Source organism: Schistocerca piceifrons, chromosome 10 (assembly GCF_021461385.2).
Source record: "Schistocerca piceifrons isolate TAMUIC-IGC-003096 chromosome 10, iqSchPice1.1, whole genome shotgun sequence".
Lineage (NCBI taxonomy): Eukaryota > Metazoa > Arthropoda > Insecta > Orthoptera > Acrididae > Schistocerca > Schistocerca piceifrons.
Genome location: NC_060147.1, coordinates 110431986 through 111008701, shown reverse-complemented (window position 1 = coordinate 111008701; position 576716 = coordinate 110431986). Strand labels below are relative to the sequence as shown.

At 43.7% G+C, this 576716-nt stretch overlaps 4 protein-coding genes, 2 non-coding genes and 1 pseudogene across 9 annotated transcripts; 2 read left to right on the top strand and 5 right to left on the bottom strand.

The window, feature by feature from the left end:
- Positions 1-124028: 124028 nt before the first annotated feature.
- On the bottom strand, positions 124029-155586 carry LOC124718811 (chromobox protein homolog 1-like). 2 transcript variants are annotated; one of them, XM_047244429.1, is made up of 6 exons: positions 155462-155586; positions 155184-155216; positions 144140-144296; positions 135728-135932; positions 127772-127869; positions 124029-125272 (listed from the first exon to the last, which is right to left on the bottom strand). In XM_047244429.1, the coding sequence occupies exons 2-6, from the start codon at positions 155191-155193 to the stop codon at positions 125122-125124; spliced, it is 621 nt and encodes a 206-aa protein (XP_047100385.1). In that variant the 5' UTR covers positions 155194-155216; positions 155462-155586; the 3' UTR covers positions 124029-125121. The 2 variants fall into 2 exon arrangements, with proteins under 2 accessions (XP_047100385.1, XP_047100386.1); XM_047244430.1 differs by having other exon boundaries at positions 135728-135929.
- A 553-nt stretch (positions 155587-156139) lies between these two features.
- LOC124719125 (heterogeneous nuclear ribonucleoprotein A1, A2/B1 homolog) lies at positions 156140-173894 on the top strand. 3 transcript variants are annotated; one of them, XM_047244822.1, is made up of 8 exons: positions 156140-156322; positions 157153-157298; positions 157388-157508; positions 166946-167156; positions 167230-167415; positions 171579-171773; positions 172769-172828; positions 173521-173894. In XM_047244822.1, the coding sequence occupies exons 1-7, from the start codon at positions 156302-156304 to the stop codon at positions 172810-172812; spliced, it is 924 nt and encodes a 307-aa protein (XP_047100778.1). In that variant the 5' UTR covers positions 156140-156301; the 3' UTR covers positions 172813-172828; positions 173521-173894. The 3 variants fall into 3 exon arrangements, with proteins under 3 accessions (XP_047100778.1, XP_047100779.1, XP_047100777.1); XM_047244823.1 differs by having other exon boundaries at positions 156141-156322; positions 157150-157298; positions 167230-167406; XM_047244821.1 differs by having other exon boundaries at positions 156141-156322; positions 157150-157298.
- Positions 173895-198916: 25022 nt separating this feature from the next.
- LOC124718870 (heterogeneous nuclear ribonucleoprotein A1, A2/B1 homolog) lies at positions 198917-204564 on the top strand. The gene is made up of 7 exons (XM_047244503.1): positions 198917-200201; positions 200601-200746; positions 200919-201250; positions 201354-201581; positions 202024-202272; positions 202461-202563; positions 203569-204564. The coding sequence occupies exons 1-6, from the start codon at positions 200187-200189 to the stop codon at positions 202517-202519; spliced, it is 1029 nt and encodes a 342-aa protein (XP_047100459.1). The 5' UTR covers positions 198917-200186; the 3' UTR covers positions 202520-202563; positions 203569-204564.
- Positions 204565-240813: 36249 nt separating this feature from the next.
- Positions 240814-457276, bottom strand: LOC124718893 (carbonic anhydrase 2-like). Its single transcript, XM_047244541.1, has 7 exons — positions 457114-457276; positions 287922-287969; positions 280744-280908; positions 262158-262296; positions 259211-259316; positions 247904-248131; positions 240814-242454 (listed from the first exon to the last, which is right to left on the bottom strand). Exons 1-7 carry the CDS (start codon positions 457172-457174, stop codon positions 242260-242262), a joined length of 942 nt encoding a protein of 313 aa, XP_047100497.1. The 5' UTR covers positions 457175-457276; the 3' UTR covers positions 240814-242259.
- Positions 340764-340837, bottom strand: Trnat-ugu. The gene has a single exon. It is a non-coding gene; the product is annotated as a tRNA-Thr (tRNA).
- Positions 457277-462446: 5170 nt separating the features above from the next.
- On the bottom strand, positions 462447-462521 carry Trnat-agu. The gene has a single exon. It is a non-coding gene; the product is annotated as a tRNA-Thr (tRNA).
- A 20994-nt stretch (positions 462522-483515) lies between these two features.
- On the bottom strand, positions 483516-483633 carry LOC124719239 (annotated as a pseudogene).
- Positions 483634-576716: the final 93083 nt, after the last annotated feature.

Here is a 576716-nt window from a genome sequence, read left to right as displayed (position 1 = left end):
TTTCGTCGAGCGAGTGGTAGTATATGACTGGATCTATTGCATCAGCATACTCTGAAAGGAACCTAATTGGCATACAGTCTGGACCGGAAGACTTGCTTTTATTAACTGATTTAAGTTGTTTCTCTATTCCGAGGATATCTACTTCTAAGTTACTCATGTTGGGAGCTGCTCTTGAAGCGAATTCTGGAATATTTACTTCGTCTTATTTGGTGACGTAATTCCGGAAGGCTGTGTTTAGTAACTCTGCCACTGTAAGATTAACTAGCGAAACGATTTTATGCTTTCAGTCCACTAATTACTTCAAGGAAAATCCTTATTCATTTCGAATGATTTGTAAGGCTCAGAAAAGAATTCCTGTTGTTGAGCAACAATATTTCAAGTTACGGAAGATTAGTTCGCCTCGAGAGCTCGAGGCCAGCAGCTGTTTCGTCGTCTCGTAGTTTTGTTTTGTGACAACGTTGCGTTGCTATGTCTCACTAATCAGTAGTAAGCAGATCATGTCAGATGGCAAGAGAATTTTTATGTGGTCTGATGCCATAGGGAAACAGTCGTGCTCAGCGACGGTATTCCCTTCGAGTGGTAAAGGCTACAGCAATCAGTCGACAACGGTATTCATCGTATACCTACTGTAAGTTTCGGTCACTGCGTGGCTGTCTTCAGTACAGTAAACGTAAGTTACACTACTGGCCATTAAATTGCTACACCACGAAGATGACGAGCTACAGACGCGGAAATTAACCGACAGGAAGAAGATGCTGTGATATGCAAATGATTAGCTTCTCACAGCATTCACACAGGGTTTGCGCCGGTGGCGACACCTACAACGTGCTGACATGAGGAAAGTTTCCAACCTATTTCTCATACACAAACAGCAGTTGACCGGCGTTGCCTGGTGAAGCGTTGTTGTGGTGCCTCGTGTAAGGAGGAGAATTGCGTACCATCACGTTTCCGACTTTGATAAAGGTCGGATTGTAGCCTGTCGCGTTTGCGGTTTATCGTATCGCGACATTGCTGCTCGCATTGGTCGAGATCCAATGACTGTTAGCAGAATATGGAATCGGTGGGTTCAGGAGGGTAATACGGAACGCCGTGCTGGATCCCAACGGCCTCATATCACTAGCAGCCGAGATGACAGGCATCTTATCCGCATGGCTGTAACGGATCGTGCAGCCACGTATCGATCCCTCAGTCAACAGATGGGGACGTTTGCAAGTCGGCAACCATCTGCACGGACAGTTAGACGACGTTTGCAGCAGCATGGGCTATCAGCTCGGAGACCGTGGCTGCGGTTACCCTTGACACTGCATCACAGACAGGGGCGCCTGCGATGGTGTACTCAACGACGAACCTGGGTGCACGAATGACAAAACGTCATTTTTTCGGATGAATCCAGATTCTGTTTACAGCATCATGATGGTCGCATCCGTGTTTGGCGACATCGCGGTGAACGCACATTGGAAGCGTGTATTCGTCATCGCCATACTGGCGTATCACCACGCGTCACGGTATTTGGTGCCATTGGTTACACGTATCGGTCACCTCTTGTTCGCATTGACGGCACTTTGAACAGTAGACGTTACATTTTAGATGTGTTATAACCCGTGGCTCTACCCATCATTCGATCCCTGCGAAACCCTACATTTCAGCAGGATAATGCACGACCGCATGTTGCAGGTCCTGTACGGGGCTTTCTGGATACAGAAAATGTTCTACTGCTGCCCTGTCCAGCACATTCTCCAGATCTCTCACCAACTGAAAACGTCTGGTCAATGGTGGCCGAGTAACTGGCTCGTCACAATACACCAGTCACTACTCTTGGTGAACTGTGGTATCGTGTTGAAGCTGCATGGGCAGCTGTACCTGTACACGCCATCCAAGCTCTGTTTGACTCAATGCCCAGGCGTATCAAGGCCGTTATTACGGCCAGAGATGGTTGTTCTGGGTACTGATTTCTCAGGATCTACGCACCCAAATTGCGTGAAACTGTAATCACATATCAGTTCTAGTATAATATATTTGTCCAATGAATACCCGTTATCATATGCATTTCTTCTGGTGTAGCAATTTTAATATCCATTAGTGTAAAACATCAAAAACATTTGTATATGCACACAGTCCCAACTGAACTATTCACGTCAGAGATTGTGTTCATACATCTCGTGAAATGGGTTTGGAACACTTCCGCAGAGGCCCGCTTCTGTGGAGGGACGTTTCTGCTGAACTTGCGGCTCGTTCTGGGAGAAGCGACTTTTCACAGGTAACAGACACCCATACCAAGAAGTCTTGTGAGTTGGTGAATGTGTAACCGAAAAATTGCCTAAGTGTCTTGGGCTCCGCAGAAATAACAATAGATTCAATGTCCCCATAACTATCGCAAACTAACGCAAAGATCAGAGGAAATAGTGCAGATACAAAACTTTACCGACAGTCATTCTTCCCGCGCACAGTTGAGGATGGGAAAAACGGACCGGCTAAATCTGATATCGGTAATTTAGTTGTGTGCTCTAAGCTATAACAGGTATCGTTTTATTTTGTACTAGTAACCGGATTAAAACAACGAAATATGAATTAGCCACAGCAGCAATCCTAACATTTTTGGTTTTTAATCTAAACAACAATTTTTATTCATAAAGTTTCGATTGTTTTGAAATATTGCTTTATTATAGAAAAATCGGAAAAGCAACCAGAGCAATTTAGTAACGATGCAGATAGATCAACAAACACATGGCATAAGAATTGGTACAGCGTTGCTGAGACAATAATGTACCTGTTTCTACGCGGCGTGGCCTATTAGATGGTACACGTGTGTATGCAGTGTGCAAGACTTGTTCCACGCGGTCTATAAAGTAATTTCTGGTCATTGTCATTGGATATCTGTTGTATTACATAATTGGCCATTCCTACTCTGGAAGTATTTTACAAAGTGCGGTATCAATGAAGCACAATGCTTTATTTGCTTTAAAAGATTAAAAACTGGAGGCGTCGCCACGAACTTGCGTCATCACGTAAGGAGAATACTTAAAACTTTACAATTCATTACAGTTTACGACAGAAATAGACAGTGCTGACCTGCTGCCTGTATGTATACAATATGCCTTTATCTGTTTGTATCCTTGAAAAGGATCAGATTAACACGAAAAACGAAGCTCTTCGACCTCAGTTTTCACCGTTTAGCACTGCGGAAATAGCGTTATGATCCTCGATTACAACACGATTCTTGAGCATAGTTTCAAAATATTAGAATCAATAGAAGAACACCGGTGATGTTTTGTAGTATTTTTTTCGACCACGTCTCGCTTATTGAGAAGAGCAGTGAACGGTAAACTGACTACGCTTTCTTTTATTTCCATGCTTCATTTAATATTTTGATTCTATGTATCTTGAAACTGAGGGAGCCAAAATTTCTTCAATCTTAGTTCAATTTCTATATTTATTACAGACAATAATGGGAATAAAAACCTGTTGTTGTTATTGTGGTCTTCAGTCCTGAGACTGGTTTGATGCAGTTCTCCATGCTACACTATCCTGTGCAAGCTTCTTCATCTCCCAGTACCTACAGCAACCTACATCCTTCTGAATCAGCTTGGTGTATTCATCTCTTGGTCTCCCTCTACAATTTTTACCCTCCGCGCTGCCCTCCAATACTAAATTGGTGATCCCTTGATGCCTCAGAACATGTCCTACCAACCGATCCCTTCTTCTAGTTTAGTTGTGAACCAACTTCTCTTCTCCCCAACCCTATTCAGTACCTCCTCATTAGTTGTATAACCTACCCATCTAATCTTCAGCATTCCTCTGTAGCACCACATTTCGAAAGCTTCTATTCTCTTCTTGTCCAGACTAGTTATCGTCCATGTTTCACTTCCATACATGGCTATACTCCATGCTAATACTTTCAGAAACGACTTCCTGACACTTAAATCTATACTCGACGTTAACAAATTTCTCTTCTTCAGAAACGCTTTCCTTGCCATTGGCAGTCTACATTTTATATCCTCTCTACTTCGACCATCAGCAGTTATTTTGCTCCCCAAATAGCAAAACTTCTTTACTACTTTAAGTGTCTCATTTCCTAATCTAATTCCCTCAGCATCACCCGACTTAATTCGACTACATTCCATTATTCTCGTTTGCTTTTGTTGATGTTCATCTTATATCCTCCCTTCAAGACACTATCCATTCCGTTCAACTGCTCTTCCAAGTCCTTTGCTGTCTCTGACAGAATTACAATGTCACCGGCGAACCTCAATGTTTTTATTTCTTCTCCATGGATTTTAATACCTACTCCGAATTTTTCTTTTGTTTCCTTCACTGCTTGCTCAGTATACAGATTGAATAACATCGGGGATAGGCTACAACCCTGTCCCACTCCCTTCCCAACCACTGCTTCCCTTTCATGCCCCTCGACTCTTATAACTGCCATCTGGTTTCTGTACAAATTGTAAATAGCCTTTCGCTCCCTGTATTTTACCCCTGCCACCTTTAGAATTTGAAAGAGAGTATTCCAGTCAACATTATCAAAAGCTTTCTCAAAGCCTACAAATGCTAGAAACGTAGGTTTGCCTTTCCTTAATCTTTCTTCTAAGATAAGTCGTAAGGTCAGTATTGCCTCACGTGTTCCAACATTTCTACGGAATCCAAACTGATCTTCCGCGAGGTCGGCTAATACCAGTTTTTCCATTCGTCTGTAAATAATTCGGGTTAGTATTTTGCAGATGTGGCTTATTAAACTGATAGTTCGGTAATATTCACATCTGTCAACGCCTGCTTTCTTTGGGATTGTAATTATTATATTCTTCTTGAAGTCTGAGGGTATTTCGCCTGTCTCATACATTTTGCTCACCAGATGGTAGAGTTTTGTCAGTTCTGGCTCTCCCAAGGCTGTCAGTAGTTCTAATGGAATGTTGTCTACTCCAGGGGCCTTGTTTCGACTCAGGTATTTCAGTGCTTTGTCAAACTCTTCACGCAATATCATATCTCCCATTTCATCTTCATCGACATCCTCTTCCACTTCCATAATATTGTACTTAAGTACATCGCCCTTGTATAAACCCTCTATATATTCCTTCCACCTTTCTGCTTTCCCTTCTTTGCTTAGAACTGAGTTTTCATCTGAGCTCTTGGTATTCATACAAGTCGTTCTCTTTTCTCCAAAGGTCTCTTTAATTTTCCTGTAGGCAGTATCTGTCTTACCCCCAGTGATATGCGCTTCTACATCCTTACATTTGTCCTCTAGCCATCCCTGCTTACCCATTTTGCACTTCCTGTCGATCTCATTTTTGTGACGTTTGTATTCCTTTTTGCCTGCTTCAATTACTTCATTTTTGTATTTTCTGCTTTCATCAATTAAATTCAATATTTCTTCTGTTGCTCAAGGATTTCTACTAACCCTCGTCTTTTTACATACTTGATCCTCTGCTGCCTTCACTACTTCATAAAAACATAAAAACCTAAAACGACTTATTTCAGTAACCTGCTATTTTGAGCAGTTTCAACAGTCAGGTTAAACTGGCGTTGAAAAAAAATCGATATAACCGAAAACCGGTTGTTTCAGCGGTAATCGCCATCCCTATGTGCCATCCGTGAATGGAATCCCGTAGGGGGAACACGCGTAATGGGGGTACCAGAAATACCCTCCGCCACACACCGTAATGTGGCTTGCGACGTGGAAACAGATGTGGAACACAAACGTATGAGCGTGGAGGAAGTTGTACATGGAAGCGTTCTGCGTCAGTCAGCTGTGGACGTTGAGGAATGAGGCCCGTGGTGTGGGAGAAAGCGTACCGCCATTATTACTCGTCTCCTCCCGCTGCTTCTGCTGTGACGTAACACCGGGTCCCTTGATTAGTTAGCGCTGCGACTGGAAATCGCGTAACAGAGACGCTACCGTGTTTACTTGGAGGAATTGTCCTGGGGCGGAAGCGAGCAGCTAGAAGCGTTCGGAGCTTGCGGCAACACTAGCTTACAGTTTCGATGCAATTAATCCACGGTTCCGCGCTGTTTGCTGAGGAGTAATTCGGAAACGTGGAATACTTGTTTAACGAAACGTCGGCGGCGATATCATTAGAGACGCAACACTGGCTGAAGTTGTACCTACTGAAGATGTGGTACAAAACTGTTAAGGGTAAAATATCCATGTGTTGTCCACAAAGGGAGCAGAATGTTACGTATTGCCGGGTAATATGTACTAGGTCTGTTGATAAAATATCCATATATGGACACATTTTTCAAAAAAATACCGATACATATCGGTGATATTATTCGCACCGACATATAGATATCAAAATGGCAATATCGGGTGCCAATATTTATATTTTACGTTTCATTTTCTTCGCAATTTTCCGTAAATATTTGAAATAGTTTTTTTCTAATTGTAGTACAACATAATTTTACTTCCAGTGTGTGATGGAGTCTTAATACTTTTTGAGCTTTCATCCCGTCCAGTCTTCCTCTCTGTGTGAAGCAAGTATAGGTGGCACAAAAGAAGTCCGATTGAACTGGGAGAGGGGGTGGAGAGGCGGTGTGAATGAAATAACAAGATTTCCGGTGTTAAGAAATAGCACAGCAATTGCGATAAAAAATAATTTTTAACGAAACTAGTGCGTTATTTTTTCATATCGGCAGCAGCCTTTTCAGCAGTAGCAGGGACAACAGTCTGGATGATTGACTGATCTGGCCTTGTAACATTAACCAAAACGGCCTTGCTATGCTGGTACTGCAAACGGCTGAAGGCAAGGGGAAACTATAGCCGTAATTTTTCCCAAAGGCATGCAGCTTTACTGTGTGGTTAAATGATGATGGCGTCCACTTGGGTAAAATATTCCGGAGGTAAAATAGTCCCCCATTCGGATCTCTGGGCGGAGACTACTGAGGAGGACGTTGTTATCAGGAGAAACAAAACTGGCATTCTACGGATCGGAGCGTGGAATGTCAAATCCCTCAATCGGACAAGTAGGGTACAAAATTTAAAAAGAGAAATGAATAGCTAGATATAGTGGGAATTAGTGAAGTTCGGTCACGGGAGGAACAAGACTTCTGGTCACGTGAATACAGGGCTATAAATACAAAATCAAATAGGGGTAATGCAGGATTAGGTTTAATAATGACTAAAAAAAATAAGAGCGCGGGTAAGCTACTACAAACAGCATAGTGAACGCATTATTGTAGTCAAGATACACACAAAGCCCACGTCTACCACAGTAGTACAAGTTGATATGCTAGCTAGCTCCGCAGATGACGAAGAGATTGAAGAAATATATGATGAGATAAAAGACATTATTCAGATAGTGAAGGGAAATGAAAATTTTATAGTCATGGGGGACTGGAATTCGATAGTAGCAAAGGGAAGAGAAGGAAAATTAGTAGGTGAGTATGGAATGGGGGTAAGGAATGAAAAAGGAAGCCGCCTAGTAGAATTTTGCATAGAGCATAACAATCATAGCTAACACTTGGGTTAAGAATTATGAAAGAAGATTGTATACGTGGGAGAGGCTTGGAGACACTGGAATGTTTCAGATAGATTATGTAATGGTAAGACAGAGATTTAGGAAACAGGTTTTCAATTGTAAGACATTTTCAGGAGCAGATGAGGGCTCTGACCACAATCTATTGGTTATGAACTGTAGATTAACACTGAGAAACTGCGAAAAGGTGGGAATTTAAGGAGATGGGACCTGGATAAAATGAAAGAACCAGAGGTTGTAGAGAGCTTCAGGGAGAGCATTAGGGAACGATTGACAAGAATGAGGGAAAGAAATACAGTAGAAGAAGAATGGGTAGCTTTGAGAGATGAAATAGTGAAGACAGCAGGGGATCAAGTAGACAAAAAGACGAAGTCCAATAGAAATCCTTGGGTAACAGAAGAGATATTGAATTTAATTGATGAAAAGACAAAATATAAAAATACAGTAAATGAAGCATGCAAAAAGGAATACAAACGTCTCAAAAATGAGATCGACAGGAAGTGCAGAATGGCTAAGCAGGGATGGCTAGAGGACAAATGTAAGGATGTAGAGGCTTATCTCACTAGGGGTAAGATAGATACTGCTTACAGGAAAGTTAAAGAGACCTTTAGAGAAAAGAGAACCACTTGTACGAATATTAAGAGCTCAGATGGAAACCCAGTTCTAAGCAAATACTGGAAGGCAGAAAGGTGGAAGGAGTGTATATAAGAGTCTATACAAGGGCGATGACCTTGAGGGCAATATTATTGAAATGGAAGAGGACGTAGATGAAGATGAGATGGGAGATACGATAAGGCGTGAAGACTTTGACAGAGCACCGGAAGACCTAAGCCGAAATAAGGCCGCGGGAGTAGACAACACACCATTAGAACTACTGACAGCCGTGGGAGAGCCAGTCCTGACAAAACTGTACCATCTGGCGAGCAAGAAGTATGAGACATGCGAAATACCCTCAGACTTCAAGAAGAATATATTACTTCCAATCCTAAAGAAAGCAGGTGTTGACAGGTGTGAAAATTACCGAACTATCAGTTTAATAAATCACAGCTGCAAAATACTAACACGAATTCTTTATAGACGAATGGAAAAACTAGTAGAAGCCATCTCGGGGAAGATCAGTTTGGATTCCGTAGAAACACTGGAACACGTGAGGCAATACTGACCTTACGACTTTGCATTGTTGGAATATTTGCTATTGTAGTGTTGGGCAGTTGGATGGGAACAGCGCGTACCGTTGCAAAGTTGGTGGCGAGCCGCCAGCAGTGGTGGATGTGGGGAGAGAGATGGCAGAATTTTAAGAGCAGACGATCTGGACGTGTGTCCATCAGAAAGTGTAAATTTGTAATATTGGATATCATGAAGTGATATATATGTATATATACATTGTTTGTTCTCTATCAAAATCTTTCATTTGCTAACTATGCCTATCAGTAGTTAGTGCCTTCAGCAGTTAGAATCTTTTATTCAGCTGGCAGTATTGGTGCACGCTGTATTGCAGTAGTTCGAGTAACGAAGATTTTTGTGAGGTAAGTGATTCATGAAAGGTGTAGGTTATTGTTAGTCAGGGCCATTCTTTTGTAGGGATTGTTGAAAGTCAGATTGCGTTGCGCTAAAAATATTGTGTGTCAGTTTAGTGTTGATCAGAATAAGTAAAGAGAGAAATGTCTGAGTACGTTCAGTTTTGCTCAGCTGTTTGAAAATCAAATAACGTAAGAGGTTTTCCAGCACTGTCATTTATAAAATTTTTCTAAGGGGATGTTTCAACTTTGAACACACAAAATAACCTTCCCCCGTGCAATAATTGTAACGTTATGTCATTTTGTTCCATTAATATTGACTACAGTATCAAAAAGCGTCTACACTTTTCTGGACCCCTCTGTATTGCCTATAGGAATGTAGGGCCAACGAGACAAACATGAATTCCAAGATATGATACCAGCGTGTACGGTCGGAGCCATGGAAAACGGAAAGTAATAGGAGAGAGTCGTGCAATATAGGGCACCTTACAGTACCGACCAGTACTGTGATTTCCCTTTCTCCCTCCAACTGGCGGAAGCGTACAGTACGCAGAAGCAAGCTTGTGTTCCACGTGCACCAGAGTCGCATATATTCTTCCTCTCATCAGTGATTTCTCTTGTCTGAGAGCCTGATGCTGTTGCTGTAGCTCTTAGCGCACGAAAGATACATTACGGGCCATTAAAATTGCTACACAACGAAGATGACGTGCTACAGACGCGAAATTTAACCGACAGGAAGAAGATGCTATAATATGAAAATGATTAGCTTTTCAGAGCATTCACACAAGGCTGGCGCCGGTGGCGACACCTACAACGTGCTGACATGAGGAAAGGTTCCAACCGACTTCTCATACACAACAGCAGTTGACCGGCGTTGCCTGGTGAAACGTTGTTCTGATGCCTCGTGTAAGGTGGAGGAATGCGTACCACCACGTATCCGACTTTGATAAAGGTCGGATTGTAGCCTCCCGCGATTGCGGTTTATCGTATCGCGACATTGCTGCTCGCGTTGGTCGAGATCCAATGACTGTTAGCAGAGTATGGAATCGGTGGGTTCAGGGGGTAATACGGAACGCCGTGCTGGATCCCAACGGCCTCGTATGACTAGCAGTCGAGATGAGAGGCATCATATTCGCATGGCTGCAACGGATCGTGCAGCCACGTCAACAGATGGGGACGTTTGCAAGACAACAACCATCTGCACGAACAGTTCGACGACGTTTGCAGCAGCATTGACTATCAGCTCGGAGACCGTGGCTGCGGTTACCCTTGAGGCTGCATGACAGACAGGAGCGCCTGCGATGGTGTACTCAACGACGAACCTGGGTGCACGAATGGCAAAACATCTTTTTAGGGATGATTCCAGGTTCTGTTTACAGCATCATGATGGTCGCATCCGTGTTTGGCGATATCGCGGTAAACGCACATTGGAAGCGAGTATTCGTCATCGCCATATTGGCGCATCACCCGGCGTGATTGTATGGGGTGCCATTGTTTACACGTCTCGGTCACCTCTTGTTCGCATTGACGGCACTTTGAACAGTGGACGTTACATTTCAGATGTGTTACGACCTGTGGCTCTACCCTTCATTCGATCCCTGAGAAACCCTACATTTCAGCAGGATAATGCACGACCGCATGTTGCAGGTCCTGTACGGGCCCATCTGGATACAGAAAATGTTCGACTGCTGCCCTGGTCAGCACATTCTCCAAGATCTCTCACCAATTGACAACGTCTGGTCAATGGTGGCCGAGCAACTGGCTCGTCACAATACGCCAGTCACTACTCTTGATGAACTGTGGTATCGTGTTGAAGATGCATGGGCAGCTGTATCTGTCCACGCCATCCAAGCTCTGTTTCTCTCAATGCCCAGGCGTATCAAGGCCGTTATTAAGGCCAGAGATGGTTGTTCTGGGTGCTGATTTCTCAGGATCTATGCACCCAAGTTGCGTGAAAATGTAATCACATGTCAGTTCTAGTATAATATATTTGTCCAATGAATACCCGTTTATTATCTGCATTTCTTCTTGGTGTATCGTGTTGAAGATGCATGGGCAGCTGTATCTGTCCACGCCATCCAAGCTCTGTTTGACTCAATGCCCAGGCGTATCAAGGCCGTTATTAAGGCCAGAGATGGTTGTTCTGGGTGCTGATTTCTCAGGATCTATGCACCCAAGTTGCGTGAAAATGTAATCACATGTCAGTTCTAGTATAATATATTTGTCCAATGAATACCCGTTTATTATCTGCATTTCTTCTTGGTGTAGCGATTTTAATGGCTAGTAGTGTACTTTGATGCCTGTAGTATTCGTTTTTAAGATAAGTGCTTAATGACATCTAACAAGTGTTTCATGATAATTTCTGTAAAAGAATGACTAGATACTACTAACTCTGTGTCGTGCAGTACCGGCCACCCGATTGTCTTTCAGTATCGGCCAGATGAAATTTTAAGTTTTTCTTCTTCTTACTACTTTTCAGATTGGAATGGCGGAAAATGAGAAAAAAGTAGGAGGCAAATGGAAGGGAGAATGCATGAAAATAGCTGGGAGCTATGTTATGTCTAACAAAATGACTGTGAGTGAGGCTGCTGAAGCGGTTTCAACAATTAAAACGGAGGAAGATAGCCACAGAAGATAAGAGATCAAAAGTAGAGAAAATTAAGTCTGAAAGAGAATTGAAGAAAACTGAAATAAAAATAAATACGCAAATAAAATAAACACGCAAAGGGTGGCCATGGAAAGCCAACTACAAAGCGGCGAAGAAAACTGGAATTTACTGGAAATAATGGGTCAACAGTAGAGATTGAAAAGTGTACTGTGTGTCGTTTGAAGAAGACTGAGATCCGTGTACCAAGTGTAGAGGGTGGGCACATGTTTGATGTGTGGATGAGGGGAATATTTGTATTTTTTTTTCGATCTCGGTAAATTAGTTAGTTAAAGACAGGAGAACTGAGCTGAAATAGTAACAATAAGTCCCTACACTTATGTGTTTAATTATTATTTAACAACTTTCAGTGTAGCGTACCATCAACAACCAATGTTATTACAGAAAAGACATTGCCTGATACTGCAACACACTTTCTTCAAACCTTGTAATTGTAATTCTTTTACTTTCAATGTAATTAAGTATTATAAATAAAAAATAAAATTCATTACACTGCACTATTCATAGAATATGTCTTGTGGTAAGAGAAAAGTATATTAATATTCCAGGTAACCACCAAAGTTACACAGCAAAGGTAATAAAAAATACAATGCCATCAAGGATAAGGTCATTTTGTTGACAAGCAATGTGGCAGATAGCTCATCACTGTACGAGCATGCGAGGTGTGTGAGAGAAGCGAGGACACTGACAATACTGTGCGCGATCTGGCAACACTGTGTTGTTCTGCTTGTGTAGACCGGAGTGTTCATCCCTTCCAAGATGGTCAGTCCGAGTTCAGCTCCGTAAAGCGATCACGAAATTTTTGAGGGCACCATCAAGGATGTCGTCTTTTTGTCATGTGTTACGAAAACGGACCAGCAGAATTCAGAGCAACGACATCCAATCAAGTTTTGTGTTAAACTTGGGAACTCCGCGAGTGTGACATTTGAAAAGTTGGAACAGGCCTATGGGGAACATTTCTTATCCAGGACACAAGTTTTTGGCTGGTACACATCATTTGTGGGAGGCCAAGAACATGCTGAAGATGAACCTCGCTCACTGAGACGTCTGTGTGCTCTTGTGAGATCAGACCGACGTTGAACATTTAGGATGATGGGTGACCTGTCAAACTTAAACACTTTCACAGTACGTAAAATTTTGACTGAAGCTTTGTGCATACGAAAGGTTTGGCCAAAATGGTGCTGAAAAACTTAACAATTGAGCAGAAGGACAATCGAAGAAATGTGTGCATTGATCTTCTTGAGAGGTTTGCCAATGACCACGAACGGTTCGGTCGTGTGAACAGAGGTCATGAATCCTGGCTGCTTGAGTACAATCCTGAGACAGAGCGTCAAAGCGAGGAGAGGCACACTGAGACATCTCTTTGACCGAAAAAAACTCAAATGAGCAAGTCAAAGATGGAACAATGTTGACCTCCTTCTAGATATTAGGGATATTGTGCATAAAAATTCACCAGGACAAACTGTCAACCAAGTTTTTATTACAAAGATACCCCTTGAAAGTCTTAGAAGAAGGGTGAACTGAGTGAGACAACTGGATGCTGCATCATGGCAACGCCCCAAGTCAAACGGCCATTTCCATCCTCAAAAGGTAATCCTGTTGTTGCACAACCCCGCTGTTCACCTGGGCTGTGTCCTTGTGACTTTTTTCTTTTTCAGAAACTGAAGACTATGTTGAAAGGAGGTCGTTTTGGGACTCTGGAGAACATTCAAAAGAGTGTGTGACCAGTTGAAGCCTTTCTCCGCTCCTACCAAGAATGGGAACAACGACTTCACACGGTACAGCAGTCGAATGAAGCTGCTTTGAAGGGGACAATATTGTTATTTGCTGGATAAAAATCAGTCTGATTACTTTTTTGACACACTTTGTATGATAACAAATTCAGACTAAATGAAGCACACACGTCACAGTAACGGATGTCCAAGCAGTCCCATGAATACATAGTGCAGCCCCTCAGGCGGTAACGCAGGCGTATATTCTCGCATGTAAACGACTGTAAAGATGCCGAATGGCATCCTGAGATCGACTGTCCCAAACGCCTTGTCATCTTGGGCCTTTTGCAGCAGTTCAGCGATGTTTTTTGCTGGCCCTAGAAAACGAGACCCACATCACGTCACATACGTGTTCAGCTGGCGGGTGATCCGATGAAGTTGCTGACCAGAACAGCTGTTGTACAGAGCGAAAAGCACATTGTCTCGCATCAGCCGTATGTGTACGTGCACTATCCTGCTGAAAAGCGCGTCACCTTCTCTTTTAAGCCGGCCGTTGTGCCCGAGCGGTTCTAGGCGTTTCAGTCTGGAACCGTGCGACCGCTACGGTCGCAGGTTCGAATCCTGCCTCGGACATGCAGAATCTACGAGGAAAGGAATGCATGGAAACCAAGACAAGAAGAAGGGACAGGATGATAGGACATTTGTTAAAGACATCAGGGAATGACTTCCGTGGTACTAGAGGGATCTGTAGAGGGCAAAAACTGTAAAGGAAGAGAGAGAGATTGGAATACATCCAGCATATAATTAAGGGTGTAAGTTGCAGGTGCTGCTCAGAGATGAAGAGGTTGGCACAGGGCACAGAAGAGGTATACGTTGTGGGTGTGTGTGTGTGGGGGGGGGGGGGGGGGCGGGGAGGGAGGGGTCGGATCAAACCAGGCAGAAGACTGACGGCTCAGATTAAGTAAGAGAGGATGACACGGTGGCCGGTCAGCATCTGTCTCCTCCCTGCCTATTTACGAAATTACGTTTTTTACGCAATAAATTGGCAAGATTCCGGAATTAATGGCTGACGATGCTATGAAACCATTGCAGGTTTGAAGTAAGTAGAAATATTAACTCCAGGGGGGGAGTAGGGGGGGGGGGGAAGAGATAAGGGTGTTTCAGTAGATACGATTAAAGTTTGAGGTAATTTGCTCTGTTATAGAGGGCCCACCCGAATTGTATCGCCAAAATTTCGGAGTAATTTCTTGTAATATTTTATATGGGTCCACAGCTCCCATAATTTTTTACGTGGCGTCATATTGCCTTTAACTGTTTTGGTTTTTATTTTACTATCGCAACTTCGGCATTTGCACCATTCTTACGAATAAGATATGATGTTACATTTTGCTATGGTGAAATAAAAACAGTTACAGCTGAAAGTGAATGTCATTTTTTAAAAAAAATCGGAGGATGCTGAGGGACTGTTTCTGAGTGTTCCGCCATAAGAGATCCGTATTCTCCAGAGCTTTGGAGAAATGTAATTGCATTTAGTTTGATTTACTACCTCCATTTATCTTCGTATACGAGGTCTGTTCAAAACATTCCGAAACTTCGTCAACAAATTATTTCTACGTTTACCTTTTACTCCTTCGAAGTACCCTCCTCCACAATTGATACACCCCTTCCACGCCGTTTCCATTCCGGAAGCAATCTTGGTATACAACTTGCTGTATCGAGCGAAGCGCTGTCTGCCAGATTTCTTTTATCTCGTCCATTGTTAAAAATCTTCTGCTTTCAACGGGGCTTTCAACTTCGGAAATAAAAAAAACTCTGCAGGTGCCAGGTCTGGAGAGTACGGAGGATGAATCAGCACAATGATTTCATTTTTTGTGCAATAGTCATGGACAACAGGCATGAATGTGCGGGTGCGTTTCCTTCTCACATTCTCTCGCAGGCGTCGCAACACATCCCGATAGTATCATCGACTAACTGTTTGTCCCTGTGACACGAATACATAATAGGTTCACCAGTTATGATTCTCTTAAGAAATATCTGGTTGAGCGAAGGTCTTCCTGGTCTTGACTCATGAGCCATGGGACGAACGTGGCGGCAACACAATGCATTCCAAGACGCCATGTCAGGATTTCATGACATGATCCAACTGAAATGTTACATTCTTCTGCAGTCTCTCGGACAGTCAGTCTTCGATTGGCACGCTCATTTTCGTTGACCTTCCTGGCACGGGGGTCGCCGGTAGACGTCGAAGGGCGTCCTGAACGAAGGTCATCTTTAACTTCCGTCCGACTATTTTTAAACTGTGTGAACCATTCGTAGTACCGATTACGGCTTAAGCACTCTTCACTGTACGCTTCCTGTATCATCTGGTGTGTGTCTGTAAAGATTTCCTTGAGTTTCAAGCAAAATTTAATGCCATCTCGATATTCGCAAACTGCGACATAACGTTCTACTCAATACAGCGCTGAACAATAACTAACAGACAAACAACAACGAAACTTTCGGCATTTACACATTAAACACAGGCATGTGCAGGGCTGACAACCGCTCTTCGCTCCTACACACCATTGGCGCGAAATTACGAATGTTCCGGAATTTTTTGAAGAGACCTCGTATGTAGTCTACTGAAATTATAGGCACAACAATGCAAGTGTCGACGGAACGCTCTGTGTGTCTCGTTTGGAAACAAACTTGCAGCATTCACTCACGCTCCTTGCTGTTGTCAGACAATAATACACACTTCACTCTTCAAGCTTGCATTCGGTACTGGTCGGGTCTGTCCTCTGGTTTCTCTTTGTTGTCCGTCAGCAGTGGTCCAGTGCAGTACAGGTACCTGTACTGATGGAGGGTTTGCCGCGGTGCACCTCGCGTGTCGGTTCACTGACTGCCACGGGAAACCGCCGCTACAACACTACAGTGACATCTTCAATTTTTGGGTCCTGTCCTCCTCAGTTGCGCGTAATACTACGGTATGTTGATGATTTTCACTTATGGACCGTCTGACAGCAACTGAATAAAACACAATTTTAGTGCACTAAAATTGTGTTTTATTCAGTTGCTGTCAGACGGTCCATAAGTGAAAATCATCAACATACCGTAGTAACACTACAGTGAGCTGTTCCCACAGCGATGGCAGCCACGTCACACTACTTCTACATTCATGCTCATACATTAAGGATAATGCTGATACAAGGTGAAACAAAGCTCTGGTGGGCGGTTTGCAGCTTTAAACCACCTCGGGGTATGACCATGCGGTGTATGTGACCCGCGGTCGTCGCACGGTGGCGCTGGCAGCAGTCCACATACACAGAGGTGTGTTGGTGCATATCAGAGTACGGTGCAGCGAGTAAGTGTGCAGACGTTTCCAGACGTGCTAATGGTGACTGTGTGTTGAAAATGGCTCAAAGAACACATATTGATGACGTTATGAGGGGTAGAATACTAGGGCGACTGGACGCTGGTCAAACATAGCAAGTCGTAGCACGGGCCCTCTGTGTGCCACAAAGTGTGATCTCAAGATTATGGCAACGATTCCAGCAGACAGGAAACGTGTCCAGGCGCTACAGTACGGGACGTCCACAGTGTACAACATCACAAGAAGGCCGATATCTCACCATCAGTGGCCGCAGACGGGCACAGAGTACTGCAGGTAGCTTTGCTCGGGACCTTACTGCAGCCACTGGAACAGTTGTCTCCAGACACACAGTCTACAGACGACTGAACAGACATGGTTTATTCACCCAGAGACCTGCAAGGTGCCCTCCACTGGCCCCTGGTCACAGGAGAGAACGTAAAGCCTGGTGTCAAGAACACAGTACATGGTCATTGGAACATTGGTCCCAGGTTATGTTCACGGACGAGTCTGAACAATGATTCTCGCCGGGTTTTTATCTGGCATTAACCAGGTACCAGATACCAACCCCTTAATGTCCTTCAAAAGGACCTGTTGGAGGTCGTGGTTTCATGGTGTGGGGTGGGATTATGATTGGTGCACATACACCTCTGCATGTCTTTGACAGAGGAACTGTAACAGGTCAGGTGTATCTGGACGTCATTTTGCACCAGTATGTCCGCCTTTTCAGGGGTGCAGTGGGTGCCACCTTCCTCCTGATGAGTGATAACGTACGACCCCGCCGAGCTGCCATCCTGGAGGAGTACCTTGAAACTGAGGATATCAGCCGAATGGAGTGGCCTGCCTGTTCTCCAGAACTAAACCCCATCGAGTACGTCTGGGATGCTCTCGGTCGACGTATCGCCACACGTCTTCAGACCCCTAGGACACTTCAGGAACTCCTATAGACTCTGGTGCAAGAATGGGAGGCTATACCCCAGCAGTTGCTCGACCACCTGATCCAGAGTATGCCAACCCGTTGTGCGGCCTGTGAATGTGTGCATGGTTATCATATCCCATACTGATGTCGGGGTACATGCGCAGGAAACAGTGGCGTTTTGTAGCACATGTGTTTCGGGACGGTTTTTTCAACTTGTCATCAATACCGTGGACTTAGAGATCTGTGTCGTGTGTCTTCCCTATGTGCCTATGCTATTAACGCCAGTTTTGTGTAGTGCCACGTTGTGTGGTACCACATTCTGCAATTATCCTTAATTTATGGCCATGAGTGTAGATCGTGTGTGTTGCATTACTCTGTGTTGTGTGTTCGTACGTTCTGGTGATTTCATATTACAACGTTTTTCACTTTGGAGAAGGCATTTTCACAGAAAGAAAGGTAATTGGGATAATCAACCAAATTATTCATAATAACGAGAGGCGTTCAATAAGTAATGCAACGCTTTTTTCCGAAAGCAGGTAAGTTTTAATGATTCCCATACGCCATACTATTCCCCACTCTTGCGGCTACAAAACCCCATTTTTCGACATAATCTCCGTTCAATGCGAGGGCCTTACGCCATCCTTCCGGGAGGGCTGATATGCCCGTATGGTACCACTACACTGGTCCACGTTGGAGCCAACGTCTTGCTGCATCAATGACTTCTTAATCATCCATGTACTGCTTCCCGCGGAGTGTATCCTTCATTGGGACAAACAGATGGAAGGTTCGAGATCCAGGCTCTGGGGTGGATAAGGATGATCGGTCCAATAAGTTTTGTGAGGGTGCACAGACTTGCGTAAGGCTAAGCGTTGTCATGGAGAAGGAGAAATTCGTTTACATTTTTGCTTTGTGACAACGAACACTCTGGAGTAGTTTTTTTTTTCTTTCTTTTCAATTTCCTGAAAGTGGTACCGGGTGGTTATAATGAAACTTTCCCCTTTTTAAGACATTATAACACGGAAACTAATTACCGTACGAGGACAAAACTTGGTAGCATTAATGTCAAGGACCTGGGGAAGAGAAATAATGCAGAGTCAATTCAATTGAAACACTTTCAATGTGCTGCTACGGTACATCATACCGTTACGTATCGGAACCATTATTGCTACAAAAGGGGCTCAATATGGCGCCGATCAGTGTCCAGAAGAGTCTGAAAGTGCAGGATTGCATTCTGCACAGAGGAACGAAACATGTCCGTAGGTATGCTGTCTACCACTCTTGATATGCTGCGCTTCAGATCAGCACATGTGTAAGTGTTCCCCTGCTGAAACCTGTCCTTCAGGTGGCTCCAGGACCAGAAGTCATAGGGAGTGAGATCAGGTGATCGTGCCGGCCAAGCATTTGGAAACGACCGGCTGATAATTCGATCGTTTGCAAATGTGTTTCGGAGAAGCAGGTGAACTTCAGGAGCGATGTGCGGTCGGGCCTCACCTTGCATGAAAACTCAATGCGTGTCTCTGCTTTCGGGCGGGTATGACATGACGCCGAAGCATATCGCAGAAAAGCTGGCCAGCCACACGTCTTTGGTCCTTGAGAACCAGCCTCTTCAGAAAAGGAGGGGCCAATGGTGAACATAGCCATGAAGCCACACTATACGGTGACACGTTTACCATGAAGAGAAACTTCATGAACAGTGACTGGAGGTGAAGATCCCCACACTCGGCTATTCTGTGTGTTCACCTCACCCACCAGAGAAAAATGAGCTTCGTCTGTCCATAGCATGGTCCATGGCTAGGCCCTATCAACTTCAATCCTTGCGAGAAAGTGGAGAGCGAAGTCAACACGTCGTTGTGCGTCTTGTGGTGCAAGCTGCTGTACGATATGGATCTTGTTCGGATGCCACTTGAGAATGGTTCGAATTACCTTCCGAACAGTGGACCACGGGTTGTTCAACAGCACGCGCACTGCCGACGATGGGGAATTGCGCGTAGCGTTGTCTGCCGTGGCAACAGCGATTTCATCAACCACCTGTGCTGCAACCGGTCGTCAGCTTCTTGTCGGAGCAACGTCCAGTTCTCGCGTCGATTCCAACTTCTTCATCATACTCCGCACAGCAGGTGGAGAAAGAGGATCTTTTTGCAATCCTTCCAGCCGGCGATATTCTCGAAGTGCAGCTGCAGCATTACTGTTGTTTTGACAATAGAGCTTCACCAATAATGCCCTGCTCCCTTTCTCCAAGTTCACGTTGACACGTCAACAAGTGCACTGCGTCTGGTCAGGTGTGATAGACTATGAATGACGATGGCTGATCACGGCACCTGGTGGCCATAGTTGGAACTGGACAGTCGGGCTGTGACGCACGGAAATCATGCACCCCATACTTTGGACATTAATGATACCAAGTTTGGTACTCGTCCAGTAATTAGTTTCTGTGTTATAACGTGTTAAATAGGGAAAGTTTAATTATAGCCATCCGGTATAATACACTTCAGACGTGATTGGTAGCACACCAAACAGAATAACTCTTCAGAGTCCCAGAAACCGTCGCCATGACTTTACCCTCTGACGGTGCGGCGCTGAACGTTTTCTTCGGAGGTGGTGTGGTGCCACTCCACGGATTGCAGATTTGTTTCCGGTTCGAAGTGATGAACCTCTGTTTCATGGCCTTTTCCGATGTTTGAAACAAATATGACACGCTCAACCTCGTAACAATCAAGCGATACCGCACAGATGGTCCTTCGTTGCTCCTTATGGTTTTCTGTTGGGCAGCGAAGAAACCTTTGAGTACTCCAACTGGTGGACGACTGTGTCAGCACTACCAACAGAGACGCTCAGTTGAGCAGCGAGGTGTTTGATTGTGATCAGTCGATCACCTCGAATGAGACTGTCCGCACGTTTCAACGTTGCAGAAGACACAACTGCGTTCGGGCTGCCTGCACGAGGCAGACCGGACAGGTTTGCGCGACCTTGTTGCGATGATGACCGACACCTCGCCCAACGACTCACCGTGGTTTTGTTCACGGCCAGGTCTCTCTCTCTCTCTCTCTAGACATTGCGCAGCAGCCTATCAATATCTGTGACGTTTCGTTTACCGCCAAAAGAGACTCAATGACAGCTTGGAATGCCAGTTTGAAGGCTATGTATAGCGCCACCACCTATGAGAACTTCATGAAACTACAAATTTCGCATTTTTTCAACTGAAACTGGCCGAGAAAAAAATGTGTTGCATTAGTTATCGGACGCCGCTCGTAGATTGTAACTCTGTACAAGTCATTGGAGACTACAGATCTCCAATACCAAAATACAGTGTGGTTATACAACGTGCGACAATAAAGTAATGAGACTGATTTTCTTTGCAAGATGTGGCAACGCTGCAGGCTTGTGTAGCCACAATATCTTTGACCTTGGTCTAGAAGCTGCTTCTTGTCCAAGTGGCACATCAATGCAACTGCTCAGTCGTGAGTCGTGCTGCAATAAGTTAACACGTGTTTGTGTCTCTCGTCACAGAAATGGAACCACATAATATTGTGGAAGGGAATACCATTTGTTTTTGCGTTAAATTGGGTGAAAACGCGACGACGACTTATGGTAAGCTCCAGAAGGCTTTTTGAGAGGAGGTTATGTCAAGAGCTCAAGTTTTTCGTTGGCATAAAATGTTTAGTGATGGCAGAAGGAGTGTTGAACTCAAAAGTGAAATGCATGCTTGTGTGCTTCTTTGATTCCAAGGGAATTGTTCATAAAGAGTGGGTGCCTCCTGGACAAAGAAATTTTAGAAAGACTTCGTAAAAGTGTTCTTCGTGTCCGTGCCAACGTTGCTGATAATTGGATTCTGCATCACTATATTGCGCCATCCTATACTGCTCTGTCAGTACAGAAATTTTTAACCTCAAAACAAATTTCAGTACTACTACAGCCACCTTATTCACCAGATATCGCTCCGTGCGATAAAACGGCGGTCAAGGTACACCATTTTCAAACAACACAAGATGTCCAAAAACCTGTGACAAGGATCTTGGAAGATATTATAGAAGATGAGTTCCAGAAATGTTACCCTCAATGGCAGAAGCGCTAGATAAAGTGTATGCGATCAGAAAGGAACTACTTTGAAGGAGACAACACTAAACTTGACTAAAACGGTAAGCAACATTTTCTTTCACATGAGTCTCATTACTTAATTGTCGCAACTCGTAATTAAACTTTCGCTACTTGATGCAGTGTAGATGGAAAACTATTCACCGCATGGGTACACAACTTTATAGGAATATTGTTCAGACTTTCCGCTACAGGATTTGCGTTGGTAGTAGTGTTACTTTCATGAATTACCGGTAGGCACCGCTACCGGTTCGGCGATGTTGGGTTTAAACACGAACAACAGGATGCGTTACGGTTGCAGACGGTCAACGTGGGTCTGGACAAGGTGAGCAGGGCTTTACCCGTAAAACTGTTTTATCGAAACAACGGCAACAAATGGTTCAAATGGCTCTGAGCACAATGGGACTCAACGTCTGAGGTCATTAGTCCCCTAAAACTTAGAACTACTTAAACTTAAACATCACACACATCCATGCCCGAGGCAGGATTCGAACCTGCGACCGTAGCGGTCTCGCGGTTCCAGACTGCAGCGCCTAGAACTGCTCGGCCACTTCCGCCGGCAACGGCAACAGTACTGCTGCTATTCGCTGGTATCGAGGCATTAAAGAAATATGAAAGATGTCCTGTTTCTGCACCGGATTTAAAGAATATGATTCGAAAGTTCGAATCAACTGGCGATTTGAGAATTACTCCTGGGAGAGGGCGACAGCCAGTTGCACCACAGATTGAAGAAGTCACTGTTACCATGGCTGAGAATGCTGGATGCAATGTGCCATCTTCATGCAGTCCACGAGCTGTGTCAACACAGCTGAACATTCCACGATCCACCGTTCGAAATGTGATCCCAACAATTGCGAAAAGGTGTCTTTGGTGCGGTTCCAGGTTACATTTTCAGGAAGTACACCAAGTCCTTTCATCCATACATGAATTTTTTCATCATTACTAACTTTTGTACAGGAGCGTGTATACAATGTAAGTGGCATGTTACTATAAACATAGCTAGGTCTACTTTGGGACTTCGGATCAATACCACAATGCCACGTCTTGTAGGCGATGACATCTCGATTGGCGAAAGATTCAAGTCCAGGAAGGGAGGCGTTTTCACAACGAACGATGGCTAGGGTAAACCAACCACTACCAGAATTACCAGTAGCTACGTCAAGAGTAAAATTAACCCTGCAGCCACGGAAAAATATAGGTCCATTTAAAATGACTGTTTGGGCTGTCCCATTTCCTCCAAGTTTATTCTCGAGGCTAATAACATGTTTGTAGACAGGCATGCGGCATTGACGATAAAGACGACGACGAGGCATAGTGCTTCAATGCTGTTGCAGATAGAGCTCACAGCGGAATGGTTCCGCTGGCTTTTTTTTTCTTTTTTTTTTTTTTTTTCTTTATTGAATTTCGATTCCCCCCGAAGAGGGCAGGCTGGCAGCAGCGTAGTATGCCGCTCTTCAGCCCACAGAAATTGTTAAAAAGATGAAGAGAATAAATAATAAAAACAGGCGATAAAATCGGAGACTGAAATAAGAACATGGCGAAAAAAAGCGTGGAACTTAAAACATGGAACAAAGGGATGATGCTGCAAACAAAATCCATACGAAGCAGACAGGTAAAATAATAGACAGACAATTAAAAAACACAGCGACAGTCTGGTTTCTGTTCGCAAAAGACATGAAATTCACGCCCATCGACAGCATGGTTTCTGTTTCCAACACTAGAAAGACGAACGACACTGAACATTCACTGGAACACTGCACTAAAAAGTTGGTAAATGTGACATACCACAGCGGAGAGAAGGTGGGGGGTGGGGGTGGGGGGTGGGGGAACTGGACAGCTGATGGGAAAATAAAAAATGGTGGGAAGCTAAAGAAAAGCGAAGGGAAGGAGGGGGGAAAGGAGCCGATGGAGGATGAGGACCCATAAGAGGGGTGGGGGGGGAGCTGGGCAGGCACAACAGGGAGTGGGGAAGGCAGAGGAGGGGAATACAAAAGGACTCGGGAGGGGGAGAAGGGAGGTAGGGAGAGGTTAGGCAGGGAGAAAACAGGAAGGAAGGAGGGGGAGAGGGAGCCCAGGGAAAGGACGGAGGAAAGGAGGGGGGGTGAGTATCAGAGTTGACAGGAGGGATAAATGGAGGGAGAGAGGGCATCATCCGGGAAAGGAGATGAAGGGTGTAGAGATGGAGGGTATGGGGGACACAACAGTGAAGATGTGGCAGGGGGCGGGGATGGGAGAGGAGAGGAGCAACCAGGGGGTGAGGGGGATCAAGGTGGTGGGAGGTGTAGAGGATGCAGATATGTTCGAGGAACAGGAGCAGATGGGGGAAAGGAATGAGATCATAGAGGATCCGCGTGGGGGCATGGGGCGTCGCTCAAGGATATGGAGAGACTTATAGAATTTGGGGGGTGGTTCCGCTGGCGTGCACTGCCCGCTTATATAGGCGAAGCGCGATCTTGGTTACATAAGAAGCTGATAATGGACTTAGCCTCTGCATGTTAAGCACCGTTTGTGACCTGCAGCGTAAACATGGTACGCAGTTATAACAAATGTGACCCCATCATGTGGAAATTAAAGTGTATTTGTTTGAATGGATTATTTGTTATTTCTCTTCCACATGTCTTTACAAAATGTTTCGGAGTTTCATTGTACTGCGATCCGCTTTAAAAGGGGGCATTCACAAGCGGCGAAAGTTCAGCTACAAGCTCACTATATTCGTAAAAATGGTCTTATCCAATCGTCGATTATTTAAAAAACTGATGTGCATGCATAATGCAGCTTTAAATGTCCGATTACTTTACGAATGAACTAATGTTTTAAATGACTGACGTTAAGCATGTAAAACATTTATCTCTGAAGATGCAAAATCCTAATTGTGTTGGTTTTCGATTATTCAGCCATAGATTAATGGAAGAGTCAAAATCAAAAGTGATAAACTGAAACAGTGGTAACCGCTTTATATGTTCATGTAAGAAGGTTTCGATGAATATTGCATAGTGTCAAACCAATTATTTTAAACTTGATTAGAGCAAAAGTAAGTTATAAAAGCAAATTCATGAAACTGTGATTTAACAATATAATGCATCAATAATATTCCTAGTTTTTCACGCAATTCAACGTTTATGATGTCATATCTCCCGAATTATGTGTCATACGATGATATAATTTTGCAGGTACATTCAGGGGTAGAAAATGTGTTGAGAATTAAGTTAGTAGTAAAGAAGTAATTACTTAAAACATAATGCCTTTTCCTTGAGTTCGACTACATTAACAGCGAAAATATACTAAGCGATAAACATTTTTCGTTTAATTTGTGTGGGTGTCAGTCAGAGAAAGATTCGAAAAGTTTCAAATTACGTGTGCAGTTTGCTGAAAGTCCCTAAATGCTCTAAATCTCAAATACTGGATTGATATGGTGTGGGAATTTTCTGTGCGCCATGAGTTATGGTACCTCAGGATGTATACACAGTTTTCTTTAATATTCGACTTATTGTGTTAAGTCTTAAACGTAAGATTACAACTGTTAAAAGTGTGGATTATGAATGCATCTTAAATATTTCAATTCGGTCAATAATTATATGAAATACTTCTTTTTCGTATTCCTTGGTGCCTTTGTGCTGCAACTACACGTGCTCGACATTGTTATCGTGGGATGTGGCTTGGTCAATTTACTGGGTGGCTGTTACCACCCTAGGAGGGAATATGTGTAAGCATGTGGTGTTATCACATGGTAAGCATGTGAACGTTTTCTAAATGTTTGCGAAATGTATAACAGAGGCGGGACTTGGGAAACAGCTCGATATTCACCTAATGGGACGTAGGAAACCGCCTAAAAACCACATCCAGGCTGACCGGCACACCGACCCTCGTTATTCCGCCGGGCTTGTTCGATCTGGGGCGGGCGTACCTCCTCTGCCCAGGGGCGGCGCGTTAACACGCTCGGCTATCTGGGCATTCTTGTTGCAGCTAAAAGCTTTCAGGTAGCCAACCTGCTACTTTTTTATACGTTTGGTAATACAGATAACCTCTGAAACATTTTCGGTCGTATTCAGGTCATTATGTACACATACAACCTTCTTTGATGATCAAATAAGGTTGTATACATGGAAGAACCCTGGAGATACTAAAGAGTATCAGATTATATAATGGTAAGACAGAGATTTAGGAACCAGGTTTTAAATTCTAAGACATTTCCAGGGTCAGATGTGGACTCTGACCACAATCTATTGGTTATGAACTGTAAATTAAAACTGAAGAAACTGCAAAAAGGTGGGAATTTAAGGAGATGGGACCTGGATAAACTGACTAAACCAGAGGTTGTAGAGAGTTTCAGGGAGAGCATATGGGAACAATTGACAAGAATGGGGAAAAGAAATACAGTAGAAGAAGAGTGGGTAGCTTTGAGGGATGAAGTAGTGAAGGCAGCAGAGGATCAAGTAGGTAAAAAGACGAGGGCTAATAGAAATCCTTGGGTGACAGAACAAATATTGAATTTAACTGACGAAAGGAGGAAATATAAAAATGCAGTAAATGAAGCAGGCAAAAAGGAATACAAACGTCTCAAAAATGAGATCGACAGGAAGTGCAAAATGGCTAAGCAGGCATGGCTAGAGGACAAATGTAAGGATATAGAGGCTTATCTCACTAGAGGTAAGATAGATACTGCCTACAGGAAAATTAAAGAGACCTTTGGAGAAAAGAGAACGACTTGTATGAATATCAAAAGCTCAGATGGAAACCCAGTTCTAAGCAAAGAAGGGAAAGCAGAAAGGTGGAAAGAGTATATAGAGGGTCTATACAAGGGCGATGTACTTGAGTACAATATTATGGAAGTGGAAGAGGATGTAGATGAAGATGAAATGGGAGATATGATAATGCGTGAAAAGTTTGACAGAGCACTAAAAGACCTGAGTCGAAACAAGGCCCCTGGAATAGACAACATTCCATTAGAACTACTGACAGCCTTGGGAGAGCCAGTCCTGACAAAACTGGTGAGCAAAATGTATGAGACAGGCGAAATACCCTCAGACTTCAAGAAGAATATAATAATTCCAATCCAGAAGAAAGCAGGCGTTGACAGATGTGAAAATTACCGAACTATCAGTTTAATAAGTCACGGCTGCAAAATACTAACGCGAATTCTTTACAGACGAATGGAAAAACTGGTAGAAGCCGGCCTTGTGGAAGATCAGTTTGGATTCAGTAGAAATATGGTTACAAGTGAGGCAATATTGACCTTACGACTTATCTTAGAAGCTAGATTAAGAAAAGGCAAACCTACGTTTCTAGCATTTGTAGACTTAGAGAAAGCTTTTGACAATGTTGACTGGAATACTCTCTTTCAAATTCTGAAGGTGGCAGGAGTAAAATACAGGGATCGAAAGGCTATTTACAATTTGTACAGAAACCAGATGGCAGTTGTAAGAGTCGAGGTACATGAAAGGGAACCAGTGGTTGGGAAGGGAGTGAGACAGGGTTGTAGCCTCTCCCCAATGTTATTCAATCTGTATATTGAGCAAGCAGTAAAGGAAACAAAAGAAAAATTCGGAGTAGGTATTAAAATCCATGGAGAAGAAATAAAAACTTTGAGGTTCACCGATGACATTGTAATTCTGTCAGATACAGTAAAGGACTTGGAAGAGCAGTTGAACGGAATGGATATTGTCTTGAAAGGAGGATATAAGATGAACATCAACAAAAGCAAAACGAGAGTAATGGAATGTAGTCGAATTAAGTCGGGTGATGCTGAGGGAATTAGATTAGGAAATGAGACACTTAAAGTAGTCAAAGGGTTTCGCTATTTGGGGAACAAAATAACTGATGATGGTCGAAGTAGAGAGGATATAAAATGTAGACTGGCAATGGGAAGGAAAGCGTTCTGAAGAAGAGAAATTTGTTAGCATTGGGTATAGATTTAAGTGTCAGGAAGTCGTTTTTGAATGTATATGTATGGAGTGTAGCCATGTATGGAAGTGAAACATGGACGATAAATAGTTTGGACAAGAAGAGAATAGAAGCTTTCGAAATGTGGTGCTACAGAAGAATGCTGAAGATTAGATGGGTAAATCACATAACGAATGAGGAGGTACTGAATAGAATTGGGGAGAAGAGGAGTTTGTGCCACAACTTGACTAGAAGAAGGGATCGGTTGGTAGGACATGTTCTGTGGCATCAAGGGATCACAAATTTAGTATTGGAGGGCAGCGTGGAGGGTAAAAATCGTAGAGGGAGACCAAGAGATGAATACACCAAGCTGATTCGGAAGGATGTAGGTTGCAGTAGGTACTGGGAGATGAAGAAGCGTGCACAGAATAGAGTAGCGTGGAGAGCTGCATCAAACCAGTCTCAATACTGAAGACCAACAACATGTACACATAGTATATGGTCCAGCCATATTAATATGACTACCACATATGTTTGAGATCACCGTGCAATAACCACTCGCAGACAGCAAGTCGCAGCAATAGTAGTGGAGGGCATATAAACAGCGTTGGGGGACGCGGAAAACAGTGCAGTCGTTCTAATGCGCAAACGTAGCGATTTATCTTGGCTCCAAATGACACAACCATTGGTCTTCGTGGCAAGGGTGGAGGTATTTTGGAAACGGCTAGGTTTTCAGACCCTTCCCATGCAGCCATCATTGATGTATGGCGTGCGAGGCAAGGTGGCGCTTGCAAAACCTGCACCGAGGCACTGTGCTGCACCACGGGCCTAGGATGACAGGTGTGAATGACGTTGCGGACATGTGTACGGGCGAATAAATGTGAGACTGTTGAGCAACTCTCCACCCAGATTAACCGAAGTGTTACGAAAGTGTTCTCAATGACAGTTCAGCGATCATTCCTGCATACGAGCTTCCGCAGCAGATTCCTTGTTCATGCACCCATGCTGACTGCTTTCACCGGCGACGAAGGCTGGAATTTGCACGCCAGTGCCACTAATGGAGGTTCACTGGTGGCGACAGGTGGCCTTTGCAGACGAATCAAGTTTTATGCTCCATTGGACAGATGCCCGCTGACGCGTGCGACGTGAAGTGTCAGATGCCGGCCGGTGTGGCCGAGCGGTTCTAGGCGCTTCAGTCTGGAACCGCTACAGTCGCAGGTTCGAATCCTGCCTCGGGCATGGATGTGTGTGATGTCCTTAGGTTTAAGTAGTTCTAAGTTCTAGGGGACTGATGACCTCAGATGTTAAGTCCCATAGTGCTCAGAGCCATTTTTTGTCAGAAAGCAGACATCCTGCAACAATCGTCGGAAGGGTCAGGTCGGTGGAGCTAACAACTTGGTCTGTGGAATGTTTTCGTGGCATTGCCTGGGCGGTCTCGTTTTTCTGGAAGGCACAGTGGATTAACGCAAGCATCCTTCTATTCTTGAGGACAATGTCCACCCCTACACGGAGTTTGCTTCTAGTGGGCACGCTGGCATCTGCCAGCAGCAATGCAGTGTCTCACACAGCTCGCAGTGTACTTGCGTGGTTCCAAGAGCACTAAGATGAGTTCACCATATCGCCCTAGCCACCAAACTCCCTATAGAGAATCGTGGAACCCCCACGATCAGGATGTTCGAGCTGTGGATGCTCAACCGCGAAACCTAGCGCAGCTGTGCACGCCACTGGAGTCGGAATGCCTCCACATCCATGTTGGTATCTTCCAGAACCTCACTGCATGTCTCGAGAAGTGGTTATTCAAGCTTTTCATAGGTCACATTAACGTAACTGGAGAGAGTATCTGCGAATGGAAACAATGCCCGAAAATCAGAACAATGCTGTAATTATTCCCGTGAGAATTTCGCTGCCCTTGTTGTTGAAAGGTCTCTTACACTGATACCGCATCGTTCTTGGGAAATATTTTGATCAGACGTTGGGAAAATATCGATAGGCCCTCTGCAGTGAACAGCAAAATGTCGCAGATTTAAAGAGAGTACTTCCCGCGTTTGTCGTCGTAGATGTTGACGACTGTCTGTCGAATGACGTTGCCGTGGTTGGAGGACGCATTCACCAGAGTACTCTAGCGGCTGTAGGCAGAGCGACGCACTCCGCTGCTCGAGTCGCTGCGGCTCACTTCGCTACCGTCGCTCGCGCACGCCAACGCCACTAGCCCGACGCCATGTCTGGACGCAGGAACGGAGGAAGAGGCAAGATTGCTGCTGCTGTTGAGCTCCTGCTAAACGCAGTCGGGAGCAACGGTTGCGGCAACAAGAAGAAGAAGAAGAAGCGGAAGCATGTGGCACAATTACAGTGCTGTAACTGCCAAAAGCTGGGACAGGTAGCCAGGGAATGCGACGGCGTGGTTGCGTGTGTTAAGTGCGGGAAACCGCACGACACACGGTACTGCACCAAACCGAGAGGTACTGCAGCAACGTGCGTGAATTGCGGTGGCTTGCACGCCGCAAACGCGCTCAGCTGCAGCTGTCTGAAGACGTGGAAGCAGCGGAAGTTGGCCACCACACACGAAGAGGTGGCCCAACAAGAAGAAAAGGTGGACACTCCGCCCTCCTGCCTTAGTAGGGGAAGCGGACTGCGCCACCAACACGACGTGGACGCCTTCCGCCAAGCACTGCGGGAAGCCAACGAGGACGCAATCACCGCGCTCAAATCCGCCATGGCGGAGGAGAGCACTACACGGTTATTACAAATGATTGAAGCGATTTCACAGCTCTACAATAACTTTATTATTTGACATATTTTCACAATGCTTTGCACACACATACAAAAACTCAAAAAGTTTTTTTAGGCATCCACAAATGTTCGATATGTGCCCCTTTAGTGATTCGGCAGACATCAAGCCGATAATCAAGTTCCTCCCACACTCGGCGCAGCATGTCCCCGTCAATGAGTTTGAAAGCATCGTTGATGCGAGCTCGCAGTTCTGGCACGTTTATTGGTAGAGGAGGTTTAAACACTGAATCTTTCACTTAATACCACAGAAAGAAATCGCATGGGGTTAAGTCGGGAGAGCGTGGAGGCCATGACATGAATTGCTGATCGTGATCTCCACCACGACCGATCCATCGGTTTTCCAATCTCCTGTTTAAGAAATGCCGAACATCATGATGGAAGTGCAGTGGAGCACCATCCTGTTGAAAGATGAAGTCGGCGCTGTCGGTCTCCAGTTGTGGCATGAGCCAATTTTCCAGCATGTCCAGATACACGTGTCCTGTAACGTTTTTTTCACAGAAGAAAGAGGGGCCGTAAACTTTAAACCGTGAGATTGCACAAAACACGTCAACTTTTGGTGAATTGCGAATTTGCTGCACGAATGCGTGAGGATTCTCTACCGCCCAGATTCGCACATTGTGTCTGTTCACTTCACCATTAAGAAAAAATGTTGCTTCATCACTGAAAACAAGTTTCGCACACAACGCATCCTCTTCCATGAGCTGTTGCATCCGCGCCGGAAATTCAAAGCGTTTGAATTTGTCATCGGGTGTCAGGGCTTGTAGCAATTGTAAACGGTAAGGCTTCTGCTTTAGCCTTTTCCGTAAGATTTTCCAAACCGTCGGCTGTGGTACGTTTAGCTCCCTGCTTGCTTTATTCGTCGACTTCCACGGGCTACGCGTGAAACTTGCCCGCACGCGTTCAACCGTTTCTTCGCTCACTGCAGGCCGACCCGTTGATTTCCCCTTACAGAGGCATCCAGAAGCTTTAAACTGCGCATACCATCGCCGAATGGAGTTAGCAGTTGGTGGATCTTTGTTGAACTTCGTCCTGAAGTGTCGTTGCACTGTTATGACTGACTGATGTGAGTGCATTTCAAGCACGACATACGCTTTCTCGGCTCCTGCCGCCATTTTGTCTCACTGCGCTCTCGAGCGCTCTGGCGGCAGAAACCTGAAGTGCGGCTTCAGCCGAACAAAACTTTATGAGTTTTTCTACGTATCTGTAGTGCGTCGTGACCATATGTCAATGAATGGAGCTACAGTGAATTTATGAAATCGCTTCAATCATTTGTAATAGCCCTGTAGAAGAGGCGCGTCGGGAGGTGACTCAACCGAGGGTCGTCCTGTACCCCGCGTCTCGGACGACGCCGGACGTGGCACCGACCCCCACCAGTACGGGGGTAGACGCGGCAGCACAAACGACCGCCTGCCTGGCCGACGCGGCAACGCAGGTTGCTAGGGAGGTGGTCATGCAGTCGGGGAAAACGGCCGTCAACAAGGTGACGGCCCCCTCGGAAGCAGTCGTCACTCCTGTCTCTGCGGAAACGCAGACGACGCAAAAAATGCCGATGGGAACCGAGGGAGAAGAAAAAGACGAGCCGTTCGAGTGCCTCCCCCTCCCCAACAAGAACTGTGTGAGGGAGGCGCTCACCAAGATGGCAGATTCCCTGCGAGACGATAGCTAACCCCATCATGGTCATCCTTACCCTTTCACAGTAGACAGCATCCCTCCCCTACCTCATAAACCTTATCCTTTCCACTGGGGGTGTGAACCCTTGAACCAGAAGCTTCACGGGAGGGAACTCGTCAGGCGTGCAGATCTGGAGCTGATTAACAAGCATCCGATCTTCACCGACGAGGACTGGCAGTACATGACTGACCAAGCAGTCCTGCACATTCAACAACAGACGGCCCCAGTGGACTTCCCCCGCCTGAAGAAGATAAAATTCCGGCAGCCAGGAAGCAGCAAGAAGAAGAAGAAAAAGAAGCCGCACGAATCACCCGGCAAATAAATTCCTACATCCACAGAAACCAGAGGCCAATCCAAAACGCGAAGAAAAACTTTCCCAACAGAGAGGATTTCAGGAGGGACAGCTCAACCAGCTTAAACTCCTACTCCTCGGGCCAAGGCAGGCCCGTCATTATAATGAGTGAGTGAGGCAGAGCCTTGTCTTTGTTTTGGTTGTAAATGCCGGTGGTGCCCTCGTGGCAGTGAGGGCAGGCGGCATAGAGCGGTCCTTGTGATTAAAACTGTTCGGTCGTTTAGCAGTCTGGGATACCTCGCTAGCTTTTCGTTTGCACTGACACGGTGCTTACGCTAAGGCGCAAGCAAGGTCTCTATCGTGACTGCGCGGCCGACTCGCTGGAGCGCTTGCGGTGAAAATGTCGTTCGTGCTCCTAGAGAGGTTGTTTCATTGCAGACGGGTCTCCACTATGTCTACAGGATGCGGTATGAGGTTACAATGGCTAGACAGCCACAGAAGATGAATAATCTAACATATGGTAAATTTCAATTAATTATTATTAAAATTTTAAGTTGTTCAAAACTTTTGATTTCCAATAAAGTAGCGATTTCAGACCATAGATTCCGAGCAAATCACTGTTATTTAGTGAATTCCGACATTGTCAGGAAGGAGACAGCGTTCTTAAAATAATTTAGCGGTTAAAAAATTTTAATATAAAAATTTCTACTTGCTAGACCGCAATTTACATTATACAATTACAATATGACGACTAGTTCCAGTCGCTTTGAGCAACCATTTTCATATCGTTCTAATCGTAGTGAAACGTCCCCTTAGAAAAATTTATGAATCACTGTGCTGGTAAACCCCTTACGTTATTTGATTTTCAAACAACTGAGCAAAACTGAACGTACTCAGACATTTCTCGCTTTACTTATTCTGATCATCACTAAACTGACAGACAGTATTTTTAGCGCAACGCAATCTGACTTTCAATAACCCCTACAAAAGAACGGCCCTGACTAATAATAACCTATACCTTTCATACCTATACCTCACAAAAATCTTCGTTACTCGAACTACTGCAATACAGCGAGCGCCAATACTGCCAGCTAAATAAAAGATTCTAACTACTAAAGAACAATTTATTTACCTTAATAGCGTTCAACAGTCATATATATATATATATATATATATATATATATATATATATATATATATATATCATTTCATGACATCCAGTCTAAAAATTTACTCTCTCTGATGGACACACCTCCAGACCATCCGCTCTCAAAACTCCGCCATCTCACTCCCCACATCCACCACTGCTGGCGGCTCACCTCCAACTGCGCAAGGCTATGTGGTGTTCTCATACAACTGCCCAACACTACAATGGCGAATATTCCAACAATGCCAACCAGCCACAGACTACACACAGCACAGCCAGTGATTTTCATACAAAGCGCTAGGTGACGTTACCAACATAAAAACCTAAAGAGCCTACTTACAGTAGAAACGAGTGGAATATGTATTGAGAAACACCATCATTAGCAGCAGTCATGCAATGACATACATTCGTGTTATGGGCCTACAAGACAAGGAGAGTATGAAGTTAAAATCATCTCGCAAGATGCAGGTAACGAAGAAGTAAAATGCCCAGTTGCATGAGTAAAAACTGCGTCAAATGCCAATTATAAGCAACTGTAAAGAAGATATTATAATGAGAAAAATAAAAGAAACGCCAACAAGAATTTTCAGCTGTTCCATAGCCTGACTTGCAAAGTAATGATCCATCACGGTGTGTAAAATAGTGATTCTTACAAAATGCCCACAAGCTGAAGGTTTAAAAGTAAGATGCCACTAGCCCAACCAGCCTGATGATGATTGTTTAAAGCGACCGAAACTAGTCATCACGTCATAACTGTATAACCACTAAATTGTGGTCTATTTAGTAAAACTTCCACTTACATAAAAAACATTCTTCAATAAACCCTCTTATTTATACTGTTCACCCTCAGGATGCCACGAAATCCTTCTTTCTCCTGTTAAACTGAACAATCTCTCAGAATCCACGTGTCTCGTGTGGTAACAACTGCCAATTCGACCGAAGAAAATATTTTTGTATTTCACTGTCTATCGTGCAAAGTCTGTTCGTTCGGGCTATGAGATCGGCTGCAGTGAAACCGCGCCAGTAACGGCGAACTGATTTGAAAAGACAGCCGTCGTCGGCCGATGTCGATAATCGACAGAATTCTTCGATGTTGGTGCCACAGTGACAACACCCTAATGCCCCCATACATGATCAAACAATTTGTCAAACTTCAATGGTTTTTCAAATGTGCGGCATTTGTTTGACTTCCTTGTCAAACATATTTCGTGTTCAACGTGTCTGAGAGAAATTTTGATTTATGGAGGATTTGACAAAGAAGTTTGACGGTTTACGCATGCGTTTTTAAAACGACTGTTATCTACAACTCAGCAACTGGCGCACGCTTAAAAGATTTAAAGCTTGTGACCCTTCATTGCACCTCTTAGATTATCCACCAGTCTCAAATGCAATAGAATTCAAGAAAAAACAAAAATCAAGACTTTTTTGTACAACAAATGTATCATATCATCTGCATTTCCCATACGTTTGTAAATGACTTTGCAACTACAACCACGTTTTATTTATCTATAGTCATCATTATATAGGCGCTGAACACATTGTATTCACCCCACTTCTCTTGTCCTATCTTACGAGAAGACAGCCATGTTGGGGAAAGTAGCCTATATCGCACCGGCTCTCAAATCGCACCACCACATTTGTGGATTTACCGTTCATACTTAGGCACCACCTAGCGGGAGTAGTTTGAACTAGGGAACACTCCCATGATACTACAATAGTTTGGTTCAAATGGCTCTGAGCACTATGGGACTTAACATCTGAGGCCATCAGTCCCCTAGAACTTAGAACTACTTAAACCTAAATAAACTAAGGATATCACACACATCCATGACCGAGGGAGGATTCGAACCTGTGACCGTAGCGGTCGCGCGGTTCCAGACTGAAGCGCCTAGAACCGCTCGGCCACAACGGCTGGCCTACAGTAGTTTGGATTCAGTGGCTGCGGCAGTTTGTTTTGTATTTGGTTCACAAGAAAAGTGACGATTTTCGTGTAAGACTTGTGTACTTTTCGTAAGGAGCGTACTACTAAGGTACGAAATATAATTTCATTCATATCTATTACATATAATTAAGATATATTTAAGTACTCTTTGACATTGTTATAGTTGTCATTCAATCAATTGTTTAGCTTACAGCATGACAAACTCACAAAATGGCGTGGTTGCCGAAATCGCACCACTGCTGAGTTGCCTAAATAGGAACAGTGCGATTTAGGAATCTTTACTGGTGCAATTTAAGAACCATAGTAATGATAGTCATTCAGGCTAAATCTTTAATACATTTATGGAGTCTTATATTCCTAGGCTAAGAAAAATAATTTCGCGGTGATCGTGAAAGTTGACGTTTCATCCCCATCTTGACAATCCATCCAATAAAGAGAAAAAGATGGCTGGTAAGAAATGGCACAGAGATTTTGCGGAACGTCATCCCACACTAACTTTACGACAGACTGAAAATGTCTCTATTGCTAGGGCTAGAGATTTTAATAAAGAAAATGTTAACAAATTTTTTGGTATTCTGGAAAAAATTGTAGACGAGCATAAGCTAAATACACTAACCATTTTCAATGTTTGACGAATCGGGTTTCTCAACTGTACAAAAGAAATCTCCTAATATATTGGTACAGAAGGGTAAACTTCAAGTTGGTAGTGTTTCTAGTGCCGAAAGAGGAACGAATTCCGCAATTGTCTGCTGTACGAGTGCTAGTGGTAATTATGTGCCGCCCACGATAATATTTAACAGGCTTAGGATGCATCCTTCCCTGAAAAGTGGTGCTCCACCAGGAGCTCTTGTGGGAATTTCAGACGCTGGCTATATTAATAGTGAGGTCTTCATTGAATGGCTGGAGCATTTTATTGCTTATGTCAAACCATCTGCAGAGAGAAAGGTTCTTCTTGTGTTGGATGGACACTCGACACACTCCAAGAATCCAGAGGCTATTAAGCTTGGAAGGTCGCATGGTGTTTTACTCTTACAGCCCCGGAGCACACTACACATTGTTTGCAGACCCCAGGTGTGGCAATATTCAAGCCGTTGCAAACCTATTATGATGAAGCACTGTGCAAATGGCTGCGAGCTAATGAGCCTCCCGTGACTCAGTTCGAGGTTTGTTCTCTGCTTTCCGAAGCGTACAGCCGAGCAGCGACGTTGAGCAATGCAATGAATGGTTTCAGAGCCACTGGAATCTGGCCCGTAGACAGAAATGTCTTTTCCGATGCTGACTTTGCTCCAGCCATTATCCATTCACAGAAAAACAACACAAATCAACCGGAAGAGACGCCAATGTGCCTAACTCTTCCCAATGACAGGGCGTTAAGAAGCTGAAGGAGGTCTCTCCAACGCAACAAATACAAAGGTATCGCAACCACTTCAAATTAGCCCTTCCAGAAGTCTTGCTGTGACCAGCCGCCGGCCGTTGTGGCCAAGCGGGCTTCAGTCCGGAACCGCGCGACTGCTACGATCGCAGGTTCGAATCCTGCCTCGGGCATGGATGTGTGGTACGTCCTTAGGTTAGTTAGGTGTAAGTAGTTCTAAGTTCTAGGGGACTGATGACCTCAGACGTTAAGTCCCATAGTGCTCAGAGCCATTTGAACCATTTGTGACAGTCCATGAAATAAGTCCTTTGCCAAAACCACTTACCAAACAAGGAAAAAAACTAAAGAAGGGTGCTGAGAAAGCTGAACTGTTGACTTCAAGCCCGTATAAGAATACATTGCACGATATTAGGGACAAAAAATCATTTCATGTTGCAAAGGAAGTGTTGAAATCAACTGATGGGCTTGGACCCTCAAAAGGAAGAAGCAGAGAAGCAACGAAAATACCACTGGTTCGTCGTCATCACCTCTCGAAAATGTTCAGGTTGAAATTGATGTAGATGACTGGTTTTGCTTCATTTGTGAGGAAGGTGTGGTGGAGGATATGGTGCAATGCTCAGTGTGCAGAAAATGGGCTCATAAAACCTGTGCTGGTGTTTTAAAACATGAAATGACCTTTCAGTGTGAGTTTTATACATAAGTTCAGATTTTTAATTTATTTTCTTTTTTTCAATAACACCAAAGAATTTTTACGAATATTTTAAAAGCTATTTGTGTGATATATTCAGTGAAATAACTAATTAATTATTTGGAGAATACCCTTAAATTTAAAAACAAATTTTCAACCAAAAACCGCATAATAGTAGGAACACGTGCAATTCAGGAAACCAGTAGCCTAAAGGGCACCATTTGCAGACTTATGCAATATGGTCAAAAGTAAATAGTATATATTATGGCAAAAATATCTTTTAAATGCTTTTTGTACCCAAAACACAAATGTTCATTTCTATTTATTTATATAACTGAAATAGAACATTTTTAAGTCTTCTACAGCAGTTTTTATGAAAATTGGTGCGATTGACGCTACTTTACCCTAAGTTCTTTTGCTCAGATCAGCGCCATTTTTTATGTGTAGCAAATAAATTCGCTACACTGATAACGTTTCAATTAATTGATTATAAAACTGTAAATATTTCGTACAGATAACTAATCCCATTATAGATGAAGTGTTTTTATTCTTCAGCTACCCACTGGAGATTCTTTTATCAACTGTGGCGTGTATTCTCTGACGGTCAAAGGTATTGAGCGTTATTCCAGTTCTATCACTAAGTGAACGAATCGGACCTGCAGTTCTTTGGTAATGTTGGCCGTGTAATCGCTCAATAACAATAAATTCCAAAATGTTATTTAACTAAATGATTTCAGTGAATATATTTACGCAATATCGAGATTGCTTTTGATACATGAAGAAAGCCGTTAGTAAATATTTTCTACGTGGCTTGAAAGTTAATTTCGTTTTAGAAGTACCCAATGTCCCCTGTTTGTGGCTAATTCTGAAAGAATTGACAGACAAAGGACTTTGTTTGTGTGATTAACAGAAAATAAATTCAAAGACAAAGTAATAATTAACAGTCAGGGATACTCCACAAAATACTCCGCGACACGATTCACACAGCGTGATCTGCTTGAAGAATGATGTCAAGTTTGACAAACTTGGTTGGCACTTTTACGCGCTTGTTTGACAAAGGTATTGATAGCAAACAGCGAACTTGACAAACAACTCTGATCGTTTAAGAGGGCGCTGAGGTGGCCCTATTGGCCCAGCTAAGAGGTACAGAACAGAAGCGGAGCGGCCATTGCACCCAGCCAGTTACGTCACGCTATTATTGCCTGCGCTAACCCCAAACGATTCGATCAGCGCGTAATGACGGCTCATTGTCGCCGCAATCAAAGGCGGCCGTATTTCTCTGCTACTTAAGCGCGGAATCTCCTCATTTCGCGCGCAAACGCCGCCGGCATTCTGCAAGAGCTCTGCCTTCCCTCACCCCGGAGCCCGCTTTCTCCTCCCGGAGGTAGGAGAGGTCTTAAATAGGGGGTACCCGACGCGCGCCCGAAACCTCAGGTCACCGACGACGCGCGCACACTCACCAGGCAGACATGCAACAGGTAAGTCCCAATGATCACTACCGAACTGTCACCCTATACTTCGTTCACCGTAGGAATAAACCTGACGTAAACAAACACAAACGCGGCGATTGGCCTGCAGCCGTTGCACACGCAAACTGGTGTTGTTCCGCGGCACGGCAGCTAAGCGTGTTCGATCAGAGGGCTGGCTGAAGTGAGGTATTCAACCACGAACATGAAAGGGTGTCACGTGACTTCCGCCCACATCAAATGACGAGAGCAATGACGAAAGAAAGAGCAGGTGGCGTTGGACACTGCCATTCTGTGAGTCGCTGGTTCGAATCTCACTGGGGTCGAATTTTTCAATGTTTTTTCGTTCACTTCGAATTGATGCATCATTTAGATACAAAATTCATCGAATACATACTAATTAACACACATCTGATTATCATTATATGGTTCCTAGATAACAGAACGCAGCATGTCATTCTCAATGGAGAGAAGTCTTCCGAAGTAAGAGTGATTTCCGGTGTGCCGCAGGGGAGTGTCGTAGGACCGTTGTTCACGATGTACATAAATGACCTTGTGGATAACATGGGAAGTTCACTGAGGCTTTTTGCGGATGATGCTGTAGTATATCGAGAGGTTGTAACATTGGAAAATTGCCGGCCGAAGTGGCCGTGCGGTTCTAAGCGCTTCAGTCTGGAACCGCGAGACCGCTGCGGTCGCAGGTTCGAATCCTGCCTCGGGCATGGATGTGTGTGATGTCCTTAGGTTAGTTAGGTTTAACTAGTTCTAAGTTCTAGGGGACTAATGACCTCAGAAGTTGAGTCCCATAGTGCTCAGAGCCATTTGAACCATTGGAAAATTGTACTGAAATGCAGGAGGATCTGCAACGAATTGACACATGGTGCGGGGAATGGCAATTGAATCTCAATGTAGACAAGTGTAATGTGCTGCGAATACATAGAAAGGAAGATCCTTTATCATTTAGCTACAATATAGCAGGTCAGCAACTGGAAGCAGTTAATTCCATAAATTATCTGGGACTAGGCATTAGGAGTGATTTAAAATGGAATGATCATATAAAGTTGCACGTCGGTAAAGCAGATGTCAGTCTGAGATTCACTGGAAGAATCCTAAGGAAATGCAGTCCGAAAGGCCGGCCGCGGTGGCCGTGCGATTCTAGGCGCTGCAGTCCGGAACCGCGGGACTGCTACGGTCGCAGGTTCGAATGCTGCCTCGGGCATGGATGTGTGTGATGTCCTTAGGTTAGTTAGGTTTAAGTAGTTCTAAGTTCTAGGGGACTGAAGACCACAGAAGTTAAGTCCGATAGTGCTCAGAGCCATTTGAACCATTTGTAAGCTGGTGGTAGCTCCATAATAGTGTGGTCTGTGTTTTACATGGAATGGACTGAGTCCTCTGGTCCAACTGAACCGATCATTGACTATAAATGGTTCAAAATTGTTCATACGGCTCTAGACACTATGGGGCTTAACATTTGAGGTCATCAGTCCCCTAGATTTAGCACTACTTAAACCTAACTAACGTAAGGACATCACACACATCCATGCCCAAGGCAGGATTCGAACCGGCGACTGTAGCAGCAGCGCGGTTCAGGACTGAAGCGCCTAGAACCGCTCGGCCACAGCGGCCGGCTATAAATAGTAATCTTCAGTTACTTGAAGAGTGTTTGCAACCGTTCATGGACTTCATGTTGCGAAACATGTCACCGAGCCACAACTGTTTGTGATTGGTTTGAAGAACATTCTGGACAATTCGAGCGAATGATTTGGCTACCATCATCACCCTGACATGAATCCCGTCGGACATTTATGGGACCTAATCGAGAGGTCAATTCGTGCACAAAATCCTGCGTCGCCAACACTTTCGCAATTATGGACGGCTGTAAAAGCGGATGGGTCAGTATTTATGTAGGACGCTTACAACGACTTAGTCTGGGCGACGTCCATTTGTTCCACTACGCCGTGCATCAGGAGGTCCTACACGATGTTAGGAGGTATCCCTTAACTTTTGGCACCTCAGTGTATGATAGTGCAAAGTACGTTGATGCAGACAAGAGGCATGCTAACTTTATGAAGGAAAAAGGAGAGCAGCAACGAAAGTTAGAACACCTAAATGGATTGCAGATCCTCGCATATTATGTAGTCATGATTGCACACTGCCCATAGAAAGACAGTGCAAGGTGAGAAACATCTTCTTTCTCATTTGATGAGGATACACTTAAACAGAAAATCGCGTTGTAGAAGGGATATATAAAGTCCAGTTCCCTAAGCTGACAAGTGTTAAAGAAAAGCTGAGATCTGAAAAATTCTTTGTGGTCTTGAAAGGATTACAAAGATGGTTCTCTAAACGTCTGGCATCTGTTTTCGAGCTGTTTTAGACCCCGTTTTCCGTTTCAGTTGAAAGCGCCCCTGTGCTTGTGTAGGTTGGTTAACTTGCAAAGCAATTCCCATTTTAATGACATATCGTTCTACGTTAAAACTGTCCGGAACATCTACATTACTTCCCTCAAGTAGAGTTCCCGCGTACTAAGAATTATGTTGCAAAAGTGTTGCAATACTTCGATCGACATATTTTTGTGAAAGACCTTTTTTCGATTATGAAAGTGATTAAGTCACGGTTACGTAGCAACTTGAGTGTGAAAATCTGTGAAATTGTATCCATACGTAGGTTGACAGTTTGCTGCCGAATGCTTTCAAAACCATGTTTTAGACAGGTCAGACACGTACCAACGTCGGAGCGTAAAAGTGCTGTAGGATCGGTTCGAATGCATGCGACAGTCTGTAAGTTTCAGAGGCAGATACTTTGGGAAACAGACTATCTGTACGGAAAAAGGTTTTCCTTCCATTATTCGTAGAATGTGATTGGGACGAAATGAATATTTTTGGGTGAGTAGGGTGTCTATGGGATGATTAATTACGGTTAATTTAGGTTTGTTGGGAAAGATTTGCCGTCCATTTATAAGCTCACTGTACAAAAAATTACTCGCCCATCGATAAATTATTGCAAGCATCATTTAATACCCTGGGATCCCGACCCTGGACTTGATAAACGCCTGGATTCAGTTACGAAGTAGGTCCACAAAGTTGTGCGCGTACTTCGGATCCAGGTTAAGCCACTCACTGAGGATCCGACCGCGCAATTCCACCAAATTGTAGGGATGCTGGTTTTGGCGTTTTACCCGCTGCTCCAACCTCCAACATGTCCCACAGATTTTCTATGGGGATCAAGCCAGGTGATTCTGCAGATCGGTCGAGATGTAATAGGGTGTTGCGTGTTCAGAAAACCAGTCAAGTATTCTTCCAGCCCGAAGAACCTTCCTATTAACGTCTTCATGTGCTTGTGTGAGCAATGGCCTATTGCGAGGTGACCGACATCAGAAGTTGCTTGCATGCAGTTCCTCTCACAGTTTTGCTCATAATCGCGATGCGAGTGGCGAACGTAATCCTACTTTCACTGTTGTCACGAGGGTCTAAAGTGATAATAGGTTTTCCTGCCACAAACACTGACACGTGGAGGGTCACGCTTGCATCCTGGGAAGTGCAATAGCGGCGCGTTTCGTTTATTTCAAGCGTCAACTTCACTTTGCAATTTCTCGGGAAGTAACTGCGATGAAACTAACGCCTTTATTTTTGTGATTTTTCACGTTTTTCGTTGCGTATGAAATAATACGGGGTGTTCGTTTAAAAGAACGTAAGATTGTGTTGAAATTTACACTGAAGAACGAAAGAAATTGCCTAATATCGTGTAGGGCCCCGCGAGCACGCAGAAGTCCCGCAACGCGATGTGGCGTGGACTCGGCTAATGTCTGAAGTAGTGCTAGAGGGAAATGACGCCATGAATCCTGCAGGGCTGTCCACAAATCCGTGAGAGTACGAGGGGGTGGAGGTATCTTCTACTCAGCACGTTGCAAGGCATCTCAGATATGCTCAATAATGTTCATGTCTGGGGAGTTTGGTGGCCAGCGGAAGTATTTTAACTCAGAAGTGTGTTCCTGGAACCACTCTGCATCTGTGCTGGACTTGCGGGTGTCACATTGTCCTGCTGGAATTGCCCAGGTCCTTCGGAATGCGCAATGGTCGTGAATGGATGCAGGTGATAAGATGCTTACGCACGTGTCGCATGTCACAGTCGTATCTACACGTATGAGGTCCCATATCAGACCAACCACACACGTCCCACACCATTACATAGACTCCACCAGCTTGAACAGTCCCCTGCTGACATGCAGGGTTCATGGAATCATTAGGTTGTCTCAATACCCGTACGCGTCCATCCACTCGATACAATTTCAAACGAGACTCGTCCGACCAGGCAACATGTTTTCAGTCATCAACAGTCCAATGTCGGTGTTGACGGACCCAGGCGAGGCGTAAAGCTTTGTGTCCTGCAGTCATCAAGGGTACACGAATAGGCCTTCGGCTCCGAAAGCCCATATCTATGATGTTTCGTTTGAAACGTCCCCTTAGAAAAATTAATGAATTACTGTGCTGATAAACCTCTTACGTTATTTGATTTTCAAACAGCTGAGCAGAACTGAACGTACTCAGACATTTCCCTCTTTACCTATTCTGATCAACGCTAAACTGACACACAATGTTTTTAGCGCAACGCAATCTGACTTTCAGTAATCCCTACAAAAGAATGGCCTTGACTAACAATAACCTATACCTTTCATGAATTCTTACCTCACAAAAATCTTCGTTACTCGAACTAGTGCAATACAGCGAGCGCCAATACTGCCAGCTAAATAAAAGATTCTAACAACTGAAGGCACTAACTACTGATAGGCAGCCGGCCGAAGTGGCCGTGCGGTTAAAGGCGCTGCAATCTGGAACCGCAAGACCGCTACGGTCGCAGGTTCGAATCCTGCCTCGGGCATGGATGTTTGTAATGTCCTTAGGTTAGTTAGGTTTAACTAGTTCTAAGTTCTAGGGGACTAATGACCTCAGCAGTTGAGTCCCATAGTGCTCAGAGCCATTTGAACCATTTTTGAACTGATAGGCACAGTTAGCAAATGAAAGATTTTGGTAGAAAACAAACAATGTATTTACCTTAATAGTGTTTAACAGTCATAATATATATCAGTTCATGACATCCAGTCTTACAAATTTACTGTCTCTGTCCAGATCATCCCCTCTCAAAACTCCGCCATCTTACTCCCCACGTACAACACTGGCGGCTCACCTCCAACTGCGCAACGCTACGCGCTATTAACAGCCAACAGCCCAACACTACAATAGCAAACAATAATGCAAAACAGCCACAGACTGCACAGAGGACAGCCAGTGATTTTTATACAGAGCGCTACGTGGCGTTACCAATATAAAAACCTAAACAGCCTACTTACACGTTTAATGATTCATATGCTGACGCTTGTTGATGGCCCAGCATTGAAATCTGCAGCAATCTGCGTAAAGGACGAACTTGTGTCATGTTGAACTAGTCAAATGGTTCAAATGGCTCTGAGCACTATGGGACTTAACTGCTGAGGTCATCAGTCCCCTAGAACTTAGAACTACTTAAACCTAACTAACCTAAGGACATCACACACATCCATGTCCGAGGTAGGATTCGAACCTGCGACCGTAGCGGTCCCGCGGTTCTAGACTGTAGCGCCTAGAACCGCTCGGCCACTCCGACCGGCTTGAAATATTCTCTTCAGTGTATACTTGTATGGATACGGTGTCTGTTCTTTCGGACATGTGCGAAAGAACAGACACCATTGATGATCTGCAGCCGTCTAGAACGAAATTAGAATTATATATTAATATCTTCAGCTGCTAACGGGCGTGATATATCTCAAAGGGGACAGGTGAAAATATGTGCCCAAACCGGGGGAATCACGGGAAACCAAACGAGGGGTTTGAACTACCGAATGCGAGTCCAGTAACCACTGTGCCACCCCGCGCGGTAACAGGAAAAAGGGGGAAACAGAGGAGGAGGAGGAGGAGATTAGTGTTTAACGTCCCGTCGACAACGAGATCATTAGAGACGGAGCGCAAGCTCGGGCGAGGAAAGGATGGGGAAGGAAATCGGCCGTGCTCTTTCACAGGAACCATCCCGGCACTTGCCTGAAGCGATTTAGGGAAATCACGGAAAACCTAAATCAGGATGGCCGGAGACGGGATTGAACCGTCGTCCTCCCGAATGCGAGTCCAGTGTGCTAACCACTGCGCCACCTCACTCGGTAAAGGGGGGGGGGGGGGGGAGGAACAATAGCAGTGCCACACAAAGAACCCTCCGCCACACACCAGACAAGAAAGCCAGTTAATACTGCATTGTCATCTATTACTGAGCTAAGTTGAAAGTTTGAAGTCTCTAGCTCATTAAGAAGTTAGTTCAAAATCAATTGCTAAATTTGTATCGAACAAACAGACAAGAAAGCGACCTATTGTATACGTGTTAATCTCTATACACAGTATCTACACTGATCAGCCAGAACTATGACCACCAAGCTACTACCGAAATAAACCCGTCCAGGCGACAACAGCGTCACCTGGCGAGGAATGGTTGAACGGTGCGTCTAGTATGTGAGCGTGCTGTCCGTGTGTGGAACGGGGAAGGAATGACTGAACGGTGCGTCTAGTATGTGAGCGTGCTGTCCGTGTGTAGAATGGGGAAGGAATGACTGAACGGTGCGTCTAGTATGTGAGCGTACTGTCCGTGTGTAGAATGGGGAAGGAATGACTGAACGGTGCGTCTAGTATGTGAGCGTGCTGTCCGTGTGTAGAATGGGGAAGGAATGACTGAACAGTGCGTCTAGTATGTGAGCGTGCTGTCCGTGTGTAGAATGGGGAAGGAATGACTGAACGGTGCGTCTAGTATGTGAGCGTGCTGTCCGTGTGTAGAATGGGGAAGGAATGACTGAACGGTGCGTCTAGTATGTGAGCGCGCTGTCCGTGTATAGAATGGGGAAGGAATGACTGAACGGTGCGTCTAGTATGTGAGCGTGCTGTCCGTGTGTAGAATGGGGAAGGAATGACTGAACGGTGCGTCTAGTATGTGAGCGTGCTGTCCGTGTGTAGAATGGGGAAGGAATGACTGAACAGTGCGTCTAGTATGTGAGCGTGCTGTCCGTGTATAGAATGGGGAAGGAATGACTGAACGGTGCATCTAGTATGTGAGCGTGCTGTCCGTGTGTAGAATGGGGAAGGAATGACTGAACAGTGCGTCTAGTATGTGAGCGTGCTGTCCGTGTATAGAATGGGGAAGGAATGACTGAACGGTGCATCTATTATGTGAGCGTGCTGTCCGTGTGTAGAATGGGGAAGGAATGACTGAAAGGTGCGTCTAGTATGTGAGCGTGCTGTCCGTGTATAGAATGGGGAAGGAATGACTGAACGGTGCATCTAGTATGTGAGCGTGCTGTCCGTGTGTAGAATGGGGAAGGAATGACTGAACGGTGCGTCTAGTATGTGAGCGTGCTGTCCGTGTGTAGAATGGGGAAGGAATGACTGAACGGTGCGTCTAGTATGTGAGCGTGCTGTCCGTGTATAGAATGGGGAAGGAATGACTGAACGGTGCGTCTAGTATGTGAGCGTGCTGTCTGTGTGTAGAATGGGGAAGGAATGACTGAACGGTGCGTCTAGTATGTGAGCGTGCTGTCCGTGTATAGAATGGGGAAGGAATGACTGAACGGTGCGTCTAGTATGTGAGCGTGCTGTCCGTGTGTAGAATGGGGAAGGAATGACTGAACGGTGCGTCTAGTATGTGAGCGTGCTGTCCGTGTATAGAATGGGGAAGGAATGACTGAACGGTGCATCTATTATGTGAGCGTGCTGTCCGTGTGTAGAATGGGGAAGGAATGACTGAACAGTGCGTCTAGTATGTGAGCGTGCTGTCCGTGTATAGAATGGGGAAGGAATGACTGAACGGTGCATCTATTATGTGAGCGTGCTGTCCGTGTGTAGAATGGGGAAGGAATGACTGAACGGTGCGTCTAGTATGTGAGCGTGCTGTCCGTGTGTAGAATGGGGAAGGAATGACTGAACGGTGCGTCTAGTATGTGAGCGTGCTGTCCGTGTGTAGAATGGGGAAGGAATGACTGAACGGTGCGTCTAGTATGTGAGCGTGCTGTCCGTGTATAGAATGGGGAAGGAATGACTGAACGGTGCGTCTAGTATGTGAGCATGCTGTCTGTGTGTAGAATGGGGAAGGAATGACTGAACGGTGCGTCTAGTATGTGAGCGTGCTGTCCGTGTATAGAATGGGGAAGGAATGACTGAACGGTGCATCTAGTATGTGAGCGTGCTGTCCGTGTGTAGAATGGGGAAGGAATGACTGAACGGTGCGTCTAGTATGTGAGCGTGCTGTCCGTGTGTAGAATGGGGAAGGAATGACTGAACGGTGCGTCTAGTATGTGAGCGTGCTGTCCGTGTATAGAATGGGGAAGGAATGACTGAACGGTGCGTCTAGTATGTGAGCGTGCTGTCCGTGTATAGAATGGGGAAGGAATGACTGAACGGTGCGTCTAGTATGTGAGCGTGCTGTCCGTGTGTAGAATGGGGAAGGAATGACTGAACGGTGCGTCTAGTATGTGAGCGTGCTGTCCGTGTATAGAATGGGGAAGGAATGACTGAACGGTGCATCTATTATGTGAGCGTGCTGTCCGTGTATAGAATGGGGAAGGAATGACTGAACGGTGCGTCTAGTATGTGAGCATGCTGTCCGTGTATAGAATGGGGAAGGAATGACTGAACGGTGCGTCTAGTATGTGAGCGTGCTGTCCGTGTGTAGAATGGGGAAGGAATGACTGAACGGTGCGTCTAGTATGTGAGCGTGCTGTCCGTGTATAGAATGGGGAAGGAATGACTGAACGGTGCGTCTAGTATGTGAGCGTGCTGTCCGTGTATAGAATGGGGAAGGAATGACTGAACGGTGCGTCTAGTATGTGAGCGTGCTGTCCGTGTGTAGAATGGGGAAGGAATGACTGAACGGTGCGTCTAGTATGTGAGCGTGCTGTCTGTGTGTAGAATGGGGAAGGAATGACTGAACGGTGCGTCTAGTATGTGAGCGTGCTGTCCGTGTATAGAATGGGGAAGGAATGACTGAACGGTGCGTCTAGTATGTGAGCGTGCTGTCCGTGTATAGAATGGGGAAGGAATGACTGAACGGTGCGTCTAGTATGTGAGCGTGCTGTCCGTGTGTAGAATGGGGAAGGAATGACTGAACGGTGCGTCTAGTATGTGAGCGTGCTGTCCGTGTATAGAATGGGGAAGGAATGACTGAACGGTGCATCTATTATGTGAGCGTGCTGTCCGTGTGTAGAATGGGGAAGGAATGACTGAACAGTGCGTCTAGTATGTGAGCGTGCTGTCCGTGTATAGAATGGGGAAGGAATGACTGAACGGTGCATCTATTATGTGAGCGTGCTGTCCGTGTGTAGAATGGGGAAGGAATGACTGAACAGCGCGTCTAGTATGTGAGCGTGCTGTCCGTGTATAGAATGGGGAAGGAATGACTGAACGGTGCATCTATTATGTGAGCGTGCTGTCCGTGTGTAGAATGGGGAAGGAATGACTGAACAGTGCGTCTAGTATGTGAGCGTGCTGTCCGTGTATAGAATGGGGAAGGAATGACTGAACGGTGCATCTATTATGTGAGCGTGCTGTCCGTGTGTAGAATGGGGAAGGAATGACTGAAAGGTGCGTCTAGTATGTGAGCGTGCTGTCCGTGTATAGAATGGGGAAGGAATGACTGAACGGTGCATCTAGTATGTGAGCGTGCTGTCCGTGTGTAGAATGGGGAAGGAATGACTGAACGGTGCGTCTAGTATGTGAGCGTGCTGTCCGTGTGTAGAATGGGGAAGGAATGACTGAACGGTGCGTCTAGTATGTGAGCGTGCTGTCCGTGTATAGAATGGGGAAGGAATGACTGAACGGTGCGTCTAGTATGTGAGCGTGCTGTCCGTGTATAGAATGGGGAAGGAATGACTGAACGGTGCGTCTAGTATGTGAGCGTGCTGTCCGTGTATAGAATGGGGAAGGAATGACTGAACGGTGCGTCTAGTATGTGAGCGTGCTGTCCGTGTATAGAATGGGGAAGGAATGACTGAACGGTGCATCTATTATGTGAGCGTGCTGTCCGTGTATAGAATGGGGAAGGAATGACTGAACGGTGCGTCTAGTATGTGAGCGTGCTGTCCGTGTGTAGAATGGGGAAGGAGTGACTGAACAGTGCGTCTAGTATGTGAGCGTGCTGTCCGTGTATAGAATGGGGAAGGAATGACTGAACGGTGCATCTATTATGTGAGCGTGCTGTCCGTGTGTAGAATGGGGAAGGAATGACTGAAAGGTGCGTCTAGTATGTGAGCGTGCTGTCCGTGTATAGAATGGGGAAGGAATGACTGAACGGTGCGTCTAGTATGTGAGCGTGCTGTCCGTGTATAGAATGGGGAAGGAATGACTGAAAGGTGCGTCTAGTATGTGAGCGTGCTGTCCGTGTATAGAATGGGGAAGGAATGACTGAACAGTGCGTCTAGTATGTGAGCGTGCTGTCCGTGTATAGAATGGGGAAGGAATGACTGAACGGTGCATCTATTATGTGAGCGTGCTGTCCGTGTGTAGAATGGGGAAGGAATGACTGAACAGTGCGTCTAGTATGTGAGCGTGCTGTCCGTGTATAGAATGGGGAAGGAATGACTGAACGGTGCATCTATTATGTGAGCGTGCTGTCCGTGTGTAGAATGGGGAAGGAATGACTGAAAGGTGCGTCTAGTATGTGAGCGTGCTGTCCGTGTATAGAATGGGGAAGGAATGACTGAACGGTGCGTCTAGTATGTGAGCGTGCTGTCCGTGTGTAGAATGGGGAAGGAATGACTGAACGGTGCGTCTAGTATGTGAGCGTGCTGTCCGTGTATAGAATGGGGAAGGAATGACTGAACGGTGCGTCTAGTATGTGAGCGTGCTGTCCGTGTATAGAATGGGGAAGGAATGACTGAACGGTGCGTCTAGTATGTGAGCGTGCTGTCCGTGTGTAGAATGGGGAAGGAATGACTGAACGGTGCGTCTAGTATGTGAGCGTGCTGTCCGTGTGTAGAATGGGGAAGGAATGACTGAACGGTGCGTCTAGTATGTGAGCGTGCTGTCCGTGTATAGAATGGGGAAGGAATGACTGAACGGTGCGTCTAGTATGTGAGCGTGCTGTCCGTGTATAGAATGGGGAAGGAATGACTGAACGGTGCATCTATTATGTGAGCGTGCTGTCCGTGTATAGAATGGGGAAGGAATGACTGAACGGTGTGTCTAGTATGTGAGCGTGCTGTCCATGTATAGAATGGGGAAGGAATGACTGAACGGTGCGTCTAGTATGTGAGCGTGCTGTCCGTGTATAGAATGGGGAAGGAATGACTGAACGGTGCGTCTAGTATGTGAGCGTGCTGTCCGTGTATAGAATGGGGAAGGAATGACTGAACGGTGCGTCTAGTATGTGAGCGTGCTGTCCGTGTATAGAATGGGGAAGGAATGACTGAACGGTGCGTCTAGTATGTGAGCGTGCTGTCCGTGTGTAGAATGGGGAAGGAATGACTGAACGGTGCGTCTAGTATGTGAGCGTGCTGTCTGTGTGTAGATTGGGGAAGGAATGACTGAACGGTGCGTCTAGTATGTGAGCGTGCTGTCCGTGTATAGAATGGGGAAGGAATGACTGAACGGTGCGTCTAGTATGTGAGCGTGCTGTCCGTGTATAGAATGGGGAAGGAATGACTGAACGGTGCGTCTAGTATGTGAGCGTGCTGTCCGTGTGTAGAATGGGGAAGGAATGACTGAACGGTGCGTCTAGTATGTGAGCGTGCTGTCCGTGTATAGAATGGGGAAGGAATGACTGAACGGTGCATCTATTATGTGAGCGTGCTGTCCGTGTGTAGAATGGGGAAGGAATGACTGAACAGTGCGTCTAGTATGTGAGCGTGCTGTCCGTGTATAGAATGGGGAAGGAATGACTGAACGGTGCATCTATTATGTGAGCGTGCTGTCCGTGTGTAGAATGGGGAAGGAATGACTGAACAGTGCGTCTAGTATGTGAGCGTGCTGTCCGTGTATAGAATGGGGAAGGAATGACTGAACGGTGCATCTATTATGTGAGCGTGCTGTAGGTGTGTAGAATGGGGAAGGAATGACTGAACAGTGCGTCTAGTATGTGAGCGTGCTGTCCGTGTATAGAATGGGGAAGGAATGACTGAACGGTGCATCTATTATGTGAGCGTGCTGTCCGTGTGTAGAATGGGGAAGGAATGACTGAAAGATGCGTCTAGTATGTGAGCGTGCTGTCCGTGTATAGAATGGGGAAGGAATGACTGAACGGTGCATCTAGTATGTGAGCGTGCTGTCCGTGTGTAGAATGGGGAAGGAATGACTGAACGGTGCGTCTAGTATGTGAGCGTGCTGTCCGTGTGTAGAATGGGGAAGGAATGACTGAACGGTGCATCTAGTATGTGAGCGTGCTGTCCGTGTATAGAATGGGGAAGGAATGACTGAACGGTGCGTCTAGTATGTGAGCGTGCTGTCTGTGTGTAGAATGGGGAAGGAATGACTGAACGGTGCGTCTAGTATGTGAGCGTGCTGTCCGTGTATAGAATGGGGAAGGAATGACTGAACGGTGCGTCTAGTATGTGAGCGTGCTGTCCGTGTATAGAATGGGGAAGGAATGACTGAACGGTGCGTCTAGTATGTGAGCGTGCTGTCCGTGTATAGAATGGGGAAGGAATGACTGAACGGTGCGTCTAGTATGTGAGCGTGCTGTCTGTGTGTAGAATGGGGAAGGAATGACTGAACGGTGCGTCTAGTATGTGAGCGTGCTGTCCGTGTATAGAATGGGGAAGGAATGACTGAACGGTGCGTCTAGTATGTGAGCGTGCTGTCCGTGTATAGAATGGGGAAGGAATGACTGAACGGTGCGTCTAGTATGTGAGCGTGCTGTCCGTGTATAGAATGGGGAAGGAATGACTGAACGGTGCGTCTAGTATGTGAGCGTGCTGTCCGTGTGTAGAATGGGGAAGGAATGACTGAACGGTGCGTCTAGTATGTGAGCGTGCTGTCCGTGTGTAGAATGGGGAAGGAATGACTGAACGGTGCGTCTAGTATGTGAGCGTGCTGTCCGTGTGTAGAATGGGGAAGGAATGACTGAACGGTGCGTCTAGTATGTGAGCGTGCTGTCCGTGTATAGAATGGGGAAGGAATGACTGAACGGTGCGTCTAGTATGTGAGCGTGCTGTCCGTGTATAGAATGGGGAAGGAATGACTGAACGGTGCGTCTAGTATGTGAGCGTGCTGTCTGTGTGTAGAATGGGGAAGGAATGACTGAACGGTGCGTCTAGTATGTGAGCGTGCTGTCCGTGTATAGAATGGGGAAGGAATGACTGAACGGTGCGTCTAGTATGTGAGCGTGCTGTCCGTGTATAGAATGGGGAAGGAATGACTGAACGGTGCATCTATTATGTGAGCGTGCTGTCCGTGTGTAGAATGGGGAAGGAATGACTGAACAGTGCGTCTAGTATGTGAGCGTGCTGTCCGTGTATAGAATGGGGAAGGAATGACTGAACGGTGCATCTATTATGTGAGCGTGCTGTCCGTGTGTAGAATGGGGAAGGAATGACTGAAAGGTGCGTCTAGTATGTGAGCGTGCTGTCCGTGTATAGAATGGGGAAGGAATGACTGAACGGTGCATCTAGTATGTGAGCGTGCTGTCCGTGTGTAGAATGGGGAAGGAATGACTGAACGGTGCGTCTAGTATGTGAGCGTGCTGTCCGTGTGTAGAATGGGGAAGGAATGACTGAACGGTGCGTCTAGTATGTGAGCGTGCTGTCCGTGTATAGAATGGGGAAGGAATGACTGAACGGTGCGTCTAGTATGTGAGCGTGCTGTCCGTGTATAGAATGGGGAAGGAATGACTGAACGGTGCGTCTAGTATGTGAGCGTGCTGTCCGTGTATAGAATGGGGAAGGAATGACTGAACGGTGCGTCTAGTATGTGAGCGTGCTGTCCGTGTATAGAATGGGGAAGGAATGACTGAACGGTGCATCTATTATGTGAGCGTGCTGTCCGTGTATAGAATGGGGAAGGAATGACTGAACGGTGCGTCTAGTATGTGAGCGTGCTGTCCGTGTGTAGAATGGGGAAGGAATGACTGAACAGTGCGTCTAGTATGTGAGCGTGCTGTCCGTGTATAGAATGGGGAAGGAATGACTGAACGGTGCATCTATTATGTGAGCGTGCTGTCCGTGTGTAGAATGGGGAAGGAATGACTGAAAGGTGCGTCTAGTATGTGAGCGTGCTGTCCGTGTATAGAATGGGGAAGGAATGACTGAACGGTGCGTCTAGTATGTGAGCGTGCTGTCCGTGTATAGAATGGGGAAGGAATGACTGAAAGGTGCGTCTAGTATGTGAGCGTGCTGTCCGTGTATAGAATGGGGAAGGAATGACTGAACAGTGCGTCTAGTATGTGAGCGTGCTGTCCGTGTATAGAATGGGGAAGGAATGACTGAACGGTGCATCTATTATGTGAGCGTGCTGTCCGTGTGTAGAATGGGGAAGGAATGACTGAACAGTGCGTCTAGTATGTGAGCGTGCTGTCCGTGTATAGAATGGGGAAGGAATGACTGAACGGTGCATCTATTATGTGAGCGTGCTGTCCGTGTGTAGAATGGGGAAGGAATGACTGAAAGGTGCGTCTAGTATGTGAGCGTGCTGTCCGTGTATAGAATGGGGAAGGAATGACTGAACGGTGCGTCTAGTATGTGAGCGTGCTGTCCGTGTGTAGAATGGGGAAGGAATGACTGAACGGTGCGTCTAGTATGTGAGCGTGCTGTCCGTGTATAGAATGGGGAAGGAATGACTGAACGGTGCGTCTAGTATGTGAGCGTGCTGTCCGTGTATAGAATGGGGAAGGAATGACTGAACGGTGCGTCTAGTATGTGAGCGTGCTGTCCGTGTGTAGAATGGGGAAGGAATGACTGAACGGTGCGTCTAGTATGTGAGCGTGCTGTCCGTGTGTAGAATGGGGAAGGAATGACTGAACGGTGCGTCTAGTATGTGAGCGTGCTGTCCGTGTATAGAATGGGGAAGGAATGACTGAACGGTGCGTCTAGTATGTGAGCGTGCTGTCCGTGTATAGAATGGGGAAGGAATGACTGAACGGTGCATCTATTATGTGAGCGTGCTGTCCGTGTATAGAATGGGGAAGGAATGACTGAACGGTGTGTCTAGTATGTGAGCGTGCTGTCCATGTATAGAATGGGGAAGGAATGACTGAACGGTGCGTCTAGTATGTGAGCGTGCTGTCCGTGTATAGAATGGGGAAGGAATGACTGAACGGTGCGTCTAGTATGTGAGCGTGCTGTCCGTGTATAGAATGGGGAAGGAATGACTGAACGGTGCGTCTAGTATGTGAGCGTGCTGTCCGTGTATAGAATGGGGAAGGAATGACTGAACGGTGCGTCTAGTATGTGAGCGTGCTGTCCGTGTGTAGAATGGGGAAGGAATGACTGAACGGTGCGTCTAGTATGTGAGCGTGCTGTCTGTGTGTAGATTGGGGAAGGAATGACTGAACGGTGCGTCTAGTATGTGAGCGTGCTGTCCGTGTATAGAATGGGGAAGGAATGACTGAACGGTGCGTCTAGTATGTGAGCGTGCTGTCCGTGTATAGAATGGGGAAGGAATGACTGAACGGTGCGTCTAGTATGTGAGCGTGCTGTCCGTGTGTAGAATGGGGAAGGAATGACTGAACGGTGCGTCTAGTATGTGAGCGTGCTGTCCGTGTATAGAATGGGGAAGGAATGACTGAACGGTGCATCTATTATGTGAGCGTGCTGTCCGTGTGTAGAATGGGGAAGGAATGACTGAACAGTGCGTCTAGTATGTGAGCGTGCTGTCCGTGTATAGAATGGGGAAGGAATGACTGAACGGTGCATCTATTATGTGAGCGTGCTGTCCGTGTGTAGAATGGGGAAGGAATGACTGAACAGTGCGTCTAGTATGTGAGCGTGCTGTCCGTGTATAGAATGGGGAAGGAATGACTGAACGGTGCATCTATTATGTGAGCGTGCTGTAGGTGTGTAGAATGGGGAAGGAATGACTGAACAGTGCGTCTAGTATGTGAGCGTGCTGTCCGTGTATAGAATGGGGAAGGAATGACTGAACGGTGCATCTATTATGTGAGCGTGCTGTCCGTGTGTAGAATGGGGAAGGAATGACTGAAAGATGCGTCTAGTATGTGAGCGTGCTGTCCGTGTATAGAATGGGGAAGGAATGACTGAACGGTGCATCTAGTATGTGAGCGTGCTGTCCGTGTGTAGAATGGGGAAGGAATGACTGAACGGTGCGTCTAGTATGTGAGCGTGCTGTCCGTGTGTAGAATGGGGAAGGAATGACTGAACGGTGCGTCTAGTATGTGAGCGTGCTGTCCGTGTATAGAATGGGGAAGGAATGACTGAACGGTGCGTCTAGTATGTGAGCGTGCTGTCTGTGTGTAGAATGGGGAAGGAATGACTGAACGGTGCGTCTAGTATGTGAGCGTGCTGTCCGTGTATAGAATGGGGAAGGAATGACTGAACGGTGCGTCTAGTATGTGAGCGTGCTGTCCGTGTATAGAATGGGGAAGGAATGACTGAACGGTGCGTCTAGTATGTGAGCGTGCTGTCCGTGTATAGAATGGGGAAGGAATGACTGAACGGTGCGTCTAGTATGTGAGCGTGCTGTCTGTGTGTAGAATGGGGAAGGAATGACTGAACGGTGCGTCTAGTATGTGAGCGTGCTGTCCGTGTATAGAATGGGGAAGGAATGACTGAACGGTGCGTCTAGTATGTGAGCGTGCTGTCCGTGTATAGAATGGGGAAGGAATGACTGAACGGTGCGTCTAGTATGTGAGCGTGCTGTCCGTGTATAGAATGGGGAAGGAATGACTGAACGGTGCGTCTAGTATGTGAGCGTGCTGTCCGTGTGTAGAATGGGGAAGGAATGACTGAACGGTGCGTCTAGTATGTGAGCGTGCTGTCCGTGTGTAGAATGGGGAAGGAATGACTGAACGGTGCGTCTAGTATGTGAGCGTGCTGTCCGTGTGTAGAATGGGGAAGGAATGACTGAACGGTGCGTCTAGTATGTGAGCGTGCTGTCCGTGTATAGAATGGGGAAGGAATGACTGAACGGTGCGTCTAGTATGTGAGCGTGCTGTCCGTGTATAGAATGGGGAAGGAATGACTGAACGGTGCGTCTAGTATGTGAGCGTGCTGTCTGTGTGTAGAATGGGGAAGGAATGACTGAACGGTGCGTCTAGTATGTGAGCGTGCTGTCCGTGTATAGAATGGGGAAGGAATGACTGATCGGTGCGTCTAGTATGTGAGCGTGCTGTCCGTGTATAGAATGGGGAAGGAATGACTGAACGGTGCGTCTAGTATGTGAGCGTGCTGTCCGTGTGTAGAATGGGGAAGGCGCGCGATCTGTCTGAGTTTGACCGAGGGCAGATTGTGATGGCCTGGAGGCTCTGCACGTGCATTTCGCAAACTGCACGTCTTGTGGGGTGTTCGAGGAGTGCTGTGGTGAGTGTTTTCAATGCGACGCGAAATCAAGGTGAAACCACGTCCAGGCGTCGAGGGGCTGGGTGGTCACCCCTCATTCCAAATACCGGACATCGTAGGCTGGGCAGACTGTTAAAACTGGACAGGCGGCGAACTGTGGTGGAACTAACATGAGACTTTAACGCTGGGCAGAGAACAAGTGTGTCTGAACTCACAGTGCACCGAACACTCCTAACGGTGGGCCTCGCTAGCCCTTTACAGTCTGGAACCGCGCGACCGCTACGGTCGCAGGTTCGAATCCTGCCTCGGGCATGGATGTGTGTCATGTCCTTAGGTTAGTTAGGCTTAAGTAGTTCTAAGTTCTAGGGGACTGATGAGCTCAGAAGTTAAGTACCATAGTGCTCAGAGCCATTTGAACCATTTTGAACCTCCCTTGCCGACGACCCGTACGTGTGCCAATGTTAACATGACAAGGGGGTGAAATGTTTTACGAAAATATTTCATTGTGAATGTATTTTTAAAGGTAAATCTTTGAAAACTGCTATTTGGCTTCTCGGTTAGAAATGGAAAAAATAGTGTAAATTTCCTTTAATTTACGTCTATGGTCACAATATATTTTGTTAACAGATTACCAGTTTCAGTCTATAATGACCATCATCAGATCATTTCTATAAAAACGAAGTCCTAATGTACTGCAGCCATAGTGGCATCGTCAAATGTTAATGCAGCACCAGCACCAGCATCGTCAAATATATATAAATAATATCATGTGCACGAGTCATGTAGTCAGTAGCACTACTGTTCAAAACCACCACTACTGCTACTAATACTACTGACAACATGACTCGTGCATATGATGTTATTTATATATATTTGACGGTGCTGGTGCTGCATTTAACATTTGACGATGCCGTTATGGCTGCAGTACATTAGGACTTTGTTTTTATAAAACAGATCTGATGATGGTCATTATAGACCGAAACCTGTAATCTGTTAACAAAATAATTTGTGACCATAGACGTAAATTAAAGGAAACTTTTTGTATATATGGGTCACTGTTTTATTCGCGACAATGTCGTAGCTTGTGAAAAAATAGTGTTTCACTGAATTTTGAAATTGAACCCGTAATGGGGTGAAATAGGGTCACAGTGATTCACTGACTCATCATGACGCAGCCCAAACCGCTAAGGACAAAAATCTGGAAGTTGGTGTTGATGTTATACTGCAGGCATCCTTTGGGAAGAGGCTCTTCGAAATTCCACTCCTAAGGAGATGAAATACGGGGATGAAAGACTTTCTGGAAATATGTCGATATTAAGACCATTTTGAAGCTAGAACTACGAAGACTGGTATTTGGTTTTTCGGTCAGGGATAAAAAAAAAATTGCGTTCGAAGATTTTTGGAAATTCAACGATTAACGGGGTAAAATAGAGGGCGAGTATTTCTTCGAAGACAAATCATTGATAAAGAACTCTTAAATCATTTGTAAAGGTACATCTATACATCTACGAAAATTTGTATTTCGTTTCTTTGTAGAAATAAAAAAATACATATTCGACTGTTTTTGAAAATTCAACCCCTTGGGGGGTGAAATAGGGTGTTAAAATTATTAAGAAAATATTTCGTTATATTAAAAACTTGTTAAATCTAAATCTATGTAAATCGGTATTTCACTTCTGGATTAGATATAAAGAAATATGTGCTACAGTATGAGTTTCTATGGAAATGTCTCCACAAGAACATAAAAGACATGCGGATTGCGCGGCTCCTCCCGCCGGAGTTCCGAGTTCTCATTCGGGTATGGGTGTGAGTGTTGTTCTTAGCATAATTTAGTTTAAGTAGTGTGTAAGTCCAGGGACCGATGACCTCAGCGGTTTGGTTCCTTAGGAATTCACACAGATCTGAACATTTTTCAACAAAAGGCGTGATTAACAGAATCCTCGGACATCAGCTCCAGGAAACGCTTTTTGGTCAGAACTACTTTCGGAAAAGGTCTTGCTTCTGTGGCCTTAATTAGCGTGAAAGCTTTGGAGGATGTTGATATTTGTGAACAACATAAAAATTTGAGTAAAGAAAAATAAATAAGAAAAAAGAAATCCGTGCAACCTGCACAGTCTAGGCGAGCGAAGCAGCGGTCCCTAAGCTAGTAAAAAGTAAGTAGTAGACAATCTGGTACAATTTCGAACGTCTTTCGGGTGTCTAAGAAGACGGGATCTACTTATTGAGCTGCCGAACCGTTTGCACCCTACTGAGTGTGAATAAAAGCAGCGTTATTAGCTTACAATACGTGTTGATTTCCCCGCGTAGGCAAGTCACGCGAGGATGTCAGGAGCTGCAAAAGTATGTTGTTGTTATCGTTGTGGTCTTCAGTAATCACACTGGTTTGATGCAGCTCTCCATGCTACTCTATCCTGTGCAAGCTTCTTCATCTCCCAGTACCTACTGCAACGGACATCCCTCTGAATCCGCTTAGTGTATTCATATCTTGGTCTCCCCTTACGATTTTTACACTCTATGCTGCCCTCCAGTACCAAATTAGTGATCCCTTGATGCCTCAGAACATGTCCTACCAACCGATCCTTTCTTCTGGTCAAGTTGTGCCACAAACTCCTCTTCTCCCCAATTCTATTCAATACATCCTCATTTGTTATGTGATCTACCCATCTAATCTTCACCATTCTTCTGTAGCACCACATTTCTAAACCTTCTATTCTCTTCTTGTCCAAACTATTTATCGTCCATGTTTCACTTCCAAACATGGATACACTCCATACAAATACTATCAAAAACGACTTCCTGACACTTAAATCTTTATTCAATGTTAACAAATTTTTCTTCTTCAGAAACGTCTTCCTTGCCATTGCCAGTCTACATTTTATATCCTCTCTACTTCGACCATCATCAGTTATTTTGCTCCCCAAATAGCAAAACTCCTTTACTACTTTAACTGTCTCATTTCCTAATCTAATTCCCTCAGCATCACCCGACTTAATTCGACTACATTCCATTATCCTCCTTTTGCTTTTGTTGATGTTCATCTTATATCCTCCTTTCAAGACACTATCCATTCCGTTCAACTGCTCTTCCAAGTGCTTTGCTGTCTCTGACAGAATTACAATGTCATCGGCGAACCTCAAAGTTTTTATTTCTTCTCCATAGATTTTAATACCTACTCCGAATTTTTCTTTTGTTTCCTTTACTGCGCGCTCAATATACAGATTGAATAACATCGGGGATAGGCTACAACCCTGTCTCGCTCCTTTCCCAACCACTGCTTCCCTTTCAAGTCCATCGACTCTTATAACTGCCATCTGGTTCCTGTACGAATTGTAAATAGCCTTTCGCTCCCTGTATTTTACTCTTGCCACCCTCAAAATTTGAAAGAGAGTATTCCAGTCAACATTGTCAAAAGCTTTCTCTAAGTCTACAAACGCTAGAAACGTAGGTTTGCCTTTTCTTGATCTAGCTTCTAAGATAAGTCGTAAGGTCAGTATTGCCTCACTTGTAACCATATTTCTACGGAATCCAAACTGATCTTCCACAAGGCCGGCTTCTACCAGTTTTTCCATTCGTCTGTAAAGAATTCGCGTTAGTATTTTGCAGCCGTGACTTATTAAACTGATAGTTCGGTAATTTTCACATCTGTCAACGCCTGCTTTCTTTTGGATTGGAATTATTATATTCTTCTTGAAGTCTGAGGGTATTTCGCCTGTCTCATACATTTTGCTCACCAGTTTTGTCAGGACTGGCTCTCCGAAGGCTGTCAGTAGTTTTAATGGAATGTTGTCTATTCCAGGGGCCTTGTTTCGACTCAGGTCTTTCAGTGCTCTGTCAAACTCTTCACGCAGTATCATATCTCCCATTTCATCTTCATCTACATCCTCTTCCACAATATTATACTCAAGTACATCGCCCTTGTATAGACCCTCTATATACTCTTTCCACCTTTCTGCTTTCCCTTTTTTGCTTAGATCTGGGTTTCCATCTGAGCTCTTGATATTCATATAAGTCGTTCTCTTTTCTCCAAAGGTCTCTTTAATTTTCCTGTAGACAGTATCTATCTTACCCGTAGTGAGATAAGCCTCTACATCCTTACATCAGTCCTCTAGCCATCCCTGCTTAGCCGTAACAAGGCGAAATGCGAGTCGGGACCAGACGGCTATGAAGGAGTGGATCACCGCGCTGGCAGGACTTACTGTCTGTCAGCTGACCACTACTCTGTCGTCTCCGAGATCCGACGTTCTCGGCCTGTTAGCCACATCCAGGGCAGGAGCGGCGTTGTTGGCTCACCGCTGCGGTGGCGGCCATTACTGCTGCAGCCGCGGGTGTCTGCTGCTCATCGTGGTACACGCGGCCGCGCCGTGACTAACTGCACCTACCGAATGCACGGCCTGATTCCACTCTGGCAGCCAGCCGCGTTGTGTTTGCGAAACCAGCTGATTACCTGACGCGGCAGGTTACCTGCCTGTCCCAGTCTTATGTGAAGACTAGTCACAATGCTTGAATTAAAACCTTGAAAAAAATCGTGTTACTACTGTGAAACCTGGCGATGACCTAACTCGTTTTCTGCATAACCAATAATCGCCCGATCTACGACCTTTAAAGAATCGAACTCCCATGAACGAGGCCGTGCTGAGTGGTAGTGGCTCCGAATTTTTTGTGTGTAAGCTCTCCGAGTTTTTTAAATAAAACAAAAGTTGTTACATCTACGTACATACTCCGCAAGCCACTGTAGGTGCGTGGCGAAGGGTACCCTCTACCGCTACTAGTCATTTGTTTTCCTGTTCTACTGTAAGTAGGCTGTTTAACTTTTTATGTTGGTAACGCCACGTAGTGCTGTGTATGAAAATCGCTGACTGCGCTGTGTGCAGTCTGTCGCTGGTTGGACTCATTGTTGGAATATTCGCTTGTGTAGTGTTGGGCAATTGGAGGTGAGCCGCCAGCGCTGGTGGATGTGGGGGGAGAGAGATGCCAGAGTTTTGAGAGGTTACTATGAGAAAAAGGAAATCTGTAAAACTGGATGCCCTTGCGCGTGCTCTAGTCGCTTTAGGAGCACGCGTACCCGCTGGCGAACCTGCCCAAGTGGGTTGCATCATGCAGCCTCGCAGGCGCTCAGCGGCCGACGCGGCACTATGTTTTCGATTTGTTTTCAAATTGTTGCATGCTTGAGCCCCTGTTCACCAGATGTACGTCTAGCGATTGGCGGCTGATGCCACAGATCAAACTTTATTAATAATTATAGTACAGAGTTACATCACCAGTTACAGTTACATTATCAGCAAGTACACCAAGTCCTTTCATCATCGCCTACAAGACCTGGCATTGTGGAATTAGAGCGGCCAACGCAGAGCAGCGGAATGATTACGCTGTGAGCTATATCTGCAACAGCATTGAAGCACTATACCTCGTCGACGTGTGTATCGTCAAAGTCGCCATCGCATGTCAGTCTACAAACACATAATGAGCCTGGAGAATATATATATATATATATATATATATATATATATATATATATATATATATATATTCGAGAAACAACATAAAAATTCGATTAAAGAAAAACAAAACAAAAATCCGGCCTGACTACACAGTCTAGGCGAGTGAAGCAGCGGTCACTAAGCTAGTAAAAAGTAAGTAGTAGACAATCTGGTACAATTGCGAACGTCTTTCGGGTATCTAAGAAGACGGTATCCCCTTATATATATGACTTTTGAACACTGTTAAGGTAATTACATTGTTTGTTCTCTATCAAAATCTTTCATTTGCTAACTATGCCTATCAGTAGTTAGTGCCTTCAGTAGTTAGAATCTTTTATTTAGCTGGCAGTATTGGTGCTCGCTGTATTTTAGTTCGAGTAACGAAGATTTTTCTGAGCTAAGTGATTCATGAAAGGTATAGATTATTGTTAGTCAGGGCCATTCTTTTGTTGGGATAACTGAAAGTCAGATTGCATTGGGCTAAAAATATTGTGTGTCAGTTTAGTGATGATCAGAATAAGTAAAGAGAGAACTGTATGAGCACGTTCAGTTTTGCTCAGCTCTTTGAAAATCAAATAACGTAAGAGTTTTTCCAGCACTGTCGTTCTTTACATACAAAGGGGAAGTTTCACTACTCGCAAATAGAGCGAGGGAAAAATGACTGTCTATATACTTCTGACCGAGCGTTGATTTCTGTTATCCTATCTTGGTGGTCCTTACGCTTTGTTGGAGACAATAGAATCGTTCTGCAGTCGGCTTCAAATGCCTATTCTCTAAATTTTCTCAACAGTGTTCCGCGAATAGAACGTCGCTTTCCGTCCGGGGATTCCCATTTGAGCATCTCTGTAATACTCGTGTGTTGACCGAACGTAAAAAAACACTAACACCGTCCGAACAGGCTTTTAAGGTCCAACAGTACCGACCGGCCGCCGTGTCATCCTCAGCAGATACGCGTCACTTGAGCAGCATGTCGTCAGCACACTGCTCTCCAACCGTTGCCAGTTTTCGTGACCAGAGCCACTACTTCCCAGTCAAGTAGCTCCTAAATTGGTCTCACAAGGGCTGAGTGCACACCACTTGCCAACAGCACTTGGCAGACCCGGATGGTGACCCATCTGAGTGCTAGCCAAGTCCGACAGCGCTTGATCGAACGTACCAGTAACAAACCTAGCAGCAAGCCTCTGAATCACTTCAATGCCTTCCTTTAATCCAGCTTGGTAGGAATCCCACACACTCTAGCAGTACTCGAGAATGGGTCGCACTAGTGTTCTATACTGGGTCTCCTTTACAGATGAACTATACTTTTCTAAAATTAACCCGATAAACCAAAATTGACCATTGGTCTTCCCTACTACAATCCTTACATGCGCGTTCCATGTCAAATGGTTCAAATCGCTCTGAGCACTATGGGACTTATCATCTGAGGTCATCAGCTCCCTAGAACTTAGAACTACTTAAACCTAACTAACCTAAGGACATCACACACATCCATGCCCGAGGCAGGATTCGAACCTGCGACCGTAGCAGTCGCGCGGTTCCGGACTGAAGCGCCTAGAACCGCTCGGCCACCCCGGCCGGCGCGTTCCATTTCATACAGTTTTGCAACGTTCCGCCTAGATTGACATTCTGCATCTTTATTCATCATGTGTACATATTTATTTCTCGTCATAGTCAACCTGGCGACAAATGCATGTTTCCCAACGAGAGACCAGTTTCTCGATTCGGTCACTGTAGAAAGTTTGAGTTTGTTGACGGTGCCACAACCTCACCTCTGCTTGTACTGCTTCGTCGCTATCAAAGTGAAGTCATCGGAGGCGTTCTTCAAGTCTTGGAAACAGACGAAAACCAGATGGAAAGAAGTCGGGACTGTATAGTGGATGATCGATGACAGTGAACCCGGATTGTTGCAGATGTCGCAGCGTTGGTGTTTGGTTTCACATTGTCATGCTGAAGGAAACTGTGCTTCATGTGCGGACGATCTCTTTGAATTCAAGCTTTCAGTTTTCTGAGAGTCTTGTGGTACATTGTAGGAGGGGCGTTTCAAAATTGCGTGCGAGTCCGATAGGTGGCAACACCGGCACGTATCGAGGTCATGATAGTTAGTAGCATCTTTGGAAAGAACGCATACCAAGTTTCAGCCATTTGTTTGTGTTTGGCATTCGTGTGAATCAAGGAAGTCGAGTGATTGTCAAAAAATGGACGAAAAAGAATTTCGTGTGATGATTAAACATTACTTTATGAAAGGCAAAACGCCTCAGGAGACTAAAGAGAAGCATGATAAATGTGGTGTCACCGCCAGACAGCACACTTGCTAGGTGGTAGCCTTTAAATCGGCCGCGGTCCGGTAGTATACGTCGGACCCGCGTGTCGCCACTGTCAGTGATTGCAGACCGAGCGCCGCCACACGGCAGGTCTAGAGAGACTTCCTAGCACTCGCCCCAGTTGTACAGCCGACTTTGCTAGCGATGGTTCACTGACAAATTAAGCTCTCAATTGCCGAGCGATAGTTAGCATAGCCTTCAGCTACGTCATTTGCTACGACCTAGCAAGGCGCCATTATCATTTGCTATTTATCGTTTGATGCATTTACCGTCAAACCGATGTTCACCAATTGTGTATTAAAGTTAAGTATTCCAGCAGCTACGTACGTTATTGGCTATATTAATTACCTTGTCCTGTTCCAGACCTCACGCCAGCCTGCGTGAGCTTAAACGCGTGCCTTTCGGCTACCCGTCACAGTGGATTGACTGTCTTGCCAGTCCACAACAATAAACATTACGGTGACTCTGCACTCTTCGACCAGAGCAGTTTATAAGTGGTTTCAAAATTTTCGGAGTGGCCACATGGGCACATGTGATGCTGAACGTTCTGGAAGCCCTGTGGAGGTTACGACTCCAGAAATCATTGATAAAATCCGTGATATGGTGATGGATGACAGAAGAGTTAAGGTGTGTGAGATTGCTAGTGCTGTGGGCATCTCGAATGAAGGGGTACAAAATATATTGCATAAACATTTGGATATGAGAAAGCTATCCGCAAGATGGGTTCCGCGATTACTTATGCCTGACCAAAAACGGAATCGTGTGAAGTGTTGCAAGGATGGTTTGCAGCTGTTCAAGAAGAATCCGCAGGACTTTAAGCGTCGTTTCGTCACCATGGATGAAACATGGATACATTACTATACTCCTGAGACCAAAGAACAATCTAAACAATGCGTTACCAAGGTAGAATCTGCACCATAAAAGACGAAGACCATTCCTTCGGCCGGAAGGGTTATGACGACTGTCTTTTGGGATTCGCGAGGGATAATCCTCATCTACTATCTGGAAAAGAGTAAAACTATTACAGGTGCATATTATTCATCGTTATTGGACCGTTTGAAAACCCAGCTGCAAGAAAAACGCCGGCGATTGGACCGCAAAATAGTCCATTTCCATCACGACAATGCACCAGCACACACCTCAGCAGTTGTGGTCGCAAAATTAATGAAGATAGGATTCCAACTCGTTTCACATCCCCCCTATTCTCCAGACTTGGCTCCCTCAGACTACTTGTTGTTCCCCAATTTGAAAAAAATGGTTCAAATGGCTCTGAGCACTATGGGACTTAAATTCTGTGGTCATCAGTCCCCTAGAACTTAGAACTACTTAAACCTAACTAACCTAAGGACATCGCACACATCCATGCCCGAGGCAGGATTCGAACCTGCGACCGTAGCGGTCGCGCGGTTCCAGACTGTAGCGCCTAGAACCGCTCGGCCACTCTGGCCGGCCCCAATTTGAAGAAATGGCTGACGGGACAAAGATTTTATACAAATGAGGAGGTGATTGCAGCAACTAATAGCTATTTTGCAGACTTGGGCAATTCCTATTATTCGGAAGAGATGAACAAATTAGAACAGCATTGTACGAAGTGTATAAGTCTACAAAATGTCGAAAAATAAAAAAGGTTTACACCAAACACATAAGTAGTTTCTGTTATTGCACGGACTTTTCAAACGCCTCTCGTAGAGTGTGTGGTGGTGGCTTTAGGTACCAATTCCAAATGCACCACACCTTGAACGTCCCAGTACACTTTGAGCATGACTTTGCCTGCCGATGGCATGGTCTCGAACTTTTCTGACGTCGGTTATCCTCTGTGGCGGAACTCCATTCTTGCTCTCTTGTCAAAATGGTGAATCTAGCTTTCGTTAGCTGCTACGATATTGTTAAGGAACCCATAACCTTCACGCTCAAAACGGAGCAGAAATTGTTGACAGATGTCCAGTCTCCTCTATTTCATTTCAGGAGTGAACATTCGAGGCGCTCACCAGGCACAGTTTACTGTACTGTAGTTCTGCAGTGATAGGCCAGTACACACTCTCGCGATACGCCACACTTACCTGAGAGCTGTGTCTGTGTTATCCGACGATTTTATCTGATGAGTTCAACTGTCCGATTCCCGTGTCTCTTCGGTTTCTGTACGCTATCGTCCACGTCGAGCCATGTCACACACGTTGATGTTAGCACGCCACTTTCCTTGTTACGAGTATATTACTGATGTGGATACAATCATCACAGTGCACAGTTTTCATTCCGCTATGGATTTCAATCGGAGGCGCGTCTTTTGCGGTTAGAAACTCCATTACAGTACGCCGTTTCTCAGGCACACAGTTACGTTACACTCCGCCATGTTACATGCTACAAATAGGAGCCGATCCCTCTAGCGGCAGAGGGTTGCCACCTCTTCAATTTCAAAAAATAGTTCAAATGGCTCTGAGCGCTATGGGACTTAACATCTGAGGTCATCAGTCCCCTAGAACTTAGAAACAACTTAAACCTAACTAACCTAAGGACATCATACACATCCATTCCCGAGGCAGGATTCGAACCTGCTACTGTCGGTCGCGCGGTTTCAGACTGAAGCGCCTAGAACCGCTCGGCCACAGCGGCCGGCTCTGATAACTGGAGTCCAAAGTTTTTGTTCATCATGCCTTTTGCGTTCTTGTGGAGATATTTCCACAGCAACTTACACCTCCCCTAACAAATATTTGCTTATATCTAAGTAAGAAGTGAAATAGCAATTTCATAAATTTAGCTTTAAAATTTTTTAATGTTACGAAATGTTTCCTTAAAAATTTCATCTTCTATTGCACTTCGTTAGGGGGTGAATTTTCAGAAACACTGAAACACATACCTTTTTATTTCTAACCCATAAGTCAAATGCCACTTGCCATCGATGTAGCGTTAAAAATCCTTTAGTACTTCTTCAGTAAATATTTATTTTCAAAACGCTTTCACCCACCATTTTACTTCCTCAGTGGTTGAATATTCAAAAATTGTGAAACACGTATATTTTATTTGCGTAGTTTTCATAGTTCTATCTTCAAAATTGCCTTGATAGCGACATACTCTGAAAAAGTCTTTCATACCTTGTTCACCCCCTTAAGAGTTGAATTTCGGACGATGCCTACAGTATAAGAGCCACAGCGGTTTGGACTGAGCTCTTATGAGTCAGTCAGTCAGGACGCTGCCTGTTCTACACTGAAGAGTCAAAGAAACTGGTACACCTGCCTAATATCGTGTAGGGCCCCGCGCGCATATAGAAGTGCCGCAACACGACGTGGCATACACTAGACTGATGTCTGAAGTAGTGCTCGAGGTAACTGACATCATGAATCCTGCAGGGCTGCACATAAATCCATAAGAGTACGGGGTGCAGATCTCTTCTGAACAACACGTTGCAAGGCATCCCAGATGTTCGCGTCTCGAGACTTTGGTGGTCAGTGGAAGTGTTTAAACTCGGAAGAGTGTTCCTAGAGCCACTCTGTAGCAATTCTAGACGTAAAAAGTGTCGTATTGTCCTGCTGGAATTGCTGAAGTCTGTCGGAATGCACAATTGACATGCTGGTGATCAGACTGGATGCTTACGTACGTGTCATCTGTCACGATCCTATTTAGACGTAACAGGCGTCTCGTATCACTCCAACTGCAGACGTCCCACACCATTACAGAGCCTCCACCAACTTGGACAGTCCCCAGCTGACATGCAGGGTTCATGGATTCATGAGGTTGTCTTCATACCCGTACGCATCCCTCCACTCGATACAAATTGAAACGAGATTAGTCGGAGCATGCAACATGTTTCACGTCATCAACAGTCCAATGTCGGTGTTGACGAGCCCAGGTGAGATGTAATGCCATGCGTCGTGCAGTCATCAAGGGTACATGAGTGGACCTTCGGCTCTGAAAGCTCATATCGATGATATGTTGAATGGTTGGCACGCTGACACTTGTTGATGGCCCAGCAGTGAAATCTCCAATTTCCGAAAGGGTTGCGCTTCTATCACATTGAACTTAAGAGTCGTGGTCGGTCCCGTTCTTGCAGAATCTTTTTCCGGCCGCAGTGATGTCGGAGATTTGATGTTTTACCGGATTCCTGATGTTTACAATACACTCGTGAAATGCTCGTACGGGAAAATTCCCGCTTCGTCGCTAGCTCGGGGGTGCTGTGTCCCATCGTTCGTGCAGCAACTATAACACCACGTTCAAACTCACTTAAATCTTGATATCCTGCCATTGTAGCAGCAGTAACGTAACAACTGCGCCAGACAGTTGTCTTATATAGGCGTTGCCGACAGCAGCGCCGTAGTCTGCCTGTTTACATATTTCTGTATTTGAATACGCATGCTCAAAATGGTTCAAATGGCTCTGAGCACTATGGGACTTAACATCTGAGGTCATCAGTCCCCTAGACTTAGAACTGCTTAAACCTAGCTAACCTAAGACATCCATGCCCGAGGCAGGATTCGAACCTGCGACCGTAGCAGCAGCGCGGTTCCTGACTGAAGCGCCTATAACCGCTCGGCCACAGCGGCCAATACGCATGCCTATACCAGTTTCTTTGGCGCTTCAGTTTATATAGAGATTAATAAACACCATATGATGAGTGTTGTTTCTGTGTATTTACAGTATTAGTTATGTAGAAATTGAAAAGAATAAATAAAAAAAAGTTTCCAGTATAGGGGCTGGGCGCCACAATCCTTGGATTGCTCTTCCACACTCTTCCCTCTGTGCCAATTGGAGCTTGCCAGATAACGTAAATGGTTCATACCTCGCCCGACACGGACCAAAAATGCTATTGTTTGTAAACTCTTGGGAATCTGAAGCTCCCACTTTCATTTCTGGCCAAGGCCTGTGCTACACCGATCTTCGCAAAAGCGCTCGGCAACCCTTCAGGGAGCTCGGGCACGCGTGCAGCCTACACGGCCCCTGCACGCCTCAGCGGCGCGCACTCTCCCTGTCGCGTTGACGGACGGACAACAGGCGGCTGTGTCAGAGCTAACACAGGCCGCCACTTCCATGGGCCCTATTCGCGTCCGCCACACACGTGACCACAATATACTGCCGCGAGTATTGCGCCGCCGGACGCCATAAAGGCCGGCTCCAGACACATCTGCACACTATATATTGTCCGCCGCCTTGATCCCCCTCACCCCCTGGTGTCTCCCTTCCTCTCCACCCCTAGCCCGTTGCCCCGCCTTTACCGCTGTGCCCCACCCTGTCTCCGTCTCCACAACCTCCGCCTCCTTTCCCAACGCAACTTCCACCATCTACCCCTCTCGGATGTGGAGCTTCGTCCTGACATCTATTCATCCTACCAACTCTAACCCCATCTTCCTGCCTCCTCCTCAGGACTCCCTTTCCTCCCCCTCCCTTCTCCTGAGCGGCTATCCCCTCCTACTCCCCCCCTCTCATATGCTCCCGTTCAGTGTCTCTGCACTCCCTCCTGCCCTGTCTTCCCTCTTCGTCTCCTGCCTCTTCGTGTACCCACTGATGCCCCTCCTCTCTTCATCCCGCCGCCTCCCCTGCTGCCCCTTGCTCTCCCCTCCTTTTCCATCCTCTCCGACCTCTCCCTCGGCAGGTCCCACCTGGCAGTTTTATACTTCACTGTGTGTGCTCCAAGTGGGCTTTAAGTGTGTTGTTCTGGAGTGTTTTTAATACTGTGGCCGACTTTTAACCTGTGCATATGCATTCAGTGTCTTCTTTATGTTTTAAGAATCGCCAACTGTGTTTTTTAACTTTATGGTGGCTTTTTTAATCGTCCCCCTCATGAACGTCTCCCTGTCAGTGTATTTTTACCTCCATTATCTCCCCTTACTCTGTTTTGTGTTCGCCTTTTTTATCGCCTTATATATGTAGCATTTTATTCTCGTTTTAGTTGTCATGTCACTCGGCTGAAGAGCGGCGGATTGTGCCGCTGACAGCCCTCCCCTGCCCATATGGGGCAGGGGAATGAAATCACAATAAAGAAAAAAAATCTGCACAGATCAGTTCTTGCGGCTTCGAGAGCCCCTTGTAGCCTCTGGGCGGGTGCTACTCACCACATCATCTTAGGACGCTCTCGAAGGTCATCATAGCGACCCTCGCTGTGGTATTCAGCATTCTTCGTCGTTTCCCTTGGAGCAATCAGACTGTATCCAAAACAGACATTTCTGTTCCTATGCTTGTGTTTTCCATGACAGCTTCATTGGACTTCGAATATTTTCCATACAAATGTACTTGCCTACAAAGATTTTAATTGTGTTACTTTGTCAGACTCTGGAATCACCATACTGTCAAGTCTTCACACCTGTGAGACACTATAAATATGATTTTCTTAGCATCGTCGAAGAAGACGTTTCTTTCCTTGGTATATAACATTATATAAACGTTAACTACTGTTTTCCCTGTAAAGGTCTGAGCGACACATCTGCCTGCACATGTCGTAAATTTGAACGAAATCGTAGATGCCAAGTAGGCGCAGTGCCCTGGTTAGTGTTTTCTTTTTCAGTTGAGTGGACATTTGGACTAACGATCATGTACGGTAACCAACTTTTCAGCAAAATACCATGCGAGCTGGCAGAGGGGGTCCCAGATGGGAATATTTGGGAGGGGATTTCCAGATATGGCACTTACCTTAAAAGCAGCTGGATTACTGGTTACTCTTCGTGTTTCGCTGTCTCCACTAGTACATATCGCTAAACCGAATGACGAAATGGACTAATTTGTAACCGCCCTCTCGAAAGGGATATCAAAATTTCGCTTTAAGAATTTTTTGTTTGTAACTGGAAACAAACGGATGCTTTCCGTTGTCAGTGGGCATCGCATCAAACATTTGATTAGCAGTATTTGTCTGAACCGAGTCCGCGTTGGAAAAACGAAGTTGTAAATATCTGCAGAAACATCGGAGATGGTGCATCTGATGTCTCTTAGCACAGACATCATTTATATATATATATATGTATTTCTCTTTGCCTGGCCCTAATGGTACAAGAAGCAAAAATTAGAAGAGGCACGAGACAAGGATGTGCTCTCTATCCTCTTATATTCAGTGCTTACATCCAGGAAACTACAGACCAAGTTTGCGAAACAAGTGACATAGGGATCAAAAGTAATGGGCAAAAGATAGACGTGCTGCAGTAGGCAGATGATATCGCTCTGGTCCCGTAGGCGAAAGAAGGTCAAGAGAGGTTCCTCAGCACAAAAGAAAGTGTTTCCTGTAACCAGCATGGAATGAGAATAAACAACCGAAAGAAAGTGGTAGTATGCAGTACAGAAGAAGAATATGATCCTTCGAGAATAAGAAGCTAGAAGTGGCAGAGAAATTTACCTATTTGGGAAGCAGGATCACAAGGGATGGCAGAAGCGGGAAAGAAACTTTGGACGGAATGCGGCAGGCCAAAACCACATTTAATTTGAGAAAGAATTTACTCACTAGCAGGAGCACTAGTCTGGAAATAAGGAAACGAATCATGAAAGCATTTGTTTCGAGTGTGGTCTTATATGGCTGTGAAACTTGAACAGTAGGAAAACAAGAGAGGAGACGGATAAAAGCCCTGATAATTCAGTGCTACAGAAGGATGATGATGATCAGCTGGAGAGACGGAGTTATCAATGACGAGCTGCTGAGAAGAGGACAGTAAGCCAGATCTCTGTGGAGGCACAACCAAACGAGAAGAGACAGAATAGTCGGCCACATTTCAAAAGACATCATCACCAAGACAATATCAAAAGGAGCTATTGAAGGAAGGGAACGCCGGGGACGACCAAGATTCTCATACGCACAGTAGATTATGAGTGAGATGGGATCCACAACATATGCGGAAATGAAGGAGGAAGGAAACCGGAGAGGGGAACGGCGCACTGCTGCAAACTAACCTCAGGCTAGAACACTAAAGAAGAAGAAGAAGACCTGTAAATGAAACGTGGGTTGTTTGAGTAATGGCCTACATCTACAGCTACTTAACTCCCCTGGAGTTCACTCTTAAGTGCCTAGGAAGGGTTGTCTGAACCACCTTCAGACTACTTCTCTACCGTTCGACTCTCTAACAGCACGGTAAAAATGAAATCTTGCCCTACGAGCTCCTAGTTCCGTTTCTTTTATTTTATTACGATGATCATTTCTTCCCGTGTAGGTCGGCGACAGTAAAATATTTTCTCATTTAGAGGAGAAAGTTGGTGACTAAAACACAACGAAACCCATTAATTTTAATGATTACCACCCCAACTCGCGTATTACATCCGTGAGACAGTCTTCCCTATTTCGCGATAATATTAAGCAAGCTGCTCTTCTTTGGACTTCTTCGACGTCCTTCGTCAATCCTGTCTGGTAAGAATCCCATTCCACTCACAAATACTCTAATAGAGTACGGACAAGCCTAGTGTAGGTATTATCTTTAACACCTATTGCATTTTTAAGTGTTCTGCCGATAAAACGTAGTCTCTGGTTTGCCGTCCCTATAACATTATCTATATTATCGATCCAATTTAATTTATTCTTAATTCTATTCCCTAAGCAGTTAGTTGAATTCGGAATCTTTACATTTGTTGTCATGTAACCGAAATGTAGTGGATTTCCTTTAGTACTCATGTGGATGACTTCACAGTTTTTGTTACGTACAGTCAAGAGCCACTTTTCGCAACATACAGAAATCTTGTCTAAAGGATTTAGCAATTGCTTTTGATCTTTCGATAACTTTACTAGACAGTAACTGACAGCATCATTTGCAGACAATCTCAGAAGATTGCCGAGATTGTCTCCTAATTCGTTTATATAGATTAGGTGCAGCAAGGCCTGTGACACTTCCCTTTGGAACGCCAGATATTACTTCTTTTTTACTCGACGACTTTCCGTCAATTATTACGAGGTGTAACTTTCTCACAGGAAATCACGAATCCAGTCGCACAACAGCAGCATATTCCGTATGCACGCAATTTGATTAGAAGTCTGTTGTGAGAAATGGTGTCAAAAGCCTTCTGGAAATCTAGAAATACGGAATCAATCTGAGATTCTCTGTCGATAGCACTCATTACTTCCTGCGACCAAAGAGCTAGTTGTGTTTGACAAGAATGATATTTTCTGAATCCGTTCAAAAATGGTTCAAATGGTTCAAATGGCTCTAAGCACTATGGGACTTAACATCTGAGGTCATCAGTCCCCTAGACTTAGAACTACGTAAACCTAACTAACCTAAGGACATCACACACATCCATGTCCGAGGCAGGATCCCAACCTGCGACAGTAGCAGCCTCGTGGTTCCGGACTGAAGCGCCTAGAACCGCTCGGCCACAGCGGCCAGGTCTGAATCCGTGTTGACTGTCTGTCAACAAACCGTTACCTTTGAGGCAATTCATTATATTCGAACAAAGTATATGTAGCGAAAAGCCTAATGCAAATCATCCTCAATAATATGGGTCTGTCATTCAGCAGATTAATCTACATCTACATCTACATTTGTACTCCGCAAGCCACCCAATGGTGTGTGGCGGAGGGCACTTTACGTGCCACTGTCATTACCTCCCTTTCCTGTTCCACTCGCGTATGGTTCGCGGGAAGAACGACTGCCGGAAAGCCTCCGTGCGCGCTCGAACCTCTCTAATTTTACATTCGTGATCTCCTCGGGAGGTATAAGTAGGGGGAAGCAATATTTCGATACCTCATCCAGAAACGCACCCTCTCGAAACCTGGACAGCAAGCTACACCGCGATGCAGAGCGCCTCTCTTGCAGAGTCTGCCACTTGAGTTTGCTAAACATCTCCGTAACGCTATCACGCTTACCAAATAACCCTGTGACGAAACGCGCCGCTCTTCTTTGGATCTTCTCTATCTCCCCTGTCAACCAGACCTGGTACGGATCCCACACTGATGAGCAATACTCAAGTATAGGCCGAACGAGTGTTTTGTAGGCCACCTCCTTTGTTTATGGACTAAATTTTCTAAGGACTCTCCCAATGCATCTCAACCTGGCACCCGCCTTACCAACAATTAATTTTATATGATCGTTTCACTTCAAATCGTTCCGTACGCATACTCCCAGATATTTTACAGAAGTAACTGCTACCAGTGTTTGTTCCGCTATCATATAATCATACAATAAAGGATCCTTCTTTCTGTGTATTCGCAATACATTACGTTTGTCTATGTTAAGGGCCAGTTGCCACTCCCAGCACCAAGTGCCTATCCGCTGCAGATCTTCCTGCATTTCGCTGCAATTTTCTAATGCTGCAACTTCTCTGTATACTACAGCATCATCCGCGAAAAGTCGCACGGAACTTCCGTCACTATCTACTAGACTACCTTTTTGAGTTTTTTGTGGCCTTTGGAACTTTTTGTCTTTTGGTACGGATTATTCGTCAAGCGAGCGATTGTATACGATTGCTAAATTATGTGGCTTCTGAAAAGTCTGGCACTTTTCAGTAGGTTGCAAGTGGGGCAAAGGACACCCCAACAGGGCTATTTGGAAGGAGACTTCCAGGTTCAACATTTGCCTTACAACCAAGGAAAATTTCCCATAAACTTTGTTCAGAACTCGAGGGATGTGGGCTATTGCTAATTTAATTCTGGTACAATATGCCACAGACAAAAAAATATGTGAGCCCAGTATACGTAAAGGCGTATTTTTTCGTGAATATAAGCGGTGAAGTCGACGGCTTCCTCTCCTTGACGTCTAATGCGAACCAGCCTTAATGTACTCCGTGTGGCACAATGTGTCGTCTGAATAAAAAAGAGTACATTCTACGGAGAAGATTCTCAGAACAAGAGTATTCTCTTTCGTATGAATACGAAATAGGAAGCATATTTTTTGACGAGGGACTTCTTTCTCAATCACTATTTCCTCTCCATCTTGAGAAGGTTCTCGGTGTGTGTTATGTGCACAGTAAACACCCGCTTAAACTTACATTTCAGTCAAATGGTTCAAATGGCTCTAAGCACTATGGCCTTAACATCTGAGGTCATCAGTCCCCTAGACTTAGAACTACTGAAACCTAACTAACCTAGTAATGCGTGGTTGCCCGTGCGGTTTCGTTACGAGAAACATCGCTAGGTTTTTTAATAAACCTGTTATCATTTTTTTCTGTTCCGTCTATTTATTTCTAACATAACATAAAATACTGTTTATCCTGTGAGAATACATGAAGAAAAACATCTGAAAATGTCGGTGACACAGTTGCCTGGTGTATACCTATGTCTTCTCCTACAACAGTCCGAAAACCTGGGGCTTCCCTCTTCTTCCATGATTTTTCTGGAAGGAAGTTCGCCAGCCAAATAGTGTTCTTATTGCAAAGCCTGTATAAACTTCTGTAGTTTCTCTCTTCAGTATTTCTTTGGGCTACGTATACCTTTTTTGCCTTCTGAGAAACAAATCTGTGATTTTACAAGGGAAAAAAACTCGATAAAACTTAATCTCAAAGGAACTTACTCAGCTCGAAGTATGCTACAGGGCTCGATTCAAAAAAATTGAGAATATACTTCACTTGAGAGAGACTGCTTTCGTTTCATACGAAAACGGGGTATGTTCTTCGTGTTGAGGAACTCCCCCACCCTTCTACTCAAGCTGAGAACATTCTCAGGTGAAGTGTATTATCCTGAGAACGTTTTCCGAAATTCCGAGAATAAAGTACATTCTCCGTTTTATTCACACGACCAAGTGTCCCGTGAGTTGCAGAAGCCACTATTCTTTGTTCATCATCAGAATAAAAATGATATAAACAGAAACAAACGCGATGATTGGTCAGCAGCCGTAGCACACGTGCACACCCCTCGGAAGTAGGCGCGCCGGCCGCTGTGGCCGTGCGGTTCTAGGCGCTGCAGTCTGGAACCGCGTGACCGCTACGGTTGCAGGTTCGAATCCTGCCTCGGGCATCGATGTGTGTGATGCCCTTAGGTTAATGAGGTTTAAGTAGTTCTAAGTTCTAGGCGACTGATGACCTCAGAAGTTAAGTCGCATAGTGCTCAGAGCCATTTGAACCATTTTTTGAAGTAGACGCTACTTGTTGTTGTTGTTGTTGTGGTCTTCAGTGCAGACACTGGTTTGATGCAGCTCTCCATGCTACTCTATCCTGTGCAAGCTTGATCTCCTAGTACCTACTGCAACCTACATCCTTCTGAATCTGTTTAGTGTATTCATCTCTTGGTCTCCCTCTACGATTTTTACCCTCCGCGCTGCCCTCCAATACTAAATTGGTGACCCCTTGATGCCTCAGAATATGCCCTACCAACCTATCCCTTCTTCTAGTTAAGTTGTGCCACAAATTTCTCCCCAATTCTGCTCAATACCTCCTCATTAGTTATGTGATCCACCCATCTAATCTTCAGCATTCTTCTGTAGCACCACATTTCGAAAGCTTCTATTCTCTTCTTGTCCAAACTATTTATCGTCCACGTTTCAGTTCCATACATGGCTACACTCCATACAAATACTTTCAGAAAAGACTTCCTGACACTTAAATCTTTATTCGATGTTAAATTTCTCTTCTTCAGGAACCCTTTCCTTGCCATTGCCAGTCTACGTTTTATATCCTCTCTGCTTCGACCATCGTGAGTTATTTTGCTCCCCAAATAGCAGAACTCATTTACTACTTTAAGCCTCTCATTTCCTAATCTAATTCCCGCAGCATCACCCTATTTAATTCGACTACATTCCATTATCCTTGTTTTGCTTTTGTTGATGTTCATCTTATATCCTCCTTTCAAGACACTGTCCATTCCGTTCAGCTGCTCTTCCAGGTCCTTTGCTATCTCTGACAGAATTACAATGTCATCGGCGAGCCTCAGAGTTTTTTATTTCTTCTCCGTGGATTTTAATTCCTACTCCGAATTTTTATTTTGTTTCCCTGTACTGATTTATGCATCAGATATCTTGTTTCTATATTACGGTAAATGAAACTTTAAGATATTCTAATGTATTAACAGCCATCAACGTTTCTCTTAACCATAATCTAGCTATATAGTTTTTATTCAAACTTTATGTACAGTCGCAGTCTCTGTACTGTTGTGCTCGATTGTCACGCTGTTAATACGAAGTATGAAAATGGCTGACGCTGCTTTCTGCTCCGTAGGGAAACATGTGCATGGAACATTATTAAAATGTGTTGTGAAAAAGATTGTTCTGAAAATTGTTCACAGGGTTACAGAAGAAAAATCGGTTTTGAAGTTTACTGAGGATTTTATTTATTAAAGTTAAGGTGATATTGTAAACTGAGTGCATAACTCAATTGTTAGCGTAGCGCAATTTGGATTTAGTTCATAGGCCACTGATTCAAATTTCACTTTAGTCTTGTTATTGTTTTTCGTTCAGTTTGGAATACCTGCATCTTTTAAATATAAAATTCGCCAAATGTATGTTATTAACACACAATAAACTATCGTTTTTCTTATGAAATATGCACCTATTCTTGTTCCTGATTACTAAAGAGGGGATTATATGCATCATAAAGTCCTTAAAATATGCATGCTAATAATAATGAAAAATGCTTAACAAGTACATGAAAAGTGTCGAAATATGCAAGATCAAATAATAAAATAACATGGTAGTTACTGCGTGCATTTTATGTCAAAGTCAAACCTGTGCATATCAATTACGAGGAAGAACGCCGGCCACGCGAAAAAGCGGTACATTTAGATGGCTGATATTTTCTAAATACTTTCTGCTAGATGTTAGGAAGGGGGCCTTTCGCGGAGTATTTTCCAAAAATTTGCAAAATGGAAACGCATACTGTATGTCAAGAATTGTTCATTCTTTGCTGTTCTTATCAGTAACAAGCGGATGCGATGCGAGAGAGTCGCAGCGAAACAATAGATATGTACAGGACGAATTTCGACATATATCGCACGCAAAGGGGTACACTCAGAAACTCAGTAATATTTTATTTAACAAACAACATGTAATCATGAATTTTTTGAACAGCATTAAACAATACTATTAGATCGAAGCATCATTTACAATTTGCTATTGTAAACATGGTTCAAATGGCTCTGAGCACTATGGGACTTAACATCTATTGTCATCAGTCCCCTAGAACTTAGAACTACTTAAACCTAACTAACCTAAGGACAACACACAACACCCAGTCATCACGAGGCAGAGAAAATCCCTGACCCCGCCGGGAATCGAACCCGGGAACCCGGGTGGCAAACATGAACGACCAAGTACTGTTCCAAATGTTCGGTAGTAAGATTGTGTCTTCGATCACTCAAAACATTTTTATAAGCAGGAAAGGACCGTCCTACAACAACTGAGGTAACTGGGCAGTATTTGAATTTGGGTGCTATGTTAGCATTTATTGTTTCTGGTAAAAGTTCACCCATCCCATTAATAAAATTATCAATTTGGCACTAGGGTTGAAAGCCTGGGTTATTGTTTAAAATGTTTTCAAACTTTACTTTAAGTTTTCTTGGGAATACCTCCGACAATGAGGAGTTCACTGGAATAATTTTATTCATTAGCTGAATAGATTCATTCAACGCCAGACCTTGAGTTTCGTGCTTTTTAATACTTGCAGGCATATGGGAGAAACGAGTGCTAATCACAGCACTATCTTTCTTAATACCGGGATCGTTAAAAGCTTCCTTGCACTGGCAAACTGCCAAAGCCTCTGCACTATAGAAGCCGTTTAGTACCCCTCTAATGGCATCGAAATGTTCATTGTAAAACAACACAGCTTCGATCCACGTACCCCAGCGAGTTCCCACTGGTTTGGGAGGTAAAGGCACATTTGGTAGGGTTTTTTTTTTTTTTTTTTTTTTTTTTTTTTTTTTTTTTTTTTTTTTTTTTTTTAGGTCTTGATGCGAACAGGAGCCTTTAGAGGCACTTCCTTTGTGGGTGAAATCAGTTTATTTACATTCACAGACGTGAACATACTTCTTCAGTAAGGGGATGTACTCGATGGGCAAAGCACGTCCCGTGAATCAAATTTGGATAAAATACTCGGAGGGCTTTTCCTGCTTTGATCACATAGGGAGCAGCATCTGAAGTAAACAAAAACACCTTCATCTGCAGAATATTCTGGGAATATTTTTCTAATACCTCATTCGAAATCTGGCGACCGTGTGTCTGTAGCTTAGTCAACTGAAATCCAGATAACGCTGTCCTTGAGTTCGTTGAGTATTTCTTCCAGAACATTTACGTAATCTGTTGGTATGTAACTTTTACGCAATTTTGATTCATCCGCTATATTTTGATTTAAGCAATATTTGCTCAGGATCCCTTGAGGATAGGATTTGTGTTTGTGAAGAGGAATATTGCTTACAATGAGTGTTTCACATAGGTCCATGTTAAACCGTCTTTTTTGGTTACCTTCGGATAAATCCTTACTACTTCAACTTGCTGTTGTCAGAAGTTGTTGTCGTGGTCCTTTCTTCTGCATTCCTGCCTTATGAAGACTTGTCTATTTGAAACTTTTTTTTGCACGAAACTTTTTTCTCGCAAACTCGACAATATAAAATAATTCCGTCACATGTAAATGTTCCAAGATGGTCAGCTGCTCACGGAACAACGTTTCTTTTTTTCGGGCGGTATGGCGCACAACACGTTACACACTACACGTCGTAAACACGCTCAACTGTGTACAAGTAAATCGTAGAAAGGTAAACTGAAACAATGGACGTGCGGCTGAAAGCTCGCGTAGTTTGATTTATTACCGACGCGTACGGTATGACAGCGGAGGGGATTAACCGGGGGCGCATATTGCAGCAGTTGTAATACACGCGAAGTAAGCGAGACTGTTTTGCCACAAATGGTAATTTTGGCTATCTCATTTACATAAAAACACGGTTGAATATAATTGACGAAATACGAATATCAAACGCTTATTAGCCCTACTACAATCAAAAAGTTTTGTGTTTGGAAATAGTTTCACATTTCATTCATACACTCCTCTTCCTCAACCAAGAGATCGATAAGTAGTAGTACGAAATGTTCATATAAAATTTGCAATCTTCATATTCTTCCATAAAATTTTTGTGATGTCCCCACTTCTTCCATTCCTCATTCTAACAAACAATCTTGTTGCCACCAATTCTGTAACTATTCCTGCCATTGTCAAAACTTATTCTCCAGTTAACTTAACTAACCCTGCCAGAATCACCAGTTTTATCCCACGTTTATTCTCCGGTTAGGCGTTATTAAGTGTTGGTACAATGCGTTTTCCGTGCTGTTATGAGAACAGAACTTAAGCGTCTCCTAACCCTCTCCAGGACCGGGAGTGGCCGTGAAGCCACATTAGTTGCGTGTGTGGACCCGGTGTTACGGTGAACCTGGTGTTAACGAGCGAGCCCTAGGTAGTATAGCGATCTGGCAAAACTTTTCTGTCATAATTTCGTTTTCTTAGATACAACGAGAAGATTAATATGTAATCTTTCTTACCTGTTATTCCTATTAGTCGTTTATTTCCACTCTGCCGGCCGGAGTGGCCGTGCGGTTCTGGGCGCTACAGTCTGGAACCGAGCGACCGCTACGGTCGCAGGTTCGAATCCTGCCTCGGGGATGGATGTGTGTGGTGTCCTTAGGCTAGTTAGGTTTAATTAGTTCTAAGTTCTAGGCGACTGATGACCTCAGAAGTTAAGTCGCATAGTGCTCAGAGCCATTTGAACCATTTTTTATTTCCACTCTGGTAGTATGAATCTATGGATTTCGCTAATAATTATAACAACACTGACCATTCGCACACCCAGTCGACCACATAAACAAACAGCGATTGGCATTCACCCGTTCGGGTTTATTTGGCTCATCTCCTATAGCCCCGTCCTCTTTTGTCTGCAGAAAACTTTATTTCCAGATGCGACAGGGATTCCCCTGACATAGACATCACATACACTACGCACGCATTCAAAATCAACTTATGATTCGTTCAGAAATCAACTTAGAATGTGTTCAAAAATGTTCAAGAACCAACAGGGATGTGTTTAAAAATCATATGAATAATCGATACACCAACGTGCACCGGATGCTAGGCGCTTTGTCAAACAATGTTATTTTCTTCAAGAATATGAATTTGGCGCCCCCTAAAATTACCGCCCATGGCAGGTACCCCAGTTCCCCCCCCCCCCCCTCCCCCCACCCTCGGAACACGGCGTGGCGTGGCGCCACATTCGTTGCATTAGTTGCGTATGTGCACCGGCTATGAACGAGCTGCCCCTAGTGTTAAGAGCGACCCCAACTCAGTGAGACGGCCCGTGTGTTTCAGCTCTCTGCCGCTGCCGTCGCCGCGGCGCTGCTGCTGTTCGTCGTGGCCACCCACACCTCTGCTGACGTCACTAGCAGCAGGCGAAGCCTCCGCGCAGCCGCTGGTGAGTTGAGCGCTATGGGCTCCACAATACTTCCGTTATGTGCAGTAATATTGGACATGTTAGGGTTGTTGTTGTTGTTGTGGTCTTCAGTCCTGAGACTGGTTTGATGCAGCTCTCCATGCTAATCTATCCTGTGCAAGCTCCTTCATCTCCCAGTACCTACTGCAACCTACATCCTTCTGAATCTGCTTAGTGTATTCATCTCTTGGTCTCCCTCTACGTTTTTTACCCTCCACGCTGTTCTCCACTGCTAAATTTGTGATCCCTTGATGCCTCAGGACATGTCCTACCAACCGAACCCTTCTTCTAGTCAAGTTGTGCCACAAACTTCTCTTCTACCCAATCCTATTCAATACCTCCTCATTAGTTACGTGATCTACCCACCTAATCTTCAACATTCTTCTGTAGCACCACATTTCGAAAGCTTCTATTCTCTTCTTGTCCAAACTATTTATTGTCCATGTTTCACTTCCATACATGGCTACACTCCATACAAATACTTTCAGAAACGACTTCCTGACACTTAAATCTATACTCGATGTTAACAAATTTCTCTTCTTCAGAAACGCTTTCCTTGCCATTGCCAGTCTACATTTTATATCCTCTCTACTTCGACCATCATCAGTTATTTTGCTCCCCAAATAGCAAAACTCCTTTACTACTTTAAGTGTCTCATTTCCTAATCTAATTCCCTCAGCATCACCCGACTTAATTCGACTACATTCCATTATCCTCGTTTTACTTTTGTTGATGTTCATCTTATATTCTCCTTTCAAGACACTGTCCATTCCGTTCAACTGCTCTTCCAAGTCCTTTGCTATCTCTGACAGTATTACAATGTCATCGGCGAACCTCAAAGTTTTTATTTCTTCTTCCTGGATTGTAATACCTACTCCAAATTATTCTTTTGTTTCCTTTACTGCTTGCTCAATATACAGATTGAATAACATCGGGGAGAGGCTACAACCCTGTCTCACTCCCTTCCCAACCATTGCTTCCCTTTCATGCCCCTCGACTCTTATAACTGCCATCTTTAGAATTTGAAAGAGAGTATTCCAGTCAACATTGTCAAAAGCTTTCTCAAAGTCTACAAATGCTAGAAACGTAGGTTTGCCTTTCCTTAATCTTTCTTCTAAGATAAGTCGTAAGGTCAGTATTGCCTCACGTGTTCCAACATTTCTACGGAATCCAAACTGATACCAGTTTTTCCATTCGTGTGTAAATAATTCGCGTTAGTATTTTGCAGCTGTGGCTTATTAAACTGATAGTTTGGTAATTTTCACATCTGTCAAGACCTGCTTTCTTTGGGATTGGAATTATTATATACTTCTTGAGGTCTGAGGGTATTTCGCCTGTCTCGTACATCTTACTCACCAGATGGTAGAGTTTTGTCAGGACTGGCTCTCCCAAGGCCATCAGTAGTTCTAATGGAATGTTGTCTACTCCCGGGGCCTTGTTTCGCTCAGGTCTTTCAGTGCTCTGTCAAACTCTTCACGCAGTATCGTATCTCCCAGTTCATCTTCATCTACATCCTCTTCCATTTCCATAATATTGTCCTCAAGTACATCGCCCTTGTATAGTCTCTCTATATACTCCTTCCACCTTTCTGATTTCCCCTCTTTGCTTAGAACTGGGTTTCCACCTGAGCTCTTGATACTCATACAAGTGGCTCTCTTTTCTCCAAAGGTCTCTTTAATTTTCCTGTAGGCTGTATCTATCTTACCCCTAGTGAGATAAGCCTCTACATCCTTACATTTGTCCTCTAGCCATGCCTGCTTAGCCATTTTGCACTTCCTGTCGATCTCATTTTTGAGACGTTTGTATTCCTTTTTGCCTGCTTCATTTACTGCATTTTTATATTTTCTCCTTTCATCAATTAAATTCAATATCTCTTCTGTTACCCAAGGATTTCTATTAGCCCTCGTCTTTTTACCTACTTGATCCTCTGCTGCCTTCACTACTTCATCCCTCAAAGCTACCCATTCTTCTTCTACTGTATTTCTGTCCCCCTTTCCTGCCATTTGTTCTCTTACGCTCTCCATGAAAACTGTGTACAACCTCTGGTTTAGTCAGTTTATCCAGGTCCCATCTCCTTAAATTCCCACCTTTTTGCAATTTCTACAGTTTTAATCTGCAGTTCATAACCAATAGATTGTGATCAGAGTCCACATCTGCCCCTGGAAATGTCCTACAATTTAAAACCTGGTTCCTAAATCTCTGTCTTACCATAATATAATCTATCTGATACCTTTTAGTGTCTCCAGGATTCTTCCATGTATACAACCTTCTTTTATGATTCTTGTTAGGGTTATATTGAGATTTTGTAAGGGTTGTGCCATAAAGAACGGATTTTTCGAGTGAATAATAACATACAAATTTATTGATGAAATTAAGGAATTTATACAAGCTCGCCGAACAAAGAATGAGTCGCACCTAGAGGTAGCATTAGAAGCATAATTTAATACCGTGTAATTTCCCCCCTGGACTTGATAGCTTTCAGTCGCACGTCCATTGTTTCAGTTTACCTCTCTACGATTTACTTGTACACAGTTGAGCGTGTTTACGACGTGTGGGGTGTAACGTGATGTGCACCATGCCGCCCGAAAAAAGAAACGTCGTTCCGGGAGTAGCTGACCAGCCTGGAACATTTACATGTGACGGAATTATTTTATATTGCCGAGATTGCGAGAAAAAAGTTTCGTGTAAAAAATGTTTCAGATAGACAAGTCTTCATATCGTCGGAATGCAGAAGAAACGACCGTGAGAACAACTTCTGACAACAGCAAGTTGAAGTAGCAAGGAAGGTAACCAAAGAAGTCGGTTTAGGGTAGGAAGTGTATCCACAAGGTCGTGCGGGTAAATCGCATCCAGTTTATGCCACTTGCTGAGGATTTGATCGTGCAGTGGCACCAAATTGCGGGGATGCTAATGTCAGCATTTTACCTGCTGTTCCAACATGTCCCACAGATTTTCCATGGGTTCAATTCAGATGATTTTGCATGCCAGTCGAAATGTATTAGGGAGGGGCAGTGTTTGGAAAACCAGTCACATATTCTTCCAGTCCGATGAACTTTGCCGTCGTCATCTTCATGTGTCTGCGTGAGCAGTGGCCTCTAGCGAGGTGACATCTTGTTTCATGGCCACATGTCTTACATCACTGCTTGTAGACATGTTGAGCAGCCGTCACGAAACACCAACAAATACACCAACTTCACACACTGTACGGCCAAACACGAGTGTCTCTTTTTGTCACTCTGTGACATCCTTACAGTTTCCCATGTTTACTCACAACGTCCACTTGAAACACAAACATTGCCACTGCATTATGCTCACATAGAGGCAGTGCGTGCTTAGTTGAGCAAGTAGCGCGATCAATTGCTGCACCATCTGTAAAAGCTTCATCTTAATGTGCACACTAGGGTGACTAACTTTCTGTCTCATGAGGTTAATAGGGTCAGCTCAAATGCCCTCAACGGCTCCCCCCCCCCCCCCCCCCCCACACACACACACTCATTGTTTCGATGAAATCCATACTAATTTTATGAATGCGAAAGTAACTCTATTACATTTTCTTGACTAAACTGTTGAATCCCATTTTTTCATATAAATGTATGCATCACCATAGGCGGCATCTGTTCTGTCGGACATGTCACACAAAACAGACACCACTCAGAAATATATACTTATTATACTTTTCGCCCAAGTAGCTCCACAATTAGCATTATGAGAGAGAGGGGCCTGTTGAATCCTCTCGCTAACGAAAAGTCCCTGGCAATATCCGGAATTGAGCACAGCTCTTTTGCTTGACAGTCACGTGTTGTCCAGTTTGCTACGATGGCGGACCATAATTTTATAAATTCGAGTGTTAATTTTTTTAAATGTGTTACATTTTATTGGAGCGCCTCAGACCGCTCGGAAATATTAGGAAGCAGATTCAAACGAAGTGTGAGGTAAAGGAGCTTCCTTGCCTATTTCTGCATAATGGGAAGGAACTGGCTACAACGAGTTGAATATTCAAAAGACAAACTTATTCTAACGTATTTCTTTACAACTGCTAGATTTTAGTGATTATTGCGTGTCCCAGACTTGTATTGACTAACTGTCACTTGCCTTGTATCCTCCATTATCGCTACTATACGAACGCTTGTTGCATGTATTAATATCTTTACTGGCGTAAAACCGCGTATCTGACAAAGGCTAATAAAAGCCTAGATTCTTTTGCATTCAGAGCAAGGCAGAGGACTGCCTTCTCGTTCCGAAATCCCATGAATGTTTCCTGTACATAATTTCCAAGTCTGAGTCCTGTGCGAATATAAGTTGTTTAGTTATACACACAACTACGAAAATAAAGATAAGTCATAGTTCAGTGCTGTTATTAAATCTCGAAATGTTCTTGATTTATTTACTTAAAATTTTTGCGCTATACTCGAATAAACGTTCGGACGGACAAGGCTACATTTTTTTAAAAATATATGTGGTATATACGCATATACAGGGCGTCCCACCTTAACTTTTCATTGTTAAACTCTCTGGAACCATAGTAGATATTCACAAGAGGCTTTCACCAGTATGAATAAATGGCAGGGGTTCACAAAAGTAAATACTCTGTGACATTCTAAACCGTGTGTAAATATTGGTTTCAACGCAGACTTAAGCTTTATCGAATAGACACACCATATTATTCCATACGCAATCAATAACATGAGAAATCACAATAATAATGGCGTTGGTTGCATCGTAGTACGTCAACTACATCCCAAGAAATTGGAAAGAGAGGCTAACGTGTGAAATCACGACTGATTGGGGTACTACGATGCGGAAAACGCTGTACCTACATACTGATGTGTACACGGCTAGTACGTGGCCTGGGAAACATGCAGATGCCCAGTCGCCCACAATGAAAACAAAGACACGGTTTACTAGTATGTGCTCGTTTGAACTTTTCGACAGTACTACAGTGGACATATCGGTGACGTAATATGGATAACCACTGGCCAGAGTAAACAAAATTAATGGCTATCAAAGGGTCACACAGAGGGATACATGCTATTTGTACAAAGTTGTGGCCGATCGGTTCTAGGCGCTTCAGTCCGGAACCGCGCGACTGCTACGGTCGCAGGTTCGAATCCTGCCTCGGGCATGGATGTGTGTGATTTTCTTAGGTTAGTTAGGTATAAGTAGTTCTAAGTTCTAGGGGACCGATGACCTCAGATGTTAAGTCCCATAGTGCTCAGAGCCATTTGAACAATTTTTTTTTTTTTTGTACAAAGTTGCATATCAATTACACAGTGCTACATGCCATATACAGGCATTCTACTGAACACCTTTAATGACTGTGACACAATTAAACTGTTGCAGATGGTGCAATGTGTATATAAACATACAGTGGTACCAACAAAACTAACATGTTTTATCCGTAATTCACAAAATGTACACCAGTGTGCAGTCATATGTCTCACAGCCAAAAAGCTACAACATATGTTCGAAGGTATCGCCATTTGCTTCGCAACACCGCTGTGCGCACTCCATCCTGGATCCACTCACAGCTATCACTGTTCATGCATGCAGCAGTAATACATGTCGGCCATTCTTGCTGAGTTCTGCTGATGCGCCATATCCTTCACAAGTCCCCAGAAAAAAGAGTCCACGGGGGTGAGGCCCAGCGACTATGCTGGAAATCCCTGAATGGGACTGCACTGTCCAATCCATCGATGTGGGAACTGGTGGTTTAGCGCCTGTCGTGCCACCATAGCATTATGCGCAGGGCATCCATCCATCGTGTTGAGACCACATTATTTGACGCAAATGAAGGGGGTAGGTATTCCATCAGTCCAGATAAGGTACATTTCCTGAAGCGCTCGTACTGTCGCCCATTAACAGTCCCATCAATGAAATATGGGCTAATCATGTGGTGTCTTACAACACCACACCATACATTGACACTCCACTGACATTGATGTTCAACTCACCGAATCAAATGTTGGCTTGCTGTTGACCAGTGATGCATACCATTGATGCATATAGTGTAAATTGGCGTTCCCATGGTTTGTAAATGTGGCCTCATTGGTAAACAGTACCCTACGCATTAAGTCATGGCCTTGCTGCAGAACCCACTGACAGTATTTCAGGCGATTGTGAATGTCGTTGCCACGGAGGCCTCAATGTAGCGCCACGTGATATGCATGGTATCTACACTATGTGTTCAAAAGTACCCGGACACCTGGCTGAAAAAGACTTAAAAGTGCGAGGTGCCCTCCATCGGTAATGCTGGAATTCAGTATGGTGTTGCCCCACCACTCTCGCAGGCATGCGTTCAATAATGTGCTGGAAGGTTTCGTGGGGAATGACAGCCCATTCTCAAGGAATGCTGGACTGAGGAGAGGTATCGATGTCGGTCGGTGGGGCCTGGCACGAAGTCGGCGTTCTAAAATATCCCAAAGGTGTTCTATAGCACTCAGGTCACGACTCTGTGCAGGCCAGTCCATTACGGGGATGTTATTGTCGTGTAACCACTCCGCCACAGGCCGTGCATTATGAACAGGTGTTCGATTGTGTTAAAAGATGCTATCCCCACCCCCGAATTGCTCTTCAACAGTGGGAAGCAAGAAAGAGCTTAAAACATCAGTGTAGGCCTGTCCTGTGATAGTGCCACGCAAAACAACAAGGGGTGCAAGCCCCATCCATGAAAAACACGGCCACACCATAACACCACCAACTCCGAATTTTACTGTTGGCATTACACGTGTTGGCAGATGACGTTCACTGGGCATTCACAATAACCACACCCTGCCATCAGATTGCCACATTGTGTATCGTGATTCGTCACTTCACACAACGTTTTCCCACTGTCCAATCGTCCAATGTTTACGCTCCTTAACACCAAGCGAGGCGTCGTTTGGCATTTACCGGCGTGATGTGTGGCTTATGAGCAGCCGCTCGACCATCAAATCCACGTTTTCTCACCCCCAGCCTAACTGTCATAGTACATGCAATGGATCCTGATGCAAATTGGAACTCCTGTATGATGGTCTGGACAGATGCCTGCCTATTACACATTACGATCCTCTTCAACTGTCGGCGGTCTCTGTCAGTTAAGAGACGAGGTCGGCCTGTACGCTTTCGTGCTGTACATGTCCCTTCAAGTTTCCACATCACTATCACAACGGAAACAGTGGACACAGGGATGTTTAGGAGTGTGGAACTCTCGCGTACAGACGTATTACACAACTGACACCCAATCAGCTGGCCATGTTCAAAGCCCGTGGGTTCTGCGGAGCGCCCCATTCTGCTCCCTCACGATGTCTAATGACTACTGAGGTCGCTGATGTGGAGTACCTGGCAGGAGGTGGCAGCACAATGCACCTAATATGGAAAACGTATGTTTTTGGGGATGTCTGAATGCTTTTCATCACATAGCGTATGTCTGGGCAGGATATGGATCACAATTGTTCGAGGGATTCCCATCTGTCTCTCCTTCTCACGAATACTTGCATGACGGTTTATTGCAGAGCCTGCCAGAAGGACTACCTCTTCTGCTTCGTGTGTTACGCCTTTACTTCGGTTCCACGTTTATGGAGAAAATCGCCCTGTCACGTGAAGCTTCTAACAATATTAATGAACGTAGGGCGGCAGGTCGGACGATGACTGTTAAGGTAGTGCTGGGCGTACACCTGTGCTGCACGTGTGCCATTTTGGTGACATTCTCTTTATAGCAATAAAATGTCAACCATTTCCTCATTTGTGAATACCATGTCGAGTGCATAGAATGGATGTGCAAGTACACTATTGGCCATTAAAACTGCTACACCAAGAAGAAATGCAGACGATAAACGGGTAATCATTGGACAAATATACTAGAACTGACATGTGATTACATTTTCACGCAATATGGGTGCATAGCTGCTGAGAAATCAGTACCCAGAACAACCACGTATGGCAGTACTAACAGCCTTGATAACCCTGGGCATTGAGTCAGACAGAGCTTGGATGGCGTGTACAGGTACAACTGCCCATGTAGCTTCAACACGATACCACAGTTCATCAAGAGTAGTGAATGGCGTATTGTGACGAGTCAGTTGCTCGGCCACCATCGACCAGGCGTTTTCAATTGGTGAGAGATCTGGAGAATGTGGTGGCCAGGGCAGCAGCCGAACATTTTCTGTATCCAGAAAGGCCTGTACGGGACCTGTAACATGCGGTCGTACATTATCCTGCTGAAATGTAGGGTTTCGCAGGGATCGAATGAAGGGTAGAGCCACGGGTCGTAACACATCTGAACTGTAACGTCCACTGTTCAAAGTGCCGTCAATGAGAACAAGAGGTGACCGAGACGTGTAACCAATGGCACCCCATACCATCACGCCGGGTGATACGCCAGTATGGCGATGACGAATACACGCTTCCAATGTGCGTTCACCGCGATGTCGCCAAACACGGATGCGACCATCATGATGCTGTAAACAGAACCTGGATTCATCCGAAAAAATGACGTTTTGCCATTCGTGTACCCAGGTTCGTCGTCGAGTACACCATCGCAGGCGCTCCTGTCTGTGATGCAGCGTCAAGGGTAACCGCAGCCATGGTGTCCGAGCTGACAGTCCGTGCTGCTGCAAACGTCGTCGAACTGTTCGTGCAGATTGTTGTTGTCTTGCAAACGTCCCCATCTGTTGAGTCAGGGATCGAGACGTGGCTGCACGATCCTTTACAGCCATGCGGATAAGATGCCTGTCATCTCGACTGCTAGTGATACGAGGCCGTTGGGATCCACCACGGCGTTCCGTATTACCCTCCTGAACCCACCGATTCCATATTCTGCTAACAGTCATTGGATCTCGACCGACGCGAGCAGCAATGTCGCGATACGATAAACCGCATTCGCGACAGGCTACATTCCGACCTTTATCAAAGTCAGAAACGTGATAGTACGCATTTCTCCTTCTTACACGAGGCGTCACAATAACGTTTCACCAGGCACCGCCGGTCAACTGCTGTTTGTGTTTGAGAAATCGGTTGGAAACTTTCCTCATGTCAGCACGTTGTAGGTGTCGCCACCGGTGCCAACCTTGCGTGAATGCTCTGAAAAGCTGATCATTTGCATATCACAGCATCTTCTTCCTGTCGGTTAAATTTTGCGTCTGTAGCACGTCATCTTCGTGGTGTAGCAATTTTAATGGCCACTAGTGTATCTAGGAGTTAGGTGATGCAAAACAGTAGGAAATAATAACAAAATTGTGCCAGACGCTGCTGATTTTCTATTAGATGGACTGTAAGGTCTATAAATCCACTATCTTGATGGCTTTATCGCTTGCTGCATTTAGATCTTGTGGTTTGCAAGGATCAGGCAAGTTTCTGCAGACCAGGTGGCGTTGTGGATCCTGCAGGAGACCACATGCACAGGACTCGTCTTCAGTCACGAAGCACCATTTCTCCAGTTCGCCTTTCATCGTGACACTCCTGTCCTCAATCGATTGAGTGTCCCCCATGTCACACACGGTGGGTGAAAGCCCACACCAGGTATTTCTCTGATGTTATACCCAGCCCTTTTGGTTTGTGAATTTCGCCATGGCGCCACTCGACGAGTTGCAGATGCTGACGATGTGAACATGAAGCTCATCATTTATCTCCTCCAAACATGGGATGTCTGGTATCCATTTCGTGCTTGTTTTTCTCCACTTCTGCGAAGCTCAGAAAGCACAATACCCATAATTTGATCAGTTTCGGTGACAGGAACTGGTCATAGACAGCCAGTCACAATGTATCCCGTCTCATGCAATGCTGTATCCACCTGTTTGGCAAGTGTGGAGTTTTGCAAGCTGGTACATCGTATTCTGCCAGGATAAATATATGGAATACATTTGGCTGCTGGTGCTGGTAAGTTTACGATGATGTTAGTCCAGGGAGATAGTTTAGTTTGTTTCTTGGTAAGAGCACTGAATATCACACCACAGTCCAGCTTTATACTCATGTATTTTGGATTAGTGTAGTGGCATAGTCACCCTTCCATAAAATATTTCCTCAAGGCTTCCTGGTTTCTTGGATGAAAGGTACAGACCTGCATCTTTTCAAGGTTTGGCTTTCGGCGGTTATCATCATAATACTTTCACTATAATGCTTTACAAGATATTCAAGGACTTCTCTCAGCCTCATTTCCACTTGCTCAAAGTTTTTGCCTTGAGCAGGAATTGCTGTGTCATCTTGTTCCAGGATTGATCGACTGATCGCTTGTGTAGGTCTTGCACAGCAGGGGTGCCAACTACTACCCTGAGGGAGACCTACTTCAAGGTTCTCCATCGACTCCTCTTGTTATGCAGAGCGATAAAAGATCTGCTGTTTTGCAGAAAATTCCGGCTAAACTGTGTTAAACAGTAGTCTTTCGTGATTGAATATATATTTTAATCAACTTCTTGTGGTTGATGATGTCATGTACTGCTGGCAGATCTATCTATGTCTCTTGTATCTTGTCCTCTGTCTTACCCATCTTCTACGTACTGACTCAGATCAAGGATTTGACCGCAGCGTGGCTTTCCAGGGCGGAAAACTGGCTGCTCGTGGATAAGGTTTTTGTCATTCTTTCCAAGACTTTGTACAGATGGCAAAGAAAAGAAACTGGTTGGGAGTGTTTAGGATTCATCCAGTTCCTCTTTTTTGCCAATTACATAAAGATGAAGATCGTAACTGAAATAAATTTCCATGTATAACAGTGTGAGAACCAAAATACTTTACACAGGTGACTGATTTCTTTCACAGAGCCAGCAAACAAGTACCTACCTCCAGGAGCTGGAACCTCTGGCGCCGGTGCGAGGGAGTACCTGCCTCCAGAGTCCCCACCCAAAGAAGCTGCGGGCACCGGCACCAAGGCTGAGGCCGAGGAAGGTGAGACCACTACAGCCACCAATGGAGAGGCTTCCACCTCTGCCGCCTCCGAAGCCGCAGGTAATGGAGCCGGAGAAGCTGACAAGAGTAGTACCACTCCAGCGCCAAAGTACTTGCCACCTGGGCCCAAGTATCTTCCTCCAGCTAATGAAACAGAAAAGAGTGAGACTGCTGAAGGAGGTGCCCCAGCAGAAGGTGGGGCCGAGGACACTTCCGAAGCGGCTACAGAGAAGCCCACTGGTACCAAAGAGAAGACTGAAGGTGAGAAACCCACTGGTACTGAAGAGAAGACTGAAACTGAAAAGACTTCGGAAGCTGCAGAAGGAGCGGGAGAAGAGCCCGGTAAGACGACTACACCTGCACCCAAGTATCTCCCACCAGGGCCCAAGTACCTGCCACCGGGAAACAAGTATCTCCCTCCAGAAAATGCGACAGAGGCTGCTAAAGAAGGAGCCAGTTCCACTGAAGGGCCAGAAATGGGCGAAGAAGCTTCAGAAGGGACGACTGAAGCCAAAGTAGAGAGTGCATCTGAAGAGACAGCAACAGAGAAGGCTTCTGGTGGGGAGGGTGAGAAAAATGCCACACAGAGTCCAGGTCCTAAGTACCTACCTCCATCTGGCACTTACCTGCCACCTGATGGCAAGAAGCCTGCAGGAGAGGCAGCTGGAAATGGGAACAACTTGGGAGGTGAGGGTAACAATGGGAAGGCACCAGATGCAGGTGATGCTGTAGGTGGTGGAGGTTCAGGACCAGCTAAGCGTCCTGCTGTTACCTATCTGCCACCGTACAAGGGACCTCCAGGGACATACTTGCCACCATCCAATGAGACAGCGTCCAAAAATACAACTGAAGAGGGGGGTGAGACTGCATCTACAACAGAGGCCGTTAGTGAAGAAGCCACGACATTGGCAGAGAAGGAGGAAGGCTCTACAGAGGCCTCCAATGGTGGAACTACTTCTGGTGGCCAGGGAGGAGGCTACCAACTGCAGCCACCAGCGTCATACCTGCCACCTGCCACAGGTGCAGCGGCTTCCAGAAAGTACCTACCACCAAGTGGGACAGGGGCCGGCTCGAGATATCGAGGTAACAAGTATCTTCCTCCAGGAGGCCCAGCTAGCGCCTCCAGGAAGTACCTTCCTCCAGGAGGGTCTCGAGGTGGGGATCGAATGGCTGCTGCTGAGTCCAGAAACATGCTCATTGCAGTTGACCCTAGTGACAGGGCCACAAGGGCCAGGGAACGGCTACTGAAGAGGGTTCGAGTTGCTTCACATACCAAGACCACTACGACAGAGAGCAGTGATGTGGACAGCGCAGAAGATGATGCACCAGAAAATGAGGAACAAACCCCACCTTCTCAGATCACAACCACGGTGCAGCCTCCCCACAGTAAAAGTACTCCAGCAGACAGCAGTCGTGAAGCCACGAGGACACAGTTAAGCGATCAGTCGACGACGAAACACCCTCCCCATAGGTACAGGGCCAATATAGGTGTTGGCAAGCCTGTGAGGGAGCCAGGAAAGCCAGTTACCGGTCACGGGACAGCCAGAGTCCACATAACATTCTCGAGGAAAACGGCGAAGCCCAAACCTCCACAGAAGCCTCCAGTACTGGAGGTCATCTCCTTATCAGAGTCTGCTGATGACATTGAAGATGAGGTCAAGGACTCCCGGGAGATCTTGCGGCCAGACCCGTCACGAGAGGCTGCAGTGTTCGCTGTGGGAAGTCTACCTGCCCCCATCAGTGATATCGACGATGCTGCTCCACGTAGACGATCCGAGACGTCGAGGCGCAGGATTTCTCCACAGCGCACACCCGAAGTTATTGACGATTATGACGAGGACTACGTGTGGGAACAATTGGAAGTCGCCGAGGAAGAAAGGGAGGCGCAGCTCCCATCTGCAGACAACTACTTCGAGTCCCGGAGGAGCTCCCCGAAGCAGAAAGGGTCTGCGAGGCCCCGTCCAGAACTGACACAGGTACTGTCAGTGTTCCTTTAGCTATTACTTGTCAGCAACGTGAAAAGTAGAATGATTCTTTTATGCTACAACAGACTGTGTGCTGTTTTGAAACTTCCTCTTAGGTTAAAACTGTGTGCCACAACGGGACTCAATGCTCGGACCTTACTGCTTGTGGACAATGCCATGACTGAATTATGCTACAACAGACTGTGTGCTGTTTTGAAACTTCCTCTTAGGTTAAAACTGTGTGCCACAACGGGACTCAATGCTCGGACCTTACTGCTTGTGGACAATGCCATGACTGAATTAGCGATCTAAACACGATTAACGACCTGTCCTCTCAGCTTCAATTCTGCCAATAATTCTCTCCTAGTTCGAGTATCAACCAAGATGTTTCCCAACGAGTCATACGACAACACAGAGGGCAAGATTCATTCTGCAAACAACCCCCTAGCCTTGGCTAAACCATTTCTTCCAGCAGTGCTAGTCAAGCAAGTGTTGCAGTGAGATCTTCTCCGAAATTCAGGAAGTTAGAGACAATTGCTGGCAGAGCTGAAGCTGTGAGGTTGGGCCATGACCCATGCCTAGATCTCTCATTTGGTAGTAACATTGTGTGCAAAAGATGAGGTTCCAGTTGCAAGTCCTGACCCGGCACTCAGTTCTATTTTCCTCCAGTTGAATTCAGTGCATCCTCATTAGTTATTTCATACCGACCGAATCTTCAACAGTCTTCCATAGTACTAAATTTCCAAAGCTTGTATTATCTTCTTCTCTGACTTGTTTATCGTCTACGTTTCACTACTGTACGCCGCCTCTCAGAAAAGGCTTCTGAACTCCTAAATTTGTATTCCATGCTATCAAATTTCACTTTTTCAGAAAGAAATGTCTTTCTTGCTATAGCCAGGTTGCATTTTGTGTCCTCTCTAGTTTGGTCAACATCAGTTATTTTCCATCCCAAATACCAAAACTCACCTACCACTTTTTGTATTTCGTTTCCTGACCTGATTCTCTCAACACCGCCTTACTTAACACGAATATATTCCATTAGCCTTATTTTATTTTGGTTGGAGTACATATTATAACCTCTTTCCAAGATTTCACAAGCTGCGACATGGTCGTGAATGGAACAGTGGCCCGAAAATGTAGAATAAATTTCTTTTATTTCACGCCTATGATCACAAAATTGTAGGTCCTCAGGGTACAGGTTTCGGTCAGCAATGACCATCTACAGATCTGTTTTATAAAAAACGTGTCCTAATATACTTGAGCCACGTGGCATCGTCAAATGCTAAACACATACATAGATTACAGGATATACTTTTTTAAACAGTAGCGCTGCTGATAAGATGGCTGTTGTATATTCTATAATTTATGTATATTGTGTGACGATGCTGGCGCTGACATCCTCTTTAGCATTTCACAATGCCACTTTGGCTCCTGTATATTGGGACATGGCTTCCATAAAATATATCTGAAGATGGTCCATTGCTGAAGGAAACCGGTAGTCTGAGGACCTACAAGTTTGTGACCATAGACATCAAATAAAAGAAATTTTCTCTTTCCAAGACACTGCCCATTCCGTTCTGTTGTTCTTCCGATTCCTTTGCATCTCCGAGAAAGTTACAATGTCATCAGCAAATCTGAAATTTTTGTTTCTCGTCACTCCGCCTTAATTTCCTCTCCAAATTCCTCCTTGGTTTCATGTATTGCTTGGTCGATATGCAGACTGAGTAATATCGAGGCCAGGTTACAACAATGTGTCACTCTCTTCTCACCTATTGCTTCCCTTTCCTGCCCTTCGACTCTTGTAGCTGCTGTCTTTTTTTTTTTTTTTAACTAGTTGTAAATAACATTTCGCTTTCTGTATTTTGTCCCTGCTAGCTTCAGAATTTCGAACAGTGTATTCCAGTCAACAATGTCAAAAGCTTCCACTAAATCTACAAATCCTGTAAAATTATCTTTCATCAATCTATATTTTAATATAAGTTTTAGGCTCAACACTGCCTTGCGTGTTCTTACAGGAATCCAAATTGATTTTCCTTAAGGTCAACTTCTACACCTTCTGTAAACTATTCTTGTCAGTATTTTGCAACTACGACTTAACTAAGCTGATAGGTCAGCACCTGCCTTCCCAGGAATTATTACATACTTCTGGACGTCTGAGGATATTTCGACAGTCTCGTATACTATGCACCAGGCGGCATAGTTTGGTCATGGCTGAAACCCCAAAGGATCTCGATAACTCCGAAGGAATACCGTCTACTCCGAGAGGTCTTTCAGTGCTCTATTAAACTCTTCTTGCAATATCATGTCTCCCATCTCATATTCATCTACTTCCTCTTTTTTGTTATAATATTGTCTACAAATTAATTTAAGTTGTATAGCCCTTCATAAATTCGTTCCAGTTTCACCTTTCCATTCTTGTCTTGGTACTAGGTTCGATCTTGTTATGTAAAGAGTTGCTTCTCTTTTATCGAAAGGTCCCTTCAGTTTTCCGTTAAGAGTGATCTAATTTTTCCCTAGTCATTCACTCTTTTATATCCTTGGATTTGTCTATTAGCTACTCCTGCTGAGCCAATCAGGTAAACTGCTATGAACACTGGTTGGACTGCACAAATCACCTACTATCACAACATGCTGAGAGAATCTTACTACAAACTGGATTGTACTCCTCATGCCTCTCCAGTGTTGGCGCAAAATAAATGCTAAATACAATTGAGTATCTTATTAGAATATAAAATGGCTTAAATTACATATATTTTGATATTCACAGTGTTCTTTAGTAGAAATACTTTAAAATTTATTTCACACCTTCCCTATTTACTTCTATTTAATGTTGATTTTACTGTGCGCACACATCCGTGTTTCATCTCCTCTAACCAGACCATTAAAATAAATGTGTCGTTGTTGGCTTCGAGTTCTTCAAGCTGATGAGACTAGGCTTCTAGTCTTCCTGCTTTATTCACGCTGTCGACTGTCGAGCTATGCACTGGACCCACTCGCTCTAATATTGCGTTAAAGCCAGGTAGGGACCACGTGCCAACTTGTGTTCTTTCCAGCCTTCCATCATGTATTGTTTCTGTCACAGGTCTATCGGAAGGAGTTAGCATCGCCACCCAAAGCACCAGAAGAGGCCAGTCCAGTGTTTGGTGTTGCTGGTGCAATCGTCGACACCGCTGGATTCGTCAGCAGAACAGCACATCCTTCCTCTGCTGACCGCACCGACCGGCCACCGACCGAGCACCAACCAAAGTCACCAGAGGCTCGACTTGCGTTCGGCATTGCTAATGCACCACTTGAAACTGCCGAATTTGTCAGCATAACACCACGCCCACCTGCTGCTGTTCACCATACAAGCAGACACCAGTCATATACAGAAGAGGCTCATTCTGCACATAGCATTTCTAGTACTAACCGGGACACCACACGATTTGCCAGTAGCACGCCACGTCCTCCTGCTCCCCCTCACAGTGCCAACAGGCCACCAACCAAGTATCAGCCGAAGACGGATGAGGCTCGCCCTAGATACAGTGTGAATGATGCAGGCTTGGACCCTCCCGTGTTTGTTAGCAATGCACCACAGGATTCCATTACTCCTCATCACGCCAGTAGGCCACTGAGCAAGTATCAAATGAGGCCACAACAGACTCGTTTCGCATACAGCGTTAGTGACACACGTTTCAAAAGTTCTGAAACAATCAACAGTACACCTCCTCCTCCTACTGCAATTCGCAGTACAAGCGGACCACCAACCAAATATCAACCAAAGACAGCAGAGGTTCGTCCCACAAACAGACGCTTTGATGCACTCTTGGAACCTTCTGGATTCGTCAGTAGTGGACCACACCATCCCAGTGGTGCTCAGGGTACCAAGAACCCACAAATAAAGTATCAACCAAAAGCAGAAGAGATTAAGCGCACATACAGCGGAACAGATGCACGTCTCAGTCCTCCTGCATTCACCGGTAATGGACAACACCATCACATTGTTGTTCAGGATATCAACAGACCAGCAGCCAAGTATCAACTAAATGCAGAAGAAGCTCATTTCACAAAGAGTGAAGTTGCTGAATACCTGGAACCTCCTGGACTCATCAGAAATGAACCACACCAGCTCACTGGTACTCAGGATGCAAACAGATCACCTGCCCAGTATCAACCAAAGGCAGAAGATTCTCTCCCCACTTACAATGCGGCTGACACACGCCTTGACTCTGCCAGAATTATCAGCACTAGCCGGCACCCTCCCATTGTTACTCACCAAACGAGTAAACCACTGAGCAAGTATCAACCAAAGACAGTCCCAAAGACACAGCCGAGGTTTCACTACCACACTCGGCAGTACAGGGCCCAGAGATCTGCCATTGCAAATCCTTCTCCTCGTGGGTCAGCAGAGAGCCACGTAACAGTTTCGAGAGTTCGCCGTTCTGAGCGCGACCACGGGCACGATATCCAGCTGAGGGAAACAGTGACGACTGGAAACAGCCTCAGCCTCGTCCAGCTTCTCCACAGCTTCTTCACAGCCAACCTCCGACGGACCACAGAGGCGCCCACTCACAGGGAGCCAGATTCTCTAGCGTCAGCTACTAGTCGATCGACAGGGGACGCAGTTGAAATACAGTCGTCCACTGTTCGATACCAGGGTTCACCTAGCACTTACCAGCTCACCCCTAGCAGTCAACAGCCGTCAAGCAGCCCTTATCAGGTATCACTGAATGCTCAACATCTGTCAACCAGTTCTCACGAGTTTTATCACGGCAGCTCAGTAACACCGAATTTGCTACAGGACACTGCAACAGTACCGGTACCCCTCGACGGGTTGCACTCGACTGTACAATCGTCTTCACCATTGGGCCGTGACACTAAGGCAGCTTCCAGGTTGACGCCCTATACACAGCAGGCAGTTCACGAAGACAGTTATTCGACTGACTCCCTTCAAATGGAAGAGCAGCTGGGCGAAAACGAAAACAGTCCCATTCCACATAGCCCTGACGGGTCGAAGGCTACACTACTTCCTCAAAGTGTAAGAAACAAATCAGGTTCTCATCCACTCTCCGGTCTAATAAAATCGTCTCGGCGCGGGAATGGCTGTGATGCTTCTTTAATCGCTTCCACGTCAAATGGTTCCGTAATAGAACAAAAGAAAGTACCTCGCGACTGCCGGTTTGCTCCACGTTTCCCCCAACGCTCACTAGCTTCAAGGCTCAGGACAAGAATCATTGATAATGTGAAGAGGAATGAGACGCTTGTGAAAACTGATGGAGCCAGCTCTGCAGCAGGAGGAAAGGAAGCCAATTTAGAAGCAGCTAAGAACAGAAGTAGTTTGGCCCAGAATCATTTCAGTACTAAACAGTCTGGCAGCCCCTACCCCATACAAGATACCAATGATAAGGAAACCGACTCCACGACCGAAAGTGCAGCTTCCAAAGCACGTCCCAAGTTGAACACACGACTCAGTGCATTGTTAGTGCAGCGTTCTGCAAGTCAGCGCATTGGAGAAAGTACAAGTGCGGAACCCAGAAGCATGCCCCGAGTGGAGCGAAACAGAAAGTTTGCTACAAACAGTACGAGTGAGGAAAGTAGGAGTCCACAGCTACAAGCCTCTGCAAGCCAGCAGCACACTACAAATTCCAGTGTTACTAGAGATGGCACTAGGAAGAAATTACCGGGCAACCACCGGAGGACGCCAGCTCTCCAGAGGAGGCACGGAACATCTGATCGACAAGCTTTCGGAGTAGAAGCTAAAGCAGAAGTCACATCCCAGTCCAAATTCAACAGGGCATCAGGTGTGGACTCTGAGGATGGCTTACTAACTGGAGAATCACAGTCGCCTGTGACGTCTGGGGACAGACCCCACTGGCTATTTGCAGCATCGAGCAGGAAACGAGCAAACACTCGCAAAGATATTAAAAAGTCCAACACGGCTGTCGATCATTCTACAAAGGAGGTGAGAGTGAAGAGTACTAGCGTACCTGAAAATGCTCCAACTACTGAAGCTGTTTCAGTCGATGGCGACACTGTTCATGATGTGGATGCTGATAAAACAAAGGCAAAAGTGGAGCATGTGGAACTGTCTGGCCGACGTAAATATAGCTCCACCGCCTCAAAGCTACAAGCCAGGCGTCAAGGCGGCAATAGTGATCCCAGTTCACGCTATTTAGTCGAGGAGGGGCGGTCAGACGTTCGTTCGAAGAATTCGAAGTCTTCTGAAAAGGTGGAACACACAAGACGTAATGAAGAAAGGGTAAGCTCTGACTCTTACTATCTGACGCAGCAGGAAGTTGGTGTGCCAGGAGATGAGAAACCGGTATTAAACACTAACCTCTACAACAAGAAAACTGGTCAGAGCTCTCACGTCAGGATCAGTTTCCGCAACAATGCTGCTATCACACCAAGAGCTCCTCAGAGAGGAAGTGTAATTTCACGTCCAAAGCTAGAGAGTACACCACGTGACATAGGTGACTATTCATCAGAAGAGTCGGCTGTCACTGACACTCCTTACCGTACTGGCATTCTTGGGGAAGGACTTCCCACATTAAGTAGCAATACTGGGTTTACGGATAACAATGAAGACCGTGAGGTCAGGGATTTCCTGGACAAGTATCTCCCACGGATACTGGCTCAAGAGGGGCCAGAAGAAAAAGAAGAACACGTCAGCACAAGGGGCCCAGAAAAAGGAAGAGAAGACTCACGGGTATCTAAGTTGGGTCTTAGCAGATCAAACAGGAAGCACCCAACTCGTGGTCATGTCTGGTCTGACACTATACCTGAGGCTACATACGAGATAGTATCGTCAACCGTTGTTCCTGCCGTAACAGTATTTTCACCAGGTAGAGAAGGAGATCGCAGACCTAGGGGATTTGAGAGGAACGATTTCGTAACACAGCTACCAGCTACAAGGGATGGTAAGGAGCCATTCGTACTGAACATTACAGAGGAACCAGAGACAGATTTAGAGGTGGAAAATGACTGTGAGGGCCGCAGTAGGTTCGGGAGAAGAGGCAACTGCCATATCAGTGGGGAGGCAGAATGGGGGAATGATGGTAAAGGTGGTTTCACCAGCCATTCCTCACATGTCAGTAGGCGCTTCCTCCACAAGAAGATTGCAGCACACACGAAATCTGCTGTCCAGTCCAGCAAGAATGGCACTGCCGGGAGGAATCCACTGGAGGAACTGCTGACGAGGTTCCGGACAGGCCCGAGGCAACAGTCGCCTTCCGGAGTGAGTGGTGGTGGTGCCCAAGAGACCAGCTCCCCTGTAGGATACAGCCAGAAAGTGACTGGCCCTTCTGCAGAGACAGTGACAGAGGCGCCGTTAGACGTCTCTACAAGCAAGGCATCGATACCAGAATACTACCTGCCAGTGGAATCTACAGCCAGCCCCTCAGAGAACATTGCCCAGCTCATCCCACTGTTCTCGCAGTCACTCTCTGCACCTGCAGTCAGCTCTGGGCTCAACCTCTCTCCTGAAGAAGCTGTCCAGTTTCGTGATTTCCTACAACTGCTTCCACAGTCATTGCAAACTGCACTGCTGTCCTCTGACTCTACAGACAATTCTGCAAGTAGCTATTACCCCTCAGGGAATACTCCCGATTCACAGGGTTCATACTCACTATCTGGCCAGAGTAGCTACCAAGCAGAACATACCTCTAAAGTCAAATCGAATCCCCCAACAAATGCTTTCCAGCTTTTTCAGTTCCAGAGTCCAGAACCGTCTTTTCCTGAAGAATCAAATTTACCGCAGATCACTTCTGCATCTGCAGTGAATCGAGCAGCAAATTTCCGTGCGTCAGAAATATTAGTGCCTCCTCCTCAGGACCCAGTGGAGCCCTCTTTGCTGCCAATCACATTCGTTCCAGAAGCAACGACACACAGATCAGAAGAAACGAGGGGACAGTTTTCTCAGATACAGCAAACATTTCATAAGAGTCGAACTGGTCAGGCAAACGGTAATGCCCCCAGAACAGACTTCAGTACAAAATTTGGCACAGAGTACTCTGCCAACATCGAGGGTGGCAGGATAAGGTTTGGGTTATTCTTCCCGTCGACTGTAGCTGGACCAGCGATATAATCCTCGTGAAACAACAGACAGATGTTGGTTCACTACGTATTACAAGCTGTAAATACACAGCAGTTCAGAATATGTGTGAATTACAGGAATTGTCAAATTACTTGTGGGGACATTCAAGACATTAACATCTTTTGAATTCATCCACTTGTACATTGATGGATATAATTGAACTTCTCCTTTTTTCTTCTTCTTCTTCTTTTGCATTTGTCCTGCCTGGTGGCAGTGTCCACCGAGTGGATCCGCTGTCTTCATTTTGTTCGATCATTGGCCATGTCTGGTTAAAGATTTATAGCCTTCAAGTTATTGTACAAAGTGTTGGCCTCTCACTGTCTTGGTCATCCCTTGGGTCTCTTTCCCATGACTTCCACTGTGTTCACTGCCTTTGCAGTGGTATCATCCTCTGCGTTCAGCACGTGTCCAAACAACTGCAGATGGCTTTCTTGCACTTTCTTCTGTATCGTTGCAACCCCAAAACGTTTCCTAATAGTGTCATACAAAGCACGACCCATTTGAGTGATGCCACCTGACCGTCGAAGCATCTCAGTCTCCACGACACCCAATCATTGATCAGCCTCTTTTGTAGCTGGCCAACACTCGGTGCCGTAGAGAGCGACAGGGCAGATAACAGTCAAGTAGATCTTTGATTTTAGATTATTCTTAATCCAAAAATTGCAGGTAATGCCTGTTGTCATTCTCCACTTCATCAAGGCTGCCTATGTCCTTCTGTTAACCTTGTCTGTGGGTTGGCCATCGCTGTAGATTGTAGAACCGAGATACTTAAATTTTTCTACTCTTCATAGATCTTCTCCATCAATGTCGATGGTTCCAACTCCTCGTGGACTTGATGTCATGTACTCAGTTTTCTTTATGTTGAGCCAAAGGCCGTGTCACACAAGTTGGTCATTCCGCCCTTGAGTTCGATGCTGAAGTTCAGACTTGTTCTTCGCAGCCAGCATGAGATCATCAGCATAGAGAAGTGTCCATGGTAGTGGCTTGTCCAGGTCTGATATGTAAAAATATATGAGAAATTTTGAGACTGATGACCACTACAAATCAACTGTCAATTTTGAAGTGCACAGGATTTTGTACTCGTGCTGAAAATTCTTGGTATTCTTGCAGTGTCAGATTAGAATAAAAATTCAAATTGTCCAGCAACAACAACTGATTGTTGTCCTCCTGCCACTGACCGCATCAATGTCTGCAGTGCTAGTGGCACCTGTCAGAATATAAACAACTTCCCAAATTTCTCTACAGTCTCCCAAGGTCAAAAGATTGCTTCCACAAAACACTGTTATTAAAGTAATAAAGCTTCTTAATGGCACTTGGAAGCGAGTTCTTAACATTGAGAGAATACAGAGAAATTTGCCAAGTCCCTTTACATTCCGGTATGAGCAGTGACGTGACGAGCCGAGATTGACAGAACCTCTGGCAGCATGGCATTTCCTGAAGAAATGGAATTTGTCTTTGAAAGCTTGAATTTTATTCTGATTTGACACAGTAAGAATGTGAAGATTATTTCATATAAGGAAGAAGACACAAGAAACTTAGTTTCCAAAGGTTTGATATTATTCATTTCAGTTAAGATAGGATGATGATTATTTGTAGCCAGTAGTGGGAACTGGAGATGTAATACAAGCAGTTCTAATAGTAGTGACAAAGCAGTAGTAATTGTAGTAACAGACGTTTTTAACAACCATGCAATAAACTATCTCTGCATCACATCTCCTCTAGTTTGAAATAGAGGATTTAATGATAAATTACTGACCTTCATCTGAATAAGATATACAACATTCTTTGCTGTGACATCGACTGGACAATATTCTAGAGGCAGAAAGTATCGAAGTCCAACTGCTCCTGCTGCTACATCTTGTGCAGGTGGGTAGTATTAAGTTATATGAAGCTGTGGCCAACTAGACTGAACAAATGAAAGTTTTTATGTCTAATATTTAGGACATTATTTGGCTGCACCAGTGATTTTCAGTTGAATTCCTGATCCTTTGCAGCCAATCTAAAAGTTAGATACCTGGCAGCTGCCTCTTGTGTCGGAGCAGTCTCACCTTTAACTGGGCAGATGTGAGAACTGCCATCATGGCAGACAAAGTTGGTAATTTTTGGAGTCGTTAATATGATGAGGAGTAAACAGTGAAACCTGTTTGTAAAAGTGTTTGATTCTGGCTACCTGTTAACTTCAGCCGGAGGGCCTGTTTCACAGCAGTTCAAACATTTATCACATCACAGATCTTCTCCCAACATGGTACCTACCACATAGCCTTCCCAGAAGGCTCTCTGAAGTCTACTGTGAACAAGATATTGTGCACAGGTCCAGTTCCAAGCTGGGATGTGCAAAAATTATATACAAGATATATCAAAACTAACACAGGTGAAAATACACAAGAATAGAAGCAAAAACATTCCAGTAAACATGAGTCTACAAACGAACTTTTTGTGATATTATTGCAGCCACAAACTAAGGGGAGAATACACTTTTTATTTCCACTATGTTAAATTGACCATTTTCAATGTACCTATTCTGAGAAAGTATTAACAGTAGCACACTGATTTTTATTCACTTATATTTACACTGTTTCCTAAAAACCTGACATTTTTCAAAACTAATGTATTAAAACTGTAGTTCTGAAAAATGTTTTAATGGTGGTCCATTTTGCAGGCACATATTTAAAATAAAAAAGATAATAAGATCCTTTATAATATTGCTAGAAACCAAATAAAATGTCACTTTGTTCATATGCACAAACAAAATTGACTGTCAGAATTTCATTGCTCTGGGATAAATGGTTTCAGAGAAAAGATGCATACAACTAAAAAAAAAAAAAAAAAAGAAAAAAAAAGTTACTGGAAATTGAGGTCATTTCTGCCACACATTCACCATTTAAATTCACAGCTCCTTTCACTGCAGCTGTCACAGATTACTCTGCCAAGAGCTTGCGAAGTTCATGATGGCAGATAAGATTTTCCCTACTGTTGACCTTTTTCCTAAAGTACGTGTGCCTTACACAAACCTAATATTGTTTTCATTATATTCACTGCTTTCATTTTTCCAGGTCCTACAGACCTTTCTTGACAATTTTGGAGGTCGATCTTGGCATTCCTTTGCCCAGAAACAAAAAACATAAAAATGTCCCTAGGCTTATGAATTCAAAGAGCAGAAATCACAGGGCAACAAGTAGGTGTGACCACTCTGCAAGCTGCAATTTAAACTCACATTTTGGACATTCAGATAAAGATATGTTCCAAAATACTTTTATATCCACACAAAACATATTTTGAACCAGCAATAAAAATAAATTTCATATTTTCATCATTTTCAAAATTCTTTCTGCACTTCATGTTAAATATTGTCCTAGCCAGCATTAATTTATTTGAAAACTGAACAATTTAATTGCTATCCAATTGGCTTCAAATTCCTCCCAAGGCCTAGCTTACAGTGTGGACATTGGAGAACGAGGTACAAGAATGATGGGGCACAGCCTCATTTTACAGCTGTCATAGGATGACATCTCAAGGGCCAGTGTGGTCCAAGATGTAAACATCAATATGAAATTAGATGATATTTTTTGTATTTCTGTCCCTCTTTTTCTGATGGAAAGTGGAATAATTTGTAAATTACAGATTTAAAAAATTTCATTACTGAACTAAGAAAACAACACAAGTTTTATATTTTCATTCTCTGTATTAGGTTCAATTGATGGCACATTTTATTGAAGCTATAAAAATGCATTAGGTATATTTCTTGTTGGGAATTACCTTAAATCTAAATGAATCATTTCTTCTTTTAATATTTAGCACTGGAATAAGTGTTAGGAATTTCTTTCTGTTACAGAGGAACATGCATGCAGTACTTATTTTAAAAGAAGAAACAACCCATTTTCACAGTCACTAGATTTAGATAGTACTTTTAAAGGTCTTACAGAGGCCCACGAAAAGGGAACTATAGTTTGAGAGAGGACCACCAAATGTTATGTCACTTGAAAGAAACGTTCTTGAATGGGCCCTGATTGTGCACGCCTTGAAATGTGATTCCTCTTACTGGAGAACATCTTTGCAGCCATCTGCACCCCATCTGTAATACAACAAATCTGTGGGCAGCAGTGGCTGAAGGCCTTTTATGTGTGACTCTGCTTAATATGCTTGTGTGATGCAGTTGACTGTGTAGTGTAGGTGCATTTGGAAAATGTCCCAAGCAACTAGTGTCATTTCTTTGGGGCAACTACTGCCTCATAACTTAGTGACTTCCAGACATGAGTTGAGACAGATACTCAGTATCACTGGCTCCTCATAACTGTCATTTGAAATGATCATTTCCAGTATGAATCCCTTGTAATCTGGTACATTCTGTCAGAGCTAATAGAATGCAGAACAGTATTCACCGATACTGCTCTCACATGATATCCTGATGGCAGTCATCCCCTTCTGCCCCCACATCACAGTCACATCTCACAGTGCTGCACTGCACCAAATTTGTGTAAATTCTTACTGTTGAACACTGGTCAATATTCCCACAACAGACCAATGACCAATAGCATCCACAAGTGACTTAGCACTGACATGTTAGATGTCTAATTTCTTGTTGGGTGGGATTAGCTGCTTCAGGGCACATATGCCATTGCCTACATTTAGCACAAGCGTAATAGTTCCTGTACAAATTATTCTCCGATTACTTACTGGTGTGTCCTCGGAGTCTTTCGCGACGGCATACGTGAATAAAACGTTCTCGGTTTTCCAGCCGCGTCAATTCAAATAAAATGCTCGAGCTTTCGATGCCCATCTCTGCCATCGTCATCAGGAGTTCACTGACTGCCGGGGCTGTTACGGTCTCTCGCTTATATAGGCACGATGACATCATCAGCAGCCAATCAAAACGATCCGATGTGGCGCACGTGTGTAAGTCGACCCGGGCAGCTCGAGATGGTTTATCTGAGACCTTCTCTCCATATACATGTGAAAATCGTCCAACAAAAGGTGTTTCTTTCAAGAAATACTGCCGTACTGTCAATAAACATCTGGGAATAAAACATGAGTTCCCCTGTTCCATTCGTGAGTCTCCTTTCTGACTTGCAGCTTCTTTTTTACCATAGCACTATGAGAATATGTTGCCTGTTGCTTTGTTCTTTCATGAGAATTTTGTTAGTTGCTTAAGACCCATTGGTCCTGAAACTGGTGATAAAATATACGAGACTTTGTTTGCACAATGGTGAGTGGTTCTAGTCTTCCATTATCATGTTTGTGGCTCTAGGGAGAATAATTAAAAATGTCAGCAGGACTGTGTAAAGGAAACAATAAAAATTCTGAGACGTTTGATAACTGGTGAATATTTTATATATAAAAAACAGATCAAATCAAAGCAATTGTCCTAATTACTGATCCCAGAAACAGACAGCAGTTGAAATCATTCTTAAGAATGTGCAGCCTTCATAGAAAGTTTGTGAAACAAAAGTCTCAGTCCTTGGGCAACTTGCTTAAGAAAAAAAGTGCCCAGCTATGATATTCAGAGTACAAAGCTGCTTTGGACCAAATAAAGATAGACCAGTGAAAAAGTGAGTTACTCCACAGGAGAGATCTATAACTGAAATTTTGTTTGGCTCCATACATCAGTAGCTGTGTGCTGGCTGCAGAACTTTTGCAAAAGAAAGAAGTAAACTGAGAGCTTTCATCAGTGAATTATTGGCAAAATATTGAAGGGTGCTAACAAAAATAGAACTGTTGTTAAAACATTGAGCATTTTTCAGGCTGAAATTTTTCAGACTACACACACCTGGTGAGATTAGGGCTAGTTGACACATTGCAGCAATTCCTTTGTGACTGTTTTCAGGCCAGTACTCCTAATGAAGGCTACTTTTCCTCAATGAATTATGCAAAATTCGCCTGATATACATTTAATTATTTCTTACATGTAGTGTTTACTTTCATTATAGAGAGATATACCGTAGAATAAGTAATTTTCTCTACTACAATTTTTAAATGGTTTCCTCCATTGTTTAAACTTTGATATGAAGCAATTCATTAATTAACTAATTCAATGACAGTTGAAATTTGACTTTTAAAACTGCCTTTAAAGCACCTGTTTCCAAATGTGAAATAAAATTTAATTGTGTTACCTTATGGAAGACATAACTTCTTAAACCAACTTGCAATTATTAATAAAAGAATAAACAGCATTCTATGAGAATCACGTATTTGTTCTTCACACCAAACATTGGCATGTAAACCTCCTGTGCAGTAATTTAATGTTTATTTATTGCAAGTGGCAGTGAATACAAAATATATGGATGAACTGTGACAGACTGCTGAAGTAGTTGGACAAGTGTTTGGTATGTGCGTGACATACAACGTGTCATACACTGCTATCTATTGTGCAGCACATAATAAAGCAAGTACTAGAGATTCAAAGCAAGTTCATGGGCAATGAAAAATGTATTATGTGAAATATAAACTCATGTGGTGAGATAAGAAACATTTGATGCGTGTGCAAAAGTGTATATAAATGTTATTATACTATAGTTTCATGTTTGAATGCATTATACTTCTCATTGTTAAATTGATTACAACTCATTTATGAATGTACAAATATTTGTGACAAAATAAAATATAGATACAAGTTTCCAATTTTCAATTTGCTTGAGATAGGAAGATACACTTCCTTCCTGTTCTTTGATAGATGCAGTATGGGAAAAACAGCTTATAAGCTTCAATATGTCATTTTATCAGTCTTCTTTCCTTGATGAGAGCGATATGTAGGGTGACGAATATTATTCAGTTTTACTAAGTAAGATTTAACAATTCTTCCGGTATCTGGCAACTGAGATTTTTCAGAAATTCTATCTAAATCTATTGATGAAGTGTATGGCAGAGGGTATATCCCATTGTACTGATTATTAGCACTTTTTCCCATCCTGTTCAGGTATGAAGCAGGGTAAGAATGAATGTTTAAATATGTCTGTGCATGCTGTAATTAACCTAATCTTATCCTCATGATCCTTACGGGAGCACTATGAAGGAGTTTTAATGTATTCCTGTAATTACATTTTAAGCCCGTTCTTGAAGCTTTGTTAGTAGACTTTCTCAGGATAGTTTACTTCTATCTTCAAGAGAGTGACAGTTTAGTTCTTGACTATCTCTGTGACACTCTCCTGCAAGTCACCAAACCTGTAACAATTTGTGCTGCCCTTCTTTTGCACAGGCTAAGTGCTCTGTGTTAATCCAATATGATACAATTCCCTCAGATGTGAGCAATATTCCACAAAGGGTCACACAAGTGTCCCGTATGCAATCTCTTTTGTAGACTAACTGCATATCCCTAGTATTCTACCAATAAGCTGAAGTCTACCACCTCTATCACCAACAACTGAGCCTATGTGATCATTCCATTTCATGTCCCTAGTCACACAACATTTACATGTATTTTACCAAGTATTTTTTACAGATTCCAACTGCAACTGATTAATATTATATTTATAGGAAACTATGCTTTTTTTGTGAAGTCCACAATTTTAGATTTCTGCACATTTATAGCAATAATATCATTATTTACTATTACTCCATGCTGTTACACCTGGCACCGCCACTTTAACACCCCCTTATTAGATTGACGTAGAGATTCAGCCTTGCAGCTCTTATGATTTATCTTGAGACCCAGCTTTGCTGCGCCCTCTTCTTCCTCAGCATCGAACTTCTTTCTTCCGTGCAGATTTCTACACGTGAAGTGGCTACAGAATGAAACACTGCTTCTCTGCTTAAATAAAGTGTAGATTGATGCCAGTTAACTCCTTATAATGTCACAAACTTTCATAAACAACATTACGTGGGAGTTACTACTCCCAGAACCAACTAATATCACTGTTTCAAAGAATTCTCATTACAATTCTGTAAATAGTATATAACAACAATTGCTTATATACATCACATTCATCTTCCTTGGTAACAGAAATTCTCCGTGGTACCAGAGCTCCTTCATTCCTTCTTGCTCTACAGATGTTACAAATGTTCTCAGCAGGTAGACTCTGCACCTGTTGAGTAATACTTTCCCACAGTATGTTCACCAACTAATAGTGGTCATGCACGTCTGAGCTCTATATCTGATGTACACGATACACGCCGTTCCATGAATGGCACAGATCACTACATGGCCAAGATAGCATGCTGTGTACTCCCTACCAAGAAATGCTCAGTCCAGTCACATTTTTCATCTGATACCCCATATGAATTTACCCCATTGAATTTAACTGATGAAAGGAGAAATATAAAAATGCTGTAAATAAAGTAACCAAAAAGGAATACAAATGTCTCAAAAATGAGATCGACAGGAAGTGCAAAATGCCTAAGCAGGGATGGCTAGAGGACAGATGTAAGAATGTAGAGGCATATATCACTAGGGGTATGATAGATGCTGCACAAAAGGGAAGCAGTGGTTGAGAAGAGAGTGAGACAAGGTTGTAGCCTATCCTCAAAGTTATTCAATCTGTATATTGAGAAAGCAATAAAGGAAGCAAAAACAAAATTGGAGTAGGAATTAAAATCCATGGAGAAGAAATAAAAACTTGAGGTTTGCCGATGACACTCTAATTCTGTCAGAGACAGCAAAGAACCTGGAAGAGCAGTTGAACAGAATGGGCAATGTCTTGAAAGGAAGATACTAGATGAACATCAACAAAAGAAAAATGAGAATAATGGAATGTAGTCAAATTAAATCAGGTGATAGTGAGCAAATTACCATAGGAAATGAGACACTTAAAGTAGTAGATAAGTTTTGCTATTTGGGGAGCAAAATAACTGATAATGGTCGAAGTAGAGAGGACATAAAATGTAGGCCAGCAATGGCAAGGAACGTGTTTCAGAAGAAGAGAAATTTGTTAACATCGAGTATAGATTTAAGTGTCAGGAAGTCATTTCTGAAAGTATTTATATGGAGTGTAGCCCTGTATGGAAGTGAAACATGGACAGTAAATAGTTTAGACAAGAAGAGAATAGAAGCTCTCGAAATGTGGTGCTACAGAAGAATGCTGAAGATTAGATGGGTGGATCACATAACTAATGAGGAGGTATTGAATAGAATTGCGGAGAAGAGGAGTTTGTGGCGCAACTTGACTAGAAGAAGGGGTCGGTTGGTAGGACAAGTTCTGAGGCATCAGGGGATCGCAAGTTTGACATTGGAGGGCAGTGTGGAGGGTAAAAATCGGAGAGGGAGACCAAGAAATGAATACACTAAGCAGATTCAGAAGGATGTAGGTTGCAGTAAATACTGGGAGATGAAGAAGCTTGCACAGGATAGAGTAGCATGGAGAGCTGCATCAAACCAGTCGCAGGACTGAAGACCACAACAACAACAACAATCTGGCTGCCCTGATCCATGTTTGAGCTCAAAATATCTTCAAAGATTCTACAACAAAATCTAATAACTCTCTTGCTAGTCAAACATGTCTGTGACCACAGGTACTGCCTCATACAAAGTTGCTCATCTTTGATGGCCTAAAAAACAAAGAAACTGGAATGTAGTTGAAGCATATTGCTAGTGTTTCCAACTCTGTTGCTGAATATGCACATTCACATTGTGACAATGTTCAACTTGCAAAGCTAATAACACAGATATTCTGATCTCCATCTCCTTCATTTATTTGAAATAGACAGAATGTCACTCCCCAACTATATTCAGTACCACCTTGTTGATTACATGATCTACCCACCTAATCTTTGGCATTCTTCCTGAAGCACCACATTTCAAAAGCTTCTATTCTCTTCTTCTCTGAACTGCTTATCATCCATGTTTCACTTCTATACAAGGTTACACTCTAGGCAAATATCTTCAGAAAAGACTTTCTTTTTCTAATATTTGATGTTAAAAAGAATTTATCTTCCTCAGAAGTGCTTTTCTTGCCATTGCCAGCCTACATTTTACATCCTCTCTATTTTGATCATCATCACTTATTTTACTGCATAAACAGCAAATCTCATCTACTTTTGATGTCTTGTTTCCAAACCTAATCAGCTCAGCATTCCAATTCAATTCGACTACATTCCATTACTGTTGTATTGCTTTTGTTGATGTTCATCTAATAACCTCCTTTCAAGGCACTATTCATTCTTTTCAACTGCAGTTCCAAGTCCTTTGCCTCTCTGACACAATTGCAATGTCATTCGCAAACCTCAAAGTTTGTACTTCTTCTCTCTGAATGTTCATCCTCCTCCAAATTTTTCTTTGGTTTCCTTTAATGCTTGCTCAGTGTACAGATTGAATAACATCAGGGAGAGACTAGAGCCCTGTATCACTCCTGTCTCAACTACTGTTTCCCTTTCATGCCACTCATCTCTCACAACTGTATCTGGTTTCAGTACAAGTTCTATAAACCTTTTGCTCCCAGTATTTTACCCTTGCTGCCTTTAGAATTTGAAAGAATGTGTTCCATTCAACATTGCCAAAAAAAATCTTCTCCAAATCTAGGAAAGCCATAAATGTCGGTTTGCCTTTCCTTAACCTGTCTTCTAAGAGATGTTATACGGTCAATATTGCCTTGTATGTTCCTACATTTCCCCCGAATCCAAACTTATTTTCCACAAATTTGGCTTCTACCAGTTTTCCCATTCTTCTGTAAATCACTCATGTTATTATGTTGCAACCATGGCTTACTCAACTTATAGTTCAGTTATACTAGCATGTCAGCACGTGCTTCCTTCCAAATTAGAATTATGAGGTTTATCCAGCAAGAAAGGTGCAATTTCTTATATAACATAAAAACAGATTTTTGTTTCAAATAAGTATTTATATTTGGTACCTTGGCTATTCCTTTATTTTTCTACATAGTTTCTATAATTGCTTAAACATATGTCATAGCAGTCCACCAGCTTTTGAATCTCAAAGTTACAGACGTTGCTGCCTGTGAGGATGACCACTCTTTAACTGTTTCTTTCATCTCATCCCATTTTGCAAAGCACTTCCCCTCCAAGAAACTCCTTTAGGTAGCAGACAAGTGAAAATCACTTGGCGCCAAGTCTGGATTGTACAGTGTGTAGACACGCTATCCCCATCCAAAAGATCTGATCAAATTTTGAGTGTGAATGCCAGAATGGGGACTGGCATTGTCATGGTGCAGCAAAACTTCAGATGCCACATTGATTATCACACATCAAAGTTTATTCTGGGTAGTGCAGTAAGTGGCTACATTTATTGTCGTCCCTTGCAGCATAAACTCGACTAACAAGACTCCCTCTCTATGCCAACACTCTGTTGCTATAACCTTGTGCATTGGCGTTGTTTGCTTGGCCTTAACTTTGACTGGTGATGATGTGTCAAAAATGAATCACTGGCTGTATTTCACAGTTGGTGGGGCGATCAACTGTTTTCAACATTTTGAACTGACAATAAAGAGCACACTAAGACAACATCAATGCAAATGGTCTCATTTTACTAGCGAGGTATGCTGGGAATCTGTGCATATGCGTATTTCAATATTCACATGACATTCTATTAGTTACGGCGATTTGGACCGTACTTTCCGAGTGACCTCTGTAATACATTCTTGTTGGAGCCTGAGGGTATTTCAGCTGCCTCATACACCTTACATACCAAGTGGAATAGCTTTGTCATGGCTGGCCCTACCAAGTAAATCACTAATTCTTATGGAATGCCATGTAATTCAATGGCCATGTTTTGATTTAGGCCTTTCGTGCTCTGTCAGATTCTTGCAGTATCATATTTCTCATCTCATCTATGTCCTCTTTCCTTTTATGTCATCTTCAAGTACATTTGCCTTGTACAGCCCTTCTATATACTCCTCCCTCTTCTTTCTTCGGTTAGTATTGATTTTCAGTCCTTACGTATATGTAGCTCATGATCTTATTGATGCTGTCTCTCTTCTTGTTCCTCTGTTGAATGCTTGAGTTTATTTGTGAAAGTATCACAGTGAACACAGAAGTGTCCTCAAATGGAGTGTACAAATGCAAGAAAAACTCAGTTTTCTGAAACTAGCTCTTTTCCTTGACTTTGAACATGAACTGTGCACAGATTACAGAGCAGTTGAATAAACAAGTTTTCTGGTGAATTTTCAGTGTTGGTTGTGGAATCTTGTGGTGTGATTGATACGAAGGGGATGACGCTGTGCGATCAAGTACTATTACCATTTTTCTTCTGCGATTTTGTTATCAGAAACCAGAAACTTTATTGCCACATTACATTCACATAGATGCCCTGAAAGTTTTATCTTTTTGATGGCTTGGATCGTTCTATCATCAGAGATTTCGAATGGCATACTGTATCAATGGTCACATTAATGTTAGTTGGAGTTTTTTATTTTTACTGCCTTTTGTTGGTCGATGAGATAGTGGTGTTTTCTGTTTTATCAGACCATGAAACTGTGTAAAATTTATTTACATTTGTTGCAGCCCTTACCATCCCATACGACTGGTTCCCTGGTGCTGTTTCTCCCACTATCACTCTGGTGAATCACACTGCACACAATTCAAAGTAAAATGCTATTATTGTAACAGTCAGCAGATCTAACATCCACGCCAAACTAAGAAAGCTCAAAACAGTAGCAGCAAAGTGGTCTAGCTCCCAACTGCACTACAGCTGTCAGATGTGTGTACTTAACAGAAGCTACTTGACCTGCTATCAATGACAGTTATTATGGAAGTTACACCATTTGTGCTATTAACATAATGCCACATGCTGAACACGGTCCTGACCTTATTAAAAATATGTAGAAAGTGGAATTTTACCTTTTGGGCTTTAATGGGCTCTTATGTATACGAACTATTAGGGAACATGAAGAAAGACCAAGAGAGATGCGCTCCTACTAAACATGGAGAAAGGTAAGGAAGCAGCCTTTCTCTGCTACTGTTCAATCTTTATCTGAATAATCAAATAAAAGAAATAACGACCCAGAAGTGGGATTAAAATTCAGGGTTGAGTATATCAGTGATAGGATCTCAGATGACACTGCTATCCACAGTGAAGGTGGAAAGGAAATTTAAGCATCTGAAATGTGCTACATTTGAAAATTATGTAGACTGATAAGAGATGAGGTGGTTCTTCAAACGACCAGCAAGTAAAGGAATAGGTGGGTAATAGTAACTTGGAGGGGGAAACTTGATAGGACATGAGATATCAGGAAATGACTTCCGTGGTACCGGAGGGCACTATAGGGTGGCAAAATTGTAAGCGATAACAATCAAAATATATACAAATAAAAGAGGAAACAATGCTGTGCTGAAAGGAAAGACTGGCAGTGAGAACCCAGACTATAAAAATAAAAACATACTGTGAGTCATAAAAAAAAGCCAGATACTGATTTGGGAGTTGCTGGAGGAGAATGAGTGGGTTAAATATACTGCAAAATATTCCAACTGCAACGACATTTTCTTGGCACTCACTAACAACATACTTGAAGTATTGTTTTGAATTAAGGAGTACTAGTGCTCCCAACTTGCTGCAAGCTCTTGTTTGATATTTCAGCAGTTTTCTCAATTCTTCATCAAGGGAGTCACGTGTGGAAATAGTTAAGACTAATACACAATTTGAAACCACCAATATGGTGGAAATTGATCACTTCATGTGTAAACAAAACAGAAGTTTTAAAAAAAATTGATCTTTATAGCTTGTGAACAACCATTTTATTGAATGCAGTGGTATAACATGGCGATTCTGCGGAATAACATGTTTCACTTGTAACAACTTAGGCCAACTAAAAACATTGTGGAAACCAGGAACATAATTTAGGTAGTAGTTAAGTGTAGGACATGCCACTGTGTGCGCTGAGGTCTGCCATATGTGTAGATGGATATAAAAGACGGCAGCTTAGGAAATCGACAAGGCACGACGGCGAGTGCGCGTTTCCACATGCTGTGGAGGCCCGCTTATGCTTTGGTGTCCTGGAGCCTTGGTAGCCACAAAGGGAGCGAGCAATAATGTCAACACCAAAACAACTGAAGATCAAAAAAGAAAACTGTCATTCTTCTCTGAAAAGTCAAATTGGTAGATTACACATGTTGTGATCTGTTTGGAGCTACTAGTTAAGAGAGACCTGTTCATTCACAACTGCAGCAGAAGCTGTACACAGAATGACAGCATGTGAAATACAGAAGATTTACTGCAGAATTGTTTATGTCATTTAATAGCCTGAATAGATCCGACATCTTTTTCAATATCCACCCACAGCAGAAGGTGGAGATGCCACGTGTCACGATCCAATGGCACTGCATAGCAGGTCCACTACAGCAAGAGATTCAAGAATGGTATGCACAAGACAATTATAAGGTGAAAGTTGGCATGCATATATAAATGAGGTGACAAATTGCCCATGAAGTGGAACACATCACAACTGCAACTCAACACGTAACACTTCCATGCAAATTTAACATTTGTGTAGTTACATTAACAATGATATAAATATGCCAATTTTATACCATTTGCTTAATGTTTACGTAGATTTCTGTAATATTTACAAGTCAGTTTATGTAAGACTGAACATTTTGATGATTATCTGGGTAAATAATTGAAATCTTAGGATTATATGTATATTGTCTCTGTCTTTGCTCACACTTAGGTGGCAAGACCTGTAAGAAGCAGTCCTGTTTGAGACTGTAAGATGCAGCTACTTTTTATAAAAGGACCACCACATGTGTTAATCGTGGATTTTGATGACTCTTACACCCCAACCTCCAGATGTCAGACACTCAGAGCTGTACCAAACGTATGTTGGTAGTATATGAACCAAAACACTGATTTAGTTTGTGCTGTCATCCAGGAGAACTTGTGTAAAAGGTAATTAAAAGTACAACCAGAGCTACAGAGCACACAAAAAGTGTATCTGTGAGTAATTGGACTGCCGATCTCAAGTGGATGAGAAGGTAGAGCATTCAGTCGTTATGCCAAAGGTCCTGTGTTCAAACCATGTTGATGTCAATTTTTTTTTGTGACAATGTACCTTTGGTAGTCTGCCTTCACTTTGGTAGTTGAATGTTATGTACTTATTATTACTACTACTACTACTACTACTATTACTTCTGCATGTGTGATGTAAATGTTTCTTTATTTTTCTGTTTTGATTCTATATTCTGTGAAACTACAAAAGTGCTCTATAGGTTTACTACTTTGAAAGAAACGAAGCAAAAGCAGACTGCCACCTTTTACATGTCATAAACACATTTTCCCATATAACACTATTGTGCATAATACAGTAAAAACAATTTTTAGTCATTTGGGTTTGAATCCGGGACCCTTGGTAGGAGGTTCTAAGGCTCTACCAACTTTCCAACAGATACAGTGTGTGATGGTTTCTTACAGTTATGCTTTTGATGTGCTCCATAGTTCTGGTATTACTTTTAACGTTTACACCCGTTCTGCTGGATGACAGCATGTAGTATGAACTAAATTGGAGTTTTGTTTGATATTCCATCAATGTTTGGTACCGATCTGAGTGTCTTACATGTGGACGTTTGTGTGATAGGTATATTGTAGAGGGATCTGTCCTCAGTAGCTGCCTCACGGCTTTCCATACGATTACCCTTAGTTTCTGAGAAAATCAATACTGAAGCTTTAGGTGTACCTTCTGTACCAGTGCTGTTAAACATATTTTGAGCAAGCAAGCATAGCACAGCAGCTAAGGTTCGTACTTACCATGCTGACAGTAGGGATTCAAATCCTGTCCATGCCCTTTTGACCTCAACTGTGTAACTAATACTAATTAAACTGTTGCCAGACCAATCGACAAACAATGGGACAAGCACAGAAAACTGACCTGAGCAGAAAAAAAAGATTTGAACAGCATTAGTCACTCCGTCAGAGCACGGTATATTTCAAAAACTGAATCAGGAGAGATGTTTTCTCGTATGCAAGAACAGTTTGGGAAATTTGGTCAGATTGTTCAAAAAAAGGCTTGTGAGCTGTGCAAAATCGAGAAAGTTCCCGAAAGTTCTGTATGGCATGTTCTTTAAATCTGTCATTCTCCCATATGTGGGACAAGAAAAATTTCTTTACATTATTGATTCACGGGAAGGCAGGCTGATCACTCACTTCATGGGGTATCTGCAGCATAAAAATTATGCCACCAAAATGGATTCCACTTTGCCGACCCTGTTATGTTTTTTTTTAGTTTTAGTTACATTAAAATTTTCACAAAAAAATTCAAAATGTCCCCGACTCTCTGAAGACGGAGAGAGAAATCCATAAAAATACACTATTTAATTCTGTGTCGATTTAGTGCGCTTGGCTTCACACAAATAATCGAGTACACAAGGCTCACACGAAGAAAGAATAGTCTTTTTGAATGCAAATGGAGTTTTCAGGCATCACATCTGAAATCTGTGTGCCTGCAAGGCAGCAGCTCTGATTAAATGTGCATGGTGCTCTAAAATATTCTGTTTCAGTTGCTTCTATGACAAATACTATCTGGAACTCAGTCCTGGCACAGAGAGCAATAGCTAGTAAGAAAGTTCTGTAACACAAAGAATACAGAAGTTTATTGCTGCAATGACTGATTTTTAATGACACTACTATGTAAAAATAAGTGATTTTGAATGGCATATATTTTGGGAACAGGAAAAATCTTTATTTTATGGCCAAATAATTTTTGTCAATTTTCATGTCATTTTGCGAATTTGGGTGCTACTTGTCATATACAGCACAATTTTGATGCCAAATTAGTTATTTGTCTAATTCTGTTTGACAACTTTTTGTTATATTTTTTTTCTTATCTTTGTATTATTTTACCAATTTTGGTATTCTATTTTCCACTTTTTGGTGTTATTTTTTGCCAAATTCGGTTTTATTCTTTTGCTAATTTCAGTGGTATTTTTGGCATCATATCATAATTAGTTAAGCACAAAATTAACTGTCATTTTAAGATTATACATCAACTCGAAGGGCAAACTACAATGTCAACATTCAATAAATTTAAAATATTGGTGAACTGTCATCCTCAGAATGAGATTTTCACTCTGCAGCGGAGTGTGCGCTGATATGAAACTTCCTGACAGATTAAAACTGTGTGCCCGACCGAGACTCGAACTCGGGACCTTTGCCTTTCGCGGGCAAGTGCTCTACCATCTGAGCTACCGAAGCACGACTCACGCCCGGTACTCACAGCTTTACGTCTGCCAGTATCTCGTCTCCTACCTTCCAAACTTTGCAGAAGCTCTCCTGCGAACCTTGCAGAACTAGCACTCCTGAAAGAAAGGATATAGCAGAGACATGGCTTAGCCACAGCCTGGGGGGATGTTTCCAGAATGAAGGTAGGAGACGAGATACTGTCAGACGTAAAGCTGTGAGTACCGGGCGTGAGTCGTGCTTCGGTAGCTCAGATGGTAGAGCACTTGCCCGCGAAAGGCAAAGGTCCCGAGTTCGAGTCTCGGTCGGGCACACAGTTTTAATCTGTCAGGAAGTTTCATATCAGCGCACACTCCGCTACAGAGTGAAAATCTCATTCTGGAAACATCCCCCCAGGCTGTGGCTAAGCCATGTCTCCGCTATATCCTTTCTTTCAGGAGTGCTAGTTCTGCAAGGTTCGCAGGAGAGCTTCTGTGAAGTTTGGAAGGTAGGAGACGAGATACTGGCAGACGTAAAGCTGTGAGTACCGGGCGTGAGTCGTGCTTCGGTAGCTCAGATGGTAGAGCACTTGCCCGCGAAAGGCAAAGGTCCTGAGTTCGAGTCTCGGTCGGGCACACAGTTTTAATCTGTCAGGAAGTTTCTTGTCGTCCTCAGATTTGTAACGTTTTTTATGCAAGGAAGTGACTAATTTCAAGATATTTTGTTAAAATGTCAATTCCACATTATTTCACAAAAAATACCATGTCTGCATTATCATTTTTGTGAAATTTCCCTGTCCCTACATTTACTATTTAACAATGTATGATGAAATTTGGGGAAAAAGTTCACATGCAGGAATTTAATCCATACCACGATGGTAGCTGTAAACTTTATCCGATGCAGTACATTCACTTTGCTGAAACACAACTAACGACATGAGTGAAGACTGTTCTCATTAAAATTCAATATCAATTTCCCCAGAAACCAGGGGGCCATTACAGGAAAAACTGCTTTATAGCTACTCAGGACAGATACCACTCCAGAATACCAATGACTCAACAAAATCTGTGCTAAATGGTCTGATGGTCCACTTGCTACACACATAAAGCTGTTACGTACCAGTTGCTGCAGGAAACACTTGGATTTTTAGTCACTGGAATTTGAAGCTCAAGAAGGTGAATAGATGCTAAATTTTGTCAATCAGATTTCTGAAGAGTTCAAAATACACGAAAGTGTGATCATTTCTTCAGTTAGTAGCTGGTGTACCACTCAACTTCACAATCCTGGAAACAGTATCCCTTTTTTGTACAAGCAAAACCTGCGGACAATGCCATATCCCCGAGAAGAGAGAATGAAGTCAACATCAGGAGAATCAGTACATACAATTTTAATAGGTGTGCATGTGTCTTCTCTGTTTCAATCAGGAATGACCATCATGTGTGTGGTGGATAGGTCACTGTATAGGGTGTCCAAAAAGAATGACCAGATTTTAAATAGAATTATTTATCAGGAAGAAGGGGTTAACACTGACAAATTGCATACTAAATTACTCAGAAAATACAGGATTTTATAAAAATCCATCATAAATGTTCAATATATCCTCCATTGGCTGCACGGATGACATCTAGCCGATAGCCGAATTCATCCCAAAGTGAGTGTAAGGTGTCTTCTGTCGCTGAAGCTACAGCAGCTGATATTCTGGTTTTTAGTTCGTCAATGTCACGAGGTAAGGGAGGAATGTTAAGAAATTGTTTAACATGTGCCCACAGGAAGAAACTACATGGTGTTAAGTCAGAGGACCTAGGAGGCCAAGAGTGTGAAGCTTGGTCTCGCGGTCCTGTACACCCTGTCCAACGTTGAGGCACGTTGACATTGAGGAAACTGTGCACATCATTGTGCCAGTGCGGTGGTGCTCCATCTTGCTGATGTATGAAATTGTCAGAGTCAAGTTGTGGGAGTAACCAGTTCTGTAGCATTGCAAGATACGATTGTCCTGTTACAGTTTCTTCCTCAAAAAAAGTTGGGTCCATAAACCTTGCTTTGCGAAACAGCACAAAAAACATTCACTTTTGGTGAATCATGTTCGTGTTCAATTGTTTCATGAGAATTTTCGAGCTGCCATATACGCACATTATGACGCTGAACCTTACACCTAATAAGGAAAGTTGTCTCATCGCTGAACATCAACAGTGACATAAAAGTATCACCTTCCATGTCGTATAGAATAGCATTGCTAGTCCACTCGCTTCACTTTGTCAGTACCTTGAAGAGCTTGTACCAGTTGTAATAGGTATAGTCTGAGGGCTAAACAACTACGTACCACACTGTCATGCGCGGTAATGCGAGTTCTCGGCTAGCAAGGCACGTCGACTTGTGGCGGCTCCGGTCAAATGCTCACTGGATTTGTTCAGGAACACTTGGGACGGAAAGGACTTTTGCCTTCACAGACATCCCGTTTCTTCAAACTGTTTATATCACCGTCAAATGTTCTTTGGTAATGGTGGTTTAGCATGAAATTGAATATGAAACGCCAGCTGAACTGCGAACACTGAGTATGACTAAATTCAGTAACACAATATGTCTTCTGTTGCGCGAACGCCTTATTGCAGGAGATTGGCTGCATGCTCCAGGTCAATGCTCGTAGCGACACCTACCGGATTTTTTCTGAAACTCTAGACCTTGCCAATTACCTCTAGCACTGTTTCAGTTACCTAGTGATATTTGTCTCAATATTATTACAAGTTAAAATCGAGTCATTCTTTTTGGTACACCCTGTATTAACATTATTGTAAAAAGTGTTACATTCCTCATTTGGCTACAAGTCATCTGCTCATATTAAAATTTACTTAAAAAACTGTAAGCAGTAAATTTAATTACAGCCTACTAAGAAAATGTCATAAGGTATTTCCTACAGATATCAGCTGGAAGGTTGTTTTCACACACAAAATTTGAGTTGCAGAATCTCAGATTGCGACTCAATTTTAACGTATTTTTTGGCAGAGTAGGTATCAAAAGTATGTACAGTATCCCATTTAACTGCTGTTAAATTCAAGAATTTACCTTAACATGTACTGTTCTTTCTCACTAGTTCCTGACAAAGAAAGAGGATGTTCATGTTACTGAGGTCACATCAGTATTTGTGTTCTATGAGTATGCGTATTTGTGTTCTATGGATACGAAGATGGTATGAAAAGTTCTTGGAATGGAATAAAAAGATACAATTTACCTTAGCAACACTTATGTTTCAGTGTATTCTCCCTGTGAACTAATGAACTTGGTCCAGTGATGTTCCAAGGATTCATTCCAATCTCCAAAATTAGATTTCTCCAGGCCTGCAAAAAACATGTCAACTTCAGCTACTAGTTCTTTGGTTCAAAAAAATCTTCTTCCGCCAAGGAAAATTTTGAGCTTGGGGAAGAGATGGAAGTCTAGTGGAGCTAAATCAGGCAAATAAGGCAGATGTGGCAAGAATTCTTATTTTAGTTTGTGTATTTCTTCCGTGGCAATGACAGTGTCCCCACACATGAAAGACAACTTTTTCCTTGCCAAACCATGCCTTTCTTTGTGTATCTTTGGCTATAGTTTGTCCAGAGGGTTAGGATAGTGGTAATGTCTTGTAACTGACCAGTGGGAGGATAATCCATCAGCAGGACCCTTTCACATCCCAGAAAACTGGTGCCATGACCTTTCCAGCTGACCGTACTGCCTTTGCTTCCTTTGGTAGTGGTGAATCAATGTTTCACACACAGTAGTCTGGTCTCTGGCATAGAGTAGTGGGCTCAAGTTTGATCTGTGGCCACAAAAAAAGATTGTTGGTTGCTCTGAAAATGTGTCCAACACTGTTCAGACAATTCCATTACAATGTGTTTCTGGTCCTGCAGTTAAGTTGCGGTTCCCATTTAACAGGTAATTTTCTCATATTCAATTCCATTATTAAAATGCAATTGCCCGTTCCGATGACATCCCTACACAGCTTCACACATTTCTCACACTTCCAGTTGGCAATCCTTGCATTTGTTTCTGGAATAGTGGTGCATCTTGGCCAACCACTACACCGGAACTATCGTGATGAAATTTAAACCTGTTTGTCCACTTGGCAACAGTTGAATGTCAAGGAGCTGAGTCCCCCAGTGTGTTCGGAAAATCTGACATGAATTTCCTTTTCGTTCATAAATTTATTTATGAAGTTAAAATCACTGCTGGAACCTCAAAATTTTTTATCTTCACAAATCACTACATGGAAACAACAAAGAAATGTCTGCACCAGAGACCTCTATCCAGAGCTCTGATGCATTACACGTTTATTCACAGGATGACCTGTTATGACAAAGGAACCTCATTGCGCTAGTTATGACGTCTGATGATTCCACATACTTTTCACATCACCGTTGTACATGTTAAGAAAAGTATAAACACCTCAGATAAACTTTAGCACACCTCTAGAATGTAAAAAAGAAGAAAAAAGCGATATTAACAGTAACAAACCAGTGACAATTCTGTAGTAATTTGAGGATCAGGAATGGGGGAGGGGAGCATGACAAGCCAATATTGAAACGAGAGATAAACCAATAGTAAAAATTTACTGGCTCCATACTTTACATGTACAAATCACATAAACAAAACTACTTTACAGAAAAATAATCCTTATTACTAGTATAACACGAATCTTAGCAATTAAACAAGCCAAGCTTACAGCTGGAGAAATATTACAAATTATATACTGAAACTCTGTAATAAGCATTCCCTTGATGAACATTTTATGTTTACACACTGAATAATGTAATCTATGGAGATGTTACACACTCAACTATACCACATACTCAGAGCATTCATTTCACAACGTACAATGACAAACTCTAAAACAAAACTAAAGATCACATGGGCACTTCATTATAGCAGTAGAAATTAAGTTGCACAAACTGGAACCTGTACATTACTAAATTATCATACAAGATTATCACTAATATAAAACATTCTGATTGTAAACCTAACCACATGAATGAAGGATTGTGAATAAGAGCAGACAATTATACATGCAAAAAGTGAAACTGTGTGATGGAGACTACTGAATATACACAGAGACTTAACATGTCCTTTGTACAAATGTGGGAGACAGTACTGCAGTTAATAACACGATTTACTATCAACAAGCAGTGTCAACACTGCTACTTCAAACATTTAAAACTGCAAATATGACAAATCTAAGGAAAACAAAAGAGAAATGCAAAAATAAATGAATTTCCAGAAGACATGTTGATCAACTGGAGGCTCTCCCACTACCACCACCTCCTCTTAAAGTCATTTTCAGTCACTTCAAATTCATGAACGTGAAGTTACTATTCTGTGTGTTTTATTATGCACTCTACTGAAAACACAGCCACAAAAGAGGCAACACTGAGAAATTTAGTGTGGTGTCAATTTCACACTACCAAGTGCTCTGCGCAATTAAAACCGTGTGTGTGTGTGTGTGTGTGTGTGTGTGTGTGTGTGTGTGTGTGTGTGTGTGTGTGTGTGTGTGAGCGCGCGCGCGCGCATTATGGATTAAAAGTGAAAACTGATCTAAAATATCTAAAGGGAATTTGTCTTAGAACTAGTTATGGAGCCAGAAGAAGTAACTCTGCTGGAATGCACCCCCAAGTGCTGCCTGCGTCCACAGTTAGGCTGCACCCTCAGCCTTGCCTCCTTCCTCCTCATCGTGGCTGGACGTGTGCCATGTCAGTCGCTCCTCGTAGAACTTTATCACAATCTGAGGACACTTCACATTGGCCTGGCTTGAAGGTACAAGGTCTGCTTCATCAGTGCCCTTCCTGCAAGACAAGTGTCACACACTATTAGCTACCACAGAGTATGCAGCAGATAAAAGTAATTAACACACAAGTACTGCTGTGACACGAAAATTTCACTTTTACATGAGTACAATGTCTCCCCATGGCTTCCACAATTTGGCAATGGCAGCTACTGGTAGAATCCCTTTCACACCTATTGAAAAGCTGAAACACTATACAGCAGCCTGAAAGCCCATGAAGCTATCTCACTGCTGTGAGGATTGCACCACAAACGTAAGGTGAAAATTTGAAGTCTAAATGATATTATTCATGAACTCAAGCGTAAATTTTTGGAAGACTGATGATGTTCTTGAAAACCCTCTGGGTAAATTTAGAGGACTAATTATTCAAGTAGACTGTTCAACAACCACAAATCTTGAGCAGGCACCACAAAACTTAGAGCACACATGCAAAGGCATGTTTTCCTCGTGTACAGTAAATGAATTCTGTAAGGAGTCATTAATACTGGTTCTGAAACAACCTTCAACATGCACTCTAAGTGGCTGTATACGAGTTGTGTGGAGAAAGTGATGATGCTGATTTTTTATCTACCAAGTTTTTAAATAACATTGTCCACTTCAAAGTAATTCCCTTCAGCAGCTATACACTGGCGGAGTCATTTCCAATCTTAGTAACAGCACTGAAAGGCTTCAACTTGTAGGGCCTTTAACACGTTGACCATTCTTTTGAATGTTCTCCGGAGTCATAAAATGACGCCCTTTTAATACATTTTTAATTTTGGGAAAAGAAAAGAGTCGCAAGCACTTCGATCAGGTCAACAGAGAAGGGGGTGGGGTGGGGGGGACGGCTGTGGAACAACAGGAATGCCTTTCGAGATCAAAAATTTCGTGATGGATGTGGCCGTGGGACATGGGGCTTTGTCCTGATACAGCATCCACTTGCCTGTAATGTCTGGTCTTGCTCAATTCATGTTTTTCTTGAGCATTTAAAGGACATCTATGTTAAACAACTGGTTGACAGTCTGTCCTGGAGAAACTGACTGTTTATCCACGACACCTCTGCTGTCAAAAAAGAAAGTAATCACTCTTTTGATATTTGTTTGTTCGGGCTCAATGTCTCAATGTGCCTCTCCTCACTCTACCACTTCATCTCAGGATCGTACTCAAAAATCCAGGTTCATCACCTGTGATCACAAGAGTGAACCATTAGTGGTCAACGGCAATGATCAATGCACGTTTCCTCGATTGTCCTTTTTCTCTGTTGTGAGGATTTTCCTCACTATTTTGGCACAAACTTTTTGCATGTGTAAGACTTTGGTCAAAATTTGATGTACGGTGAAAGTATTTACATTTAGAAGGTCACCAATCATCCTTATTGTTAAATGTCGATCTGATTCCACAATAGCATACATACTGTTAGTGTATTCGTTGACTGCATAACTTTATTCTAAATTCCACTGTTCCATTTTCGTAACATACAATGAAAACACAGTGTCACTGATGGTGCTCTAAAAAATTACATGATTGCTATACAGAGATTAAACTCCGAGCATTGGGAAGGGTGAATGCACCAGTGTACACAAGCAGTGCAACACAGTGTTCCCAGATAACTCACAGTGTCATCACCGTGTGTGTATGTGTGTGTGTGTGTGTGTGTGTGTGTGTGTGTGTGTGTGTGTGTGTGTGTGTGTGTGTGTGTGTGTGTCCACAACTACCAAACTCAGCACTTTCACTACAAATATGAGATATAATTTGTATTGAAAACTTAGGCTACAGAACTTTCACAGGTGCTATAGTGCTTTGTATGTAAGGAGGAAGCTGCACGTTGCATTCTGCAGTGATAACTGGCAATGCTATGTTGAGGGGTACACCAGGCCAGTTTTTTTTCCTGCTTCTGACTCCCTAGCAGAATTTATATGCTCAGAAAATTATTGCCGTCCCTTATGAGCTTAATACTTATTGTGATTGCTTTATGCCACCCATAATGAACACTATAGTGACTAAGTAATGTCACCATACCTGAAGTAATGTGCAAATACATGTTCCACATACACACTAAAGGTAGATGTAGCGGAATGATACTACTGGCTGGAGTGTCATATAGTACACTGCTCATGGCACTGTACATTGCCCCACTGACTGCTGCCCTATGTGCACACAACTATAGTCCTACTGAATTGAGGAAAAGCCTCTTCGCAGTTTGAGAGTAAGAGGAAAATGCAGAGATAAAGGAAAGCTCCAATTTTGTCTGTTGAGACACGTTCAGATCTCGCAAGTGGTAGTTAGCTGACAGCGAAAGACAGTACCCAGGTTTGATCCCTAGCCGTGCACCCAAGTTTTGACTCATCACATTGAAACTTCAAACATTTTTCTTTTGCAAGAGAGGCATAAGCTTTTAGAATAACCCGACACCTATGCTGGATGTAATATAGGTTCTAGTATTTGTTGTTTTAGAATTTTGTTCACAGCAGGCTACTATTTACCCACAAAATTTAAAGGAGAAGTATTCTGTTATCCTTACCACTTCATTAGGAACATTAGCTCTCCACTCGAATCTGTGGCACCAATAATCTTCTCTGGTTCCAAACCACGTTCAAAACCCCTCGGTTTGTTGTCTTCCTGCAAATGACAGCACATTATACTGGTAAGTAACAGCTGTAGAAAATTTACACACATGTGACACTTTGGAATTAAATTAGGAACACACAAGTTGTCATAAAGCTGAAAACAAAACAAACCACCTTCTCATAAAAGAAAGGAGCTGTTATGCAATGGCCTACAATGAATTGTTGCATACTAACTTGTAGCTGCCTCAACACAAGTGCACGGTTAGACAGTTTGAAGAGAATAATACCATCTCAAAAAGTTGTGAAACATTTCAAATTTTCAGCCTCAACCCCTTTCCATCCATCTTTTCTCTCAGAGGATCATACGAGCTCTGATAGCTTGCAATAGTTCCTTTTTTCTATTTACTACTGTTTCTAATGGCAGCGCCTAAAATTATATCCTCTGAAGACAAGTCCTGGCTATCTACTGTCTCCCCTTCCAATTAAGTTATAGATATAATTGTGTTCAATATAATATTCTGTAACAGGAAACAATAAAATTGTCCAGAACAGTTGCATACAACCTACAATATGTAAACATTTGCCTACATAAAAACAGGGTACACCTATGACGATTAACCAGGGAACAGAACAGCATCACAGTTTCAATACTAATAGGATAGCATCAAGAAGATTATAAACATTGAACGCTAAGAAAAAATTACCATGCCTTTTGCAGTTAGTGTGTACACAGAATTTTGTCTGCATTGTAACATATCAAATTTAAGATTCTTGTGCTCTTCCAAGAGATTGATACGTGAAAATATGTTAATATTATTTGTCTCTTGCAAAAATTAAATATGTGCCAGACCACATTTCTAAACATGGATTTCTCATTTACCAAAAGCAACCTCTCAACCAAGATGACGCACACATACTCCATTCCAGAACTTCGCAGCTATGAGTAAGCTGCCCACATACTGTCATTTTAACCCTTTTGCTGCAACAAAGTAGTTCTTTACATTCCGGGCTGAGACCGTTTTTGTTATGGCTGTACTGCTCGCCAAATGCTGGTGCCTTTGCTGAGAGATGGCATTTTGGCCATTTTGAAATATTTGTCATCCAATTTTTCAAAAACTAGTATGTGAAAAATTTTACTTTTGGATGTATTATTGTCTGATATTTCCACTCTAAGAACTGAGCTGCTTTTCGTTATCCATCTTATTAATGCGCTGTATCAAATTATGCATGAAATTTTAATGAGGTTGCATAGGTAAAAATGCACTGCATAAACTTTATGTATGGTTGATTTTAGCTCTTACATTGGAAATGAATGAAATATAGATAAGATACTACATTTTTATTTAAAATTGAGGGCACTGTGAATTGTGTTCATAGTAATCATTAAATGTCAAACATTTCAAGGTATCGAAATGATATTTACTGTAAATGATAACTCACAACGAGGCACATGTTGTATGATAAATATTCAAAACTTTTTTCAGTCACAGACATTGAAGTAACTTATTTGCAGCAACAAGAGGCTGGCAGCTCAGCATACATTCAGACCTGCCAACATTGCAGGAAAATCCAAATGATGAGCATATACATGTCCACAACACCTGTCTGCAGCTCGTGGTCTAGTGGCTAGTGTTGCTGTCTCTGGATCATGGGGCAGTCTGACGGTTGGGTTGACGAGGAGGCAGGGAGCAGTGAGGAAATAGGGTCTGGTGCGAGAACATTTAGTGCGGCTTGTGGGAACATGCATGGACATGGTTGAGGGTAGGGTAGGGCTGCTAGATACAGTTGGGAGGTTTGGAGAGAGGGGGTGCGGTGAGGGGGGGGGGGGGGGGGGGAGGAGGAAAAGGGCTAGTGGGTGCGTTGGTGGAATGGCGAACTGTTGTGCTGGAGCAGGAGCAGGTTAAGTGGTGGACAGGATCTATCAAAGGTCGAAGTCATGGGGAGATTACAGGAACATAGGATAAATTGTAGGCAGAGTTTTCCACCAACGTCATTCAGAAAAGCTGGTGTTAGGAAGGACCTACATGGCACAGGCTGTGAAGAAATTGTTGAAGTGATGCACATTACGTTGTGAAGCATGTTCAGCACAGGGTGGTCCACCTGTCTTCGCTACAGATTGTCGGTGGCCATTCATGCAGACGAACAACTTGTCTGTCTTGTCCACACAGAAAGTACTGCAATGATTGCAGTATAGTTTGCAAATTACATGACTGCTTTCATAGATAACCCCACCTTTGTTTGTTTTGGTTTAGGGTGCAAAACAACAACGGTCATATGCATTAATCCCAATTGACGGATGAGAAGACAGCTAAAAACAGGGACGTGGAGAAAGATGTATAAAATACGCCATAGAGAAATGGAGGTCCTGAACTAAAGATTAAATGACCTTTTCTGTACTGCTATGACAGATAAAAAGCAAAATGTGGTGGACAGCTAGCGCATCGTTCGCTAAAACAGCCAAAAACTCAGATGGCAAATACGAATGAGAATGTAAATGGTTAAAAAAAAGGGTATTCTGCCAGGAAATGGTGGACCATCAAGGATTGAGGCAATGAGCACAAAGTGGTGGGAGAGCAAACTTAACAAATGGCGAAGGCTAAAAAGACAGTGCCCAATATACAACCTAGCTAAAATGGTGATCTCACGGCAAGAGAGCCGGGAAGAGGTCGCTGGGAGAGACTTAATAACCTGGAGCTTGTTCCTACGGATTGAGGACCAGTGGTGATGCCAAAGTCACACTACCTGCTGACAGGGAGTGTAAGAACTAGCAGGCTGAGGTAGGAGGACTGCAGCCTCGGCAGCAGTGTCAGTGGCTTCGTTTCCTGTCAGACTGGATGTGACCAGGAAACCCATATAAACATCACAGTGGCTCCATCAAGAGTAAGTGACAGCTCTCTTCGACACACTGCACTAAGCGATGGACAGTGTACAGCACATAGAGGCTTTGAAAGGTACAGAGAGTCAAAGCATGTGACACAATTGAAAAGCCTGTATCACAGTATGTACTCCGTGGCATGATACAGGGCGAAGAAGTCTGCTGTAAATACCGGGCAGTGTTCCCGAAGCCAATACTGGAAAACGTTGGTGTCTATGACGAAGGCACACCCGACACCCAGTCAGTCCGACACGCATCAGTATACACGAAAGTATTATCATGCAGTTCCTTGTGAAGGTCGTGAAACTGAAGGTGATAGAGCAAGGCTGGAGGAGTGTCCTTAGGAAACAAATGAAGGCCAAGGTGAACACATGCCACAGCACAAAGCCAAGGTGGTGAAGGGTGCTGCTTTCTATGTGGTCACAGTCTTTCGTTAATAGCAGTTCTGTTTAAAGTATTACCACTTGTGTCAACCCTCAATCTTTCACATGCTTCTGTTTCTTTGTTTTGGTTAGAACAGCTTTGTGTTTGTTACACTGTCAATGAGGCTGCTCCTTTTATTCCTGCCGCAGCTAAGATGAGTACACTAGTTGTTCGTGAATTATTTTAATGAGCTTCTCACACGAGTGACTTATTTTCAGTTATCTGTGTGATTACTAGTTTAGATCAATACATTGAGTGTTTGCATGCTTACTAGGCATAGTCTAGCATTCTAATAAATCTGTAGTGAAGAATTTTGCTGTCTTTGGTATGGATATGGACTGTGATTGCTATGTTCAGATGTGAGCTGAATTTCTGACCATTTGCTCACAGCTCCAAGTGGCACTGGCTTCGGTCACACAGTGTGAGGGTGCTGCCACTGGGCATCACTATGGGAGACCAAACGTAGGGATCCACAGGATGTCCTGAAAGTTACATGTGTGTCACGATTGGTCAGCTACTGAGGCCATCCTGGGTACTGCATACTCTGGCATTGCCCCTCACCCATGGCCAAGTGAGGGGTCAATTCCCAGACAGACAGTAAAGGACTTTCCGAGGGGCCAATCTGAGGGCCTCCACATCTGATGAACAGGTTTGGGTCACTACCTGCAGCTGAAAGCCCCTGAACCAGATGCAGTCTGTAGCCCTGTTCCAGAGAAAGTTCCTTGGTCTGTGAGGTCTGCACTTCAGAGGGTGGGATTACTAGTAGGTGGGAGCTCCAACAATTAGTGCATGATTGGGCCCACTAAGCAATATGGCTGCAAGGAGGGGAAAGAATTGTGGGCGGTTTGTGCATACTGGGAGGGGTCATTACATATGTATGGCAAGCCTGCTTCTTCAGGATGCCATGAAGAGCACAGGGTGCAGCTAAATGCAAGTTGTGGATAATGTCTGTATCAACAGTGTGTATCGCTTTGGATCATAAGAATTTGTCTCGTTTCGGGCAGCCAGGTGAAATGGTGAAGACTGCCAATCTTGCTTGTGAGATTTAAAGGGAGCTCATCTGCAGCATTGTTGACAGAACCGAATGTGGGCCTTTGGACAGAGATGAATGTAGGGTCTGTTATACAGAATACGAAGAACCAGAAGAGTAATAATGTAAATAATGATGTATGGATAGTGTTGTTTTTTTTTTTGCTTTGGAAGTTTGCTAAAAATGAGATATACCAACTGATAATCCTCAGATCATGCTCATAATCAAAGGCATAATAAAAGTCTTCACACAAATCAAAGTTTACGAGTTCCGGTTTTGATGTACATAGACTACTTCTACAGACATAAAAAGAGTTTTTCGAGTTAGGGAGTTCACAAACTTCTTGGAACTGAAAATCAGCAACTATGTAGTTTATAAACTAACTGAACCCTAGCAACCAGATGCATTTTGGATTCAAAAGAAATTGTGTAGACAGCTATTGAGAAATATACAGCAAACAAATTTATAAGATATGGTACTGATCACCCATGGCACACAGAACGGGACAGAACACTGATGCAGAAGCAATGAAAAAAGGATGCCAAATTTGAAAGAATCAAAAAACCCGAAGAGTGTTGCAAAAACCCCGAGAGTGTAGAAGTTTTACGGAAGCTCAAAATTTAGCATAACTTCAATGTAAAGTGCTTTTAATACTTCCCACAATGAAACTGCCTTGAAATCTGGCAGACCAGGAGATTCTCGTTGTATGTGAAGTAAACCAGTGGCAAGATGCAATCAATACCTCCACTGTACAGTAACAGCACTGGTATATGTGGTGGTAGGAGGATGTGTAGGGTAAGTCTTGCAGTGGTACAGTCACGGGTGGCGGCCATAGGTGAAATATATACTACTGAAGGAAGAACCATCTGCTGTTATGCACACACTGTCCAGCCTTTCACATTGATATGACTACCACCTAGCTATCAGTTAGGATGAATTGGGTATGCAGAGGGTGTATACTGGCAGCATACAATATCTTATTGCACAGTATGCTCTACACCATGACAGTTGTGACCTTAGTGCCTGCTTCACCAAATGTGCCATGTGGATCTTTCCTCAGACACCAGTTTCTCAGAACTCTGCAAGTCAGAATTGACGTTACAATATGTTTTTGGTTCTTGCTACCCAGGTGGACTTTATGTACATTAATGTCTTCGGTCTCGGTAAACATTCCTTGCTTCAATCCTTTTTTGTATTCTGGAGCTCTTTTTTCACTTATCTAGTTTTCCTTATCTCTACCACACACAACAATTAGCTATCAACCTTATTAACTCTTGTCAGGAACCTCTGTCTTGCTTATTAACCCCTCTTCCATCTTAAAGCTTTCAGGTTTTCACAAATCTCGTCTGGTGCCATCCCCAGCAAACAGTCTTTTCTTCTCGACCAATCTGATAACTTTCCCCTGACCCGGGGTTTAGAGTGACTTTTGCAAACACTTCCCATTTACTAAAATTCATCAGTCCTTTTCCATCACCCCTCTTCAATTCTTCTACTAGAAGAGAGCCACCTACTCTGCAAGATTGCCCATTTCCTTAAACAACTATTAGTCCGAATTTGATGCATGTTACAATGTCACGAAATGGTTGGTTTTGAAAATTCAGGAAGGAAAAGAGCTATATTAAAAAACAAATACTAATCATTTATTTGACCCCCAACTATAGCAGAATTTTGACTTTTTATGTGGAAACCATAGTGAAGACTAAATCTGCAAGAAGCAGAAAAATTCAGATCATGTTATAGTGTGTGGAAGTACTATAGTGCACTGCTCAACACCAAGCAACATGAAATGCACGAATTGCTGCAGTCAGTTATGAAATTGACTCCTATGGACAAGCAGGATAGCAGCTTGAAACACACCACCACCTAAAACGTGTAGACTGGCCTCCAGATGAAGCAGATACAAATATTAACATATGTTTAGTCAAGGAGGGAGAGAAACAAAAGGAAAGCTAGTAACATCTTTGTAATCCCACCACTGGAAAGATCAGTGGATGTTCAGCACACAAAATGTATGATTATTTGTTGGTGAGCAGACAAAGTACAAACATTAGAGAAATAATCTCAAAAATTTTGGCACTGAAGTATCTTCAAACCATGGATGGGAACCTGGGCTGAGGATAAATGTTTGACAACGTAATTTTTGGAGGATCTGACATAACCACATTTGTTTAAGCTATTTAACTGTAGTGGCATGTTAAAGGATGAAAACGGGAGATGCAATTTTAGTGTAGAGAGCCGGAAAACTATTGGAAAGTGTAGGTTTCGGCTTTAGTTTATATATGTATTTACACATATGAACACAAATGTGTTTTCATCTGAGGAGCCTCTGAGCCAGAGGCAGTACTAATCATGCTGTACTGTCATGAATTATGTCAGGTGAGGACTCACTGAGATCTAGCATTATTTAATATTGTGATCTTGGAAACAATTTTTATGCTTAAATGGATGGGTACCAATAATGGTGTACGTTGATGAAGCACAACGTGTCTACAGACAAAATTACTTTGACTTCTGGGGAGTTAAGTGCTTTTTCCTTGTTAACAGTGAGGAACCAATTTACTGGTTAGAATTTAGCTCACATAGGAGAGCCCATCAGAAATGGCAATGCTAGTTTGTCGATGCTGGGGGAAGAAAACAATCCTTTGGGAGTCTTCTGCTGTGCTGCTCATGCTCCAAATTAATGATTACTTGGGCAGGACACACTAAGTGGAGTTCGACAACGAAATCTCTCTGTCATAGCAGATGCTGCACGCAGCTACCATCATTAAACGGAGTGCAAAAGAGGACCTCAAGATTACACCTTCCCTATGTATTTCCACTGATGTGAAGAAACATGATTAATGTCTTACTTTCAGTTTAGTACAAGCTTAACTACACTTCATACACGATATTTGAACTTACTTTAATGTCCTAATATTTCAACATCCAAATATAGAAGAATTATTTTTTCACTGAATAACTGAAGAATAAGAATCACTGTTTATGTGGCTTTTAGCACACGAAATTTTGGAAAGGGAGAGTGCAATAATCTAAAAATAAACAAGAATCCCTAATTTAATAAATATTACAAAGTTCTTAGTTCAAAGAATTCAGAACAATCAAATATACCAAAGAAAGCAAATAAGAATCATTTTAATTTCAACTTTCAGTACGAAATAGATGACAAATTTATGCGACAAATATCTTCTGTGTCCGTTAAAATGTGAAGTGATATTTAAAAGTGACTGAAGCAGAAAACTATATTTCTTCTTGTGTATTATCTAATCAGTCAAAGCCCTTGACAAACAGTACATTATGAAGTATTTGGCAGTTATCAGTGACAAATTTCCAGCATTACTCATGTCAAGGCTCCTGGAAAAAAAAGAGACTAAACCTCACTGGCGGCCAACAGTTAACGAAAGCGAATGCGCAGTGCAGTTCGTAACTACACCACCTTCATCACGACACTCATTTCATTATTGGCTGGTAATGGGTTAGAAGATTTCCATACTACACCTGTTACTCAACAATGCCTGTGCCTTAGTGAATGCTCAAAAAACTGAACCTAACTTGCAGTATCAGGAACCCTTAGTTTCAATTTACCTCTGTGTGCTTCTTCTTGCTGGAACCTTTCTTCTCCTCGCTTACAGCACTCGACTTGCGTTTGCGGTCTTCTTTTTTCACACTGGTTGACCCCGTGTCACTGCCGCTTCCTCCCTTCTTGCTCTCCGCCCTCTTTGACTCATATTCACTGATGAGGTCCGGGCAGTCCAAATTCTCCTCTGGTTCCCACGTGTTATCGTCACTACAACAATGGAAATGGGACACAAAAATTCGCCTCCTGAACTGCCTCACAAGCCAGAGGAACTGCGAAGAACTGTGAAGAGCACTAGCAGATTGCAAATACAGTGTCCTGTCCATGTTGTATGCTCATGAATTGCTAGACTTCATAAAAAAGAATTTAACATGTCTAATAACACGAACTCTCCAGTTAACTTTGCTATGAGGCAGAAAGAAGTTTAACAGCACTTAAAATGAATATAGCAAGAGCGTTCACTAATTAAGAAAAGGTGAAACAAAGCCAGAAGGCAAAAATAAGCAAACAACTTGTTAAGAGGAAAAAATGGCAATTAATGATCTGTTTACATTCATGGCACATTACCTCTTTCTGAAGGAATTCCATTAAGGCTCATGTAAGAGAAAGGAGAAAAAACACCAATTACAAACTACGCCAAGTTCCTCGAACAGCTGTCACAAAGTTTAGTAGAACTCTCGATATTTCAGAACTGTGAACTGTTGCTGTGGAGATCTGTTTGCACAGCAACAATATGACACACAGTTACTGACTGGTGACTTCTTCCTGGAAATGTATTGTGAAAAAAATCAGCACAAAAAACCACTTCATAAATATGCATTGGTTTGGTCTAATTCCTGTAAACTGGGCAGTCAAACCAGTGCACCTAGAAATTTTATTGTAGCACAATACTTGTGTGGTGGATATACGTATCTCTAATAATGGCACCACGTTTGCTGCTGAAATACCACGAGAGTTCTACAGTGTAATCTGAACACTTGACAATTGTTCAGGTATGTGTTTCCCCAGGAAAACCTCAGAATCATATATACTAAGACACACACACACACACACACACACACACACACACACACACACACACACACACACACACACACACACACACAAACCAGAACTGACAGACAACACTAAATACCTGCTAATAACTAAACAAAATATCAAATTAACTCAGGCGAAACAGGTTATTAGTCAAGGGGGAAAAAATATATAATTCAAATGACACAAGACACAAGAAAGGTAAACGAAGTAACAATGGAGAGTACAATCAAAAGGCCTAGAAAAATACCCAGAATAAATTACAAATTTGAAAAAAAAGTAATCAGAGATCATGGCTAAATCAATTTGGAAAGAGAGAAGACTCACTCAGTGTAGCCCGCAATCTTTTCAACTGCACCTAAAACAATTACGTTTACACCTGCCACCCTTAGGATAAAGTTGTGTAATTTTCTTGTTTTTCTACGAATTTGTGCTTGCTATAGTGTCATAACATTGGAACTGCTGATTAACTTCAAATAACACTCTTTCTCCAGTCAGAGCCTGCAACCAGGACACCTAGCCTGCTTTGCAAGTTGCACCTGGTATGCATGCACACACAATTTCTTCATGAAATAATATGACCCCAACAATTTATTATTTCCCTGATTTTTCTGTCCTTGTGGCAAGAACCTGTGACTTACAGAAACAAAAATCAATGTTAGTATTCAAAACACTGGTGGCAGATGTCTCCGTAAAAGCTAGCACTATACTGAAACATTTACAATAGACAATTTTTGTTCCTGAAAAATTTCTGACAAACAATTAAGTTTACATCCCCAGCCAATATGTCAATGTCAAAGGCTTTGAAACTTTGTAGGTGTGTGTGTGTGTGTGTGTGTGTGTGTGTGTGTGTGTGTGTGTGTGTGTGTGTGTGTGTGTGTGTGTAAAATTACTAATATTTTGCATGTCAGAGTTCATCAAAATAGGCCCAAATTTTTAACTTTCCAAAATATATTTAGAAGGAACTGAAGTGACGAACAAGGACTAGGAAGAACATCACCGGAAAAGGTCTAGTACATGCAGACTAACATACAGTATATTGTGTGCAGAATCACATTCTGAGGTGAAACAGCTTTCAGTAATCTTTGTCCAGTCATCTAGTACACAGTGCCAAGCCTTACTAAGAAGATGCGGAAGAGTAAAATTTCTTCGTAGAGTTGAAAACAAATTTGTGGTTTGCCATCAAAAAAATGCAGCCGATCATTGTAAAAACACATAATAAACTGAAATAATACATCTTGTTTGGTCTTTGGCTTTATGCTTGAAATATATGCAATTATTGGTGTAATCTAATCAATACAACAATGAGTTAAAGGGTAACTGCCTGGTGCACATCCTTGTCCAACAAGAATCATCAAGGGACCAAAAGTGTGACAATCATGTGGGGAGGGATCAGCACTATAGTGTCTCCCACTTGAGTTCGTGAAACTTCTGCTTAACAACATTTGTGATATGGGGATCTGTGTGGGCATAAAGCAGCAGTCCCCTTGTCGCAGTTTTTCCAGACGTTTTGACTTGAGTGCACAGCATAATTTATCTACCATGCCACAGCACCATTCCCCCTGTGATTCAGATCTCATCTTTATTGAAATCAATAAGCAATGAGAACTGGGTAAGCATTACATTCACAGGATATGGCTGACTGACTTTATGAGATTGGGGGGGGGGGGGGGGGTGAGGGGGCGAGGGGGAGGCTATGGATGAGACGACTGCACCATTGATGCTTTTGACTCCAGTTTCCAGTGACTGCACTAGCTTTCATTGCCTGCAACAATGTGCTCAATACTGAAGGCAACTGCTATCTGGTTTGCTTTTTGTTCAGCATTCAACATCTGGGATATCCACTGGCTGCAGACCTTAAGGTTGCCTAACTCCTGCCTGATAGTGTGCAGCATGCTTCTCGAGATCCTTTGCTAGCAAATAAATGGTTATGTGCTGGTCTAATTGCAAAGAACTTGGTGCACCATTCCAACGGTAGTTTTCAAAAGACATGCTGCCGCTTAAAGATTCTTCGCTCTTCGGTGGATGCCTGCTGGTGTTTGTCCTTCCGCAGCCGAGGAAAGAACAACAGCACTGGTCCGGTTTGGATGCATCTGGTAATAATGTTGCCACAGTTCTCTTTCCTGCATTTACTGCATACACGTCAGAAAGGCATTTATGCCACACTGATCCCTCGCATAAATGTCAATGTTTATACACATGCATCAAAGTCACGTTACACTGCTCATACCTTCAGACGGAAACTTGCCCCTTATACATTAAATTTATTAAAAATTACTAGCCTATGATTTTGTCAGACAAATAGCTTACTCCCAGCTAGCAGCTCGGGAATATGTTTCTTTTTCACTTTCTGTCACACTTGGGAAGACCCCCCACACTTTTCTCTGTCAATTAGTTCCTCCGTTGAAAACCATGGAAATTCCCCACCTTCCTGCATTGCCAACTGGTTCGAATGCCAATTGTCTCACTTCAATTTCGTTTTGGAGATCTAAGTATCTCTGATCTTTCCATCATGCTGGCTTTGTCATGAACTGCTCCGTGATGGGCGTTTTCAGAGAGCATTTGTCACTTTTTTATGTAATAGACACTTTGAGTTATTGTGCAGTGTGCCATTGGGTAAACAACATTATCAGCTCTGCTTCGCACAGTCAGTAAGTTCAATAGTACAGTGGTACCTTCAAGGTCTCTGTGACATCTTTCAATAAAATGATGGATGCAGTGGGTGTTTGACTTGCCTGGACAATGATTCTCCAGAGCTCCCAGACATTGGAAACATCCGGTGGCAGGTTGCCGAGAGCCCGGCACCCCACTGCTCGCCAGCCAGACAATCTAATTCTTACATACAGTTTGGGCACTATGAGCAATGTGCCCTTTCTGAATTCCCTAGCCCAGTTCAACAAACCCCAGAACTTTCTAGCAAGGACCACAGATGACTGTCTTTGACAATTTGAAGTCTAACCTGCAAAAATTTACTTCCTTAAGTTAAACACCAGATAACGAGTTGTTTGCAATACTGTGAACTCATTATAAAGCATTCAGAATTGCTCAGCATTTTAATAATATTCTGAAAGATAATATCAATTTTCTCTGATTTTCTATGTTAAGAAAACCTCAGAGCGAAGTAGGAAAGATTTGTGTCCAGTAAAAATTACGTAATGAGTTGAGAACCTATATTGTTAGCTGAATGGTAAATCTTTTACTACCAATGCACAGCAGTTTACACAAGTTTTTGTCCCACAGCTTTTATATTGAAAGGTCGTATTCCAATGTTTGTTTTTAAGATTATGCCACAGCACACATGGTTTGCCAGTATGGATACATTATGTGTAATTTTTCATTTTGGGGATGTTAGTATGCTCCATTATTCTACCATCTTCCATCTTCTCCATAGAGCTACTTTAAGAAATAGTAATGTTGGGTAGATTTTTCATCAATGACTCCAAATTGTTCATTTGTGTAGGGAGGAGGTAAGAAAATGATTGAGCACACCATGCAAGCATAGACTGACGAATAGCTTTGACAAGTGACAGCAGCAATCTATAGGGCGCTTCAATCCAAAATTTTATAACTACTACCGATACCTATTCCTTCATTATTTGCTTCAGGTAAAACAGTGATACACTGTGTTGTCAAGCACCCAACTGAGCAGCAGTAATATAAAATACAAAGTAAGCTAGGTGAGAAAAAATTTACGATTTGTGCAAAAAAAAAAAGAGACCCCAGTTACGAACTATCAGCATAATCCCACATTGAAGCAATTGCCTACGAGATAATTGGTGATTGAATACGCAGCTGGTTGGGATCTGATGCAACTGCAGTGGTTAATAATATAGTGGAAATTTATTGAATTATTGTTTAATAAAACAGTAGTTTAGATCATTACATAAGCTTATTTTCTCGTTTTTTAAATAAACAAAGGTTAAACTGTGATTTTGACCATAAATGACTTACCTTTGTAACTTAAAGAAAGCTATTCTATACGTGTACAAAGTGTGCCGCACGCCCACTTGTGTTATGAAAAACTGTGCACCCGCTTGAGGGTTAATAAGTAGGCCGCAATAGGCCAGTCTTACACTGATTAGTGCTGTGGCAACTACATGACAATATCTTATGCACTCTGTAATTGGTTTTGTAAATACTTTTGCATTAAAGGACACCACTCACCAAAAAGCAACAGGGTTGGATTACCGATAGGTGCACACAAAAAAAGGAAAACTTGCTAGTTTTCGGAGTTATACTTTGTCAAGTGAGAGTAAACACAAACACTGCATGTGCACGTGCCCGTGAGTACACACACACACACACACACACACACACACACACACACACACACACACACACACACACACACACACAGGTTTTCCTCTTTTTGTGTGTGCCTATCGATAACTCTGCGTTTCTTTTTGGTGATTGGTATCCTTTAATGAAGAAGATTTTACATTCCACAAGAACTTTGCTAACACATCTATAATTGGGTTTATTTACTTTAATTATTGGTTTATCAAAAATGCTCCGAGCTACATTAAAGTTTCTGCCCATAAGAAACAAATGTCAGAGTTTTATCTCAATTCTACAATTGTTGTAACACACGTATCTGCAAATAAACATAGGGGTTTGATGGAAAGGTGATTATTTGTGAGCTGGCAAAAGTAAACGAATGTGATGACAAAAAAAACTACATTTCTTGCTACAGAATGTATTTTACAAATACTAGATTTCAGTGAGTCATTGATGTGGGTCAAAGTAGACAGGTTTTATCACTAGGTTCAATATTTCACTTTATGGAATTAACTTACAATGATAGAATTAAAGAATAATTTCTGAGAATTCCATAACATCCAAAAATCACAATGCACACTGTGACTAAGCCAGTTTCCATTTTCAATGCAGTAATTCAATGTATTTTCAAGTATGGCAAGACCTGAGCCAGCTGCTGAACAAAATCTGCTAACACCATTATACAAGATATTTACCTATAACCACATGCAGAGGACAACTGTGAGAAGGTACTTTGTATATTAAGGTTCACATTGAGATCTGATGATGGCTAAGACCACACTTAGTTTTACTATTTCGTGTAACAAAAAAAAAAAAAAAGACATTACTGGCTGCTGCCAATTTGAGCTAGAAGACCACACTATGCTTAGTACATCTGTATCTGCAGTAACAGAAGTTACACTGAATCAACAATTGCCCAAATGTGTGCAGTTGTGTTTGAAATTTCCTTACATACTTCAATATTTAACGCAGTAAACACAGTGTTGCCTGTTAGTTAATAAATCTGGCAGCTACCAGAAAGAGTAAATACCTGGCAAGAACACTGGATTCAGCTGCTCCCATCAGCCACCTCGCTGAGTGCCTTCTTCCAGAATGTTAATGGTAAGTTGGCCAACAGCCGGAGGGGATGGCAGGGAGCAGAGAAAGCAAGCCTGGACCCCCACGTGAGAGGGGGAGGGGGGTCGGGTCGTGTGTGTGTGTGTGTGTGTGTGTGTGTGTGTGTGTGTGTGTGTGGAGAGGTGGGAAGTTGGGGGTAGTAGAAGCCGTGCAGAGGTCGCACTTTTGTGAAAGCAGAGGTCACACACAGACATAAAAACCATTTAAATGTTATTTACAACTTGGAAACTGAACAAATTCTGTGTTGACTGCTATAGGCAAGTTAACTCATCATGCTCCGCAGGTGCTGAGAATACATTTCTTAATTGCAGCCCCCCCCCCAGGTTTTCCGTAACCCTTTGACTGCTAGACATGCTCAGTTCATTTCGCACTGAGTATGGCTTTGTTTTCATTGTACTGCTCATATAATGTTGCTACCTGTACTGAGAGATGGCAATCTGGCCATTACGAAATACTTTTAACAGAACTATCCAGGAAAAAAAAATAAAAATTGCACCTTTTAACAGTCTGACATCTGTGTTCAATAAAGGAATGAATTTCTATTCACTATTTGTCATAGTTACCATATTGTATCAAATTAAATAAATCATTGCACAATATTCTGAAGCGTTTGCAGTGCTAAAAACTACATTGCATAAACTATACAAATGGTTATATTTTAAAATTGTTTTATTCACCGAGATATGGAAGTAATTTATTCACAGCAGTAAGAGGTCAGTGGAATGGGCCAGAAACATGTTAACAGCGCTTAAAAACCCAGGCATTTAAGCACATCCTCAGCACCTGGGGAGCATGAGGAAAACTCATCCACAGCAGTCAAAGGATCAAGCATCTTGTTCCACTGACTTCTCACTGCTGCGGACAAGTTAGTTCCATATTTCTAGTATTTATTATTGCATGGTATTGGTTGCAGAAAACCTTGTTTCAACAATTTGAACTGTTTATGAAATATTATGACTGTTACAGCCGCACAATTCCTGGCATGCAGGTACAGAAATGGGCACATTGTACATTACCATCTGCCCAATATATATACACAGCAATGTATGTGCTAAATGCAATCATACACAAAGTTTATGTATTTGCACTTTTACCTCTGCAAACTCTAAAATTTCGTTCAATGTTTTACTTAATTTCACATAGCACAGTAAATATGATGAATAATGAAAAGAAATCCAGTCTTTTATTAAGCAGATATGTAGAAAGATGTAGAAAAACAAAACTTTTTCACCAAGTAGTTTTCTTAAAATTGGATGGTTAAGTATTTGATAGCAGCTGGAACACTGTCCCAGCACAGGTAGCAGCATTTAGCTATCAGTACAGTGACAACAAAGCCACACTCCACAGAGAATGCGGAGAGCATGTCTGTAACAGTGTAAGGGTTAATAAAGAGACTATACTCTGATTAAAATTACTTTGTGATTGACATTTCACTGATTCCAGCACCAAAATATGTCAATCAAAAATAATTTTAACATGAATATAACCACAGCAACGAGGAAAGGAAACAGTAGAAATCTGAAGCGCAACACAGCAGATAACAATGGTGACCTCACAAAGTACTTTAAGTTGAGGAACACTGGCTGCAATTAAAAACTAAGGACTCCCAGATGAAGCCTTCCAAATTCTGCAGATTCGGACTTAGGTCACCAATCAGCCAACTTACAGTTGATACACTGCATGCTTTAGCCTCCCATAACAACAGTTTAAGGAGTAATTCAAAGATCTGATTCTTAGTTGTTTTATATTTATCACAGATAGTAATGTGAATTTATGACCCTCTCACAAATGATGCTGGAGTGACAGATGAAAATAAAAGTACTTTGACACAGTTCTGATCAATAGTAACTGACCCCCCCCCCCCCCCCCAAAAAAAATAGCAAAAATATCTGTTAATTTTTGTTGCTCTATATATATTATTATTATTCCTCCTATGAAGACTGGAAACTGACTCAATCATGTTACTGTGTGACAAGTTATTCAACACTTACTTTGAATACCCCTTCCACTTCAATAAGTACTCCACTTTGCCATTGCGTATTCGCTTATCCAACACTTTCTCAACTGAGTATTCTTCCTCTGGCTCCTCCCCATCCGCATTATTTCCTGCAGCATCCTTATCTTTTGTCTTTCGACTGGGGCCTTCCACTAAAAAATTTAAGAAGTATGCTATTAAACAAAAGTTCGTCACCTCAAGTCATTCAAAAAATCAATTCATTAAAGAAATCTTTACAAAATGCAAGCACTATCAAATAATAAAAATGCATACTTACAAGAGCAGAAAATGAGAAGAGCAATGCTAGCTCTACATGGTAAATGTTTAATCACTTGAGAAATGAAAGTGAAATGGATGAATGTAAGATTAGACAAGGAAATCATTCAGGGAAACTGGCAAAACACATCATCTGTAGGAAATCTTATTAACCCTCATCTTCTGCAATGTGCTTCATTTGACTTGAAGCTCACATTATTCTGCATTTTACTCTTGATAGTTTCTTTCCAGTTATTTACCATTACATACTATGACATCTCAAATGTAAGGTTAAATTGCTATCTTCATTTTTCTCGACCACTTTCATAAATAAAAAATTGGTCAGGTGCAAGTAGGACTCGTGCACTGAGGGCTCCCTACAAAATTAATCGAGTATATAGATAGTTTACCCACTTCCACAATCTAGAATCTCTACCATTTATGCCTGTTATTGACACTGATACTAGCAAGATATCAGTCCCAGGGGTTCTTTTTCGACAGTCTTGCAATGGTTCAAACATCAGGCAAGAAATGACTTTACTTCTCGCATGACGGATTTCGGAATTTATCCATCATCAGATATCAGGAGTGATTTCCACATGTAGATATGACATTTCAAGTTGAATGTGAAACAAACATTTCATTTCAGAAGTTTCATTCTCAGACTAGTCTATAAATATTTGTTCCACATACAGCTTTTATTGCCATATATCCATCAGTAATCACTCCTGGATATCTGACGATGGATAAATTCCAAAACGTTTCATATCAGCAAGTCTTTTTTTCCTGATGTTTAACTTTTACTATTGCGACCCACTCTGCCAGAATGCTGAACTACTAATTCTTTAATTTCAAGTTTGACATCAGATAACAAATGATAAAGGAAAATTTTATTTCATGTGATATAGCTACAAATTAACAATTTCTGGAGGTTTTCGTTCATTTGTACTGTGAAACCTTACTAATTGCAAAATTTCACCATTGTTATCAATGGGAAATGTATTATAAGTTTGCACAAGCATCATCAAAATATGAAAAATGGGAATACTTCTGACTGCATCGACTTAGAAACTAATGCTTATTATAACGCAAAAGGCCTATCAACCTTAGTGAATGAGAAATTTCAACTTGATACATCAACCTGTTACTGAGAAAAAGTGTTTCACAGTCAGACGTACAGACCAACAAACAGACAGACAACAAAACGATCCTACAGTGATTCAGTTTCTAGTTGTTGAGGCACAGCACCCAAAAGTATGTCTAACACGACACACATGTGCTAAATATTATTGAGGAAGTCCACTGTTTTGCTAACAAGCTTACTATATAATTTTCTAAATATTCCTGACTTTGCCACCTTCTGCAACAGCATGGCGTGTGTACATTCGTGCCAGTTTTTTAGTTAATTCAGTATAAGTGTTAACACAGGGTGTATATGTGGACAAGGAAGAAAATTCCCGGATTTTTCGGTTAAAAATACACTTTCTCCCATATGAAAATACACTTTTTCCGAGTTAAGTAACAGTATACCTCTCCTCTGAACTGTAAAACTTAATCCTTTCAATGGTAGTGGTTTTATACACCGGCGTAGAATTTCCCGGCACTTTAGAAAACGAAACTCGGGAAAAAACACGTTTTGGAAAGATGTCTGATGTGCAGCAACATGTACACTGCATATTTTCGTATTACAAAAGTATAAATACGAATTCCACCAAACACTGCATGTTACTTTCCGAAGGGCTGAAATCTAGATTGTCATGCGCTTTTGTAAGCCAGCCGTAGCTCACTGATTTTTGAATGAGAGTCAAACGCACTGTAATTTAAAAAATTCATCGGACATTTGCGCACAGAATTTATCTTGTGTAAATGGAAATTTACCTTACTTGAAAATAATGCTTTTCAAACAACCATTCCGAAAATTTTCCTGCAACCTGTTAGAAATAGATAGTTTCAGCAGTCGCGCCAGATGACAGGCGTCGCCGCGCTTGTGCAGCTACGATGACGCAGGAAGCCCGTACGTTCATACATGAAAATATTAAAAGATCTTACATTATGTCAAAAGAAACAAGACATTTGCGGATACTTTGTTTTTGTATTTTACCAATAGAACAAAACCTGCCATGCCATTCGCTTTACCATGCTATGCTATAGCACTCATGGATCTCGAGATTAGGTTGTCGTCGTCGTCTTCAGTCCTGAGACTGGTTTGATGCAGCTCTCCATGCTACTCTATCCTGTGCAAGCTTCTTCATCTCCCAGTACTTACTGCCACCTACATCCTTCTGAATCTGCTTAGTGTATTCATCTCTTGGTCTCCCTCTATGATTTTTACCCTCCAATGCTAAATTTGTGATCCCTTGATGCCTCAGAACATGCCCTACCAACTGGTCCCTTCTTCTTGTCAAGTTGTGCCACAAATTCCTCTTCTCCCCTATTCTATTCAATACCTCCTCATTAGTTACGTGATCTACCCATCTAATCTTCAGCATTCTTCTGTAGCACCACATTTCGAAAGCTTCTATTCTCTTCTTGTCCAAACTATTTATCGTCCATGTTTCACTTCCATACATGGCTACACTCCATACGAGGTAGTGTTATTAAAAAGAAATCTATTAATTATTAAATAGGTCTAACAGAAAATTCCACAGTGAAAATATTCATCACTAATGATCAGAATACCACTTATAACTAAACCAAATGCCTCACACATATAAACACCCACACTATTTCTGTAAATAGTAATTTTACTTTTTATATCTTTACTCAGAGTCACAGATCTTTTTCATATTACCTGAAATTTCAAAATTAATCGTCCATCATCTGAAAAAATAAAATTTAATGATCCAGAAATCAATGGTAAATAATAAAAAAGGGAGTCTTGTTAATTTGTCAGCATATTCTTAATTAGAGAGCAGATGATTGTGTGTCAGGGTCTCCTTTACTTCTACTAATACAGTTTCATGTTCATGTCATTACATCTACAGCGTCACACTTCGAAATCAAACGTTCTTACTAAAACAAAGCTGATGGTCAAACATTAAGAATTTAATAAAATTGCAGAAAAAGATGACAGCCATAAAATCAAATCATAATCACCAGACACATGAGCTTGAAATTCAGTGGAAGAACAGAATATAATGTAGATAACAGTGCATCTTTGTGATGAAATGTCACAGTGCAATTACAGGATTTTTCCCATTACTGCTACTTCAGATCGATAATTGTTTCAGCAATGGATCTCATTGAGGTTTCCAGACAAATTCTGAATATCTCTGAACTTATTTTTGTTGTATATAGGTGGAAGTCCACATTTTATGAAGTGTGTATTGTATATTTCCATTGTTTTTAGTATGGATAGGAACTTTGATTGCTCTTACACATGCAAGCTGAGTGTGTGACCCTTTGCCTACAGCTTAAGGTAGTGTTGGGTTTGGTCTCACAGCTTCAGGCTGTTGCCAATAGGCATAAATGTGGAGGACCAGATATGGTAATCTGAGGGAGTGCAGCATCTCACAAAAGTGTCTTAACTGGTCAACTACTGCAGCTGCACCAGGTAGTGTCCACACTGAGGTTGCCCCCATCAGTTGTTCAGTGGAAGGTTAGTCCAACGTGTGGCAGGCAGCAAAGAATTTTCCGAGGGGACGATCGGAGGGCCTCTCTGGCTCGTTGGATGAGCAGGTTCTCAGCACTGTGAGGCTGCCAAAACCCCCAAGCCAAGTGGTGTCACTTGCCCTGTTCCAGAGGACGCCTCTCTGCCTGCAAGGTATGGGAATTCATTGAGGGAGGGATTACTGGTAGTTCGGAGCTCCAATAGTAGGCGTTTAATAGGGCATTGAGATATGGCTGCAAAAGGAGACCACGGAAGCCTGTGTGCACGTGAGCAAGAGTCATCCCAGATGTGGAATGGGTGCTCCCAGATGCCAAGAAAAGCACTGGGTACAGCCAACTGCAGGTAGTGGCTTATGTAACTACTAGCAATGTGTGTCACTTTGGATCAGAAGACATTTTGTATGGTTTTGGGCAGGTAGTTGAAATGGTGAAGACTGCCAGAATGGCTTGTGGCAGGCACAGCTCATTGTCAATCCAAAATGGTGCAGGGCAAACAGAAGATGACTGCACAACTAGCAACGATCAGTACTGCTGTAAATTGTCGTAGCTGTGTTGGGAAAGAACCACAGAGCCAATCACTAACAAAGTACTTAAGCTCAAATCTTAAGTACACACAGCTGGCCAAAGCCAAAAAAATTCAGGCGAATTTCTTTTTTTACAAAGGGCTTAACCATATTTCTGAAAGACAGATAAAATATAATTCTTGGTGAGTGTTTACTGCTGTGAAAATAGTTTACCTTGTAGAGAAATTGAAGCAGATAGTTCCTGTGAGTTAGTATGCTGAGGTTATAGTTGATAACTGAAATAAATGAGTGGTTCCTTTTACTGGCTTCTGATGAATCAGTTGCTGCACAGTTCAAAGAAAATTGAAGTTACTTCAAATAGGTACCCCACTCTTAGAGTTACAGTTGATGATGACTTCGATCTATCCTTAATATGTTAGGGGAAATACATATTTAGGTGAAAATAAGTTTAAAGTCGATGGTACACGAAAGACGTCGTCCAAAATCATACTCTGTGCTTTTTGAGAAAATTATTTGAAAAACAATTAGTTCAGGAGCCCACAAAAATATAAATGGTTGTGAAAACACACTTGACCTCATAACAGATTAACCTTAAAAAAATAAGATGTATCATAACACATTAGTGCCCCAATACTGTAACATCCAAACCCACCAAAAACAAATGCAAAATACATCAATCTAAAAAAGCAGATAAGAATTTGCTTGACATCTTCCTAAAACAGTCTCTACTCCTTTCAATCTGACTACGAAAGCATAGACCTGATGCGGTTTGAATTCAAGGAAATGGTATCAATGGCTATAGAGAAATATATTCCAAACAATAAGAGAGAATACTGACCCCCACGATACTCAAACAGGTCAGAATACTGTTGCAGAAGTAACAAAAAAAAGCATACCAAATTTAAAAGAAACTGTAAACCCCAAGATTCGTAAAGTTTTATGAAAGCTCAAATTTTAGTGTGAACTTCAATGTGAGGCATTTGTAATTGTTTCCACAATGAAACTGTGTCTTGAAATCTGACAAAACTCAAGAGAATCTGATCGTATGTAAAGTACACCAGTGGTAAGATTCAATGAAATTCATTCATTGTGCGATACTATTGGGTATGTTATTGATGAGAGTGACACTTAAGTAGGGTTATCAAACAGTTTTCCATAATTCCTTCACCAAGACAGTCAATACTCCAGAATTCAAATCAAGAACTGCCAACATGAGTAACTTAGGAGAAGGTATCATCGGTGCTGCAAAGCAACTTAAATCATTATGGAAGGCCTCCAGTCCAAACCGCATACGAGTCCGGTTCCTTTCAGAGTACGCTGCTACAACAGGCCATACTTAGCAATCATATACAACTGCATGTTCATTGAAAGATCTGTACCTAAAGACGATAAAGCTCCACAAGTCACACGAACACCTAAGAAAGAAAACAGTAGTGTTCCAATGAATTACACACATATTGCTACCATCGATTTGCAGTAGGATTTTGGAACATATTGTGTTCGAACATCATGAATTACCTCAAAGAACAGGATTTATTGACAAATGGCCAACACGCATTTAATTCAGAGAATATCTTTCTAGTGAAACAGAACTAGCTATATTCTCACAAAGTAATGAGTGCTATCAACAGGAAATGTCAATTTGATTCCAAATTCTTATATTTCCATACGGCTTTTCACATCAGTCCTCATATGCAACTCAAAATCAAATTGGCAAAAACAGAAAGAGGTGCTATCATTTCCTGTCTTGTAAAGTTATCAGATGATCAAAACTAATTGCAAAATGATTTAGACAAGATAGATGTTCGGAACGAAAAGTGTTTTTATATATCAAAATCAAATTGCATGCGTAAGGAGTAACATATCAGATGTGAGGCAGGATTTGTGATTTCCTTTCAGAATGGTTACAGTAACTGGCAGTAAAACAATACCCAGCATTCCCCAAGGAAGTGTGATGGGTCCTTTGCTGCTCTTTGACTACATAGATGATTTAGGTGACCATCTGAGCAGCTCTCTTAGATTATTTGCAGATGATGCTATCATTTCCTGTCTTGTAAAGTTATCAGATGATCAAAACTAATTGCAAAATGATTTAGACAAGATAGATGTTCGGAACGAAAAGTGTCAAAATGTCAGAGAGCATGAAGACGACAACATAGTACTAAAAGCAATCCACTAAATTTCAGTTTCATGGTAAAATACACAAATCTAAAGGCTGTAAATTTAATCAAACACTCAGGAATTACAATTACAGATAATGTGAAATGACAACAGATAAGACTTAGAAAATACAAAACGTCTAGTAAACCGACTGCTTACACTACAGCTGTCAGCTGTGTCCTGGGGAATTGCTGTGGTGTGGTATCATCAGGTAGGACTGACCGAGGACATTTGAAAAGTTCACATCAAAGCAGCGCATAGGGAGTAGAAGGGGGGAATGCCACGGTTATAAGAATGGGGGTGCAATAATTAGAGGCTTTTTCATGGTGACAAGATTTTCTCATGAAATTTCAATGATTAACTTCCTCTTCAGAGAGTGATAATATTTTGTCGGTGGCCACATACATAGGGAGAAATAAATAATAGAAATCAGAGCTCATACGGGAAGATTTAAGTGTGTGTTTTCCCCCAGCACTTGAAAGTGGAAACGTAAAGAAACAGTTTGAAGGTGGTTCGGTGCATCCTCTGCCAGGCACCTGACTAGGAGTTGTAGTATAATCATCAGATGTTGGTGTACGAATTTTTATGGCCTTAATGAAAAACTTTCTGATGACATTTGACATAAAAGTTTTCTGGGTATGGTACTGTGTCATAATGTAAAAGACTAATGCTGCTGGAGAAAAAAACCAACGTTTCAGTCACGGTTGCAGAGGCCTCCTTCTGGTGCGGTCTAGCTATGCAGCGTCCTTTATATTTTGTTGTTACTGATCACTGAGCATGCCATTATGTCATAATTTTAAAAAGGTAGTTAGTTTCATTGGTCACTTAAGGAAGAAGGAGAGGGAAGTTTATTTTAATAGGTTATTGTGGTGGAGGGAGAAAGTGACCTCTGTTGTCTATTGGCTCTTGTGTTATGTACCATGATTGGTGGTCACCGTCGAATGAGAAGTTGGCAGCTGTTTACTAACTGTTGGACGTCGGTAGTTACTCACCGGTAGTGCTCGTGCTTCGTGTTGACAGTGCGGTCTGTTGGGCTCTGATTACGGGCAGCCAAGATGGGTCAACCCTGAGTCCATCCTCCCTGTTCATGTTATTAGTGTGTTTAAGTGTTTCGATGGCCCCTCTGATTTTGTGTTTTGTCATAACTGGCTGCTTGGCCAACACACAGGCTTCGTTGAATTTTATTTCTTTTCCACAGTCTTGCTGATGTTCTGCCACTACTGATTTGTTTTGTTGCCCTAGACGAATATTGCGCTCGTGTTCCCGAATGCATGTTGCTGTTAGCCTACCAGCCTGACCAACGTATGCCTCTCCACAATCACATTCCACCTTGTAAACGCCTGTAGTGTGTAATGCATCGACCTTGTCCTTAGGGGAGCCTAGCACGTCCTGGATCCTACGACCACTATAGAAGACAGGCTGCACCCCAACACTGCGAAGGTGTTTGTCTATTCGGTCAGTAACATTTTTCACATAAGGTAAGCACACTGTTGGCTGCAGTTCGTCTATTTCTTGTTTATCTTTCTTACTTTTGTTCGTCTACAAGGCTGTGTTTATCGACTTATGGCTGTAGCCATTTGCTAGAAACGTTGTGCGTAGCCTTTTAAGCTCAGGTGTGATGTTTAGAGCATCACTACGGTGCTGTGCACAGATTGCCAAAGAACGGATGACAGTTCTGCACTGGGTGGCGGTAGGATTGGACGTGCAGATACCTGTCTGTATGTATAGGATTGCTATGTACTCTGTGCCCCAGTGTGCCCTCCATTATCCTGTATACTTCAATGTCTAGAAATTGAATTGCACCATCCTTTTCTACTTCAAGCATGAACCATATCTTCCCATGCATATTGTTCAAATGTTTGTGAAACTTGTGTAGCTCTGTTTCACCATGAGCATGTCGTCCAATTATCTGAACCAGCAACGTGGGCGTAAAGGAGCTGAACTGAGGGCCACTCCTTGAAAGGCTTCCATGAATATTTCGGCTGTCAGCGGAGATAGGGGAGAGCCCATTGCTATGCTGTCTGTCTGCACATAGTATTTTCCTCGCCTTTACACCCATGTTGCTGGTTCATTGGACGACATGCTCATATATGGCCTCATGGTGAAACAGAGCTACACAAGTTTCACAAACATTTGAACAATATGCACGGGAAAATATGGTTCATGCTTGAAGTAGAAAAGGATGGTGCAATTCAATTTCTAGACATTGAAGTATACGGGATAATGGAGGGCACACTGGGGCACAGAGTACATAGCAATCCTATACATACAGACAGGTATCTGCACGTCCAAACCTACCGCCACCCAGTGCAGAACTGTCATCCGTTCTTTGGCAATCCGTGCACAGCACCGTAGTGATGCTCTAAACATCACACCTGAGCTTAAAAGGCTACTCACAACGTTTCTAGCAAATGGCTACAGCCATAAGTCGATAAACACAGCCTTGTAGACGAACAAAAGTAAGAAAGATAAACAAGAAATAGACAAACTGCAGCCAACAGCGTGCTTACCTTATGTAAAAAATGTTACTGACCAAATACGCAAACACCTTCGCAGCATTGGGGTGCAACTGTCTTCTATAGTGGTTGTAGGATCCAGGAAGTGCTAGGCTCCGCTAAGGACAAGATGGATGCATTACACACTGCAGGAGTTTACAACGTGGAATATGATTGTGGAGAGGCATACATCAGTCAGACTGGTAGGCCAACAGCAACACGCATTTGGGAACACGAGCGCTATAATCGTCTAGGGCAACACAACAAATCGGCAGTGGCAGAACATCAGCAAGACTGTGGAAAAGAAATAAAATTCAGCGAAGCCTGTGTGTTGGCCAAGCAGCCAGTTATGACGAAACGCAAAATCAGAGGGACCATTGAAACACTTGAACACACTAATAACATGAACAGGCAGGATGGACTCAGGGTTGCCCCATCTTGGCTGCCCGCAATCAGAGCCCAACAGACCGCACTGTCAACATGAGGCAAGAGCACTATTGGCAAGTAACTACCACCACACAGCCGACGTCCAGCAGTTGGTAAACAGCTGCCAACTTCTCATTCGATGGTGACCACCAAATCATGGCACATAACAAAAGAGCCAATAGACAACAGAGGTTACATTCTCCCTCCACCGCAATAACCTATTAAAATAAAGTTCCCTTTCCTTCTTCCGTAAGTGACCAATGAAACTAACTACTTTTTTAAAATTATGACATAATGGTATGCACAGTTAACAGTAACAACAAAATATAAAGGGCACTGCATAGCTAGAACTCACCAGAAGAAGGCCTCTGTAGCCGTGACCAAAACGTTGGTTTTTTTTCTCCAGCAGCAGTAGTCTTTTACATTATGACACAGTATCATACCCAGAAAACTTTTATGTCGACTGACTCTGGCCACGGAAGCCTACACAATTATATTTACGTTGACATGTCATTAGCGACATTACGGGCAGCCAAGATGGGGCAAGCCTGAGTCCATCAGCAAGACTGTGGAAAAGAAATAAAATTCAACGAAGCCTGTGTGTTCGCCAAGCAGCCAGTTATGACAAAACACAAAATCAGAGAGGCCATCGAAACACTTAAACACACTAATAACATGAACAGGGAGGATGGACTCAGGCTTGCCCCATCTTGGCTGCCTGTAATGTCGCTAATGACATGTCAACGTAAATATAATTGTGTAGGCTTCCGTGGCCAGAGTCAGTCGACATAAAAGTTATTTACAGTTTGATCAACTCATACATTGTACTGCTCCTGGAATTTTCTTCGCAGCCATTATTGATTACTATTGTATCACTGTGGATTAATCCCAAGTGCATAAGAGATACTGACAGGAACATTCTCCAAACATTTAAGCATCATGGAATGTAACAACAGAATACCAATGATGGATCATGTTTCCAGGCACGCACTCTTCATATTATGATTTCAGCATGCCACTGCAAGGACGTCAGCAAACTACTACTTCGCATTGGAATCAATGAAAACGTGAAGCACCGATATTCAGTTCCGATTTTTTTTTTAGTGTAGTGCTATATCAATGGTTAAAAAAAAAAATCTGCCAGTCTTAACATATTAATGTTTACGTTCGCGTCATATCGAAAGTAACGTTCGTCATAAAAAATAAAACTGAATGTTAAAACGAGAAAATCTATATTAGATTATTTATGAGGCTCCAGCAGGTATTCCAACGCGTATTATTGAAACATACCGTAAACAAACTATGAAAACTGGAGAGTGGAGACTATGGTCCCCTACATAACTTTACAGTTATACATTCATGAACATAAGGCAGAATTAGCAAACTACACACTGCAAATGAATTAGTCTTTAATTAAACATAATTTAACTCATACTGCCGACGTTGCAGGGACGGACAACACTATGTTGATTCTTAACATGAATACTTAAAATGACGAATAATTTGAATCTACTACATGGAAGCAAGTCTTTTGCTTAATTAAAATACTATTAATTTATGTATTACTTACTTTTCGACATTTTGTTGAGCTGGTGCAGAAGATCTGAAACAACAGCCAATTTTTAACATATGAGTTATTAGCAATACCAATAAATTTGCATTAGAAAGAATGTCTGCTCTGCGTTGCATACAAATTAAGTTCGATATTTCCGATTTGAAAGCGTGACATAACGATAATAGCGTTAATAATTAAATGGCAATGAAAATAACAATTACGTAAAAGGAAGCTTGTAATTTATTTTTAAATAGACTATATTATAATAAACGATGTTTCATATAGCTACAAACCTTCTTATCTTCGCCTGATTTGAGCCTTCAGAAATTTTTCGGCGCCAAAGACAAGTTGGCGGGATGAAACTGCTGTAGCTTCTAAAATCTAAACAAAGGTATTCACTCTCAAAACACCAAAGTTGTTAACGCCACAACGAATTTTCTCAAAAACTAAATTGCAGTGAATATAACATATTTTTCAGTGAAAAAGAAATATCATAATTTAATTTAGTAGTTAAGTTAAGTTAGTACTTAAGTTATCGTATAGTGTGAAAAGACATGGAAATAATAAAGCGAATTCTTCAGCATTAAGAGCTACATATATCAAAATATCTTTCATTAATAAAGAAAAAAGAGTATTTTCTGTAAGTTATCATAAATTTATTTTTCATGTTTACAAAATTGTAAAATTTCGAAAACTATCAGAGATAATATTTGAGAGCTTCACGAATCATTCTTTTTTATGTCTAACGAAAGACATTCGCCATATCCATCTTTGCACTTTATCTTCAGATTATGCTTCTAACTGAAAATTAAATTTTCTAATCTACAAATGGTCTGAATAAAATAACAAAGAAGTAATGCTCTGCAATTCTATCAAAGGAGTAGTATAAACTTTTTGATTTGTAGCTTGTGTTCTGTCTTTACCGGAAGCGTGTCAACCACAGGAAGTTGAGCTAGTCGTATATCTTTGTCTGACGCCATCCCGAAGCCTCTTTGGCGGAAAGCTGCCATTGTTCGTACACCAAGCCGAAGGGTAGTTGGCGATGTATTTTGGTTGCTGAGTGTGCATTCGTGTACGAGAAATAACATTCCATCGCGCATTTGGTATTTTGACTAAGTCTGTTGTTCTAGACGATGGTGAAGATGGAGCACGAGGTAAATGATAAGAAATTTCAACTATGTCATCTGCCCGCTATGTAGCGGTAGACGGACATGTTTTCCGTGAACTCGGGAGTTGGGATACAATATAGAGTTTATTTTGGTTTGCTTTCTTTCTAGGCTGGTGGTTAAGGTTTGAGTTAAAGTATTTTACTCGTAACGAATTTAATTATTAATTATGTATATATGTTTCGGTAACTATTTTACAGGCCATTTCCAGTGGATACTGCTGAAAGCATTAGTTTTGCACCATGTTAGGCCTGTGGGTGATTTTTATTAAAAATTTTGCGATAGATTGGTAGTGGGTGGGGAAAAATTGTTCGGTGTGGAGTCCGTTGTGCAATAGCGACACCATGATGCGGTCCACGTGTTTCGCGTTCTGGTGTTATGTCGCTAGCGATACAGTTATTTGGTGAAACTATGCATAATCTTGTAAATTCCTTTATTTTCGTAAAATTTTGAATATAGGGTTTATTGAAGCCTGACTCTCATTTCCTGTAAGCAGCTGATGCTGAAAGTTACTTCCTGATGTCACGGCGTCTTTAGCAGAGAGGTAGTAATTACTGGAAATGGAAAGTAGCCAGTGTTTACATTTACTGTCGCATGACTTGGATGTGAAACATGTGAACTAGTTCTCAAAAGATTACATCTTTTAAATTTGATTTTTGTCAATTGTGAAATTTCTCATAAGGGGGGGGGGGTTTATAGTAATTTTATAACTTAGTTATTGCTAAGGTGTAAAATTTGAAATAGAAGTTGAGTATTCTGAAGCTTTCCGAAGTTAGATTATTGAGAGTATTTATTACAGTGTCATGTTATTTCAGCAGGATGGAAGACCAGAACCTGAACCAATGAGGAAGTTGTTTATAGGTGGTCTGAACTATAAGACCACAGATGAATCATTGAAGAAACACTTTGAACAATGGGGAGACATTGTTGATGTTGTTGTTATGAAAGATCCAGTTACCAAAAGGCAAGCATTTTTATTGCATACACTTTTTAACATTTAGCCCACTGTAATTTCTGCTTTGCGAGGGAGGTATTACTTTACATTTTTTGTAGGTCTCGGGGATTTGGATTCATCACCTATTCAAGGGCATCTATGGTTGACCAAGCTCAAGCAGCTAGACCTCACAAGATTGATGGGAGAACTGTGGAAACAAAGCGAGCTATCTCTCGCCAGGTTTGTAAATGCTGCTTAATAATACTTTGAGTTTCTTTGTTTTTTCATTTATAAAATTTCATATGGAGTATGGAAATTTTGTAAAAAAGTCTGTAGTGTTGATTGACAGCAGTTGATTGAAAGGCAATATCACTGACATTTGTTTGTGATACTGCAATTATTATTGAGAACATGTACCGCACCTGGGTACTTGCAACATCAATAGTGGGGTAGTAGGACTGGACTCGTAGTGGGTTTGGTGCTTGACCTCTTAGTCAAGAGTCAGGGTTTGTTATTAACATTTCTCCAAGTTTTGTACATGGAAATTGGATTTCGAACTGAAGCTGCCAATGTTTGGCGATGAAACCTCAACCTGCCCTGCAACTTTTTTCACTTAGTGCATCAACTTGGGGCCATGGTTAAGTATAGTGTTGTGGTTAATATTGTTCTAAACTTAGTTGTCCAGTTACTGCATACTGTCAGTTTCGGGATTGGTGAAAGGCAAGGGCATAATGCCTCCATGATGTACAGAAAGCTTGCAAACAAGTGGGTTAACAGTACTCCTTACTTATTTGCTCATTGATTAGGCCAATCATTTCCAATTTCTGCAGTATGTGTCATATGTTAATTATGCATTTACTTTGTTTAACCCTGCTGTTCTGTTCACTTTTACTTGACATATATACTGTTCGGGTCAATATGACCCGACATATCAAAATGCTTTAGAAACATAAATTTTGGTACAGTTTTAGCTATCGACATTGTTGTTCTATTCCAGTACCTTGTTAGTAATAATAATAATAATAATAATAATAATAATAATGGTAATAATAATAATAATAACAATGCATACAACTTTATTGAGGGATATTTTTCATTTAAATATGCACATAAATTTGAAACAACAGACAGTTTCCATTACAGGCATTCAACTTAGAAAGCACTACAGTTTTTCCATACTTCTATTCTTATTGTTGACAGTTTAGACGTAAGTATTGACATTTTCTAACAACAGACAGTTGTCATTACAGATATTCATCTTAGAGCACACTACAGTACAGAACACACTACAGTTTTTTTATTACATTCCAACATAGAAAGCACTACAACTTTAGAATCCTCTCTTCTTACTGATTGTAGTTTAGGCACAAGTATTCACATAAATTTGAAACAACAGAATTTTCAATACAATCATCTTATAAAATACTACAGTTCTTTTCTTACTGCTTGCACTGTGGACACAAGTAGGTTACATGTTTCTTGCAAATATGTTTACTACATTTTCCACACACCATGTTTGTTTTATTGTCATTACTTGATGGACAGAACTTACAGCGTGCACGTTTTGTAGATTTTCTTGTTGTTACCGATTCTGACACACCACCCACATCATTCGGGTTTTGGATGCTTGTGACCATTCTCAAAGAATCTTCTGTTCTTGGGAAATGCGTTCTTGATGCAATATGTTCTTTTATCAGTGACTTTCCAAGTTCCTCCAAGAATATTCTCCTTCTAGTCAATTTGCTTGCATTCCAATTAGGGTCAACCGAAATCCACAAAACGTATGCATTATAAGCAGAAACATCAAGAATATTGTAGAAAACTATCATTGGCCACCTATTACTTTTTCGTTTGCATGTATATGTACCTAATAACTGATCAAGCGTGTCTACAGCACCTTTGGTTGAATTATAGTCCAAAATCATTTTTGGCTTCTTATCAGCCCTGTCACTGATTTCCGCATCATGGTGGAGAGTGCTCATAAGTACAACATTCTTGTGTCTCTTAGGAATATAATTAACCACAGTAGTGTCATTTGTGAAGTAAAATGAAGAGCTGTGTACCTCCTTGTTGGTCATTTTGTGTGGAAGCTCCGGCTTATTTTTCCGTATAGTTCCCAACATAGTCAATTTCCTTTTCAGAAGCAGCTGCCCCAAATTGTACGACGTAAAAAAGTTGTCACACGTGATATTCTGACCACGTAACTCAGAAGTGAGATCAGATACCACCCTCATTCCCTGATTTCTTTCTGGTGCCGCTCCACTCACCTTTCCTGTATAAATTTGGGCTTTCAGTACGTATGAAGTTTTGCTGTCACACATGGTCCATATTTTGATCCCATATTTTGCCGGTTTACTTGGGATATACTGCTTGAATGGACAGCGACCTCTAAATGCTACTAACTGCTCGTCAACAGTAACATTTTCTCCTGGATTATACAGTTTAGGAAGGACCTCTACCCACTTCTCCCAAATACTACGAATTGCGGCAAGTTTGTCAGTACGTCGTCTTTCCTCTCTAGTAGATTTCTTGTCAAATCGCAGGACACGTGATATCTTACAGAATGTTTCATGAGACATGGTTGCTCGAAATATGTTTCGCCCAGTATCTTTATCCCACAAACTTTTTGTAGACTCCCCATGAGATCGATATACACCCGCTAGGAGTAAGAGTCCTAAGTATGCATGGAAAACAGAACCATCAATATCTGTCCACTGTTCACCATAAACTCGCTGCCCTTCAATATTTGTCATCTCTATTATTTCATTTTGAAGCGCTGTGTGAAATACTGCTTCAAATGAACATTTTACATCAGATATTCTGCTGACTGCATACCTGGTAACTCCTGGGGTACTCTTGATGATGTTCGAAGCTGGTAGGCGACCATGTTGTGCTGGTGGATGCAACTGCCATTCTATATTCCCATTTTTAGAAAGAAAAGTCTCTACACTATTTTGTATGGGCTGTGGACTGTCGTAACTGTCATCGGAACACTCGCTTTCAGATGCATTGCTGATGTGATCTTCAAACTCAGAAAGTGATCCTTCATCTGGTGAGGCATTTACTATTTCTTCCAACTCACGATCATTCAATGGTCTCATCGCCATGGTGTCACAAGTCAAACTGGGCAGAAACAAAGCATTCCAATTATTGAGAACTGCCAATTATTATTTCCTGGGGAAAGCAACAAACAAGCCCATTGTTGTGAACGCATGGAGCTTTAGGTGATTGTTGAGAGTAAGTTGGAATGATGCAGTCACTATTCCCACACAACACAACAAAAATAATTTTCGCCATTTCCAGATTTTAGAAATAAATACGAGTTACACTAAACATATTTGTGTCGGGTCATTATGACCCGAACATTACATATGCAACTATTACAGTTGAAGCCCAAACTTCTTAAACTTTTTTAAAACCTTTTAAAACACATGCTGCTCATCCATTTTCAGACAAAGTCACAAAGTTTCATAAATATATATTGGTATTTACATAATGTAAAATAACGTTCATATTCGTTTCGGGTCATATAGACCCGAACAGAACAGCAGGGTTAAAGAAAACAAATTCAGAGAAATTTATTTCATTATAAGCATAAGCATTTTGGTGCAGTTTGTTTTACTTTTAGAACATTACTGCGGTTCAGCAATTCTTGTTCTAATTTCATCAAATTTCATACTATGTAAAGGGTTGTCAGGCTCATGAAATGTATCCAATAAGTGCTCAGTGACTTTACCATGAGTTCAAAGCCAACAATCTGTATGCAAATATGTAGTGATTTTTAATTTGCTAATGCAGTAGTGTCATTATGTGATACCAAGAAAAAAGTTCAGCTGAAGCAGCATGTTGCCAAAGTATCATACAAAAGTAGAAAGAGCAAAGTAGTAGGTATCACCAGATTTCAGATGCAACTTGGTCGCCGTGCATTTTCTGATCTGGTTCTGGTAACTGTTCAGAAATAGGACATGATGTCCTTACAATTAAGATTATTACAATGGCCTTAGTACTTCAATGTGGACAGATGGGTTTATTGAACACTTCATGTTGCTGTTAACTGCTTTGTCCAGTTTTTGCAACATCTACATTGATTATGCTGACAGCAGCTTCAAATGAAAAATTTTTTATACAATGACGTGGTAAGACAAACGGAAGAATTTTACCATCACTGCTGTGGAAGTATTCGTAGTTTTGTATTTCATGATATCAGATCTGTGGTGATGCTTGTTAAGTTCATCACAGCCTTTCAGATGAAGCTACAGTGGACTAGCATATCTTCTATGTATATATTGTTTGGTTGTAAACTGCTTTCTCCAACTAGAGGAAATGGGAGCTTGCGCCCCCCCCTCCCTCCCCAGTTACAAAGAAACAGGTGATTGCCTGTCGAAGTCGCGGGTTGCTAACGATACATACCGAATGTGTAATTGTAAATCAATCGTGTGGCTCTGGTGGCAGGTGTTATGATCAATTGTTTGTGATCATCATTTTTCTGTTTCATGTCATTCCCTTGGTTGCTATAAATTACACATTTGTGCGAATTGTGAGTTGCTAGGGAAACCCCGACGATTTGTCAGTAGTGATTGAGATGTATAGTGTTCTTGGCGTTACTTCGGCGGATTCTCTCACATGGAAAAATCTAATGTGTAAACTTGTGTTGTCAAGTGTGTAAAACTTTGTAAGAAGAGTTTCAATGCTGAAATACAGTTACAATGTCATTGTGGACAGTGTGGGAAATGAGACTATCAGGAAGAATACATGGTTCGACTCTTCCAAATTATCCATCTAGACCAGCCTAATTCTGTCTATCTTGCTGGGTTCGAAACTACACCTTGCAAGCAAAAGCATCAGAAACTGACTTCTGTTAATGCTGGGTGGGACTATTTCAGGTTTTGCTGAGAAGTGTTATGTGGTAGTGACGAACAAGTGCCCTGATTGGACAAAGTAAAGTTTAAGTGGACGAATCTTACATGGCGAGAAGGAACAACCAGAGAGGATGACTTTCAAAGAGTGAAATCAATCATATTTGGGTATTTGGTGGAATAGTCCTGGAAGTGTTTCATTGTCAGAGTATCGTCCAGAGACAAGGTCGCTTTAGTGCATCTGTTAAAGCACTTCATACTGCCTGGTAGTAGTCATTAGACGAATTTGTCACACTCAAAGCAGGATAATTCAATCAAGAGTCCAACCACTCTGTAGAGTTTGTCTTCGGATGGCCTCAGTGTGCACGTGCAAAAAAAGTGGCTTTGGAAATCTGAAATCTTCCATTGAAAGAGAAGGGTGTCCTGGACAAAGAGACAAACTATACTTGTTTCAGTACCTCTATTTCCACAACATGCATTTGCAAAGAAAAGTTAACTCATGTGACACTATACCGATAATTTTGCCTGATATTGGCCGAATTTACCCAGGCTATGACGAAAAGGGTATTGTTCTTGTAGTGTATACATTACATGGATTGTCACATGACAGCACCGACAGTGAGTAGGATAAGTCGTCGTATTTTTCTAACGCTCTTTCTTTGATGTTGCTGTAGTGACCACTGTAAATACTCATAACGCCTTCGACCGAAGTCGCCTGCCCGATTTACAATCGCACGTTCGATATGTATCGCTTGCACCGCACAATTTCAATAGGCAATCATTCTTGGAAATTACCTAAATCTTTGCATTGTTGTAAGATTTTCCTATGGTGCAATATTTCATAATGAACTACTTCAGATGGGTGAAGCCACAACTGTTTCTTAGGTTCATTTGAGTAGTTACAATGTTTGGCTACTTGAAAAAGTTTTGTGCTGTGCCAAAGCTGCCAGATTCCTGCATATGCAGAGTAGTCTCAGTTGGAGTGCAGAGGGGTAATCTTGTCATGACTAGAGGCACCTGTTTTTCGCAGAGCTTGAAATCACGAAATTTTACACATTTTGCTGAAAACGCGAAACTGTTTACTTTTAAGACAAATCGCAAAATAATTGACGAAAATCTAGTCATTTGAACGTAACTGCAGAAATTTGATTGTAGTTATGGTAATAAAATCCAGATATCAATCGTACACCATTTGTGACTCGCTCTGAAGATGGCCGGACGATACGCGGCCGAAATATCAGTAGAAGAAATTTTATTTGTGTGGCTGCAGGCCCGAAATTTAATGGATTATACATACATACCACGTCTGTGTAATTATTATACTGTCTGCTAATTGCAGCAAAGGTTAGGTAATCTTGATAGCCAATAATTTTTGTTGTTCAGAATAGGCCTATATTAAAAATAATTTTTCCCTGAGCACTCTTGAAGTCTTATAATTGGGTAAGAAATTATTTATTGGGGAGTGAAAGTTATTGCAAATACTACAGAATGTGTGCAAGCAATTAAGTGTAAAATAGAAACTTGAAATTCAGTGCAGATTCAGCCTGTTATATGGGCAAGTGTGTAAATGCAGTTAGGGTTTTAGTTTCAGAAGGGTTAGCACGTGTAAAGACACACACACACACACACACACACACACACACACACACACACACACACACACTGCTGGGCTCATTAATTAAATTTGGTTGGCAGTGTATGGGCTGTGGAACTTTGTGATTTGAACCATTGTGTTTGCAGACAAAACGCATCTTCCTTAATACCCGAAAGAGAAAGCATGTGTACATTCAGTTCTTAGCTCAGAAATATGTAGGTGTACCCACAAAAGCTAAACTTTTCCCTATTCCTGTCATCACCAGCTGGAACTCGTGGTTTCCAAGTGTCGAGTACCTTGGAGAATCTGATATAGTAGAATTTGTAGAAACTGTTGAAGATGAGTGTAGCTGTCAATTATTTTAAAGCTTTGACTTCTGCTGAAACAAAATTCAATGCCTAGCTGTTTTTCTTGTTGAGCACTGCTCAAAATGTTGCAATTTGCTGCTGACATTAGCGGGCTCAAAGATACCATTAATTAATCTTCTGGAGTCTAAGCTTGGTGACCTTGCAAAGGGCTTTGTTACTAGAGGATGCATTTTTTATTTTTTTAGGCGACCTCAGAAAAACTTCTTAAACTGCCAGAGCATATGCAAGTACAGTTATCACTCTTCCAGTCTGTAAGTAGAGCAAGTCTTACAAAACTGAACCACTTGGAGTGTGATACAGGAAAAATTCATTTCTTCTGTAGGTAAATTGTTTGATCTGAGAAACATAATAAAAGGAAATTTAGACAGTGCTGAAATCTCTCAGCTGATACAGAAAATTCCCATTCTACAAGAACTTCCAGTGTCAGAATTTCTTGTACCATACATATGGTTTAGGGATTTAGTATCTAGTTCTTGTTGAGAAGGTAAAGATGATGTGATTGGTATTCTTCTTTCCCTGAAAGCAGAGTATGGACTTTTTGTGGAAGCTGCAATGAAGGTTTTGTGGATCCCAGTCAGTAATGTCGATAGTGAGATCATTTTCTAGATATTACAATGTAATGTCTGACAAGAGAACAGCTCTGACTCCCAGTAATATGGAAGTTACACTATCCTTATTTTTCTCAGACTTTGTGTTGTGTACATAGACTAGGACAGGATAAATGTGTTGTGTCGGTAGCTGGGCCGACACCGTGAAGTTGAGATGGCTGAAAAGGCAAGCTAGACTAACGCAGACGGGCGTGAAGTACTGGAACAGGATACGTAATTAATGTTAGGAAGAAAAGTACGGAGCAGGTTTAATACTTAACTTTACTCATTCCTTGTGGTACATCGATCTTGACGATACACAGAAGACTTTAAGTACAATCACTGTAGGGCTAATGGCGCCTTGCTAGTTCGTAGCCATTAACTTAGCTGATGGCTATTCTGTCTCTCGGCTAATGAGAGAGAAAGGCTTCGTACAACTGGGCGGTAGCTAGGTTCGCGTACAACTGGGGCGAGTGCTCTCTCGTATCACGAGACCTGCCTTGGTGGTGGCGCTAGGTCTGCGATTACACAGTGGCGACACGTGGGTCCGACATGTACTAAATGGAAATGGACCGCGGCCGATTTAAGCTACCACCTAGCAAGTGTGGTGTCTGGCGGTGACACCACAAAATGTTTTGAAACTTTCATGATTTGGTATTTGTGTTTTAATAAGATTTATAATTGTTATGCTTTTCAATTTATGTAAAATAAGATTTTTCACTGCAAATGTGCCATAAATGTATTTCCTTTACCTTTTACTGCTGAAAAGTGGAAATAAAATTTAGCAAAATTGTTGACAAAATGGAAAAAACTAGTGAAAATACACTGAAATAACTTTTTAAAAATGATGAAATTGGGCAAAAATTTTCACCACAAACAGGTGCCTCTAGTCATGACCCTTGTTAACATTGCGATTTCACTGTTTCTACTTTACAGCTCTCATGTCAAATGAAAACAAATTGAATTTCTGTGACTGGGAGCTATGAAGTGAACTAAAGTACATTCACCTAATTGTAGACACTAAAATGTTACAGGTTTCAGTTTTTTTATTTCGATGTTTTTGGCAGTTTAGCATTAATTGCCTTGCAGAACAGTGAAGTTATTTTTCAGTTTGCAAAAGGAATTTTTTTCTATGGAGGCAGTCATTTATTTGAAATGAAGTTTCATTCCACACCATTGGCTACTATCTACTGCTTTCTGTGTTGCAAGTGCACATTTTAATGTTCTGGCACATATGGCATTATGCCATAATAAAGAACCAAACATTTCCTTCCTTAAAACCACACTGAAGTCTAATACCAGGTTGGAGCCTACTTCATTGTGAATCTGGACATATGAATGTGCACCTTAAGCCAAATTATGCATTGTAATGAGGTTTCAGAGATCCTGATGCTCTTGAGGTATCTTCTGATGTTCTGTTTCATGTATGACATAATGTAAGAGATCTTCATGCTATATATATGTGAATGCATGGGCTTCTTAATCATAACTGCACATGCCAGTAACACCTGTTTTCTGCCACATGCTGGCAACTCTGGAAGTGAACCAATTTACTGGTTGTGGGGAAAATATTGGGAATGGTGGTTTTTAAAGTGTTAATTTCAAAGTAAATTTCCTTCTACCCAAGATGAGTTGTGTGATGAGCCATCATTTAATCATACAGTAAAGTTGCATGCCCTCGGGAAAAATTACGGCCGTAGTTTCCCCTTGTTTTCAGCCGTTCACAGTACCAGCACAGCAAGGCCGTTTTGGTTAGTGTTACAAGGCCAGATCAGTCAATCATCCAGACTGTTGCCCCTGCAACTACTGAAAAGGCTGCTGCCCCTCTTCAGGAACCACACGTTAGTCTGGCCTCTCAACAGATATCCCTCTGTTGTGGTTGCACCTTGGTACAGCTATCTGTATTGCTGAGGCACGCAAGCCTCCCCACCAATGGCAAGGTCCATGGTTCAGTGTATGTTAATTTAAACTTTAATTTTTTCTGTTTGTGTTAGTGCTGCTTAAATGTTACCCTGTGTGGCTGTCATGTGACTGCTGGCCACCACACACAAGACGAAACATTTGTGTAGGTGCATGCCTCTTTCTTGACAATAAGCATGTGATTCCATTCACATCTGTTTGTACTGTCTCCTGTTACAACTGCACAGAGACTTACTTAGCTGTAAGGTGCAAAGGTGCCCTTAGTGTTCTGTAGTACTGATTTCCAGAAGTTTCTTAACATTGACTTGTTCTCAGTTGAGGTACTCCTAATATCAGTGTTTATTAATTGCAGGATGTTGGAAGACCTGAAGCAAGTGCTACAGTTCAGAAATTATTCGTGGGTGGTTTGAAAGATGACATTGAAGAAGATGATCTCAAAGAGTACTTCAAGACATTTGGCAAGATTGTCTCTGTGGCAATTGTTGTTGACAAAGAGACCCGCAAGAAGCGAGGCTTTGCTTTTGTAGAGTTTGATGACTATGACCCAGTTGACAAAATATGCAGTGAGTAAAATTTTCTGCTTCACCTTAACTCTCTTGTTATAAATTGTGGCATGACATTTACTGCTGTTTTCAGTGCAACGTACCCATGAAGTCAAAGGGAAGAAAGTCGATGTGAAGAAGGCTCTGAAGAAAGATGCAGTAAGAGGTGGTGGAGCTGGTGGCAGGGATGTGCGAGGTGGTGGCAGCTCGGGGCCGTGGGGCAGTCGAGGAGGAACCAGCGACTGGGGTGGACGTGGCGGAGGATGGGGAGGTGACTATGGTGCGATTGATATTTATAGAGGTAGTTTTGTTGGTTCAGTGATGTCTGTTGACCAGTTTTGTTAAACATGCTCTTAATTCACTTCACTTGGCTGGTCAGAATGTGCTTATATTGCAAACTGTTTGAAATATTTTGGGATGGGAAGGTGTGCTCTGTACATATCTGCATGGTACTCTGGAAGCCACGTAATGGTGTGTGGCGGAGGGTACTTTCAGTACCACTATCAGATCCCTCCAACCCTGTTCCACTAGCAAATAGTGTGTAGGGAGAAAGATTGTTAGTGAGGCTCTATATTGGCTCTCTAATTTCTTGATTTTCTCATTGTGCTCAATATGTGAGATGATGAGATGTGGGGTGGGGGGAGTAATGTTGTCTGACTCCTGAAAAGTGCTGTCTCCAAATTTCAATAGTAAATATCTCACGTGATGCACAATGAGTCTTCAGATATGTCTGCCAGTGGAGTTTAGCATCTCTGTAATGCTCTCTTGCCAGCTAAACAATCACATGCTGCTCTTCGTTGGATCTTCTGTCCTACCTGATAGTGATCCCAGTTAGATGAACAATACTCAAGAATTGGGTGAGCAAGTGCCTTATAAGCCACTTCTTTTGTGGTTGAATTAAATTTCCTTAAGCTTCTTCTGATGAATCTGAGCCTGGTGTCTGCTGTTCCCACTATGCTTTATATGGTCATTCCACTTAAGGTTGCTCTAGATAGTTATGCCTAGATATTTTACAGCAGTCTCCAGCTCTGTCATCAGTGGTGTAGCTGCACAGTAGTGGATTTCTTTTTCTCTGTGTGCAATATGTTACTTTTATTTACATTCAGGGCCAACTGCCAGAGCCTGCACCATTCATAAATTCTCTGCATGTTCTGCAAATTCTTAAGATCTTCTGCTGTTGCTACTTCTGTATAGACAACTGCATCATCTTCAAATAGCCTTAGAGCATCCCACGTGTTTTAATAAATCATTTATATATATATTGTAAACAGAAATGGTCCTATCACACTTCCCTGTGGTACTGTTGGTTTATTTGTGTTAAGAGCAAGGTGTTGTTCTATCTCCAAGAAAGTCTTCATTCCAAACACAGGTCAGCTACAATACTCTGTAAGCTCGTATTTTTTTCATTAAACGGCAATGTGGGAAAGTGTTAAATGCCTCGCTTAAATCAAGGAACATGGCATAAACCTGAGTGCCATTGTCCACCATATTATCTCATGGAGGAACAGAATGAGCTGTTTTTGGCAGGATATTTGTTTGTGAAACCATGTTGATTTCTATAGAGACGATCATTTTCCAAAAATGCTGTAGTTCTAGAGTGTAAAACACGTTCCATTATTCTAAAACTCTGACGTCAACAATATAGGCCTATAATTGTGTGCATCTGTCTTATGGCCTTTCTTTAAAACAGTAATGACTTGGGATTTTTTCCGTTTGTTACGTACCTTTCGTTGCTTAAGTAATCTACGATAAATTATTGCTAGAAGGGGAGAAATTGGTTCGCCTAATCGTTATAGAATCTTAGTGGTATCTCATTGGGTCCTGAAGCCTTTCTGCTACTGAGCAATTGTAGCTGATTTTCAATTCTGCGATCAGTTGTCTCAATCTGCCATTTCGAAGTTTGTAAGACTATTGAAAGGAGGGACAGTGTTATGATCTTCTGTGGAGAAACTACTTTGGAAGACCAAATTCAGTGTTTCGGCCTTCTGTTATCTTCAGTTTCAGTGCTGGTGTGGTAGTTGACAGAATGAATAGATGATTGACACTTGATATTAGGCATTGCTAATTGATTTGGAGGGATAGTGCTATAAGAACAGGTGTGGAAGTTATTCAAAGAAATAAATATTGCCCTTTCTTATGTCTCTTTCTAAATTATGTGATGTAAAAAGCTAAAAAAAATGCTTAAATATGCATGAAAATTGTTGAAACATGGAAGATAAAATAAGTTGCTGAGTGTGATATATCTTAAAGTTTGACCTGTGCATATAGATTTTGAGGAAGTTCTGGCCACATGTGAAATCAGGACATTTAGAATTCCAATCTCATTATCTGCATGCTTTGTAGTAGAGGTTAAGTAGGGTTGTTTCTGAGATTAGTTTGTGCACATCATCCTTCTGAAGTTTCTTGCAATGTTTCAAATATTGTTCTTTCTTTGATAATGTTGGTAACAAGTGAATGTGATCACGTAAATCACTGCAAAACAATTGATATGTGCAGATCCAACTTTCCCACACACAAGAAATATGTAATATTTTGTTTAAGAAATGTACAATTAGGAATTTTTGATTAGTGCTAACATTAAATAAGATTAAAGTGTCATTTACAAATTTAGAATTTATTGTAAACATAAATGAAGTACTGTTCTAAATGTTCAGTAGTGTCTTTGCTCACTAAAAACATTTTTATGAGCAGAAAAGGGCTGTTGTACATAAACTGAGGTAACTGGGATTATTTGAGTTCCCTGGGTGCTATATTGGCACTGGATTAACTTGAATATTCATTCAGAGCCAGCCTTAGTTTCAAACTGTTTAATATTCATAGGCATATGGGGAAAATGGGTGACAATCATAGCAATGTTTTAATACTGAATCATTTAATGTTTTGTTGCACATGCAAATTGCCAAAGCCTCGCACTGCTGAAGTCGTTTACTACACCTCTCCTGGTCTCTAAATGTGCATTGTAAAACACAGCTTTGACCCATGTACCCCAACAAGTTACCACTGGTTTGGGATGTAAAGGCACATTTAATAGTTTCTTTTTACAGGGCTTGTTGCAAGCAGGTGCTGTAAACATTTTCTTTGTGGATCCAGTCTGTTTATGTACATTCCCAAACATGGATTATACTTCAGCAAGACAATGTACTATGTTACAAAATACTTGGAGGGCTTTTTCCTACTTAGATCATGTAGGAAGTAACATCTGAAAAAGATTAATCCAGAAGATTCTGGAAATATTTTTCTATATCCTCATTCCCAAATATGATTGTGATTTCTTTCAGAGTTGTTTGCAGGCTGGTAAATAGGAAGGACTATTGTTTCAATGCACCAACAATTAAATATGAAGTGTAACAGTCACGTGTTGGTAGTTTAGTTGACTGAAATACAAAGTATACAAATTATGCCCTTGAATTCATTCGATTAATCTTTTGTATTTTAAGCAAGTGATTTTTGTTTACCATAGGAGGTTAAATCCCAGCTATTGTTACTTGCTGCTGTCACATCCCAGCTATTGTTACTTGCTGTTGTTGGAAGTTTTGGGCCTTCATGTTGCATTTCTGACATGTAGATTTTTCTTGACATTCTGTGGTCTATTTGAAACTTCGTTGTAGACATGAGACAATACAAAACATTTGTCATTTGTAAACGTTCTATGATGATGGTAAGCTATCCACAAAACTTTTTTCTGGTGGTGTGGTGCAGGACACATTACACAACTACACATACACACTGAACTTTATTTAAATTAAAAAAAAAACTAAACTGAAACAATGGATACTTGTCTAACAACTTCTGTAATTTGTTGCCAATGCTTGCCGTATGATGGGATGGAATTAAGTGGGGGGGGGGGGGGGTGTCAGTGGCATGTGCATTGATTGCCTGTACCTGCTCAACTACCAGTTAGTAGCCTCTGTGTTAATGATCACATGCAGTTGTAGGTTGTCGCTGAGACATCGTAACAAGGTTGAGCCAGGACCCACCCATCTAGATTTTTAAAATATTGTAATGAACAAAAATACACATTAGTTTTTAGTTCAAATATTCAGTACTAATGACAAGAAATCAAATTTGCAAACACTATATGCAACATTCAAATGCATGTAATCTGGTCTCTAAATTGTAAATAATTGTCAGTGAGATGGTATTCTGAACAAGTGTTAAGCTCTTTGCTCATTAGTGCATAATTGTTAAGGATGCTGCAACATAGCCAAACCACTTACTGATATGCTGCTTGATACTCAGCACTAGTAACGCTGTACCAGTATGCTGTAAACTGGTTATAGTTCCAGTATATAATGCAACTTAACAATGTTTAATATATATGAATAAGATGTTATTGCTTACTAACAGCTGATTGGTGTTGTGCACAGACTGTTAATTTGTCATATTAAGATTGTATTAGTTGTGCTGGTGATGTAGAAAAGTTGAGAAAGGTTGTGTTTACAGGTGGCATTGATCCTTGGGAGAAAGGTGGCTGGGGTGGTGGAGCTAGTGCTGGTGGTGGCAGCTGGGCTGGAGACACAGGTTTTGGTGGCAGTTACCAACAGAGCTACGGTGGTGGCCCAGTCAGAGGTGGCAGCAACTATGGAGCTGGTGGAGGTTATGGTGGCGGCAGCCGTGCAACACCGTACTCCGGAGGAGGTGAGTTGTAGTTGGCATGTCTGAGTGCCAGCAAAAAAGTGTTCTTAAAAGAAATGGCTAATTCATAGAATCATAATGGGTGTGCCATTAGTAATGTCTGTGCAATATATTGACATTTATCACTGAAATAGATTGAACATCAAATGTAATCTTAAGAGTTGTTAAGTACTCACTTTCCAGCAGGTGTAATTTCAATACAGCTAGTACATGCATAATTAATTTGGGTTTTGGAGTTAATAGTTCCCTCTAGTGGGAAAGTTAGAGTAGGTCACTCAGATCCCAGGTTGAAATCCACTTGTTGCAAAAATAGGCAGCCCTGTTCCGCTATTTCTTTACCTTTGTGTGACCTGCCACTTTTGTGAGTTTTGCATCTTTCGGCTGCAGTGAAATTTGCTCTTGATGCCAGGCATAAGTCAGCAATTAGGTCATATCACTTTGTAGCTTCCTTGTTAATTTCAATTGTTTATGTACAGTCGGTGGAATCTTCAATTATGTGAATCCACACCTGATAAATACTGATTGTGAGGGAGATTATTTTGTTATAAAAATTGCACTTAAGTGTACTGTAAAACATGAGTATCATCCTTTCCATGAACATATTCAGCAAGCATAACTTTTCAGAAATTGCCATCTGTATGCATTGAAATTGTAGAACTAATTTCACATTTGTTGTACTTATTTCAAATGAGATTTGCAAGGATAGATAAGGCTTTAAAATTCTTAATTGAATTTCAGAATTTTGTTTTCATAACTAGACATGTAACACTTTTACATGAAGTGCAAGTAGATGGTAAGTTTTGAAAAGGGAAACTGTTGCTAGTCGTCAAATGACCGTATATTCGATTAAGAAAGGAATCAGGTCAAAGAACAGAAATTATGAACATAGATTTTGAGTGGTGTAAGGTCTTTGCATTATCCATTTAAATAAGCAATAGAACTAGACTTCAGATTTTGTTAGGTGTGCTTTATTTCTAAATGTCCATAATTGCATTTAGGTGGAGGCTATGGAGGTGGTGGCTATGGTGGTCGACGTTACTAATAAACCTGAGCCAGAGGTAAGTATTGTCTACACTGCACAAGTGGTTGGTGTGGCAAATTTGCTGTTTTTTATTATAAAGGCATAAATGAAATGCACCAAATTTAAAGGTGGTTGCTTGGCCTCAGTGCAGTATTTAAAAACTATAGTACAATTATCAAATATGATAAGTGTAACTATACATCAGTTAGATTCACTAGCTTTTCTAACCTGGGATTGCTTTGGAAATAGGCGGAGGAAACACTTTGAGAATTATGTGAGAAAGTAGCCTTCAGTTTTGAGGGGCAGGGTGACTTTCCTTGTGTAAGAGTTGGTAATATTGGGATTAGATGAAGGAACCCCAGGTTTTTAAGGCTGGTAAAGCTCAACTTCTGACTATCTTAATTAGGTTTTAGATGCATTCTGAAATTGTGTACACCATGTCATATTTCATGTTACTTAATTGGTACATTTAGGTGCCTGCTTTTTTAAAACTAATTGCCCATATGCTTTGTGAGGCAACACCACAGAATTGATCAGAAAGTCATTCGTGTGTTGAGAGGTCGTCAATCTTATTTTGCAATTAAGTTTATAAATGAAGCCTTAGCTCTTGCTTGAGGATCTGTAGTTCTTAAATTTGAAGTACTTGTATCTGTAGGAAGAAGAGTGTAATGCTTACTTTAAATTTATTGTGTTTTGATAGTTTCCTGTTATGTGTGTTGTTTTGTCCAGGCTCGAACCACCGCTCACCTTAGGATAGCTGACAGACAGGGTCATTGCCGGAGTCTAGGGTTCTGCAAGTATCATCTCTCAGAAGGTTGCCCTAGTGTTTGGCCGAACGAGAAAATGATCTGCGGTGGTTTTTTCCTTATTGTATTCATAACAGTGGGAGTAGGGAAGGACGTCCCACAGAGTTCATTTTTTTTATCTGCATTTTATATTTGTCAGCCAGTTTCACTTGCTTTGTGTGTGTATGTCACTATCAATTTGTGTTTTAGTGGAAACTGTATACAAATGTTTGTTCTTAAATATGTAGACTTCAAGAATCTTTGCCATTTGTTAGAATAAAGGGACTACAAATTTTAAATAAATATGAATCACTTTTATTGGCTTTAGTTTCTTGATCACCCAGTTTTGTCGCTAGGTGTCGAACTTTCTCACTGTGGTAGTGTTGGCAGAAGTATTTGGGATTGTGTGACAGGATACAAGTCTTGCATGGTAAGAAGTATGTACATCTTTCAGTGCAGTGGTTGTTAGTTTTGCATCTTGGCAGTGCAGTTGTTGCTATTCCATGGAGTTGTAAAAGTGTTTCAGGTGTTTATGGTATGTAGGCTTGATGTCAAGCAGTTTTGATGCTGAATAAAATTTTAGTTTTAAGTTTTCATAACTTCTGTAGCACAGGAAACTGATGGTTGTCACCAGTACTTGGTTTTCTTTAAATTTGTTCTGGACTTAACAGATGTCAGATAGAGGTATTGATAATTAAGATTCTTTAATCAGTTCTGTCATGCAAGATGAGGTGATTCTCTAAATGCTGCTGTTCACACAACTTGATAAATTTAATTTCAAATCGATAGTGAGATTAAAAAAGGTGGTTGTCAAAGTTCTACTGACAAAATGGTTGAGAATTGGTGTAGGTCACAAGAGGTATAAAGGTGCCGTGGTGTTCGTCAGAATGTTTTAAGTACATGAGACTGTGTGTGCGCGCACATGCACTTGTTCGCTCTGTGCAATTTCAATAAGCTTGTGACATTAAATTGCCTGCATCTCAAATTTTCTGTATACAGCAATGTCATTGCAATTCACATTCGTATATTATGAACAGTTTTGAACATTGTATAGTGAAAGCTCTGCAATGCTTATTGATACATTGAAATTCTAAACTGACACTATAAGGACAGAAACATTACCAAAGTCTTCAATTACTCAATTGTATTTTAGTGGGAAACATTCACTTCAGATTAATGTGGGTTACTTGTTTCGAAGAATGCAGTAACTCTCTAATCCTTCAATTTCTTAAAAATGATAGTGTTATGCTTGAACCATCAGACAAATTGACACCTTACGTAAAATAGTGTAAGATAACGTGATGTTACTAAGATTGCCTTTGCAGCAGTCTGAATAGTGCCTTAAATTTGAATTTATTTTGTAAACTTCTAGACAGAAGTATACATCTGAATGGTACTTCGTGGTTGTAAGAGCAAACCCAGTGTTTAAACAATTATTTACTTTTCAAAGCTAGAGTAGGAAGAAAAAGCTAGGCAACTTGGAAAGCTCTCATTACTTCACAACTTGGCACTTTGAAGGATTTACTGGTTATGGCCTGTTTTGACTTTTCCTTGCAGGAAGTAATCACTGTAGGTAGACTCTTACAACAAAGACAGCAACAAGCCTCTGTTAATACTGCTGTTTCTGTCTTTGTAAGAATCAGCCTACATTAATTGTACACAGCCACACTCACGTCTCACCATGTCAGTTATAGGCAAAATAGCAGAAAGTAATCACTCAGTGAAGTCTCTTAATTTTGAGAGCATAGTTCTAGAATTGTAAGGAGAGCAAGATGTCATGGCAGCAGTTTAGACTCCCAGTAAACTGTCATTGATGGAGCCTGTAGGATTCCAGGAGAGATATGAATTGCCACTGTAATGATGCAATTATCATTACTATACTGTGTTCATCATGAAGAGTAAACCTGATGCAGACATTACACTATACATGCTTTAATATTTGGAGGCTCGTTGGATTTAGTTTCAGGTGGAGAGGAAGCAAAGCTGTCTTGATTAGTAAAGTACGATAAGGTATGTTTTATTTTTGACTTGGTGATGTGAGAAGACAGCTTTACTGCTGCATTTAACTCTGAAGAGCACTGGCCAGCTAGCTGGTCCAACTAACCTGGAGTGATGCAAAGTTGCAGTTAAGACTTAGAGTAGGGAAAGAATATAGCTTTGGATGTCATAATTTTTTTAACAAACTAAATATACGGCAGTACACTTCTTATGGGAACAAACAGAAAACATAACACATACTAGTTTTCTATTCTCGTCACAGTGAATAGAAGCACAAAAGTGAATTCACAATACTAGAACAAGCATCAACCATGATTGCATTATTGGTTTTAAGCACCTGAATTATGGTTAGAGCCAGGATAGAAAGATTATGATTTTCAGAAATAATTATTTTGTGGGGTGAGTGCAGTTTCAGTGATTTAAGCAAAATGACATGGGAAAGAAAGAATTCAGGTTTCTCACATTCTACATAAATATGTAATGTGTAGAGGTAGTGTGCTTAACCATCAGTTGCACAGTGTTTTCCCTAAGGTTAGTCAAACTTTGCACATATTTGACATGTTTTGCTGGCTACTCACCAGAGTTGAGGAAATTTAAAGCAGAACACTTTATTACTGACTTTGTGAACATAACCAAATAAGAAAGGATAACACATACATTCTGCTTTCTAGCAGCTTGACATGCATTGGTTTTGTGTCTCTATGCTGCTGTATATTTCATAATTTGTGTGCTGTAAAATACAAAGCATTAAGAGGATTTTAGTAACTTATGCATAGGAAAGATGTCAAAATAGTTAGAGAAATTTGAAATAGATGTCACACAACATATTTGACAATCTGGTATAGTATGTTAACAGCATTGTTGCAGGTAAACCATTCTTATCAAAAAAAACTCTACAGATGTGATAAATCAGCCATCTATGTAAGCTAAGAGAATGAGACCTTGTACATTTAATTTTAAAAAGCATAAGAAATGTGTACATATTCCCACTTCTTACTTTCAAGCAAATAGTATGCTTCTTCATTCTGCTCATCTGACAGAGCTGATGAATTTTTCTCATGTACACAGTGGGACCTTTTTTAGTGTTTCTGCAGTTTTCTAGCAATCATATTTTGTTTTCTTGTGAATTTTTGCTGTGGATGTGTGTTCCCAGAAGCAGTTATATGTATTCTGATGAAATCTTTTTGGATGATCAGCAGAGTGCTGGTGTCTTGTCACAATGTGCCAAGGAGTTTTGTACCCATCATCTTAGGCAAAGTATTGGGGTGCTGTGTTCTGTGTACCTATATACTGCAGATTCTGCATGTTTACCACACAGTGTGTGAATGTGAGATGCAGTATGTTGGGATGCAGGGATGCATGTCACAGCCGTGTACAGAACATATTGGAAATTCTTGACTAGGGCAGGGCAGATGGACAAATCTATAGTGGTACAGTGAGCAATGCAGCTTCAGTTTGGAACAAACTTAAGAAGCTAAGCAGTGCCAATGGATTCTGGTACACTGAGGTGGTAGTGTCTTCACGACAACCTATTAACCAGATATCAACTCAGCAGTGTGGTATTCTGCAATTATGATAATCAAACAGGGTCCTTCTGTCCTGAAGGTGGTGTGTCAAAAGGGCTGTTACGTTCCTACTCCAGTGGTGTGGCACCCTCTTTTGAAAGTGATTGACCCACCTGCAGAAGAGGTCAATGAGCCAGCAGCTATAGATATGCAGAACATAGCATGAAATTCACTAAAATGTTGCAACATGGCAACACCACCACTGAGCTGATCATGGAGATTTTATCATTGGAATATGTTGAGGAAGCCTGCAATTGCATCTGTGTTCTGTCAGAAACATTAGTCTTTCCTCACCACTTCCATCACCTTTGTAAGTTGTGTTGTCAAAAGTAGAAAGATGGCAGATGAAAGCTTTCTGTGTGAAATGGAGAGAATGTGAACTTCCCTTAAGGTTTGCTAAAAGACTAACCAGTAGAACACAAGCAAATGTGAAAAGAATATGATTGAAAGTGTTTTTTCATGGAAGTCTAGTTTACATCAGAAAACTTGTTCGTTGTTGAATGTTTGCTTATGTTGCATTCTGTACTGCATCGTATTAACTGTAGTGTGATGCCTGGTCATTAAGAGCACTTACCCATCTATATGGATGAGTCTCTTGGGCCTGTAACTTAAAGTAATTTTTATATTTGTGTTTAGTAATGGATTGTAATATATTAAGTACAATATCTTACTGCCTGCATGACTGCACAGCTTGCAAATGTTAATGTAATACACCCTGAATAAATCCTGTAATTGCATGTATAGGTGTCTCACTTTTTATTATAAAAGTTCATCCTAATGTTAAGCTCCATTAATTCCCAAGGTATTTTTAAGATTAATGAAAGCTCATGCTGTATGATTATGCAATTAAGATTTGATTGAAAATTATTGAAATGGTGTACAGGGTAGAGTTCATCCTATAAAGCCAAGTAACAAAAATCAACATTAACTAATTTTCATGTGTGGTGTATGACTGAACACACCCTTGTGCTTCTGCAGTGGGAGGGAGGGCTGCAGGTAATTATGAACAAAATTTTATTGTAAATGAACATTTAGAATTGGTCAGCAGCTAATCACTTAAGACTGAGAAGGAATATTATTCCATTCCATTGTGGTGGGATGGTGCAGGAACCTTAACAGTAATATTTGTGTGCTAAATGGACATTGTGCTGTGTGCATTCATGGCACATTATTTTGTAAGTGTAACATTTTGTGCTGCTGTAATCAGCTGGTGTGCTTAAGGTAACATGCAACAGTTGTTGAAATTTTTCCACCATCTTGTACCTTTTTGATTACTGCATTTCTTTTCTTTCAACTAGGTCCACTTTACATTTTATGTTTTTATGACAGATGGGTTAATATCCTGTTACTTTTGTGTCCATTTTATATGGTTTCATGATGGGTGGATCACGTAATCTATTACTTTTAGTTCGTTTTTCCTTGTTGTACAACGTAGGACCATACTGCTTTTCCTTTGTTTGGTTCCTTGGACAATCTGACAATGCCTCGGAAGGATGACTTATGTTATTGATATTAAATAACTGTGTAATACACTGTTCTTATTCTTAAATTATATAGAAAAGTTTCTTTACACCCCATAAATTTGTTAAATGTTTTGAATGGCACGTTACACAACTGTTCTAGGCAACGTAGTTAACAAATCTGAAGTTCTACTTGGCAACAATTTTTAGTGATAATGTTCTGTGATCTGCACATACTATAAATTATTGGGTCATTTCAAACTTAATTCTTTGCAGTTTTCATTTTGTCAGCTAAGATGAATCCAAAGCTCTGTATCAATCTCTGTTGTAATAAAATATTTTTAAAATTTGTCTGAAGTCTGAAAATTGAATTGTTGCTCTCGTATAAGGGTAGATTTTAATACAAACAGTTCTAGGCTACTAATAAATATTCCCGTGCCTGAGTGAAGGGATTTAAGTCACATTTCCATGGTTTAAATTTTAAGATAATTTTAAAAATGGAAACTGTTTTGCTGTGTCTGTATTGACTCTGGGCACAAACAGAACTAGTATTCTTAATTCTCAAATTTTAAGCAGTGAAAATAACAAATATCAGTGTTAAACTGCAGATATTGGGATTTGGGCCCCTTTACCTCTCAAGTTCGGTTTACACCAAATGAAAGTGAACAGTAATTTGTAAACAGTTTGTCAGTGTTTACTATTACTAACTTGTCTCTGTGTAGCAAGCATGCGCCCCCCCCCCCCCTCCCAAGTTGCAATGGAAAACTGTGATATTGAGATAGGATTTTGTGTTGAGTTTGTTGCTGATGACAGAACCAGCAAAATTATGGATGAGAAAAAAATGTCTGAATTTTTGTGCAAGTGTGGAGGTAGTCGATTTATCACAGCTCTGCAACCCCAGCTTTCTTAACATTATTATAAATATGTGCATATCTCAGTTGATAGTTTTGGTTGGCTTTTCATTGCAATATAGGGCGATATTTCAAAGTGGCACAAGCAATGAAACTTGAAAAAATACTATAATTTATGCTTTGGGTCTTGGCAATTGAAGCCAGTTGATGTTAGTACTTGTATTACATTTAAATTGCTTTTGTATTGGATAATGTCCTCAGTCTCATAATAAAAGTGCTTAGTCTGTGGAAATGCACATAAGGAAGATGTCAAAGCAAAATTCATGCTACATGAAAATGAAAATGTTCCTTTAACCTCTTGCATAACCTGTGTGGTAGTATAAATGGGAAATTGAGACTGGAAACTCTCAAACTTCTCGACACATTATCGTAAAGTCTGCCTTATGATGTACACATCCTTCTGACATCACAATCCTGTGAGGCCTTTGAGTGTTGGAGTACAGGTTAAGACTTTAAAGTGAGTGGTGTGGCAGGACAGCAGTGGAAGACTTGTGAAATGAGCTAATAGGCATTCAACAATGGCATTCCCCATATCACCGAATGGCTTGCATGCAATTGGCAGGCCCCAAACACACCATGAAAATCTGTTCGTTTCACTTGTTTGGTGTGAATGTGAATTAGCTATACTAAATTCCAGATTTGAAGTAAGTATTGAGGCAATGAGAAAATTATATCCCTAAGTATTTCTGGGAATTTGCATTATCAGTTTGCAGCTTCAAAACCCAAAAGCAGATAAAATTTGCTATTTGAACTACTGTGGAATATTTCTGGGTAGTCTGAGTAGCTGATTTTTACAGGTTGATTGATGGCTGGAAGTTGTCATAAGTATGGTTTATATCTTACTTTTGACATACCACTTTCAGATGTTGAATAAAACATCGAAAACAAGGATAAATTGTATGTTAATTCAATGGAAGAAATAAAATTTATTCAAGGGAAAACTTTAAAATTTACCTATTTCTGAATACCGCCCAAACTGTTTTTGTGTTATCACATCCACAGCTATCACTGTGCAGCTCAACCCTGTAGGTGCACACATAGAAAATAGATCATACACGAACAGTTCACTAAATTCTATTTTGGTTAAGAGGGCTATGTTTTGCAAGATTCTATGAGAGATAGTGATAGTGTCTATTTTTCTTGAACCTTATGAAATTCTCAACCTTACTCGACAGAATCTGGTATGTTTGGAGTGGAGGTTGTCATTTTGATTATCTCAGTTTTTAAAATAATGGTGATCCAGCTATCTTCAACATGAGCCTTGAGAATGATAGGTTCTCTGAAATATTTTTAATTTCATGTTACTTGTAATAGATATATACTGACGTTAGTTTACTTCCCACCTGATTGAAGCAAGATACTAATTTTTCACGTAACAAGCTGGAACTTCCAGTGCTCCAGTACTTTCATTTCTTTTTATTTGGCATTTTGTGCTTGGCTCTCATGGATGATGTTAAAAATAAGTCGCATATTCCTACAAGAGGCAGTATTGGTCGAAAGCCTGTATAAGACCATATTTAGCTGATTATAAGACACGGTTTCTTCCCAAATTTGTCATTCAAAAAATAGGGGTTTTTCATATTCACAGACCAAACTATAGTTGCTGAGGTGAATGTTTTTGTCTCTTCATCTTACATGTACAGATGCAGCTTTGGCTATTCAGGTTTTGTATGAATTTATTTTGAAGAATTTCGAAGGGAAGCTCTTAAACAGTATATTCGTTCCAAGCACTTGCGACATTTGATTCATGGCACTAGTGCACAGGTGGATACCTGAGAAGCTAAGAACTAGTCACAACAATAGTCTAAAGCTTTGCTCAAAAAGTTGACAATTTTGTGGAACAGAGGTGGAAACAGCATTAAATTCTTTCAACTCACAAACTTGTGTTGTATTTGAATAGGTATGCAATAGTTCTCGTACATATTGCATACCATACACATAAATTTATACTGCTTTTTAAGGAAAGGTAACATTGAGACAAAAATCCATAGTCAGTATTTTATTTGGTTATGAGACATTGATTTTCAACGTGCATTGCAAACAAAAATTTGGCTGTTCTCATATTAGAATACTGGGGAAAAACATCACTAAGTTTTAATCAGCTTTAAAACAAGATGGTGATATTTAGATGAAGTGAGAAAGAAAATAATCCAGAATTAAATGACTAACAACGAAACACATCACAGTAAGCTGTCTACAATTATTGCAAGGATAAATTATAGCGGTAAGACTCGTGGAGATAGAACCAACAGACAGTAAGATCACGAGATGACCGAAAGTTCGAGGATTGGACTGAGTCGTGATTAGTCTTTATTTATGTAATGGTTGCTGCTGTGATGTGTGACCTGTGCCCTAGAAGATTAGCCAAAGTACGCAATACACAGTACCATGATTGGCACAAGATGAAAATTGCTGCACCTCACCATTCCCCTCCACACCCTGATTGTAGTTCCTAGCTAAGCTCATGTCACGCTCTTACCCCTCCAGGCTTTCCATAGTGCTGTTTGATCTACAGTGAAACATTCACTGTTGCTCAAGCACAGCACTCTGGAAGGACTGCAGGGAGAAAAGTGATGAGCTCAGTGGAGAACTACAATGAATGTGTAGAGGTGAATGGTGAGGGACAGCAAATTTCTTCTTGTGCCAGCCATGGCAATATGTACTGCCCACTTTGGCTTTTTATGCACTTGTAACGTTTGCCTGAATCCAATTTTAAAATTGGACAAATATCCAACAATAGCATGTATTTATGCAGAAGGCGCTAACAGTCTCTACTAGAGCCAGAGGTGAGGTACAACTTTGTGTTTTGTGCATTATTGTTGTCGAGACCCAGGTGAGGTATGACGCGTATGGAAGGCGGTGTATCAGCTGCTGGTTCTACACAGCCAATGAGGGAGCAGTGGGAAGTCACTGTGTTTTTGTAGCAAAGAACATTTTAACATTCTGCTCGTGTCAGTATAGAAGGTAAATCCACTGTGTGTTGAAAAACATACAGCATATTCAGAAGAAACAGCCAAATATTTGACAACTGAGTTTCACAATTGTTCTGTTAGGTTGATGACAGTGATAATCGAAAATAGTTAAACAGATGAGAAGGTAAACAAGAGGCAGTGCAGATAAAATTAATGTAAAAAATTTCTTTATTTATTTCTCCTTGTATTGCAATGATGCAGACAGCAAAGTTTCAGAATAGGTGAAATGGTAACTTTTTAGGAAGATCTGTGCAGAAAATCGTGCACTCTTCCAAGTCTCCATGTGTAATGTGTCATACAAAGATCTCACACTTCTGTAATGTTGGCACATCATTGATTGGTTGTGTACACTGATACCTTTAAATGTTCCTAAGCCAGAAATTGACTGGATTCAGGCCCAGTGAACAGAGGTCACACTACCAGATCGCTACCAATCTATCACCCATGGAACATTCTTATGAGATGTTGCAAGATCCACAGAAAATGGGGTATTGCTCAACTGTGCATAAACCAGTTGTTCTGCAAGAGTAACAGTCTCCAAATTTACAGGGGGTGGGGCAGGGGATAAGTGATATGCAGCACTTGTTTATCTATTTGGTAGTGTATATGGCCCTGTGAATCTGTCACTGACAATTCCGGACTTGAACTTTGGGGGATTTGGAATTATTGAAGGAATAAATAAGTTGCCATGAAACTTCCATGTACCGTAGTTATAGCAGTAAACTGACATATACGATTTGTGCTTACCCAGGTGCATTGCTTCTATTAATCACACACAGTGTGTTTATTAATTTGATTATACTCCACTCTGGACATTTGAGTGCACTGCTGCCACAAGTGGCAGAGCTTATTGCTGAAGCTATTTCTGCACGTGGAAACTTATTTATTCCTTCAATAATCCCAAAGTTCAGGGCAGGAATTGTCAGTAACAGATTCACAGGGCCATATACAGTACCAAATAGATAAACAGGTGCTTCTCATCACTGATACACCCTCTCCCCAGTAACTTTGGAGTGTTACTCTTGCAGAATGACTGGTTCATGCACAGTTGAGCAACACCCCATTTTCTGTAGCACATAATTGCAATGTAATGTCGTACCATGCTGTGGATTGATTATCGAATGTAACAAAGGTACATTGCATGTGAATAGAGTATTTGTTCCTACCTCATCCTAATGGATGTCATTGATGCTGCTGTTGCAACAATGAATGCTTACATCAGATGGATCAACGGATTCCTCACCATCACCAAAACATGATGTGTACAAACCATTCAGATTTATACTGGTGTGAATTTGTTGTGAGGGACTGCAGACAGCTGCAATACAGAACTTTATGTGGAGGTTTCAAAATAGCTGTGTGCTTCTGGAAACCCAGCTGGAATTGCACAACTGCATGGATTCATAATGTAATTCTTGATCAACTTTGAGCACGAATTTTTCAGACGATGTCATGGCATGCGTTAAAATTTCAGAAAAAAATGTATTTTTAAATGTGAACAAAGTTCATATTCTACTAAACATCAAAAGTAATGATGATGATGTGCAAACATTTCATTCATTACATGTTCTTGGTGCTGCATGACTATTTGCTCTGTATGTTTATGTGACAAGTACCATTCATGTCTTTCAAAGAAAGTAAAGACAGAGCCATTGTAAGGAAGCTGGGTTAAAATCTGAATTCTGTGCTAATTAAAGCTGGAGAAATTTATTTGCCTACCTTGTTATTATTCCACATGGCTTACTTAATTAAACTGTTTATTCCTACAAATTTGGATGAGGGAAGAATACAAGTAAAACAGCAATGTATCTGTGAATTGAAAACAGGCTGCTTCCCTCCAGCCGGACACTTTGGTCATTTCATGAGCATTGCTTTCATTGAACAGCATGGTTACATACATGGAAGTCGTAACTGTTTCTTCCTTCAGTTTCTAAGAAAGTACACGTTTGTTGGTCCCACATATAATGGCGAAAAATGCTCGATTGTCTATCAGTCTCGCCAATTTTGAGTCGATTATGTGTATGGGCTTGAGACATGGTTTTCTCAAAAATGAACCAGTGGAGTGGAAGGGGGATTGCACAAAGACATCTTAATCCTTCATTTTAAGTTGTCCCCAAGTGACATCCTAAATATGAGCCAAACTAGTTTGCTGTTACTGTGCTTTCCCCTTCTACATCTGTACTCTGGAAACAACTGTGAGGTGCTTGGCAAAGGGTATATTCCACTGTACCAGTTGTTAGGGTTTCTTCCTGTCCCATTCACATATGGAGTGTGGGTAGAATGGTAGTTTCAACGCCTCTGTGCATGGAGTAATTATTCCAACCCGTGTGAGCAATACATAGAGGGTTGTAGTATATTTATAAAGTAATCATTTAAAGCAGGTTCTTGAAACCTTTGTAACAGACTTCCTCAGGATAGTGCATGTCTGTCTTCAAGAGTCTGCCATTTCAGGTTCTCTGTGACACTCTCCCATTAATTAAACAAACCTGCGACCACATGTGCTGCTCTTATCTAAGTTAAATATCCCCCGTTAGTCATATCTGGTACGGATCCCACACACTTGAGCAATATTCTAGGATGGGTTGCATGAGTGATTTGCAAGCGATCTCTTTAGTAGACTGATTGCACTTCCCCAGTGTTCTACCAAAAACCGAAGTCCAACACCCGCTTTACCCACAACTGAAACTATGTGATCATACCATTTCATATCCCTACAAAGTGTTACACTCAGATATTTGTATGAGTGGGCCGATTTCAATAGTGACTCATTTAGCTATTATAGTCGTACAATCCTACAGTTTTTCGTTTTGTGAAGTGCACAATTTTACATTTCTGAACATAGACATAAAGTTGCCAATCTCTGCACCATGTTGAAATCTTGTCAAGATCTGACTGAATATTTATGCACCTTCTCTCAGATAATACTTCATTAGAGATTACTGCATCATCTGCTAAAAGCTTGATTTTACTATTGATGTTATCTGCAACGTCATTATTATATAACATAAACAGCAAGGGTCCCAACACACTTCCCTGGGGCACACCTGAAGTTAGTTCTATGACTGATGATGACTCTCTGTCCAAGACAAGTGACCTGCATAAAGTGAGCCAAACCAGTTGGTTGTGTCTGAGGCCTTCGACTTCTGAGTGCATATTTCTTATGGTAAGAAGTCGTTTTCTGTGGGAAATTTCTCAGTAAGCTGAAGGTGCTATGACAGTCATGGTAGCAAAGTTGAATTACTGTTAGAGTGAGATTCGAAGTAGTTGCTGTAAAGATCTGGTATCTTACATTTGAATATTCCATTTCACAAAGTACAGAAGAAAATTCATGGGAGACTATTCTCTTGGAATTTTTGATAACATATCTTTTCATGGAGGTGGATAATAGTGAGATGTTTACATTAGTAAAGGAAAAACTGAATAGACTTACGTAGTTTGTGAAAAGCTGAGAAAGGTTCCTTTCACACAAAGGTAGTACAGTTGAATGAAAGCAGGAGAATAACCGTGCTTGGAGGATTGTTGTCTCTGGTGAGCTATCAATACAAGTTGTGGCTTATAATATTAAAATAGTGGGATCAGTTATTTGTGTAAGAGATTAATTTTCTGTTGGAGCTCTTCAAAGATGAGCACATATGGTAGAAATCGGCTAGAAAGTTATTAGTATGGTTCGTGCTTGCATTCCAACCACGAAGCTCCATTCTTCTTCATATCATTGCAACAGTCTTGTTCACTTACTGTATTAAGAAACCACTTATGTAGGAAGTGATTTGATCAAATTATGATGTAGGGTCAAAAATGAATGTAATTCAGTAGTGTAAACACTTTAGATGGATAGAAGATATATGTTGAAAACTTAAGCCACTATATTGTTTGTAGACTGTTGCGTTTATAGTTAGCTGTGTAGTGGTGCTGAAGATTTAATCAATCTAGGTTCTCGGGAGAGAGAAATGGCCACCATACGTGAGAATTGGAGGTTTATTGACTTTTGCCTGTCACATTAAAGCAGAGTTGGTCACTTTGTGCCAAATGTCATGAGAGCACGATTTTTGGGCAGAGGTTCGGCTTGTCTTGGGTTTGCGTGAAAAGAAGTACTTGGTGCAGTGCGACATTTCATGTAGCATTGCGTTGCAGCACACTTCGGTCTGCATGACACATTTTGGCAGAATAGTGGTGTTCACACTGTTAATCGTAAACTATTTGTCCGAGGTACAAAAGTAGTTAACAGTTCCAGTGGCTGTTTGCACAGAAAGAGGCAGTGTAGCCATTTATCATCGCAAGCCTTTAAAAGTAAATGAGAATGACATAAAATTAGGATTATAATTCTCATTATCTATTATGTAATGTATAGTTGCATAATCAATGGGTACTGCAAATTTGCCATGGAACACTTGTTACAACACCGTGTGAAAGAATATAAAGATTTAGTTGATGTTGAAAGAGCAAAAGATTATAACAATTGATTGACAGGATTCATTGTTCTATACGTCAAGGAGCATTTTGTGCTAAATTTGCAGGCATGGAGCATGGGATGATATTGGGAAAATAAGTAGCAAATTTTCTGATGTCGCACACATTATTCCACTGTCAGTTCGAACAGTTGTCGGTGGAACTGAATTATGAATATGGAGACTTTTTACTGTGAAGTAAATTGGTCAGGTCAAGGGTCATGCTGCTGTTGAATTTATGAAGGAAAAGAGAGTAGGAATGAAAATTAGAATATACTGAATGGATTGAATACTTCGCATTTTAAGTGGGCTTGACTGCCCACAATAAGACATTTTATTATGAGAAACAACTTGTTTCTGATTTGATGGGAATGCATTTGTGGAAGGAACGAATTCTGACAAAAAAACACCATCAATTTTCCTAAGTTTACTGCCATGAAGAAAACATGATGTTTGAAGGATTTATTGTGGCCATGAAATAATTACATTGATAGTTTTCTAAATGTTTTGAGAACACTGGCAATGCTACATCATTTGTAGAGACCATTTGCCATTACAGTTGAAAGAACCCGCTGTTCATGTGCACATGGAACTGATTGATCTACAGTGTAATTCCCGTTTAAAAGACAAATTCATGGAAATTAGAACTCTCCAGGAGGTCTATTGTTTTCCTCAGGAAGAGTTTCCAGGCCTCCATAATAACATGGCGGCAAATTCTTCTAGAAAACCTGGAATTCTCAGAGAATTACATTCCGCCTGGAAAAATCAGAGAAATCTCAGGGAAGTTCATGAAAACTCAGGATATTCTGTGTTTTTGACCTAGCATTGAAATTGAATTTTATTGAGTTTTACAAATAACAGATTTTGAAATACTCAAAGAGTGTTAATTATATGAATATTATTCCATATAAATTATCGATGTTTAAAAACTGCTGTTTATGGCTGGCATATAACTGAACTGAGGGGAAAAGAAAAGCCACTGTTTTGGTATGCTGCCCTCCATCTCCACTCTCACCATTAATTTATCAGGATCTTCTTGACATCTTCTTCCTCACTCCTGGAATTCTCAGGGATTTTTTTTTTTTTTTTTTTTTTTAATCCAAGATTGAGTAGCCAACCTGAATAAAGTTGGAAATGTGATAAAGTATTTCAATCAACATACAGTGTGGAAATCCTTTTTCGATTACTTAGCAACCTGAGTGCAAAAATGTGTGAAATTGTGTGCGCCCTGCCATACGCAGGCAGTTTCTACCAGATAAAACTTATGTCTTCAGTGCACAAAAATAATTAAATACGGAAAAATCCAGGGTGGAATGTAACAATATTATGAGAAGGAAAGTTGCTATTTGACAAAGGTCTCGAAAGCTATAGTTGTGAGTCTTTTTGTTGTGCATATCTGCGACTCAGCATCTCCACAATATGGTAAGTAGTAACTTTCCTTCTCATAATATTGTTAAATACTAAAAATTTGTTTTAGATGTGATTTATGCCGTTTAGACATGTGTAATATAGCTTGTATGTAGTGCAAGTACATTACCATTTAAATTTGGTGCTTTCGCAGTTTCCCCCTCACACAAACGGTGTGGCGGTAGGGGAAACATTAAGGCAGAAAAGACAGCTAGTGACATGCAAGCAAGAGCACTGCTCACATTCTGAATTCTTGGCCTCCCTGTTATTAAAGTACTGAATAGTGCAGTAAATACAGAGCTTTCTGAGGTTTATTTGTAATGAATGACTGAACATTCGAACGGTAGGCATTTATTGTCTCAGAGGAACATGTTGTCCATGAACGAATGTAAAACAGGATGTACTACAGATTATAAATATCTGCTTCCCCTCCTTTTTCTGAAGACCTTGGTTCCATTTATAGAATACTGAACTTGAACATGTATTTTACTTTCCTGGGAAGTCAAATCCAAGCTGTTATCAAATCAATGCTTGATTTAAACACCACACTGCATTATTAGGCCTGGATGTATCAGAGGTGGTGCGTCGTCTTCCTCTGACCGTTGAACTTACGTATGCAGCCAGTTTTAGCTGGGACCTACAGTTTAATACAGACTCCCAAATACAGTGAAACTTGTCATTTTTCACATTAATAAATTTTACCACTGGCAAAATAAGCAAAATGCTGACTAAAATTATTGTACAATAGTTGGGAACCAAACCTGAGACATTTGGTCTGTAGTGTGGTACTTTACCATTGAGTCGTCAAGCCTTCTGCTGTTTAGATCCGATAATGAAAATAAAGGTTTAGGGATATAAAGTCAGAATGTAACACTTACAAGCTACTGTGCTGACTACTAACTGCATATACGGTGATGATCGTTTCCTCCACTGTTTACGTGTAAAACGGTTGGAAAGAGCAATTTACTCACTATATAGATTGTTCATTGTCTTCAGTTAGAATTTTGAGCCACTGGTTTTCTTCTAATAGGTGTTTCATATGTAAGTATACAGGTGCTTGTCAAAGGTAAATAATAAATAACGTCATTTAAGAATGAAAGCTTATTTTAATAGGAGACAGTTTTTGATTCCAGATTTCACATAATCAGATAATTGATGGAAGTGGCAAGTAAGGTTTGTTTTCAACATGTTTGTGAGTATTTGGTTAATACCATGGCATTATATTCTTAATTATTTTCTGTTCATCACTCGTCGTCATCTTTTGGAAATTTTATTTTGTTTTCTTTGTATTTTTCATCTATCTAGTAGTTATCAACAGTATGGAACTGTCATTACTTATATTTAGATGTACTGTTCAGTTACTTTCAGCTCTAAGCATATTATCATTAGTGCCCATGCTGTTCTTGGACATATTTTCAATTTGGAATTTGATTTCAATAGTATTTAGTTCTTATCCATGTATTATGTGTGAATTTCTGTTGAGTGATGCAGTAAATTTGTAGTGTTAACTAATATAAGGCTTTTTATTAAAATTTATTGTGAGTTGCTCATACTATGTAGTGTACTAGTGTCATTGAGTAGGTCAGCAGCATGCAGAGTGGAATTTCTGTGACACAGTCTAAAGAAATTCTTGGGCATGTCAGACATACTGTGATACTCAAGTAACTCTTTTTTGCTGTTTGTGGCTAGTACTGATCTGTGCTGTGTGACCTTAAAATACCTCACCCACTGCAAGTTTAAGAAATCTGCTCCAGATAATGTGATTGAATTAGAAGCTTTGTCGTAACTTCTACTCAGTTTCATCCCATCTTGGGGATGTTGCCACGAACACTGAAGTGTACTTCCCCCAATTATTCCAGTGATTGAGGATATCCATCTTCAACATTTTAGCTAGCTTCAAAAAGGAACCAAGTGTAGTGTTGGCAGAAGAGCCAACACTGTGTTTCTAGAGGAGGCTGAAATGCACGCGTTTAATTACACACTGACTGGCGTGAGGTCTGGAACAGGACAATATCTTGAGAATTGCAAATAAAGTAAGTAGTTGATATAATACTTAACTTTAATCCACAATTGTAGAACACCGCTCTTGATGATACATGCTTCACATAATAAATATCAATTGAATACGGCGCCTTGCTGGGTCATAGCAAATGACGTAGCTGAAGGCTATGCTAACTATCGTCTCGGCAAATGAGAGCGTAGTTGTCAGTGAACCTTTCCAACCTATCCTTGCAAAGTCGGCTGTACAACTGGGGCGAGTGCCAGGACGTCTCTCTAGACCTGCTGTGTGGTGGTGCTCGGTCTGCAATTACTGACAGTGGCGACACGCGGGTCCGGCGTATACTAATAGACCGCGGCTGATTTAAAGGCTACCACCTAGCAAGTGTAGTGTCTGGCGGTGACACCACATTCCTCCCCCGCAAATCGGCGTACGGTTGTGTGATAAGGCTTCCGCCCGCCGTGGGGAGGACCCCATGTTGACATATGCGACGAGGTGGGGAGCCTAACAACAGGTGAGGCTGTGCCACCCGCACCCTGCCATTCGGTCCGAGGGGAGCTAGGAAACGCCTGAAAACCTAGTCCAGGGTGCACGTCAACATGCGGTGTATGCGCCCGTAGAGAGACAGGAGGGGCCGAAGGGTCGACCTCCATCGCGTCGGGGTAGCCGACGGGCGAAGACGACATCTGGTCCGGAGCGGGCAAGAGGTCCATGTCGGAGGACAGCTGGTCACGAGAAGCGATCGGCAGCGTGTGACCCAGGGAGGCGCGTGGCAGTTGCAGCTAAGCGTCCACTGCGGGCGGTGCCGGCGGGAGAACAGGCGGCAGCGGCGCGTCGCCATGGGGCAAAATGGAAGGCCGCATCGGTAACACCTGGGGATGAGGCGAGCCAGTAGATGGGTCCCCAGGGCGCTGACCGGACGGCACCATCGCTGAAAGCAGACGGGGAGCGGCAGAACCCGTGCGACGACAGAGGCGCAGCTGATTGAGATGCCGACGCACCTCACCAGAGGCCCCCAAAACCAGATACATAGCGCGGCCGAGGCAGTGAAGAATGCGCCCTGCGAGCCAACGCCGTGAACCTCGATAGGTGCGATAGTATACAACGTCGCCTGGAGCAAAAGCAGGCGTCTGCTGCTGCACAGGAACCTGATGCTGCGGATGTAGCAAAGACATCAAGGTTCGATGAGGACAATCGTGGAGCAACTCAGCCGGCGAGCGACCATCTCGGGGCTGAGAGCGATACGAGGACAAGAAGAGCAATAACGCGTCCTCCCGAGAATGCGACTCTTTCAACTTCAACATCTGTGACTTGAAAGTCCGGACCAATCGTTCAGCGGCACCGTTTGACTGAGGCGAAAACGGCGCGGATGTCAGATGTTGAATACCATTGGCCTTGCAGAATGACTGAAATTCTGTGGACATGAATTGTGGGCCATTGTTGGAAACAATAGTCTGTGGAATACCTTCAATGCAGAAGATAGCGGATAACGCTTGGATGGTGGCAGATGACGTCGTGGCAGACATCCGGACAACAAAAGGAAAATTACTGAAACAATCGAACCCAACCAACCATCGAGCATTCCAAAATGGACCAGCAAAATCTATGTGCAAGCGTTGCCAAGGGGAAGTGGCTTTCGGCCATGCAAAGAATTTCCGCGGTGGGGCGGATTGTTGTTCGGCACACGCCATGCAAAAAGAGCACATATTCGTAATCGCAGCATCGATTCCGAACCAAGTACAGTGCTGACGAGCAAGTTGTTTCGATCGCACTATACCCCAATGTCCTTGGTGGAGAAGCTGTAAGACAGAGGACTGTAACGAACGTGGGACCACGACCCGAGACTGATCATTATCAGAACGCAACAGCAAAACACCACGTCGTACAAAAAGTCTCTCCTTGTGAGCAAAAAATCGGCGAACCAACGGATCCTCGATCCGTGACTTTGACAAGGGCCATTGCGTAGCAACAAAACGCAAAACGGTAGCAAGGACGGGGTCAGCAGCTGTGGCTGTAGCTACACGACGAAAATCAATTGGAAACGATTTGATCACGTCATCGGTTTCCGAATCAATGAACATGCAATCAAGTTCGGAAGAATCGAATGCTCGATCCTCAGCAACAGGCAAATGGGACAATGCATCGGCATTTCCGTGCTTAGCAGTGGACCGATACACAAACAGTTTGCAGATATTGCTGAAACAATGCAGGGACGGATGCACACCCGAATGGCAGTCTTTTGAATCGGTACAAACCAAGATGCGTGTTAACCACCAAGACGCCCTGGAATTCGTCGTCCACTGGTAGTTGCAAGTACGCATCTGCTAGGTCCAATTTCGAAAAATATTTACCCGGGCACAGTTTGTCAAAAAGATCTTCCGGGCGGGGTAAAGGAAAAGTTGCAATCACTAGTTGTGGATTCACTGTTGCCTTGAAGTCCACACAAAGTCTCAATTTTCCGGGAGGTTTTGGTAAAATTACTAAGGGTGATGCCCAGAGAAGCCTGCACACGTTCAATCACACCTTGTGATTCTAAATCGTTTACTGTTCTTGCGACCTCATCACACAATGCGTGAAGAACATTGCGCGCTCTGAAAAATTTCGGTTGCGCGTTTACTTTCAGGTCCAAATGTGCTTCATAGTTCTTAGCGCAACCAAGGCCCGGTGCAAAAATGTCTGCAAATTCTTCACATAGACTAGAAAAACTGGCTGAAGGCACAGTCTGGTTCACTGATAGGACCTAATTTACTATAGACAAGTTAAACAACTGAAATAAATCTAAACCAAACAAGTTCACTGCAGAAGAAGAACGAAGTATGTAAAATGACACAAGTTTTGTTTGTCCCTTGTATGTGGCAAGAAGGCTGCACTGTCCTAACACAGGGGTATTCTCACCGGAATGACTATTTAACTTAACATTTGCGGCATGCAACGGAGGTGTGCCCAGTTGTTCGTACATGTCTTTATTGATCAATGAAACTGCAGCTCCGGTATCGAGCTGGAAAGGGATCACGTTGCCAGTGATGTCCAAGTCTACAAAAAGTTTATTGTCCTGCTGACGACAAGAGCGACTGTCTCGTGCAATTTGAACAGATACTGGTACAGAATCACTTGCTAATTGACGTGATTTCCAGCGACGTCGACGCACACTTTTTGTGGGACGCACACAGTCACTTTTAGAGAGAGTGGCACTGGGCGGAGTGGAATTAACTACATGAATTTCCATGGGCCAAGGTTCACAAGCCTGAGGATTCTTGGTTCGATTCCGATTCCGGCGTGAAGCAAAGGGCCTAGAATGGTTGTGAGTGTCTGATCTGAGCTTTTTCTGGCAAACACTCTGAACAGGTCCTTTTTTATTACAGAAAAAGCAAATAGCTTGGCGTGACGGGCAATTCTCACGCGAATGTCTAGTAGCACACCGCGGGCATGATTTCACTGCATTTGCTTGCTGCCGTGGGACACGTGGTTGAGATCGTGGCGGCAGCTGCGCGGACAGGCGCGAGGGCTGTTTACAGTTCCGTGCAGCTCGCCCGGCAGGCCGGTTAATGTGACACACAGCTGGCGAAGTTTCAAATGATTCCTGAGCAAAGTCAAGTGTGTCTTGCCTATCCAATATGTCTATCACTTGTTGAAGGGAGGGACTGACTAGTTTCAAAATTTGCTCCCGTATACGAACATCAGAAACGTTCTGTGCAATTGCATCACGCACCATAGTATCTGAATAAGGGAGTCCACATTCACACTCAAAAGCACAATCCCTAGTAAGGCCTTGCAAAGTTGCAACCCACTCCCGATTAGTTTGACCGGCCGTACATCTTGTACGAAAGAACGTATACTGTTTTGCAACTACATTGTCTGATTCCTTGAAATATGCATCTAATGCAGACAAAATTTCTTCGTACGACAGTGTTGCTACGTCGCGTCGGGGAAACAATTTCACTATCACACGGTACGTCTGGACGCCGACACATGATAATAAGTGAGGCTGCTGCTCATTACCTTGAATTCTGTAGGCGGCGAGGTGGAATCCAAGTTGGCGTGACCACTCCGTCCAGCTTTCCAGTGCTGCATCGAAATGACGAAAAGGTGGTGCAACTGCGTGTTGTGGCTGCGGTAGCGGTGGAGCGGCGGCTGCCGCATCGTTTTGCATTGCACGTTGACCCTGGACGAGCTGTCCAAGGGCATCCAATAAGGCCTGCGTCTGCTGATTCTGCAAGCGATAAAATTCGGACAGTACATCTGGAGATTGTGGCAAAGCCATGACACAAGTAAATTAGTTATATATATAAAGGAGACCATTTGTATCCGAGTCGCCAATTTGTAGCGTTGGCAGAAGAGCCAACACTGTGTTTCTAGAGGAGGCCGAAATGCACGCGTTTAATTACACGCTGACTGGCGTGAGGTCTGGAACAGGATAATATCTTGAGAATTGCAAATAAAGTAAGTGGTTGATATAATACTTAACTTCAATCCACAATTGTAGAACATCGCTCTTGATGATACATGCTTCACATAATAGATATCAATTGAATACGGCGCCTTGCTAGGTCGTAGCAAATGACGTAGCTGAAGGCTATGCTAACTATCGTCTCGGCAAATGAGAGCGTAGTTGTCAGTGAACCTTTCCTTGCAAAGTCGGCTGTACAATTGGGCAAGTGTCAGGACGTCTCTCTAGACCTGCCGTGTGGTGGCGCTCGGTCTGCACTTACTGACAGTGGCGACACGCGGGTCCGGCGTATACTAATAGACCGCGGCCGATTTAAAGGCTACCACCTAGCAAGTGTGGTGTCTGGCGGTGACACCACACCAAGGATGGCCCACACTCACACCCTGCAGCCATCAGTACTCTGGGCACACCAAATGTACTATGAACTTCCTGCTTGACCAGTCTATTTCCCTGAGTGTCTACAACATTTGTCTAACATTCAGGCTTCCAATAACAAGCAGCCTTTCCTGTGTGTAAATTTGGATCTTGCAAGAAGATTGACACCAGTACCAAAACAAGTGATTAGTGTGTACTTAGTTACACATAACCTTTCATATTTGTTGTTAAATTGTCATATGGGATGGCTGCACAGACAGTAGTCCCACTTGCCTTCCACCAAGAGATCTTTCATCTTGTTAGTGTCTGCTGTTCATTTTCATGTGACGACAAATTGTCGAGGTAAAGGGTGTTGGAAACTGCTGTGGTGGCAGTAATCTCTTAACAATAGTGGGGGCACGAGAAGTTCCATAGAGTTCTTACAGAGTAGATCAAGGAAGCGTACCTATGAAGATAGTTCTCCAGGTTATGCCAGGTAATCTAATTATTTCAGTGCTATGATTATTCACTCTTCATCCAAAGGTGAAATACACCAGGTAATGTAAATATTGCAGTGCTTATAATTATTCACTTTTCATCCAAAGATCAAATGGGAGGAAAAATTTGTAGTATTGTGTAATGAAGATTACGTATTATGCACTTCACAATTACTTGAAAAATTACATACTGATTCTGCCAGACCCAAGCTGAAACCTGCTTTCTGACGGCTGTGACATCTACATAAAAAAAGGGAAAATAAAATAAAGAAAAAAGATATCAGGCACGCCTCATGCACCTTAAAAAAACAGTTTACACCCTTTCCTAAGATAACATACTTCTCCACACACACAAGGAGAAAAAGGTGTTTCTGAAGGACAGAAAGTCACAGGGATCGATGTACCCCTAATGACCTATTGGACCACAGCCAGAACAACTACTTCGTAAAATATTAAATTAGTGCGCTGGGACCAGTTGAACAGCCAAATTAGTGAAGGGGAGGTGGATGTGCTAAATGGTAAACTTGGATAAGAGACACTAAAAAAAGGTGGATGCATTTTTCCATCTCAAAAGTAAAACAGATCAAAAGGAGAGATGATATGTAGTAGCAAGGATTTCACAGAGCAGTGGGGTTTTCTTCTATAAAAGAAACAGCTGCTAACATCCAGTCTTACTATACATTAATAGCATGTTTTGATAACATGTTACATGTCTTCATAATATTGAAAAGGATAACACTTCCTAATGTTCTGCAAAATTATATTTATTTGGTGACGAACTGGTTTTTGGCTTCTCAGGCCATCTTTAGGGGACAACTGTCGCAAATACAGATTAAAGTATTTGTAACGAAAACTTAATTTAACAAGGGGGAAAATGGAAATTGGGTCTGACCACTTAATACTAGGCTGGCATTCTGTGTCATGTTTGTTGGTGCCCAGTAGGGTCATCTTTCTGCTTTTTTTAACAAGATATAAAACTTCACATTCTACATTATCTGCATAATCAAAGGTTGAATCAGTGTTCCTCATTTGCCAGCTTCTCTCGTGCCTCATGATCACATTTCAACATTTTTAAATCAACCTGAGTTAGTTTACTCTATGCCCTCTGTCACTTGTTAGTAGCTACACTATTTGTCTAATTTGCTACGTGCCTTATACATTTAGGTGATGTATGAGAGAAGTTATTAACAGCTTGTCTGATTTGCTATGGGTCTTATATATTCAGGTTATACGTGAGAGAAGTGGAGTTTTATTTGCCTAGAAAACGCGTTACATATTCCCTTTGAGATTTAGGACATATTTTAAGTGCTTGTCGGCCAGTGGCCTTGCCATTTTGGTAACACCGGTTTCTATCAGATCACTGAAGCTAAGTGCTGCTTCATAATTTTTTAGGTACTTTGCTAGTGGTTCTGTTTCATTCTGTGTTATTCATACAACAGGCTTTCTCTTCATTATAAACAATAACAGTCGTTACTTTAAATGGTAGCAGCTGCAGTTTTTATGTAAATTTTGTGTTTTATAAGCATGTACCAAACTAGACATATGAACATGAACTGATTTTTTGTTAATTCTTTGAGTTACTCCAAACTATAGGAAAATCCAATAACAGAACTGCTCAGCATAACAGCTGTTCTCAAAACAGAGTAGCACATTGAATCTCTTATGTGTCAAAATAATTACCTAAGTTTTGCTGGTGATGAACCATTCTTATAGGTGTAAAAAGAAATTGGTCTCAGCACAGATTCACAACACAATAAATGAAAAGTGTAGTTTCTCCTTCAAGTAAGTCATTTAATATTTGGTATGAGTGTAATTGTTTTTTGTATTGACATTGCAAACAGTCCATTAGTAAGTGGAGCGAGGATTGTAAAAGAAGAGAGAAATAATTCAGAGTTAAGGTAACTCCACTTTGCGAGAAGAGTAATATTGGATATTGCGCACAATAGCTACTAGAAGGGAATCATTAATGATTAGCAATGAACTTACTGCAGATGGTGACAGACCCAGTATCACAGCTACTAAACTGTTTCTGAACATGGCCAGAAACTTTAAAAGACAAACGTAAGCTGTATCATGTTTGTCTCCATTGTTCAAAGATCATTGACATCCAGGTCCTCATTATTCAGTCAGTTCATTGCCGCTGCCCTCCCTTCCTGTTAAAATGAATACCAATGTACAGTGCAGAGAGGTGGAATGTGCATTTTACGGGGAAAGGAATCTGAGTCACCACTTGACCAGGACTTCCATGGGTTCCTTAAATCTCGTAATGTGTTTCCCAGGATACTTTCCAATCATTTCAAGTGCATAAGTGTTGTCTTTAATGACATCAGTGGCAAACAAAAACAATCTGCAAATTATGTGTTTTTTACTGTATATATTGTCCAAATTCTTTCCTTTTTAATTTATGGATATTTCTCCATGCCTCCTCCCAGTGGTAAACAGGTAAGGCATACATCAAAACAGACTTATTTTAATATATTTCTGTTGTACTATGAACTATGGTGTGTACCACCTCCTTTGTCTGATTAACTGTTCAGACATCCAATTATTGGTTTAATGGATACAGAACATGGCATTTTTACATACAACAATATCAGAGTGATGAAAGCTCAAACAAATTCTAGGATTGAATTACAGATGTTTTGACTTCTATGGTGGCCTCCAAATCAGTTTTATCTACTTCAGTATTTATTTCGTCTCCCAACTAAGGCTTACCTATTTCAAATTGAGATTTTTTTTTACATGTAAATATTCCAAGCTTCTGACCTACGATGCATAGTTGGTCCAGATGCTTGGAGTTAATAATTGTTTTTGAACCCTGTAGGCTGAATGAATAGATGTGAACTCTGTTGTCATTTCTTACTGACTAGTGAGAAGTGCATGACTAAATCAACTGTACGGTGGTGGGATGGCTTTCCATCTTTGAGGTCAGTTAATTATTTCAATTTTCATACCTCAGTCAGTTGCAGTCCCTTACTGCTGAGTGTAAAAGTAATATTCCAGAAGTAAAGGTTTATTTTAACTCTAACTATTGAAGATCTGATACAGAAGAGCCCAGTTATATTTCAGAGGTATAGATATCTGGCACTATTCTTATGCTGTGCTTTGTGGTCATTACAGCTATATGAGGGAACATTTCCATCTAAGTTTGGTTTCTGAATGTGAAATAATTGTTAGCTAAAATTGGTTTCATAAAGATATTATTTGATGGTTTAGTATTCTGGAGGGCAACAGAGAACAAAATCTGTTTAAGATTCCTAACACACTTGCAGGACATCTTCCCCATACACCTTCTGAACTGATACAGTGTCTGCACAGCTTCAAGTTATACTGAAAGGGAGAAAGAGAAGTCAGGTTAAAATTGGAAGCAGGTTAATTATAATTTAAGTAAATCATTGTCAGTTAGTGTTCTACGGTTAAGTGTTTTCAGGATTTACAGTTATGCAGGATCCACAAAGATACCCTTCATTTGTGTCTTACAGTTGTGACGAATGAATGGAACTGATTTCCTGTATTCCGACATACATTTGCCCTTATTGCATTTTTGTGTTGTTTACACTGATCTGTTTGTGTAGAAAACATTTGGGTTACCTCATTTTTTTAATGTAATTCTTAAAAATTTATTTATTCTAGACCATCCTGGAAACTGTCTTTGTTAGCAGACCCAGCAAAGTCGTTTCAGTAACGAGTATTTAAAAGAAAGTCAGAAATTAAGTGTGATTTTCCTTTTTGTGAGCAATAAAATACTTTTTAAAAAATTAAATTTGTCATTTCATTGTTTTTCGGGCACTTTCGTCCAAACTCCAAAATATAACTGTACTAAGACTTATATGCTGGGTTGGTTCTGTGAGCAGATTGGTGATAAATTCATCTCGATAACCGAGACCGATGTTTGTGCTATTATTTATTATTGAAGCCGAAAACTTTAAGCGTTCTGTAAATACACACCCAAAAATTCCTGTACAACAGTGTAGTGAGCAATTGAATGATATTCCAGGATTTTGTGGATATATTATGTAGCCACGTTGGTTATCATCGGTTATCGCGCATTGATAACGATAACCCGGTGAGTGTTTTTCCCCGATAATCTGTTTATGCTGCAGCAAATGGCTGTTTCATTGAACAGTATGTCAATTTTCTGGTTTTGTCCGTGGTAGCATCATTCGCCACTATAAGACATTATAGCAGTTGATTTGTCACTGGACTTTCTTGGGTCTTAAGGAACGGCAAAAAATTAACAAATTGTTACTCTTAAACCAGGCATGTGATTCATAATCGTTGAATTGATGTGTGAAATTATATTACTACGTTCGTATCCGGTTCAAAGTCTTATATTTGAATGATAGATTTATTCAGTCATGTTTAAAGTATACATCGTACTTGTCAAAATATAATCGAATTAACTGCATTGCACAGTCTGTATTGAAAAATTAATTCTGAAGACTTTAGTGGAGTTAAATATTAAAACGACTAGAGACGTGTTAGTTCCGGAGTCATCGGCAGCCATTTTATGTTGAATATGTTCGTCGTTTAGTTGCGAGTTGAGGTCAGGAAGATGGTGAAGTCTGAGGTGAGTACCGCGTTTGTTGTATAATTTACAAATGGAAAACGAAATTTGCAATTTTTTGTTCGTGCGTCATTGTCGAAATGTAGTTGCAGAAAAAAGTTCACAAATTGTTCAATCCCATGTTCGCGAACATTTAACCTTCAGCTGTGTTCTTCAGACGCTTCTCGAAAGAAGGAATTGTTATCGATTAATGAAAAATCCTTGTTTAAGTAATTACTTTCACAATTGCATGTAACGAACTTAAATTTTTATTTCTGCTCATAATGCTTCGCTGAAACTTTGAAAGTTATATATAACGATTTTTTATTGCGGAAAAACAAAATAATAATCTAAAGTTTAATTTTTTACGTAATTGTAGCCCTCTTATTGGAAGTGTGCTTATGGTTTTTATTTAACTTGCAGGACAACAGAAGCGAACCTGAACATGTTCGGAAATTATTCATCGGTGGGTTGGATTATAGAACCACCGACGATTCGTTGAAAAAACATTTTGAACAATGGGGGGAAATTGTGGATGTGGTTGTCATGAAAGATCCTCAGACCAGGAGGTATGTCGCTGCACAAATTTTCTTTTGGTATCGAATTGCTTTGGGAGTCCAAATACAGTAATAAGTCCTTATAAACGATTTAACTGTTCTACGCTTCAAGTTGGTAGTAACAGATTTATTTAATGGGCGTACAGTAATTGACAAAAAACTCTATAACTTCGAAAATTTACAGGTCAAGAGGTTTTGGCTTTATTACATATTCTCGGGCGCACATGGTTGATGATGCACAGGCGGCTAGGCCACACAAGGTAGACGGACGAGTGGTTGAACCTAAACGCGCCGTGCCCCGTACGGAAATTGGCAGACCAGAGGCGGGCATGACAGTGAAGAAGCTTTTTGTGGGAGGCATAAAAGAGGAAATGGAAGAAGAAGACTTGAAAGATTATTTCTCTACGTTTGGATCTGTTACATCTGTTGCTATTGTTGTTGATAAAGATACACGTAAAAAAAGGGGGTTTGCGTTTGTGGAATTTGATGACTACGACCCAGTTGACAAAATATGTTGTAAGTAGTCTTAAGATTTTGTGTTGATTTTCCCTGTACCATCAATTACTTGCAGTATTGTGTAATGTATGAACAGTAATCTTAGACAAGTTTCACTTTTCAGTGTCACGAAATCACCAGATCCGCGGTAAACACATTGATGTGAAAAAGGCATTGAGCCGTGCAGAGATGGCTGCAATGGGAGGTCCAGGTGGAATGGGTCGTGGTGGAAAAGGTGGTTTGGGTGGCAGAAGCGGGGGTATGGGAGGTGGAATGGGTGGAGGTTGGGGAGGGAGAGATGGAGATTGGGCTGATGATGGCTTTGGTGGCGGTGGTGGAGGACGATGGGGAGGTATGTAATCTTACTAGTTTATAAATTCATTGTTTTGCAGTTCAGCAGACAATCTGCTTTTATTTGTTGTATGTGAATAATAATGTTAATGTACTAATTAATAGGTTTGTATAGAACCCTTATTTTATAATACAAGAGTGCATAAAGCAGTCGGTGAAAGTAGATGTTGAAAAAGATGTTATGGTTGCAAGTATGTAGTTGCCCTAATTTTGCACTGACTTGCTCATAATTGAAATGCCATTAAATTTAAATTTGATTGTGCTCTGCTTCGGAATCTTTATGATGTGTAGTCAGAAGTCTAGTTTAAGTTGCTCCATATTTAATAATTTTCTTCTTAAACAACCAAAGATGCATTATTGCGTAAGAAAAGTTATATTACATAATTTGTTAATCTTGGATTGATCTTTTGATGCCTGTAATAGAGCTCCGTCTTTGTCTGCAGGTGATGATATGTGGGACCAGCCCAGAGGAGGTGGTGGAAGTTGGGGAAGTGGCAGTGGGTATGGTGGAGGGGGTGGTGGTGGAAATTGGGGGGATGGTGATAGATTTGGTGGTGGCTATCAGCAAGGTTATGGAGGTGGTCCTATGAGGGGAGGTGGTGGTGGTGGTTATGGTGGGGGCGGTGGTGGTTATGGTGGGGGTGGTGGTAGTGGCAGTGGCAGACCTGGTCCATATTCCAGTGAACGTTACCGTGAGTATCAACAGATGGTTCAGTTTGACTGTGTCACTAAGATTTTAGTTTTAGTTGAATTACAAGACTATTCTGAATATAGTGGCCCAACGTTAGACATGTGCGATTTGGTTACTAGTTCGGCATAAACATTTTGTTCTTATTAATCAATTTTCATAGTAAAACTAGATGTCATCTTGGTGTTCTAGGTGGAGGGGGATATGGTTCCGGTGGTAGTGGTTATGGTGGTGGATCAAGACGCTATTAACTACCATTCTGCATTTGACACACGCACACAGGAGTACATATCAGGTATGTATGTTGGGTTTTGGAGATGCTGATACATGTTGGTTCTTTGGATGGGTGTTACTGTGAACAAAAACAGGTGTTCAGCATTGGGAGACAGGTTTCTAGACATATCACTCTGCACCCTGTTCCATGTCATCTTACCTGAAGGTACCTGCTTTGTTATTGTAGTGGTTTCTAGGTCTCGTTCCCTGTAAAATTGTTGCACAGCTTTTGTGTTTTTCAGTAAGTGTGTTTTTGATGGTTTTGTTGATTTAAGCAAGTGTGGCAGATTACACAAAATCCATACTTTGTAATTCTGTTGCAGCCAGTTTTTTAAAAACACTAGGTTCTGTTTTTGGACTTCATCTCACTTCCTCCACCGCACTCCCCTTTCACCACCAAACCATTAAATATTTGATAAATAGAGACTGCCTTCATTATCTGTGATGTGGTCTGCAGTAAACATAGGTTTCCCAAGTGATGAAACATCTGGTCCAAGTAGCAGGGTACAGACACTTTCTAAGACGTGGTCACTCATTTCCATCTTGAGCGTCTTAATAAAGTAAATTGGAAAATATGATCACTGAATGTGGCTGTAGATTGAGCAGGTGCAATGAGGTATGTTCCACTGAATTTTGAGTGTTTGCAAATTTCACTTAAATTCATTGCCTTAGTTACAGTTATTTAATTAATGGAACATATTTACGTCGAACAGCCACATTTGTTTTTTAATGGCATAATTTTGTGTGTCATTAACTGTTTCAGTGTAGTCAGGTGTTCGCTTGTGCTTGTGAAGTCAAGTGTTTGGGTGATTGCCGTAGTTGTTAATTTGTTTGGGTGCCTGAAATGAAGATTGAATGGTTAATACCACAAGATATTATTATTTGGTTTCTTATTGATTATTCGGATATCTGCTTCAATTAGTTGATATTTCTATGTGGAATATTGAGGTTGCATAGGTTAGTTTAGTGCCCAGTTTGTTAAATTCTAAGTATAAGTTTTGAACTAACACTTTTTGCATTTATTCAGGTTCTGCATAGGGCTAGCAGAGAGAGAGACAGACAGACAGACAGAGACTGGGGTGTACAGTCATTCAGGCTAGCAGTAACGGGCAGACAGGCCGTCAAAGAGCAGGGACAGTGTACTCCCAGGACTTCAGTGCAGTTCTACGTAGTTAGCTGAAAGCCAGTATTGGAGAATTCAGGTTACTTCGTGCCAGTTTTATTTATACAGCTAGTCCTATCTGTGATAGTAATTTTAAGTATCTTTTTTTCCCTTGTACAAGAAAGTTAATGCTATTCATCAAAATATATACATGTTAGACATTTCAGAAGCAATTGCTTTCCACCGTATTTCCGTTAAGTGACCAATGATTGTTGGTGTAGTTAGGTGATTGAAGTAAATGTAGTAGTTTCTTTGATAAGCCAAAGCAAGAGAGAGAGAGAGCAATAGTAACAGTTGTTTTCAGTTTACTGTTTCAGAATAAGTTAGAGATTATAGATTCCCCCTGTTAATGTAAAATAATGACCATGGTGGTTTTATTTACATATGCATTAGGAGTAAGAAGTAACAGGCTGAATTCTGTAATATGTCAAGTCAGCAGCTGGATGCAAAATATTATGGGATTTTCTGCAGAGTATTTTGCAGAAGGCTATTTTGTAGGATCCTGTAAGCGGTTGGATATGTTGGGTGGGCAACTTTGTAGAATAAGTTCAACCAGGACAACATAATTCAATTATTTTGTTGTGAATTACCTGATTTAATTGATTTGTTTTTGTTTTTTTGTGCACCTTTTCCCTTTTCCTGTTCTTGCTAATTACCTCACATTTTGATCTTTTGAAGATTGTCATGTGAGCTACAGCTACTCATCCTACCTGTTTAAATATTTAAAGTTCAATTTGTGTGACTCAGAGTTAATTGAGGTTTGCTTTAATATGAATTTGACAATTTAGTTTGTAAGTGTTAATTATGTATAGAGGAATCATTCCAAATTTTGTTGTGAAAATAAAAAAGAAATTGAAACCATGTTTTTGTTGTTAATTTTTCACTTCTTACCTTCTACTCCCTCAGTTTGTGGACAAAATGTGAATTACTTTCATTAGCAATTCATCATAGGTAAGACTTGGGTTATCTGTGTAGAATGCGTGCAGCTCTTTGTGCATTACGTTAAAAGTGTGAGGTGGCTACAAAAAGTGTTGAGATTTGCAGCAATAATTCAATTCAGTATGCCCCAGCATTGTTCTGTGCTCCTCATCCCAGTGCCTAATTAACTATTCTTAGATCGTGTAACAGATATCCCACTAACTTGGTACTTCTTCTTGTAATGGTTTATAGAATTCTGTACTCACCTGTCCTTTAGTCTACTTAATTTGGAACACCATTCAATAGTACCATATTTCAGTATCTTCTGTTTCTTCAGTTTGGGATCTGGATTTCCATGTCAGGATATACCAATAGATCGTTCTCATTGAAGAGAACACTTAACACCTGTGTCATTTTACTTCTGATTTCTTTTTCTGCAGTCAGTATTGGTTCTTAGATTTTACAATTCTGTCTCTTCAGAGTTCTTAATTTTGACATTAAGCATGTCATTATTCTCTTCTTTACAATCAGTGTAAACATCAGTATAACATTGAAAACAGCTGTTATAACTTGCAACAGTGGATGTGTTGTGATTACACGTTTCTGTCTAGCAATTCTTTGTCATGATAAATTATTACTCAAAATGGTGATAGTGTCTTAGGAACTGAAGTTCTGTGAAGTTAAAACATAAAAAAATTACAGAATTATTTAAATGCCAGTAGATTCAAACAGTAGCATGATGACAAGGTGCAGTAATAACTGCTGCATTGTTGAGTTACACAATAAGGAAGACTGCGGATGAAAGGAAGAGCTTTTGAAATGGTTATGCTCCTGAAGGTATTTGGGCTCAGTGTATCTTTTGTAAATTAAGTACACAGGACATTTGCAAATACGGATTACCTAAAACCAGAAAGTTTATTAAAATGTCATTAATTTTACTTGATTGAACAGTCACTTTTTACCAGAATTATTCAGTTTCATATTTGTAAATTGGTTATACCTTGTTTAAGTTTACGTACTTGGCTTTACAAAACAATCAGTGCTGCCAGTCTTGTTTATGAAACACTAGTTGATACTTTTACAGAATTTGCAGCCCTATATATAACTTTGTAAGTACAGTTGTCACCTTTAAATATTAGTCAAAAGTGACTAGGCCTAACTAAAATATTCTCAAATACAGTCCACTCCTTCGTGGATTGTATCATTATAGAGCATGCTTAAGTATTCTGGATATATCTACAGGGTGGTCCACTGATCGTGACTGGGCCAAATATCTCACGAAATACGTGTCAAACGAAAAAACTACAAGGAATGAAACTTGTCTAGCTCGAAGGGGGAAACCAGATGGCGCTATGCCCGGCCCGCTAGATGGCGCTGCCATAGGTCAAGCGGATATCAACTGCATTTTTTAAGAACCCCCATTTTTTATTACATATTCGTGTAGTACGTAAAGAAATATGAATGTTTTAGTTAGACACTTTTTTCGGTTTGTGATAGATGATGCTGTAATAGTCACAAACATATGGCTCACAATTTTAGACGAACAGTTGGTAACAGGTAGGTTTTTTAAATTGAAATACAGAACGTAGGTACATTTGAAAATTTTATTTCGGTTGTTCCAATGTGACATGTACCTTTGTGAACTTATCATTTCTGAGAGCTCATGCTGTTACAGGGTGATTACTTGTGAATACCACATTAATGCAATAAATGCTCAAAATGATGTCCGTCAACCGCAATGCATTTGGCAATACGTGTAACGACATTCCTCTCAACAGTGAGTAGTTGACCTTCCATAATGTTCGCACATGCATTGACAATGCACTGACGCATGTTGTCAGGCGTTGTCGGTGGATCACGATAGCAAATATCCTTCAACTTACCCCACAGAAAGAAATCCGGGGATGTCAGATCCGGTGAATGTGCGGGCCATGGTATGGTGCTTCAATGACCAATCCACCTGTCATGAAATATGATATTCAATACCACTTCAACCGCACTCGAGCTTTGTGCCGGACATCCATCATGTTGGAAGCACATCGTCATTCTGTCATGCAGTGAAACATCTTGTAGTAACATCGGTAGAACATTACATAGGAAATCAGCGTACATTGCACCATTTAGATTGCCGTTGATAAAATGGGGGCCAATTATCCTTCCTCCCATAATGTCGCACTATACATTAACCCGCCAAGGTCATTGATGTTCCACTTGTCGCAGCCATCATGGATTTTCTGTTGCCCAATAGTGCATATTATGCTGGTTTACGTTAATGCTGTTTTTGATTGACGCTAAATAGAACGCATGCAAAAAATCTGTCACCGTCCCGTAATTTCTCTTGTGCCCAGTGGCAGAACTGTACGCGACGTTCAAAGTCTTTCCCGTGCAATTCCGGGTGAATAGAAATATGGTACGGGTGTAATCGATGTTGATGTAGCAATCTCAACACTCGACGTTTTTGAGATTCCTGATTCTTGCGCAATTTGTCTGTTACTGATGTGCGGATTAGCTGTGACAGCAGCTAGAACACCTACTTGGGCATAATCATTTGTTGCGGGTCGTGGTTGACGTTTCGCATGTGGCTGAACACTTCCTGTTTCCTTAAGTAACGTGACTGTCCGGTGAACGGTCTGGACACTTGGATGATGTCGTCCAGGATACCGAGCTGCATACAGCACACACCTTGGGCATTTTGATCACAATAGTCGCACATCAACACGATATCGACCTTTTCCGCAATTAGTAAATAGTCCATTTTAACACGGGTAATGTATCACGAAGCAAATACCGTCCGCACTGGCGGAATGTTACGTGATACCATGTACTTCTACGTTTATGGCTATTATCGCGCCATCTATCACAAAACGAAAAAAAGTGGTCCAACTAAAACATCCATATTTCTTTACGCACTACACGAATATGTAATAAAAATGAGGGTTCCTGTTGTTGTTGTGGTCTTCAGTCCTGAAACTGGTTTGATGCAGCTCTCAATGCTACTCTATCCTTTGCAAGCTTCTTCATCTCCCACTACCTACTGCAACCTACATCCTTCTGAACCTGCTTAGTGTATTCATCTCTTGGTTTCCCTCTACGATTTTTACCCTCCACAGTGCCCTCCAATGCTAAATTTGTGATCCCTTGATGCCTCAAAACATGTCCTACCAACCGATCCCTTCTTCTAGTCAAGTTGTGCCACAAACTTCTCCCCAATCCTATTCAATACCTCCTCATTAGTTACGTGATCTACCCGCCTTATCTTCAGTATTCTTTTGTGGCACCACATTTCGAAAGCTTCTATTCTCTTCTTGTCCAAACTAGTTATCGTCCATGTTTCACTTCCATACATGGCTACACTCCATACAAATACTTTCAAAAACGACTTCCTGACACTTAAATCAATACTCGATGTTAACAAATTTCTCTTCTTGAGAAACGCTTTCCTTGCCATTGCCAGTCTACATTTTATATCCTCTCTACTTCGACCGTCATCAGTTATTTTGCTCCCCAAATAGCAATACTCATTTACTACTTTAAGTGTCTCATTTCCTAATCTAATTCCCTCAGCATCACCCGACTTAATTAGACTACATTCCATTATCCTCGTTTTGCTTTTGTTGATGTTCATCTAATATCCTCCTTTCAAGACACTGTCCATTCCGTTCAACTGCTCTTCCAAGTCCTTTGCTGTCTCTGACAGAATTACAATGTCATCGGCGAACCTGAAAGTTTTTACTTCTTGTCCATGAATTTTAATACCTACTCCGAATTTTTCTTTTGTTTCCTTTACTGCTTGCTCAATATACAGATTGAATAACATCGGGGAGAGGCTACAACCCTGTCTCACTCCTTTCCCAACCACTGCTTCCCTTTCATGCCCCTCGACTCTTATAACTGCCATCTGGTTTCTGTACAAATTGTAAATAGCCTATCGCTCCCTGTATTTTACCCCTGCCACATTCAGAATTTGAAAGAGAGTATTCCAGTTAACATTGTCAAAAGCTTTCTCTAAGTCTACAAATGCTAGAAACGTAGGTTTGCCTTTTCTTAATCTTTCTTCCAAGATAAGTCGTAAGGTCAGTATTGCCTCACGTGTTCCAACATTTCTACGGAATCCAAACTGATCTTCCCCGAGGTCAGCATCTACCAGTTTTTCCATTCGTCTGTAAAGTATTCGCGTTAGTATTTTGCAGCTGTGACTTATTAAACTGATAGTTCGGTGATTTTCACATCTGTCAACACCTGCTTTCTTTGGGATTGGAATTATTATATTCTTCTTGAAGTCTGAGCGTATTTCGCCTGTCTCATACATCGTGCTCACCAGATGGTAGAGTTTTGTCATGACTGGCTCTCCCGAGGCCATCAGTAGTTCTAATGGAATGTTGTCTACTACCGGGGCCTTGTTTCGACTCAGGTCTTTCAGCGCTCTGTCAAACTCTTCTCTTCAGGGTTCCTATTTTTTTTTTTAAAAAAAAAAAAAAAAAAAAACAACATAGTTGATATCCGTTTGACCTGTGGCAGTGCCATCTAGAGGGCCAACCATACGCCATCTGGTTTCCCACTTCAAGCTAGAGGAGTTTCATTCTTTGTAGTTTTTTTGTTTGATACTTATTTTGTGAGAGATTTGGCCAGATCACTTATCAATGGACCAACCTTTATATTTTGTGCCATCAGTTTTTATCGTCCTCCACATCGACTGAGCAATGATAATTTACACTGTACAGCAAGCTCATTGACAATACTAATTATATATAGGCAAATAAAAACACCCTTCCGCACGGGACCCACTTGAATTCAGTCACAATTGAGCGAGGTGGTGCAGTGGTCAGCACACTGGACTTGCATTTGGGAAGACAACGGTTCAAACCTGAGCCCGGTCATCTAAATTTAGGTTCTCTACGATTTTCCTAAATTGCATGAGGCAGATGGCAGGATGGATCCTTTGATAGGGCATGGACGATTTACTTCCCCATTCTGGACACAATCTGAGCTTGTGCTTCGTGTCTAATGACATCGATGAGATGTTAAACCCAATCTTTCTTCCTTACTTCGGGTCAATCACATAGATAGGAGGAAATAATTATTTGACTGAGAATAGGTTCAATTACTTCGGATAAAGATTACTCACATGTTGCAAAGCCTACAGAGTGTTCTCATTCTGAGTGCATTCTGTTTTCTGACTGAAAGGTAAGCCTTTGGTTTTCTGAGTGTAATGAGTTTTAGTTAACAATAGCTATGGTGTTATGAGATCATTTTTGACTGAAGTCTTTGGTATCCTTATTAAACTGGCTGGTGCTCTACCACTTTTATTCTGTTGCTCCTAGTTTTTTCTTTGGGATATGGATTTTTTGTGATTATGTTAAAAGCATCTAAAAGTTTCTCTCTCTGACACACACACACACACACACACACACACACACACACACACAGAGGGAGAGAGAGAGAGAGAGAATACAATGGTTGGAACTTTAATAGTGCCAACTATTTATTTGCTGCTCGTATAAAATAGATAAGTGTTTCAAAGTTTTACTGACCTTCAAAGTAGTCACCAGCATTGTGTGCAACCCGTTGCCAGCAATGTGGAAGCCATAGGATACTCTTAGCAGTGCCAGTTGTGTTGACAGTTCGAGCGGCGTGGTCCATTGCCCGACGAATTTGTAGCCATTCTGAAACGAATGCTGTGAAGTGTTTCCTTCCATTTAGAAATCAATTTGAACTCACGAGTGCTTAAGTCGGGGGAGTGCAGTAGGTGTATAGCAGTCAAACAAATCAGTAACAGCTTGCACTCTACATGCTTGGGCATTGTCCTGCAAAATGATGGTCAGGTCCTGCAGAAAATGTCATCACTTCTGTCTCTGTACTGTTCATTTTCGGAACACAACGTTCGACCAGCTTAGAGACAGAAGCGATGACACTTTCTGCAGGACCTTACCATCATTTTGCAGGACAGTGCTCAAACACGTACAGTGCAAGCTGTTACTGAGTTGTTTGACTGATAGGGCCGCTAAGTGCTATACCACCTACTGCACTCCCCTGACTTAAGCCTTCGTGATCAACTCGATTTCTAAACTGAAGGAAACACTTCATGGCATTCCCTTCAGAACTGCTACAAATTTGTTGGGTAATAGACCGTGTTGCTCGAACTGTCAACACAACTGGCACTGCTAAGAGTATCCTATGACTTCCACATGGCTGCAGCGGGTTATACACAATGCTGGTGACTACTTTGAAGGTCAGTAAAAGTTTGAAACACGTGTCTATTTTGTACGAGCTGTAAATAAATAGTTGCCACTATTAAAGTTCCAAACCTCGTACAGGACCTTGTCACAAACAGTAACCAAAATCGCCATCATGTGCATCTGTACTTAAGTCATTGTGCACTGCGAAAGAAATGATCATAGTTCATCACATTTGCCAGTTCTCAAGCACACTGATGTGAATCATTGCAGATTAATACGTTTAAACAATCTCCATCCAAACCTCAAAGTCTTCCTGAGTGTGGGGATTTACTAATTTCAGAATGATCCACCTTAAAATGAGAAAATCATTTTCTCACTGTGCTGTGTCCAGAAGAATTATCCCCATCATGACGCAAATGTTCCTGGCTACCTCAGTTGCTGCAAACCGCTCTGTTGAACTTAAACAGAAGAATATGTCAGAAATGTTCCGATTTATCCACTTGACACTCCATTGTCTAGTGTTCACATTCACTATTCCGAATGACAATACTATGTAAACTCAAATAGCAAAAGTGAACTACAAATAAAAAATGATAGTCGATAAATAAACCATAGCAAACATGCAAAACGAAAACACTACAAATTTATGCACCAATCTAATATTTGGGAATGTCTAGGGCTGATGGAGGAAATTATTGAGCCATTCAAGGACTGAATGATTGATGGATGCCAATGAGAACTTCTGACTTTTCTGGAAGCAAGTAGACCAGTTCCTCAAAACGTGAATAACACATTAATAGTTGTACTTCACCAGAAAGGAATGGACAAGACATAAAACTATAGACCTGTCGGCTACCTTTACAAAATGTGCAAGGTGGTCATTACAGTTACTTTTTATCAGTATAGTAGGAAATTTAGAACTGTAAGAGGAGTCTGGCAAGGAGATTCTGTTAACATTGAAACTATCATTAGCAGCCATTTCGGAAATTTTTAGATCCTTAAACTGGGAAAATTTAGAAGGAATACATGTGTATGAACACATTCAAATGACGTGTTTTCCTTAGGACATAGTTCTGACCACATAGGCATCTGTCTTCTTCACCTGCTTGCAAGGGTTTGCGTCATTGATACATGGGAAAGCTATAGTAAGTGAAAGGTCTTCGTGAATTTGAACATGAATGTATATTGAAACCAAAATAAATTGATTTTCCCCCTGTCACGCAATTAAGGCACGTTTCCACTACCATGTAAACTTCTGCAAGTAGCCTGCATAAGCTATTTTGAGTTCTTTCATGTGGGAACTCACCCAGCAAGTAGACTTCCACAAGTTTTAATAAACTTGAGAAACTAGTTACTACAAGTAATCCGGAGCAAGTTTCTTTCATTTTGCTGCAAGTACTTGGTGAACTTGCAATTTGCTAGGGAATTTTTCTCAAACTTGCAGAAGTTTTGTGTGCTCAGTACTGGTATGAAAATGTCAATGTCTTAAAGGAGAATGGCACAGACATATTGGCCAAAACAAATGTTACATTGGATCTCTGTAATATGTATGATTTGTTGACATGAAGAAAGTGCAAAATGAATATACTGATTACTTTTTTCCACCAAAAAGGAGAGGTTTGTCTGAATTTTTGTGCCCTGTTTTCAAATATTTTATTTTACAATAAAGAGAGAAGTTTGAAACTAGCATACAACTATCTCGGACAGTTTTTAATATGAGAGAAGTAGATTTTACGAGGATTGGTCAACAAAAACTTGCAGTTATTTATACTTGTAGCTTCCGTGATAAGTTTCCTATCTGTGCCATGAATATGTGAAAAGAGCAGGTTTTCGTGTGTAATGCCCAGTCAGGGCAGTACTCTTGTATCGGTAGGTTGGTAATAATGCTCTATTTCATAGACGTTCTTTGCATTTTGCTACCAGGTGGTGGAGGCTATGTGAGAGGAGCAGTACAGCAAAATAAAATTCTGTGTTTAATTTAAACTGTACAGCCACTGAAACTTAACGAAAAGCTGCAGCAAATTATGGTGAAGATGCACTACTGCATGCAATAGCATTCAGGTGCTTCAAGGACTTCAGGGGAGACCAACTTGTCTTGTGAATGGAAGCCTAGTATTTTGGCTTCTGCTGTGACTGAATAAACATCGGCACAGCTTCTGTGATTATCCGTAAGTATCTATGGGGATCATTGTGTAACCTCAGTGAAGTGTTTCGAATGTCTTTACAATTATGTGTGATCATCTCCATAAGACCCATGTGTGTGCCCTTAGGGTGCCATGTCTGTTGACTCCCGAACAAAAGACTGTGTGAAAGGAGACAAGGCATGAGGTGCTGATGGAGTGTATGCGTTTCTGAAATTGATTATCGCTGATGATGAGTCATGGCTGCATCATTATGATCCTGAAGTAGAATGAGCCAGCACAATGAGGAAATTGCCAGGTTCTCCTAAACCAAAAAAGGTGAAAGTTGCTCCGTCTGCAAGAAGAGTGATAGTTATCTCATTTTATAACTGTCATGGAATGATTTACTGGCATGCAGTTCCCTCTCACACTATTGTTACTGCAGTGTACTATAGTCAGTATTGGCTAAACTGAGGAAGAGCACTTTTTCAAGGAAATGACCAGAACTTTCTTGGACCAGGTGGCGCGTGGCCTCATGTAAATCAAGTCGTGTAGTTTCTGGCTCATTTCAACATTACCTGTGTACCATCATTCCCCTTATAGCACCGATCTTCCTCCCTTTGACTTTTTTTCCCCCCTCTCTCTGTATGCAATTCTCAAAGACATAGTAAGCAAGGAATGGTCTGCACCATGTGTTTGAGGACTGGCGGAGATGCTATAAAATCTGTATTCAACTAGAAGGCAGGTGCTTTGAAAAAGATCATGTAAACATTGGAATGGAGTAATAAATATCTCTGGAAAACAAATCGATCTTTGTTGATCAGACCTTGTGTTCCATTCGGTAGTGTTTCTTGATAACTTAAATATGCACACTTCTGTATCTGTTTCTTCACTCAAACATTTATTTATTTCTTAACTTAGGTTTTTGTAATGATTTTTCTTCGCTAATAATAATAATAATAACAACAATAATAATAATGTAACAAAGTTGGCAGCTGGTATGTCTTTAACCACGACACTAAAATCACACTTGCCTGTCTCACGATATAACTTTTAGTGGAAAAAATTTCTGCAAGTACTTGTAGTAAGTTCCTGAAATTAACTTGCGCAAGTTTTTGTTCTAATGTAAAAAATAATTTTGAACTAACTGTTGTCTCACCCTCGTCATGTGGGAATCCGAGCAACGTTCTGAGCAGTTAAGAGATGTAGACAGACAAATGGAGGTCTGGATCAGTCCGGGGACCATGCACAGATAGCCAATGTGGTTAAGACAACTGCCCATGATGAGCGGAAATCTCAAGTTCAAATCCTGGGTTGACACAAATTTTCATGTGCCACTAATAGATGGTACATCAATACTGGATACAGCTAATGCCACAGAATTCAGTTTGTGAATAAACTTCATAAGAGGTGTTGAACTCTAGTCTATTCTGCATCTGAGCCAGTGAAAGAGGAACAACCACAAGATCTAAGTAATCTTGTAAACAAAAGGCAGTTACTGAAAAATAAGTATTATACAAAGCATAGGGCTAAAGATAGAAAAATAGTAAATAAATTATATTTGGCTATCAAGAGGGCAATGCAAATACTGTCAATGGTAGCAGAATCTTATAAAATGCACATAGAACAGAAGAAAAAAAATTCTGGTCCTATGTAAGGGCTCCCATATAACACAAAGAAATTGTGGTAATATATAAAGACTGCCTAAAGGACCGAACTTAAGTGTCCAAATGCAAGGTCACACAGAAACTAGAAAGGAAAAGAAACGATGGTAAGGCATTATCAGTTGCTTGGCTGCACAGCAAAAGGGGAACCACTGCACTCCACTTCCAGATGTTGAGAAACAACTGAAATGTCACAAAGCCCTTGGACCCAATGAATATCTATTACATTCTGTATGGAATTTAAAAATTGAGTTAGCTTCCTGTTTAAACATAATATAATGTAGATCCATCAAACAAAAACCTGTCCCAAGTAGTTGGAAGAAACCACAGATGACCGATCTACGAGAAGAGTGACAGAAGTGATCCACAAAACTAATGACAAATATTGACATCCATTTTTGTAGAATCGTAGAATATATTATGAGCTGAAACATAATGACCTCCTCTATGCCAAGCAGCATGGATTCCGAAAACATTGGATATGCGAAACCCAGTTCATGCTTGAAAGACACAGATCCAGACAAACAGACAAATTTGTGACTGGAATGAAGATTCTAAATTGGGATGGTGGAGCACATTATCTTGAATGAAAAATTCATTGAGAGACGTTGACATAGCTCCAGGTGTGTTCCACGGAATTGTATTATGACCTCTTCACATCCCTGTCATATATTATCAATCTGACAGACAATATTAGTAGTAATCATAGATTCTTTTGCAGATGGTACAGTTATCTATAATTGAGTACTGTCTGAAAAAAGTTACATAAATAAGATTAGATTTCGAAGTGGCGTAAGGTTTGGAAACTTGCTATAAAAGTTCACAATTATGTAAAATTGTGCAGGTTTCAAATTCAATAATGTTGTACACTACAACTACAGTATAGGTTTAGTCAACTCATACAAATAGTAGGCTGTAAACAGTTTGTGGGATACGAAAATAAATGAGCACATATGGTCAATAACGTAAAGCAGGTAACACTGCAGTTCATTGGTAGAATACTGGGAGAATACAATCATTCTACAAAGATATTGCTTATAAGACACTTACGTCGCCATCCTAGAATATGTAATATGTTACACTTCCAAAATGCCAGGAGAGGACAATGTAATTGCCAAGACACTCAAGATCAGAAGCAAATTTAGGTAACAAGACATTCAAACAATTATTGAGGCAGTTCACTTATTCAGTCACCTACAAAGTATTCTCTTCTGTCTTCATCACCAGATTACAGCATGAGATGGAATGATAGTAAGTAATTCCAGGTGAGCTTTTGACAGTTGCAATCTTAGAGCAAATATGGACCCCTCAAGATAGTAACAGAAGTGCCAGTCAAAAGCACATTGTACATGTTTGCAAAAAAGGGCTATCTCAAAAGTTGCTGTAAGGCAAGATGAAGAGTAGTCTCCACTTCTTTTCTGTCCGGTGCTAAATTTTTTGTCATTAGTCCTCTCTTGAGTCATCCTCTTCATCTCAGGGTAGCATGTGCACCATACGTATTCCAATCTCTGTCTACCCCGCAGCTCCATAAAATATCATGAATGTTATTCCTTGATGTCTTAACATGTACCCTATAACACTGTTCCTTCTCTTTGTCAGTGTTTTCCCTATGTTCCTTTCGTTGTTGATTATGTGGAGAACCTCCTCATTCCTTATCAGTCCACCTACTTTTCAACATCCTTCTAAAGCGCCACATTTCAAATGCTTTGATTCTCTTCTTTTCCAGTGTCTTCACGGTCCATGAATTAAATCCATACAAAACTGTGTTCCAAACGAACATTCTCCAAAATTTCTTCTTCAAATTTAACCCCTTTTTGATAATAGTAGACATCTTTGCTCAGGAATGCTCTCTTTGCTTGCACTAGTGTACTTTTTATGTCCTTACTTTGTCCATGATGTTACCTTGTTCAAAGGTAGCAGAATTCCTTAACTTTATCTTTTTTGTGGTCACCAATTTTGATGTTAAGTTTACTGCTAATCTCATTTCTGCTAGTATTCATTATTTTGCCTTTCCTCAGTTTACTCTCAATGCATTACATGTGCTCATTACTCTTCACCCCATTCAACTGGTCCAGTAATTAATTATTTTATTTAAATGTCAAGTTCCATAGGACCAAATTGAGGAGCAGATCTCCAAGCCCATGGAACATGTCAGTACCTGAAATTACAAAAAAAAAAAACTAATAACAGATAAAAATAAAATGTTTATGAACCCAAAAAAAGTCAGTTCATGCAATCAACAATACAACAAGAATCTGCTTAATTTTTCAAGGAACCTCTCAAGAGAATAGAAGGAGTGTCCCATGAAGAAACTCTTCTGTTTCAATTTGAAAGTGCGTGGATTATTGCTAAGATTTTTGAATTCGAGTGGTAGTTTATTGATAATGGATGCAGCAGTATACTGCATACCTTTCTGCACAAGAGTTAAGGAAGTCTGATCCAAATGCAGGTTTGATTTCTGCCTAGTATTAACTGAGTGAAAGCCGCCTATTCTTGGGAATAAGCTAATGTTGTTAACAAGAAATGACAGTTATAAAAAATAGAGGGAAACATTCCACGTGGGAAAAATATATCTATAAACAAAGATGATGTGACTTACCAAACGAAAGTGCTGGCAGGTCGAAAGCCACACAAACATACACACAAAATTCAAGCTTTCGCAACAAACGGTTGCTTCATCAGGATGCAACCGTTTGTTGCGAAACCTTGAATTTTGTGTGTATGTTCATGTTTGTTTGTGTGTCTTTCGACCTGCCAGCACTTTCGTTTGGTAAGTCACATCATCTTTGTTTTTAGATATATTTTTCACACGTGGAATGTTTCCCTCTATTAGATTCGTATCATTAATTTGAACCCAACAATTACGTTTGTTAGTGTCACTGTTGCATTTTGAAATCTTTCCTGTCATCTTATTTTCTCTTTCTGTTTTTGCAAGTAGTTTCACTTTGTATTCACCTTCTCCTCTTTACCGAATCTACCATACAATTTTATACTCAATAATACGTAACCCACTTCCAAACCGTAACCTAAAAATTTTTTTCCGCTTTCAACACAACCGCTGCTATAAAATCCACTGTTTCCAGTTCACAAACAGTTCCTTTCAGCTATTAAACAGCCATTTCGGCTAGTTCTAATAACTTTCGCTTTTTTTCCATTTCCATTTTTCCCACATCACTGATCTTTTTTTGGCCGCTTCCCACAGGTTTTAACGTCATTATTTCTTCGTCAGACAATTGTTAGCCTCATTTTCACAATCTGCCACCACAAAACCACTCCTTTTAATACATTTACACGCAGTTTTTTCGAAATTGCTCCACCCTTTAACGTGTTTTGGCGGCAACACAACTTTTGTTACTTTTCGTCTTTCCCTCTCCTTCCCTCTTTCCTGATAAAGCAACCGTTTGTTGCGAAAGCTTGAATTTTGTGTGTATGTTTGTGTTTGTTTGTGTGTCTTTCGACCTGCCAGAACTTTCGTTTGGTAAGTCACATCATTTCACGTGGGACAAATATATCTAAAGACAAAGATGATGTGACTTATCAAACGAAAGTGCTGGCAGGTTGATAGACACACAAACATACACACAAAATTCAAGCTTTCGCAACCAACGGTTGCTTCATCAGGAAAGAGGGAAGGAGAGGGAAAGACGAATGGATGTGGGTTTTAAGGGAGAGGGAAAGGAGTCATTCCAATCCCGGGAGCGGAAAGACTTACCTTAGGGGGAAAAAAGGACAGGTATACACTCGCACACACACACACACACATATCCATCCACACACACACAGACACAAGCAGAAATTTGTAAAGGCAAAGAGTTTGGGCAAGAGATGTCAGTCGAGGCGGAAGTACAGAGGCAAAGATGTTGTTGAAAGACAGGTGAGGTATGAGCGGCGGCATCTTGAAATTAGCGGAGGTTGAGGCCTGGCGGATAACGAGAAGAGAGGATATACTGAAGGGCAAGTTTCCATCTCCAAAGTTCTGACGGGTTGGTGTTAGTGGGAAGTATCCAGATAACCCGGACAGTGTAACACTGTGCCAAGATGTGCTGGCCGTGCACCAAGGCATGCTTAGCCAAAGGGTGATCCTCATTACCAACAAACACTGTCTGCCTGAGTCCATTCATGCGAATGGACAGTTTGTTGCTGGTCATCCCCACATAGAAAACTCTTTGCCTTTACAAATGTCTGCTTGTGTATGTGCGGATGGATGTGTGTGTGTGTGTGCGCGCGCGAGTGTATACCTGTCCTTTTTTCCCCCTAAGGTAAGTCTTTCCACTCCCGGGATTGGAATGACTCCTTACCCTCTCCCTTAAAATCCACATCCTTTCGTCTTTCCCTCTCCTTCCCTCTTTCCTGATGAAGCAACCGTTGGTTGCGAAAGCTTGAATTTTGTGTGTATGCGACCAACGGTTGCTTCATCAGGAAAGAGGGAAGGAGAGGGAAAGACAAAAGGATGTGGGTTTTAAGGGAGAGGGTAAGGAGTCGAGTCATTCCAATCCCGGGAGCGGAAAGACCTTATATATATATAGAGAGAGAGAGAGAGAGAGAGAGAGAGAGAGCCTTATATATATATATATATATATATATATATATATAGAGAGAGAGAGAGAGAGAGAGAGAGAGAGAGAGAGAGACACACACACACACACACACACACACACACACACACACACACACACACACAAGCAGACATTTGTGAAGGCAAAGAGTTTGGACAGAGATGTCAGTCGAGGCAGAAGTACAGAGGCAAAGATGTTGTTGAAAGACAGGTGAGGTATATATATATAATGGAAACAATCCACGTGTTGCACCAACGTAATTTGAATCGCGCGCCAAAAACAAGACAACCAATCAAAGACTGTGCTCGACATCTATTGAGCATCCCAGAGTGCCCCAGAGAGCTAAAACACGAAGAAGAATCGCTTCTCGGCTTTTGGCAAGATCAATGTGTAGTATTTGTGGCCCTTAAAAGGGCCGTTTATTCAGAACTGCCTTCAATGATTATATAAAGTACAATCACCCACAATGTGACAATCTTCCAAAGAAGAAGGACCACTAGCCTTCACCCATAAGTGAATGCTGCAATCAGAATTTATCTTACAATGTCTACGACAAGACAAAGACAAACTCCCGTGCGGCAAAAGGTAGGAACCCTCACTAGCAATAATAATCTCAGAAACAGGTATAGTACGGTAAGCTAAGATATCCCGAGTTTCAAAGGATTCCAAACTGGCTCTTCCTGCATTGTTACAAGCAACGAAAGCTACAGTTAGCCATCCGTTACCCAAACTGAAAGAAGAAGGCTCTTTCATCAAAGAAAAATTCAACCTCGCACCACAAAATAAAGTAGGTCCATTAATAAGAACAAATTGAGTAGTTTTACCAACTCCTCTTATTTCGTTCTCGTTCAGAATTTATCTTACAACGTCTACGACAAGACAAAGACAAACTCCCGTGCGGCAAAAGGTAGGAACCCTCACTAGCAATAATAATCTCAGAAAAAGGTATAGTACGGTAAGCTAAGATTTCCCGAGTTTCAAAGGATTTCAAACCGACTCTTCCTGCATTGTTACAAGGAACGAAAGCTACAGTTAGCCATCCATTACCCAAACTGGAAGAAGAAGACACTTTCATCAAAGAAAAATTCAACCTCGCACCACAAAATAAAGTAGGTCCATTAATAAGAACAAATTGAGTAGTTTTACCAACTCCTCTTATTTCGTTCTTTTTACCCTTCGCAGAAGATGTCGAAGCACCAAGAGTGGCGTCCACATTGACAAGTGATTTGTAAACCAGCATTCGCCGGCGACGACGAAAACAACGTTTACGCATCATTGTAAGAAGCAGTACATCAGTGGCTATTCACTCAATTTGTTCTTATTAATGGACCTACTTTATTTTGTGGTGCGAGGTTGAATTTTTCTTTGATGAAAGTGTCTTCTTCTTCCAGTTTGGGTAACGGATGGCTAACTGTAGCTTTTGTTGCTTGTAACAATGCAGGAAGAGCCGGTTTGGATTCCTTTGAAACTCGGGAAATCTTAGCTTACTGTACTATACCTGTTTCTGAGATTATTATTGCTAGTGAGGGTTCCTACCTTTTACCGCACGGGAGTTTGTCTTTGTCTTGTCGTAGACGTTGTAAGATAAATTCCGACCACGAAAGGTCTCAGTAAGGAAGCGAGATGTTTAGCTATATCATATGTAGGAGCTCCAATGTTGCTCACTATTGGACGCAGAGGAAGACCCTCTTTATGAACCTTTGGAAGGCCATGCAGCTTGCCCTGAAACCAACAATTTTTTGGAGGTATTTGGATGACACTTTCATAGTGTGGCCTCATGGAGAAGATAAATTAATGGAGTTTCTACATCACCTCAGCTCCATTCATAGCAACATCTGGTTCACCATGGAAATAGAGAAAGATGGTTGTTTGCCTTTCTTGGATGTCCTGGTTCGAAGAAAGAATGATGGTTCGCTAGGGCATTTAGTTTACTGGAAACCCACTCATACTGATTTGCACCTGCAAGCATCGAGTTGCTATCACCCATCGCAAACCATGAGTTTGCTTAAAACACTTGTTCATAGAGCTCATACTGTCTCAGATATAGATAGCTTACCTCAAGAACTCACCCATCTAAAGACAGTATTCTGTGAAAATGGGTATTCCATCCAGCAGATTAACAGGGCACTAACAGTTAAAACTAAGACGCAGGAAGTGAATAAAGAGGAGAACATGCTGGAACAATCTTCAGCTTTTCTTCATTTTGTTGGCAACACTTCATTTAAAATAGCAAGAATCCTCCAAAACTTTCAGATAAAAGTGGTTTTCCACCCACCATTGAAGATTGCGGACCTTGTGGGATCAGTTAAGGACAATCTGTTACTACAAAAGGCCGGAATTTACAAGATACCGTGCCAATGTGGTATGGCTTACATAGGTCAAACCACACGCACCGTGAAAGATCGCTGAACTGAACATCAGTGTTACACCCGCCTTTTGCAATCAAGCAAGTCCGCTATTGCTGAACATTGTATTTCTGCTGGACATTCAATGGAGTATAAGAAAACAATGATTTTGTCCACAGCAACATCTTTTTGGGACTCCATTATTAAAGAATCCGTAGAAATATGATTGGTGGAAAATCTGTTAAACCGTGACAGTGGCTACCAGCTGGACAGTACATGGAATCCCATCATCTCCATGATTTGCTTTAATTGAAGACAACAGGGTGCGTCGACGGCCGTGGCAAATAGCAATGCAGAGGGTGACTGAGTTCTGCTATTCCACCAGCGAGGGCACTGCCGGCGGGCAGTGTGGTTCATCTATCAAGTTTTCGACGCATGCGCAGAATAGTTTCAGTATGCTATATATTACGGAACGGAAGATGTTTTCGCCAGTCTGCAACAGTTCACCTGAAGATGACTGGCAGGTGCCCAGTTGAAATAACATGCGAAGTATTGAACGGCGACCGGCTGCAAGCCCGAAATTTGTTTGAACAGTCAATTCGTCGGGAAAATTTTAAAATTCACAGGTGCTGGAAGGTTTCCCGGGGAATGGCAGCCAATTCTTCACAGAGTGCTGCACTGAGGAGAGGTATTGATGTCGGTCGGTGAGGCCTGTCACGAAGTCGGCATTCCAAAGCATCCCAATGGTGTTCTATAGGATTCAGGTTAGGACTCTGTGGAGGCCAGTCCATTACAGGGATGTTATTGTCATGTAACCCTCTGCCACAGGCCATGCATTATGAACAGGTGCTCGATCGTGTTGAAAGATGCAATTGCCATCCCCAAATTGCTCTTCAACAGTGGGAAGTGAGAAGGTGCTTAAAACATCAATGTAGGCCTGTGCTGTGATAGTGCCAAGCAAAACAACAAGGGGTGCAAGCCCCCTCGATGAAAAACACAACCATCCCCTAACACCACCACCTCTGAATTTTGCTGTTGGCACTACACATGCTGGCAGATGACGTTCATTGGGCATTTGCCATACCCACACCTTGCCATCAGATTGCCACATTGTGTACTGTGATTTGTCACTCCACACAACGTTTTTCCACTGTTCAATCATCCAATGTTTACTCTCCTTACACCAAGCGAGGCATCGTTTGACATTTACCGGCATGATTTGTGGCTTATGAGCAGCCGCTCGATCATGAAATCCAAGTTTTCTCACCTCCCGCCTGTCACAGTACTTGCAGTGGATCCTGATGCTGTTTGGAATTCCTGTGTGATGGCCTGGATAGATGTCTGCATATTACACATTACGACCCTCTTCAACTGTAGGCAGTCTCTCAGTCAACAGACGAGGTTGGCCTGTACGCTTTTGTGCTGTTCGTGTCCCTTCACGTTTCCGCTTCACTATCACATCAGAAACAGTCGACCTAGGGATGTTTAGGAGTGTGGAAATGTCGCGTACAGACGTATGACACAAGTCACACCCAATCACCTGATCACATTCGTAGTCTGTGAGTTCCGCAGAGCACCTCATTTTGCTCTCTCATGATGTCTAATGACTACTGAGGTCACTGATAGCGTTTATCTGCTAGTAGGTGGCAGCACAATGCACCTCCATATGAAAAACATCTGTTTTTGGGGGTGTCTGGATACTTTTGATCACATAGTGTATTGAGAGGCTAATGTCAAAATACCCAGACTTGTGAACTGGGGTTGACAAGAGGTTCATGAACTTACACCACTGATTACCTGAACTGCCCGTTTATGAGCCAAAAATATCATTTTAGAATGGGAAGAGCTACCTCAAAATATAATACCATACAACATAAGCAAAGTAAGCTAATTTTCGTGTCAAACGATATCTCACTTCAGATACCGTTTGAATAGTAAAGATGGCAGCCTTAAGTCTTTGAACAGATCCTGAACGTGGGCTTTCCACAACAGTATACTATCTATCTGAACACCTAGAAATTTGAACTGTTCAGTTTCACTAATCATATGTCCATTCCGTGAAATTAAAAGTGAGGCTTAGTTGAATTGTGTGTTAGAAACTGTAAAAACTGAATCTTACTGTGATTTAGCATTAGTTTATTTTCTACAAAACATGAACTTAGGGCATGAACTGCACTATTCCAAACTGGGCCAATCTTGCACACAACATCCTTTACTACCAAGCTAGTGTCCTCCGCAAACAGAAATATTTTAGAGTTTCCCGTAATATTAGAGGGCATATCCTCCCCCATGAACGATGGATCTTGCTGTTGGTGGGAAGGCTTGCATGCCTCAGTGATACAGGTAGCCATACCATAGGTGCAACCACAATGGAGGGGCATCTTTTTAGAGGCCAGACAAACGTGTGGTTCCTGAAGAGGGGGCAGCAGCCTTTACAGTAGTTGCAGGGGCGACAGTCTGGATGATTGACTGACCTGGTCTTTTAACATTAACCAAAACGGCCTTGGTGTGCTGGTACTGTGAACGGTTGAAAGCAAGGAGAAACTACAGCCGTAATTTTTCCTGAGAGCATACAGCTTTACTGTATGGTTAAATAAAGATGGCGTCCTCTTGGGTAAAATATTCTGGAGGTAAAATAGTCTCCTATTCAGATCTCTGGGTGGGGACTACTCAGGAGGATGTCATTATCAGGAGAAAGAAAGCTGGCGTTCTACGGATCAGAGCGTGGAATGTCATATCCCTTAATTGGGCAGGTGGGTTAGAAAATTTAAAAAGGGAAATGGATAGGTTAAAGTTAGATATAGTGGGCATTAGTGAAGTTTGGTGGCAGGAAGAAAAAGCTTCTGGTCAGGTGACTACAGGATTGTAAATACAAAATCAAATAGGGGTAATGCAGGAGTAGGTTTAATAATAAATAAAAAAATAGGAGCATGGGTCAGCTATTACAAACAGCATAGTGAACCCATTATTGTGGCGAAGATAGGCACAAAGCCCACACCTACCACAATAATACAAGTTTATATGCCAACTAGCTCTGCAGATGATGAAGAAATTGAAAAAATGTACGATGAGATAAAAGAAATTATTCAGATAGTGAAGGGTGACGAAAATTTAATAGTGATGGTGGACTGGAATTCGATAGTAGGAAAAGGAAGAGAAGGAAAAGTAGTAGGTGACTATGGAATGGGCATAAGGAATGAAAAAGTAAGCCGCATGGTAGAATTTTGCACATAGTATAACTTAATCATAGCTAACACTTGGTTTAAGAATCATGAAAGAAGATTGTATGCATGGAAGAGGCCTGCAGACACTGGGAGGTTTCATATAGATTATATAATGATAAGACAGAGATTTAAGAACCAGGTTTTAAATTGTAAGACATTTCCAGAGGCAGATGTGGACTCTGACCACAATCTGTTGGTTATGAACTGTAGAGTAAAACTGAAGAAACTGCAAAAAGGTGGGAATTTAAGGAAATGGCACCTGGATAAACTGAAAGAACCAGAGGTTGTACAGAGTTTCAGGGAGAGCATAAGGGAACGATTGACAGGAACAGGGGAAATAAATATGGTAGAAGAAGAATGGGTAGCTTTGAGAGATGATATAGTGAAGGCAGCATAGGATCACGTAGGTAAAAAGTCGGAAGCTAGTAGAAATCCTTGGGTAATGGAAGAGATATTGAATTTATTTGATGAAAGGAGAAAATATAAAAATGCAGTAAATGATTCAGGCTAAAAGGAATATTAATGTCTCAAAAATGAGATTGACAGGGAAGTGTGGAATGGCTAAGCAGGGATGGCTAGAGGACAAATGTAAGGATGTAGAGGCATATATCACTAGTGGTAAGATAGATACTGTCTACAGGAAAATTAAAGAGACCTTTGGGAAAAAGAGAACCACTTGTATGAATATCAAGAGCTCAAATGGAAACCCAGTTCCAAGCAAAGAAGGGAAATCAGAAAGGTGGAAGGAGTATATAGAGGGTCTATACAGGAGCGATGTTCTTGAGGACAATATTATGGAAATGGAAGAGGATGTAGATGAAGATGAAATGGGAGATATGATATTGCATGAAGAGTTTGACAGAGCACTGAAAGACCTGAGTCGAAACAAGGCCCTGGGAATAGACAACATTCCATTAGAACTACTGATAGCCTTGGGAGAGCCAGCTATGACTAAACTGCACCATCTGGTGAGCAAGATGTATGAAATAGGCGAAATACCCTCAGACTTCAAGAAGAATATAATAATTCCAATCCCAAAGAAAGCAGGTGTTGACAGGTGTGAAAATTGCTGAACTATCAGTTTAATAGTCACGGCTGCAAAATACTTACATGAATTCTTTACAGGTGAATGGAATAACTGGTAGAAGCCAACCTTGCAGAAGATCAGTTCAGATTCCGTAGAAATGTTGGAACATGTGAGACAATACTGACGCTACGATAAGGAAAGGCAAACCTACATTTCTAGCATTTGTAGACTTCGAGAAAGCTTATGACGAGGTTGACTGGAATACTCTCTTTCAAATTCTGATGGTGGCATGGTTCAAATACAGGGAATGAAAGACTATTTACAATTTGTACAAAAACCAGATGGCAGTTATAAGAATCAAGGGGCATGAAAGGGAAGCAGTGGTTGGGAAGGGAGTGAGACAGGGTTGTAGCCTATCCCCAACGTTATTCAATATGTATATTGAGCAAGCAGTAAAGGAAACAAAAGAAAAATTTGGAGTAGGAATTAAAATCTATGGAGAAGAAGTAAAAGCTTTGAGGTTTGCCGATGACACTGTAATTGTGTCAGAGACAGCAAAGGACCTGGAAGAGCAGTTGAACGGAATGGACAGTGTCTTGAAAGGCGGATATAAGAGAAACATCAACAAAAGCAAAATGAGGATAATGGAATGTAGTCGAATTAAATCAGCTGATGGTGAGCAAATTAGAATAGGAAATGAGACACTTAAAGTAGTAGATGAGTTTTGCCATTTGGGCAGAAAAATAACTAATGATGGCTGAAGTAGAGAGGATATAAAATGTAGACTAGCAATGCCGAGAAAAGTGTTCCTGAAGAAGAGAAATTTGTTAACATCAAGTATAGGAAGTCTTTTCTAAAAGTATTTGTATGGAGTGGAGCCATGTGTGGATGTGAAACATGGACGATAAATAGTTTAGACAAGAAGAGAATAGAAACTTTCGAAATGTGGTCCTGCAGAAGAATGCTGAAGATTAGATGGGTAGATCATGTGACATGTGAGGAGGTACTGAATAGAATCGGGGAGAAGAGGAATTTGTTGCACAACGTGACTAGAAGAAGGGATCGTTTAGTAGGACTCAGTCTGCGTCATCAAGGGATCACCAATTTAGTGATGGAGGGAAGCGTGGAGGGTAAAAATCATAGAGGGAGACCAAGAGATGAATTCACTAAGCAGATTCAGAAGGAAGTAGGTTGCAGTAGGTACTCAGAGATGAAGAAGATTGCACAGGGTAGAGTAGCATGGAGAGTAGTATCGAGTCAAACAGAGCTTGGATGGTGCATAAAGGTACAGCTGTCCATGCAGCTTCAATACGATACCACAGTTCATCAAGAGTAGTGACTGGTGTATTGTGATGAGCCAGTTGCTCGGCCACCATTGACCAGACGTTTTCAAATGGTGAGAGATCTGGAGAATGTGCTGACCAGGGCAGCAGTCGAACATTTCCTGTATCCAGAAAGAGCAGTACAGGACCTGCAACATGCGGTCGTGCAGTATCCTGCTGAAATGTAGGGTTTCGCAGGGATTGAATGAAGGGTAGAGCCACGGGTCGTAACACATCTGAAATGTAATGATGTAATGTTCACTGATCAAAGTGGCATCAATGTGAACAAGAGGTGACCGAGACGTGTAACCAATGGCACCCCATACCATCCCGCCAGCTAATATGCCAGTATGGCGATGACGAATAGACGCTTCCAATGTGCGTTCACCACGATGTCGCCAAACATGGATGCGACCATCATGATGCTGTAAACAGAACCTGGATTCATCCGAAAAAATGATGTTTTGCCATTCGTGCACCCAGGTTCGATGTTGAGTACACCATCGCAGGCGCTCTTGTCTGTGATGGTCTCCAAGCTGATAGTCCATGCTGCTGCAAACGTCGTTGAAATGTTCATGTAGATGGTTGTTGTCTTGCAAACATCCCCATCTGTTTAGTCAGGGATCGAGATGTGGCTGTACAATCCGTTACAGCCATGTGGATTAGATGCCTGTCATTTCGACTGCTAGTGATATGAAGCCATTGGGATCCAAGACGGCATTCCGTATTACCCTCCTGAACCCACCGATTCCATATTCTGCTAACAGTCATTGGATCTCAACCAACACGAGCTGCAATGTCGCGATACGATAAACTGCAATCGCGATAGGCTACAATTTGACCTTCATCGAAGTCGGAAATGTGATGGTACCCATTTCTCCTGCTTACACGAGGCATCACAACAACGTTTCACCAGGCAACGCCGGTCAACTGCTGTTTGTGTATGAGAAATCGGTTGGAAACTTTCCTCATGTCAGCACGTTGTTGGTGTTGCCACCGGTGCCAACCTTGTGTGAATGCTCTGAAAAGCTAATCGTTTGTATATCACAGTATCTTCTTCCTGTTGGTTAAATTTGGCATCTGTAGCATGTCATCATCATGGTGTAGCAATGTTAATGGCCAGAAGTGTATGTACATAATTATTTTTAGCTTTCAATGAGGATAGCAATATCATCACCGAATCTTACAATCATTGATATCCTTTCACCCTGAATTTCAATCTCACTCTTGGTACTTTCTTTCATTTTCTTCATTACTTCTCCTATGTATAGACTGAACAACTGCATTTCTGCCTTAAAATCTCTTTAATTTGAGTGCTTTGTTTTTGATCTTCCATTCCTAATGTTCCCGCTTCACTCTCGTACATATTGTATATTACTTGTCTTTACCTGTAGGTTATCCCTATTATTCTCCGAATTTCGACGATATTGCAACATTTTACATTGTGTAACCTTTTATTCTAGATCAATAAATACTATGGACATATCTTAAATTTTCTTAAGTCCTACATTGACTATCAAGGGCAACATTGAACCTGCCTCTCTGTTGACTCTACCTTTCCCAAAACTAAACTTATCATCATGTAACAGCTCCTTGATTTTTTTTTTTTTTCATTTTCCTGTATATTATTCTTGTGGGCAAATTGGGTGCATGAAATGTTAAGCTGACTGTGCAGTAATTCTCGCACTTACCTGCACTTGCTGTCTTCGGGATTGTGTAGATGATATTTTTCTGAAAGTCTGATAGTATATTTCTAGTTTCACAGACTCTACATACTAACTTGGATAGTCATTTGGTTGCTATTTCCCCCAGTGAGTTTAGAAATTCTGGAGGAATTTTATCTATCCCTTCTGCCTTCTATTTGACTGTGCGTCTTTCAAAACACTGTTGAACTCTAATAGTGGATCTCCCATGTCTTCCATGTTTCTTTCTACCACATCATCAGTGAATACCAGCACCTCATAGAGATCTTCAGTGGATTGTTCCCACCATTGTGTTTAGAAGTGGAATTACCAGTACATTCTTTATGCTGATGACCTTGCTTTCTGTTTCACAATGTGTTGTTTTGAATGCTCTGTATACTGAATCATTCTTTTTTACCACCAATTCTTGTTCAATGTTCTACATTTTTCCTGCAGCCACTTCACCTTCCTATATATTTCATCCCTAAGTGATGTATCACTGTATTTTCCTGAACATATTTCGATGTACTTTGTTTGTCAATCAACTGAAGTATTTACTCTGTTGCCCAGAATTTCTTTGCAGTCACTTTCCTTGTACTCATATTTGTCTGTGCAGTTTTAATGATTGCCCTCTCTAGAGATGGTCATTCCTCTTCAACTGAACTCCATTTTCCTCCTGAGGAAAGAACATTAAAGTTCTAAAAGTTAGGATTAGAGTTTTATACTTTCAAGTGTTTCTGGCATCTGACCCAGGAATTTAGTGTACTGGAAGTAAGTACTGGCCAAACTTTCTGTGTTCTTGCGTGTAACAATTTCCTCAGTCAGATTTTGCTACCGATACAATAAAATCCCCCCCCATGAACCATGGACCTTGCCGTTGGTGGGGAGGCTTGCGTGCCTCAGCGATACAGATAGCCGTACCGTAGGTGCAACCACAATGGAGGGGTATCTGTTGAGAGGCCAGACAAACGTGTGGTTCCTGAAGAGGGGCAGCAGCCTTTTCAGTAGTTGCAAGGGCAACAGTCTGGATGATTGACTGATCTGGCCTTGTAACAATAACCAAAACCGCCTTGCTGTGCTGGTACTGCGAACGGCTGAAAGCAAGGGGAAACTACAGCCGCAATTTTTCCCGAGGGCATGCAGCTTTACTGTATGATTAAATGATGATGGCGTCCTCTTGGGTAAAATATTCCGGGGGTAAAATAGTCCCCCATTCGGATCTCCGGGCGGGGACTACTCAAGAGGATGTCGTTATCAGGAGAAGGAAAACTGGCGTTCTACGGATCGGAGCGTGGAATGTCAGATCCCTTAATCGGGCAGGTAGGTTAGAAAATTTAAAAAGGGAAATGGATAGGTTGAAGTGAGATATAGTGGGAATTAGTGAAGTTCGGTGGCAGGAGGAACAAGACTTCTGGTCAGGTGACTACAGGGTTATAAACACAAAATCAAATAGGGGTAATGCAGGAGTAGGTTTAATAATGAATAAAAAATAGGAGTGCAGGTAAGCTACTACAAACAGCATAGTGAATGCATTATTGTGACCAAGATAGATACGAAGCCCACACCTACTACAGTAGTACAAGTTTATATGCCAACTAGCTCTGCAGATGACGAAGAAATTGAAGAAATGTATGATGAAATAAAAGAAATTATTCAGATTGTGAAGGGAGACGAAAATTTAATTGTCATGGGTGACTGGAATTCGAGTGTAGGAAAAGGGAGAGAAGGAAACATAGTAGGTGAATATGGATTGGGGCTAAGAAATGAAAGAGGAAGCCGCCTGGTAGAATTCTGCACAGAGCACAACATAATCATAGATAACACTTGGTTTAAGAATCATGAAAGAAGGTTGTATACATGGAAGAACCCTGGAGATACTAAAAGGTATCGGATAGATTATATAAGGGTAAGACAGAGATTTAGGAACCAGGTTTTAAATTGTAAGCCATTTCCAGGGGCAGATGTGGACTCTGACCACAATCTATTGGTTATGACCTGTAGATTAAAACTGAAGAAACTGCAAAAAGGTGGGAATTTAAGGAGATGGGACCTGGATAAACTGAAAGAACCAGAGGTTGTACAGAGTTTCAGGGAGAGCACAAGGGAACAGTTGACAGGAATGGGGGAAAGAAATACAGTAGAAGAAGAATGGGTAGCTTTGAGGGATGAAGTAGCGAAGGCAGCAGAGGATCAAGTAGGTAAAAAGACGAGGGCTAGTAGAAATCCTTGGGTAACAGAAGAAATATTGAATTTAATTGATGAAAGGAGAAAATATAAAAATGCAGTAAATGAAGCAGGCAAAAAGGAATACAAACGTCTCAAAAATGAGATCGACAGGAAGTGCAAAATGGCTAAGCAGGGATGGCTAGAGGACAAATGTAAGGATGTAGAGGCCTATCTCACTAGGGGTAAGATACGAGGGGTGTTCAGAAAGTAAGCTCCGATCGGTCGCGAAATGGAAACGACTATGAAAATCCGATAAAGCTTTGCACAGATGTGTTGGGTAGTGTCTCTAGTATAACCCCAGTTAGCATCACGTCGCTCTTCTCATTTCTGAGCTCGCAGTGAGTGCGTAAAGATGTCTAGAAAATAGTGTCTGCCGCCAAGTATGAGGGCCTGGTGAGAAATTTCGCCTGAAGCTATGCAGCTAACATTACATAACTGTCGTGCTGTTTCGTCTTCACGACAATTCTCAGCCGCATTCTGCAGGGGCAATGAAGATGCTCCTGCATCGTTTTCAAATGGAAATGTTAGATTACCCACAATACAGTCCGCAATTGTCTCCCCCTGAGTTTCATCTCTGGTCACATGAACCGCTGCCTTTGAAGACAACATTTTGACACAGACAACGAGGTGTAGGCCAGCGTGGAGAATTGGCGGAAAGCACTGGCGGCTGCCTTCTATGATGAGGCTATTGAAAAGTTGGTACAACGCTATGACAAAAGTCTAAGTCAGAACGGCGACTACATAGAGAAGTAGCTGAAAGGTGTAACTAATTGTTACAAGTAAAACATTTCTGATGTTCACTGTGGTTTCAATTTGGCAATCAATCGGAGCTTACTTTCTGAACAGGCCTCGTAGATACTGCCTACAGGAAAATCAAAGAGACCTTTGGAGATAAGAGAACGACTTGTATGAATATCAAGAGCTCAGATGGAAGCCCAGTTCTAAGCAAAGAAGAGAAAGCAGAAAGGTGGAAGGAGTATATAGAGGGTCTATACAAGGACGATGTACTTGAGGACAATATTATGGAAATGGAAGAGGATGTAGATGAAGATGAAATGGGAGATATGATACTGCGTGAAGAGTTTGACAGAGCACTGAAAGACCTGAGTCGAAACAAGGCCCCCGGAGTAGACAACATTCCATTGGAACTACTGACGGCCTTGGGAGAGCCAGTCCTGACAAAACTCTACCATCTGGTGAGCAAGATGTATGAAACAAGTAAAATACCCTCAGACTTCAAGAAGAATATAATAATTCCAATCCCAAAGAAAGCAGGTGTTGACAGATGTGAAAATTACCGAACTATCAGTTTAATAAGTCACAGCTGCAAAATACTAATTTGAATTCTTTACAGACGAATGGAAAAACTAGTAGAAGCCAACCTCGGGGAAGATCAGTTTGGATTCCTTAGAAACACTGGAACACGTGAGGCAATACTGACCTTACGACTTATCTTAGAAGAAAGATTAAGAAAAGGCAAACCTACGTTTCTAGCATTTGTAGACTTAGAGAAAACTTTTGACAATGTTGACTGGAATACTCTCTTTCAAATTCTAAAGGTGGCAGGAGTAAAATACAGGGAGCGAAAGGCTATTCACAATTTGTACAGAAACCAGATGGCAGTTATATGAGTCGAGGGACATGAAAGGGAAGCAGTGGTTGGGAAGGGAGTAAGACAGGGTTGTAGCCTCTCCCCGATGTTGTTCAATCTGTATATTGAGCAAGCAGTAAAGGAAACAAAAGAAAAATTCAGAGTAGGTATTAAAATTCATGGAGAAGAAATAAAAACTTTGAGGTTCGCCGATGACATTGTAATTCTGTCAGAGACAGCAAAGGACTTGGAAGAGCAGTTGAATGGAATGGACAGTGTCTTGAAAGGAAGATATAAGATGAACATCAACAAAAGCAAAACAAGGATAATGGAATGTAGTCTAATTAAGTCGGGTGATGCTGAGGGAATTGGATTAGGAAATGAGACACTTAAAGTAGTAAAGGAGTTTTGCTATTTGGGGAGCAAAATAACTGATGATGGTCGAAGTAGAGAGGATATAAAATGTAGACTGCCAATGGCAAGGAAAGCGTTTCTCAAGAAGAGAAATTTGTTAACATCGAGTATAGATTTAAGTGTCAGGAAGTCGTTTCTGAAAGTATTTGTATGGAGTATAGCCATGTATGGAAGTGAAACATGGACAATAAATAGTTTGGACAAGAAGAGAATAGAAGCTTTCGAAATGTGGTGCTACAGAAGAATGCTGAAGATTAGGTGGGTAGATCACATAACTAATGAGGAAGTATTGAATAGGATTGGGGAGAAGAGAAGTTTGTGGCACAACTTGACCAGAAGAAGGGATCGGTTGGTAGGACATGTTCTGAGGCATCAAGGGATCACCAATTTAGTATTGGAGGGCAGCATGGAGGGTAAAAATCATAGAGGGAGACCAAGAGATGAATACACTAAGCAGATTCAGAAGGATGTAGGTTGCAGTAGGTACTGGGAGATGAAAAAGCTTGCACAGGATAGAGTAGCATGGAGAGCTGCATCAAACCAGTCTCAAGACTGAAGACCACAACAACAACAACAACAACAACAATAAAATATCAAATCACACACTAAAAAATGTAGTTTCTATGACTGTACTGTGAGTTACAACTAAAGTCAGTAAACTCATACTAATATCAAGAAATAATAATGACAATTATTGTAACTTGAACTCTTGTGTTGGTTCGTGTTTGTGGAAAACATTATGGAATTGTGGGTCCAACTTGTTGCAAGCACTTCTCATTTATTTACTTCACAAATTAGTTTCAGTGGAATAGCACCATCATCAGTGGGTTTCATTATTATTTTAAATTCATTGCAATAATTTCTCTGTTGATGTTTTTGGCATACAACGTGTCATGTTAGTTGGTTGGCTTTCAGTTGCGCGAAAAACACAGAACGTGCTTAACTTTTCCTCATGGTAGTAATTCATACAAGGAGACCACACAGCAATCAGATTTATGTAATTTTTTTATATTTGTGGTATGTGAAGTTCAGAACTCAAATATCAATCAGACAAAATAGTTCTATGCAACTGTCAAAAATTCTCAAGAAAATAAGACTATGATGTTTATTGACCATCTTTAATACCCTAAAATAAGGTTGTTTTTTTGACAGGCAGTGTGGTTTGTGTGGTAGAACACTCACCTGCCACTCAGGGTTGCTGGGTTCTATTCCCAGCCGATGCAAATTTCTAAACAGAGGTGAATTTCTAATAGTGTTTCCGTGAAGTGTAAAATACATATACATAGTACAAAATCAGTAGCTATTGGGACTGGTAATCGCTAGATTGAGTTGCATTCGAGATTTTATTTTGTTTTTCTGTTCAATTTGAATACCTACGCCATCAATAATAAAATTTATCAAATATATACTAATTAACAAATATCTAATTGTCATTTTTATGAAAGAGTCTTCTTATTTCTAATTGCATATTAAACACATGAATCTAATTTTCAATGCAAATAACGTTCTTAATCACAAATCTTATAAAAGATTGTTTTTTTGTCCTCATGTATTTTATGGTTCACAGACGTACTAATGGAACATTCACCTTTGTTTAGAGTTTTACAACAACTGGGAACTGAACCTGGGACACCCATGTGGTAAGAAGCATTCTACCAGAGAGTCCTTGTTTATGGTATTAAAGACACACGGAAAACTCCAAGTCGATTTTCTCAAGAATTTATGAGAGTTGCGTCATACTGCTATAGCCAATTGGATATTGGGAAACAGCAGTCTGCCTGTGAAACAGATCGATTAGAAGACACTTACACTGAAGTGCCAAAGAAACTGGTACAGGCATGTGTATTCAAATAATGAGATATGTAAACCGACAGAATATGGCACTGCAGTCAGCAACGCCTATATAAGACAGCAAGTGACTGGCACAGTTGTTAGATTGGTTACTGCTCCTACAATGGCTGGCAGGTTATCAAGATTTAAGTGAGTATGAACACGGTTTTACTGTCCGCACACGAGCAATGGGTCACAGCATCTCCAAGGTAGTGATGATGTGGGGCTTTTCCCATATGACCATTTCACAAGTGTACAGTGAATATCAGGAATCCAATAAAACATAAAACCTCTGTCACCACTGCAGCTGGAAAAATATCCTGCAAGAATGGGACCAACGATGACTGAAGAGAATCGTTCAATGTAACAGAAGTGCACCCCTTTTGCAAACTGACAAAACATCATCTATATGGACTTTGGAGCCAAAGGCCCACTCATGTAGCATTCATGACTGCATGACACAAAGCTTTACGTCCGCCTGGCCCCTTCAACATTGGACTATTGATGACTGGAAATATGTTGCCAGATCGGACGAGTCTCGTTTCAAATTGTATCAAGTGGATGGACGTGTACGGGTATGGAGACAACCTCATGAATCCATTGACCCTGCATGTCAGCAGGGTACTGTTCAAGCTGATGGAGGATCTGTAATGGTGTGGGTAGGAGTGATATGGGAAACCTGATACTTGTAGATACAACTCTGACAGGTGACACATATGTAAGCATCCTGTATGATCACCTGTATCCATTTGTGTCCATTGTCAATTCTGTCGGACTTGGGCAATTCCAGCAGAACAATGTGAAACCCCACACATCCAGAATTGCTACGGATTACATGAACATTATTGAGCATATCTGGGATGCCTTGCAACGTGCTGTTCAGAAGAGATCTTCACCCCTCCATACCCTTACGGACTTATCGACAGCCCTACAGGATTCATGGTGTCAGTTCCCACCAGCACTACTTCAGACATTAGTTGAGTCCTGTTGCGGCACTTCTGCATGCTCATTGGGGCCCTACACAATATTAGACAGTTGTACCATTTTCTTTGGCTCCTCAGTAGAATCAGGTACAACTAATGGTGACATTGAGTGTATACTAAGAGAGATGGTGCAATAATGAAAAATGTTATGGTAGATTATCAAAGAAAGATGTCTTATATCTTGCAAAAACCTGGCTCTAAGTGAACATCTAGTCAGACTAACAACAGGTCCACAATTTTTTCCCAGTGTTACACCCAAGAATGGTACCAGAAGAAATCCCACTCCATGGTGCAATAAGAAGGGCCCTGTCACAAAGTGATTCACAAAATACAGATGTACATGTACCTTCATGTAACTATAACGTAGCCAACATACTCTCAGGACAGAAAAAAGAAGCTGTTGTGATCTGTATTATCTCTGGTTTGACATTCTGCCTGCCAAGTGGGTGATTTCAAAAATAAAACAAAGAGGGGAGATGGGCTGACCAAATGTAGGAGAATTTTTGTAATATTTTTCTTTTACAGTTATTGACTTTCAGTCCACAATACCCATGAAAAGGATTTACCTATTCGTCAGCAACTTTATACATCTGATGCTGTGTGTATGCCAATGGCCACAAATGAGCCTGAGCTGATGTTGTGGCCTGGAAGTGACACTTTCATCACCATGTCTGACTTGTGTTGATAATGCGCACAATTTGTTCACGAGCACTGGCTAAGGATTAAATGTGATAAACCAATTGAAACGAGATTTCAGAGCTCATTTTTAACAAATTTTCAATGTTGTCTTTTGCTCTGAGCATTGAATAATTGAACAGTGTTGACTGGAATACTCTCTTTCAAATTCTGAAGGTAACAGGGAGCAAAAGCTATTTACAACTTTCACAGACGCCAGATGGGTCAAGAGGTATGAAAGGGAAACAGTGATTGAGAAGGGTCAGAGACAGCAAAGAACTTGGAGGAGAAGTTGAATATAATGGACAGTGCCTTGAAAGGAGGATATAAGATGAACATCAATAAAAGCAAAGCTAGAATAACAGAATGTTGTCAAATTGAATCAGGTGATGCTAAGGGAATTAGATTAGGAAATGAGGCACTTAAAGTAGTAGATGAGTTTTGCCATTTGGGCAGCAAAATAACTAATGATGGCTGAAGCAGAGAGGATACAAAATATAGACTGACAATGGCAAGAAAAGGGTTTCTGAAGAAGAGAAATTTGTTAACATCAAATATAGACGCAATACATTAGGAAGTATTTTCTGAATGTATTTGTCTGGAGGGTAATCATGTATGGAAGCAAAGTATGGATGATAAACAGTTTAGACAAGAATAGGATAGAAACTTTCGAAATGTGATGCTACATAAGAATGCTGAATATTATATGTGTAGATAACATAATTAATGAGGAAGTACTGAATAGAATTGGGGAGACAAGAAATTTGTGGCACAACTTGACCAAAAGAGGGGATCGCTTGGTAGGATGTATTCTGAGACATAAAGGTATCACCAATTCAGTTTTGGATGGAAGTGTGGGGAGTAAAAATCAAAGAGGGAAACCAAGAGATTAATACGGTAAGCACATTCAGAGGGATGTAGGTTGCAGTAGTGATTTGGAGACGAAGATGCTTGCACAGGATAGAGTAGCATGGAAAGCTGCATCAAACCAGTCTTTGGACTAAAGACAACAACAACAACAACAACAACAACAACAGCAGCAACAGCTACATCCAAATCCACAACTCATGTAGGTATTCTTATCTTGTATTCATTTGGTGTCTAGGGCTGCAGGTCCACGTCTTCATGTGCATGTTTGGGATGATCTTGTTAACATTATAAATGACATGTAAACAATTTGAATAATTGGCTTATTATAGTTCTGCATGTAAACAACATGAGGTCAATGTACTGAATGACTCAAATAGCCATCTGCCTCAGTAGGCATCCTAGGAAAAAATAGTGCAGCACCATCTTGGAGAAATTTAAGTTACGTTGATGGTTAATAAGACAGATAGTGCAGTGCACCAAATATCACTGGGAATTCGTCACAAATTGCTGGTTCCAGTAGCATGCAAACTACATCTACATCTACATGATTACTCTGCAATTCACATTTAAGTGCTTGGCAGAGGGTTCATCGAACCACAATCATACTATCTCCCTACCATTCCACTCCCAAACAGCGTGCGGGAAAAACGAACACCTAAACCTTTCTGTTCGAGCTCTGATTTCTCTTATTTTATTTTGATGATCATTCCTACCTATGTAAGTTGGGCTCAAAAAAATATTTCGCATTCGGACGAGAAAGTTGGTGACTGAAATTTTGTATATAGATCTCGCCGTGACGAAAAACGCCTTTGCTTTAATGACTTCCATCCCAACTCGCGTATCATATCTGCCTCACTCTCTCCCCTATTACGTGATAACATAAAATGAGCTGCCCTTTGTTGCAACCTTTCGATGTTCTCCGTCAATCCCACCTGGTAAGGATCCGACACCGCACAGCAATATTCTAACAGAGGATGAACGAGTGTAGTGTAAGCTGTCTCTTTAGTGGACTTGTTGCATCTTCTAAGTGTCCTGCCAATGAAACGCAACCTTTGGCTCGCCTTCCCCACAATATTATCTATGTGGTCTTTCCAACTGAAGTTGTTCGTAATTTTTACACCCAGGTACTTAGTTTAGTTGACAGCCTTGAGAATTGTACTATTTATCGAGTAATTGAATTCCAACGGATTTGTTTTGGAACTCGTGTGGATCACCTCACACTTTTCATTATTTAGCGTCAACTGCCACCTGCCACACCATGCAGCAATCTTTTCTAAATCGCTTTGCAACTGATACTGGTCTTCGGATGACCTTAGTAGACAGTAAATTACAGCATCATCTACGAACAACCTAAGAGAACTGCTCAGATTGTCACCCAGGTCATTTATATAGATCAGGAACAGCAGAGGTCCCAGGACGCTTTCCTGGGGAACACCTGATATCACTTCAGTTTTACTCGATGATTTGCCATCTATTACTACGAACTGTGACCTTCCTGACAGGAAATCACGAATCCAGTTGCACAACTGAGACAATACCCCATAGGCCCACAGCTTGATTAGAAGTCGCTTGTGAGGAACGGTGTCAAAAGCTTTCCGGAAATCTAGAAATACAGAATCAACTTGAGATCCCCTGTTGATAGTGGCCATTACTTCGTGCAAATAAAGAGCTAGCTGCATTGCACAAGAATGATGATTTCTGAAACCATGCTGATTATGTTTGTAATGTTTTGGCTGAACCGGGTTGAAAGGGTTAAAAACATCTAATAACAGAAAAATGAAAAATAAGAAAAATCTAGTGCTGTTATGCTGTATATTATATGATTCTGTCTGATCAGAGGATTACAGAACTGTAATTGGACCTCATCTAAGCATTATATTAAGAAAGCTGTTGATGGGTCTTTATTGAAGTTTTAATCAATAAATAAGTATTAAAACATTGTCTATAGTGAAACTAGCTTCCAGAATTGAGGTATTTTGACCACTTGCTGCGATTGAAATACATCAGCTGCTTCAAAAGGGCTTTTAAAAATAGTATCAGAATTAAGATGAGCAGTTTTCTCATATCAGGTTTTGCAGGAAAAGTGGGATCAAAGCATTTCCCACACACTTGTTATGCCACTGTGGATAAAAGATGATTCTGGCTGCCAGTACTAGTTAGAAACCTGGAGATAATTTTTAAAAAAGAAATCAAATACAAAAACTTCAAATAAATATAAATAAAAAGATCAGTGTGAAAATAAACAAATAATATCACGCCATTTTGTATAATGGCTGACTCTTTAACTGTTATGTTGCATGAGAACAAATTTTTATTGTGTAGAATTTAGGTTATGATGAAAAAGCAGTTTCCATCTGAAGCAATCAATCTGCAACACATCGGCTGACCAGACCTGATATCCTTGTTTATGTAGTGTGTGGCAAGCTGAATAGAATTTTATCACAAGTGGCACCATGACACTGTGATGTACAGGGTGACACAGAAAAACAGGAACATTTCCACAATCCAATAAAACTAGAAGTGATGAAGGAAAGAAATTGCATTCATAGAAATTTCAAAAAATTACCATTTTTTGAAAATTATGTTCTTCAGATGGTGTCCTCCTGTATGAATACATTCGTGAAGTCTGCTGTTGAGATTCCTCATTGTCTGCTGCAACATCTCAGCTGAGACACTGTCAATTGCATCCTGAATTCTCCATTTTAACTCATCCAGGGTTCTAGGTTGAGTCATGTAGACTTTGCTCTTGAGGTAGCCACACAAGAAAAAATCACAAATGGATTGCCATTGTGTCAATAACTGTCAATGCCGATAATTACATGGAGATGTTACAAACTTTCGTTACACCTGCATTGAACAACTTTCCAAACATTCAAGAAGCCTGGTTTCAACAGGATGGAGCGATGTTACACACTGCACAGCAGTCAATGGCATATGTGTGAATTGTGTGGCAGCGGTGTGATGTCACAATTCGGTAACATTACCTGGCCCCCTTGATTGCCAGATTTATCCATTCATGATTTTTTTTCTTGTGGGGCTACCTAAAGAGCAAAGTCTACACAACCAAGTTAAACAGACAATTCGAGGTGCAGTTCACAGTATCCCAGCTGAGCTGTTGCATCGGTCTATGAGGAATCTCAACAACAGATTTCACGAATGTATTCATACAGGTGGACACCATCTAAAGGATGAAATTTTTAAAAAATGATAAATACCATCAAAGTTTCATAAATGGCAAAGTTATAAAGTTTCAATTACTACGAATGCAATTTCTTTCCTTCATCACTTCTAGTTTTATTGGATTTTGGAAATGTTCCTGTTTTTCTGTGTCACCCTGTACAAATAGTAGATTTCTTTTTTCCGGTGTGTATACTGTAACTGACGTACTGAAACAAACATTTACTGTGACAAGAGCACAAAGCAAGGTATTTTGAGGTACTATAGATAAGTTGAGAACTTGATTTAATATACAATAAATAATACTTTTATTTCACATTGTTTTCCCATGTCATCCAATACACATATTACTTACTCTATACGTAATCACATAAATATTAGTAAATTTATACATGAGTGTCAGTTTAAACACTCCCATTATCTTTATGAACCTGCTTAATTTTTTGTATTGTATGTAATAATGTATAATTTAATATTCCACATGTCTTCAGCATATAGGTTTAAATGGCAGATAAATATTTTCTTTGAAAGGATTTGTAGTGTCATGTATTCCATTTGCTCAATGTAAAGCTAACACATACAAGCACACAACTTGATGGAAAATTGTTTTCAAGTTTGTGAGAATTACATTTACATTCAGCATAATCTACACAACATACAGCAAATAAATACATTATTAACAAATATTTTGTCAGGGATTGTTGCTGACTAATTTATTAATTAGAAATACTCTAGTCATAGTATTTTATTTCCCCACTTCATTGCAACATGATCCTGACCTACAACTCAATTCTCAGGAACTCCATTGATTTTTTGGTATTACATATGCTTCAGTTCATCACCTTCATTTTACTGTGAAATGTGTCTTCTGCATCAAGAAAAACTTCCACATTTGCACTTCACACCTTAAATAACAAAACATTTTAATGTGTAAGTGCTAATGCAGAAGTTTTTCACCGGTGCAAAAGATGAACATGTCAAGGGCAAATGATGGTGATTGTCATTTTTTGACATTACATCTCTGCAGTTTATGTACTATGTACTCCTTGAGAATGGAGTGCATTGGGCTAAAACAGAAGAATAATATTTTGTGAATGAAAACTGCATTTTATTAACAGAATGTTTCTGTCTTAAATAAATACAAAAATAAATAAAGAAATGATACAGGAATGGCATACTGTGAGATGATTATCACAACTTTCTGATCAAACAGAAAAGTTAGGCATCTGGTTAAAGAGTTCCAGATTTTATCAAGAGAAATGATTTGTTAAATTGCTATCTTTGTACACTGGATGTTACATTAGACAATTTTTAACTGTAGATATGGTGGCTGTAACAAATTCATGCCAATGGTATATGCAGATACTGGCATTTATGTAGTTGTGTTCATAATGAACATATTATAAAAGTGTGAAATGGTGAGCTTATTAATAAGTACATTAGAAGATAATATACAAATGTTTGTATCATCATACATACTTGCATATGAGAATAGGTACTGTATAAGGAAATGCTGTTCACAACGTGTACAAGAGAGCAACTGCATTCATTTGTCGGCATACAAAAATTGTGCATTTGTACTGTATTCCTTCTCTCTTCTGTTATATTTCTGACAAGGGTCATTCCACACATTTGGCTGTCACCATCAACACCTTCCTCAAAGGACGGAAGTCATCTTTACAAGACACTCGAGAGTGATCAGAAGGGTGCAGTGGTGACCCCAGCATCATGTTTCCCTGCCTGCAGACAGTGGACACTAGTGGTGCCTCCAGAGCAGAGTGAACAGGGCAGTCAGCAGCGTCTGAAAAGATGTGGTTGGGGCCCGAGGGGCCACCGCAGGGGGAAGATTCCCCACGTTGAAGAGCACTGCCCTGTCTCCCAGAGGCTGTACCGGCCGGAAATTGTGCGTCAGCAGGCCGTCTTCGGACTTCATCTTACGGAACACATCCACCTGTGACAGACATCTCAATCAGAACCTTGCTTTACATCCAAGTAGGTTGTGGCAACTTGGCATAAAAGAATCCGAGAAAAGGAGTCATATAATTCCACAGTATTTGTCTTTTCCCATGAACTGTGACCCTGTTGCAATGGGGTGGCTTGTGTGTCTCAACAGCATAATTAACTCTGCCACATGTGCAACCAGATTGGTGAGGTATCTGTGTTTAGGTCAGACTAACTTAGGGTTCTTAAACAGGGGTAGCAACCTTTTTAGTATTTGCAGAGGCAACAGTCTGAATGACTGGCTGATTTAGCCCTCTTAACTTTAACCAAAATATTTTTACTTTTTTGGTGTTGTGGCACAACTGAAATCAAGAGCAAAAACATGGACGTGGTCCTGTTGCATATGGCATGCCCTTATCTACTTTCAAACTGGTTTACTCATCCAGCTATTGGGGGCCTACAGTTTAATGTGGAGTCCAAAATATGCAGGAATCTAGCATTTTTTACATTAATAAACAATGCTAGAGGTGAAAAAAGTAATGAATGCCAGAAAAAAACCTAGATTGCTACTCACCACAAAGATGACAGATTGAGTTGCAGACATGCACAATGAAAAGACCTTTACATGTTTAACTTTCGGCCAAAGCTTTCTTCATCTACATCTACATCTACATGATTACTCTGCAATTCACATTTAAGTGCTTGGCAGAGGGTTCATCAAACCACAATCATACTAGAACTTCCTGGCAGATTAAAACTGTGTGCCGGGCCGAGACTCGAACTCGGGACCTTTGCCTTTCGCTGGCAAGTGCTCTACCAACTGAGCTACCACTTGCGTCCCGCTGTGGGATACAGAAGAGGCATGTATGAAGATGATTCCCGTGGTATACTACAAACCGAAACCCATGAGCATAACACAAATTCTAATACAACGTCAAGTGGAGTCGAAGAAGAGACTTCACAACTTGGATCCGACGACGGATGGGACGTGCCGATGTCGCGCTTGCCAGCGTACCTATTCGGAGATGGAGAGTCATCCGCTGCGGTGGCCCCAGTGGGGGCCTCTTTAGGAAGCGACTCCGGGCCACCTAGTATTACCAGTGGCCCGAGTACGCGTTTTCGCGATTGCGTAACGACTTCAAGGCCGCGCGCATGTCTGGACGTGCCGGACAGGCTTGGACATGTTCCAGACGGTTACAACACCGTCACTAGGGGCAAGTATAAAAGACGTAGCGACGTCTATTTAGTTACAGTGGACTCAGGTTCTGTGGGTGTCTTGTCTATTTGGAACGTTTTGGAATATTGTGTCGCAGAAGAACTCTTCGCGAAAGGTAACAGGACCCACATTCATGCATATTTTAAGTGGTACGCCATCCTGCAATGTCCAAAACATAAAATAACCTAGAGAGCCACTGTGCTCGGTAATGTAAACATAATTCGTAGCTGCATTTGCATTGCCATTTGTTCTTCTCTGTACTCAACTTGTGAACAAGCCTATATTTAATCCTACCCTGACTGGGAGACCTCACTGACCGTGAGGCCATTTTCTAGGATGGCCTACGGCTGTGTGTCTGAGAAGGACTGACTGATATGTACTGAGGCTCTAATATGTGTACCATAGAGGTCTGTATCTACCCTGACGAAAAACAAAATAACGCTGGGCACACCTTATACCATTTGGCATAAATGCGAATTCTCTATATGCTTGTCTAAACTGTTCAATTAATTCTTCCAAGTTGGGTTTGTAAAACCAAAGTTCTTCAAGAACAATTACAGCTGCCGAATAATTAATTTTATTGCCATAAAACGTTAAGGCAAGATCGTCGATACGCTGCTGATTGGTAGGTACCAGGAAGGCCAGGCGTAGGTCGTCAGGATAATTACGGATGTGCTCCCAATTTGAATAAAAAAACTCCAACGCAGACATGAGCTGTAACAATAATCTTTATTTAGAACGTCACCGTTCCCTTGCATTTACAAAAAGTCATATACACTCTATTACGTACAATAAATGTTACATATTTGACTTCAGATTGAACGACATCATTCTTGGCAGGTTCGTCTCCTGCAATTTCTACACCAATATAAAATGGATTGATACCTTGAAATAATTTATTCTTACATTTACACTGATTTTCTAAATCTACCCATGACTTGACCTTTCCAATTTCTGCGCTACATTCTGGTTTGGAATAAGTAACAAATTTAAAGACGTTACGCCTACCATATTTTCTCCATGGTACACCGGATGACTTGTCTGGTTTCAAACTAAACGGTCCAAGTTTATTAGTACACACTAATCTAACCTTTGCTAATACACCTTGATCTTCAAATATTTTCTTGTTAGCTCTATCATCTAATGTCAGTCGTTCCACTCTTACGTTAATGCGATAGACATATGTAGGTATTTTGTTAATAATAACACCATCATATTTGTTAGCAAAAAACTTAAATTCATCTGTTATGTCGTAATGTTTAAATGTTGAGAAGTTGTGTGCATTTTCATCATATTTGTCTGTCGATCCCATCTTTCCATATTCGAACCTAACGCAATCCGACTGTGTATACTCTGTACGCCACCTACACATACGACCAAAATACGGTCTAGTCACGGTATTCCGTCGGCGAATCCATCGCCTCGGACGTGCACGGCGATACCGACGGGTCTTCCTCATCCGACGATATGCATACAACGTCTTCTTCGGCCTCAACATCCGACGCGTCCGACGCCATCTCCTCCTTAACATTCAAACAATGCACTATATGGCAATCTGCATGAACTACATGGAGTCTAGATATTAATGCTTCATCGCCTACATTAAACTCGTTTGACACAAATATGACAAGTCCACGATGTTTAATAGTCAATCCCGGCTTATTCTTAACATTCACAGTAACGGGACGCCCTTCAACAATTCTTTTTAATATAGATGCATATGGGCGCCAACGCAGCCAATCGAATTCCTCAAATAATATTACATGATGAATGCGGCTATCGTACCCACCAAAACCGAATTCGGAACAAAATGGCAAGTACATATGTTGTTTACGGGAAATAACTTTTTCAATAAGGGTGGATTTGCCAATGTTTGTATCTCCATAAAGATACAACTGCTTTTTACGTACCACCTTGGACCGAAAGGCCTCATTATACCAGTGGACCACGCGGCCCGCCCAGCCATTATACGTAAGATGGCATTCCGTTAAACAACGTGCAACGCACTTCATGGCCTGAAAAGATTCAAAATACTTTTCGATAAATCGCACACGTGACCAATTGTTTACAAGAAATGGGTCGGTATAATCGATTTCCTCCGTCAAACCCACCTGGTAAGGATCTCACACCGCACGGCAATATTCTAACAGAGGACGAACGAGTGTAGTGTAAGCTGTCTCTTTAGTGGACTTGTTGCATCTTCTAAGTGTCCTGCCAATGAAACGCAACCTTTGGCTCGCCTTCCCCACAATATTATCTATGTGGTCTTTCCAACTGAAGTTGTTCGTAATTTTTACACCCAGGTACTTAGTTGAGTTGACAGCCTTGAGAATTGTACTATTTATCGAGTAATTGAATTCCAACGGATTTGTTTTGGAACTCATGTGGATCACGTCACATTTTTCATTATTTAGCGTCAACTGTCACCTGCCACACCATACAGATATCTTTTCTAAATCGCTTTGCAACTGATACTGGTCTTCGGATGACCTTACTAGATGGTAAATTACAGCATCATCTGCGAACAACCTAAGAGAACTGCTCAGATTGTCACCCAGGTCATTTATATAGATCAGGAACAGCAGAGGTCCTAGGACGCTTCCCTGGAGAACACCTGATATCACTTCAGTTTTACTCGATGATTTGTCGTCTGTTATTACGAACTGCAATGTTCCTGACAGGAAATCACGAATTCAGAAGCAAAAACAAACACACAACACTCAAGCAAGCACACCGTGTACACACACATTACCACCATCTCCAGCAGCTCAAACCAAAAGGGAAATGGAGCCATGCTGACTCCAGTGCCATGGCCAGCTGTGTTTGGGTTTGAGATGAGTATCGACAATGTGAACAGCCCGATTGAAGTGGTCCCACAGATTCTTGATTGGGATTAAATCTGGAGTGTTTGGTGGCCAGGGAAGTATGGCAAACTCAATTTGGTGTTCTTTGAACTGCACACTTACACTGTAAGCTGTGTGACACATTGCACTGTCCTGCTGATAGATGCCTTCATGGTGAGGAAAGATAAATTACATGTAGGGATGGACTTGGTCCCCAGTGATAGATGCGTAGCAGTGCTGATCCATTGTGCCTTTCATGATGACATGATCACCCAGGGAATGCCACAAGAACATTCTCCAGACCATAACACTTCCTCCTTGTGTGCTTTTAGATGTTTCACGCCAATGGCCATTTATCCAATGGAGCGTGAAATTTATCCAATGGAGCATAAAATGTTATTCATCTGAAAAGACTACCTGTCATCACTCAGTGGACATCGATTTGTCATACTGATATGCAAACTCAGGCCTTTGTTGCTGATGAACAACAGTCAGCATGGGTGAATGAATGAGGTGCTTGCTACAGAGACTCATACGCAACAATGTTCACTCACTGTCATAGAGGTGACACTATTGGTTTGCCTGTACACATTCCTCTGCAGCTATTGTTCATCCCTGCTGTCTGTAGTCTGTGATGCACCAAATTTGCCTCGATGCCAGTTTTGGATAGCACAATTTTGCCTTGCGTGCTATGTTTCAACTACAGTGGCACATGAACATTTTGCAGACTGCTGTTTCAGAAATGCTTCCACCCTTGGTCTGAAAGCCAAGATAATGCCCTCTTGGATGACAGGTAAATTGCACTGTTTCTGAATTACAACTACTGCACAGTTTCTTGTGTCCTCTGATGCATTTTATATATCCTCCACAGCAAGTGCTGCCACCTGTCGTATGTCAGTGTTCATTATACATTGCCGTCGAACACAGTCAGTGGTCACATTAATGTGACTGGACCATGCGTAAGTTACTGTCAGTTTGATCTAATTTTTGATTTTTGCGAACTTAAGATGGATCTATTTGATGGTTTAGTGATGAGATGCAATTATGAACTTCAGTTTCCCATGGCTTCCACACTTTGGCATTGGTGGGGACTGGGATCAGTTCTCCCCGCAAGTCTGGCCTGAGAGTGCAGCCTTTCAAGCCCTCCAGAACATTGATGTTGATATATTTCAGAGCCACTGATAATTATGTCATTGAGAACTCTACAATCAACATCATCATTATCTCATTCCACACCAGCAGCAAGTACCTGGATTTAACATTGGCATGAATATGCCAGGGGACTAATTATTTTGCCTGGTGAGCTGTGTCTCACAAAACACACACACACACAACCAAGAAAAAAACTGTATCTAAAGCATCTGGTGCCATCTACAGATTGGTGGCCACGCCTGGGTTACCTGTCTGTGGGAGAGCAGGGTAGGCGTCTTGAACTCTATCCAGGTGACGACCTCGGAGCAAGGCGGCGTGGTGAGTGATCCATTGTATGTGAAGTAAAGCTCTCGGTTATCGGGCAGCAAGTCGCCCAGGAACAGGGCCCTCCTCAGTGGCACCTTGGAGCCCGGTGCCTCCACCTGTGGGATGGCCTCTGCCAGCTCTGCGTACACCGGGTTGTCATCTCCAAACACCTGCATCAGTAAATAGCATGTCTCAATAACAGTAATGCAAAATTACATGTGTAATTGCAATGAAAAATGTGGAAGGTGCGGACAGGTGTCAATATTGTTGCACTGTTGTGGTTGCACTATATGTACGTGTATTATGTATAGAGAAATGGAGTAAGTGATAGAAGCTGACTTTGGGTAAGATCTGTTAGGATTCCAGAGAAATGTAGGAACAACGAGGGAAAATTTACCCTGTGACTTGTCATAGAAGATAGTTGAAAGGCATACTCACATTTACAGGATCTGTAGATTTGGAAAAAGCTTTTAATGATATCAACTGTGGTACTCTCTTTGAATTTTTGAAGGTAGCAGAGATGAAACACACATAGCATAATGTCATCCACATCTTGTATGAAAGCTTAACTGCAGTTACCCAAGTTGAAAGACATGAAACTGGAGCAGTGCACTGTGGACCATCTTTAAATGTCACAGTAGCAGAATGGGAATGATGTTTGAGCTTGTGACATTCCCAGCCACATACAACACACATTTGATTTGTGCCAAAGTATGTCTGGCAAACACCACAAGTTATGAAATGTCCATCTTATCTTTGTGCTCAGTTGTGTTGCAGGACTTCATTTCAGACAGAATGAACGAGAAACATGTTCTGGCACCTTCCTGGAGCTTTTTTTTTCCTCCTTCATTGCAATAATTTGGCACTGAAGATTTAAAATAGTATACATGTTTTCACCAGAGATTTAAAAAAATTCAGTGAGTAGAAGACAAATGGCATTTGAAGCTTGATTAAATATCTTAACTCTGTGTCTCATGTGACATTGTGTTTTGTTTTTCCTAACACTTGTGGAAGCCAGTATAGTATGTGACACTGATGGGACAGGAATATCTTCACAGTCATTCATCAGTGAATGCTTTATTAATTTATACTGGACTCACATTTACCGAGCAGCTACAATTTTCCAAAAATCGAAACTTGTGATTTTGTATGGTGGGGAGGGGACAGGTGTTGTATGGTGCAGATTTGTAGTCCGGTAGAAATTATGCATTGCTTTGTAATCCAGACTTGGTTTGTATTATGACAACTCATTAATGTAAGGAAACACAGTTTAAGTTATTATTTTGTAAAGAATACAAACAAGCATCACAACTTGTATTCAACTTAAGACCCCAAAAGACAATGAAGTAGTTGATGGTGAGACACATACCTGCATCACAAGAAAGAGTGACAACTGCATCTTCTGCCGGAATTGTAGAGCAGGAAAATCTGTGGGGTGAACACTAAGATGTGGAGAATAGAATTTCAGTCAGCAATATACACCTCTCAGGTACGTGACTTTCCGGTACTTACTTATGAAAAGTTCTGCCTTTAATGAATTTTGATTTGCATCTGCTACAGTGAATGAACAAAGAGTAAAAACAGGAGAAATAAGTGTAACAATATTAACATTTCAATATTTGAACTAAATGTAAGAAACAGCATTATTCCAAGAGTTGTGACATTTCCTGTTCAATATTGTTGAAATGTTGAATACTGAATGTTCACTCCATACACATTCCTGCTCTGTAATGTGAGGCAGCCCTAATAAAAAAAAAACATCTATAACCACCATCATTTATGAGTGGACTGGCATTTTGATCAACACAAAAATTGGCTGAATGACACATTCAGTGTTAAATGAGCACAGTTGTGAGTGATGTTTTTTGTAGAATGCTAGTTCTTTTCGTATGGAATCACTGTTTATTTTACCCAACTTAGTTTGCAAGAAGGATGCAGTATGGATGAAATTTATAAATGATAATAATCAGCTTTCTCCCAAAATTGAAAATTACCAAGTAACTTGCTATTGTATGTCACAAGTTTCATTTTGTAAGAAAAAGAGGGCCATATTAGTAGGTGAGATGACAGAATAAGATTAAACTGACAGTGGGGTAATATTAAAATTTAATGCAGTACACTGCAGGAGTTGCTGCTTGACCTGCTCTGTTATAGGGATAAATAAATGTGTACTTGGAGCACTGGATGACTCCCCTAAAACAGTAATGTTTGCTGGTGACACAAGTCTGCTGATAAAAGGTCCAAACAGGTCCATAGCAGATACAGACAGGAGAATAATGGTACAGGCTTGCAACTGGTTCACAACCTGCAGCTTACTCTTACAAAATCTCACATTATACAATTTCAAACATTATAAAGTACTTTGGTAGACCAGAAGTAGTGTTCACTGGGCAGAGACTCTATGAGACTCCATATGCGAAGTTGCTGGGCATCCAGAATGATAACAAACTGAGGTGTCACCAGCATGTGGACAGGTTAGTGCTGCCTGTTCTGCAAGCAGATATCTCCCCCACTGTGCTGACCTGCAAGCAGGGTTGCTTGGCATACTTTCACACAATGTGACCATGTAGACTTTCCCGACATATTAGTATATTAGATTCTTGTCAGGTTTCCAGCCAGATCAAACTGTCACCTGAGCACAATATTTCAGCAGTCCACCTGGCCACCATCATTAGGTGCAAAAGGCTTCGCTGCTCTCCCCGATAACTGATGATTCCACTCTTTTTTTTTCTTTATAGTGATTTTATTCCCCAGCCCCAGCCCCATATGGCAGGGGAGGGCTATCAGCGGCTCAGCGGCACAATCCACCACTCTTCAGCCGAGTGACATGACAACTAAAACAAGAATAAACTGTTTCATATAAGGTGATAAAAAAGGGGGACATAAAACAGAGTAAGGGGACATAATGAAGGTAAAAATACACTGACATGGAGACGTTCACTGGGGGCAATTAAAAAAGTCGACATAAAGTTAAAAAAAACACAGTTGGCGATTCTTAAAACACAAAGAAGATACTGAAGGCACACACACAGGTTAAAAGTCGGCCACAGTATTAAAAACACTCCAGAACAACACACTTTAAACCCTCTTTGAGCACACACGATGAAGAATAAAACTGCCAAGTAGGACCTGCCCAGGGAGAGGATGGAAAAGGAGGGGAGAGCAAGGTGCAGCAGGGGAGGCAGTGGGATGAAAAGAGTAGGGACGTCAGCGGGTACACCAAGAGGCAGGAGACTGGTGGGGGCAGGTGACGAAGAGGGAAGACAAGGCACAGGGGAGTGCACAGACACTGAAGGGGAGCACAAGAGAGGGAGCGGGAGTAGGAGGGGAAAGCCACTCAGGAGAAGGGAGTGAGAGTAGAGGGAGCCCTGTGGAGGAGACAGGAGGAAGATGGGGTTAGAGTTGGTAGGAAGGGTAGAGGGTGAAGCTCATCATCCGGGAGGGGTGGTTGGTGGAAGTTGCGTTGGGAAAGGGGGTGGAGGGTGTGGAGATGGAGAGAGGGTGGGGCACAACGGTAAAGGTGCGGCAATGGGCTGGGTATGGAGAGAATGGGAGATACCAGAGGGTGAGGGGGATCAATGCAGCAGACAATATATAGTGTGCAGATGTGTTCAAGGAAAAGGAGAAGGTGGGGGAATGGGATGAGGTCGTAGAGGATGCGCGTGGGGAATGGAAGGCGGATGTGGAAGGCGAGGCAGAGTGCATGGCGTTCGAGGATTTGGAGGGATTTATAGGACCTAGGAGGGGCGGAAATTCCAGCCACGCTGCCATAACAGAGGATGGGGCAGATCAAGGATTTGTAGGTGAGAAGGATGGTGGAAGGATGCAGACCCCATGTCCGGCCGGACAGGAGTTTCAGGAGGCAGAGGCAGGTGTGAGCTTTGTGTTGGGTGGTAAGGAGATGGGGAGTCCAGGTGAGGTGGCAGTCGAGGATGAGGCCAAGATGTTTTAGGGTAGGAGTGAGGTGGATAGGATGGCCATAAATGATGAGGTAGAAATCATGGAGACAGATGGAGAGGGTGGTGCGGTCTATGATGATTACCTGTATCTTGGAGGGGTTGATACAGAGGAACCACTGGTTGCACCAAGCGGTGAATTGGTCAAGGTGGGTTTGGAGGGTACGTTGGGACCGTTGAAGGGTAGGATAAAGGGCTAGGAAGGCGGTGTCAGCAGAAAACTGGAGGAGATGAACAGGTGGGGGAGGTTTGGGCATATCAGCAGTGTACAGGAGATAGAAGAGAAGGGAAAGGATGGAGCCTTGGGGCATGCTAGCAGAGGGATAGAAAGTATGGGAGTTGGAATTGTGGATAGTCACATAGGAGCGACGATGGGAGAGGAAGGAAGCAACGAGACGGACGAAGTTGATGGGGAGCGCATAAGTCTGGAGCTTAAAGAGGAGCCCGGGATGCCAGACACAGTCATAGGCGTTCTGGAGGTCAAGGGAAACAAAGATAGTGGAGTGACGGGAGTTAAGTTGGAGTGAACGAAGATTGGTAAGGTTAAAGAGCTGGTCGTCGGCGGAGAAGGAAGGCCGGGAGCCACATTGGGTAAGGGGAAGAAGGTGGTGCTGGTTAAGGTGGTGGTGATTACGGTGAGAGAGGATGGTCTTGAAGACCTTACTGAACACGGAGATGAGGTAGATGGGATGATATGAAGAGGTATCAGAGGGCGGTTTGTTGGGTTTAGGGAACAGCAGGACACGGGAAGTCTACCAGAGGTTAGGGGTAAAATACTGTGGAGAGGAGGACATTGTACAGGGTAGCAAGGACAGCCAGGAAGGATGGGGGGGGGGGGGGGGGGTTCCTTCAGGTGGCAGTAGGTGACACCATCGTGACCAGGGGCAGTGTTGCGTTTGGAGCGGAGCGCGATTGTGATGTCGGGTGCGGTAATGGGAGTGTTGATGTCTGAGGGGGCTAACCGATCCAAGTACTGGAAGCTAGCGGCAAGTGGTGGGACGGAGATGTCAGTGCAGTCAAGGACGGTGGGGAAGAGGGAGTAATCAAAATGGGGATCGTCAGGAATGGAGAAGACCTCGGAGAGGTGGGAAGCAAACTGGTTAGCCTTACTGAGGTCGTCAGGAAAGGGTCGATCGTCATGGAGGATAGGGTAATGTGGGGTGGGATGGCTACCAGTAAGACGATGGGAGGCTGACCAGTACTTGGAGGGGTTGACAGGGAGGGTGGAGTTGAGGCGTGTGCATATCTGGCGCCAGTCCCGGCGTTTCTTTGCTGTAAGGAGGTTCCGTGTTTGTCGCTGTAATTGCCGATGTCACTCGCAAATGACTGCACCTTTGCATGCATCGGAAATACAACAGTGCATGCGCTAGATACAGTGCGGACGCGCTCAATCGTTCCTGCTGCCAACTGGCGCAAAAGGAGTTGCAGCGCCTCTGGTGGTGTATACTGTTGAAAACGATATATCGCTGCAAGTGATTATTCATTGCCGGCCGATTCAGGTGCCGTTGTTTCTTCATGTCTGATAAAACAGGAGTCCAATTTTTACTTAGTGGGTATCCATTATCACGAATAATGATATTATCTGCTGGCCTGATGTCGACAGATTCTTTTAAAACACAATCCCAGTACCGCGAAGCGTTTGCAACTACTTGCGTCTCATTGTATAGCATCCTGTGTCCCTCTGTAAGGCAATGCTCAGCCACCACAGATTTATCTGGTTGTAATAATCGCGTATGGCGATGATGTTCAATACACCTGTCGTTGACGGTGCAAATAGTTTGGCCAATGTAATTTACCCCGCACTCACACGGTATTTTGTAAACGCCAGACTTCCTCAAACCTAAGTCATGTTTAACAGAGCCAAGTAGTGCTCGAATCTTAGCTGACGGACTAAAAACACATCTGAACTCATATTTCTTCAAAAGTCTACCTATCTTGGCGGACACGTTCCCAGCATACGGAAGAAAAGCTACAGACCTAAAGGTGTCTTCAGAAGGTTCAGGTAGAGGTCCAAACTCTAAAGAACGTCGAATTTGTCGGTCCGTATAGCCGTTATTATTGAACACGTCCTTAACATTTTGCAGCTCCTGTGATAAATTGTCAGCATCCGAGACAGCATATGCTCGTTTAACCAAGGTCCGAAGGACTCCTGTACGTTGAAAAGGTGGATGGCAACTGGTAGCATGTAAATACCTGTCGGTATGAGTCGGTTTCCTGTAAACACCGTGTCCAAGAGTTCTGTCTTCTTTTCTGTAAACTAGTACATCCAAAAAAGGTAACTTTCGCTCCTTTTTATTTCCATCGTGAATTTGATGTTAGTATGAAGACAAAATGGTCCAATAACCGGTGCAAGGAGTCAATTCCTTGTGGCCAAAGAAGAAACATATCGTCAACATAGCTCAGACAACATGAAGGCTTTAAAAAAGATGTTTTCAGGGCCATATCCTCAAAGTCCTCCATAAAAAGATTAGCGGCTATGGGGGATAAAAGACTCCCCATAGCCACACTGCCGGTTTGTTCAAAATATTTGTCATCAAATAAAAATAGATGGATGTCAGAACATGACGGCAGGGCTTCTTCATTTCCATATCAAGTTTTTCATTCATTAAAATCAATGACTCTTCAAGAGGGGCCCTAGTAAAAAGTGACACCACATCAAAACTAACAAGTAAACCAGAGGGACCAAGACGAAGCAACTTTAAACGCTGAAAAAAAATCCATAGAGTTGGAAATATTGTGTTCACTTTTACCCACATGAGGGGTGAGAGCCGACGCTAAATATTTTGCCAAGTTGTAAGTTGGTGCACCCACATTAGAAACAGTAGGGTGCAATGGGACCCCATCCTTATGGATCTTTGGCAAACGGCATAATCTAGGTGGAACGGCCGCACCAGGACGTAGTTTTTTGATAGTGTCCTCAGGTAAGGAACTCTTCTTCAGAAGTGAAATCGTAGTCCGTTTTATGCTACCCGTGGGATCCTTCTGTTATATACGATATGACGGATCCTTAAGTACATCATGCATCTTATTCACATACTCTGCCTTTGAGATTAAAACGGTAGCATTACCTTTGTCTGCTAGTAAGATTAACAATTCAGGGTCTGGCTGCTCGTTCAGCTGGAGAAATGTTACTTTGTGGAGGCCGAGCCCGACGCAAAAGGGGAGAAACCTTCTGTCTAATCTCTTCCGCCTGTTCTTCCAGAAGACGGAACACAGCTTGTTCAACAGAAGAAATGAATTCCATAGTGGGAATGCTTCTAGGCGTGGGTGCGAAGTTTTAAACTTTTTCTAACACTGAAACCGTGACGTCATCCAGTTCCTTACTTGTAAGATTAATCACAGTCCGTCGACAAGTATCATTTCCCGCTATCAAGTGTTGACGTTTCTCAGCGTTTAAAGTTGCTTCGTCTTGGTCCCTCTGATTTACTTGTTGGTTTTGATGTGGTATCACTTTTTACTCAGGTCCCTCTTGAAAAGTCACTGTTTTTAATTAATGAAAACCTATTTTTTATTTGATGACAAATACTTTGAAGAAACCGGTAGTGTGGCTATGGGGAGTCTTTTATCCCCCATAGTCGCTAATCTTTTTATGGAGGACATGGCCCTGAAAACATTTTTTTTAAAGCCTTCGTGTTGTCTGAGCTATGTTGACGATATGTTTCTTCTTTGGGCACAAGGAATTGACTCTTTGCACCGGTTATTGGACCATTTTAATTGTCTTCATACTAACATCAAATTCACGATGGAAATTGAAAAGGAGGGAAAGTTACCTTTTTTTGGATGTACTAGTTTACAGAAAAGAAGACAGAACTCTTGGACACGGTGTTTACAGGAAACCGACTCATACCGACAGGTATTTACATGCTACCAGTTGCCATCCACCTTTTCAACGTACAGGAGTCCTTCGGACCTTGGTTAAACGATCATATGCTGTCTCGGATGCTGACAATTTATCACAGGAGCTGCAAAATGTTAAGGACGTGTTCAATAATAACGGCTATACGGACCGACAAATTCGACTTGCTTTTGAGTTTGGACCTCTACCTGAACCTTCTGAAGACACCTTTAGGTCTGTGGCTTTTCTTCCGTATGCTGGGAACGTGTCCACCAAGATAGGTAGACTTTTGAAGAAATATGAGTTCAGATGTGTTTTTAGTCCGTCAGCTAAGATTCGAGCACTACTTGGCTCTGTCAAAGATGATTTATGTTTGAGGAAGTCTGGCGTTTACAAAATACCGTGTGAGTGCGGGAAAAATTACATTGACCAAACTATTTGTACCGTCAACGACAGGTGTATTGAACATCATCGCCATACGCGATTATTACAACCAGATAAATCTGTGGTGGCTGAGCATTGCCTTACAGAGGGACACAGGATGCTATACAATGAGACGCAAGTAGTTGCAAACGCTTCGCGGTACTGGGATTGTGTTTTAAAAGAATCTGTCAACATCAGGCGAGCAGATAATATCATTGTTCGTGATAATGGATACCTACTAAGTAAAACTTGGAATCTTGTTTTATCAGACATGAACAACGGCATCTGAATCGGCAGGCTATGGATAATCATTTGTTCAAAAATGGTTCAAATCGCTCTGAGCACTATGGGACTTGACATCTGAGGTCATCAGTCCCCTAGAACTTAGAACTACTTAAACCTAACTAACCTAAGGACATCACACACATCCATGCCCGAGGCAGGATTCGAACCTACGACCGTAGCGGTCGCGCGGTTCCAGACTGAAGCGCCTAGAACCGCTCGGCCACACCGGCCGGCTAATCATTTGTAACGATATATCGTTTTCAACAGTATTCACCACCGGAGGCGCTGCAACTCTTTTTGCGCCAGGGGGCAGCAGGAATGACCGAGCGCGTGCGCACTGTATCTAGCGCATGCGCTGTTGTACTTCCGATGAATATAAAGGTGCAGTCATTTGGGAGTGGAACCAGTTATAGGCGAGAGCAGCGCAGCTCTTTCCACCTGATGATGGCGGCCAGGTGGACCGCTGAAATATTGTGCTCAGATGACAGTCTGATCCGGCTGGAAGCCCGACAAGAATTTGATATATTTTCTCTCAGTTCTGTCCTATGTCACAACAGTGTAGGACACTTCTACTAATTAAAAGAAAGTACTTATTCTATAGAAGTGGACAATAAAAGTAAATTGTGTGAACTGATTACTGAACATCCTGTTGAAACCTCTTCAACGACATAGCGTTTCTTGCACTTACATGCCAATATGTATACTCCCTAATGGTATTTATAGCTAATAACGAGCTAATTCAACAATTATGCGATACTGGTGGTGGAAATTATTTCTATACAGACGATGCATCCCTCTCTGGGGTTCACAATGAAAGTTTGTATTCCAGTAAAAAAAGCCTATAAGTGGTGCCAGTGGACATCAGGCTGGAAACTGGATATCATCAAGTATGTATAAACAAACGAAAATAATATCTCTTTAGCCACTATTGTTCTACAATTTTTCCTCAGTACTTGGATTCAGGTATTTAAATTCTGCGTAACTCTTACAATTTGCATCAGATCCTGATTTTTCCAGTATATAGAAAGCTTATAGTGGTGTGCGTAGAACTAAATTGCTTTGTTTCAAGTACCAGTATTAGAAAATAACAGCAGATGAGCAATGTAGGAGGATTAGTGGTTGTTTCTCTCGTAATACACATACACTGTGATATAAAGTTTCCGGATACCCCCAAAAACATACGTTTTTCATATTAGGTGCATTGTGCTGCCAGGTACTCCATATCAGCGACCTCAGTAGTCATTAGACATCGTGAGAGAGCAGAATGGGGCGCTCCGCAGAACTCACGGGCTTCGAAGGTGCTCAGGTGATTGGGTGCCACTTGTGCCATATGTCCGTACGTGAGATTTACGCACTCCTAAACATCCCTAGGTCCACTGCTTCCGATATGATAGTAAAGTGGAAACGTGAAGGGATACATACAGCACAAAAGTGTACAGGCCGACTTCGTCTGTTGAGTGACAGAGACCGCCGACAGTTGAAGAGGGTCGTAATGTGTAATAGGCAGACATCTATCCAGATCGTCACATAGGAATTCCAAACTGCAAGTACTATGACAGTTAGGTGGGAGGCGAGAACACTTGGCTCTTAGGGTCGAGCGGCTACTCGTAAGTCACACATGACGCCGGTGAATGCCAAATGACGCCTCGCTTGGTGCAAGGAGCGTAAACATTGGACGATTGAACAGTCGAAAAACGTTGTGTGAAGTGGTGAATCAGGGTACACAATGTGGAGATCCGATGGCAGGGTGTGGGTATGGCGAATGCCCGGTGAACGTCATCTACCAGCTTGTGTAGTGCCAACAGTAAAATTCGGAGGCGGTGGTGACGTTATATTGTGGTCGTGTTTTTCATGGAGGGGGCTTGCACCCCTTGTTGTTTTGTTTGGCACTATCACAGCACACGCCTACATTGATATTTTAAGCACCTTCTTGTTTCTCACAGTTGAAGAGCAATTCGAGGATGGCAATTGCATATTTCATCACAATCGAGCACCTGTTCATAATGCACGGCCTGTGGCGGAGTGGTTACATGACAATTACATCCCTGTAATGGACTGGCCTGCACAGTCCTGACATGAATCCTATAGAACACCTCTGGGGCGTTTTAGAACGCCGACTTCGTGCCAGGCCTCATCGACCGACATCGATACCTCTCCTCAGTGCATCACTCCGTGAAGAATGGGCTGCCATTCCCCAAGAAACCTTCCAGCACCTGATTGAACGTATGCCTGCGAGAGTGGAAGCTGTCATCAAGGCTAAGGGTGGGCCAACACCATATTGAATTCCATTTTTGGAGGGCGCTACGAACTTGTAAATCATTTTCAACCAGGTGTCCGGATACTTTTGATCACATAGTCTACATAAACTAATCTAGAAGTAATCAGCATAATTACCAATTTGAGTGGATTAATGGCTCTCACAATTTGTTCTTAGTACGCTCTGCAGAAGTGGTAGGTTCTGCCTGTTAATGTATAGCTTGGCTAGTTCCACACTGCTAAACTATCTCCTATGTGATGGGAAGTATTGAAAGCGGTCTTTGAATTGAGGAAGAAATGAAAGAGCTGAGCAGGTTGCTGAAAGTGGCCTGTCTCCGTGACAATAGTGTTTGTTCAGGTATTTCCAATCTACTGATAACGCTGCGTTTGTTAGAAGCTGTACACTGACTGCTGGGCTATGAAAACATAGCTAATCATCGAGCATGTGATTTGAAAACAGTTGCTAGCTTTGCACGACAGATGTCTGATGTTACCTCGTAGAAGAGCGCCACCACTGCGAGGCCGTCCTTATGGCTGAGTGCACCGTTGAAGCTGCCGTAGTCCGTCTTGTAGAACACCATGTGCAGCTCCAGGGGGAAGCTGCAACACAGCGAGGAGGTGGCCATAAGCGAAGGCGGCAGAACTCTGGTTTAGTCGCTCGGGTACTTATTTTAGTAGACGATATAAGGGAACCGTGTTTAGAGGTTATCAAGCGTTGTTGGCCGAATCAGAGAAAGAACTATGTTTCGTGACGGAGAGGACCGTAAGAGCTGGGAAAGCGTATGGAATGGTAATAAATGCAGGAGAGACCCAAGTGATGGGAATCTGCAAACGTGAAGGTCCCATCAAAATATCATTGGAAGGAAGGGCACTGGAAAAAGTAAAATCTGTAGGTTATCGGGAAGTTTCGTGACAGAAAATAGAAACTTTGTGGAAGAGCTAAGAAGTAAAATGCCTTTCACGAAAAGAATTTTTGAAAAGGTAGAAGGTATATTGACAGCAGAAAGAAATCCCATTGATCATTCGACAAGTATTTCCTCTGGAGGGTAGTATTGCACGGATGCATCGTAGACACTCAAAAACAAAGAGTAAGAATTGTTTGCATCAAAAACAGTACATTAGCTTTCCTTTCAGTTTGATTTTAAATACGAATCTAGAATTCGCCAAGTGTAAACTCTTTTCCGACCGTCTGTAACTTGCGTGTGCCTGTTGTGTGCTGTCTGCAGGCTGAGTTCGTCCTCTGAACTTGTGCGAGAGAACGAGTGTCGTCTATAAATTCGTAGGAAATTGGGCGCACAGTCAGGCAAGCTGACCATTCAAACAGTTATGGTTTCGGCATCACTATCCTTTTCATATCCCAGCTAAGAGTGGCTTAAATGTCTTATTTATCGTTTAATAACCATTGTTTAAAAGAACAACTTGAACTGTATACTATGTTCATCATAACACAAACACGATGATTTGCCAGAAGCCATAGCACACGTACACTAGTGTTGTTACGCTCTTGGAAGTAGATCCTACTTATATATTAGTTATCTTATTACTAACTTACGTTAAATGAAACTTTAAGATATTCTAATGTATTAACAGCCATCACCGTTTTTCCTCATCACGTTTCAGCCACGCAGTTTTTATTTCAAAAATCGTGTACCGTACAGTGACAGTCTCTATACTGTTGTCCTCTGATTTTCGCGCTGTTAATTCGCAGTATTGAAGATGGCTGAGGCTGCCTAACGCTCGTCAGTGGAACATGGTTAAAGAATGGCGAGAAATAGGTTGTTCTTAATGTTTTTCATAACACTGGAGGTATCGTAGTGGAGTGTTAATCTGGTGTTCATGTATCGCTGGTTCAGATCTCGTGTTGGACATCTTTCGTTTTTAGTTTAATTTCAAATAGACCTACCTATATCTCATAATTGTAAGATTCATCATTATTATGAATAACGCACGCCTTCTTGTTTCCAATTACATACTGCACGCGAAATTCCTGGTTTTATTTCAAATATAAATTCCTAATCATCGATATTTTATAATAGATTGTTAGTAAATGTTGCTTAAATTTTTTAGGGCAAACATGAAAAATCACATTGTTTTATACCGCAGATGTAGTGTCACACGAACCAGTGTCGTAGAAACATGAAATTGTCTTACAGCATCGAGCACACCACACAAATGATGCATTTTTAGATTTTCCTTTGTACCATTACAATATGAACCCAACAGAACTGATCTGGAGCCAAGTTAAGAGGTTTGTCGCGAGAAACAACAGTCAAGCTGCCAGACGTACTGGAACTGACGCACGCAGCTTTTTCACATGTCACTGCCGAACGCTGGAGGGATATAGAAAGCGCACGCCACGAGAGAAGAGGAGAAAATGCGGCACCTGGGTGGCTTCGTGAATTCTGTTGCCGAGTGTCGCGTTATCAACGTAGCAGATGACAATTTCAAAACTGAAATGCATTTCTCGGATTCGGACAAGGAAGGAGCTAAGAGATCACGAGACGACTGACTGTAATTAATCCCTGCAGTGGCTTCGGTATTCAACAATACGGTGAAATCCCTGCAGAATGTTTTTGCACCATACATCGCTCTCTCGGGAAAAATTATCCTGTTTAAGTTAGAAATTTTCATCAGTCTTGTTTGTAACTAGAAAACGATGTTAGGTGAGAACGAGAACATTTTATGCTTTCTGTCTGGTCACCTAAGAAGCATGCGGTAGTGCTGGAGTTTTGCCGAAATTATTTCATTCTCTTTAAAAATTAAATGACATTCGAAGCTATCTTGATTCTCTGCTCGTCTCCTTTTACGTCTCAACTGCAACTGTTCACATCATTGAAGGTTGGCTGGACTAGCTGGCTGGCCAGTGATGTCCAAGTTAAATGCGCCGGTAAAGACGTTATTGCACAGTCTATGTGCGTGTAACACAGCATAAAACGTTTCCTTAAGATCCCACTTGACTACTGGACAAGCTTGGCGTCCGCTCCATATGAAACGAAATCGAATGAGACTCAAGCAAACGCGGAAGAATACATGGTGCAATGTCTACATCAGGTTTAGTCTTACGATGAACATTTTATAGTACAATGCGCGCAAGATGACATGGCATTTTGTAAGCGGACCCTGGGAACGTAAGCACACGATCACTGCCTAACTTACAGGCTGCTGTTGGGGAGAGGCAATGTGTAGGGGAAACAAGCCGTCCTCTCCCCGTCCCTTTTCCTCTCAGAGCAGGCGCCACAGTGGAATCAACAGTGGCTACTGCAACGCTACAGCGTGTCGTGTTGTTTAGTAGCTTAAGTTGGCCCTGCTGCGTATTCCTTCGCCAGCAGGAAAGGGTCGAGTTACCTCACGCATACACATTACCTAGTGGCGGCTTGTGCCCTGCAGCTAGCAGCGGAGAAGCTTCGCCTGCCCGGCTGGTGTGGAAGTGTGGTTGGTTACCTGTGGTTGTTGATGGTGTCCTCGCTGCCCACGGAGTCGTTGACTCCCCAGTGGAAGTGCAGCTGGGCGAACTCGTAGTCTCCCCGCAGTGGGCCGCCAGAGAGCACGGCCGGCTCGGACGTGTTGAACTGCACCAGCACTGCAAAACACGGGGACATGAGTTCTCAGCTCTTTTCTCTGTGCGTCCATGGCCGTTGTGGATCTGAGAATTTGGTAATGGGGACTACAAAATAAACATTGGTAGACCTCGCAGTCGCCGAACAAGCATCCAGCATGAAGACTAGGTTAACTGTGTGGTTTAACCCTTTCTTGAGCCGTGGGAAACATGCTTACCACTACAATGAACTCGCTCCTAGTCCCGTGGGATTCACAGTTCCCACCTCTGTACGGTGCTACCACCTAGTGAACAGTATAGGGTACTACTTCCAATCGGAAGTTCCCGCGGTTTTTGCTGTACCTTCGCGCAGAGGCATTGTACAGCTGAGTGTTGCTCTGTAGAGGAGCCTTTCAGTGCAGTTTGCGTGACATTTTGTGATTTTTTCCTCAAAGCTATAGTATAACGTAAATACTTTTGATTTACCCAAATTTATGAAGGAAAACGTAAAATTGGAACGAGGACAATTCCAGTTTGAAACAAAAGGAGCCATTTCTGCAGTAAAATGGATGGATAACCGTCCAGTCACTTTCCTGTCCTCAATTCATGACCCATGAGAAACAGCCACAGTGAAAAGGAAAAACAAGGATGGTACTAGTACAGAGATTTCTTGTCCTGAAGTTGTGGCTGAATACAACAAAATAATGGGTGGTGTCGGTAAGTTTGATCAATTACGAGAAAGGTATGCCATTGGCAGACGTTGTGTAAAATTGTGGCACAGAATATTTTATTTCCTGGTGGACATTGCTGCAGTGAACAGTTTTATCCTGTGGAAAATAAGTAGAAGAGAAAGTGGACAGCATGATCAGCTCACATACAGCCTCCATCTAGCCAGACAATTGATCACTGGCCTCTCATCCCAAAAAAGGCGTGGACAAAAACCTGTCTTTCTGGCAAAAAGGGGTAAAGTACCTGAAGATTTTCGTCATGTGGCTGTAGGCGAGCATCAACCCATTTTAGGAGAAACCTACTGGACGTGCCGTCATTGTAATACCAAAGCTGCGGAAAAGAGCACTCGCTGTGTTTGTACATATTGTCAAATACCACTTTGTATAGACCCATGTTTCAGAAAATTTCATGGTAAGTAATTCTGAACAAACATTGTAACAAGAGAAGTAAATTTATCAAATAAATATGACATATATTGAAAAAAGTTGTTTATGTCATTTAACTCAAAGGAAGGGTAGTGGGAAGAATACTTCCCACCTTGTAGTGTGACCTCACTTTCACGGTAGGAGCAAATTTGATGTTCTGTATGATAAATATACCTATCTATTAACTACTATCTGCTCTCCATTCATTAAAAAAAAACTGCTCAATAATTTTGTCCACGAAAGGATTAACAGCGCAATTCGGATAATGCTCAGGAAGCAAAGGCAGTTTCACTCGCGGTACAAGAAAGATCGGGAGAATGAGGACAGGCAAAAGTTAGTAGAGATTCGTGTTGCTGTAAAAAGAGCGATACGCCAAGCATACAACCACTACCACCGTCATACCTGAGCAAAAGATCTTGCTGAAAACCCAAGGAAATTCTGGTCTTATGTAAAATCGGTAAGCGGGTCGAAGGCTTCCATCCAGTCACTCACTGATCAGTCTGGCCTGGCAACGGAAGACAGCAAAACGAAAGCTGAAATTTTAAATTCAGCATTTGGGAAATCTTTCACGCAGGAGGATCGTACAAACATACCGCCGTTTGAGTCTCGTACAGATTCCCCTATGGAGGACATGCGTTCGGCGGTGGTAAAGGCGCGGGGCGCGTCCACCCCGTCCGCGGCGTGGAGGCACGTACATCGATTCGGCACGCGCACTAACGACCTGCTTATTTGCCTTTCGTTAAATGGCGCAGCCAGTGGTGAGCGAACGTGCCTTGCAAGGTCGCCGACGGCGCGCGGGAGTACTCAGCGTATTAAAGCAGCCGACGAAGGCAAACACTGAGACCGGCGTCGCAGCAAATTAGCGATGGGGAGGAATCGAGCGACCGCAAAGACGCGGCGCGGTTAACACACTCTGACGGAAGCAGCTTGGTCGGACGCTAGCAAACTGCTACTACGACATTTCCATCTCTGTAGCGTTATGTTGATTAAAATTTCATCCTTAAGCGAACTCATACGATGCGCTCTGGGCTAGATAATGGTAAGACCGATTAAGCTGATTTTGCACGAGAGACGCACAATGACGATAAGAAATTCCAACACCAAGAAATAATCAACGTAGAGTCATCAAATTTCGGAAGTACTTTGGTCTAGGTAACGTACGTAAGTGATGAACGTTGCAAGATCACTGGTTAATGTAAGAGCGAGATAAGCCACTGAAAATGCTGGTACATTATAGCCGGTGTAACCGCTGTAACGTTGAGTGCAAGTATGCAAACGGGCCTGCATTGTGCTGTAGGGGTGCCAGATGTCAATCTCTGGGATGGACTTCCATGCCTGTTGCACTTGGTCTGTCAGTACAGGGACGGTTAACGCTGTTTGTGGATGACGCTGCAGTTGTCGTCCGATGATGTCCCATACGTGCTGGATGGAGACACATCTGGTGTCGAGCCGGCCAAGTCCACAGGTCGACACTCTGTAGAGCATGCTGGCTTTTAACAGCGGTATGTGGACGAGCGTTATTCTGCTGGAAAACACACCTGGAATATTATTGATGAATGGCAGCACAACAGGTAGGATTTTCTGTCTGGGTGCGTGGGATAAGCACGAGGGTGCTCCTGGTGTCATACGAAATAGCACCCCAGACCATAATTCCAGTTGTAGGATAGGTGCGCCTAGCATACTGAAAGATTATCGTCAAACCTCCTTGCCTAGGGACGCCATATGAAAGTTGTTGATGTCAAGCCATGAATGAAAATTGCACAACGGATAACTGGGGAGGGGAGCTTGAGAGCGCTACCTAGAGAGCGTGCCCTTTCTGTACGATACTAGGCAAGGGGCTGAAGGGCTCACACGCTGATGTGTGGGTCCCTGCATTCTATATCTTTTATTTTAAATGAATTCCTTTAACTTGATTCCTTTGTGATTTTTAGGGTATGTTACAGATTGATGACAATTGATTACCTATTTATTTTAAACATTATCACTCGAGTTTACAGCGATTGCAGCAGTTGTTCCAGTTTACGGATATTAAAATTTTTACAACTTGCAAGCTCGGGTAAATTATATACTAATCTGCACGCACATTTCTACGGGCAAGACGGAATTGCGTCGGCCACATGTATACCACCAAAGTCTCCCAATATTTTACATAGGACATCCACTACGTGGGGAGGGTAACAGGCAAACTGCGGACCAGATACATTAACACAGGGGGTCGAATTTCCTAAATTAACGAGATCATTCATTTCCTTACACAATCCGAAGCTGGAAATATTCAAATACCTCTCTTCCATGCGTGAACATTGAGACAGACACACTGAGGGCACGTTTGCTCACTTACCCGTCTTCTGTAACACTCCCAGAATATCGCGGGCACCCGGAGGTCTTCCTGGGCCCCGGTGGAGGGTATGGTCGAACCACTTGGCCGTGACCAACCTCTCCACCCCAAATCTTGTGACTTTCACCTGCCTGTGCTGTCTTTCTGATCCCCTACCCAGGAGTAACGTTGGCACTACTATACTACAGAACTACTTCCTAGCCGCGCAGGATTAGCCGAGCGGTCTAAGGCGCTGCAGCCATGGACTGTGCGGCTGGTAACGGCGGAGGTTCGAGTCCTCCCTCGGGCATGGGTGTGTGTGTTTGTCCTCAGGATAATTTAGGCTAAGTAGTGTGTAAGCTTAGGGACTGATGACCTTAGCAGTTAAGTCCCATGAGATTTCACACACACACAACCACTTCCCAACAAAGATTTGGCCACGCTTTATGGGAAGGTGTGAGGAGGATTAGGAAAGTTCATGTGCAGATTCACATTCACGTACAAGAAATGCATAACACACGACACATATATTACGTATTATGATGCCTGACACATTTCTTTCCACCCGTCCACATGGGTTCTGCTGCACCCGCGGCCGGCAGCGTCGTGCAATAAAATTGGCGGCGGAGCCGCCTCCGTTTGTATTTCCCGGTGCGAGCGAGCAGCGAAACCTGCTGCTTATGCAGCGGAAAATACTGTACCGTTTCAATACCGATACGCTGACTGCAGGCCCACAAATGGTCTCCTCCTAACCAACACAGGGTCATCACAGGCACCGAGGCAGAACCAGCCATCATCAGAAAACACAACAGAGCTCCATCCTGCCCTCCACTGGGACTTCGTTCGACACCACTGGAGCCGCAAATGGCGGCGGCTTGGAGTCAGTGGAATGCCCCGTACAGGGCGTCTGGCTCGGAGCTGTCCTTTAAGTAACCGATTTGTAACAGTTCGTTATTCCATTGTGGTGCCAAGTGCTGCTCAAATTGCTGCTGAAGATGCAGTACGATGCGCGAGAACCACACGCCGAACAAGATCGTCTTCCCTCTCGGTAGTGCCACGTGGCAGTCCCAAGCCCGGTCTGTTGAGACCGTACATTCCCGTGACCACCGTTTCCAGCAGTCATGTACAGTGGCTACATTCCTGCCAAGTCTTTCTGCAGTATCGTAGAAGGAACAATCAGTTTCTCATTGCCCTATTACACGACTCTGTTCAAACTCAGTGAGGTGCTGATAATGGAATCTTAGTCGCCTTGAAGACATTCTTGACCAAATTCAAACCATCACGTCCAATGAACTCGAATACGTGATTTTCAACGTCATAGCGGCTGACTGGAATACTCTCTTTCAAATTCTGATGGTGGCAGGGGTGAAATACAGGGAGCGAAAGGCTATTTACAATTTGTATAGAAACCAGATGGCAGTTATAAGAGTCGAGGGGCATGAAAGGGAAGCAGTGGTTGGGAAGGGAGTGAGACAGGGTTGTAGCCTTTCCCCGATGTTATTCAATCTGTATATTGAGCAAGCAGTGAAGGAAGCAAAAGAAAAGTTCGGAGTAGGTATTAAAATCCATGCAGAAGAAATAAAAACTTTGAGGTTTGCCGATGACATGGTAATTCCGTCAGAGACAGCAAAGGAATTGGAAGAGCAGTTGAATGGAATGGACAGCGTCTTGAGAGGAGGGTATAAGATGAACACCAACAAAAGCAAAACGAGGATAATGGAATGTAGTCGAATTACGTCGGGTGATGCTGAGGGAATTAGATTAGCAAATGAGACACTTAAAGTAGTAAAGGAGTTTTGCTATTTGGGGAGCAAAATAACTGATGATGGTCGAAGTAGAGAGGATATAAAATGTAGACTGGCAATGGCAAGGAAAGCGTTTCCGAAGAAGAGAAATTTGTTAACATTGAGTATAGATTTAAGTGTCAGGAAGTGGTTTGTGAAGGTATTTGTATGGAGTGTAGCCATGTATGGGAGTGAAACATGGACGATAAATAGTTTGGACAAGAAGAGAATAGAAGCTTTCGAAATGTGGTGCTACAGAAGGATGCTGAAGATAAGGTGGGTAGATCACGTAACTAATGAGGAGGTATTGAATAGGATTGGGGAGAAGAGAAGTTTGTGGCACAAGTTGACTAGAAGAAGGGATCAGTTGGTAGGACATGTTCTGAGGCATCAAGGGATCACCAATTTAGTATTGGAGGGCAGCGCGGAGGGTAAAAATCGTAGAGGGAACCCAAGAGATGAATACACTAAGCAGATTCAGAAGGATGTAGGTTGCAGTAGGTACTGGGAGATGAAGAAGCTTGCACAGGATATAGTAGCATGGAGAGCTGCATCAAACCAGCCTCAGGACTGAAGACTACAACAATAACAACAGCGGCTTTACTAGCGCCGCTCTTATGCGACTTGTGTGAAATTTGAACAAACACACATACCAACTTTCGTTTATGTCAGACAACTCTTTCTTGGTCTTGCGATACCTTTTCCGTCAGTGTATTTAGGTCACTTAGCCATACCTGTTTGTTAGATGTGTGAAGTGTATCACAACACACGGTGATATGCGTGTCCGCCTTGTCCGTTCCCTCGTCGCCTCCAGAGACAGACAACTGTAGACAGAGGCAGGCAGCGCATTGTTATAATCGGGAGCTCCGACTCACCCGCCAGCAAACCTGGTGTCCAGCTCTAGTCTTGCTAGGTACTCTCGACGAGTGGAATTAAGGAAGTAAACAGAAAGAAACGCGAGACCGAAGAAGCTGCCGCGCAGTGGTCTGCGGAACGCGGCGAGACACAGGGCGTTAGGCGCAGTCTTGCCGTAAAGCGGCTCTAACTCCCCTCAGCATGCGATGCGCCTGGGCTGTAGGCAACTCAAACAACTGGTGTTCGGTGATGAGTGGCATACATAACAGGAGGAGCTTATTTTCATATCTTCGAAAATTATGCATCGCTAGGCCACTCGTATTCATCATTGATGCCTGAGCTGTGGCGCGGCTCTCGGGCGCAAGACGCGATCGATTACTCCTCTGGTTGAGGTTGGCACTATGTGCGATCGCGAGCGCCTCCTGTCGGAGCGGGTCCTAACGGGGGAGTGAGTACGAGTAAAGAGAGTCTGGGGCGGACAGGAGGGGAGAACGGACATGGCGACCGCACTCTGAGGCGACAAGAGAAGAGTTGTTGCGCACGGCCGAGAGGGGAGCGTTGAGCAAGGCGGCAGTCAGGATCGCTTTCGGGGAACAGAGAGTTGCGGCAGTCCAGCGAACAGATACCAGCTCCGGGAGCAGTGCTCCGGTTTGTGGACGTGACGTGGGTCGTATTTTGGCGCCGTATAGTTTGCTTGGTACGCATCTGCTGCTCCCTTACACCCACGTGTGTTGTTCTGTCCGTATGTGCATTGAAAAGGTTACGCTCCGGCTGGAACAGTGGCTTGTGCTTTACGTTCATGCAGCCTGACTCATTTGTTTGCTGCAGGGAGCTGTAATTTCAGAGTTTTTTTTTTCGTCGTGAACAAGACAGCTAACGTGTGACCTGTTTTGGGTTTTGGAGCCCTGTTTTGGGCAACCTAGTTATCATGCACACAAATGTATTGCTACCGAGCGAGGTTAGCCTTATTCTTGTGAAACTGATCTTTCAGTGACTGGCTCGACTGCAAATTAATTAATTTAACCTTTGTGGTGTGTATTTGCTTTCAATGGTGAATTTGTCATTCATTTGTGTATTTTTCGCCGTTAATGATAACTGTAAGATAGCAAGGTCTTGAAGGGCTTGCGTATCGTGACTGTATTTTGGCTACTGTTTAATTTGATTTATTGTTTATCGGTCTGGTGAAAACTTATACCAAGTTTACTAATTTCCGCCTGTGGTTCGGAAGTTGGTTTTAAGGTAAATCCGCGGGTAAATTTTTACTGCACCTAACTGTTAACTGATCTTGCGTGGAACTAATGCCATTATTAAATCGTTTCTTGTGTGCTATAAATTGTATTACCATAGAAAAGGAGACAGGGCACATTCTGTGGTCGATGGGTAGGCACGGTAGCTGGTTTGCGCGTGGCGTCTTGTCGCTCGCTATCATTTCTCGCGTTAGTACGGGCGGCGTGAGATTTGTTTGCTCGCGGTTGTATGGCCGCTAGTCAGCTGTGCCTGCTCCCACTTCAGGGTGTGCCGTGTTTCGTAAGGCGTACGCCGACTTTGTCACTGTTACTCTTGTGTTGGTGTCGGTCGCTTACCGAAACGTTAGTCTGTTTTAGCACGGTGACCACTGGGCCGTGACGATGTCGGTTGATGACCAGCGTTGGGGCGGTCGCCCGCTCTGAGTGGCTTCGGTCGCTTGGACTTGGCGGTTACCTTCTGATTAAACAGATCAAATTTGTTTATTTGCAGTAAATTCCTAAGTAGTTTGTAAGAAAGGTTGTAACTGAGCTTTTCATAATTTTACACAATTCAAGCATTTTGGTAAGGCATTTTCCTACCTATGTTTCATTTAAATGAGAATTATCTATTGGGATTATTCACCTGTTGAAGCTTAACATAAAATGTGTAACTTAGCTTTCATGATTTTAATTTAAGCATTCTTGTAAAGCAGTCCTTTATCTACGTTTTATTGATTGGTAATTCTTTATTGGTGTTATTCACTGGTTGAAGGTTAACATATGTTTGTAACCAAGTTTATGTCCTTGCTTAATTGAGATTTGTTAAGAGCCTTTATTGCTGGAAGATCATTAAAGCTTGGGTGCTTGTAATTGTGAATACTGTTGTCTATGTTGTGGGCTACCCTTCCACTTCCACAGCCAAGCTGTCCTACCAACCAGTTCAATGCCCGTTTAAATATTTTGTCCCTCTACGATATCCCTCACGCCAGTAATGACTATTACCCGGATCTTAACGGCATTTGCTTGTAGAAATTATTTTTATGAAATATCCGAAAGCTGTGGACAGTGATACATCTGAAATTATCATTTTTAAATATTGTCCCTCAATTCTCAAAAACGGCGGCGTAGAGTCGGAACATAACTGGCCTCAGCTGACCGATGCAGCCACGTCGAATGCTAAAGCGCAACAGTGACGACCTCCCGCGATACTGGGACCATGCATTTCGAGGTTGTCGCCCGAGTCGATGTCCGCAAAGTTTCCATGCACTTGGGGCATTATTTGTTCTTTTAAAAGTATATACACCATCTATGTTTACTTTTATACTATAGACAGATTTCATTCCGAGACTTCCTGTCACAATAAAACTGTGTACCGAGCCGAGACTCCATCTTGGACCGTTGCCCTTCGCGTGAAAGTGCTCTGCCGACGGAACTACCCGAGTACTATTCACAGCTCTGCTTTCGACAATACCTCTTCTCCTGTCTTCAAAACGCGCCCAGCCGTCCAGATTTAGGTTTTCCATGAGTCCGCTAGATCGCAGTGGTTCCCGTGAGATCACCGAAGTGAAGCGCTGTCGGGCGTGGTGACCATCCAGGCCGCCATGCGCTGTTTCCGTTTTTCGGGGTGCACTCAGCCTAGTGATGGCAATTGAGGAGCTACTCGACCGAATAGTAGCGGTTTCGGTCAAGAATACCATCATAACGACCGGGAGAGCGGTGTGCTGACCACACGCCCCTCCTATCCGCATCCTCCACAGACGATGACACGGCGGTCGGATGGTCCCGGTGGGCCACTCGTGGTCTGACGACGGAGTGCTAAGATCCTTTTATTCTCAAGAGCCGATACACGTATCAATTTGAGGTTTATGTCACATACCTACGTCTATGGTTCCTTGGTCGCGTAAAAGTTAAGCTTCTAAGTCAATGGAATCAGTAGGTACGACCAGTTACGTCGCATAATTTGATACTCGCAAGTCTCTTATTACAACCTATAGGATACTTCCCTTTGATCTAGGATCACGAAATTTGGCAACATGAGAGGTTTCACAGTACAAGTAAAGGAAAAAATATCAGAAAATTGTTAATTTTAATTATATCACACGAAAAAATATTTCTTTTCCCTTTTCTTGACCTGCGTCAAACTTGAAATAAAAAATTCTCGAATGTCTTGGATTCCCAGGATCGATATCGTGCCATTATCAATGTCGATAACAAACAAAAATCGTCGAGATTATCAATACCCAGAATGGATGAAACGTCTATGTACATAATTAAGTTTGTACTGAATGTTCCGCTTAAGGACTCTTTCCACGACCTTCGGATTACCGTAGATTACTCTTTCCGCTGCGCCAACAGGTGGTTGGATTCCACCGGGCAAGCCCTGCATACTGTGTGTTTATGTAAGAGGGTACAAAAATTTAACAGGACATAGAGGATGCTCCACTGAACGGTTTGAGGTAGGGAACCTGGAGTCAGAGAAGCCAGCTTAAACAGATAATAGGAATAAAATCACATTACCGTGTACTTTTTATTTACAATAGTTACAGTTAACTGCAAATACCATTATTGACACAATGAACGTACAGTTTGTACTGTGTCTTACAAAATGTGCTGAAACTGACGGCCATCGAGCTCAAAGCAAGCATGATATCGGCGAACAAGATTCTGACGCACCCTGACAAATATCCCTGGTGTGTTTCGAATCACATCACAGGCAGATAAAACTCTGGTGTGTTTCGAATCACATCACAGGCAGATAAAACTCTCACAACTAGTTCCATCTCCGTATCCACTGGGGTCTCATAGTCAAGTGACTTTAGATATCCACATAGGAAATAATCAAGGGGTTCAGGACAGGTGACCTCGCAGGCCATGGAATAGGATATCTCCTTCCAATCCAGCGGCAAGGAAATACAGCAGTGAGATGGTTGCGAACATCCACAGTGAAGCGGTGCAGCGTTGTCTTGTATCCACATCCTCTCACGAAATTCCTATGGTACATTCTCCAGCAACTGAGGTAGAGCTCTTTGCCCTAACCTCAAATGCAGGCGGCCATTCAGACTTCCTGGTAATGAGGCTCGCATTCCTTATGTACTTGCAGGAAATAATGTACATGTAAACTTGTATGCATGTTAGTTGTAAATAAGCTGGAAAACAGTAACGCTAGGCAAAGCGGTACACCAGTCTACTTCCATATCTCCTTAAGCTGGCTTCTCCCACTCCAGTTTCCCTACCTCCAAATGTTCAGTGGAACATTCTAATATCCAGTATTCCTCAAGTTTAGAGGAAATCAGTGATGACGAGTAGGCGGCGTGTCCCTGTAACTATTCGGGAATTCTCTGATATGGCATTATTTGAAGAGTAACAAATGACGAAGTTGTATAACAACTGTAATGTCACAGTTCAATACCGCTTTTGTAAATTTAAGAGACGACCTTAATAACGATGCTGTGAACTTGTTTTCCTGATAAGTACACTGCCTAACCAAAAGTGAAGCGGCTATAAAACATGGTCCGGTGTGAATGTAACTTCGTATACAGCGTCCTGTTTGTGTGTTGGAGGAGGACTATGAAAAGACCAGAGTTGTAATTGTCTACACGCAGAACGGCCACGAGAGTGTATTGGTGTGATGAAGGCATCCCGCATCTCTTTTCTGTCATGCGGGTTGCCGACGTCGCAGGCGGACGGGACGGACGCCGCAATGTGTGTGTGTCTTTCACAGTGTTCGCTCAACATCTGACGCTGTTCACGCCACTTATATACCCTAACAGGCTTGCTGTTTAGTGTTGTTACCAGGCCTGTTAGGGTGAGTGCCGTGAACAGTGTCAGATGTTGGGCGATCACTGTGAAAGACACACACACATTGCGGCGTCCGTCCCGTCCGCCTACGACATCGGCAACCCGCATGACAGAACAGAGATGCGGGATGCCTTCATCACAGCGAGTGAAACCAAAGCATATGCTTGCGGTACGACAGAGGCCATTGCCGTTGACGAAAACCGAGACTCATGTCTCAGCCAACGGCCGCCAGTGCTCGCTATTAGAGCACCGGGATCGACAGCGGCGCCAGAGGTCGCGATCAACAAGTGCACTATTTTCCTACGCTACACACGTGATCGAAAATAATCCCAGAAGATACGTCTGCCAACCGGCCTTATTAGCCGGCGCACCGCTAGTCAGAAGATCATACGACCACCAATATCAGTACGTGTGTAGTTGTGGTACCTATTGGCTGCTACGTCCGCAGTTCGTGGTCTAGTGGCTAGCATTTCTGCCTCTGGATCACGGGGCCCCAGGTTTGATTCCCAGTGAGGTTGGGGATTTTCTCTGCCTGGGGACTGAGTGTTTGTGTTGTTCTCGTCATTTCATCATCATCACGATCATCATTCGTGACAGTGGCTCGAATGGATTGTGTAAAAAGTGGACTGTGTAAAAATTGGATTGTGTGAAAATTGTATTGTGTAAAAATTGGATTGTGTAAAAATTGGATTGTGTAAAAATTGGGACTTTGTACGGGCGCTGATCACCGCGCAATTGAGCTCCCCACAAACCAAACACCATCATCATTGCCTGCTTCCTTGAACTTCCACCGTCGGAGATTCGTATGGGACTTCAAGTCCCACCACTGCACTTTCAACGTGCGCGTAGGATAGAACAAAATTTCCCTTAGACCAAGACGGTAAGATACACATACAGTAGGTCTGTGACAATAAAGACCACTTTGCTGAAGTCTTCTGTACACCGTTTGCCTCGATACAACACGTCCAGTGCTTGCTCCGGGGCCAGATGCCAGTTACCATGCAGTACTAAGGCGGTACCGTCGTGCACTTACCGCCAAATAACGGTCATCTGTTTCTTATGTCACACGTGGTCAGTCCTGCCCCGGTCTTTGGGATACAGTTTCGTTCTCTATAAACTGTCCCCAGATCCGAGAAACAACATAACGATTCACATTAAGTCATCTGGTAACATCAGTTTGCGGCAGTCCTGCTTCCATTCTTCCTATGGACCTGCACCGCATAGAGTGTGACAGGCGCCTTCTCTTTGCCATACTGCACCGTCTGTGACTGTGCACACAGCGATTCTGGATCTGGGACTACCCGGCAAACACTATCCCCCTTCATAGGTGTCCTGACGTCACCGTTGGCGCGGTTGTCTGTTGACCGGAGTGCCACCTTCCGTGCAGCCCACGACAATACGGACGTCTGTTGACAGTGTGTGTGATTATCTAGATCTTCATCTACATGGTTATTCTACAATTCACACTTAAGTGCCTGGCAAAGGGTTCATTTTCATACTACTTCTCTACCATTCCACTCTCGAATGGCGCGTGGGAAAAACGAACACATAAATATTTCCGTTCGAGCTCTGATTTCTCTTATTTTATTATGATGATCATTTCTCCCTACGAAGGTGGCTGTCAACAAAAAATTTACGCATTCGGAAGAGAAAGTTGGTGATTGAAATTTCGTAAACAGACCTCGCCGCAAAGAAAAGCGCCTTTGTTTCAGTGACTGCCACCCCAACTCGCGTATCATATCGAAATTTCGTAAATAGATCTCTCCGCAAAGAAAACCGCCTTTGTTTCAATGACTGCCACCCCAACTCGCGTATCAGTGACACTCTACCCCTATAGCGCGATAACACGAAACGAGCTGCCCTTCTTTGCACTTTTCCGATGTCCTTCGTCAATCCTACCTGGTAAGGATCCCATACCGCGCAGCAATATTTCAGCAGAGGACTGACAAGTGTAATGTAGGCTGTCTCTTTAGTGGGTCTGTCGCATCTTCTAAATGTTCTGCCAACAAAGCGTAGTCTTTGTTTCGCCTTCCCCACAGTATTATCTATGTGATCTTTGAAATTTAAGTTGCTCGTAATTGTAATTCCTAGGTATTTAGTTGAATTGACAGCCCTTAGATTTGTGCGATTTATCGTATACCTAAAATTTATCGGATTTCTTTTAGTACCCATGTGGATGACCTCGCGCTTTTCTTTGTTTATTGCCAACTGCCACTTTTCTCACCGTACAGAAATTCTCTCTAGATCATTTTTTAATTGGAATTGATCGTCTGATGATTTTACTAGACGGTAAATTACAGCGTCATCTGCAAACAACCTAAGGGGGCTGCTCAGATTATCACCTACATCATTTATGTAAATCAGAAACAGCAGAGGGCCTATGACCCTACCTTGCGGAATGCGAGATATCACTTCTGTTCTACTCGATGATTTACCGTCTGTCACTACGAACTGTGACCTCTCTGACAGGAAATCACGAATCCAGTCACACAATTGAGGCGATACACCATATGCACACAATTTGATTAATAGTCGCTTGTGAGGAACGGTATCAAAAGCCTTCTGGAAATCTTGGAATTTGGAATCGATCTGAGATCCCTTGTCGACGGCACTCATTACTTCACGGGAATAAAGAGCTAGCTGTGATGCACAAGAACGATATTTTCTGAATCCGTGTTGGTTATGTATCAATTAGTCATTTTCTTCAAGGTGATTCATAATGTTAGATTACAGTATATGCTCCAAAATCCTACTGCAAATTGAGGTCAGTGATATGGGTCTGTAATTCAATGGGTTACTCTTATTTCCTTTCTTGAATATTGGTGTGACCTGTGCTACTTTCCAGTCTTTAGGAACAGACCTTTCGTCAAGTGAGCGGTTCTATATGATTGCTAAGAAAGGTGCTGTTGTGTCTGCATACTCTGAAAGGAACCTGATTGGTATACCATCTGGACCGGAAGACTTGCCTTTCTTAAGTGATTTGAGTTGTTTCGCAACAAAAATGTTCAAATGTGTGTGAAATCTTATGGGACTTAACAGCTAAGGTCATCAGTCCCTGAGCTTACTCACTACTTAACCCAAATTATCCTAAGGACAATCACTCCCATGCCCGAGGGAGGACTCGAACCGTCGCCGGGACCAGTCCCACAGTCCACGACTGCGACGCCCTAGTTTCGCAACACCTAAAATATATACTTTTATGTCACTCATGCTAACAGCTGTTCTGGTTTAGAATTCCGGAAAATTTACTTCGTCTTCTTTCGTGAAGGAATTTCAGAAAACTGTATTTAGTAACTCCGCTTTAATGGCAACATCATCGGTAACATTTCTATCGCTATCGCGCAGTGACGGTATTAAGTGTTGTTTGCCACTGGTGTACTGTGGGTTGGACACAGGACGGGGCAATGGCTGTTTGTTGCTTTAATTTTGGAGACCAGTGTATTTTGGTGACATTGGCAGAAGCCAAGAGGCAGTGGAAATAGGAATGATACAGGGAAAAGTGGACGTCTGACGACATAGAGGACGTTCGCCATTACGGCAGACAGGACATACTAATAATCTGCCTGGGATGATCTTGCAGCAAGCAAGTCACGGTGCCCGAGACAAGGCGACGTGGAGACAGGTCGTCAAGGGGGTTACTACGTGGCGCCACTACAGCTTCGCATTGGGTTAGGCCAGAGGGAGATGCGTGAAGTTCCATTTGTATTGTATTGTGTGTTAACCGGGGACCTAGGAACGACTGAGAGGCTCCGTCGCTGCCGCAGCCGCAGTGGTCCACAACCCCACGACGACTACCGCAGTCCACTTCACCCATTCGCCTCCCCACGCTGGACCACTCTTTCAGGGTTATTGTGCGGTTCGGCCCCCGGTGGACCCCCCCCCCCCCCCCCCCCCCTTCCAGGGAACGTCATACAGCAGACGAGTGTAACGCCTACGTTTGCGTGGTAGAGTAATGGTGGTGTACGCGTACGTGGAGAACTTGTTTGCGCAGCAATCGCCGACATAGTGTAGCTGAGACGGAATAAGGGGACCCAGCCCGCATTCGCCGGGGCAGATGGAAAACCGCCTAAAAACCATCCACAGACTGGCCGGCTCACCGGACCTCGACACAAGTCCGCCGGGCGGATTCATGCCGGGGACCAGGCGCTCCTTCCCAGTCCGGAAAGCCGTGCGTTGGACCGCACGGCTAACTGGGTGGGCATAAGTTCCATTTACTTTCGTCCTCTCTTTCGGGTGACATTTTCTTTTTCACAGGCAGTGCAAGTTAGAAGGCTACCTTTACGCTTGCTCCGCACGACCACTTTCCTTGCTAAGTGTCAGACAACTCGAGGTCAGTTTCTGATGCTCCGTTCAGCGGAAGCCAAACACTTATTCGGAACACAGTGCTGTGGTGCTGTGTGCTGATTTGTGCCAGTACAGTGTCAGAGTCAGTGGTGGAGCGATGTGAACGCACACGAGAGATATGAAGGCCGCCAGCTGCAGGTAGAGGTAGAGGAGGCTTTGTGTGTGTGTGTGTGTGTGTGTGTGTGTGTGTGTGTGTGAGGCGGTCCGGCGCGTGCCTGGATCCCATTTCCTCGCCGCGCCGTTTTGTCGTAATTTGTGTCCGGCGCGCATCAGGTTACGTGTCGACGCTGCAGTCTCGCCGTTAGCCGTTGGCATAACGCCGAGAGCCTCTGTCTGCTCCCCGGCTCGCCATGTCGCTAGCCGAGTGCGTTACCCACACCAGCGTGAAGCGGCAATTACAGGGTGACAGTTATTGATCTACATGAAAAAAAAACGTAAATTAGTTACAAACTACGGCGTGCACACGTCATTTGTGGTAACACAGAGGAGGGGAGCAAAATTTTCGAGGGAAGGGGTTATCATACGAACGTGTCGGGTATCTACATTGAAGCACCAAAGAAAATGATATAGGCATGCACATTCAAATACAGAGGTATGAAACTGTCCGAATACGGCACTACGCTCGGCGACGCCTATATAAGACAACAAAGGTCTGGCACAGTTGTTAGATCGGTTAATGCTGCTACAGTGGCAGATTATCACGTTACCAAGAGTAGAGTGAGTTTCAACGTGGTGTTATAGTCAGCGCAAGAGCGACGGGACAGAGTATCTCAGAGGTAGCGATGAAGCGGGGATTTTCTCGTACAATTTCACGAGTGTACCGCTAATATCAGCAATCCGGTAAAACATCAAATTTCCGTCGTCGCTGAGGCCGGTAAAAGATCCTGCAAGAATGGGACCAGTGACGACTGAAGAGAGTCGTTAAACGTCACAGAAGGGCAACCCTTCCGCAAATTGCTGCAAAAAAAATGGTTCAAATGGCTCTGAGGACTATGGGACTTAACTTAGAACTACTTAAACCTAACTAACCTAAGGACATCACACACATCCATGCCCGAGGCAGGATTCGAACCTGCGACCGTAGTAGTCGCGTGGTTCCGGACTGCAGCGCCTACATCTGCTCGACCACAGCGACCGGCGCAAAATTGCTGCAGATTTCAGTGCTGGCTAATCAACAAGTGTGAGCGTCCGCACCATTCATCGAAACATCATCAATATAGGCTTTCGGAGGCGACTCATGTACCCTTGATGAATGCGCGACGCAAAGCTTTACTCCAAGCCTGAGCTCGTCAACAACGACACTGGACTGTTGATGACTGGAATCATGTTGCCTGGTCGGACGAATCTCGTTTCAAATCGTATGGAGCGGATGGACGTGTACGGGTATAGAAACAGCCTCATGAATCCATGGACCCTGCATGTCAGCTGTGGACAGTTCAGGCTGATGTCTCTGTTAAGGTGTGGGGCGTAAGCAGTTAGTTGGAGTGATATGGGACCCCTGATATGTCTTCATACGACTCTGACAGGTGACACCTACTTAAGCAACCAGTTTGATCACCTGTATCCATTCATGTCCATTGTGTATTCCGATAAACTTGGGCAATTCCAGCAGGACAATGCGATATCCCACAGGTCCACAATTGCTACAGAGCGGCTCCAGAAACACTCGTCTGGGTTTGAACACTTCCGCTGACCACCAAAGTCCCCAGACATGCGTATATCTGGGATGATTTGCAAAGTGCTGTTCAGAAGAGACCTCAAGCCCCCGGTACTCCTACGGATTTATGGACAGCCGTGCATGATTCATGGTGTCAGTTCCCTCCAGTTCTACTACAGACATTAGTGGAGTCCATGCCACGCCGTGTTGCGGCACTTCTTCTTGCTCGCGGGGGCCCTACACGGTATTAGGCAGGTGTCGCAGTTTTATTGCCTCTTCAGTGTATATTTCTATCTCTTTCACTTGGTGTAATGTCTCATTATTTTCAGCACAGAAGGTCCTCGACAAACTTGATCAGGAGCGGTGACCCAAGTGTCAGACACTCTCCTTGTAAGGTGGGCGGTACCTGCTCTGTGTGCATACAGGAACACGGGCGCGCGCTGCTCTACATCTACATCTACATCTACATTTATACTCCGCAAGCCACCCAACGGTGTGCCACTGTCATTACCTCTCTTTCCTGTTCCAGTCGCGTATGGTTCGCGGGAAGAACGACTGTCTGAAAGCCTCCGTGCGCGCTCTAATCTCTCTAATTTTACATTCGTGATCTCCTCGGGAGGTATAGGTAGGGGGAAGCAATATATTCGATACCTCATCCAGAAACGCACCCTCTCGAAACCTGGCGAGCAAGCTACACCGCGATGCAGAGCGCCTCTCTTGCAGAGTCTGCCACTTGAGTTTATTAAACATCTCCGTAACGCTATCACGCTTACCAAATAACCCTGTGACGAAACGCTCCGCTCTTCTTTGGATCTTCTCTATCTCCTCTGTCAACCCGACCTGGTACGAATCCAACACTGATGAGCAATACTCAAGTATAGGTCGAACGAGTGTTTTGTAAGCCACCTCCTTTGTTGATGGACTACGTTTTCTAAGGACTCTGCCAATGAATCTCAACCTGGCACCCGCCTTACCAACAGTTAATTTTATATTATCATTCCACTTCAGATCGTTCCGTACACATACTCCCAGATATTTTACAGAAGTAACTGTTACCAGTGTTTGTTCCGCTATCATATAATCATACAATAAAGGATCCTTCTTTCTATGTACTCGCAATACATTACATTTGTCTATGTTAAGGATCAGTTGCCACTCCCTGCACCAAGTGCCTATCCGCTGCAGATCTTCCTGCAGTTCGCTGCAATTTTCTAATGCTGCAGCTTCTCTGTATATTACAGCATCATCCGCGAAAAGCCGCATGGAACTTCCGACACTATCTACTAGGCCATTTATATAGATTGCGAAAAGCAATGGTCCCGTAACAGTCCCCTGTGGCACGCCCGAGGTTACTCACCGGTGTGTCCGTTGTTGGTGGCGGTGGCGGACGCGGGCGGCGTGCGGAAGCCCCTGAACCGGAGCGCGGGCAGCCGCACCTGCGTCACGAGGTGCTCCTCGATGTCTATCGGGCTCTGGTACTTGCCCGCGCACGACTGGAACTCCTCCGACCAGTGGCTGGGGCCTGCGACAGAGCGACCAGCTCAGCGACACTCCACAATGAGGTCTTTAGGTTGGGTAACAGAAGAAATACAGCATGTCAAATCAAACACCTCTGAGCCGTGTAATTTTCAGACACTTTTGAGCCGTGGCTGGCTCATGCTATTCTGTGGTTAGTCTCACGCGGCTATCACGATTATCCTCGAGCCGTGTATCGGCTCGTGCTACACCTTGTGTTTAGATTGCATTGGTTTTTCCTTTTCTTCCCCTGACACGTTTGTTTGATATGCTGTCTGTCATTAAGTGGCTGCTTGGTTGTCTTTTCCCTCTGCTATCGATATCTGCGTTTTTGCTTTCGGGAAACTGCTATGGAGGAAGCATAGAGTTACTAAATAAAAACCAGACCGCGCATTGGCGCTAGTGTCGCGTCCCCACACTGAACGTGATAGAAGCCGCCATTTGCAGGGAAACAGTGCGTAAACATTGTTCGTTCGTGTGCTGCTTTTAATTGTATCAGTAAGAATGGAAGCAAAGACGAATACGGAAACAATGTTACATTTCACAGGTCAGTCATTTCTGGTTGTTTGTTACTTTCTATTACTTGTATATAGTATTTTCATGGAGAAATAATACATCATGAGCGTTTGTTTTTGTTTAGGTTTCCCCTTACAAATGGTTTTCTACATCGGAAATGGATAGTTGCTACTCGGAGAGAGAACTTGCAACCGACAGCAGATCATTTGCTGTGCTCTCTTCATTTTGAAGAGAATTGTTACATGGAAAATTATGCAAATAGACGTCAACTGAAGGATGGTGCGATACCGACAGTCTTTGGATTTCCAACTCATTTGAAAAAGGTATAGTGTCCTGGAAATCGTGAAATATAGGCCTAGGTTAAATAGTCTGGAAATACGGCCAGTGTGTATAATTTTGAACGTTTCTTTTCCTGGTTACCAAGGCAAGGAAACCTCCAAAACCAAAGCTAAGAAATGTTGAAACAGCAGAAACCGTGTGTGTGGGTGTGCACGTTTCTGGTTACACTGGAGCCCACAATTATTCATTTCCATCAAGTCTAAGTAAGCTGAAGGACGAGTTCGAAAAAATTGAAGAAAGGAAGGAAGCAAAAATTGTGCAATATAAGACTAAGTTAAATACAGTGAACAAAAATTGCAAAAGACAGACGCAGAAGATTTGCAAATTATAAGAATTAAAAGCTAGGAACTTAGTAAACGATAAAGTAATCTCGGTTATTAACGCTACTCACAGTGACATGTTATTGGAGATGGCCATTACAATGTTGTATGATGTAAATGTCAGTGTGTTAACTGGTACTTGTGATGGACTTTCCACAAATATTGCAATGGCAAAGGAGTTAGGGGCAAACATAATCATACTGTCTGCTACTTTAAAAGTTTCATGTAATTATCCAATGCAAATAACTCGATGTAAACTCGCTCAACCTTGTCAGGAAAGAGCCTTACATTCTTAAATTTCGCTCTCTATGCAGACGTATTTCGGAAATTAGGAAACTTCTTCATTTAAGTATACTTTTAAAATAGACTCGAATACTCAGTATTTTTTAAACAAACATGTGTTTAATTTGTGCTTCAATTTGCTCTTGTTGCGTCTCATGCTTCAAATCACAACCCCAGTACTAGGATTCATCCCTGCAAATGGCGGCGATCAGCTGCTTCAATTGGGGGACATTCGCCTCGCTTCTCCGCTACGGTGTGGTAGGGGCTTGGTAGGAAGTGAGACCTTTGACCGGTTGTAACCTCGTGTGGTGGCGGGGAAGTAGGGGCGTTGCGCGCAGAGAGTGTGGTGGGCACGGGAGGGCAGTGTGGCTCTCCAGCGCGAAGCAGGCGTGGTCGGTTGTACCGAGTCGCCACGTGATGTGTGTCGGTTGTGTGTAGCGAGCGGGTCGAGTTGACGGAAGAGCTCCCCGCGTGTTGGTTGTATACAGAATCGCCCCAAGAGTAGTTGCTGTTCATTTCGCCTTGGTGGGACGTTAACAAGCTTCTTTAAATCCTCCGTTTCAACACTGGAGTTTAAAAGGAGACACCTAACATGGAGGAGCGGTCACTACCCGTCAACCTTGCAGAGAAGACGTGAACTCCGGTGACAGAGCGTGTTGTCGCGTGACCGTGGCGTGTTGGGTACGCTGGCGACGCGTGAGCGGTCGGATGTGTGGATCCTTCCCATCGGAGGTCGTGTACTGCCTGTTCGAGCATCATTGCAAGTTAAGTTCACGGAAGGTTTAATCATTAAGTAATAATTTTTTGTAACCAGCGTCTCTTCTGCCTTGTGGCCTCCGGCGACCGGATTTCCTGTCCCCGGTACCGGTGTAATTGAAGACAGTGATCTTCTCTCCTCCTCTCGTTACTGTCCGATGGGAAACCTAGTTTTCGCAGTTTAATTGTTTCGCTATTCTGTCGTGTGTTATGAGTAAATTCATGCTTCTTGTTGGTTGATCATGTGGTTGCTCATTCAGGACTGTGTGGTGTAATGTTTCCTTGCACGACGTTAGCTCTAATTCTGTCAGCAAGTTAAGCCATTTTATAACAAGTTTTTGCTGGCTAAAAGTCGGTGCAGTGACCAGCCTGAGAGTGGCAATTGTGTTTACGGGCGTATTTAAATTGGTCAGTATTCTGCCTAGCCTGAGCATCCCTGAGTGGGTGATTTGTGGCCGCCTTACACGGGTCCGTCATATCTGTTATGTTCTAATGATATTCCAGGACACCTTTGTTTAAAATTTTTTAAAATTCCTCCAAGTTTGTAAATTCCTTTTATTGCCATTAATCGTGTGTTTGCTGAGACCTGTTCAATTCTTTTAATGGCGGTGTTGGTAGCTTCACTACCTCACCGTACCTTATTAACAAAGTTCTGTATTTACTTTAGTAGCCTGTTTACTAATGTTCTTTAAATTTTTTTAAAAGTTGTTGTATTGCTATAAATTACTTGATTGACGTTAGCGGCGTGTTTTAAAAGGTTGTTTATTGCCGTACTGCTAGCTTCTGTGTGTTTTTTTTTTTAATTTTTAAGTTGTTGTATTACTATAAATTACTCGATTGTCGTTAGCGGCGTGTTTAAAAGGCTGTTTATTGCCGTACTGTTAGTTTCTGTAAGATACGAATAAAACATTTGTGAAAATCTCAACTCTACAGTAAACTACTAAAATTTGGCCTCGTTTCCCAACTTGTGGTGTGGCTTGTAGTAACTGTAACCACTGTGTGTGTCAATCCTGTTATCCTGTCTTTCCGCAGTTGGCAGCAACGGTGTGTATCGATATTTGCACCTTGGTCTATCTTTGGCCAGGCGCATATAGTTTTCGGCAGTTGGTCGGTTGGCGTGGAGCAGCGAGGAAATCTCCGTAGCGCTTAGTTTGGCTGGGCCTGCTGGCGGCCTCTACGTGGTGTCGGAGTGTGTGGTTCTGTTCCCATTGCTACGTGGTTTGTGGCTCACCGATGCTGGGCATGAAAGTTGACTTTTGTCTTAATCTACCAGCAAGTCACAACTGTTCACATTGTGTCGTTTGGAGTTGGTTGTCAGCTGTTGGAATATTCCCGTGGGCAACAACGTGCGTTTTCAATTTGGCAAATTTTAGCCACCCTCCAGTGGAGTTCAACTGTACTTGGTTATCTGAATTGAAGTGCACCAGCGGAATCTTCTGTCTTGTGGCCGTTAACGTTCCGGTTAGCTGCCCTGGCCGTTGACGTAATTTCAGGCAGTGTATTTTCCTCATCATGTTGTCGATGTCCAGCACGGTGTGTAGTTTGACAGCTCAATGTATAATATGTTGTGGGCGTCAGTAACTTCTACGTTCTTCCATTAAACTCCGTGTTGTGTGCTGGTCGGGTGAAGCGGATGTTATCTTGTCGGTGGGTCCGTTGTCTGTCTGTCGGTTGGGTTGTCGTCGGATCGACAGTGGTTGGGCCAACTGCCTGTCTCACCTAAGCGAGCGTCAATGAATTCCAGGCCGACCCTCGGAACTTCTGAGCGCCCTTGGGTGTATTGTTTTTTTTCTGTTATTGTTGTTTATACTTGTATGGCTTCTAGCCAACTTTTAGATTAAGGTTGTTTTGCCCTTAAGGCATCAAATGGTTTGGGACTTCAGCCTAATTTAAGAACTGTTTAGGTAAAGCCTTTGGCATTTTTTAAAAATTAATGTTATTGAGTCTTAAGCGTTGGGCCTTCAGCCTAAGTAAGGAACTGTTTTAAGATGAGGCTTTGCCTTTTAAATTTCTGATTTTGGTTGAGCTTTAAGTTATTCGCTTTCAGCCGTTTTTAAATTATAGTGGTCTTGTCCTCGGAACATTCACCAGCTAATTAAGTTCCAAAACTAAAGCTGTGTTTGTTTAAAAAAATTCTTGGCTCTTGTAATGTTTGATCAAATAAAGGGTTGTATGTCCGCGTGTAACTGACAGCCGCTTATTTTGGCGCCTTTCTGCAACTTAAACTACCTGACCTGTCCTGCGGGTTTAGCAGGGCGTCTCAATTTTATTTGGCTACCAGTTTCGGCGATTTACTACGCCATCCTCCGTCTCCTGACCGACGTGTAGTAAGATTCCACCTCGGTTATGGTCAAAATAGGGACCAGCCTTCAAATACTGGTATCTGTAGATCTCTGCTTGCTATAGCGATCATTTCAACCATCAGCTCCACCCGGTATTCGCACGGAGTGCACATTGGCTTTCTTCCTGTCGCTGGCAGCCATGTTCCTAAGGGTCCCCCTGACGCTCCTAAATTTGGAACTCCCAACTACCAATAACCTCACCCTCTGTGACTGCCTGGATCTTGCAGGCTGAGAAGTTCCCTCTGAAGTAGGACAAGCGACTGCATTGGGTGACGGACAGTGTCAGCCACAGATAGCATCTGGAACCTGTTTGTCAGACTTGTCGGGGAGGCTTTACATGCTGCCTCCTGGGAAGTGTTCCGCCACCTGCCACGCTGCCTCAGTGCGAGCAGTAACTGGGCTGGTCACCAGTGTGGACCGATCGGCAGATTCAGACATGCTGGACGTCCGTTGGATCCGCACTGCCATTCCACAACAGTGACGCCCATCCACTGCACGTTCAAGTTGTGTAATCTAAGCCATCACAGCCTGGAGCTGAGAGCCAAGTGTCACTAACTCGGCTCGCATCTGCACACACCCATCACAGTCCCTATTCATACTAAAGACCGTGGGAAACTACACTACACAGACAAACAGGGACAATTGATGTGCAATACAGTACTCTACTGTAGACACGAAGGGAAATGCAAGAACTATGTCTAATAAATGAGATTCAAAAACTGAACTACCAAAGCGCACAGGTGAAACTTCACTCATGCTCATAAATTAAGGGTAATTGCAGCATAATGTGGTGCCACACAACATGGCACTACACAAAACTGGCGCTAATAGCATGGGCACATAGGGAACACACACGACACAGATCTGTAAGTCCATGGTATTGGTGATAAGTTGAGAAAATCGTCCCGAAACACATGTGCTACAAAACGGCACTGTTTCTTGCCCATGAACCCCGACATCAATGTGGGATATGATCACCATGCACACGCACACAGGCTGCACAACGGGTCGGCATACTCCGGATCAGGTGGTCGAGCAGCTGCTGGGGTATAGCCTCCCATTCTTGCACCAGTGCCTGTCAGAGCTCCTGAAGTGTCGTAGGGGTTTGAAGACGTGCAGCGATACATCGACCGAGAGCATCCCAAACGTGCTCCATGGGATTTAGGTCTGGAGAACAGGCAGGCCACTCCATTCGCCTGATATCTTCTGTTTCAAGGTACTCCTCCACGATGGCAGCTCGGTGGGGCTCTGCGTTATCATCCTTCAGGAGGAAGGTGGGACCCACTGCACCCCTGAGAAGGCGCACATGCTGGTGCAAAATGACGTCCCGATACACCTGACATGTTACAGTTCCTCTGTCAAAGACATGCAGAGGTGTATGTGCACCAATCATAATCCCACCCCACACCATCAAACCACGACCTCCATACAGATACCTTTCAAGGACATTAATGGGTTGGTATCTGGTTTCTGGTTCACGCCAGATGAAAACCCGGCGAGAATCACTGTTCAGACTATATCTGGACTCGTCTGTGAACACAATCTGGAACCACTGTTCCAATGACCATGTACTGTGTTCTTGACACCAGGTTTTACGGGCTCTCCTGTGACCAGGGGTCAATGGAATGCACCTTGCAGGTCTTCGGGAGAATAAACCATGTCTGTTCAGTCGTCTGTAGACTTTGTGTCTGGAGAAAACTGTTCTAGTGGCTGCAGTAAGGTCCCGAGCAAAGCTACCTGCAGTACTCCGTGGCCGTCTGCGGGCCCTGATGGTGAGATATGTCTTCTTGTGGTGTTGTACACTGTGGACGTCCCGTACTGTAGCGCCTGGACATGTTTCCTGTTTGCTGGGATCATTCCCATGATCCTGAGATCACACTTTGTGGCACACGGAGGGCCCGTGCTATAACCTGCTGTGTTAGACCAGCCTCCAGTCTCCCTAGTATTCTACCCCTCATAACGTCATCAATATGTGTCCTCTGGGCCATTTTCACCACACAGTCACCATTAGAACGTCTGGAAACGTCTGCACACTTACTGGCTGCACCGTACTCTGACATGCACCAACACATCTCTGCATGTGTGGACTGCTGACAGCGCCACCGTGCGACGACCGCAGGTCAAATGCACCACATGGTCATACGCCGAGGTCATTTAAATTCGCACCACCAGAGCGTTGTTCCACCATGTATCAGCTTTATCCTTAATTTATGAGCATTAGTGTAGTATCAAACATAGTCCTTAATTTGAGCAAGAAATTTGTGAGAATGTGCGTTTGGAGCACAGCATTGTATGCAACTGAAATATGGACTGTGGGAAAACACACAAATGCGTAATGGACGTAAATGCATAAAAAATTATTTTGTGTAATAGAGTGACGTGATGTATGTAGTGGTGCGTCTCGGACAAATAATAAGCAAATATACTGTTGGCTACGCCTAGCGCAGCGCAGAGGTTGTACTCACCCAGACGGCCTTCGTAAGCGAATCCTTCCGGCCTCGCCTCGGCATTTCCTGCAACAGAGAGAGTCCAGCGTCAGACAAGCCTGCCATCGTGTCCAGCATCTTGTATGAGCGAAAGCTCACACCAGGCTGTGTTTCAAAATTGTACCTTACTAACAAAGGAAACTCCCAATCGTACTCCCCTCAGGATTAGAGGTGAGATGGTCCAGTGGATACCCCGTCAAAAACTGAACGCAGATCAAGCATGAAAACAGAACAAAGGTGTACTGAACTGTGAAATAAGAAGCAAAACACACTACTGGCCATTAAAAGTGCTACACCACGACGATGACGTTCTACAGACGCAAAATTTAACCGACAGGAAGAAGATGCCGTGATATGCAAATGATTAGCTTTTCAGAGCATTCACACATGGTTCGCAGCTGTGGCGACACCTACAACGTGCTGACATGAGGAACGTTTCCAATCGATTACTCATACACAAACAGCAGTTGACCGGCGTTGCCTGGTGAAACGTTGTTGTGATGCCTCGTGTAAGGAGGAGACATGCGTACCATCACGTTTCCGACTTTGATAAAGGTCGGATTGTAGCCTATCGCGATTGCGGTTTATCGTATCGCGACATTGCTGCTCGCGTTGGTCGAGATCCAGTGACTGTTAGCAGAATATGGAATCGGTGGGTTCAGGACGGTAATACGGAACGCCGTGCTGGATCCCAACGGCCTCGTATCACTAGCAGTCGAGATGACAGGCATCTTATCCGCACGGCTGTAACGGATCGTGCAGCCACGTCTCGACCCCTGAGTCAACAGATGGGGATATTTGCAAGACAGCAGCCATCTGCACGAACAGTTGGACGACGTTTGCAGCAGCATGGACTATCAGCTCGGAGACCGTGGCTGCAGTTACCCTTGACGCTGCATCACAGACAGGATCGCCTGCGATGGTGTACTCAACGACGAACCTGGGTACACGAATGGTAAAACGTCATTTTTTCGCTCGAATCCAGGTTCTGTTTACAGCATCATGATGGTCGCATCCGTGTTTGGCGACATCGCGGTGAACGCACATTGGAAGCGTGTATTCGTCATCGCCATACTGGCGAATCACCTGGCGTGATGGCATGGGGTGCCATTCGTTACACGTCTCGGTCACCTCTTGTTCGCATTGACGGCACTTAGAACAGTGGACGTTACATTTCAGATGTGTTACGACCCGTTGCTCTACCCTTCATTCGATCCCTGCGAAACCCTACATTTAGGCAGGATAATGCACGACCACATGTTGCAAGTCCTGTACGGGCCTTTCCGGATACACAAAATGTTCGACTGCTACCCTGGCCAACACATTCTCTAGATCTCTCACCAATTGAAACCTTCTGGTCAATGGTGGCCGAGCAACTGGCCAGTCACTACTCTTGATGAACTGTGGTATCGTGTTGAAGCTGCATGGTCAGCTGTACCTGTACACGCCATCCAAGCTCTGTTTGACTCAATCCCCAGGTGTGTCAAGGCCGTTACACGTCCAGAGGTGGTTGTTCTGGGTACTGATTTCTCAGGATGTATGCACCCAAACTGTGTGAAAATGTAATCACATGTCAGTTCTAATATAATATATTTGTCCAATGAGTACCCGTCTATCATCTGCATTTCTTCTTGGTGTAGCAATTTCAATGTCCAGTTGTGTAGAAACAGTGAACGGTTCAAGCTTAAGATGTACATCAGAGCGAACACATATAGCCGCGGCGTAGTGGTTGTGTCGTCACGGTGTTAGATTCCGAAGGTGGAGATGATTGTTCAACCGTTTTTTCACGAAAGTACGAACTGTTCGACTGGTCATTTACGTGTCTGTTCGCAGTATTCAAATTCGTGTCTGCGTCGTGGTTTAACGTCTGTTTGCAACTGCAAGGAAGGGACCTCCAGACGCACATACCTCCTATTTGTTCTACACAGGTTCCCCATCTTGCGTTCCGAATTGGAAATTGTGACTTGAATTCCTTTGTTATAACATAGTTCACACCCGCCTATTTGTTGCTCTCATTTGTTTGGGAGCTCTCTGAGCCATCTCGACTGCTCTCACTATGCAGCACGTTTATCAAAAAGAATCATCCGATTTCGTACGTTAGATTTCTGAAACTAATACACATATACAACAGATTTTGTTTTTTGATGAACGGGAAACTAAAAAAAAATTTTTTCATACGTTTTCATAGGTGTTCCATATGCCCTCTTTGAGATGCACGGCATATGTCAATGCGGTATTCAAATCGTTCCCACACTGCAGCGAGCATGTCCTGAGTTAAGAAAATGGCTCTGAGCACTATGGGACTTAACGTCTGAGGTCATCAGTCCCCTAGAACTTAGAACTACTTAAACCTAATTAACCTAAGGACATCACACACACCCATGCCCGAGGCACGATTCGAACCTGCGACTGTAGCGATCGCGCGGTTCCAGACTGTAGCGCGTAGAACCGCTCGGCCACTCCGGCCGGCTGTTTTGAGTTACAGCTGCTGTTATGCTATGTCACTGTTCGTTCATTGTTGTTGGTAACGGAGTCACATACACAGAATCTTTTATAAACCTCCACATACAGTCAGGTGGGGTGACCTTGGAGACCAGTAATGTAAGGCTGCATCGTTTGGTCAGTGCGACGCATCTACCGTTCAGCAATCCCTTGATTAAAAATTCCCGCACTTGCAGCTACCAGTGTGGCGGTAGCCCATCCCGTTGGTAAAAGAAGTCGTTCGAACGAGTCGTCAGTGAGATGCACGCTTGAGTCTCAGGACGTGCGCCGGCTGTGCGCATTAGTTATTTCAAGCGTCAACTTCGCTTCGCAATTTCTCGGGATGCAATTGACTTATTGCGATGCAATTTATGATTTTTCATGCTGTTGATTGCATACGAAATAGTAGGGGGTATCCATTTAAAAATACACAAGTTTGTGTCGAAAATAGTATTTGTTTACGTTTTAAAATTTCGCATAGTATTTAGTTTCCTAAGCCCCTGCCGTACGATCATGCTGGTGAAAACCGTTTTTGAATATCTATTGTTGTTCCAGAGATATCTGAGGTGGCAGAGTTAGGTGAGACACCACATATATATATACAGGGTGTATCATAATTAATGGCGTTAACGCATACAGTTGAAAGTACACAATACTAGAAGCCAAAGAGTCTCAGTAAACATAGGGTCGAAAATGTATACCCTAAGAGCTACGAGCAATTTTTCATCTTCGATACTGTGAAACAAATCTTTGCTTTCCATATTTTGGGAAGCGGCAGTATGGGCCCAAACAAGAAAAAATCGTCTATTAAACATGTGCTCTAAAATGCATACCTTAAAACTTATGAGCATTTGTTCATTAGAAGAGTTATGTTTCACAGTATCGAAGATGAAAAATTGCTCGTAGCATTTTGTCGCAGAAGTCTCAGTGGTACCGACCGACCGCCCCGTCATCCTCAGCTTACAAGCACCGTTGTTTACCGGCCGTTGTCAGTGTTTTCGTGACCAGTGTCGCTACTTCTCAGTTAAGTGGCTCCTCAATTCGCGTGAAAGGGGCCGAGTGCACGCAGCTTGCCAACAACACTCAGCAGACCTGGACGGTGATGGATCCAAGTCCGGGGCAACCCTGACAGTACTCAACTTTGGTGATCTGACGGGAACCTGTGTCACCCCTGTGGCAAGACCATTGTACAGAGCAATATCTACAGGTATTCTGAACGTATACTAATGAAGTCGAAGAATGCCACATGCTTCAGATGCACGCCATCTCCCTCCTGTACAAAGTTGTGAAGCCCAAATGTAAATATGCTGGTTCTGCGCACGAGAAAATTGAGGATCTCTCGAAAACCAGTCATTAATTGTGTGATGTTTTTTTTTAATGACATAAAACGTGATAATGATAGTTAAAGACTTGCATCTTACGAAACAGTGCCGCTTCAAGGTATTGGCAACCTGAGGATCCATCAAACATAGATTGTTCTGAAACTTGGCGTTGGCCTGGCAGATTAAAAGTGTGTGCCGGGCCGAGACTCGAACTCGGGACCTTTGCCTTATGTCTGTTTTTGCAAAGCGAAATACAATCGTCATAACTTTCAAACGGTTTGCGCTACGGTGTTCAAACTGCATGGTGGGAATTAGTATGCGGTGTAAGGCTGGGTTTAGCGACGAAGCCCACTTTCATTTGGATGGGTTCGTCAATAAGAAAAATTTCGGCATTTGGGGCCCTCAGAATCCGCATTTCGCGATCGAGAAGTCTCTTCACCCTCAACGACTGACTGTGTGGTGTGTAATGTCCACTCACGGAATAATAGGTGCGATATTCCTTGATGGCACGGTGACTATCGAACGGAGCATGAAGTTTTTCGAAGATGATTTCATCCCCTTTGTCCAAAGTGACCCTGATTTCGACAATATGTTGTTCATTCAAGACAGAGCTCGATCACATCGAAGCAGGAGAGTGTCTGATGTCCTGGAGGAGCGCTTCGGAACGCATTCTGGCTCTGGGTTAACCAAAGGCCATTGGCAAGGGCCGCGATTGCCCTTCTTATTCTCCGGATCTAACACATGCGACTCCTTTTTGTGAGGCTATATTAAAGACAAGATGCACAGCAATAACCCCAAAAGCACTACTCAGCTGAAAATAGCCATTCAGACGGTCATCGACAGCATCGATATTCCGACACTTCAGAGGGTCATGAAGAATTTCGCTATCCGTCTGCGCCACATGGTCGCCAGTGATGGCAGGCATATCGAACATGTCAAACCTAATTCCGAATATCTCTAGTGACGTTTATATGTTGAATAAAGTGTGTGCACGGCATAGTTTGTAACAAATTTACGTTTTTTTTCGTATAATTCAATGTCACCCTGTGTGTATCAGAGTTACTATTAATTCTCGTCGCAGATGTTTGGCATGCTAGAGTCTCATCTCCTAAAAATGTGGTTCAACTTCAGCCAACAGCGCCGTGTCGTCAGCGAGTTTTATTCATCAGTCCTTTCCCTGCCGATAGGTGTACATACCCTTGTCCCCTTCGAAACATGAGAAGAGGGGGTGGGGGTGAAAGGAATCGTGTTGTATTCGTGGAGTGTTGAAACGGGTAGATCCGCCTGTAGGGAAGAGAGCGTGTGGAGAAGCCCTTGGTTGGCGACCTAGACGGCTGCGGTGTCCTCGCGCAGACCTGCGACCTCCTGCACCGGCCGCAGCTTCCGGGCCTCGAACCGGTTCCTCCGGCCACGAGGACGGCGCAGGTGTCCGCTACTGAGAGGACCTGGCCGCCTAAGGCGTGGGTGGCTGCCCCCGACACAGACCGCGCTCTGTCCCCCCTTCCCCCCCCCCCCCCCCCCCCTCTCTCTCTCTCTCTCGTGTGTGTGTGTGTGTGTGTGTGTGTGTGTGTGTGTGTGTGTGTATGTATGTGTGTATGTGCGTTTGTGTGGCAACGGGTAGCACGGTGCGTGGCAGTACGCCGTCTGCGTCTCATTAGGCCTTGTACACACTAGTATACAAAGTCGATCGATTTTTCTATCCAGGCAGTGTCTACAGACAATCGATCGATTTTGTATATAGACAACTGAGAGACACTTCTTGTCTATAGTCACACTTTTGCAACAAAATCGCTCGCGCTATTCGTCCACGAGATTCAGAGGGCCATAGACACGGGTTCCCAGGTAGATGCCGTGTTTCTTGACTTCCGCAAGGCGTTCGTTACCGCTCCCCACAGTCGTCTAATGAAAAAAGTAACAGCTTATGGACTATCAGACCAATTGTGTGATTGGATTGAAGAGTTCCTAGATAACAGAACGCAGCATGTCATTCTCAATGGAGAGAAGTCTTCCGAAGTAAGAGTGATTTCAGGTGTGCCGCAGGGGAGTGTCGTAGGACCGTTGATATTCACAATATACATAAATGACCTTGTGGATGACATCGGAAGTTCACTTAGGCTTTTTGCGGATCATGCTGTGGTATATAGAGAGGTTGTAACAATGGAAAATTGTACTGAAATGCAGGAGGATCTGCAGCGAATTGACGCATGGTGCAGGGAACGGCAATTGAATCTCAATGTAGACAAGTGTAATGTGCTGCGAATGCATAGAAAGAAAGATCCCTTATCATTTAGCTACAATATAGCGGGTCAGCAACTGGAAGCAGTTAATTCCATAAACTATCTGGGAGTAGGTATTAGGAGTGATTTAAAATGGAATGGTCAAATAAAGTTGATCGTCAGTAAAGCAGATGCCAGACTGAGATTCATTGGAAGCATCCTAAGGAAATGCAATCCGAAAACAAAGGAAGTAGGATACAGTACGCTTGTTCGCCCACTGCTTGAATACTGCTCAGCAGTGTGGGAACCGGACCAGATAGGGTTGACAGAAAGAGAAGATCCAACGGAGAGCAGCGCGCTTCGTTACAGGATCATTTAGTAATCGCGAAAGCGTTGCGGAGATGGTAGATAAACTCCAGTGGAAGACTCTGCAGGAGAGACGCTCAGTAGCTCGGTACGGGCTTTTGTTAAAGTTTCGAGAACATACCTTCACCGAAGAGTCAAGCAGTATATTGCTCCCTCCCACGTGTATCTCGCGAAGAGACCATGAGGATAAAATCAGAGAGATTAGAGCCCACACAGAGGCATACCGACAATCCTCCTTTCCACGAGCGATAAGAGACTAGAATAGAAGGGAGAACCGATAGAGGTACTCAAGGTACCCTCCGCCACACACCGTCAGGTGGCTTGCGGAGTGTAGATGTAGATGTAGATGTAGAACTTTTGACTCCCGTTTGAAGACAATGTCCCGCAACATTTAATAATGTGGACGAGTTGGTAGGCATGGCCACCAGTTATTCTCTTTACGCCACGGAAAACGCTTTGTCAATTTTTATTACCTTTTTTGTTGTTACACATCAGCTATCAAGGTATTGTCAACCGAGAAAGTCCCGCAGGTGAATAATTCTCAAGTGGCATAATGTCTGTGGGAAGTCAGTAATCTCTGTACATAAAAGGGAAAGTCCTGAGTGACTGAAGCATAATCACTCAGCCCAAAAACAATAACGACAGAAACTTGAAATTTGGAGATAGTGTTGATCTTCTACTGTAGGTGTCGTTTAGTAGCGAATTTTCGAAATTCCATCGGTAGTGGCGAGAAGAAAAGGTACGTCGGTATTAGGGAATTTCCAACCCAGAAATACGAAAATTTGGTTTCTCGTTCAGAATTTTTTTAAAACCATTTTAAGGTTTAATAAGTAAGGTGTTAAATACAGGGTAAAAGTTTATTTTTAAACTAAATCGTTATTAAAGTACTACTAAAGCATTTGTAGAGCCACGTCTATCAAAATTGGTAAATGACTTCTCGGTTAGAAATAAAAAATACATGTTTGAAGGAGTTTTTTGGGGGGGGAAATTGAACTCATATTGGGGTGAAATAGGGGATGGAAAATTTTATGAAGATATTTTGGTAAATTAAAACACATTTAATGATATATCACTTCTGAAGAAATATGTCATCGGATGAAAGTTTCTATGAAATATCACCACAAGAAGGAAGGACTAAAAAAGGCTTCGGTTTACAGCTACCAGAATGTTCAGATGTATATCCACAAAAGACTACGATTCCAAGACTTTAATTAGCGTCAAAAAGTTTAATGGTGTACGGGAAGTTGTCGTCGTTGAGTGACTGTAGGACGATACAACATAACTTGGACAGGATTTGTGATTGGCAGCTAACTCTAAATATAAATAAATCTAAATTAATGCAAATGAATAGGAAAAAGAATCCTGTAATGTTTGAATACTCCATTAGTAGTGTAGCGCTTGGCGGAGTCGCGTCGATTAAATATTTGAGCGTAACATTGCAGAGCGATATGAAGTGGGACAAGCATGTAATGGCACTTGTGGGGAAGGCGGATAGTCGTCTTCCGTTCATTGGTAGAATTTTGGGAAGATGTGGTTCATTTGTAAAGGAGACCGCTTATGAAACACTAATACGACCTATTCTTGAGTACTGCTCGAGCGTTTGGGATCCCTATCAGGTCGGATTGAGGGAGGAAATAGAAGAATTCAGAGGCGGGCTGCTAGATTTGTTACTGGTAGGTTTGATCATCACGCGAGTTTTACGGAAACGCTTCAGGAACTCGGGTGGGAGTCTCTAGAGGAAAGGAGGCGTTCTTTTCGTGAATCGCTACTGAGGAAATTTATAGAACCAGCATTTGAGGCTGACTGGAGTACAATTTTACTGCTGCCAACTTACATTTCGCGGAAAGACCACAAAGATAAGATAAGAGAGATGAGGGCTTGTACAGAGGCATAAAGGCGGTCATTTTTCCCTCGTTCTGTTTGGGAGTGGAACAGGGAGAGAAGATGCTAGTTGTGGTACGAGATACCCTCCGCCACGCGCCGTATGGTGGATTGCGGAGTATGTATGTAGATGTAGATACTGCAATCTCTGAACAACATAATAATTCCATAAAAAAAAATCTATCCGCACAGACCATACAGTCAACGCGAGTGAAGCAGCGTGCGCTGATCGGAGCAACAAGAAACAGTTTATCGAAGAGCTGGCCAAAAAATATTACGTAGCACCGAGTGATACGTAAAAAGTGCTGTCTTGTACTTTCAAATCTGAAAGTAAATTACAGCCGAAAAGAGATGGTATCGACAAACCATTCACGTTTCCACCAACGGCTACTCTTTCGATTCTTACAGTGTCCATCATTATCAATGCAGAAGGCGCGAGTTATTCACTTAAGAGCGAAAGAAACTGATGCTCCTACCTAACATAGTGTAGGGCCCCCACGAGACGCAGAGGTGCCGCACCACGACGTGGCATGGACTCGACTAATGTCGGCAGTAGTGATGGAGGGATTTGTCAACATGAATCGTTCAGGGTTGTCCATGAATCTGTAAAAGTACGAGCGGGTGGAGATCTCTAGTCAGCAGCTCGTTGCAAGGAATCCCACACATGCTCAATAATGTTCATGTGCGGGGAGTTTGGTGACTAGCGGAAGTGTTTAAATTCAGAAGAGAGTTGCCAGAGGCTCTCTGTAGCACTTCTGGACGTGTGGGGTGTCGCATTGTCCTGTTGGGATTGCCGAAGTCCGTCGGAATGCACAATGGACATGAATGGATGCAGGTGATCAGACAGGATGCTTACGTACGTGTCACCTGTCAGAGTCGTATCTAGACGTATCAGGGGTCCCATGTTACTCCAATTCCACACGCCCCACACCATTACAGAGCGTCCGCCAGCTTGAACAGTCCCTTGCTGACATGCAGGGTCCATGGAAACATACGGTTATCTCCATACCCGTACACGTCCGTCGGCTTGAAACAATTTGAAACGAGACTCGTCCGACCAGGCAACATGTTTCCAGTCATCGACAGTCCAGTGTCGGCGTTGACGGGCCCAGGCCAGGCCTAAAGCTTTGTGTCGTGCAGTCATGAAGGGTACACGAGTGGGCCTTATGCTCGAAAAGCGCATATCGATTATGTTTCGTTGAATGGTCTGCACTCTGACACTTGTTGATGGTCCAGCGTTGAAATCTGCAGCACTTTGCGGTAGGGATCCACTTCTGTGACATTGAACGATTATCTTCATTCTTCGTTGGTCCCATTTTTGCAGGATCTTTTCCCGGCCGCAAAGGTGCCGGGGATTTTATGTTTTACCGGATTCCTGATGTTCACGGTACAATCGTGAAATGGTCGTATGGGAAAGTCCCAAATTCATCTCTACCTCGAAGACGCTGTGTCCCATCACTTGTGCGCCGACGATAACACCACGTTCAGACTTACTTAAATCTTAATAACCTGCCACTGTAGCAGCAGTAACCGTGCCAGACACTTTTTTTCTTATAAAGGCGTTGTCGACCGCAGCGCCTTATTGTGCCTGTTTACATACCTCTGTGTTTGAGTACGCATGCCTATGCCACTTTTATTGACGCTTCACAGTATTTCTGATTTGAAGACACGTTGTTTTTCTCAGAGATGATTTCGTGGGGCACTTGACGGGATAATTTTAAATTACACGTCATCATCTTCGTGACTACGTCGGTCTGCGATTTATTGCATTCCTTTGTCCACTGGACATTTGTGCAAGAGAACACCGTTTCGATGTTGGGACTGGAGCCCGGAATTGCAAATTAATATTCTGGCAACTTGAGTCATTCCTTATGAAAGTCTGAATTATGCTGTCTGAGCACGGGCAGGTGCGACGTGCCGCTGCATCGCGATTGGCATTGGCTGGTCGGCAAATTGTACGGCTTCTCTGCGTCGCTCGGTCTGCTCATAGAGTGCTTGCGATACCCTGCGTTAGGCTCGTTCGGCATATAAAGAGTAACATAGGACTTTTCCTTCTGTAGTGGTCAATCCAAGGATTGGTTTCCAACAGCTACAATGGCAGCTTGTCTCCATTCTGTGCGTCTTTCAGCTTTTCTCTTCATTTCTTTACAGGTGTTACATCCCACATCTTTCACGATTTGATCCATGTACCTCAGTCGTGGTCTTCCTCTTGGTCTTTCTCCCTCGACATATCACTCTATGATTGTGTTCAGGAGTCCTTTATGTCTTAATAGACGGCCTGTAAATTGCACTCTTCTTTTAACAATGAAACTCCGGAAGCTTCTCACCTGCTCTTTCCAGAACCACTTCGTTTGTGACATTGTCGATACATTTTATTTTGAGCATGCGTCTATAGCACCACATTTCAAAAGAATTTAGCTTCTGGTCTTCGTCTGCCCCGAGAGTCTATGTTTCACACCCATAGCATGCCACACCCCACACATATGATTTCAAAAATCTTTTCCTGATTTCAAGGCTGATGCTCTTAGATGTCTTCTTGTTAAAAGCAACCTTTGCTTGAGCAATTCTACTTCTCACTTCTGCCTTGCTCCTTCCATCCCTGGTAATATTATTGCCCAGATAAGTAAATTTATCAACTTGTTCAAGCAGTTCATTGCCTACATGAACTTGGACTTTCACTTGATCTTCTTTGTCGCATGCCATTACTTTTGTTTTTGCTTTATTAATTCTCATATTATATTCTTCACCCATAACTTTATCCATTCTATTCGGTAGGACTAGAAGATCTTCTTCACTTTCAGCCAGGACAGCTATATCATCGGCATATCTTATCATATCTATTCGTTGGTCATGAATTACTGCACCTGCCTGTGAATTTTCCTTACTTTTTTCAGCGCCTCTTCAATGTATACGTTAAAGATAACAGGGGATAGTGCGCAACCTTGCCGGACACCTTTCCGTATCTGCACCTCTTCTTGTTTTGTCCGTCCACGGATAACTGCTGTCTCGTTTTTGTACAGTTTCCATATCATTTTTCTATCTTTATGGTCTATTCCTACTTTTTGAGTACCTCAAACATCTTATCCCATTTAACATTATCAAAAGCCTTCTCTACATCTACGAAAGCTATGTATGTTTTCAGGTTCTTATCTAGTCGTTTCTCTATTATTAGTTTTAGAGCAAATATTGCTTCTCTGGTTCCTCTATCTTTCCGGAATCCAAACTGTTCTTCGGAGAGTGTAGCTTCGACTTTTTGTTCTATGCGTTTTAGGATAATTGAGGTTAATATTTTAGAGGCGTGAGTAACTAGGCTGAGTGTCCTATAATTTTCACATCTTGTAGCATTTGCCTTCTCTGGAATGGGGACCATAATGTTTTTCTCAAAGTCTGTAGGAATTTTACCCTGCTCGTACATGTTTACATGTTGAAAACAAGATTATACAACATATATATATATATATATATATATATATATATATATATATATATATATATATATAACATGTATAACATAGGACAGAGGCATAAAATAGCATCGGTTGGTATATCTGCAGGGTGTGTTAGAGTTCATATGACACTCTTCCAGAGGTCGAACAGGGAACTTAGTAGATCAAGTATCACATAGAAACCCCTGTTCGGGAACGTCACCCAGCGACGCACATAGCGTCAAATTAGTAGGAGCCGGTGCTTGTGGATTTGTGTGATTGTGCGATGATGTTACAAAATTGGTACGATGATGGGAAGGATATCTGGGATATCTGTATAAATTTGAGGTAAGGGTTTCTACCCCGGAAACGAAGGAGTCGAAAGTTAACACTGAACCGTCAAAGAAACTGGCATAGGTATGAGTATTCAAATACAGAGACATATAAACAGGCAGAATGCGGCGCTGCTGTCGGCAAAGCCTCTAGAAGACAACAAGTGGCTGGCACAGTTGTTAGATCGGTTACTGCTGCTACAATGACAGGTTATCAAGATGTGAGTGTGGACGTTGTGTTATAGTCGGCGCACGAGCTACAGGACATAGCGTCTCCGAGGTAGAGATAAAGTGGGGATTTTCCCGTGCTACCATTTCACGAGTGTACCGTGAACATCAGGAATCAAATAAAACATCAAATCTCCGACATCGCTGCGGGCGGAAAAAGATCCTGCAAGAATGGGACCAACGACGACGGAAGAGAATCGTTCAACGTGGCAGAAGTGCAACCCTTCCGCAAATTGCTGGATATTTCAATGGTGGGTCATCAACAAGTGTCAGCGTGTGAACCATTCAAAGAAATATCGTCGACGTAGACTTCCGCAGCTGAAGGCCCACCCATGTACCACTGATGACTGGACGACACAAATCTTTACTCCTCGCCAGAGCCCGCCAACACCGACAGTGGATTGTTGATGATTGGAAACATGTTGCCTGGTCGTACGGGTCTCGTTTCAGATTGCATCGACCGGATGGAGATATAAAGGTATGGAGACAATCTCCTGTATTCATAGGCCCTTATGTTAGCAGGGGATTGTTCAAGCTGGTGGAGGCTCTGTACTGGTGTGGGACGTGCCCAGTTGGAGTGATATGGAATACCTGATACGCCTAGATACGACTCTGAGAGGTGACACATACGCAAGCATCCTTTCTGATCGCCTGCATCCATTCATGTCCATTGTGCATTTCGACGGACGTGGGCAATTTCAGCAGGACAATGCGACACCGCACACGTCCAGAATTGCTACAGAGTGGTTCCACGAACACTCTTCTGAGTTTAAACACTTCCATTGCCACCAGATTCCCCAGACATGAACATTGTTGAGCGTATCTGGGATGCCTTGCAACGTGCTCTTCAGAAGAGATCTCCACCCCCTCATACTCTTACGGATTTATGGACAGGCCTGCAGGATTCATAGTGTCAGTTCCCTGCAGCTCTACTTCAGACGTTAGTCGAGTTCATGTCTCGTTATTCTGCGGCACTTCTGCGTGTTCGCGTGGCCTTACACGATATTAGGCAGGTGTACCAGTTTCTTTGGCTCTTCAATGTATAAACGCAAACCATTCTGGTATCTCCGACAGCGGAATACAGTACATGTACCGGGAATGTTGTTGCTAAGTGTAACATTGTTGGGTAGGCAGCTTTCAGAGGTGATAGTATGGACAAAAATAAGAAAAAAATCCAGTAAACATGAGCTCTATAATGCATACATTGAGAGCTGTGAGCACTTGTTCAATAGAGGAGATGTATTTCACACTAGCGAAGAGGAACATGTAGTCATAGTTCCTCAGACATGTATTCTAGATCCCACGATTACGGGTCATTTTTTCTTATTTTCGTCCACACTACCATCTCTGAAAGTTGCCCACTCTACAGTCTTAGCAACAACTGTACTGGTACATGTACTGTATTCCACTGTGAGAGGTATCACATCGGTTTTCGCTTAGAACTTCCGGCTCGTTCGTTTCCGGTACAGGAACCCTTACCTCAGATTCATACATTTATGCTTCTGCATCATCCCGCCCTGTGTGTACATATATTTACAGGCCCCGGCACCTATAACTTTGACGGTGTGTAGTGTCGTTGGTTGAAGTTTCTGGACATGAATTCCTATGTAAAACTTGGTTCACTAAGTTCCCTTTACAATCTCCAGAAGTCTGTAGTATGAATTGTTTCACACCCCGTACGTATCTTTATGATATATCTACTGATCTCTCCTTATACTTAACCCTTACGCTTCGGTCTTTAGCTTGATATGACCTTGGCAGAGCTTTTTGTACCTCACCGCTAAAAAAATAAAATCCAGACGTCTGATAATCATAATCTCGTCTCCTTAGCGTAGTCGTGTATAAAGTTTTACATCCGTCGAATTTGTTCCAAGAGCAACAGTTGCACTGGCTTGCAGATGTTCAGCGTATGTCGCAAGACGAGGGAAGAAGGCGAGAGGGCTAAGAAAGGCGCGGGATAACAGAATACAAGGAGAAACAAGAGCAGTGAGGAAGGTTGTGGTTAGCGGGAGGGGGGGGGGGGGGGGGAAACGGCAACAACGGCCACAGACTCCGTGATTCTAGTCTGGTCTACGCCGTAAGCCAGCTGACAGTGCGATTAAATAAGAAAGTACCGGGAACAAATTACTCATAGTATGCTTAGATAAGAAGACGCTGCCGCCTCGTTAGCGTTTGGCTATAACGTAAACGCGCGGCGGCTATCTTATATTGTCATCGCGCAACACCCATTGTCCATCATACAGAAGCGGAAAGTTTCTTTCCGGGACAGCGAAGCCCAGTCGTAGTCTTACGTATCGTCCATTAGACTAATGAGGCACCCTTTTGTCTTCCTTTTGGTCTTTTTGAAGTAGTGCGCCAGTTGTGTTGAATAATGCAAACTCGCCGCCCCGCTACGTCAGACGTCACTGGACTTAAACGCTCAACTCATTAGACTCCCGCGTCTCGTCGCCGACAGACGGACGTTAAGCGTCACCTGCTGCGTGTCTGCTATGGTTGCGCTTATTTTTCAACTTTCTAACCGTTTAGCTCCAACTCCTCCTATTTTGTTACAATCAACAACAAAAAAGATATGTTCAAAATTTTAGCTCAGTCGGACAACTACAAGACGCACCTCATTGACAATAAACTTTCGAACGTTTGCTACGTCAATTTTGTTGCAACTTCTCTTTATCTTATACTAGAAATACTTATCTTTAATAACCCTGTTTTAAGACTTCAAATAATCTCAATTCATAGTCTCTATTACAGGTTAGACACGAGGAATAACTCGAAACATAGAGGGGATACAGCAAAATGTTTTAAATAAAAGTTGTGGTTGACGAAGAGTGTCACACATCGCTACTAACGGATGTCATCTTGAACGTGATTTTCAAGGTGATTTGGAAGCTATAGTGCTTTTTTTTTTTTTTTTTTTTTTTTTTTTTTTTTTAAGAAAAAGTGGGAATCCTAAAATTTTATAAATAAAATGGCACAATGATCAAGATCGTAGCAAGGTTCAATGATGGTCAGACAAGCGAATATGTTTTTAGATCTAGTAGGGATTTAACAGAATAGAGTAGGCATACAGCAAGCTACAATGTTAGATACAAACTGGAACGAGCATTCGCAGTAATGGGAGGCTAGGGGACTCATTCAACGACTTGTAAATCAATGATCTACGTTTTTTTTATATTTGATCTGTCTAGCAAATGCCACAGTAAACATTTATACGCTGCGATGTTTTTATTTTTTCCAATAAATACGTCAACTGAAACTTAAAGTTCGAACTTCTGCCTGCTTTTTCCAAATCCGACGTCACAAATAGGGCTTTCCATGAAACAAAACTCAACTTTCGATAATTACGTATATGACTCCCCATATCCTTTCGAGTCTGCATCTAAAATTGTATTTTGCTGTATCCATCCTCTATTCTGAGGTAATCCCTACTAGAACTAAAAACATATTCGCTTATTTGATCTCCACTGAACCTTGCGATGTCCTTGAATAATGTGTCTTTTTATACGTAATATTTGTCGCTCTTTCCGAATATTAAATCAAATGTTGGGGTTGTCACTTAAAAAGATCACTTAAACCTCCTAATCAGCTTGAAAATCACATTCAAGGTCACGGCCATTAGTAGCAATGCGTAACCCTCTTTACAACCTACAGCTTTAATCTGCAACATTTTCCTGTATCTCTTCTCTGTCCCCAGTTATTCTCCATTGTAGATTAAAATTGTCCACCCTGCATATTTACATACTAGGCATATTTTTTTAAAAAAACATAAAGAATATCGTATAAAAATCTGAAGTATATTTGTCAAGAATATCAAAATATATACCCTTTGTCCACCCGAATGTTCATTAGAGGAATCTGAAGTAAATCCTTCAAGAACTTTTCGAGATTCGTGGTAACAACGTTTTCCTTTGTGTCTTACATATACACTGAGGCGCCAAAGAAACCGGTATAGGCATGCGTATTCAAATACAGAGATATGTAAAAAGGCAGAATACGGCACTGCGGTCGGCAACGCCTATATAAGACAACAACTGTGTGACACAGTTGTTATACCGGTTACTGCTGCTACAATGGCAGATTATTAAGATGTGAGTGAGTTTGAACGTGGTGTTATAGTCGGCGCACGAGCGATGGGACACAGCATCTCCGAGGTAGAGATGAAGTGGGGATTTTCCCGTACGACAATTTCACCACTGTAGCGTGAATATCAGGAATCCGGTAAAAGATCAAATATCCAACATGACTGCGGCTGACAAAAGATCCTGCAAGAATGGGATGAAGGACGACTGAAAAGAATCTCTCAACGTGACAGAAGTGCAACCCTTCGGCAAATTGCTGCAGATTTCAATGCTGGGCCATCAACAAGTGACAGCTTGCGAACCTTTGAAAGAAACATCATCGATATGGGCTTTCGAGTGGATGGAAGTGAGCGGGTATGGAGACACCCTCATAAATCCGTGGACCCTGCATTTCAGCAGGGGACTGTTCAAGCTGGTGGAGGCTCTGCGATGGTGTGGGACGTGTGCAGTTGGAGTGATTGGAACTCCTCATACGTATAGATACGACTCTGACCGGTGAAACGTACGTAAGCATCCTGTCTGATCACCTGCATCCATTCATGTCCATTGTGCATTCCGACGGACTTGGGCAATTCCAGCAGGACAATGCGACACCCTGCACATCCAGAATTTCTATAGAGTGGCTCCAGGAACACTCTTATGAGTTCAAACACTTCCGCTGGCCACCATACTTAGCAGAAATGAACATTATTGGGGGTATGTTGTAAGCCTTGCAACGTGCTGTTCAGAGGAGATCTCCATCCTCTCTTACTGAATTATGAAAAACCATGGAGGATTATGGTGTCGGTTACCTCCAACGCTACTTCAGACATCAGTCGAGTCCATGCCACGTCGTGTTGCGGCACTTCTGCGTGCTCGCGGTAGCCTTACACGATGTTAGGCAGGTGTACCAGTTTCTTTGGCTCTTCAGTGTATGTTTACCTATTTTATGACTCTCCAGTAAGTTTATACAAACACGTGCGTATTAGAATGCAACGTTGTGTCATAGTTTCAAAGTAGTCGACCGACTACATTTCGTGTTTTATATACAAAGTTTCAAGGGATTTCACAGATTTGCCGTACCTATATCAATTGACACATTGTCTCAGTGCATTGCACACACACAGAAAATATCAAAAATTTCTTTTACACACATGACAAGTGCTCCATTTGTCTCCCCTTACTGATTCCGCACATATCAAGATGATAGTCAAGTTCTGACCCACGTTCGGAGGGCACGCCTCTGTCTAGAATTGCAAGAGTCGCGGTTGTGTGTGGCCGGCCGGCACGCAAGAGGTCGGACATGTTTGCGTGACCTTGTTGGGATGGTGACAGACGCCTCGCCCAACCACTCGCCTAGCTTTTGTTCATCGCCAGGTTTCCGTAGACGAATATCTGCGACGCTATGGTTTTCCGCCAAAAGAAACTCAATGACCTCTCTCTGCTTGGAACGTTCTTACATTGCAGTTATTTTGAAGGTTACTGGAACTTCATGAAACTATAAGGGCTGAAGCGGGAATGCTCGACGATCTCCCACAACAAAGTCCCCATTTTTCCAACAGAAATTGGCCGAGAAAAAAAAGTTTTGCATTACTTACTGAACGCCCTTGCCCTTTTACGGACAGTTTATTTTTAAATGATTACCAGTATTTCTGAAATGTATTGTCAATAACTGTTTCGTTCAGCGTTTTAAAAAGCAGTAGTTGAAGATATGTGCCTTTTAAGAAACAGTGTATTACAGCATTATTGGGCAATCAGATTTAGAAACTTTGAGAAGAAATTACAGTTAGACCTGGAATCTCCAAACACGTCTCCGACGATTGTCTGGTTGAAGCCATATGCGACACTCATCGGTGAAGAAAACGTGATGCCAATCCTGAGCGGTCCATTCGGCATGTTGTTGGGCCCATCTGTACCGCGCTGCATGGTGTCGTGGTTGGAAAGATGGACCTCGTCACAGACGTCGAGAGTGAAGTTTCGCATCATGCATCCTATTACGCACCGTTTGAGTCGTAAAACGACGTCCTGTCGCTGCACGAAAAGCAACATTCAACATGGTGCCATTGATGTCAGGGTTCCTCCGAGCCATAACTCGTAGGTAGCGATCATCCACTGCAGTAGTAGCCCTTGGGCGGCCTGAGCGAGGCCTGTCATCGACAGTTCCTGTTTCTCTGTATCTTCTCCATGTCCGAACAACATTGCTTTGGTTCACTCCGAGACGCCTGGACACTTCCCTTGTTGAGAGCCCTTCCTGGCACCAAGTAACAATGAGGACGCGATGGAACCGTTGTATTGACCGTCTAGGCATGGTTGAACTACAGACATCACGGGCCGTGTACCTCCTTCCTGGTGGAATGGCTGGAACTGATTGGCTGTCGGACCCCCTCAGTCTAATAGGCGCTGCTCGTGCATGGTTGTTTACGTCTTTGGGCGGGTTCAGTGACCTCTCTGAACAGTCAAGGGGACTGTGTCTGTGATACAATATCCACAGACAATGTCTGTCTTCAGGAATTCTGGGGACCGGGGTGATGAAAAACTTTTTTTGATGTGTGTAAAGAATAAAAGTTTTTGAAATGTGGTCTTACAGAAGAATGCTGAAGATTACATGGGTAGATCATGTAACTAAGGAGGCGCTACTAGAATTGTAAAACTTCTGTAGACTAGGCTAAATAAGCGTACTTCATCTAGTAGTTTTGGTGAGTTAAGGTCGTAGCTGCGTTACCTGTGCTGCGTACTTATAGGGCGTTACCTCATAACGATCGCTTTGGGTATGCAATGAGTGTCTTACTAGATAACTCTAAAAACCCGAAGCTGTGAAATGTCTAGAAAGTGAGGATACATAAACGGCCGCATAAACCACGGATCATTTCTGTTCTACATGATTATGCTCCTCTCTCTTACTTAAAAATAAGCTGTACTTGTAGCAAAACTGATACTCTCAGTGTTTAATTCAGATTTTATTCGGATACTGTTGACCTGTAATGTATAACAGAGGGATATTGTAGCAAAAATAAGAAAACAGTACAGATTTGTCATTTAGCGGTAGAAAACGAAATTTCCTCAATAAAAAAGGAAACTTTAAAAGAATAAGCATAGAACAATAATATATCAGCATAGTTCCTCTATTTCGTCGATAGTATGTATATGCAACATGTCTCTTTTATTCAGTCGGCCGTGGTGGTCGAGCGGTTCTAGGCGCTTCAGCCTGGAACCGCGCGACCGCTACGGTCGCGGGTTCGAATCCTGCCTCGGGCATGGATGTGTCTGATGTCCTTAGATTAGTTAGGTTTAAGTAGTTCTAAGTTCTAGGGGACTGATGACCTCGGATGTTAAGTCCCATAGTGCTCAGAGCCATTTGAACCATTTCTATTATTCATAAACAACTATCACATTCTTCAATAATAACAGGAAACTCTTGCCTTTGATCATGATGAGTACGCTATTGAGAAAAACCTAACAATAACAGTAATACATATTCTTTATGTTTGCTCGTGTAAACTGTACTTGCATCAAAAGTAATTGCTCTGGTTACATAAAAACGCAGAATTCACGCGATCAACTAATGTTCATTAGATATAAAATGCAATTTGTACTCTGTAACGATATAAGATACAAAATGAACTAACACCGAAAGATTTGCGGTTCAGATTACGTACAAAACAAACAACCAAACAAACAAAAAGGCTGCCAGTTTCTCTCACTCATTCATTTATCTTTTTTTCTGCGCCAGTTCTACTAATACTACCGTAACGTACTATTTACTACGTCATTTATGTAGTGTACTAAAAATATCGACCGTAGTTTTGCTAGAGCGCAGCTCTAGGAGATGCCGAACAGAATTGCGGAGACAAGAAGTTTATGGTAGAAACTGACTAGAAGAAGGGATCGGTTGGTAGGACACATTCTGAGACATCAGAGGATCACCAATTTAATACTGAAGGGAAAAGTGGCGGGCTAAAAATTGTAGAGGTAGGCCAAGAGATGAATACAAGAAGCAGATTCAGAAGGATGTAGGTTGCAGTGGTTATTCGGAGACGAAGAGGCTCGCACAGGATAGAGAAGCATGGACAGCTGCATCAAACCAGTCTTGGCAGTGAAGACCCCAACAACAACAACAACAACAAAAACTCGGTTTGTTTTTATAGCCATTACTGCACTTGCGTGGTCGTCCCGGAAGAGAGCAGACGGCGCGACTGCGCGCACTGCTTGTCAGCTGCACTGCCGCCCCCGCCGCCCCCACTCCCCGCCTCGCCGCCCCCTCGTCTGGTGACCACCTGTTGATCCCCTCCTCCCGCTTCGCCTCGGATGTCGCGCGGTCAGCTGACCCGACATGTGTGTCGCCGCGGGTCTGATAGGTTCTGTACCTACCACGCTCTTGCTCCTTTCGGACTACATGTCTACACTGCTATTCACACGTAAGTGCCTGGCAGAGGGATCATCGAAACATATTCATTTTGCTTCTACACTGTTCCACTCTCGAGAAAAGGGCGGGAAAAACGCACAGACCAGTCTTTCCGTACAAGCTCTGATTTATCTTATTTTATTGGTACGCACCACGTGCTACCAATACACTGACGTTGCGCAAGTCACGGGACGGCGATGTGCCCATATTGCATGGGAGCTTAATTAAAAGGGAAATGACTAATATTAATGAATAAATGCAATAATTTTAGTAGCTGTGTGACCGGTTACGAAGTCTCGTAACCGGTTGTCCCTGACTAGTAGTAGCACGCAGTCTGACTGCATAAAATAAAAGTAAAGAATGACAAGGAATTTCCATTAACACAATAGATTAATTAAGTCCCCTGCAACTATAAAAGCTGCGAAACAACAAAGCACAAGTGTAACTGTTCTGTGTGTGGTAGTGTGACTCAACGTATATGTATCTGGCTCGGGTCTTTGTCAATACGACAAAATATTTTAAACACCATTTACAATGAACTAATTGAAAAACCAGAAATACTATAATTGCTCATAGAACCAGAATTAAAAGTCCAATAAATTAACACAAGCCAGATGCTTTGTTGACTGTACCTGGAGCAAGAGGGATCGTCATTAAAGAAAACTGTAATATCTTTTTACCTCATTATATATTGACGAAAATATTCCATTACACCAGCATCATAAATCAAAAGCCCATCTCCTTTCTCAAATATATTCTGACAATTGCAACTTCTTACCTCTATACATTACACCAACCGAACAACGTCTACTCTCTCGCCCAACAGAACACCAACTGTCCTCGACATCCTCTGAACTACTACTGCACCAGTGGAGGCGGCGGAATAATAATCTTCGGCGCAATCTCTGGCGCTGTGACTCAGTGTAGCCACCTTTAAATATACAGATGGCGATAGTATCGCGTACACGAGGTATAGAAGGACAGTGCATTGGCGGAGATATCATTTGTCCTCAGGTGGTTCACGTGAAAAGGTTTGGACGTGGAATGTTAGTTGGAGCTGGACATTCCATTTCGGAAGTCGTCAGAGAATTCAACATTCTGGAATCTACAGTGTCAACCGTGTGCCAAGAATCCCAAATTCCAGGCATCACCTCTCACCACATACAACGCAGTGGCCGGCAGCCGACAGCAGCGGCATTTGCGTAGAGTTGTCAGTGCTAAGAGACAAGCAAGACTGCGTGAAATAACCGCAGAAACCAATGTGGGACTTACGACGAACGCTGACAATCGTAACTGCATGCTAAAAAAAAGATTGGCTGGACACTGTTAATACGCTGTCAGTTTTAGTGCTGTGTTTGTTGTTGTGGTCTTCAGTCCTGAGACTGGTTTGATGCAGCTCTCCATGCTACTCTATCCTGTGCAAGCTTTTTCATCTCCCAGTACCTACTGCAACCTACATCCTTCTGAATCTGCTTAGCGTATTCATCTCTTGGTCTCCCTCTACGATTTTTACCCTCCACGCTGCCCTCCAATACCAGTAAAGCTGCATGCCCTCGGGAAAAATTACGGCTGTAGTTTCCCCTTGCTTTCAGCCGTTCGCAGTACCAGCACAGCAAGGCGGTTTTGGTTATTGTTACAAGGCCAGATCAGTCAATCATCCAGACTGTTGCCCTTGCAACTACTGAAAAGGCTGCTGCCCCTCTTCAGGAACCACACGTTTGTCTGGCCTCTCAACAGATACCCCTCCGTTGTGGTTGCATCTACGGTACGGCTATCTGTATCGCTGAGGCACGCAAGCCTCCCCACCAACGGCAAGGTCCATGGTTCATGGGGGGGGCGGGGGGGTTAGAGCTGTATATTTAAGTATTGAGTTATTATTAGATATTCTGTACAGCCACAAGCTAGCAGCCTGGCTATCCCCCCTTAGAGCAAGAAATGAAAGGAAAACGATACACGCGCTGCAGTCATGGTCTGTGCGGCTGGTTCCTGCGGAGGTTCGAGTCCTCCCTCGGGCATGGGTGTGTGTGTTTGTCCTTAGCAGTGTGTAGGCTTAGGTTCAAATGGCTCTGAGCACTTTGGGACTCAACTTCTGAGGTCATCAGTCCACTAGAACTTAGAACTACTTGAACCTAACTAACCTAAGGACATCACACACATCCATGCACGAGGCAGGATTCGAACCTGCGACCGTAGCGGTCTCGCGGTTCCAGACTGGAGCTTCTAGAACCGCTCGGACACCCCGGCCGGCGTAGGCTTAGGGACTGATGACCTTAGCAGTTAAGTCACATAACATTTCACACACACTTGAACAACATTTTGAAAACGATACACGTTCAAGCTTGGCGATGACCACTATGCAGGCAATGGTAACTGCATGTAAGCGGCACAACAAAGGGTGTCTGACGGGTCCGTCGTTCGGTTTCGTCACATACCGCATTTGTCCGGAACGCTTCATGTCGACTTCCCTGTTGTTTCATTTCTGCAAACGCCAGAGACGTAACAGTTGTAGCGTCAAAACTGCGTTGTGGAGCTAAAAGTTGCAGTTTCTGTTGTCAGCACTGAGCGCCGATAACGCCAGCATTTCCCCTCACACTTCTCCGCCCATCGCAACGACTAATCTTGTCATTTAGGCTTTGGTTCATCAGTGCCAGCAACTGCTTTTGAAGAATGTTCATGTGAAGAAATAACACAGTAGGTGCTTTAAAAACTGTTTTTTTTTTAACGCGAATGATGCGCTATTTCTTCACGTCGGAAATCTTGTTATTTCATTCACACCGCCACCCACAGGGCAATTGGACATCTTCTTTTGTACTGTAATGGGACACGTTCGTCTAGCATTATCCTTTTTTTTATATAGAAGTAGCCGATACTAGGACTAATCTCGAATCTCGTGTAGGTGAACGTTATCTCAGCTGCTTCACTACAAGAATTTCATACCATTTTGTATGCGATGTATTATATTTCAGGCTAAAATGTATAAAAAGAAATTAATTTCTTACAATCGATGTGTACTAATGGTTAAAATTACTCTTCTTTTAGAAATATGTGAAATTAAGAGATTTGTGGCACACTTAAAATACATGTTATTAATTGCACAATCTAACGCTAATTATAAAAGTTACTTCCTGATTCATTTCTAAAATGTTATATCTTGGTGGTGAGTCTCCTTTCGTCAAGAAAGTATGTAAACTACTTTACTTTGTAATCTCTTTGGAATATTATAATTGCGTAGGCTTCTTGGGCCAGATTCAGTCGACATACAAGTTTTCTCGGTATGGTACCGCGTCATAATGTAAAAAAAAAAAAAAAAAAAACTACTGCTGCTGGAGATAAACCACGTTTCGGCCACGGTTGCAGCGGCCTTCTTCTGGGTCTTTGGAATATTGTGAATACCGCAGAATGTAAGTAGTAGTGGGCACGCCTCTGATGGAGACAGACGCGTTTTTGGTTGTGTCACTAATAATGTAATTTGTGGTGTGATAGAAGTGGAAACTGTAAGAACAATGCTATATTTAGTAATGTGACAAAGAATAAAATTCAAGAAATGTACAGGCAAATCTTCTTCAGTTATTTAGTCATCAGGAACCCACAACGTTAATTCAAAATTTCAGCCCCAAGAATGTACCCCTACACGCAAGACTTGGATCCAACAACAACAAGAGAAAATGAAGGTAAGTAAAAAGTTCTTCTTTTGTATATCGTACGCCTCCCAAAGCTTTTGAAAATAATGAAATTTAATGGTGAAATGTGGGAGGATAAGATTACAATACCACGCCCAAAGAGAAAGACTGAACTTGATGAAAGCTAAAACAATTAGTAACGCTCTTCACACACTGAAAGTAAAATTATTTCTTACTACAACTTCAAAAGAACAGCTTCAAATATTTTCCGAAAATTGTGAAAGAAATATAACATGAAATAAAAGTATCTGCAGTCGATATTGCTCCCGCAATATCTATATATCGAATGACAAACATCGATATTTTCTGGAATATGTATCGATATATCTAAAACGTTTCACCTGTCCTACTAGGATCCCTTCACTTGGTCTAGGTCGTGGTCGACATTTCGATGTTAGGACTCGCTAATACCGGACGAAATTGCAAAGACTTCACCTGTTCGCCACGCTGCTATTGGCAACACGGTTCGCCACGATGGCTTCCAGCTGCCGTAGCACCGGAACACAGATTGCCAACATCTGGAACAAAGCGCCAGCCAGCACGGAGGTTCAAAAATGGTTCAAATGGCTCTGAGCACTATGGGACTTAACATCTGAGGTCATCAGTCCCCTACAACTTAGAACTACTTAAACCTTACTAACCTAAGGACATCACACACATGCATGCCCGAGGCTGGATTCGAACCTGCGACCGTAGCGGTCGCGCGGTTCCAGACTGAAGCGCCTAGAACCGCTCGGCCACCGTGGCCGGCAGCACGGAGGTTCGTCGACAGACGCTGTTGCTCTACGCTGTATTTTGTCACTAGCGGGAATCGCAACAAAAGCGTTTGTAGTATTGATTCCGGAACGGTGCTTAAAGAAAAGAAGATAACAAGATGCTGCTTCAGGGAATGTACCAAACGAGCGACAGTTGTACACATTGAAAACCCGCCAAACGAAATGTTACGCTCGAATCGGAACCTGACGATTTCATTAACTTTCCAGGAATGGGTAGTGAAACTTATAATCAAAAAGTTTCCATCTTAGGGTGTTCCTGCAGCGCGTGTGCAACGTAGCGCGTCTCCGGTGCGTGTACATTGTAATGTGGGCGTGTCATTTTGATTTTTGTAAGTTATCTATGTGCATGTCAGACAGAGAGCAAGTTATGTTAGTGTTAAACAATCTTTGGTGTTGTTCCACAGTCTTTGCCTCTGCGCCGTCTGATACATTCTTAGTTGAAGTGTGGTAGGTGATGTGCGTATTCTGTAGCGCTGTGTTGACTTGTGATTGTATCTGTTAGATGAAGAAAGGTATATTGTGAAGGACAGCGAGGATGAATATGATGTATATACTGAAACGCGAAAAGAATATAATTTTTTTTTAAGAAGTAGTCTGAGGTAAGACTGCAGCATGTCGGAACGATTATTGTCAGCTAGTTAGCTTTGTTCACTTGCTCAGCTGAGAGAAAGACCACCCTACTTCCTTGAGTCATGCATTAACATGTTAACTGATTAAGCTCTTTGGTTTCTATAGGAAGCCTCTATAAACATTACATCTTCTTTAAATCATTATCACTTTTAAGCATAGTGCTGTTGAGACCATTGTTATGTGCAAAGCATCACTCGAAGATTTGCTCTGTCCTTCTGAATACACACTTCATTTGAAAATAGTTGTCTTGGAATATCATTTCATAGGATGAGTTACTCTCCCCATCACACTGTTTAAAGAATCTTTATCATTACGCAGTACCACATTGAACCACATGGTATGCAACAGTTTGAATATTGTTCGGAAATTTTGTTTGAAAAATAGAAATCTAGCTTATTCGCTGCCTGCTTCCTGTTTGCTGTTGTGCTTTCGAGAAACCTGCAACAATATTGCCAAGACGCGACGTAAGTGAAAATTTTGCTTAGGGCCAGATAATTGCTTTACTTCAGTTGCGCGTCTAATATAAAGCCAAGCTGTATTCAGACCAGCAAATATTTAGCTCAAATTAGGTTCTGTTTAGTGAGAGGTTAGTATTCGAGTCTAAGTTGGATAACAATTTGTGGGTACATAGTTTTGGTAACAGAGTGGGAGGTAAATTTTGGCTAAATTTCGTATCGAAACACATATGATCACCGACATGGGATTAGTGCAGCATTCCTGTCTTTTCGACATATGTGCAGTAAATGCGGGAACGTGAACTATGGCGGCGTTATTACCAAATATGTCTAAACAGGACCAACGTCATGTTATCCTTTCCTTGGCTGCCAAAGGACAAACATCGTTTTTGCACCATGATCCATAATTGTCTATATAATTAACCACAAAAAATGACTCAAATTATAGCAGTACATTTTACATACATTTATTTAGAAACAGAATTTTCCCGTTTTCGAAACTCTTTATTCGTTATCAAGACACACCCGAAAAACTTTAATGTTTGGGTACCAAAAGTATCAGTTGTGGGAGTGGCCACTCCTGTAACTTCTATTCGTGGCAAATCGTGTGGATACTTTGTCGATCTAACGCAGTCGATCGGAAACGCCCGGCTTATGGTATGTATCTTAAGACTAAAAATGTTATTAGAAATAATGTAACTGAGATTTTCAGGCGTTCCAGTTTTACATAAATTGTTGGCAATCACTTTTAAGTTCTTTTCAGGAGTGTTAAGACCCTTTTCAGCCCATTTTTTCGTCACTGCACTACCGTTATGGTCATATTAGTATAGCCGTGAAGTTCCCATTATGCAGAACCAGCGCTTCATAAAGTTTTACTGGTGAAAAAATGCTGACTAAAAACGTAGTTTGGTGTCCTCAGAACCTTTCCGATGACCCTAGAACTCTTGTCGTGCGTTCACTGCGTCAGTTAAGATTACTTTGACGGCTCAGATTGATTGTTACGTGCGTATTTTTCTCTATATCTCGCTAGCGGTAATAATACTAAAGAAAGTTTCGAAGCTACCCGAGAATCTCATCTTAAGAACATACGGTAAAAACTTGACGATTTTCCATGAACGAAAACTACAAAATTGGTCATCCCCACAATTGCTAGCTTTGTACCCAAAAATCATCATTTTTCGGTGTTTTCTCAAGAATGGTCCGTGAACAAAGGGAGCTTTTATAAGCTGCCTAATGTCCGTCCTAGACCACACCTAATACAAAATAACCATCCGATTTTCTCAATTTACCTGGGCTGAATGAGGCCCATAATGTTGAAATTTCGCTCCTGTACTATAGGATAGCTCATTTTCCGATAGCTCATCTTCCGATATGTATACAAATGGTCACTATTCCAAGGGCTATCCAAAACACTTGACCCCTTATCTCCGTGATCAATAGAGCACGAGATATGGCTCCAGAAAAATCGCATTTTTCCGCGCGGCTTTTAGGAAATTACTGGTACTAGAGCAGTCGCTATTTTTAAAAATATCTGTAATCCGATATACAGACATTAAAAATATCATTATTGACGCTCGACATGTCGAAAAATGTTATCGATATGTCTATGTACCGACAGTAAAATATCGACGTACCGGCCAATAAAATATCTGCTGCACATTGTAAATTGCTGCCAGTTTTAGAGCCGTATATATAAGTATTGATTTATTATTAGGTATTGTGTACATCGACACAGGAAGAACAGAAAAGGCAAACGATGCAATTCACGACACTTTGCTAACAATGGTAACAATAAAAAATGTCTGATGGGGCCACCGTTCGGCTTCGTCACAAATCGGATTTGTCCGCAACGCTTTATGCTGATTTCCTTGTTTTTTTCATTTATGCAAATGCCAGCGACCTAGGAGTCGTACTGTCAAAAATGCGTGGTGAAGTTAAACGTTGCATTTTCTGTTGGTAGCACTGAGCGCCGATTACCTCATACGCCTCCGCCCGCCGCAAAGAGCGCTCTTGTCATATAGATTTTTGTTCATCTGTTTCAGCAACTGTTTTTGAAGAACGCCGATGTGAAGAAACATCTCACTAGTTGTGCTAAAAACTGTTTTTTAACGCAACTTGTGTGCTATTTCTTCACACTGGAAATCTTATCCGATTCACACCGCCACTCTGCCACTGCAATCCTACTTCTTCTTTTGTGCCACCTATAATTACTTCACACAGTCAAAGAAAAACACTGGACGTGACGAAAGCTCAAAGAGTAGTAAGACTCCTTCACACAATGAGAGTAAAATTATGTTCTATTACAATTGCAGAAGAACAATTTCCAATATTTATCGAAAATTAAAGAAAAATAACTAAAAATTTCTGCACTTGATACTGATTTTATATATATATACTGAAGCGCCAAAGAAGCTGCTATAGGTATGCATGTTCAAATACAGAGATATGTAAACAGACAGAATACAGCGCTACAATCAGCAACGTCTATATAAGACAACGAGTGTGTGACGCGGTTGTTAGATCGGTTACTGCTGCTACAATGGCAGGTTATCAAGATTTAAGTGAGTTTGAACGCACGAGCGATAGGACACACCGAGGTAGCTATGAAGTGGGGATTTCCCCGTACGTCCATTTCACGAGTGTAACGTGAATATCAGGAATCCGGTAAAACATGAAATTTCCGACATCACTGCTGCCGGTAAAAGATCCTGCAAGAACGGAACCAACGAGGATTGAAGAGAATAGTTCAACGTGGTAGAAGTGTTGTGGACTGGCAAGACAGCCAATCCACAGTGACGGGTAGCCGAAAGGCACGCGTTTAAGCTCACGCAAACTGGAGTGAGGTCTGGAACAGTTAAGGGAATTAATAGTAGCAAATAAAGTACGTAGTTGATGTAATACTTAACTTTAATCCATAATTGGAGAACATCGCTCTTGTTGATACATTAATAACAATCTCAATATTAACTGGTAATGGCGCCTTGCTAGGTCGCAGCAAATGACGTAGCTGAAGGCTATGCTAACTATCGTCTCGGCAAATGAGAGCGTATTTGTCAGTGAACCATTCCTAGCAACGTCGGCTGTACAACTGGGGCGAGTGCTAAAACGTCTCTCTAGACCTGCCGTGTGGCGGCGCTCGGTCTGCAATCACTGACAGTGGCGACACGCGGGTCCGGCGTATACTAATTGACCGCGGCCGATTTAAAGGCTACCACCTAGCAAGTGTGGCGTCTGGCGGTGACACCACAAGAAGTGCAACCCTTCCGCAAATTGGTGCAGATTTGGATGCTGGGCCATCAACAACTGTCCGCGTGCGAACCATTTAACGAAACATCGTCGATATGGGCTTTCGGAGCCGAAGGCTCACTCGTGTGCACTTGATGAATGCACGACACAAAGCTTTACGCATTGCAGTAAACTTGCGCAATTCCTGGAAGACAATGCGACACCCCACACGTCCAGAATTGCTACAGAGTGGCTCCAGTAACACTCTTCTGAGTTTAAATACTTCCGCTGACCACGATACTCCACAGACATGAACATCATTGATCATATCTGGGATACCTTGCAACGTGCCGTTCAGAAGACACCTGCACCCCCTCGTAGTCTTACGGATTTATGGACAGCCCAGCAGATGCGCGAAGCATACAACCACTACCACCATCATACCTTAGCAAAAGATCTTGCTGAATACCCAAAGAAATTCTGGTCTTACGTAAAATCGGTAAGCAGGTCGAAGGCTTCCATCCAGTCACTCACTGATCAGTCTGGCCTGGCAACGGAAGACAGCAAAACGAAAGATGAAATTTTAAATGTAGCGATTGAGAAATCTTTCACGCAGGAGGATCGTACAAACATACCGCCATTTGAGCCTCGTACAGATTCCCGTATGGAGGACATAGTGATAGACATCCCTTGGGTTGTGAAGCAGCTGAATGGGTTGAAAATAAATAAATCGCCAGGTCCTGATGGGATTCCAATTCGGTTTTACAGAGAGTACTCTACTGCATTGGCTCCTTACTTAGCTTGCATTTATTGCGAATCTCTTGCCCAACGTAAAGTCCCGAGCGACTGGAAAAAAGCGAGAGTGACGCCTGTATATAAGAAGGACAGAAGGACGGATCCTCAAAATTACAGACAAATATCCTTAACATCGGTTTGTTGCAGGATTCTCGAATACATTCTCAGTTCGAATATAATGAATTTCCTTGAGACAGAGAAGTTGCTGTCCATGCATCAGCACGGCTTTAGAAAGCATCGCTCCTGCGAAACGCAACTCGCCCTTTTTTCACATGATATCTTGCGAACCATGGATGAAACTATCAGACGGATGCCATATTGCTTGACTTCCGGAAAGAGTTTGACTCGGTGCCCCACTGCAGACTCCTAAATAAGGTACGAGCATATGGGATTGGTTCCCAAGTATGTGAGTGGCTCGAAGACGTCTTAAGTAATAGAATCCAGTACGTTGACCTTGATGGTGAGTGTTCATCGGAGGTGAGGGTATCATCTGGAGTGCACCAGGGAAGTGTGGTATGTTCGCTGATGTTTTCTATCAACATAAACGATCTTTTGGATAGGGTGGATAGCAATGTGCGGCTGTTTGCTGATGATGCTGTGGTGTATGGGAAGGTGTCGTCGTTGAGTGACTTTCGGAGGATACAAGATGACTTGGACAGGATTTGTGATTGGTGTAAAGAATGGCAGCTAACTCTAATTATAGATAAATGTAAATTAATGCAGATGAATAGGAAAAAAAATCCAGTAATGTTTGAATACTCCATTAGTAGTGTAGCGCTTGACACAGTCACGTCGATTAAATATTTGGGCGTAACATTGCAGAGCGATATGAAGTGGGACGAGCATGTAATGGCAGTTGTGGGGAAGGCGGATAGTCGTCTTCGGTTCATTGGTAGAACTTTGGGAAGATGTGGTTCTTCTGTAAAGGAGACCGCTTATAGAACACTAATACGGCCTATTCTTGAGTACTGCTCGAGCGTTTGGGATCCCTATCAGGTCGGATTGAGGGAGGACATAGAAGCAATTCAGAGGCGGTCTGCTAGAATTGTTACTGGTAGTTTTGATCATCACGCGAGTGTTACGGAAATGCTTCAGGAACTCGGGTGGGAGTCTCTGGTGGAGAGGAGGTATTTATTTCGTGAATCGCTACTGAGGAGATTTAGAGAACCAGCATTTGAGGCTGACTGGAGTACAATTTTACTGCCGCCAACTTATATTTCACGGAAAGACCACAAAGATAAGATAAGAGAGATTAGGGCTCGTACAGAGGTATATAGGCAGTCATTTTTCCCTCGTTCTGTTTGGGAGTGGAACAGGGAGAGAAGATGCTAGTTGTGGTACGAGGTACCCTCCGCCACGCACCGTATGGTGGATTGCGGAGTATGTATGTAGTTGTAGATTCATTGTGTCAGTTCCCTCCAGCACTATTTCAGACATTAGTCGAGTCTGTGCCACGTCGTGTTGTGGCACTTCTGCGTGCATGTGGGGGGGGGGGGGGGGAGGTTACACGTTATTAGGCAGATGTACCAGTTTCTTTGGCTCTTCTACGTGTATACAGTATATCGATACGTTGTGAAAACAATATTGCCGCATCGATATATCGACAGTTTATCAACGGTTCTAATTGGCACCGTGCGGTGTCGTATACGGACTGATTATTATCGATCGCTTTTAATGCGGAAATAGCGGGAAGTCTTAATCTCGACGCAGGCACGTAGCATCTGACCACAAAATAAGTCCTGCTGATGATATCTGCGTACTCCGGCCAGTAATCGCTAGAGCTCGGAGCCGACTACGGATGCCTGTGCGCCACTGCCAAGGTCAGGCGATGGATGCAGCAGATAAGTCTCTCTCTGGGAACCGGCTGTGCCCCAGTTACGTAAGCTGCAGCTCCAGCTGAGATGGCGGGTAGCCAGCCACCTCTGCGATGGAAACGTCCGCCGCCTGGAATGCGGCGCCTGTATAATCTGATGACAACACACACAGGCATTCACATCTCTAGTCCGGACGGGAGCACCACAGTCACTCCGGTCGACTTTCCTGTTTCAGTCGACTACTCGATACAAGTGCGGCTACCGCAGCGCCCCTGACGTTTCATTCCAGTACCTAGTCTGTTTCGAGTGGTCGTTTTCGTTTACACGACATCACCAAAAACTGCGTGTGCCGTGAGAGCTGGCTGCTGTGCGAGTTGGCACCTGAACGGCGAATGTGAGGTAATGAGAGAATACCCTTATTACCGGGAAAAAATCGAAATACAGGGTATTTCCGTAAGGGCGTGCGAGAAATGTAACAGGAGGTTGAGAATGCTCTAGTGAGAAATTTGAGATAGGGAACCTGAGGTCGGAGAAGCCATCTTGTTACCGCTGTGTCTATGATTACTGTTTTCAAGCTCATTTACAACTAACATGCGTACAAGTTTACACGTACTGTGCTGTGTATTTACGTGCACATTCTTTATTTCCTGCAAGGAAACGAGGAGAACGAGCCTGATTACTAGGAAGTCATCTTGCAGGTTTTGTTTACTTCATTTGTCCATAAAGTGGCTCTGTCGTATCGTATTTACACGGTCTCATGACTGAACGTGCTATTAATCAGCGACAGACCCATTCATTACTCAGTGCTATTCGCAAGTGTACAGTACACTACGATGGAGCAGTGCCGGTACGGTTTCGCAGAACTCACTGGCATGCACCTTGTGTATGGGGAAGTACGTTGCAATGCTGAAAGGCTGCACAGGGAATGATTTCCTAACAGGCGTCATTCGTCACGAGGAGCGTTTATTTCTCTCGATCGACGAATGCAAGAGACCGGTTCACTGTAACACGTTCTGGAAGTAAGATCGGCTATAGTGTGACAGCGCACATAATAGCGTACTGATTTGAAAAAGACAGGCAGTCTCCGGCCAATGTCGGTCGTCGGCGGAATACACCGATATTGGATTGATTGATTGATTAATTGAGGGCGGTTATGAAACCAACGGCAAAAGTCATAAGTCCCGCGATTCCAAAGTGGATCGATCCACTCAGAAGAGTCAAAACTATAAATTTTTGGACAGCATGGTTGTGGAGATGAAGCAGCAATTAGTATGATTAATCAATTATTCAAGAACAGTCTTAGTCGCATTTATTATTATTATTATACTGCCAACCGGTTACAACCCGACGTAGGGGTCATGTTCTGGGCGTTTACACCATTGGTCGACTGCTAGTGGCGTCACTCCCGTTCAAAAATGGTTCAAATGGCTCTGAGGACAATGGGACTTAACATCTGAGGTCATCAGTCCGCTAGAACTTAGAACTACTTAAACCTAACTAACCTAAGGACATCACACACATCCATGCCCGAGGCAGGATTCGAACCTGCGACCGTAGCGGTCGCGCGGTTCCAGACTGTAGCGCCTAGAACCGCACGGCCACACCGGCCGGCTGTCACTCCTGTCTACTAATCGGCAGGAAACTATAGTAGACAGGAGTGACACCACCAGCAGTCGACCAATGGTGTAAACGCCCAGAAGATGACCTCTACGTCGGGTTGAAACCGGTTGGCGGTATAATTATAATAATAAATGCGATTAAGGCTGTTCTTGAATAACTGACAAAACTATAAAAACGAGGAAGTTAAAACATGCAGGAGAAGGAATGAAAGGGTAGCCCAAATAAAAAAAACTGGGAAAACAGAGGGATCAAAGAGCGGTCTTTGCAAGGGAGAGCGGCTATGGGTCCCAGACCGAGAAAACATGAAGAGAGGCTTCAACCATAACCACCCTACCGCTGCTCAGGGAGTAAAGCAAAACTTTATATCTGAAAATAAAAACTAGTTTCATGGAGGACACTGAGGACCAGTTGAACCATTCCTGAATCGCCTACTAATATTAAATTTAAGGAATCTGGAAGACTATACTTGGTACGAAGGGCCAAAAGAAGGTGACATTCCAGCAATAGACGGGATACCGCCAGTCCGGCTCCACAACCAAATTGGGGGGCTGTTTCGTTGCACACCAAGAATCAATGTGCCTGGTACGACCAATGCGTAGGCGGCATAAGACGGTGGACTGCTTCCGAGAGCAGCGGAAGGAAGAGCGCCAAACCGCAGTTGCCTCATTTATTGTGCGGAGTTAATTACTGAGAGAAGATGTCGTTCCACTTTTGGCGAAAGACAGATTTGACATAAATACGCAACTGCAATCATGCGACAGACCCATTCATGACTCAAATGCATCAAAAATTTTGACGACCATCCTCCTCAGAAGAATTGAAGGGAACGTGGAATGCATGCTCACAGAAGACCAGTTTGGCTTTAGAAGAGGGAGAGGTACGCGAGAAGCCATTATGGCCCTAAGGCTCATAATAGAAAAAAGAATGGAAAAAGGAAAGGACACCTACATAGCATTTATTGACCTCGAAAAAGCTAAGTACAAGGACAGGAGAACGATATGGAACATATACAAAGAAGAGGTGGCAATAGTGAGATGTGGGGAACATCAACAACAAGCAAAAATTAAACAGGGTGTGAGACAGGGATGTGCACTCTCCCCTGTCCTCTTTAATATGTACATACAGAAAGCAATGGACGAGGTCAGAGAAAAGTTAGGACAAGCTAATGGAATCAGGAGCCAGGGAAAAATAGTTGATATGCTGCGTTTTGCGGATGACATTGCTGTCCTAGCGGAAAATGAGGAAGAATTACAAGTAGTGTTGGAGGAAATGGAAAACACTCTTGCTACACGGTACAACATGAAAATTAATAAGTCAAAAACAAAAATCTTAGTTGCAAGCAAACAAAATAATCAAGCAATTACGAATATAAGGCTGAATGGAGAGAAGCTGAAAGAAATACAAGACTTTGTCTACTTGGGAAGCAGAATAACATCAGATGGTCGTAGTAGGAAAGATGTAATAAGTAGAATAAATCAGGCAAAGATTGCATTCTATAAAAGGAAAGGACTCCTCACATCAAATATGATAAGTCTGTCGTTAAGGAAGCGGTTAATAAAGACCTTTGTTGGGAGTGTGCTTCTCTACGGCAGCGAAACCTGGACACTTGGAGAGGACGAAAGAAGAAGGATTGAAGGATTCGAAATGTGGTGTCTGCGAAGGATGTTAAAAATTCCATGGACGGCCAGGATGACAAACGAAGAAGTCCTGCAGAGAGCGGAGGAAGTTCCAGTTCTTTGGAAGACGGTCAAGAAGAGGAGAGGTATATGGATGGGACACATTCTGAGACATGAAAGTCTTCTCCACACTATAACGGAAGGCCTTGTGGAGGGCAAAGGGGCAAGAGCCAGACCTAGAAGAAAGTACATAAGCCAGATAATGCAGGACCTAGGATGCGGAAGTTTCACGGAATTGAAGAGGCTGGCCGACAATCGCACTGAATGGAGAGCTGCTGCAAATCAATCTTAGGATTGGCAACTTAAGAAGAAGAATCATGAAAGGGAATGGGGGGGGGGGGAGGGGAGTAAGTACCTGCTTCTCTAGCCAAACGGTCAGCCAATGCATTCCCTGGGATACCCACATGACTTGCAACCCAAAGGAAGACAACTGAGCAGGGCAGAGTGAAGGTCATGGATAGCAGAGACCAAAGGGTGACGAGAGTAGCACCGGTCCATAGGCCGAGGTCAGAGTCACTTGACCGCAGCCTTAGACTCTGTCGCAACAGACGCCGGGGGCGTGTGGCGGCGTCTCTTCCTTTGTACTGCCAGCGGGTCCTGATCTATGCCCCGCAGTGACGCCTGCTCGTATGACGCTTCTCGTGCGCCGACAACATCGTCCGAAGACTTTACTGCTGCTGACTCAGCCCGCGCTGGAACCGGCCGTTCTCTGATGTTATGCGGCGAGAATTTCCGTCTTGCCGAGTTCTCGTGTACTCTCCTCCCCTCCCACGCCACCGCGCATCCATTGTACTCGAGCCTCACATTTGCTGCATAGCCACTACAGTGATCCAGAATACTCTACTGGTTTTACCAGAGTCAGCGGTACATGCCGACTTCATTTACGGAATAGTATTGGGTTTGTGCATAAGTTTTCCACAAGTTTGGTTCGCAGGAGGGCTTGTGTAAAGTTTGGAAGGTAGGAGACGAGGTACTGGCAGAAGCAAAGCTGTGAGGACGGGGAATGAGTCGTGCTTAGGTACCTCAGATAGTAGAGCACTTGCCATGCTTGCTGACTGCGTTTACGGAATAGTATTGGGTTTATGCATAAGTTTGTACCACTTTTCCACAAGTTTGGTTCGCAGGAGAGCTTCTGTAAAGATTGGAAGGTAGGAGACGAGGTATTGGCAGAAGTAAAGCTGTGAGGACGGGGAATGAGTCGTGCTTAGGTACCTCAGATAGTAGAGCACTTGCCATGCTTGCTGACTGCGTTTACGGAATAGTATTGGGTTTATGCATAAGTTTGTACCACTTTTCCACAAGTTTGGTTCGCAGGAGAGCTTCTGTAAAGATTGGAAGGTAGGAGACGAGGTATTGGCAGAAGTAAAGCTGTGAGGACGGGGCGTGAGTCGTGCTTGGGTAGCTCAGATGGACGCCGGCACGGTAGCTCAGCGTGTTCGGTCAGAGGGGCAGCTGCCCTCTGTAATAAAAAAACTGAGTTAATCGATCAACAACGAACTTAAAAGGGTGTCTTACGACGTCCGCCCCGAGCAGTTGGGACGAACAAAAGCGAACAAAATGAGAGTAAAAAAAAAAGATGGTAGAGCACTTGCCTGCGAAAGGCATAGGTCCCGAGTTCGAGTATCGGTCCGGCACACAATTTTAATCTTGCAGGAAGTTTCATATCAGCGCACACTCCGCTGCAGAGTGAAAATCTCATTCTGGAAACATCCCCCAGGCTGTGGCTAAGCCATGTCTCCGCAATATCCATTCTTTCAGGAGAGCTAGTTCTGCAAGGTTCGCAGGAGAGATTCTGTAAAGTTTGGAAGGTAGGAGACGACGTACTGGCAGAAGTAAAGCTGTGAGTACCGGGCGTGAGTCGTGCTTCGGTAGCTCAGTTGGTAGAGCACTTGCCCGCGAAAGGCAAAGGTCCCGAGTTTGAGTCTCGGTCCGGCACCCAGTTTTAATCTGCCAGGAAGTTTCATATCAGCGCACACTCCGCTGCAGAGTCAAAATCTCATTCTGGTTTCCACAAGTTTAATAAACACGGCAGATACACGTAACATAGACTTCAGTTATCAATACAGAGCGAGGTGGTGCAGTGGTTAGCACACTGGACTCGCTTTCGGAAGGACGACGGTTCAAACCCGCGTCCGGCCATCCTGATTTAGGTTTTCTGTGATTACCCTAAATCGCTTCAGGTAAATGCTGGGATGGTTCCTTTGAAAGGGCACGGCCGACTTCCTTCACCATCCTTCCCTCATCCCACGGGACCGATGACCACACTGTTTGGTTCCCTCCTCCAAATCAACCACATTCTCCGTCGCTATTTACAACAGTCTGCCAACGCTGGGATAACTTTTCGTTTCTGTAGCTGTAAAAATCACGTAGTTTTGATCAAAGAGCTCGTCAGACCATGTTCGGAATCTATACTACTGGCCATTAAATGCCGGCCGAGCGGTTCTAGGCGCTTCAGTCCGGATCCGCGCGACTGCTAAGGTCGCAGGTTCGAGCCCTGCCTCGGGCATGGATGTGTTTGCTGTCCTTATGTTAGTTAGGTTTAAGTAGTTCTAAGTTCTAGAAGACTGATGACCACATATGTTAAGTCCCATAGCGCTCAGAGCCATTTTGGCCATTAAAATTGCGACACCAAGAAGAAATGCAGATGATTATCGGGTATTCATTGGACAAATATATTATACTAGAACTGACATGTGATTACATTTTCACGCAATTTGGGTGCATAGATCCTGAGAAATCAGTACCCAGAACAACCACCTCTGACCATAATAACGACTTGATACGCCTGAGCATTGAGTCAAACAGATCTTGGATGGCGTGTACAGGTACAGCTGCCTATGCAGCTTCAACACGATACCTCAGTTCGTCATAAGTAGTGACGTATTGTGACTAGCCAGTTGCTCGGCCACCATTGACCAGACGTTTTAAATTGGTGAGAGATCTGGAGAATGTGCTGGCCAGGGCAGCAGTCTAATAACATTTTCTGTATCCAGAAAGGCCCGTACAGGGCCTACAACATGCTGTCGTGCGTTATCCTGCTGAAATGTAGGGTTTCGCAGGGATCGAATGAAGGGTAGAGCCACGGGTCGTAACACATCTGAAATGTAACGTCCACTGTTCAAAGTGCCGTCAATGCGAACAAGAGGTGACCGAGACGTGTAACCAATGGCACCCCATACCATCACGCCGGGTGATACGCCAGTATGGCGATGACGAATACACGCTTCCAATGTGCGTTCACCGCGATGTCGCCAAACACGGATGCGACCATCATGATGCTGTAAACAGAACCTGGATTCATCCGAACAAATGACATTTTGCCATTCGTGAACCAGGTTCGTCGTTGAGTACACCATCAGAAGCGCTCCTGGCTGTGATGCAGCGTCAAGGGTAACCGCAGCCACGGTCTCCGAGCCGATAGTCGATGCTGCTGCAAACGTCGACGAACTGTTCGTGCAGATGGTTGTTGTCTTGCAAACGTCCCCATCTGTTGACTCAGGGATCGAGACGTGGCTGCACGATCCGTTACAGCCATGCGGATAAGATGCCTGTCATCTCGACTGCTAGTGATACGAGGCCGTTGGGATCCAGCACGGCGTTCCGTATTACCCTCCTGAACCCACCGATTCCACATTCTTCTAACAGTCATTGGATCTCGACCAACGCGATACGATAAACCTCAATCGAGTTGGGCTGCAATGCGAGCTTTATCAAAGTCGGAAACGTGATGGTACGCATTTATCCTCCTTACACGAGGCATCACAACAACGTTTCACCAGGCAACGCCGGTCAACTGCTGTTTGTGTATTAGAAATGGGTTGGAAACTTTCCTCATGTCAGCACGTTGTAGGTGTCGCCACCGGCGCCAACCTTGTGTGAATGCTCTCAAAAGCTAATCATTTGCATATCACAGCATCTTCTTCCTGTCGGTTAAATTTCGCGCCTGTAGCACGTCATCTTCGTGATGTAGCAATTTTAATGGCCAGCAGTGTAGCTCCTTTGCGTTTTATGTATGTTTTAATCGCAGGCATAGCATCGTTAACCGTTATTCTACGGCGTTTGAGGTAGTGTGATGATGAGAAATATATCTGATTTGTGGGGCGCTCAACGCGCGGTTATCAGCGCCTACACAAATTTCCAATTGTATACAGTCCAGTTTCGCCATTTTCCCGAATGATGATGAAATGATGAGAACAACACGAACCCAGGACTCCATGACCCCCCAGGGAGCAACGCTAGCCACTATATTACCAGCTCTGGAGGTAGTGTGATTGTGTGGGTCAAGGCGTGCGAGGTGCGAGTGAGGGAGTGAGTGAGTATGATTCCACAGGTTTGCCTCTCACTGTGTCACATTTTTAGCCGTTTTATTCACATTCTTTTGTCTTAACATCTGTAAGGGCGCCGATAACCTTGCCGTTGAGCGCTCGTTAACTTCAGTCACACACACACACACACACACACCGCATTGGTTCAAATGGTTCAAATGGCTCTGAGCACTATGGGACTTAACATCTATGGTCATCAGTCCCCTAGAACTTAGGACTACTTAAACCTAACTAACCTAAGGGCATCACACAACACCCAGCCATCACGAGGCAGAGAAAATCCCTGACCCCGCCGGGAATCGAACCCGGGAACCCGGGCGTGGGAAGCGAGAACGCTACCGCACGACCACGAGATGCGGGCACACACACCGCATTAGCCGTAGCAATGTGTTGTGTTTGTAATGTCCATCCCCGCATTAAGGTGTGATATTGGAGTGATATGATACAGCACTCTCAGCTAAAATCAGAGTTAGGGAAGTCAAATGAAGGACTCGGATTTCTTGGAAATATTCGGAGCAGTACAGTTGTAACATTTCCGCATAAAATAAAGCTGTATCTTGAAGAATCTGCCCTGCAAAATTCTGTACTGTGCAGTGGGACGGACAGTGCTGGACTACATGACGTCACATTACGTGACTTGCAGTTCCAACACACAAAACTAAGAGAGTAAAAATGCTTCATGAAATTACAAAATGAATTCTGAAAGAATAAATAACCAAAAATTATTTTTAAAAATGCCCTGTGATTCTACGTAGGGAACTGGCTGAATAAAATTCCAAACACGAAGTGATACACACGCGAATGTAAAACTGCTTTCTAAAACTGAGACTGCCTAACAGGAAATGTAATTTTCACTCAATTTCACTTGAAATGAACGTGATATTACATTTGAAATGCAACACCTGACTACGAATGATCTTATTATCTTGACTATAATGTGACCGGACCTAAGAAATTTTCATGGCATTGGTTAAAAACAGTCTTGGTTGCAATTTTAGTTTTTTATTTTTCAACTAGGCGTTTCGCCTTATTTAGGCATCTTCAGCTTGATCTTAAATGTCGTATTTCTTAGAAGGATCCTTTAGACAGTGTAGCCAATGGACATCGTCGAATACATCAGGCTAACATCGCCTTCGTTAAACTCAGTAAAGACTTTTCTAGATGGACTGAGTTCAACGAAGGCGCTATTGGCATGATGTATTCGACGATGCCCATTGGCTACGCTGTCTAAAGGATCGTTCTAAGAAATACCAGATATAAGATCAACCTGAAGATGTCTAAATAAGGCGAAACGCGTAGTTGAAAAATAAAAAAACTAAAATTGCTACCAAGACTGTTTTTAACCAACACTGTTAAGCAATGGTTATCTGTATGCCACATATGGATTGGAAAAATTTTCGTCGCTTACCGATGGCAACGGCAATGCTACTGGCTACTAGAGACCACATTGTGTGTACTCTGTGGCGTAACATATCGACTATTGAAGACTTTTGTTTGAAAAATATCCAGTGCACAGCATGAAGAGTGGCACACCGAATGTAAATTTGGAGCTCACATCACGTTCCTTGAATACCAAAAATAAACGAGAAACCTTACACTGTGGATCTGTTAAGGTAATAGGATACAAGACGCTAGGGCGACCAGTTCTAGAATACTGTTCCAATGTATGGCAGTAGACATGAATGAATCCAGAGTTGTGCCTCTTGGACGGTAACAGTTTGGGATAGACTATGCCAAAGTGTAACGGAAGTGTTCGGGGAACTTAATGGGAACGCTTGGAAGAAAGGTGGCGTGCTTTCCGCGAAATCTTGTAGGGTAAATTTATAGATGCCGTACTGGAGAGACGGCCGAACGATCACTCTGGTGCCACCAACATGTATCTGGGGTAGGGATCACGTAAGTAAGATGGCAGAAATGTTTATAGACGCATGAAGAAGAGTCGTTTCCTCCTCGTTCAATACGCAAACGGAATAGGAGAGAAAGTCCTTAGTATGGTTATTGACTAAGCTTCGCCGCGCACTCTGCGGTGGCAAGCTGGTACGTGGAGATGATGGTCTCTGCCCTGGAGAAGTTTATAGTCGTGTCCAACGTCCGTTTCAAAACACTTCTTCGAACTGCAGTCAAGTTACTTACGTATTGCTAGCAGCGTTTCGTAAAGGTGACATCACTTCCACTGCACCCAGAAGAAGGGCTCCGTAAATCTTGTTATTTCCTCGCCATTTCAGTCCAGACCTAACCCAGTAATTTACTATAGTAATTTTAAGTGATTACTCAGCTTTTCTCAGGATGGCTTACACACTACGTTTCCAGAGGCCCAGTCGAGCTGCAAGTTTCATTTGCAGTACTTCTTACCCCAATACAGAATGATGCTATCATTGCTAAAAAAAACAAAAAAAGGCGAATATGTGCTGGGCAAAGTTAGTGATGTAAAAGAGAAGTACATTACTGGCCATTAAAATTGCTACACCACGAAGATGACGTGCTACAGACGCCAAATTTAACCGACAGGAAGAAGATGCTGTGATATGCAAATGATTAGTTTTTCAGAGCATTCACACAAGGTTGGCGCCGGTGGGGACTCCTACAACGTGCTGACATGAGGAAAGCTTCCAACCGATTTCTCATACACAAACAGCAGTTGACCGGCATTGCCTGGTGAAACGTTGTTGTGATGCCTTGTGTACCGAGGAGAAATGCGTACCATCACGTTTCCGACTTCGATATAGGTCGGATTGCAGCCTATCGCGATTGCGGTTTATCGCATCGCAACATTGCTGGTCGCGTTGGTCGAGATCCAATGACTGTTAGTAGAATATGGAATCGGTGGGTTCAGGAGGGTAATACGGAACGCCGTGCTGGATCCCAACGGCCTCGTATCACCAGTAGTCGAGATGACAGGCATCTTATCCGCATGGCTGTAACTGATAGTGAAGCCACGTCTCGATTCCTGAGTCAACAGATGGCGACGTTTGCAAGACAATAACCATCTGCACGAACAGTTCGACGACGTTTGCAGCAGAGTGGACTATCAGCTCGGAGACCATGGCTGCGGTTACCTTTGACGCTGCATCACAGACAGGAGCGCCTGCGATGGTGTACTCGACGACGAACCTGGGTGCACGAATGGCAAAACGTCATTATTTCGGATGAATCCAAGTTCTGTTTACAGCATCATGATGGTCGCATCCGTGTTTGGCGACGTCGCGGTGAACGCACATTGGAAGCGTGTATTCGTCATCGCCATACTGGCGTATCACCCGGCGTGATGGTATGGGGGTGCCATTGGTTGCATTTCTCTGTCACCTCTTGTTCGCATTGACGCCACTTTGAACGGTGGACGTTACATTTCGGAGGTGGCTCTACCTTTCATTCGATCCCTGCGAAACCCTACATTTCAGCAGGATAATGCACGACCGCATGTTGCAGGTCCTGTACGGGCCTTTCTGGGAACAGAAAATGTTCGACTGGTGGCCGAGCAACTGGCTCGTCACAATACGCCAGTCACTACTCTTGATGAACTGTGGTATCGTATTGAAGCTGCATGGGCAGCTGTACCTGTACACGCCATCCAAGCTTTGTTTGACTCAATGCCCAGGCGTATCAAGGCCGTTATTACGGCCAGAGGTGGTTGTTCTGGGTACTGATTTCTCAGGATCTATGCACCCAAATTGCGTGAAAATGCAATCACATGTCAGTTCTAGTACAATATATTTGTCCAATGAATACCCGTTTATCATCTGCAATTCTTCTTGGTGTAGCAATTTTTTGGCCAGTAGTGTAGCTTTTCGACTTATCTGGCCAATTCAAAGACATTTAATACAAAAATCTGGACATATTTGCGCATTTTTACTTGTGAGTATTACTATGCATGTCATGTAATACAAGGCAACCACCTTCAGAAAGTTTATGCCACCCGAAAACTTTTTTAGCTGGGAAATGAACGCTCTTCAACGATATGATGTTATGCTATGCATGGTATTTCAGAAGTGTTGGTCAATATTCAGTGATATGACAGGAATGATCATTCGAAACGAAGAGGTCAAGTAAACCTGGGCTCTAAAACGCGTATTTAAGAGCTATGAACAATTCTTGATCTTCGATACTGTGAATCAAGTCTCTTCTACTGCAAGCTCTTTGCTTTCCATACCTTAGGAAGTGATAGTGCGGACCAAAACAAGAAAAAATGTGCAGCAAACATGTGCTCTAAAATGCATACGTTAAGAACTATGAGCACTTTGTCATCTTCGCTACTTTGAAACATAACTCTTCTAATGAACAAATGTTCATAAGTTTTAACGTATGCAATTTACAGGACAGGTTTACTGGATATTTTTTTCTTGTTTTGGTCCATACTAGTACGTCCCAAAGTATGGAATGCAAAGAGCTTGCAGTAGATTTGTTTCACAGTGTCGAAGATCAAGAATTGCCCGTAGCTCTTAAGGCAGGCGTTTTAGAGCCCATGCTTACTTCACTTGCTTGTTTCGAATGATCACTCCTCTCATACCCCAGAATATTGACACTCACTTCTGAAACCCCCTGTACGTTGTTTACTACAGCTGGCGAATATGGCTATCACACGTACGCTCTTCAACCATATTACACGAGGGTTGAATGAAAGTAATGCCTCCACTTTCGCTAATTGGGTTTGGATGGGAATATTTTAATAAATCAAACACAGAAATAATCCTTAGAATGTGATCTTTAATTACCAATATTCACTTTTCCACATAATCACCAAGCAATTGCATACATTTCTGCCAACGATGAACAACTTTCCTGATGTCGTCACGGAAGAAGTCGACACACTGATTCCACAACCACAGTCTCACAGTTCTCTCAACTTCTTCATCAGAAGCATAATGATGTCCCCGCAGATCGTCTTTCATTATCGGAATAGAGAAAGGCGTCACCTTCATTCTCGTAACACGAGAGGAGTTCCAGGCAAATTTCAATTCTGTGCTCTTTCATTTCAGGAGTCAGCATCCGGAGTACCCATCGTGCACAGATCTTCCAGTAGACAAGTAAAACAATACTGTGACCCGCACGTTCTTGTGAAATGCCCATTGTGCTTGCAATTTCTCTCTGAGTGATACGACGATCTTCCTGAATCAATCTGTCAACATTTTGCTTGTGAAACTCGGTGGCTGCTGTCACACGACGTCCAACTCTTCGTTTGTCACGCAGGTCAGATGTTCCCGCCTCAACATCTTTAAACTTACGACGTATAGTACTCACATCAACACAATCACCGCACTCTGCTTTAATTCTCTGATGAATCTCCTGTGGGGTGACACCTTCTGCTTTCAAGAATTCAATGACTGCACGTTGCTTCAATCGCATTGACCGACCGTCTGTGCAGGGTTCCATACTTTGCACTGAAACAACACAACCTTTCAGTGCTAAGGCTTCCCGCCAACTCCCCCTCTCTCACCACCCTCTCTCCCTCCCTTCCCCTCTCCCTCCCACCTTCGAAACCGCGATTCTGTTCAGGATCTTTTCATACATATTTGTCTCAGCGCTTCCGCGCTGTAATGATTATTCTGGGATAAATGTTCCACATTCTTTTCACGGCCAAATGTTCATTTTTTTTTACTGCTCATGTAGTTTCTAGTCATTCTCCTGTAGTATTTGGTAAGCAGTAATATATTTTCATGTTTCTTACCTTTTGTATTACGTAGAAGGTTGAGAAAGGAATTGAGATAGGGTTACAGCCTATCCAAAAAATGGTTCAAATGGCTCTATGCACTATGGAACTTAGCATCTGGGGTCATCAGTCCCCTAGACTTAGAACTACTTAAGCCTAACTAACATAAGGACATCACACACATCCATGCCCGAGGCAGGATTCGAACCTGCGACCGTAGCAGCAGCGTGGTTCCGGACTGAAGCGCCTAGAACCGCTCGGCCACAAATGCCGGCACAGCATATGCCCAGCGTTATTCAATATGTACGTTAAGGAGACTGTAAAGGAACTTGAGGCGAAATTTGGAAATGTAATTGACGTTACGGGAGAAGCAAAAAACTGTGAAGTTTGTCGATCACATCGTAACTCTCTCAGAGACGGGAAAGAACTTCAAAGACCAAGTGAAGGGAAGTGAAATGGCTCTAAGCACTATGGGACTTAACATCTGTGGTCATCAGTCCCCTAGAACTTACAATTACTTAAACCTAACTAACCTAAGGACATCACACACATCCATGCCCGAGGCAGGATTCGAACCTGCGACCGTAGCGGTCACGCAGTTCCAGACTGAAGCGTCTAGAAGCGCGCGCCCACAGCGGCCGGCTCTCAAGTCAAGGGAGTGGACAGTGTCTCTAAAAGAAATTATAAGATCAACATCAAAAGAAAGTTAAAGAAGGTTAATGGATTCAAATCGAATTAATTCATTACATAAATGTTTTGTTCCATTCTCGAAACAGATTCTTTAAAAGATCGGTTTTCTTATTGACTGACCTTTGTATTAGTATTTGCAGTATCGCTACTTACAAGCTTCACGGACAGCAGTTGTGGTCTGATAGTGCAGAAAGCGCTCGAGAACTCACCTGAAACACAAAAACGAAATATTCGTCAGCATATTTAAGAAGTCGCTCATTCACCAAACGCTGTTCTCTATGGCTATACTAAAAATGTCACACGCGGAAATTTTTAGTGAATTCTGACAAGTCTTACAATGATGCTTTTCAACACAGTTCTCAATTTCAGACGATTAAATTAACCCTCTAATGGTAAGGTGAAGTTTTCTGACATAAACGGTAAGGTGGGGTTGGATCAGACCCCACCCTCCAAATATCGATTTTTCGGGGTAAAATAGAAAATGAATAATGGGAAAAAGTTTTATTATCAATTAAACACATATAATATTTGTTATAACAACAAGTCTTTTTTATTTTTATAGTCAATAAGTAATAATATAAAGTATTTTGGAAAAAATAGGAACTTAATTACAAATAATACCTTAATAGTAATATTCTCTATAAAATTATTGAAAACATAGTAAAAATCGGTAGATTCAGTCATCAACTAAGAACTTGAGTGCTTTAGAAATTCTAAAGATAGGAACTAAATGAGAAACGTCTCTTACTAATTGTAGAAAATAATTACACTGTCAGCAGTTTCGAAATATAAAGTTCTCAATAATAAATGTCTTTGTACACATAATGTATAGGAACAAGTAATAAATGTATAATGTTATCCTGGAAACGATCACATACAGCCCTGAAAATACCTATTTGGCACAATGTATCACATCTCAGTTTCTTTACAGCCATGGCATATAATAACTTTATGCTCCCCACGTATAGAACGATTACACTTACTACAAGAAGCATTCCCCTTCCTATCTTTTGATCTGTCACAAAAATCACATCTTCTTTTCTTTAGTGGCTGTGCTTGGATAGGCTTGTCTAATTCATTGCTTCTTTTTCCAAAAGTTTTCCAATAGACGAACGAAGCTCACGGGGAAGATGTGTGTTATTCAACCTCTTTTCCATAAGAGGTTTTGTCAAAGAGAGCGCAAGATTTTTGAGAAATTATATTCTCGCGTCATTTGAAAAGCTGTAAATTTTGCTATTGATTTTGTAAATTATAAAACTATTTATAGCAGCGATGTCTAAAATAGCATAAAAGTACCGCATGGGCCATCTTCTCGATTTTCTTTTTGTGGTCGTAGTGCGCAAAGCATATCTAATGCATCGACCCCTCCTTTAGTTAGACTGTAGAACTCCACATTTTCAGGCTTATTTGATTTTTCATTTATCCCTCCAGAGAAGTTCATAGACGATATCGGTAAAACTTTTTTATTTTTCTTTGGGGTAAATGACGCCAAAGTTTTGTCGCCTTGATACATAAATGTTGAAGAGCCTACTGGAGCGGAAAGCAGCTTTGACGGTGGTATTTGCGGTTTGTTCCTCCTCAATGTACCTACAAATCTGAGTTTCTTTTGGAGGAGAGCATCAGTCACCTCCAATGAGGAGAACCAATTGTCCGCTGTAATGTTTCTATTAGACCCCTGATAGATTCCATACTGGCCAGGTAAAGGCAAATCTCCAGGTCTTCTCTTTATTCTGTTGTCCTCGCCAGTGTATGGAATGCCACGGAAAAAATAGAATGTCCTTGCATCGCATAGTGACATTATTTTCAACCCATATTTGTCGGGTTTCCATAGTTTCACAAGGAGTCCGCAGAAATCCGTTCGCCGTGCTGCTCGACAGCTCAACATGCCCCTGATGTCCGTCTGGCGTGTGTTGCGTCGACGTTGACGCATGAAACAATGCGAAATTCAGCTACTGCTCTTTGCGAAGATTACAAACAATAACGTGTGTATTTCTGTAATTTCGTTCTTGACAAGATGGAGGATGACAGTTTTCTTATACTCTTAGTGTTTAGTGACGAGGCAACATTCTATTTAAATGGAAAGCGTCATAATGTGAGAATATGGGGTACAGAACTTCCACATGAAGTTGTACAACATGAGAGGGACTCTCCAAACTGTAAGGTGTTTCGTGCAGTTTCGCGAGAAAAGGTGTGTGGGCCATTTTCTTTGCTGAGGACACTTTTATAGGAAGCAGATATCTCAATATTCTTGACAACTTTCTTTTACCACACTTTCGAACGACATCATTCACCAACAGGATGGGGCACTGCCACTCTAACATCTGGAAGTCCGGGATTTTTAAAAATGGAAGGACTACTGAACGATGGATCGGTCGCACTGAACCAAATGATTCATCCTTACGCAACTGGCCTCCCAGGTCACCGGATGTGACTGTATGTCATTATTTCTTGTGGGGGATTATAAAAGACACGGATTATGTAGCTCCGTTACCAACAACAATGAACGAAGTGAGACATGGCATAACAGCAGCTGTGGAAGCTGTAACGCAAGGCATGCTCGCTGCAGTGTGGGAACAATTTGAATACCGCACTGGCATATGCCGTGCATCTCAAAGGGGGCGTATTGAACACCTATGGAAAGGTACGAAAGAAACCTTTTGTGTGACCCGTTCATTGAAAAACAAAATTCGTTGTATATGTTTATAGGTTTCAGAAATATGGACGAGTCAAATCGAATAATTCTTTTTATTATCTGTCAAATGTCATATAAATTAAATAATATGACCAGTTTCACAAGCTGCTACATCGTCGCGCAAAAAAACACAGTGACCCGTATATATAATAAGTTTCATTTAATTTACGTTCAAAAATGATTCAAATGGCTCTGAGCACTATGGGACTCAACTGCTGTGGTCATCAGTCCCCTAGAACTTAGAACTACTTAAACCTAACTAACCTAAGGACATCACACACATCCATGCCCGAGGCAGGATTCGAACCTGCGACCGTAGCAGCAGCGCGGCTCCGGACTGGAGCGCCTAGAACCGCACGACCATTTAATTTACGTCTATGGTCACAATCTTTGCTGTTTAACAGCAAAGATTGTGACCATAGACGTAAATTAAAGGACACTTAATATGACCAGTGATGAAAAAATACATTACTAATTAACTTTGTGAGGGAGTCGAACCGTCGCCTCTTATACGTTTTTTTTTCAGCAAAATATAACATATTCTTCCTTTTTTTCAATAATCTTTATTGAACAAACTAACAGTACATATATACACTATGCAAGAGTTCTTAAAGGTACAATTTAAACATATACAAATGACAGTTAAACAAAAAATATTAGAAAAACATTAAATGCAACAAAATATAAAGTATTCTGTCTTCATCCTTTTTTAAATTTATTTTTGGTCGATGCATGAGAACGTGGATAAGGGTGTTGCACCATGTGACAGGTAGGCATGGCACACTCCAACTTTGAGGGGGGTCAAGGAAGACGCTGCGGAGATAACCGGCAAAAGTTTGTCAGTAAGATGGTTTTCGGGTGAGGGTGCTATGCGCGGTCACAACTTTGTACCAGAAGTCACGGACTGTATGCGGACCACTCTGAGAGAGGTATTCTAAAGGCTGTCCTCGAAACCAGATTAGGGTATGGTGCTTAGCAAGAGGGAAGTGAAATGTCTGGGGCAACAACAGGAAATCCGGGGTTACCGTCGTTGGCGGGGCACGGAGGTAAAAGCCCACGATTCGTTGGATGACGAACCAAACGTTTCGTTTTAGGGGCCATGTAAGACGGTGCTCATCGGTGTCTTCGAGTTGACAGTCAGGGCAGAGTGGGAAGGTATCCAGTCCTATGCGATGAAGTCGACTATTAGTCGGGAATCTGCCATAGAATAAAACGTACCAGAGTGCAGCCACAGACGACGGTAAAAAGGGTGCATGCGCACACCCCCAAACCGTTCGCCAGTTAATGTCAGGGTGCTGTAGCACCATGGGGTCGCAAGGGTTGGACAGCATAAACAAACGACTATAATCTTTTGTACGGGGAGGACGGGTGACTGGAAGATCGGCCCGAACGTAGCTGAGTTCTATGGAACAACTGGCTACGTGGTAATACGTTCGTCCTACGAAGTTCGAACGCTTGTCACTTGCGCACCATGAACTTTGCACTTGGCCACCTACGCACAGAGACATAAGCCCCGCAATAGACGCGTAAAACTCTTCTTGCGATTATCTCGGAATTGTCAGAGTAGTGCACGTTACTACTTGCACGTTATGTTGTTTCGATGGCCCACTAAAGGCGCACAAAGTTTGAAGTAAATCTGAGATTCCAACGCCGCTGTCCGTTTTTCGAAGGTTACACTGCGGACGAACAATTGGCACAAGTGACATTCCGCGGAAGTATTTGCTGTGATTACATAAAAGGTGTCGATCGGCAATACGAAAGAAAAAATTCTCGGTGATTTTAGTAGTATGTGCAGGGCTATTACAAATGATTAGAGCGATTTCATAAATTCACTGTAGCTCCATTCATTGACATATGGTCACGACACACTACAGATACGTACAAAAATCATAAAGTTTTGTTCGGCTGAAGCCGCATTTCAGATTTCTGCCGCCAGAGCGCTCGAGAGCGCAGTGAGACAAAATGGAGACAGGAGCCGAGAAAGCGTATGTCGTGCTTGAAATGCACTCACATCAGTCAGTCATAACAGTGCAACGACACTTCAGGACAAAGTTCAACAAAGATCCACCAACTGCTAACTCCATTCGGCGATGGTATGCGCAGTTTAAAGCTTCTGGATGCCTCTGTAAGGGGAAATCAACGGGTCGGCCTGCAGTGAGCGAAGAAACGGTTGAACGTGTGCGGGCAAGTTTCACGCGTAGCCCGCGGAAGTCGACGAATAAGGCAAGCAGGGAGCTAAACGTACCTCAGCCGACGGTTTGGAAAATCTTACGGAAAAGGCTAAAGCAGAAGCCTTACCGTTTACAATTGCTACAAGCCCTGACACCCGATGGAAAAGTCAAACGATCTGAATTTTCGGCGCGGTTGCAACAGCTCATGGAAGAGGATGCGTTCAGTGCGAAACTTGTTTTCGGTGATGAAGCAACATTTTTTCTTAATGGTGAAGTGAACAGACACAATGTGCGAATCTGGGCGGTAGAGAATCCTCACGCATTCGTGCAGCAAATTCGCAATTCACCTAAAGTTAACGTGTTTTGTGCAATCTCACGGTTTAGAGTTTACGGCCCCTTTTTCTTCTGCGAAAAAAACGTTACAGGACACGTGTATCTGGACATGCTGGAAAATTGGCTCATGCCACAACTGGAGACCGACAGCGCCGACATCATCTTTCAACAGGATGGTGCTCCACCGCACTTCCATCACGATGTTCGGCATTTCTTAAACAGGAGATTGGAAAACCGATGGATCGGTCGTGGTGGAGATCACGATCAGCAATTCATGTCATGACCTCCACGCTCTCCCGACTTAACCCCATGCGATTTCTTTCTGTGGGGTTATGTGAAAGATTCAGTGTTTAAACCTCCTCTACCAAGAAACGTGCCAGAACTGCGAGCTCGGATCAACGATGCTTTCGAACTCATTGATGGGGACATGCTGCGCCGAGTGTGGGAGGAACCTGATTATCGGCTTGATGTCTGCCGAATCACTAAAGGGGCACATATCGAACATTTGTGAATGCCTAAAAAAACTTTTTGAGTTTTTGTATGTGTGTGCAAAGCATTGTGAAAATATCTCAAATAATAATGTTATTGTAGAGCTGTGAAATCGCTTCAATCAGTTGTAATAACCCTGTACATTAGGCCGCGTCTGACGCATCTTTCTTCAAATGTTCAAATGTGTGTGAAATTTTGTGGGACTTAACTGCTAAGGTCATCAGTCCCTAAGCTTACACACTACTTAACCTAGATTATCCTAAGGACAAACACACACACCCATGCCCGCGGGAGGACTCGAGCCTTCGCCGGGGCCAGCCACGCAGTCCATAACTGCAGCGCCTCAGACCGCTCGGTTAATCCAGCTTGACGCATGTTTAAGTGCCTAACGTTTCGCCTCTTATTGCTGGAGAAGTCTTCGGGCATTACAAAGAAATCGAACAAGCTAGACTTGCTCGTTTGATCGGAAAATTCAAGTAAGCAAAAACGCTCGCGTGATCATCGGTGGGTGTTGGTTAGTCATTACGGGACGCGGTGAAGTGAGAGGGGCCGCTGAAGAAGTGGATGAGGAGGAGGCGATGTTTTATGCATGCAGCGAGCAGCGGCGGCCCCATTGTGATTCGCGCTGCGCTGCCGGCGTCCTGCGTCGGTGTGCGTGGCGCTGACTGCCTCGCCGTGCCCTCGGCACAATGCCGCCCCGGTCAGGGCTCGCTAGTTGGGTTTCGCGGCCGGGCTTTGTCTCGATTCCGGGCAGGCGTCGGCGCGGCTTCGCTCACACAGAACAGACTGTCCGCCGGGCGCACCGCAAACAGGGACGGCTGGACGCCGCTGGAGGAGGCGACTCCAGACCGGGAGCGAGCTTCCAGGCGCAGTCACGTGCGCCCCGCGCAGCAGTAACGGCAAACCGAAATACCCTGAAGAGCCAAAGAAACTGGCCCACCTGCCTAATATCGTATAGGGACCAGGCGAACGGGCAGAAGTGACGCAGCACGACATGGAATGGTCTCGACTGATGATTGAAGTGAAATGATAATTAAATCAAGACCATAAGTTTTTGGCAGGCGTTGATATACATCAACGGGGACATTTGAAAATGTGTGCCCTGACCGGGACTCGAACCCGGGTCTCCTGCTTACATGGCAGACGCTCTATCCATCTGAGCCACCGAGGACACAGAGGATAGTGCGACTGCAGGGATTTATCCCTTGCACGCTCCCTGTGAGACCCACATTCCCAACTTAATCTTCGTTGAGCCATTATGGATCGTGGGACGACGGCCGTTCCCAACTTAACGTCCACACACTACATTCGTAGTGCCCCTGCCCATTACATTCATTACTCACGGCAGACAATCTTCCCGAGTCCCGTAAGAGTTCGGGCAATGTGTGTGCATCCAGCTCAGAAGAAGAAGGTCAATGGCCGGTTAGCCTTAACTATATGAAGATGGTATCTGTTCTTTCGGACATGTCCGAAGTAGTGCTGGAAGTAACTGACACCACGAACCCTAAAGGGCTGTCCATAAATACATAAGAGTACAAGGGGGTGGAGACCTCTTCTGAAAACCACCTTGCAAAGTATCCCAGATATGCTCGATAAGGTTCATGTCTGGCGAGTTTGGTGTCCAGTGGATGTGTTTAAACTCACAAGAGTGTTCCTGGAGCCACTTTGTAACAATTCTGGACGTGTGCAATGTCGCCCAAGTACGTCAGAATGCACAATGGACATGAATGGTTCAAATGGCTCTAAGCACTATGGGACTTAACATCTGAGGCCATCAGTCCCCTAGACTTAGAACTACTTAAACCTAACTAACCTAAGGACATCACACACGTCCATGCCCGAGGCAGGATTGGAACCTGCGACCGTAGCAGCAGCGCGGTTCCGGACTTAAACGCCTAGAGCCGCTCGGCCACAACGGCCGGCAGGATATGAATGGATACAGTGGTCAGCCAGGATGGTTATGTACGTGTCACTTGTCAGAGTCGTATCTGGACGTATCAGGGGTCCTATATCAATAGATTTTTGGACAACATGGTTGTGGAGATGAAGCAGCGATTAGTATGATTAATCAATTATTGAAAAACAGTCTTAATCGCATTTATTATTATAATACCGCCAACCGGTTTCAACCCGACGTAGGGGTCATCTGGGCGTTCACACCAATGGTCGACTGCTGGTTGTGTCACTCCTGTCTACATAACGGCAGGAAACTAGATAGTGTGGATTTCTGTAATTTCGTAGCCGGCCGGAGTGGCCGTGCGGTTCTAGGCGCTACAGTCTGGAGCCGAGCGACCGCTACGGTCGCAGGTTCGAATCCTGGCTCGGGCATGGATGTGTGTGATGTCCTTAGGTTAGTTAGGTTTAATTAGCTCTACGTTCTAGGCGACTGATGTTCTCAGAAGTTAAGTCGCATAGTGCTCAGAGCCATTTTGTAATTTCGTTCTTGACAAGATGGAGCATGACAGTTTTCTTATACTCTTAATGTTTAGTGACGAGGCAACATTCCATTTAAATGGAAAGGTGAAGCGTCATAATGTGAGAATGTGAGGTACGGAACGACCACATGAAGTTGTACAATATGAGAAGGACTCTCCAAAATTTAAGATGTTTCGTGCAGTTTCGCGAGAAAAGGTGTGTGTCGACCATTTTTCTTTGCCGAGAACACTGTCATAGGAAGGAGATATCTCGATGTTTTGAGAACTTTCTTTCCCCACAGTTGGAAACTGATATGAAAGACTTCGTTCATCAACAGGAAAAGATAGTTTCCTGCCGTTATGTAGACAGGAGTGACACCACCAACAGTCTACCAGTGGTGTAAACGCCCAGAAGATGACCCCTAAGTCGGGTTGAAACCGGTTGGCAGTATAATTATAATAAATGCGATTAAGACTTTTTTGAATAATTGCTCCTATATCACTCCAACTGCACACGCCCCACATCCTTACAGAACTTCCACCAGCTTGAACAGTCCCCTTCTGATATTCAGGGAACATAGATTCATGAGGTAATCTCCAAACTCATACATGTCCATCAGCTCGATACAACTTGAAACGAGACTCGTCCAACCAGGCAAGACGTTTCCGGTCATCAACAGTCCAATGTCGGTGTTGACGGGCCCAGGCGAGGTGTAAAGCTTTGTGTCGTGCAGTCATCATGGGTAAACGAGTGGGCCTTCGGCTCTGAAACCCCATATCGATGATGCTTCATTGAATGGTTCGCATGCTGTCATTTGCTGACGGCCCAGCGTTGAAATCTGTGAAATTTACACTTCTGTCACGTTGAATGATTCTCTTCGGTCATCGGCCGGCTGCTGTGGCCGAGCGGTTCTAGGCGCTTCAGTCCGAAACCACACGGCTGCTACGGTCGCAACTCGAATCCTGCCTCGGTCATGGATGTGTGTGTGATGTCCTTAGGTTAGTTAGGTGTAAGTGGTTCTAAGTCTAGGGGACGGATGACCTCAGATATTAAGTCCCATAGAGCTTAGAGCCATTTGAACCATTTCTTCAGTCATCGTTGGTCCCGTTCTTGCAGGATCATTTCTGGCTGCAGCGATGTCAGAGATATGATGTTTCACCAGATTCCTGATATTCATGGACACTCGTGAATGGTCGTACGGGAAAAACCCCACTTCATCGCCACCTCGGAGATGCTGTGTCCCATCGCCCGTGCGCCATGACACCACGTTCACAATCACTTAAATCTTGATAAGCTGCCACTGTAGCAACAGTAACCTATCTAACAACTTCGCCAGACACCTGTTGTCTTATACAGGGTGTTACAAAAAGGTACGGCTAAACTTTCAGGAAACATTCCTCACACACAAATAAAGAAAAGATGTTATGTGGACATGTGTCCGGAAACGCTTAATTTCCATGTTAGAGCTCATTTTAGTTTCGTCAGTATGTGCTGTACTTCCTCGATTCACCGCCAGTTGGCCCAATTGAAGGAAGGTAACGTTGACTTCGGTGCTTGTGTTGACATGCGACTCATTGCTCTACAGTACTAGCATCAAGCACATCTGTACCTAGCATCAAGAGGCTAGTGTTCATCACGAACGTGGATTTGCAGTCAGTGCAATGTTTACAAATGCGGAGTTGGCAGATGCCCATTTGATGTATGGATTAGCACGGAGCAAAAGCCATGGCGCGGTACGTTTGTATCGAGACAGATTTCCAGAACGAGGATGTCCCGACAGGAAGACGTTCGAAGCAATTGATCGGCGTCTTAGGGAGCACGGAACATTTCAACCTATGACTCGCGACTGGGGAAGACCTAGAACGACGAGGACACCTGCAATGGACGAGGCAATTCTTCGTACAGTTGACGATAACCCTAATGTCAGCGTCAGAGAAGTTGCTGCTGTACAAGGTAACGTTGACCACGTCACTGTATGGAGAGTGCTACGGGAGAACCAGTTGTTTCCGTACCATGTACAGCGTGTGCAGGCACTATCAGCAGCTGATTGGCCTCCACGGCTACACTTCTGCGAATGGTTCGTCCAACAATGTGTCAGTCCTCATTTCAGTGCAAATGTTCTCTTTACGGATGAGACTTCATTCCAACGTGGTCAAATTGTAAATTTTCACAATCAACATGTGTGGGCTGACGAGAATCTGCACACAATTGTGCAATCACGTCATCAACACAGATTTGCTGTGAACGATTGCGCAGGCATTGTTGGTGATGTCTCGATTGGGCCCCATGTCCTTCCACCTACGCTCAATGGAGCATGTTATCATGATTTCATACGGGATACTCTACCTGTGCTACTAGAACATGTGCCTTTACAAGTACGACACAACATGTGGTTCATGCACGATGGAGCTCCTGCACATTTCAGTCGAAGTGTTCGTACGCTTCTCAACAACACTTCGGTGACCGATGGATTGGTAGAGGTGGACCAATTCCGTGGCCTCCACGCTCTCCTGACCTCCACCCTCTTGACTTTCATTTATGGGGGCATTTGAAAGCTCTTGTCTACGCAACCCCGGTACCAAATGTAGAGACTCTTCGTGCTCGTAATGTGGACGGCTGTGATACAATACGCCATTCTCCAGGGCTGCATCAGCGCATCAGGGATTCCATGCGACGGAGGTTGGATGCATGTATCCTCGCTAACGGAGGACATTTTGAACATTTCCTGTAACAAAGTGTTTGAAGTCACGCTGGTACATTCTGGTTCTGTGTGTTTTCATTCCAAGATTAATGTGATTTGAAGAGAAGTAACAAAATAAGCTCTAACATGGAAAGTAAGCGTTTCCGGACACATGTCCACATAACATATTTTCTTTGTTTGTGTGTGAGGAATGTTTCCTGAAAGTTTGTCCGTACCTTTTTGTAACACGCTGTATAGGCGTTGCCGATCGCTGCGCCGTATTCTGCCTGTTTACATATCTGTGTGTTTGAATACACATGCCTATACCAGTTTCGTCTGGTGCTTCAGTGTGTAAGCTCGCGCACGGTACGGTGACCGACGCACAGCGACCGGATTTCGTCCAGACGTTTGGGCCGATCAGCGATGACAGAATGGAAGCGTACACCCTGCAGCCGTTCTCATACGATTTTACAGAAATTATTACGTAAAAACATCGCATTTTTGCTTTATTTATTGCGTTATATGTCAGGTTCATGATGATGAGCCCATCATTTCGTTGTCATAGTTATTGTGATACTTACGTGAAAGCAAGACACTACGCGAAATTCGGGAAAGTGGGCAGTGAAAAATGGAGGTCGCTATGATTTTGCGTTTCGAGCATATTACATAACATGTTGCACTCTCCCCGATGTTATTCAATCTGTATACTGAGCAAGCAGTAAAGTAAACAAAAGAAAAATTCGGAATAGGTATTAAAATCCATGGAGAAGAAATGAAAACTTTCAGATTCGCCGATGATATTGTAATTCTGTCAGAGATAGCAAAGGACCTGGAAGAGCAGCCGAACGGAATGGAGAGTGTCTTGAAAGGAGGATATAAGATGAACATCAACAAAAGCAAAACGAGGATAATGGAATGTACTCGAATTAAATCGGGTGATGCTGCGGGAATTAGATTAGGAAATGAGGCTTAAAGTAGTAAATGAGTTTTGCTACTTGGAGGAGCAAAATAACTGATGATGGTCGAAGTAGAGAGGATATGAAATGTAGACTGGCAATGGTAAGGAAAGCGTTCTGAAGAAGAGAAATTTGTTAACATCTAGATTTAAGTGTAAGGAAGTCGTTTCTGAAAGTATTTGTATGGAGTGTAGCCATGTATGGAAGTGAAACATGGACGATAACTAGTTTGGACAAGAAGAGAATAGAAGCTTTCGAAATGTGGTGCTACAGAAGAATGGTGAAGATTAGATGGGTAGATCACGTAACTAATGAGGAGGTATTGAGTAGAATTGGGGAGGAGTTTGTGGCACAACTTGACAAGAAGTGACCGGTTTTTACGGCACGTTCCGAGGCATCAAGGGATCACAAATTTAGCATTGGAGGGCAGCATGGAGGGTAAAAATCGTAGAGGGATACCAGGAGATGAATACACTAAGGAGATTCAGAAGGATGCAATAAGTACTGGGAGATGAAGAAGCTAGCGTAGGATAGAGTAGCATGGAGAGCTGCATCAAACCACTCACAGGACTGAAGGCCACAACAACAACAACAACAACGTATGAAATTTAGCAAACATGTTGAATTTGTCTTTAGACTTGGGTACAGGTATCTATCTGTCTTGAGAAAATTGATCGGTGTAGCACATTTATTCACGATCGCGCCGCGCCATTCATAAAGCAAGAGTGAAATATCCACAACATTCCTCCTCTCTTAAAAGTTCTGAAATTCACAGCATCCATTTTAGATTGCAATGCTGAAACTGTGGCACGTGACGTTGCGGTGGGGCATTCATTCAAGAGCTTGAAGCTTTTATGAAGAAATAGGCATCTGTGTAGCCAGTGAGCGTTCCTACAGCAATGAAAATTTTACGTTTTGGGCCCTTACAGAAGTGAACATCAGAAATATTAGTGAGACAGCTTCTCGCAAATATTCATATATACAGCGTAGAGTCCAGCACTGATAAAGCTGGTTTACCATAAGATCAATAGATGTGGAGTATGCATACATTCTACAGTCTCACAGTGGACAAGAGTGTGCTTTAGGCCTTTAGTGTTCTCAGCACCTCACTTATTTTAATTACATACTGCAATTTTTTCACCATTTCTGCTGCCTGATTATGGCACTTCGTACCAAAACCGGTAGCCAGCAGGCAAAATAAAATAAAAAAAAAAAATTGCGGCTACCGGCTAAACCAAGTAGTTTCTACACTTACTATGTTTATTAGAGGTTATTCTATGCTCAGACGACCAGTAAAGAGACTAACAGCTGGATTCATCTGTTCTCTTACGTAGTCAGTGAATGTATTGTCTACAATCTCCCCTAGAGTGTTTATGTCAATCGCTTTATGTGGAATACGCAGGTCTGGCGCAAGATGCGGATCCTGCTCGGAAATCCCCAGTTTCCTGCACTTGTTTTCTGCATCTCGGGACTTGATTCAGCTCATTCCGCCTCCTACGGTCGCTCCACACACTAATCCCTGTTTGCGAGCTCCAAAACAGATAACAGTCCACAGGCAGGTGCGTAATCCACCTCACTGCGGTGGCACTCCCTACGGCAACGTAACGTGACATTCTCTCTGGTGCCAACCTCCGTCTGTTGTTCGCCTACTTCGACACAATCTCTAGTTTATCGGGTTGGACGAAATGGGCTTGCATTTGTGAAATAGTAAATTAGTATCATTGTCATTTCACATCTGAAGATGGTTCTAGAAGAACCGAAACCGGTCATGTGACTAAACATTTTTGCAATCAAGACGGATTATAAGTAACAGTGTATAAAAAAGTGATTGCGCTATCCCTGCAGACAGTATGTCTGTTTTTGCAAAAATAAAAATCGCTGACGTAACTGGAACTGGTAACTGCCTGGGAACTACGAACGTTTTACTCAGTTTCATACATCATATCGATGTTTTTGGAAAGCAGGCAGCTGTCATTCATTATTTAAACATTGAAACACTGCACCAGTTACGTATTTTTTCAAGCTTAGGAAGACGCGTTTTGAGAATTTTTTTCTCGTTTCCAGATACTAATATACAGAAAAGTATTTTGTGTGGCGTTTGCGTATTTGTTGTTCTGCGTTTCTTACACTGTAGTCGTCTCTTTGAGGTTATCAACTGCTGTGCCACCTGTGCCTAGAGAGCCACGCACACACACGCAAACGATCACTCACGTTGTTTGTTTGTGTAATATCACGAAAAATGCACACGTAAATACTGCACTTGACAACGAGAATAAAGTCTCGAAACACGTTTTGCTCAGCTTGAAAAAATACGCAAGTGGTACTATTTAAATCAGAAACATTCGAGCAACGCAAAGTGAGCGAAGATGTCAACTAGCGCTATAAGTGGCCAAACGACGAAACACGCTAAATATGGTTCTACCAAGGTGTTACGACGACCACAACAATCACTGAATTGCGCATGCGCAGTAGAGACAGCTTGGAAATGGTTGTGATTGCTCACGATATCTTTATCCGAACGAACCTAGTTACTCCCATCAGGCACCGCGCCGAGCAGCGGCAGCAGATAGACGAATTGTTGCAACTTTTACACGTTTACCTGTTCAAATCCGCCTTGTGTCAACAGACTTAACTACGCATTGTTTATAAACATTACTTGACGGCCAACATCATGCCGGCATTTTACATCAGTTCTTTTTTCATAAAGCGTAAATGGCGAGAAAAGTGATAAAAATGTCGTAAACGGCGACAACACGTTGATTTTGGGAACGTAAAAGCGGGGTTATACCGTATATTCGTAGATATATACATCTGAGGATGCGATTAAATCATCACGAAACTGATTGTGTATGATCCTGTAACAAAGAAACTCCTAATACACTACTGGCCATTAAAATTGCTACACCAAGAAGAAATGCAGATGATAAACGGGTATTCATTGAACAAACATATTATACTAGAACTAACATGTGATTACATTTTCACGCAATTTGGGTGCATAGATCCTGAGAAATCACTACCCAGAACATCCACCTCTGGCCGTAATAACGGCCTTGATACTCCCGGGCATCGAGTCAAACAGAGCTTGGATGGTGTGTACAGGTACAGCTGCCCACGCAGGTTCAACACGATACCACAGTTCATCAGGAGTAGTGACTGGCGTATTGTGACGAACCAGTTGCTCGGCTACCATTGACCAGACGTTTTCAATTGGTGAGAGATATGGAGAATGTGCTGGCCAGGCAGCAGTCGAACATTTTCTGCATCGAGAAAGGCCCGTAGAGGACCTGGAACATGCGGTCGCGCATTATCCTGCTGAAATATAGGGTTTCGCAGGGATCGACTGAAGGGTAGAGCCACGGATCGTAAAACATCTGAAATGTAACGTCCACTGTTCAAAGTGCCGTCAATGCGAACAAGAGGTGACCGAGACGTGTAACCAATGGCACCCCATACCATCACGCCGGGTGATACGCCAGTATGGCGATGACGAATACACGCTTCCAATGTGCGTACACCGCGATGTCACCAAACACGGATGCGACCATCATGATGCTGTAAACAGAACCTGGATTCATCCGAAATAATGACGTTTTGCCATTCGTGCACCCAGGTTCGTCGTTGAGTACACCATCGCAGGCGCTCCTGTCTGTGATGCAGCGTCAAGGGTAACCGCAGCCGTGGTCTCCGAGCTGACAGTCCATGCTGCTGCAAACGTCGTCGAACTGTTCGTGCAGATGGTTGTTGTCTTGCAGACGTCCCCATCTGTTGACTCAGGTATCGAGACGTGGCTGCACGATCCGTTACAGCCATGCGGATAAGATGCCTGTCATCTCGACTGCTAGTGATACGAGGCCGTTTGGATCCAGCACGGCGTTCCGTATTACCCTCCTGAACCCACCGATTCCATATTCTGCTAACAGTCATTGGACCAACGCGAGCAGCAGTGTCCCGATACGATAAACCGCAATCGCGATAGGCTACAATCCGACCTTTATCAAAGTCGGAAACGTGATGGTACGCATTTCTCCTCCTTACACGAGGCATCACAACAACGTTTCACCAGGCAACGCAGGTCAACTGCTGTTTGTGTATGAGAAATCGGTTGGAAACTTTTCTTCACGTCAGCACGTTGAAGGTGTCGCCTGCGGCGCCAACCTTTTGTGAATGCTCTGAAAAGCTAATCATTTACATATCACAGCATCTTCTTCCTGTCGGTTAAATTTCGCGTCTGTAGCACGACATCTTCGTGGTGTAGCAATTTTAATGGCCAGTAGTGTAGCTAATGCCGTTACCAAAACGTTTTTTACAAGATTTGAACTGTTTAAAAAAAAATCTTTTATTCCCTTAAGTAGTACCGTATAGCATCTTCTTCAAACTTGACTTTAATGTCTTAATCCCGCTTTCATCCTCTGAGCGAAAGCCGTAGCCCTTTGAAGTTTGAGATGGTCCCTAGGGCATGATTTGCAGTTTTTATCGAGGTACGCATTTGAAAATTCTGTAAGAAAGCAATTGTATTGTCAGCCAAAGCTACAGCCCATTGTCTGCTCGGATGCACATTTTAATAATAGAGCAAGGCAGCTCGACGTCAGAGCAGCTCGGGCTAATCCTTGTTTGGCGAGCAGTAAAGCAGAGAGACAGCGCGTAATCACGCCTCGCCAGCGCTCAGAGAAAGCTCCGGCTCTCCCCACTCATTCTGCATTCAATGGCGCGGACCACCACCTCACCTATCTCCCTCCACATCTCTTCAGGACGTGGTGGATCCCCTCCACCGTAATCCGAGTGTTACGCCTATCTCAAAAGCAGAATGGCGCTTGCTGCCACGTTTGGTGTCTGCACAATGCGCCACACTGCGAAGGTTAATCTTTATTTGAACAGGAGTCACCGAAATATCTGGAGAGAAGCTGGTAACCCGAGACGATGCGCTGGTGTTTGGTGGTCGGCACCCGGGTCCTTAGCGGAGGTTCTAGATTTGTCCGACACGAGTATGGAGACAAGTGATTGACTGAATCATATACACTAGGTGATCAAAAGTATCCGGACACCTGGCTGAAAATGACTTACAAGTTCTTGGCGCCCTCCATCAGTATTGCTGGAATTCAATATGGTGTTGGCCCACCCTTAAGCCGTCGGCACACGAACCGTGCTGTCGAACGTTAACGATGCGACTCGTCCGTACTGTACGATGGGCCCCAACGTAGTATACGCGATCGCAACGCACTCCAGCGGCAGTTGTGGTATGTTCCCAGTTCGTAAATCACACTGTTTACTCAACGGGCGCGCGTAAAATTCCCACGTTAGCTCTATTAAAACGCACATTTCTTCCATCGTCCACGAAAAGGAAAGTACCAATCAGTAAGGACACAGGCTTATAAAAGTTCCATTACAAACAGTGCGGTACAAATTTGGAACACTTCTCCGCATAAGATAAACATTATTTCATCTTTCCCACATTTTAGTAAAACCCCAAGGTCAGTCCTACTTGATCACTGTTCCTACCCAGTAGCAGAATCTTTGCAACATGTGAATTACGAAGCGTAAAAGAAAAAGGAGCAAAATATCTTTATACAAGTAGCGCAAGCTGTCCTGTAGATTAAGCCAATCGAACAAAGTCACCCCTCAAAAAAGGTGGACTTATATTTACATAACATCAACTATTGTAGTATATACTTATATTAAAGCCGGCCGGTGTGGCCGAGCGGTTCTAGGCGCTTCAGACTGGAACCGCGCGACCGCTACAGTCGCAGGTTGGAATCCTGCCTTGGGCATGGATGTGTTTGATATCCTTAGATTAGTTAGGTTTAAGAAGTTCTAAGTTCTAGGGGACTGATGACCTCAGATGTTAAGTCCCATAGTGCTCAGAGCCATTTGAACTTATATTAAAATAATAATAAAGTATCAGAACCTAATAAAAACGCGAATGTTAGGAAAAAAATTTGAAGTGTCAAGACCCGAACCACCGCCCCAACAAATTCATTACGCTAAACCAACAACACACACCGTGTATCTAATGACAGTATGTTACCCCTTGCTGAAAACCTTAATGTTACTAATTGAAATTTAATTATAACAAATGGTACCTAGAACAATGCGTTTTGGGCGGATCTTCAGTGTGTCGCTCTATTCAAATAGTCTACTCTCATAACACACTAATTATAATAATTCTTTTGCCAAGAATAGTTTCTCATTATTTTATTGGAACGAATCACACAATTAACAACGGGTTTTCCAGTGATTCTCAGTTTGCTGGTGCTCAGAAACGGCATATATACATATAGGCTTGAAATGAATACCAATATGGCGCCTCACAACTCTGTAGTGAAGGGAGACGGTGTGCGTGTGACGTAGGTGGCGTTGTGCCATCTCATTGGTCAACGCTCAGACGCAATCTCAGTATATCTGACAGGCCAGATATTGCTCTGCACCTTCGGAAAGACTCCCGAACGTGCTGTTCCACGCTATGACGTCAGAAACTCGGCACGCTCAACGCTCAACGTTCGGATGCACGGTCCGTGTGCCGACGGCTTTAACCTTGATGACAGATTCCGCTCTCGCAGGCATACGTCCAGGGGCGCTGGAAGGTTTCTTGGGGAATGGCAGCCCATTCTTCACCGAATGCTGCACTGAGGAGAGGTATCGACGCCAGTCGGTGAGGCCTGGCCCGAAGTCGGCGTTCCAAATCACCCCAAAGGTGGTCTATAGGATTTAGGTGAGGACTCTGTGCAGGCCAGTCCATTACAGGGATGTTATTGTCTTGTAACCACTCCTTCACAGGTCGTGCATTGTGAACAGGTGCTCAGTCGTGTTGAAAGGTGCAATCGCCATCCCGGAACTGTTCTTCAACAGTGGGAAGCAAGAAGGTGCTTAAAACATCAATGTACGTCTATGCTGCGATATTACCACGCAAAACAAGAAGGGGTGTAAGCTCCCCTGCACGAAAAACATGACCACACCATAACACCACCGCCGCCGAATTTTACTGTTGGCACTACACACATTGGCAGATGATGTTCACCGGCTATTCGCCATACCCACACCCTGCCATCGGGTCGCCACATTGTGTACCGTGATTCGTTACTACACACAACGTTTTTCCACTGTTCAATCGTCCAATATTTATCCTCCTTACACCTAGCAAGGCGTAGTTTGGCATTTGCCGGCGTGATGTGTGTCTTATGAGCAGCCCCTCGACCATGAAATCCAAGTTTTCTCACCTCCCGCCTAACTGTCGTAGTATTTGCAATGGATCGTGATGCAGTTTGGAATTCCTGTGTGATGGTGTGGATGGATGTCTGCCTATTACACATTACGACCCTCTTCAACTGTCAGCAGTCTGTTAGGCAACAGACGAGGTCGGCCTGTACGCTTTTGTGCTGTACGTGTCCCTTCACTATCACATCGGAAACAGTGGACCTAGGGATGTTCAGGAGTGAGGAAATCTCGCGTACAGACGTATGACACAAGTGACACCCAGTCACCTGACCACGTTCGGAATCCCTGAGTTCCGCGGAGCGCCCCATTCTGCTCTCTCACGATGTCTAATGACAACTGAGGTCGCCGATATGGAGTACCTGCCAGTAGGTGACAGCACAATGCACCTAATGTGAAAAATGTATGTTTTTGGGGGTGCCCGGATACTTTTGATCACATAGTGTATTTCCATAATAATTTTCAGCGCCTACTTCACCGGTGAGGGGAGGAATTCCCGAAAACAGTGACATTTGTATTTTTTTAGTTACTAACAAAGAAGCCAAATACTGATTTTCGGATGTGACACTCGGGGGGTGGGGGGGAAAGGGAGAGGGAAATACGACAGTCACGCATAATGTCAGTTCTAAAAGAATAAAAAATTAGCCTGGTGCTTTTAGGACTTGCGACTGAGGTTTCCGTACGAACATGTTATACACTTCCAGAGGTTCTAGAGGTGACTTAGTAGATGAAGTTGTACGTAGGAACCAATTTCAAGAAATGTCAATCCAACGACGCTACATGGCGTCACAGGTATACGTGCTGGCGGCTGTGAATGTCGTTATGTGTATACAGGGCAATTTCGTGATGAAGTTACAAACTTCCAGTGATTATGGAGAAGGAAAAAAATGGTTCAAATGGTTCTGAGCACTATGGGACTTAACATCTGAGGTCATCAGTCCCCTAGAACTTAGAACTAGTTAAACCTAACTAACCTAAGGACATCACACACATCCATGCCCGAGGCAGGATTCGAACCTGCGACCGTAGCAGTCGCGCGGTTCCGGACTGCAGCGCCTAGAACCGCTCGGCCACCGTGGCCGGCTATGGAGAAGGATAAATGTATCGATCTGAGGTAAAAGTTCGCGGTTCGGAAATGAGCGAGCCGAAAGTTACAAGCGAAAATCGTTCTCATACGTCTGACAAGGGAATACTTCTACCGGTACTGTTGTCACTAAGAACGTAGTGTAGGCAGCTTTTAGAGGTGGTAGTAGGGACCAAAACAAGGAAAAAATATCCATTAAACACGGGCTCTCAAATGCATACCTGAAGAGGTATGAGCACTTGTTTACCTTCGCTGGTGTGAAACAGATGTCTTTTGAACAAGTGTTCATAATGGTTGCGGAAGTGAATGCTTTAGTCTTGGACAACCGCGGAATCACCGTGGACTAGATCGACTGGTTACTGGGTATTAGCGTGGGCACCGCCCACACCTTAATGCATCAACACTTGAAATTTCGAAAAATCTGTGTGCAGTGGGCTCCCCAACTGACCGCCGAACAGCGCAATACTCAAGTGGCGTTGTCCGTGAGTCATCTACAACGCTATCAAGTATGCGTATTGTCACAGGTGACGAAACATGGTGTCATAATTTTGAACCGGAAAGCAAGCGACAGAGTAAGCAGTGGAAACATGCGACTTCACCACCACCAAAGAAATCAAAGGCCGTGCACACCAGTTCTGGTAAGGTCATGATGTCCTTCTTTTTTGACCACAAGGGCCCACTGCTTGCCGAGTTCCTGGAACGGGGAACTACCATCACCGCCCAGCGTCATCGAGCCATTTATCAAGCCATTTTACAAAACTATATTAGAACAAATAAGCCCTCGGTCACAAATATTAAGTCAAAATTGACCAGGTTTCGAAGCTAATATGAGTGTCGTCTTCAGAATTAAGCTATTCTAAAACGTAATAGGTATATAAGACATTGATAAACTAAAGTGTATACTGACTGGAAAGAGATGCAGTACAAGTTTTGTTGCAACCCGTGTTCACTCAGGTACGAGCAGCCCTTAGCAACTCGCCATCTTATCTTATTTACAACTTTTCATGACGTCGCCTTTCCGGCTTAGATTTTTTTAGAATGTGGCTTGTAAGTACTGCATCTCTTTCCCGTCAGTATACACTTTAGTTTATTAATATCTTATATATCTATTATGTTTTAGAATAAATAGTTTAATTCTGAAGACGACGCTTATAGTAGCGTCGAAACCTGGTCAATTTTGACTTAATATTTGTGACCGAGGGCTTATTTGTTCTAATACAGGGTGATTCAAAAAGAATACCACAACTTTAAAAATTTGTATTTAATGAAAGAAACATAATATAACCTTCTGTTATACATCATTACAAAGAATATTTAAAAAGGTTTTTTTTCACTCAAAAACAAGTTCAGAGATGTTTAATATGGCCCCCTCCAGACACACGAGCAATATCAACCCGATACTCCAACTCGTTCCACACTCTCTGTAGCATATCAGGCGTAACAGTTTGGATAGCTGCTGTTATTTCTCGTTTCAAATCATCAATGGTGGCTGGGAGAGGTGGCCGAAACACCATATCCTTAACATACCCCCATAAGAAAAAATCGCAGGGGGTAAGATCAGGGCTTCTTGGAGGCCAGTGATGAAGTGCTCTGTCACAGGCTGCCTGGCGGCCGATCCATCGCCTCGGGTAGTTGACGTTCAGGTAGTTACGGACAGATAAGTGCTGAAATATGAATTGTTGTGCTTCTTGTTCGAGCTGAGGGAACAGCCAATTCTCTAACATCTCCAGATACTGTAGTCCAGTTACAGTAGCACCTTCGAAGAAAAAGGGACCAAAAACTTTATTGGCTGAAATGGCGAACAAATGTACAACTAAATGAAACTTTATAGCTCCCTTAATTCGCCGACAGATAGTGCTTAGCTCTGCCTTTTGTCGTTGCGGAGTTTTAAATTCCTAAAGTTGTGATATTCTTTTTGAATCACCCTGTATAATTCTGACACGGTCACTGAACCTTAGTAGTTATGTTCAAAGTTTTTATTTTACAGAACATTAGATGAGCTTTCAAGTCGAAACGCCGAGGCATGTTGTCCCATGTTGTCCAATGGGGTTATCCTCCTGCATGGTAATGCCCACCCATACATGGCCAATGCAGTAAAGACGACATTGCAGCAATTTCTGTGAGAACGCCGGAACATCCACCGTAGAGCCCCAACCTTTCACTGTGTGACTTTCATATGTTTGGAGCTCTAAAACAAGCTATTCTCTGACATCGATTCGCAACGGACCACGAGATGTGTGACTGGGTCCAGGCCTGGATCCGACAGCAGCCTACTAGCTTCTTCAAGGATGAAATCGACCGGCTAGTGTCGCAATGGGATAAATATGCCAACGTTTCTGGCACCTATTTTTGAATATGTGTATTGCGTATAACTACATTTTTGAGTTAGCAAAATCGTTACCGTTACTTTACACTAGTGACCAGGTTTCATTTGAATGCCGGACGCTGTGGCCGAGCGGTTCTAGGCGTTTCAGTCTGGGACCGCGCTGCTGCTTCGGTCGCAGGTTCGAATCCTGCCTCGGGTATGGATGTGTGTGAGGTCCTTAGGTTAGTTAGGTTTAATTAGTTCGAAGTCTAGGGGACTGATGACCTCAGATGTTAAGTCGCATAGTGCACAGAGCCATTTTGAACCATTTCATTTGAATGCTTCTTATACCTTGTTGGCAGAGAGGGGATAAGCACAGAACTGGTCAGCGCAGTGCCAGCAGAACTTTTAACACGACGCATCGTGCACCGAAATACACTCCTGGAAATTGAAATAAGAACACGGTGAATTCATTGTCCCAGGAAGGGGAAACTTTATTGACACATTCCTGGGGTCAGATACATCACATGATCACACTGACAGAACCACAGGCACATAGACACAGGCAACAGAGCATGCACAATGTCGGCACTAGTACAGTGTATATACACCTTTCGCAGCAATGCAGGCTGCTATTCTCCCATGGAGACGATCGTAGAGATGCTGGATGTAGTCCTGTGGAACGGCTTGCCATGCCATTTCCACCTGGCGCCTCAGTTGGACCAGCGTTCGTGTTGGACGTGCAGACCGCGTGAGACGACGCTTCATCCAGTCCCAAACATGCTCAATGGGGGACAGATCCGGAGATCTTGCTGGCCAGGGTAGTTGACTTACATCTTCTAGAGCACGTTGGGTGGCACGGGATACATGCGGACGTGCATTGTCCTGTTGGAACAGCAAGTTCCCTTGCCGGTCCAGGAATGGTAGAACGATGGGTTCGATGACGGTTTGGATGTACCGTGCACTATTCAGTGTCCCCTCGACGATCACCAGTGGTGTACGGCCAGTGTAGGAGATCGCTCCCCACACCATGATGCCGGGTGTTGGCCCTGTGTGCCTCGGTCGTATGCAGTCCTGATTGTGGCGCTCACCTGCACGGCGCCAAACACGCATACGACCATCATTGGCACCAAGGCAGAAGCGACTCTCATCGCTGAAGACGACACGTCTCCATTCGTCCCTCCATTCACGCCTGTCGCGACACCACTGGAGGCGGGCTGCACGATGTTGGGGCGTGAGCGGAAGACGGCCTAACGGTGTGCGGGACCGTAGCCCCGCTTCATGGAGACGGTTGCGAATGGTCCTCGCCGATACCCCAGGAGCAACAGTGTCCCTAATTTGCTGGGAAGTGGCGGTGCGGTCCCCTACGGCACCGCGTAGGATCCTACGGTCTTGGCGTGCATCCGTGCGTCGCTGCGGTCCGGTCCCAGGTCGACGGGCACGTGCACCTTCCGCCGACCACTGGCGACAACATCGATGTACTGTGGAGACCTCACGCCCCACGTGTTGAGCAATTCGGCGGTACGTCCACCCGGCCTCCCGCATGCCCACTATACGCCCTCGCTCAAAGTCCGTCAACTGCACATACGGTTCACGTCCACGCTGTCGCGGCATGCTACCAGTGTTAAAGACTGCGATGGAGCTCCGTATGCCACGGCAAACTGGCTGACACTGACGGCGGCGGTGCACAAATGCTGCGCAGCTAGCGACATTCGACGGCCAACACCGCGGTTCCTGGTGTGTCCGCTGTGCCGTGCGTGTGATCATTGCTTGTACAGCCCTCTCGCAGTGTCCTGAGCAAGTATGGTGGGTCTGACACACCGGTGTCAATGTGTTCTTTTTTCCATTTCCAGGAGTGTATAAATCGGGCCGAGTGGAATGCTCTCGGTTAACCGACGTTTAGGTTGACCAGTATTCGGATGATCGATGCTCCACTCTACTTTGTAACTGCATTGTCTAAAATAGTTGCAAGAATCCGCGAGGGCGTTTTTTTGTTTTTCCATAGTGGATTCCGGTGAAATGGCGGCGACGTCCGGTCTGAACGGAGCTCCGCCCAGAGTCGGCTTTGTGCGGGGAAACTCATTTCCGGGCCGCGCGGCCGCCCTGCATTGTCGCGCCTGGAGGGGGAATCCCCCGACTCTCGGGGCTCGGCGACAAGTGAATGCGGGCGGCGCGGCGCCGGCACTTGTCAGACACCAGCGCCATTCACCGTGCCGCAACAGCTGCGCTCGACGCCGAAGGCCGTTCGTTCACACTCCAGCTCCGAATCACGTCGGTCGCGCTGCCATTTGCCTAGCGAGGTCGCCATTTGTGACGCCCGTTGACCTCTGCGGTACTGCTTTCGTCGCTCAACCGAGGTTGCAATCAGAGCTAGGCCAGCGAAGTGGTACAGTGGATGCGAAACTCCGTGGCAGGGCCGGGCGTCGAACGTGGGACCTTTGCCTTCGCAGGGATTTGCTTTATGGACTGAGACACCCAAGCACGGCTGACGGCCTGCCCTCACAGCTTTACTTCTACTAAAATGTAGACTTTCACGGCCGGTAATATCATGTCCATTATAATTATCCGGGCTGTTATGCCGTGGCCGGTTGACGAATTCTGTGTCAATTGCCAACGTTTCGTCTCCGACTGCGGGAGACATCTTCAAGGGGGTCCGTAGGTCGATGGAAGGTCCAACACACCCACTGGCTCGCTACTGAGTAGCGAGCCAGTGGGTGTGTTGGACCTTCCCCCCTTGAAGATGTCTCCAGCAGTCGGAGACGAAACGTTGGGAATTGAGACAAAATTCATCAACCGACCACGGCATAACAGCCCGGGTAATTATAATGGACATGAGCTTTACTTCTGCCATTACATCTCGTACTGCCACTCCTGGAAGAGACGATACTGCAAACGTAACGTCTTTCAGGGTAAAAAAAAAAAAAAAAAAAAAAAAAAAAAAAAAAAAAAAAAAAAAAAAAAAAAAAAGATAATAATAATAATAATAATAATAATAATTTTCAGTATTTCACATAATTATTGACCGCATAATCAATTCATTACGTTGCATAATCTTACGTGAAGGGTTTCGCACAGTGTCACGTATTTAAGTTAGAAACAGTGCCTACGCACTCGGGAGGACGACAGTTCAATTCCACGTCCGGCCATCCTGATTTAGGTTTTCCGTGATTTCCCTAAATTGTTCCAGGCTAATGCCGAGATGGTTCCTTTGAAAGTGGCACGGCCGACTTCCTTCCCCGTCTTTCCCTAATCGGATGATACAGATGGCCTCTGCCCCCCAAAACAACAACTGAGAGCCTACGTTTTGAGGTTATGTTAGCTCACGGCGCAGAAATTACCCAGACTATATTTGCGAATGAGAGCACTTAAAGTATTTCGAAAAACTTTACGCATAATTTGAAACCTTTCAAATTTACTTGTAAAGTTAGAGATGTTTGAAGCTCTTTTGGTGGTGGTAAGTTCCTATGGGACCAAACTGCTGAGGTCATCGGTCCCTAGACTTACACACTACTTAATCTAACTTAAGAGGTCAACACACACACACCCATGCACGAGGGAGGACTCGAATCTCCGACGGAGGAACCGTGGCAAAGTGCCTCCATTCCATCCAACTCACCGACGACCCTTTGTGTCCGCACTGTGCCGTCGCCGATTCGGATGCGCACCGCCTGATATGTGCTGTGACAGGCAGATGCTGGGATCTTGTACAACGTATGCTAGCGCTCTTGTTGCGACGACAGCCAGAGTGGGTCACGCCGGACCAACTCCGACACCAAGGTACCACTTACGTTCCCACTGCAAGAACGACCGCCATCATTTGGCTGAGGGGGCATGGTGCTGTATTACACTTTGCAAGCCGCTCCCGAAAACATTCTGGACTTGTGGGTTCACCTGACAACGACCCATGAGGCGTTCCGCCACGATGCATTGAACCGTACACGACTATCAAACTATTTGGGCGCTTTAATCAAGGATCCTCCTGCCCATTGGGGCGTTCAGAGTACTAGAAAAAATGGTTCAAATGGCTCTGAGCACTATGGGACTGAACTTCTGAGGTCATCAGTCCCCTAGAACTTAGAACTACTTAAAGCTAACTAAACTACGGACGTCACACACATCAACGCCCCAGGCAGGATTCGAACCTGCGACCGTAGCGGTCGCGCGGTTCCAGACTGAAGCGCCTAGAACCGCTCGGCCACAGTGGCCGGCGTCCTGTCACGCTCGGATACCTTTATCGACTTCCGAAGCCTTCATAGAACTGTAGAATGAAAGCGTAGAACATAAACCTCTACGTAGCGTACAGCACAGCGGGAAGGCTGACAGGCAAGCAACACCCCTCTTCCTGCTCGGGTTGGGCACAGAACGGCTGGAGCAGCCTGCCCGTTCTGCTGAAGACGTGCGGCAGCTGCGCTGCCTGGCAAGCAGGCAAGCACGGGCAAATAGGAGCTGAGTGTGGACACCGCCGGACCGCAGACTTAGACCGGAACGTCCACACGCCACAGGGAGCCGGCACACAGCGAGCCGGGCCGCTGCTGCAAGCGGCCCGCAGACAACAGGTACGGAATGCTTAGGAAACGGGGGCGACAGGCACGACACGACCGTCTGGTGTCGCCATACTGAAAGCGAGGCACCGGAGGTCGCTCACACAGCACGCCACTTGTCACGGGCCGGGTCGCCAGCTCGCGTGTTTCTCTTCTGACAGCTCACCTCACATGTTTCGTATTATGGAATGTAGGACCGGCTTTCTGAGAGGTTAGAAGTGGGGGCAGGGCTACTCATAAACTAACCACCGATTGCTTCTCCATAGAAAAAAATGTACATCTCCGTTTGTTCACAATACTACACTACTGCCCATTAAAACTGCTACACCAAGAAGCAGATGATAAACGGGTGTTCATTGGACAAATATATTATACTGGCACTGACATGTGATTACATTTTCACACAATTGGGGTGCATAGATCCTGAGAAATCAGTACCCAGAACAACCACCTCTGGCCGTTATAACGGCCTTGTTACGCCTGGGCATTGAGTCAAACAGACCTTGGATGGCGTGTACAGGTACAGCTGCCCATGAAGCTTCAACACGATACCACAGTTCATCAAGAGTAGTAACTCGCGTATTGTGACGAGCCAGTTGCTCGGCCACCATTTACCAGACGTTTCCAGTTGGTGAGAGATCTGGGGAATGTGCTGGCCAGGGCAGCAGTCGAACATTTTCTGTATCCAGAAAGGCCTGTACAGGACCTGCAACATGCGGTCGTACATAATCCTGCTGAAATGTAGGGTTTCGCAGGGATCGAATGAAGGGTAGAGGCACGGGTCGTAACACATCTGAAATGTAGCGTCCACTGTTCAAAGTGCCGTCAATGCGAACAAGAGGTGACCTAGACGTGTAACCAATGGCACCCCATATCATCACGCCGGTTGACACGCCAGTATGGCGATGATGAATACACGCTTCCAATATGCGTTCACCGCGATTTCGACAAACACGGATGCCAACATCATGAAGCTGTAAACAGAACCTGGATTCATCCGAAATAATGACGTTTTGCCATTCGTGCACCCAGGTTTGTCGTTGAGTACACCATCGCAGGCGCTCCTGTTTGTGATGCAGCGTCAAGGGTAACCGCAGCCATGGTCTTCGAGCTGATAGTCCATGCTGCTGCAAACGTCGTCGAACTGTTCATGCAGATGGTTGTTGTCTTGCAAACGTCCCCATCTGTTGACTCAAGGATCGAGACGTGGCTGCACGATCCGTTACAGGCAACTACATCAACATCTACATCCATACTCCGCAAGCCACCTGACGGTGTGTGGCGGAGGGTACCTTGAGTACCTCTATCGGTTATCCCTTCTATTCCAGTCTCGTAATGTTCTTGGAAAGAAGGATTGTCGGTATGCCTCTGTGTGGGCTCTAATCTCTCTGCTTTTATCCTCATGGTCTCTTCGCGAGATATACGTAGGAGGGAGCAATATACTGCTTGACCCCTCGGTGAAGGTATGTTCTCGAAACTTCAACAAAAGCCCGTACCGAGCTACTGAGCGTCTCTCCTGCAGAGTCTTCCACTGGAGTTTATCTATCATCTCCGTAACGCTTTCGCGATTACCTAATGATCCTGTAACGAAGCGCGCTCCTGTCCGTTGGATCTTCCCTATCTCTTCTATCAACCCTATCTGGTACGGATCCCACACTGGTGAGCAATATTCAAGCAGTGGGCGAACAAGTGTACTGTAACCTACTTCCTTTGCTTTCGGATTGCATTTCCTTAGGATTCTTCCAATGAATCTCAGTCTGGCATCTGCTTTACCGATGATCAACTTTATTTGATCATTCCTAATGCCTACTCCCAGATAATTTATGGAATTAACTGCTCCCAGTTGCTGACCTGCCATATTGTAGCTAAATGATAAAGGATCTTTCTTTCTATGTATTCGCAGCACATTACACTTGTCTACATTGGGATTCAATTGCCATTCCTTGCACCATGCGTCAATTCGCTGCAGATCCTCCTGCATTTCAGTACAATTTTCCATTGTTACAACCTCTCGATACACCACAGCATCATCCGCAAAAAGCCTCAGTGAACTTCCGGCGTTATCCACAAGGTCATTTATGTATATTGTGAATAGCAACGGTCCTACGACACTGCCCTGCGGCACACCTGAAATCACTCTTACTTCGGAAGACTTCTCTCCATTGAGAATGACATGCTGCGTTCTGTTATCTAGGAACTCTTCAATCCAATCACACAATTGGTCTGATAGTCCATATGCTCTTACTTTGTTCATTAAATGACTGTGGGGAACTGTATCGAACGCCTTGCGAAAGTCAAGAAACACAGCATCTACCTGGGAACCCATGTCTATGGCCTTCTGAGTCTCGTGGACGAATAGCGCGAGCTGGGTTTCACACGATCGTCTTTTTCGAAACCCATGCTGATTCCTACAGAGTAGATTTCTAGTCTCCCGAAAAGTCATTATACTAGAATATAATACGTGTTCCAAAATTCTACAACTGATCGACGTTAGAGATACAGGTCTATAGTTCTGCACATCTGTTCGACGTCCCTTCTTGAAAACGGGGATGACCTGTGTCCTTTTCCAATCCTTTGGAACGCTACGCTCTTCTAGAGAACTACGGTACACCGCTGCAAGAAGGGGGGCAAGTTCCCTCACGTACTCTGTGTAAAATCGAACTGGTATCCCATCAGGTCCAGCGGCCTTTCCTCTTTTGAGCGATCTTAATTGTTTCTCTATCCCTCTGTCGTCTATTTCGATGTCTACCATTTTGTCATCTGTGCGACAATCTAGAGAGGGAACTACAGTGCAGTCTTCCTCTGTGAAACAGCTTTGGAAACAGACATTTGGTATTTCGGCCTTTAATCTGTCATCCTCTGTTTCAGTACCATTTTGGTCACAGAGTGTCTGGACATTTTGTTTTGATCCACCTACCGCTTTGACATAAGACCAAAATTTCTTAGGATTTTCTGCCGAGAACTTTACTTTCGAATTCATTGAACGCCTCTCACATAGCCCTCCTCACACTACATTTCGCTTCGCGTAATTTTTGTTTGTCTGCACGGCTGTGGCTATATTTATGTTTGCTGTGAAGTTCCCTTTGCTTCCGCAGCAGTTTTCTAACTCGGTTGTTGTACCACGGTGGCTCTTTTCCATCTCTCACGATCTTGCTTGGCACATACCCATCTAATGCATATTGTACGATGGTTTTGAACCTTGTCCACTAACCGTCAACACTATCTAAAACTTTTGTGTCGAGCCGTCAAGTACTCTGAAATCTGCTTTTTGTCGCTTTTGCTAAACAGAAAAATCTTCCTACCTTTTCTAGTATTTCTATTTACGGCTGAAATCATCGATGCAGTAACCGCTTTATGATCGCTGATTCCCTGTTCTGCGTTAACTGTTTCAAATAGTTCGTGTCTGATTGTCACCAGAAAGTCTAATATGTTATCGCCACGAGTCGGTTCTCTGTTTAACTGCTCAAGGTAGTTTTCAGATAATGCACTTTAAAAAAATTTCACTGGATTCTTTGTCCCTGCCACCCGTTATGAACGTTTGAGTCTCCCAGTCTATATCAGGCAAATTAAAATCTCCACCCAGAACTATAACATGGTGGGGAAATCTACTCCAAAAATTTTCCAAATTTTCCTTCAGGTTCTCTGCTACAACAGCTGCTGAGTCAGGGGGCCTATAGAGACATCCAATTACCATGTTTGAGCCTGCTTTAACCGTGACCTTCACCCAAATTATTTCACACTTCGGATCTCCGTTTATTAATGAGAGCAGTTCTGGGACATTATCTGTAGACGCTCCTGCAGTTTACTATTACCACATTAATATTGTTATTCCCTGTAGCGTTTTGCCTAGTACTACCTTGTCGCGTCTCAGGAGGCGTATTGTCGGGCCTAGGGAGGGAATTCTCTAACCTAAAAAATCCCACATGTGCACTCCACACGTACTCCGCTACCCTTGTAGCCGCTTCCTGCGTGTACGCCTGACCTATTCAGGGCGAACCTACATTTCTCCACCCAATAGCGGAGGTCGAGAAATTTGCACCCCAGATCTCCGTAGAATCGTCTGACCCTCTGGTTTAAGCCTTCCACTCGGCTCCAAACCAGAGGACCGCGATCGGTTCTGGGAACGATACTACAAATAGTTAGCTCTGATCGCACCCTGCGAGCGAAGCTTTCCGCCTTCACCAATTCAGCCAACCACCTGTACGAACTGAGGATGACCTCTGAACCCAGACGGCAGGAGTCATTGGTGCCGACACGAGCAACAATTTGCAGTCGGGTGCACCCAGTGCTCTCTATCGCCGCCGGCAGGGCCTCCTCCACGTCTCGGATGAGACCCCCCGGCAAGCAGACAGAGTGAACACTGGCCTTCTTCCCCGACCTTTCCGCTATTTCCCTAAGGGGCTCCATCACCCGCCTAACGTTGGAGCTCCCAGTAACTAATAAACCCCTCCCCCCGTGTGCCTGCTCGGACCTTGCTGAAGGAGCGGCCACATGTCCACTCATAGGCAGAGCCGGCGATGCCACACAGCCAGCCTCCACATTGACCCTCCGCCTCGTGCGCCGCGAACGCCGCTGAACCCGCCACTCCCCTTGGGGAGAGGGTGGCCCAACCGCGCCTGGTACCCGCGAAGATGTCTCGACAGCAGGGGCAGTGGGTGAAGCATGTAACACCTGGGGTGTACCTTGCGACGCACCAGACTCCCCACTGCCGCTACACTCCGAGGCAGCAGCCTGAAGACGGCTGACCACGGCCATCAACACGTTCAGCTGTTCGCGAACAGTGGCCAACTCCTCCTGCGTCCGTACACAGCAGTCACACATCCTATCCATCCTAAGGAATCAATTCACTGTAGAAAGTTAATCAACTTTTAACTGGACTGCTAATTCACTAAAGGCGGCTGATAGTTGACTAAACTGTGGTTACTAGCCACTTCTTGTAGAAAACAATGAAAATAGCACTACCTGTCTCTGGACTGTATTGAAAACAAACACTAGCACTACTGGCACTGTGGCTGAATAAAGGGACTCTCTCTGACTCTATTCAAAACAAACACGAAATCTATGGAACAGCCGGCCGGGGTGGCCGAGCGGTTCTAGGCGCCACAGTCTGGAACCGCGCGACCGCTACGGTCGCAGGTTCGAATCCTGCCTGGGGCATGGATGTGTGTGACGTCTTAGGTTAGTTAGGTTTAAGTAGTTCTGAGTTCTAGGGGACTGATGACCTCAGCAGTTAAGTCCCATAGTGCTCAGAGCCATTTGAACCATCTATGGAACACTATTACTAGCACTCGACAATTAAAGCTTCCTAAAAGCAAAAACACTCGGAAGAAGAAGTGACGAGTAGGAAAAATACAGTTAATAAATTAAGGTAGCTCACTGCACAGCAGACGTGACACAGACGGCAGTTACGACGACAATGCGGATAAGATGCCTGTCATCTCGACTGCTAGTGATACGAGGCCGTTGGGATCCAGCACGGCGTTCCGTATTACCCTCCTGAACCCACCGATTCCATATCAGTCATTGGATCTCGACCAACGCGAGCAGCAGTGTCGCGATACGATAAACCGCAATCGCGATAGGCTACAATCCGACCTTTATCAAAGTCGGTAACGTCATGGTACGCATGTCTCCTCCTTACACGAGGCATCACAACAACGTTTCACCAGGCAACGCCGGTCAACTGCTGTTTGTGTATGAGAAATCGGTTGGAAACTTTCCTCATGTCAGCACGTTGTAGGTGTTGTAGGTGTCGCCACCGGCGCCAGCCTTGTGTGAATGCTCTGAAAAGCTAATCATTTGCATATCACAGCATCTTCTTCGTGGTGTAGCAATTTTAATGGCCAGTAGTGTACATTCTGCAAAAGCCCATGAATATCTGCGATGATCTGGTTTTCCCCCAAAAGAAAATCAATGGCTACTGTCTCCTCCATTACAGGCGCCATTTTGAAGGCTACACATAGCGACGCCGCCTATCGGAACATCATGAAACTACAGCGGCTAAGCGGGAATATTCTACAACGTGCCAGAACATATTCTGCATTTTTTCAAGCAAACCTGTCGGAGATATCATCCATTAGTTATTCATCGTTGCTCGTAGTAACGTCTACGTCTTTTAAGTTTATAAGAGGGGCCACACCGCAGTGTTACAGCAAAACAAGTTCTCGTTTTAAATGTTTGGAGCGTGGCGGACTTTGCGAATGAATGCGGACGTGCAGCTGAAAGACGTTTGCTAGAGGACGTTTTTCAAGTACCGCCACACTCTTTCTGAAATAGACACACAGGGAGCTGTTTTCGCCGCTGGCTGACTGCGGGGAAACTGCATTAAGGCCGAACACGAAGGCGCTCTCCTCAGAATAACTGGGAGCGAGGCGAATTCCACGGACGTGTAGTGCAGCGCGATCAGCCTGCAGCGGTACCGGTGCGACAACAGGTGGGCGGTAGCACGTGAGCCCACTGGCAGACGGTACGTGCGCCGACAGCAAGATGGCCGAATGCCAGGCGCCGAAACGCAGTTACATGGAAACACGCCGCTCGACGGTAAAATTTCAACACTCTGGATGTGGCAAACGTCAGCCTGGCATGGTGTGTACTACACTGAAGGGCCAAACAAACTGCTACACCTGCCTAATAACGTGTAGGGCCCCCGCGAGCATGCAGAAGTGCCACAACACGACGAGACTCCGGTAGAGACAGAGGAAGATCTGCTGGCACGAGTTCTGTCGCTGAACTAGAAACTGTAGACACAAGGTGGGATGGAGAGTCTGTACCAGAACATGCTCCGTAGGTACAGTGCTTGTTACAACACTGGTGGTCGCCAACGCATCAGTACTATTCTGTACGTACAGTGTGCCGGGTTCTTTTTTGTCTTGGAATAATGTAAACACCTGACGTTCCGCTGTTAACACAAACGTCTGGAACCGCGCGATCGCTACGGTCGCAGGTTCGATCCTGTCTCGGGTATGGATGTGGCTGATGTCCTTGGGTTAGTTAAGTTTAAGTAGTTCTAAGTTCTAGGGAACTGATGACGTCATATGTTAAATTCCATAGTGCTCAGAGCCATTTGAACCATTGCTAACACAAACAAATGTGCTTAAGTGATAAATGAACATTTCGTTACGTTTCCTTTCGAATTGTTACCTAATAATTGTACAGCGTCGCGTCTAATTCAGTTCTTCAAGCAAAAATGGATGAGTTAATCATATGCATAAAACGTCATAGAAGAGATACAGTACGTTCCCGGACAAGGGTTCCTATCCAATATATTATGTACCCCCTTCCCTCTACAAGTCCTAGTAGTTTGTAACGGGAATTTCCGAACCGTTGTGTACAACACTACCACCTGACTTCTATAACGTCTCAAGCATTTGTACTAAACTTAGGACACGTATCACTTCCTACAAACATACAAGGAAGATTGCCGTAGCAATAACACACCCCTAGGTCGACGGCTATACACCTGGAACGTAAAGTGTCACATGGACAAAAAATGCGAAACGACTGTTTTACGCCGGCCGGTGTGGCCGAGCGGTTCTAGGCGCTTCAGTCTGTAACCACGCGACCGCTACGGTCACAGGTTCGAATCCTGCCTCGGGCATGGATGTGTGTCATGTCCTTCGGTTAGTTGGGTTTAAGTAGTTCTAAGTTGTAGGGGACTGATGACCACCGATGTTAAGTCCCATAGTGCTCAGAGCCATTTGAACCATTTTTTTTTTGACTGTTTTACGACCCGCCGAGGGTTGGTACTCTTAATCGAGCAGCGTATAAAAACTCTTCGACCATACGAAGCACTAAATGTTATTGTGTTTCACTGCTGTTCTTCGCACAGCAGGTCGTAACTGGAGTTTATGGGTGTCCCTGCGAATTCTCTGTCGCCTATGACACCTGGTACGCTTTGACCTGCAGTCTTCCTACATGTCTGAAGAGCCACAGAAACTGGTACACCTGCCTCATATTGTGTAGGACGCATGCGAGCAAGAAGAAGTGCCGCATCACGACGTGGAGTAGGCTCGATTAATGTCTGAAGTAGTACTGGAGGGAAATGACACCATGAATCCTGCAGGGCTGTCCATAAATCCTTAAGAGTACGAGGGGGTGGACAAAGTTGCAAGTCATCTCAAATGTGCTCAATAATGTTCATGTCTGGGGAGCTTGGTGGTCAGCGGAAGTGATTACACTCGGAAGAGTGTTTCTGGAGCCACTCTGCAGCAATTCTGGACGTTTGGGGGATCGCATTGTCCTGCTGGAGTTGCCAAAGTCAGCCAGATGTGAAGAAATAGCAAGCTCATTGAGTTAAATATAGTTTTCTAACGCAACTAGTGCGCTGTTTCTTCACATCGGAATCTCGTTATTCCATTCACACGCCAAGCCTCACGGCCCCCCCCCCCCCCTGCAGCCCCGCCCCCCCCCCCCGCCCTAGCGCAATCGGAATTCTTCTTTTATGCCACATACACCAATTGCTTCCCACAGTCAAACAGAAAGATTGGACTGATGGAATCTCAAAAAGTAGTACGACCTCTTCACACAGCGAAGATAAAATTATTTTCTACTACAATTTGAAAAGAACAGATTCACATATGTGCCGAAAATTGTGAAAAAAATACACTCCTGGAAATGGAAAAAAGAACACATTGACACCGGTGTGTCAGACCCACCATACTTGGTCCGGACACTGCGAGAGGGCTGTACAAGCAATGATCACACGCACGGCACAGCGGACACACCAGGAACCGCGGTGTTGGCCGTCGAATGGCGCTAGCTGCGCAGCATTTGTGCACCGCCGCCGTCAATGTCAGCCAGTTTGCCGTGGCATACGGAGCTCCATCGCAGTTTTTAACACTTGAAGCATGCCGCGAAAGCGTGGACATGAACCGTATGTGCAGTTGACGGACTTTGAGCGAGGGCGTATAGTGGGCATGCGGGAGGCCAGGTGGACGTACCGCCGAATTGCTCAACACGTGGGGCGTGAGGTCTCCACAGTACATCGATGTTGTCGCCAGTGGTCGGCGGAAGGTGCACGTGCCCGTCGACCTGGGACCGGACCGCAGCGACGCACGGATGCACGCCAAGACCGTAGGATCCTACGCAGTGTCGTAGGGGACCGCACCGCCACTTCCCAGCAAATTAGGGACACTGTTGCTCCTGGGGTATCGGCGAGGACCATTCGCAACCGTCTCCATGAAGCTGGGCTACGGTCCCGCACACCGTTAGGCCGTCTTCCGCTCACGCCCCAACATCGTGCAGCCCGCCTATAGTGGTGTCGCGACAGGCGTGAATGGAGGGACGAATGGAGACGTGTCGTCTTCAGCGATGAGAGTCGCTTCTGCCTTGGTGCCAATGATGGTCGTATGCGTGTTTGGCGCCGTGCAGGTGAGCGCCACAATCAGGACTGCATACGACCGAGGCACACAGGGCCAACACCCGGCATCATGGTGTGGGGAGCGATCTCCTACACTGGCCGTACACCACTGGTGATCGTCGAGGGGACACTGAATAGTGCACGGTACATCCAAACCGTCATCGAACCCACCGTTCTACCATTCCTGGACCGGGAAGGGAACTTGCTGTTCCAACAGGACAATGCACGTCCGCATGTATCCCGTGCCACCCAACGTGCTCTAGAAGGTGTAAGTCAACTACCCTGGCCAGCTAGATCTCCGGATCTGTCCCCCATTGAACATGTTTGGGACTGGATGAAGCGTCGTCTCACGCGGTTTGCACGTCCAGCACGAACGCTGGTCCAACTGAGGCGCCAGGTGGAAATGGCATGGCAAGCCGTTCCACAGGACTACATCCAGCATCTCTACGATCGTCTCCATGGGAGAATAGCAGCCTGCATTGCTGCGAAAGGTGGATATACACTGTACTAGTGCCGACATTGTGCATGCTCTGTTGCCTGTGTCTATGTGCCTGTGGTTCTGTCAGTGTGATCATGTGATGTTTCTGACCCCAGGAATGTGTCAATATTCCCCTTCCTGGGACAATGAATTCACGGTGTTCTTATTTCAATTTCCAGGAGTGTATAATGTAAAATAAGCACTCGGTAATGCCACTTTGATCGGGGAAAAAGATCGCCGATATCGATATTTTATCAACAGCTGTGGACCCTACTCGTGATGGCAATCGAGGAGCTACTTGACCGAGTGTTAGCAGCTGGTCCTGGTCGCGAAAACTGACATCGTTCGGGAGAGCAGTGTGTTGACGCCACGCCCTTCCCTATCGCATCCAATGACGTCATGGGCGGATGACGCGGCGGTCGGTCGGTACCGTCCAGGATCTGTGGACAGAGTTCACACTGCGTTATATTACAAAAACACTTGCGAATTATATCGCGTATTCTTTGAACTTTACTGTGTATGCACAGTAAGTAAAACTTCGATCAGTCGCTATCTTAACCGGCGCTGCAGTTTTAATGGCCAGCAGTGAGCACACAATTTCCCGGCGTCACGCACTCTGATGATGGTCTCAGATAAACTGCCCGCCACCGGGCAATGCTGGCCGAGACCTTGGGGGGAAAAAAAAGGAAAAAGCTCGATACTTTGTGCGGGCAGGCTGGGAGTGAGTCACGGGAGATGGCTTTGTTGCCCGCGCGGCTGGTGTAGTTCTTTATTTAGGGTCTGCAGACGGCACGCGAACGATGTCGCCCGTTGCACTGGGCAGCGCTGTTGACCCTGTGTGCCGGCCAGTGCGGTCAGCCGGGTAGCTGAGTGGAACCAACACCGACTCAAAGGTAGGCCTCGGCGCTTGTTGGTGACGTCACGTCAGCTAGGCACGACGAACACCAGGTCTGTTGCAGGCATACTCACAGTGGTGGTGTCTCCCTCCCTGACACAGGAAAATGTGAAACTATTGGCGGTAGTTGACCAACACACATTGTGTGGTGTCACCGCCAGACACCACACTTGCTAGGTGGTAGCTTTTAAATCGGCCGCGGTCCGTTAGTATACGTCGGACCCGGGTGTCGCCACTGTCAGTGATCGCAGACCGAGCGCCACCACACGGCAGGTCTAGAGAGACGTACTAGCACTCGCTCCAGTTGTACAGACGACTTTGCCAGAAGGGGATCACTGACAAATACGCTCTCATTTGCCGAGACGATAGTTCAAAATGGTTCAAATGGCTCTGAGCACTATGGGACTCAACTGCTGAGGTCATTAGTCCCCTAGAACTTAGAACTAGTTAAACCTAACTAACCTAAGGACATCACAAACATCCATGCCCGAGGCAGGATTCGAACCTGCCACCGTAGCGGTCTCGCGGTTCCAGACTGCAGCGCCTTTAACCGCACGGCCACTTCGGCCGGCAGACGATAGTTAGCATAGCCTTCAGCTAAGTCAATTGCTACGACCTAGCAAGGCGCCATCACCAAGTTATATTGCGATGATAATACTGTATCAACAAGACCAATGTTCACCAATTATGGATTAAAGTTAAGTATTCCAGAAGCTACGTACTTTTCTTTATAGCATTCATTACGTATCCTGTTTCAGACCTCACGCCAGCCTGCGTGAGTTTAAGCGCGTGCCTTTCGGCTTCCTCTCATTATGTCTAGGCTGTCTTATCTAGACACAACACATTGTTCTGAGAGATTTCTGCAATCAATTAATTGTGCATTTCATTACACTTCATAACAAATAGTGTACTCCTGAACGTAAATTTCCACCTGTTTTAACGATTGACACACAAAAACAACTTCATGGTCCAGCAGCAACAGAATTCGTGCTTATTTACCTTATTTGTAAATCTGAGGAAGTTATGTTTGTACTGGGTTGCTTTTACAAGAAACTGAACATATTCGTGCTCTTCTTTAAGTATCTTGGTTGACTATGGGATGAGGAGCACTGAATGTTAATGAAATATCTTGCGATTGTACACGTTGGGGGAGGGGGTGGGGCACAGAAGAAGAGGCAAAAGAGAGATACTTCTTTTATCAAATAAAATTTTTTCATCTTATAAAGTTACTCCTTTCAGTTGCAAGAGGGGAATATTTATCTTTTATAATGTGCATGTCTAAAAAAGTTTAAGCTCAGCAGTATTTTCGTTGTATGAAGCTATTTTGTTTCCTGTTTAGAATTCCTTTCGTTGAAAACGACTGTGATCTAATGACTGGCAACAGTTGGACATTTACACATGTAAATTAGTTCACATTTCCAGTGACGATGTCAAACGAAAATAAATAAATAAAAGAAACGAGTTCATTGTAAGGGGGTTGGGGAAAGTTTCGATAACAAAATGGATCGAGTAAATATAGTTACTTGAATGTAAAGTTTCCGAAGCTTGCAATGGGGCAAAGCATTTTCTCATATTGATCTACGTTTGTTTCGACAGGATTCAGTAATACAGAACTATGATCTTCATTTGTAGCTTTACGATCTTTCATCTAAATAAAACCGCAGAATCCAAAACAATACCAAACATTTTGTCCAAAAATAAGAGATCTATAGTGATACGCACGCCCAGGCGTTTCTGCCTGCAACAGACCTGACGTTCGCAGTGCCTAGCTGACGTGACGTCACCAACAAGCGCCGAGGCCTTCCTTTGAGTCGGTGTTGGTGAAACTCACTGCAGGGCGGTCCGAGGGCCAGCGGCGTGGCTGGATTGGAAATTTCGTAACGCGTGCGGCGCTGTGTCTCGATCCTGTATGGAACCTTATTCACCTACGTACACATTCTCCGTGTGTACTGTGCACTGAAAGTTGTGAGTAATGTTCAACATGTGCGGGACCCTGCACAAATGGACCACAAAGAAACTTAAAATCAGCCAAACAAAGCAGAACCTCACAAGGTTCTAAATGCTTGGAAAAGAGCACAGGTAGTTCCAGTTTTCAAGAAGGATCGTCGAGCAGATGCGCAAAACTATAGACCTATATCTCTGACATCGATCTGTTGTAGAATGTTAGAACATGTTTTTTGCTCGCGTATCATGTCATTTCTGGAAACCCAGAATCTACTCTGTAGGAATCAACATGGTTCCGAAAACAGCGATCGTGTGAGACCCAACTCGCTTTATTTGTTCATGAGACCCAGAAAATATTAGATACAGGCTCCCAGGTAGATGCCATTTTCCTTTATTCCGGAAGTTGTTCGATACAGTTCCGCACTGTCGCCTGATAAAGTAAGAGCCTACGGAATATCGGACCAGCTGAGTGGCTGATTGAAGAGTTTTTAGCAAACAGAACACAGCATGTTGTTATCAATGGAGAGACGTCTACAGACGTTAAAGTGGCGTGCCACAGGGGAGTGTTATGGGACCACTGCTTTTCACAATATATATAAATGACCTAGTAGATAGTGTCGGAAGTTCCATGCGCCTTTTCGCGGACGATGCTGTAGTATACAGAGAAGTTGCAGCATTAGAAAATTGCAGCGAAATGCAGGAATATCTGCAGCGGATAGGCACTTGGTGCAGGGACTGGCAATTGACCCTTAACATAGACAACTGTAATGTATTGCGAATACATAGAAAGAAGGATCCTTTATTGTATGATTATATGATAGCGGAACAAACACTGGTAACAGTTACTTCTATAAAATATCTGGGAGTACGATTACGGAAAGATTTGAAGTGGAACGATCATATAAAATTAATTGTTGGTAAGGCGGGTACCAGTTGAGATTCATTGCGAGAGTCCTTAGAAAATGCAGTCCATCAACAATGGAGGTGGCTTACAAAACACTCGTTCGACCTATACTTGAGTATTGCTCATCAGTGTGGGATCCGTACCAAGTCGGGTTGACAGAGGAGATAGAGAGGATCCAAAGAAGAGCGGCGCGTTTCGTCACGGGGTTATTTGGTAAGCGCGATAGCGTTACGGAGATGTTTAGCAAACTCGAGTGGCAGACTCTGCAAGAGAGGCGCTCTGCATCGCGGTGTAGCTTGCTCGCCAGGTTTCGAGAGGGTGCGTTTCTGGTTGAGGTATCGAATATATTGCGTCCCCCTACTTATACCTGCCGAGGAGATCACGAATGTAAAATTAGAGAGATTCGAGCGCGCACTGAGGCTTTCAGACAGTCGTTCTCCCGCGAACCATACGCGACTGTAACAGAAAAGGGAGGTAATGACAGTGGCACGTAAAGTGCCCTCCGCCACACACCGTTAGGTGGCTTGCGGAGTATAAATGTAGATGTAGATGTAGATGTAGACCTCAGAAACATTACATAAAAATGGCATAGTACAAAGTAATATGCTCTTGAATATGGGAATCATTTTCCGAAATGTGTCGTGTAAATTACGAATAAAAAAAAATCGTGACTGGCAGCAGAAACAAACTCAGTGTTTTCACACTCGCAGGCTTATTAAATTTAAAAAAAAATCAGATAATTTTATTCCTTTCAAACTGTTTGGTTTCGCAGATTTCCCTACTATGAGCGGTGTCACATCTTGTGAGCCGTCTGTGTTACAGGCGTGAAGGGCAGTTGTTCTGCTCTTGCTCGACTTTCCTCCACGGTACTTTTTTTCTTTGAAGACTAGGGTACGATCAGAAATATAAGGCGAACCGGTATATACACTACCGGCCATTAAAATTGCTACACCACGAAGATGACGTGCCACAGACGCGAAATTTAACCGACAGGAAGAAGATGCTGTGATATGCAAATGATTAGCTTTTCAGAGCATTCACACAAGGTTGGCGCCGGTGGCGAAACCTACAACGTGCTGACATGAGGAAAGTTTCCGACTTCTCATACACAAACAGCAGTTGACCGGCGTTGCCTGGTGAACCGTTGTTGTGATGCCTCGTGTAAGGAGGAGAAATGCGTACCATCACGTTTCCGACTTTGATAAAGGTCGGATTGTAGCCTATCGCGATTGCGGTTTATCGTATCGCAACATTGTTGCTCGCGTTGGTCGAGATCCAATGACTGTTAGCAGAATACGGAATCGGTGGGTTCAGGAGGGTAATACGGAACGCCGTGCTGGATCCCAACGGCCTCGTATCACTAGCAGTCGAGATGACAGGCATCCGCATGGCTGTAACGGATCGTGGAGCCACATCTCGATACCTGAGTCAACAGATGGGTACGGTTGGAAGACAACAACCATCGGCACGAACAGTTCGACGACGTTTGCAGCAGCATGGACTATCAACTCGGAGACCGTGGTTGCGGTTCCCCTTGACGCTGCATCACAGACAGGAGCGCCTGCGGTGGTGTACTCAACGACGAACCTGGGTGCGCGAATGGCAGAACGTCATTGTTTCGGATGAATCCAGGTTCTGTTTACAGCATCATGATGGTCGCATCTGTGTTTGGCGACATCGCGGTGATCGCACATTGGAAGCATGTATTCGTCATCGCCATACTGGCGTATCACCCGGCGTGATGGTATGGGGTGCCATTGGTTATACGTCTCGGTCACCTCTTGTTCGCATTGACGGCACTTTGAACAGTGGACGTTACATTTCAGATGTGTTACGACCCGTGGCTCTACCCTTCATTCGGTCCCTGCGAAACCCTACAGTTCAGCAAGATAATGCACGACCGCATGTTGCAGGTCCTGTTCAGGCCTTTCTGGATACAGAAAATGTTCGACTGCTCGCGTGGCCAGCACATTCTCCAGATCTCTCACCAATTGAAAGCGTCTGGTCAACGGTGGCCGAGCAACTGGCTCGTCACAATACGCCAGTCACTACTCCTGATGAACTGTGGTATCGTGTTGAAGCTGCATGGGCAGCTGTACCTGTACACGCCAGCCAAGCTCTGAGTCATGCCCAGGCGTATCAAGACCGTGTTTACGGCCAGAGTTGGTTGTTCTTGATACTGATCTATGCACCCAAATTGCGTGAAAATGTAATTACATGTCAGTTCTAGTATAATATATTTGTCCAATGAATACCCGTTTATCATCTACATTTCTTCTTGGTGTATACAGGCAAGGTATTGGTGACTGGTACATATTCAAGGCAGACGAACCGGTATATCGCTTCGTCTCCCTTGAATACGTTGCGTGGGTCGTGGCAATTGATAAGTTGTTTTGATTTATGAATCCCTTCAGTAGAAAGGTAACTGTTCACACTCTCTTCGCACATTTTTTTAACGCCATGGCGTGACTTTTTTTTAAGTTTGAGAGCCACCCCTCACTTATCGGAGATCCTTCAATCCAGAGAGACTGAACAAAAAGTTTTTTCTTTAACGTGAAATCACCCATGGGGACGTTTTGCCCTCTACATTGATTCATAGCACTGAGCAAGCACTCATCAAGGCGGGGACATGTGGTCAGCACACCGCTCTCCCGGCCGCATGTCAGTTTCCGAGACCGGAGCCGCTACTTCTCAATCAAGTAGCTCCTCAGTTTGCCTCACAAGGGCTGAGTGCTCCCCGCTTGCCAACAGCGCTCGGCAGGCCGGATGGTCACCCGTCCAAGTACTAGCCCAGCCCGACAGCTCTAACCCAACAGTTATGCCTCCTAGTGAATTAGTTGAAATGACTTCACTCACCCGCAATGGCTGCCAACTGTAATACGAATGCATTGCAAAGCAGTCTACAATTGCTGAACGTAGTTTTTAAGCAGCTAACCAAAGTAGAGTATTTACAAGGCGGGAGATCATAGTATTCCATATTACTACCCCTATTCCATATTTGTACATCTTACTCTAATAATAGTGTAAAAAGTGTACATTTCAGTGTAGAAGGCGTTAATTAAATTTCCATCATCACATTCAGTAATGATTTTCTTTATTTTGGAAAGAACAAAATGGTTTTCTGTCCTTTCATGCAAACTAGAGGCACAATGTATAGATTATACCACCATCTCTATAACGCGTCAATTCTCTTCCGGTTTTCCCACAGCCCATGTTTCACTATCATACAACGTTGCTCTTCAAACGTACATTCTCATAGATTTCCTCCTAAAATGCACTCTTATCTTTGACTTTTCTTTGCTAGGAACGCTGCCTTTGTCCGTGCTAGTCTGATTCTTGTATTTACTGAAGATACATAAAAAGTGGTGTTTATTTTGATGTACGTGTTTTGTTTAAATCGTTTAAGACATCGCCAGCGACAGTCTTTTCCTCATGCGTCTGAAAGTGTTGCTTGCTTGCACATGTTTCAGGTATTCCTCCGTTTGACATTGCTGTTTTCACGACGATTTGCGTATTTTCTTCACGTACATACGAAAGCAATGTTTCAACGCCAATCTTTATTTTACAGACACATGTTAGCAGGGAACTTTAAATAAACATTAGTGGTGCAACCTTCTGTCGTATTTCGCGTCAATAAAATGTGCAGTGCAGCAAGACAACGTGGAATTAGGCTTATGATCAGTACCTGGAAAATGTACAATAAGGCGACACTTTTACGTGCAAGATGAAATCAGACCAAAATACTGTCTTAAACGAGTGAAATGAATAGCGTATGGTAATATAAATAGCGTTTTTAGTAACTGCAAATACGGATTTCAAGTATCTTTAATAATTGTGAAGATACCACGGACTCGAGGACCAAAAAGTGAAGAATATGCTTCTTGTGTGCTGCTTGTTGGGAGACGCCAGACAACCATTTGCTTCATGAAGAGGGGCAACAGAGTCTTCAGAAGCTACGGGCACAACATCTGGAAGACTGACTTGAAGAAAGGCAAAATTACTCTTATACTATTTAATAGACTTAGAGGAAGCTTTTGACAGTACTGACTTGACAATATGCTTCGAAATTCTAAACGTAGCAGGGGTAAAATACAGAGAGCGAAAATCTATCTGCGACTTGTATGGGAACGAAACAGTAGTTTTAGATCTCCAAGAGGATGACACATTCACTGAAAAGGGAGTGAGAGAGGATTGCAGTCTATCCGCATTGTTATTACTTTCAACAAGCAGTAAAGGAAGGAGATAGGGAATCAACGTTCAGCTAGAAGAAATAAAAACTTCGTCATTTGACAATAACATGGAAATTCACAGACAGCAAAGGACGTGGGAAGAACAGTTGAGCGGAATCGATTGTGTCTACAGAAGTGAACTAGGTAATGAGATGAACATCAACAAAAGTAAAGCAAGTCTAATGGAAGCTGATTCAGCTGATAGCAGATGAGGTATCCTATTTGGAAAGCAAAATAACCCCATTGTCGAAGTAGAGAACATAAAAAATGCAGATTGGCAACAGCTCGAAAAGCATTTCTCAGAAAGAGGAACATATGATATAAATTATAGTGTTAGGAATTCTTTTGCGAAGGTATTTTTATTGAGTGCAGCCTTTAACCGAAGTGAAACGTGAGCTACATGTAGTTCAAACAAGCATAAAATAGAAGCTTTCGAATTGTGAGAACTATATTGCTACAAAAAGATGCTGAAGATTGCTTTGGTAGATCATGTAAGCAATAAGTGGTACTGAATAGAGTTGTGGAGAAAGGAAATTTGTGGCGTAACTTGATTAAAGGAAAGGATCGGCTGATAGGACTCATAGTAAGACGTAAAGAGATCATCATTTTAGTACTGTAGGCAAGCGAGTACGCTAAAAATCGTAGAGGGAGACCACGAGACGAATACAGTAAGCAGGTTCAGAAGGATGTACGAGTAGGTTGCAGTACTTCTTTGGAAATTAAGACACTTAGGGCCTACTATACAGGGAGATTTTTTTCCACCATGTACAACTTTAGGGATTGATCGATGAGAGGCTAAGGAACAAAAAAGGCCTAATGACCTTATGTCCCGAAAGGCATGTTTCAATGCTAGAGACCATTTATATTATCATAGGCCTACTTTGTTACAGAGTGCGGTCTGTTACGGGCTGTACCATGTAGCCACAGTAACAGTATGCATGATTTCCTCCTAGAGGCTGGTAATGTTCCTCATATCTCATGTCCTACCATTCCCTCGTGCCATAGTCGTTGGTAATGTGCCCGATTTACTTCTGTTGCTGACTCACCTTGTAGTGCTTCACACAGTCAAAAAGAAAGACCGGACGCGATGAAAGCTCAAAAAGTCGTAAGACTCCTTCACACAGTGAATCTGAAATTTATGTTCTACTATAGTTTCAAAAAAACAACTTCAAATGTTTATAGAAAATTGTGAAATAAATGTGATATAAAGCAAAAAATATCGGCTGTCGGTATGGCCATTTCGATATCGTTATATCGATACATTTGAAATTCATCGACGATATATATCGATATTTTTTGGGGAAAGAATTGATATATTGATATTTTATCAATAGCCCTAACCTGAACCGACGTTGAGGGCAGAATAAAAAATTCGGAAGCATTATTTTCGAGCACGCCCTCGCACTTTAGCCTTGCTCTTGTTTACGCTCACCACATATTCTGTAATCATCAGCTAGTTCACTTGTTTCAGTGGGTCCCGTAATTCTTTCCTGTCTGCGCTGAGTTTAGCATTATCATCAGCGAATGTTATCGTCAGCTCCATTTACCCCTGAATTTTAATCCCCCTCCTGAACATTTATTTCGGTCGCTGCTTTTTCGATGTGAAGGTTGAACAGTGGGGAAGAAAAATCGCGACCTTGCCTTACGTCTTTTTTAACGCGAGCACTTTAACGACTTAGCGGATGGCATTACGTTCAGCCAAGGCTTTGCACAACAGATGGCTTTACCTGTGAGGAAATATTATCCTAAGAAAAAACTGCAGTACTGCACAGTTAGACGTCGGCAGACATGTTGCAAGGACTGGGAAGTAGTTTTTAATGCAGGAAAGTGCAAGGTCGTGCGCTTCACGAAACGCAAAAAGGTGGTATCGTTTAGTTACGCGATTGATGATCACGAATACAACTAGTCACGTCTTACGAATGTTCCAGAGTAGCAGATGTGAGACGGAAGGAACCACATAGGCTATGTCGTCGTGATAGGCAACGTCAGCTACGATTTATTATTAGGATACTTAAAACGTCTCATTTCCGCTTATGTACACTGCTGTGGAAGGACAAAGGTAACGTTTACATGATGCGTCGCTTCCAAGTAGCAGAGCTCGATGAAACTTGGACTATTGATAAAAATAACTGCTGTAGTGTACTATAGACAGTAGCTGAAAGAAGAATGCCGTGAGACGAACGGAAATGACGCTTTTGTTCAAATGCAGTAATGACACTGAAGTGACAGATGGTTGATTGGTTGTTTTGGGGAAGGAGACCAGACAGCGTGGTCATCGGTCTCATCGGATTAGGGAAGGATGGGGAAGGACGTCGGCCGTGCCCTTTCAGAGGAACCATCCCGGCATTTGCCTGGAGTGATTTAGGGAAATCACGGAAAACCTAAATCAGGATGGCCGGACGCGGGATTGAACCGTCGTCCTCCCGAATGCGAGTCCAGTGTCTAACCACTGCGCCACCTCGCTCGGTGAAGTGACAGAAATTTATGATGGTTCTCTGAACAGACACACATTGCAAAGGAGCATAGTGTTACAATAATGATGACGGGTAATGCACTATGTTTACAAATCCGCTCGGGGACTGGATGTTTGTGTTGTCCTCATCATTTCATCATCATATGGGGCAGTGGTGAGACTGAACAGTAAAGAGATTGGGAATTTGTTTGGACGCTGGTAAGGGAGCAGTTGAGCACCTCAGAAATTTGTCCAGAAAGTAATGCACTGCATTTTTTTCTCAGCCAAAAACAATGGCAGGAAAGCGAGACTTTAAGTATGTATTATCTGAAGTCTCCTGAGTGAGCTCGCCAAGTTTCCGTCACTTCCGACAGATAGCGTAGCTGCAGGACAGTTTAAAAATGGCGTCTGTAAGCAATGTACGTTACAAGCAACGTGCCATCATTGAATTTCTCACTGCAAAGAAAGAAACAGTGGGGAATATTCACAAACGCTTGTGCAAAGTCTACGGAGCATCTGCTATCGACAGGAGTATAGATAGTCGCTGGGCATGGAGGGTGACGTCATCAGAAGGCGGTTCGGTGGAGCTCCACGATTTGCAGTGGTCCGGCAGACCGTCCACGGCTATCACACCTGGCATGTTGCAGCGACCTGATGTTGTCATTCTCCATTAAAGGATGCCATTCGAAGACATTTTGAGGACGATGAGTATGTGATTCACACAGTGAAGCACTGGCTCCAAGCCAAGGATTGTTACCGAAAGGGCATACACGCCATCGTTTCATGTTGGAGGAAGACCATAGAATGGGATGGAGATTATATGGAAAGATAGAGTGTGTAGATAAAACACCATTCTTTCGTCTGTGTAATTCTCATTATGTTCAATAAAGAATTGTTGAAGAAAAAATGCGGTGCATGCATTCTCCACTGAGGATGACACGGCGGTCGGATGGTCCCAGTAGGCCACTCGTGGCCTGAAGACGGAGTGCATTACTTTCTGGGCAACCCTTATATCAACATCAGTTTAAAAAATTAGGAGATAAGTAAACTGGTGCAACATTGTGCCTCTTCGCACTGTAACACCTGCACATCCCAAATGATGATGTTAGAGACTTGTGAATCCAGCAGCATATGGCAAGAGGTAGAAACACGTAGTGCACTCAGGAACATTGCCGAACACGATCGTTTCGGTGGTCCAGATGTTATGGTGTGTTGCATGGACCTGCTGACCTCCAAAGTTTAGAACACCATACACTCACCTGTCAGCATTACTGAGACACTGTACTCCTTCCCCATGCACTGCTTTTGAGAGGTGCATTCCTCTCTGACTTCATTGTTATGGATGACAATGCACGACTGCACCAAACGTTGCAGGTGGAGGAGCTGTTGGAACGAAAGAGTGTTCAGCGAATGGGTTGGCCTGTTCGTTCCCCCCCTACTTAAACCCCATCGAGCACGTGTGGGATGGATACAGGAGATGTATTGCAGTGCGTCCACATATACCACCGACCATCCAGCAGTTGTCACCCACAGTGGTGGGGGAATAGAGTGCCCTACCACAGGAACTCCTTACCAACCTTGTGGCCAGCATGGGAGGTCGTTGCAGGGCATCCGGAGCCGTTTGCAGTGACCACACACCCTACTAAGAACCGTATCTGCCTTACATGGAGTCCAGGAGAGCATTATGGATCACAGTAACTTCAGACTAATTGCTGTCTTTGAATAAAAGTGTCATTTCTGTTCGTCTGATTGCTTATTTCTTTCAGTTACCTTCCCATACCACACTCTACTGTACTATGCTGTAGCACTTCTTTCTATGTGTGATCCAAGTTACATCGAGCTATGTTACTCGGTAGGGACACACAAAACGGAAGTCACTGTAGTCCTTAGGTTTCGTACACCAGGGTACGTTCTTCACTGCATCACATGCATGGAATGGCAGCAGGTGGGACTCGTCTCGCGGTAGGTGGCGGTCATTTTTTATGTCACACGTGTTCCAAGATGCTACTCCAGGCTGGTGTAAAATGAATGTGCGCAACGGAAAATAATAAAAGCAAAAATGAAGATTTGGCCCTGTCTCACTAATTCTATAAATTACAATCTAAACATAAATGAGTGATGAAGGCAACTAATCGTACTAAATGATGAACGTTGTTCCTGCTTATATTTTTATTATAGATTAAAAAAGACTTAATATTACAAAGTTTACATTTATTAAGGAAAATTACTAATCAATTGCCCAACTCTGCCCCTTATTATGACTGCGCGATCTAATATCAAAAACGCAAAATGACTGACATCTTCTACATACCAAAAACTAGAAGACACTATTTTCAAAGATGATCTACGGTGGTGTGGAACCTCAGTAGAGATACACTAACGTGATCGCGGCTCTTTAGCTGTATATCCCTAATAAGGCGAAGCAATTTGCGATATGAATCTTCAAGTTTTGGCTGCGCAAAGACTGTTCCATTAAGTTTCGGGTGTGCAGCCGCAAGAAATCTCCTTCTTCTTCTAATATTTCGGTTGCATAACGTTCAGCCGAAATATTAGAAGGAGATTTCTTGCGGCTGCACACGCGAAACTTAATGGAACAATTTGCGATATCACCGTAGGTACTACGTCGGCAGAATGCGGTCCTCTGACTACTATAATACTTTCTTCTCCTGTGTTCTACAGACGAGAAACGCGGACTCTCAGCCACAAGGACGGAGTTCAGATAACGTCTCAACGTAAGTACAGGCAGAAGGAGTGCCCTCAATTACTGAACGCTGCGTAGTCAACGACGACTGCCAACCCGGAGGTGAAGCCCAGAATCGTAGAGGTTCGCAACAGTACAGTACCTAACTGTTCTAACTATAAACTGTCCTGAGCGAGCAAGGGCACTAAGTCCGTCTGTACCAACAAAAGATGATACTGAGCGACTGTTACACACAGGAGCTCACAACGGAAGACTGCGTCTCTCCAGCGCTGGCTTCCCAGCATGGCTCGGCCGCCCACCATCGTAATTCCGAAAACGAATCATATTCCCGAAACCACGGAATATTCTCCCTCTCTACAGATTCTTCCGAACGGCGACCAACCATATTTTAGTCTTTTGTTGTCCAGCGCGGAAAGTTTGCGAGGAAAAACATAAACTCGTACAATGGTACGCTTCTGAGTAAAAATCCTTGGAAGTAACCCAGCCTGCGTGGTTTTCGAGGTGCCGCTTCTTCGTTGCTCTCACCTGCGTCCAAGATTTCCGTAGGTTCCGAAGTATAATCCTTGCGGTTCGGCTACAGCAGATTCTATTGTGCTCCAGCGCTATGACGCCCGTCTCCTACTTCCTCTGTTTAAGCAGGACCAACACACCTGTGTTGGCCTTCCACCCAGGGCTTGAGTTTCGTCTGTCACTTAATTTCCACTGTCGTTCCAACCTCTACTAGTATAGTACTAAAGACACTCCATCACCTTTCATGCAATAAGCGTTAATAATTATTTACAAGGCGTACGTGACAATGTCAGTCTCCTTCAAATATTCGTATGTACGATGTACTACTATCAAGTAATACCTAATGTGGTTGTAGATGATGGTAAAATATGTGGATGAGTGCTTGTAAGGTGCAAAATTATAGCCACCTTACAGTGTGTCTATCCATTAGAGACTGCGAAATAAAATTTGGCAAAAAATACATCACACAAAGCGATAACTCATTTTTCTCACACTTCATCCGTCAATGAAGCAGAAGAGTGCTTAATACAAGGTAGAACAGAAAGTACCATCATGCCTGCACTTAACAACGACAGATCAAAAACATCTATCTGTGTTGACTGTGCTAGTGCTGTGTTTTGTGAATGTTTCGTGAGCACAGTTTTTGGAAGCTATAGACGACTGTCCGTGATCAGCATAGTGTGTCAGCTACAGTGTAACAGTAGCAAGCGGCAAGCCATAAATCAAACACGTGGAGTCGCAGAGTATGTTATTTGCTGTGAGTGCTTTGACGGTTGTCGCTCTCAGCTACACTGCAAGCGCAAATGCGCATTTTGTATTGCGGAACAGCAATTACCCCACTGTCAGACACAGCTGATTCCACCGTGTTTACAGGCCGCACATTACGAGCGGGGCGTGAAGCAGACTAGTGAGTAAAAGGCGAACGAACAACAATGTGTATAGTACTAGTCTCCGTTCTCAGCCGGCAGCGGTCGCCGAGCGGTTCTAGGCGCTTCAGTCCGGAACCGCGCGACTGCTACGGTCGCAGGTTCGAATTATGCCTCGGGCATGGATGTGTGTGATGTCCTTAGGTTAGTTAGTTTTAAGTAGTTCTAAGTTCTAGGGGACTGATGACCTCTGAAGTTAGGTCCCATAGTGCTCAGAGCCATTTGAACCATTTTTTCCGTTCTCAGATTCGCAGCAGAGCTCTGTTATAGGAGAGTATGGCCTCGTTTCCACTTCCGCTTGATTGGTTGAAGTTGAGTCATGTGGCCACATCCAGGCCTCTGGTTAGCCGTCTGGTTTAGGTCGTATCTCGCACACTGAGGTGACAGAAGTCATAGGGTACCTCCTGACATCGCGTCGAACCTCCTTTCGTCCAGTGTAGTGGAGCAGTTAGGTGTGGCATGGACTCAACAAGTCGTCGTAAGTCCCATACAGAAATATTGAGCCATGGTGTCTCTGTAGCCGTCCATAATGGCGAAAGTGTTGCCAGTGCAGCACTTCGTGCATGAACTGACCTCTCCATTTTGTCCCACAGATGTCGGGCGATCTGGGTAGCCAAACCATTCACTCGAACTGTCCGATATGTTCTGCAAACCAATGGCGAAAAATTGTGGCCCAGTGACATGACATCGTTGTTTTGGAACGTCAAGTGTATGAATGGCTGCAAGTGGTCTCTCTAAGTAGCCGAAGACAACCATTTCCGGTCTGTGATGGGTTCAGTTGGACCAGAGGCCGCGCGCGGTAGCCGAGCTGTCAGGGGCCCCTTGTCACGGTCCGCGCGGGTCCCGCCATCGGAGGTTCGAGTCCTCCCTCAGCCATGGGTGTGTGTGTGTTGTCCAGTGTACTGTGTAAGCTTAGGGACCGATGACTTCAGCAGTTTTGTCTCATAGGACCTGACCACAAATTTTAAATTTTAGTTGGACCAGAGGACCCAGTCCATTCCATTTATATACAGCCCATACCATCATGGATATACCAACAGGGTGCACAGTGCCTTGTTGACACCTTAGGTTCATGGCTTCATGGAGTCTGTGCCATTCTCGAATCCCACTATCAGCTCTCACCAGCTGAAATCTGGACTCATCCGAGCAGCCCACGGTTTTCCAGTCGTCTAGGGCCCAACAGATATGGTCACAAACTCAGGAGAGGCGCTGCAGCGATGTTGAATGTTTAGCAAAGGCACTCGCGTCGGTCGTCTGCTGCCCATTAACGCCAAATTTCGCCGCACTGTCCTAACGGATACTTTCGTCGCACGTCCCACACTGATTTGTGCGGTTATCTCACGCAGTGCTGCTTGTCTATTAGCACTGACAACTGTACGCAAACGCCGCTGCTTTAGATCGTTAAGTGAAGGCCGCCGGCTACTGTGTTGTCCGTAGTAAGAGGTAATGCCTGAAATTTGGCATTCTCGACACACACTCTTGATGACACTGTTGATCTCGGAAAACCGAATTCCCTAATGATTCCCGGAATGGAATGTCCCGTGCGTCTCGCTCCAATTACAGTTCCACGTCAAAGTTAGTTAAATCCTGTCGTGCGGCCATAATCACGTCGGAAATCTTATCATATGAACCAGTTGAGTACAAATGACAACTCTGCTAATGCATTGTTCTCCCTTTTTTCACCTTGTGTATGCGATACTGTTTCAGACTGCTGCCACTCCTCAGGGACCCCAAAGACGTGACCCTGTAGCTACCTGGCGGTGTGTTGTTGTGTTGTCTGCGTGAGCGGATGATTCACTGATTAATAACAGTAGCTGTCTTTATATTTAAATGGATTTCAGTATTCAATGTGAGACACGATAAAAAATTCCAGAGTGAGATTTTCACTCTGCAACGGGGTGTGCGCTGATATGAAACTTCCTGGCAGATTAAAACTGTGTGCTGGACCGAGACTCGAACTCGGGACCTTTGCCTTTCGCGGGCAAGTGCTCTACCAACTGAGGTACCCAAGCACGACTCACGCCCTGTCCTCACAGGAGACGAGGTACTGACAGAAGATGTGAGGACGGGCCGTGAGTCGTGCTTGGGTAGTTCAATTGGTAGAGCACTTGCCCGCGAAAGGCAAAGGTCCCGAGTTCGAGTCTCGGTCCGGCACACAGTTTTAATCTGCCAGGAAGTTTCGCCCGCACGGTAGCTCAGAGTGTTCGGTCAGAGAGCTGCTTGGCCTCTGTAATAAAAAAACTGAGTGGAAGCATCAACAACGAACTTCAACGGATGTCATGTGACGTCCGCAACGACCAAATACAACGATCAGCCACGAAAAAAAAAAAAAAAATAAATTGGTAGAGCACTTGCCCGCGAAAGGCAAAGGTCCCGAGTTCGAGTCTCGGTCCGGCACACAGTTTTAATCTACTGGGAAGTTTCACGATCAAAAATTGCTTCCTAAATATTTTGAAAGATCTTTTTGTTTGCTCACTGTGTTGCATGAAACCAGCCCTAATTAATTTCACGTTTCTTGCTACAAATAAGTACCACATTTGAAGTTCACTATCTCGGTAATCCACAGTATCGTATCCATGTTACTACCATGTTAAAATCTATATACACTCCTGGAAATTGAAATAAGAACACCGTGAATTCATTGTCCCAGGAAGGGGAAACTTTATTGACACATTCCTGGGGTCAGATACATCACATGATCACACTGACAGAACCACAGGCACATAGACACAGGCAACAGAGCATGCACAATGTCGGCACTAGTACAGTGTATATCCACCTTTCGCAGCAATGCAGGCTGCTATTCTCCCATGGAGACGATCGTAGAGATGCTGGATGTAGTCCTGTGGAACGGCTTGCCATGCCATTTCCACCTGGCGCCTCAGTTGGACCAGGGTTCGTGCTGGGCGTGCAGACCGCGTGAGACGACGCTTCATCCAGTCCCAAACATGCTCAATGGGGGACAGATCCGGAGATCTTGCTGGCCAGGGTAGTTGACTTACACCTTCTAGAGCACGTTGGGTGGCACGGGATACATGCGGACGTGCATTGTCCTGTTGGAACAGCAAGTTCCCTTGCCGGTCTAGGAATGGTAGAACGATGGGTTCGATGACGGTTTGGATGTACCGTGCACTATTCAGTGTCCCCTCGACGATCACCAGTGGTGTACGGCCAGTGTAGGAGATCGCTCCCCACACCATGATGCCGGGTGTTGGCCCTGTGTGCCTCGGTCGTATGCAGTCCTGATTGTGGCGCTCACCTGCACGGCGCCAAACACGCATACGACCATCATTGGCACCAAGGCAGAAGCGACTCTCATCGCTGAAGACGACACGTCTCCATTCGTCCCTCCATTCACGCCTGTCGCGACACCACTGGAGGCGGGCTGCACGATGTTGGGGCGTGAGCGGAAGACGGCCTAACGGTGTGCGGGACCGTAGCCCAGCTTCATGGTGACGATTGCGAATGGTCCTCGCCGATACCCCAGGAGCAACAGTGTCCCTAATTTGCTGGGAAGTGGCGGTGCGGTCCCCTACGGCACTGCGTAGGATCCTACGGTCTTGGCGTGCATCCGTGCGTCGCTGCGGTCCGGTCCCAGGTCGACGGGCACGTGCACCTTCCGCCGACCACTGGCGACAACATCGATGTACTGTGGAGACCTCACGCCTCACGTGTTGAGCAATTCGGCGGTACGTCCACCCGGCCTCCCGCATGCCCACTATACGCCCTCGCTCAAAGTCCGTCAACTGCACATACGGTTCACGTCCACGCTGTCGCGGCATGCTACCAGTGTTAAAGACTGCGATGGAGCTCCGTATGCCACGGCAAACTGGCTGACACTGACGGCGGCGGTGCACAAATGCTGCGCAGCTAGCGCCATTCGACGGCCAACACCGCGGTTCCTGGTGTGTCCGCTGTGCCGTGCGTGTGATCATTGCTTGTACAGCCCTCTCGCAGTGTCCGGAGCAAGTATGGTGGGTCTGACACACCGGTGTCAATGTGTTCTTTTTTCCAATTCCAGGAGTGTAGTAGCAGCAGTTTGGTACGCGTCCACAGCCGTGAGCTGTCGGTACTGAAAGACAAACAATAAGACATTTCCTCTCTCACATCCTGTAACACCACAGTGCCTCTCTGGCCCTGAAGTAAGCGGCCAGCTTTGCTTTACTTACACTGCCGAATTTATCAACGCCGGCCGCTGTGACAAGCGCTTCAGTCCGGAACCGGCGCTGCTGCTACGGTCGCAGGTTCGAATTCTGCCTTGGGCATGGATGTGTGTGATGCCCTTAGGTTTGTTAGGTTTAAGTAGTTCCAAGTCTAGGGGACTGATGACCTGAGATGTTAAGTCCCATAGCGCTTAGAGCCATTTGAACTATATTTTTGAATTTATCAACGTCAATTGAAATTAAGCACATCTCAAATTGTTACTGTCTCTCTATGAATATTCTTTTTTTGCCGCCGAGCGGTAAAAGTGCATTCTTTAAGAAGCTCTTTAGTTCACGTTTTTTGAATTCAATTAGCAGTTGCTAGACGCATATTGTTATAAAATGTGGCTTACACTCACAGCCCGCTCGAATACTTGATTTGGGCCACATGTGTCCCACAGACTGCAGTTTGACGACCACTGCTGTAGACAAACAATTGGTCAAGATTTAAATGGTTGTCATGTTATTCGGTAGTGCGCTTATAAGTCTGGCGAGCTTGTGAAACATGTACATTGTTTCACCCATTTGTTAGAAATTTTGCCGCGCGGGATTAGCCGAGCGGTCAAGGCGCTGCAGTCATGGATTGTGCGGCTGGTCCCGTCGGAGTTCGAGTCCTCCCTTGGGCATGAGTGTGTGTGTTTGTCCTCAGGATAATTTAGGTTAAGTAGTGTGTAAACTTAGGGACTGATGACCTTAGCAGTTATGTCCCATACGATTTCACACACATTTTGTTAGAAATTTTGAATTACAGCCGATTCGACAAACAACATTGACAGTGTATGTGTTTGTCAATCAGCAGCCAACTACTCGCCAGACTGATATCCACAACTTTAAGACATCTGCCAAATGGAGCACACTATTCGTTGCACACTAATGTTTAAAATACTTCACGGCACGATACACACAGCGTGTTAGCCGATTGAAGAGCGAGGTCGCGTATGTCTGTGCACGTTTGTGACAAACTCGTCAGTAGGGACAGTGAGTCTGATAAACGAGTTTCATCTACATCTACATCTACATCCATACTCCGCAAGCCACCTGACGGTGTGTGGCGGAGGGTACTTTGAGTACCTCTATCGGTTCTCCCTTCTATTCCAGTATCGTGTTGTTCGTGGAAAGAAAGATTGTCGGTATGCCTCTGTGTGGGCTCTAATCTCTCTGCTTTTATCCTCATGGTCTCTTCGCGAGATATACGTAGGAGGGAGCAACATACTGCTTGACTCCTCGGTGAAGGTATGTTCTCGAAACTTCAACAAAAGCCCGTACTGAGCTACTGAGCGTCTCTCCTGCAGAGTCTTCCACTGGAGTTTATCCATCATATCCGTAACGCTTTCGCGATTACTAAATGATACTGTAACGAAGCGCGCTGCTCTCCGTTGGATCTTCTCTATCTCTTCTATCAACCCTATGTGGTACGGATCCCACACTGGCGAGCAGTATTCAAGCAGTGGTCGAATAAGCGTACTGTAACCTACTTGCTTTGTTTTCGGATTGCATTTCTTTATGATTCTTCCAATGAATCTCAGTCTGATATCTGCTTTACCGGCGATCAACTTTATTTGATCATTCCATTTTAAATCACTCCTAATGCCTACTCTCAGATAATTTATTGAATTAACTACTTCCAGTTGCTTATCTGCTATACTGTAGCCAAATGATAAAGGATCTTTCTTTCTACGTATTCGCAGCACATTACACTGATTCTACATTGAGATTCAATTGCCATTCCCTGCACCATGCGTCAATTCGTTCCAGATCCTCCTGCATTTCAGTACAATTTTCCATTGTTACAGCCTCTCGATATACCACAGCATTATCCGCAAAAAGCCTCAGTGAACTTCCGATGTCATCCACAAGATCATTTATGTATATTGTGAATAGCAACAGTCCTATGACACTCCCCTGCGGCACACCTGAAATCACTCTTACTTCGGAAGACTTCTCTCCATTGAGAATGACATGCTGCGTTCTGTTATCTAGGAACTCTTCAATCCAATCACACAATTGGTCTGATAGTCCATATGCTCTTACTTTGTTCATTAAACGACTGTGGGGAACTGTATCGAACGCCTTGCGGAAGTCAAGAAACACGGCATCTACCTGGGAACCCGTGTCTGTGGCCCTCTAAGTCTCGTGAACGAATAGCGCGAGCTGGGTTTCACACGACCGTCTTTTTCGAAACCCATGCTGATTCCTACAAAGTAGATTTCTAGTCTCCAGAAAAGTCATTATACTCGAACACAATACGTGTTAAAAAATTCTATAACTGATCGACGTTAGAGATATAGGTCTATAGTTTTGCATTTCTGCTCGACGTCCCTTCTTGAGAACGGGGATGACCTGTGCCCTTTTCCAATCCTTTGGAACGCTACGCTCTTCTAGAGAACTACGGTACACCGCTGCAAGAAGGGGGGCAAGTTCCCTCTCGTACTCTGTGTAAAATCGAACTGGTATCCCACAAGGTCCAGCGGCCTTTCCTCTTTTGAGCGACTGTAATTGTTTCTCTATCCCTCTGTCGTCTGTTTCGATATCTACCATTTTGTCATCTGTGCGACAATGTAGAGAGGGAACCAGAGTGCAGTGTTCCTCTGTGAAACATCTTTGGAAGAAGACACTTACAAGGGCCTTTACACATTTATTCTAGAAAAATATCGACTCTTAGACAATGTGTCTTATAGTGTATTTTAATACGACAGTATGCCATCTGAGGCAATTTATCTACATCCACATCTACATCCATACTCCGCATGCCACCTGACGGTGTGTGGCGGAGGGTACCTTGAGTACCTCTATCGGTTCTCACTTCTATTCCACTTAAAACACTTGATAATGGGACTTTGAAGCCGAAATCATGATTGTGTAAGTGTAATGTAACACTGTGAATAAACAACAGTCTAATGGCGATACTGACTTTAAAGATCCTAAGAGGCTCTACTTACGTAATACGTCCTTTCACATATCAGCATAGGACATCTTGCATTATATCAGCTTCAGTGACGCTCGTAAACTCACCTGCAACAAAAGACAGTATTATTATTTCACTTGTGGCTGCGCTTGCATATCAGTAGATACCTTAATATGAGTGATGATGAGTAACTAAGGTATATTATACATGCAATAACGTCAGCTTGCCTCACGTGTCTGGCTGTTTGTGTGAGCACAGCTCATAATGTTCGGCCTGCTTTCCCGCCTTCCGTGCTACCCCAACGCAATGTGCGCCGGCACCGGCAAGGTCCCTGTCGAGCAGTGTGTATACAGAGGCCTCAGCAGGAGCGCTCATCTACACCGATCAGCCAGAGCGTTATGACCACCGACATTCTATCTATAGCCGGCCGCGGTGGCCGAACGGTTCTAGGCGCTTCAGTCCGGAACTGCGCGACTGCTACTGTCGCAGGTTCGAATCCTGCCTCGGGCATGGATGTGTGTGATGTCCTTAGGTTAGTTAGGTTCAAGTAGTTCTAAGTTCTAGGGGACTGATGACTTCAGAAGTTAAGTCCTATAGTGCTCAGAGCCATTTGAACCACTCTGTCTATATAAACCGGTCCAGGCACAGCTTCACCGGGCCAAGAATGGTTGCCCGCTAGATGCAAGCACAGTGCATGTAGTATCAGTAGCATGCTGTCCGTGTGTAGAATGCGAGAAGACGCGTGATCCATCTGAGTTTGAGCGAGGCCAGATTGTGATGGTCTGGAGTCTCGGCACGAGCGTTTCGGAAACTGAAACTTGTCGGGTCTTTGAGGAGTGCTGTGGTCAGTGTCTTGAACACGTGGCAGGACCAAGATGAAACCACATCCTGACGACGTGGGGTTGGGTGGCCACCCCTCGTTACAGATGTCAGACATCGTAAGCTGGGCAGACGGGTAAAACAGGACAGGTGGCGAATTGTGGTGGAACTACACTACTGGCCATTAAAATTGCTACACCAAGAAGAAATGCAGATGATAAACGGGTATTCATTGGACAAATATATTGTACTAGAACTGACATGTAATTACATTTCACGCAATTTGGGTGCATAGATCCTGAGAAATCAGTATCCAGAACAACCAACTCTGGCCGTAATAACGGTCTTGATACGCCTGGGCATGACTCAAACAGAGCTTCGCTGGCGTGTAAAGGTACAGCTACTCATGCAGGTTCAACACGATACCACAGTTCATCAAGAGTAGTGACTGGCATATCGTGACGGTATATTTGAAACGGCAATAAAAACTAAACGAGCAGCGATAGAAATACACCGTTTGTTGCAATATGCTTGGGACAACAGTGCATTTTCAGGCGGACAAACTTTCGAAATTACAGTAGTTACAATTTTCAACAACAGATGGCGCTGCAAGTGATGTGAAAGATATAGAAGACAACGCAGTCTGTGGGTGCGCCATTCTGTATGTCGTCTTTCTGCTGTAAGCGTGTGCGGTTCACAACGTGCAAGTGTGCTGTAGACAACATGGTTTATTCCTTAGAACAGAGGATTTTTCTGGTGTTGGAATTCCACCGCCTAGAACACAGTGTTGTTGCAACAAGACGAAGTTTTCAACGGAGTTTTAATGTAACCAAAGGACCGAAAAGCGATACAATAAAGGATCTGTTTGAAAAATTTCAACGGACTGGGAACGTGACGGATGAACGTGCTGGAAAGGTAGGGCGACCGCGTACGGCAACCACAGAGGGCAATGCGCAGCTAGTGCAGCAGGTGATCCGACAGCGGCCTCGGGTTTCCGTTCGCCGTGTTGCAGCTGCGGTCCAAATGACGCCAACGTCCACGTATCGTCTCATGTGCCAGAGTTTACACCTCTATCCGTACAAAATTCAAACGCGGCAACCCCTCAGCGCCACTACCATTGCTGCACGAGAGACATTCGCTAACGATATAGTGCACAGGATTGATGACGGCGATATGCCTGTGGGCAGCATTTGGTTTACTGACAAAGCTTATTTTTACCTGGACGGCTTCGTCAATAAACAGAACTGGCGCATATGGGGAACCGAAAAGCCCCATGTTGCAGTCCCATCGTCCCTGCATCCTCAAAAAGTACTGGTCTGGGACGCCATTTCTTCCAAAGGAATCATTGGCCCATTTTTCAGATCCGAAACGATTACTGCATCACGCTTTCTGGACATTCTTCGTGAATTTGTGGCGGTACAAACTGCCTTAGACGACACTGTGAACACCTCGTGGTTTATGCAAGATGGTGCCCGGCCACATCGCACGGCCGACGTCTTTAATTTCCTGAATGAATATTTCGATGATCGTGTGATTGCTTTGGGCTATCCGAAACATACAGGAGGCGGCGTGGATTGGCCTCCCTATTCGCCAGACATGAACCCCTGTGACTTCTTTCTGTGGGGACACTTGAAAGACCAGGTGTACCGCCAGAATCCAGAAACAGTTGAACAGCTGAAGCAGTACATCTCATCTGCATGTGAAGCCATTCCGCCAGACACGTTGTCAAAGGTTTCGGGTAATTTCATTCAGAGACTACGCCATATTATTGCTACGCATGGTGGATATGTGGAAAATATAGTACTATAGAGTTTCCCAGACTGCAGCGCCATCTGTTGTTGAAAATTGTAACTACTGTAATTTCGAAAGTTTGTCTGCCTGAAAATGTACTGTTGTCCCAAGCATATTGCAACAAACGGTGTATTTCTATCGCTGCTCGTTTAGTTTTTATTGCCGTTTCAAATATACCAATCATTTTTGAAACACCCTGTATATAAGATACAGATGAGAACTTATATTTCTTCTGAGTATTAAAACTCATTTTAAACACATTTTTCAGTCTAGTTAGCGCCGTAATCGCCTTGTGTTTGCCAAATAACATTTCCGCATACCACTCTAAAGGGTATGATATCCATTTTGTTGCATCTTTGATTTAGGCATGCAAGCCATTCTCAGGTTGTTTTGAACCATCTTTGAAAACATCAGAATCCAATGCAGAATCACCACGTGCAAAAATACAGTATGTTTCGTGTATAGCGTTGCGTGGAAACAGATATCTACATCTATGCCCATGTTCCGCAAGCCAATATATTGGTGCATAGCGGAGAGTACTTAGCACTGCTACTAATCATTACGTTTTCTGTAGCCTCGCAAATGGAGCGACGGAAAAACAAGTTCCTATATCCCTCCGCACGAGACCTAATTTCCCTTATCTTGTATTTACTGTCCTTGCGGGAAATGTAGGTTGGCGGCAGTAGAAACGTCGTCCAGTCAGCCAGAAATGATGGTTCTCTAACTTTTTCCAGTTGCGTTTCACGTAAATAACGTTGTCTTCTTTCCACAGAGGCCGTTTCTACTTGAGTTCAGGAACATTTCTGTAACACTCGCGTGTTGATGGAACCTATGGGTAGCAAATCTAGCTTCGAGTTTTTGAAAATCTATGGTAAGGTCTTACAGGACCAAAATGCTGATGTCACCGATCCCTAGGCCTACACCCTACTTAATCAAACTAACTCACGCCATGGACAAGACACACACCCATGCCCGAGGGAGCACTTGAACCTATGACGTGGGGGGGGGGGGGGGGGCGGGGAGAGCCGCACGGACCGAGACAAGGCGGGCTACACCACGCGGCTAGCTTTGATGTTTCCCTCTAAAGGCTAAGGCGACCTGGTGAGTATCCCAAACACACTGTAGCAGGTCTCACGAATAAGTCGTACCAGTCTTCTACATGCCGTCTGGTCTTTAGATCAGTCACACTTGCGTAGAGTGGCCGAGCGGTTGTAGGCGCTTCAGTCCGGAACCGCGCCGCTGCTACGGTCGCAGGTTCGAATCCTGCCTCGGGCATGGATGTGTGTGATGTCCTTAGGTTAGTTAGGTTTAAGTAGTTCTAAGTTCTAGGAGACTTATGACCCCAGCAGTTGAGTTCCATACTGCTCAGAGCCATTTGAACCACTTTTTGTGCTGATAAACGGATATTGACTATTCGACTTCCCTGCTACCGACCCTACGTGATTGTTGCACTTCACATGGCTTTGCAACGTTACTCCAAGATAATTAATCTACGTGACTGTGTCAAGCAGTATACGTTATTGGAATATCGCAGGTCTTATTTCTACAATTTATCTGCATTAACTAGCGTTTTCCCACGTTTAGAACAAGCTGCCATTTATGACACTGAATAGATATTAAATCACTTCCTATCCTCCTACAGTCACTAAAGAACGACACTTCACCGTACACTACAGCGTCATCAGCAAACAGCCCCAGATTGCTGCTCACCCTATCCATCAGATCTCTTACGTACGAGGAGAGTTTAATAAGTAAATTTTTTGCTCGGCCTGTTTCGGTTAAAAAATGCAGAATTTGCTGTCGGATATCGTAAGGTATTCCGGCTTCAGCCTTATACCATGAAGCCTTTAAAGTGGTGTCTGTAACGGAGGTGCGATCCAAGCAGAAAGTTATCACTGAGTTTCTTTTCGCGGAAACCTAGAGCATCACAGATATTGACAGGCGCTTCCTGAATTTTTACTGAGACTTAGCGGTAAACAAAAGCACGGTGAGTCGTTGGGCGAGCCGTCTATCATCATCGCAACAAGATCGCGCAAACCTGTGTCGTCTCCCGCGAGCCGGCCGGGCGCACACAGCTCTGACTCCGGTAGTGTTGGAACGTGTGGACACTCTCATGTAAGATGGTCGACAGATCATGGTCAAGCAACCTCGCTGCTCAACTGGACGTCTCTGTTATTAGTGCTGGTACACCCTTGCACCAGTTGGGGTACTCAAAGGTGAGTGCCCGCTGTTTTCCTCGCCACCTAAACGAAGAACTTAAAGTGCAACTTAGGACCACCTGTGCAGAGCTGTTTGCACGTTACGAGGCTGATCGTGACAGCATTTGTCGAACATAATCAAGGGCGATGAAACACGCATTCATCACTTCGAACCGAAAACACCTCTCCTCCGAAGGAAAAGTTCAAAGCCGCGCCCTCAGTAGGGAAGAAAGTCGTGGCGACGGTTTTTCGGGACTCTCAAGAGGTTATTCTGTTTTATGTCCTCCCTCATGGTGCAACAATCAACTCTGAAGAGCACTGTGCTACCCGTAGGTTTTTGAAGAAACAACGTCAGCTTGTTCGTGGCCACAAAAATCTAAAATGCAGACGAACGTATCTTTCTCCATGAGAACTGAAGGCCTTAAGCCGGCCGCGGTGACCGAGCGGTTCTAGGCGCTTCAGTCTGGAACCGCGCGACTGCTACGGTCGTAGGTTCGAATCCTGCCTCGGGCATGGATGTGTGTGATGTCCTTAGGTTAGTTAGGTTTAAGTAGTTCTAAGTTCTAGGGGACTGCTGACCTCAGATGTTAAGTCCCACAGCGCTCAGAGCCATTTTTTTGAAGGCCTTAAACAAGTCTTCACACCTGAGACTGTTCTTCCTCATCCACGCTACAGCCCGGACCTCGCACCTTCCGATTTACATCTTTTTGGCTCAATGATGGATTCACTACGCGGGAAGCACTACGTGGGTGGTGGGGAGGTTAGTGATGCAGCAGTGCGTTGCCTCCGACATCGACTAGTAGAGTAGTCGCATACAGGCCAACAGGCCCTCCCAGTAAGCTGGTGTACGGCCACCTAACTGAACAGACACTATGTTGAAAAATAAGATACTGCAGCAAAAACTTAGGGTAATGGTATAGTGTACTGGAATCCTGAGTAAAACCAACCTACTTTCAGGAAAAAAGTGTCGCACTACTTATTGAACGCTCGTGGAGTATAGAGACGAACAGCGGGCCTAACACACTTCCCTGGGGCACTACTGACTATACCCTCGTCTCTGATGAACACTCAGCAGCCGGCCGGGGTGGCCGAGCGGTTCTACGCGCTACAGTCTGGAACCTCGCGACCGCTACGGTCGCAGGTTCGAATCCTGCCTCGGGCATGGATGTGTGTGATGTCCTTAGGTTAGTTAGGTTTAAGTAGTTCTAAGTTCTAGGGGACTGCTGACCTCAGAAGTTAAGTCCCATAGTGCTCAGAGCCATTTGAACACTCACCGTCCAGGACAAAATGCTAGCTTCTACTATTTAAGATGTGTTCGACCCGTAACATGTCTTGGAACCTGTGCCTTGTATTCGGACCTTCGTTAATGCAGTGGTACACCGTGTCAAACGCTTTCCGGAAATCTGGGAATATGGAATCGATCTGTTGCCCTTCATCCATGCCTCATGTAAGAAAAGGCCAACCCGAATTTCACAAGAATGGCAGTCCGGACCGTTCCTGGCACTGTCGTACTTGGCGGATCTGTTGTAGCCGAGAAAATAAACTAGGCGAAGACGTGGATGAAATCTGGGAGAATCTTCGTACCATTTGGGAGTACAAGCTGGTGCGGCAGCAGCACGTAATCACACACCTCTGCACAGACGCAACACTGAAACCTTGCAAAGTGACGGTAGCGCATCGACTGACCAATTCAGATACTGACGCTCCACTTCAATATGGCCAGTGGCTGTTGCGGTCTGTGCGCGGTGGAGAGGTGGATCCTAAAATGGTCATATACTCTAAGATAAGAAAGAAAAGGGGCGCACCACGAAGAAACTATTCGAATGGGGCGGAAATCGGTAGATGTGATGTACATGAATAGACAAAAAAAAAAAAAAAGATTACATTTTCAGAAAAACTGTATGATTTATTCAGGGGAAAGACCGTCGCAAATTGGGCAAGCAAATAACACGTTGGTCCACCATTGGCGTTTATGCAAGCAGTTATTCGGCTTGGCATTAATTGATAGACTTGTTGCCACATATTGTGCCACATTCTGTCCAACTGGCGTGTTAGATCATCAAAATCCCGAGATGCTCGGTGGATCCTCGCCATAATGCTCCAAACTATAGGGAGAGATCCGGCGACCTTCCTGGCTAAGGTAGGATTTGGGAGGCAGGAAGACAAGCAGTAGCATCTCACGCGGTGTGCGGGCGGGCGTTATCTTGCTGAAATGTAAGGTCAGGATGCCTTGCCACCAAGGGCATCAAAACGGGGCGTAGACTATCGTCCCGCTGTGCTGAAAGGGTGCCGCGAAGACAACCAAAGGGGTCCTGCTATGAAAGGGAATGACACCCCAAACCATCACTCCGTCTTATCAGGTGGTATGGCGGGCGACACTCAGGTTGGTATCTTGCAACTGTCCGGCTGTCACCAGACACGCCTTCGGCCTGGAAACTTATTGGCTGGAGTAGAACTGCCTTCAGTGATGAGTCCCACTTCGAACTGAGCCCCAATGACCAGTGAAGACGTGTCTAGAGACGCCCCAGACAACGGTGGGATACCAGTTTGACTATCGCCCACCTTACGGCTCGACAATGAGGGTTGATGGTGTCGAGTGCCATTTCATTTCATAGCAGGACCTCTCTGGTTGTCATTGCCGGCGGTCTTACAGCACATCGGTACGTCGACGATATTCTACACCCCGTTTTGTTGCCCTTCATGGAAAGCAATCCTGAGCTTATATTTCAACAAGACAATGCCTGCCCGCACATACCGAGTGTTTCTACTGCTTGTCTTCGTGCGTGCCAAACCAAAGCTTGGCCAGGAAGGTCGCCAGACGTCTCCTCAACTGAGAGAGTTTGGAACCCTCCAAGCAGTTCGGCACTTTGTCGATCTAACGCACCAATTGGACAGAATGTGGCGCGATGTGGCTCAGGAGGACAGACAACATCTCTACCAATCAATGTCGAGCCTAATAACTGCTTGCATAAGGGCCAGAGGTGGGCCAACGTCCTATTCACTTGCTCAATTTGTGAAGTTCTTTGTCTTGAATAAATCGTCCAATTTTTCTGAAACTGTAGTCATTAGTTCGTCTGTACATCTACCGATTTGCATCCCATTCAGATAAGTCCGTTCTTGAGCGTCGTTTTTTGTGTTATAGTATATTCTGTGACGCAGCATCGCTTCGTTTAGTGGGCCAGGTGAACAGCCCTAACAATAGACCTCGAAGTTCTGAGAATGTTCAAAAAATGGTTCAAATGGCTCTGAGCACTATGGGACTTAACTTCTGTGGTCAGCAGTCCCCTAGAACTTAGAACTACTTAAACTTAAGTAATCTAAGAACAACACACACATCCATGCCCGAGGCAGGATTCGAACCAGACTCTGAGAATGTTCATAAGAGCCGCAGCATGAGGTGAAAATAGAGGTGTGGTGTGGAATTAGCGCTACTCGAATAATTCCAACAAACCATAACTTCTGGTGGGTGTGCGAACAACATTTTGTACACGAATTTTTAGTAAACTAGGAAACGATGAAAAGACATACTGTTATATGAACTAGGAGTATGTAACAGTGGTTTCGATCATAAGAACTATCCTCGTAATACTGTCAACGACCCATTGGTAGAGTCTGACCTTGCATACTGCTGGTTGCTATAACAGTACGTGTTTTCATACTTTCTTAGTTTTCTTACAAGCGTGTGCGAAACGTAGTTGAGACGCATGTCAGTAGTTACGGCTTGGTTCAAAATGGTTCAAATGGCTCTGAGCACTATGGGACTCAACTGCTGAGGTCATTAGTCCCCTAGAACTTAGAACTAGTTAAACCTAACTAACCTAAGGACATCACAAACATCCATGCCCGAGGCAGGATTCGAACCTGCGACCGTAGCGGTCTTGCGGTTCCAGACTGTAGCGCCTTTAACCGCACGGAGTTACGGCTTCATGGAATCAGATCGGTATAATAATTGGTGTCGGACTAATTCCCTCTCTCCGCATCATTCACGGCCCCTTGCTTTTCAGAATTTTAACGTTTCTTTACACGTGGATAAAAGCAAGATAACGTATGTAACAGAGGGGGCTGTAAGCTGTCTGTTTGCCAAATTAATGGGGAACAAGTTGATTAAGCGAAATCGTGTAAGTATTTAGGAATAGTACTGAAAAAACTATATTAAATTGGACAATCATGTAAAATCGGTATTAGGGCAGGCGAATAGATTTGTTGGCAGGGTTCTGGCAAAGTGCGATGCATCCAGTGTTGCCAAGCGCCCAGCTGTTTACGATCGTGTCCGGCCAAATAACGCAATCTAGCGTGTCCAGATTTTGTCAGGCTTTTTAGCGATAAAGCACAGAGCGCAGAACTAAGATACGTATCATGCATGTAGTTTTAATACAGTCATTCTTTACTACTAACGAGGAGAACACGGCAAGTGCCATAATCCGATTTTCCAGAAACTTCGCTCAGTGGAAGAGGAGTCAAAATAGGCCAACACGTCTCTCAGTTTATCCGTAGACACTCGACCGTTTCTGAGAAAACGACGTTCAGAGTTTTCGAAATACTTTCATGTGCCTTTTAGAGAGGAAGTAGTTCAGCCGAAGGGACTTCGCACTTTTGAGCCCCGTGTTCGAACCCGATCATCGTTTTTGTTCTTCATTTATTTACCCATGTCCATAGACGATCACTACACGAACTTCTGATCTATATTGAGGTAATGGTGTCCTTAAGCGTCTGCTAAATGTATGGTAAATGAATTAAAAAGAGAAAAATACAATAAATGAATGGAAAAATTATTTGAAATTGTTTTGGGTGAAAAAAAAAATGGTTCAAATGAAATGGCTCTGAGCACTATGGGACTTAACATCTGAGGTCATCAGTCCCCTAGAACTTCGAACTACTTAAACCTAACTAACCTAAGGACATCACACACATCCATGCCCGAGGCAGGATTCGAACCTGCGACCGTAGCCTAGAACCCCTCGGCCGTTTTGGGTGAAATTCGTGTTGTGTATCTTTGATTCATAATCAACTGCATGTGCCAGTTTTCGGAAAGGTGATCCGTTATTCGTGGTATGCCGCGAACGTATTGCCAACGCCTGAAATCACCATCAATGTTAACGTCGTTTATTTTACGAGTGAGGTTCAGACGAAGAAATATCACTGTTGCAAACCTGCCTTTGCGCGAGGCTCGTTGTGTTCGGAATATCGAATGTTTCTACGATCGGTATCATCTATGGGAATGCACAAAATCTTCCAGAAGATGTACATAAGAATAAAATAACAATCAATAATTAATATTAGAATGAAATCTAAGAATATGAGAATTTGAAATGACTATAACCGATGAAAATACCATGACAAATATATAATGAATGTATGACAGTGTCAAACCTAGTTTTAATTTCAGAATTAATATAACGCCCTTGTATTTCCTGATACGAAAAATTCGTGTAGTAACCTCTTGCGGACATGGGAAGGCAAATGAAACAACCAAAATAAAGAAAAAAAAAACGGTTTTCGAACACGGGACGCGTGAGTGAGTGACCGTGTCGGTAGGCACTATACCACCAGTTAGGCTGAGCTTTTCGTGCACTGAAAAGCTTCTAAGTTACGTCGAAAACTTGGACGGTCGTTTTATCAAAAATGGCTGATAAGCCGTGACACGCGTTCGCTCGGTTTGAATCCTCTTCCACTGAGCAAAGCTTCTGGAAAATCGGGAGTTATAGCACTCGTCGTGTTCTCCCCGTAAGACACCCCTAAAGTCAAGTCACCTTAAGGAAATCCCTGACACGTAGCAGCGCTTTTGACAGCTTTCAGCTGCGAAGCGCAAACGGCTGTCCGGAAACAATAGCCGCCTGCAGAGTTATGAAGAACCGTTGCCATCGTGACGTTTGCAAAATGACGCTGTAGACACGCGAAGCAGCTGCGCTCCTGAGTATTGTTTCATAATTTCAAAGGTATTTTCACGAATACATGGAACTGACGTTTTTCCGATATTACATGACAAACACAGTTCATTTTTTTGTTTTATCTTTCAACAGAAAATTGGCAAAATGAGTAGTTGAGGAATGCTGGATTTATCAGCTGATTCCCTTATAAGTCTGACTGAAATAACCAGATTTACTGAATAACCTTTTTCCGCCCTAAAAGAATAGATAATTGTTCTTTTAATGAATAACTTTAGTTAATTTTGACAAAATATTATCTTAAGAACAATAGAGCAATTGAGAAAACTGAGCACTTAGTTGCAGTCATAATTGCCAAAGTATAAGGCCGTTTACTCCTCTTCTTTATTGAGGACGTTTAAGGTTTATCTCAGAAAAACTGACTGTAGCTGATTATTAATTAACAACTGAAAATACCCAACTGACTCTATTTGTATGTAAAACTAGCTGTTCCTCGGCATGTGTTGCCGCGATTCGGTCTGCTTAAATGGAAAGGGAAGGAAAGAGACCACACGTTTCTAATATGCATGGGACTTGGATATACGTCATGATCTCCTTCTCTCCTCTGTCTCTGTCCATCTCAATCTCGCCTTTTGTTCGTCCGTCTCCTGCTCCTTCGCCCTCTTTCTGTCCATCACTTCCTGCCCCCCCCTCCCCCCCTTTACCCTCTCCAATTCCTTCTGCTCCCTTTCTTTGTCCAACTTCTCCTTTCTACTTTCTAGTCCATTTCCTCCAACCCTCCATCCATCGCCTCTTCCTCCCTCAATCTCACCTCCTTACTGCATATTCACGTAGCATTATTCTGATCGTACGCCGATAACCCACAAATAAATCTTCCTGTTTGCTAAAAAAGTTTCATGTATATTACAAAATACACTGAAGCGCCAAAGAAACTGATAGAGGCATGCGTATTCGAATGCAGAGACATGTAAACAGGCAGAATACGGGGCTCTGGTCGGCAACGCCTACGTAAGACAAGTCTCTAGCGCACTTGTTAGGTCGCTTACTGCTGCTACAATGGCAGCTTATCAAGATTTAAGTGAGTTTTAACGTGGTGTTACAGTTGGCGGCCACAGCATCTCCGAGGTAGTGATAAAGTGGGGATTTTCCCATATGACCATTTCACGAGTGTACCGTGCATATCAGGAATCCTATAAAACACCAGGAATTCGGTAAAACATCAAATCTCCGACATCGCTGCGACCGCAAAAAGATCCTGCAAGAACGGGACTAACGACGACTGAAGAGATTCGTTCACGTGACAAAAGTGTAAGCCATCTGCAAATTGCTGCAGATTTCAAAGCTGGACCATCACGGTCGCAGGTTCGAATCCTCGCTCGGGCATGGATGTGTGTGATGTCCTTAGGTTAGTTAGTTTTAGGTAGTTCTAAGTTCTAGGGGACTGATGACCACAGCAGTTAAGTCCCATAGTGCTCAGAGCCATTTGAACCATTTGAAACTGGGCCATCAACAAGTGTCAACGTGCGAAACATTCAACGAAAATCATCGATATCGGCTTTCGGAGCCGAAGGCCCTCTCGTCTATCCTTGATGACTGCACGAAAAATAGCTTTACGCCTCGCCTGGGCCTGTCAACACCGACATTGGACTATTGATGACTGGAAACATGTTGCCTAGTCGAACGAGTCTCATTTCAAATTGTATCGAGCGGATAGTCGTGTACGAGTATGGAGACAACCTCATGAATTCATGGACCCTGTATGTCAGCAGGGGACCCTTCAAACTGATGGAGGCTCTGTAATGGTGTGGGGCGTGTACAGTTGGAGTGATATGGGACCCCTGATACGTCTAGATACGACTCTGACAGGTGACACGGAAGTAAACATCCTGTCTGATCACCTGCATCCATTCGCGTCCATTGTGCTTTCAGATGGACTTGGGCAATTCCAGCAGGACAAAGCGACACTCACACGTCCAGAAATGCTACAGAGTGGCTTCAGAAACTCTCTTCTGAGCTTAAACACTTCCACCAAACTCCCCAAAAAGGAACATTATTGAGATTATCTGGGATGCCTTGAAACGTGCCGTTCAGAAGAGATCTCCACCCCCTCGTACTCTTACGGGTTTATGAACAGCGATGCAGGATTCATGGTGTCAGCTCCCTCCAGAACTACTTCAGGCATTAGTCGAGTCCATGCCACGTCGTGTTGCGGCACTTATGCGTGCTCGCGGGGGCCCTACAAGATATTAGGCAGATGTACCAGTTTCTTTGGTTCTTCAAACGTAGGAAGACTGCAGCTCAAAGCGTACCAGGTGTCATAGGCGACAGAGAATTCGCAGGGACACCCATAAACTGCAGTTACGACCTACTGTGCGAAGAACAGCTGTAAAACACAATAACATTTACTGCTTCGTAGGGTGGAAGAATTTTTATACGCTGCTCGATTAAAAGTACCAACCCTCGGCAGGTCGTAAAACAGTCGTTTCGCATTTTATGTCCATGTGACACTTTATGTTCCCCGTGTGTAGTTAAATGCACTCACGTCCGTCGACCTAGGGTTGTGTTATTGCTACGGAAATCTTCCTTCTATGTGTATTGGAAGTGACACGTGTCGTAAGTTTAATACAAATGCTTGAGTCGTTATAGAAGTTAGGTGGAGATGTTGTATACAGGGTGTTCGGAAATTCCCGTTACAAACCTGTAGGACTTGTAGAGGGAAGGGGATACATAATATTTTGAATGGGAATCCATGTCCGGAAACTTACTGTTTCTCTTCTATGACGTTTTAATTCATATGAATAACTCATCCATTTTTGTTTGGGGAACTAAATTAGGCGTGACGCTGTTCAATTATTAGGTAGCAATTCGAAAGGAAACGTAATGAAACATTCATTTATCACTTTAGCACATTTGTTTGTGTTAACAGTCAAACGTCAGGTGTTTACGTTATTCCAAGACGAAAAAGAGCCCGGCCCACTACACGTACAGAACAGGACTGATGCGTTACAACAGCGGCTCGGAGTGGCGACCATCAATGTTGTAACAGACGTCGTCCAAGATGCTACTCCAGGAGGATGGAAAACGAACGTGCACAACGGAAAATGAACACGAAAATGGATATTTGGGTCTGTCTGACTACACCTTGAATCAGATCTTAGGATCTCTTAATGGTGATATTATCTCCTCCTTCTTGCTCTTTAACATATACAGGGTTATTACAAATGATTGAAGCGATTTCACAGCTCTACAATAACTTTATTATTTGAGATATTTTCAAAATGCTTTGCACACACATACAAAAACTCAAAAAGTTTTTTTAGGCATTCACAAATGTTCGATATGTGCCCCTTTAGTGATTCGGCAGACATCAAGCCGATAATCAAGTTCCTCTCACACTCGGCGCAGCATGTCCCCATCAATGAGTTCGAAAGCATCGTTGATGCGAGCTCGCAGTTCTGCCACGTGTCTTGGTAGAGGAGGTTTAAACACTGAATCACATAACCCCACAGGAAGTAATCTCATGGAGTTAAGTCGGGAGAGTGTGGAGGCCATGACATGAATTGCTGATCATGATCTCCACCACGACCGATCCATCGGTTTTCCAATCTCCTGTTTAAGAAATGCCGAACATCATGATGGAAGTGCGTTGGAGCACCACCCTGTTGAAAGATGAAGTCGGCGCTGTCGGTCTCCAGTTGTGGCATGAGCCAATTTTCCACGGGCTACGCGTGAAACTTGCCCGCACGCGTTCCACCGTTTCTTCGCTCACTGCAGTCCGACCCGTTGATTTCCCCTTACAGAGGCATCCAGAAGCTTTAAACTGCGCATACCATCGCCGAATGGAGTTAGCAGTTGGTGGATCTTTGTTGAACTTCGTCCTGAAGTGTCGTTGCACTGTTATGACTGACTGATGTGAGTGCATTTCAAGCACGACATACGCTTTCTCGGCTCCTGTCGCCATTTTGTCTCACTGCGCTCTCGAGCGCTCTGGCTGCAGAAACCTGAAGTGCGGCTTTAGCCGAACAAAACCTTATGAGTTTTTCTACGTATCTGTAGTGTGTCGCGACCATATGTCAATGAATGGAGCTACAGTGAATTTATGAAATCGCTTCAATCATTTGTAATAGCCCTGTAAATTACAACATCAACATAAATGAATAATTAAGGGAACTACAAACTACACATGATAAATGCTGTTACTGCTTATACATTTATTGTGGGTTAAAGCCCCTTTATATATTACAAATATTTATATATCAATGTCCAATGGATATAAAGAGATACGAATGGATTTCCTAACTAATATTATTGATCAATTGCTTAAATCTGCCCCTTTTTATGGCTACGCTATCTAATATTTATATTTATAATGCGAGATGACTGACATAACCTAAGTACCAAACACCAGAAGACGTTACTTTCAAAGATGATCTACAATGGTGTGCAACCTCAGTGGGAACAAAATTTACGTGATCACAGATGTTTAGGTTTATAGCTTTAATAAGCCGAAGCAGTTTGCGATATTACCGTATGTATTGTGTCCAGTGCGTTGGAGTGATGGTTCTCGTACACGTCTGCGACGACGGAAGAACTCCACACAAAATATTAAAAGAACACTTATTCAAACACTAGGACGGCTGAGGACGGTCCTCTGACTAGTGTAATCTAATACTGTCTCCTCCTCTTTGAGTTCTACAGACCAGAAACGCGAACTCCCAGCCACAAGGACAGAGTTTAGATAACGTCTCAACATGAGTATAGGCAGAAGAAGTGCTCTCAGTCACTGAACGCTGCATACTCAACGACGACTCCCTACCTGGATGCTAAGTCCAGAATCGTATAAGTTCGCAACAGTACAGCGCCTAATCGTTCTAATTATAAAATCTCCTGAGAGCAAAGACAGCAAGTCTGTCTGTACCAAAAAAAGCTGATACTAAGCGATCGTGAAACACGGACGCTCAAAACGGAAGACCACCTTCTCTTCACCACTGGCTTCCCAGCAAAGCTTGGCTCCCCTCCCTCATAACTGTAGAAAGCGAATCATATTCTCGAGACCGCGGAATATTCTCCCTCTCTACAGATTCTTCCTAACGCCGACCAACCATATTTTAATCTTTTGTCCTCCACCGCGGAAAGCTTGCGAGGAAATACCTATCCCTGTTAATTAGGAATACACACAATGGTACGCTTCTCCGAGAAAGTATCCTCAGAAATAACCTAGCCTGCGTGATTTCCGAGGTAACGCTTCCTCGTTCCTCTCTGCTGTGTCCAAAATTTTCAGAGTTTCTAAAGTATTATCTAGTTACTTTCCGGCCCCCCTACAACACCAGCCGGCCGCCGCTGTATTGTGCTTCAGCGCTCAGGTGCCGCAAGCGTCCGTCTTGGCTACTTCCTGTGACAAGCGGGACAACACACCTGTGCGAGCCGGCCGGGGTGGCCGAGCGGTTCTAGGCGCTACAGTCTGCAACCGCATGTCCGCTATGGCGCAGGTTCGAATCATGCCTCAGGCATGGATGTGTTTGATGTCCTTAGGTTGGTTAGGTTTAAGTAGTTCTCAGTTCTAGGGGACTGATGACCTCAGCAGTTAAGTTCCATAGTGCTCAGAGCCAGTTGAACCATTTTTGAACACCTGTGCGGGCTTTTCCACCCAGGGCTTGAGTTATGCCTGCTGTTTCATTTCCACTGGCGTTCCAACCTCTTCTAGTATAGGCAATCATACATTACGCCATTTCGATAATATTCTCCCACCTTTCATGCAATAAGCATTAACAGCTATCTACAAGGTGTATGTGAAAATGTCAGTCTTCTTTAAATATTCATATATATGATGTACAACCTATCAAAGATACCTAATTCCGGTTGTAAATCACGGCAAAGTATGTAGATGAGTGCTTGTAAGGTGCGAAATTATAGCCACCTTACAATTGTACTTACGAAGCCTGTTCTGGTACACACTCTCCATCCCACCTGGTGTGTCGCTAGTTTGTAGTGCAGCGGACAGAGCTTGTGGCAGCAGATCTTCCTCTGTCTCTGCCGGAGTCTCGTAAATTAAACTTTCCATACGACCCTACAACAAGTAGTCCATAGGAGCTAAATCCGGCGGCCGCGACGGCTACGCGGTTGCACCACCTCGGCCTATCCATCTTGTACAACGTCGTCTGTTCTGATGTCTCCGAACCGTAGGTGAGAACCGAGGTGTGGAACCATCATGCTGAAATTACATTTCCCGACGGACATTCAGTGGCACAGCTTCCAAGCACGGGTCTACAGTATTGCATACCAGGCTAAGCAACTCTGAGGCTTTTGTCTTTACCTCAGCAAATGTGGACGCTTTGCACATCTGAACTGAAACAGTCGTAGAACGGAAACGATGCGTTTCCGGCCGTCGGTTCCTTTTCAGAATATTTTGTACTCATTCCCTTCTACAAGCCCTACAAGTCTGTAACGGCAGTTTTCGAACGCAATGTATACAGCGCGAACGTTTATGAAACCGACAAATTGCAGGGACGGATTTCTGACTGGAAATGGAAGAAAAAATGTTCTATGAACATGTATGCGGAAATGATCATTGCTACGGTAGAAGGCGCTGACGAATGACAGCTCCTCTAACATGTGCCAGGTCGTCCTTGTGTGTTACAGGCTGAGTGATTGGCGCATCGCGCTATAAACCGGAGAATGGTCGAGTATTTATGTCGTGAACAAGCGGAGATCGTGTTTGTTTACGGCCAAGCATGGGGTAACGGTCGAGACGCAGCACAGCTATACCAAAACAAGTACCCTCACAGACAACAACTACGTCACAAAACATTTCGAGCCGTTTTTGTTATCATTGGTCCTTTCGTCCGCAGCCCGTGGTCTAGTGGGTAGCACTGCTGCCTCTGGATCACGGGGTCGCGGGTTCGATTCCCGGCCGGGTTCGGGATTTTCTCTGCCCGCGGAGTGGGTGTTGTCCACATCATCATCATCATTCGTGACAGTGGCTGGATTAGACTGTGTAAAAATTGGGACTTTGTAAAGGTGCTGATGACCGCGCAGTCGAGCACCGCACAAACCGAACATCATCTTGGGTCCTTTCAGAAGACGAACGTCCAAGGAGGCGGCGGACTGTGCGTACACCCGGGTGGGGGGACTGGGTTCTACAGGATATTGGAACGAACCCTAGTACGAGCTCCGGGTCAGTGACCCTCCAAGATGATGTAAGCCAAAGTAATATTACGTGTATCGTGCATTAAACCGCTACCATCCCCATCACCTGCAATCCCGTGGAGCCCACTTTGAACGTCTGTTGTGACGTGGATGCCATCAGCTCTGTACTGTTTTCCGGGACGATTAGCTGTCGTTGCACGCACTCCGTTCATTTCACGGAGGCATGTTCATAGGACCTTTCTTCCCCCATTTTCAGCCGGGAAAGCGTTCCTGCACTTTGTCGATTTTACTAGCGTTCACCCGGTATTGCGCTGAGTTATCAACTTCACCAAGACTCCTCCCCCCCTCCCCCTCGCCCTCCCCCACTTATACGGGTGAAATGTCATCGGGGCTGTCAACAGTGAGGCTAACGACCCCGAAAACTGCGGGTGCGACACTAATGTTGGTCGTTATCGCGTCTTTTTACATGTCAGGACTTGTCACGCCCATCGCCAGTGCGTCACGTCACGTATTTATAAAATTTGCTTCACAGTGCTCCAGAAGTTTCTCAGTTACGCTTCTCTGTCCAACTATTTTCACTCTCCGCAACGAACCCTGTGGGCAGTACATGGTTCTTACCTCCACAGCACTTCTATCCAGGTAGTGGGTGATATTTTTACCAAGTTTGGTTGAAATCGATCCAATGGTTTACGAGGAGATGTGGGACGTACATGCATAAATACAATCATTTTATAAATGTACTAGTGAACTCCTAAATGGTTCGCAAATATGTACGGGAATTGGATATACGTGTTAATGTCCAACTCTCTCTCTCTCTCTCTCTCTCTCTCTCTGCCTATCTCCTGCTATCCCCACCTTTTGTCCATCCCCTCTTCCTCTCACTGCTTCATTCTCTCTGTCCACCTCCTAAATCCCATGTTCTTGTTGTTGTTGTTGTTGTCTTCAGTCCTGAGACTGGTATGATGCAGCTCTCCATGCTACTCTATCCTGTGCAAGCTTCTACATCTCCCAGTACTTACTGCAACCCACATCCTTCTGAATCCGCTTAGTGTATTCATCTCTTGGTCTCCCTCTACGATTTTTACCCTCCACGCTGCCCTCCAATGTTAAATTTGTGATCCCTTGATGCCTCAGAACAGGTCCAACCAACCGGTCCCTCCTTCTTGTCAAGTTGTGCCACAAACTCCTCCCAAATTCTGTTCAACACCTCCTCATTAGTTATGTGATCTACCCATCTAATCTTCAGCATTCTTCTGTAGCACCACATTTCAAAAGCTTCTATTCTCTTCTTGTCCAAATTATTTATCGTCCATGTTTCAGTACCATACATGGCTACACTCCATACAAATACTTTCAGAAACGACTTTCTGACACTTAAATCTATACTCCCCCTCCAACAACAAGCCAACAAGATGTCATATGTTAAAAGATAAAAAATATTTGTAATGGTACACTTAACAAAAATATTAGAAGTAAGCTTTCTCGTAAGATATTTTTAACGTTTCATATATAATGTGAATTTCGGCTGCACATTCTAACTATACTGAGCTGTATACTTTAAGTATTGACTTATTAATAAATACTCCGTACATCAACAAGCTAGCAGCCTGTTTATCCCCCTCTGAGCAACAATTGAAAGGAAAACGTTGCACGTTCACACTCGGCAATAACCACTTTGCTAGCAATGGCAACTGTGTGTAAGAGGCACAATAAAAGACTTCCCTGTTTTTTCATTTCTGCAAACGCCAGCGACCTAGCGGTTGTAGTGTCAAAATTGCTTAGTGAAGCTAAATGTTGCAGTTTCTGTTGATAGCGCCGAGCGCCGATTACGTCAGCATTTCCCCTCACACGTCTCCGCCCGCCGCAAAAACCAGTCCTCTCATTTAGAATTTGTTCATCAGTTTCAGCTACTGTTTTAGAAAAATGCCGATGCGAAGGAATAGCACACCTAGCTATTTATTCACTTCGGAAAGTTTGTTATTCCATTCGCACCGCCGCCACCCAGTGAAATCGGACCTTCTCTTTGTGCCACTTACACTTGCTTCATACAGTCAAAGAGAAAGACTGGACGTGATGAAAGTTCAAAAAGTAGTGGTAGTAAATTATGTTCTACTACAATTTCGGAAGAACAATTTCAATTATTTACCGAAAATAGCGAAAAAAAAATTAAAAAAATATTGCTACGTCGATATCGATATATGGATCTGTAGGTGAAAGGTCATATATCGACATATGATAGGGGAAGTAGAGATATATCGAGATATCGGTACTTTATCAACGGCCCTATCCTGTATTAAGTGACATAGACAGGTCTCTCTTTCAAATTCTGAAGGTGGCAGGGGTAAAATACAAGGAGCGAAAGGCTATTTACAATTTTTACAGAAACCAAATGGCAGTTATAAGAGTCGAGGGGCATGAAAGGGAAGCAGTGGTTGGGAACGGAGTGAGACAGGGTTGTAGCCTCTCCCCGATGTTATTCAATCTGTATATTGAACAAGCAGTAAAGGAAACAAAAGAAAAATTCGGAGTAGGTATTAAAATTCATGAAGAAGAAATAAAAACTTTCAGGTTCGCCGATGACATTGTAATTCTATCAGAGATAGCAAAGGACTTGGAAGAGCAGTTGAACGGAAAGGACAGTGTCTTGAAAGGAGGATATAAGATGAACATCAACAAAGAAAAACGAGGATAATGGAATGTAGTCGAATTAGATTAGGAAATGAGGCACTTAAAGTAGTAAAGGAGTTTTACTATTTGGGGAGCAAAATAACTGATGATGGTCGAAGTAGAGAATATATAAAATGTAGACTGGGAATAGCAAGGAAAGCGTTTCTAAAGAAGATAAATTTGTTAACATCGAGCATAGATTTAAGTGTCAGGAAGTCATTTCTGAAAGTATTTGTATGGAGTGTAGCCGTGTATGGAAGTGAAACATGGACGATAAATAGTTTGGACAAGAAGAGAATAGAAGCTTTCGAAATGTGGTGCTAAAGAAAAAATGGGTAGATTACATAACTAATGAGGAGGTATTGAATAGAACTGGGGAGAAGAGGAGTTTATGGCACAACTTGACTAGAAGAAGGGATCAGTTGGTAGGACATGTTCTGAGGCATCAAAGGATCACCAATTTAGCATCGGAGGGCAGCGTGGAGGGTAAAAGTCATAGAAGGAGACCAAGAGATGAATACACTAAGCAGATTCAGAAGGATGTAGGTTGCAGTACGTACTGGGAGATGAAGAAGCTTGCACAGGATACGCTAGCATGGTGAGCTGCATCAAACCAGTCTCAGGACTGAAGACCACAACAACACAGACAGGTTTATTCATTAAAAAAAGCAATAGCGCTGTTTCCCTTTTTACAGCGGAATTGGCTTCGAAGAAAGTTCTTCAGAGTTCAAGGAAGGCGGACGGGTGGGAAAGCTCACAAAAAGTGTTCCGCAGTGAAAGCGGGAGCCGTTGCGGCCGGTGCAGGAAGTACCGGGAAACGATTACCGGCAGAGGCGGGAAGAACAGCTGAGTGAGGCGTGGAGCGGTGCAGCATGGCAGCCACAGACGGATGTGACGCAGCGGCGAGGTGAAGCCGAAGGTGTTCAATCACGACGAACCTGTCGGCTGCTGGCTGGTTTTAGCGTGGGTCTCCAGCCGAGGAGCGTAGACGGACCAGCCAAAACATTGTGACCACCCACCTAGCAGCCGGTAAGCCCACCTTTGTCAGGGATAACAGCGGCGATGCGTCGAGGCATGGAGGCTTTGATAGGTCGCTGGAGGGAGACGGTACCACATCTGCCCACGTAAGTCAACTAATTCCCGTAAATTCCGGGGAGGAGGGCGATGAGCTACATCTACATCTACATTTATACTCCGCAAGCCACCCAACGGTGTGTGGCGGAGGGCACTTTACGTGCCACTGTCATTACCTCCCCTTTCTGTTCCAGTCGCGTATGGTTCGCGGGAAGAACGACTGTCTGAAAGCCTCCGTGCGCGCTCTAGTCTCTCTAATTTTACATTCGTGATCTCATCGGGAGGTATAAGTAGGGGGAAGCAATATATTCGATACCTCATCCAGAAACGCACCCTCTCGTAACCTGGCGAGCAAGCTACACCGCGATGCAGTGCGCCTCTCTTGCAGAGTCTGCCACTTGAGTTTGCTGAACATCTCCATAACGCTATCACGCTTGCCAAATAACCCTGTGACGAAACGCGCCGCTCTTCTTTGGATCTCCTCTATCTCCTCCGTCAACCCGATCTGGTACAGATCCCACACCGTTGAGCAATACTCAAGTATAGGTCGAACGAGTGTTTTGTAAGCCACCTCCTTTGATGATGGACTACATTTTCTAGGGACTCTCCCAATGAATCTCGACCTGGTACCCACCTTACCAACAATTAATTTTATATGATCATTCCCCTTCAAATCGTTCCGCACGCATACTCCCAGATATTTTACAGAAGTAACTGCTACCAGTGTTTGTTCCGCTATCATATAATCATACAATAAAGGATCCTTCTTTCTATGTATTCGCAATACATTACATTTGTCTATGTTAAGGGCCAGTTGCCACTTCCTGCACCAAGTGCCTATCCGCTGCAGATCTTCCTGCATTTCACTGCAATTTTCTAATGCTGCAACTTCTCTATATACTACAGCATCATCCGTGAAAAGCCGCATGGGACTTCCGACACTATCTACTAGGTCATTTATATATATTGTGAAAAGCAATGGTCCCATAAACTCCCCTGTGGCACGCCAGAGGTTACCTTAACCTCTGTAGACGTCTCTCCATTGATAACAACATGCTGTGTTCTGTTTGCTAAAAACTCATCAATCCAGCCACACAGCTGGTCTGATATTCCGTAGGCTCTTACTTTGTTTATCAAGCGACATTGCGGAACTGTATCAAACGCCTTCCGGAAGTCCAGGAAAATAGCATCTACCTGGGAGCCTGTATCTAATATTTTCTGGGTCTCATGAACAAATAAAGCGAGTTGGGTCTCACACGATCGCTGTTTCCGGAATCCATGTTGATTCCTACAGAGTAGATTCTGGGTTTCCAAAAACGATATGATACGCAGCAAAAAACATGTTCTAAAATTCTTCAACAGATCGACGTCAGAGATATAGGTCTATAGTTTAGCTCTGACGACACTTGCAATCACATCCCAGATGTGTCCGATCGGATTGTGATAAGGCGAATTGGAAGATCAACACATCAATTGGAACTCGTCGCTGTGTTCCTCGGACCACTCCATCGCACTACTGGTCTTGTGACATGGCGCATTATCATGATGCAAAATGGAGGGGTGTAGTGGCCAGCAGAGAGTGTACGATACTCATCCATGACGGTGCCTTGCACGAGCTCCACTGGACCCACGTACGCCCCTATCAGTGTTCGCCATAACGCGTTGGAGCCACAGCCAGCTCGTCTATTCCCCACAGTACAGGTGTCAAGGAGATGTTCCCTTCCCGGCGGGGTCAGCAATGCCTCTGCGACGTGCATGGCGTCGTCGCTGGCGGCGCAGCGTACCTGTCTATCGCAGTTTGAAGGCGATTGATATTGACTTGGCTGGTCAGTTTAATAAACAGCAATTGATTGGAGGTCCAAATGTTTTTCCAGGTTTGCATCTGAACTTCACCTGTGATGTACAAGCAGTGTTTGGAGGTAGTACCTGGCTGACACTTGCTGTTGTATGGGGCAATCAAGCAGATTATGGAGGCCTTGAAGCATTTCCAGATGCTAACATATTGGCTTGGAAGACATGGAGTATTGCTGAGACTACAGGACTGTTGGCTAAACAGCCTTATGGTACTCTTGTTCCAAGCATGCCATTTGTTTTGAGCACGAGAAGGAAGAAGAAATTAAATGCTGATGAGTACCTGTTTATATGGGCCAAAGTCGGCAATGGCAATTGTAAAATAAAGATCAATTGAGATTGTATGATTTATTATAGACAATAAAGTTTGTTCTCTCCTTTCCTTACCTCCCGTGAGATTTTTTTTTTAATTAAAAAAATTTATTCAGTTTTTGTTTTGGTGGTCGTCCCGCTCATGGTTGCTCGCTAGGCTTAGCCGCTGGAGGTGGCTGCCGGGTAACACGGGCCCTAGTATTACTAGGTATTACTTAGGTTAGTTAGGTTTAAGTAGTTCTAAGTTCTAGCGGACTGATGACCATAGATGTTAAGTCCCATAGTGCTCAGAGCCATTTGAGATGTTCCCGTGGAACCCAACGGATTCGCGCCCTGCCATCAGCATGATGAAGAAGGTATCGGGATCCATGAGACAGTGCAATGCTCTGGCACTGCGCCAACGTTCAATGACGACGGTCACGTGTCCATATCAGTCGTAGTTTCCCATGTTGTGGTGCTAACATTGGCACATGCACGGGTCGGCGGCTGAGGCCCATCCTTAGGAGTGTTCGGGTTTCGCCACGGTTAGGGGCCTGTCCTGTTTTGACAGTCTGCCAACCCTGCGAAAACTGCGGGAGAAAGGCACAACCAAAAGGAGAGTCGACCTAAAATATCGGTATCGTCTTTAACCACGGGGTTTTTCCCTCTCTAGTATCTGTACACGAACATCGATCTGGTGCAAGAAGGAAGGTAGTTCGTGCGACGTTCCCAACAATCCACAGCCCTCTCGTGATGATCCCGTTCCCGCAGCAGTCTTAAAGGGGGACGTCCTTGGGTCAACGTGAGAATACGTACACACCGTCTGGTGAGGAGCCCCATGTTCAACGATCTGCGCTGGACAGTGTGCTCCGAACCAGGAAGAGAATATAGAAAGATAGAGGTGGGAGAAAATGGCTCTGAGCACTATGGGACCTAACATCTATGGTCATCAGTCCCCTAGAACTTAGAACTACTTAAACCTAACTAACCTAAGGACAGCACACAACACCCAGCCATCACGAGGCAGAGAAAATCCCTGACCCCGCCGGGAATCGAACCCGGGAACCCGGGCGTGGGAAGCGAGAACGCTACCGCACGACCACGAGATGCGGGCGAGGTGGGAGGAAGAGGTAGATGTAGAGTGGGAGGTGGTGGTATGTTCAGTACATGTCAACCACATACGTGGGTGAAGCTGTGGGGAACAGACTACTTGCCTCAATAAACTGTAAGTCGGCCATTCGCCTGCCCTACAACCGATCTTAGATGGTTGTTTAATTTCTGACACTTTGCAACATTGCATTGTGTGTGGCTGTGCTCGTCTAGAGGGTAGAACACTCGACTCTGGCCCTGTAGGCCCTGGGTTCATTCAAGGTTAGGGCGAGGATTGTTCCTCGTTCGAATCCCTCCAGAATGGCCCTAGGTTAATTCGGCCTGCTATCAAACGAATAATTGGGATCTTTCACGGATATAAAAGGCGGCTGGGGTGCTGGGCTCGCCAACCGCCCCTACTAGTACCGCGACGAAGAAAGACTCTATTCTACATGCCTTCAGGCCAATGTCCCATTCATGGGCTTGTGTCAGAGACTTTACTTACTTCCAACGTTACACCTACGTATTTAACAGATGTGACTGTGTCATGCAGCGCACCACTGATGCTGTGTTCGAACATTAAGGGATTGTTTTCCTACTCTCGTGTGTTAACTTTTACATCCACGGCAAGCTGCCACATGTCACATCAAATAGAAATTCTACACTACTCATCCTGTACCCTCCATCAATCGCTCAACAACGATACTTTCCTATACACGAAAGCGTCATCAGCGAACAGTCGCAAACTACTGCTCACTTCATCGGTCAGATCGTTCAGGCTTTTGTGTTCATGTACACAGAGAACAAAGGCGGTCCTGCCGCACTACCTGGGTCACTTCTGACTATACTTTTGTCCTTTTACACCCGTCGTCCAGGCAATGTACTAACAAGGCGTTATTACTTACGAAGTTGGTTCAAATGGCTCGGAGCACTATGGGACTTAAATTCTTAGGTCACCAGTCCCCTAGAACTTAGAACTACTTAAACCCAACTAACCTAAGGACATCACACACATCCATGCCCGAGGCAGGATTCGAACCTGGCACCGTAGCGGTCGCGCGGTTCCAGACTGAAGCGCCTAGAACCGCTCGGCCACACCGGCCGGCACTTAACAAGTCTTCGAGTGCCTTTACCAGCACCGTACTCTGTCGTCAGGCGTGCCACCTGTTTTACAAAGCGGGGAAGACTCACAAGGAACCCTTTGAGTTCTAGCTCGAAAAAGAGCAGTGGTGTGTACGGCGATAATGATCGAAGCAGAAGAAGGGAAAATAAGCCGAAGATATGAACTGAAGTTTGTGTTGGGGAGGGCACTCAAGTGGGGTAGTTCGTGCAGCAATGGTGGTGTAATGGTTAGCATTTCTGCCTAGCCAGAAGGAATATCCGGGTTCGGATCTCGGCCACAGCACAAATTTTAATTCATTTCTTCTGCTTCGATCATTATCGTAGATAATGAAGAGACTTGCATGTCTCAGGGAAACATTTAATTATAAGGTGTTTACGGCATTCGACAGCCCACATACTGTCTATGATGCAACCACAATATGGACTCTCAATGCAACCGGGGACGAGCCTGGAGGTGTCCAATGGTGAGCAGAGCATGAGGCTACGGAATGTAGTTGAGCTGCTTAGTCGACGTGCAACTCGCAACAGTGCTGCAGGGCTAGCCGCGCTGGTTCAAAGCCGCGCAATGGAAACGACAAAGAAAGCAAACATTGCACTATGTATACAACAACAGTCGCCGAAGTTGCCATTCGTCTGGAAGGAACCCAAGGAATTTCGCAGAGTGAGAAAGAAGTGGCAGATGAAATATCAGCGTTTCTGCGAGATGCGTCAGCCGAATGTGTAGTGTCGTATACGCTCGATTCTGCGGATAATGTACGTGAGGGGTACAATGACGCCGATACGTGCTAACAAGCGAAAGTGATGCTGAAACAGGTGTCGTGTCATGTGGATTATCATACTTGTCGGACAGGGAGACACAAATCCAGTCTCCAGGGAAAAATAGTAAAGGGTAATCGTTGTCCAAGGTGCGGGTGCTAAACGTAACTACGTCCATGGAAAATCATCCGCAACATAGTAAAAAAACCAATTACGAACCGATTTAGAGTACGTCTGCAGCGATATGATCGTGTAGAGCATAAGACAAACTACGCATATTCAAGGGAGTACAAAGCGCACTTGTTACAGAAAGGTGTTTGCGGATGTCGAGAATGCTCGATACAATTTACAGGGTGTGCGTAATAGTGACCTATCACGTATTGCACATGAAATTGTTTTCGACGTGGATTATAGTGACTTCAACAGAAGCAGTGGATGGTTACATAACTTCATACAATGTTACAGAATTGGAAGGCGTAATTCCAAGCAAACCGTCAACTTGACGATGCACAAAAAACTATGGAATCGGCTCAAAAATTTCTAGATGAGATAAGGAAAGTTATCCCGTCGTTCAGTAAGGAATTTGTTTTCAACTCCGACCAATCGGGATTTGAAGAGGAAATGCATATGAAAGGAACCCTAGAAATTAGAGGTACCAACAGAGTCGTATCAGGATCAACTAATATCAAGGGCTTAACGCATTCGTATGCAATTATGCCGACTGTTAATCTGCATGGTAAATTGGCTGGAAAGTTATTTACTGTGCTGCTAGAAGCTTGGGGTGGTCTGCCCCTTCCAATTCTTTCTCCTGTGATTTTTCGGAGGTAATAGTGAATATTTACGTCACAGCAAGAAAGAGTGCGAAATGGGAGTAAGAGAAATACAGCTATGATATGAGCACTGCTTTTGGCCAATAGCTGGTCAAAATATCTTACTTCTGCTAGATTTCTTTAGAGCAAACTGTCCCTCTTGAAAAGTGTGTGACATTGTAATCACATCACCTGTAACCACTGGACAAACTGTGTCTCTGGATGTCAGCTTTTTCCGTGCTCGTGAAACATATTATCGCACAATCTGCAGCAACAACGCTTAAAGGTTTAGCTAGTTCCACGATAAGATTCACGACGGACTGTTTCGCACTCAGTTGCGTGTCGTCACATTTCATCTGTTCTCATCACCCCGCTGATGCTGTGTACATTCTTTAAGAGTGTATACCTTGCTGAATGTCCTGCACAGTTTGTAACTCCCAAGGAGTTCACCTTCGGTCTTGGTGGTGCTAACATTTGTGGTCGCTGTCACGCGCTAGTTTTCATTCGGTGTTCATGGTTGCAAGTTAATGATTTGGCTTGAACATTTCTCGAATGTCGAAAACGTCTATTTTTGTGAAGTGTAATACATACGTCCTGTAGAAGGCTGATGTCTGCACCTACCGGAAACCCATTTCCTGTCGCTATCCTAATGCGCAAAAAGTGAGTCATTAGCAGTTTATACTTTTTCAGCCATTATCGTTGACACGAAACTTTCAAATGAGCCTGACTAAAGATTAAACTCGCGGCCTCACATTCAACGCGCTCCTTGTTATACCTCCACACGCTACGATGAGGCGTGGATGTCAAAATGGTCAAATGTGTCTGAATTCCTAGGGGACCAAACTGCCTAGGTCATCGGTTCCTACACTTTCGCAATACTTAAACTAACTTAAACTAAGAACAACACACACACCCATCCCCGAGGGAACACTCGAACCTCCGGCGGGAGGGGCCGCGCAGTCCGTGACATGACGCCTCGAACCTCGCGGCCACTCCGCGCGGCGTGGATAATCAAACTAAGTGTAATCGCTTTCCGGTAGCAGCCGGATATCAGCACCTTCCCGTTTCCGATATAATAGTCCCTGGCGATGGACCACAATCTGCCCTTTGGCCAAACTAGATTTCCTTGTTTAAAACAATTCTTAGTTATTGTTCCGTGTCAGTTGCACATTTGTAATTAACTTACATGTTTCGATGAGTCTGGATCATCTTCAGATCTAGCCCGGCTTATGATAAACGAAGTCCTTTGCGACGGCACTTTTGTATAAAACATTCTTGGGCTTCTTGCCATGTGAATTCAGGCAAAAACCTCGAGCTTTCGACGATTTCCACAGTCGTCAGGAGGAACTGACTGTCACAGTTGCTGCTGTAGTGGTCTTATAAAGCCCAAAGACGGCTTTTGATTGGTCGGTAGTTACGTCATAATGTCGCAGATGGCGTCAATGTCTGAGCTGGTACCGCTACTGCTCCAGTCGTAGCATAAACCTTCCGATGAACGTCTCTGGATCTTCTCTGCATCGAGAGCTCGCTTCCATCCACGTCTACCATTATATCCACCGTCACGGTAGAAGGTTTTCTCACACATTCTTATTTCTACAGCCCCTTTAACTATAGAGTCCCAGTATGTGTGTGCATCTGGCACAAAACTTTCGTTTCGCCAAACAGTTTGTTATGTTTTTTGTGAGGTTGTGCTCAGCGACTGCAGATGCCTCCAGTTCCAGATCTTTAACAGGCCGTTCTGCACAGCGGTCGAAAACGGTGCGAGTGGACTGACCGGTGTAATTGCTACCGCACTTTCGGCAGCCGACTGACACTGATTTATATCTTGGCGTCCAGAGTTTTCACCATCCATTCCAGAAGAGCGCAGCGTTACATACTCTGATACATAGAGCAAAAATCGTTTCTGACGAGTACCATTTGGATTCCGAAATTAATCATGTGAGTTATGTGTTCCGATAGAACGGGAATGGGTCACTTATGTCCAGTCAGTGTTCTCCAAGAAAAGAAAACGTGAAAACGTTGAACATTCACGTCACGAGCGACCAAATGTATTCCTTCCTTTCTGCTGCGATACATCCAGCAAAATAGGCAGGAGTCAGATCCACACTCACGCTCATAAATTACGGATAATGCTGGTGCATTGTGAAACAACGCTCTGGTGGGCGGTTTGTGGGTTTAAATCACTTCGTGATATGACCATGCGGTGTATTTGACCTGCCATCGTCTCACGGTGGCGCTGGCAGCAGTCCACAGAGGCAGAGGTGTGTTGGTGCATGTCAGAGTACGGCGCAGCGACTAAGTGTGCAGACGTTTTGAGACATATTAATGGTGACGGTGTGTTGAAAATATTGATGTAGTTATGAGGGGTAGAATACTAGGGCGACTGGAGGCTGGTCAAACACAGCAGGTGGTAGCACGGGCCCTCCGTTTGCCACAAAGTGTGATCTCAAGATTATGGCAACGATTCCAGCAGACAGTAAACGTGTCCAGGCGCTACAGTACGGGACGCCCACAGTGTACAACATCACTATCAGTGCCAAGAGACGGCCAAGGAGTGCTGCAGGTATCCTTGCTCGGGACTTTACCCTAACCACTGAAATAATTGTCTCCAGACACACAGTCTACAGACACTGAAGAGACACGCTTTATTCGCCCGGAGACCTGCAAGGTGCATTCCACCGACCCCTGGTCACAATAGAGCCAGTAAAGCCTGGTTTCAAGAACACAGTACATGGTCATTGGAACAGTGGACCCAGGTTATGTTCACGGACGAGTCCAGGTATAGTCTGAACAGTGATTCTCGCCAGGTTTTCATCTGGCGTGAACCAGGAACCAGTTACCAACCCCTTAATGTCATTGAAAGGGATCTGTATGGAGGTCGTGGTTTGATGGTGTGGGGTGGGATTATGATTGGTGCACGTACACCCCTGCATGTCTTTGACAGAGGAATTGTATCAGGTCAGGCGTATGGTTCAAATGGCTCTGAGCACTATGGGACTTAACTTCTCAGGTCATGAGTCCCCTAGAACTTAGAACTACTTAAACCTAACTAACCTAAGGACATCACACACATCCATGCCCGAGGCAGGATTCGAACCTGCGACCGTAGCGGTCGCGCGGTTCCAGACTGTAGCGCCTAGAACCGCTCGGCCACTCTGGCCGGCAGGTCAGGTGTATCGGGAGTTCATTTTGCACCAGTACGTCTGTCTTTTCAGGGGTGCAGTGGGTCCCACCTTCCTCCTGATGGATGATAATGCATGGACCCACCGAGCTGCCATCGTGGAGGAGTACCTTGAAACACTAGATATCAGGCAAATGGAGTGGCCTGCCTTTTCTCCAGACCTGAACCCCATCGAGCACGTCTGGGACGCTCTCGGTCGACGTATCGCCGCACGTCTTCAAACCCCTAGGACACTGCAGGAACTCCGACGGGCACTGGTGCAAGAATGGGAGGCTATACCCCAGCAGCTGCTCGATCACCTGATCCAGAGTATGCCAACCCATTAAGCAGCCCGTGTACGTGCGCATGGTGATCATATCCCATATTGATGTAGGGGTTCATGCGCAGGAAACAGTGGCGTTTTGTAACACATGTGTCTCGGACGGATTTTTCAACTTACCAATACCGTGGATCTGTGTCATGTGAGTTACCTACGTGCCTATAATATTAGCGCCAGTTTTGTGAAGTGCCACGTTGTGTGGCACCACATTCTGCAATTATCCTTAATTTATGAGCATGAGTGTACTTTCTGACCTCCTAAGAAGATAAAGCAGATGGTACGCCATATTAAGAACAGTCTCGGCCTCAGGATTCCTTGGATGTACAATATGCCTTGTGAGTGCGGAAGCAATTACATCGGTCAGTCCATCTGGACAGCGTCCGACCGCTGGGCAGAACATCAACGGCAAATTATAAATCTAGAACTGGAGAAATCTTCAGTCGCTGAGCACAACCTCACAAAAAAACATAACATACTGTTTGGCGAAAAACAAGTTTTGTGCCAGATCCACACATATTGGTACTCTATAGTTAAAGGGGCTGTAGAAATAAGAATTGGTGAGAAAACCTTCTACCGTGAAGGCGGATATAATCGTAGAGGTGCATGGAAACGAGCTTTCGATGCAGAGAAGGTCCAGAGATATTCGTCGCAATGTTTACACTACGACAGGAGCAGAGGCGGTACCAGCGCAGACGTCGACGCCATCTGCGACATTATGACGTAACTACCGACCAATCAAAAGCCGTCTTTGGGCTTAAGACCACCACAGCAGCAGTTGTGACAAATTCCTCCTGACGAAGGCGATGATGGAAATCGTCGAAAGCTCGAGAACATGGACTGACGCCCCAAGAAGACCGCAAATGTTTTATACAGGGTGTTACAAAAGGTACGGCCAAACTTTCAGGAAACACTCCTCACACACAAAGAAAGAAAATATGTTATGTGGACATGTGTCCGGAAACGCTTACTTTCCATGTTAGAGCTCATTTTATTACTTCTCTTCAAATCAAATTAATCGTGGAATGAAAACACACAGCAACAGAACGTACCAGCGTGACTTCAAACACTTTGTTACAGGAAATGTTCAAAATGTCCTCCGTTAGCGAGGATACATGCATCCACCCTCCGTCGCACGGAATCCCTGATGCGCTGATGCAGCCCTGGAGAATGGCGTATTGTATGGAGAATGGCGGATTGTATCACAGCCGTCCACAATACGAGCACGAAGAGTCTCTACATTTGGTACCGGGGTTGCGTAGACAAGAGCTTTCAAATGCCCCCATAAATGAAAGTCGAGAGGGTTGAGGTCAGGAGAGCGTGGAGGCCACGGAATTGGTTCGCCTCTACCAATCCGTCGGTCACCGAATCTGTTGTCGAGAAGCGTACGAACACTTGGACTGAAATGTGCAGGAGCTCCATCGTGCACGGACCACATGTTGTGTCGTACTTGTAAAGGCACATGTTCTAGCAGCACAGGTAGAGTATCCCGTATGAAATCATGATAACGTGCTCCAATGAGCGTAGGTGGAAGAACATGGGGCCCAATCGAGACATCACCAACAATGCCTGCCCAAACGTCACAGAAAATCTGTGTTGATTACGTGATTGCACAATTGCGTGCGGATTCTCATCAGCCCACAAATGTTGATAGTGAAAATTTACAATTTGATCACGGTGGAATGAGGAAGTACAGTACAGTACATACTGACGAAACTAAAATGAGCTCTAACATGGAAACTAAGCGTTTCCCGACACATGTCGACATAACATCTTTTCCTTATTTGTGTGTGAGGAATGTTTCCTGAAAGTTTGGCCGTACCTTTTTGTAACACCCTGTATAACAGGCTGACGCAACCGCCTAGAGAAGAAGATGATCCAGACTGATCGAAACATGCAATCAACACTGAAGCGCCACAGAAACTGGTGTAGGCGTGTAAACAGGCAGTATACGACGCTGCGGTCGGCAGTGCCTATACAAGACAACAAGTGTTTGGCTCAGTTGTTAGATCGGTTACTGCTGCTATAATGGCAGGTTATCAAGATTTAAGTGTGTCTGAACGTAGTGTTATAGTCGGCGCACGAGCTACGGGACACAGCGTCTCCGAGGTAGTGGGGATTTTCCTGTACGACCATTTCACGAGTCTACCGTGAATATCAGGAATCCGGCGAAACATCAAATCTCCGACATTACTGCGGTCGGAAAAAGATCGTGCGAGAACGGGACCGAGGATTACTGAAGAGAATCGTTCAACGTGACGGAAGTGCAACCATTCCGCAAATTGCAGCAGATTTCAGTGCTGGGCCATTAACATGTGCCAGCGTGCGAACCGTTTAATGAAACATCATCGATATGGGCTTTCGGAACCAAAGCCACACTGATGTACCCTTGACGACTGCACGACACAAAGCTTTACTCCTCGCCTGGGTCCGTCAATACCGACATTGGACTGTCGGTGACTGGATACATGTTGCCTGGTCGGACGGGTCTCGTTTCAAATTGTATCGAGCGGATAGACGTGTACCGTATGGAGACAACCTCATGCATCCATGGACCCTGCCTGTCAGCAGGACACTGTTCAAGTTGGTGGAGGCTGTGTAATGGTGTGGTGCGTGTGCAGTTGGAGTGATATGGGGGACCTTTTACGTCTAGATACGACTCTGGCAGCGTCCTGTCTGATCACATGCATCCATTCACGTCCGCTGTGCATTCCGACGATTTTGGGCAATTATAGCAGGACAATGCGACACCCTACATGTCCAGAAATGCTACAGAGTGGCTCGAATAACATTCTTCTGAGTTGGCCACCAAAAAGCCTCTCATGAACGTTACTGAGCATATCTGGGATGCCTCGCAACGTACTGTTCAGAAGAGATATGAACCGCCTCGTAGTCTTTCAGATTCATGGACCGCCCTGCAGGATTCATGGTGTCAGTTCCCTCCAGCACTACTTCAGACATTAGTGATGTCCATGCCACGTCGTGTTGCGCCACTTCTACGTGTTCGCGGGGGCCCTGTACGATATTAGCCAGGTGTACCAGTTTCTTTGCCTCTTCAGTGTAATTAGAAATGTGCAACTGAGACGGAACAATAAATGAGAATTATCTTAAGTAGCTATGCAGTTGCTCAATGTTTCAAGACGTTTATGCTGACACTAGTTTATACTCGTCTTTTACTGTTCTGGTGGACGATGTAATACGGACACCTGTGTCTTGCCTTACGACGTCAGTTCCAATGAAATCAAATTAGCAGCGAAGCGAGCGCAGGAAAGTTCCACTGCAGGGGCAGTAGTTAAGACGCCCCCAAGTCGTGCCGCCGGTTTTTTCGCACGCAGACCGGTTTGAATGAGCGCTCGCACTCATTCCAGATTGCTTTTTCTAGATCACTCCTGCTGCTCTGGGAAATCCGATGGCGCAGGATGGCGGCCGGTTGACGCGTCGTTACACAGTGCGCTTCCACTGTCCTCGCCGGGGGTCGAACAAGTGTCTTCTGGTCGCGGAGAGTGCTCACTGGTAATACTAACGGGCAGGGGAGAACAGGGAGGCTGTGAGGCTTCCCGATAGATGTGAAAACTAAGAGATCTGCCACCTCGATATGGTCAGAGGAATAAGTAGTTACCTCGGCATGGTTCAAATGGCTCTGAGCGCTATGGGACTTAACATCTGTGGTCATCAGTCCCCTAGAACTTAGAACTACTTAAACCTAACTAACCTAAGGACATCACACACATCCATGCCCGAGGCAGGATTCGAACCTGCGACCGTTGCAGTCGCGCGGTTCCTGACTGAGCGCCTTAACAGCGAGACCACCGCGGCCGGCACCTCGGCATGTAAGACAGCCACTTGCAATACGCAAGGAAGATGAATGCTTTATCTGTGAATTGGTCGCAGATAACTTCAGATTCTTGATTACTGAAACTCAAATAAAGACAGTCTCGATCAGATCAATTTTTCAGATTTTTTAAAAAATTATTAGCAAGCGATTTCGGCCTTTGCCTCAGATCATTTTCAGGCTTTTCTCTGTCACTAGTGACACCCTTACTTTTACGGACCTCGCCCCGTCTGCCACCACCAGTAGCCATAATGGCGGGAAAAAGCCTGAAGATGGTCTGAGGAAAGGCCGAAACCGGTTGCTAACAAATCTAAAAAAATCTGAATCTGATTTTTAGCATTTTATACCGATCGCCATAATAGTCGAGGGTTGAGAAGGCAATGAGACAGGGTTGTAGCCTATCCCCGCTGTTATTCAGTCTGTATATTGAGCAAGCATTAAAGGAAACAAAAGAAAAATTGGGACTAAGATTTAAAGCCCATGGAGATAAAATAAAACCTTCGAGATTTGCCGACGACATTTTAATTCTGTCAGAGATGGAAGAGTAGCTGAACGGAATGGGCAGTCATGAAAGGATGATGTAAGATGAACATAAACAAAACCAAAATGAGGATAATGGAATGTAGTGGAATTAAATCACGTGATTCTGAGGGAATTAGTTTAGGAAATGAGACACTAACAGTTTGAAGCAAATTAACCGATGACGGTCGAAGTAGAGAGGATATAAAATGGACGCTCGCTACGGCAAGGAAAGCGTTTCTGAAGAAGAGAAATTTCTTAACATCGAGCATAGATTTAAGTGTCAGGAAGCCCTTTCTGAAAGTATTTGTATGGACGCCAACCAATTTAGACAGCAAGAGAATAGAAGCTTTCGAAATGTGGTGCTACAGAAGAATGCTAAAGATTATGTGGGTAGTTCAGGTAACTAATGAGGAGGTACTGAATAGAACTGGGAAGAAGAGGAAATTGTGGCACAACTTGACTAGAAGGAAGGATCTGTTGGTAGAACACGTTCTGAATCACTAAGGGATCACCGATTTAGTATTGGAGAGAATTGTGGAGGTCGTAGAGGGAGACCAAGAGATGAATACACTAAACAGATTCAGAAGGATGTAGGTTGCAGTAGGTACTGGGAGATGAAGAGGCTTGCACAGTGTAGAGTAGCATGGAGAGCTGCATCAAACCAGTCTCAGGATTGAAGACCACTACAACGACACTGGTCGCTGAGCTCCAATTACAAAACGCTTTCTAAAATTTTAAAATTCTTCATTATCAATCAATGGTTTGGAAAGTCGCTCAGCTCGTACAGGTATGGCCTGGTGGCTTTGAATGTCGAAAGACAACATATGTAGACTCTGTCAGTATTTACTGTGTGCTGAAACGCTTCAAACCAGTCCCTGTGCAATTCTTCGAACGGATTACCTCGGATTTTGCTGAATAATTCCAGAAAGCGTGGCAACATTCTGAGGAGTAACTACAGTTTGCCTGGGACCAACATTTCGCGCTAGGTCATCAGCTGGGCTGCCTGTCCGTTGGAATTTGGCGAAGAGCTTGTGAATGGTGTTTTACAACGTTTATTTATTTATTCATCCAGTAAATCTCTACAGATTGTGAGATGTCATTTGCATCTCTCTCTCTCTCTCTCTCTCTCTCTCTCACACACACACACACACACACACACACTGGTTACATCTAATTTCAAAATTTATTTTAATAATACAATAAATTCATTATATTTGATGTTGCTTTAGCAGCAGTAATGGTATTTGCACATTGTTGCTTCATGTCTGCTGTACTTCACATAGTTTTAGAATTCTGTCACTGAATAGAAGCAGTGATCTAATAAAAATGTCCTTAGCGATTTTTGAAACAGAGAAAATGAAGAAATAACTTTAATTTTATGTGGCAGACTGTTGTGCATTTGTATTGCGCTTTTTGTACTGGGAGTTATAAAGGTTGTTGTCCTTACTGACTGAACATGGAGTTTGTCTTTTTGCCTGATACTACGTCCATGTACATTACAGTTTTTATTTATCTCTTAGATATTTTTTGTCACATATTTACAATTTTCTAGAATAGAAAGAGGGGGGAGTGGGATGATGGAAGGCTTCTGAAAGAGGGGCCTACGTGAGTTAGTCTGTTTTGCTTGGTGCATTGCTCTTACAGCTCTTTTTTGTTTCCGGAAGATTATTGAGCTAGCAGCTGTGCTACCCCAGAATATAATTCCATACTGTAGAATACTGTGCAACTGGGCAAAGTATGCAGTTCTAACAGTGTGGAAGCTTGCTCTCTGTGCAAGTAAGCGAAGGCTGTAGCGTACTTTTTTCAGTGTCGTATTCGTTTTTGTGATATGTGTGTGCTATTTAAAATCATTTTGAAGCAATATGCCTAAAAGTTTTGTATCCAGTGTAATTCCACTGGCGTTTATTGTCACAGAAGTGTTGCAGGCTTCTCCTCTCCAACAGAAATTAAGCACAGGTAAATCGTGTTTGAAGACTATGCCTTGTTCCTGTAGGGCTGCGTTCTAGCTTGTGGTATTCCAATACCAGGAAAACGATGTTGTTCAAGTAAATCATTATTTTGCTCTCTGACCTCCTTTCGCATTTCAACAGTGGAGCTGATGGCTCTGAGTTTCGGCCCACTATTTATAGGAACTACAGCATCGCGATCATACTGCCATCTGTTAGCAGCGTTTCGAACTACTTCCAAATTTCTGTATAACTCCTGTATAAAGTTCTTCCAGCTTTCACAATACCCGAGCTGTTTCTTGCATTCGTCTTTCGTTCTGAGACTTCGAGATATTTAATTTTGAAATCAGGGACTCCTTCGCTGGAGACCATGTATGTTCCATGCTACCCTATCCTGCGCAAGCTTCATCATCTCCAAGTAACTACTGCGACCTACATCCTTCTGAATCTGCTTAGTGTATTCATCTCTTGGTCTCCCTCTACGATTTTTACCCTCCACGCTGCCCTCCAATACTAAATTGGTGATACCTTGATGCATCATAACATGTCCTACCAACCGATCCCTTCTTCAAGTTGTGCCACAAAATTCACCTTCTTCCCAATTCTATTCAGTACCTCCTCATTAGTTACGTGATCTACCCATCTAATCTTCAGCATTCTGCTGTAGACCACTCTTCAAAAGCTTCTATTCCCTTCTTGTCTAACTTAGTTGTCGTCCATGTTTCACTTCCGTATATGGCTACACTCCATACAAATACTTACAGAAAAGACTTCCTGACACTTAAATCTATAATCGATGTTAAGAAATTTCTCTTCTTCAGAAACGCTTTCCTTGCCATAGTCAGCCTGCATTTTATATCCTCTCTACTTCGACCATCATCACTTATTTTGCTTCCCAAACAGCAAAACTCATCTACTAATCTGTGTCATTTCCTATCCTAATTCCCTCAGCATCACCTGATTTAATTCTACAACATTTCATTGTTCTAGTTTTGGTTTTGTTGATATTCATCTTATATCCTGCTTTCAAGAAACCGCCCATTCCGTTAAACTGCTCCTCCAGGTCCTTAGCTGTCTCTGGCAGAATTACAATGTCATCAGCAAACCTCAAAGTTTTTGTTTCTTCTCTCTGGACTTTAATTTCCACTCTAAATTTTTCTTTTGTTTCCTTTACTACTTGCTCAATAAAGATATTGAATAACGTGGGGGATAGGCTATACAACCATATCTCACTCCCTTCCCAACCACTGCTTCCCTTTCATGTCCCTCGACTCTTATAATTGCCGTCTGGTATCTGTACAAATTGTAAATAGCCTTTCGCTCCCTTTCGACCCCTGTCACCTTCAGAATTTGAAGGATAGTATTCCAGACAGCATTGTCAAAAGCCTTCTCTATGTCTACAAATGCTAGAAACGTAGGTTTGGCTTTCCTTAATCTTCTAAGATAAGTCGTAGAGTCAGTTTTGCCTCACGTTTTCCAACATTCCTACGGAATCCAAACATCCTCCCCGAGGTCGGTTTCTACCAGTTTTTCCATCCGCCTATAAAGAATTCGTGTTAGTATTTTGCAGCCGTGACTTATTAAACTGATAGTTCGGTAATTTTGACATTTGGCAACACCTGCTTTCTTTGGGATTGGAATTATTGAATTCTTCTTGAATTCTGAGGGTATTTCGCCTGTCTCATACATCTCGCTCACCAGATGGTAGGGTTTTGTCAGGGCTGGCTCTCCCAAGGCTGTCAGTAGTTCTAATGGAATGTTGTCTACTCCTGAGGCCTTGGTTTCTAAAATGGCTCTGAGCACTATGGGACTTAACATCTGAGGTCATCAGTCCCCTAGAACTTAGAACTACTTAAACATAACTAACCTAAGGACATCACACACATCCATGCCCGAGGCAGGATTCGAACCTGCGACCGTAGTGGTCTCGCGGTTCCAGACTGTTGCGCCTAGAACCGCTCGGCTACCTCGGCCGGCGGCCTTGTTTCGACTTAGGTCTTTCTTTAGGTTTTTCTATCATATCTCTCAATTCACCTTAATCTACGTCGTCTTCCATTTCCATAATATCGCCCTCAATCTCGTCTCCCTTACATCTACCGATTTCCTTCGTATTCGGATAATTCCTTCGTTTTGCGTCCGCCCTCCCCCCCCCCCCCTTTCCCTTTTTTTTGTCGTAGAGCTTACATGAATGTACACCCGAGCATTGTCACCTTCGAACCCTGAAACCTCAGCACATTTCCCACCACACCGCGATAGGAACTGACGGCCACCACAAAGTGGAGTACAATTTGTAGGAACGCTTCCATCATGGCGCCGGAAGTGACGAACGACGTAATGGCAGCTAACGACGCCCGGTAGCACCTGCCAGTGGACGCAATTTCTGACAATCGCCGACTGTCGGTAGAAAAACGATGTGGCGTTGGCAGCGTTGTTAGAGGCAGTCTGCGGATTCCCTGGTGCGTGGAGGCGGTTCAGTACTTACACGGCAAGTACTTGTAGCTGTCGGCGTCTCTCGCCCTTACGTAAGGGGGCGCGGGAGAGCGGCGGCTGCTTCGGCGATTGTCGAAGGATCGCTTCCGCGCGCCGTCCTTGGGTCGACACCGCAAACTACATTCCCGGGCATGCGTCCGTCTGTCGCTGTGGACCTTGACATTCACCTGCCGATCAGGACACAAAAGGCTAATATCGGCGTTACGTCAGTAATGTGTTCGACAGGTTTTTAGAAAGCTTTGTCCTCGCATTGTGCTATTACTGTCACCTGCACGACTCCACAGACGGTTTTTCCTTAATACCATGTCCCCTTATCCATTATTTGATCAAACAGTGCAAAAACTGCGCCGTATCCACAGTTTACCGGTTTCAGTAAATTGAGAAAAAACGGCATAAGTCGGTACAAGAGTGGTCCAATAAATCATGCAACGCATTTTTTTCTCGGCCAGTTTCGATAGAAAAAAATGTGGAATTTGTCGTGTAACATCGTGGAATATTTCAGCTTCAGTCACTATAGTTTAATGAAGTTGCAATAGGTGGCAGTGCTATACGTAGCCTTCAAAATGACGCCTGCAACGAAGATGCGTTCCGAGGAGAGAGCTGCCATTGAGTTTCTTCTGACGGAAAACCAGAGCATCGCAGATACTCATAGGCGCTTGCAGAATGTCTACGGAGACCTCACAGTGAACAAAAAGCACGGTGACTCGTTGGGCGAGGCGTTTTAACATCTTTGCGACAAGGTCGCGCGAACCTGTCCTGTCTCCCCCGTGTATAAAGGTGTGAGTGCAGCAATGTTGGAACGTGCGGACACTCTCAATCGAGGTGATCTACGGATACCAGTCAAACACCTCGCTGTTCATCTGAACGTCTCTGTTGGTAGTGCTGACACACTCGTTCACCAGTCAGAGTTCAAAAAATGGCTCTGAGCACTATGTGACTTAACTTCTGAGGTCATCAGTCCCCTAGAACTTAGAACCACTTAAACCTAACTAACCTAAGGACGTCACACACATCCATGCCCGAGGCAGGATTCGAAACTGCGACCGTAGCTGTCGCGCGGTTCCAGACTGTAGCGCCTAGAACCGCTCGGCCACCCCGGCCGGCACCAGTAAGAGTACTCAGAGATTTGTGCCCGCTGAGTTCCTCGCCACGTAACAAAAGACCATAAGGAGCAACGATGGACCATGTGTGTCAAACTGCTCGCGCGTTTCTAGGCTGATCATGTCAATATTTTGCCGAACATCGTCACTGGCGCTGAAACATGGGTTCGTCACTTCGAACTGGAAACAAAACGGCAGTCTACACAGTGGTAGCACACACCGTCTCCACCGAAGAAAATGTTCAGAGCCGCACAGTCAGCCGCTAAACTCATGGTGTCGGTCTTCTGGGAGTGTGATTAAGGGGTTATTCTGTTGGATGTCCTCGATTATGGTGCAACGAGCCACTCTGAAGAAGACTACGCTACTCTCGGGATATGGAAGAAATGAGTTCTGCGAGTTCGTCGATGACAGCGCAAGCCCTCACAAAAGTGTGCGCACCCGAAAGGAGCTCGCTCACAAAACTTATTCACACTCAAGCCCGTATCTGGCACCGTCCGACTTTCATCTGTTTGGCCCAATGAAGGACGCACTCCACGGGAAGCAGTACGTAGGCGATGGGGAGTTTATTGATACAACAAGATGATGTCTTCGCGCCAGCCGGTGTGGCCGATCGGTTCTAGGGGTACAGTTTGGAACCGCGCGACCGCTACGATTGCAAGTTCGAATCCTGCCTCGGGCATGGATGTGTGTGATGTTCTTAGGTTAGTTAGCTTTAAGTAGTTCTAAGTTCTAGGGGACTGATGACCTCAGAAGTTAAGTCCCATAGTGCTCAGAGCCATTTGAACCATTTTGATGGCTTCGCCGTCGACCAGTAGAATGGTAGGATTAGGGTGTACAGGCCCACCCAGTATGGTGGAGTAAGGCCGTCGTATTGAACGGAGATTCTAGTCAAAATTGGGTTTTCTAGCAACAAAAAAAAAAAAAAAATGGGAATCATGAATAAAACTAACCAGCTTTCAGAAAAAAATGAGTTGGATTACTTATTGAACGCCCCGCCCCCCTCCCCCTCGTATCATCGTACGACATGTCGTTCAGAAGATACAACGCGGCAAACGTTGATATATGTGAAAACGAAACCGAAAATTCGCTAGAGATAGAGGTGAAATAGTGTACAAATATGTGTGAAATACACTGAAGAGCCAAAGAAACTGGCACAGCTAATATTGTGTAGCGGGCCCTCGAGCGTGCAGAACTGTCGCAACACGACGTGGCATGGACTCGACTTACGTCTGAAGTAGTGCTGGAGGGAACTGACATTATGAATCCTGCAGGGCTGTCCGTAAATACGTAACAGTACGACGGGGTGGAGATCTCTTCTGAACAGCATCCTGCAAGGCATCCCAGATATGCTAAACAAGGTTCATGTCTGGGGAGTTTGGTGGCCAACGGAAGAGTTTAAACCCAGAAGAGTGTTCCTGTAGCAATTGTGGACGTGTCGGGGTTGTCGCATTGTCCTGCTGGAATTGTCCAAGTCCGTCGGAATGCACAATGACATGAATGGATGCAGGCGATCAGACAGGATGCTTACGTACGTGTCACCTGTCAGAGTCGTATCTAGACCTATCAGGGTTCGCATATCAGTCCAACTGCAGACGTCCGACGCCATTACAGAGCCTCCACCGGCATGCAGGGTCCATGGATTCAACTTGTTGTAACAATTTCCGTACACGTCCATCCGCTCGATATAATTTGAAACGAGACTCGTCCGACCAGGCAACACATTTCCCATCAGTAGTACAATGTCGACATTAACGGGCCCAGGAAAGGCGTAAGGCTTTAGGTCGTGCAGTCATAAGTATACATGAGTGGACCTTCAACTCAGAAAGCACAGTTCGATTATGTTCCGTTGACTGGTTCGCACGCTGACACTTGTTGATGGCCCAGCATTGAAAACTGCTGCAATTTGCGGAAGGGTTGCACGTCTGTCACGTTGAACGATTCTCTACAGTCAACCTCGGTCCCGTTCTTGCAGGATGTTTTTCCGACGGCAGCGACGTCGGAGATTTGATCTTTTACCGGATTCCTGACTTTCGTATCCCTCCTGGAAGGCGGCGTGCGCGTCTGCTCCTGGAAACTGAAAGGTTGGCTGAATGAAGGAAGTGAGTAGGAGCAGGAAAAGGTAATACACGTCGGTACTGCAGTATGAATTTAAATCACCTTTCCTCTAGAAAGAATACATAACTTTGCAATGAGGTGCGAAGTGTCCCGGCCGTCTGCTCTAGAATCTGGAGCGGAGCTGGTGGAGCTCTCCCGCTCCGGCTAGAGTGCGCTGTCGTCGGTGTCTCATAGTGCCAACTTATGAAACTATGCCGTCGCATCGTTGCTATCGATACCACACTGACATTGACGGTACGCTCGTGAAATAGTCGTACGGGAAAATCCCTGCTTCATCGCTACCTCGGAGAATCTGTGTTCCATCGCTCGTGCGCCGACTATAATACCACGTTTAAACTCACTTAACTTGATAACCTGCCATTGAAGCAGCAGTAACCGATCTAACAACTGCGCCTGACACTTGTTGTCTTATATAAGCGTAGCCGACCGCAGTGTATTATTATACCTGATTTACATATCTAAATTTGAATACGCATCCTTATACCAGTTCGTTGGCGCTTCAGTGTAGTTTGTGCTGGTTTTGAAGATCTCAACATGAAATTCTCCGTTTGTTCTTTTCATAGCATCTGAAGGTGAGCATCATAGGCAGAAACGGACAAATCTGAAATAGGCGGGAGGCGGTGCGGTGAAATACGAGAGGGTGAGATAGACGCGCGCAGTGTTGGGGCGGTCGGCCGTACGGCCTCCTTGCCACGCCCGTGACCTGCCCGTCGCTGCAGCAGGTCCGGAAGTGGCGCGCGCGCCGGAAGTGACGTCACCGTCTTCTGCGGACTCGCGGGCCCAGATAAGCCCAGCTGCCTGCCTGAGTGGCTCAGCTGTTCCCAGAACGAGACGTGACAGGCCGCATGCTCTCTCTCTGTCCGGCCGCTGCTGGACTTCCTCCAGCCGACATTCCACTGTACGAGGCAGCTGACGCTAACGTAGACGCGGACGGGACATCCGACCTCGCAAGGTACAGCGGCACCAACTGCCTAACGCGATTTCGCGCTCTCTGGCGGCCATTGCCGGCATTATTTGGCCCCTCAGACCACACAGTTTCTCGACGAAAAGGGACGCGCGTACAACAGCCTTGTTAACTCTGTTAGCGATTGTCGAAGAAGATTAAAGAAAATCACGAAGAAAATTCTGGACTAGTTAATGGCTGGTAGGGGAAATTTACATAATGCTGTGCAACGAGCAGAGATATATAGGGTGAATCACTAACTGTCGCCACCTAGAAATAACTCCGAAAGTATGATAGTAGCTGAAAAGTTTGTGGGACAAAAGCTAGATGGGACAACGGGAGCCGTAATATGACGTTTGTTTTTTGTTGTTAGAGGGGTCGCGTCAGAGACATACTATGTGATCAAAAGTATCCGGAAACCCCCAAAATTATATTAGGTACATTGTGCTGCCGCCTACTGCCTGGTACTCCATATCAGCGACCGCAGTAGTCATTAGACGTCGTGAGAGAAATTAGCGCACTGGACTCGCATTCGGGAGGACGACGGTTCAATCCCGTCTCCAGCCATCCTGATTTAGGTTTTCCGTGATTTCCCTAAATCGTTTCAGGCAAATGCCGGGATGGTTCCTTTGAAAGGGCACGGCCGATTTCCTTCCCAATCCTTCCCTCATTCGAGCTTGCGCTCCGTCTCTAATGACCTCGTTGTCGACGGGACGTTAAACACTAACCACCACCACCACCACCACCATCGTGAGAGAACAGAATGGGGCGCTCTGCGGAACTCATGGACTTCGAACGTGGTCAGGTGATTGGGTGTCACTTGAGTTATACGTCTGTACGCGAGATTTCCACGCTCCTAAACATCCCAAGGTCCATTGTTTCCGATGTGATAGTGAAGTGGAACCGTGAAGGGACACGTACAGCACAAAAGCGTCCAGGCCGACCTCGTCTGTTGACTGACAGAGACAGTGAAACCACCCCTCAGAAAAATTTATGAATTACTGTGCTGGTAAACCTCTTACGTTATTTGATTTTCAAACAGCTGAGCAGAACTGAACGTACTCAGACAGTTATCTCGTTACTTATTCTGATCATCACTAAACTGACATATAATATTTTTAGTGCAACGCAATCTGAGTTTCAGTAATCCCGACAAAAGAATGGCCGTGACTAACAGTAACCTATACCTTTCATGAATCACTTGCCTCACAAAAATCTTCGTTACTCGAACTTCTGCAATATAGCGAGCGCCAATACTGCCAGCTAAATAAAAGATTCTAACTACTGAAGGCACTGATTACTGATAGGCATAGTTATAAAATGAAAGATTTTGATAGAGAACAAACAATGTATTTACCTTAATAGTGTTCAAAAGTCATATGTCAGTTCATGACATCCAATCTTACAAATTCCGTTTTTGTGACGGACACACGTCCAGATCGTCTGCTCTCAAAACTCTGCCATCTCTCTTCCCACATCCACCATTGCTGGCGGCTCACCTCCAAATGCGCAACGCTACGCGCTGTTCACATCCAACTGCCCAACACTACAATAGCAAAAATTCCAAGTATTTAAACCAGCCACAGACTGCACACAGCACAGCCAGTGATTTTCATACAGACCGCTACGTGGCGTTACCAACATAAAAACCTAAACAGCCTACTTACAACAGCCGGCAATTGAAGAGGGTCGTGATGTATAATAAGCAGACATCTATCCAGACCATCAAACAGGAATTCCAAACTGCATCAGGATCCATTGCAAGTACTATCACAGTTAGGCGGGAAACGAAACCTGGATTCCATGGTGGAGCGGCTGCTCATAAGCCACACATCACGCTGGTAAATGACAAACGACGCCTCGCTTGGTGTAAGGAGCGTAAACGTTGGACATTTGAACAGTGGAAAAGCGTGTTGTGGAGTGACGAATCACGGTACACCATGTGGCGATGCGAAGGCAGGGTGTGGGTGTGGCGAATGCCCGATGAACGTCATCTCCCAGCGTGTATAGGGCCACCTGTAAAATTCGGAGTCGGTAGTGTTATGGTGTGGTTGTGTTGTTGATGGAGGGGGCTTGCACCCCTTGTTGTTTTGCGTGGTACTATTGCAGCACAGGCCTGCCTTGATGTTTTAAGCACCTCCTTGCTTCCCACTGTTGAAGAGCAATTCGGGGATGGCGATAGCATCTTTCAACACGATCGAGCACCTGTTCATAATGCACGGCCTGTGGCGGAGTGGTTACACGACGATAACGTCCCTGTAATGGACCGGCCTGCGTAGAGTCCTGACCTGAATACAATAGAACACCTTTGTAATGTTTTGGAACGCCTACTTCGTGCCAGGCCTCACCGATCGACATCGATACCTCTCCTCAGTGCAGCACTCTGTGAAAAATGGGCTGCCATTCCCCAAGAAGCCTTCCAGCACCTGAGTGATTGTGTGTCTGCGAGAGTGTAAGCTGTCATCAACGATAAGGGTGAGCCAACACCATACTGAATTCCAGAATTACCGATGGAGGGCGCCACGAACTTGTAAGAAGTCATTTTCAGCCAGGTGTGCGGATACTTTTGATCACATAGTGTCTGAAGGTCAACTTTGCTTTTTTTATTATTTTTTTAATGGGATGCTATAGTTTGGAACTTATTTTCTGGTAGCAGCTATCGAGGCGAATCCAATGATGTAATGTCTTTAAAGAACAACAAAGCCCAGAAAGGTGGCATTAACGTCCATTTACAGTAGGTGTTCGAAGTGATAACCATTGGTATCAATTCAGTGCTGCAATCTTCTTATCATGGATTGAGTGGTATTCATTATCACATCGGCACGTATCGAAGCACATGCTCTGACAGTTCTCTCTCATATATCGTGCAAATAGTAAATATTCGCCGAATACGGCGTATCCATCTAACGTGCCACTGACATGTAAACACCATTCAACGGTTTCGCAATACAACACTAATAGGAACGGTAAGATTAGTATCGTCGAATCAAGCGAATGTAAATGGTGTATTCCTTTGAAGAACAAGTCGATATGCTTCTCATTTACGGAGAATGCCAACGAAATTCAGTGAGAGCTAGCGACTTATACGCTGAAAGATATCCTCAACGTACTCACCTTGTACGTCATACATTTAAATATGTGTACGATAAATTGAGAACAACTGGATCTTTCATCTTTCTGATGTAGAAGTGTTAAAAGCTCTGCATAGTATGTGTATAAACAGGCGTGTCGTTGGAAGCTCAAGCGAGCGAGTACAGAGCCAATGGATTTCTAGAATCGGACCACAAGGCACCCTCCATTAAGACGGTGGTTGATTTATGAGCGGCGGTTGCGATCGGACAGAGAGCACACTGCGTAGCCAGAATCACCCGAAACGCCAGACCGAGCGAGGTGGCGCAGTGGTCAGCACACTGGACTCGCATTCGGGAGGACGACGGTTCAATCCCGCGTCCGGCCATCCTGATTTAGGTTTTCCGTGATTTCGCTAAATCACTCCAGGCAAATGACGGGATGGTTCCTTTGAAAGGGCACGGCCGACTCCCTTCCCCCTCCTTCCCTGATCCGATGAGACCGATGACCTCGCTGTCTGGTCTCCTTCCCCAAAAACAACCCAACCCCTAACGCCAAACACTTTAGCTTTCTGTGGACAGCTAACTGGTGAAGATGGAGTAAAGAGCAGGAGTCACCGAAGCGAGGCCTTAGGAAAACTAAAACGCGCACCGTAACAAGAGCGACCATCAAGGCCGGCAGCTGGTATCTCCCACGCTAGCTCCTGGAGTGGAAGGGGCTGCCATGGCTGGGAGAGTCTTCCCACACAGCTCGCTGTCAGAGCATTTCTAGGACTGCGTGGACTGACCACAATTAAATAGTCTCTGGAGTTGTCTCATGAGATGTAACGCTGTATTTCCGCTTTTTGTTTTGTTAGATTGTGTGTGTGTGTGTGTGTGTGTGTGTGTGTGTGTGTGAGAGAGAGAGAGAGAGAGAGAGAGAGAGAGAGAGAGAAGGAGGGAGAATTCATGGGAGAAAGGAAGAGAGAATCAAAGACAGAAAGAGAGAAGGTGTGTGTGTTGAGGGGGGGGGGGGGGGGGATGGAAGATTCGCTCTGTCTGCGTCAGTGTAAGTGGGTGAATATGGGTGTGTGGTTGGGTGTGTTTGCCTGTGTGCCTGTACATGGGTGAGTGGGTTTGTGTTCACCATGGCGCTAGAGATGGAGCACAGTATGTTGGTACCAGGTCTCCTCAGCTATACACTGGCTTGAGTGCTACACTGAAGAGCCAAAGAAACTGGTATGTGTCTTCATATACAGAGATATGTAAGCAGGCCTATATAAGACAACAAGTGTCTGGCACAGGCGTTAGATCAGTTACTGCTGCTACAATGTCATCAAGATTTAAGTGAGTCTTAATGTGGTGTCATAGTCGGCGCACGAGCGTAGCGACACAGTATCTCCGAGGCAGCGATGAAGAGGTACTTTTCCCGTACGGCCATTTCATGAGTGTACCGTGAATATCTGGAATCCAATAATATATCAAACCTCCTACATCGCTGCGGTGGGTAAAAGGTCCTGCAAGAACGGGACCAATGACGACTGAAGAGAATCGTTCAGCGTGACAGTAGCGCAACAGTTCCGTAAATTGCTGGCGATTTCAGTGCTGGGCCATCAACAAGTGTCAGCGTTTGAACCATTCAACGAAACATCGTCGATATGGGCTTTCGAACACGAAGGCCCTCTCGTGTACCCTTGACGGCTGGATGACACAAAGTTTTGCGCCTCGCCTGGGCAGGCAAACACCGATATTGGAATGTTGATGAATGGAAACATGTTACCTGGTCGGACGAGTCTCGTTTCAAATTGTATCGAGTGGATGGTCGTGTACGGGTATGGAGACAACCTCATGAATCCATGAACCCTGCATGTCAGTTGGGGACTGTTCAAGCTGGTGGAGGCTCTGTAATGGTGTGAGACGTGTGCGTTTGGTCTCATGCGTGTAGATACGACTCTGGCAGGTGAAACGTAGGTAAGCATCTTGTCTGATCACCTCCATCCAATCATGTCCATTGCGCATTCCGAAGGACCTGGCAATGCGAGCAGGACAATGCAACAACCACAAATCCAGAAGTACTACAGAGTGGCTTCAGGAGCACTGTTCTGAGTTAAAACACTTCCGCTGGCCTCCAGACTCCCCAGACATGAACATTATTGAGTATATCTGCGATGCTTTGCAACGTTCTGTTCAGAGGGGATCTCCACCCCGTCGTACTCTTACGGGTTTGTGGACAGCCCTGCAAGCTTTATGGTGTCAGTTCCATCCAGGACCACTTCAGATATTAGTCAAGTGCAAATGGTTCAAATGGCTCTGAGCACTATGGGACTTAACATCTATGGTCATCAGTCCCCTAGAAATTAGATCTACTTAAACCTAACTAACCTAAGGACATCACACAACACCCTTAGGCTAGTGCATGTTACGTTGTGCTGCGGCATTTCTGCATGTTCGTGGGGCCCCTACACGATATTAGGCAGGTGTACCAATTTCTTTGGCTCTTTAGTGTATTTACTCAGTCGTAGATGGGCTCAATAATACAATACGCGACAGCAAATTTTAGCTTCTGAATATTTTATAACGTAAAGAAATTTAACATATAATATGACGAAACACCACGATAATATTTTCAACTAACAGACCAACTTATGAAACAAAATTCATTGCAAACTTAACCAATATTCTTCAGTAATTAAATAAATCACTTTTGTTCTACGTATCCCGACAGCACAAATGAAACAAATTAGAAATGATACATCTCGTTCAAAATTTAGAGAAGTGAAGCACTTCGACCATGTCAGTTGTACATCTTCAAAATTTATCTGATGATCATAATAATCACATAATTAATTACATGAAGATTATCAGAAAACGTCTTCGTAGCATGCTATATGGCAACGACCTTGCCGCAGTAGATACACCCGTTCACGTCAGATCACCGAAGTTAAGCGCTGTCGGAAGTGGCCGGCACTTGGATGGGTGACCATTCGGGCCGTCATGCGCCGTTGCCGTTTTTCGGGGTGCACTCAGCCTCGTGTTGCCAATTGAGGAGCTACTCGACCGAATAGTAGCGGCTTCGGACAAGAATACCATCATAACGACCGGGAGAGCGATGTGCTGACCACACGCCCCACCTATCCGCATCCTCCATTGAGGATAACACGGCGGTCGGATGGTCCCGATGGGCCACTTGTGGCCTGTAGACGGAGTGGTTATGATGAAGGTACTGTAAACGTATTTTGTCTTCTGTAATGGAGACTCCGCTAAAAACGGGAGGACTAGTACTCGTAAATGAAATATTTATGCATAAAGAAAAAGCTACACTCTGTTGGGCGGCTCACATCAATACGCATAGACGGAGGTGACAAAACCAATATCGTGGCGGACCTCCTTTTGGCCGTCGTTGTGCAGCAGCTCGACGTGGCGGGGACTCAAAACGACGTCGGAAGTCCTCTGCAGCAATATTGAGCCTCGCTGCCTCTATAGCGGTCCGTAATTGCGTAACTGATGCCGGTGCAGGATTTTGGGCACGAACAGACCCCTCGATTATGTCCCATAAATGTTCGCTGGAGTTCATGTCTGGAGATTTGGGTGGCCAAATCATTCCGTCGGATTGTCCAGAATGTTCTTCAAACCAATTGTGAACAATTGTAGCCCCGTGACATGACGCACTGTCATCTGTCATCCATAAAAATTCAAGTAGCCGAAGATAACCATTTCCAGTCACTGATCGTTTTAGCTGGACCACAGGGTCCATTCCATTCCATGCAAACACAGCCCACACCATTACGGAACCACCACCAGCTTACACAGTAATTTGTCGACTCCTTGGGTCCACAGTTTCGTGCAATCTGTGGTATACGTTCGTCTTATGTCCCACATTGCGTTTCTTTCACAGAGTGTTGCTGGTCTATTAGCACTGACAACTTTACGCAAACGCCGCTGCGCTCGGTCGTTAAGTGAAGGTCTTCGGCTGCAGCGTTGTCTGATGTGTGGTACTCTCGGCAAACTCTTTACACTCTGGATCTCGGGATACTGAATTCCCTAACGATTTCCGAAATGGAATGCCCCATGCAGCATTCCGCATTCGAAGTCTGTTAGTTCCTGTCGTGCGACCATAATCACGTCGGAAACCTTTTCGAATGAATCAAATGAGTACAGATGATAGATCAGCCAATGAACTGCCCTTTTGTACGTTGTGTACCACCGCCATCACTACATGTTCATATCGCTGTGTTGTGGTCTTCAGTTCTGAGACTGGTTCGATGCAGCTCTCCATGCTACTCTATCCTGTGCAAGCTTCTTCTTCTCCCAGTACCTACTGCAACCTACATCCTTCTGAATCTGCTTAGTGTATTCATCTCTTGGTCTCTCTCTCTCTACGATTTTTACCTTCCACGCTGCCCTCCAATACCAAATTGGTGATCCCTTGATGCCTCAGTATATGCTCCACCAACGGATACCTTCTCCTAGTCAAGTTGTGCCACAAATTTCTCCTCTCTCCAATTCTATTCAATACCTTCACATTAGTTATGTGATCTACCCATCTGATCTTCAGCATTCTTCTGTAGCACTACATTTCGAAAGATTCTATTCTCTTCTTGTCCAAACTATTTGTCGTCCATGTTTCACTTCCATACATGGCTACACTCCATACCAATACTAACAGAAACGACTTCCTGACACTTAAATCTATACTCGATGTTAACAACTTTCTCGTCTTCAGAAACGCTTTCCTTGCTATTGCCAGTCTACATTTTATATCCTCTCTACTTCGAACATCATCAGTTATTTTGCTCCCCAAATAGCAAAACACAGTTACTACTTTAAGCGTCTCATTTCCTAATCTAATTTCCGCAGAATCACGCAATTTAATTCGACTACATTCCATTATCCTCGTTTTGATTTTGTTGACGTTCATCTCATATCCTCCTTTCAAGACACTGTCCATTCCGTTCAGCTGCTCTTCCAGGTCCTTTGCTGTCTCTGACAGAATTACAATGTCATAGGCGAACCTCATAGTCTTTATTTCTTCTCCACGGATTTTAATTCCTATTCCACTATCGCGTGATTTTTGTCGCCTCAGTGTATATTAGCATCACATATTTTCAATGTTATCACGAGATGGCTTGGGCACTCGAGTTTCACAACTGTTACTACGTAGTACACCGTATCCATGATAGAAAACCTACGACCACACAGTCGGTCTATCGTAGGAAAAATGTCGTCCGCGTTTGAATGTTTCAGCTCCGTAAGAGGGACCTTTAACATTGAGAGCAGGGAGGGCCTAGCTAGGTCAACACGGCAAGGACACGCGAGATGCTGAATAATCACAGACGGAATCTTCCGGAACGAAATGTGGGCCAATGTCAGTGTCTCGCACACACACACACACACACACACACACACACACACACACAGACCGCCCCGACGCAATAGATACTACTTCGCTTGTTCTCGGTTTTTCTTTGTTATGGATAGGTGCGGGACTTACATAAGGCACTCCCGTACGCCAATAAATTGATTTTCAAAAATTGATGTACTTCTGCCTTTCAAGTAATATGTCCAGTGACCATTTACGGTGTGCTTTCTTCTTGCACATCTCCTTGAAACCGATTTATTTCCTCTGCGTAAGTAATTCAGAATTTGCCCTGACAGCCTTGTAATGATGCGTTCTTGTATGGCGCCGAAATCAGTTATGTCTTTGTTCTTGGAAGTATTGTGTTATGGACGTTACGTAAATCTCTTTGGCTATGGTTCCATTGCGCCTGTGATGTAGAAGCTGTTTTTCTCAGAAACTCCGTTTCAAGGTTGTTAGTCGATTCCTGACTTGATTTCGTAGGGCCCAAGTTGACCTCGACGACGGGGTTTGGTATAAAAGTTCTTTGACGCAACACTGCATCTCTATACACACGTGTTTCTAGGAACCTACTACTTTTTATATATATCCGCCGCTCGTGGTCTCGCGGTATCGTTCTCGCTTCTAAGCACGGGGTCCCGGGTTCGATTCCCGGCGGGGTCAGAAATTTTCACCTGCCCCGAGATGACTGGGTGTTGTTGTGTCGTCTTCATCATCCTCGTCATCCATCCCCATTACGGTTGGAGAAAGGCAACGCCAAACCATCTCTGTTAGGACATTACCTAGTACGGCGGTGCGGGTTTCACACATCGTTCTCCTACGCTCTGTCGAGAAGCATGGAACTTCATTTCCATATATATATGTATCCTCTCTACTTCCACCATCATCAGTTATTTTGCTCCCCAAATAGCAAAACTCATTTACTACTTTAAGCGTCTCATTTCCTAATCTAACTCCCGCAGCATCACGCAATTTAATTCGACTATATTCCATTCTCCTCGTTTTGCTTTTGTTGAAGTTCTTATATCCTCCTTTCAAGACACTGTCCATTCCGTTCAGCTATATATATATATATATATATATATATATATATATATATATATATATCATCGTCATTCACCTCCATGACGGTCGGAGGAAGGCAACGGCAAACCATCTCCATTAGGACATTATATATATATTCATTTTACCCTAGGCTCTGTCAAGAGGCATGGGACTTCATTTCCATATACACAGGGTGGTCAGAAAATGGGTGAAATGCTTGTAGGGATGTTACAGGGCAGGTTGTACTGAGACATAAATGTTAAGAAACAATTCGATACGTTGCTCCGTTTCCGAGTTATTGAGCATAAAATTTATCCAATCGGGGCGTCCGGCGCTCACATTCAAGCGGCCTGCCAGGGGCGGTGTTGCCCAACGAGTGCTTTGTCTCGTTAGCTGGAACTTGAATTTACGCGCGCGACGATCTGATTGGCTAACTTCAATGCTAAATAACTCGGAAACGGCGCAACGTATCGAATTTTTTTCGTATCATTCATATCTCAGTACAACCTGCCCTGCAACATCCCTACAGACTGTGTATAAATATATATGGAAATGAAACCCCATGCTTCTTGACAGAGCGTAGGGGAAAATGAATATAATGGAGATGGTTTGCCGTTGCCTTCCTCCGACCGTCATGGAGATGAATGACGATGATGCTAAAGACGACACAACAACTTCCAGTCATCTCGGGGCAGGTGAAAATCCCTGACCCAGCCGGGAATCAAACCCGGGACCCCGTGCTTCGGAAGCGAGAACGCTACCGCGAGACCACGGGCGGCGGATACATATAAAAAGAAGTAGGTTCTTAGAAACACAAGTGTATAGGAATGCGGTATTGTGTCAAAGATCTTTCGGAGGTACACGCTTTTGAACAAGGGAAAATTTACATTTTTATTATGTAGATACATCTACCACATACTGGTGGGGAAAATCATTTCCAGCGCGAGGGCTCGGACCGGCTATCTGTTCATCGGACACCTCCGCTCTGGCCCACAAGTTCCACGTAGCTCATCACCAGTAGTTGGTGAGCCCCGCTCTAATTACGTGACAGAAGCGGAACTGCACAGCCGCTGTCGCCACTTGGCTTCTATTCGACACGCGGCAAGAAGTCCAGCGCGGCAACAAGTGGCGTATCGCAGACGGCGATATGTGTAGCGACGGCAGCGCCTGCGGTGAGCAGCTGTACGGTGCGTTCTACATCTACATCTACGTCTACACCTATACTCCGCAAGCCACCTGACCTTGAGTACCTCTCTCGGTTCTCCCTTCTATTCCAGTCTCGTACCGTTCGTGGAAAGAAAGATTGTCGGTATGCCTCTGTGTGGGCTCTAATCTCTCTGATTTTATCCTCATGGTCTCTTCGCGAGATATACGTAGGAGGGAGCAATATACTGCTTGACTCCTCGGTGAAGGTATGTTCTCGAACCTTCAACAAAAGCCCGTACCGAGCTACTGACCGTCTCTCTTGTAGAGTCTTCCACTGGAGTTTATCTATCATCTCCGTAACGCTTTCGCGATTACTAAATGACCCTGTAACGAAGCGCGCTTCTCTCTGTTGGATCTTCACTATCTCTTCTATCAACCCTATCTGGGATACTGCTGAGCAGTATTCAAGCAGTGGGCGCACAAGCGTACTGTAACCTGCTTCCTTTGTTTTCGGATTGCATTTCCTTAGGATTCTTCCAATGAATCTCAGTCTGGCATCTGCTTTACCGACGATCAACTTCATATGGTCATTCCATTTTAAATCACTCCTAATGCGTACTCCCAGATAATTTATGGAATTAACTGCTTCCAGTTGCTGACTTGCTATATTGTAGCTAAATGATAAGGGATCTCTAAATGATAAGGGATCTTACTCTGGTATCCTAGCAGGAGTCGCCAGGCGAAGGGTAACGCGGACTTTCTGGACAGGTGAGCTCCTTCATTACCTCAGCACACCGTTCTACATCTTCCCACAGCGCAAATTAATTATGACCCCGATACGAGGCAACCGGTCACTCTTTAGTGCAACACTAGTACATCCCAGACAATCGAATTCCCAAGTGCACATCAGCTTCAGACTTCTGATTACGAGGCGTGCTGAAAAGTAAGCCTTCCGAAATTTTATGTGAAAACTCTTAAAGTTTTTCTGAAAAAAGTTATTAACATTCTACATCTTTGTTGTTCCTGTCCACATGTTTGCACCCCTCTGCCGCTAAAGGGCTCTGAATTGTACCGTGTAACATGGTGGTGTATAACGTAACAGAGTCGTAAAACAAATGGTTCAAATGGTAAACACTGGTTATTTACATACTTCCTGCAGGGGCAGCTCGAGCCACGGCCTGCAGGCAGTGTCACTACGGGAAAACCTGACTGGCTGGAGACAGCTAGGACAGGATAGCAGTGACAACGAAATGCATGCATTCCCTCAGAGAGACGCTCGGCTCTAAATCGATTTCAGTCAACATTAATATGAAAATCTACAACACAGTGATATGCCCTGCAGTAATCTACGGTTTAGAAACATGGAGAGTGACTAAGTGAGAAAGGGAAAAACTATTAATATTTGAGAGAAGAGTAATGAGGAAGATATGGGGACCAGTTGTAGATAACAGAGAATGCAGGAGGAGGAAAAATGGAGGCAGTTTGTGGAAGCAGCTCGTGATCTGCAGGGCCTGTAGTCGTTGGATATCTATCTATCTATGATGTAGGATTTTTATCCACAAACTTTTAAGTCAACAAATCGCGTATCTCCCCAATGGAAATGTCAAAGAACGACGTAACTGTGCCGGTGCGTGAGAAACAACGTGACTGATGTAGTTATGCAGAGGAAAAAATTAGACCGTGAAAATTTAAGCAATTTCCAGTTACGTAGGACAAAATAAAATGACTGACAATATTATCTTAAAGTAGAAAAATTTGCACAGATGAAGAAGGTGGTGAAATGGCCGGAGAGCCTTGACTATATGTAGATGGTATCTATCCTGTACCCGTGGTCTAGGGGTAGCGTCTTTGATTCATAATCAAAACTTCTTCGGTCCAGGGATCGATCCCCGCCACAGCCTAAATTTTGATAAATAATCAGCATTGGCGGCCGAAGACTCCTGGCATAAGAAGTCAGCCTCATTCTGCCAACGGCCTTGTCAAAGAGGGCGGAGGAGCGGATAGACGTTCAGGGCACTCTTTTGTCCTAGGGGTGGGAAATTGCCCCTAAAGGCGGAAGAATCAGCAATGATCAACGACACGAGGATGCAGAAGGCAATGGAAACCACTGCATTAAAGACACGTAACGTGTATCCACATGACATGTGGCCTGTAATTGAAGAAGTGTCATGATGATCTCTCCATTGGCAAAAGATTCTCGAATAGTCCCCCATTCGGATCTCCGGGAGGGGACTGCCAAGGGGGAGGTTACCATGAGAAAAAGATTGAATAATCAACGAAAGGATAACGTTCTACGAGTCGGGGTGTGGAATGTCAGAAGCTTGAACGTGGTAGGGAAACTAGAAAATCTGAAAAGGGAAAGGTAAAGGCTCAGTCTAGATATAGTAGGGGTAAGTGAAGTGAAGTGGAAGGAAGACAAGGATTTCTGGTCAGATGAGTATCGGGTAATACCAACAGCAGCAGAAAATGGTACAACAGGTGTAGGATTCGTTATGAATAGGAAGGTAGGGCAGAGGGTGTGTTACTGTGAACAGTTCAGTGGCTGGGTTGTTCTAATCAAAATCGACAGCAGACGAACACCGACAACGATAGTTCAGATATACATGCCGACGTCGCAAGCTGAAGATGAACAGATAGAGAAAGTGTATGAGGATATTGAAAGGGTAATGCAGTATGTAAAGGGGGACGAAAATCTAATAGTCATGGGCGACTGGAATGCAGTTGTAGGGGAAGGAGTAGAACAATAGGTTGCAGGAGAATATCGGCTTGGGACAAGGAATGAAAGAGGAGAAACACTAATTGAGTTCTGTAACAAGTTTCAGCTAGTAATAGCGAATACCCTGTTCAAGAATCACAAGAGGAGGAGGTATACTTGGAAAAGGCCGGGAGATACGGGAAGATTTCAATTAGATTACATCATGGTCAGACAGAGATTTCGAAATCAGATACTGGATTGTAAGGCGTACCCAGGAGCAGATATAGACTCAGATCACAATATAGTAGTGATGAAGAGTAGGCTGAAGTTCAAGACATTAGTCAGGAAGAATCAATACGCAAAGAAGTGGGATACGGAAGTACTAAGGAATGACGAGATACGGTTGAAGTTCTCTAACGCTATAGATACAGCAATAAGGAATAGCGCAGTAGGCAGTACAGTTGAAGAGGAATGGACATCTCTAAAAAGGGCCATCACAGAAGTTGGGAAGGAAAACATAGGTACAAAGAAGGTAGCTGCGAAGAAACCATGGGTAACGGAAGAAATACTTCAGTTGATTGATGAAAGGAGGAAGTACGAAAAGTTCCGGGAAATTAAGGAATATTGAAATACAAGTCGCTGAGGAATGAAATAAATTGGAAGTGCAGGGAAGCTAAGACGAAATGGCTGCAGGAAAAATTTGAACGCATCGAAAAAGGAATGATTGTCGGAAGAACTGACTCAGCATACATGAAAGTCAAAACAACCTTTGGTGACATTAAAAGCAAGGGTGCTAATACTAAGAGTGCAACGGGAATTCCACTGTTAAATGCAGAGGAGAGAGCGGATATGTGGAAAGAATACATTGAAAGTCTCCATGAGGGGGATGACTTGTCTGACGTGATAGAAGAAGAAACAGGAGTTGATTTAGAAGAGATAGGGGATCCAATGTTAGCATAAAAATTTAAGAGAGCTTTGGAGGACTTAAGATCATTTAAGGCAGAAGGGATAGATAACATTCCATCAGAATTTCTAAAACCATTGGGGGAAGTGGCAACAAAACGACTATTCACGTTGGTGTGTAGAATATATGAGTCTGGCGATATACCATCTGACTTTCGGAAAAGCATCATCCACACAATTCCGAAGACGGCAAGAGCTGACAAGTGCGAGAATTATCGCACAATCAGCTTAACAGCTCATGCATCGAAGCTGATTACAAGAATAATATACAGAAGAATGGAAAAGAAAATTGAGAATGCGCTAGGTGACGATCAGTTTGGCCTTAGGAAAAGTAAAGGGACGAGAGAGGCAATTCTGACGTTACGGCTAATAATGGAAGCAAGGCTAAAGAAAAATCAAGACACTTTCATAGGATTTGTCGACATGGAAAAAGCGTTCGACAATATAAAATGGTGCATGCTGTTCGAGATTCTGAAAGAAGTAGGGGTAAGCTACAGGGAGAGACGGGTCATATACAATATGTACAACAACCAAGAGGGAATAATAAGAGTGGACCATCAAGAACGAAGTGCTCGTATTAAGAAGGGTGTAAGACAAGGCTGTAGCCTTTCGCCTCTACTCTTCAATCTGTACATCGAGGAAGCAATGATGGAAATAAAAGAAAAGTTCAGGAGTGGAATTAAAATACAAGGTCAAAGGATATCAATGATACGATTCGCTGATGACATTGCTATCCTGAGTGAAAGTGAAGAAGAATTAAATGATCTGCTGAACGGAATGAACAGTCTAATGAGTACACAGTATGGTTTGAGAGTAAATCGGAGAAAGACGAAGGTAATGAGAAATAGTAGAAATGAGAACAGCGAGAAACTTAACATCAGGATTGATGGTCACGAAGTCAATGAAGTTAAGGAATTCTGCTACCTAGGCAGTAAAATAACCAATGACGGACGGAGCAGGGAGGACATCAAAAGCAGTCTCGCTATGGCAAAAAAGGCATTTCTGGCCAAGAGAAGTCTACTAATATCAAATACCGGCCTTAATTTGAGGAAGAAATTTCTGAGGATGAACGTCTGATAAGGAGGAGGGACAGGACATCTGCTAAGACATGAGGGAATGACTTCCATGGTACTAGAGGGAGCTGTAGAGGGCAAAAACTGTAGAGAAAGACAGAGATTGGAATACACGTCAAGCAAATAATTGAGGACGTAGGTTGCAAGTGCTACTCTGAGATGAAGAGGTTAGCACAGGAAAGGAATTTGTGGCGGGCCGCATCAAACCAGTCAGTAGACTGATGACCAAAAAAAAAAAAAAAAAAAAACAGATGGTATCTGTTCTTTCGGTCGGGGCACACATTTTCAACTGTCCCCGTTGACTTATATCAACGCCTGTATGCAGCTAAGGGTACTCATTTCATTGTAATTTATTCTAACGAACTTCATGGTCACCGATGGCATCTCTTCTTTCGGACACGTCCGAAAGGACAGATACCATCTTCATATATAGATATGGCATTGTTCTAACAAATTTCTATCTAGATAATTGATCGAATAAATAAATCATTCAAACAAATTTTCTCGCGAATAAATTATTCACGGATAAAGAGATTATTCCTCTCTGTCAATTTAAATAATTACTTGTTATTTATTATTCTTAACTCAAATGACGAATAACGTTGAAAGCCAATGTATTTTCTATGTTTACTTCTTGTACAGAATTCGATAACTAGTGCTCCTTCCCCGTGACCCAGTACAGTTTCTGTTTTGTAAATATTCAATTACTGGTTTGTGCAGAGTCATGCTTTGATGATTCCAAAGCCCCCGGCACGGTTAGGGTTGCCACCTGTACTTTAGTAGAAAGTATTGTACGTTATTTGGGGCATTAGTTCTCTGTTCTTTAAGAGAACAACAAAGTACGCGGAAATACTCTATTTCACATAGTTTGGAATCAAAGAACTTTCAGCATTGCAGCGCGTCAGCAATCGTAAGTATCGAAATAATTATGAAAAATCCGCCTCGATTGCACTAACTACCTGGTGTTTACCTAGGTTTCAGCGTGGGTAGCCACGCCTTCTTCAGAACAAGATATAAAACAGCTTGCCTAAATAGGAATCACTTTACTTAAATCATTAAAGGACCACGAAAGTTGGCCGGAATTTTGCTTGTAAGATATCTGCTGAATAACTGAACCGTGGATTAACTGGTCATGTCTGAACGGAACATAATCTCAAATGTCAATACAGTCAACGGACAAAGTGAAAGATCCCGTCAATTTCAATTCTTTGCAACTATTAAGTACCACATGCGTCTTTGCTAGACTGTGTACACTAAGTAGATTATTTATTTCACGAAAAGTTACCCGACAATCTCGAAAGTATATTGCTCGTTACATATCGACTCTAGTCCCGACATTTAGTGTCCTTGCGAGACGAAACGACTGCCGGCAACCTCGGTGATGTAATACTTGTGGCACTATTGTTGCGTAGCGAAAACTTGTGCTGCCTGTTTCAATTTGTGTGAGGGCGGATTCAGCGCAATAAAGCTCGGTTATTCGGTTTTATAACTTTACATAATAGCTTATCTTAGATAAAGACAACTTCAGTAAACTGATTACCGAATGTTCACCAACAAACGAAAGAAACAAATCCAGTCTGACTTAGATAAAAATTAATAGTGCGTTTACCTTAAATGCAGACTGTAAAGACGCTCTTTAGCAGTGACAGTTATCTGTTAAATATTGTTAAAAGCCATGAAGAATATATTTTTGGACAAAAAGTTTAGCAACGTAAATAATGCTTTATTTTGATGCATTGTGCTTCTTTCCCTACCTTCAGCACGATTCGACTTCTTCGACGCTTCTTCGGCTAGTATATGTCTGTAGGTTACTGTAAGTCTCACTTGGCGATGGACAGTAATACGGTTAAACTATTTATTTCTAAATCGTTGGTGTAGAAACTCGAAAAATTTCATTGAGTGGCCTCGTTGACATTTTCTCGATAAAAAAGTTGTTAGTGTCCTGCACAGTTATGAATTCATTTATGTGCTTAAGCCCAGCGTCTCTTTCGACATTTTTGAGTCACAAAGCTCCACGTAGCTGCATAAGCGTATGTACGAGCGAAGACCTGTTCCAGCTTTACTCAGAGTTAGTCCAAAAAAACATTCGGATGACTTTATTTTGATACATTGCACTTTTTTCGAATGAACAACAAGTTTGCACTTGCCACTCACTGTTTCCTTATATCCACGCTGTGTTTCGAAGGTTTAAACCTCCATCATCAGGTGCATTTACATGTGTTAGTATCACGTATGTGTGTGTTGTGTTACGATTTTGGCGTAACTTGTGCCACTGTCTCCAGTGGTCACAGACTTCTTTCTCTGTCGTAACACTTCACATGTAAACTGCCATATACTTTATTTCCTAAAAAAGGAGGAGATTATTGTATAATGTCCCGTCGACAACGAGGTCATTAGAAACGGAGTACAACCTTGCATCAAGAAAGAACGGGGAAGGAAATCTGCCGTGCCCTTACTAAGGCACCTCCGGGCATTTGCCTGAAGCGATTTAGGGAAATCACGGAAAACCTCAATAATGATGACCGGACGCGGGTTGTGAGTCGAGCACTAGAGAAAAAAAAATAGAGAAAAAAACGGCATCGCTACACACGATAGCTCAGCATGTGAAGTTTCTCATCGATATAATTTCTGCGGTGTCATGCGACTTCCGCACAGTAATAATGAGGGAAAACGAGGAAGACACAAAAAGATAAAAAGAGAATAAAAAAAAATAAAGGGTTAAGTTGCAGACTGCAAAATGCAAGATCTCTGATCCAATCCCCCGATGGGCCTACGATTTTTTCTGTTATTTAGTGTTTCTTTGACCTCTAACAATGGGTAAAATTGCAAGTCAGGTGTCATCCCGTTTCGGAGTACATGTGGAACTGTAATTGTGTAAATCTATAGCTACATGATTACTCTGCAATTCACAGTTAAGTGCCTGGCATAGGGTTTATCGAACCATCTTAAGGATATTTCTCTGCCGTTCCACTGTCGAACAGCGCGCAAGAAAGACGAACATTTAAATCTTTCCGTGCGAGCTCTGGTTTCTCTTATTTTATTATCATCATTTTTTCCTATGTAGGTGGGCGCCAACGAAATATTTTCATCCTCTGAGGACAACGTTGGTGATTGATGTTTCATGAGAGGTTCCTGCCGCAACGTAAAACGTCTTTGTTTTAATGATTGCCACCCCAATTCACGTATCATATCCGTGGCACTCTCTCCTCCATTTCGCAATAGTACTAGACGATCTGCCCTTCTTTGTCCTGTGTCGATCTTCTCCGTTGCGGAACCCCCCGCCGCACAGGAATACTCCAGAAGAGGGCGGGCAGGCGTAATGTAGGCAACCTTATACATTTTATGTGTTCTGCCCCATCTAACTGGCTGTATAAGTCGGCTCAGAGGTGAGGGGAAGTCAAGGGCACACTACCGTAACTAGTAAAGCACTGCACCGTTCAAATCGACCTTCGTGTTGGGCGAGGCTTCACTTGTTTTACAACGTAACGAATGGAACACAAAAGTACTTCGTAGGCGGACAGCCTTAGCAGTCATACCACGGGTGCGGCCCCATTCGACTGAGTCTTCACCTGTCAGTACATCACCCCTCCACCTGCCAACAACGCCAGAAAGGGCTCTGCGTAACTAGCAAAAGATGAGACTGCAATAAGCAGAAACTATTAATCTGCAGGACCTCCGTCCATTTTGTCAAGACTGTTGACACTATCGAATATGGGTGTCTCGTTGGTACAATTACTCATTTGGCTTGTGTTTGTGGACAACTGCAGGACGTCCAGAGTCACCCGAACGTGGTTTTGGACTAAGTTTTGAGTAAACGTACCTTACTAGGTGCAATACATCTGCGCTCGTACATGATCTTATGCAGTTACATGGAACTTTGACTTACATGTAACTTGAGAAATGCTGGAAGAGACACTCGGTTTAAGCACACAAATGAGTTCATAATAGTGCAGGACACTGTCAGTTTTTTCTATCGAGAAATTCTCAAAGAATCGATCGCAAGACACTTCCCGCGTTTCTACACCAACTACAACTCTTGCAGCAATGATTTAAAAACAAATAATTCACCGAGCGATGGTTACAACAAACTACAGACACAGAATAGCCAAAGAAACGTCGGAGAAATCGGGTCACGAGTTTGAAATAGTTCTGACACGCATAAAGAAAATTTATTTTGAATGGCATTTGGGAAGTGAAGTGAACGTAGAATCACAATAAGTTACTTGCTAACAACTAGACCTAAATTGATAATATCTCGTTTTCTGCAATTGTTTGACACTGTCGATGCGTAAGATATGCGCTGTTAATTAAAATATGTGTGGATAAAAATCCTACTTCAAGATCGGAAATTCTCTTTACTGGTTACCAGTTTCGGCTCATTATCGAGCCTTTTCCAGATCAATCTCAAATGTTGTTCAGTGTGTGACACTCATTACTCATTTTCGTATTTTTTAGGGCTAAGTCGCCTTAGTCAAATAAAATCTTAAGGTGAATATTTTAGTTAGTTATGTAAACTGATAACGTTAATCAATAATCAAATGTTGTTACAGTGCCCATTTTGCCACACCTATGAGTATGTACGAACCATCGACAACGCCATGAATCAATTTTCATAACCAACTAATATATTAACTTTAGGATTTTATTTAACTAGGGCGACTTTGCTGTAAAAAAAATAGGTCGATGTGGAGTGAGTGTCACACATTGAACAACATTTTAGATTGATCTGAGGGTGGCTCAGTAATGAGCCAAAATTTGTGAACTTGACATAGCATTTTTATCCACACATGTTTTATTTCGATTTTTGCTCAAGAAGATCATGCTTTGAAGGTGTGGTATTGTTATGCGAATGTGTATGTCTAGACTGTATTTTTTGTGCCACAGTGGCAAACATTACAAAAACAAACTTTCTGGTGAGGTGTTTGAGAGAAGAGTTCTTTGAAAGCTAGTTTAAAATCAACAAAAAGTGCATTTGTTACATACATGACAGAATTGGAGCAACAAATATAATTAGATTCCAAATTTATCTATTTTTTTTATAAAAGTCTTTGTTCAGAGCTGAATTGATTTATTCGTGTAAATGGATAATCTTTGGAATAAATGTTTTTATTTTTTATTTACAAATAAGAATTAATAATTTTTATTTGTATTCGTTATTCTTTCATTCGCGTAAATTTTGCCCATCTATGACTGGAACTAAGATACGATGCATTTCACAAGATGCCTGTTCAGATGACTTCAAGTCGTATGTTTAATGTGCAAAAACTAGGAATATTTTTGAGGGTCCTACGTAGGGATCCAGTAGAAATGGTGCAGGTAGAATCAGACCACGATAACAGCTCGAACAGAGAAATACAAGCAGTCATTCTTCGCACACTCCGTCCACGAAAATAGTGGCGAGAAACCCAAACAACACTACAGTGAAAGAAAGGTACCCCCCGCCATACACTTCACAGTGATTCGCAGAGTGGTGCGTGGGGCGCCTACCTCTTGTGACGTAGAGGAGGACGAGTAAGGCGGGTATGCAGGCGGTGGCAGCGGATGGCATCGTGGAAGAGGTCTCGCAGTGGAGAAAATCAGGAAAGTCGACTCGTGCGGCGGGTTGCAGAGGCGGCAGGCGGCGACAGAGAACTGGGAGCGCGTCGGCCGCGGACCGCGAAGCGACTGAGCCGCGGGGGCCGGCGCACCGGCTTATATAGCGACGCGGGGCATGCTGGGAACACTTCCGGCCGCACCGCCACTGCTGCGGGGGTGCGCCCGCACTGTTCATACATATTTCACCCCGTAGCTCCTCAGTCCTTATGCAGGAATAAACTAAACTCTCTTTACCTGTTGTTCAAGAGACGTTCAATAAGTAATGCAACACTTTTTTTTCTCGGCCAATTTCGGTTGAAAAAATGAAGAATTTTTTGTGGGACATCGTAGAATACTCCTACTTCAGTCCCTACAGAACCATCAAGTTCCAATAAATGGCGGCGCAATACGTAGCCTTCAAAATGTCTGTAACGGAGATGCATTTGAAGGACAGAACTGACCGTGCGTTTCGTTGGTGAGGCATCTGTCATCATCACAAAAGGTTGAGCAAACCTTTCTGATACCTGCATGTTGATTTGCTACACACAGTTTGACCCCTGCAATATTAGAGTGGATGGACATTCTCATCATGACTGATGCATCACAAACATCTCGCTGCTCAAGTGGACGTCTTTGTTGGTTGTGCTGACACATACACGCACTAGTTGGGTACTCAAAGGTGTATACTGTCTCGGTTCCTCCCCAAGTAACGGTAGACCTTAAAGAGCAACGAAGGGTCATCTGTGCATAATTACTTGCATTTTATGAGCCTGATCGAAACAACTTTTTGTCGAACCTCAGCACAGGTGATCAAACATGGACTCATCACTTCCAATTGGAAACAAAATAGCAATCCATACAGTGGTGCCAGACCAACTCTCCTCCAAAGAAAAGTTCAGAGCAGCGCCCTCAGCCGCTAGAGTCATGGTGACAGTGTTCTGGGACTCTGATGAAGGGATTATTCTATTTGATATTCTCCCTCATGGTGCAACTATCAACTCTGATGTCCTCCCTCATAGTGCAACTATCAACTTTGACATGTACTGTGCTACCCTCAGGAAATTGAGGAAACGAGTTTAGCAGCCGGCCGCTGTGGCCGAGTGGTTCTAGGTGCGTCAGTTCGGAACCGCGCTGCTGTTACGTCACTGGTTTGAATCCTGCCTCGGGCATGGATGTGTGTGATGTCCTTAGGTTAGTTAGGTTTAAGTAGTTCTAAGTCTAGGGGCCTGATGACCTCAGATGATGTCCCATAGCGGTCAGAGCCATTTGGACAATTTTGAACAATTTTAGCATGTTAATCGCCACAAAAATGGAAAAAAAACTTCTCCTTGTCCATTACAATGCAAGGCCTCACACAAGTCTGCGCCTGAGAGGAGCTCACAATTCCTCATTGGACTATTCTTTCTCATCCACTGTACAACCCCAATCTCACTCCTCCTGACTTTTGGCCCAATGAAGTATGCACTCCATAGGAAGCAATATCTAGATGATGCGGAGATTATTGATGTAACAATACGTTGGCTCCGATGTCCACCAGTAATGTGGTACCATGCAAGCATACTGGACCTCCCAGTAATGTAGTATAAGGCTGTTGCATTGAATAACGATCGTGTTGAAATAGGGTGTTACAACCAACCAAAGCAGTGGTGTATGATATGTTGTATTTAAATCGTGAATAAAACCAACTTGCTTTCAGAAAAAAAGTATTGCATTACTTATTGAGTGCTCCTCGTACATATTTCATTCCATACTTCCTCAGTCCTTATGTAGGAATAAAGTAAAGTCTCTGTGCCTGACTGTAGCATGTACAGGGGATGGACGAAATTTGGAAACAAGAAAAAAATAATACATTACCAAGCCTAATCCATGAAGGAAAACCGTTGGCATTCAAAGCAGCTTCCAGTCGCCTTGGAATGGATAAATAGGCGTCCTGCACGGTTTTCAAGGGAATCATATACCGTTCACCTTGCAAAGTACTTTCAAGTTCAGCTAACATTTATGCAGGTGGATTTCGACCACGTAGACTTCTCTCCAAGGTAGAAAACATTGGCTCAATAACAGTGAGATCTGGTGAGTTTGTTGACCAGTGGAGATCTGACGTATCATCCTCGTGTTCGCAAAACCAGTTCTGGACTGAGCGAGCTGTGTCAACAGAGGCCCTGTCGTCCTGGAACACAGCATCATCATTGGGGAAAGGCCCTGTCGTCTTGGGGCACAGCATCATCATTGGGGAACAGATGGGATGGCCTTGTGAATGGCGCATTATCATGTTGAAAAATGCCACTGCTGATAGGAAACATGATTGTGGTGGAGAGGTGTACATAGTTTGGAACCAGTACGACACTCGTAGACCGTCATGGTGTCTGACAGTAGTGCAACCTTGCCGAGTAACCACGAGTCCCATGAAATACTACGATGTGGCTGTGCGAATCGTCGCTGAACCTCGACCACAATTTGGAAACAGTGTGAAACAAGACTCATCCAATCAAGTGACTCACTTACATTGAATGTCGTGATTTCCTGGCTTTGGCACCACGTTTACTGCTTAAGACATTTAAGCCGCTGGCGACTGGTTTTGGAATTCCAGCTCGATCTTTAATTCTCTGCTTATGGAGCTGTCTACGTGTTGTTTTGGTGTTGGCAGGGTTCGCGAGTGCGACATTCAGTTGTGCAGGTGACTTTTGCAGCTGCGCCTTCTTATTTTTCGTCACAATCCTTTTGAATGATCGTATGTCACGATCATTCAACACTCACTCTTGGTCACTTAGCCGATGATGTTCTTCTGCTTTCCCTGTTTGGCCGGCCGGAGTGGCCGTGCGGGTCTAGCAGCTACAGTCTGGAACCGAGCGTCGCAGGTTCGAATCCTACCTCGGGCATGAGTGTGTGTGATGTCCTTAGGTTAGTTAGGTTTAATTAGTTCTAAGTTCTAGGCGACTGATGACCTCAGAAGTTAAATCGCATAGTGCTCAGAGACATTTGAACCATTTTTCTTCCCTGTTTGTTGAGTAAACCTTCAATATGGTGCCTCTTTAAACACGACCTACATTGTCTACCTTCGTTATGGAAGCATCCACTATACGACCACCAACAATTTGTCCATATTTAAATCCACATAATTCATTCGCAACCACATGGAACGACTGACACTTATTACGTATTGAGGGCACTGTACAGGCGAGGCAACGTGTAGGCTTGGCTAGCATCAGCTTTTATATTAAAAAATCCGTTCCTTGCAGTTTTTCCAAATTTTGTCCAACCCCTATGCTTTGCACCATGTGCTTTCTTCATGTCCCCAGTATGTGCCAGTATCTGCTTGAAGAACGCGGTTTATGATAGTGTCAGAATGTCTTCGAGAAATTTGTCTGTTATTAGTGTTCTTCTGTTTGTTTACAATACTAGTCTGGACAAAAACGATAAACAAAAAAGATTGTGATAGTGGTTTTAGTGCTTCAGATGCTCTATGTACACTACTGGCCATTAAAATTACTACACCAACAAGAAATGCAGATGATAAACGCGTATTCATTGGACAAATATATTATACTAGAACTGACATGTGATTACATTTTCACGCAATTTGGGTGCATAGATCCTGAGAAATCAGTACCCGGAACAACCACCTCTGGCCGTAATAACGGCCTTGATACGGCTGGGCATCGAGTCAAACAGAGCTTGGATGGCGTGTAGAGGTACAGCTGCCCATGCAGCTACGACACGATACCACAGTTCATCAAGAGTAGTTACTGGCGCATTGTGACGCGCCAGTTGCTCGGCCACCATTGACTAGACGTTTTCAATTGGTGAGAGATCTGGAGAATGTGCTGGCCAGGCAGCAGTCGAACATTTTCTGTATCCAGAAAGGCCCGTACAGGACCTGCAACATGCAGTCGTGCATTATCCTGCTGAAATGTAGGGTTTCGCAGGGATCGAATGAAGGGTAGAGCCACGGGTCGTAACACATCTAAAATGTAACGTCCACTGTTCAAAGTGCCGTCAATGCCAACAAGAGGTGACCGAGACGTGTAACCAATGGCACCCCATACCATCACGCCGGGTGATGCGCCAGTATGGCGATGACGAATACACGCTTCCAATGCGACCATCATGATGCTGTAAACAGAACCTGGATTCATCCGATAAAATGACGTTTTGCCATTCGTCGTTCAGTACACCATCGCAGGCGCTCCTGTCTGTGATGCAGCGTCAAGGGTAACCGCAGCCACGGTCTCCGAGCTGATAGTCCATGCTGCTGCAAACGTCGTCGAACTGTTCGTGAAGATGGTTGTCGTCTTGCAAACGTCCCCATCTTTTGACTCAGGGATCGAGACATGGCTGCACGATCCGTTACAGCCATGCGCATTAGATGCCTGTCATCTCGGCTGCTAGTGATACGAGGCCGTTGGGATCCAGCACGGCGTTCCGTATTACCCTCCTGAACCCACCGATTCCATAATCTGCTAACAGTCATTGGATCTCGACCAACGCGAGCAGCAATGTCGCGATACGATAAACCGGAATCGCGATAGGCTACAATCCGACCTTTATTAAAGTCGGAAACGTGATGGTACGCATTTCCCTCCCTACACGAGGCATCAGAACAACGCTTCACCAGGCAACGCCGGTCGACTGTTGTTTGTGTATGAGAAATCGGTTGGAAACTTTCCTCATGTCAGCACGGTGTAGGTGTCGCCACCGGCGCCAACCTTATGTGAATGCTCTGGAAAGCTAATCATTTGCATATCACAGCATTTCTTCCTGTCGGTTAAATTTCGCGTCTGTAGCACATCATCTTGGTGGTGTAGCAATTTTAATGGCCAGTAGTGTAGGTAATATTCACTCTGTACGTGCCATAAATTCTGGTAAATCACGCCAATTTCTTACATTGTGCATTTCAATCTTATTATGTCCTAGAACAATGCACTGACTGACGATATTAATTTTTCTTTCATAAAATGTTAGTTGAGGACTGAAGAGGATAACAGAGCATTTCAGGAACGAGCGTGATTCCCGAACTTGATTGATGTGCACTCGCAGAACGCTACCACAGCGATGCTGCTTATTTTCGTGCCTGTGGGTTGTGTCGGTTAATTTTCTTCCTTATGCCAGCTTATATTCAGTAGTTTCAGCACAGAGAGAGACTAAATCTGGCATTTTATGACTATTCTGAGTACGTACGAATTTCTGATGTGTCTACCGTTACTGGGACTTTCCGTGGATACATTCAGACTGAAGTGACGTACTAAAATTGGTACCGAGGCCGGGATTCGAACCCGGGCCTCCTGCACACTAGGGAGATGCGCTAACGACTGCGCCACCCTGCCGCAGTGGCTTTGCACAACTGGACGGAGTGGCATAGCCCTTGCAAGTTGTGCAAAGCCACTGTGGCAGGGCGATGTAGTGGTTAGCGAATGTGCCTAGTGAGCAGAGGCCCGGGTTCGAATCCCGGCCTTGATAAAAATTTTCGCTCGTCGCTTCAGTCTGCATATATACATCATAGATGTTTGAGATTTTAAAAGTTCTCTGGAAACATACAGTTTCATTTGATTTTCAGGTCGAAATTTCAGACTCTGAGAAAGCTCGAACCATTGGAACAAACAACATGGGAGCGTCATACCAAAGGATGGGACACACAGTTAGGCTGCAGCATTATTACTGCAGAAAGAATTGTTACGAGCAAGAGTCAGTACAACAGCGTGGCAACAAGAGAATGCGCGGGTCCTTCAACAATCTCGAGAAGATTGTAGGATTGTTCGGCTCACACTGATAAATATACAGGGTGAACATTATAAGAACCGGCCGCGTTGGCCGAGCGGTTCTAGGCGCTTCAGTCTGGAAACACGCGGCTGCTGCTGTCGCAGGTTCGAATCCTACCTCAGGCATAGATGTATGTGATGTCGTTAGGTTAGTTCGTTAGTAGTTCTAAGTCTAGGGGACTGATGACCTCAGATGTTACGTCCCATAGTGCTTAGAGGCATTTGAACCATTTTTTTTAAAGGCACTCCGTCTTCAGGCCAGTAGTGGCCTACCGTGACCATCCGACCGCCGTGTCATCCTCACAAGGATGCGGATAGGAGGGGCGTGGGGTCAGCACACCGCTCTCCCGGTCGTTATGATGGTATTCTCGACCAAAGCCGCTACTATTCGGTCGAGTAGCTCCTCAATTGGCACCACGAAGCTGAGTGCACCCCGAAAAATGGCAACAGCGCATTGCGGCCTGGATGGTCACCCATCCAAGTGCCGACCACGCCCGACAGCGCTTAACTTCGGTGATATCACGGGAACCAGTGAAGCCACTGCGGCAAGACCGTTTCTACCATTTTCTTAACATTAATAAAACGAAAAATCTGTAGTGATGGAGGTAAATAGGTCACATGGACACGTGCCCAGAAATTCATCATTGCCACGGTAGATAGTGCAAATGGCAAGTTCCTCTGACCACATGCTGTGTCTGAAGCCCACTGATGACGATTATGCAGATCGATGATGTCAGTTCTGGTAGAGGTTGCTTCCTCGGTAAAGAGGACTAATGACAGAAATCGCATAATTGTTATGATGTGGTGCAAAAGCCGTGGGCAAATTCCTTCCCTTTGAGGGAAATACGCTGCTGATAATCCTTGCAATTGTTGAAGATGACAGGGATAGTAGTTGCTGTCATGCAGAATACACGTAATTGAACTTTGGCTTACACCATTTTGGCGGACCACTTGCCTGGAGCCTGTACCGGGGTTGGTAACAACATCCTGTACAACCCATTCCTCCAGATCTGGTGCACGCTTAGTCCGTCACCTCCCTGCACGTTCGTCTGTCTGAAGGAGTTATGATCACACAAACGCCCAAAGAAGACTTGAAATGTACAGAGCTATTACAAATGATTGAAGCGATTTCATAAATTCACTGTAGCTCCATTCATTGACATATGGTCACCACACACTACAGATACGTAGAAAAACTCATTAGGTTTTGTTCGGCTGAAGCCGCACTTCAGGTTTCTGCCGCCAGAGCGCTCGAGAGCGCAGTGAGACAAAATGGCGACAGGAGCCGAGAAAGCGTATGTCGTGCTTGAAATGCACTCACATCAGTCAGTCATAACAGTGCAACGACACTTCAGGACGAAGTTCAACAAAGATACACCAACTGCTAACTCCATTCGGCGTTGGTATGCGCAGTTTAAAGCTTCTGGATGCCTCTGTAAGGGGAAATCAACGGGTCGGCCTGCAGTGAGCGAAGAAACGGTTGAACGCGTGCGGGCAAGTTTCACGCGTAGCCAGCGGAAGTCGACGAATAAAGCGAGCAGGGAGCTAAACGTACCACAGCCGACGGTTTGGAAAATCTTACGGAAAAGGCTAAAGCAGAAGCCTTACCGTTTACAATTGCTACAAGCCCAGACACCCGATGACAAAGTCAAACACTTTGAATTTTCGGCGCGGTTGCAACAGCTCACGGAAGAGGATGCGTTCAGTGCGAAACTTGTTTTCAGTGATGAAGCAACATTTTTTCTTAATGGTGAAGTGAACAGACACAATGTGCGAATCTGGGCGGTAGAGAATCCTCACGCATTCGTGCAGCAAATTCGCAATTCACCAAAAGTTAACGTGTTTTGTGCAATCTCACGGTATAAAGTTTACGGCCCCTCTTTCTTCTGCGAAAAAAACGTTACAGGAGACGTGTATCTGGACATGCTGGAAAATTGGCTCATGCCACAGCTGGAGACCGACAGCGCCGATTTCAACAGGATGGTGCTCCACCGCACTTCCATCATGATGTTCGGCATTTCTCAAACAGGAGATTGGCAAACCGATGGATCGGTCGTGGTGGAGATCACCATCAGCAATTCATGTCATGGCCTCCACGCTCTCCCGACTTAGCCCCATGCGATTTCTTTCTGTGGGGTTATGTGAAAGATTCAGTGTTTAAACCTCCTCTACCAAGAAACGTGCCAGAACTGCGAGCTCGCATCAACGATGCTTTCGAACTCATTGATGGGGACATGCTGCGCCGAGTGTGCGAGGAACTTGATTATCGGCTTGATGTCTGTCGAATCACTAAAGGGGCACATATCGAACATTTGTCAATGCCTAAACAAACTTTTTGGGTTTTTGTACGTGTGTGCAAAGCATTGTGAAAATATCTCAAATAATAAAGTTATTGTAGAGCTGTGAAATCGCTTCAATCATTTGTAATAACCCTGCAGTGTGATGTGGTTGGTATCAGTGAGGTTACTTGTGCTGGTACAGCCGTGCTGGCTGTACACAAACACCGCCACGGATTGTTCGCGACGTGAATAACGGACCATTCTGCTGCTTGCAGTACGCTGCGCCAATCACACAGCGTGCAAAACGCAGGGAACACACGGCACGCAGTCAGATAAACTTTCATTCGTCACCATCTACCGTGGCAACGATGCACTTCTGGCCACATGTTCACAGTACCATTTTTCCTCTGTTTCCAGTCAGAAATCCGTCACTGTAGTTTGTCTGTTTTATTCATGTTCACGTTAGGTAGATGACAAAAGCTTAAATGTGGGCAGGGGTTACGGGCAGAGTGCCACAGCAACCTGACAGATTAGCACAAGCCGGGTTGAGATCAAACTTGCGATGTGTTTGTTTATCGATGACATCATATCACAGCCAAAGAGACTTGACTGTCGTCGTACTCTTCACGACCAGGGTACCAAAGGGAATATTCTAGCAAGAACCTATATTGCAGTTTGCACCACAGACTGCTTGAGGAATGTACATATTTCACGAGTCTGCCCTCTCCTCTGATTCATCAGCCTACAGCGTATCTGGGCTCCAGTGAATTGGGAGAGCGTATACTTTCATACCAGTCTTCAGACAGCAATCACCATGAACTGGTACAGCTTGTGTTTCAAGCGTGGCAATAAATTCCTCAAGATGGATTATTGGAGGTTGTGTGCCCCCATGCAACATGGAGTAGAACCGTGTATTCGTGCATGTGCTGGTCACACCTCATACTGATGATGGGGCATCAGTTCTGAATGGAATGAAAGTTCAGTAATTTGATACCCGTTGTGGTGAAGCAGAATCCAACTACGCTTATAGGTTCCGTCGACATAGACAAAGCGTTCGACAACGTAAACTGGCGCAAGATGTTCGAAATTCTTAGCAAAATAAGAGTAAGCTATATGGAAAGATGTGTAATACACAATATGCACAAGAACCAAAAGGAAAGAATAAGATTCTAAGATAAATAAGGAGATGCAGTGTTTCGCCCTTGTTGTTCGATCTCTACAACGGAGAACCAATGACGGAAATAAAAGGAAGTTTCGAGGGCGGAAGTTTAGGGTTAAAGGATATCAGTGATAAGATTCACTGGTGACATTTCTAGCCTCAGTGAACGTGAGGAACTGCCAGATCTGCTGAATGAAATGAACAGTCTTACGAGTGTAGAATATGGATTGAGATTAAACCGGAAAGAGACAAAGGTAAAGAGGTGTAGCAGAAATCAGAATAGCGACGAACTTAGCGTCAAAAACGGATGATTACAAAGTAGACTTCCTATTTTAGTGTTCAACCCTGAGGTTGGTTTGCAGCAAAGCACCATTCCTCTCTTATGTCTGCCATCCTCTTCATTTCCACGTATGTGTTACATCCAACGTCATTCATGATCTGTTGCATGTATGATATCCTTGGTCGTCCCCGCCGATTCCTTCCCTCAATAGCTCCTTCTGCTGTTGTTCCAATGATGTTGTTGTGTCATAGGATGTGCCCTACAAGTTTGTCTCTTCTTGTTTGGATGTGCCTCCACAGAGATCTGGTTTCCTGTACTCTTCTAAGCACCTCTTCATTTGTTACTTTATCTCTCCAGCTGATCTTCATCATCCTTCTATAGCACCACATCACCAGGGCCTCTAGCCGTCTTCTCTCTTCTCTTCCAAGTTTCACATCCGTATTGGGCCACATTCTAAACGAAACCATTTTAAGATACGTTTCTTTATTTTCAGACTGATGTTGTTGCTTGTAAGTTCCTTCTCCAATTAAATGCAATTTTGGCCTTTTGTATTCTGCGTACAATTTCTTTCCGGCTTCTACCATCCCCTGTGATTTTGCTTCCCAGGTAAAGTAAATTCCTGTATCACTTCCAGCTCCTCTCTTCCAATTCTCACTCTCAGAGGTTCATATTCTGCTCCTGTACGGCATACCATCACTTTAGTCTTTTTATTGTTTATTCTCATTCCATGCAGATTGCATAGAATTTTTTCCATTTTTCTGAGGACTCTACATCTTCTCTAGTCTCCGTGACTATAGCAATATCATCTGCATAACGTAGCATGTCCATCTTCTGCCCATTAATTTTGATCCCCACCTCAGTAGTTTCTCGAACTTGGTCTATAGCTTCCTGGATGTAAGCACTGAATATAAGAGGAGAGCGAGCATATCCTTGCCTCACCCCTTTTCTAATATTTGCTTTTTGTTCCTGGTGACAGTTCCTAATCACTGCCACCTCATTCTTATAGAAACTGAGTGTCACACGGATGTCTTTGTACTTTATTCCACTTTTCCTCAGCACTCTGAACAGCTCTTGCCAGATAACGTTATCAAATGCCTTTTCCTTGTCTACAAAGGCAATATAAGATGGTTTATTTTTCTGTAATCGCTTTTCGATAACGAGTCTCAGTGCCAGAATCGCCTCTCTTGTTCCCAATCCCCTTCTGCAACCAAACTGATCTTCACTCAGCATATCCTCCACCTTCTCTTCAGTTCTCTCCAGAACTATTTTTATGAGAATTTTTGATGCATGTGATCATTCGGTAGCTGCTGCCTTCTTTGGTATGGGAACAATGATACATTTCTGGAAGTCTGTCGGTATCTCTCCTGTGTTATAGATGGACGTAATAAGTTTAAGCAGCACCATTTTCATGCTGTCGCCAGCGTTCTTCATTAGTTCTGCAGGGATGTCATCGATATCCGTTGCTTTGTTGTCCCGTAGTTCTTTTACAGCTCTGTCAAATTCTCCTTGCAGAATTTCATCTCCCTTGTCATCTTCGTCTACTTGCTCTTTTCTTCCTATTACTTCCTCGGAGAGAGGTGTTCCGGCATACAACTCCTCTATGTATTCTTTCCATCTGTTCAACATGTCTTCACCAAACAGCATTTTCCCATCTTTATTTTCTATTGTGCCTGAGAGTGTTGTTTTACGTTTGTTAAAAAACTGATTTGCTGTTCAATTCTTCCGTTCTGCATATTTTCTTCCACTTCCCTGCACATTTCTTCAAGAAAAATTTCTTTTGCTTTCATAGCTTCCCTATTAACGAAATTCCTTAGTCTTCTCTATTCACCTTTTCCTTGTTCATCAGTTGCATTTTTGTATAATCTCCTGTTTTCTATAATCTCAATAAAATCTGCTGTAAACCACTTCGTCTTGTTTTTGGGTTCAGTTCTTCCAACTATCGTTTCTGCTGCTTTGTATATACCAGATTTAATTTGATCCAAGCCTTCATTTACTCCACCATGTTGAAAATTCTTAGCTAGGTTGTCTGTTTCATGAGCATAGCACTTTGCCAGTCCCTCAGTTTTCAGTTTTTCTAGTTCCCATTTAAGTTTTCCTGGCTTCTTCTTCAAACGTCTGTTTCTCAGTGAACTTTTCATCAGGACCAGATTATGATCACTGCCTATGTCTGCAGATGGACAGCTCCTGCAATCTTTTATCTGGTTCCTAAAACGTGCTTTCACTAGAATGTACTCAATCTGTTGTCTCCTCAGGTCTCCAGGGGCCTTCCATGTGTATCTTCTTTGTTTGTGATGTTGGAAAAGTGTGTTTGCAAAAACAACTAATTGGTTCCTCGAGCAGAACTCGATTAGTCGATCTCCTCTTTCATTTCTTCTTCCAAGTCCATATTTGCCAACAATTCCTTCCTCCGGTTCTTCGCCCACAATCGCGTTGCAGTACCCCATGGCAATCAGGTTTTCATCTCTCTAAACATTTCTCATCGCATTACTTATTTCTTCGTATATTTCGTCAATAACTGCATCTTCTTCTTTGGATGTTGGCATGTATATTTGTATTATCACAGTGTCCTTCGGTTTAGTTTCAAGTTTGACTAGTATTATTCGAGAGCTATATTGCACATATCCCTTGACACGTGAGCCATAACTTTTCCTCAAAATTATTCCAACTCCTCCAATTCCTGGTCTATCTTGGTCAGTTCTGGTGTGAATGATTCTGTATTCTCCAGACCAGAAAAAGTAGATCAAGTTAATGAATTCTGCTTTGAAAGCAAAATTACCCATGGTGGACGAAGCAAGGAGGAGATAAAAAGCAGACTACCATGGGAAAAGATGGCAGTTCTGGCCAAGAGAAATCTACTGGTATCAAAAATTGGCCCTAACGTCAGGAAGAAATATCTGAGAGTGGACGTTTGGAGCACAGCCTTGAACGGTAGTAAATCATGGGCAGTGGGACAACTGGAACAAAAGAGAATCGAAGCACTTGGGATGTCGTGCTATGTAACAATGTTGAAAATCAAGTGGACAGGTAAGACAAGCAATGAAGTGCTCCTCTGCAGAACCGACAAGGGAAGGAATGTATGGAAAACCCTGGAAACAACAAGGGACAGGATGATAGGACATATGTTAAGGCATCTGGGCATAATCCCCATATTACTAGTGTGAACTACAGAGGATAAAAACTGTAGGGAACACAGAGATCTGTATGCATCCAACATATAACTGGCGATGTAGGGTTCAAGTACTACGAAAAAAATGGTGGGTGTGTCCACAAACTTTCATAAGTATGAGCCAGAAGCGCCATGGTGTAGCACTTCTCACTTATGTTAATGTTAACCAGGAAATGCATTTTGTCTTCAAGGTAAATGTTACTTTGTGAGATTTAGTATGCTATATGTATTTAAAACCTTGCACTGCATCCATGAAGTTCAAATGCGCAAAGACTGAAACACATGTAGTTGCCTACCGTTCAGCGAAGTATCATCCAACCACAACTACAACAGTCGCCTATTTATTCCACATCCGAAACAAACACGTTATCTACCCCTATAATACTATTTCCCCTCCCTTATCCACCCCAAAGTTCCTGTCGCCTTCCTCACACGTTCTCTTCATGTTTCTTTCATACCCTTGTGCAGAGCGTCAGCTTCACATTTACGATCAGCATTTCCACAGCCATTCAAATCACTGAATATTTCGTCCTCTGTAACCACAACTATGGGATATGAGACTTTATTACATTCATTGCAGCCACAAGTCCTCTAACCAAGGTAGCACAATATGCAGTATGACCGTAACCTGCACCAGCTTCATCACCTACACCAACACCAGCACCAGTAGCCATTTTAGCACAGTCATCACCAGCAGCAATATGCTTTCCAACAGTGCCATCATCACCAGAAGCAGTAGACATTCTAGCAGAGTCATCACCACCAGCACCACCAACAATTCCAGCACAGTTATCTCTAGCAACTGTACCCATACCATCTGTCATCATCACGTGCACCAGTACCAATACCACTTCAGTCATCATCAGCCATTCCAGCACTGTCCTCAAAACCAGCATCAGCACCCATTCCAGCACAGTCATCATCACCAGCAACACTAGCCATTCCAGCAAAGCCATCATAACAAGTGACAATAACCATTCTGGCACAATCATCGTCAGCACATGTAGCCATTCCAGCATAGTCTCCACCAGCATCCATTCCAACTCGGTTGTTATCACCAGCAACAAAAAAATGTGAAATGTGTGTGAAATCTTATCGAACTTAACTGCTAAGGTCATCAGTCCCTAAGCTTACACACTAGTTAACCTAAATAATCCTAAGGACAAACACACGCACCCATGCCCGAGGGAGGACTCGAACCTCCGCTGAGACCAGCCGCACAGTCCATGACTGCAGCGCCTGAGACTGCTCGGCTAATCCCGTGCGGCCACCAGCAACATTATGCAATCCAGCACAGCCGTGTCCACCAGCACAGTAACCAATCTAGCACAAGAACCAGTAGCCAATCAGTTCAGTCATCATCACCAGCACAAGTACCCATTCCAGTACAGTCATCATCTTCAGCATCAGCAATCATACCAGCACAATCATCATCAATAGCACTAGCACTCATTCTGACACAGTTATCACAACCAGTATGAGTAGACATTCAAACACAGGCATCATCACGAGACCAGCACCAGAAAGCAGTCAAGCACAGCCATCATCAGCAATCCCAGCCCCTTCCAGCACAGACATCACTAGAACCAGCAGCAGTCTAGCTCAGTGAGCAACAACAACACCAGTAGCTATTCTATAACCGTCATCATCACCAGCATCAGTAGCTATTCCAGCACTGTCATCACAAGCACCAGTAGCCAAATCAGCACAGATATCATCAGCAGCACCACTAACCATTTCACCATAATCATCACCTGCACCAGTAGCCATTACAGAAAGTCATGATCACCAGCACTGGTACCCAATACAGCACAGTCATCATCACCAACACCAGTACCCAATCCAGCACAGTCATCACTGCTAGCACCAGTAGCCATTCCAGAACTATCACCACTACAAGCACCAGTACAAAATCCATTGCAGTCATCATCACCAGCACCAGAAGCCATTCCAACACAATCATTATCACCAGCACCAATACCCACCCCAGAACTGTCATCACTAGCTCCAGCAGACATTACAGCACATGGTGACAACCAGCATGTGTGGCCATTAGAACACAGTAATCATCTCCAGACCAGCACTAATACTTTTTCAAGCAAGGTCATCAACAGCACTAGTACCCATTCCAGCTCAGTCATCATCACTAGCACCAGTAGCCAGCACAGTTTAGTCAGCATCACCAGCACTCATAGCCATTTCAGGTCATCATCACCAGCACCAGGATCTATTTCACCATAGTCATAATTGCCAGCACCAGTAGCCATTCCAGCACAGTCAGCAGCACAGTCATAACATCAGCACTAGTAGCCATTCAAGCACTGTCATCACCACCAGCACCAGTAGCCATTCCAGCACTGTCATCACAACCAGCACCAGTAGCCATTACACCACAGTGGTCATCACTAGCACTAGCAGCCATTCCAGCACATCATCTTAATCTGCATCTGCAAGCATTCAAGCACAGTCATCATCATCATCACCAGTAGTCATTTGAGCTCTACCATTCCCAAAAGCCACTCCAACACCATAGTCATCATCAGCTCATCCAGTCCTCCAAGAAAACTCAAACCCAATAGGCATTCCACTAATGTATGGGCATCTCATGAAAGCTACTGTCCCACCAATGTATAGCATTCACCTGCCCATTCTTCTCAACTACCCTTATCCACCACACATACACTCTCTAGACTCAAATACGAAATCCTTAATTCTGTAGCCCCAAAAGAAACGCCTAACCACTAAATCGTCCAAATTCCACAATGTGATTCTATCCTTGTACAATCCTCTCATCCCAGTTTCATACTCAATTACTCCGAGAGTTTGCCGTTCTTGGAAGCCACGTATAACCAGCATCCCACTCCTTTGCTCCTCTCCTCCTTTTCCCTCATCCCCCAATAATTTCTGACCCTCAGTGCCATGGTTAAGCGAGTTTATTATCTGAGAACATAGCTAAACAGTATCTCCGTAACACTTGCATGTTGTTCAAACCCACCAGTAACAAATCTAGCAGTCCGTCTGTGAATCGCTTCAATGTCTTCCTTTATAGCGACCTGGTGCGGATCCCATACACTCGAGCAGTAGTCAAGAATAGGTCGCACTAGCGTTCTATATGCGGTTTCCTTTACAGATGAACCACATTTCCCTAAAATTCTCCGAATAAATCGAAAACGACCATTTCTCCCTGTAATGGTACTTGAATTACGTAACCATTACGGCACCTCACCTCAACCTCTCGATACCAGTAACATTCTACTGTGTTTCTGCAAAGTAGTTGACATATTTCTGATACAACATTCAGATTTGATTTCGTTTGTGATACATCGATATGTTTATATTTCAATGATATTATTCTTATGTGTATTCTTTCTTTCGTCACTATGATCTTTGACGTACTTGTAACTCTGATTTTTGGGCGCGTAAGCGATTGTTAGTTAGTTGTTAACTTGTTGGAGAGTCGGACCTTGAGAAAGTCAAGTCTTGGACGTCATGTAGGAAAGACGCGAATTGTAGTCCGCTTATAAAATGTGAACTTTAACAGTGACTGTGAGGAAGATGTTTTCAAGTATGTTTTGTACTGTGAAGTGATGTTTTGTGTTTACGTGATATTGCAATTAAAAGGAAGTGTAACTTAATTTCGGAGTGCTGATTATTTTTTTTTACATCACCGTTGTCCAGCAAAAGTGTAATTTTCAAGAATGGTTTGTGAAGCGCATCTAAAAAACTTTTGAATATAGCAGAATAAAACCTAGGCCTCTTTGCATCCGAGCTTGGAATCACAACCACCTAGATTTTCAACGATTTAGCCATGATTTTAAGACGCGACCAGCGTGGGAAACACAAAAAGATGAGTGCCTAGTGTTTTTCATTATTACATGAAATGACTTTATTAACTGTGCTCTAATGACACCTGCCATATAATAACTTATTTGTTGCCCGAAAATGCAGTATTTAGCAGCGTGAGCAACGCCGCAATCGTTTTTAAGTTTGACCTTTGTTGTGGTAGGGTTGTTAGATCCCCTACCACAGTCATATTTTCGTTCCATTTCATATCGCTTTGCAGCGTTACGCCCAGATATTTACAGGGCGTGATTATGTCGAGCAGCGTACAACCAATGCTGTTATCGAACATTGAGAGCTTTTTTTCTCTACTCATGAACGTTACCTTAAATTTCTCTACATTTAGAAATAGCTGCCATTCATCACACTAACTAGAAATTCTGTGTGAGTCACCCTGTGTCTTCCTACAGCCAATCAATTTGTACACCACTACACCATCAACAAACAGGCGTAGATTGCAGTGCACCCTGTCCGCCAGATCATTTACGTATTTAGAGAACAATGGCGGTCCTATCACATTCCCGTAGGGCACTCTCAACGGAATCCCTTGTCTCTGACGAACACTCGCCGTCGATGACAACATACTGATTTCTACACTATTATTTAAGAAGTCTTCAAGCCACTCACGTATCTGGAAACCTCGTACTTTCGTTAACCGTGTCAAATGCTTTCCGGAAATCTAGAAATATGGAATCTGCTTGGTGCCCGCCCTTCATCCACAGTTCGCCATATATGATGTGAGAAAAGGACAAGCTGAGTTTCGCACGAGCGATGCGTTCTAAAACCGTGGTGATTCGAACACACAAGCTTTTCGGTCACAAGGAAATTTATTACATTCTAACTCAGAATATCAGTCTGCCACGAACCAAAACATCCATGTATTCCCACAACCAGACACATTTCATCTTCAGCCATTTAGTTTAGCCTACCCACTTCCACGTCCTACTTTTGCAATCTTACTGAGGCAGCAACAACAAACATCTGCCCACCTCCACTCCCCTTTATTCCATCCAGCCCTGAAAACACTTGTCTCACTATTCACATCTTTTATCCAACCTACTGACTCATTTTGACTCAAGCATAGTCCCACCCGTAGTATGACACCAACACCCCATCCTTTTTCCATCCTTTGCTTTTACTAAACATACACGTTCACCTGCAAAAAACATTTACAAGAATGCCACAGTCACCAGTAGTCCTTACATCATCACACTAATAAGTCACAAAATAACTCACATCATCATCATCATTCTACCAAATGTTGCACCTTGTGTGCCGGCTACTGTGGGAGTCAGCACCGACACCATCAATAAAGGAGAGAAGTTTCGATGGCCGGTGGCAGGAATCCAAAATCACCCCTGAAAAACACTTTCAAATCAATGTCACAGATTTATTTTCCCTCAATTCTATTCGGTATATCCTTATTAGTTACATGATCTATCCATCTAACATTCAGCATTCTTCTGTAGCACCACATGTGAAAAGCTTTTATTCTCTTCTCGTCTAAACTGTTTATCGTTCGCATTTCACTTCTGTGCATGGTTACACTTGCTAACACTAAAGTTTATATTCGATGCTGACAAATTTCTCCTTCAAGAAATGATTTTCTTGTTATTGCTACCTCTAGGTTAGAGCATAACGTCGTAGCGTTTTCCCATAATTTTAATAAACATAACAGATACACTTAACAGATAATTTAGACATCAATACTATATTCTCATTAACTATTTACAACAGTCTGCGAACGCTGTGGAAACTCTTCGATTCCTTGACTGTAGAAACACGTAATTTTGAGACGAAGAACCCGTCGAGCCATTCTCGGAGCGGATTTTCACCCGGAAAGGAAGTTTCTTGAAAGATGTTCGATGGAGAGCGGAAAATGTGAAAATCGGAGGGCACAAGACCAGGCGAATAAGGTGGATGCGGGATGACTGTGTAGTGTCTTTTGTCAGTCTAGCAGATTTCGAGCGGGCGATATCGTGGAGTAGCACCACTTCATGCAGTCTTTCTGGTCGATATTCTGGTATTCCGTGTGCAAGACGTCTCAGTTGTTGACAATAGATATCAGCAATGATGGTAGCACTTAGGGAAGCGTTTAGTAGTACAGCACACTGTCATTGTTACACCGGATGCATAACATAACCAGATGCTTTGTTTGGGCCCTACCGTTTCTTTCTTTTCCTTAAAACTAAACTTCCCCCGAGAAGTCCATGAAGGCCCAACGGCACTGACCGGCCACCGTGTCATCCTCAGCTCAATGGCGTCACTGGACACGTATATGGAGGTGCACATGGTCAACATACCGCTCTCCCGGCAGTATGTCAGTTTACCAGACCGGAGCCGCTACTCAGTTTGCCAACAGCGCGCGGCAGACCGGATGGTCACCCATCCAAGTGCTAACCAAGCCCGGCAGCGCTTAACTTCGGTGATGTGATGGGAACCGGTGTTACCACTGCGGCAAACAGTTGGAAAAGTTTTTTCTATCGATAACCAAATATTACATTATTTTTAAAAACGATCCACTTTTTTCAGCTCACACAATTTTAAAACATCGTTCTTCTATGATACAACAAAATATGCGTTTTAATCTAAAAACCTTCCTTAACCTAAGTCGCGAGATATGGTTTCTCAGACGACGTGAGAATTTTCCAACTTGTTCTCCAAGATAAATTTTGGCGGAATGCTTCTAAATCTTCCCTTCCCTCCTTAAGTCGTCAATCATTCAATATTTTACTGTCAGTTGCATTAATGCCTTCTTTGCTTGTTGTTGACCTGTGTTGTTGACACTCAGTGGGTTTTCCTAGATGGCGCCTTGTGAAACACATATCACTTTCTTCAGCATAGTACAAAATCTGCTTGCAGGAACGTGTCAGTTTTAGCGATTCTAAGTTAGTCGGTGGGTGGAGGAGATGTTAGCCATATAAGTCGGTAAATAGAAAAACACGACGATTTTTCAATAGTGATAACAATTATGCTAGCGAACGAGGACATCATTCAGAGGAAGAAATTCAGGGCAATGATGCTGGCCACCTTCCAGTTTCGCCAATAAAATCTTAGTGAATCTGACGTGTTCTATGTGGTGGTCGAGAGAAATGTAGATCCCACCACAGAATGCCAGTTTTGCAGACATTCTTTTTGTACCTCATGAGTGCAATTTTCACGTGCAAGTTTTAATCCTGGAATTTAGTTTTGTGTGAAAGCTGACAGAGATAGAATGTAAAATTCATGTTTCTAACGGTTTATTTATGTGTACTACTTATATAACTTTTTTGCAGGATAAAATCAGTTATCAGTTGCACATAAATCTTGACTGTACATTTATGTGAAGTATAAAAAGTGTATTACAGAAAATTACTTAGTATTGCTTTAGCAGGTGTCAGTATCTTCTTCGTAGAAGCATAATGCCGTGGTGTGTTCCGAAAAGTCCATATTGTATGTGATTATATTAAACACCTATTGACAGTTTACGGTAACTGAATCACACCTTTGTATCTATTGTGCTAGCAGCAAGGAACAGATATAAAAGCGTATATAAAAATAGAACCAATGTATATGAAGAATTTGTATATAGTACACCTGAAAAACGTGACACATAATTTTGGTACATGAAAGGAATGACCTAATTTTCAAATTTTAAGATGGATGCTGTGCAATAAAATAGTGTCTGTTTTTTAATGCAAGTTGGTAACTGAACAAATCGTTTGAACTTATGTTAGAATGTTCACATATTTCAAATTCTTCTAAAAGGTTCATTTTGTAGCATATTATCTCTTATAAAATGTGAAGAATTACCCAATTCCTTTAGTGTATTACAATTGTGTGTCATATATATATATATATATATATATATATATATATATATATATATAGTTTTTATTTTTATATATACTTTTATATATGTTCCTTGCTGCTAGCACAACAGATATGTAGACGTGATTCAGTTACTGTAAACTGTCAATAAGTATTTAAAACAATCACCTACAATATATACATATCTGGATATACCATGGCGTTAGGCTTATATGAAGTAGATACTGACAACTGCTAAAGCAATACTAAGTAAGTTTCTGTAATACACTTCTTATACTTCACATAAATCTATAGCCAAGGTGTAAAGATTTATAATATCCCTAATTTTGTAGGCTTCTGACGATAACAAATTAATTTGTCGAGGTGTGGGGTTGATCTGCTATTCTGTTAGTCTGCGCAACGGATTAATCTGAGATGTACCCTTTACCCTGTGGCTCCTGCAAGATGCAATTTCCACCCCCACACTACTACAGAAGGCAGACAGACGCTCCTAACGTTCTAAAGAGAAATGCCTGAAAAACTTTCAGCAATAAATATCTTCTGGAGTCGTCCACTGTAAGGAAATGACAGAAAAATTCACAAAATTTGTTATGTAACTAGTGGGATACTTGGGTACTGGAGTAGTGCTAGTTAGTGTAAGAAAAACATGAAACTAACGAAAGTTATTATTTATTTTGCAAAAATTTTGAGAAATCACAATGGCACTTTTAGTTATGAATTGAACAAGTTATATACTGGTTCTTTTCGGAATGTGAAGTTACCTGTCAAGGATAGGATTCGCTAATGAAATTTCTATACAAAGTTTAAGATGGTTGTTGACTTGGCAGAATGGCTGAGAGGCGCGCCTACTCAACTTGAATAATTATCCTTTAGAATGTTGCTAGGTACGGTCGAGGCTGTCATGTGTGAAATGCAGTGAAGTGTACCATTGTGGAGGAAATATGGGACTCGCATTAGCTGTAGTGCACAATACCGTAAGCTGCGATGACTGCTGTCTGCGCCGCTCGCTGCTGACAAATAAGATAACTCTCGTTCTATCTGGTTTGACCTTCGCCAATCAAACTCTCCCTATGCCTTGATGAAGTCAAGGATTCCTATTCGCCCCTAGTCTAACTATTGGCGTGGTACACCAGTCAGATAACCAGTCCACAGCGATGCCACTCAAAATTCGCTCGCAGGCGTTTAACTATAACTCTGTCCGTTCACACCGCACAATAAGTGTGTTGGCCAACACAGTGAACAACACTTAATCGCACAGATTCAATATAGAGTCGCCCTTTGATTCGCTCTCGACAGAGGTGCTCTCCCAGTGAAGTACTGAGGAGAGACTTGTTCCTCATTCCAAGAGTGACAACGGATTGGGGCCTCTCCACACCAGACGTGAAGGGGTATATCTTTCGGTCTCTTCCATTACTTCTTCAGCTCAAGGCGTCAGAAATATCGTCTGTGAATCAGCATTGCTCTTCTAAAACGGGAGAATGACGTTTCGTTTAAGGCGACCAACCTGGAAACCTGTAGCATTGGCGTTTGCCATTTGCTGTTTCCCTGTGAAAATCTCTGAAACTGCGTGCTATGTGTAAGGAATGCGTTGGCTGGCCACTCCCACACAATGTAGCGGAATTTGCTTTTAAGCTGAACACGGGGTCATTCCCCCCTTTCACTCGGGCCCACGCTGTCCGCTACACAGTCGGTCACTGGCCGACATAGGCTGGGTCGTCCTCTGAAGGGACCGGCGTCCCGTCGTGCGGTTTCTTTCACGAACTAAAAGCTTCTGTGACCGTCGTGTCTGGAATGTATATGTGTACGCCAGCCTCAAGTATTTCAACCACGGTGCGCTTACTTGTTAATTGCATTTCCTTTACATGAATTCATACAACATTGACTTTATCTTATCTTGTTTGGGTTCGAATGAAGCGTCTTGATGTGCGGAATATGATTGTGGGGGCGGAATATGTAAGCAATGAAGGTCAGGAAACCACGACGTCTTACACCGTAAAGCATAATAAAATGTGTGTGTAGTTGATGACTGAATTTTATTCTGGAAAAATAATACTACAGTTGCCGAAAATTACAGCCATGAATAACACAATTTACATAATTGCCCAAAAGTATGTGATTTTGTGTGATAGAAAGTGAAATTCTGAACGCAATATTTAGTGCAATAAAGTCAACAACGATCTTTAAACAACACTTAAATAATTGTAAAAACAAAATTTATATAACATGAATTAAAAATTTCAAGTGTTTTATGGCTTAAATCTCGGTTACGTCTCAGGGAGCCCACCTCGTAGTACACGTTACAGAAAAACCACCTCGTGAGCTAAGTTATGTCTCGTCTGCAGGACGGGAATCGAGCGGGAGCCAATGCAATGTGTGAGGTCGCGTAATATAGGAACGGCAAAACACACGAGCCAGCGCGTTAATGCCCACTGACCTTAATAGGTGTTTGCAGCTTGCCACAGTGATGGATGCCTATTACGGCATCGTCAGGGTAAATGAAGGGCAGACGACACGCAAGTCGCCGAAATGGCAACCAATCGAAGGCCCGCGCTCGGCTGGCACGTCAGTTTAGTTTTCTCGGTGCATTAGCGGGCTAAAGTGCTCCACATTACTTCGCTAAGCACGCACACCGAGTGCCGGGCCAGGGTCTGGCATTACGACTGGGAACGACTTGGGTTGTTACTGCCGCCTGTTACTGCCGCGGCAGACCGGAAAATTACTCGAACGGCAGCCGCATGGCCGTTCAGTATGTTTGTTCTGCTGCCAGAAAAACGCAGGTCTTTCTTCCCTACTCAGAAAAACCGATAAGTAAACCGTCTGCTTGGAGAGGAAAAAGCGCGACCTTTCGAAATTACACACAGCTCCACTTCCGGCGTGATTCAGTATCCTCTGGAAGCCACGTTATCCGTGTGAGGTGTGCGAGAATTGGCAGTCAAACAGAAAACACAATGCTCTCTCTCATATGTGGTGAACGCACAGCCCGTACGCACGAAGGCCACAGATGACCCCGTACAGCTGCTGCGTTCCGCCAAGACTTTGACAGCATTTTGCTGCAGCAATCTACACTACTCTATACTATAAAGACAAGACGTTGATTCTACAAATAACGAAAAATTCTTACACAATTTATTTCAGACTTTTGCACGATACTGTAATAAATAGTCAAATGGTCATACGCTACATATTTTTTAAGTAAGTTACACGGTAAGATGGGGTAAATCCGACCTAGTAATTTATTGTGGCTATAAAACGCTTATCCCAGGTCATATCTTAACGTTATATACGTTAAATTATAGGTAATATAAAGGAGCAACTCTTTGCAAAATATTTTTGCTATACCATCAATAGTTTTTGAGATATCCGTATTTTAAAAAATGTCCATTTTTGCCATTTTCAAAAATGGTGGGATAAATCCGCCCGTCTATTTGTTTGGCTGATTTTGCACAGAAATAGTTCTAAATGAACGTTTTTTTGGGAAATAATATAAGCAATAATGTTTTTCACATAATTGAACAAAATGTATTCAAAGAAATAACAATGTTTAGAGTACTAAATGTACTGAAAGTTAAATGAATGGAAATTTTAATTGAAAAAAGATGATTTCATTGCAAGGCGGTGCAGCAGCAATGTCGATCTCGGAATGTTAAATTCACGAGCGTCAGCTCGTAAAGACATTCCCATTTGCATTGCAGCTACTTTTCGGCAAATATCGTTTTGATTGCGTTTTGTCGTTTTTTTTGTAATTTCGTACAATTTTCCTAAAAATAAACAAAAACTTACTTTGTTTATATAAATAAATAATTCCATACACAGAAACGATAAAAAATGTGCGGTCGGATCTACTCCATCATCTAGCGGTCGGATTTACCCCACCATGCCATTTTTCATTGAACACACATAGGTACAGTTTACACATTTCCAACAAAAACGATACATACACTGAATAGGTCACTAAATGCACTACAAAAATAACTTACCGTTTGTTCTGCGATCGTTTTATTTAATAAGGTAATGCAATCTGCACAAAAATTAAACTGAAACAATCGAAAACAAACTTGTTGTATTTTGGATGTCTAAATGTCAAATGCGGCAAAGCTGTCAAGCTGACATTTTCGTTATTTCGAATGCTCTGTGTGGTTACACTTATGCGAAATCGCTCCGCTTTGCCGTTTCTCACAAATAGAAGGCGGTCGGGTTTACCCACCCGGTCGGATTTACCCCACTTTACTCTATATAATAGTTAGCTGACAAACCGGGCATTCATTTGGTAATTTACTATCAGAAACGAAAACAAAAAAGAAAAGTGTTTGTAGCGTAATATCGAAAAAATTTCATTTCTGCCTATTCGTGAAAACACTTTTGATATTATGAAACGCTTGGCAGAGCTGCTTTGCGTATTTTGATATTTTGTAAACGTTTCTGAGGAAACGCCTCTTCACATGTGTATGGACGGTTTTTGTTTTCGTCTACAGCCGTTCGCGCTCCGCAGTTGAAAACTGTCGAAAGCGCTGGCAGGTGACATAGATTTCCTTAAATTGACTCGTCTGTAGGAGTGTCTTAGCAGCAAAGAATAAATGTATTAAAACTTCATGAGTGATGAGGCATTTTTCACATATGTCCGTCTTTATGACGCCATATCTCTTCAACTATGTCTTGTAAAATATACATAGTTCTGTACGTACATTCACCAGCAGATGTCTATGATTTCTGCGAAAAGTGTTGAGAACAGAGGCGTGATAAATTTAAACGTCTTGCGTGGTGCGGTGGTTTTTCACGCATCTCACTGTTCATGACGCCATGTCCCCTGGACTAACGACGAGGCGTCCATATCGGTGGTATCGACTCTTTGAAACCGCCTACCTACACATCGATGTAGGTTAAGATCCCAGGTACCACATCAGGAAGCCATTCATTTTGGTGGCCCCTCATTTATGAGTAACTGGCAAAAAAGATTTTGGAATTTTGCGCTAAGTCAATAACGTTAAAAATATTGTGGTACGTAGACTGGTTGTGTGGCGCAGTGGTGTTAGGATAACAGCTTCATTTGTAGGAGGAGGTGAGTTCAAACCTCGTCAGGTGCAGTAAGTTTTTCTGTTTTTAAATATTTGTAGAAATGACTTTGATCATTATTTTTGTTCAAGTAATTAGTTTATATATAACTTTTCGTTTCTATCCTTTTGTCACATGACTTTGATCACTGTATGATCTTTTCATTTGTTTTATTATTTCTTTAATCACTCTTTTTCCAATCGAAATTTTTGTGAATACGAATTTAATTATATTTATTTATTACAATATTCAGCTATTTTGAAAATTCCGATCTGTCAAATAAAAAGCGAAAACTAAATAGTCTATTTTAATTTACTGTGCAATGGTGTGAGAAATGTAGTTTTCGTTACTAGATGTGCTAATTTTTTTTTCTTTTTTTTTGGAGCAGTAATTGTCTTACAGACATTTAAAACATAACCGAAATAAGTATTGCACTATGGGCAAAATGACGCAGATGAAGATTTAAACGAAACAAGGGTTTATAAATAAAACGAAATTCAAGCAAAATGATAAATAGATATCATGAACACAATAATGTGGACGAAAAAACAGGATGATAAAACAAAAGAAATTTAGTGAAAATTAATACATAAAATCAATTTAAACACATGAACAAAGATTTCAAGTGGAAAAAGTATGATAGGAAGAAAAATGAGAGCAAATGAAAGAAGGTGATATTAAGATTAAAATTATTGTATACTAAATATCTCGAAAAGTTATCGACTGATGTATTTAAAATTTTTATACGAGCCTACATATTTTGTAGTGTACACCACCACCACTCCGTCTACAGGCTACAAGTGGCCCATGGGGACCATCCGACCGCCGTGTCATCCTCATTGGAGGGTGCAGATAGGAGGGGCGTGGGGTCAGCACACCGCTCTCCCGGTCGTTATGATGGTATTCTCGACCGAAGGCGCTACTATTCGGTCGAGTAGCTCCTCAATTGACATCACGAGGCTGCGTGCACCCCGAAAAATGGCAACAGCGCATGGCGGCCTGGATGGTCACCCATCCAAGTGCCGACCACGACCGACAGCGCTTAACTTCGGTGATCTCACGGGAACCGGTGTATCCACTGCGGCAAGGCCGTTGGCTGTTTATAATGTACAGATTTTCTGTTAAAACTGAATGCAAGAAAGAAAATGCTCTGCTTTCACGTATTAATTTCTAACTACTATAAACAAAAACTATACACTCAGACCTCGCAATCACTTTTAACAGAGTACAGGAAAGTTGTACTTATGGCTCATGGGCCTATGATTAGAACACTACTGCGCAATGTAAATTGCCCTTAACTCTGTAATCTTTTTCATTCACAGATTAAAATTATGTGAAATAATGTCGTTGAAGCTACAGTCACAGACCCAGCATCTGTAGGTGTCTCGCTTATACAGCATATACCAACGTTTCGAACAGATTTACCCGTTGATTCTGAGCGACTTCCACTCCCAGTGAAAGTTTCGTTTGCAATAAAGATGAACAAGGCTCAAGGTCAGAACTCGGAATGGGGGTGGGGGTCGGGGGACAGGTGGACAGAGAATGGGGGAAGAGAATGGAGAGAAGGCACGAGAAGATGGACGGATCGAGGGATGAGTAGGAGATGGGGAAAGAGGGGGTAGGCAGGGAGAAGAGAGAGGAGGTGAGAAATGAGCAGAAGATGGACAAGGATAACGTTGAGAAGATGGGGGAGGGGAAAGGCGGAGATTAGAACGTGCATCCAGTTCCCATACGTGCTATTCCATTTTATTCTGCACAAACAATGGGAAAACTGACCTCATATTTTTTTAAATGATTAATATCTTTTACATGTGTCAATTACTGTAAAACAAAACAACTATCACAAAGTCATATCTTAAATGTTTACTAGTTTCCGAGTTAAAATCGGGAAATCTTGCGTAATTTTCCGACCACGCCAATTTGTCTGCTGCGCAACGCAAGAATGTTATATCGGATTGCAGTGAACTACGATTCATTTTGAGACTGAAAGTCTGTTCTTGATGGATGTATTCATGTATTAAGCAGAAACACCAATTTAGTAAATATTAAAGTTACAGAGCCATGAACCTCTTTTTACTACACATTCATTTCAGTTGTAAGATTTATCGAACCCCTTGTGTGAAACGCATTAAAAAAATAATTAAATGAAAAACTTTTGGGCTCGACGCTGTACTTACAATTAGGTTGTGATGCTCTGCCGTGAAACATAAACAGCAGGCGATCGACAACGGCCTCTTGATGGTTCACGGGTGTTGCCGCTGTTACTATTTGCTTTTTGTTATTCTACAGCTCTTCATTAGAGTTACCATAAAACAGTTTATTCATACTGTTTTTAAAGCAAATGCTGATCAATATGGAGTAATTTTTAATCCATATAAAATGGCGTTTTTCAGAAACAGTGATGACAGTTAACATTAAATTTAAGGTCTACAAATAGCGCATGAGTACCGCTTTAGACTACTCAGTATTACCTACGTTTTCGAAATTTTTACTTGGAATAGTTCCTGAGCTACGAGTCTCAGTAACGCCTGATTTTATTAAAGCACATCAACCATGACCCTTAAAGAGACCTGGAAGCACTTGCTTATCACAGCTGCGAGTTTCCAAAACATATTAACTTATCGTCTACTTCAGATGACAGAAAATTTAACCCCCCCCCCCCCCCCCTAAAAAAATGCCAGGTTTCCTCCTATCTGAAATGAAATGGAACTACCCATACATATTTAGCAATTGCAAAGCATTGCAGGGTTAGTTGTAATAAGAATTGCACATAAGGTCAATGGACAAATTCTTAGTCACCCACTCACCACTTAACAGTTCGCAGCGGTCGCGTTGGTCCTCTGGAGATGGCGTTTAGGAGGGGTAGGACGTCAAACGGACCGACTTGGAGCAGGAGAGTCACCACCGGACATTTTAATTTCCACTGTCTATACTTTTACAAATAAATTCATAAAACTTCGTCAGCATGACGAGGAAGGATTCCACATTCACACTCATAGAAGTGGAAGTTCACAAACAAAGCAAAATAATTTTTTTACCTGCGGAATTTCATCACTTTTTTCACTTACTATTAGCTCCATTTGCTGCTACAGGTACACTTTTCTTCATAAGTAAGAGAGATTCTTCCATGAATTTTCCACAGCATACAAACCATACTTACAGGTGTATGAAACTCTAGAATTTTCCGAATCTATTAAAAACTGACGTAAAAATTGAGATAATTAACCATAAAATTTGAGTTTGGCGCCTGCTCCTTTCACAGCCTCAGGGTGTGGGGTCTGAAGATGGGCTAAAACAAGCCGAAACCGGTAACCTCATAAAAAAAAGTTTCTTGTGGTTGTGACTGTTCATGTTCAGTTTTAAGTAATAAAAAAAACGCTGTTCCACAAAAGAAATGTTCACAAAAATTCCTGTAAAACAGTAGTCTTGGAAAGGATGAAAAATCAGTCAAGCAGTTGCCTAACACAGCTTTGTTAGAAGCATGACCTAGGTTTCGATAATCATAAAATTATCTTCTTCAGAAGGAGATTGTAAAGCCTAAGGTCACACATTGGCTGTAAAAGGTTTATGTAAAAGAAAAATAACAAATGCGGATAACATAGTATAAGCCAAGACCACACACTTGCTTGTTACGTATTGTGTCGTAAAGGTACGTTAGAATGAAACCGTTTGGCCCTTGTCAGATAAATGTTCACCTAATTCAACTCTTTACGAAGTATGTTTTTTCCTATATTGATTTCGGAAATCAATTGTCGGTTTGAAAGAGAGACTTATTAGTTGCAACAATATTTTTAGGATATAAGTATATCGAAAACTGTTATATGCGATTTTCTAAACAGACTTCCGCAAGATCTTCTTGAAAGCACATCTTAAACTATTGCTAATACACACTTCTGGACTTGGATAAACTTTAGCTGGACTTGCTGAGTTTCTCCAAAATATTATACTGCTTGAAATTATAGAATTAACACAAGGAAAGTGTATCAACTTTTTTTTGTCACAAGATGTACGTCTGACAATATCTGTGATGCATAGAGCGATTTGTTTAGACGTTTTAGCGGTTCTGTATTACGCTCACCACATTTGAATTTATTACCAAGTTATTATCTCAAGAATTTAACATCGTCAACTTTCTATACACTCATATTTTATGTATGTGTTGGATAAAAATATCTTGCAGCTTCTGAACGCCATACAGTGACTTTTATTCAAAGATTAATACGGTGATGTTTATTCAAAGATCAATGGTAGTGAACTGGCTAGAAACCATTTGCAAACGCCCAGAATATTTTCATTAGTAACTGTTTCTAAAACTACATTTGATTTGTTGTTATTCGCTGTGTTTGTATCATCTGCAAGTAAAATAATCTTAGCTTGTGGTAACGTTCCTGTTGAGAGGTCAGCGAGAGCACAAAAAAAGTACAGGCCCCAAACTAAAACCCTGTGGAACACGAGATGCAGTCTGAAGAAACGGCATTTGTTTTCTATGTATCGCAGTTTTTGTATCGTCTGCAAGCAAAAGTATTTTACAAGTTTGTGTGGCGACTTTCCACAGTATGTACGAAAATGTATGAGGTGTCTCCCCAAAGAGACGTCAGGCGCATTTTCTTTGGTGTTTCGAGAGACATTCGCAGTTTGATTGGAGATTTCTTGCGGCTGCACACCCGAAACTTAATGGAACATTCGCAATTTCGTTTTCCCATGTGTAGTTGCTGCCAGCCCAAACAAATACTGCTCGTCACGTCTTTCATACGACACACAGCGCCGACAGAAAGCATCGACTTGCTTTCTGTTGCAAACAAAATGATTTTTTTAACTGCAATTTTACGTGCTCGTTCGATAGAGCTGTCTCAGGTTAGTCTAGTGCGATATTCGTTTTACCGGTATGTATTAACAGGGACAGTAAAACACGAAGAATAACAAACAGTACTCCAGCAGCGGCTGAGTAGCGCTGTATGCTTGGCGGTAGCAGTCAGCGCAATTTTACTGTCCCTCTTAATACATACTAGTAAAATGAATATCACACTAGACTAATCTGTGACCGCGCTATCGATGAGCTCTTAAAATTCCACTTAAAAAAATCAGTTTGTTTGCAACGGAAAGCAAACGCTTTCTATCGACACTGTGTCTCTTATGAAAGACGTAACAAGTAGTATTTGTTTGGTCTGACTCCAGCTGCACATCGGAATAACGGAACTGCGAATATGTCTCGAAACACCAGAGAAAATGCGCCTGACGTCTCTTAGGAAAGAAGCACGGTATATTTCTTATATAACGTTGCGCGTTTTATATTAAAGGCATCTTCTGTAGAGTAGAGCAAACATAGATTTTGGCAAGAAAGATGAGTAACTAAAAAACCTCCACAGAAGATGCATTTAATATAAAAGACGTGACGCGTCTGGAATGTAAATAGAAATTATATTGCGGCAAAGGAAACACGTTTTGAAGTTGTACAAGGAAAATACGTCTTCTTATCTCGAAATGTTAGTGCTGAGATGTTATTAGCGTCATCTCTAGATATAAAAATCAGTGTCTCGACCGACTGACTCACTCACTCACTGACTCATCATCGTCCAGCGCAAATCACTAATGATAGAAACTTGAAATTTGTAGAGGACGTGGGTTTATACTGTAGCTATCGTATAAGAAGGGATTGTTCACAATTCCACTCCTAAGGGGATGAAATATGGGATGAAACATTTCTCGAAAGTATGTCGCTGTTAACGCAATTTTGAGATAGAACTACTTCTCAGTGACAAAAAAAAAAAGATAAGTTTCAAGAAGTTTCATCATTTCGACCACTGAGGAAGCAAAATAGTGAGTGAAAGTTTTTTTTGCGAATAAATCATTATTGAAAAACTACTAAAACATTTTTAAAGCTACATCTATGAAAATTGGTGTTTGACTTCTCTGTTAGATAAGGAAATATCACCACAAGAACGTAAAAACTGAAACAAAAACCCTGGAATCCGCTTACCAGAGTTGGTCAGAAGTACAGTGGGAGAAGACCGTGCTTATATGGCCTTTATTAGCCTGAAACGTTTTGAAGGTGTCGCAGTTTGTGAACAACATAAAAATTCGATTAAAGAAAAATAAAAAAATAAAAAAACATCTGTGCTGACGATACTGACCACGCGAACGAAACAGCGGGCCCCAAGCTACTTGACATATGCAAAGAAAGGTAACACACACTAGAATGGAAGTCTTGTAGAACCCGCCATGTACGACGTCTATTCGGAAAGAAAGGTCCGATCGGTCGCAATATTGGAAAGCACTGAGAAAATAAAAAATGTTGTATTTGCAACAGTTAGCTATACCTCCCAGGTACTTCCCTACATAGTCGCCGCACCGATTTAAACACTTGTCGTAGCGTTGTAGCAGCTTTCCAATACCTTCATCACAGACGCAAGCCGCCTGTACTTGCTGCCAATTCTCTAAGCTGGTCTGCAGCTCGTTCTCTGTACCGGAACGTTGTCTTCATAGTTTGCGGTTCATGTGAGCAAAGATGAAACTCAGGGAGAGCCCATTACGGGCTCTGTTGTGGGCGATCAAACACATCTCCATTGCCGGCCGGTGTGGCCGAGCGGTTCTAGGCGCTTCAGTCTGGAACCGCGCGACGGCTACGGTCATAGGTTCGAATCCTGCCTTGGACATAGATGTGTGTGATGTCCTTGGGTTGGTTAGGTTTAAGTAGTTCTACGTTCTAGGGGACTGGTGACCTCAGATGTTAAGTCTCATAGTGCTCAGAGCCATTTGAACCGTTTGAACCATCTCCATTGCCCCTTAGGAGTGCGGTCGAGATATTGTAATGCAGAAGGAAACGCATGACAGCTATGGTATGTAGGCTGCATGGCATCAGGCGAAATTTCACACCAGACCATCTACTTGGCGAGACACGCTGTAGTTCTAGGCATTTTTACATTCTCACTGTGTGCTCAGAACTGAAAAGAGCGAGGTGACGCGATCGACGGGCATCGTAGAAACACTGTCCAAAGCGTTTGTGCAAAGCTTCTTAGGATTCAGCAGCCGAGAATTCTTCCGAGTTGTATGGCCATGTTGGATGGAACTCTTCTATCCCTGACGAAACGTCAGGGATAGAAGAGTTCCGTGGACCACGGCCATACAACCAGGAAGAATTCTCAGCAGCTGAAACATCCGGTCGTAAAATGCTTCACTCTGCGTCTTAGGATTTCCACAGTGGTTTCCATTTCGCACCTTGTCGGACCTTACTTTCCGAATAGCTCTCGTATTTAGTCAGAAGAGAGACGACAAAAAAAAAAAAAAAAAAAAAATGCACACACAGCTGAAGACTTGCGGCTCAGTACAGGACTTTGAGCTCCTGAAAAAACGCGCGCACATCAGGGGTGAGTCCGATGAACAGAAGCGGTTGAGACCAGCTTACCTGTGAGGTGGGCGACGGCGAACAGCCACGCTGTGAGGAGGTAGCGATGGTCCAGCATACTGGCTGCTGTGCGGTATTGTAGCAGAGTGTAGTGTGGAGTGTACTGTAGCGCGCGCGGCTGCTGGGACGTGTATATATATGCACGCCAGTTTCCAGCTCCAGCTGGAGGTGCGCCGGCCTCGCGCTCTGCGCGGCCCTGACCGTCACTCCAGTGCAGTCCAGCGCCGCTGGACAAATCTCCGCTGGAGGTCGGTAAGTAGCAGCCGCTACTGGCCAGACTCCGGGTAGTAGATCACGCGAGCAGCCGCCATTGTGCTCCGGCCTTCCTCTTCCGGAGGCTGTTCCCTCCACGCCTGCCTCACTCCACTGTCGTGGGCACTGTCTGCGTCGTCGACGTCATGGTCGTCCTCGCCATTGCTATTGCCATCAGCATCATCGCGGGTCTTGCCAACGTCTACCATGGACGATGGACCTTGGTAGCAGACAGCGATGGCGATTACTCCCAGTTTCTTCTTTTTTTTTTTTTTTGGTCATATTTCTTCTGACTGGTTTGCTGCGATCCGACACAATATACATAAATGACCTTGTGGATAATATCGGAAGTTCTCTGAGGCTCTGGTGGCCAAGCGGTTCTGGCGCTACAGTCTGGAACCGCGCGACCGCTAAGGTCGCAGGTTCGAATCCTGCCTCGGGCATGGATGTGTGTGTTGTCCTTAGGTTAGTTAGGTTTAAGCCGTTCTAAGTTCTAGGGGACTTATGACCTCAGCAGTTGAGTCGGATAGTGCTCAGAGCCATTTTGTCTCTGAGGCTTTTTGCTGATGATGCTGTGGTATATCGAGAGGTTGTAACAATCGAAAATTGTACTGAAATGCAAGAGGATGTGCAGCGAATTGACGCATGGTTCAGGGAATGGCAATTGAATCTCAATGTAGAAAAAGTGTAATGTGCTGCGAATACATAGAAAGAAAGATCCTTTATCATTTAGCTACAACATAGCAGGTCAGCAACTGGAAGCAGTTAATTCCATAAATTATCTGGGAGTAATTTAAAATGGAATGATCATATAAAGTTGATCGTCGGTAAAGCAGATGCCAGACTGAGATTCATTGGAAGAATCCTAAGGCAATGCAATCCGAAAACAAAGGAAGTAGGTTACAGTACACTTGTTCGCCCACTGCTTGAACACTGCTCACCAGTGTGGGATCCGTACCAGATAGGGTTGATAGAAGAGATACAGAAGATCCAACGGAGTGCAGCACGCTTCGTTTGAGGATCAGTTGGTAATCGCGAAAGCGTTACAGAGATGATAGATAAACTCCAGTGGAAGACTTTGCAGGGGAGACGCTCAGTAGCTCGGTACGGGCTTTTGTTGAAGTTTCGAGAACATACCTTCACCGAGGAGTCAAGCGGTATATTGATTGCTCTCTCCTACGTATATCTCGCGAAGAGACCATGAGGATAAAATCAGAGAGATTAGAGACCACACAGAGGCATACCGACAATCCTTCTTCCCACGAACGAGACTGGAATAGAAGGGAGAACCAATAGAGGTACTGAAGGTACCCTCCGCCACACACCGTCAGGTGGGTTGCGGACTATGGATGTAGATGTAGATGTAGACACGTCTTTTTCTCTGCGCCCACCTCTTCATCTCAAGGTCAGAGCAGCACTGGCAACCTACATAATTAAACTGACGGAAAAACAATATCATCATCATCAGTTATCTGCTATATTAGCAGGTCCTTTGCCTCTCCATTTTCTGCGATCCATTGCTTCCTTCTTAAGGCTGCTGTATGTTGTACCGTCCATCATATCATCCAGTATCTGGAATCTCTTCCTTCCTCGCTTCCTTTTCCCTTCTACATAACCTTCTAAAACTGTTTTTATCATTCCGTCATTCTTTCTTAATATATGCCCAATCCAATTTCTTTTTCTTCTCTTTATTACATCTAGTAACTGTCTTTTCTCTCCCACTCTTCTCAGTATCTCTTCATTTTTTACTCTGTCCATCAAACTTATTCTTTCCATCTTCCGCCATGTAAAGAACTCAAAAGCCTCCAGCCTTTCTCTGTCTTTTTTCCTCATAGTCCATGTTTCAGCGCCATATAGACGAACACTCCATACAATGACAACACCAAAAAAGAGTTATGCGACATAAACGAAAGTTGGTAGGCGTGTTCCGACATCCGAAACAAAATGCCTGTTCAAATTTCGCGCCAGTCACATAAGAGTGGCTCTATTAGTGCCACTACGAGGATGCAAGCCAGGTATGTTTAAATACACGCGGTAACAGTCGTGAGCGCTATTTGAGATTGAACATGGTGAGTCGATGTTAGTCAAGAAAGTCTTTCAAGAGACAAAGACGCCATTATCAACACCTCATTGACTTTGAAAGAGACCGTGGAGTAAGGCTACGAGAAGCTGCACGTTCTTTCTGCGATACTGCAGAAAGACTTGCCAGGGATGTAGACACTGTACATGATTGAAACTTCCTGGCAGACTGTGTGCCGGACCGAGACTCGAACCAGGGACCTTTGTCTTCCACGGGCAAGGGCTCTACCAACTGAGCTACCCAAGCACGACTCACGCCACGTCCTCACAGCTTTACTTCCGCCAGTACCTCGTCTCCTGCATTCCAAACTTCGCAGAAGCTCTCCTGCGAACCTTGCAAAACTAGCACTCCTGGAAGAAAGGATATTGCGGAGACATGGATTAGGCACAGCCTGGGGGATGTTTTCAGAAAGTGTAACGGAGTGTGCGCTGATACGAAACTTCCTGGAAGATTAAAACTGGGTGCCGGACCGAGTCTCGAACTCGGGACCTGTACATGATTGCTGGCCACAGTGGACACAAAAATATACGGTCACAAGAAGACCGGGCTCCAGATTGTCACGTGGCACTACCGAGAGGGAACACCGGCGTGTTCTGCGTACCGCTCTGGCGCAGCGTATTGCATCTGCAGTAGCAATCTGAGCAGCAGGTGGCACCGCAGTGAAACAGCGAACTCTTACAAATCGGTTGCTCAAAGGACAGTTCCGAGCCAGACGTCCTGTACGGTGCAATCCACTGACCCCAAGCCGCCGCCATTTGCGGCTCCAGTGGTGTCGAGCGAAGTCCCAGTGGAGGGCAGGATGGAGGTCTGTTGTGTTTTCTGATGATGGCTGGTTGTGCCTCGGTGCTGTGATGGCCCTGTGTTGGTTGGGAGGAGGCCAGTAGAGCGCCTGCAACCAGCCTATCTGTGTGCTACACGCGTAGGACCTACACCTGGAGTTATGCTCTGAGGAGCGATTTCGTATGACAGCTGGAGCACACTCGTGGTTATCCCACGCGTCTTGACTGCAAATCTGGTTGTAAATCCGGTAATTCGACCTGTTGTGCTGCCATTTATAAACAGCATTCCAGGCGGCGCTTTCCAACAGATTAACGCTCGCCCATATTCTACATCTACATCTACATTTATACTCCGCAAGCCACCCAACGGTGTGTGGCGGAAAGCACTTAACATGCCATTGTCATTGCCTCTCTTTCCCGTTCCAGTCGAGGGAGGTATAAGTAGGGGGAAGCAATATATTCGATACCTTATCCAGAAACGCACCCTCTCGAAACCTGGACAGCAAGCTACACCGCTATGCAGAGCGCCTCTCTTGCAGAGTCTGCCACTCGAGTTTGCTAAACATCTCCGTAACGCTATCACGCTTACCAAATAACCCTGTGACGAAACGCGCCGCTCTTCTTTGGATCTTCTCTACCTCCTCCGTCAACCCAACCTGGTTGCAATACTCAAGTATAGGTCGAACGAGAGTTTTGTAATCCACCTCCTTTGTTGATGGACTACATTTTCTAAGGACTCTCCCAACGAATCTCAACCTTGCACCCACCTTGTCAACAATTAATTTTATATGATGATTCCACTTCAGATCGTTCCGTACACATACTCCCAGATATTTGACAAAAGTAACTGCTACCAGTGTTTGTTCCGCTATCATGTAATCATACAGAAAGGATCCTTCTTTCTATGTATTCGCAATACATTACATTTGTCTATGTTAAGGGTCAGTTGCCACTCCCTGCACCAAGTGCCTATCCACTGCAGATCTTCCTGCATTTCGTTGCAATTTTCTAATGCTACAACTTCTCTGTATACTACAGCATCATCCTTAAAAAGCCGCATGGAACTTCCGACACTATGTACTAGGTCACTTATATATATTTTGAAAACCAATGGTCCCATAACACTCCCCTGTGGCACGCCAGAGGTTACATTAGTGTCTGTAGACGTCTCTCCATTGAGAACAACATGCTGTGTTTGCTAAAAACTCTTCAATCCAGCCACAGAGCTGGTCTAATATTCCGTAGGCATTTACTTTGTTTATCAGGCGCCAGTGCGGAACTGTATCGAACGCCTTCCTGAAGTCAAGGAAAATGGCATCTACCTGGGAGGCTGTATCTAATATTTTCTGGGTCTCATGAACAAATAAAGCGAGTTGGACCACACACGATCGCTGTTTCCGGAATCCGTGTTGATTCCTACAGAGTAGATTCTGGGTTTCCAGAAATGACATGATACGCGAGCATAAAACATGTTCTAAAATTCTACAACAGATTGACGTCTGAGATATAGGCCTTTTCCTATCTCGTTCCTCTAGAGTCTTGCGGTACACGGCTGTTGTAACCGAACACGGTCTACAGAGTATGGACATGTTGCCTTAACCTGCTCGATCACCAGATCTGTCTCTAATCACGCACGTGTGGGACATCAACGGAGGACAACTTCAGCGTCATCCGCAATTAAATTAACTGTAGCTCTGTTGACCGACCAAGTGCAACATGCACGAAACCCATCCCACAAATTGACATCTGGCACCTGTACTACACTATGTATGCACCTTACCATACTCGCATGCAGCATCTGGCATTACACCTGAGATCCCTGGGCTAGCAGGACAGACCGGATGATGTTATATTTGTGGAAAGGGGCCAAAATAAGTTACTTACAAGTGCGCTCAACATATAAACTTTATTTGTTAAAACACACAATCACACAAGCAAGAGACCGCTACGGTCGCAGGTTCGAATCCTGCCTCGGGCATGGATGTGTGTGATGTCCTTAGATTAGTTAGGTTTAAGTAGTTCTAAGTTCTAGGGGACTGATGACCTTAGAAGTTAAGTCCCATAGTGCTCAGAGCCATTTGAACACAAGCAAGAATAAAAAACTGTCAAGGTTTTAACGAAAGATCTCCTTTGATTTAATGTAGATCGGCTGAAGGCCACATCGAAAATCCAAGGCACAAGGTCTAAGCAAGGAATTGAGGTACAGGAGTTCTTCTGGAGGTTTCACTTCTTTAGAAAAAAAAGTATCTTCAATATGAGTAGGCTGAAGGCCTTAACTTCAATTTTTTCCGTAGAACTCGGCTGAAGGCCACACATTAATCAAAAACAGTGTTACGGCTTAAGGCCGAGACAAAGATTTTCAAAGTTTAATCTAAATAGGATGGAATCTCAGCTGAAAGCCGCATACCAACAAAACAATTTAATGGCTTAAGGCCTAGGAGGAAGAGCTTTGAATTTGAAAAGGGTGAAAGCCTTATCTTAAAATATTTCGTGTAAAACTCGGCTGAAGGCCTCATACTAAAGAATAACAATCTTATGACTTAAGGGCAAGACAAGGATTTTGAATTTTTAATTTAAGAGACTTAAAACTCGGCTGAAGGACACACACCACACAGCAACAATTTTACGGCTAATGTCCTAAAGGGAAGAACTTCTAACATTCAACTAAAATAGGCTTTATCCTAAAATAGGCTTTATCCTAAAATGCTTCAAATAAAACACGGCTCAAGACCACATACGGAACCCAAACCATCTCAAAGCTTAAACCCGAGACAAAGAAATTTCCAATTTTTAATTTAAGCTGAAAAAGTCAGCTGAAGGCCACATACAAACTAGAAAATATTTCTTATGGTTTAAGGCCTAGACAAAATATTTCAGCTTTTGATTTGAAAAGGCTGAAAACTCGGCTGAAGGCCACATACCAACTTGAAACAAATTTACGGCTTAACGCCTAGACACAAGGAATTTTCAATTTTAATTTTGAAATGCAGAATCTTGGCTGAAAGCCACATACCAAACAAGAAACTTTTTTTTTTACCGTTTAAGGCTTTGCAATTTTATAAACTAAAACACGACTGAAGGCCACACAGAGTACTTAAGACTAAAAAGGAAATCATTATGTAAAACACAAGGAGCGGCGCTCAGAAGGTTTCAAGGGTCAGCATGGGAAGATAACACCAACGCAAGTTTAGGTGAGACAGGCAGCCAGACCGACGACCTCTTAATCGGAAGGCAACCCAACGGAAAATCAGCCGACGAACCAACCAACAAGATCAGTTCTGCTCCACCTGTCCAGCAAAACAATAACAAGATGTCAACAGCACAACGTTCTGGATGGACAGCATCAACACGACGAGGAAAATACACTGCCGAAAACTACGTCAACGACCAGGGCAGGTAACAGTAACGACAACAGCCACAAGGCAGAAGGTACCGCTGGTACACTTCATTAATGAAGGAATGAATTAAATTAAGTTAAACACCACACAGGAAGACGGCTGCAAATCTAGCCGACTTCAATCCACAAACGTTGTTGCTCGAAGGGAATCTCCCAGAAAGCGTCAACCAGGATCAAACGAAGAGATGTGATAGCACTTGAGGCTTGATAGTAGGTTAAGTGAGCACTCAACTTTAGTGTCCAGGATCGGTGGGAGGCGAACTTCGTAACCCTTGCAACAAGCGCCTCACAACTCCAACCGCATGTGCACACCACCAGCGGCTCCGGCCTGACTATGCGCCACCGAGACATCCCCACTGCTCTGCCCCAACCGACCGACTGCCACACTCAGCACACCCGGAAAATATACACTACTGGCCATTAAAATTGCTACACCACGAAGATGACGTGCTACAGACACGAAATTTAACCGACATGCAAATGGTTAGCTTTTCAGACCATTCACACAAGGTTGGCGCCGGTGGTGACATCTACAACATGCTGACATGAGGAAAGTTTCCAACCGATTTCTCATACACAGACAACAGTTGACCGGCATTGCCTGGTGAAACGTGGTTGTGATGCCTCGTGTAAGGAGGAGAAATGCGTACCATCACGTTTCCGAATTTGGTAAAGGTCGGATTGTAGCCTGTCGCGATTGCGGTTTATCGTATCGTGACATTGCTGCTCGTGTTGGTCGAGATCCAATGCCTGTTAGCAGAATATGGAATCGGTGGGTTCAGGAGGGTAATACGGATCCCAATGGCCTCGTATCACTAGCAGTCGAGGTGACAGGCATCTTATCTGCATGGCTGTAACGGAACGTGCAGCCACGTCTCGATTCCTGATTCAACAGATGGGGACGTTTGAAAGACAACAATCATCTGCACGAACAGTTCGACGACGTTTGCAGCAGCATGGACTATTAGCTCGGAGACCATGGCTGCGGTTACCCTTGACGCTGCATCACAGACAGGAGCACCTGCGATGGTGTACTCAACGACGGACCTGAATGCACGAATGGCAAAACGTCATTTTTTAGGATGAATCCCGATACTGTTTATAGCTTCATGATGGTTGCATCCGTGTTTGGCAACATCGCGGTGAACGCACATTGGAAGCGCGTATTCGTCATCGCCATACTGGTGTATCACCCGGCGTGATGGTATGGGGTGCCATTGGTTACACGTCTCGGTCACCTCTTGTTCGCAGTGACGGCTCCAGATCTCTCACCAACTGAAAACGTCTGGTCAATGGTGGCCGACTAACTGGCTCGTCACAACACAGTACGCCAGTCACTACTCTTGATGAACTGTGGTATCGTATTGAAGCTGCATGGGCAGCTGTACATGTACACGCAATCCAAGCTCTGTTTGACTCAATGCCCAGGCGTATCAAGGCCGTTATTACGGCCTGATTTCGCAGGATCTATGCACCCACATTACGTGAAAATGTAATCACATGTCAGTTCTAGTATAATATATTTGTCCAATGAATACCCGTTTATCATCTGCATTTCTTCTTGGTGTAGCAATTTTAATGGCCAGTAGTGAATCTGCCACACCAAAGATAGTACAACAGTATTAGTATCGATACACGCTGCTTCTGCCAATCACGAAGAGAAGACGCAACATTATGGCGGTAACCGAAGAAGAAATAAGACACCACTGGACTGCAACCAATGATAAAAAAACAAGGCATGACCCGAGGCAGCCACGGCTCAACACCTGTTATTAATGTACCAGCTTTTCACATCTACAGTGGCTTCCTTCGCGCTTACGTTAACCTGTGATCTTGCAACCTTAATCACTTAAATTATTACACAGGCAAATGAATTCCCTAAATTTCATTATTCTAAATTAATTATTTTTTCTGGTTGCGGTTTTTTACGTCAGTGTATTTACCAGATCTATTCCAATCTTTATCGTCCCCTACAGCTTTCACCCTGTACCCCTCCCTCTAATGCCACTGAGGTTACTGTCTCATGTCGTAAGACGTGTCCTGTCAACCTGCCTCTTCTTCTTGTCACTGTTGTCTATGTACTCCTTTCTTCACCGATTCTGCGCAGAACCTTATCAGTCCACCTTATTTTCAACAATCTTGTGTAGCACCACATCTCATTGACTTCGATTCTTTTCTGTTCCGGTTCTCCCATTGTCCACGATGCATAACCACACTATGCTGTGCCTTAAAAGCACGTTCTCAAAAACCTCTTCCTGAAATGAATATGTGTGTTTGTTAGCAGTAGACGTCCCTTGGCCAGGAATGCCTTTTCTGCCACTCTAGTCGAGCGATGCCATTATCCTGAAGGAAGTCATTTGCAAGATATGCACGGTGGGGGCGCGAATTGTCGTCCATGAAGACGAATGTCTCGCCAATATGCTGCCGATAAGGTTGCACTGTCGGTCGGAGGATGGTATTCACGAATCGTACAGCCGTTACGGCGCCTTTCATGACCACGAGCGGCGTACTTCGGCCCCCACATAATGCCACCCCAAAACAGCAGAGAACCTCCACCTTGCTGCACTCGCTGGACAGTGTGTCTCAAGTGTTCAACCTGACTGTTGCCTCCAAACACATCTCCGACGATTTTCTGGTTGAAGGCATAAGCGACACTCATCGGAGAAGAGAAAGTGATGCCAATCCTGAGCGGTCTATTCGGCATGTTGTTGGGCCCACCTGTACCGCGCTGCATGGTGTCGTCGTTGCAAAGATGGAACTCACGATGGACGTCGGGAGTGAAGTTGCGCATCATGCAGCCTACTGCGCACAGTTTGAGTCGTAACAAGACGTCCTGTGGCTGCACAAAAAGCATTATTCACATGGTGGCGTTGCTGTCAGGGTTCCTCCGATCCTTAACCCTTAGGTAGCAGTCATCCACTGCAGTAGTCGCCCTTGGGCGGCCTGAGCGAGGCATTTCATCGACAGTTCCTGTCTCTCTCTGTATCTGCTCCATGTCCGAAAAACATCGCTTTGGTTCACTCCGAGACTCCTGGACACTTCCCTTGTTGAGAGCCCCTCCTGGCACAAAGTAACCATGCGGACGCGATCGAACCGCGGTATTGACCGTCTAGGCACGGTTGAACTGCAGAAAAGACGAGCCGTGTACCTCCTTCGTGGTGGAATGACTGGAACTGATCGGCTGTCGGACCGCCTCCATGTAATAGGCGCTGCTCATGCGTGGTTGTTTACATCTTTGGGCGGGTTTAGTTACATCTCTGAACAGTCAAAAGGACTGTGTGTGCGATAGAGTATTCACAGCAACGTTTATCTTCGGGAGATCTGGAAACTGGTGTGATGCAAAACTTTTTTTGATGTGCGTATCTCGTCTATCATTGCAAATCTTCGCCCTTTCAACAGGTTTTTCAACTCTGGAAACGAAGAAAATCCGCAGGGGCCAGGTCTGAAGAGTACGGAGGATGAGCCAGCACAGTGATTTCGTTGTTTGTGCAACAGTCACGCCCCAACAGGGATGAATGTGCGGATGCGTTATCGTGATGGGAGAGCCACGAAATGTCTTGCCACATTTCAGGCCGTTTCCTTCTCTCATTTTCTCGCACGTGACACAACACGTCCCGATGGTTCCACCGATTAACAGTTTGTCCTCGTAGCGCGAATTCATGATGAACTAATCCTTAGAAGTCAAAACTATCACCATGGATTTGACATTTGACCTGACCTGACGAACCTTTTTGGTCTGGGAGAACCTTTCCCGACCCACTGGGAAGACTGAACTTTGGCCTGAACATCATAACCGTAGACCCACGTCTCATCTCCAGTTACGATTTTCTTAAGGAACATATTGTTCTCATTTGCGCGATCCAAATGGTCTTCACAGATTGCGAAGGGAAGGTCTTTGTGGTCTCGACTCATGAACCATGAGACCAACCTGGCGGCAACCCGATGCATTCCAAGATGCTGCGTCGGGATTTCACGACATGATCCAACTGAGATCTTACATTCTTTTGCAGTCTCTCGGACATTCAGTCTTCGGTTGGCACCCACAGTTTCGTTGACTTTCGTGACGTGAGTGTCGTCGGTAGGCGCCGAAGGGCGTCCTGAACGAGGGTCATCTTTAACTTCCGTCCGCCATCCTTAAGCCGTGCGAACCATTCGCAACACCGAGTACAGCTTAACCGCTCATCACCGTGGACCTGCTGCACCATTTGAAGTGTCTCTGTGAAGGTTTTAACGCAGACGCGTTGCTCCTCTGCCATCTCGAAATTCCCAAACTGTGCGACGCAACGCTCTACTCAATACAGCACTGAACAATAACTAACACACATAAAACAATGAAACTTCTGGCGGTTACAGATTGAACAGGGGAGTGTGTAGGGATGCCAACCACATATCGTTTCAAAGCACTATTGGCGCGGAATTACGAATCTTCCGGAATTTCTTGAACAGACCTCGTACAGGAGTGGCTGCTATTGGGAATCGGGAAGGAACAGTGTGAACACTCACCGCTGTGCTATTTTTCTGCTGAGACGTGCAGGATGTGACGTTAGCAAGTCGTGTGTGCTTCCTACTTCACTGTGGAGGCCGGGAAAGAAGAAAAGCGAGGCATAGTGCGGTTACTGACTGCAGATGGAGTGTCAGGAAGATTTTTTCTTTATTTTATTGTCTTTCGAGAAGTGCCCATGCAGCCATCTCAATAGTGTTATGTCAGTAATGACGATAGGAATGTTAGGGCAGGACAACAAGTCCCCGAGCGGAGAAAAATCTCCGACCGGGCCGGGAATCGAACCCGAGTTACTTCGGTTACAAATCTGCCGCGCTGACCGCGTATGTACCACGGTGGAAGAGTGCCGGGAAATGAAATCCATTTCCGGAAGTTTATTGTGTCTGGAGAGCACACTGTGTCTCGAGCGCATCTGCTTGCGTGCAGTGTGAATGACGGCTGTCATTGAAAGACAGCAGTGGGCCAGCACGGGGTAATCGTGTCATTGCCACTTCTGTCGACGCCGCGGTGGATGCTGCCGTCAGAAATGGCCGACGGCTGATGTCGGGCACCAGTCACCGCACCACTCACGACATCGTGACAGAATATCTCAAGTTCTCTACATCCACATCCACAACGCATCTACATCTACATCCATATAATTGCAATTCATAACTTGAATGCCTTGCACAGGTTTCTTGTGACCACCTTCAGACTATTTCTCTGCCGTCCCACTCTCTAACGCCGGATGGGAAACATGAACTGAGCCGTGCGTGGCTCGTCTTCCCGCCACTCGCCATTATGTACACTACTGGCCATTAAAATTGCTACACCACAAAGATGACGTGTTACAGACGCGAAATTTAACCGACAAGAAGAAGATGCTGTGATACACAAATGATTATCTTTTCAGAGCTGTCACACAAGGTTGGCGCCGGTGGCAACACTTACAACGTGCTGACATGACGAAAGTTTCCAACCGATTTCTCATACACAAACAACAGTCGACCGGCATTGCCTGGTGAAGCGTTGTTGTGATGCCTCGTGTAAGGAGGAGAATTGCGTACCACCACGTTTCCGACTTTGGTAAAGGTCGGATTGTAGCCTATCGCGATTGCGGTTTATCGTATCGCGACATTGCTGCTCGCGTCGGTCGAGATCCAATGACTGTTAGCAGAATATGGAATCGGTGGGATCAGGAGGGTAATACGGAACGCCGTGCTGGGTCCCAACGGCCTCGTATCACTAGCAGACGAGATGACAGGCATCTTATCTTCACGGCTGTAACGGATTGTGTAGCCACGTCTCGATCCCTGAGTCAACAGATGGGGACGTTTGCAAGACAACAACCATCTGCACGAACAGTTCGACGACGTTAGCAGCAGCATGGACTATCAGCTAGGAGACCATGGCTGCGGTTGGCTTTCACGCTGCATCACACACAGGAGCGCCTGCGATGGTGTACTCGACGACGAACCTGGGTGCACGAATGGCAAAACGTCATTTTTTCGGATGTTCCGTTTACAGCATCATGATGGTCGCAACCGTGTTTGGCGACATCGCGGTGAACGTACATTGGAAGCGTGTATTCGTCATCGCCATACTGGCGAATCACCCGGCGTGTCGGTATGGGGTGCCATTGGTTACACGTCTCGATCACCTCTTGTTCGGACTGACAGCACTTTGAACAGTGGACGTTACATTTCAGATGTGTTACGACCCGTGGCTCTACCCTTCATTCGATCCCTGCGAAACCCTACATGTCAGCAGGATAATGCACTAGCGCATGTTGCAGGTCCTGTATGGGCCTTTCTGGATACAGAAAATGTTCGACTGCTGCACTGGTCAGCACAGTCCGCAGATCTCTCACCAATTGAGAACGTCTGGCCAATGGTGGCCGAGCAACTGGCTCTTCACAATACGCCAGTCATTATTCTTGATGAACTGTGGTATCGTGTTGAAGCTGCATGGGCAGCTGTACCTGGACACGCCATCCAAGCTCTGTTTGACTCAATGCCTAGGCGTATCAAGGCCGTTATTACAGTCAGAGGTGGTAGTTCTGGGTACTGATTTCTCATGATCTATGCACCCAAATTTCATGAAAATGTAATCACATGTCAGTTCTCGTATAATATATTTGTCCAATGAATATCCATTTATCATCTGCATTTCTTCTTGGTATAGCAATTTTAATGGCCAGTAGTGTATTTTACACGTTTTTAACGTACTTCCACCTCACTACGTTAATTCAAATTACTACTGCCACTGAGTTGCTCCTTTGCCTGACCGTGAGCAGCGTTAGCAGCGCGTATCGATATATCCCCTCTCGTAGTATCTTTGCTCGACTGCCATTACTTCCCGCTCGTTGTCTGTTGTAAGTAAGTTGGTCGCAGTACGGATAGCGAGTTCGCGTCGGCAGTTCCGGTTGCCAGTTCGGGTCTGCCAGTCAGTCGGAACGCGTCTGGAGCGCAGTCCGGACCTGCCAGTCGGGGAGTTGCAATGCAGCACTAGTGCAGTCGGGTTGGAGCAGCAGTGAGGTCTGCGTTGACATGGCTCGCCCGACCATTGCCGCCACGCATCACTTGAGCCAGGTCATGGTCTTGGTGGATCGTCGGTCGGTCGTCCAACGGGACGACGCGTTTTGGCTCGCCGATCGTCCATGGGTCGGCTGTGTGTGTGTGTGTGTGTGCATCGACTCCCGATTTGTGTTCGTGCGTGCTTAGTTACTGTTGTGTATCGTTCAGCTCTTCGTGCAAGTGTTTGTCAGGTTGTGTGTGTAGTTGGCGTTAGTTCCACTGACACGTTATTTTAAATGTTGTCGGCATTCTGGCTCTGGGAGGTCGGTCGTCTCCTCGGGCGACGTGTAACTGGTTCTCTGAGCGCCTCTGGCCCTCTTCAATTACCATCTTGTGGAACTTGGGTCGGTCCTTACCTGGCGCAGGGATGTTGTTTATCCAGTGGGCGTGTTTCCTTTGCACGGTTGGGTCTGAGCCAGTATTTCCGCTGTCGTGTGTCTGGAAGTGAGTCGGAGACGCACCAACAGTGTAGTCGCGACGGAGCAGCAGTCGCGGACGGAGCAGCGGGCAGTCGGTCGATTGGTGCGGACCAGGGAAGACTTCTCCTTGCGGTGCAGTAGCCTGGGTTCGCTGCCGGGCTCTGTGCAGCGTCGCAGCGTGTGTGGTGCTGTCCGATCGCTATGAGCTTCGTGGTTCACCGACCCAGGACGTCGAAGTTCAGTGTAGTTTTGACAGCTAATACATAGTTCGTTGTTCGTAACCTTTTGTGTTTGAGTTCTCATGTACTCATTGGTGGCAAGCAAGTCGTTGTGTCGCTCGGTCCGTGGCTGTCCCCTGGTTGGGACCCGACAGATCAAGTGTAGTCGGGCTCACCACCCGTCTCGCCTAAGTGAACGAGGGCAGACCGACCGCCCTGGAGGGCTCCTGAGTGCCACCGGTGTTTAATTATTTGTTGTCAGCTATTTTAAATTTTAGGCTTATTTTATTGCTATCTTAATTGGATTTTATCTTGTTAAGATTTCTTGTTGGAGGCCTTCAGCCGTGAAAGAGTTGCATTCGGTACAGATCTGACTATGTGCCGCTTTGGTTGTAAGGTTATTGAAATTACAATAAATGACAATTAGAAGCAGAAAAGCACCTCAAACTTTGGCCCTTTCCACAATCCTATTACCTGCTCTGCCCAGAGGGTTTAGCTGGCGTTTCACGAACACTTAACTCTTTCTCTGCGAGCTATCTTATTACAGTGATCATTTCCTCCAAAATGATTTGGCGACAATAAAATATTTTCGCATCCAGAGGAGAGAGTTACGAATTAAAATTTCGCGAAAAGATCTCGCCGCAATGAAAAATGACTTTGTTTCAAAGATTGCCATCACAACTGGTTTATCATATCCATGACATTGTCTCCTCTGTTTCGTAATAATACAAAATGAGTTGTCCTTCTTGGGACTTCTTCTGTCAATCCAATTTGGTAGGAATACGTCAAGTTGAAAGAAGAGAGCGAGAGAGAGGGTGATAAAAACCCCTTCCCTAGACAATTTCTCTCCTTAATACCTCCGCTGTGTTACCACAGATGACGTGTCACTGGCCTCATTTGTACTGAGATTGCAGTACGCGCGAGGTGCCTAGTTGCTTCCATCGCCCTGTGTGGAACACATAAGTTCTAAGAGTTCAACAACCTGCGGCCTTCTACAGTCGTTGTCCCCTCCGCAGAAAACAGCACGTAGATCTTGAGTCCCCTTATCTTGAGGCTGTAAAAAACTCTTAGCGAAGAAGTAGTATTGTATGAATCACAAAATTTTCAATTAGTTTGTTTACATGGGGTACCAGTCGCTTTATATTAGCAGAATACGATAAACTGCACAAATATGTTCCACTTTATGAATCACAAATCATTTCAATTCTTCACACGTTCATACAAAATAAAGAAAACACTGAACTGCGTATTTGCGTAGTTACCATCAAATCGTTTTCAGTTACATGCCCAAACGACCAGAGCTCGGTAATTAAGTTCTTGACCGATACCGACCAAGGCAGACAACATGTCTGCCCTCCGAGACTGCCGAACCAGCTCTGATATTACAGCCGAACCACTTCGTCCTCCATCCATGTTAGCTGCGATCCGAAGGTCTCTGAAGTGCTTCGTCTGCCTGGTTACTATTCCGCTGTTAATTAAAATTTCGTGAAAATGGAATGAAAGCCTGCTATTGAGAGATGATTTCCCATGAAATGCAAATAAATTCACTGTTTAGTTTTTCTAATGTTAGTAGCAGAAGATTATCATTCTGGTGCGAAAATTCCGAACGCAGCAGCCAATCTCGGAGACGGACCACAATGTAGGCGATCTTTCTCACGATAGCCGTACAGAACAAACCATCTGTCATCGGTACCTCGCACCACTTACGTCATCTTGCCACTCCTGCCCCCTCAGCTGCTGTAAGAAGAGCTTCTTGTAGCCGAATATGATGGCTGCAAAGGCAGATATATTACAGCGATCCCAAACCACACACCAGTACGCTAATAAAGGACAGACAAGTGTAACGTAGGAAGTTTCTTTAGTAGACCTATTGCATCTTGTAAATGTTCTGCTAAAAAAACACAGTTTGTCTTCCGTAAAACATTATCTATGTGATCTTTCCAGTTTAGGTATTTGTAATTGCGGTTGCGAGGTGTGTAGGTCAACTGACTACCTTTAAATTTGTGTGATTTGCCGTGTAAACGAAACTTAATGTTTTTTTTTTTTTGTACTCATGTGGATGAACTCAGACTTTTTCTTATTCAGAGACAATCACCGCTTTTCGCATCATACAGATATCTTGTCTAAGTCACTTTGCTATTGGTTTTGATCTTCTGATAACATTACGAGACGGTCAATGACAGCATCAGCTGCAAATAGTCTGCAGTAGTGTTCAGATTATCTCCTAAATCGTTTACATCGATTAGGAGCAGCCGAGAGCCTATAACACTTCCTTGTGGAATGCCGGATATCGCTTGCGTTTTACGCGACGATTTTGCGTCCATTACCGCCTGTTGTGACCTTTCTGACAGGAAGTCAGCTTTCTGACAAGAATCATGAATTCAGTCGCACAACTGAAGCGGCCTTCCAAGTTCCAGAAGGAGGGGCAGAAGTTGAAGGCGATATCATTGCAGAACCTGGAACGGTACCACGATGAAGACTATAGTCTCCCGCCCCTTATTGTCGCGGGAGATGACACGTGGTGTTATCATTGTGAGCCAGGGAGCGAGCGTCACATCCAGCAATGGCATCAACCTGGGAGCCGGTATCTAGAGCCTGTTGTATATCATGCACAAAGAGGGACAGCTGTGTCTCGCATGACCGCTGTTTCCTAAAACCGTGCTGGTTTCTACATATGAGCTTCCCAGAGTCTAGGAAGGTCGTTATGTCTGAACAAAAAATTTATTCCATGATCCTACAACAAATCGAAGTCAGTGAAATTGGCCGATTTTCTACCCTTTTTATAGATTGCTATGACCTGTGCCTTCTTCCAGTCCCGTGGAACTTTCCGCTGTTCCAATGATCTATGATAGATGATGGATAAGAATGATGCTATATTTGTAGCATAGCAAAAATATAATCTTACGGGAATACCGTCTGGGCCAGATGCCTTCCTGGCGTCTAAGGATCTTAACTGTTTTACAACCCGGTTACACTAAACACTATCTCAGCCATCCTTGCGTTTGTTCGATAGTTGAAAGGGGGAATGGTGCTGCAGTCCTCTACCGTAAACGAGTTTTTGAAAGCTATATTTAGAATTTCGGCCTTCTGTTTATCGTCATCAGTTACGTTACCCGTACTGCGCTTGCACGCACTTTTCAATATCCAAGAGTGCGGATAATTGCATCCACACTTACTTCGATAATTGACAGATGCAGCACCAATTGCCAAGTCGTAATGCGTCTGTCCTCGCGAATGCCATCATCAGCTCGCTGCGACATGTCAGGTGTGACAGCTGTGGATGGTCTCCCCGAGGGCTGCAAATCGTGGAGCTCCGCCGAACCGCATTCTGTTTACCTGACCCTGTTTGCCCAGTGACTAGCTGTACTTCTGTCGACAGCAGATGCTCCATAGACTTTGCACAAGCGTTTGCGAATATTTCCCACAGTTTCTTTCTCTGCAGTCAGATTCAGTGACGACACATTCCTTGTAACGTACGTCACCTACAGACGCCATTTTGAAACTGTCTTGCAGCTACTCTATCCGTCGGAAGTGACGGAAACTTGGTGCGCTCATTCAGGGGACTTCAGATAATACATGCGTAGCGTTTCGCATCCGTAGCATTGGTTTAGGCTGAGAAAAATGCGGTGCATTGCTTTCCGGGCAACTATCGTATAACAGAAGAATTAACAAAATCTTTCAAACAGTTTCAATGTGACAAACTGCCTATTTGCTTCTGTCTCGGGTTCTTCGGCCGACGTTCGTCTGACGATTTTACTGACGTTTCGCCAGCACGAGTGGCTGGCATTGTGAGACTGATCATGTAATAAAATTCACCGACACTGAAGTTCTGGCTGTAGAGAAGCACTATCACGCCCGCTTGTTTAGAGAAGCTGTAGATATACACAAACACGGGAACAGCTTCAACAAGAAAGAGGAAAGCCTTAATGCCGTCGGCACACGGACCGTGCTGTCGAACGTTAACGTTGAGCGTGCCAAGTTCAGTGTGCTGCTGAACGCTCAGGAACGATGCGACTTGTGCATACGGTGCGTGGGCCCCGACGTAGTATACGCGATCGCAACGCACTCCAGCGGCAGTTGCGGGATGTTTCTAATTCGTAAATCACATTGTTTACTCAACGGGCCCGCGTAAAATTCCCACGTTAGCTCTATTAAAATCGCACATTTCCTCCATTATCCACGAAAAGGAAAGTACCATGTCCAATCAATAAGGACACAGGCTTATAAAAGTTCCATTTCAAACAGTGCGGTAAAAATTAGGAGTACTTCCCCGCATAAGATAAACATTATTTCATCATTCCCACATTTTAGTAAAACCCCAAGGTCAGTCCTACTCGATCTCTGTTCTTACCCAGTAGCAGAATCTTTGCAACGTGTGTATTACGAAGCGTAAAAGAGAAAGGAGCAAAATATCTTTATACAAGTAGCGCAAGCTGTCCTGTAGATTAAGCCAATCGAACAAAGTCACCCCTCAAAAACTGGTGAACTATTTACATAATATCAAATATTATAGTATATACTTATATTAAATTAATAATATCAGAACCTAATAAAAACGCGAATGTTAGGGAAAAAATTTGGAAGTGTCAAAACTCGAACCATCGCCCCAATAAACAACTCAACGCTAGTCAGTGACGCTACTCATTACACTACACCAACAACACACGCATTTCATATAATCATATTATATTATGGCTTGCTGAAAACCTTAATCGTAGATACGGTACTAATTGAAATTTAATTATAACAAATTGTACCAAGAACAATGCATTTTGGGTGGATCTTCAATGTGTCGCTGCCTTCAAATAGCCTACTCTCATAATACGGAAGTTACAATAGTTCATTTGTCACGAATATGTTGTTTCTCATTATTTTATTGGAACGAATCACACAGTTAACAACGGGTTTTCCAGTGATTCTCAGTTTGCTGGTGCTCAGAAACGGCATATATGCATATAGGCTTGAAATGAATGCCAATACGGCGCCTCACAACTCTGAAGGGAGACGGCGTGCGTTGTGCCATCTCACTGGTCAACGCTCAGACGCACGCTTAGAATATCTGACATGCCAGATACTGCTCTGCACGTTCGGAAAGACTACCGAACGTGCTATTCCACGCTATGACGTCAGAAACTCGGCAAGCCCAACGCTCAACGTTCGGATTCACGGTCCGTGTGCTGACGGCTGTAGGGTAAACGGATCCTGGCTTCCTGTACTGCAGCGAACGACCGTCGCAGGTAGCGAGAGGAGAACCGCACCGGAAATGACGGCGGAGAAGCCCTCGGACGTTGGGGCGCCAGGTGCATATAGTCTGCGGCCGCGAGCTCGGCTCCAGTTCACCACCGGCAATGGAGGGTGAAGCTTTGACAATGCCAGGCACTCGCGCTGGCGAAACGTCAGTAAAATCACCAGAAGAACGTCGGCCGAAGAACCCGAGACAGAAGCAAATAGGCAGTTTGTCAACAAGTGGCCACGAAACCCTTAACAGTTTCGTATTTTCAATGTGCTCGGTCCAGTCATATAATGTGACAATATCCTATGTTTGACGTCAGCGCGGGATAACCGACCACAGACGGTAGGTGGCAACACTAGCGGCGGAGCACACGATAAACATTGCATTCGTTGTCGTAATGCGGAAAGGGATGAATCTGTCTGATGTCCAAGAGGCCCTGATCATTGGCTTACGGGCCAAGGATGGAGGTCCAGTCATAATACAGAATGTCCCACTCTTCCGACAGGCACCATTGCTCAGATCAGCCACCAACACCCACACATGTCCTACACAGGGGTGCACCCAACATCACCACACTTCCTCGTGCCACAACATATAAACAATGGCAGGAATGAAAGACACAGGTCTGCCACTCCCTTGCTACAGGCAAGGAACTGGCGCGCCGCCTGACATGAGCAAACGTGCGTCCTGACTTGACATATCTGACGCTGCCTCAGGCATCCACTTACTATCATCACTATGAACGAACCTCGCCCCCATACACCATCCCTTACCCCAAGTTGTGCCTTAACCTGCCTTAACCTAACCCACGTTGTGCCTTAACCTAACCCACGTTGTGCCTTAACCTAACCCAATTATAAATTGTTGACGTACCGTCGTGGTTAAGGTATACGGTGCGTGGAAATATGACGCTATGCAAAGCCGGCGTCGAGGCAATTGTGGTGGACCACAGGGGCGCGGAGATGTGCAGCTGTTGAACCGTGTGGCTGTCAACAGTATTTCCTCAAAGACCGTTTAGCGAGCTTTGCTGGGTAAATGCCCCTGCAGCGGGCGGCGGGTTCATGCACGCTTGCTGACTGCTGTCCGTCGGTACTCTGGTAACGTGCCCTTAGCGCTGGGATTTCACCCGGAACAAGTCCCGCCCATTCACCCCCCTCCACGCCTATCCATAGTGTAAGGCCCACCCCTAAACGGCCGCCAGTTCCACAAACTGGAAGCTACATCAAAGTTGTTATCCTCATGGTCCAATATATGTCACACTGTGATGACTGTCGAATTGAACGAGGACATAGAAGCAATTCAGAGGCGGGCTGCTAGATTTGTTACTGTTAGGTTTGATCAACACGCGAGTGTTACAGAAATGCTTCAGGAACTCGGGTGGGAGTGTCTGGAGGAAAGGAGGTGCTCTTTTCGTGAATCGCTACTGAGGAAATTTAGAGAACCAGCATTTGAGGCTGACTGCAGTGCAATTTTACTGCCGCCAACTTATATTTCGCGGAAAGACCACAAAGATAAGATAAGAGAGATTAGGGCTCGTACAGAGGCATATAGGCAGTCATTTTTCCCTCGTTCGGTTTGGGAGTGGAACAGGGAGAGAAGGTGCTAGTTGTGATACGAGGTTCCCTCCGCCACGCACCGTATGGTGGATTGCGGAGTATGTATGTAGATGTAGATTCATTAATGATAAGAAAGTTCAGTTTTTCTGGATAGTAATATAATATGAATGTGCATTATTAAAGAAATATAAAAGTATTTATTCCGCAGCTCGTGGTCGAGCGATAGCGTTCTCGTTTCCCGCGCCCGGGTTCCCGGGTTCGATTCCCGGCGGGGTCAGGGATTTTCTCTGCCTCGTGATGACTGGGTGTTGTGTGATGTCCTTAGGTTGGTTAGGTTTAAGTAGTTCTAAGTTCTAGGGGACTGATGACCATAGATGTTAAGTCCCATAGTGCTCAGAGCCATTTGAGCCATTTGAAAAGTATTTATAGAGAATTGAAAGCATCGCCAGCAATAGAAAACAAAAAATAACGTGATGTTATTTAAGGGCAATAAGGATAAATTTTCATTAACTAATTCACTTATTATAATACGTTTATTTGAGGGAAACAGCGGAGCAAACATACAGTGCGAAAACAATGGTCTTGAATCAGTCGTGTCGGTAGTAAAGCCACGGATGCAGTCGACTAATTCTGTTGTCTAAAATCGACGTTATATAGAAATAAGTGAAAGTCGTTTTGTTTATGTAGGCCCTCATAGTAGCACACGAAAATTAAAGAATATAAGAATGCCATAAAGTAGAAATGCCTAATGAAAGTAGTAAGATATTTGCTTATATGCCATATTTCGTTAGTATTTGCATGGGTAACGGGTGAATTTTAACTTGTAAAGTCTTCCAGTGCCATACCTGCGCATTATAAACGAGGTTATAAAGAATTGTGGCTGTTTCGGTGTGATTAGTGTCCCATATGCTGTTGCAAACGCCTCAGGAAAATAATCTGTCGTTATTCTTTGTCCTGTCTGTTTTTAACCAAAACATTTATTAATTTCGTAAACGTCATTCAAACAATTTTTTAAGAATAATAATGATGATGTGTATGTTTGTTACAGAGCAGTTATGGAGGAAATAAATGCTGCAGTGTTCCACGGCTGTAAAACGTCATTCATGCTGTGCTAGTTCTTCTTCTACCCATAAAACTTTTCAGCAAAACTATTCAGTGAATAACACGCAAAAGCAGCTTGGATCGATCTAGCAAGAACAAAGTAATTTTGATACGATCTGGAAGTATAGTGAACATTGGTGCTTGTTTCACATATACTGTCTGAGTTCTGAAACTTAAATGTCGAATATTCTGTGGTTCCTCTTTCTCCAAGCAAATTATTCTTTGAGGGTAGGTTTTTCCTGTTGTAGCTTTGGGTGTTTTTTCTCACATAGAAGTATGTTTCTTCGTAGGCTGCTCATCTCAATACTGAGTTCTCGTATTTAAAGAATTCAGTGCTTAATTGTTTTCTCTCATGTTTGCTGTGCAAGTACCTGTCACAGCTGAGGCCAATTGTGCACGTTTTTTTTTTGTAACGTGTCTTTTAACTATCTGACAAAATTTAAGACCCAACAAGATATTAGTTTAACATTCACTCCAAGTGTAGCCGAACGCGGTAGACGTGGGTCAACTGAAACGATGCCCAGGCGCCGAACAAAGACCGGGAAAACCGGGGGTGAGTGGGCGGGACTTGTTCCGGGTGAAATCCTAGCGCCAACGATTCCTTTAGCACCGAGCGCCGCGGTTTTCGAATCCGCGCCAGACGGCCTGGAGAACGATGACCACTCTAGGCTAGGCGCAAATTGAGACGCGTATAGCACGTGTGACGTGACACTAGACTACAGCGCGACACGCACGTGCCGCACGGGTCGCGCGGGTCCAGCGCATATTGCGACGCGTACACCATACTTCGCACGCGCCGACTGGCGACGCTCTGCGCTGACTGAACCGAAACGCGCGCAACTTCTTATCTTTCTCAAACGATTTTACAGAAACTATTCTCTGAAAATATATGATTTTTGCCTTACTTGTAGCGTTTATATGTCAGCTTCGTGACGAAGTGCCCATCACCTCGCTAATGACCATTCTTATTGTGATGTACACATTTTAGTAAGACACTACGCACAGCTCAAAAAGTTTACAACGAAAATTAGGGGTCGCTATGATTTTGCGTTTGGTGCGTGTTACACCATATGTTGTTGCGTATGAAATTCAGCTAACTTGCTGAATTTTTGTTTAGACTTGGGAGGAGATCTCTATCTGCCTCCGATCTCGAGAAAATGGATCGCATGTAGCGCGCTCACTTCTGATCTCACGCCCGCGAGAATGAAATACTCGCAACATCTCTCGTATCTCCTAAACCGCTCGAGACATCGAAACGAAAGTTTGGCGAATGATAGCACACAAGGAGGAGAGTGTTTGGCCAATTGTTAAACACGCGGAACTTTCTTATGTATGGCGATATATCACTACTTATACTTCTTTTTTTATTTATTTCACTCCAGTGACTGTAATTTTTTAAGAGTTATCGACAGCTAGCGAAACAAGAGCTTCCTAGTATGAAAATAAACATGAAATTTCTTCTTTTATACTACTGCAAACCGATACTACCAGGTTTTTCGTAAGCTATTGAGCTCTGTGCTTGCCAATTACTTGTTTAATGAGGCCCTCCGTTTCGTAATTCTGTCTCAATAGCTGATGTGAGATGAGTTTGGCAAATTACATTGTGACAAAGGAAGTACAATTAAACCAGTCACCAAGAGAAATGTGATGCTTCTTCGAGTGAGAAAAGGTTAACAACTCACACAAAAACAGATTGGCAATTCTGCTGGAATTTTGGTGGAATCCCCGTAACCCATCGTATTTTTAACACTGAGCGACTGGAATGGAAACTTACCAAAGGATTTTATTCCTTCTCTTGATCTGAGCAGTATTAAGATAATGACGAGCGTTCCTTCAGGCGGAATGATAGGCACATGCCAGATACTGTTTACTCACCAAGGGCTTGCCAAACTGACAATGCGTGATCGCGAATAAAACAGTTGTTATTGAGAAAAATAAACAATTGATCTGTCACACAACACAATGGTGAGTGTATTGTCAGCAGCGGAGGATAATGCACATGAGAGGAATGCACAAGCTAGTCATGTGTGTCTTGTGAGATGGAGTTCGAAAAACATTGTCATGAAAGTAGATCTGCCTTTGTCAGCAGCACATTTCAACAAATTAAATATATCTAATCATAACACTCTTTTAGGACATTCCTACTTTCGTAATAATATCGACAACTTTCTTCATTTGTGTAGCCTGTTGTATAATTAGTTTATTAATGCTGATAATCTCCATGCAACAATTGAAATGCTTTCTCTCATCGCAGAGGCATACGGTGCAATTCCAGTGGCCAATGGGTCATCAGTTACTGAGGTATACATTTTTCTTGACAGAAGAAAAACAAAACAAAACTATGCACATATAAGTAACAGAAAAGTATAACGTACTAACGAAGAAAGCTGGAGCGTTTAAATGGCGAAAAACGAAATACTACCCAAAGGCAATAAAATTCGGTACACAGTAAGGCAAAATTTATCGTATGGGCAATATTACCACTGCTCATATGCGCCGATCCGATGTGAGCATATGACCGGGCTACTTTTCCGCTCCGCGCCTCAAATTTCCCACGGTGCTAGCGAGGCAAGCGCGACGCGCGGCGCGAGAAACTGTGCCTCAACCACAACGCCGCGCGACCTGGCGCAGGCGCGTGTCGCGTCCCAGTCGCGTCGCGTCGCAATTTGCGCGGTCTCATTTGAAACTGTGATGTTACAAAAACGCGCGCTGCGCTTCGTCGCGCCACACGCGCTATACGCGTCTCAATTTGCGCCTAGCCTAGCTAGAGGTCGCTACAGCAGTCACGCCGTAAGCCGTGGCTGCGACCGCTACTAGCCACGAGCCTAAAATGAGGGCGCCACTGTGGATCACGTGACCCCAGCGGCCAATAGCGACATACCCTGTCGTGTACTTCGGCGGCTGCATCTCACGCAGCGAGGCAGTCTGGTATTCGCGTTGTTTCAGTTGACATCTCGCTTACAGACATCGTGTTTACGTTGCGCCTGCTAACTTCCCGTTTACGAGTGGGCGTTGTTTTGATTTCGTGAGGTTGTCTCTCGTGACCCCGTTGCTTAGTACTTTGTTGTTGATCTCGGTCTCTTGCTCGGTTATCTGTTGTCGTGCCTGTCCTTGCAGTCCCGTTCGTCCGTCTTGTTACTCCTCGGGCCGCTCCCGTCGATCCCGCCGCGTTCTGGGTTGGGTCGATCTGGTGGAAGAGACCAAACAGCGAGGTCATCGGTCTCATTGGATTAGGGAAGGATGGGGAAGGTAGTCGGCCGTGCCCTTTCAAAGGAACCATCCCGGCATTGGTCAAGTCACACCAATACCCAAAAAGGGAAGTAGGAGTAATCCGCTGAATTACAGGCCTATATCACTAACGTTGATTTGCAGTAGGGTTTTAGAACATAAACTGTATTCGAACATAATGAAGTACCTCGAAGAAAACGATTTATTGACATATACTCAGCATGGATTCAGAAAATATCGTTCTTTTGAAACACAACTAGCTCTTTATACTCATGAAGTAAGTGCTATCGACAGAGGATGTCAAATTGATTGCATATTTTTAGTGAAGTGTTGACATAAGTGCCAACACCGTGTTTCTTGAGGGGGCCGAAAGGCACGCGTTTAAACTCACGCAGGCTGGCGTGAGGTCTGAAAAGTACGTAGCTGCTGGAATACTTTAATCCACAACTGGTGTACATCGCTCTTGTACAGATATAATCTCCATTTCAATATACTTGGTGATGGCGCCTTGCTAGGTCGTAGCAAATGACTTAGTTGAAGGCTATGCTAACTATCTTCTCGGCAAATGAGAGCGTATTTGTCAGTGTAGCGTCGCTAGCAAAGTCGGCTGTACAACTGGGGCGAGTGCCAGGACGTCTCTCTAGACCTGCCGTGTGGTGGCGCTCGGTCTGCTATCACTGACAGTGGCGACACGCGGGTCCGACGTATACTAACGGACCGCGGCCGATTTAAAGGCTACCACCTATCAAGTGTGGTGTCTGGCGGTGAAACCACATTTAGATTTCCAGAAGGCTTTAGACACCGTTCCTCACAAACGTCTTCTAATCAAACTGCGTGCCTACGGAGTGTCGCCTCACTTGTGCTACTGGATTCATGATTTTCTGTCAGAAAGGTCACAGTTCGTAGTAATAGACGGAAAGTCATGGAGTAGAACAGAAGTAATATCCGGCGTTCCCCAAAGACGTGTTATAGGCCTTCTATTGTTCCTGATCTATATTAACGAGATAGAAGACAATCTGAGTAGCTGTCTTAGATTGTTTGCACATGCTGTCATTTACCGTTTTGTAAAGTCATCAGATGATCAAAACGAAGAGCAAAATGATTTAGATAAGATATCTGTATGGTGCGGAAAGTGGCAATTGACCCTGAATAAAGAAAAGTGCGAAGTTATTCACATGAGTACTAAAGGAAATCAGTTAAATTTCGATTACGCGACGAGTCACACAAATCTGAGGGCTGTAAATTCAACTAAATACTTAGGGATTACAATTACAAATAACCTAAATTGGAACGATCACATAGATAATATTGTGAGTAGAGCTAACCAAAGACTGCGATTCACTGGCAGAATACTTAGAAGGTACAACAGGTCTACCAAAGAGACTTCTTACACTACGCTTGTCCGCCCTATTCTGGAGTACTGCTGTGCGATGTGGGATCCGCATCAGGTGGGACTGACGGATGACATCAAAAAAGTACAAAGAAGGGCAGCTCGTTTTGTATTATCCCGAAATAGGGGAGATAGTGTCACAGACATGATACGTGAATTGGACTGGCAATCATTAAAAGAAAGGCGTTTTTCGTTGCGACGGGATCTTCTCATGAAAGTTCAATCATCAGTTTTCTCCTCCGATTGCCAAAACATTCTGTTGGCACCTACCTACAGAGGGAGAAATGATCATCACGATAAAATAAGAGAAATCAGGGCTCGCACAGAAAAATTTAAGTGGTCGTTTTTCCCGCGTGCCGTTCGAGAGTGGAACGATAGAGAGACAGCATGAAGGTGGTTCATTGAACCCTCTGTCAGGCACTTTATTGTGAATAGCAGAGTAATCACGTAGATGTAGATGTTGCCTGGAGCGATTTAGGGAAATCACGGAATACCTAAATCAGGATGGCCGGACGCGGGAATAAACCGTCGTCCTCCCGAATGCGAGTCCAGTGTGCTAACCACTGCGCCACTTCGCTCGGTCCGCCGCGATTTCGTTAGCAGCGTCCCAACGACAGCCCCCGTCGCGGTTACAACAGGTGCGAAGGCTGCAATTTGCGACCCAGCACCGCATCTGGATGTCACTGAGTGGCGATAGGTGGGCCTGCTTCTGAGACGAATCACGATTTCTCCTCCATTGGACAGATATCCGTTCGCTTGTATGGTGTGGAACGTCTGAAAGCAAACATCCTGCAACAATTGTTCGAGTATAATGACTTTTCTGGAGACTGTAAGAAACAGTGTGGGTTTTGAAAAAGGCGATCGTGTGAAACACAGCTCGCGCTATTCGTCCACGAGACTCAGAGGGCCATAGACACGGGTTCCCAGGCAGATGCCGTGTTTCTTGACTTCCTCAAGGCGTTCGATACAGTTCCTCACAGTCGTTTAATGAACAAAGTAAGAGCATGTGGACTATCAGACCAATTGTGTGATTGGATTGAAAAGTTCCTGGATGAACCGTATCATCTTCATCTTTGCCTAGGTGGGGTGTGTCGTCTTCCGGAGCCTTGGCTTTGCTCTGCCGCGATTGGTCCGTTTGCTTACAAATTTCGGAGGGCGCTGCGTTCTGTTGGGAGAGTATCGAGTGCTGCTGCCAGAGTGAGACGGGGAGTTTAGTTTCCGGTTGTGTGGCAGCGCAATGTTGCGGGAAAGGTGGTATAACTTCCTGTGAACGCGCGTGGTTGCTACGAGCGTGTGTACTCGGGACGGCGGCAGTCGTTCTGGACGGGCTGTTTGATAAGGAAGCTCGGCGTGGCAACTGTTGACGCGGCGTGTCCGCGTTGCTGTGGCGGAACTGGAGCGATTGACATAACTCGAGTTGGTGCTGGTTGCAACCTGTCGCCGAATGCTTGTCTGCCTTCTGGACTAACGGTGAGAATTTCTTGACCGGATGTGTCTCACTCAATTTCTGCCCGTGTCGTGGGGTGTGTTTTGCTCTAAGGTCGTGTGCCATGGTGTTTCGCAATTTTAGTAACTTAGGCGTGCCCGAAATCTCGGTTCAATGATATTGTCAATTATATTGTCAAGTGTAACTATCACTAGAAAAGAGTGTTAACTCATCACTAGAAAAGACTGTTAACTCTCTGTGCCGTAATAACTGAACCTAAAATATTATCTTTGGCTGAAATTTTATTCTGACCCAAGTGCAATAACGATCTCGTATTTTACAATTTGAGTGGTATTATTATTTAGTACTGGCCGCCACATTTATTAACTCGAAGATTTACGTAGGCCAGTGGGCGTCATTAACAGTTCCTGCCTAGATAGGCGTTATATTTTGAACCATGTGTTTCAATGTTTAGTAATTTTTAGTTTGTGTTATAGAGAGTTGCTGTCATGCCCTATGTGGACGATTCGTCACGTTGGTGAAGTTTCTAGTTGTTCTGCTGGTCTGTGCCATATTGCTAAAGCAGTCAGTCCTAGCACAGCTGATTGTAAATTTTTCCTAGTGGTGAGGAGCACAGGCTGGTTTTAAGTGCTAACTCACTAACTTCAACCATTCTCATCGTTATTACTACTGATATTCAGATCCTTCAGGCCGAGTGGCGACGTCACTATCCCTTTTTGGTCATTATCTTGTTAGCTTGTTTCATTAAAAAAAACCTTTGGTGTATGAATTTGTCTTTTGGTCTTTACTGCTCCTTTGGACGAACTAAATTAACTGTTGGTTTTGCATTCTTGTAGCATTATCAAAACTGTGGTTATATGATTAAAGTCATTTCTTTCAGTAACTTATTGTATCGGTCAATAATTAATCAAAAGTGTTGGGTCCTAAAGACCGTGATTATCTCCTTATGTTGAATCTTAAGGTTGTCATTCTGACATTACAGTTGTGAATGTTCAGCGGCCCTTCAGGCCTGGAGTTTAAAAAATTTTATTGTATTTTGTGATATATATATATATATATATATATATATATATATATATATATATATATATATATATATATATGTGTGTGTGTGTGTGTGTGTGTGTGTGAACAAGTGTTTTTTAATGTTTAATAAATTTAAATTGTGCTTGAAACTGTAACCTCATTTGGGTCTACGCTTTCACTCCCTGCAGCCTTTGAGCTCTGCTTACCTTAGGCTTTGGTTAAGTTTTCCCATACCACGACGTATCAGTGACGTGTGACGCATAGTGGTACGTCTCCAAATATCGATATGCAGCACGATGCAGTAGAAATGGGTTTGTAAACAAACACCAGACTGAAGAGTGCCGTCCAATTTTTTGAAATGGACTCCGATTATCCGAGCCTGAGTTTATGGCACCTGCATACGACCTCAATAGATCCGTGTTGGGAACCCCATAGAACCAGCCGCGTCGGAAGGACAGACATACGTGTAAGCCTGGATGCTTCCACTTCCCACCCAGGGTTTTTTGTTTTGCCCATCTGTCTTCTGACTCGTTTCATGCGGCCCGCCATGATTTTGTCTCCTGTGGCAGCCTCTGCCCTTGAATGCAAGGTCGCAAAAGGCCAATGGTGTTTACTACACTTGACGCACCACATATTGCCTACCATGCAACCACAGTTTTGACTGCTAATGGCAACAGGGGGTGGAACTGGAGATATCCGACGGTGAACGCAGCACAAGGCTACGGAGCGTAGTTGAATTGCTTAGTCGACGAGTAACTCACAACAGTGATAGTGGCGTTGACTCAAAGCAGAGCAATGGTAATGATAAACATAGCAAATATAGCATTATATCTACTATAACAGTTGCCGAAGTTGGTATTTCGTGAGGAAGGAAGCCAAGGAATTTCGCAGAGTGAGAAAGAAGTGGCAGATGAAATATCAGCGTTTCTGAAGGATCAGTCAGTCGAATGTGTGGTTTGGTATACTTTCGACAATGATGACGATACGAGCTTAACAAGTGAAAGTGATTTTCAAACAGGTTTCGAGCCATGTAGTTCGTCATCCTTGCCGGACAGGGAGCCACAAATCCCGTCTCCAGTGAAAGGTAGTTAAGGACAATCGTTGCGCAAGGAGCGAGTACTAAACATAATTAAACGCAGGGAAGATCACTCGAAACATAATTAAAAAAATTATGAACTGATTTCCGGTATGTCCGCAGCGATATGACCACGTAGTGCATAAGAAAAATTACGGATATTCAAGGGAGGACAAGGCATGCTTGTTACAAACAATTGGTGTTTGCACTTTCCAAGGATGCTCGACACAATTCACAGGATGTGCAGTTGGTGGCCTACTACGTTATGCACATCAAATTGCGCGCGGATTCGACTGTAGTGATTTCACGGGAAGCAGTGGATGGCTGCATAACTTCGAACAGAGCTACAGAATTGGAAGACATAAGATAACGAAATTTCGCACAAAACGTCAACTTGACGATGCACAGAAAACTGCAGAATCGGTCCGAAAATTTGTAGATGAGATAAACAAACTTATTCCGTCTTTCAGTAAGGAATTTGTTTTCAACTTCTAGTAAGCGGTAAATTGAAGAGGAAATGGATATGAAAGGAACCCTGGAAATAAGAGGTACCAAGAGAGTTGTAACAAGATCAACAAACATCAGTGTCTTAACGCATATTATATAACTATCCCGACTAATAGTCGGGATGGTAAATCGGCTGGAAAGTTATTTATTGTGCGCAAGTTGTTGGAAGTTCTCTGCCCGCTACGAATCTTTGTCGTGTGCGTGATCTTGCAAGGCCAGCAGGGAATGTTTAAGTCACAGCAAGCAAGAGAGAGAAAATGTGCGACAGAGAACTACTACTACGGCATCAGCACTGCTTTTGGCCACTAGCTTGTCAAAGTAACTTGCTTTTACTTTATTCCTGGTCTGCGCATATAAATGATACACCCTTAGAGCAAAGTACACGCCTTGAAAAGTGCCTGACATTGCAGTTCATACCACCTGTAACCAGTGGACAAATTCAGCATCTGTATGTTTGTTTTTTCCGTGCATATGAGTCATATTATCGCGCTACCTGCAGCTACACCTTAAAGGATAGCCATTTTCATAGTAAACTCCACGACTAACAATATCGCATTCGGTCGTATGCCATCACATTCCATCAGTTCTCGTTACCCTGTGACACCAATATGATTCTGAATGCGTTTTTTAAGAGTGGATCATAGCTGGACGTCCTGCACTGTTTGTAACTTCCGAGGAGTTCGCCTTCGATCTGGTGGTGTGAATCTTTGTAATCACTGTGACAAGCCATTTTTTACCCGGTGTTCAAGGTGCAAGGTAATGGTTTGTTCTGAACATTTCTTGAATGTCGACGATACCCATTTTGTGAACTGTGATATATATGTCCCTTACAAGATTAATCTGTACATCTCCCGCATACTCGCTTTGTGTCGCACATGGTGAGTCATTAGCAGATAATATTTCTCCCGTCATTATTGTTAATATAACACTTTCGAATGACACTTACTAAAGGCCGAACTTGCGACCTCACACACGAGGGGTTCCTTGTCAGGAAAGTAAACGACGCCGGCCGCTGTGGTCGAGCGTTTCTAGGCGCTTCAGTCCGGAACCGCGTTGCTGCTACGGTCGCAGGTTCGAATCCCGCCTCGGGCATGGATGTGTGTGTTGTCCTTAGGTTAGTTAGGTTTAAGTAGTTCTAAGTCTAGGGGACTGATGACCTCGGATGTTTAGTCCCATAGTGCTTCGAACCATTTGAACCATTTGAAAGTAAATGACGTCCAACTTTCTCAATTATTCGTTTTAGACACTCGAATTCCTATCTACAACTTCAATTTTAGCCCTTTGCGGATCCCTCTAGTACCGTAGAAATTTTTCCCTGAAGTCTTAACACACGTCGGCACGATTCTGCGATCTTAGGCAGCGCTGTGATGGCGTCAGAAACTGGCTCTTAACGTGGAAACACAGGTACAGTTCGGCTTGCTGAGTTTCTTAAAGACTGCAGCTGCTGTTTGAGCCTTTGTAGCCTCTGGTGATGTGTCCATCGTTGTAAGAAAACACATTAGGCAGGGAAACACGCTTTGGACCACGACCTAATGACCATAAAGCAAATATCACCAAAAGTCCTATCATCCTGTCCGTTTTTCTAGTCAATGTTTTCTCAGTATTCTTTTCCTCGACGATTCTTCTTATCTTACCAGACCATTTCATATTCATCATTATAGCACCATATCGCAAATACTTCGATTCTCTTCTTTTACAGATTTCCCATAGCCCATGATTCACACCCTAGAACTTCCATAGTACTCCAGACGTACGCTCTCAAAAAATTCTCCCTCAAATTAAAGCATAAGTTTGTCATTAGTATACTTTGCCGAACGAAGAAAGCCCTTTTTGCCTGTGACAGCTTCTTATGTCGTCCTTACTTCTACCGTCCCAAATGCGAGTACGAAAGACAAAGTGAGACTGTCGCATTGTAGGGCTGACAAGAATTTAAATGAATTTCATAACCATCTCACGGGTTCTCAAGCTTTCAACAACACGAATGTGACCGAATAAAAAATTCTCAAAAAGAATCATCTGATTTTGCACGTCTGTATTTCTGAAACTAATAAACATGTACAGGGAATTTTGTTTTTTCGTAGGTGTTCAGTATGCTTCCCTTGAGAAGCTCGGCATATGTCAGCGGTGTTCGAATTGTTCCCACAGTGCAGCGAGCATGTCTTGAGTTATAGTTTCCACAGCTGCTGTTATGCGATGTCTCAGTTCATTCATTGCTGTTGGTAACGCAGGCACGTCAACAGTCTTTTATAAACCCCGACAAAAAATACACTGCTGGCCATTATAATTGCTACACCAAGAAGAAATGCAGATGATAAATGGGTATTCATTGGACAAATACTATACTAGAACTGAGATGTGATTACATTTTCACGCAATTTGGGTGCATAGATCCTGAGAAATCAGTACCCAGAACAACCACCTCTGACCGTAATACCGTCCATGATACGCCTGGGCATTGAGTCAAGCAGAGCTTGGATGGCGTGTACAGGTACAGCTGCACATGCCGCTTCAACACGATACCGCAGATCATCAAGAGTAGTGACAGGCGTATTGTGACGAGTTGCTCGGCCACCATTGACGAGACGTTTTCAGTTGGTGAGAGATTTGGAGAATGTGCTGGCCAGGGCAGCAGTCGAACATTTTCTGTACCCAGAAAGGCCCGTACAAGACCTGCAACATGTGGCAAGCGGTCGTACATTATCCTTTTGAAATGTAGGGTTTCGCAGGGATCGAATGTAGGGTAGAGCCACGGGTCGTAACACATCTGAAATGTAACGTCCACTGTTCAAAGTGCCGTCAATGCGAGCAAGAGGTGACCGAGACGTGTAACCAATGCCACCCCAACTCATACCATCACGCTGGTTGATGCGCCAGTATGGCGATAACGAATACACGCTTCCAATGTGCGTTCACCACGATGTCGCCAAACACGGATGCGACCATCATGATGCTGTAAACAGAACCTGGATTCATCCGAAAAAATGACGTTTTGCCATTCGTGCACCCAAGTTCGTCGTTGAGTACACCATCGCCGACGCTCCTGTCTGTGATGCAGCGTCATGGGCAACCGCAGCCATAGTCTCCGAGCTGATAGTCCATGATGCTGCAAACGTCGTCGAACTGTTCGTGCAGATGGTTGTTGTCTTGCAAACGTCCCCATCTGTTGACTCAGGGATTGAGACGTGGCTGCACGATCCGTTTCAGCCATGCGGATAAGATGCCCGTTATCTCGACTGCTAGTGATACGAGGTCGTTGGGATCCAGCACGGCGTTCCATATTACCCTCCTGAACCCACCGATTCCATATTCTGCTAACAGTCATTGGATCTCGACCAACGTGAGCAGCAATGTCACGATACAATAAACCGCAATCGCGATAGGCTACAATCCGACCTTTATGAAAGTCGGAAACGTGATGGTACGCATTTATCCTGCTTACACGAGGCATCACAACAACGTTTCGCCAGGCAGCGCCGGTCAACTGCTGTTTGTGTATGAGAAATCGATTGGAAACTTCCCTCGTGTCAGCACGGTGTAAGTGTTGCCACCGGTGCCAACCTAGTGTGAATGCTCTGAAAAGCTAATCATTTGCATATCACAGCATCTCCTTCCTGTCGGTTAAATTTCGCGTCTGTAGCACGTCATCTTCGTGGTGTAGCAATTTTAATGGCCAGTAGTGTAATAACATACAGTCAGGCCCGGTGAACTGTAAAGCCAGTAATGTAAGGCTGAATCATTTAGCCCAGTGCCACCGGTCCATCGTTCAGTAATCGTTTGATTTAAAAATCCTCACACTTCCAGATGCCAGTGTGACGGTGTCCCATCCTCCTGGTGAATGATGTCGTTCGAATCAGTCTCTAACTGTGCGAAAAGAAAGTTCTCAAACACATCGAGATAAGTGCCTCCTGTAATAGTGTTTTCGTCAAAGAAAAATGGACCATACACCTTTTCCCGTGGAACTACGCAAAACACATTAAATTTTTGACAGTCCCTCTCATGTTGTACAACTTCATGAAGTTGTTCTGTACCCCATATTTTCATGTTATGGCAGTTCACCTTTCCATTTAAATGGAATGTTTCCTCGTCACTAAACACTAAGTGTGGAACAAAACTGGCATCCTCCATCTTGGGAAGAACGAAATTACAAAACTGCACACGTTGTTGTTTGTCACCTTCACCAAGAATTTTCAGTAGCTGAATTTTGTATGGTTTCATGCGTAAACGTTGACGCAGCACATACAGACGGATATCGGGGGCATGTCGAGATGTCGAGCTGCACGGCGAACGGATTTCTGCGGACTCCTTGTGAAATTATGGCGGATGTGTCCGACGTCTGTGTCAGACACTCGGGGACGGCCCGGCGATTTGCCTTTACACAAACAATGTGTTTCTCGGAATTGTTCATGCCATCGTCTGATGCTCTGTGCTGTAGGAGAGTCCACGAAAGTCGCGCTTAACAGTTATTACTCACCGCACTGAGCAAAACGTAGAACACAAAACGCTTCTGTTGTCCCGAAGCTATTTTGATTAGAACTTAAGTGGCCGCACACTGCTGCCACCTAGCGGGAACCGTGTAAGACTCGAGAGTTTGCTCTTTCCAACGGTACGTTGTTCGTGCATATTTCTCAAAAACATAATAGTTACGATTTTTTAAAAATCGGGTGGTTCTTTTTGATAAACTCTGTACTTCTTGTTTAGGCTGTGTTCATCTGTAGAGGTAGACAGGATCTGCAAAACAACATATAAGACGCTGCTGTGTTCGATTATACTGGGCTATTGAAAAAGAAAGAACAGATTTCAAACACTTATTGCTTTCAAACTACAAAACATAGGAACACAATTCCAACGATTCTGGAAAGAGAAAAGTTCGAATTTTTATCCGTGCAATGTGAGCGCCATGAGTTACACGTCAAATATCAAAACGGTGGCTAGTGTCCTGCCTCACACGAAGCAGCTGGTCTCTCGTTATCGAACTTGCAGCTTTAACAACGCGATGTCGCAGACTTTCAAGAGTGTCAGGCATAGGCGGGATAAGAAATGCGGTCTTTTACTTAGTCTCACAGATAAAAGTCACAAGGTATGAGTTCTGGAGACCTGGGAGGCCACCGATGGTAAAGTTCATATTCTGCTCCTCCAATCCAACGTCTCAGCCACGGTATTGACATTTGCTCACACTGAATGCATAAGAATTTCAACTTTTCTCTTTCAACAAACGTTGGAATTGTGTTTCTATCCTTTGTAGTTGGGAAGCAATACATGTTTAAAATCTGTTCCTTCTCTCTGAATAGCCCTGCATAAGGAGAAAGCTTAAAACTTAATAATTCATATTTAATGTACGGTAACAATGGAAAGTAGCAGATGTGCTGCCTGTGTGTACATAATATGCCTTTATCTACTCGTAGCCCTTGAAAACGGATAGATTAACATGGAAAACAAAGTCCTTCGATCTCAGTTTTCACCACTTAGCACTGACTATTTGCAACATCCAAAATAGTGATATAGTCCTCGATTGCAACAGGATTCTTGAGCAGACTCTTAAAAAATTAGAATCAGTAGAAGAATACTGGAGGTTTTTTGTGGTATTCAATCACTTACCACATTTCGAGAAAAGTATCGAAGGTGGATAGATTAAGTTTTCTTTTACTTGCCTATTTAATTTAATATTTTGATTTTATCTATCTTGAAATTTGGGAGCTCAAAATTTTTCAGTTTTTTTTAATTTTGACGTTTATTACTGGAAATAACATGGAACACGTTATTTTGAGCGGTTTTAACACTCAGGTTGAAAAATCGATGTAACCGATAAACGGTTGTTTCAGCGACAACCGCCATCCATAAACAATCCTACGAATTGCGTGATGATTTCAGCAAACCGTTTTGGATTTGAGTTAATTTTCAAACATCTCCACAGCGACACGTCAAGCGAAGAGGAATGAACCGAAAATTGATCCATGCGGAACTGTGCATACTTCTGGTTTCCTCCAAATCAATAACATTTTGTTCTCTACAAGAATTATTCAGCACCCCTTTTAGAGATTCATTCATAGAGTTATATTGCAAATTGCCGCCCTCTGTCTAGTGGAATAAACAGGAATGTACCGATAACTGATCCCTGTGTATTGTACACATTTCTGATTGCATCTGAATCACTAAATTTGTCTCCCCTACCAGAATTATTCTGCATCTCTATTTTGTGTCCTGTGCCTTGAATTTCAAATCTCTCAACACTATCACTGTGAAGCTGCTCATATACCTGATTTGCGGTAAGTCGTTAGTATTTTTTTCTTTCCAGAATTATTCTGCACCACTCCTTTACGTCCTATGTATAGACTTATATTTCAGACTCTTCCAAAGTGCCTCATGGAGTGAATGAGAATAGACAAAAAAGTGATGCTTGTGGAACAGTTCATTCTACTCATTTCTTCCAACTAAATAAAATTTGATTACGTTCCACAAACACTCAGTCTCCCTATTGTGTCTAACAATTTGAATTTGAAAGCTCTCCATAGTGGTATGTGGAGTGAACGGCAGAGAACCAAACATTGATCCCTATGGAACTGTGCAAAATTTATGATTTCGTTGCACTCACTAAAATTTGGAACTGTGCACTTTTATGATTTGAGACCTGAGTTTCTCCTGGCGTATACAACTTTCAAATAACTTCCGGGAATTCAGGCAGGTAACTCTTTCAGCGACCGCCGATATTTCGGCGGGAGAACACCCCGCCATTTTCAAGGCAAACTACAACGGACAGGCGACGTACATGCAAATTTAATACCTCGGTTCTCGGACCCAAGCAGGAAAGATAACACACACACACACTGAACACTAGTGCCACCAAAGATGGCCAAAGTCAGAGCTATCGATAGTGAGACTATGAATTCGCAGGTGAGGTAGCATTGAGCCTGTCCCTCTGTTTCTTGACAAGGGAGAGAGCCGGATTCCAAACAGAGTTTAAACAGAAACCTCCATCCCTGTTAACAAGGTTGCTCGCTAATTTAATCTCAACTGCCTCCCGAATCACACTGTCCCAATAGCTGGACGTGCATGCCAATATCTCGGTGTTATTATATAACATGGAGTGACCAGTATCCAAGCAATGTTCGGCAATAGCAGATCTATTTGGCTGCTGTAATCGTGTGTGCCGTTTATGCTCAGTACATCTGTCCTCCACGGTCCTGATAGTTTGACCAATATATGCCATGCCGCAGCTACAAGGGACACGATATACACCCGCCTTACGCAGTCCAAGATCATCCTTAACGGAACTCAAAAGTGCTCTAATTTTAGATGGAGGTCGGAAAACACATTTCACATCGTATTTCCGTAAAATACGACCGATCTTATTGGACGTGTTTCCTACGTAAGGCAAGAAGGCAGTAGACTTAGGTGTTGACTCAGAATTATCATCAATCACCCGATGTACAGTTGGTCGATAGCGCAACGCACGTTCAATCTGTCTATCACTGTAACCATTTTGACGAAATGTAACTTCAAGATGGGACAGCTCAGCTGGCAAAGTCTCAGCGTCAGAAACGATATGTGCCCTGTGTACCAAGGTACGAAGTACCCCTTCACGCTGAGCCGAATGGTGACAACTATTAGCTTGTAAGTACAAGTCGGTGTGAGTACGTTTCCTGTAGACTGCATGTCCCAATGATCCATCATCCTTCCTCCTAACCAACACGTCGAGAAAGGGAAGGCAACCATCCTTTTCCACCTCCATCGTAAAACGAATGTTCGGGTGGATCGACTTCAGATGTTCTAGAAAGACATTCAAATTCTCCCTACCGTGAGGCCAAACAACGAAGGTATCGTCAACGTATCTATAGAAACAGGCGGGTTTTAAAGGCGCCGACTCCAATGCACGTTCCTCGAAGTCTTCCATAAACAAATTTGCGATCACAGGAGACAACGGACTACCCATCGCAACTCCATCTGTCTGCTCGTATTACTGGTCATTAAATAAAAAGTAAGTGGATGTCAACACATGCCTAAAGAGATTAGTTAAATCAGCACCAAACCTGGCTTCAATTAACCGCAACGAATCAGACAGAGGAACACGAGTGAAGAGAGAGACCACATCGAAACTCACTAAAATATCAGAGTCATTCAGCCTCAGTCCCTCCAAACGACGTAAAAAAATCAGCTGAGTTCCTGATATGATGTTCACACCGTCCTACTTGTGGACTCAACAGAGATGCAAGATGCTTGGATACACGATATGTCGGGGCGCCGATGTTACTCACTATAGGACGGAAAGGAACCCCATCCTTATGAACCTTTGGAAGGCCATATAACCTAGGGGGAACCGCACTATAGGTGTTAAGCCTCTTGATTGTGTCCTGCGACAAACCACTTTTCTTCAGGAGGCTGTTGGTCTTTCTCTCAACACTTTTCGTGGGGTCAGCATCGATTCTGCGATACGTTGAATCAGATAGTAAACGTTGCATCTTTTGTACATAATCATGTTTATTTAAAACAACGGTGGCATTGCCCTTGTCAGCAGGTAAAATAACAATACTGGGATCAACCTTGAGAGAGCGTAAAGCAGCCCTCTCTGCTGCTGTTACATTACTCTTGGGTGGACGAGCCCTAGTCAAAACACGGCATGCCTCCCTCCTAACTTCCTCTGCAGCGTCAGGAGGTAGTTTGCAAACTGCCTGTTCAATTGAACTAATAAAATCAACTACCGGCAAATTCTTCGGAGTGGGTGCAAAATTTAATCCTTTCCCTAGCACGGATAAGGTTGCGTCGTCAAAAGATTTCTCTGTGAGATTTATCACAGAACGTCGAGATATAACATCCGACTCCGCGCGATGAAAACGTTCAAACTTTGCCAAATGCCGGGCAGTAACGGAGTTGTACTCCCAGTCAGCTTGGGTCCATGAGGCACCGTCCAACCAATCCCAAGTGAGATCAGACACTTCAGATGCAACCATTAAATGAAAACGATACAATTCTTTGGAAACAGAATCCAAACGTCGACGAGTAAAACGAATCCTTTCGCGAACAAGAGCCAAGCCAGCACGTTGCTTAATTCGGTTGGCGGCAGGAGAATTAATATGGTGCACAACCTTAGCACATGTTGAGATTAAATTAGCGAGCAACCTTGTTAACAGGGATGGAGGTTTCTGTTTAAACTCTGTTTGGAATCCGGCTCTCTCCCTTGTCAAGAAACAGAGGGACAGGCTCAATGCTACCTCACCTGCGAATTCATAGTCTCACTATCGATAGCTCTGACTTTGGCCATCTTTGGTGGCACTAGTGTTCAGTGTGTGTGTGTGTTATCTTTCCTGCTTGGGTCCGAGAACCGAGGTATTAAATTTGCATGTACGTCGCCTGTCCGTTGTAGTTTGCCTTGAAAATGGCGGGGTGTTCTCCCGCCGAAATATCGGCGGTCGCTGAAAGTGTTACCTGGCTGAATTCCCGGAAGTTATTTGAAACTTTTATGATTTCTTTGCACTCACTCAAATTTGCTTCCCCTCCAGAATTATTGTGAACCTCTCTAGTGTGTAACACAAATGATAATTTCATATCCCTCCATGCTGTCTTGTAAAGTGATCTGAAATGGACCCAGAATTGATGACTGTGTAACTACTCATATTCCTGATTTCCCATAGACCACTATTTTTTCCTTCCAGAATTATTCACTACCACGCTTCTGTATCGCAAGTGTAGATTGAAATTTCAACCTCTTCACAGCATCTCGCTGAGTGAATATGAGTGGACCAAAAATTGATCTTCCTGGAACTGTACATTTTTTCCTGATTTCTGCAAACTCAATAAAATTTGCTTTCCTTTGAGAAATATTCAACCCAACTTTTTTCGTTCAACAAGTTAAATTTCAGACTTGTCCATAGTGGTTTGTGGAGTGAATAGCAGTGAACCAAAAATTGATCTACATTTACATCTACATCTACATGTATACTCCGCAACCCACCCAACGGTGTGTGGCGGAGGGCACTTTACGTGCCACTGTCATTACCTCCCTTTTCTGTACCAGTCGCGTATGGTTCGCGGGAAGAACGACTGCCGGAAAGCCTCCGTGCGCGCTCGAATCTCTCTTATTTTACATTCGTGATCTCCTCGGGAGGTATAAGTAGGGGGAAGCAATATATTCGATACCTCATCCAGAAACGCACCCTCTCGAAACCTGGACAGCAAGCTACACCGCGATGCAGAGCACCTCTCTTGCAGTGTCTGCCACTTGAGTTTGCTAAACATCCCCGTAACGCTATCACGCTCACCAAATAACCCTGTGACGAAACGCGCCGCTCTTCTTTGGATCTTCTCTATCTCCTCCATCAACCCAATCTGGTACGGATCCCACACTGATGAGCAGTACTCAAGTATAGGTCGAACGAGTGTTTTGTACGCCACCTCCTTTGTTGATGGACTACATTTTCTAAGGACTCTCCCAATGAATCTCAACCTGGTACCCTCCTTACCAACAATTAATTTTATGTGATCATTCCATTTCAAATCGTTCCGCACGCATACTCACAGATATTTTACAGAAGTAACTGCTACCAGTGTTTGTTCCGCTAAAATATAATCATACAATAAAGGATCCTTCATCCTATGTATTCGCAATACATTACATTTATCTATGTTAAGGGTCAGTTGCCACTCCCTGCACCAAGTGGCTATCCGCTGCAGATCTTCCTGCATTTCGCTACAAATTTCTAATGCTGCAACTTCTCTGTATACTACAGCATCATCCGCGAAAAGCCGCACGGAACTTCCGACACTATCTACTAAGTCATTTATATATATTGTGAAAAGCAATGGTCCCATAACACTCCCCTGTGGCACGCCAGAGGTTACCTTAACGTCTGTAGACGTCTCTCCATTGAGAACAACATGCTGTGTTCTGTTTCCTAAAAACTCTTCAATCCAGCCACATAGCTGGTCTGATATTCCGCAGGCTCTTACTTTGTTTATCAGGCGACAGTGCGCAACTGTATCGAATGCCTTCCGGAAGTCAATTCCTTCCCACTCAGTAACATTTTCTCCCCTTCCAAAATTATTCTGAACCTATTTTGTGTGTAATGTCAGTCATAATTTCAAAGCTTTCCACACCGCCTTGTGGAGTAGTTCGGACTGGACCCAGAACTGAACCTTGTGGGATACAGTCTCCGAGTTCTGCCACACAGTCGCAGGCAGGGAGATCGTGAGGCTGGCTGGTCGCAGAGTGAAATGAGGGCACGGGATCGGCTCGCCTTGCGGCGCCCTCAGATTAGCTACACGCTACAAAAAGGCGAGAAGTGAGCGAGGTGCAGCGGCGGCGGCGGCGGCGGCGGTTCTCCAGCGCGCAGCGCCGTGGCCTGAGATGTGGAGCGGCCTCGGGCGGCTGACAGTCTGGAGCCGGGCTGCGAGCTGCAGCCGTGTGTCGGTCGCCTTGGCGGCGTTCACTCGGTTAGGGCCGCTGAATATCTCAGCCCATTGTCTGCCGGGCGGAAGCCGGCGCAGTGTGTGGGCCGGTCGTGCCGACTACAGCTCATTAGCTCCGGCCCTACCCTACCGTACTCGCTCACCTTGAGCCAGCCACTGCACCGGCGGTCCATCTGGACGTAACTTACAGCGCGGCCAAGTACGATCACGTTTCCTGTTCGCGTCACTGCAAATAAAACATGTCAATCCAAGTACATTAACAATGGCACTACACAGAAATTTACACAAAAAAAAAACTAGTGACTGTCACACCGATTTACAAAGTTGTGGAGCTATCCTTGTATTCATAGATGGAACGTAAGACTTGCTCAGTAATTCTGGAAGGGAACCAACTTTTACTGGCTTGGAAGAAATCATGAAATATATGAAGTTCCACAAGGATGAGTTTTGGGTCCACTCCAAATAGCTCCACGAGGGACAGTGGATAAGTTAGAAATTTAACTCATCACATGGGACATGAAAGGGAAAGACAAGAAAATATAGCGGCTTGGGAGAAATCAGTAATGTGTGCACTAGCACAGTTTCCCAGGGACCACTTTTTCTGTCCAGTCCAGGTCACTCCATGAGACCGTACGACACTGTTGGGAGGTGTGGGACACATAAGTGGTGCTAAATACTTCTTGAGAGAAAGAAAATTTTAGTTACTTACATATATGATGATGATGAAGTCCCATACTCCGTGACGGAGCGTAGGGGAACGATGCGGGAGACCCGCACTGCACGAGCAGCGGATATATATTGTTGTGATCTTCATTCCTGAGACTGGTTTGATGCAGCTGTCCATGGTACGCTATCCTGTGCAAGCTTCTTCATCTCCCAGTACCTACTGCAGGGTGGTCCGTAGTTAGTGACCGGGCCAAATATCTCACGAAATAAGCGTCAAACGAAAAAACTGCAAAGAACGAAACTCGTCTAGCTTGAAGGGGGAAACCAGATGGCGCCATGGTTGGCCCGCTAGATGGCGCTGCCATAGATTATACGGGTAACAACTGCTTTTTTTAAGTAAGAACCCCCTTTTCTTATTACATATTCGTGTAGTACGTAAAGAAATATGAATGTTTTAGTTGGACCACTTTTTTCGCTTTGTGATAGATGCCGCTGTAATAGTCACAAACATGTGGCTCACAATTTTAGACGAACAGTTGGTAACAGGTAGGTTTTTTAAATTAAAATACAGAACGTAGCTACGTTTGAACATTTTATTTCGATTGTTCCAATGTGATACATGTACCTTTGTGAACTTATCATTTCTGAGAATGCATGCTGTTACAGTGTGATTACCTGTAAATTACACATTAATGCAATAAATGCTCAAAACGATGTCCGACAACCGCAATGCATTTGGCAATATGTGTAACGACACTCCTCTCAACAGCGAGTAGTTCGCCTTCCGTAATGTTCGCACATGCATTGACAATGCGCTGACGCATGTTGTCAGGCGTTGTCGGTGGATCACGATAGCAAATATCCTTCAACTTTCCCCACAGAAAGAAATCCGGGGACGTCAGATCCGGTGAACGTGCGGGCTTCGACGACCAATCCACCTGTCGTGAAACACGTAATTCAATAACGCTTCAACCGCACGCGAGCTATGTGCCGGACATCCATCATGTTGGAAGTACATCGCCATTCTGTCATGCAGTGAAACATCTTGTAGTGACATCGGTAGAACATTACGTAGGAAATCAGCATACATTGCACCATTTAGATTGCCATCGAAACATGGGGGCCAATTAACCTTCCTCCCATAATGCCGCACCATACATTAACCCGCCAAGGTCGTTGATGTTCCATTTGTCGCAGCCATCGTGGATTTTCCGTTACGTTACCGCTGTTGGTGAATGACGCTTCGTCGCTAAACAGAACGCGTTCAAAAAATCTGTCATCGTCCCGTAATTTCTCTTGTGCCCAGTGGCAGAACTGTGCACGACGTTCAAAGTTGTTGCCATGCAATTCCTGGTGCATAGAAATATGGTACGGGTGCAATCGATGTTGATGTAGCATTCTCAACACCGACGTTTTTGAGATTCCCGATTCTCACGCAATTTGTCTGCTACTGAAGTGCGGATTAGCCGCGACAGCAGCTAGAACACCTATTTAGGCATCGTCATTTTTTGCAGGTCGTCGTTTTGAGGTTTCACATGTGGCTGAACACTTTCTCTTTCATTAAATATCGTAACTATCCGGCGAACGGTCCGGACACTTGGATGACGTCGACAAGGATACCGAGCAGCATACATATCACACGCCCGTTTGGCATTTTGATCACAATAGCCATACATCAACCCGATATCGACCTTTTCCACAATTGGTGAACGATCCATTTTAACACGGGTATTTAATCACGAGGCAAATACCGTCCGCACTGGCGGAATGTTACGTGATACCACGTACGTATACGTTTGTGACTATTACAGCGCCATCTATCACAAAGCGAAGAAAGTGGTCCACCTAAAACATTCATATTTCTTTACGTACTACACGAATAAGCAACAAAAATGGGGGTTCCTATTTAAAAAAACGCAGTTGATATCCGTTTGAACTATGGCAGCGCCATCTAGCGGGCCAACCATAGCGCCATCTGGTTTCCGCCTTCAAGATAGACAAGTTTCGATCTTTGCAGTTTTTTCGTTATGAAACTTCACAGTTGAAAGGGTACATGATTGTATTTCATTGATTACAAACCTGAGTCAAATTTACAAAGAACTGGGAAGTGTGAACTGATTTATTAATATGACGTTGCACCCTTCCCGACCCAGCCACCCAGTCTGGTTGTAACTGGTGATATAAATCCGTTGAATCCTCTTCAGAGGCCAGCTGGCCTATAGGAGTAACTCAACATCATGCGGGCAGATCATAGAGACATGTAGCATGTGTGAATCGGCATGATCCTATTAAAAAATGACACCTTGACACTATCACACGAGAAATGGGAGATGAGGATGCAGTATGCATGTGAAGTAGAGTAGTGCCATCACTGTTCCCTGAATCAGTACCAGCCATGACGTCATAATAGGCTAACTGAAGACTCCCTGCACCATGACACCAGGAGTAGCCGGCCGCAGTGGCCGAGCGGCTCTAGGCGCTACAGTCTGGAACCGCGCGACCGCTACGGTGGCTGGTTCGAATCCTGCCTCGGGCATGGATGTGTGTGGTGTCCTTAGGTCAGTTAGGTTTAAATAGTTCTAAGTTCTAGGGCACTGATGACCTCAGAAGTTAAGTCCCATAGTGCTCAGTCATTTGAACCATTTTGAACACCAGGAGTAAGATCACTTGCGACTTGAAAAATTTGGAGATTGGTATCTCGCCCTATATTGGCACCATACTAGGAGACGATAGTCATCCAGAAGCTGAAGCACAATTGACTGTTGACACTATTCATCAGCAGTCCACAATTCCCGGCCACAGCATCACTTTTTGTTATAGTGTTATGGTGCTAATGGCAGTAATCCCTCAGTCCAGGTGCTGCTTATCATGGTACAGGCTACCAGAATATTGCATGGAGTCCATTACTTGCTTTTGGACAGCAGGTACCTGCGTGAAGACATTCGATGTGCTTGGTGCACAATATGGGGATTATTCCTTTTGTGGCCTGACGTGGTCGACAAGAAGCTTGATGATGAGTACCCATGCCCTCACATTGACATGGACTCCATCAGAATTCCCCACAAATCTGGATGTTGCACAGTTCGACCAAATGCCCAAATGGAGACCTACAATAAGACCCCTTTCAGACTCTGTCAACCGCTGATAACCCTGTCTTACGTGAGTCCAGGCCTATCTGTGTCCTTCGCAGTGGTCACTTGACATCTGGCACTCTTTAAGCCTCCTTTTGTACTCTATCAGGCATGGTTACAACACTAAAAAATAATAGGAAGTGTGTGAAATAAGTAGTGAGACTGATTTTTTTATCTACCAAACTTTTTACTCTTTCTAACAACAGTATTGTACTCTTCAAAGTAGTTTCCTTCGGCAGCTATACACCGGTGGGGTCGCTGTTCTCAGTGTTGACAGCAGTACTGAAAAGCGTCTGGTACGCTCTTTTTTGTGGACTGGCAAGACAGCCAATCCACTAGGACGGGAGGCCGAAGGGCACGCGTTTAGCTCACGCAGGCTGGCGTGAGGTCTGGAACAGGTCAAGGTCTTATAGTAGTAAATAATGTACGAAGCTGTTGGAATATTTAACTTTAATCCATAATTGGTGAACATCGGTCTGACGGTACATGCATCACAAGATAAATAGCAATTGATAATGGCGCCTTGCTAGGTCGTAGCAAATGACGTAGCTGAAGGCTATGCTAACTATCGTCTCGGCAAATGAGAGCGTAATTTGTCAGTGAACCATCGCTAGCAAAGTCGGCTGTACAACTGGGGCGAGTGCTAGGAAGTCTCTCTAGACCTGCCGTGTGGCGGCGCTCGGTCTGCAATCACTGATAGTGGCGACACGCGGGTCCGACGTATACTACCGGACGATTTAAAGGCTACCACCTAGCAAGTGTGGTGTCTGGCGGTGACACCACACTCTTTAATATGTCTGTCACATTCTTCTGAATATTCTCCCAAAATGACGTCCTTTCCAGACATTTTTCAGTCTCGGAAAAAGAAAAAAAGTCACAAGGACTCAGATCAGGTGAGTAGGCTGTGGAATCACAGGAGTGCCTTTTGAGGTAAAACATTCCGTGATGGTAGTGGCTGTGTGACATGGTGTGTTGTCATGATGTGACATCCTCTTATCTACAATGTCCGGTCTAGTCGGTACACCCTTCTCCTGAGCCATTCACGGAAGTCATAGGTAACAGGTCACCCATCATCTTATTGTTAAACGTCGATCTAATTTCACAAGATCACGCATATGTTCGACGTTTTCATCGGTTTTTGAAGTTTAAGATCTCCCTGAGGAGGTTCATATTCATAGTGTTCTAGGCCTTCCAAAACTAATTTGTGCCAGCCAAAAACTTGTGCTCTTTAGAAGGAATATTACCCATAGGCCTGCAGCAACTTTTCAAAGGTCACACTCACAGATCCTCTAAGCTAAACACAAAACTTGATCACACAACGTGGCTAGAAATTCCGCTGTTCCGTTTTTGTAACACACACCAAAGACACGCCTTTACTGACAGCGCTCCCAAAATTCTCGTGATGGCTGTACGGAGTTGAAACTCAGACTGAGCATATAGGAAGGGATGAACACACTGGTCTACACAAGCAGAACAACACAGCGTTCCCAGGTTGCTCGCAGCATTGTGAATCTTACTACTTTTCTTGCGCACCTCATAACTCTACTGCAGTCTTCAAGTGGCCGTCCTACATGTAGCTGGGAACTGTAGCTCTAATCATAATATACCTACCGATAGCGTGTACGTGCCTTAAAAATAAAGTCACACTGTCATCCAACCACATCTTTTACACTACTGGCCATTAAAATTGCTACACCAAGAAGAAATGCAGATGATAAACGGCTATTCATTGGACAAATATATTATACTAGAACTAACATGTGATTACATTTTCACGCAATTAGGGTGTAAAGATCCTGAGAAATCAGTACCCGGAACAACCACCTCTGGCTGTAATAACGGCCTTGATACGCCTAGGCATCGAGTCAAAACAGAGCTTGGATGGTGTGAACAGGTACAGCTGCCCATGCAGCTTCAACACGATACCGCAGTACATCAAGAGTAGTGACTGGCGTATTGTGACGAGCCAGTTGCTCGCCCACCATTGACCAGACGTTTTCAGTTGGTGAGAGAACTGGAGAATGTGCTGGCCAGGGCAGCAGAAGAACATTTTCTGGTCCAGAAAGACCCGTGCAGGACCTGCAACATGCGGTCGTGCATTATCCTGCTGAAATGTAGGGTTTCGCACGGATAGAATGAAGAGTAGAGCCACGGGTCGTAACACATCTGAAATGTAACGTTCACTGTTCAACGTGCCGTCAATGCGAACAAGAAGTGACCGTGACGTGTAACCAATGGCACCCCATACCATCACGCCGGGTGGTACGCCAGTACGGCGATGACGAATACACGCTTCCAATGTCGACAAACACGGATGCGACCATCATGATGCTGTAAACAGAACCTGGATTAATCCGAAAAAATGACGTTTTGCCATTCGTGCACCCAGGTTCGTCGTCGACGTCGAGTACACCACCGCACTATGTCTGTGATGCAGAGTCAAGGGTAACCGCAGCCTCGGTCTCCGAGTTGATAGTCCATGCTGCTGCTAACGTCGTCGTCGAACTGTTCGTGCAGATGGTTGTCGTCTTGCAAACGTCCCCATATGTTTACTCAGGGATCGAGACGTGCCTGCACGATCCGTTACAGCCATGCGGATAAGATGCCTGTCATCTCGACTGCTAGTGACACGAGGCCGTTGGGAACCAGCGCGGCGTTCCGTATTACCCTCCTGAACTCGCCGATTCCATGTTCTGCTAACAGTCATTGGATCTCGACCAACGCGAGCATCAGTGTCGCGATACGATAAACCGCAATCGCGATAGGCTCCAATCCGACCTTTATCAAAGTCGGAAACGTGATGGTACGCATTTCTCCTCCTTACACGAGGCATCACATCAACGTTCCACCAGGCAACGCCGGTCAACAGCTGTTTGTGTATGAGAAATCGCTTGGAAACCTTCCTCATGTCAGCACGTTGTAGGTGTCGCCACCGGCGCCAACCTTGTGTGAATACTCTGAAAAGCTAATCATTTGCATATCACAGCTTCTTCTTCCTGGCGGTTAAATTTCGCGTCTGTAGCACGTCATCTTCGTGGTGTAGCAGTTTTAATGGCCAGTAGTGTGTTAACAGTTAGCTTGTAATCAGTGTGAACAACTTCATCGTGTGGTGTTTCTTAACTAAACGCACCATAATGGCATCCCGTGTAACAGTTATTTGCATAAAAAGCTTCCTCCCACTTCATTACGTAAGACATAGACACCTAAGTTAACCGAACTTAATTACTACTGCGCTCGGGCATGGATGTGTGTGATGTCCTTAGGTTAGTTAGGTTTAAGTAGTTCTAAGTTCTAGGGGACTGATGACCATAGATGTTAAGTCCCATAGTGCTCAGAGCCATTTGAACCATTTTTTTACTACTGCGCTTTCAGAATCCGACGGCGCTGCTTCTGCTCTGTCACAGGTCGTAACACTGCGAGAGCATCTCCATTCGACGGGTAGGAAGAAATGAAATGATCATGTGGCATTGTTGGCGGGGAGGCCCTGCCCAGTGAAGTTCAGCCGCCAGGTTCCAAGTCTTATTTCAGGCAACGCCACACTGGTTGACTTGCTCGTCGGTGATGACGATGAGGCAAACACAGCAGCCAGTACACCGGCAGAGCAAATTTCCCACACGGTCGGAAATCGAATCCGGGCCCGGTGCATGGTAGACGAGTACATTACCACTCAGCTGATCAGGCGGAAGAATTCCTACGTGGCGGCTCACGAAGTCAGTTCCATGATGGATCGGCTTAATTAATGCAAATATCGGTTGGGAAAGCGTGGCCAGTTATAATATACGCCCCTTATATCACCATCTTCGGGCTCGCCGTATAAATTGAGACTTTCCTGAAGGTTTAGTTCGAATGGGCGGATCTTGTTGGATGTAATAGTGTTTTGTCCCTATCGGGATGCTTGATATCGGTGAGTGACCTTGTCTCTCACCGTTGGGGTGCTGGATTGCAGTGAGTATCTGCGGCAAAGATACGCCTGTCACTATTCACTTAATGGACATTTTGCCGCACTGCAGTGGATGTGGCGGCCGTTGTGTGGAAACACTCATCGAAATCAGTCACCTTGATGGCAGGGTCCGAAGGCGGAGACCGAAGTCAAGCAATGCAGAGGGTAGGGGACTCACCAAAATCAACCTCGCAGGGAACAGGAAACTACATTACCGTACAAATAGCTTATCTGTCAGAAACATCAGTGTCTGTCATTATTTGTATTGTACAATCACACTGGCGACACTCGAGTAATATGTGAACATCAATATCAACCGTCTTAAAATCAAATGCGTCGGTTCTTAATTGCAAAAACAGACATACTACAGTGGCCGACTACAGGGGTGTGTACCAAGAATGTGAAACAATGGCTTGAGTAAACCGTACGTATTTTTTTCTCTTAGAATATATAATAATATAAAGTACTAATGATTCCCCATTTGAAAATATGAAATTGACTCCGACCAAGCAGGATAGGTGGTTAGGAGGTGGCCATTTCTAGCCCGGACATATGTCCGTTTCACTAATATTAACTTTTCACCTAGAACATTATTTTTGTAAGATGCGTCGTTTTCGAGGTGTCTGGTTGTGTCGCTTACCTAGACCACATTAACTAATGTTATATCTCAAGAAGCAACATGTGAAACGCATCGAGCAAATGTTGTTTAGCTTCCAGCAGGCATTCACCAGCGTAACTGCCATTCTTGTAACTGCTTAGCCGCGCGGGATTAGCCGAGCGGTCTGAGGCGCTGTGCGGCTGGTCCCGGCGGAGGTTCGAGTCCTCCCTCGGGCATGGGTGTACGTGTTTGTCCTTAGAATAATTTAGGTTAAGTAGTGTGTAAGCTTAGCAGTTAAGTCCCATAAGATTTCACACACATTTGAACATTTTTTCAACTTTGCTTGGAATAGAGTTACGAAGACCAGTACGCGTTTTTTTAAATAGCACAACAAATATTGGTAATCCACTTCCCGTCCTCAAGACTTGTTCGAGAACGTGTCACAGTGTACAATTCGCGTAAACATGATGTTATTAAAAACGCAACACAAAACTGCTGTAGGTAATTTCATGGGCATTTCTCTAGTATCTGGATGTCATGAACGCGTAAGCGGTTTTGTAGTGTTGGAAATTATACTGAAGAGACAGAGAAACTGGTACATATGCCTAATATCGTGTAGGTCCCCGACGAGCACGAGGAAGTGCTGCAACAGAACGTGGCGTGGACTCGACTAATGCCTGAAGTAGTGCCGGAAGGAATTGACGCCAATACAGTTAGTAAGAGTTCCCAAACAACAGTGGAATTTGTTGTGACTTGGCAAGACAGCCAAGCCACTAGGAGAGGAAGCCGAAAGGCACGCGTTTAAGCTCACGCAGGCTGGCGTCAGGTCTGGAGCAGGTGAAGTAATTATACTAGCAAAAGAGGGTACGTAGCTTCTGAAATACTTAACTTTAATCCATAATTGGTGAACATCGGTCTGACGGTACATGCATCACAAGATAAATAGCAAATGATAACGGCGCCTTGCTAGGTCGTAGCAAATGACGTAGCTGAAGGCTATGCTAACTATCGTCTCGGCAAATGAGAGCGTAATTTGTCAGTGAACCATCGCTAGCAAAGTCGGCTGTACAACTGGGGCGAGTGCTGGGAAGTCTCTCTAGACCTGCCGTGTGACGGCGCTCGGTCTGCAATCACTAATAGTGGCGACACGCGGGTCCGACGTATACTACCGGAACGTGGCCGATTTAAAGGCTACCACCTAGCAAGTGTGGTGTCCGGCGGTGACACCACAGAATTTCTATGGATGACAAAGCGCCCTGTCACCGGACCACAATTGTTCACGATTGCTTAGAAGAACGTTCTGGAGCATTGGAGCGAATGACTTGGCCACCCAGGTCGCCCGACATGAATCCCATCGAGAGGTCAGTTCGTGGACAAAATCCTGCACCGGCAACACTTCCGCAATTATGGACGGCTATAATGGCAGCACGGTTCAGAATTTCTGCACGGGATCTCCAAAGACTGAGGTCGTTGATGTTCCACTTGTCGCAGCCATCGTGGATTTCCCGTTGCCCAATAGTGCGTATTATGCCGGTTTACGTTACCGCTGTTGGTGAATGACGCTCCGTCGCTAAATAGAACGCGTTCAAATAATCTGTCATTGTCCCGTAATTTCTCTTGTGGCCAGTGGCAGAACTGTACACAACGCTCAAAGTCGTCGCCATGCAATTCCTGGTGCATAGAAATATGGTAAGGGTGCAATCGATGTTGATGTAGCATTCTCAACACCTACGTTTTTGAGATTCCCGATTATCGCACAATTTGTCTGGTACTGATGTGCGGGTTAGCCGCGACAGCAGCTAAAACACCTACTTGGGCATCATCATTTGTTGCAGGTCGTGGTTGACGTTTCATATGTGGCTGAGCACTTCCTGTTTCCTTAAATGACGTAACTATCCTGCGAATGGTCTGGACCCCTGGATGATGTCGTCCAGGATACCGAGCAGCATACATAGCCCTCGCCCATTGGGCATTTTGATCACAATAGCCATATATCAGCACGATATCGACCTTTTCCGCAATTGGTAAATGGTCCATTTTAATACGGGTAATGTATCACGAAGCAAATACCGTCCGCACTGGCGGAATGTTACGTGATACCACATACTTATACGTTTATGGCTATTATCGCGCCATCTATCACAAAGCGAAAAAAAGTGGTCCAACTAAAACATTCATATTTCTTTACGCACTACACGAATATGTAATAAAAATTAGGGTTCCTATTAAAAAAAAAAAAAAAAACGCAGTTGATATCCGTTTGGCCTATGGCAGCGCCATCTAGCGGGCCAATAATAGCGCCATCTGGTTTCCCCCTTCAAGCCAGACGAGTTTCGTTCTTTGTAGTTTTTTTGTTTGATGCTTCTTTTGTCAGATATTTCGCCCGGTCACTATCAATGGACCACCCTGTATAATAAATAAAATCCCAAGACTCGTATAATATATTCCTCTGTTCCTCAATCTTTACAGCTGATAACACAGGACCGAGCGAGGTGGCGCAGTGGTTAGCACACTGGACTCGCATTCGGGAGGACGACGGTTCAATACCGTCTCCAGCCATCCTGATTTAGGTATTCCGTGATTTCCCTAAATTGTTTCAGGCAAATGCCGGGATGGTTCCTTTGAAAGGGCACGGCCGATTTCCTTCCCAATCCTTCCCCAACCCGAGCTTTCGCTCCGTCTCTAATGACCTCGTTGTCGACGGGACGTTAAACACTAACCACCACCACCACCACCACCATAACACAGGAGGCTGTCTGAAGAGTGTAGCTGGCTGGAGCCGCCCTGCTGGAGTCGTGTAGCAGATGTTCCAGCACGTCGCTTCCAGGGCGGCGCCCCGCCGTCTCGCGTTCCCACAGCGGAGAGCCGGCCTTCTCCAGCCTCCGGCCTCCAGCCTCCAGCACTTCCAGTCTCCTTTCTCCAGGTCTGGTTTCTCCGACGCTCCGCTTTCGCCGCCCTTGGGCCGCGCGATCTCGCTGCGCTGATGACACGACAGCTGCAAGTCTCTCTCTCTCTCTCACTCTCTCTCTCTCTCTCTCTCTCTCTCTCGCTCTCTCTCCCTCCCTCCCTCCCCCTCATGACTCACGCGTCCCAGCGTCTCCTCAACCTGGCTGCAAGCACGAGATTGTTCTGCAGTGTGCCGGCAAACGCCACACTGATCTAACGCTTCTGCTGCACGGTGGAGCTTTCCACGGGGTTCCGTTCTCAGTCCACAGCTTTTCAGCGCAAGACAACCTGACCTCACACATACTTTCCCTGTAATCAACTTTCTAATGAAACCTTTTCGTTGGACGTAATTTTACTATCGTCCGTCTCCAATTAAACTGAATAAACTTGCACAGCAACCCCGGGTCGTGTGCTGCTTTACCATTAATTTTACATGTTTCAGCCGACTAACGTGAGCGTCTTCAGAACTTTGGAAATACAATGTAGTACACAACTATACAATGAAATACATTCACAGCTTCAACTTACAGCACGGTTACCTACATTACTTAGCCGAGGGCCACACGTTACAAATATCGGGCTGTGTATAGGGTCGCCATCATACTTAAAATGGATTAAGTTGATTGTGTATATTCTAATACTAAATAGCAAGACGTCAGTATCATTTCTCGTTGATCGAGTCAAACCCTACCAATATGCGCTTTGGTTGAAACTTTAGGATGCCTAATGTAAAGCAACATAATGCAAGAAACACTAATATCATTGAACTATGACAAATAGCCGCAGTGTTTCCGCGTTCATATGTACAAGCACATAAAACCATATCTGTTTATTAAAATAATTTTGAAAAGATGTATCAAAATTGCATAAAATGAAAATTATGATAGCCGATTTCGTAGACGTTACTACACGTAAATTTACGCCTACATCCGCATACATATTATGGAAGCCATTATAAGGCGCGTGGCCAAGGGTACCCTGTACCCGAGCTAATCATTTATTTTCCGACGCCACATACGACTACAAAATATATCATCACAAGAAACGTATTTGTCGATGTTATGGCGTTGATTTACGATCACGTAAATGCAGCAGCAATGTCACCATAATACAGACAGAAATCGATTAGATGCGGCCGTCCTCAGACCACAAGCGTCTGTACTACGAGGAAAATCGGCCGGCCGGGGTGGCCGAGCGGTTATAGGCGCTACAGTCTGGAACCGCGCGACCGCTACGGTCGCAGGTTCGAATCCTGCCTCGGGCATGGATGTGTGTGATGTCCTTACGTTAGTTCGGTTTAAGTTGTTCTAAGTTCTAGGGAGCTGATGACCTCAGCAGTTAAGTCCCGTAGTGCTCAGAGCCGTGTGAACCATCTGAGGAACATCGGCGAGTCCATACGTCACGGCAGGGGCATCAGGAGCAGAGTCTGTCTTTGTGTTGCAGCCTCCAGATTTTCCAAACGGAAATACACTGCACCGCTTTGTGAATGGTCGAAGTCTGACACAGCTCGCTCGTCCCGTCAAGATATGCCTTGTAGTTTACATCCACAGATGCACTGTGCTAGCTGACAGGTAAGTGACTGCAGATCGGATAACGTTCGTTTCGCAGCTCTTCCTGCATTCCTGGCATCTTTTTGATGTCACGCAAAATATCGGCGACCGCAGAGATTGCTACCGACTTTCGTTAGTGTTCGGTATAGGGCTCTCACAAGACTTCATGCATGATGCGTATCGGAAATTTAGAAACATACGTCATTATAATTGTTGTTGCACTTGCCCATCACCTTGGTCTAGGTGTAGCCTCTTTGTTTAGTAATCAAAACATTCTCGGTCCCGTGTTCGAAGCCCATAACCACTTCAGTTTTACGCTTATCCATTACGAATACTTTAGAACCGCGACTGTATATTGAATGTTAATAAGTTACACAGAACTGCAACCAGTCACTTTTTTGAATAATTATGTTTTATTCCATGAACCGGTTTTCGAACCTTTTCAGGTTCATCTTCAAATGGTTTTAGGAAGTTATATCATTATTGTTAGTATAATTCTGGGTGCCTGATTGCGACAGTATAGGCGGTTTTTTTTCGGTTAGTGTCCACCTGTCTGACTCCATTTTGATGTCCAGTTGTTATATCACTACACACACTTCCAAACAAACTATATTAATTTACACTCTGACAGCGAGACTTTTACAGCATCCAGCATGCGCTTTACAGCTGTTGCTTGTAACAAAGATCTTGACAGAAAGATATGGCATAGGTCTACTTTGCACAGAGATGTAATTTGTTCTTCTTTACAAGTGTTAAAGTCGTTATAAGGGCAAATATTTTAATCCGACTGGCGATAACATGAGAGTACAAAATAAAATAAATAAATAAATTACTACATGTTAATGCCGATCACGTTATTAAAAAAAACTATAAACTGCCTGTATTATACGTAATATACCAATAACAATATCAGATCACCTGAAATTTGTTCTTGTAGTAGTTTATTTATTTATTTTATTTTTTACCCTAATGTTATCGCTAGTCTGATTAAAATATTTGCCCTTATATCGACTTTAATACATGTAAATAAAAAAAATTACATCTCTGTGCAAAGTGGACCTACGCCATATCTTTCTGTCAAGATCTTTGTTACAAGCAACAGTTGTAAAGCGCACGCTGGATGCTGGACGCTGGAAAAGTTTCGCTGTGAGAGTGTAAATTAATATAGTTTGTGTGGAAGTGTGTGTAGTGATATCACAGCTGGACATCAAAATGGAGGCAGACAGATGGACACTAACCGAAAAAAGCCGCCTATACTGTCGCAATCCAGCACGCAGCATTATTGGGTTAGATAGAGCAGCAATCAGTCGTAGAATTAAGTTCCTTTAATATGACATTTATAGTCACAACGCATATCAGATTTCGACCTGTGTCAGGTCATTATCAATGCAGCCCGGAATTGTAGCAGTTGTTCGTGCTCAAGTGAATGCTTACACAGTTCAACCCCATGGAGGGCAACCTGACCCAGCATTATGCTGGCAATAATGATGTAACTCCCTGAAACCATCTGAAGATGAATCTGAAAAGGTTCGAAAACCGGTTCATGGAATAACACATAATTATTCACAAAAGTGACTGGTTGCAGTTCTGTATAACTTATTTACACTTAAATTTTGATTAATAATCAGCATTGGCAGCCGAAGACTTCCCGCATAAGAAGTCATCCTCATTCTGCCAACAGCCTCGTCAAAGATGGCGGAGCAGCAGGCAGAGGTTCAGGGCACTCTCTTGTCTTAGGGGTGGGAAATTGCCCCTAAAGGCGGAAGAATCAGCAATGATCAACGACACGAGGATGCAGAAGGCAATGGAAACCACTGCATTAAAGACACGTAACGTGTATCCACAGTACATGTGGCCTCTAATTGAAGAAGTGTCATGATGATCTCTCCATTGGCAAAAGATTCCGGAATACTCCCCCATTCTGATCTCTGGAAGGGGACTACCAAGGGAGAGGTGACCATGAAAAAGTAAATAACGATATTGAAATGGTAATACAGTATATAAAGGGAGATGAAAATCTAATAGTCATGGGGGACTGGAATGCAGCTGTAACGGAAGGAGTAGAAGAGATGGTTAAAGGAGAATTTGGGCTTGGGATAACAAATGAGGGAGAAGAAAGACTAATTGAGTTCTGTAATAAATTGAAGCTAGTAATAGCCAATACTCTGTTCAAGAATCACTACAGGAGGAGGTATACTTAGATTACATCATGATCAGACAGAGATTCCGAAATCAGATACTGGATTGTAAGGCGTACCCAGGAGCAGATATAGACTCAGATCACAATATAGTAGTGATGAAGAGTAGGCTGAAGCAAAAGTCAGCTTAGTCAGCAAGAATCAATACGCGGAGAAGTGGGATACAGAAGTACTAAGGACAGGCAAGACACGCTTGAAGTTCTCTAAGGCTATAGATACAGCAATAAGGAATAGTTCAGTAGGTAGTACAGTTGAAGAGGAATGGACACCTCTAAAAAGGGCCATCACAGAAGTTGGAACACAAAAAAATAGGTACAAATAAGGTAACTGCGAAGAAACCATGGGTAACAGAAGAAATACTTCAGTTGATTGATGAAAGGAGGACGTACGAAAAGTTCCGGGAAACTAAGGAATATTGAAATACAAGTCGCTGAGGAATGAAATAAATTGGAAGTGCAGGGAAGCTAAGACGAAATGGCTGGAGGAAAAATTTGAACGCATCGAAAAAGGAATGATTGTCGGAAGAACTGACTCAGCATACAGGAAAGTCAAAACAACCTTCGGTGACATTAAAAGCAAGGGTGATAACATTAAGAGTGCAACGGGAATTCCACTGTTAAATGCAGAGGAGAGAGCGGATATGTGGAAAGAATACATTGAAAGCCTCCATGAGGGGGATGATTTGTCTGACGTGATAGAAGAAGAAACAGGAGTTGATTTAGAAGAGATAGGGGATCCAGTGTTAGCATAAAAATTTAAGAGACCTTTGGAGGACTTAAGATCATTTAAGGCAGAAGGGATAGATAACATTCCATTAGAATATCTAAAATAATTGCCTGAAGTGGCAACAAAACGACTATTCACGTTGGAGTGTAGAATGTATGAGTCTGACGACATACAATTTACTTTCGGAAAAATATCATCTGCACAATTACGAAGACTGCAAGAGCTGACAAGTGCGAGAATCATCGGACAACGAGCTTAATAGCTCATGCAAACACGTTGTTGACAAGAATAATTCACAGAAGAATGGAAAAGAAAACTGGGTATGTGTTAGATGACGATCAGTTTAGCCTTAGGAAAGGTAAACGCACGAGAGAGACAATTCTGACGTTGCGGTTAATAACGGAAGCAAGACTAAAAGAAAAATCAAGACACGTTCATAGGATTTGTCGATCTGGAAAAAGCGATCGACAACGTAAAATAGTGCAAATTGTTCGAAAGATTGGGGTAAGAGGTATGGAGATGCGGGCAACATACAGTATGCAGAAGAGACAAGTGGGAATAATAAGAGTGGACGACCGAGAGCGAAGTGCTCGAATTAGAAAGGTTGTAAGACAAGGGCGTGTTCTCTCTCCCCCCCCCCCCCCCCCCCCCCGCCCTACTGTTCAATCTGTACATCGAAGAAGCAATGTCGGAAATAAAAGAAAGGTTGTGTGGAATTAACATTCAAGATGAAAGGATAGCCATGATACGATTCGCTGATGACATTGATATCCTGAGTGAAAGTGAAGAAGAATTACATGACCTGCTGAATGGAATGAACAGTCTAAAGAGTACAGAATAAGGACTAGAGTAAATCGAAGAAAGACGAAAGTAATGAGAAGTAGCAGAAATGAGAACTGTGAGAAACTTAACATAGGACTGATGGTCACGAAGTAGATGAACTTAAGGAATTATACTCCCTGTTGTTGTTGTTGTTGTTGTTGTGGTCTTCAGTCCTGAGATTGTGCAAGCTTCTTCATCTCCCAGTACCTACTGCAGCCTATATCCTTCTGAATCTGCTTAGTGTATTCATCTCTTGGTCTCTCTCTACCATTTTTACCCTCCACCCTGCCCTCCAGTACTAAATTGGTGATCCCTTGATGCCTCAGAACATGTCCTACCAACCGATCCCTTCTTCTAGTCAAGTTGTGCCACAAACTCCTCTTCTCCCCAATTCTATTCAGTACCTCCTCATTAGTTATGTGATCTACCCATCTAACCTTCAGCATTCTTCTGTAGCACCACATTTCGAAAGCTTCTATTTTCTTCTTGTCTAAACTATTTATCGTCCATGTTTCACTTCCATACATGGCTACACTCCATACAAATACGTTCAGAAACGACTTCCTCACACTTAAATCAATACTCGACGTTAACAAATTTCTCTTCTTCAGAAACGCTTTCCTTGCCATTGCCAGTCTACATTTTATATCCTCTCTACTTCGACCATCATCAGTTATTTTGCTCCCCAAATAGCAAAACTCCTTTACTACTTTAAGTGTCTAATTTCCTAATCTAATTCTCTCAGCATCACCCGACTTAATTCGACTACATTCCATTATCCGCGTTTTGCTTTTGATGATGTTCATCTTATACCCTCCTTTCAAGACACTGTCCATTCCGCCAGCAAAATAACCCATGACGGACGGAGCAAGAAGGACATTTCTGGCCAAGACAGGTCTACTAGTATCAAACATAGGGCTTACTTTGAGGAAGAAATGTCTGGGATTGTACGTTTGGAGCACAGCATTGTATGGTGGGAAAAACCGGAACAGAAGATAATTGAGACATTTGGGATGTGGTGCTGCAGAAGAATGTTGAAAATTGGGTGGTCTGATAGGGTAAGGGATGAGGACGTTCCACGCAGAATCGGAGTGGAAAAGAATATGTGGAAAACACTGATAAGGAGAAGGGACAGGATGGTAGCACATCAGTTAAGACATGAGGGAATGACTTTCATGGTACTAGAGGGAGCTGTAAAAAAATGGTTCAAATGGCTCTGAGCACTATGCGACTTAACTTCTGAGGTCATGAGTCACCTAGAACTTAGAACTAATTAAACCTAACTAACCTAAGGACATCACACACATCCATGCCCGAGGCAGGACTCGAACCTGCAACCGTAGCGGTCGCGCCGGCCGGGGTGGCCGAGCGGTTCTAGGCGCTACAGTCTGGAACCGCGCGACCGCTGCGGTCGCAGGTTCGAATCCTGCCTAGGGCATGGATGTGTGTGATGTCCTTAGGTTAGGTTTAAGTAGTTCTAAGTTCTAGGGGACTGATGACCTCAGAAGTTAAGTCCCATAGTGCTCAGAGCCATTTTTTTTCGTAGCGGTCGCTCGGCTCCAGACTGTAGCGCCTAGAACCGCACGGCCACACCGGCCGGCGAGGGAACTCTAGAGGGTAAAAACTGTAGAGGAGGACAAAGATTGGAATACATCCAGAAAATAATTGAGGACGTAGGTTGCAAGTGCTACTCAGAGGTGAAGAGGTTGGCAAGGAGAATAGTTCGTGGTGGGCCGCATCAAAGCAGTCCCATGGTGCTCAGAGCCATTTGAACCATTTTAAGTACCATGTCTCTAACCTCCCAACTTCACAGAAGCTCTCCTGCGAACCTTGCAGACCTAGCACTCCTGGAAGAAAGGATATTTGAGAGATATTGCTTAGCCACAGTCTGGGCGAGGGTTCCAGCACTTGCCCGCTAAATGCAAAGGTGCCGAGTTCGACTCTCGGTCCGGCACACAGTTTTAATCTGCCAGGAAGTTTCATATCAGCGCACACTCCGCTGCAGGTGAAAATCTCATTCTGGATACGTCCCCCAGGCTGAGTCATATCTCCGCAATATCCTTTCTTCCAGGCGTGCTAGTTCTGCAAGGTTCGCAGGAGAGCTTCTGTGTAGTTGGGAGGGTAGAGACAAGGTACCTAAAATGGTTTAAATGGGTCTGAGCACCATGGGACTTAACACCAGTGTTCTGACTGCTTTGATGCGGCCCACCACGAACTACTCTCCTTGCCAACCTCTTCACCTCTGAGTAGCATTTCATTCTGTATCTTGTAGTTCAATTCAGGACGTCGGGTCCGTGCTGCTCTGAGATGAACATGTGGCGGGAGGAGGGAAAGTCTTTGCAGATGCCTCAAAACAACTAGTCATGCTACAGAGGAAAATAAAGGATTATATGGAAGAAAATACCTGGCGGAGCGCCGTTCAGTGGCATTCAGTAGCACACCAGCCTACAGGAGAGGTGTCGTAAGGCATGCCGCGAGCGCTCCTGTGTGTGTGTGTGTGTGTGTGTGTGTGTGTGTGTGTGTGTGTGTGCGCGCGCGTGTGTGTGTGGAGGGCACGTCACAGCACGGCACGACACGCCAGTCCGCGATGGGAGCGGCTGTGACCTCGCCGGGACTCGAACCGGGGGCCTTGGCCCTCCGCCTTGGCCGGCCACCGGGAGGTCGCCCGCCAGCCCGCTTCCGACAGCGAGCCGCCCAGGGCCACACCTCTCTCCCCCCCCCCCCCACCCGTCGTCCTCCACCCACGCCCAACACAACACAACTCGCTAGGCTGCTCCTCTGATTCCCCCCCCCCCCCCTTCTTCATACTTATATTGTATGTCTTCTTGTAACTATCAAGACATATTCTACTCAAACAAATACGAGGGGCATGCAGAAAGTAAGAATACAACAAGTAAAATTATAAACAGCCAACCAGTTGCAATGGATAAAGAATTCTTTATCTAGGTTTCGACAAATATAAATTTGTCTTCTTCAGAAGGTGGCAATTTTACATTAGTAAGAACTAATGTACCATCGCCGTTTTTACAGATATCGGCATAGATCCATTTGTCAAAATGAAATATAGCCCTAGAATTAGGGTTTGTCACTTAAATATAAATTAGTACATGGATCCCGCAGAGCTCACAACTGTTATCGGATCCATGTACTAATTTATATTTACGTGAAAAACCCTAATTCTAGGGCTATATTTCATTTTGACAAATGGATCTATGCCGATATCTGTAAAAACGGCGATGGTACATTAGTTCTTACTAATGTAAAATTGCCACCTTCTGAAGAAGACAAATTTATATTTGTCGAAACCTAGGTAAAGAATTCTTTACCCATTGCAACTGGTCGGCTGTTTATGATTTTATTACGTGGAACCGTTGCTGTTGTGCAGCTATGTTTAAAATACAACAAGTGTTAAAAATTTGAGGAATGAATATATTTGGACTAGCCTTTTTCCTGGAGCTTCGCTACTCTACGTTCTCGACCCATATACGGCACACATCAACTCCTCCCCCCTCTTTGTCTCCCCTCTTTTTCCCCCAGTCTTTCTGTCCGCCTCATCGTCCTACCTCCATCTGTCCGTCTGCAACTCTGTCTCTCTTCAGCTCCTGCTCTACACTCCCTCTGTACGTTTCCTCTGCCCCCTCTCTCTGACCGTATTTTCCAGCGCCTTTCTATGCCCATCTCTCCTCGCTGCTAGGTTATGGCTCCGCATTTAATGTAGCAGAGGGACACATTTACGGCTGCCAATAAAGCTTCACCGATGAAAGCCATTGGGACGGAATGTACACAGACTGCCTTATGCCCTGTTGCTGTATCAGCGAAATAATTTACCAAAAGGCGATCCTGCTCTCGAATAATTGAGGGTAGACAAGTTATGTGAATTATACAGTAGTGCCGGCCGCGGTGGCCGAGCGGTTATAGGCGATTCAGTCCGAAACCGCGCGACTGCTACGGTCGCAGGTTCGATTCCTGCCTCGGGCATGGATGTGTGTGATGGCCTTAGGTTAGTTAGGTTTAAGTAGTTCTAAGTTCTCGGGGACTGATGACCTCAGATGTTAGGTCCCATAGTGCCCAGATCCATTTGAACCATTTTTTGAGCCAATTATACAGTATATTAACGAACGTAAAGAAAGAGGGAAACGTAACATCCTGACAGATAAAAAATTGTGTGCCGGACCGAGACTCAAACTCGGGACCTTTGCCTTTCGGGAGCAAGTGCTCTACTAACTATTTTTTTTTCCTGACGCAGTGCCTTAGACCTTTCTTTTATCTCACTTTTGTAAGGTGTCAGTGGTAGGGAGACACGACTTAGAACAAACAGACACCACGCAGAATGTTAGACTTTTGGCGGACGTCCGTGACACTCGTTCAGGTTGTTCGTTGATCCGTTCACACAGTTTTTTATTACAGAGCTTAGCTATACCGTCTGACCGAGCACGCTGAGCTACCGAGCCGGCACCATCTGAGCTACCCAAGCACGACTCACGCGCCGTCTTCACAGCTTTACTTCTGCCAGTACCTCGTCTCCTACCTTCCAAACTTCACAGAACCTCTCCTGCGAACCTTGCAGAACTAGCACTTCTGGGAGATAGGACATTGCGGAGACATGGCTTAACCACAGCCTGGGGGATGTTTCCAGAATGAAATTTTCACTCTTCAGCGGAGTGTGCGCTGATGTGAAATTTCCTGGCAGATTAAAACTGTGTGCCGGGCCGAGACTCGAACTCGGCACCTTTGCCTTTGGCGGGCAAGTGTTGGAAACCTCCCACACACTGTGGCTAAGCAATGTCTCTCAAATATCCTTTCTTCCAGGAGTGCTAGGTCTGCAAGGTTCGCAGGAGAGCTTCTGTGAAGTTGGGAGGGTCGGAGACAAGGTACTTAAAATGACTCAAATGGCTCTGAGCACAATGGGACTTAACATCTGAGGTCATCAGTCCCCTAGAAGTTAGAACTACTTAAAGCTAACTAACCTAAGGACATGACACACATCCATGCCCGAGGCAGGATTCGAACCTGCGGCCGTAGCGGTTGCGCGGTTCCAGACTGAAGCGCCTAGAACCGTTCGGCCACACCGGCCGGCCGACAAGGGTTGGGTTGGGTTGTTTTGGGGAAGGAGACCAGACAGCGAGGTCATCGGCCTCATGGGATTAGAGAAGGATGGGGAAGGAAGTCGGCCGTGCCCTTTCAAAGGAACCATCCTGGCACTTGCCTGAAGTGATTTAGGGAAATCACGGAAAACCTAAATCAGGATGGCCGGATGCAGGTTTGAACCATCGTCCCCCCGAATGCGAGTCCAGTGTGGCCGACAAGGTACTGGCGGAAGTAAAGCAGTGAGGACGAGTCGCAAGTCGTGCTTGGGTAGCTCAGTTGGGAGAGCCCTTGCCCACAAAAGGCAAGGATTCCGAGTTCGAGTCTCGGTGCGGCACACAGTTTTAATCTGCCAGGAAGTTTCATATTAGCGCACACTCCGATGCAGAGTGAAAATCTCATTGTGAAAGAGGGAAACATTTGTAATAAAAACATAGGCAACACTGCAGATTTACCACTTGAGAACAGATGTTGTATTCAGTAAGGCCTAAGCTACTAAAAGGTAGTCCTACAAGCAGTTACATACGTAAATAAAGTTAGTAATTGAAATATACCAACAGTCCTTGAATTATCTTGCTTAGCGCCTGCTGCTTCGCTTGCATAGACTGTATGACCTGCGGAGACCTTTTGTTTTTATTTAATCGAATATTTACTTTGTTCACGAACTGCAGCGCCTTCTAACCTGTTCACGCTAATTGAGCCCATATAAGTATGGTCTTTTCCAAATCTACTTGTGACCAAAAGGCGATTCTGGTACCTGGAGTCCAAAGTTTTTGTTAATCATGTCCTTTGCGTCCCATGGAGACATTCCATAGCAACTTTCATCCCATAACAAATATTTCTTTAACCCAAAAGTAAAGTACCAGTTTTCATATGTTTAGCTTCAAAAATATTTTATAGTAACTAAATATTTTCTTAAGAATTTTCATCCCCTATTGCATTCCCTTAGCTGTTGAATTTATAGAAACACTGAAACACGTACTTTTCTTTAAATTTCTAACCGAGAAATGGTATACCAGCTGTCATAGATGTAGCCTTAAAAATCCTTTAGTAGGTCTTTAGTAATTATTTGTTTTCAAAACAACTTTCACCCACTGTTTTACCCCTTAGTGGTTACATTTCCAAAAATGCTGAAACAAGTATTTTTGTATTTTGTGACTGAGAAAACAAATACCAGGTTTCGTAACTCTAGCTTCAAAATTCCTTTAATAACGACATACTTTCAGAAAGTCTTTCGTCCCCTATTTCACCGCCTTGGGAGTGGAATTTCGGACAATCCCTTCTGAAACGATGCCTACTGTATAAGATCCACACCTTCTCAAAACTTCAACTTTCTGTCCTTAGGGGTTTGAGGTGGGTGGTGATGAGTCAGTGAATCAGTGTGACCCTATTTCATCACCATAGAGGTTGATTTACAAAAACAGTGAAACACGTACTTTTTAGCTTCTAACTGAAAGCCAGATTTAAATTGTGATAGATGTAGCTTTAAAAATGCTTTCACAATGAAATATTTTCATAAAAAATCTCTTTCCCCATTTCATCCCCTTAAGTGGTTCAGTTTCCAAAAACACTGAAACACGTATTCTTTTAACTTGTAATCGACAAGTCAAATACCAACGTTCATAGATGTAGCTTTAAAAATACTTTAGTAGTTCTTTAATAACGATATATTTTTAAAAAATGTTTTCACCCACTATTTCGCCCCCGTACGATTAAATTTCCAAAAATGCTGAAACACGTATTTCTTTATTTTTGGTCGAAAACTAAATACCAAATTTCATAGGCCTAGCTTCAAAATTACCTTAATAGCGACATTTATTTCCAAAAACAAAAAAAACCGCTTCTACCTCTATTTGGCCCCTTAGGGTTGTAATTTAGAAAAACCCTTTCTTAAACGACGCCTACAGTATACGATCCACACCTTCTCCAAATTTCAAGATACTGTCCTTAGCGTTTTGAGCTGGGCGACGGTGAGTCAGTCAGTCAGGAAATCACCTTGATTTATAGAGAAGAAGAAGTTAACGTTAATTATTGACATATATCAACAGCGCTTGAATTACCTAGTGTAACGCTATTGGCGACGGAATCCCCACGAAGATCAAGTTCCTTCACTAGCGTTCCTAGACCGTAACTGAGATCCGATAAGCGAGCCTCCAATAGCAGGAAACCTGAGTGTCTTCTTCTCGATCGAGGTCCCGGGTTGTTATTCCCCTCTTCCATCCTCCTGCTGCCCAGAACAACTCTCCCGCCACCAACATCATGACACTGCATCCAGTGGGTGCTCGAGCAGCTCCACATCCAGATAAACATATCGTAAAACACTTTGACATACATGCAAATGGACCACCATTCTCACACTAATGATTCTGTAACTAAATTACATGTTCTGATCGGCAGGTTAATGCCATGGTGTATCTGCTGACGTACGAGTTCTTATTTTTAATTACATATCTCATTAACATCGATACATTTGCGTTTATAGTGCACCCTCGTTTATAGCGGGTGTTCAGAAAGTAACCATACAGTGCCTTGTTGTAATGTGCTCAGTAATGACTGATATGATAGTCAATTATTAATACAACATTTTCCATTCTTTACCATATTTGAACCATATTTGACCAGGTATTGGCATTTGTTAGCAGGTTAGGTTTGATTGAAGACCAAAGTCTTGCGTGAGTCATTGTGATCCAGGTCATCATGCTGACGATTGAACAAAGAATGTTTCTTGTGGAGCACGTGTTCCGCAAGGAAGACAAGTTTACCTCAGCAGTAGAAGCTGCATTTACAGCAAAGTTCCCAGGAGTGAAGATGCCTAACCGCAATTATGACCAGCATTGGTCACAGATTATTAAATCTATTCACTAACCGCTACATACTGCTTCATTTTGGCAGTGTAAGTGCGGAGATGGTATGGGTCAACACACCGTTCGATATATAAACTTAATATTATAGAATATTTAACTACAATGTAGTATTCTTTTTATGTTGTGATGATGTCTACCGCCGGCCGGTGTGGCAAAACGGTTCTAGGCGCTTCAGTCTGGAACCGCGCGACCGCTACGGTCGCAGGTTCGAATCTTGTCTCGGGCATGGATGTGTGCGATGTCCTTAGGTTAGTTAGGCATAAGTAGTTCTAAGTTCTAGGGGACTGATGACCTCAGATGTTAAGTTCCATAGTGCTCACAGCCATTTGAACCATTTTTTTATGATGTCTACCATGCAGCGAAATTACCAGACATATGGTAAAATTATGTATCACTAAGTAAGTGTAAACATTCATGGTGGAGTGAATGGTTTGATTGTCGGTATGTGTGTGATTGCGGTTCGTAATTTTTTATACAATGTATTGCATTCCATTGATTCTCTTAGAGCTCTTGCGTTTACTGTACCAGTCTCCCTTGCCTTATTTTAGCTTATTAAAGTGTTTGCTATATCTTCTGTTAGCCAGACGTATACACTGCTTAGGGTCCAACTACCTGCAATCCAGTGCAGCTAAACTGTGGACGCCTGTGAAGGCTAGGCTGGCAAAATCTGGTCGCTCGCTCACGCTTATCCTCTCATTGTCTGTAGTCCCTCTCAATAACTGCTCAACAGAAATCATTTCCAGCTTCTAGCTTTTTCTTCATACTCGTATCTACTCGGACTCAAAATCCACTCAATTATTTGTTAAGATTCAGGATTCTCCAAGACTCGTTAAGTTACTGTCTCTTATTGTAAGTGCATCCTGTTTGCATTTACCAAGCGGATGCTATACCTTGGCCACTCAACAAACATTAACTACTTGTTATGTTCAGTCCAGCCAAGGGATTCTCCCTACACTCGTTATGTTGTGTCCACTTCCCCCTTTTCCATGTGGCCACTACCCCTCCACCCTTCCCCCCACCCCCTGCATCTTCCCCTTCCTCCCCTCTCACTGCCAACCTCATCCCCATCCCCCCCTCACTGCCTCCTCCCCACCCCATCTCTGTTCATCTCCTCCTCCCCTCTGACCCAACCTCCTCCTCCCCCTCTCAATCCATATCATCCTCCCCTCTCAGTTCGTCCTCCAGTCCCCCCTCTCTCTGTCCAGATCATCCCTTCCCCCGGTCTCCTTATTAATCTCCTCCTGTTCCTTCTCTTTGTCTATCCCACCTATATCCAATTCAACCCTACCCCAACCCATGCCCTTCTGCATGTATAGTCTTTGCTAAACACCTCCACAAACCTAGCTGATACTACTCCCACAACACACTTGTCATGTACAGGAGCCTACATGTCAAGGGCTGTAGTGTCTCTTTGTAAATATTGAGAACAATACATATGAAATAACTAAAAGAAGAGACTGTGAATAATGTTAAATGGACAGGAATGTCAAATTTATTATGAAAATTTATAAAGTTAATTTCAACTAAATATTATATCGATCGTAATGTAAAAAAAATACATTATATGTAATGGATGAAATTGTAGGGTATAAAATGGTTCAAATGGCTCTGAGCACTACGGGACTTAACATCTGTGGTCATCAGTCACCCAGAACTTAGAACTACTTAAACCTAACTAACCTAAGGACATCACACACATCCATGCCTGAGGCAGGATTCGAACCTGAGACCATAGCGGTCACGTGGTTCCAGACTGAAGCGCCTAGAACAGCACGGCCACTGTAGGGTATAACGTATAAATGCAATCATTATGATCGTTGTTCTTATATATAAACTGAAAAAGACAATGAATTTTTCTTCTGCTGTTAGTCTTCTGTCTGTAAGGTATGATCGCTATTGTATTGGAGAGATTACGTATAGCAATAGCATTTGTTCTGTTTGTTCTCTTGCTTAGCGATTAACTAGAGTGTATCCTGCGCTTGGTGAAAATATGCATATAAAAGTGAGTGCACTGTGTCATTTAAAAACCAGTACAAGCACCTCTTCATAAAGTGTCAATTGAAAAAAGTTATTTAGCATTTTTCAGTTGCTGCCAAGCGAGCAGCGGTGATCTTTGACTGGTAACAACCGGCCGCCATTACGCGGCATATTTAAAATTGCTATTTTGTGCAGATTACTTCAACAGCCTGCGTAGTAAAAATCATTCCAAGTCATTCAAGTGGAAAAGTTCAATAATGTTATTTTGGCAAAAACTAAATATTTTCAGAGATGCAATTATTTCTAGGTCAGAGGACTTGGCTGGAATTCCATTACGCTAAGGGGATTTGAAATAATTTGTAGAGAGCCTGGCGCTCAAGTAAATCATGACATTTATTTTGGCCACCTACAAAACAATTTTCTTATTACGGCCTCTATTGTTTTTCACGTAAGTCTATACTAATAAATCAATATATCAAATAATAAATTAGAGAGACGTAATAGGGCTTCAAAACAGTTACTTGTCCCATGCCCTGCAGTGCAGGTCGATGAAGTTGACTGATACTAGTAAAACACAACATAATTGGCACACAAGGCAGCTTACTACTTTGGGGAGGGGGAGGGTTGGAGAATTCATTACCAACCCCAGACATATAGGCTGCCTTGCAAAGCAATGCAAAAAGGCAGGATGATACGATTCTCACACGGGACACGTTGTGCAGGTCAGATTATGTAGCAGGAACTGGAAAAAACACGTTTTTGCCCTATCTCTACTCCTAGTGGAGCTGGGATATATATAAATGCCACAGTGCTGATACTTGTGAAACCTGCTGTTGTGGGCGAAATTTGACTGTTTGGGAGGTACACTCTAAGGGAAAAAAACTATGACACACTACGAAGGACGGAAATCGATATATGTGTTGAATTAATACAGGCGAACAAATAATTATATTTTCAGGAAAAAATGGTTCAAATGGCCCTAAGCACTATGGGACTTATCATCTGAGGTCATCAGTCCCCTAGAACTTAGAACTACTTAAACCTAACTAACCTAAGGACATCACACACATCCATGCCCGAGGCAGGATTCGAACCTGCAACTGTAGCGGCCGCGCAGTTCCAGACTGAACCGCTTGGTCACAGAAGTCGGCTTTGATTTAAAGGAACGACATGGAAACAGTGAGTGTCCTTCATTACCTACAATGTCCATGTAAGCAATTGATATGAGGCACAAGTCTCAGTATAACATTCAGGATGACGCTCCTCTATGGCGTCTTCTAGTGCCGGGTCTATTCTTCTGCCTTCTAGTGTTCGGCCGAGTCTGGCAGGAGCGGCGCTTATATTTGGTTCGGATAGAGGACGCTCCTGTCCTAGTCAGTGGGCTATTGGCTGAGGTCGTCTCACAGCTCTGCTCTTGCGTTTTTCATCTTCGTTCCGTCGCCTGTCGACACGCCGGAACAAATGGTACGTCTTGTTGCAGCACTTCCGCGTGCTCGCTGAGGTCCCACACGATATTTGGCCGGTATTACACTATCAAATTTCTTTGTCAAAGATTTGATCAAAGATGTGATCAGATATTCTGTCAAATATATTTGACAAAGATCTTTGACGTAGCGCTAGAAAGGGTATTACAGTGTCATCACATTTTTCGTCAAAGTTCAAGATGGCTGACAACAACAACTTGTCATTAACCGCAGCAGTTGCATGTACCACAATTGCAGTGTGTGCATATGATGAAGAGAAGCGGGGGGAAAAGAAGGAAACATACCTGGGTGCTTTTACGACGACACGATAAAAGCATTCAACAAAACTTGTTACGTGAGCTTATAGTGGAGGGCGTCAAGTCGTACATCAATTGCTTAGGAATGGATGAGCATTCATTTCTGTATACGCTCAGTAAAGTGTATCCTCATATCACAAAGCACAATATCCACTTAAGAACTGCTACATCTGCAGAAGGCAGGCTCACTGTAACACTCCGATTCCTTGCTACAGGAGAAGGTTAGGTTAGGTTCAGTTAGGTCAGGTCTCCAATCTTCGTAATCTATTTTTGTATTCAGCGTGCCTCACGTTGTAAAGCGCCTCATCAGCTTCATACATCTCTATTAATTTTGTAGTTGTCGGCACACACCAATTGTGTTTACCCGCAATGTTTATAAAAACACTACAGACGACAGAATGCAGCGATGCTAGCGCTCCATGTGGCAACATGTCACATTGCAGTGAACAGAAGACAAGCGACTTCTTTGATCAAATCTACAACGAGGCCCTAGATTTGATCAAGTATTGGACGACATTTGACAAAGTTCCCTATTGCACCATCAAATATATTTGACAAAGATATTGGACAAAAATATTTGACGAAGAAATTTGATAGTGTAATACCGGCCTTTGGTAGGTGCAACAGTATCTTTGGCCCTTCAGTGTAGAAGCTCTGCGGGACAGTTTGGTTTTCCGGATCTGAATCTGAAATCAGAAATCAGAGATTTACACACCCAGTATACGCTTCCTGCGGAATTTTGGATCCATCGATATATAAACAGAGAGAACCAGGCCACTGTCATACACCACCAAATATCTTTGACAAAGATATTGGTCAAAGATATTTGACAAAGAAATTTGATAGTGTAGTACTGGGCTTTGGTAGGTGCAACAGTATCTTTGGCTCTTCAGTGTAGAAACTCTGCGGGACAGTTTGGTTTTCCAGATCTGAATCTGAAATCAGAAATCAGAGATTAACACACCCAGTATACGCTTCCTGCGGAATTTTGGATCCATCGATGTATAAACAGAGAGAACCAGGCCACTGTGATACACCATCAAATATCTTTGACAAAGATATTGGTCAAAGATATTTGACGAAGAAATTTGATAGTGTAGTACCGGCCTTTGGTAGGTGCAACAGTATCTTCGGCTCTTCAGTGTAGAAGCTCTGCGGGACAGTTTGGTTTTCCGGATCTGAATCTGAAATCTGAAATCAGAAATCAGAGATTTGCAGACCCAGTATACGCTTCCTGCGGAATTTTGGATCCATCGATATATAAACAGAGAAAACCATGCACTGTGATGCAACTAGGTGACTAAATCCACTATTGATATTAGCGCTTTGCAGACTGGATTGTGTCAGCTGAGTGAATGAAGATCGTAGTGAGCCAAATGAGAGATGAGCAAGTGTCGTTGTTGAATCCGTCGTAGTGTCACTGAAAGCGGTCGGCCGATAACCCCGATACATGCACGTGGCCCGAGACATTAAGCCCGTTACTGGCAGTAACAGCTGCGTGGGTTGGTGCGCCCACTGCTTTGCACAGCCAGATGCAGGGGATGCGTTGCAGCTGACGCGGTGTGAGGTCAGGCACGTGGTGCTCCAGAAGGCATCACAGTAGCCGTGTTATAGCGGCTAGGCGGGCTATCAAATGGCTCTGAGCACTATGGGACTTAACATGTATGGTCATCAGTCACCTAGAACTTAGAACTACTTAAACCTAACTAACCTAAGGACAGCACACAACACCCAGCCATCACGAGGCAGAGAAAATCCCTGACCCCGCCGGGAATCGAACCCGGGAACCCGGGCGTGGGAAGCGGGAACGCTACCGCACGACCACGAGATGCGTGGGCGGGCTATCGATCCGCCACAAACATACGTGCACTCTGAGGCGCCTCGCCGTGTGTCCGCGTGCCCCAGCACGGTAACGACGTAGCGTGACCTTCACACCTGTGACCCGCCGCGCCGCCGCCACCACGGCGCTTCCCCGCCCCCTCAAAGCACGCAGCACTGCCTCGCGTAACGACCTCGTTACCGCTCAATTGAAAGATCCCCGCCCACTCCAAAACTGCTGTCGCCAGACGTCCGTGCATCGCACTCATATTACTGCCTGTTAGAGCCCTCATTTGCGGAAACTGCAAGATCTATAGCGGTGTTAGGCGAGGAGACTACACTACTGGCCATTAAAATTGCTACACCAAGAAGAAATGCAGATGATAAACGGGTATTCATTGGACAAATATAATATACTAGAACTGGCATGTGATTACATTTTCATGCAATTTGGGTGCATACATCCTGAGAAATCAGTACCCAGAACAACCACCTCAGGCCGTAATAGTGGCCTTGAAACGCCTGGGCATTGAGTGAAACAGAGCTTGGGTGGCGTGTACAGGTACAGCTGCCCATGAAGATTCAACGCGATACCGCAGTTCATCAAGAGTAGTGACTGCCGTTTGTCACGAGCCAGATGCTCGGCCACCATTCACCAGACGTTTTCAGTTGGTGAGAGATCTGGAGAATGTGCTGGGCAGGGCAGCAATCGAACGTTTTCTGCATCCAGAAGGGCCCTTTCAGGACCTGCAACATGCGGTCGTGCATTATCCTTCTGAAATGTAGGGTTTCGCAGGGATCGAATGAAGGGTAGAGCCGCGGGTCGTAACACATCTTAAATGTAACGTCCACTGTTCAAAGTGCCGTCAGTGTGAACAAGAGGTGACCGAGCCGTGTAACCAATGGCACCCCATACCATCACGCCAGGTGATACGCCAGTATGGCGATGACGAATTCACGCTTCCAGTGTGCGTTCACCGTGATGTCCCCAAACACGGATGCGACCATCATGATTCTGTAAACAGAACCTGGATTCATCCGAAAAAATGACGTTTTGCGATTCGTGCACCCAGGTTCGTCGTTGAGTACACCATCGCAGGCCCTCCTGTCTGTGATGTAGCGTCAAGAGTAACCGCAGCCATGGTCTCCGAGCTGATAGTGTATGCTGCTGCAAACGTCGTCGAACTGTTCGTGCAGATGGTTGTTGTCTTGCAAACGTCCCCATCTGTTGACTCAGGGATCGAGACGTGGCTGCACGATCCGTTACAGCCATGCGGATAAGATGCTTGTCATCTCGACTGCTAGTGATACAGGCCGTTGGGATCCAGCACGGCGTTCCGTATTACCCTCCTGAACCCACCGATTCCGTAATCTGCTAACAGTCATTGGATCTCGACCAACGCGAGCAGCAGTGTCGCGATACGATAAACCGCAACCGCGATAGACTACAATCCGAACTTTATCAAAGTCGGGATCGTGATGGTACGCATTTCTCCTCCTTACATGAGGCATGACGACAACGTTTCAGCATGCAGCGCCGGTCAACTGCTGTTTGTGTATGAGAAATCGGTTGAAAACTTTCCTCATGTCAGCAGGTTGTAGGTGTCGCCACCGGCGGCAGCCTTGTGTGAATGCTCTGAAAAGCTAATCATTTGCATATCACATAATGTTCTTCCTGTCGGTTGAATTTCGCCTCTGTAACACGTCATCTTCGTGGTGTAGCAATTTTAATGGCCAGTAGTGTAGTTCGTTGCCTCCTATTGCTGCCTACTGACACTTCCACGACCAGCGAAGCTATCATGCCTTTTTTCTACGCCCAGTCGGTATTCTTCACCTCGTCGATACACGCGAAAGCGAGGCGACACAACACTGTCACTGCAGTCAATATTTGTTGATCAATAAGTTTAAATTCAAAATGTTACCATCAGCTAGCGGCATTGTTTAGCGGTTGCTGCCAAAGATGCCCATTAACAGATACTAGGCGGCCGCTTCGTGTTTCAAAATGAACTGGTATCTTTGATTTTGCGCAGCACATGTATATCGAATTAATTCCTCCAAATGTCATAGGGTTCATTTAACACACTTTATTTGATATGATTTACTATGAGGGATGTTCATACTTTGGCTGGATAATAAGTGTCTATAATCCAAAGTCAAAGAAATTTTCTTTTAACCAGCCCGGCTTCCAATGTGGTTAACTATTTGACGCATTGGCGCATGACCTTAGGCGTCGCAAATATTCACAACTACAACGCGATAAGCTCGAATACTAAAATCTCGAACACAAAGACTTCCAGATGCTGATAACTCACAAACGCTAGAGACAATCAGTCGCGAAAGATGTTAACAATACGTGTGTTGGGTCTTTATAACAGACATAAAACAAAAGGGAAGTTCGTTAGAAACTCTTTGAGTGAGGCCTCTTGCTACTTTGCATAAAACACTCCATTCCATTGCTCTTATTATTCTCTGGATCTTTAACCGTACTTTTCATAAGGAGCGTTACCAATAGCACAGGGGCGTGGGGAGGGGGCAGGATCTCGATATCCACCATAAAAATTTTAAGAAAATTGTTGTTTGTTGCTAACAACATAATTTTCAAAGCGGTACTGATGTGCAAGTAGGCTCAGAGCCTCAAAATACCTACCATCACACTCTTAGCAGTATCAATGCACTTTCAGTTACGTGTACTATCGACTTCACAGCCACAGTCATCAAGAGTAAAAGAGTGGGCCTTCAGCTCCTAAACCTCATATGTTTCGTTGAATAGTTCGCACGCTGACACTTGTTGATGGCCCAGCATTGAAATCTGCAGCAATCTGCGGAAGGGTTGCGCTTCTGTCACGTTGAATGATTCTCTTCAGTCGTAGATTGTTCCGTTCTTGGAGGATCTTTTCTGGCCGCAGCGATGTCGGAAATTTGATGCTTTACCGGATTCCTGATATTCACGGTAGGCTTGTGAACTGGTCGTACGGGAAAATCGCAACTTCGTCGCTGCCTCGGAGACGCTGAGTCCCATCGCTCGTCCGCCGACTGTAACACCACGTTCAAACACTTAAAACCTGATAACCTGCCATTGCAGCCGCAGTAACCGATCTAACAACTGCGCCAGACACTTTTGTCTTATATAGACGTTGCCGACCGCAGCGCCGTATTCTGCGTGTACAATTATCTGTATTTGAATACACATGTCTGTACCAGTTTCTTTGGTGCTTCAGTGTACTTACACACACCGTCGACTCACATTAATACAATATGTGAGCAAAAGTATTCGAACACCTGGCTGAAAATGACTTACATGATCGTGGCGGCCTCCATCGGTAATGCTGGAATTCAATACGGTTTTGCCCCACCCTTAGCCTTGATGACAGCTTCCACTCTCGTAGGCATACGTTCAGTCAGGTGCTGGAAGGTTTCTTGGGGACTGGCAGCCCATTCTTCACGGAGTGCTGAACTGAGGGGAGGTATCGATGTCGGTCGGTGAGGCCTGACACGATATCGGCGTTCCAAAACATCCCACAGGTGTTCTGTAGGATTCAGGTCGGGACTATGTGCAGGCCAGATGTTACTGTCGTGTAACCACTCCGCAACAGGGCGTGCATGTCGTGAATAGGTGCTTGATAATGTTGAAAGATGCAATCTCCATCCTCGAATTGTTCTTCGACAGTGGGAAGCAAGAAGGTGCTTAAAACACCAATGTAGGCCTGTGCTGTGATAGTGCCACGGAAAACAACAATGGTTCAAGCCCCCTCCATGAAGAACATGACCACAGAATAGCACCACCGAATTTTACTGTTGGCACTATACAGGGTGAGTCACCTAACGTTACCGCTGGATATATTTCGTAAACCACATCAAATACTGACGAATCGATTCCACAGACCGAACGTGAGGAGAGGGGCTAGTGTAATTGGTTAATACAAACCATAAAAAATTCCCGGAAGTATGTTTTTTAACATAAACCTAGGTTTTTTAAATGGAACCCCGTTAGTTTTGTTAGCACATCTGAACATATAAACAAATACGTAATCAGTGCCGTTTGTTGCATTGTAAAATGTTTATTACATCCGGAGATATTGTAACCTAAAGTTGACGCTTGACTACCACTCCTCCGCTGCTCGATCGTGTGTATCGGAGAGCACGTCTGGTACTGCGGCGTGTACGACATTCATTACGCCAGAGATTGCGATTGAACATCTATTGGCCTGACATGTCGGGACACACTCTATTCCACTCCGTAATTGAAAACGGAAACCACGTGTGTACGTGTATCTCACCCCTCATGGTACTGTACATGTGCGTCAGTGAAAAAGACCACTAAAAAGCTGTTAGCATGTTGACGTAATGTGCTGTTCCAGTCTCTTCTGTACCTAAAGTCCATCACCGTTCCCTTTGGATCCCTACGTAATTCGGTGCTCTCCGATACACACGATCGAACAGCGGAGCAGTGGTACTCAAGCGTCAACTTAGGTTACAATATCTCCGGATGTAATTAACATTTTACAATGCAACAAACGGCACTGATTACGTATTTGTTTATATGTTCAGATGTGCTAACAAAACTAACGGGGTTCCATTTTAAAAAACGTAGCTTTGTGTTAAAAAACATACTTCCGTGCATTTTTTTATGGTTTGTATTAACCAATTACACTAGTCCCTCTCCTCACGTTCAGTCTGTGGAATCGATTCGTCAGTATTTGATGTGGTTTACGAAATATATCCAGCGGTAACGTTAGGTGACTCACCCTGTATACGCTAGCGGATGACGTTCACTGGCCATTCGCCATGCCCACACGCTGACGTCCGATCGCCACATTGTGTACCGTGATTCGTCACCCAACACAACGCTTTTATACTGTTGAATCGTCCAATGTTTACGCTCCTTACACCAAGCGAGGCGTCGTTTGGCTTTTACCGGTTTTATGTGTGGCTTACGAGCAGCCGCTCGACCATGAAATCCAAGTTTTCTCACCTCCTTCCTAACTTTCATAGTACTTGCGGTGGATCCTGAAGCCATTTGTAATTCCTGTTTGATGGTCTGGAGAGGTGTCTGCCTACTACACATTACGGCCCTGTTCAACTGTCGGCGGTCTCTGTCAGTCAACAAACGAGGTCGGCCTGTACGCTTTTGTGCTGTACGAGTCCCTTCACGTTTCCACTTCACTATCACATCGGAAACAGTGGACCAAGGGATGTTTAGGAGTGTGGAAATCTCGCGTACAGACGTATGACACAAGTGACACCCAATGACCTGACCACGTTCGAAGTCCTTAAGTTCCGCCGAGCGCCCCATTTTGCTCTCTCATAGTGTCTAATGACTACTGAGGTCGCTGTTGTAGAGTACCTGGCAGTAGGTGGCACCACAATGCACCTAATATGAAAAACGTATGTTTTTGGGGGTGTCCAGATACTTTTGATCACATAGTGTATGACGTCCACCGCCTATGTTGGACGTCACCGTGCGATAGCCACTCACAGAAGGCAGGTGGCAGCGCTCGTGTAAGTGGGCTGCTTCTGTGTTGGCAGCACTGTGTAGCGCTTTGCATTGGATCTCTGACTGCACTTTCTTTGTAAGAGACTCTGTGGCTTGTTGGACTCGTTGTTGGAAGTTAGTGTTGTGCGGCTGGAAGTTAGTCGCCAGCAGTGATGGAGGCACTGTTGGGCAGTTGGAGGTGAACAGCCAGCAGTGATGGATGTTAAATGTGAGAAGTTAAGCATTGATGGAGGGTAGAGGGCTGAAGTGTTAGCGTAGACTAACGATCTGTACATGTTCGACTTCGAGATGAATATTATTCATAATTATATACCTTTGTATAGATCTCAATGACGATTTATGTTTGTGTCTGAACCGGATGTCACTTTATTAAGCTAAAAAAAAAAAAGTATACGTTATTTGGTTTGCAACAAAATCTTTACTTTTGCTAACCACATGCCTGTTAGTAGTTAGTGGCTTCAGTAGTTAGAATCTTTTATTTAGCTGGCAGTATTGAAGCTCGCTGCATTGCAGTAGTTCGCGTAATGAAGATTTTTGTAAGTGCTTAATGCCGGCTGGGGTGGCCGAGCGGTTCTAGGCGCTACAGTCTGCAACCGCGCGACCGCTACGGTCGCAGGTTCGAATCCTGCCTCGGGCATGGATGTGTGTGATGTCCTTAGTTAGGTTTAAGTAGTTCTAGGGGACTGATGACGTTACAAGTTAATTCCCGTTGTGCTCAGAGCCATTTGAACCATTTTTAAGTGCTTAATGAAATGTATAGGTTATTGTTAAGATTTCTTTTTAGTCAATTCCATTCTTTTGAATTAATTATTTGAAACCGAGCGAGGTGGCGCAGTGGTTAGCACACTGGACTCGCATTCGGGAGGACGACGGTTCAGTCCCGCGTCCGGCCATCCCGATTTAGGTTTTCCGTGATTTCCCTAAATCGCTCCAGGCAAATGCTGGGATGGTTCCTTTCAAAGGGCACGGCCGACTTCCTTCCCCGTCCTTCCCTAATCCGATGAGACCGATGACCTCGCTGTCTGGTCTCCTTCCCCAAACAAACCAACCAACCAATTATTTGAAGTCAGGTTGGAATTTTATGGAACAGCCAGATTGTGTTGCACTAGAATATGGTGGGTCAGTGTTGACATGATAAGAATAAGTAAAGAGAAAGTAGGTTCACTTGCATTTAATTTCACTCGCAGTTTAAGTAAAATATTTAATGACGAAGTTTCACTAGTAGTGGACGGTATATGAAGGAAGAAGGGAGACTCGGGAAAGAGTGCAGTCGTTGTCATAGCTCGGAAACGGAGCGGTTTATCTGATGGCTGATTTATGTGTCGTATGGCATACATCGCTATTGTTATACACGTCATGTACAATTTAATTACAAATTGTCATCCAGACACTGAATATAATTGATGGCCCCCTCTGTTGAAGCTTCCCTTGTAAGCTCGACGCCGGCCGTGGTGGCCGTGCGGTTCTAGGCGCTGCGGTCCGGAACCGTGAGACCGCTATGGTCGCAGGTTCGAATCCTGGCTCGGGCATGGATGTGCGTGATGTCCTTAGGTTAGTTAGGTTTACGTAGTTCTAAGTTCTAGGGGACTGATGACCTAAGATGTTAAGTTCCATAGTGCTCAGAGCCATTTGAACCATTTTTTTTGTAAGCTCGACCTGGGAATTCTTCCACCGTGTGCTGGACTTTGTTTTTCAGCACCGCAGTCGCAGTATGGAGTTGGTGTCTTTCCCCATTTGTAGATGGCGTCAGCACTTCTTCCGTGGACAGTGCCTATGCGATTAAAGTTGTCCTTACTTTGGGTGACTCATTGAAGCCGGGAGCTTTCTCGTTTATGATGAAGCTTTGACAAATTGGACAATGTTCTCGTCAGTATTGTTTCCAGAGATTGTGGATGCCAAAGTTGGAGGTCGTCATGTCTTCAGCAGTGAGTAGTGGTGGCCTTCTCCATATAAGTATTGTTCAAATGTGTGTGAAATCTTATGGGACTTAACTGCTAAGGTCATCAGTCCCTAAGCTTACGCACTACTTAACCTAAATTATTCTAAGGACAAACACACACACCCATGCCCGAGGGAGGACTCGAACCTCCGGCGGGACCAGTCGCACAGTCCATGACTGGAGCGCCCTAGACCACTCGGCTAATCCCGCGCGGCCCATATAAGTATTCTGCGCTCCAGATCAGCTGTATCATTACTTACGGGCAGCCGAGGATTATTATTTACCTTCTTGTATTCTCTGAGGAGAGCATTTTTTCGCCGTGTCCGTGGTGGTGGTGTATGGCTCAGGGTTGGCAGCCACACGCTAGGAGTAGATTTTATTGTGCCACTGATGATCTAATCTGTATGCGCTGTAACTGTCCGCTTGCACATTTTTGACGTGGTTTTCGCATTTTCGGAAGTATCATTTGTGACTATGTTACGCTGACTTGAAAATAGGTTCCGGCCCGGAACTAGTCATCGAGTGAATAAAAAAAAGGAAAAGTTGCGAATTCTGCTTGTTTTTAGCTGTAACCGTTTTTTGGTTGAAAATATGTGTGACAGTTTCTGTTCAAGAATTCACCTAATGTATAGAAAGTGTGTTAAAAAGGAACGTCTTTAATCTATATTTTAAAGCACTTCCACTACCGGTCAGAGCTTTTATTTCCATGTGTAGACTGTTACAGAGTGTAATAGCTGAATATTTCACCCGTCTCCTTTCCAGAGTTACACTAACTAAAGGGTGCTGTTGATCATATTTCCTTCTGCTATTGTGCTTGTGAATATCTTTGTTACTCTTGACTGAGATGGATTATTCATAACAAATTTAAAAAGTGAATTAATTTAGTGTGCTTCTCTGGTTAACAATCGCAGTTGCTTAGAGAGACGCGGGCGCGACGTACGTGTCTCAGACCTAAATGTAGTTCTAATTACTTTCTTTTCTGCAGCGAATACTTTTCTCTTGAACGAAGAGTTATCCTAGAATATTATTCCATAAGACGTCCGCCCCCAGTAGCTGAGTGGTCAGAGCGACAGAATGTCAATCCTAAGGGCCCAGGTTCTATTCTCGGCTGGGTCGGAGATTTTCTCCGCTCAGAGACTGGCTAATGTCCTAATCATCGTCATTTCATCCCCCTCGACGCGCAAGTCGCCGAATTGGCGTCAAATCGAAAGACTTGCCCCCGGCGAACGGTCACCCGACATTTACATTCCATAAGACATCACTCAATAAAAATGTGCGAGCTACGTTAAGTTACTGACTTCCACACAAAGAGTACTCTACAGCATTGGCCCCTTACATAGCTTGCATTTATCGCGAATCTCTCGCCCAGCTCAAAGTCGCAAGCGACGGGAAAAATGCGCAGGTCACTCCTGAATATAAGAAATCAGCAAAATTTCAAACCAGTATCATTAATATCGGTTTGCTGCAGGATTCTGGAACAAATTCTCAGTTCGGATATCATAAAGTTCCTCGATACGGAAAAGTTTCTGTCCACGAAGCAACACAGGCTTAGAAAGCATCGCTCGTGCGAAAACCAGCTTGCCCTTTTCTCGCGTGATACCATGCGAACTATGATGGGTGAAGGACGAAAGGCAGATTCCATGTGCCTACATTTCCGACAAGCATTTGACTCAGTGCCCCACTGTTAAGGAAGGTGCGAGCATACGGGATAGCTTCACAGATATGTGAGTGGCTCGAAGACTTCTCTAGTAATAGAGCCCAGTATGTTGCCCTCGATAGCAATTGTTCATTACAGACAAATGTATCAGCAGGAGTGGCACTGGGAAGTGTAATAGGACCGCCGTTGTTCTCTATATACATAAATGATTTGGCAGACACGATGGATAGCAACCTGCGGTTGTTACGAGATTGATGCTGTAGCGTATGGGAAGGTGTCGAAGTTGAATGATTATAGGAGGATACAATGTGACTTGGACAAAATTTCTAGTTCGTGCGATGAATGGCAGCTAGCTCTAAATGTGGAAAAATGTAAGTTAATGCGGATGAGTAGGAAAACAAACCCATAATGTTCGGATGCAGCAGTAGCAGTATGCTGCTTCACACAGTAACGCCTTTTAGAGATCTGGACGTATCGTTGCAAAGCGATATGAAATGGAACCAGCATGTGAGAACTGAGGTAGGGAAGGCGCATGGTCGACTTCGGTTTGTTGGGACAATGTTAGGAAACAGTAGTTTACCGACAAAGGGGACGTCGTATAGAAAACTAGCGCGATCTGTTGTTGAGTACTGGTCGAGTGTTTGAGATCCCCAGCAGCTCAGATTAGAGGAGAACATCGAAGCAATTCAGAGGCGGGCTGTTAGATTTGTTACCGTTAGGTTCGATCAGCACTGAGGTGCATGCAGGCGTTGATATAAGTTAACGGGGACAGTTGAAAATGTGTGCCACGACTGGGACTCGAACCCGGGATTTCCTGCTTACATGGCAGTCGCTCTTTCCATCTGAGGCACCGAGGACACAGACGAATACTGAGACTGCAGGGACTATCTCTGGCACGCCTCCCGTGAGACGCACATTCGCAACTTGCTGTCCCGCACCATATGCATAGTGCCCCTGCCGATTATACTCATTACTCGCGGCTTTACTGCCGATTCCCGTAAGAGTTCGGGCACTGTTACTGAGGTGCTCCAGAAAGTCAAATGGGTATTCCTGGACGGAAGGTGACATTTATTTCGAGGAACTCTGCTAAGAAAATTTAGAGAACCGACATTTTAAGCTGACTGAAGAACGATCCTAGAGCTCCCAAAGTACATTTCGCTTAAGGGCTACGAAGGTAAAAGAAATTTGTGTCCGTACGGAGGCAAATAGACAGTCGTTTTCCCCTTGCTCTATTTGCGAATGGAACGGGAAAACAACATTATGTGTGTATATCAGTGTAGATGTGCAAGCCACAATTCGTTGTTGACGCTTAGAGGACGACAGCAAAATAACGGGTGCGTAATTATGGTAACTATCCAGCTATAACATCAAGACGTAACTAGGCTGTGGCACTTGAGACAACCAAAGGACAAATTATAATGCAATCGAAAAGTGGAAAATTAGTAAAAACCAATGAGTCAGGTAGACTCTTTGGCTAAATTCAAATAATTAAAGGTGATCCTGGAAATCCTTCAGATATAAACGCGAATCATTTGTCTTCTACATCGAAGTCAAACATCAATCAGATGTAGGACTCGAACATCAATATTAACTGAATCTGTGGAACTAAAGTGCCTAATGTGAGCATATGTTGCGGGCATGACTATGGCAATGCATTCTTCATGAGTTGCGTGCCGTATACAGTTATGTGCATAATAAGAAACAAGTCAGAGTTTAATATCGGTTCTTAAAGGCACTGTGAAGTTGAAACAAGAAACAGCTCTGTATTTCGGAACAGGTGGTGTCCACAGATTTCTTGGCCTGAAAGCGCTACGGCGGTAGGGTTCAAAATCTCGTACCGCAAGTAGTTACAAAGTAACGCTGACGACTAAAGGTAAACAAAACTCGTTAGGCTGGCGTATACGCTACCATCTATGGACATAAAGAAATAATCATTGATATACACTAGAGTGCCAAAGAAGCTGATATAGGCATGCGAATTCAGATATATAGAGGCAGAATATGTCGCTCCTGCCGTCAATGCCTATGTAATACAACAAGTGTCTGGCGCAGGTGTTAGGTCGGTTACTGCTGCTACAATGGCAGGTTATCAAGATTTAAGTGAGTTTGAACGTGATGTCATAGTCGGCGCACAAGCGATGGGAGACAGCAGCTCCGAGGTAGCGATGAAGTGGGGATTTTCCCGTGCGACCATTTCACGAGTCCACGGTGAGTATCAGTGCGACCGACGGAAAAAGATCCTGCAAGAACGGGACCAACGACGACTGAAGAGAATCGTTCAACGTGACAGAAGTGCAACACTTACGCAGATTGCTGCCGATTTTAAAGCTGGGCCATTAACAAGTGCCAGCGTGCGAATCATTCAACCAGACATCATCGATATGGGCTTTTGGGGCCGAACGCCCACTCCTGTACCCTTGATGACTGCATGATAGAAAGCTTTACGCCTCGACTGCGCCCGTCAACACCGAACTTGGACTGTTGATGACTGAAAACGTGTTGCCTGGTAGGACGAGTCTCGTTTTGAACTATATCGAGCGGATGGACGTGTAAGGGTGTGGAGAATGTGGTGTCACCGCCAGACACCACACTTGCTAGGTGGTAGCCTTTAAATCGGCCGCGGTCCGGTAGTATACGTCGGACCCGCGTGTCGCCACTGTCAGTGATAGCAGACCGAGCGCCACCACACGGCAGGTCTAGAGAGACTTACTGGCACTCGCCCCAGTTGTACAGCCGACTTTGCTAGCGATGCTACACTGACGAAGACTCTCTCATTTGCCGAGAAGATAGTTAGCATTGCCTTCAGCTAAGTCAATTGCTACAACCTAGCAAGGCGCCGTATTCAATTGATATTTATTATATGAAGCATGTATCATCAATAGCGATGTACCAAGGATGGATTGAAGTTAAGTATTCCAGAAGCTACGTACTTTTCTTTATAGCATTCATTACGTATCCTGTTTCAGACCTCACGCCAGCCTGCGTGAGTTTAGGCGCGTGCCTTTCGGCTTCCTCTCATTGTGTCTAGGCTGTCTTGTCTAGACACAACAGAGACAACCTCATGAATCCATGGACCGTGCATGTCAGCAGGGGACTGTTGAAGCTGGCGGAGGCTCCGTTATGATGTGGAGCGTGTGCAGTAGGAGTGATATGGGAACTCTGATACGTCTAGATACGACTCTGACAGGTGACGCGCACGTAAGCGTCCTGTCTGATCACCTGCATCCATTCGTAAACATTGTGCATTCCGACGGGCTTCGGCAATTCCAGCAGGACAGTGCGACACTCCACACGTCCAGAATTGCTACAGAGTGGTTCCAGGAACATCTTCCGAGTTTAAACACTTCCGCTGGCCACCAAACTCACTCCATTACGGATTTATGGACAGCCCTGCGATGATTAATGGTGTCAGTTCCCTTCAGCACTACCTCAGACATTAGCTGAGTCCATGCCATGCGACACTTCTGCATGCTCACGGGGGTCTTACACGATATTAGGCAGGTGTGCCACTTCTTTGGCTCTTCAGTGTAATTCTCTCATGAAGGACTTGGGTGCTAGAACTGGAAAAGCGCCAATTTATCTTTTAATAGGTACTAACGGGGAAGATACTATAAATCAAATGCGGGCAAAACTTAGAGAATTCGTAATATTTAGCGAAATAAAGGTAACGAACACCTTCTTTAAGAAGAAAGACATTCACAAATGTACATGGTCTGCACGAGGCTGCCATTCAGTGATAGATCGTGTAATAATTAATCAAAGGTGAGCTCCCAAGATAATAGCCACTCAGTTATGTAGAAGTAAAAATATAAATTCCTTGTAAAATTCAAGTTCTAGCTAATGTCAAGATGTAAAAAGCAATAAATGAAAAAATAAAATAAAGATGGAAACAATTTAAACGAAACATCTGGCTTACATATGTCGCAAGATGAGAGCTTAACAAAGCTGTATCAGAACAGACTCACACAACTGCTCAATGAAACACCAACTAATGAAGACATAAACGAAGAATGGCGTAACATTAAAAATACTATAAAACAGAAAGTGAAGTGCTATATGAAAAACAAAGGTGCAATCGGGAAAGGCGTTTAAAAATTTGGAATTAAGAGATACAAAAACCCATAAACGATAAACCGAAAGCGTATAATGAGTACTTACAGAAGAAATCATTAGAAGCTAAAGAGCAATACCTCTGGAAAATAAATTAAGTAAAAGCCATAGTGAGATGAGCACATAGGACATCGTGGGACACGTTTATAAGCAGAGTTGGACGTGACATCCATGGGAGACAGGAAATAACAAATTAAAGAAATATCTAACCAAAGAAGAAAGGCATATCGTAAATATAAATGTAATACAAATATCTGACTGGATTACACATTATAAATAACTAAGATAAAATCCAGAAATCAAAGAGGCAGATAATAAAGAATAACTGCAAGGAATACATTATACAGAACTGAAGACAGTTAAAAAGAATTAAATACGGAAAATGATCAGAACTAGATGAAATAAATTCCAAATTGTTTAAACACGGAGGAATTCTAACTGACAATTCTACAGCTCTTTAACATGTGTCGAGTAAAATATGAGATAACTGTGGAATGGAAAATAGCAAAGGTTATTTCAATACGTAAGAAAGGCGAAAGAAGTGATACATATAACGAAAGCGATATACTGAACATGCTTAAAAAATCTACAGCAAAATGATACAGAGAGGCTTCGCAATATCTCGGATGTAATTTTAATGGGGGAACAAGCATGTTTTCGAAAGTAAAGATCATGCATAGACGATGTTATCGCACTGAACTAGATAATTCAAAGAGATGGGAATTTAATCTGCAAACTCGCCTAGCTTTTGTGGGTTGTGAAGAAGCATTTAGCAGGATTCCCAGAGATAAGACATGGGAAATAATGAAAAAGAGAGGAATAAATAAACATATTACTGAAGCCGCAAAAAGCGTATACGTATATGAACACCAGAATTAGAATTGACACGGTATCATAGAAGACAGAGAAGATAAATTACAAGTGGCATTACATTAACTCAGTGAGACAAGCGCAAACTACAGTCTGGTATATCCATATAAGTACAATTAAAACCATGGTGTTTTTAGGTATTCACCCATCACAAACAAAAATAGTCTTAAAAATACTAAACCAATAGAAGAGGTAGCCATTTCCAAGAATTTAGGATGTGACAAACCATATGATCAGATATGGATATACAAAAAGAAACTAATATTAGCCCAGCGTATATGTGGCACGATAAGAACACTTAAGGGTAAAAGACACACAGCTGAAATTATATATAGTCATGACAGTTGCTCTTCATCATGAGGTCGTTAAATGAGCAATGCAACACATTTTTTCCTCGGCCAATTTCGATTGAAAAAATGCGCAGTTTGTTGTGGGGCGTCGTGGAA

Bases quoted from the DNA above. Each gene is read 5' to 3' on its own strand.
- LOC124718870 (XM_047244503.1), top strand. The intron at 200,747-200,918 runs GTATGTCGCTGC...GAAAATTTACAG, and splicing joins AAAGATCCTCAGACCAGGAG to GTCAAGAGGTTTTGGCTTTA. The intron at 202,273-202,460 runs GTGAGTATCAAC...TTGGTGTTCTAG, and splicing joins ATATTCCAGTGAACGTTACC to GTGGAGGGGGATATGGTTCC.
- LOC124718811 (XM_047244429.1), bottom strand. The intron at 127,870-135,727 runs GTAAATTGAAAC...TGTCATTTGCAG, and splicing joins GCAAGAAGAAGCACACAGAG to GAAGACAACAAACCGAGGGG. The intron at 125,273-127,771 runs GTAAGGATAACA...CTTGTCTTGCAG, and splicing joins CTAATGTTCCTAATGAAGTG to GAAGGGCACTGATGAAGCAG.
- LOC124719125 (XM_047244821.1), top strand. From the start codon at position 156,302: ATGGTGAAGATGGAGCACGAG. The intron at 167,416-171,578 runs GTGCGATTGATA...TTGTGTTTACAG, and splicing joins AGGATGGGGAGGTGACTATG to GTGGCATTGATCCTTGGGAG. The intron at 171,774-172,768 runs GTGAGTTGTAGT...AATTGCATTTAG, and splicing joins AACACCGTACTCCGGAGGAG to GTGGAGGCTATGGAGGTGGT.
- LOC124718893 (XM_047244541.1), bottom strand. From the start codon at position 457,174: ATGCCATCCGCTGCCACCGCCTGCATACCCGCCTTACTCGTCCTCCTC. The intron at 287,970-457,113 runs GTAGGCGCCCCA...TCTCTGTTGCAG, and splicing joins CCTCCTCTACGTCACAAGAG to GAAATGCCGAGGCGAGGCCG. The intron at 262,297-280,743 runs GTGAGTAACCTC...CGTGTTTTGCAG, and splicing joins CACCAACAACGGACACACCG to TGCTGGTGCAGTTCAACACG.